Genomic DNA, 495843 nt, shown 5'->3' on the forward strand with positions numbered 1-495843 from the left:
TTTAAATACATTTCCGTGGATTGGCTTCCTACCCTGTTTGGCAACAAACCCAAGGACTCCTAAAAGGAGCCGGGATGTACGTGGGTTTCCAAGGTCCCTCTATTTTCATCCTCCCTCGACACTCCGAAGGTAAGACCCACGGAGAACCGCAGGGCTGGGCATTCTTGGGTCCAGCACAGGTCACCTCACTGGTAGAAGTGCGTAGTCCTCGGACATTTGTAAGAGGTGGCCGGGGACTGTGGGGACCGTGAAGCTCGCGGTCCGGGGCAGCGGGTTGCAGGAGGTGCGCCCCGTCCCCTCCGTCGGCAGTCGGGAAGCCGGGCCAGCGGAGAGCGGAGTCCGGGAGGGGAGGGTCGGACCACGCCCGCGGAGGCGGCCCCGGGCCCTGCCGCTCGGTCCTGCTCCGGACTCGGGAGGCTTAGGCCCCAGGAACCTCGGGCGGAGGGGGCGGCGACCGGGAACCCTGCGGCCACTGCGGCCGCACGGCCGCGGCTCTTGCGGCTCCGGTGCCTGCCGGGTGGTGGCTCCGCAGTGCCCGCCCCCAGCTCCCCTTCCCCGCCCCTCGCGCCCCCTTCCCTGCCCCCGCCCGGCGCCCTGGCCTCGCTGACCCGCCGCCCCGTCCCTCCGCGCGCGCCGCGGCTGCTGCTCCTCCGCGCGGCGGCGCCTCCCCCGCGCGCCGCCCGCGCTCCCGGCGGCGCAATCCTCCCGCCTCGGCCATTTTCCCTCCACCCCCTCCCCTCCTGATCCTCATCCCCTCGCCCTCCCCCCGCGCGGGGACTTTTCCGGAAAGTTTTTATTTTCCGCCTCGACTCTTGAAGAAAGAAGCTCCCGGCTCGGCGGCAGCAAAACTTTTCAGCTCTCCGGACCCGCGGCCCTCGGCGCGCCCGGCCGAGCGATGAGCGCCCCTCCGGTCCTGCGGCCGCCCAGCCCGCTGCTGCCCGTGGCGGCGGCGGCGGCGGCGGCGGCCGCGCTGGTCCCGGGGTCGGGGCCGGGGCCCGCGCCGTTCCTGGCTCCCGTCGCGGCCCCGGCCGGGGGCATCTCGTTCCATCTGCAGATCGGTCTGAGCCGCGAGCCGGTGCTGCTGCTGCAGGACTCGTCCGGGGACTACAGCCTGGCGCACGTCCGCGAGATGGCTTGCTCCATCGTCGACCAGAAGGTAAGGCGCCGCGCGGCTCCGAGCCCGGCGCCTCCCAGCCGCTCAGGGGGCGCTGCCAGCCCGGCCGCCCCCTCGCCGCGCCAACTTTCCGGCTCCGGGGCCTCGGCCGGGAGCCAGCCTCGCCGGCGCGCTGGAAGGGTCTGGCACCCGCCGAGGTTGGACGCCCGCATCCGAGGCACTGCGCTCCCTGTTGTCCAGTTCTCCCCTTGCCCCATCCTCTTATATTCCCGATATCTCTAGGGTCTGCATCCTCCTCACCCATTCCCATCCCTTTCAGGACATTCCCAGGTATCTTGCTCTTTTCGGGTCGCGCCTCTCCCTTCCCCTTAAGACTTCCCGGCTCTCCCCTCTCTTCCTTCTGCACCCTGGACCAGCACATTCCTGGCGCCGGAATCCTCCTTCCTGCACTAGAGTTCCCCCGGGGACACGCTCAGCACGATTTCAGCACCCCTCCCCTCCCCTTCAGGCCCCTCTCCCAGCTCAGATTGATGCTGAGGAGTTCCTGGAATGATCTGGAGAGGAGGAATTTCTCACCTGTCAAATAAGCTTTGAAGAGAGAATGATTGACTCGGCCAGCTGTGAAAACAACTGACCAGACCACGACTACCCACTTCCTTGTGGTCTTTTATTCCCAACCTTATGTGAACATAGGAGCAAATTTTTCAACGATAAATCTGAAAGTTGCAGTCTTCTTGATTTTGATTCCCAAGGTACTGATAGTAGAGCGTTGAAGCTGGGACACAGATATGTAGATGGTAGGGGTACTGTCCAGGAGCACCCGAGGCTGGCTGTGCCCTTAAGTTTGAGGCTGTGGGACTCTGGACAGCGGCCACCAAAGGCAGGGTTGAAAAAGGGCCATTATCCTGGACCAGGCCACCCGAAGAGGAGACCTAGCCCGCCCACCAATGTTTATAGTGCAATTCTGAATTTCAGGTTGTGTCTGTAGCCATCCAGAGGGATGTTGCATGGAAGGGGGTGATAAGAGTATAAAGGAAAGGGGGCCATGGCGCCAGTCTTCTTAGTATAAACAGCAAGTGTTTAGGGGTGGAGACAGAGGTCTCTAAAGGTGCTGAATTTCAACCCCTGGAGGACTGACTAGTACTTACCTTATGAAGATCACTTGAATAATCATGAAAGCTTTCTCTAAACTATTTGGAACAGAATTTGCTAAACCTGCCTGTTGCAAATTGTGGCACTGAGCCCAGGAATATTAGGAAAAGCCCCAGGGAAAAAATCACTAATCTAAAAGTTGTGAAAGTTCTGGAGGCCAGACTAAGGTAACAGCGAGTGCCAGGAATTTTTGTTTATTGAACGTAGTGACATTTTGTAATGCATGTTACTCTTAAATTTTTGCAACTTCCACAAAAATTAGACAAATTTTGTCTAATTCTGCTACAAGTCATATCATATGACTTATCATCAGTATCGTGGAGTGTCTGTTGCAGGTGAAAAGGAGTATTCTCCTAGGCACTGAAAGCCTTCCCTTAATGGCAGTTGTAGTCTACAACAGTTTTCACTGAAAGCCTTCCCTTAATGGCAGTTGTAGTCTACAACAGTTTTACAACAATTAACTGGGGTGCAATCCAGTTAATTAAAGGACAATACTGAATAAGCATATAAGCAAGGTAAATTAAAATTTCTTTAAAAAGCTAATGTAATTGTATAGAATTTTAATTGAAAGCGAGTGATAGAGTTACAGGTAATATTAAGTTAATATAGACAGACTGTTTTTGACCAGCTTTAAAACACACACACACGCACATACATATACACACACCTTGATGGAGTTTAGGATGGGGAGAAACATGTATGGTTCAAGAGGTTTACGACTGGAAATTGATTAGAGAGCGAATTCTTATCTCAGTAGCTACCAAGAGGGATGTTATATGGAGGGGGTGATATGCGTGCAGAGGAGAGAGGCAGCAAGCACCTGTGGAACACAGTGGACCTGAGGGTAGTGGCTAGGATATTTAGAGAAAGTAAAACTGTGAAAAGGCCTTGCAACTAAGATGAACTCAGTTTACTAGGAGTCTCTGTAATCGTCCACATAGAGATATCAAACCAAGGACATCTGAAAGATGGATTTGCTGCATGGAATATGTTTTAGAATGCCAAGAATTTTATGGCAGAAGGAAAATTGGAGTTCATGAGCTAATGGAGTCCTGAGCCAAAGCTCTTGGGGAGAGACCTGGAGAAATACTGGAAAAGGAAAATCATCAGCCCTGGTGACTGAGATATAGGGGGAACCCCTTCCTTCTATATTTACTCTAGCAGTTCTGTCCTGAAGAGTTGGAAACATTTGACTACTTGGGATAGCCAGAATAAAGATCTCACTTACACTTCTTTTTTAAGGTTATGGCAAAGGGAGAGTTAGATTTAGAGATGTGGATTTGACAGTTATTTATGTACAGGATACTGTAAGTAAGTATTTACTGGATTGTGGGTCTAAATAGGAAAATTTTCATCTATTTATCTGTCTTCTGTCATCTATCTTGAGATACAATTATGGCCCCAACAAGATTAAGAGGGCTGAGTATCCATCACAGGATAGCAGAGATCACTTTATTTTGTGACAGTAGAAATGGAGGAGGGGTCAGTGTGTAGTTAAGGAAGTAGGAGGAGGTCCTTTGTTCCTCATTTCAGGTTCTCTTGAAGTACTTTTTCAAGATACTAACTCTGAGGAAGGATAACAGGAGAGAAAAAGAGAGAGAGGAAGGGAGAGAGGGAAGGAAATGGATGTTTTAGGAGAGTGCTGGGAGTTTGAAGTCATTTATAATTTACTATGTAGAACGGAGTCGTGTTGAACTCACAGCAGAATTCTCCAGATTTTCTGAGCCCTCCACATTCACTGTGTTACAGCGTGTTAAGAGGGTTTTCATATGATATGTCTGAGAGTTTCCTAAATACTAATAGAGATCAGACTAGCTTAAATCTTTGGAAGTATTAGCTGACAGTTCAGTTTATATCAGCAACATCCATGGGACATTTTCTGTGGGATGAGTGCTTGAGGTGTATAGAGCTAAATAAGAGAAGTCCTGTCCCTCAGAAGCAATCTTTAAGTGATTATTGTTATCATTTAGAATTCAGAGTATAATTTTCTTTTTAGTTACATAGGTTTGAAAAGTGGCAGACATATGATTGTACTCGAAAACTTTTGATGGCAATTGATCAAAAATATTCTTAGTTTAAGATAAATGTACCCCAAATATGTACTGAATTATATAGCTAAAGAATATAAAAAATTTTTTAAATTATTTTTTAAGTTTAATTTTATATTGTAGTATAGTTGATTTCCAATATTGTTAGTTTCATGTATATAGAAAAGTGATTCAGTTATTTTTAAAAATAGTTTAGATGAAAAATCTAGTGTTCCATTTCTGTATATAACAATTTATGAATGTAGAGATAGAACTAATTCCTTCTTTTTTTAAATACTGGCTTAAGGTTTTATTTATATTATGCTTATTTCTTTATTTTGCAAGCGTGTAACCTTGAAGGCTGGTTGTATGTAAAGACATGTATCATGTTAGTTAGTATACATGATTATTATTTTCTGGAGGGTAAAAAAATAATAACAGTAGTTGACTTCACTTTGAAACATTGTTACTTTCTACTATCAAAAGAACCTTGAATATATAGGCTAAGAAGGAATTGTTTTCAAATAAGGAACAGTATTCCAAAGGAAGAATTACTTTAGTTTCATAGTACATCATCTGTGTGTCTACACACACACACACACACACACACACGTTTTTAAAACAAGCAGTATTAATTTGGGGATGTGGGATGCAATTACTATGACTATCCATTCATTTTGCCTGTTATCTTATTAGAAAAACGACTCATATTTCCCTTTTTTTTTTTTTCCCGGTACGCGGGCCTCTCACTGTTGTGGCCTTTCCCGTTGCAGAGCACAGGCTCTGGACGCACAGGCTCAGTGGCCATGGCTCACGGGCCTAGCCGCTCCACGGCATGTGGGATCTTCCCGGACCGGGGCACGAACCCATGTCCTCTGCATTGGCAGGCAGACTCTCAACCACTGCGCCACCAGGGAAGCCCCATATTTCCCTTTTGAATTTACTTAAATGGAGTAATAGCATCTATAAGACTCCTGGCATAGTTTCACTTTGCATAGTCGTTTATCTGACCAAAGAAACTAAGGAGTGAGATTTTATAGACGATAGCTCACTAAAGGAATAACAAAGTTTAGCGCCTTGGTTTGAGAGCAACTGTGCTCTGCTTATAGTTGTTTTGCTTTCCTTTTTTTTTTAAAGAAGATGTTGGGGGTAGGAGTTTATTAATTTATTTATTTTTGCTGTGTTGGGTCTTCGTTTCTGTGCGAGGGCTTTCTCTAGTTGTGGCAAGCGGGGGCCACTCTTCATCGCGGTGCGCGGGCCTCTCACTATCGCGGCCTCTCTTGTTGCGGAGCACAGGCTCCAGATGCACAGGCTCAGTAGTTGTGGCTCACGGGCCTAGTTGCTCCGCGGCATGTGGGATCTTCCCAGACAAGGGCTCGAACCCATGTCCCCTGCATTAGCAGGCAGATTCTCAACCACTGAGCCACCAGGGAAGCCCGTTTTACTTTCTTAATTGTAAATTGTTTTTCTAACACTTGTAGTGTCACTTTAATTTTTATTGTTAATTTTAGCTATTCTGCTTCTACACAGATTGAGGAAACTGGAAGTAAATAGCTGCTTGATGAGGCCAGCATATGTGGACTAACAAAATCCTTTTAAGCTAATAGGTGTTTGGGTCTTAGGTATATTATTTTATTTATATTTTATATTTGTCACCATTATATGTTTATTGATTTCTGATTTAATGATGAAGTATAGAATGTGTCAGTTCATTAAGCGATTCTTAAAGTAATATAATGCTTTAATACTGTATATCTAAAATTTTGTTTTCAAGATTAGTTAATAATAGGATTATATTTTGATATACAAGTAATGCCTATGTAATATATATCTAATATATACATACATCTGTAGTATATTATCTAAATATCTGTGTTTTGAAGCATAATTTCGAAAGCCTAATTATTCATAGCCTCCAGATGCTGAAGTATTGTTTTATATTTTGCATTGTAGGCTGCAAAACGTGGGGCCTTGTTATATATCTCATAATCCAAAAGAAACTCTGCTTTATGATTTTTCTATCAATACACAGAACTAAAAACCTTTTCTTATCGGTGTATACTGTTTAACAGTTTTCCCAAGGAAATACCATTTGAGTAAGCCTTCCAGACTTAGGGCTGGGAAGAATTGGACAAATATGTGAATTACTTTAGACCTTTAGATTCAGGATTAAGATAAATTTGAAGGAATTTTCTGCAGCAACTATAGTGTGTGTGTATGTGAGAGTGGAGATTGAAAGTAGGGAGTGGAGCTGGAAAACTATTAACGAAGTCTGAAAATTTGTCCCATACTTCATGACTGCATTGCTCTGTATCACCGGACCCCTGTCATAATTATTAAGGGAGATTTAAAACTTTATTTTGCCAATTATTATTACGCTTTTTTTTTTGACAAGATGATTGTATGTAGGTCTTCAATATTTTTGCATAAATGACTTTTTTTTAACATCTTTATTGGAGTATAATTGCTTTACAATGTTGTGTTGGTTTCTGCTGTATAACAAAGTCAGTCGGCTATATGTAGACATATATCCCTTTATCCTCTCCCTCTTGCACCTCCTTACCACCTTCCCCATAAATGACTTTTAATGACCTTACTAGTCAATACAAACAAATTTATAATCCTATGAATGTATGGTTGTCACTTATCTAAGATTACTTTGAAGAATAAAGATAATATGTGTAAAGGATTAAATATACTGCCTGGTAGATAGGTGAATAATAAATAGGAATATTGATGTGCGAGGCTTTATGAATTAGCATACTGTTTTGTTAACAAAGAAATGTATATTCTATTATCTCATTCTTATCTCAATATAAAATTAAAATTGTATTAAAAAGCAATATAGCTGTATGGTCAAGGTAACTCTTTTTTTCTGCCCTGTATAATAGAGCAAATCTTAGGAGTAGCTGCATTTTGATACTGCCTCTGAAATTCAACCTCAGAATTCCTCAAGGAGTAATTTGATTATTGCTAAATGAAAAACACATATGTTGATGAACTAAAGCATCTTTTTATTGCATTTTATTATTTTTGACAAGAAGTTGATTTAATTGCTTTTCAGTTTCAAGTGGCATTCCAATGATATTTCAGTTGATAAAAAAAAAAGGGACATAAAATAGGTAATTGTGCAACATTTGGCAACATAATGGTTCTCAAACATGGTCCTCAGGACTGAAATCAAAAGTTCCTTTGTAGATTGACCCTTGATGTGAGGAGGAAGGCACTTGGAAATGACTTACGGAGATCACATTTTGCTGCGATGCTAGCATATAGAGCTTATTTGTTAAACTGTTGCATCTGATGAACATCTAATATAACGTGGTTGGTTGTGCACACGCAGAAGTGTTATATTGGGATGAGAGGCGATTTTACTGGGAAACGATTGAGACAACAGTTTGGCTAAGCCAATCACAAGTCTTTTTCCAGGTCTTTTCACTAACTACCACTTACCACTCATGGGAGTCCATGCTCCTTTAAGACAACAACAATCAGTAATTATTCATCCATCTTTTAAAGAAGAAAAATGGAATGGATAATTACATGAAACCTGTGTGTGTGTGTCTGTGTGTTGTGTGGTGTGTGTGTGTTTATATTAGATTGGAATCATTGAATAAGCTCTCAAACTGTAGTGAGAAACTAGTAGTATAATCAAGATAGCAAAGCCTGGACTCAGATTGGATTAGAAGTGAATAAAATGCAGTTCCATTGGAGTTGATCATAACATGAGAATTCTTTGTTTTATTTTTATATTTGTTTGTGGTGTTTCTGTGTGTTGAGGATAGCTAATGCTTTTGACCTCTGACCGCTGATAGTCACCTTGGTTCATCTGAAAGCTCTAAACCCAAATGTGAAAATAGAGGTTGAAAATATAGGGTGTTTTTAACGATAGTGCTCATCTTTTAATTTCCCCAGTATTATTCTAGAGAGGTTTTGAAAATGAGATTTCAGTTTCTTAAATCTTTCCTTGGTGTTGGAATATGTTAGAACAACAAGAAAAATAATGCATCAATTTTTCTCTTTCTTCTGATAGCGTTTAGATACAGAGAAAATGGTTATTTTGCTCACAGATATTAAAAATTCTTTTCATATTTTCTACAAGAATATGTGAAATTTCTCCCAGGAGTTCCTCTGATACTGTCAAACAAATATTTTTGTACCATTAAAAATCGATAATGACAGCACTGCTTGACGTTGCTTGGCAGCAGAGAAACCCACATTATGCTGTTTCTTATTCTGTCTTTCTAGTCTCACAGAAAATAGATAATTAAATAAATAAAGCCTTTAATTACATGGCCACTGTGGCCATTATGGAATATCATACAATTTATATAGTTATAAAGGTGAGAGTTGGGATAAAAATCTCACATATTGAGACATAATTATGCTAGTCCAAATTTATAATTTCCTATATAGAAGTTTCTTCCAAAGTTGCAAAAAGGTTTATTTGGCTAAAGCTAGACAGTTGATACAGCAGCTAAGCAGTGTTGGCAAATATGAAGATTAGATTTTTAAATATGCAATCATGCACAAATTTTGTCCAACTTATTTTACTGAAAAGAAAAAAAGTTATGTACCCTTTACTGCTTCACTGGATTTTATTCTGACTAGGCCACTAATTGATGAGGAATTTGTTGAACTTAGTCACAATTTCAAAAATTTCTGAATGCCTCTCTCCCTGTCCACAGCCATTTTTTTTCACATATATGTTATGAAATGAATGAAAAGTATGAATGTGATAATGAAAATATGAGCCACAAGCAGCTGTGGCTTTCACCATTGTTAAAAGCAGAAAAGAGTTGAGGGGAATAGTGGGGACAAGAGGGGTGGCAGTTAAGCTTTGGTGATGGCTTTGAATCCATGGTGGCTGAGTAGACTTGAGTAGGCTACCGTGGGCGAGGCTGGTGGGATTTTGAGACTAGTGGCACCTTCGGGCAGTGAAGGAGAATAACAGCAAAGCTCTGACCTCTTATGGATTGAATTAGCAGGAATGGTCCCACCAAGTAAAGCCTGCATAGCAATCGGGAGAGGTATGGAAGTGGCTTTTTACAAACAGAGTTGGTCCTCTTGGGAGGTTTTCAGAGTGCCACAGGCGAGAGGTTCAAAGAGCAACCCCACAAGGATTTGACTGTGAGAGTTTCAGGAGGAGCTTGTCCTGGGAGCCTTGGACCCTGCTCTACAAGGTTCTCGGGCCTCATGGTAACAGTGACCTGCAAAGGGGAGCCTACAGAGCAACACCTTCCTGTCAGTGACTCTGTGTGCCTGTCTGTGTCTTGGCTTCTTTGCGTTTGTCGCGTCTGATTTTCCCAGTAGCCCTTTGTAATAGTCATTTTCTCTCCATTTTAAGGATGAGGGAGCTAAATAAGGGTCAGAGAGGTTAAGTCGTTCACCCCAGATCACATAGCTGCTAAGTAAAAAGCAAAACCGTCCAATTCTTTCTTCCCTTCATTGTAGGTAACCCTAAGAGCAAGGAGGGCTGGGAGGGCCATAGGTCTATATACAGAGTTTGGAATTATCAAATTGAGGGGGAGGGGAAATGTTAAACTCCCGTATGTTGGGTGAAATTTATTTAAAAACACTTCAGCTTTGACAGTGTGATATTATTTCTGTTAGTTTAAAGTATTCCTTAATCTGGAAGACTTCCCTTATGCCGGATTCACATCCCAGTTAGCGGTCAGCTGGAATTCTAACCACTTTGGAGGCTACCACTGCACGGCTTCTTTCATCTGTGGCAAGATACCTACCCCAGCTATTGATAATTAGCATAAGGGACATTAAATATGGACTCTCATTGGGGATATTAGGGCCATTAGAGATATGTGATTGCCTAAAGTATTTTAGAGACATGCATTACCCTTGAGGAGTCATATGAACTGTAATGTATCTACTTGTTAATATGTTGGGTTTTATTAAAATAAATATCTGTGTGGCAGGATCTGGTTTGGTATTTGCTTTCAGCCAGTCATCACCCATCTTTAAATTTCCAGACACCACGGTTATTTATCCAGAGAAGTTAATTACCTTATGTGATTAAATTTCCTGGGTTGGTTCACAACCCTTCCTTCCAAGGAAATATGGACACAGAGGTGTTTTGGAAGAAGTGATTATGTTAAGAACGTCTGTTGATTAGTGTGGCTCAAGACTAGTGTATATAAAGAATTTTAGGTACCCGTGAACATCAGTGAATCATTTCTTCTTGAATAGTATATTGATTCTGAGCAGATTTTGAGAAAGTAATTTAGGGTCTTAAGAAAAGTGCCTGTCAGTGGTTGCTTTTCATTTGAGAAGTATTTGGATTGCCTGTATGCATATGCTTAGGATTATGCTTTTCAAATATGTTTCCTATTTTTATAAATTTTATGTATTTGTTTGCTTATTTTTGGTCAATTATAAATTAGTCCCCACCCTAAGGTAAACTTAGTCTCACTTGTGCATAATCAATTACAAGCCATGTGGAATTTTTCTTTCCACTTCAGTAGTGCTCACCAATCTGGATTGTGAATTGTCTTGTGTTCCTTTGCATTGTCTGTGTACAGGGCTAAGGCCAACACTTACCATATAGACTAATTGTACTGTTTTTACAAAAACATAATTGTATATATAGGTAGACATGATTTGATTTAAAGTATTATCATAACTCAGTTATATCCCAAGGGTTCCTGCCCTGAATGACCATTGGGAAGCCTATAGTAAAGTAGGTACTCAGCCCTAATAGATTAGAAAGGTACCTGAAATATTGCCTCTTTCTGATATATTTGGAACTTTGGAGCTTTAGTACAATGGACAGGTTACATAGAGAATTATCTTTTTTTTTTTTTTTTTTCGCGGTATGTAGGCCTCTCATAGTTGTGGCCTCTCCCGTTGCGGAGCATAGGCTCCGGACGCGCAGGCTCAGCGGCCATGGCTCACGGGCCCAGCAGCTCCGCGGCATGTGGGATCTTCCCGGACCTGGGCACAAACCCGCGTCCCCTGCATCGGCAGGCGGACTCTCGACCACTGGGCCACCAGGGAAGCCCCTGGGAATTATCTTTTGATATGACTCACTGATAGTCTCTTGGCTGACAGAAAGGGAGCAGAGCTGTCCAGCTGTACTAGAAATCTGAATTTACTAGATGTCTCCTAGTGGAGTACTTACTGTTCTCATAAGCCTTATCTTCAGATAACCTGTCTTGAACTAGGAGGGCATGGCATCAGTTGTTGCTCGAGGAGTAGTGAGGTGGATCACTCATGCCTGGCTCTCCTCTACCAACGATCAGTGCTGAGAAAAAATTGCGTAGCTTTACAGTGCTCTCCAGACAGCAGGGTTCTGTGCCCTTCCCTTTGACACATGCTAATTCCATCTATTCATGTGGCATGAGCTCTTGTCACCTGGGATGTAGATTTTTAGAGTATTTAAATAAATCCTGTAGCTTGCATAGATTTGCAAAGAATGAAAGACTAGATATTGCATGATCTTCGCTTTTATTCAATTCTTTGGGAAGAATAGGGAGCAAAAGTGAACATAGAGTGACGATGGACTAATTAGTAGAGTTAAATACAGTGACCAGATGCCCACTTGTCTGGGATAGTTCCAGTCGTGTCTGTTTTCCAAGAATTCTTTTTTTTTTGCAGTACGCGGGCCTCTCACCGTTGTGGCCTCTCCCGTTGCGGAGCACAGGCTCTGGACGCGCAGGCTCAGCGGCCATGGCTCACGGGCCCAGCCGCTCTGCGGCATGTGGGACCTTCCCAGACCAGGGCACAAACCCATGTCCCCTGCATTGGCAGGTGGACTCTCAACCACTGCGCCACCAGGGAAGCCCTCCAAGAATTCTTTTACATTGTATGTTTACTGATAAAGAACTGTGGAATTTTAAGTTAAAAACAAACAACAAAAAAAACAAAGAAAAATCTTATTTAGGACAGATATTTTATTGCCTTTTGGCCAAATGTCCTTGTATATTTAAATATAAAAGCAAAACTTACACTTAGAATTTATTTCGTGGAGTCACCAGATTATTTATATTAACCATGTCACATTGAGTAATTTTTCTAAACGGAATCTTAAGCTAAAAACAAAATGAAAACCTTACTGTGATTAGAATATTATCCCCTTTGACCAAAAATTAATGTATAACTTAAAGATGAAGACAGTCAACATTTAGAATTGATTTCATAAGCCAGTTAATTAGATCTGACTTTGAATATAGTATCTAAAGTAATTTGAGCTCTATTTTTTCCAACCAATCAATGTAAATCAAGATATTGTCATACTTATGTATGTTTTTTGTTTCAAGCAGCAAATAATTGTACTTATTCTGGTAGTTCATACTACCCTTATTAATTCAAGTAAGTAAATAGAAAGGCCTGCCTTGAAGCTCCAGCACCCTTGGCAACCATCACAAAGGTAGAGTACACTGACTTACATGCAGAGGGATAACACTGTCATAGTTTCAAGGTGTACTTTACTGTATTCTCTGGTCTGCAGAAAATATAGTGTGGTTAGCCAAAAAGGAGAGAAATTACACACAAATATCCTTGATTACTTAGAAAACTTGTCTTATATTTAAAGAAAAATAAGGCGAATAAGAGAGATAATTTCTTTGGAAATTATATTGTCCCACAATAACAATGTGTAGGCTGTAGCTCATATTTTCTTAAGATGTTCACAGGCATAGCCTGGAAGAAGCAAATATATGAGTTATACCTGTTCTTCTATGCTTGATTTCTATTGATGAATATACTGTTGAAGTAATATTAAGAATTTTAAATTCAGAAATTATAGTGTTGAAAATAATGCAAGTCAGTGGGGCCTAAAACCACTTGAAAAGGAACTTGATTTTGTATAATCATTTCTGTTTAGAATTTTCCTCACATGGAATATTATAATTTTATACTTGAATTAAATAATTGTTTTTCTTTTACTTTGAAAATTATAAAATTACCACATACAATAGGCTGAATAGTGACCCTCAAAGGTGTCCACATCTTAATCCCTGGAACCTGCAAAGGGTACGGCAAAAGGGACTTCGCAGATGTGATTAAGTTAAGAATTGTGAGTTGAGGAGAGTATCCTGGATTCACTGGGTGGGCCCAGTCCCATCATATGAGCCCTTAAAAGTGGTGAATGTTCCAGGTTAGGTCAGACAGGTGAGACCAAAAAGCAGGAGAGATTACAAGTATGAGAGGGACTGGATCCCCTTTTGCTGACTTTGAAGATGGAAGATATGGGCCAAGAGCCAAGGAATGCTGGGATCACTATGAGGGGGAAACAGGAGGAGTCAGATGATAGTAGTAGGAGGAGATGTGACAGCAGTAACTGGAGGTGATTCAAGAAAGGGGTCATGAACCAATACAGCTGAAGCTAGAAGCTGAAAAAGGCAGGAAAGATGATTCTCTCCTAGAGCTTCCAGAAGGAACCATACCTTGACTTTAACTCAGTGAAACTGATTTTGTACTTCAATGTACAGAAGTGTGAGAGAATAAATTTGTGTTTTTTAAAGCTGCTGAGTTTGTGGTAGTTTATTACAGAAGTAATAGGAAACTAATATACCACATTCGCTTGAGAAAAGGCGAGAAATTCAGATATATCCCAAAAAGGGAGCTCGATTCATTCTATAAATGAATATGCTCATCATAACTCGCATATAGTTCTTTTTCTCTTTTCATTCGATACTGTCTTTCTGTGTCAGATTTTAAATATGAAATGTTCAGTGCCCTTGGGGTTAATTTTTGTGTGAAGAAAGGCTATTCAGATATTTACTTTGGTTTTAGAATTTAATATTCAGGGTATTAAAGTTACAGATTCAGATGTTAGTCTTAATCTTTCTAGTGCAACTTATAAATAGTTTAATTTTTTAAGTCTAGTAGATTTTAGCAGTCACATTTAAGGACGTTTGGAGAATTAGTATCCTTTGCAAATGTAATTATTTAAATACTTTCAAACATTTCAAAATGCATTTCTAAATTTAATATATTCTGTTTTCTTTAAATACTGCAATCACCTGCTTGATAAACCTTTATATCTTCTTTAGTAATTCTTATACATTTTATAAATGAAACTTATAAATATGCAAATATGGTAAAATTTAAGTTCTTAAATGTTCCATTGCCATATACATAAGCCAAAATTAATTGCTTAATTATATTTATATAATATGCACAAAAGTATTAATATGATGGTTTTGACTCTCAAACTTTTCTATATTTAGTTTCAACTATTCCCATTTTTGAAAGATGTTTTTCTACCTGTGAAATAATTATGTGATTCCACACAGTTTGTGGAGTTCCCTCCCCATATGAATTCTGCAGTTGTCTTCTTGGCTTGGTTAAGGTTGCATAAACACCAGTGCTTTTAGCTGGGATGGAGATTGGATTCTTGCTGGAAGTATAGGTCAGTTCCATGGAATCCTGTTTCTGTCTGTGATTCCATTACTTCAAGAATGGGGGTAATCATGTATCCCATCGCTGGATTCAATTTATGTATTACTTCTGAGTGCTGAAAAGTCTCAAATTCCTATCCAGATTGATCATTTGATTGGATTTTGAATCACTTTAAGTCCTAAGATAAATGAATCCCTTTTCTGTCTACACTAAAGAGCTTTGAACCTAACGGAATAACTGCATTTTCATATTTTTTTCTTAAGGCTCTTAAGGCTACATTATTCTTAGAGATATTAGTATGTGATTGAATGTTGGCCCTCTCTCAGGGCCTTGCCTGACCATCTAGTCACAACTCATAAGATGATTCTCCTAACTTGGTATTTTCCCCTGTAAATAAAAGAACACTCAGGGCACCACTTTCTAATATCTGAATAGAATTGGTATATGGATTTATCACAATATGTTTAACTTGTCTCCTACTCTTGGATATTTAGGATTCTTTCAATTTTGGGTTTTAGTTTTTCTTTTTTTAAGCATCTTTATGCATATGCCATGGCAGAAATTTTATATTTGAACTTTTATATTTGAACTTATCTGTTAAAATTCCTAAGATTAATATTGTCTTTTAATATTGTCTGTTAATATTCCTAAGATTAATATTTAGATTATAGTTCTTATTTTAGACTTACAGTGATTCTTTGCTTTCTTCAATTTGAAAAGTACAAATGCATAGGGTTTTGGGGGTTTTGCTCTGCTTTTAGAGAGAAAAATCAAGTGGAGCAAGCAGCAAGATGCAGAATAAACTTATTTTTAATAGCCAACACTTAATCCATCATTGGGTAGACTACATATGGACTATATCTAGCAAATTCACAGTGAACAAATAATAAAATTTAAAAAAAGAACACTTTCCTTTTTCCTGTTTTCTTTTGTAACAACTGGCCTGATATTTTCTCTGTATATCCAAATTCACTTTGATCTTTTAAAAAGCAGTTTGAAAAATACACATTCCTATAAAATTTCCATAGGATAATTTCTTAAAGATTAAAATTTCATCCTAGCTTGCTCTTACAGTTCTCTGTAATGTTCTTTAGATACCTGAAATGCAAAGAAGAGGTCCTTAAAGACCTCAGTGTGAGTGTCATCTTTACATGTCCGTTTTTTTCAAAAGTCTTTTCTTTTGCAAAAGAAGCAATTGCATTATTTATTCAATACTGTAGAGCTGTCTTTGATAATTTAAAATATGTTTTGATTGATAAAACTTTGATTTACACACAAAGGTTCAGGAACGTCTTTATTGAGTAAATTGAATAAGATTGAGTAAATCACATGAGAGTGTAAATACCATACAGGCAGCCATCTTTGCCTGTTTCTCCTTTGTTACATCCCAGGGATCTAGAATAGTGCCTGGCACCGAATGATTTGAAATAAAGATTTGTCCCATTATTTACTGGTTAAGTTTCTAGAAGTAGAACTGTGTGATCAGTCTGTATGCAAATTTGTCTTTAGTTATATCTGGTCTATCTGCTTTCTAGGAAGTCCTCATTTCTACTTTTGATCCGTAATTATTATTCAAATCATTGGTTTTTAAAAAGTGAATTAGAAATATTTTGGGAGATAAGATGTACTTCCAGAGAAAGTTGGGCTGTTATTTGAGGAAACAAGCAAACACAAAATTCTGGAATTTGAGTGTCATCTGAGGAACTGGTATTCCTCTCATCTAACTGGGCCAAGAATTTGAAGCCAGCGAAAGCTTTCCTGAAAACGTTTTATGATTGGGCCTGAATAAATATTTGTTGAATTGAATTGAGTCTTTGGAACAGAAGGAGTCTTTTGTGGTTGTTAGTGGATACCTAGTTGAAATATTATGAAAGGCACTTCAGTGTTTTACTTGTCAAATCTCAGCCTAATTTACCTGTAGATTTTAAGAACATAATTATGGAAATAATAAAAAGTCTGACATATAAAATATAGTGGTAGGAGAGACAGTGATGGAGAGGAAAGAATAATGTCTTTGCGGGAGTGGGGGGGTGAATCAGAAAATAACACAAATTCAACCAATGTTAGCTGGAAGTCCCTTTGCTTTTTTTTTTTGTTTTTTTTTTTGTTTTTTTGCTTCCCACTGGCTTGTGGAGTGAACTTGAGAAGCTCGGATGGGCTGACAGGGAACAGGGAGCATTCAACAGAGTGGCCTCAAGCAAGGAACTTTTTTAATAGTTAATAGTCACTAGTTTGGCTGCTTTGATGTGTCAGTAGGATTACAATTTAAAAACATTTACCTTTTCTTTGTTTCCTGCCAATTCTTAACCTTAGTTACTTTAATTTCTTTACTTTTTATGTCACAATTACTGTGTTTTACATTTCTTAAGTCAGATTTTAGCTTTTTAAATGATATAAAGTTATGCTTTTTCTTTTTTTCTTGCGGTACGCGGGCCTCTCACTGCCATGGCCGCTCCCGTTGTGGAGCACAGGCTCCGGAAGCGCAGGCTCAGTGGCCATGGCTCACAGGCCCAGCCGCTCCGCGGCATGTGGGATCTTCCGGGACCGGGGCACGAACCCGTGTCCCCGGCATGGGCAGACGGACTCTGAGCCACTGCGCCACCAGGCAAGCCCAAAGTTATGCTTATTTTTGAAAATCATTTTTATTCATACTTTTAATACTTATTGTATACTAGATGGCAGATGTTAAATTATATATCTATATCTGTCCATCTGTATGTGTATATGTTTGTGTTTCTTATTTGGGGGGATATTTTTTAAAGTCTTATCTTATTTGGGAGGTATTTTTTAAAGTCTTTTCTTAATTCTTTTTATTTTCTGTTCATAATTTTAGCTCTTGACAATCCAGATTTACACCTCATATGTTTTAAATTTTCTGTCCTGCTGTTAGTATCTTTTTTTTTTTCCTTCATAATTTACGTTCTCCTGCAGTTTTAAGACTTCTCGGACATTCTTAAATGTCTGAGTTGATTTTCTCCTGAGTCACAAACACTACTGGGTGGATATCATATTTGATTTTCTGCAGCCCTGTTGCTTTTTAACATAACATCCAGTCCTTGGATGAGGAATCTGTGATCACCCAAGTACATAACCACTCTATTTGGGCAAAGAGTTGCGTGCTGTCAGCCAGAAGTTTGTGTAACTTCAGCAGTCACTCCTGGGGAGGGCTTCTCCCAGCCCTTGGTGCCAAGCCAGGGAAGATGACACCCTCATCAGTCATTCATAACAGGTGGAACAGTAGTGATTTTGTACCCGTGATTCTGTTTAAAACTATCCTGCTTCTAGGCTACTTATACAAGGATGGTCCCCACCTTTCCTGGCAAGATTTTACAAAGAACGAAAAAGCTGGTGAGAAGAGGAGTTATCTCAACTTGGCTTTTTCACAGTGAAAATTTTCTCCACTGGAAAACAGTTGTTTAAAGTCATCAAGTGTATCTTTTATCCAGCATTTTAAGAGTCGAGCTCTTGATATTGAAAAGAACTTTCTTCCTGTTTATTTTTGGATTAGTGACCCTACCCCCCTCTTCCCCCCAATTCCTTGTGGTGCAGGGATATGGAAGACTAAGATTTCCTGGAGAGAAACTTGTTAAATTTCATGAATTAGGCCAAGTTACAACACTCTTGATGGTGTAGTGTGACCTTCCTGCCTTTCTCCTCCAAGAATTTTCTCTCTGACTCCCTTGAAGGTGTGCTCTTTCATCTTGATGGGGTTCATCTCACACAGTCAGTGTGCTGTGCATATGAAAATCAGCTTTAGAGGTGACATCAGTCATCTGGCAGTCCCAGAGTACAAGTAAACTGTCTTCAGAAAAAGTACCATGTGTTCTCCACAAATTACTGATTTATTGGCCTTTTGTCCAAACTGATTTCCAATTAAAAATCTTAAGTCTTGTTGAGGCCACTGATTTTTTATACTAGGAACAGTCAGGAATTGGATGCTATTTTTGTACCACCTCTTCTAACTGGAAATAATATCAAATTACTTTTAGGTTTTATTAATTTCACCTTGGCCTTTGAATCCATGAAATAAGAATCAGTTGTGATTTAACTTGTTTGAACTCAGCACACAGCCCTGATCATTTAAGCTCTATCAGAACCTGCTCAGTAAGGGACCATTGGCATAAACATCAGTAGGAATCAACTTCTGATAGGTCACTTAAGATAATAATAGCAATTATTATTATTATTGTGAGTATTATCCCTAGTACAGCTAACATTTGTCAGCCATTACTCTACCACTCTTAAAGGGCCTACCTCGTCTAACTCATTTACCCCAGAGGTAGATAAGAATTACTTGTCGTGATGCCATTAAGCGATTTCTAGGTTGGTTAGTCCGCATGATCTATGAATCTCAGGTCTAGGGTGAGGCCCAATACATTGTTCATTATGATGTACAGCCGCCTTTGTAAGGAACCTACAGAAGAATTTCCTGTTAAACTTTAGTTCTGAGAATAGTTATTCGTCTCTGGAGCTGTTCCTAGGCTTCTAATCTCACTGATAGTGTGAAGTGTGAAATTAACATTTTTCAAACTTGTGATGACTGCCCTAAAAGTTAGAGCCAAATTTGAGGCCCAAAGAGCAGGTGTACAGGACTTTATGGTATGGATTTTAAAATTTGTTCCTACCTCTCCTTTGTCCTCACACTTGTTCTTCTTTTTCCTTTTTCAGCTAAGACAAAATATAAACAAATGAATAAAAATTCTAATAACGGTTATCTCTGTTTTGGGGTAAGACAGATGTTTATTATTTTCTTTTTACTTTTCTTAATTCTTTTATGAAAACTGTGGTTGGAGAGCCAGGGTCATGTGAGAATTGGAGGACTCTTTGAGTGCAGATTTTATTTTGTCATTTTGAATTAGCCCTATTTGAAATGACCAGATCTTTATAGAACAAGGCTGTTACGTTGAGTACTTTCAGAACAGTACGTCATTGCATCCTTGGAGCATCCATGTAGGAGAGAAATACTCAATCCCTCAAAAATACCTTCTAAAGGAAGTGACAGCGGCTATTAATTTGATGCTTCAGCTTTACTCTATTTGCCTCACTTTTAGAAGACTTTGGTACTGTTTTGATGATCCATATTATTGATAAAAATAATTTATTCCGGTAAATGTAATGTGTTTTGAATGAGTTTCTTGCCGTGAACATGAATTAATCACAATTCCAATGCACCTCGCTCCACGTTGTGCGTTGTGTCCCGTGAGAGGAGTGACAGCATGACAGAGTGGAAAGAGAAATCTGGCTTCCGAGTAGAAGACCCAGGTTATGGTCTTTCCAGACGTACACCCGGTACTTAACTATACGCCAACCACTGTTCTAAGCACTGGAGATGTAAACTTGAACAGCATTGGGATCCCTGATAGTCTCCTAACTTCTGAATCCTGAGTCCCCACATTTTTACAATGTCTTATCTAACAGGGATAACAGTTTCTCTTGTTCCTACTACAGGGGTGGTTGTTGAAACAATCAAAAGAAAAATGTCTTGAGTGAGTGTTTTGAAAAGGGCCCAGCAGTGTTACGATGGGAAGATAATTTTCTTGATGAAATAGTTTGACATTTTCATGTTACTGTGGATCAGATGCCAGTGTTAGTTGATTAAATGATACATGTGGAGTTGAAAACTCATAGAATTAATGAACTTAATGCTTTACCTTTTAAAGTGCTTTATAGTAGGGTTATTATAAGAGTTTTCTTTTTCCCTTTCCAAAGCCAAAGTTTTTTAATTAACACTGGCTCTCACTTGGCCTGGCTTGACTACTGTTTTTGCTACATACTTTCTGAGTAACCTTGGGCAATTTACTTATTATCTCAATTGCCTTTTCTGTAAAATGGGGATAATAAGTGTCTATGCATCATAGTGACTTCTTTTTTAACATCTTTATTGGAGTATAATTGCTTTACAATGGTGTGTTAGTTTCTGCTGGTGATCTTTTAATAATATTATCATGCAGGTTAATAATGTCTATAGGACAAACAGTGCTTTGCACATTTTAAGCAGTCTATGCTAGCTATGATGACATCTCATTCATAGCATTAAGGTCATAAATTCAGGCTTGTATGGGCAAAATCATACATGGTAAATTATTATTTTACATGAACAACCTCTTCATGTTTAAGGGTGTATTGTATAAAATAAATTGATTCTACATTTTTTTTCAGTTTCCTCATTTTATTATTATTTTAATTTTTTATTGAGTTATAACTAACATACAATAGTATATTAGTGTTAGGTGTACAACATACTGATTTCATACCTTTATACGTTATGAAATGATCACCACAATAAGACCAGTTACCATCCATCAGCATACAAAGTTGTTACATCATTGACTATATTCTCTATGTGTACTTTTCATTCCTGTGACTTATTTATTTTATAGTGGCAAGTTTTTACCTCTTAATCCCCTTCACCTGTTTCATCTGTCCCTCCCACCCTTTGGCAACCACCAGTTTGTTCTCTGTATCTATGACTCTGTTTCTGTTTTGTTTTGCTTGTTCAGCTTTTTAGATTCCACATATAAGTGAAATGATATGATATTTGTTTATCTGTCTGACTTATTTCACTTAGCATAATACCTTCTGTGTCCATTTGTGTCATCACAAAGGATGATTTGTGGGCAAAATTTCATTCTTTTTTATGGTTGACTAGTATTCCAGTGTGTGTGTGTGTGTGTGTGTGTGTGTGTGTGTGTGTGTATGTATATATGTGTGTGTGTGTATACACATACACACACACACACCTTCTTTATCCATTCATTTACCAATGAACATTTAGGTTACTTCCATAGTTGGCTATTATAAATAGTGCTGCAGTGAACATAGGAGTCCATACATCTTTTGGAATTAGTGTTTTCATTTTCTTTGTATAAATACCCAGAATTGGTATTGCTGGATTGTATGGTAGTTCTATTTTTAATTTTTTGAGGAACCTCCATACTGTTTTCCATAGTGGCAGCACCAATTTACATTCCTACTAACAGTACACCAAGGTTCCCTTTTTTCCACGTCCTTGCCAACACTTGTTGTTCTTATCTTTTTGATAGTAGCCATTCTCACAGGTGTGAGATGTGGTACCTGAAAATGGTTTTGATTTGAATTTCCCTGATGATTAGTGATGTTGAGTGCCTTTTCATGTGCTTGCTGGCCATCTGTATGTCTTTGGAAAAATGACTATTCAGGTCCTCTGCTCGTTTTTTGTTGTTGATTTACAATGTTGTGTTAGTTTCTGGTGTACAGGAAAGCGATTCAGTTTTATATATATGTAGTTTTTAAGATTCTTTTCCATTATAGTTTATAACAAGGTATTAAATATAGTTCCCTGTTTTATGCAGTAAGACCTTGTTGTTTATCTATTTTGTATATAATAGTGTATATCTGTTGATCACAAACTCCTCATTTATCCATCCCCCCTTTCCTCTTTGGTAAGCGTAAGTTTGTTTTTCTATGTCTGTGAATCTTTTTCTGTTTTCCAAATAAGTTCATTTGTGTTGTTTTTAAGATTCTGTATATAAGTGATATCATATGATCTTTGTCTGATTTACTTCAGTTAGTATGATAATCTGTAGGTCCATCCATGTTGCTTCAAATGGCATTATTTCATTCTTTCTTATGGCTGATAAAGAATAAGAAAGTGTGTGTTTATACCACAACTTCTTTATCCATTCATCTGTCAGGGTACACTTATGTTGCTTCCGTGTCTTGGTTATTGTAAATAGTGCTGCTGTGAATATTGAGGTGCATGTATCTTTTTGAATTAGAGTTTTTATCTTTTCCAGATATATGCCCAAGAGTGAGATTGCTGGATCATATGGTAGCTCTATTTTTAGTTTCTCAGGAACTTCCATACTGTTCCCCGTAATGGCTGCACCAATTTGCATTCCCACCAACATTGTAGGAGGGTTCCATTTTCTCCACACCCTCTCTAGCATTTATTATTTGTAGACTTTAATAATTTACTTACTTATTTTTGGCTGCGTTGGGTCTTTGTTGCTGCGTGCCGGCTTTCTCTAGTTGCAGTGAGCAGGGGCTACTCTTTGTTGTGGTTTGCGGGCTTCTCATTGTGGTGGCTTCTCTTGTTGTGGAGCACGGGTTCTAGGAATGTGGGCTTCAGTAGTTGTGGCATGCAGGCTCAGTAGTTGTGGTCCATGGGCTTAGTTGCTCCGCGGCATGTGGGATCTTCCCGGACCAGGGCTCGAACCCATGTCGCCTGCTTTGGCAGGTGGATTCTTAACCACTGTGCCACCAGGGCAGTCCCTATTATTTGCAGACTTTTAGATGATGGCCATTCTGACAGGTATGAAGTGATACCTCATAGTTTTCATTTGCATTTTTCTAATTGTTAGAGATATTCAGCATCTTTTTATGAACCTGTTGGCCATCTATATGTCTTCTTTGGAGAAATGTCTGTTTAGGTCATCTGCCCATTTTTTGATAGGGGTGGTTGCTTTTTTGATATTGAGCTGTATGAGCTGTTCGTTTATTTTGGACATTAAGTCCTTGTAGGTCACATCATTTGCAAATATTTTCTTCCATTCTATAGGTTGTCTTTTCATTTTGTTTATGGTTTCCTTTGCTGTGCAAAAGCTGATAAGTTTGATTAGGTCCCATTTGTTTATTTTTATTTTATTTATTTTGCCTTGGGAGATTGACCTAAGAAAATATTGCCATGATTTATGTCAGAGAATGTTTTGCCTATGTTCTCTTCTAGGAGTTTTATGGTGTCATGTCTTATAGTTAAGTCTTTAAGCTACTTTGAGTTAATTTTTGTGTATGGTGTGAGGGAGTGTTCTAACATCATTGATTTAGTCCCATTTGCTTATTTTTGCTTTTGTTGCCCATGCCTGAGGAGACATACCCTCCCAAAATATTTCTAAGTCCAATGTCAAAGAGGTTACTGCCTATTTTTTTTTCTAGGAGTTTTGTGGTTTTAGGTCTTTAATCCATTTTGAATTTATTTTTGTACATGGTGTAAGAAAGTGGTCTAGTCTCATTCTTTTGCATGTAGCTGTCGAGTTTTTCCAAAACCATTTATTGAAAAGCATGCTTTTTCCCCATTGTATATTCTTGCCTCCTTTGTTGTAGATTGATTTACCATATGGGCATGGGTTTATTTCTGGGCTCTCTATTCTGTTTCATCTATCTAGGTGTCTGTTTTTGTGCCAGTACCATACAGTTTTTATTAGTATAGCTTTGTAGTATAATTTCAGATCTGGGAGCATGATACCTTCAGCTTTGCTCTTCTTTCTCAAGATTGCTTTGGCTATTTGGGGTCTTTTGTGGTTCTATACAAATTTTAAGATTATTTGTTCTAGTTCTCTGAGAATGCCATGGGTACATTGATAAGGATTGCATTGAATCTGTAGTTTGCTTTGTGTAGTATGGACATTTTAATGATATTGATTCATCCAGCCCATGAGCATGGTATATCTTTCCGTTTATTTGTGTTTTCTTCTGTTTCTGTCCTCAGTGTCATACAGGATTCAGAGTACAATTTTTTAACTCCTTGCTACTCCTAGGTATTTTATTTTATTTTATTTTTTGGTGCAATTGTAAATGGAATTGTTTTCTTAATTTCTCTATCTGATGCTTTGTTATTAGTGTCTATATTAATTTAGTATCGTGTAACTACTGAATTCATTTATTAGTTCTAATAGTATTTTGGTGGTGTCCTTGGGGTTTTCTGTATACACTATCATATCATCCTCAAATACTGATAGTTTTATTTTTTTCCTTTCCAATTTGGTTGCATTTTATTTCTTTTTCTTGCCTGATTGCTGTGGCTAGGATTTCCAATAATATTTTGATTGAAAATGGAAAGAGTGGAATCCTTTTCTTGTTCCTCTTCTTAGATGAAACACTTTTAGCTTTTTCACCATTGAGTATAACATTAGCTGTGGGTTTGTCATATATGATTTTATCATGTTAAGGTATTTCCTTTGTAACCACTTTGTTGAGAGTTTTTATCATAAATGGAAGTTGAATTTTGCTTTTTCTGCATCTGTTGAGATGATCGTATGATTTATATACTTTGTTTTACTAATGGGGTGTATATCATTGATTGATTTACAAGTGTCAAACCATCCTTGTATTCTTGGAATGAATCCCATTTAATTATGGTGTACGTACGGTCCTTTTAATGTATTGTTTTAGTTGGTTTGCTAATATTTTGTTGAGGGTTTTTGCATCTAGGTTCATCAGGGATATTGACCTATAATTTTCTTTTTTTGTGTATTGTCTTTGTCTTGTTTTGAGATCATGGTAATGCAGGCTTTGTAAATTGAGTTTGGCAGTGATGCTTACTCTTCAGTTCTTTTGGAATAATTTGAGAATGATAGGTATTAACTCGTCTTAAAATGTTTGATAGAATTCACCTGTGAAGCCATCTGGACGTGGAATTTTGTTTGAGGGGAGTTTTTTGATTATTGATTGAGTTTTGTTTCTAGTAATTGGTCTATTCAGATTTTCTGTTTCTTCATGATTTAATCTTGGAAGATCATATGTTTTCAGGAACCTATCCATTTCTTCTAGGTTGTGTAATTTGTTGGCATGTACCTGTTCATAGTATTCTCTTATCTTTTGTATTTCTGTGGTGTTGGTTGTAATTTCTCCTCTTTCATTTTTAATTTTATTTATTTGGGTTCTCTCTTTTTTTCTTGATGAGTCTGGCTAAAGATTTGTTGATTTCATTTATCTTTTCAAAGAACCAACTTAGTTTCATTGAGCTCTCCTGTGGCTTTTTAAGACTATTTCATTTAATTCCTCTCTAATATTTATTTTCTTCTACTAACTTTGGATTTTGCTTTTTCTTTTTCTAATTCCTTTAAATGTGCATTTAGATTGTTCATTTGAGATTTTTTCTTGTTTCTTGAGGTAGGCCTATCTCACTATTAATTTTCCTCTTAGAACTGCTTTTGCTGCACCGTGTAAATTTTGGGCAGTTGTGTTTCCATTTTCATTTGTCTCAAGTGTTTTTTTTTTTTAAACTTTCTTTTTGTTTCCTTTGTTGACCCATTGGTTGTTGAGTAGCATGTTTACTCTCCATGTGATTATGTTTTTTCTATTTTTCTTCTTGTGGTTGATTTCTGGTTTCATACCATTGTGGTCTAAAAGATGCGTGATATGATTTTGGTCTTAAATTTATTGAGATATGTTTTGTGGCCTAAAATGTGATCTGTCCCTGGAGAATGTTCCAGGTGCACTTGAAATGTTTTTCTTTTGTTTATGTTTTTGTTTTTGCTTCTTTTGGATGTATGGTTCTCTGTATATCTGTTAAGTCCATCTGGTCTAGTGTGTTGTTTAAGGTCAGTGTTTCCTTATTGATTTTCTGTCTCAATGATGGATCCATTGATGTAGGTGGGATATAAAGTCCCCTATTATTATTGTATTACTGTCTATTTCTCCCTTTATTTCTTTAATATTTGTTTTATATATTTAGGTGCTCCTATGTTGGGTGAATAAATATTTACAGATATTATATCCTCTTGTTGAATTGACCCCTTTATCATTATGTAATACCTTTCTTTAGCTTTTGTTATAGTCTTTGTTTTAAGGGATGATATGATTATTGCTACCCTGGCTTTCTTTTGATTTCCACTTGCTTAGAATATCTTTTTCTGTCCTTTTACTTTCATTCTGTGTGTGTCTCTAGATCTGAGGTGAGTCTCTTGTAGGCAGTATATAGATGGGTCTTGTTTTTTAAATTAATTCAGCTACCCTATGTCTTTCAATTGAAACACTTGGTCCATTTATAATTGAGGTAATTATTGATAGGTTTTTACTTATAGTCATTTCGTTCATTGTTTTCTGGATATTTTTGTAATTCTTCTTTGTTCCTGTCTTCTTCCCCTGCTTTCTTCTCTTGTGGTTTGATATATTTCTTTAGTGTTATGTTTTGATTCCTTTCTCTTTTTTTGTGCATGTATTCACTGTAAGTTTTTAGTTTGTGGTTACCATGAGGTTCATATATATATCAGCCTGTATATATTGCTGCCTGTTTTAACCTGATAGTTGTTTAAGTTTGCACGTATTCTAAAAGCAGCACCTTTTTATTACCTCCTTCCTTCACATTTTCTGTTTTAGAAGTCGTATTTTACATCTTTTTATTTTGTGTATCCCTTAACTACTTATTGTAGTTATAGTTAATTATAGTATTTTTTCTTTTAACCTTCATACTAGCTTTTTAAGTGGCTGATGCACTGACCTTACTATATATAAGTGAGATTCTTCCTATATTATCCTGTGTTTTCTTGTTTGTAGTTGTGGCCTTTTCTTTTCCACTTATAGAAGACCTTTTACCATTTCTCATAAAGCTGTTTTAGTTGTGTTAACTCCTTTAGTTTTTGTGTCTGAGAAGCTTTGTTTCTCCTTCAATTCTGTTTTTGTTTTTTTTTGCAGTACGCAGGCCTCTCACTGTTGTGGCCTCTCCCGTTGCGGAGCACAGGCTCCAGACGCGCAGGCTCAGCGGCCATGGCTCACGGGCCCAGCCGCTCTGCGGCATGTGGGATCTTCCCAGACCGGGGTATGAACCCATGTCCCCTGCATCGGCAGGCAGACTCTCAACCACTGCGCCACCAGGGAAGCCCCTCTCCTTCAATTCTGAATGATAACCTTACCAGATGGAGTATTGTAGGTTGCAAGTTTTTTCGTTTCAGTACTTCAACTATATCTTGCTACTGCCTTCTGGCCTATGAATTTTTACTGAAAAATCAGCTGATAGTCTTATGAGATTTCCCTTGTATGTGATTAGTTGTTTTTCTCTTGCTGCTTTTAAAATTCTGTTTTTAATCTTTAACTTTTGCCATTTTAATTAGACTGTGTCTTTGTGTGCATCTCTTTAGATTCATCTTGCTTGGGACTTTTGGTGATTCCTGGACCTAGATGTCTGTTTCCTTCCTCAGATTAGCAAAGTTTTCAGCCATTATTTTTTCAAACAAGGTTTCTGCCCCTTTCTCTCTCTCTTCTTCTGGGACCTCCATGATGGGAACATTAATATGTTTGATGTTGTTCCTTAAAATCTCCTTATTTTTAAAAAATCTTTTTTTCTTTTGCTATTCTGATTGGGTTATTTGCACCATTCTGTCTTCCACATTGCTTATCCATTCTTCTGTATCATCTAATCTACTGTTGATTTCCTCTAGTGCATTTTGTATTCTTCAGTTCTAATTTCTAATTTCAGTTCCATTTTCTGAGTTTAAAAAAAATTTTCATTGAGTTTCTCCATTCTTCTTCCAAAGAATAAGCATTCTTATGACCATTTCTTTGAACTCTTTATCAGATAACTTACTTATCTCCATTTCATTAGGCTGTTTTCTGGGAGTTTTATTTTGTTCTTTTGTATGGGACATATCACTCAGTCTCCTCATTTTGTTCAACTTTGGATTTTTATTTCTATGAATTAGGCAAAACTGCTACCTCTCCTGGTCTTGAAGAATTGGCTTTATGTGGGAGTGTTCCCTGTGTAGACTCCTTGTGCTGGTGGCTTTGACAGGCTGGCTGGAGCTGGAATGAGCCCTGGCTGGGTGTAGTCTTTGGGTAGTGTGGTTCCTCAGGGTGGCTGGAGATAGAACAGGCTGGGCTGGGGGCAGTCCCTGGGGAGCATTGTGCCTGTGTCCACCCTGACAGGAAGGCTGTGGCTGGAGGGGGCATGGGCTACTGGTAGTCCTGAGGGTCCTCGAACAGTGGTTCTTGCTGGTGCCTCCAACCTGGGAGAGGACTCCAATAGTTTCCTGCCTGTTTGACAGAAGCTCTAGTGTTAGTAAATGGATTTCCTTCCTGTATAGCCCAGCCTTTTAAACTGCTATTTTATCACTGTGTCCCAGGGCAAGTGAGTCTGCATTCTGGCCCCTCAGCAATATCCCTCCCTATTGTAGGTCAAAGCATGAGGAGTTGGGTTCCTCTGGATACTGTGTCTCTGTCCTCCTACCCATTTCTGTGCGGTCCTTTTATTTGCAGAAACTGCACGCAAAAATCAATCAGCCCTCAGGTCTTCTTCAGGCAGAATTGCTCTATATGTAGGTGGAGATTCGATGGGTCTGTGGAAGGACGTGAGTTCAGGGTCTTCCTGTGCTGCCATCTTGGGACCCTCTCCGCTGATTCTGTAATTTTTTGACAAGGTTTGAAAACTAGAAAATTGATTTATATCATAGAAACTCTCATCAAGAGATGTTTGAATTTTATTTACAAATGTGTCTAAATTCAGTGTTATGAAAATACTGTATTTATTTGATGTAAACTGCATTCTGCTGGTGTGTGCTTGTATTGATTCTTAGTGAACTGTGGATTGAATTCAAAATAGCAAGTGCTAACCTTGGTATAAATATTTTCATATTTGCATCATAAGTATGAGAATTTGCACTTTGAGCATTTCATAAATATTAATCAATTAAACTTCAAAATACTCCAATGATCAAGATATTGTAAATCAACCTTCTGGATGAGTATTAAAATTTTCCAGCCCACAGAGGTATTCTCCGCCTTATGTCCTCTAAAATACCATCCAGATAAGAGCCTTAATATTGATTTGTTCTTCAAAATATATCTTACTTTTTATTTTAAAAGGAATATTTTAAAATATACTAAGTGTAGCAAAGGAAGGCTCAGGCAGTTTGTATCTGTGGGCACACCTGATTATTTGGAGTGAATTGGAGCCTGTTTAGTCCAGTTTTCAGCCAGCTCAATTAAAAACAAAACCAACATGAGTAGTGATAACAGTGTCCTCTGTTTTGCTCAGAATTATTAATCTAGTTATGTTGGAAGATATAATGTTGATGTGCTTTGTCTTAAGAAGTCTAATAACCCAGTGAAGTGATGAAATGTGAAGTAGATTACATCTTATCCATGAAAAGCACCAGTATTTGAATAATGTGGGATTCATTTATTCAATAAACATTTTATAATGTGTCTTTATTGCACTAGGCAAACATAGACCTGTTGATGTAAAAAGAGAAAAAGACCATGCCTCACCCTGAGGAGATCACAGACCACTCCACGGCTTCCTTAGGCACATTAACTAAAATGTAGTGAATTTTTTTTAATCCTTTAAGAAATGAAGTAGCCTCTTTTTTTTTAAACTTAGATGATTATTATATCTAATGACCTGCATAAACATTATAGAATGAGTCCCTGACTTTCTTAATGTGCAAAAATACACATAAATGTAGAACTGCAAAATCCAGGATTGAAAAGTTGGATATATTACTTTTGCAAACACAATGAATAATAAAAAACTTAATTTTTTTAAATTTGTGAAATTAAGAAACAATTAGTAGTTTTAGGATAAATTTACTTCAATTTTAACTTGTTTTAAATTTAAAGGGGTGCATAATGTATGAGGTATGTCCTATATTCCTTTACATTTCAAGAAACATAGGTAGCTTTATATTACTATACAAGATTGTTTTTGAGAAATCACTTTAATATATAAGAAAATGCTAACTACTATTTCTTGAACATTAGTACTCAGAATTTATCTTTTATCAAAAATAATTGAAAAGAATGATTTCTACTGGAGAACTTACCAAATTATTTTTTTTTAAAAATCTTAATTTTCCCCAGATTTTAAAGTATTATATGTCTGTCTTTAGTGATATAACATACATGACCAATATCTGTTCCATTACTTTGGCATTTAAGCTTATCTCCTCAAGAAAGGAAAGCATTATTTTTTAAGGTTTTTTTCATGTGGACCACTTTTAAAGTCTTTATTGAATTTGTTACAGTATTGCTTCTGTTTTATGTTTTGGTTTTTTGGCCGCAAGGCATGTGGGATCTTAGCTCCCCGACCAGGGATCGAACCCGCACCCCCTGCATTGGAAGGTGAACTCTTTACACTGGACTGCGAGGGAAGTCACAGGAAAGCATTATTAGTTTTCTACTTTTGCATGAAATGCCCTCCAAATTAAACTTCATATGCAGATAATATTTTGAGTATTGCAGAAGTCTTTTTTTTTCACTAACTATACATCACACTCTCTTCAGCAATAACTAAACTTTTCTTTGATGGTTTAATAGACTTGTTGGTGGGTCCTGTTTTGCTTGATTTTCTACCACAGCTATTGTGCACTGAACAGTTAGTTAAGCTGTCAAAATACTATGAGATCATAGTTTCTGCCAAGTTAGAAAGTCAGTCTTTCAGAAATGCAACTCTAATTCTTTATCATATCTTTAGAAAAAATTAGAGTAACTAGGCACCTACCAGATACAGATCACTTTACTTATTTTCTTTCCATCTTCATAAAAATGCTGTGAGATTGTAATTGTTCTTATTTTACAGATTAGGAAATTGTGACAGAAAGAATAACTAGTAAATGGCAAAGGTCTTTTTGCTCCAAAACACTTGTTCTCCCACTGGATCATGGTTCCACATCGGAGATCATTGCACTGCAGTGCACAAGGTTGCTTTAATATGGCATTTGTCGCCTGGTCATAGAAAATACTCCCCTTTTCAACATGCATTGGATCTGTTATAGCTGTTTGTAGGGTTCCATCAGTGTAGAGAGTTACTGAGGGTTTTGGACCACACCTTCCTCCCCAACACATGCTTCATCCTTGTTTTCTCTATTAAGGTGTTTCTTTTTAATTCCTTTCTAAAAATACCAGTTTGAAACACAAAAACATTACATAATGCTTCCCTATGTGTTGAATTTTAACCTTAAGGTTAAATGGGAGTTGGCTAAGTCGCACAATTTACTACCAAATATTCTCCAACTTAAGATGCACAATTTTAAGGTTTCTGAAATTGGAGAATTGGAGAATTTCTTGTCTTTGTTTTGTAATATTATGAAGAGTTTTCCCTTTTGTTAGCTGTGGGGCATTGGACAAGTTATTAAGCCTCTCTGCGTCTTTTTCTTTTAAAATTTCTGGAAGTATCTCCAGATCTTCCTGTTCTACCTGCTTATTGGGTAGCTCTATTGAGACAAAGTAAGCCAAACCTTTTGTAAGCTGTTCAGCACTATAAACATTTAACATATGGGCTAGTGATTATCAGGTTTGAGTGTTCATGAGAATCATCTCCTGAGCGTGTTAAAAATGCAGTCCTGGGGGCTTCCCTGGTGGCACAGTGGTTGAAGGTCCACCTGCCGATGCATGGGTCACGGGTTTGTGCCCCGGTCCGGGAGGATCCCACATGCCGCGGAGCGGCTGGGCCCATGAGCCATGGTCGCTGAGCCTGCGTGTCCGGAGCCTGTGCTCTGCAACGGGAGAGGCCACAGCAGTGAGAGGCCCGCATACCGCAAAAAAAAAAAAAAAAAATGCAGTCCTGGGACCCACTTCCAGTGATTCTACTTCTGTGGATTTGGAGAATAGAAACAGGTCATTAGAAAAAAAAGATCTTGCCAATAGCTTATGAAATTTTGTAATAAAAATGCACACAAAACATCTTTCAGAGACTGGTTTTCACCTTTTAAATTGGTAAAGACGAAAACAATAATAATTGATGTCAGGGAATGACTGTTCTTGTATGTCATTGATGTGAGTATAAACTTGGAATCACCTTTCGGGAGAATAGTTGTGGAATATGTATTAAAATATGTAGAAATAGGGCTTCCCTGGTGGTGCAGTGGTTGAGAGTCTGCCTGTCGATGCAGGGGACACGGGTTCGTACCCCGGTCCGGGAAGATCCCACGTGCTGCGGAGCGGCTGGGCCCGTGAGCCATGGCCGCTGAGCCTGTGCGTCCGGAGCCTGTGCTTCGCAACGGGAGAGGCTACAACAGTGAGAGGCCCGTGTACCGCAAAAAAAAAAAAAAAAAAAAAAAGGTAGAAATATTCTTGCCCTTTGATCTAGCAATTTCATTTCTTGGATTTTTTTAAGCAGAAAATCTCACATGTACACAGTCATATGTGCAGGAATATCCAAGCATATGTGCAGGAATATCCATTGCATAGTTGTTTATGAAAGGAAACATACACTCGACAACTGAAATATGTCACAATAGGAATTAGGTAAATGAATTATGTTATATCCACATTATCAAGAATTATGCAGACATTAAACTGTGGATGTAGAACTATATTTACGTAAAGGTGTCTGTGATATGTGGTTAAGTGAAAAAAGTTTATAAAACACGTATAAAATGAACCAATTAAAATTTGTATATATACATATAAGTCTAGAAAGATAATCTGATCATCTGAAGTGGCAAATGGTTTTCTCTGGCTGATAAGATTGTGTTTTCGTTTTTATTGTATTTCGTTTTTAATAAAATATGAAAATTTACAAATTTTTATAACCAGATAAAGGAAAGCAATTTCTATGCTTTTAAAAGGAAAAACATTTAGGGGACTTATATTACTGATTAATATCATTATTTTCTCTCATATTGTGTATCTATAGTCCCTTCTACTGCCCATTCTTCTTCTAAACATGATAGTATTGGGTTGTTTTCTTCTTAGGCTCTGACAAGAAGCCTCATTTATGTGTTAGTTGTGGTTATAGAAGCCAATGAGTTTCCTGCCCCCTCCTCGACTTTTAAATTTAATTCTCATGATAAATTGAAACATCAGCATTTTTGGACCATTTGATGTAACTAAGGCCTAGCAACCGTGATATAATGTACTTTTACTTGGTTGCCACATGTCTTATTTGTTTCGTATTATGTTTTCCCAGCTTTATAACCATATCTAAAAGTTTTGCTGATGGAGGGAGAAATAAGTTCTCTCTTTTTATTTTCCTGATGGATTACTGATTATCAGGGAGAGAAAAAACATTGAGTCTGCTTCCACTCCTGTCACCTAAGCAAATATTACTTGTAGAAGGGAAAAACAAACCTCTGTTTAGGCTAACAGTTCTGATGGGGAATGTTTGTGAGTGTGTGTGCAGGTGCATGTGTAGAAGCATTAAAAACCTGATTACTCTTATAAACATGGTACTGAGCCAGAGGGTAGCCACTTCTCAAAGTTTTTCTTCAGGGCTTTGAATTTAAATATGTACTGTTATTTGAATGTACACGTTTTAATATCATATGTATAGAAATTAAATAGGACATCTTAGTTTTAGTGATTTAACTAAAGCCCTGGGGAAGAAATAAAGTTTCAAGCACAATAAAGATTGCCTTTGTTCTTCCTTTGACAGTACACGGTCTGGGGTGATTCAGTGTTGCCCTTGCTTATTTCAGAAATTGAGAAGGCATTCTCAACACCACCCTCTCTCTGTCCCCTCTCTACTTTATAATCACCATGTCTTGTCCATTGTGTTTTCATATGTTAATCTCTCACCTGTTTACTTCTGTACATCTCCACTGTTATCCCCACAGTCCTAGACATCATCAGTTTTGCTTGTACTGCAAGTATCCTCATCTATCCTTAGCAAACAGAGACTTTTGTATAAACACAAGTCTCATCAAATCACAGCCCTGTGTAAAACCATTCAGTGACATCTTCTATAGCTTATTCTCTACAGGCCCCTGTCCCTTCTCTGCCCTGCTCTGTACCTCAGAAGGCACAGACAACATCACTGGAACTCGTTTGGCTTCTGACTTCCCATTGAAGGTGGTATACTTCTCCTTACACCTAGGATGAAGTCCACAATCCATGACACTGACAGTAATCTGCAAGGCCCTGTACCATCTGACAATCCACCCAGGACACTCATCTTGCCTCTTTTCCCATCTCTGGCTCTAATGGTTCCCTTTCAGTTCCTTAAAGACCCCAAGCCCCTCCTACCTCCTTGGGTTCATACATCTCATCCCTCCTGACTGGACCTCCCTCCCCCTTCACTTCGCTCACCCTTGCTCATCCAGAATGTCTCAGCTTTAATGTCTCTTCCTCAGAGAAACCTTCCATGGTTATACACTTCCATTTCTCACTAAATTTTTCCTTTGAAGCAGGTGGCATGACTATATATAAATATTCATGTCATAATTTGCATAATGCTTCTTTTCTCTGCTGGATTCCAGGCTTCATGAGGTCAAAGATATGAAAGTTTTTGTTTATCTTTTGAATCTCGGCCTCAGATGCAGTACTTGGTAAATAGAGAGCACTCACTAACTGCCTGGTGAATGCATTCAGAAAGTGAAGATAGCTTCACAGGTAGTTTTCAGTAATTATGAAATAAATTTTAATGTGTTAGTGTAGGGTGAGACCTAGGAGCAGAACTAGAATTCAGAATTACAAGGCGACCTCCAACTAGAACCTTGGTGTGGCATTCTTTCCTGTGCTGAAATTGATACCCATGAACCCAGTGGTAACATGTAAGACACTAAGAATCGTGTGATAAAGAAAATAATGTCAACAGGTATTTCCCATCTTTCAGTTTTGAAATGGAAAGAGTATATAATTTTTTTCATTACATGTGCTTATTATAAATTTTGTGACTGGAATTATTGACATTTTTTCTAACTTTAATTAAGAGCAGTTATATGTAACAAATGGAAATGAGGGAGGGAAAACTTTGGCACCATATATGTGGGTGAAGACAAAAAAAATTACATTAATAAGATTTGAAAAACAAACCTATAAAGCTATGTTATAGATAATTCTTGTTCTTAAAAAATTCCCGTTATTTTTAAAAACATTAACTTTGGTCATTAACACCCTCAATAAAATATAACCTTTAAACATAAAATTTGTTTTTGCCAATAATGAACTGCTCTGTTACATGCGTTAAATATTTTGAAATCTTATATTTTACATTTTTGTCATTATGAAACTTATTTTCTACTAGAAAATGAAAATCTACTAATCTCAGTATTATAATTTAATTTTATGTCATTGATTAATTTTTAGAAGTTTGAACTGTACCCTGGGATAGTGCATCAGTAGCCATTTCAGAAGTAAACAGATATGTCATTGAAGTACATACGGTATTCTAAGCATTTCAAGTTCATAGAGCTGAATGGAACTTATTTTTAACTTTATGAAGAAATAGTCTTTGATGGACATTTTTAATGGTGCTTCTATTCCAAAATAAGTTTTGTGGCTGTAACATTCTAGAAATAGATGTGTTTGATGGAAATGTTGACAGATAACTTATTTGTAAGCAATGAATAAAGCCACCTAGAATTTTAGTGACCTCTCCTTCAATGAATGGCTATTCATATTTATTATTATCAATTCTAATAATAATCAGTTTTAAAGTGCCAGCTGAGCACTGTATAACATTTGATGTGCTCTCAGTCTAACAGGTCCACTTTTAAAGTACCGTGGTTCAGCACACTAAAGCCAGTGCACAGCAGATGGTTCAGCTTTGAGCCTCTACCTTTTCCACGAGTTAATATATGACAGAAGGTCAGGATGTATATGTAATAGACCTTGTAGCGTTAAGTCGTTCTTGGCACTGCAAAAAAAGGTAATTTGTGTACGATTTTTATTGTGAGGTGGAAACTGCAAAACAAACTCCTGAAAGAGATGATGTCTAATACTCTTTTGTCTTTTATTTATTATTATTGTTTTCTTGGGATGGGTGGCCAGACATGATTCCAAATTTAGTAGAAAAAGGCACAGAAATTTGTTCTAGATACACAGATAAACTTCCTCAATAATTTGGCTAAGGTATTTGGGAAATTTGAATCCTTAAATGAAAAGAGAAAGCCCAGTTAATTATTTATCTAGTATCTACCATATACTTATTCAAGGTGTTACACTCAATACACTGGTGTGTTTTAAATGAAAGAAAGAATGGTTGTATGTATAGACATGGACGATGAGATGAAAGAAAGGTGCTGAAGAGCCGTGTGTAAAAAATCATCTGGAGAATGTGACCTGTAAGAAGTGTGTGGTGTAACATCCCCCATATACTAAAAGGACATGTGGTTTCATGAAATTAAATAATTCTTAATTTATAACAAAGTGAAGTCATTATTGTTAACACCAACACCATGATTTAAGTGACTTATTTGTCAGCATCAATGGGCCTTAAAACTTTTGATGAAAATATTTTAGAAATTTTAAGAGGTAAATAGGGAAATCCTTTAGAAGTTTTTATAAAAAATGAATTTAGATTAGATTATTTTGGTATTTTATATATATGTGTGTGTTTATAAACAGCTAGCTACATAGTAAACTCTGTTTCTGAATTTAATTCCCCAGATATCTCTGAAGTACCTTCTATTTTTCAGACAATGTATTTTTTTCTGTAAAGGCTAAATAGGGGTAAGGTACACACATTCTTTGAAATTTACCACATATATGGCAAACAGAACAATCTAGAAGGAGATTTAAAAAAAAAAAACAACACTAAAAGTGTACCATCTAGTAGTAAAGGCAGTTTGGAAGAAACCTTGCCTTGGGAGAGACAAAGAAGGACAAGGTCCCATTCACTTGGAGGGATCAGGAAGGCTTACCTCATGGAAGGGGTAAGCATTGGAGAAGACCTTGAAGAAAGAGGCTTCTTTGTATATATGAAGATGGAGGGGGAAGAGACATCATGACTTTAGCTAATAGACTGTAATAATATAATAGTGCATGGGAGGGAGGGAGAGGGCAAACTGGTATCCAACCAGACAGTTCACTTGTGGGTTTTGGTTTTTGCTGCTGAATTGGCCTGAGGCTGTTGCCATCCATGGTGGCTCTGCTTTATATGCGAAAAGGTCGCTCCATTTTTGAGCATCCAGTACCTTTGCCACACCAATGATATTTATCCCCTTTAAAGGAGTTTTCCTGTCCACTCATTTTGCCTTTCTGCTTATTACATAGCTGTCTATTGGGCATCCTGCCAGCATCCCTTGACCATATGTGATAGGAGGTGTTGTGCATTGGTGTTTCTTCCTTGATAAGTCCCCAGTGTCTAGAACAGTGCCTGGGATATAGCAGGCACTTGTTAAATATTTGGTTAATGTGCTTGGTATTCTTCTTTTTTAAAAAAATATTTATTTATTTATTTGATTGTGCTGGGTCTTAGTTGCGGTTCGTGGGCTCCTTAGTTATGGCACGCGGGCTCCTTAGTTGTGGCATGTGAACTCTTGGTTGCGGCATGCATGTGGGATCTAGTTCCCTGACCAGGGATCAAACCTGGGCCCCCTGCATTAGGAGCACAGAGTCTTATCCACTGTGCCACCAGGGAAGTCCCTGTTCTTGGTATTTTCTTATATTTAATATCAGGTATACTGAAATGCAGATTAAGCTCATCACAAGAAACTGTGACTAGTAACTGTGGTGATAGATACAATTTTCAGTCATATGAAGCATCTAACATGAAGCATCACAACAGTGGATCAGTTTCATAAAAAATTACACATCTTTGTCAGAGTATGTGATGTCAAACAGCTGTCAGGTTTCTTTGATAATTGGTTTCAGTGTTTGCACTCTTATCCATCCATATGCTCTCTAGGCAGTGTCTTCTCTTGGAGGAATTATTGTATTGGAAGATTCCCTTTCCTTGGAAGATACTTAGAATATATTATCTTTAACCACTTTATTAAAAGAAAAAAGACAAGTCAAGGAGCTTGTTTCAATCCTGTGATAGTCCTTAAAGTATATCTGAATTTTCTAAGGTTATTGACAAACTCACCTTCATTCTTTAGATTGTCAGGAGTTTCCTCATCTATCTTCTATCTATATCTACATACATACACACACACACATATGCATGTATTTATTTTGGGGTAACATTTATTATGTCAGGTACTAGGCCACATTTGTTATTCCTCCCAGCATATTTGCTTTATAAATGAAGAATTGAGAATTAAGAGGCTTAGCTGTCTTGCTTAAAAGTAAACTATTAGTAAGTTATGGGAAGGGATTGACTCTGAGAGATTATTTGATGGGGTTCTCGCTTTCGGACGATGCCTTTAAGAGATTTATTCTTCTACTTACACAGATTGGGAGAATTAATAAAAGTTCTCAACAGTGAGAAAAAAGAAAACACTGAAATATCTGAGCATATCAGAAACTAGCAGCTCCTTGCTTTTTATCTTAGGAGAAACAGAATGGTGTCTGGAGAGAACTACATTTGATAAAATATGGGCAAAAATATTAACTTACTATGGTAATATAAATAATCGTTTAGGGATTTAAGAAGCTCAAACGTGTAATAAAAATGGCACAAATTATTTGAGAACCTTGTTAGAGAATTACCAAGAAAGGATTTTTAGTTTAAGTGATTCCCTGTATTTTTCAGGGCTAAGATTTTTCCAAAAGTTTCCCTTTTGAAGAGTCAAGGAGAAAGGACAGGATTGAAGTATATTTCTGAGCACCTTAGTGGTTGACTTCTTCAGATTAGAATTCCCTAAATACCTGAACTATTGCCAGCTGTTATTGGCAGTATTCTCAGTTTGCAGTCTAAGGTATACTTTGTGCTTCTGATAATTTGGGGGAGTGGGTATGACTGTGTCGTATTATTTCATCTGCAAAGTGAGCAGTTTTAATAGTAAAATGATCTTGGTCATTTTATGTTAGAGTAGCATAAACTTTTTACTTTTTCTATGTATCTCTTTTTTTTTTTTAAAGTAGCTTCATCACATTGTTGTCTTACTACAGTGTAATTTTACATTTATCTGTGTGATTCTCTAAGTGATGTCTGTCTTCTCTGTTGGACTCTACATACAAGAATACTTTTCTGCTTCCTTCTATATCTGCAGAGCCTAGACGAGTGTCTGGCATACAATATATGCTCTGTAAATTCTTGTTGGATGCATGAAAGGACATGTGTAGGCTTTTTAGAGTAGGCTAGATAATCCGTTTTTCAGGAGCATCACTGACTGCATTATTTTCTAAATGCTCAGGAAGTATTTGTAAAGGATGGAATTGTCATTTAGCAGTCTATAGGTTTTATTTTATTTATTTTTTATCTTTTAAAATTATATTTGTACAAAGTAATTTCTTATATTCAAAAATGGTTACTTTTTCTCATCAAACATACCTTATGTTATTTTTTAGAAAAGTTTTAGGTTTGCAAAAAAATTAAATTGAAGGTGTAGAGATTCATATTATTTTATTTAATTTTTATTAGAGTATAGTTGATTTACAATGTTGTGTTAGTTTCAGGTGTACAACAAAGTGAATCAGTTATACATATATCCACTCTTTTCTAGATTGTTTTCCCATATAGGCCATTACAGAGTATTGAGTAGAGTTCCCTGTGCTATACAGTAGTAGGCCCTTTTTAGTTATCTATTTTATATATAGTAGTGTGTATGTGTCAATCCCAATCTTCCAGTTTATCCCTTCCCCTGCCCTTCCCCATGGTAACCATAAGTTTTCTACATCTGTAACTCTATTTCAGATTCATATTATTTTAAAATGATACTTGGACTACTGATTAACCGGTGAACCATTTGATCATACGCATTATATATTATACATATAAACTGATGTGCTGTTATAAAACTCCATAAAAGCAAACTTTTGTCCAGTAATATTCTAGATGTCTCTTAATTTATTAATGAACTATTGGACCACCATAGGAATAGTTTTTAAATTTTGAAACTTTTCTGTTTTGAAAATATATGATATATTTGAATTTATTCATAATTAAAACCACTTAGACATGTTGACTTCTTGTCTGATTTCCCAATAGCTTTTTATTCCTTGAAGGAAATAGTAATGCATATTAGATACTTTTGTCTATATTTGCAGATGAGGAAATCGAGATGGAATGATTTTTTTTATGATCACTTAGCTAATAATTAATAGGAAGTTAGAAAGAATTATTTTATCTATCTTTGTTGTTGTTGTTGTTGCAAAGAAGAAAATAACCATTCATGGGGTAGTTTTTCGGTTGCTTCTCTATTTAGATGTGCTGTTATACTCAAATGATGATACTGTCATTTCATTTTTAATACATAAACTCTTTTATTTCTTTTTTTAAATGTCCATGGCATTGGGCAAAACTTCAGAAAAAAAGTTTAAAATGTGAACAACAGTATTTCTAGAAGAATACTCCTAATGTGTCATTATTAAGTAATGATGTCAGCTGTTGTTTTGTATATATTTTCATGTAAATGGAAACTTCTTTTTATCCCTGATAAAATAGTTGTTAGTATATTACTTGAAGAAGCATCGGTAGAGATCATTGCAACTACAAATCCTTTTAAATTTAATTTTTTTATTGAAGTATAGTTGATTTACAATGTTGTGTTAGTTTCTGGTATATATATGTGTGTGTGTGTGTATATATATATATATATATATATATATACACACACACACACACACACACTATATATATATATATATATATATATACACACACATATACACATATATATTTGTATTCAGTTTTCATATATATGTATTCTTTTTCAGATTCTTTTCCATTATAGTTTATTGCAAGATATTGAATATAGTTCCCTGTGTAACTACAAATCTTAAAACAATTTTGGTTTGGGAATAGTCTTTCTAATTTAGATCTGAAACATAATTGCCTTTAAAATCACAATTTTGATCATATTAGGATAACAGTATTTATAATTTATTTTGTTTTTTTGGCCACTGTGAGGCATGCAGGATCCTAGTTGCCCGAACAGGGATCGAACCGTTGCCCCCTGCAGTGGAAGCACAGAGTCCTAACCACTGGACTGCCAGGAAATTCCCAGTATTTATCATTTTAAATTGCATTAAAATTAAAATGAGTTTAAGAAATAGTATCGAGAGCTCAAAGGCTAGAGGATTACTGCTTATAATTTTATAGTAATCTTACTCTGAGGAGAACCCGAACTCAGAATGCTTGGGAGGTGTTTGCACACATTAGGAACACAGCGACTCAGGGGATAGGGGAAGACAGATGTTTCAAAGGTTTAGGTCACTATCACTACTTGTATAATAAAAGGTTGACTTTGCCCAGCTTTACTCACCAAGTTATTTTCACCTTATACATTGTATGCTTTCTTTGTGAACTCTTTTAAAATCATTTTAGAAACAGGGTTGAGTAGGTATCAGTAAATACTGGGAATTTTGGAACTAGGTGAGCTATAAATAACTTAGCGCAGTATAAATAAATTATACATTACCTAGGAACTGAATTTCTGATTTGTATGGTGTACCTGCTCTTTTCATCACTCCTCTAATTTTTTTTCTATTTCTTTGCTATGTGGAGTTTTATTTCCATTACTCACCTGTGTTAACCCTGTTGGTCAATATGGATGTCACAGATTTCCTTATATGCCACTTGTGATTTGCTGTCTTGTTACCCTTGAATGAAACCATTTAGGTCTGGATTTTTTCTTCTTCTCTTGAACATGTGGCTTACTAAAATACAACCTATATTCCAGGTCTTGAGCATATGGTATCTCCCTTCATGAGATCCCTTTCTAGCCTATTCCATGTAAAAATTGATACATCTTTTTATAGGCCTTCTTGTGTTATTTTGTTTTATGAGGCATTTATACATTGCCTCAAGTCATATTGAATAGGACTCATGTCACTTATGACATATGACACCATAAATTAATAACTTGAGCTTTTCTTTCTTCCTGATTTTAAAGTCATTGAGGAAAGGCTCTTATATTCTTTTATATCTCTCAAGGAGCCTAGTGTTGTTGCTTTTATAAATTGGGTGCTCGGTTTTTCCCTATTCTTATCCTCACAGAACGTATAGCTTATTTAATGCTTATTTGAAAGAAATATTGCTCCTACTGCAGTATGGATATATCAAGTACACACACATACAGGTACAACCCAGATCAAATCTTCGTGCATTATAGGGGGCATGCATTGTGTTAACTCCCTGTTGTGTACCTGTCACACCCCTAGTGGGCGACTTGACCATCTTTGTGCAAGATGAAGAGAGAGCAATAGTGGCAGTGGGCTGTCATAAACGTTAATTCATATCCACCCTCCCAGGGCAGTCAGGATTGCTTCCTGAGTTTTCCCCTGTAGTTTGAGCTGATAGTAAGCATTAGAACCGTCTCTAGAAGATTTTATATTAACACTGGCAAGAAACAAACAATTGACATCAGGCATAAGTCTTATTTTGCGTTATGCTTTTGGCGCATCGTTGCTGGGAAAATTATGCTAATCCACACCATCTGCAGATACCAGATGTGCCATTGAGAGGTGCACAAGTTCCTTTCCAGAAAACTGCTTGATGTCGAATGTCAATCATTCATGTTAAAATGACAGCATCTACCATCAAAGGAGGGAGAACAACTACAATTCGTGTTTTATCTTTACCATCACATACCAATCTGGATGATTTATACTGTAAATTAAATGTGGCTGACAGGGGTAAAGTAACAAATGCAATTGCTCAGTCCCTCTTTTGTTCTTTTGCAAATAGCTATAGAATCTGTTAAAAACTGTCTCATTGGGTACACGTGTACAGTGGGTGTGGTTACAGCCTGCTGACAACCTTACATTTCTTGACTTGGATGGTTTATTATATTAAAAGAATTGCCTGGAAGGGTGTCAGCAGATGGTGCTAGGCACAGAGTAAGTTTTGTCATTGCGTGGTTGCATATGCTTCCAGGAACTCTCTCCCAAATACGATTTTTGAAAATAAGTTCGTTCATTTAAACACACTAATAAGTTCTTCATTCATAACATTATGTCATAAAAGACATTGCCATCAATTCAGTGGAACTATGAATTCGTGTCTTCTGGTTGGGGGAGGGAGAGGGAGAGAGAGTAAGAAGCAGTTACAATTGACTTTCATCTGAAATCTTTTCATGTTCTACCTGGGTCTGGGTGTATCTACATTTAGAGGTAATAGAAATCCTTTACGTTCTCTTTTCATATCTTTTCAGTTTTGCTAGCTACTGTTAAAAGAATGTCAGGGCACAGTTCAGTCTGAACTGTTGAACATGTCAGGTACACCCTAAAATTCCATTAATTTCTAGGATATTAATGAATAGCAGTGTTTGTCAGCAGCTAGAACTTACTGTAAGCGTTCCTTGTGTAGTAATGTGTCCAAGTGGGGAGCAAGTCTTTTCCTCTTCTTTTTCTTGTCCTTCTTCTAAAGTTCCTGCAGCCACACTGCACTGTCGCCTGAAGGGGCTTTGTACGGACATCAGAGAGAGTTTCTCATAGGTCAGGTATTCTATAAACATGTTGCAACCATTGTATCAGAAGAAAGTGTGGCTTGATTGAAATTCCCCCTTAACCCTGCTCAATGCTGTTCTGATTCAGATTTTGCCAGGAAATGAAGCATTTTTTTTAAGTTATAATTATTTCCACAAACTGTCTTGGATAAATATCTAAAGTTACTCTTTGGTCCTATAATTGGTATATGGTGTCATTCCTAAGTCTTGAGTAAATGGGAATTTATAAAAGAAAATGAATGAAGAGCCAGCTTCATCCAAAAAATAAGGGGTCCCTGTGGATAAGTAGGAGATCATAATGTTAAAAGAATTACACTGTTTTGCTTTTTTGAATAACAGTGCCCATTGAAAGCTCATCTCATAAATAAATAAAATTGTACGTTTTCTTTTCTCAGGACTGATAACAAAGCCTATAGAGAAAAATATTTTAAACATTTTTTACTGGCCTTTGTGCCTTTGTCCTCCTCGTTCCTTCTACTTAGAGACTTGTCACTTTACCCATGAAACCCTGGGCTCAGCCCCAGGTGAATTTACCAGTGAATTATTTACTAGTCTTTGCAGGATGCTTTTTTTTTTTGACTTCTCAGGGGAGAATTCTGTACTTGTTCCATCCTGTACCCCCAGTCTCCTTCCCTTCCACTCTCAGTGAACTGCTTATATGCTCTAATAATATGCTAACTTTTGTCTTTGTCACCTAACTAAAGTCCTTGATGTGTTGAGAATTTCTTCTCTTCTCCTTTTTTGTTAGATATATCTTTGAATCTGTCTTTGGGATATAATGAATGTCTATTAAATGTTTGTTGAATAAATGGATAGATGAATAATTTAATATTCTATTATTTTTAATTGATGTTTAGTTGATTTATAATGTTGTGTTAGTTTCAGCAAAGTGATTCAGTTATATATACATATATCTATTCTTTTTCAGATTCTTTTCCCTTATAGGTTATTACAAAATATTGAGTAGAGTTCCCTGCGCTATACAGTAGGTCCTTGTTGGTTATCTGTTTTATATATAGTAGTGTTATATGTTAATCCCAAACTCCAAATTTATCCCCCACCCCTTCTCCTTTGGTAACCCTAAGTTTGTTTTCTATGTCTGTGAGTCTGTTTCTGTTTTATGCATAAGTTCATTTGTATAGTTTTTTTAGATTCCATATATAGGTGATATCATATGATACTTGTCTTTCTCTGTCTGGCTTATTTCACTTAGTGTGATAATCTCTAGGTCCATCCATGTGTCTGCAAATGGAATTATTTCATTCTTTTTTATGGCTGAGTAATATTCCACCATATAAGTATACCACATCTTCTTTATCCATTCATCTGTCGATGTACACTTAGGTTGCTTCCATGTCTTGGCTATTGTAAATAGTGGTGCAGTGAACACTACTGGGGTGCATGTATCTTTTCGAATTATGGTTTTTTCCAGATATATGCCCAGGAATGGAATTGCAGGATCATATGGTAGCTCTATTTTTAGTTTTTTAAAAATAGTTTTTTTAGCCTCCCTACTGTTCTTCATAGTGACTCTACCAATTTACATTCCCACCAACAGTGTAGGAGGGTTCCCTTTTCTCCACACCCTCTCTAGCATTTATTATTTGTAGATTTTTTGTTGATGGGCATTCTGACCGGTGTGAGGTGATACCTCATTGTAGTTTTGATTTACATTTCTCTAATAATTAGCGATGTTGAGCATCTTTTCATTTGCCTTTTGGCCATAAGAATGTTATATTATTCTTATATACAAACCTTTCATATATGGAAAGTCATATTTGCCATCTTTATCTTCAAGGTTCAAGAGGGTATAAAATTGTGGACCATGAATTGCAGATAACATAATTAATATCTCTTTTTATTTTGAAAAATGTAATAACATAATGTGTTAAATTGATCATCGGTATTGCTAATATTAGACTTGACATATTAATACATCAGTGTACATTTGAAAGTTTTTTATAAAGTCTTATTAGTTTTCTGTGTTTTAGTTATTTTAAATTTGAAATATTATTTGTTTCATATTAAAAAATAACTTAGCTGATAAAAAATCTTACCAGCCAAAGTTACTGTTACACTTTTATTCATTATACAAGCAGAACATTGCATATAGTTTGAAAAAATTGTTTTAATCCTAATGTCAGTAAATTATTTTTGAAATGTTTGTCTATAGCCCTGCAGACCTTTTAAAATGTATTTGCGGCAGACCTTTTAAAATGTATTTGTGTACAGACTTTAAAGTACAAAGAAGATCACATGTTGTTCTTTAACTGAGCATCACTTTTGAGTTGACCAAATTACCCAAAACATTTTAGGGTAGGAGTTGCCATTTGATGATCATCTCTGCAGATGATGCTCACATTGAAACTAGAAGGTCAACCATATGGAGAGGTTAAAAATAAAATCTGCTGGCCTTCAAAATCCTCTTATCAGCCACCTAACGGGGTCAGATGCTGACAATGATGCATCTGAGAACAGTGAGTAAAGACAGATTGCAGAAGTTTCGTAATTGTGAATTGTGTTCTCAATTTATTTAATTCTGCTTATCTTTGTTCCCAGCCTTGGAGTCTCTGGACTGTGCAAATTTGGTGGCAAATCTCAGATGCAGCCCCAAAGGGCCCGTAGTTGTTTACATATTTATGCATGAAGTAAAGTATTTTATGCTGTGTCCATCAAATATATGCCAAAATCAGAAAACAGGTGTTTTCCCAAAGTAAGTACCTTCTAAATGTAGCTAAAAAGAGCTACTTTATCATTAAAGTGAATGAGTATTCATTTTTAGAACAGACATGATATTTGGATTGTGTTAAACGTATATCTGTTAGTGAAAGTGTGAGTCACAAAGATAAAATTTCTTCTAAAAATAATATCAATAGAAAAAAAGCAATAAGTATACACATGGTAAAATATTTCTCTTTTCTGTAAGCTTTTACTTCTTTATTTTTTTATTATTTATTTATTTATTTATATTTTTGCGGTATGCGGGCCTCTCACTGTTGTGGCCTCTCCCATTGCGGAGCACAGGCTCCGGACGTGCAGGCTCAGCGGCCATGGCTCACGGGCCCAGCCGCTCCGCGGTATGTGGGATTCTCCCGGAGCGGGGCACGAACCCAGGTCCCGTGCATCGGCAGGCGGACTCTCAACCACTCCGCCACCGGGGAAGCCCTACTTCTTTATTTTTAATGATTGTGATATTGTTTATTTTCTGTTATTAAAAGAAACTTGTGGGACTTCCCCAGTGATGCAGTGGTTAAGAATCTGCCTGCCAATGCAGGGGACACGAGTTTGATCCCTGGTCCGGGAAGATCCCACATGCTGCAGAGCCATTAAGCCCGTGCGCCACAACTACCGAGCCTGAGCTCTAGAACCCATGAGGCACAGTTACTGAGCCCACGAGCCACAACTGCTGAGCCCATGTACCACAACCATGGAAGCCTGTGTGCCTAGAGCCTGCGCTCTGTAACGAGAAGCCTGCAATGAGAAGCCCGTGCACCACAACCAAGAGTAACCCCCGCTCCCCACAACTAGAGAAAGCCTGCACACATCAACAAAGACTCAACACAGCCACAAATAAAGAAAGAAAGAAAGAAAAAAAGAAAGAAACTGTGACCATGTTCATAGTAGTGTTTTTCACAATAGCCAAGAGGTGGAAGCAATGCAAGTGTCCATTGATGGATTAATGGATAAATAAAACATGGTATATACATACAGTAAAATATTATTCAACCTTAAAAGGGAAATTATGACATGTACTACAAAATGGATGAACTATTATGCGAAGTTTAAATATGCGAGTCACAAAAAGACAAATACTACATGATCCCCTTTATGTGAGGTATCTAGATTTGTTAAATTCATAGAAACCATTCGGTGGTTGCCAGAGACTAGGGAAACAGGAAATGAGGAATTGTTGTGTAATGGGTACAGAATTTCAGTTTTGCATGATGAAAAATTTCTGGCAATTGAATATACCTAACCCTACTGATACGTACAGTTAAAAATGGTTAAGATGGTAAATTTTATATTAAGTATATTTTACCACAATGAAAACAAAGAAACAGAAGAGAAGATATAACTTTTAGACCAAAGCTTATTTATTTTTAGTCATAATTGTTTCTACAGAATAAATACATAGGATTGGTCTTTGAGCCTTTACAGGGTTATGATATGTTACATGATTACAAATCAAATAGAAATATACAATGGATATAGTAAATTATTATTTGTAGAATAATTAAAAGCTAACTGAAATACTGAAATCACTATGTCCAAATATGTATTTAATAGATTCTTTGCTTTTATGGTTATCAGTTCATAATTTGAAAACATTTGTTTATTCAAATATTTATCAACTGCTTACTGTCATGTCAGAGACTGAGCTGGGTTCAGATATACAATGCTAATAAGTCTTGTCCTCAAAGAGTGTAAAGGCAATTGCAGTGGAGCAGGGGGAGAGTTTACAAATAAACAGAAAATTAAAATGAAGTACCATAAAGATGATGAAAGGGGTAAATAAAGAGTGAAGTGGGAAAATGGAAGTTTAGGGATTTCAGGGTTTCTTTTCTGGGGCTTCAAGAAAAATTTTATGAAAGAAGCAACAGCTTAGTTCAATGAGAACTGGAAGTTAATTAGATGAAATGGTTGGAGGCGACCTTGGAGAGAACAATAAGGGCAGAGGGCTTGTGGGCTGAGAGAGCATCTTCCAGTTTTCCTGGGATAGTCTGTTATGCCTGTTGTTCTATTTGGATGGTTTTTTTTCACTCTCACAAGTCCAGGTTTGGTGATCTGCCTGTAGAGCTCAGAGAACCTGCCTTCATAACTGAGAGGAGTTTACTCTGCTTGGAACATTGAGTTTGGTGGTGGGGAGAGAAGAGATGCCATAGATAAAAGGAGGTTATATAATGAAGATATATGTCACCTTTTACCATGATTCTGATGGCGTGGAGGAACCATGCAAGAGTTTTGTAGAGGAGAAGAGTATGCACTTTAGAAATTTAAGTCTGGCTGCATTGGCAAGAAGAGATTGGAATGGAACAAGAGGCACTGCTGTCACTTACTAAGTACATTACAGTGAGGGCAATAACTGGCACTGATTGTGGGCATAAAAAGGAGTAAATGAATTCCAGAGCTATTCAAAAGCTGGACTTAACAAGACTTAAGAACATTGCATGTGAGTTTATGTGCATGTGGGGTGGGGAGGGAAAAGCAAAGGATGACATTAGCTCAGACTACTGAGTGAATGATGGAACGTTTCACCAAGGTAAGGACATAAAAGGAAGAGGAGATTTTGGGAAAACACATCCGTTTTCACTGAAGCCTTGGGAGGGGGTGGATAAGCCTAGTGAGAGTCCATGGAATGGACTCAAGAAGTCTAAAATATGGAACCAGAGGACAAAAATTAAAGAATTAGCAGAGGGTGAACAGCCCACAACCAAACCTAACCAAACCAACAAAAACAAAAAACAAATAGCAAAACTGGGCAGGAGTGGGTCAGAGAGGAAGGAGGAGAACCTAGTGTGTCATTTAAAGAAACTGAGGGAACACGGTGTTTTTAGTATGAGGCAGTGGTCAGTGGGCATGTCAGGGAAGGATTTGGCAGTGAGGTTCTGGGCGGTGTGCTTGGTGAAGGCATTTCAGGAGCCCTATGGGGCCCAGGCCAGGCTGAAAGGGGTTACGGAGTTAGATCAGAAGTGGGCACCATGAGTGAAGACAACCCTTTCAGTAATTTTTACTGTAAAGAGGAGGAGACTAGAATAGAAAGAATTATTCTGGAGAGGATGTGATAGTATCATTTTATATTTATTTATTAAAATGTTTTATTGTGGTAAAATGAACGTAGCATAAATTTACCACTTAAATCATTTTCAAGTGTACAACTTAGTGGTATTAAGTACACTCATGATGTTGACCAACCAATACCACTATCTAAATCCAGGACTTTTTCATCACCCCAAACAGAAATTCTGTCCCCATTAAGCAGTAACTCTCTGTTCCCTCCTCCCTCTAATTCCTGGTAATTTATAATCTTTCTGTCCTTGAATTTGCCTATTCTAGATATTTCACATAAGTGGAATCATATAATGTTTGTCCTTCTGTGTCTGGTTTATTTCACCTAGCATAATGTTTTAAGGCTCATCTAGGTTGTAGCATGTATCAAAACTTCATTCCTTTTTATGGTTGAATGATATCCCATTATATGTATATGCCACAATTTGTTTATACATTCACCTATGGACACTTGGGTTGTTTCTACCTTTTGGCTGTTGTGAATAATACTGCTGTGAACACGGATGTACAAGTATCTGTTTGAGTTCCTGTTTTCCATTCTTTTGGTATATTACCTAGGAGTGGAATTGCTGGGTCATATGGTAATTCTGTGCTTAACTTTTTGAAGAACTGCCAAACAGTTTTCTACAGTGGCTGCAACATTTTACGTTCCCACCAGCAATGTGTCAAGGTTCCAGTTTTTGCATATTATTGCAAACACTTGTTACTTTCTGTTTTACATATGCCTCCTGGACCTTAATAATGTTCATACGAACTAACATCCTGGCTTTTGTGGACCTCCCCTCCCACCCCTAAAAAAAGATCTGTGAGGTATTATCTCCATGTTATACATGTAAAAACTTAAGTTTTGGAAAGTTCAGAAGTTTGCCTAAGATTCATGCATTGCATCTCTCAGGGTAAAAATCTTTACAGCTATAAAGACTTAATATACTTACTATAGTCATCATTTAAAAAAATTTTTCCTCTCCATGAATATTAGCTAAAACTTGAAGTTGAAATGTGTGTGATTACAAAGCAGTCTGATTATTCAAGATACATGGAGCTTTTACTATGTATACTACCAAGCAGTGAAATATATATTAATACACATGCCAGCCTAGTTTGATAAAACTGTTAGACCTGTAGCAAATAAATCTTAATAACATATAAAATAACTGCATGAATTAAATCTGCGAATGAAGAGTTTTTGTGTAGTCTTCAAACTCTTTTGAGCACACACACCACTGGTGAAAACAAATTGGATCATATATTCCAGATCACATATTCCACATAACTTTATTAATGAAATGCATATATTATAAAATTTAAAATAATACACATTTTATAAAGATAAGAATAGCATTAATATGAAATTATTTAATATGAGCATATTCGTTACTGTTCTCTCTCTTTACAGTGGTTTTTCTTGCCCATTTCTGGGGTGGGTGCCCCCCTATTTGTGTAAATTACTTATTAAAAAATGGCGAACAGCCATCTTGTATGATGTGTTCAGGCACTTTTTTTTTTTTTTTTTTTTCCGCGGTACGCGGGCCTCTCACTGTTGTGGCCTCTGCAGTTGCGGAGCACAGGCTCTGGATGCGCAGGCTCAGCGGCCATGGCTCACGGGCCCAGCCGCTCCGCGGCACGTGGGATCTTCCCGGACCGGGGCACGAACCCGTGTCCCCTGCATCGGCAGGCGGATTCTCTACCACTGCGCCACCAGGGAAGCCCCATTCAGGCACTTTTAAAAACAATATTTAAAAGTCTTTTGCATGGGAAGGGTATTTACTCACATCAGTTCACAAATGCATGTTGAATATTTATTAGGTATAAAGTATTTTTGAAAATGTCATGATCTTGCTTTGCTGTCTTCAAAATATACAATATAACAATGAATGCTGTTTTTCCCAATCGGTAACCTCTCGTAAAATCTAATTTTAACTTAATAATACATGGCTAAAGTTCCAAAACCTTGTCCTTGAGAAAGTGCCTCTAATTATGAGATGATAATATAAATAACACCAGATTCACTTGTAAAGCAATTTTTGCAGCCTTCATCTATAACTTGTATGTAAAATTGTCTTTGGAAAAGTGAACAAGGTAATAATTTATCTCATGAAGTCATTTATGCTGGTACCTTGACATTTTGAAGAAAAACACAAATATAAAATCTAATAGATGCTAAGGGGAAACTGACAAATGACTCTTTGTGATCTCAGGGAAGCAACATCTAAATACATATATAGTTTTTCATAGCCTGAATTCACGTGACTGTGTTTCCATTTTGACTGCTTTTGTACATTGATTTGCTCCATAGCAACTAACAAATAGAAATATTCCAAAGGGAAGGAAAAAAAGGGAAGGTATTTGGTGTGGAGATTGTTAAATGTTTTTTGAGTCAGGCCAGTCAGATGTTTTCCTTTTGATTGTAGTAGTTATTTAAGAAGATTTGAAATGTATTTTTGTGGTTACATTGTAAGTACATTAGAAAGTTTTTCCTGAATAGTGTGTTTTTGTTTCTTTGTTGGATAAATAAAATGAATTTCCTCTCCTGAAACAGTATCAGAATCAAATTTTCAAGGTCAGAATGTGTAAACTTTTTCCCCAGTGGCTCCTGAAAATCTAATGGCTAACTAGAGGTGACTAACTAGCTAAATTCCAGAGACTAGATTAATGAATGAGAATAAAAACATCACGGGAACAGTTTATCAGTGAATACAGCTACTGTTATATTAGGTCTGGAATAAGCAAAAGATGACAGTTTTGTATTTGTTCAGAGTCAAGATCAGCCTTTCTAAGTGTGTGTCCTATCTTTCACATACTTTTTTCATCCTTATTTTACCAGGATTAGTAGATGGTAATTTGGGCCAAGAGCTTTACCATCTCATGCAGCACTGGCTTAATTTCCAAACATGTTATCATCTCCTTTAGAAAATAGGTTAATTTATGTAATACATGAGGACCCAGACCTAGAAACAAACACTTGGCAGACAAGTCAGGTAAGAGTACTCACTGCCCTTTGAAATGATGATGCTTATGCTGGTGATGCTGATAAAAGTAGCTAACATTTATTAAAAATTGATGAGAACCTGTTTTGGTAAGAACTTTGCATGTATTATCTCATTTAATCCTCAGAATTTTGCAGGTGTTAATTATCTCACTTCACCCTGAGTTAGGTACTCTCATAACCCCCTTTTTATAGATGAGGAAACGGAGACATGGTGAGGACAAGTCATGTTCAGGGTCACATATTTAATGGCAGAGTCAACATAAGAACTCAGGCTTTCTGACTGCAGAGCCTGTGTCTACTACACTCTACTGCCTCTGATTTTGGCAAAACTTTTTAGCAGGTGGTGATCACAGAAGTTGCTTAAAGTCACAGCTTTTAAGTACTGTTTTTTTCTAAAGCCAAATTGTGTAACTTTTATTCCCCCCCCCAGATCATATTATCACTTTCGTAGTTTTGAAGAGGAAGGTGTGAAAATTTGAAATGTTATCTATTCTCATTCAATTTCTTACTTTCCATGGAGAACATACCATACCCAGATCTAAATGTCATTACCGATTGTGTCTCACACTTAACGAAAGGGAAAGGGAAAGTGTATGCTCAGTTTTGAGCAGAGGCTCCCTTGTAGGTGTGTGACAGTCTTCAGCAAAGTTTTGGCATTTGTGTTTGGCAAAACATCCTGGGCGGATGAGTGATTCATATGGCAAGAGTATTGCTCCTCGAAAAGGTGCATTAATATGAATATTAGCACCTCTTAGTGCTTGTGAAATAACCTTAATGGAAGGACTAGAATATTGACAAAACATTTTCAAAAAATTGCACTACATCTACTGGTTAAAGATATAGACAAAGAGTAATTTATTGCAGAAGTCTGTGATGATCCAATTCCAAGTTGTATGTGATGTCTGTAATTATATTTTAGAGGAATATTAAGCAATATGGATGTGATATCTGATTCTTAAATATCATCATTAAACTGAGTTCTAAATATAATCCACCTATAACCATACTTAACGGATGTTACTATGTGACAATCAAGACTTAGATGTAACAAGAAAAAACAAATTTCAAATTTACATGATTTCAAAATAATTCTAAATAATTCTTAGAATTTCTTCAAGGATTATTAAGGCAAATGAAAGGGATTTTTATAAGGTGTAGTTCAGTTGCAGTTTTCCTCTTCAGAATTCACATTATTGCCACAGTCTACTAGTGACAAACATTTGTGGACTATGGCAGCAATCTGTTGGGTGTTTCAATCTATTTTGAGCTGAAATTGATTAGCACTTTATGAAAAGTATACAGAAAATTGCCATGCTTATCAAGGCAAATCAAGCCATAATTCTGCCTTTTTTTTTGTACACCTGCAGCTATGAATGTTTTTTGGTGGATACATTGAGATGTGCTCAAGAATATACATATTGGACTGCATATCATGCAATTTATTCTGATCTTACTGACAGTTTGCAAACAAAAACTCAAAACAAGATGCAACTGTGTACAGCTTCCGAACTGTAGGTTCTGATTTTGGCATCCATGAATGCATGAGGAAAGGGGCTACAGCTGAAGAGGGAGGTGTGCTTTTGCTCATCTTACTGTGAAATATAATCTGGGCAATTGTTTGATGGATTTCATGAAATATGGAGGAAATCTGAACTAAAGGTTTTACCTGATTGCCTTTATTTTGTCCCACCTCGGAAATAATGAAAAGTTAAAATAATTTGGGATTGATGATTGTAGTGACACGAGTTGACCATATTCAGAGAAAGTTGTTAAGAGTGAGGAAATGAGGAAGTGAGCAATGATGGTGAACTTCATATTTTGAGAGGATGAGCCCTCTTGGTTAGTAATAACTTCAAAGAAAAACAAGTATCAAGCCAAAAGAAAAGGAGGGAGACCATGGGCTACATTTGAAATCTGTTATTTGATAGAATTTTACAAACAAAAATAATGTGGAAAGAGACTAGTCTTTATGCTGTCACTCTGGGGCAGAATTGAGAATAAATACTGTGAGATTAAAAAAGAAAGAAAATCATTGAAAATTTGCATGTGCTATGGAGTAAGCTATTCACCTACAGCTCATTTTAATTCCACCAAATGTTGTAAATTGGTACTTAAAGTAGCATATTGTATGCAAATCTTTTACTTTATGCCTGGCTCTATCTAGAAAAACATCGTGAATCATCTTGCTAAGTTCTGTATCTGCAATCAGTCCATTCTGATAAAATACTGTATTTTACATGAAAACATTTCTAATAAACGTTATCTTAAAAATAGATGTTTGCTATGAAAAATAAGGAAAAAGGAAGAAAATTTAAATCACTCATGATCCAACACCCAGAGACGACACTGCTAACATTTTGGAGTACATCATTCCAGTCTCTTTTATTATAAATTTGATATGGTAAACTGTTGGGGAATTTGCTTTTTTACACAGTACACCGTGAACCTATTTCTATGTCATTAAATATTCTCCTCTAATATTGTATTTAGAGAACATACAGTTTTTTAATCATATGGACTTTCCAACGTTATCATATAGATTTTCAACATCCGGTCTCTACATGGCTGGATGTTTAGATATTTCCAGTGTTTTTCTAATTAACGATAATAATAATTTTCATCATCAACATTAACAAAATGTGAAATTCACGTAACATAACATTTGGTTTTGTGCATCCATTACCTCTTTCTAGTTCCGAAGTATTGTCATCACTCCAAAGACCCCTTACCCATTAAAGGGTATTTCTCTGTCTGGCCCAGCGTACTCTCCATCATCGTTTCCAGTCTCCTCAAAATTAAACTCTCAGGTCTTATCAGGGCCCAAACAAGCCTTGTAAATTCCTGCCCTATCACCTTTGTCAACTGTATTCACTTTTCTGCTTCTCTCCCTCCATTGTTTTTCAAGCCCAAGTCAATTGCCATCTCTCTTGTGAAAAACTCTGACAGACTAAGCCTAAATCATCTCTCTGTTATGAAAACCCTTAGCACACATATCTGTACTGTTCATTTGGCCCATTTTTCATCTTATGCCAGTTCAGTAACATGTGTTGCCCGTAAATTACATTGCAAACAATTTCTGTTTCTCTAGAGTGATGTCTCATCTATTTTATATCCTCTGATGATTATCTTAGTACATGGCACAACAGAAATGCACAATAAATTCTTGTCAAAATGAATTAAAACTTAGTGTTTTTCCTTACGGACCTTACCATAGTGCTTAGCACATAGTTGAGTGCCAAAAAATATTTGCCAATTGATTTTTTATGTATTTATAGTTTTATCTAATTCTCTGCCTGGAGGTTACAAGTCCTGAATAACTAACAGATTTGTAAAAAAAAAAAAAAAAAAAAAAGTATGTACTGTTATTTATATGACCTTATTTAGGAGATTGGTATTCATTTTTAGATACTGAGATTTATTGAACAAGGCCTTGTTTGTCACGTGTATTGATAAATCTTCCTCCCTCCCTCCTTTCCTTTCTTTGAGTTTGGTGTAGTCTTTTCTCAGCCTTAATCTTCCTATGTGTGATGTTTATTTGCACATGGCAAATTCCAACTGTGGGATTCTAAAATATAGGATTATGTTTTTGCTTTTGTTTTCATAATGGTACTGGTGGCTAGTAACTTAAGAGAACATTCCACAGTGACTTTGGGGTCCTTTGTGGCTATTATTTCTGACATCTCAGAGCTCATTTTACTAGAGTTATTTATTATATGACTTCTCCCTAATGTATTTGCTTTGTACTTGTGTGCATATCAATTGCCTTCACTTAATTGGATGCATATTTCCACAGGAACTAGAAATAATAAATTGGTATTACTGTGCTTAGAGTTTCATTGTACCGTGAAGACATTTGCAAAGCAAGAGAATGTGAATCTGTGTGCTCAGTAATCTATCTGTTTTGCTTTTAAAAATAATATATGTTTTTGAAAAGCTCCACTTCACTCCAAGAAAATATCTTTTTCTTTATTACTTCTGAGGAAAAATTTCTACTAGGAACTGATGAAATTTTCACCTCCTTTTCCCCCTTTTATATGATTCCATGAAAAGCAAATGAAAAAAAATTCAATGAAGATAAGATTCACAGCTAGATCTCTCAAAGTGTACCTCCATATGTTTCTGATAGACTTTTTATATAGCATAAGGGCCACCGTTTATTTTTATTGTTCTTATAATCAGTGAATAGGTTGAACTTAATTTTATTGACAATTCCTTTTTAAAACAATTCAGCCGGATTTCAGAAGTTACACCTTTTGCATCAGAGAACTAAACTATGCAGAGTGGTGTCCTTTGAGGAATGCTCATGACCAGAATGACATCAAGGAACTCAGCTCAAGCAGTTCCTATGGTGATTGCAAACTGGCTCGTGTCCCAGCTCTTAACAATTTCAGCTTGGGTTTTTCTTGATCAATCATCAGTCTTCAGCATCTCTAAACACATTATATTACACACACACACACACACACACACACACACACACACACAGTTGGCCAGACACAAGATAAATAAAGAGTCTTATTAAACTTGAGGAACAGCTTACACAGACTGATTTAATCCTTTTTGCATAAATAAGATCCCTGTTCTGTTACACTGTTCTTGGAAATCCTATAAAGCTTGACTGAATTTTCAGAAGGCATAGTCAACTGTAGAATGTTTTTTAGAAGTCCAGATAGTCAGGGTATATGACTAACGCTCTCCCAACATGGATTCTTCTGTAGTCTAAAATGCATTGCCAGACTAATCATTCTAAAACTAATTGGTAACTACCACTCCCAGCTTTAAAGTTGTTGACTCATTTATTCGTTAATTCTGTCATCTATATTTGGGACATTTACCATGTGCCAGTTCTGTACTAGCTGGAGTGTCCGAAACTTCCCTGCAGCGACCCCATGCCCATCCTGCCTCTAGCACCACTTCTGCATACCACAGTCATGGTCATCTTTTCCCAACAGATTTGACCATGTTACCCTCCTGCTTCAAACTTTTCGATGAAATCCCATTACAATTTGCGTAAGTTACAAACTCATCACAGCTCACAAAGCCTTGTGTCATGTGGCCCCCGTCACCTTCCCTGACCTCCTTTACTTCTGTTCCGTCCTAGATGAAGCCAGGATCTTTCTCTTCTACAGGCCTTTGTATGTGCCGTTCCCTCTGGCTGGAGCATCCTATCCTCTGTTATTCCCAGGGTTGGCTCCTTCTCCTTCATGTCTTATCTTTTTTTTTTTTTTTTGCGGTACGCGGGCCTCTCACTGCTGTGGCCTCTCCCGTTGCGGAGCACAGGCTCCGGATGTGCAGGCTCAGCGGCCATGGCTCACGGGCCCAGCTGCTCCGCAGCATGTGGGATCTTCCCGGACCGGGGCATGAACCTGTGTCCTCTGCGTCGGCAGGTGGACTCTCAACCACTGCACCACCAGGGAAGCCTTACACTCTGTTTTCCGTATAGAACATTCAAAGCTCTGAGTTTATCTTTATTTGCTTGCTTTATTATTTTCTTCTTCGCCCAGTAGGGAATGATGTCAGAAGAGAGTAAAGTTTCTGTCTTACTGAAGGTGTAGTGGGAATGGAGGTTTGAGACAGCCAGAAAGATGGAAGATTGTGGCCAGATTGGCTTTTAAGATTTTAAATGTGTAGCAGTTCTCAGGACAACTTTTGGGGTTAGGTTAGGTGTGTAGGAGGCCAATGTCAAGTGGAGAGGAAGTGAGGGTTGCTAGAGTTGAGTGTCTGCCATGAACCAGGCTTCACTAGGCATTGGGTACATAAGCCTTAAACCAAAATCGAAAGCTCAAGCCCACTACAGTATTTTCTTACTGTTTTTAACTTCATTCCCCAATGGTACTGTTTTTTAACCTCCTACGTCTGCCACATTCTTTTCCTTAAATCCAGTCTAAGCCTATTCTCTGCCTTTCCTTTTTGCCTGTCTAAATTTTGTCCATCCTGTAAGCCTCAACTCTTAAAAGTCCTTTCCAATTACCTCTTGCTGCCAGCTGCCCCATCTCCCACTAGCATGCGCCATCTGTTTTTCCCCTAGGCATATAGAGAGTTGTACCTCTCTTTGTGTTGCCAGTTTGTTTATGTCCCACCTAGACATAAACATCTAGAGTGCATAATAGTTTCCCCTATATCTTTGTAATATCATGTCTCAGTGAAGCATGTTAGGGAAAACATTTGATGATAGTAAATTGAGAATTTCTTCTCATGTATATAGCTACCAAAGTGTTACATGGTGCTAATACATAGCTGACTAAGAAATTAACCATTTGACCACATTGTATATGAAATACTTGTATTGTCTTTTATTTCAGTAAGAAACTGATGGAGAGAGACATGCTAGACCTCTAAATGACATAGTTGCCACAGTCAAGGCTAATCCTTTCCTTTTTCTTTTTTGGTCTGAAATAATATCAATGTACTTTTAAAAGTTCCATGTCTTGTTTTCTGTCCATCACTTTATCTTATCATGTGAATTTTCACAGTGATTAACGTATAATAAACATCATCATTCAACATGGTTGAATAATAGTACTTTTTGTTCATTTTAACTTGGGGGTAATGCAAAGTTATGGATATTTTAAAAAACTAAATACATTCAAAGAGTATTGAGCACAAGGTAACCTTTGCTGTTTAAAAAGTAATTTAAGGTCTAACAAGCCATAATTATCAACAATTACTATTGTAGACCAGGTGTATGGAAGTTCATGGATAATTCTGTTACATAAATACGGAATTAGTAGAAGGTTTGTTGTAATCTGGAGAGTAAGCCAGGAAAGTGGAATTTAGGGTTTCCTGCCTTACCAGAAAGCAGCAGAGAGATATGGCAAATGGTAAGACAGATAACTGAAACAACTGTGGCCATTTTAATTTCCTCATTTGCAGCATTTTTGAAAACTTATTTATTCAGCAAATGTTTATTCAGTGCCTGTTCTGTTGCGTTGGAGGCTAGAGATAATTACAAAGGGAATAAGATAAGCACAGTCATCCACCCTCATGATGTTTACGTGATCTTCAGTATGCAGTTGAGTGTGCAATTTTTTTGGCACCTACCTCCCTTGCATTTTGTATATTAATTTTGTATTATCACTGAGTACATCCTGACTGATATTATCATAAATATATGTTGGCAGCAGTTTTGTGTATATTTTTCTAATAAGATGGTGCTTGTACATGTGACTTGTGTCCCAGGAAAATACAGAAAATAGTTGAAGACCTGAAAAGACTACCTTAATATTCAGTTCAATAAAGATACAGCTATTTGAGGAAAACCTGAGGAAATAATCTGAGCATGTGACCTAAAAGATCAGACCTAGAAAGGATTCAAGAGCGTCTACCAGCAAACAGGTTTCAGAGACAGAAATCCAGTAGATCTGTGCTGTTTATTCACATGGACTAACTCCACTACTCTAGTTCCTTTATTTCCCTGTCCTTAATTCCAGGCTCTTGGTATTTAAACTAAATTGCTTCTTCTTAAAGTCATCTTCAAAATGATTCGTTTTTGGTGCCAAACTGTCCCTCCATTTGTCTACACACCCACACTCATACTCCCCCTTTGGCTTGTCTGTATGATAGTGGACATTTTAAATGTGTGTTCTGAGCCTTTGAAATGAAAAAATGACAATAGCTGTTGATAAAAAGGAGTGACATTCTTAGAGAAAAAGTAGCTGTGCTTAATTTTTTCTTTTCTTCATGCTGTCAGTACTGAGGATCTATGGGAAAGAATAGGTATTGAACTCAGAGCTTTGGGCTGTTCAAGGTGTACTTTGGATATACTTCAAAATCAGACAGAATGTGTCTTCTTTTTAAGGGCAGAGAGTCTACAATTTAAAAAAAAGAGAATTGGATTAATTGACTGAGATTCCATATTCAGGAACCCTTGAAGACTTTTAAGTGCAGGCTCTACTCGTTGAATGTCGGAGTGAAACTTTGCACATGTATTTTCTTTGATTCCTTCTGTAGAGTTATATAACAGTGTCTTCTGACCAAGTTACGTTGGCAGGAACATTAGTATGTCACCAGTTTAATTCACATATAGTCATTGCCCAGTAGTGATAAAAATGTCCCAATTAATGTCATTTGGTTCTGCTTTTTAATTCATAAAATAAATATTCTCTTTAGTATCTTGCTTTAGAGATAGATTCATTGCTTTAGCTGATACCATACGTCTGTATTTTAAAACCAAGCATTTTTTTAAACTGCAAAACGGTATTATGCCATTTGATTTTAGGTTTACCTTAAAATTATTTTGGCTGTTCTTGCATCCCTTCTGTTTCCTAGAAGTAGCTAAGTACTGTTATTCTTTTGTAGTTTTTTGAGATCATATCGTCTTACCTTAGATTCTCTGAAAAACTCTGTATGCTTTACTGATTTTTGTTAGGGAAAAGTGTGCATTTCAGGACATAGTTCTCCAGGGTAATGGACATGTTATCCAAATATGAAAAATAGTAAGAATGCCCCCCAAGAGCCTTGAAAACAAAGGGCAAAAGAATGGTGGTCACATTTTCTTTGCCATGTATTTTGCTTGATTTTTCACTATATATTAACTTATTTATGTTTCTCCTTTTTCTCTGAATTATAAGAAGTCACTTTGTGACCAGAGCAGATAGGAATATCCTTAGGCCTCATTTAGCTTTCAACAGTTAGTTCTAAAAGCCACATTGGGGAAGGAGTCAAGATGGCAGAACAGGAGGACACGGAATTTGTCACTGCTCACAAGTGCATCAAGAATACATCTACAAATAGAATAGTTCTCATAAAGCACCTACTGAACATTAGCGGAAGATTTCGGACCCCTAAAAGAACAAGAAAAATCCCCTCACAACCAGGTAGGATGAAAGAAAGAAGAAAAGAGGAATCAAAAAAGGGACCAGCAACCCTGGTGGGAAGCTGAAAGTGGAGGGAGGTCCCTGTACTCAGAAAAACTCCCTCAGGGTGGGGAAATCAACTGGGACAGAAAAGAACCTTCAGGGGATCAAAGGAGAATGCAGCAGACAGTCTGTGGAAGGCAGGACAAAGTAAGAATTGCGCTCATGGTCTACACTGCAGCTCTGCGCATTCCAGCCTGAGTTGTGAGTCACCTGTTGCAGAGGGGGGCTGGGTGCTGGAAAGTGGGGTTTGGAGCGTAGACCCAGGGAGAAGACAGCTATTGGCAGTGAAAAGACAGCCTGAAGAGACAGGAGTAAGGAGCTCCACAACCAGGAAAGTCTGCAGAGAAATCCCGGGACACCATAGAAACAAGGCATCAGTGTTGAGTGGCGCACAAGGGGCAAAGCCGCCATTACAGCCCCTTCCAGCATCTACCAGTTTCTTTGGGCCATGGGAGGGGTTCCCTTCTGAGCCGTGCCCACCTGCCCCTCAGGCCGGGGTCCACTCCACCCGTGAGGGCTCTGGGGCCTGAGCACCGCTCATCCCAAAGCCTCCTTGGGAATCAGCCCCTGCCTGGGACGAGAATCCACCAGTGCTGGCGGGGCTGAGTGCTAAAGCGTGGGGGTGGGAGAACTGATCCGAGTAGAGGAACGCTATTCGCTGCACAGGTACAGCAGAGGGGCCGGGAGGGATGGGATGCACGGCCGGGAATGCCCCTAGAGGAAGTGTGGTCTGCCTGGAAAGCGAGGCACCACGGTTGAGAGGCACGTGGAGCGTGGAGCCACTACCACTGCCACACACCAGCTCCTGCCTCCATGGGCACTGGGAGGGACTCCCACCAGAGTGAGCCACTACAGTTGGTTACAACCGCCTGCTGGCTCCTGACGCTGCAGGCAATTTGCGCACACCCTGGTCTGAGTGATTAAGTGTTCCCCCAGCAGCCACTGCTTTTGCTCCCTCTCATCTGGGCAGGGAACAAACACCTGAGGGTGGCACACAGAAGTGGGGTCAAAACCAAAGCTAAACCCCAAGGGCAGAGCGATGAAGGAAGGGGAACGGAAGTCTTTCTGTGCAGCTGCACAAGCCACAGGTTAAATCCCCTAGATTGGCTTGGTAAGTCCTGCGCCTGTGGAATATCTGAATAGACAATGAGTGCTCCCACAATGGAGAACAGTCTAGTCTTCGCAGCAGTGGCCTTAGGGGACAAATACATGCAGGAATTGGGCCAGGTCAGAGTCTGGGCCCACGGCCCACGGCAGGCCCAGAGACCTACCTGGAGGTATTGGAAGGCCTCCTGGGGAGGTGGGGGTTAGCTCTGCCTCACTGTGGGAACAAGGACACTGACAGCGGAGGCCCCAAGAAAATATTCTTATTACTATTATTCTTTTTTCTGTTTCTTTCAACAGTTGTTGCTGTTGTTGCTTTTATTACTTTTTATCTTTTATTTTCTTATTTTTTCATATGTATTTTTATTTATTTTTTTACTTTTCTAGTTTTACTTTAGTTTTTTGTTGTTTTGTAGGTTTTTATCTTGTTTTTGATTTTACTTTATTTTTTCTCTTTTTTTGATTGGTTTTTATGTGTATATTTTATGTTTTCTTGCTACTCTTGTTTGTTTGCTTTCTGATTTTGCTTTAGTTTTCATTTTTTTGTTAGTTTAGTCCTTATTGACTGTTCTCATTTTTTAATTCTTTGTTTATTCTCTTTTTTTTTCTCTTTGTGTGTGTGGTGTTGTTGCTGCTGTTTCTTTGCTGTTGCTTTTGCTGTTAGTCCAAGGTGTTGTTTATCTGTCTCTGTTCTTTCCTCTTTTCTTTTCTTTTTCTCTGGCTGCATGGTGTGGCTTGTGGGCTCTTGGTTCCCCAGCCAGGGGATGGGCCTGGGCCTCTGGGGTGGGAGTGCTGAGTCCAGGATGCTAGACCGCTGGAGAATTCCCAGGCCCCGGGAATATTAATTGGTGTGCGTGCTTCCAGAGGTATTCATATCAAAACCAAGACCCGGCCCCACACGACTGCCTGCAAACTCCTGTGCTGCACACCTCACACTAAACAGCCAGCAAGAAAGGAACACAGCCCCACCCATTGCAGACAGTCTGCTTAAAGTCATACTAAGCTCACAGACACCCCAAAACACACCACCTGACTCAGACCTGCCCTTGAGAGGGAAAAGATTCAGCTCCACTGACCAGAGCGCAGGCACCAGTCCCTCCCACCAGGAAGTCTACACAGGCCCTTGGACCAACCTCACTCACCAGGGGGCAGACAACAGAAGCAAGAGAAACTACGACCCTGCAGCCAGTGGAAAGGAGACCATAAACACAGCAGGTTAGACAAAATGAGATGACAGAGAAATATGTTGCAGATGAAGGGGCAAGGTAAAATCCCACAAGAGCAAATAAATGAAGAGGCAATAGGCAATCTACCTGAAAAAGAATTCAGAGGAATGATAGTAAAGATGATCCAAGATTTCGGAAATAGAATAGAGGCGTGGATCAAGAAGATACAAGAAATGTTTAACAAGGACCTAGAGGAACTAAAGAACAAACAGTCAGTGATGAACAACACAATAACTGAAAAGAAGAATACACTAGACGGAATCAATAGCAGAATAACAGAGGCAGAAGAACCGATAAGTTAGCTGGAATATAGAATGGTGGATATAACTGCCGAGGAGCAGAATAAAGCAAAAAGAATGAAAAGAAATGAGGACAGTCTCAGAGACCTCTGGGACAACATTAAATGCACCAACATTCGAATGATAGGGGCCCCAGAAGAAGAAGAGAAAGAGAAAGGGCCTGAGAAAATATTTGAAGACGTTATATTTGAAAACTTCCCTAACATGAGAAGGGAAATAGTCAATCAAGTCCAGGAAGCACAGAGTCCCATACAGGATAAACCCAAGGAGAAACATGCTGAGACACATATTAATCAAACTATTAAAAATTAAATACAAAGAAAAAATATTAAAAGCATCAACGGAAAAGCAACAAATAACATACGGGGGAATCCCCATAAGGTTATCAGTTGATTTTTCAGCAGAAACTCTGCAGGCCAGAAAGGAGTGGCAGGATATATTTTAAATGATGAAAAGGAAAAGCCAACAACCAAGATTACTCTACCCAGTAAGGATCTCATTCAGATTCAGTGGAGAAATCAAAAGCTTTACAGACAAGCAAAAGCTAAGAGAATTCAGAACCACCAATCCAGCTCTACAACAAAGGCTAAAGGAACTTCTCTAAGTGGGAAACACAAGAGAAGAAAAGGACCTACAAAAACAAACCCAAAACAATTAAGAAAATGGTAACAGGAACATACATATCAATAAATACCTAAAATGTGAATGGATTAAATGCTCTAACCAAAAGACACAGTCTAGCTGATTGGATGCCAAAACAGGACCTGTGTATATGCTGTCTACAAGAAACCCACTTCAGACCTAGGGACACAAATAGACTGACAGTGAAGGGATGGAAAAAGATATACCATGCAAATGCAAATCAAAAGAAAGCTGGAGTAGCAATACTCATATCAGACAAGATAGACCTTAAATTAAAGACTATTACAAGAGTCAAGGAAGGACACAATATAATAATCAAGGAATCAATCCAAGAAGAAGATACAACAATTGTAAATACTTATGCACCCAACATAGGAACACCTCAATACATAAGGCAACTGCCATCAGCAATAAAAGGGGAAATTGACAGTAACACAGTAATAGTGGGGGAATTTAACACGCCACTTACACCAATGGACAGATCATCCAGACAGAAAATAAATAAACGCAAGCTTTAAATGACACAAAACACCAAATAGACTTAATTGATATTTATAGGACATTCCACCCAAAAGTGGCAGAATAACTTTTTTCTCAAGTGCTCATGGAACATTCTCCAGGATTGATGACATCTTGGGCCACAAATCAAGCCTCGATAAATTTAAGTATATTGAAATCATATCAAGCATCTTTTCCGACCACAATGCTACGAGATTAGAAATCAGTTACAGGAAAAAAAAAACTGTAAAAAAATACAAACACATGGAGGCTAAACAGTTTGCTACTAAATAACCAAAAGATCACTTAGTAAATCAAGAGGAAATCAAAAAATACCTAGAAACAAATGACAATGAAAACTTGATGATCCAAAACCTAGGGGATGCAGCAAAAGCAGTTCTAAGAGGGAAGTTTATCGCAATACAATCCTACCTCAGGAAACAAGAAACATCTCAAATAAACAACCTAACCTTACACATAGAGCAATTAGAGAAAGAAGAACAGAAAAACAAAAAAGTTAGCAGAAGGAAAGAAATCATAAAGATCAGATCAGAAATAAATGAAATATAAACGAAGACAGCAATAGCAAAGATCAGTAAAACTAAAAGCTGGTTTTTTGAGAAGATAAACAAAATTGATAAACCTTTAGCTAGATTCATCAAGAAAAAAAGGGAGAAGACTCAAATCAATAAAAGTAGAAATGAAAAAGAAGTTACAACTGACACTGTAGAAATACAAAGGATCATAAGAGACTACTACAGGCGACTGTATGCCAATAAAGTGGACAACCTGGAAGAAATGCACAAATGCTTAGAAAAGTACAACTTTCCAAGACTGAACCAGGAAGAAGTAGAAAATATCAACAGACCAATCACAAGACCTGAAATTGAGACTGTGATTAAAAATCTTCCAACAAACAAAAGTCCAGGACCAGATGGCTTCACAGGCGAATTCTATCAAACATTTAGAGAGGAGCTAACACCTATCCTTCTCAAACGCTTCCAAAAAATTGCAGAGGGTGGAGCACTTTCAAACTCATTCTACGAGGCCATCATCACCCTGATACCAAAACCAGACAAAGATATCACAAAAAAAGAAAATTACAGGCCAATATCACTGATGAACATAGATGCAAAAATCCTCAACTAAATACTAGCAAACCGAATCCAACAACACATTAACAGGATCATACACCATGATCAAGTGGGATTTATCCCAGCGATGCAAGGGTTCTTCAGTATAAACAGATCAGTGTGGTACACCATATTAACAAATTGAAGAATAAATCCATATAATCATCTCAGTAGATACAGAAAAAGCTTTTGACAGAATTTAACACCCATTTATGATAAAAACTCTCCAGAAAGTGGGCATAGAGGGAACCTACCTCAACATAATAAAGGCCATAAATGACAAACCCACAGCAAACATTATTCTCAATGCTGAAAATCTGAAAGCATTTCCTTTAAGATCAGGAACAAGGCAAGGGTGTCCACTTTCGCCACTCTTATTTAACATAGTTTTGGAAGTCCTATCCATGGCAGTCAGAGAAGAAAAAGAAATAAAAGGAATCCAAATTGGCAAAGAAGAAGTAAAACTATTACTGTTTGCAGATGACATGATACTATACATAGAAAATCCTAAAGATGCTACCAGAAGACTACTAGAGCTAATCAGTGAATTTAATAAAGTCACAGGATACAAAATTAATACAGAAATCTTTTGCAATCCTATGCATTAACAATGAAAGATCAGAAAGAGAAGGAATAATCTCATTTATCATTGCAACAAAAAAAGAAAATACCTAGGAATAAATCTACCTAAGGAGACAAAAGACCTGTATTCAGAAAACTGTAAGACACTGATGAAAGAAATTAAAGACAACACTAACAAATGGAGAGATATACTGTGTTCTTGGATTGGAAGAATCAATATTGTGAAAAAGACTAAACTACCCAAAGCAATCTACAGATTCAATGCAATCCATATCAAAATACCAGTGGCATTTCTCAGAGAACTAGAACAAAAAATTGCACAATTTGTATGGAAATACAAAAGACCCCGAATAGCCAAAGCAATCTTGAGAAAGAGAGACAGAGCTGGAGGAATCAGGCTCCCTGACTTCAGACTATACTACAAAGCTACAGTAATCAAGACAATATGGTACTGGCACAAAAACAGAAATATAGATCAACGGAAGAGGATAGAAAGCCCAGAGGTAAACCTATGCACCGATGGTCAACTAATCTATGACAGAGGAGGCAAGAATATACAATGGAGAAAAGACAGTTCTCTTCAATAAGTGGTGCTGGGAAAACTGGACAGCTACATGTAAAAGAATGCAATTAGAACACTGCCTAACACCATACACAAAAAGAAACTCAAAATGGATTAAAGACCTGAATGTTAGGCCAGACACTATAAAATGCTTAGGGGAAAACATAGGCAGAACACTCTTTGACATTAATCACAGCAAGATCTTTTTTGTCCCACCTCATAGAATAATGAAAATAAAAACAAAAATAAACAAATGGGACCTAATGAAACTTAAAAGCTTTTACACAGCAAAGGAAACCATAAACAAGACAAAAAGACATCTTCAGAATGGGAGAAAATATTTGGAAACAAAGCAACTGCAAAGGATTAATCTCCAAAATATACAAGCAGGTCATGCAGTTCAATATCAAAAAAACAACCCAATCCAAAAATGAGCAGAAGACCTAAGTAGACATTTCTCCAAAGAAGACATACAGATGGCCAACAAACACATGAAAAGATGCTCAACATCACTAATTATTAGAGAAATGCAAATCAGATCGATAATGAGGTATCACCTCATGCCGATCAGAATGGCCATCATCAAAAATCTACAAACAATAAATGCTGGAGAGGGTATGGAGAAAAGGGAACCCTCATGCACTGTTGGTGGGAATGTAAATTCATACAGCCAGTATGGAAAACGCTATGGAGTTCCCTTAAAAAACTAAAAATAGAACTACTGTATGACCCAACAGTTCCACTACTGGGCATATATGCAGAGAAAACCATAATTCAAAAAGATACATGCACCCTAATGTTCATAGCAGCACTATTTACAATAGCCAGGACATGGAAACAATCTAAATGTCCATCAACAGAGGAATGGATAAAGCAGATGTGGTACACATATACAATGGAGTATTACTCAGCCACAAAACGGAACAAAATTGGGTCATTGGTAGGGACGTGGATGGACCTAGATAGAGACTGTCATACAGAGTTGAATTAAGTCAGAAAGAGAAAAATATCGTATATTAACGCATGTATGTGGAATCTGGAAAAATGGTATAGATGATCATATTTGCAAAGCAGAAAGTGAGACACAGATGTAGAGAACGAATGTATGGATACCAAGGGGAAAAGGGGAGTGGTGGGAGGAGTTGGGAAATTGGGATTGACACATACACATTATTGATACTATGTATAAAATATATAACTAATGAGAACATACTGTATAGCACAGGGAACTCTACTTACTGCACTGTGGTGAACTGAATGGGAAGGAAATCCAAAAGGGAGGAGATATATGTATATCTGATTCATTTTTCTGTACAGTAGAAACTAACACGACATGGTAAAGCAACTATACTCCAATAAAAATTAATTTAAAAAAATAAAAGCCACATTGGGTCCTGAAGTCTAAAATCTTTTGTTTTAAAGGAAGTAGCGTGAGGGATTTGGAAAAGAGTAAAAATATGAATTGAAGATTTCAAAAAAATGAAAATTATTTCAATAGTATCAATTTAGGATTGGAAGATAGACAAGTATTTCAAGAACACTAATGAATAGAAACCATGGATCTTATACTTGGCAGCAAAAACTGGAGAGAAAGAATCTCTATGTTTAAATATTATTTCCTCATGGAAACCTTTCTCATCCTCTTAGACTAGGTCAGGTGCGCCTCTTCTACTTTCTCATAGCACTAGGTACCTGTCCCTCCATGGCAGCTATTGCAGTAGTAAAGGTATTTATTTAATGACTGTCTTTCCCCATTACTCTTTTATTCACTGGTATTCCCAGTAAACATCATGCAGCATGACACTTGGGCTCAATGAATTAAAAATAAAACAAAATTTAAAAGTTGGACAGAGACAATTAATAGAATGAAAAATAAATTGTGTGCACATTATCATGTAAGAACAAAAGTATAACAGCTTCTGTTATGGTTCCCAAATGAACAACTGACAATGATAGAACTGAAAAATAAGATGGCTTTTTTTCAGCTCCAGGGGATTGGTGCATTTTCTTCATACAGGTGAAGCACTCAGTTGATAACACTTTGTTTTTAATTCAGCTGTTTTCAAAATACTTTCATGTCTGATATCTTGTTTTTACCTTAGTCTACTGTAAGGCAATATGAATAGAAATTTTACTCAATTTAGGGATTTAAACTCAAAAAGAACAATATTGAAAAGATACTAGGGGGACCTACGTAAATGTCCAGAGTAGGAAATAAACTCTTTGAGTTTTGGCTCCTAAATGGACTCTTCTGCTAACTTCACTCAATATGTGTGTTTTTCCCACTTGAGAGGTCAGTGAAAGGAAACCCTTGAACGTGTGCTACTGTTCTTCAACCAAATTCTCAATGGAGAGTGGCCGCTGAATCCAGCTAGTAAGATGTTGATCTCTTCAAAGCCAAAGTTGATTTTGCCCTATGAAGCTGCCAAAGAAGAAAACTCTTGTTGAACAAGTAGGATAGGATTATATATGGTATAAAAACTTCTAGAAATGATGCGTCAGGATACAGTTTGTGAGTCAGGGCACCTCTTAGTAGAAATAAACAAGCTAAAACCAACTTACTTCTTGAGAAGTGGCACCAATGAAACTGGGACCTCCCTTCCCCACTGCCATTTTTTCCCCCGCCGCTATCACTTGGTAAAAGTTATAGTTGGTTTAGGTGGTGCTAGTTATAGTTTATTTGGACTACTTTTGTCATTTATTCTGGCTGAAAAATGAGTTTAATTTGGCTTGTTTAGTGTACTATTACTGTATTGAAAAGTAAATGATGGAAGGGAGGGCCTGTTTCATGTAGGCTTGAAATTAGACTGGTTTGTTTTTTTTCTAGTGAGTCTGGAAAATGGAACCTATCTGATTACAGAATTAACATATAATTGGGTGAGATAAAGATCTGGGAAAAGCTGGGAAGTTGATTTGGTAGAAAGTTTATTGGCCCTGGAGTCAAGCTAAATTTGAGTCCAAGTTTTATCAGGTGACCACAAGAATGACATTTAAATTATTTAAGCCTTAGTTGCCTTATTTACAGAGAATAAAAACACCTCCTTCAGAGGATAGGAGGTAATATTTATAAAAGTACTTTCTAAATTGCAAATAGTTAAACACATGTTAAGTATGGCTACTAAATGAAAAAGGCATTTATAATGCATGCAAATTGTAGAGTGACATCAGTAAGCCATCACTAAAACATGGTCTTATTTCTAGAGTTATAATTGTAAAAGTATCTCTCTGTGCCACCTTTGGGCAACAACATCTCAGATGAGATACGAGCTGAATACACTTAAGTTTGAACTCCCCTGAAACCTCCAACTTGGTTGCAGCAAGTCTGAGACATCTGGTTTGACTTCTGCCATGCAGTTTCTGCTATTCGGAATGCTATTATCATCTATCTTGCCTTCTGTTAAGAAAAGTATCTTCATGTCCCCTTCTGAGCTATACATTGCCTATGCAATTTAGTTTGGATTTCATTCTTCTAGAAAATTGTAGCCACATTTTTTCTATGATAGACCTTTGCTCTTCCAAACCTTCAGTGTAATACAGCTGGTTATGTCGAAAACAAAGTTGCTTGTCTTATGATTTTTTTCAGGAATAAGAAGTGTACTTATTTTGGAGATTGTAGACATGGTATATATCCTATTCATGTATATTTTGAGTGAAGTGTTTATTTTCCAAAACCACTTCTTGCCCCTCCCGTCTTGCACTTAAGTTTCTAGGAATGAAGAGTTGATTTAACTAGGACTGAATTACATAGAATTCAGAAAATGTCCTAAAAACCCGCAAGAACCCTTTATTCATCCAGTTTATGAAATATATTATTTATACATTGTTTTAAAGAAATATCTTAGACTAAGTATGTTAGATTAATTATTTTTTAAAATTATGTTATTTCCTAAGCATAGTCTCAAACTGAAGAAGAATTACAGATCTCTTTCTAGGCCTTTAATGTTTACTACCAAGTGATGTACCTTTATGATTATTAGTAATTAATCAGTTACTAAATTCCCCTTCCCATCTTTGAATTCTTATAATGAGATCAAGGTTATAAAGTGAAGCTTATTTCACCCACTTATCTACATGAGGAAGCTGGGTGACCGAATATAAAGAAGTCATTACTGCCAGACTTATAAATACGATTCACAAAGCAGCTGGGCTTTGTCTACTGATAGCCTGCTTTATTTTGAAAATTATCAAACACTTCATGTGAGAGTCTGTCCAAGTGGGGAAATGATTTACTATTTTATAACAATCAGTATAAGCAATGAATACATTGGTCTGGAAATACAGATTTGACATTGGTTTAATAGTCATGGCTCTTTGAAACCAAAAGAATAATAACTAATTAGAAATAAATGGTATTGTACCATTATTTGGATAGAGGAGACTTCTCTAATATTAGAAGCAGATGGTTCTACCGGAAGTTATTTTGAGACGCTAAATATGAAATAGGTGATTGTGTCCCCTCCTCTCATTTTTCTAAATATCAGTATTTATTTTTTCTACAGAAAAAGAAATGGGAAGATCTTACATTTCTGTATATGTGATTTGGTTTCAGAGGTATTTTCAGAGAGAGGAGGAAGAGTTTATGGCACTGAAAAAAAAACAGAGAGACTCATTATATATGTGGAATTATCTACTTTTGGTGCAGGTGGAATCTCTCTTTGAAGGCTTGCCATTAAAAAAATAATCTGGGGGAGCAGTGGTGCCAAGGACAATCACTCATATCATGACAAGCGATCTCCAGTGCTTCAAAGTCATCCGTGGGGCATTATTTAAAAGGAAATGATCACAAGTCCAGACAGTAGTCAGGTACTTGTGGTGTGAAACAAGAAGTGGAGACTGAGTGAGGGAGGGGCCCAGAGTACTGCTCTTCAAGGCTTAGTGTTCAGTCTCAAAGTGTCTTATGAAGACATTGCCATTTCAGATCAGCCATCCACGTATTCAGCAAGTATCAATATTTACTGAGCATTTACATTTGCCAGAGGTTGTTTTAGGTGAGGACTTTAGCAAACCAGAAAACTGTATGTACCCTCATGGAGTTCATGTTCTAGTAGAGAAGACAGGCAATGAATTGACAAACAAATAAATACGTATTATAAGTCAGATAATGATATGTGTTTAGTAGAAAACCAAACCAAGATCAAGGGAGAGAGGGAGATTGATCAGGCTGCTCCTGGCGCTGGCTTGTCATGAAGGCTTTCCCTTCAATTATTCGGTCATCCATACATCTGCTCATCTGTTAGTTTAATGAAATAAATTATCTGTCTTAAACAAGAAGATAATAGGTTATTCTTTTCAGGGAGTCACGTGAGTGAGTTCTGTGGAACTTAGAACTCATTTTCCTATACGAAAAAAAGTTAAACAAATGAAGTTAAGATTATTAGCTGGCTCACGAAAATCCCCGTTAATCCCTGTGAAAGCTTCACTGTGGTACTAATGATGGAAGACTGCATTCCAGTTCTTGGGAGAAGGAAGGAACCAAGTCAGAGGAGGGAAAAGGAGGAGAGGACTTCCTCCTCTTCCCTGGATACCTGGTGGCCACATTGTGGGCACATTTTTAAATTGGCTAGTTTTGGTTTTCAGTGCTGCTACCAGACTTTCCACACCCTAGACTTTCCTTGTTTCCCACGCTGCCCCTTTTCAGCTGCACTCAGGCTGCTCTGTTCTTAGAAAGCACTCTGTGGCATTCCAGCATTTTCTTTATTTTTGGTTCCCCCTCACGTTCCCTATGAGGAGAGCAATTCGATTGAACTACTTCTCATAAGTGTATAGAAGAGGCATAATGTGAGCATAACCCTAAACTGAGCACAGGAATCTGTGTTTTTCTGAGGATACTTGAATCACTAATTGCTGGGGGTTTAAGCTGTCTAGCAGACCTACGTGAAAACACTCAGGGAACGTAGAGGAACTACTGTGGGCCGGGGGCCACACAGGGGTTTCGAAGGCCAACACTTCCTTTCCATCCACTGTGAGGTAAGGTGTGGAGCCTTGCTTTTCACCTTTTTCTCTTCCTCCTGTGAAAAGACTGGAGTTTTCTTCTCTGATGGCTCCCATGACAGCCAGGGAAGAGAGACAGTGGGGACAGAAGGCATTTTTATTTCCTGCCTTTTATTAAATTGGACAGGGAATTCCCTGGCAGTTCAGTGGTTAGGACTCCACACTTTCACTGCAGGGGGCACAGGTTTGATCCCTGGCCAGGGAACTAAGATCCCACATGCCATGCGGCCAAATAAATAAATAAATAAATAAATTGGACATTTGTAAGTCAGGGGTGGGGGGCAGTGGGGAGAGTTGGTTCTACCAGGTAAGTAGTCTCGCCTATTACTGCACGTGGGAGGGGAGCCAGTAGCAGTGACGTCAATGATTATCTTAGAGACTATGTTTCCTGACTGTCTAATATACTAGATATTAAACATGCATTCATGATTTCATTCAGTCTTTACCACAGTCGTGCAGAATGTGTAATAAAACCATTTACAAATAAAGAAGGCTGAGAGGTTGAGTGATCTGCCCAAGGTAACACAGGCAGTAGTAGAGTTGATCCTCAAGTCTCTTTTCTCCTTGTCCCCGTTATCCCAGAAAGAAGCGACTGATGATTCCAGAGAAACGTCCGTTGTTAGATATGCACTCTTTTTTTTTTTTTTTTTTTTGCGGTACGCGGGCGTCTCACTGTTGTGGCCTCTCCCGTTGTGGAGCGCAGGCTCCGGATGCGCAGGCTCAGCGGCCATGGCTCACGGGCCCAGCGGCCATGGCTCACGGGCCCAGCCGCTCCGCGGCATGTGGGATCTTCCCGGACCGGGGCACGAACACGCGTCCCCTGCATCGGCAGGCGGACTCTCAACTGCTGCGCCACCAGGGAAGCCCAGACATGCACTCTTAACTCAGGATCAATAAGCTACTTTTCGTGTCCTGTATATGTAGGCGGATGGACTAGGCTGTGGAAAGGAAAGCCTGGCACCTTGAGTTCTGTTTGACTGCTTTGTCTTGTGTCAGCTCACTGGGGCCACCTGTGCTTGGACTCTGTCCTGAGCTTGCTCATTTCCTCTTTTGAGTATTAAAATGGGAACATGGAACAGTGATTAGTGTATTGAGCTAACGACCCTGTCGGTCCTTCTCATGCTCACTATTGACAGGACCTCCTGCTGCAGATTTTAGATAAGGTTTTATCTATTATTCACACCCGTTAGTTATTTGTATTTCTTACTCCATGGGGACACTTTGGCTGATTGTTTACTTTTTTTCGCCAAAACACCTAATGAGAAATCTGCGGTTTTAATGTCTTTGTTGTTCTGCTTAGGGCACCTGACAGATTTTTGGTTGTGGTTGTACTACCAGTTATTCAGGTATTTCAGCAACTGGCTGAATTAATTTTTTGTTTGCTTGTTTTTGAGGGGTTTGGGGGATGGGCAGTGGTGCCTGAGTTTCCATATTTGTAATGTAAAGTTATCTGCTTGGATCCAATGAAAAATGTATTCTTGTAGACTTGGCAAAAGGATTTGTCTTTGACTATAGGCTGGCAGCTGCTTTTTGGTTTTCCAGCTGTTTTCCAATTGGTCAGTTTCAGCTGCCCTTTATTCCCTCTGTGATGTGAGGTATTGGATGCAGCATTCTTTATACTGTGTCACTCTTCATCCAGATGTACATGTTTTTAATGAAGCCCAAAGCTGAGGGAATAGAATAATTCCATTATGATGGGTCTGCATACAGTTTATGACGTATTCTCTGATGTCCAAGATGGTCCTTCCACAAGTGTACTTTTGCGTCAGAAACTTCATCACCAGTGAAGGCAGCTGAGCACAGTGGGAAGAGCAGAAATCTAGATGGCCTATATATATGGTCCCATCTGTACCACTGACTAGAAATGTAACTTGATAAGTTCCTTTATTTTCTCGGTCTTAGTTTTCTCACTAATAAATTAAAGCAATTATTAACATGGCCTTTAAGGCTGTCATTTGGGTCACATATTCTGTAATCCAAGGCAGAAGTAAAATACGGTACATTCTAGGAATGAAGAAGATAAGACCGAATGGTTAAAAATGCATCACGAAATATGAAAACAAGAGCAAAACAAATCCCAGCTGTAGAACTCAGATTGTGTTGAGATGTGGTAGAAGGGTCTGGACTTAAAAAACACTTCATTATGACAGTGTTATATTATGTTGGTGTTAGTTTAAGCTGTATCCTAGGGTGGTCTATGCCCTAGGGATACACAAAACCAAGAGCTAAGGATTTAATTAAAAGGCTGAACTGAGGAGGTGCATATTATCCCATGTCTTAATTTCTAGTCAACAGGAGAAGTTTTGCTAGCATTAAAAAACAAAATTCAGTTGAGTACATTTGAAGATCTAATTGGCTTTATTAAGAGATTCATGAATTGGGCGCATCTCATCTGGGAAACAGATACTCTCTGGAGTTACACAACATGGAAGGCTTTTATAGTAAGGAGGGTGGGACAAGGAAAGGAAGTCATCAGTAAGGGAAAGATGAAAGTTCATTGGAGGAAAATAAAATTTCAGATGTGGACAGCTTCTCATTGGCTGAACCGCAGCATTTTTCCATTGGGTGGGCATTTTGCTGGGCAAGGAGGAAGTCTTCCTTCCTCCTGCTGGGGTAGTAAACTAGTTTCACTTACTGTTGGGAGTGTAAGGTACATCTCTTTTTGTTGGAGGTCAGTAAAGTAACTTCTTTTGGGGGGTAATTCATGTCTTCCTGCTTGGGGTCATTGATGAAGCGTGGTAGGGCATGAGAGCTCCCTCTATAGACCTTCCCAACTCCAATTTTAGTTCAAGTGTCCTTTTATTAATTTTTTTTAACATTTTTATTGGAGTATAATTGCTTTACAATGGTGTGTCAGTTTCTGCTTTATAACAAAGTAAATCACTTATACATATACATATATCCCCATATCTCTTCCCTCTTGCGTCTCCCTCCCTCCCACCCTCCCTATCCCACCCCTCTAGGTGGTCACAAAGCACCGAGCTGATCTCCCTGTGCCACGCGGCTGCTTCCCACCAGCTATCTACTTTACATTTGGTAGTGTATATATGTCCATGCGCTCTCTCACTTTGTCCCAGCTTACCCTTCCCCCTTCCCGTATCCTCACGTCTGTTCTCTAGTAGGTCTGCGTCTTTATTCCCGTCTTGCCCCTAGGTTCTTCATGACCATTTTTTGTTTTTGTTTTTTAGATTCCATATATATGTGTTAGCATATGGTATTTGTTTTTCTCTTTCTGACTTACTTCACTCTGTATGACAGACTCTAGGTCCATCCACCTCACTACAAATAACGCAATTTCGTTTCTTTTTATGGCTGAGTAATATTCCATTGTATATATGTGCCATATCTTTATACATTCATCTGTCAATGGACACTTAGGTTGCTTCCATGCCCTGACTATTGTAAATAGTGCTACAGTGAACACTGTGGTACATAACTCTTTTTTTGAGTTATGGTTTTCTCAGGGAGTATGCCCACTAGTGGAATTGCTGGGTCATATGGTAGTTCTATTTTTAGTTTTTTAAAGAACCTCCATATTGTTCTCCATAGCGGCTGTATCAATTTACATTCCCACCAACAGTGCATGAGGGTTCCCTTTTCTCCACACCCTCTCCAGCATTTATTGTTTGTAGATTTTTTGATGATGGCGATTCTGACTGGTGTGAGATGATATCTCATTGTAGTTTTGATTTGCATTTCTCTAATGATTAATGATGTTGAGCATTCTTTCATGTGTTTGTTGGCAATCTGTATATCTTCTTTGGAGAAATGTCTATTTAGGTCTTCTGCTCATTTTTGGATTGGGTTGTTTGTTTTTTTGATATTGAGCTGCATGAGCTGCTTGTAAATTTTGGAGATTAATCCTTTGTCAGTTGCTTCATTTGCAAATATTTTCTCCCATTCTGAGGGTTGTCTTTTCATCTTGTTTATGGTTTCCTTTGCTGTGCAAAAGCTTTGAAGTTTCATTAGGTCCCATTTGTTTATTTTTGTTTTTATTTCCATTTCTCTAGAAGGTGGGTCAAAAAGGATCTTGCTGTGATTGATGTCATAGAGTGTTCTGCCTATGTTTTCCTCTAAGAGTTTTATAGTGTCTGGCCTTACATTTAGGTCTTTAATCCATTTTGAGTTTATTTTTGTGTATGGTGTTAGGAAGTGTTCTAATTTCATTCTTTTACATGTAGCTGTCCAGTTTTCCCAGCACCACTTATTGAAGAGGCTGTCTTTTCTCCATTATATATTCTTTCTTCCTTTATCAAAGATAGGTGACCATATGTGTATGGGTTTATCTCTGAGCTTTCTATCCTCTTCCGTTGATCTATATTTCTGTTTTTGTGCCAGTACCATACTGTCTTGATTACTGTGGCTTTGTAGTATAGTCTGAAGTCTGGGATCCTGATTCCTCCAGCTCCTTTTTTCTTTCTCAAGATTGCTTTGGCTATTCGGGGTCTTTTGTGTTTCCATACAAATTGTGAATTGTTTTGTTCTAGTTCTGTGAAAAATGCCAGTGGTAGTTTGATAGGGATTGCATTGAATCTGTAGATTGCTTTGGGTAGAATAGCCATTTTCACCATGTTTATTCTTCCAATTCAAGAACATGGTATATCTCTCCATCTGTTTGTATTATCTTTAATTTCTTTCATCAGTGTCTTATAATTTTCTGCATACAGGTCTTTTGTCTCCTTAGGTAGGTTTATTCCTAGATATTTTATTCGTTTTGCTGCAGTGGTAAATGGGAGTGTTTTCTTAATTTCACTTTCAGATTTTTCATCATTAGTGTAGAGGAATGCAAGAGATTTCTGTGCATTAATTTTGTATCCTGCTACTTTACCAAATTCATTCATTAGCTCTAGTAGTTTTCTGGTAGCATCTTTAGGATTCTCTATGTATAGTATCATGTCATCTGCAAACAGTGACAGCTTTACTTCCTCTTCTCCAATTTGGATTCCTTTTATTTCCTTTTCTTCTCTGATTGCTGTGTCTAAAACTTCCAAAACTATGTTGAATAAGAGTGGTGAGAGTGGGCAACCTTGTCTTGTTCCTGATCTTAGTGGAAATGGTTTCAGTTTTTTACCATTGTGGATGATATTGACTGTGGGTTTGTCATATATGGCCTTTATTATGTTGAGGCAAGTTCTCTCTATGCCTACTTTCTGGAGGGTTTTTATCATAAATGGGTGTTGAATTTTGTCAAAAGCTTTCTCTGCATCTATTGAGGTGATCATATGGTTTTTCTCTTTCCTTTTATTAATTTTCACACTAGTAAGCCAGTGAGTGTCCAAAGTGGATTTTTACTGGTGAAATTCACAGCTTGTTAGTTAGCATAATGGATGCTAGAATGAGGTTTTGTGTTTTTTTTTTTTACATAAAAAGTGGTATTCAGGATTCATGGATTGGCTGCAATATCTTAGACACACATCCTACCCCTGCAAGAACATGGCATAGGAATCTAGTGTGGCTTTCACGAATGACAATTGAAACATGAATCCCAAACTGGCCAGCTGATAATCAGGGGATTGTAGTTGATTAATACCTGTGCAAGGATAACAGAATCCTCTCTATAGATTGTTGCATGGAATGTATGATCAGAATCCCTAAAAGAATAGAAACCTGAGACTTTGCTGAGCTTATAAACAGGTTTAAAGAACAGTATTTTTGTTTGCTTGCTTTTTTGTCCCTTCTAGCTAATTAGTGTTCTAAGTGGGTCACCATTTATTCTAAGACTTGCTTTTCATACCTGTTTGTGATGTCCAGAAATAAAAATCCAGACCTTTCATTTATTTGTTACTATTGGTAGTAACAGTCAAAAAGAGCTTCATATCGTTCATGGCCAAATTAGCTTGGGTAAATTTGCATGAGATTCTGAAAATCTTAGCTTTGCCACTTAATCAGCTGTGTAATGAGTTATTTAGCATTTATGAGTCTTGGTTTTCTCATCTGTAGATTACCTTAACTGGCCATCATGATTACTGGGATAATATATGCACTGTCCTCAGCACAGCTTTTGGAACAATGGTCAGGAATGCTGGCAGGCTTTGGTTACATTTAGGATTTGCCCAACAGATTCCTATTTGATCAGGTCCTGGATGAAGCCAGTGATGTTAGACACGTCCTCACTGCCCTGTAGGAGTCACAGAAACTGCAGGGATGGATACTTCATCCAAGCTGGGCAAATTAGATTATATTTTCTGGGGATTTGGCTATTGGTCCTACAGTTGGTCTTTATGTGCAGCTGGAACTATAGAGCATGTTGAAACTTGGGAGTTATGGGATGGCCACCTTTCTCCATCATGAAGTTCAACTCCATTTCTGCCTTGGCTGCAAGAGAGATGTTTGTGTCTGTCTAATGAATAACATAAAATAAATAAAAGGTTTTGTTTGGGCTTGCTCAGATTACTTTCTATTAGTTGTAACCAAAAAAAAAAAAATCCAAACTATATTTTCAAGGTCACCAAGTGTAGAGTTGGTCACATCTTTTTCATGCTGGCAGTAGCATTTGATATAGTTGTAGTTGTTTTCATCTTTCTTAAGACACACTCTCACCAGGTATCCATTATACTGCCCTCTCCTGATTTTCTTCCTACAGCAGTGGTGATTCTCTTCCAGCCTCCTTTGCTGGATTCACTTTCTCTTACCAAACTCCAAATGTTGAGATCCTGCAGGGCTCAGCTGTTGGCCTTCTCTTTATCTACAGTTTATTCCTGGTTATTTCATCTAGTCTGATGGTATCAATTCCTATCTACTTGATTAAATATTATCTGTGTAGTGATTATGCCCAATTTTAACTTTTGCCTCCGCCTTTGCTCTGAGCTCCAGACCTGTATATCCAACAGTATAGTTAGCAGCTCTTCCCTAATGCCTGTTAGGCATCTCAACTTCAGGTGTCCAAAACCGAACTCTTGAGTTCTCTTTCCTACCTGTTTCTGCCAGTGTATTCCTGGTCTTAGGAAATGACACCAATGTTCATCCAGTTGCTTGGGTTGACACACTGGTGTCACGCTTGACTCTTCTCTTTCACTTTAATCCTGTATCCAGTCCACCAGCGAGTGCTGTCAGCTCTGCCCCGTATTCCAACCTGACTCCTCATTTCTACCACCTCCTTGTCTTTGCCGCTGCCCCTCTCAACTGCCAGTCTGTCACTCGCTGGTTTCTCTGCTTGTGCCCTTGTCTGTCTGTAGTCTCTTTTCTTCCCAGCCACCAGAACGATCCTTCTAACGTGTCCTATCCTGCCTCTGCTCTACTGTAAACCTTCCTAGTGGCTTCCGCTTGCACACTGAGTAATACCCAAACACCCTTAACATGGTCCACGGGGCCCTGCCTGATCTGGCCTCTGGCTGCCCTTCTGACTCATCTCCTGTGTCTTCCGTCCTCTTTCCTCCCAGTCGCTCTACTTCCTGTCTAAGCATGTATGCCTCAGGGCTTTTGTACTCACTGAGCCTTCTGTCTGGGCTGTGCTTCCCTTGGATATTCATGTGGCACCCTTCTTCCTTTAATTCCGAGCTTTGCCTAAGTGTCATCTCCCTGGAGAGACTCGCCTTGCCCAAATTCTAAATACCCTTCCTTCCCCTAATGCTTGCTTTTTTTCCTTACCAGTTTTATTTTTCCTTGTAGCACTTATTGCCACCTGCAATTATACTTTATATTTAGTTGTTAATTGTCTCCCACAGTAACATGTAAGCTCATAAGCCAGAGATTTGTCTTGTTTATACCTGTATCCCCAGGGCTTAAAAGAATGCCTGACATCAATAAGTTTTGATTTTAGTTTGATAATGAATGAATAAATACTACCCGCAACTGTCACCTGTTAGATGTTGAAAGATACACAACTTTCTTGGTTAGGTACAAAACACTGACAGTGTATTTCCTTAATTTTAAGATTTTTTTTCATGTTTTATGATTTGAAATCAAGTTGCATCTTATAATTGATACATATATTTAATATGGTAATTGTAACATCCTGAGCTGATATTAAATTGATTCATCAACATCTCATAAATTTTAAGCAATATATTGGCCCTATGGTTGGTGGGGTAAACAACATACTTCTGGTCCTTCTCAAATATTTAATAACAGTAGGTGCATAGTTTGTTGTTGGGAAGTCTTTTTTTCCTCAACTGGGTAGAGGTTTTTGCTAATTCTTCTTTATTATTCTATAGACATTAACGAATGTCTCTTAGACATTATTTCCATTGTCCTATACAGTATAAGTCATACTAGAATTGCCATGTAGATAGTGATTTTTATCAATTTAGCAAAATATGCTGCTATACAAAATGTGACTTATTTTCTAAGTCATTTACTGTCAAAATCATATGCTGTCTTAAATTTACTCTTATTTTGGGAATTCTACATTGATCTTGATCATATTGTCTTGTGTTCAGAGTTTACCTAAAGATTTTCCAAATGTTGAACTCATTAGAAAGTATGTAATTTTGCAGCTCTCTTAAAAGTATGTTTTATTACCTAATAAGCCTTTCTTGGAATAATTATTTTGGTAGTATGTTTATAGACAAAAAATACATTAAACATGCCTAGATGTTGTATCTAAGATAGTATAGTTCCCTAATATTTATGATAAGTAGACATTAAGTTAACCTGTCAATAATTTAGTTTTTTTCTCTTTAAATTTAAGCCCTTTCTTTACAGAGCACTTATGTTTTGGTATCACTTAATAACTTTGAGTATCATAAGCAAGAAAGCCTTTTGTTTTCAAAATTGTAAATATTACCCATGCACTGTACAGAATTTAGAGAATATAGAAGAGTCTTACGACAGAGACTACAAGGTGCTTTCTTAATCTCTTCTCCCCTCTTTCTTAGTTAGGAAAAATAGCAACAAAAACAGATTGGCATTCTGCCACCCATGTAAAGTTGGTGTATCCTTGCTGTGCTACAGATGGGTATCTATGTTTGTGTAGGAGTGTTTTGTGGTCTTGATGAGAAATCATCTTAACAGCAGGAGGGTACCCGTCCTCTTCCCCTTTTCCTCCGCCTTGCTGACTAGTATAGATACCTGATGGATAATGCTCCACAGCCTCACTGGTCCTTGAGGATGAGGGTCATACTGTAAGGATGGCAGAATGATAAACTAGAAGGAGCCTGGGTCATTGATAACTTCGTGAAACCTTCATACCAGCTCTGGGCTGCCAACCTCCAGACTTTTCTTTAAATGTGTGAGAAAAAAAACTTTTGTTTAAACTATTGTTCTTTGCACGTGATCATCTGTTATCCTGCTATACTGGGAAAAAAATGCTTTCCTTCTTCCAGTCTTTCCCTGTGTCTGTGTATCTGAAACACACACATGCACATACCACACACACAAACTAATACAGAGCTGAGGCAAAACTGTTGATAGTGTATTTATATCGTTTTTGTCTCAATATCATATCTGCACTTTCTCATATCATTAAAATTATTTTTAGACATTTTAATATCTACTTAACTTGTCTATATACTATAGTTTGTTTAATTGGTCCATTATCTTTGACTAATTATTTTCTTTTACTATATAGCAATCTTTTTATCTCTCTTAGGAATATTTTGATTTGCATTTTAACTTACTGAGTATATGTTGTGTCGAAAACCCTATTTAAACACAGCACATGAAATTCACTTTCACTTCTCCAAGGGATCTTCCCTTTGAAAAAGATGCCCTAGATTTGCTGCACCTTCATTCTCCCTATAATCCCTTGTACTTGCCTCTCGTTTAGCACTTGGCATTCCTACTATAATTACTTATTTTCTTCCATGCTTCCCTCATTTGCACTTTAGGAAGGTCTGGTGCTGGGTTTGGTTACTCACTGAATATTTGGTTTGTTCACTTATCCCGGTCCGTCCACGCAATAGCTCCATGCTTCCCTAAGTTTGAGTTTCTTTATCTGTAAAATAGGTATAATATAGTTTTCCATTCTAAGTATCTTGAGGATAAATTAGATAATCCCTGTATATTGCTTAATACAGTACCGAACCCAAGGTCAATACTTATCTACTACCTTCAAGTCTTTGCTCAAATTTCATCTTCTCAATGAAACCTATCCTGGAGCTGTATTTAAATTATAAACAACACTTACCCATCATTCTTAATCCCCCTTACTCTGTTTTCTCTATAACATTTATCATTTCCAACAACTATATGATTCACTTATTTATTTAATAGCTCTGTTGTTCATTGTCTGTTACTTCCCACCAGAGTGGATGTTTCAGTGAAGGCAGAAATGTTAATCTTTTTGTTTACTGCAGTATCCCAAGTCCAGAGAACAGTGACTGGCACATAGTAGGTGCTCAATAAGTATTTGTTGAACAATAGTGATATTAGTATATTTAAGATGTGTTGAATGAATAAACATGTTTGAGGAGCAGTTTACAATGTTCTCTTTATTTGTGGATTTAGAGACTCTGTAAAAAGCATCTATAACTTTTCCAGGCTCCAGAGGTTATTTTTCAGGCTCCGTATCCTATCCTTGGTCAATATCTGCTGCTGTTTTGGTATGGAGCCTTTAGTTTCCATCCTGCACTTGTCTTCTGTATTAGTTTTTTAAGGATGCCATAACAAAGTACCATAGACTGGGTGGCTTAAACAACAGAAATCTATTTTTCAGGATTCTGGAGGCTAGAAGTGCAAGATCAAGGTGTCGGCAAGGTTGATAATCTTCTGAGGACCCCTCTCCTTGGCTTGTAGATGACCATCTTCTCTTTATGTCTTCACATGGTCTTTCCTCTGTGCTTCAGTGTCCTAATCTCCTTTTCCAATAAGGACACCAGTCATACTGAATTAGGGGTCACCCATATGATCTCTTTTTTCTTTAGTTGCATCTTTAAAGGCCTTGTCTCCAAATATAGTCACATTCTGTACTAGGCATTAGGACTTAAACATATGAATTTTGGCATTTTGGCAGGGGGCAGGGACAATTCAGTTCATAACACCTCTTTCTCTGACTGGCCCTTTCTATAAGTTGCATAGTGGGACAATCTGTCTAAATTTTCTTGTCTCTTTTCACCTTTGGACTTTTTATGATCTTTTTATGTTCTTTTTCTCAAAGCTTTGAGTTGGCCAGTCATCCCCCTACCCCAATATCCAACCCTGTGCCCAGTCCATGTTTCCAAGAGTCTTTCAGAAAATAAGGCTCAAAGGAGAGATTGTATTCATGCCTGGTATGCTCACAATCCTGTGGACATGTCAGTTTGGTTTAGTTTTGGAGGATAATGTGGGTCAAAGATGGACAGTTAGTATCCAGAAAAGGATTATCTTATTATGTGTTAAAGGAACAGTTTGCAAGGACAGTAGAATAATTTGGATATTATATACACCCAAATAACACAGCCTTTAAGTATCTAAAGAAAAGCAAACATATTTACAAGGAAAATATAACAAATCCACAATGGGAATTGTTGCGTATTAAACATACAGTCGACCTTCTGTATCTGTGGGTTCCGCATCTTTGGATTCAACCAATCGTGAATTGAAAATATTTGGGAAAGAAAATTTTGAGAAAGTTCCAAACAGCAAATCTTAGCATTTACATTTGTATTTACAACTATATACATATCATTTACATTGTATTAGGTATTATAAATAATGTGGAGATGATTTAAAGTATATGGGAGGACGTGTATAGGTTATATGCAAATACTACACCATTTTGGCTCAGAAATATGTAGATCAAGCCGCTGTTTCTTCTGCTTTATCATAGACCAGGATCACTTGCAAGACTTGTTAAAACAGAGGAGTTTCTGGTTCAGTAGGTCTGGGGTGACCTGAGCATTTGCATTTCCAACAATCCCAGGTAACTGATGCTGGTGGACTGGGGATCACACATTGAGAGCCAATGGATCAAACAACTAAAAATGAGAAATTAATAAGGACGTAGAAGACCTTGACAACAATTAGCAAACTTGATCTAATGTACATATTAGAATCCTGAACCCAATAATTAGAAAATAAACCATATTTTCAATCATACAGTGAATATTTACAAAGTGGACCATGTACTGTGGCGTCAAGCCAACTCAGTAAGCACCAAATGTTGCTATAATACAGACATTTTGATCACTGTGCAATTAATTAAAAACCAATAATAAATAACTTAAAAACTTCATATATCTGAGGAGTATTTTTAGGAGATTTTATACTTCTAAGTAATTTCTTGATAGTTTTATATAGGAGGCCTCAATTCTGTCTGTAACTTTTATTTCTTAATAAACAAAAGGTCTGAAGCAGATATGGCACAATGTTAAAAATGGACAAATAGGGATGGTGGTTCCATTAATGTTTATTTCATGCTACTCTGCAGTTTTTATTTGTTTTACATATTTCTGATTTAAAAAATGATAAGTGATTTAGAAGCCTATACTCATGTACATGAACTTTATGTGGGAGGGCAAAACAGAGACATTTTCCTAGACTTACGGACCCAGAAAATTCACCACCGATGGAACCTATTAGAATTATAAAATCAGAAGACCCTCAGAGTCCATTTCACTTCATTAAGCATCCTTAGATCTTCGCCTGTGAAAACTAGTATGTGAATGCAAATAGGGAGTTCTGTGCTCTGCTGAGAACTCCATATAGCTTCCAAAAGTCAGCAGCCAGGGAGAACAGTATTTTCTCATGGAGTACAACATTGACTGATGAGAATGTTTGAAAAATAGGTGTGCTGATAAAGTAAATCTGGCATTCCCCAAATTAGTAGAGCCTTTTATTGCAATGCTGGAAGTTCTATCAAAATTTTCTAAAATATAGGTATATAGTTTTTTGTACATATATGTGTGTGTGTGTGTGTGTGTGTGTGTGTGTGTGTGTGTCACAATAAGTACTTTTAGCAAACCTAAATGAATCTTTTTAATGATTGAGAATCAATGTTTTCGTTATTATGCACATCAATTACTATTACACTATTACTGTAATTAATGATAATACTTTACATTTGATTTTACTTATATAACCTTTAGGTACAAAATGTAGGCCTTGTATTAAATTTATACCTGACAAAGCCATAGATTATAAGTGCCCATTGGATATAAATCTTTTATGCTACTACATTTCATCATAATTTGTCTTCCTTGAAAGTAGGTTTTAGTTACTCAAAGGTTCATACAAATGAATTTGATTACCACTCTACTTTTACAGTGTTAAATATTAAGCTTCTCTAAATACACATAAGAAAGCTGAATAAACATCCTTAGCACTAATGGCTAATATTTATTAGAAAACAGTTGATTGAAAGTGCAGTGGTTTATGCATCATGAACCAAATTCCATTTTTGAAAGGCAGACAATCATGTACTTCAGGCTGCAACAAAACAAGGAGACCTAGAAATAGATGGTTTTGTTTGTTTGTTTTTATTTTTATGTTGCTTTTGGAAATAATTGAATTTTGAATCGTTTACAGAAGGAACACTTCAGTCATCATGAGAAAAAAGGGTACTTAGTTGCCTTCCTTTCCCTTTTATAGTCATTGTGTTTATTGGAATTACTCATGGTGTGGAGGTGCATGATCCTTTTTTTCAGTTCTTAGGGCCATTTAAAGTCTAAATCCAGCCAAAGATCTTTTACTGTGCAAGGAACTAGATGGAATCATTTTGACTACACTCACAGCCAGGAGTTCAGCTAACCATCCTGGTGATAGGTCTGTGCCTGTGACTTTATTATGATTTTTACAGATACTTTGTGGAACCATGTGGCCTGCCATTTCTTCCTCTAACTTACGTCCTACTAAACTTAATCCTAACCCTGTCTAGCTCACTCAGATCTGGCCGTCCCACCTACTGGCCTTTTCATTGGTCCTGAGGAGTGCTTGTTCCATCCCTCACCCCACCTGGCCCTCATTATTCCCACTTGCCTCCCTTACTTGAAAGTGAATCCTCTGATGACAGTGGTCTTCCTCTCCAAGCTCTCTCCAGGGAGACTGCCTTCCTTGCTGCCTCTGACTGAGGATGAGGAGGTGTTGGCAAACTTTTGCTCCCAAGGGCTGAGTCCTGGTTATGTGATTTCTCAGCAGTTCCTCTCTGCAGTTCTGACTGCCTGCCGACACCAGCTGCTGCTCTTCACCTTCATTAGTGTGGCCTGGTGACCTTTTAAGACATTGTTCTAACACCCAGGGTTACAAGTACATGAGCTCTATGTCTACAACATCCCTTTATAGTTCTTCAAGGCCCTCAATACCAGTGAGCACGCTTTTTAGCTCCTAGCTATATAGTAAACATCCATGGGTTCCATTCTACTCTTGGTTACCATATTAAATTTTCCTAGTTCACTGCTCTGATTTAAGACTGAGTGGTTCAAAATCCTCGGTGACTCCTCAAGATTTACCAAATGGACTTGAGGACACTGGGAGGGGGAAGGGTAAGCTGGGACGAAGTGAGAGAGTGGCATGGACATATATACACTACCAAATGTAAGATAGATAGCTAGTGGGAAGCAGCCGCATAGCACAGGGAGATCAGCTCGGTGCTTTGTGACCACTTAAAGGGGTGGGATAGGGAGGGTAGGAGGGAGACGCAAGAGGGAGGGGATGTGGGGCTATATGTATATGTATAGCTGATTCACTTCGTTTTAAAGCAGAAACTGACACACCATTGTAAAGCAATTATACTCCAATAAAGATGTTAAAAAAAAAAAAAGATTTACCAAATCGAGTACCAAAACCTCAGTGTGACCGTCCAGGCTCAGCTCCACTCCCACCCCCTCAATTCAGCTCCAGTTTACTTTCCAAACACCTTTATCTTCCAGCTGGCTAAATGTGCTTGATGTTTCCAAGCACACTCCTTTTTGTTTGAAATACGCTTTTCCCTCCAGTCTGAATTTAGCCACGCTCTAGTGAAAACTTGGCATAATTATCACCTTCTCCTGTCTTGACTTTCTCCTCTGGAGTGTCCTCTCTTCTGATCTCCCATGGTACTTAGTTCATACCTTTTAAGTGACAGTTATTATACCTTTTTATTTTTAGAATATTTTATTGGGTTTTATGATGGCATGAAGTATTAAAAGGGGTCCTGGACCTTAGGAAGAATATAATATTGATTATGCCTGGATTTTCAGATAATTTCTCCAAAAAGCAAGCCCAGAGGTGACAAACATTCAGAGTCTGATCAGTCAGTGCAGATTGAGAAAAGGAGTCTTTTTTTTTCTTTTTGGCTGCATTGGGTCTTCTTTGCTGCACGCGGGCTTTCTCTAGTTGTGGCTTCTCTTGTTGTGGAGCACCGGCTCTAGGTGCGCAGACTTCAGTGCTTCAGTTGTTGTGGCACGCGGGCTCAGTAGTCATGGCTCCTGGGCTCGGTGGTCGTGGCTCGCAGCCTCTAGAGCGCAGGCTCAGTAGTTGTGGCGCATGGGCTTAGTTGCTCCACGGCATGTGGGATCTTCCCAGACCAGGGCACGAACCTGTGTCCCCTGTATTGGCAGGCGGACTCCCAACCACTGTGCCACCAGGGAAGTCTCCGAAAAAGAGTCTTTGAACAATAACCAGCAGATTTTTAATCAAAGTTGGTCTAAAATAACAACCAGTTTCCTTAAATCTACTCTGTTATGCCTGTTGAGGTAAACTGTACTATGTAATTATAAGATTTTTCACCCAGTTAAAAAGGCAAAAGCTGAACCCATCATCCAGTTTTCAATTATTCAAGCCAGTAAAGGCAGGAAATAAAATATGAGCTGGAAAGGTTATTAGCGTTCATTAGCACAACGAAGTTGCTAAGTAAAAGCAATGAAGTTTTGATCTTTTCAATGGCTCCAGTACTTATACAAAATAAATTTATTATTTTTGCATTGGAACAACATTCACAGCGTGAATACATTTTTAATTAAATGTACTTTTAGTTGGTTTTCCTACATTTGTTTGTATTTTTTTGTGTTAATATTAATCAGATTGTAAAGTCACAAATGGAAAAGGATAAGTTTCAGAAAAAAAAGTAGGTCTCTATACAGCATTATGGACTAGAAGGTAGTAATTCATAGCATTTAAAAACATTGACGGGCTTCCCTGGTGGCGCAGTGGTTAAGAATCCTCCTGCCAATGCAGGGGACACGGATTCGAGCCCTGGTCCGGGAAGATCCCACATGCTGCAGAGCAACTAAGCCCGTGCGCTACAACTACTGAGCCTACTCTCTAGAGCCCGCGAGCCACAACTACTGAGCCTGCGAGCCACAACTACTGAAGTCTGTGCACCTAGAGCCCGTGCTCTGCAACAAGAGAAGCCACTGCAATGAGAAGCCTGCACACCCCAACGAAGAGCAGCTCCCGCTCGCCGCATCTAGAGAAAGCCCACGCACAGCAATGAAGACCCAACACAGCCAAAAATAAAATAAATTAAATGAATTAAGTAAAAAAAAAAAGCATTGACGCTGGAGTCCACGGCCTGACTGTGACTCTTGGCTCCACCATCTTTAGCTGTATGACCTTTGGCTAATTACTTAACAGATATGAGTCAGTTTCCTCCTTCCTACAGTGGGGATAATATTCACTTCTTAGGATGTAGGAGCATTAATGAGATAATCCTTGTAAAATGCTTAGTAAAGTGCCTAACACATAATGACTGCTATATGATTGTAACTTACTGTTATTGCTTTTCAAATAAATATGCCACTAATATTTAGTTAAATAGAAAACAATAGCATTGGGAGAAAAATTAATTATATGTAAATTATCTATAAACTGGAAGACCAGGCATTACATAATTAAGAATATGCTTTGGTGAATTTGCTTTGTTCTAAGATTTAGGGCAAGCTAAACCTGGAACTTAGTTATGTATGAGGACTAATGTTAAAGAAAAAGAAGTATCTTATTGTAACACCAGTGATGTTTGCACTGGATGAATAAAACAAGAAGAATCATTTTAGAGAGAAAAAGAAGATCACTTAAAAAATCAGGCCTGTGTTTCAAACAAAACAAGAAAAGTGAGACAATAGTTTGTCAACACAAACTAGATAAATGGCACAGCTATATTTTGCCCAAATCACAACTTGGATTTATGAGTTTCCCCAGCCAGAACAGTGAACAGCTGACGGCTTCTGTCTCTGTTAGAGCCATTTTGACGAAACTTATTAACATTTTTTTTTTTTTTTTTTTTTTACTGAGAAACCCTGCTTGAAAATATTCGTGTGGTTTAAAACAAATTAAAATTTTAGGAACCTATACAATTTAATATTAAAACCCATATAATTAATTTTTAAAGGAAGAATAGGTCTATTGCAGTACAAAATCTGTAGGGAGGATCTCCATCGGGAAGCTGGAGAAGGACATGCTCTTTCAGAAAAGAGCTATATTCCTTGCTCTGTATTTTGCCTTGAGAGGTTTGAATAGCTACTCTCTTGAGAGTTTTTCGTTTTCTTTTTTTCAAACTCACTACTATCCAGTAATGGGTCTGATGGATAGAAAATGGAGGTGTAAAAGGGATTGCTTTTTATATACGAAATTGAAATTGGTTGAATTCAACAAATAGCAATTTCAATGTGTAGGAAGATAAATCAACTAAAGTTCTTTCAGAGAGAATGCAGAAAATGGATAAATGTGGTCAACTGTAAAGTAGAATCCTATCTTATACATATTCTTATACTGAAATGTTTCCTACTTTATGGGGAAGGAAAGACTGTTCAATTCTTGCTGCTCTGGAAGCAACAATAAATATCTGACATCATCAGAATCCATTTCCTCTGAGGCACACTGCCTTTGGGTTGTGAGTAATGGTTTTTATTTCAGTAGATATATTGAAGAAAGGAAGTTGCCCATCCCATTTTGGGCAACCAAATGTCAAAAGGAAATTTTAGTTTCCCAGCTGCTATTGAGGACCTTGAGAATCTGTGTGTGTGTGTGTGTGTGTGTGTGTGTGTGTGTGTGCGTGCGTGTAGTTTAACAGACTTATAAAGGAATAGAATTTTGTAGATCATTTTGCCTAATGCATTATTTTACATAAAAGGAAAATGAGGTTTAGTGACTTACCATAGTTATATAACTAATGGCAGGATGTTTGATGTATAGAACTGTTTAAGATACTATTAATTCATCCAGATGATTTCCAAAAGAATAATCTAGGCTAGGGAAAGTGTTCATTAAGTCCCACCTTTCAAAAATGGATTGTTTCCAACTTCCATATTTTTGAGATATATTTTAAAATTCTACAGATAATGAATTATAGGGAAAATATATTTTGTCCTTATAATCTCTTTCCTTACATAATATTTTTCAGTTGTATATGCAATTTGTATTTCCAGCTTCTCTGAAAGCTTAAAAATGTAAGTTACCTCAGTAATAAGAAAAACTGACTCTAAATAAAGAAGGAAGCATATGCAAAATGTACAGGTACAGACGGGATAAAATAAAATACCACAGATGGGTCAGTTGATAAAATATATAATCATATAAGTTACTGTGGTCCTTGTTATGATGGATAATGTTATCTTAACAAAAATTATAAATATTTTAATATTTTTACTTCAAATAAAATACAAAATAAAAAGATAATTCCAGTGAAAATGAAGTGATGAATTCTGAATTTTATTGGTAATAACCAAGGATGTAAATAGTCACTTTGAGGAGCATTTTGCTCAATGCAAAGAAGGAATTAGTCCAGTTCTTATTCTTCTCTTAATTTTCTTTGAGAGAGTTACAAATAAGGGGGCCATTTCCAAAAATCTTGGAAGAAAAATATATACATTCATATGAATTTGAATTTATTGTGCTAGTCAAAGGGAAAAAATAGACAAGCTTTACTATCTCAAAATTAAAGTCCCTGTATAATAAAGAATACTGTGAACAAAGGTAAAAGCCAACTCTGTCTGGAAAAAAACAACATACATAACAGACAAATAGAAAAAATTTTCAAGTCAGTAAGAGCACAAACAAGCCAGGCGAGGAATGGGTGACTGATAAATGAATTAAAGAAGAGGAAATCTAAACAAGTAATAGTAATGAACTAGTACTCAGGGAAATGCATAAAATAAGAATGAGAATACCACCTCATATCTTATAACAAAGTTTGAAAGTTTGGACAATATGCATTAGAGAAAATTTGATGGGGGAGTCCAGCAGGGATAACTGTGTAGTGGGTGAAAGTGTGAATTCATACAACCACTTTGGAAAAGTATTTGGTCATATCTAGTGAAGCTGAAAATATACATGTACATTGAGCCAGAAACTTCTGCAAATAAGCCCAAAGAGACATGTACAAATACGTTTATGTAGCATTGTTTGTTATGATGAAAAACAGAAACAAATAATAATAATACAGTATATTCATAGGATGGATATAACTAGAAATTAAAAATAATGACTTGGACATACATACGTATATTGCATGGACAAATCCCCCCAGGCATAGTTTTGAATGACAAAGCAACATACTTATAGTACACAATATGTACCTGAATAAAAAATAATTCTATGTGTCAGTTATGAACACCTATAACAAGTGATTATTGAATAATCATTGAATGATTAAAGCATGGGCTAGAAGAATACACAGCATATTTAGGAAGAGATGAATACAAATAAGGAGAACAAAAGGGACTAAAAAATTAAAAACCCCTATACAGAATGTGAAATAAAAAACATTTTATTGACTATTAGGCTGGGATTGAGAAGAACAGGGTTAGATCGTGTTCTGCTACTAATATATTTGTGACCTTAAACCATCTGGCTTCAGTTCCCTTACCTACAAAGCAAGTCAATTTTAAATGTTTCTTCTAAACTTGAAAATTTCATGAGCTTTGTAGCTGTGCAACACCAGGTCTGTTTTGTAAACTTACTTTGTCTCGGTTTCCTCATCTGTAAAACGGGAACTAATAGTAGTACCTACTTAATAGGATTGCTTTGAAGAGTATATAAATAATCCATGTAGAGTGCTTATCTCTATGCCTAGCAGGTATGCTTACATATACACACACTTGAGTAAGACTGAACTCAATAAATGTTAGCTCCTACAGCCATGACTTTAAGTTTATGAAACAGACTGACTCTGGGATACTTCAATCATAAAGAATATTTTCCTCTTTAGAGACTTCTTTTAGATAACAAGTTTTTCCAGGATATTACTATAAACTTGGTATATATGACTCCCAGGGACTAATGTCTTACATTCTGTAAGCTGGTCATACTTTTTCTAAATGTTGGTTAGATCGTAGTTTTTAATCTAGACAGGAAAAAATATGTATATGAAATAAGGAAAAATTTTAAACATTGTGTTATATGTGATTTTTTTCTGTGTGTTGATTAGAAGGTTGACTGTCTACTTGAACAGTGTCTTTTATTAAAGTCTGCTGATTGTTATGGTTAAATATATACAAGCTTGAGTAAGAATGAAAATAATCTCTTGAGAAGAAAATTGAGGATTAGCATTTAATCATCTAACAGGAGAATGGACATGGAGTACCTCCAGGGCAGACCTGACTTAATTCTTAGATATGATTCAGTAAAATATAGATTTCTTAAATGAGAAGATTTGACAATGTGCGTAATTTAATTGTACAAAGACAAACTCCGCTCTGAATGTCTTCTTGGCAAATGAAGGCCCATTAAGGCATGTTTCAATACACATGCTGGGATGGAGGGTAGGGAGGGGGGAGGGACAATTTGTAGTACACTGTATCTACTTTATGGCTACTGATTTTAAACAAATTTCAGATTACCCTTATTGTCTAATCATATGTTTGGGAGGATGGGCTATTTATGAGCTGTTAGCTTTCCAGATGCTCGAACAATGTGCTTTAAATGCTGTATTCATAAACCAGCCCCCAAAATGCAGCAGATTAGCTGTTTCTAATCTTTGAATTCAGAACAAATGTTAGAAAAAGGAACACTTGCAGAGCTGTGTAGTCTCTATTACCTCATTAAAATGTATTTATAAATGAAGTAGACAGAGGAGCAAATGTCTGCACAAAACATTGCTACTTCATTAATATTTCTTTATTACAAAAGCACTTTCTATGAAATCTGTCAGCCTCAAGGAAATAAGTGAATCAGTTGTCTTTCATTTTTGTGTTTTGTTTATTTTCCCTGATATGCAAACGCAAGTTTAAAAGAAATATTTTAGCAGTAAATATGAACTTAGTGAAATAAAAAGAGTACACGTGACTAGAACAACATCTGTTTCAAAGTATGCATAATGCTAGGATTCAAGCGGGGAAGGTTTCTGAACTTGAGGTTCTATTTTTCTTAAATGTGAGGTTTCTGTGTTAGGGGAGAAATATGTTATGATGGGTTTCATGCCTAAGGGTAATTCCATAAAAGAAGGTTTCTTGTTATATCAAGAGTAGCTAGAAACAAACAAACAAACCATTTTTCTTCTCCAGATTAGAGATAACTAAATACTTAGGTTTAAAAAGTACATAATAAAAAAGTTTTTAAAAAAGGGAGTGACAATGATACTAGAATGATGGACACCTGTCATTATACATAAGTATATTTGTAACCCGTAGAATGCACAACACCAAGAATGTGTCCGAAGGCAGGCTGTGGACTTTGGGTGATGATGATGTGTCAGTGTAGGTTCATCAGTTGTAACAAGTGTACCGCTCTGGTGGGGATGTTGGTAATGGAGGAGACTGTGCATATGAGGGTCAGGGGGTATGTGGGAGATCTCTCTGAACCTTCCTCAATTCTGCTGTGAACCTAAAACTGATCTAAAAAAATAAAGTGTATAAGTTAAAAAAAAGTGAAAAGTGAAAGCATACTGTGACACTCTTCCCTATTAAGTTTGTATAAGGCAGTGTATTTTGGATTTTACTTTCAAGATCTGATCGTGAACTACCTAAAAAATCATGTAATGGATCTTATTTCTTTTAAGGATGGACCTTATTCAAGTTATCTATTGCTGTGTAATAATCATCCCCAAATTTAGTGACATTAAACAAGTTTTTTATTATTATTATTTTAATAGATTCTATAGGTCAAGATTAAGAAAGGGCACAGGGAGTTTTTTGTCTCTATTCCACAATGTCTGGGGTTTCAGCTAGGAAAAATTGAATGGCTGGGGGCTAGAAGCATTTGGAGGCTTCTTTAGTATTATGTCTGGCTCCCTGGCAAGATGATTGAAGACGGTCTATGCCCATGCCATGTGGTTTAGGCTTCTAAACCTAAGAATTGAGATGCTCAAGAGGGAGAATTCTAAGAGAGTCGAAGGTCCTTTGTCTCTTAAGAGCAAGCTTAGGAAGTTACATGTCATTATTTACACTGCACTCTGTTGGTTGAAGCAATAACAAGCCTGTCTGGATTTCAGGGAAAAGGTTGCAGACCCCACTTCTTGATGGGGGAGTGTTGACAAAATATTGGTGGTCCTTTTCAGAAAGTTACAGCTGATCAACAGTCCAATCTTTAAAACCACATTTGATGTAATACGGCTAAAATGTAAATGAAGCCATGTCATTATTCTTTTTAAACTCTTTACATACTGTCCCTTTGGAAATTAGGTCCATACCGTGGTATAAACTTGCTATGAAAGTCTTGATGATCTAGAAAATATCTACTTCTCATTCTCTATCCCGTTGAAATTTATGCTACTTTTACTAGAGTGAATTTTCCCTGCCTCAGGGCAGTGACTTCTCACAAACACACATATATACAAATCATACATGCACACACACACATATTCAAAAATATGGCTCTTAGCCTGACCAACTGCTGCTGCTTATTGTCTGTCAAGTGTCAGTTCCAGTATCACTTTTTCAGACCTCATATCTGCCTCGCATATCTCTTTGCTTTCTACACATACCTCTGCAATCATGACATTATAAAGAAACAATCTTTTTATACATTATTTTCCCTTTTGGACTCTGTTAAGTCTTTATTCTTACTTCATCAGGAAGCACCTATTACATTTCCTGACACATCTGGGAAACTATCTCTTCTGCAACCCAGACAAGAACACTTATCTTTTGAATTCCTCACTAAGGAAAACTGGAGACCCACTAGATTTCAGAACCAAAAGTATTATCTCTCTTTGGAAAATTCTCATAGTCAATGAAATTTTAAAACATGGATGTTCCAGTCCTCCCATAGGATCCCCTGTTGAGGTGATTAATTCTCTGGCTTTTTCAGTATGTTCTGACAAGTGGATAAATACTGAGTCTAGGTCCAGTTGGACTAAATACTTTGTTGTCATCATTACTGACAAATGCTGGGATATTTGTAACCACAAGTCTCTCTTAATTAAAAACAAACCTGAACAAGACATATCCTCAATTATCTACATAGGGATTTCATATGGCCAATTATATAAACTATCTCCAAGTCACCTAGAATGGCAACCAGTTAAAGAATGTACTTAACAGAGTTCCTGGTACAATTTCATCACTATGGTGAATACATTTCTTGCATATGAATACATTCTGTTGATGTCAGTCAAGTTGTTTTTCAAGTAATATTTTGACAGGTCATTTGATACATCAGTTATAATTGGAGACACACTAACATTGTGCCCGATTATTGGTACAGGTCCCTGAACAGAAAATGATATTGACCCTAAATTGCATTCCTACTGATGGATCTCATGCAGCAGGGAAAGGGAGAGGCCACCAAGTGCTGCTGCCACTTAAGAAAATGGTGGTTTTGAAAGGCAGGGGTGGGAGAATCAAGTTTATTTATAACATCATTTTGGTTGTTCAGAATGCTAAGATATAGTCCCTACTTTAATTTTCATAAGTGGAAAATTGTGAAAGCTTGTTTTGGAAACTTGGACAAAACATTATTTAGCTTAGTCTGCTACCACTAAGTTTGATCCCTGTAGCCTTTGGCAGAAGGTAGCAAGTGTGACAGAGGCTGTTTCTCTAAAATGAATAAAGGAACATTAGGACATTCGGATCCCATTACTTCCATTTAAGAACTTTCCAAATACAGAATTGCTGTGCCCTGACCATAGCTGATAACTCACTTAAAATTCACACAAACTGATTAAAAAATGCATGGACCTCAAGCAGTGCTTTCCAACTATGTGTCTTCTGATTAAACTGAAAGCGTGCAGTGTGTCTGAGAATGTGTCAGCTTATGGAGTACTGGGGGGTTTCTATGGCTTACCCTCAGAGTTCTCAAATGGAACATTTGGAGAGCCAAAATACACAACGGAAGACACGCACAGTCTTGCTGTTTCCAATTAGGAGTGGGCTTCTGTTTCTTTGACTTCAGCAGGTGGCTATTCATCATTAAGATGGAAAAATGTTTATTAATGTGATATATTTTGGAATGGTTACAACTGAGAGCCAAAGACTCAAAACCTTTTTTTCCTCTTCCATCAAAAACTTATAATGGTCTCATCCTGATGTTTCTGTCCTCTGACCTATTACTTAAGAGCTTTACAAACGTGGTCTTGACCTTCTTCCTTTTTATGTCAGCTCTTAGGTTATGCAATGGAGACAGTGCCCCACTAAATAGCGTTTTATATTTGATCCAGTTTACTAGGTAGTACAAAGGAGGTGATGATGTGGTATTCAATGAGTGATTTTTGTCATTTGTATCATTGTATCTGATAGGACTAGGAGCCCAGGTATTTTTAAATTACAAGCCTTTGTTTTTACATTTATTAATCACATATATACTTTAATATGTGTGCATTTGAATAGTTTTCCTTTTGTATTATTCTGTGAGTACATAGGCTATGGAAGTAACTAACATTAAACATCGCTTATGAATCCACTTGTGACAGTTACTTCCCATGTATCACAGAGGAATATTTGTGATACTCTTTTGGGTTTTTTTTGCAGTACGCGGGCCTCTCACTGTTGTGGCCTCTCCCGTTGTGGAGCACAGGCTCTGGACGTGCAGGCTCAGTGGCCATGGCTCACGGGCCCAGCCACTCTGCAGCATGTGGGATCTTCCCAGACCGGGGCACGAACCCGTGTCCCCTGCATCGGCAGGCAGACTCTCAACCACTGCGCCACCAGGGAAGCCCCTGTGATACTCTTTTTTTACAGGCTGACAAGTAATCATTGAAATGCAAACGACACATATGTATAATGAAAAATTATGGAATTCCCTAACAGTGTTGTTATTTACATTATCAAAATGGAGAGTCAAGAAGGAAGGTAATATTTAGTGAGTGCCTAGAGGATACCAAATGCTAGGCTTAGTTTATTCACATATTATATTCAATTATTTCCATCTGTATTGTCAGCAAAATCAAATAACTTGTCTAAGGTCATGCAGCCTGTAAACCTGGGAATTTAGGTCTGTTTGAATTCAAATGTGACTTTCAAACTGTACTGTTGACTATTTTGAATTAGTCTTTTGTATAATTTACTGTTGGCATAACTTTAAAATTTACTTGGAAAAAAACTTTTTTGGTATCTTGATTCTTCACAGAAATATCCAGCTCTTCCTTAGTCAGAATAACCTTTAAGAATGTGGTAGTACTGAACCACGAACTGTGGGAGTATTTTCTTAGTAGCAAGACTCAGTAAAGAATGTCCTTTTTGCATCCTAGTTCCTTGTGGGATATTCCCTAAACAGAATAGTTTCCATATATGCATGAACAAAACCCAGGATTCTGTACTTAGAGCAACATTTTAAAAAATGTTGATGAAAATCTAGATATTATGTACCTAAAGTAAAGGGCAGAACATTAACTGTCTGCAAACATAGTGATTGCTTTCTTCCTTTGGAAGCTAAGGATCTCAGCATGAGATTTTATTTATAAACAATACTGTTTCTCTTACAGGAGGTTCATCATAAGGTCATCTTTTTCACTGCCCAGAGTGAAGCACTAAAATAATTATTGCTCTATTAACATGCTAGACCAATGGCAAAGCCATTTTGGATTTGAGCTTTTATTTGCTGATTTAGAAAGCATAAGTGAATATTCACCCAAGAAAATATTCACAAAATGTAAAAGAAGTTTGTGTAATGCACATGGGATAAAATTCAGATCATATCTGGACAAAAGAAACTCCTGGAAGGCTTCTCTATAAATCCCTACCTACGTCACTTGTTTTGAAGCTTCTAAACTTGATCTGTGACTGATTATTTTCTATAGCTCATGTGTAATGAATACCTGTAGTCAGATGACTGGGTATTATTTATTCAAATGATTATACAAGAAAAACAGATTGCTTTCTGTAGTGACCTGGGAGGCCAAGAACGTTGCAGATCCAAGCAGTACATTAATTATGAAATTTAAAAAGAAAAAAATTTTACAGACACCACACTGGCTCAGGGAGCTAGTTGTAAAACCTAGTTGCTATGCTGGGCTACTAATTACAGGTATCACTGTTTCTGTGAGAGGATAGGTGATTGCACCAGACTGTTGGTCACTGTGTGTGATGAGGGCAGAGCGTGTAAAAGATCACTCTGACTATGAAGTCTTTGTGAGTGAGAAGGTTGTGTGGGGTGTGTGCACACACATGTGCTCTCACATGCGCATCTGCAGGCATTCCCTGTGGAGGATGCTTGTTGTTTAACCCAGAATCACCCGGTATTACTATGATGAAATCAGAAGTTTGCACTATTTTAACCGTGGTTTATTATAATATTTTCCCCATAAATAATGTTAAAAAGAAGGGTGAATGTGTTGAAGAATAAGTTTGCGAACCTTTTTATCATTATAGCCCTGAATGGCTACAAAGGCTCTAGTGCGTCCATGATTATAGTCCCTTTTAATATAAAGCCTTTTGTTTAATTTTGTAGTTCAGTGTGTAAAGAGAGAGTGAATAGAACAAGAATATAACTTGCACTGTATCCAAACTTGAAAGTGACTATCTTATTCAGATATAGTAGGAAATTGGGATAGTGTAATAATCAGGTAGCGAAGCATCAGGTGTCTAATAGCCCTCAGTGATTGTGTGTTGAATGTTGGTAGAACTGTGCTGATTGGGTGTCTAACTCATGTATAAGTACCATGTAGTACCAGTTACCATAGAATTCTGTCCTCTCATTCTTTTTCCTTCTCTTCGCTTGTTTTTTTTCCCCGATCATCTTTAAATATCTATCCTTATCGTCTCAATCTACACGATCTTCCTTAAAGAATACAAGAAAGCTATCTTGTATTTAATCATCGTCAGTATGATCCTAGCATCTTTACATTTACCCTAACTTCTCTCCTGGACTTCAGTGCACTTTCCATAATCCTAAATTCTATATTGAATGTCTCGAAGCATACTACACTGGAATTTCAGACTCAATCACTGTTAATGACTCCCAGAGTTTAAGCTAGAAAGCTGTGTCTTCACTCTCATCCCTGTCATATCTCATCGCCCACAATCATTTGGTTGCTGAGCCCTACTCATTCTGCTTCCTTCAATGTCTCTTTCCTGGATGTTGTCTCAGTACAAGCTCTGGTCACAACTCTTGAAGGCTCATGCAATTTACACATGAACCGTTCTTCCTGACTCCATCCTTTTTTGATAATGTATGCTAACATTTCAACCAAAATTGTCTTTCTAAAATAAAAATTTAATCACTTGAAATTTCCTGCTGAAAATACTCTGCCGTTCCGTCTGCAAGAAGATTAGCTGGCAGCTCCTTAGCATGCTCTACAAGGCCACTTGGGATCTGGCTCGGACTGATTTTACCTCCTCTGCTAACCAGACTCACAGGAGATGCTGTGCTCCCAGCCATGGTGATTCCCTTCCTAATCTCTGAAAGCAGCTTACGCTTTCATGCCTCTGTGCCATTGTCTCATGTTATTACTTGCTTTTACCTGAAATTCCTGTCTCACTTCTTCGTCTGTCAGCTGGAGGTTGTCACCCGTCTTTAAGGTCCCTTTCCCTGACACAAAGTAAACGTTCGAATAAATGAATGAAGCCAAGTCTCACGTATGTGCTTAGTCCTTCTCAGAATACTTGATATGTACCTTTATTACATCAGTATTTCATATATTCTACTGTAATTATGGAATTAGGTCTTTTTCTCCTTACGTTGTGAGTTCCTTAAGATTAGTGCCAAAGCTTATTCATCTTTCTCTTCCCAGCACATAGCCCAGTGCCTGCACAGAGTAGGCACTAAGTAAACATTCACTGAGTCAGGCCACTAGAGTTGTAGCCATAAGATGTAGCCTCTGGATTGGTGGTGTGGGTGAGCCTTATTTCCAGGGCACATGAGGGGTGGCTTTGTGATCCTGCAACCATTGTATTAAGGTAGATGAGCCTCGCTTTCTCATTATGGAGACTGTGAGCTTATAGTTGCTGAGGAACTTGAGTGTATCCAGGAGTACCTTTCTGGTGAGACCTTAGTGTCAGAAATAACTGGCACTCCATATACACCAAGGTCTTTTGAGACCTGAATGTCTGTGATAGTCCATGACATAAAATCAATACCTTGAGGGCAGGCTTCAGGGACTCTCCTTCTGTGTCTTGTAAAGAGTGAGCTCAATCTGTGGGATTTAATTCATACTTCTGGTTCAGGTCAATAGTTCTTCATTGTTGCTTTTTTTTAACTTTTTATTTGGAAATAATTTCAGTTTCACATAAAATTTGTAAACAATAAAAATAATACAAAGAACACTCCTCTACCTTTACCCAGATTCACCTAAACATTTTATCCCATTTACCTCTTCCTCATTCTCATGCTTTTTTTTTTTCTCCTGAACCATCTGAGGATGTTACAGACATCTTCAGGAGATGGGTCTTTCCATCCATTTACTGCAGGGTGTATTTCCTAAGAATAGGGTATTCTTTTATACAATCAGCGTATAATTATCAATTTCAATAAATTGTCACTAAGAAAATACTGTAATCTGTCTTTCAGATGACAGTTTTATCAGCTGAGTCAATAACTTCCTTTAGAGCATTTTCCCCTCTAGTACAGGATCCAGCCTAGGGTCAGGGATTGTGTTTGGTGACTATGTCTACCTCCTTTAATGTGGACATTTCCACAACCTTTCTTTGTCTGTTACGACACTGACTTTTGAAGAATACACTATACCTCACCCTCTTTTTTAGTAGAACATTCCTTCTTTGGAGGTTTGATATGTCTCTGTAGATTTTGCTTAATCATTTTGTTTTCTTAAACTAACAATGATTTGGATTTGAGCTAATAAGTTATTACCACATCTAATACAAGGAATTACTACATTAAAACTGTTTATTACTTAATTTTCTTTGAGTAACTTGATGATATTTGTGAAACTTCACACAGAAATAAAACAGATCCTTCAAAAAAGATTTATACCCAAAAGAAGCAGATTGAAGAAACCAATTTTGAGTGTTTAAATAGGCTCCTTATGGTACTGGAAGAAAAAAATACAATGCCTTCTATTGGGTTTTCATTAGTAAAATGAAACAATATAGTAAAATGGAACAAAAATAATTGTATTGAAGGACAGGTACAATTTTTGTTTTATTTTAAAATAAAATGAAGTGTTTAGTTCAAGTGAACTATTCAATATTTGAAATTTTAAATGTCAAGAAGATTGAATTCACCTCCAGTTCCATATGTTGATTAATTAAGTCTTTAAATAAAAGCTTTTGCTGTTATTTTGAGGAAGGTGTGCTATTTTTACTACAGGTACTTGTAAATTAATTCCTTGTAGAATAAAACCCTCAAGGTATTAAAACAATACATGAATATTTCATAGGTAACAAATATTTAGAATGTTTAAACAAGAAAGTAAATTAGCATCGAGTTAAATAAGCAGCTCTGGATATTCATCCCCACTATTGGAGAGAATTGTGTAGTTTGATATTTCTGTTTGTTGTTGTTTGTCATCTGTTCTGCCATCTCAGCTAAACTCATGAATTGAAAAGCATCCTGGGCTTATTTCCACAACATTCAGCCCTTATTGTGCATTTACATTTGCTTACAATATGCTCCTCTTTTCTTTGCAAGCATGGTCATCTTTCATTTTCACACCCTGGGTGCTCTGCACAGCCACTATATACAGTGCCGTCAAATTGTCATAGGCAGCAAGGTAGAAAGGATACTGTCAAATGCCATTTCTTAAAAAACTTTAATTTGTTTTTCTTTCTTCATTGTTTATGATAACCTCCTAGAAACCTGAAAATAGCTTTTCCTTCCCTGCTGTTTTTTGTCATTTGTGTTTGTAAGTCAAATTTTTTTTTTTTATTTCTTACTTTTAGTGAAAAATAGTTATGTTGCCTTTAACTGAAAGGGAAAAAACTCCAAAGCTCTATACAGTTTCATTTTCTTCTGTAATAAAGATATTGTCTTGGTTTCTTATTGGATTTTTTGGTGGAGTTTATGAGAAGAATAAGGGAAGCAGTGGCCAGGAGAAGGCAGTTATTAAGAGCACGGCCTCTGAAGTCTTACTGCTTGGGTTCAGATATTGGCCCATGCAGTTTACTAGCCAAGTGGTCTTGCACAAGTTACTGCATCTCTCTGTTCCTCTGCATTCTCATCTGTAAAATGGGTATTATATAACAGTACCGACTCATAAAGTTGTTACGAAGATTTATTGAGTTAATATTTGTAAAATACTTTAAAATAGTGCCTAGACTATAGTGAATGGTATGTGTTTGTTAAATAAAAACAGTGTTTCCTCCTCTCCCAATTTTACTACACTCATTCTTTTTCTTCATGGTATAACTTAGTGGAAAACAGAATGCACAGCTCCTCAGAGAGTCCTCCTCAGAGAAGTAGAGGGGACCCTTAACTGAAGAACTGCAGGTCATTTTTGAAATGCAACCTTTTTAAAAGTTGAAATGTGTCAATGTGCCATTCATCCCTGTGCTTCGGTTGAGAGAAGGCATTATTAAAAGGTTACTATTGTTTATTCACCCATGGGCTCTACTTAGTCATGTGTGTCTTCATTTTGATTTAAAAGGAGCCCCACTCTGTGTTCTTGTGAAGAACATTTAGTTTAAAATTTCACAGATGTTAGGTATGTAAACTTGAAAGAAAACACGTTTTTAAAGATGATCCTAGGAGATATAACCTCATTCTTCAAACAAAATAAAACAAAAACCCAGCTAGTATGAAAGTAGAGTATATAAATGTGTATTTAGAAAAAATAGTTAGAAACCTTCAGGCCTTAATATGTCTCTTTTATCTAAATGTAGTTAAAATGAGTCATTTTTGAAACCTAGTAGATCACCAGTAGTTTATATTTATTTTATACTGAAGGTAGCAACAGAGAAAGCATGATCTCTTGGACTTCCAGGAATGCGGAAGCATTTCAATGTGTGGAAACCATTTTTAGTAATCACAGGGTTACATGGAATAGGTTATTTACTTTATCGAGGACATAATATCCTGATGACAACTGTCTTAGTTCCGGTTGCCAAATTACCATAGACTGGGTGGCTTAAACAGCAAACAGTTGTTTCTCACAGTTCTGGAGACTGGGAAGTCCATGATCAAAGTGCCAGCACATCTGGTGTCTGGTGAGAGCCCGTTTCCTGGTTTGCAGATGGCCATCGCTTTGCTGTGTCCTTAGTTGCAAGGAGAGAGTAAGGAAGAACAAGCTCTCTTGTGTCTCTTCATGTAAGGGCACTATCCCATCATGAGGACACCACCCTCATGACCTGATTACCTTCCAAAGGCCCTGTCTCCTAATACCATCACATTGGGGATTTAGAGTTTGAACATATGAATTTTTGTGGGGGACGCAAACATGCAGTCCGTAGCAACAGCTTTTACACTCCATTGAAATTTAACACCGTCAGCAAAGCTAAAGAAGCCTAGACCAACATCTTCACCCAGGACAAAGTCAAAGTAAACGTAAACTTCTGAAGATCATTAATGACCTGGCTGAGGATATATATTTACTGGTAGAAAAAGAAATCGCCTAGAAATTAAGGACAGTAGTTAATTAAAAGAAGTTCATATGTTGGGCAGTGAATAATAACTTAAAAAGCAAATAACTTTCCAGGTTATTTAAATGTTGTGTTTGTGGGTAATAATTTTTCTATTAATTATGTTACTATTTAAGTTTCATAGCAATAAATTTAACTAACAATAAAACATATTTTTTAAAAAGATGAAAATCAACTCCCTACCGCTGTGGTTCTGTTGTCATTCCTGAGTTTGTGGCACATGGTTAGTTCTTTTGTTAGGCAGAGGTGGTAGCTCAGGGAGCGTGGCTTTCTCTCCCTGCTGATTTCTGTAAATGCTGATAAAAAGCTTCTAAGAGGAGTATTGATTAATTACTGACATGGCTATGTTTCACTCGTTCAAGTGTTCCCTTTGCTTACACCTCCACTGAGGGTAGAATTAGTTTTTTAAGTTAATGGAGAAGTGAGTATTATTACTATCTAGAAAACAGGCACCACATTTAAACTGGTAGACATAAAAGCTATTATAATTTCTGTAGTTTATCTGGAAATAAAAATGGAGTCTGAATTTGTGCTATTCCAACTGTGAGAAGCACAGCTGGAAGTATTCAGTGGACTGTGAGTCCACTTAAAGACTTGTAAAGAACATACATTGTTTATGGTCTGGGAAGCACCCCGTGATGAGTAGGCATGTCCCACTCTCCAGAGAGGCGGATACTACAAAATGTATCAGGCTGAGTTCTTATCGAATGTTCCATTGCAGAGTTCTGTAAATTGTTCCAGGCTCTCTAATTAAGTACCGCTTGGATTAATGATTAGATTGTTACCAGTAAATTTCACCACCTTTTGTGTGTTCATTTTCATACCTCAGTTTGTGCCAAAGGCTTGTATTCTGTGCTTGAATTTTCTTCTCATTGCTGTGTTTAACATCTTGCGCTCAACAGTTTCTCTCTAGGGACATTTTGAAACTGAATTTCTGGAATGGAGAGGTGAGAATATGCTGGGAGGGTATAAATCATGAGACTCTCTATGGCATTCATGTCAATTATGATGTACTAGTGGATTAGAAAGTAATAGCTAATTACCGTATGATTGATTTATCTTAAATAATTTAGATATTTATAATGGTAGTTTTGCCATGTCATGATTAATTATTTAATGGTATAGAAGTGTTCAGTCAACTGGTAATTTTTCTTTGATGATTGAAAGGTGATTTGATGCACTTTTAAAAGTAGCTCTTTAACTTTAAAGCCAGTGAGGAACCTCTGAAATAGAGCTAGGAAGAAGAGCAGGGAAGTTGGAGCAGCAAATGATTTCCATGGGACGTTTTAGAAAACTAGTTTCTAAGAATCAACACAAAACACTTTGCATTGTTTATCTATGTTAAACCACACATTCTGTCATCTTCTTTTGGACTGGTATTTATTTAAATATTGAGCCCTCCTTTACACTGTTTATATAGTGACACAATTCAAGTTGGCTCTTACCTATGTTTTGCTTAGTCATTAAAACTTTTGCATGTAGTTAATTAAATTTCATGAAATAAAATTCCTTCATTTCAAGTGCTGAGGAATCAATGGTAGAGTAGAGCAGAGGCAGGGTTTCTGTGGCGCGTAGATACAGAGCTGCATTTGTGTCAGTGCCAGCCCTGCAGGCAGCAGGGAATCACTGAGACGGGCGCGCAGCCAGCCTGGGATCTGCGCCTACGCCAGGTGGGGAGGGTTTGAATATACCTTTGAGAAAGTGTATGGAAGTCAGGTGTGCGGGCACAGGCAGACGTGAGAGGTGAGCGGTGCCAAACCTGAAGGCCGGAGATGGGCCAGGGAGAAGCCCAGTTCCTTAGTTCCCTGGCACAGTCAGAAGCCCAGCAATCCACAGAACCTGGAGACTGCCAAAACAAACTAGGGCACCACGAGAAGGAGACAGTGATAGTCAGCCAGCGCTGCTCTCTGCCTGGGGAGGTTCTTAAATGCTTTTTGTTAGACTCCCATGCTCAAAGCTTGGCTAGACGAAGGCGCAGTAATTTGCCACACCTGGCAAAGCCTGACGGAGTTGTTGATCCACGTCCGACTGGCGCTGACAGTGATTAATTACGTAGCTGAGCCTGCACTATACAGTCAAGTGAGGTCGTGAGCAAAGTGCTGTTTTATTTGTGGTTCCTCCCCCTCTACTTTGATATGTTAACTCCGAAATGCAGCTGAAAGGGAATTTAGCTAGGAAAGAGAAAAAAAGCCAGGTTGGAGAGATGTCTGTGCACATCCATTCATTAATTCAGTCTTTCATTCAACAAATATTTTTTGAATGCCTTGGTATGTAATTAGCCAAAGTGAATGAATATTCATCTATCTTTGAAATTCAAATTCCATTTCACTAATAAACAGCCCAGTGGTTTACCCAGAGGTGCAGAGTTAGCAGCGGCAATATGAATTTGAATCTCAAACTTCTTTCATTGCTTAATCAGTTCTTCAGGTCTCTGCGAAGTTCTGGCTTGAACCAAAGGTGAGCTTATCTTGGCTATGAGCACTGTCTGGTGGAGCAAGAAATCGTAATTGGATGCATAATTTATATGGAGTTGGTGCTGAGCGCTTGAGAGGTCAGAGTGGGAACAGGCTGCTATGGTTGATATAAATTGTTAAAGTCTGGTGAGTATTTCCAGTGTGCTGGGCTCGGTGGTGTTCAGAGCATCTCTTCTTTTACCTTATTTATGGAAGTCAGGGTAGAATTAGGTGCCCTTTGGGCAGTTTCTGTTCCTGAGGCCCTATAGAAGTGGCCTTCCCCTTCCCCTCAGACTGTGATGAGATCCATCCCCTTTGGGTATTTGCTCCCATACACAGTCCTAAAAGGCAACATGGAATTCTCACCTGGCTCAGTTCCTTGGGAACTCAGCCTGCAGAATTCAGAGTTTCCCCATTATATTTGTGATGTCTCAGCATCTGACAGGGAAGATGTTTTATATTTGTATATAAAAATTAAGTCACTGTACCAGCATCAAATATGTCCTTTTAGTTGTAAATGGTACACTGGCCAACTCTTCGGATGCAAGAACATTTTAAAGTTGATTTTGTGCTCTTCCATACACACTTCTCCCTCTTTTGTGAATAAAGGCATGCTTTGTGTAGACCACTTCAGTTTCCAGTGTATTTCTGCAGTTTCTCGATGGTGTGTTTTCATTTTATCTCAGGTAGATAAGAGAAGTTTCAACAAGAAGTAGAGCTGAACACATTCCTCCTGATAGTACGCTGTGTGGTTAACGTGCTGATTGCAGACTTGTGTTTGAGCTAGTTATTTCAAGGATCGCTCTTTTACATCATGTCAAGTCAAATTATATACAATTTAACGTTCTGAATATATCCAGGTAGAGGTAGTTTTGGTAATGATCTCCTGTATGCTGTATTTTGTCCGTTTAATAGGCCTTGGATCTTTTTTCAAATTTGAGATAATTAAAATATTCATTTGTAAGAAATAATACAGAAAATCCCTTGTACAGTTGACATGGTTTCTCCCAGTGGTAACATTTTGCAAAACTGTAGTGTAGTATCACAGCTAGGATACTAACATTGATACAATCCACCTTTACCCAGGTTTACTCAGATTTTCCCAGTTTGTACTTATTTGTGTGTGTGTGTGTACGTGTGTGTGTTTGTATTTCGTTCTATAAAATAAAAATAGGGAGCACATAATGAATTTGAATGTCATCCTATGTGTCTGTGTTGTTCAATTTGAGTGTGTATACTGCAGAAGTAAGCACAGGCCTTGGGTTTTTATATGAATCAGGGCTGGCTTCACGGGCCTGTGACCAGAGCACTCAGTTGGAATTCAGTGCTCTGGCTTTCCTGACTTGAAGTCCTTAGTTTTATGTTTGAATTTGTGTTTTGTAAGTGAAGTCTGATAGGATAACGGAGCGTGGCCCGGAACTGGGAGCTTTAGGTTTGGTGGAAGCTTTGGTGTTTCAAAGCTGGAGCAGGTGCGTGCCTTGCTAATATCATTAGCAAGCATTTTCTTAAGTGCCTTGCTAACATCAACACGATGAGACCGCCTCCTTGGGATGGGTTCTCTTCTGCTCTCTACTGCTCATTTCCCCAACTCCTAGGATCCCAAGGACCTGGCCTCTTCCTCCCTGCTTCTGCCCCACAACTGCTGCTGCCTTCAGCCCCTGGCAGGGGAGGCTCAGAGTCTGGAGCAAGAGCCTAGGATGTCTCAGGACAGGACACTGATGCGGCCATCCACATCCTGGAGTGTCACAGCAGTACCTCAGTAGGGCGAACCTCTCACCCACCACAGTCCAGGTACCCAATCCAGGCACCTCCTTGAGTAGAGCTTGCAGTGCTCCCGGGGAGCGGGGGAGGGTCTGTGGGTTGGGAGATGCCTGAGTTGACTTAAGCTCCCCGGTTGGTGTGCAGAGCGCTGGTCTGCGGCTGGAAGGAGGGGAGCTCAGTACCTAGTGGGTGGGTTGTTAGTGTGCACTGTGGGAGCACACGTGGGGTGGTACCCAGATCTGCACTCACCCTGCAGGTATCCCTGTGCCGGAAGGATTGAAACATTGAGTAGCAAATAAACAACACCATGGCAGGTTGAGAGAGGAACTGCAGGAAAAAGGGAAACCTTGATACTTTAGTACCTTTACTAGAACTTTTACTCTGCATTTTGAACAGGGGACCTCACATTTTCATCTTGCATGGGGCCCTGCAAATTCTGGAGCCCATTCTGATAGGCACAGTGTTAACTTCAGCAATCATGTACTGTACACATTGCCCACTTGTTTCCACCGCATCATCCTATATTTGCTTCAAATTTCGTTGACATAATAAGAAGATATTCAGTGAGACTGTGCGGGGACTGGAGCAGCACAAAACCCATAATGATATAAATATGTGGTGGAAAATTACAATAAAACCCTTGCATCTTCCACTTTAATTTTGCCTCAAGGAAATGGCAAGATGCCCAGCTGGCAATAACCAGTTCCAAATGAGCTGCCAAAACTGCTAGGTGCTGAAATATATAGTTTGTTGCTCTTCCCCATTTCGGTGCTTGACTATAGGTTTTGAGGTTGGTGTTTCAAAGCCGGAGCAGGTGCCTGCCACCTGGGAGCATTTTCTTGAGTGCCTTGCTAATATCAACACAGTGAGACCTATTGAAGTGCATTTTTAAATAACATTGAAACTGCTTTACATGTGTATACATGTCTATTGAAATACAATCATAAATAGGCCTAAAATGTTTTCGTCTGGAATTCAAAGGGATATGATTTGTGTCTTGGAACAATGAAGGATTCTTATTAAAAAAAAAAAAAAGGAACATGCTGATGAAAAACATTCAGATAAAATTAAACTATTTGAAAAGTTTGTAAATGTGGGTTGAAGTACTAGCATAACAAAATTAGATTGCTTCACCTTAGAGCCCTACAAAAAGAGGTGCCTTGTAACTATCAGGCAGCAGTGCTCCTGGGGGCGAGGTGATGATGAAGAATAAGTACAGCTCTGAGGACACATTTCTATCTTGGAGACCAAAGGCCCTCTCTTGTTTTATTTGAAAAAAGTACCTTCATTTTGGTACCTGTAAATACATTTACATATCAGATCCTTTCGGGATGCTAAAAGGCAGTTCCTTGTCTCCAGTTAAGGTCTTCTTTTCCTTAAGCTAGTGCTAGAGTTTTCCGTGAGTATCTCTGCATATATATTGCATCAGGGATCAGTGAATGTCAAAAGTTTCCGAGGTCAGTTTTTGTTTTAATGCTTGTCTGAACAATCTGAACTGTTTTCCAGTTCTCATCTAAGCAAACAACTGCTTTGTTTATAGTTCTGCCTGACCTGAAGTCTACTCTGCATAATGTGCTAGCTGTTTTCTGATTCAGACTGTATATACTTCAGGCTGGGTACACTCAGCACATTTCTTCCCCCAGCAACATGAAGGCCAGGCAAAGAGGGTGCATTGAATTCTAGGCTTAATAAGAACGTATTTTCATCATTAGTTTCACATGCTAATCTCCCTGGTCCAAACCTATTGCTAGACCCCCAAATAAGAACAAAAAAAGCAAAAACAAACCCCCAAACCCTGACTTAATCGTCTTCTCTTCTCCCTACTTTCACAAAGTTGCTGATTAGAAGCAAAATGTCCAAACAATCCTGTAGGAAGAAGAAAGAGACCTAGCAGGGGGCCCAGATAATGTGTAACTTAGGTAATTTGTGTAAGGATAATCATGACTGTTGTCTTTGAGTGCTTTTTTGTATATTTGGTGGAAGTAAACTGTTCCTGTCCTCCTGTAGTTGGTGAGATCTACCACTTGACTTGCTTTCCTCTCTGGGGCGTTTATTTGCCAAGCAGATTTGCATCTGTGTCTGGTTGGATGCTACTTCCATTAACACAGCACTCTCCTAAATCTATTTTTCTCCAAATATTACTTCCATTTTCTAAATTTTCCCTTCTCCAGCTTGTTCTTATTTCCTGTCTTACCCTAACTTCTCAGTTTTCCTCTTTCCTCTCCATCCCCTATTCCCCTTCACTGGCAACTTAAAAGTACTCTGTCACCTTGCAGTGATTCACACTTCCCATCAACACTGAAATGTGCCTATGTTCCAGAGATCAGAGTCTCTGCTCTGGAGGCAGCCTGCCAGGAGTTGCATCCTGGCTCTACCACTCACCAGTGTTGTGACTTTAGGCAAGTTACTTAACCTCTCCTTGCTTCTTTTTTCCCACATCGGTAAAATGGGGATAATAATATAGTTCCTACCTCATAGAGTTGCTGTGAAGATTAAATGAGTTATTCCATATTAAGTATTTAGAGCAATGCCTGACATATAGTAAGTGTTTAACACACGTTAGCAATTTGTTTACCTCAGTTACATGACCATTGAGTCTCCTATTAGCATCTTATTTTTCTGACAACACCTATTAATATCCCAGATAATTAGGGCTCCTTGGGATCCATTTGGAAAATGCTGCTCTTCAAGGTAAGTATAGTATTGCCATTTTTTTCAGTGATTTTCCACGGAGGGCAGTTTGGGGTGGAAAATCTGGAAGCAGAATCTCTTGCAGTCAAGTCCTTCTTTTGTAAGCATCCCTCTGCCGATGTGCTGTCTTTCGCTCTTTCTCCTGACCAGTCAGTAATGTATTCTGTCATCTTGCTACTTCAGGGATGGTCTACTGACATCACCTGGGAGCTTCTAAAAATGCAGATCTCAGGCCCCATCCAGACCAACCGACTCAGAATCTGTGTTTTAACAAGATCCCCAGGTGATTCTTAAGCACATTAATGGTTGAGATGCACCAGGCTAACATTTCTGCCCCTGCAGCACCAAAATTCTGCTCGAGGGAAATAGGAAGAAATCAACCTGAATTCTATTTTACAACACATAATATTGACTACTTCTACAAGTATAGCAGTTTAAGCCCTATGAGATTTCCTGGAAAACCTATGCTGACATTCTCTTGGGTGTAATTGTTATCGATTAATGTCATGATTAAAAGTGTAGCTTAGGTCTACTGGGAGATTTAGCTCATTGAAAGAAAAAAACCCCACTTCATTGATCTGAAGCCCTCAGCCAGTCATTCTTACCTTTTCAGAAAACACTTCAGATAAATAGCAATAATCTTAGCAGTGAGAGATTTGTCTTAAGGGATAATCTTTCCAACAATGACTTGCATTGATTAAGTTCATTGCTTTTTAACTGTTCAGTTTGTTGCTGTGGTAACTCTGTTTTAAAAATCAGAATGTATTTTCTTAGTCGGGGTTATATGTGGGGATGGTAGCACAAAGAAGCGCATTTGGGCTGCTTCTACTACTGGTTTGGTACTTGCTGAGAGCGTCTAGTGCTCTTGATGTTTTCAGGTTAGTGCTTTGTTGAAACAAGGTTCTGGAATGGGGAGACTTTGGACACGTGTAAGGGGTGGACAGCATACAGGAGGGTCAGGCTAGTATTACAGTTCTTGGTATCTCTGTCAACTGTCAGGAAAGGACCAAAAGTGCTAGATTGTTAGCTGGAAAACTGCTTTTGAACAGTTTAGTCTTGTAAACCATGTAGAGTAGTGTTGTTAGATTGTTGCCTCGCCCTTTACATATTCCTGTCTATGGGTGGGTGGAACATTTGGAAAATCTCCAGCTTGCTGTGGTTGTGAAGAGTAAAGACTCAGCTTGCTAGATTGGGTTTTGACTTGTATACCACTGACTGGAGTGTATTAACTCATTCAGCTTCCTCAGCTACCATGCGTTCTTTATAATTGCAACCATGAGTATTAATAGAAAACGATTTACGCGAGTTTTTATAACATTTACTGTAAAGAGAGAGCAGAAATGTAAGACTGGTGTCACCTGTCTCCTACACTTTGCCTCACAAAAGCAATCTTTCTAAAATATAATTCACATCATGCCTCTCTCTCACTTAAAATTCCCCTGTGTCTTCCATCACCCCCGGGCAGAGCACGACTCATCAAGACAGAGCTTCTGGTTCAACCATATTGTGAGCTGATTATACAGAAAGGATTTTGATTTTATTTCTTTTGGTTTGTAATAAGAGCTAACTTACCGTTGAGTCAGGCACTCTCTCTCGGGCACACGCTCTCTTTTTGTTTTTTTTTTTTTTTTTTTGGCCACACCGCGTGGCTTGTGGGATCTTAGTTCCCTGACCAGAGATTGAACCCAGACCCTCAGCAGTGAGAGCACAGAATCCTAACCACAGAACTGCCAGGGAAATTCCCAAGGCAGAGCTTCTGGCCATTCCCTATGTGCACCTGGATTACACTACAGCCCCTAACCTTGCTCCCTTCTCTGCCTGGTGCCATAGCTTCAAAAGACTCAACCAATGATATCACCTCAGTGGAACCTTCCTAACCTCACAGGTTGTTCACCTTGTGTGCTCATACTTCTGCCATGGCATTTATCATGTTGTATTAGTCAGGATACTCTAGAGAAACAGATCAGTAAGGGGTGTGTGTGTGTGTGTGTGTGTGTGTAAAGAAGTTTATTTCAAAGGGTTAGCTTATGTGACTGTAGGAGTTGGCAAGTCTGAAATCCACAGGGCAGCCTGTCAGCAGGAACTGATATTACAGTTACGGGGCAGAACCTCGTCTTCCTCAGGGAAACCTCTGTTTTGCTCTTGGGCTTTTTGACTCTTTGGATGAAGTCCATCCAGATTATTGAGGGTAATCTCCCTACTTAAAGTTAATGGACAATAGATACTAATCACATCTACAAAATACCTTTATAGCAACATTTATATTTAGTGTTTGATTAAATAATTGGGTACTATAGCCTAGCCAGGATGACGCCTAAAAATATCCATTACGTGTGTCTTACTGTAATTGTTTATGTACCTGTGTTTTCAACTTAGGACTGTGAGCTCTCTCAGTCATAAACAAACAGTAACTTTAAATAATTGAAATATTATTTTATAGATTGTTCAAATTGTGAAATAAAAAACATGATAGTTCTACCATTTAAATGTATAGTCCTTAAAAACTTGAGTCAGTTTGCCCATGATTTATAATGAAGTTATCCATTAATAACTTGCTAATATTTTTAATTGAAGGGAAACAGAGGAAGCAGTGTATTTATTAACAATATTTTATATATTATATATTCATAGGCATTCATTATGTGCTTTATTAAATTATTAAACTTGCAAAGTATAGGTATACAAATGAAAGAAAAAGATCTGTGTAAAAATGGTGATTCAGCTTGTTTTAAAATTAAGAGATCTGTATCATTGTGTAAATATATGCTACCTTTATTTTCATTGAGAAAAGTCCCCAACTATACATAATATTAAGTACAATTATTTAATAAATATTTAGTGTCAGCTTTTTACCATGTTGTGTCACCACTGAAAAGGCAATCCTCTTATTTTGATCCTATCTTTGTATTATAGATGTTTGAAAATATAGCTCAAAGCACCTTTCTCTCATGAAAACTTCCAGGATTAATTGATATATTTTAATGTTCCTTTCTTCTCCTTAATATGTGTATATATATTCACATTTGCTCTTTTAAAAAAAAATTTATTGGTATGCTGTTCTGTACATGGCAAACATCATTTTTACGTGTTAATGGTTTGAATCTCTTAATATCACTGGTTAGCATCTGCAAGTGGGTTCACTATTTAAGGCCAAATTTACATTGTCTAAACCCAACCTATTCGTCTTTCCTGCTATCCTATGTCTGCTTTTTTCCCTGGCATGTGTATTTCTCTTAGTGGCACTATTATACTCCTACTCGTAACCTTGGAGTCCATGTCAACCTTTCTAGGCCCCTAATCTTTCACATTCAGTCAGATGCTTAGTGAATCCCAGTGATTATCCTTGCCTTAGGGTCTCACCTTTACATCTTCTATTTTTTATTCCAACAGCCATCTTTCCAGCTTGGATTATTATTATCTCCTATGTAGACTGTTGCCGTAAACTTCATGTTTACCAGTCCCTCTCTCCTCAAAGACATCTACTGTGCTCTTAACAAATTAATTATGCTATTGTACTTACAATTTTGATATTGACCAGCTCAAAAGAAAAATCAAAACTTGGTGGCTTCCTATTGCCAATAAAATAAAAATCATTATCCGGTTTGGTCATTTAAAGTGCTCCAAATACCCAGTCTACCTGTACAATCTTCTTTTTCAATCTTCCTAAGATTGAATTAGAATAAATTGGATTATTGATTCTAATCAGTACATACATTGTGTTTCCCCATCTTGGGGAAACCTTAGCTATGTTTTTCTCTCCATCAAGAATGGTCTACTCAAAATTTCTGCGCATTAAAATACTCATCCTCCATCTTTTTTTCTGAATCCTCTGGGTCCTTTCAGGCTTCAACATACAGGAATGACTCAGAGACCACTACTGGGTAGGAGTACAGAAAGGCCTGTCAGGCATGGCCTGTCAAGCTGGCCTATCACATGACTGGTTCACTGAGGTACAGTTTCTGGTTCTCAGATTTTAAGCTCCAGAAATTTTATTTTTTCCTTCCAGCCAGAGTTGCTATAGCTCCTCAAAGACAAACGCCATCTAATAAAACTCACACAAAATATCTTTATGAACCAGAATGCCTATTTATCAATTCACAGTGATTGATATGCCTTTCTAGGGCATTGCCTCTCCATAGCAAGAGGCCTATGAAGCAGCGTTAGTAACTGGAAAGTTGCTAAATTGGCTCAGAATTGAAACATAAGGAATTGATTAGTCTTGAGGGATATTCCATCTAGGTTATGGGAAAACCTCATTGCCTTATTGGGTCACCTGATAAGGTTCTTTTCCTTGGATAATTTGATATAAACATTGATGGATCTTCAGGTTCTAATCTCTTATCTGTCACTCCAACTGACTGAATTACAGTTCTCCTTTACATTTTCCATTCCAATAGTGTCATTCTAAAGATGTTGCTTTGTTACCTTGTTTTAAATTTTGCAACACTCTATCCTTATCAATTAATTTGTAAGGTAATCCAGGTTTACAAAACCACAATTAGATCCCTCTACTATGGTGTCTTTGGATGGCTGATCTCATACATTGTGCTTGGTTTTTGACCCTTCATAGTCTGAGAATGTGCCTCTTGTTTGTCTTACACCAGAAGTCTTTATGCATTAGATGCATTTACTTCTGTATTGCTTTCTTAATATGTTTGTATTATGTTTATAAATGTTCGTATGTGCAAGCTGGACTTCTTTACCACTTGTCAGGTCTAAATTGTTGGAAAGCGGGGACTGGTTTTTGTTTTGTTTTTCACTTTTTTTTAATGTTTTTATTGGAGTATGATTGCTTTACAATGGTGTGTTTGTTTCTGCTTTATAACAAAGTGAATCAGTTATACATATACATATGTTCCCATATCTCTTCCCTCTTGCGTCTCCCTGCCTCCCACCCTCCCTATCCCACCCCTCTAACTGGTCACAAAGCACCGAGCTGATCTCCCTGTGCTATGCAACTGCTTCCCACTAGCTATCTATTTTACGTTTGGTAGTGTATATATGTCCATGCCACTCTCTCACTTCGTCCCAGCTTACCCTTCCCCCTCCCCGTGTTCTCAAGTCCATTCTCTAGTAGGTCTGCGTCTTTACTGGGGACTGTTTTTTATTCTCATTTTTTTTCCTGTAGTCTCAAGCACTGTAACTTTGGGTTCTTTCCAGAAGTGAACTTTGACATTTATTTCTTCATTTACTTATACATTCATTCATTTTTTTCCTTCCTTCCTTCTTTCCTCCCTCCCTCCCTTTCATTTTTCCTTTGTTCTTTAATAAGCATACTGAGGTTCAGGGAAGAAAAGTGACTTTCTTAAAAATACACAGTTAGTGAGACAGCTGGGGTTTAAGCCCAGGACTCTTGCCTCAGTTTGTTCTTTTTCCCTATTGCTTATTCGTGTTCATTGGAGGCAACTGTATGGGGTAGGGTACTGTGATGGTTAGTTATAGGTGTCAACGTCATTTGGCTGTGGTGTCCAGTTGTTGGTTAAACATTAATATGAGTGTTGCTGTGAAGGTATTTTGTAGTTGTGGTTTACATCCACAGTCAGTTGACTTTAGGTAATGATCTGGGTGGGCCTCATCCAATCTGTTGAAGGCCTTAAGAGCAAATACTGAGAAGAAATTTTGCCTCAAGACAGCCGCACTGACTCCTGCCTGAGTTTCCAGCTTTCCTGTCTGACGGATAATTTTGGACTTGCCAGCCTAGACAATCGCATAATACACACACACAGAATATATACGTACACACACATAACACTGTTGGATTCTGTTTCTCTGGAAATAAAGATTGATTAGCTGCTAAGCTCATACAGGTTCTGACAATTAAGTAGGCAAAAGTATTACACAAAAATGTTTATTGCATTGTCTTAAGTTCCCAAATTAAAACAGTGTTTTAAATTTAAAATTCATATGGCATATAGTAATTTTTTTAATAAGGAGGATTGGTGCCAGTGGCCTTATCGGATAGGGAGCAAGTGTGGAGAGAGAAGGAAAGGGATATGAAGGATTGGATTGTTTCCCAAAATGACTGAAATAGTGGGCTGAAACCATCTACTCATGTGATAGCCATCTAGGGAAAGATTTATAATATTGCTAAAGGCTTTTTCTTTCGAGGAAATCCAGCAACAAAAACAAAAACAAACTCCGTTTTTTTTTTTCCCTTCTATTTGATGTTGGCATCTATCCATATATAGGGTTTGTAGTGTTCAAAATTTTACTTTTGGGATTTTTAAGGTAGAGCATGTCAAATATTTTCCTGAAACATGTTTTTTCCCAATCAGAAGATACTGAAAAGGAAAAAGAGTGGTGATTTTAGGAATTTGGATTGTATAAGAAAAGTAATGTTGTTAGACCCAAAATCTCCATGGTCAATCCATAGAAGTAAAGTTTTTTGTTTGCTTGTTTGCTGTAGATTGGAGATAACACTCTTAATAAATCCCCAAATCTAAAGAACGGATTTTTGTTAAATAGAAATGGACAATATCTAGGAACAAAGTGTTAAAGAAATGTGAATGTTCTGCTTTTCTCCCGACGCAGCTTCTCCTTGGGATGGTATACCATAGCCAAATTGATTAGAAATAACACAGTCCATGGTAGTTATGCTCTACAAAGTTATTTTGAACACTGAATTAGTAAATATCAAGCCATTGTTCATAAGGGAAATATACAAGATTGGTTTCTTTGAGCCTCTGACCACATTTTTGTCAACCAATCAATACATAATCTTGTTTATGTGTTTTTGTTTAAAGACACCTTGTTTAGTATACTCATTGGCCACCAGCAGCCTTAACTCATGCCCTGAATGAAGCTAGTCTGACTCACATATTTCTCCATAAGGCCCATTACAACCTTCTTACACTCAGGCACACCGGACAGCACTTCAGCACCATTCTCAGGGGCCATTTTAAACAGTGAAATCATCAAAAGAAGCACAAAATGCAAAAACAAAAAAAGTGGCACTAAATAGACAGAGAAAAGTATACTTGTTTACAGTATGAGAGGTGAAACAAGAAGGCAGAGCCTCAGCCTGGGATGTGCATGTTGGGTGACTCAGAAATTTTACCACTCTGTAAATGACCCTGAAATGTCTGTGCATGACCCTGAAAGCACCGTTGAGTATTGGTTTGGGGGTTACAAATACATATTAGCCAATAGGTGAATTCACAAATACAGAATCTACAGATAATGAGGATCTACTGCAAATAGTTTGGGGCTTTCTGGAAGATCCATATATCTGTAGTTAAATAGCCTCCTGCAAAGCCACTCTGTGAGAGAGTACAGTGCTGCGAAAGAAAGTTATCGGGCCTCTAAACATTTTATGTTCATTTGCAAGATTCTTTAAGAAACATTTTTAATCCTTGCTATCGCAACCTTTTAGGAGAAGGAAATAAGTGCTATAAATAACAAAACTCCAAATATAGCAATAGGCTTTCCTCAGAAACCCTAGCAATTTCAGGTGTCTGTTTTGAACTGCTGGCATGATTAATAAAATCAGCAAAAGTAAACAATACCTGAGCAAAGTAATTTGTCATCTTTTCCAAAATATTAGAGGAGAAGCAGTTTGTTTTCTTTCCCTAAGATTTACAAAGTTAATTCATTAAAATGTCGCATGTTTAACCATGTTAAGACAATTGCTTGTTTGAGGTTTTCACCTTTTAGTGATTTTTGTCATATTGAAATTTGCCAAGAAATTAGCAAGTCTACAACTTTGATACTTGCAAATTGTTTATGTGCTTTTAGATTGATACCAGTCCTATAATTCTTTATTTTTCAAGCACTTATGTACAAATTTCTGTGCTTAAAAGTCCTGAGGGACTTCCTTGGTGGTCCAGTGGTTAAGACTTCACCTTCCAATGTAGGGGGTGCGGGTTCGATCCCTGGATCCCTGGTCAGGGAGCTAAGATCCCACATGCCTTGTGGCCAAAAAACCAAAACATAAAACAGGAGCAATGTTGTACCAAATTCAATGAAGACTTTAAAAAAATGGTCCACGTCAAAAAAAAAAAAAAAAAAGTCCTGAGTCAGCAAACCAGGGCTTTTCTTGGCTTAAGCAGCTGCCACATCATGAAGGTACCCCCCGTGCCCACCCAAGAAAGAGGAGTAAATGGGAGATCTGCTCCTTTATAGCTACTAAAGCAAAAGTAGAGCTCAGGGCAGAAGAAGTAGATTGGCTCAAATACTGGTGAGATGATTATCAAAAAAAGAAGAAAAGAAAAAAATGAAGAATCAGTGATATGGAAGATGATTTGAGTATTTTATTGTCCGTGTTTCAACCGCTAGACCATTGTACACTGAAGTGAAAGAAAGGTTAGGTTGTTATTTCTTTATTTTGAAAAGACATTGCAAACCACTTTCCTCAGCCATTTCATAAATTAGAATGGGAGAAAATAGATTTATGTTACAGCAAGTAGAATTTAGTTTAGACTAGTGGAAGGGGACACTACCAGAGGACTTTGGTTATGAATATTTATAACCTGAAATACATATAAGAAGTAAATTAGAGAAATTAGCATTGGCAATAATCATATTCATATAGTGACACTCTGACTTGGAGGGAATTATATTAGGTAGTCAGAAAACTTAAGTCTATTGCTGCTTGAAATTATGGATACGTGGATCCCTAATGTTCTGGGCTTGAATTTGAAAGGCTCGCTCATCAAGATTTTTAGACACATTATATTTGCTTTTGCAAATTAGAAGCTCCAACCACAGATGCAAGTATACATTGCCATGTGTGGAATTAATGCTTCAGACATCTTATGAATATGTATGTGTATTTTGGTGGTGCTTCTGCTACATAAGTCTGAAAAGCAGTGGGAAGTGGGTGGATCTGTGTGGAACTGCATATTGCTGTCAGAAAAGTGCAATTCTCAAAGAAAAAAAAATTATAGGGGCAAAATTTCATTTCAGACACGTCTTCAAAGACATAAAATTTTCCAGAAGAGGAAAGCTGATATTTGTCCATTTTAATTGTTAAAATTTTTGTTGACATTTTCATAACAACTTGGAAATAATCTGAGGATAATCCTTTGTATTTAAGTGTGCATACATCTTCGTGATGGTTTCTGGAATGCCTTAAGTATTAATATGCGGTGAAATTTGGATGATATTTAGTTCTGTAGTTACAGTTGTACCTGATTGAATGTCTCTATTACTGGTATGCATCAGTTGGGTTCAGCTTAAATTTTAGTGTGAGGTTTCATTTCTATATGTCACCTGGATTTGGGTATTAACTAGTGATTATCTCAAAAGTCTGTTTCGGCAAAAAAAGAAAAAAAGCAAAGTTAATGGTAGTGCAGTTGCAAAATCCATCTGTTTTATGGTCCCCCATTTAGATCATAGTCCCTGGGCAGATTGGGGAAGAAGAACAGGAAAGCTGAGGTGAGTGGCTGCTCGTCCAGTGATGTGTGTTTCTGCAGTGGTGGATGTGCCTTGAGATTTCCTGGGCTCAGTGGAACACAGGATTTCCACCAATTAATTGAGGCCCCCATGTGTAGTTTGAATTAATTATCCATTACAGTTCAGTGCAAAGAAGCCTCTTTCATAAAGGTTTTAGATGTTCTGAGAAACCTTGTTACTTGGTGACAAGTTGATGTAAGGGTGTGGCTAGAGCAGCATCAGATCATAGTTACATATTTTATATATTCTAACAGTACAATTCTGATACTTCAGACAGACATTTAAACCATTCCTTCCAGAACACATTTTAAACATCAAATTGAACTGGTGTTAATAACATCATCCTTCCAGGTCTATTTTATTGAATTAAGCTTATTATTTGACCAATGAATCAACACCAAAGAGATTTTAATTTGTCACTGACATACAGTTTGTTTACAAGGCATGCTAATATTCTCCCTAAAAGACCACCTAATACAGCTTTGCTTTTTTACCTGTTCTGGGAATAGTGTCCCTCAGCAGATTTCCCATTACCCCAGTATCATTTATGAAAGGGAAAAGAGCACTTGACTGCTGCTTTTGATATGTAGTTAGAATCCTGGTAAATTTTAACTACTTTGAGAATAGGGCTGGCCTAATTGAGGGTTGAAAGTTTTCTAGACAAAAATATTTTCCTACAGTTAGCCCAGGTCATCATTTCTTAATGCCCTTCCTCATTTAGAGCTTTAAATTGGATTAAGAAAATATGTTGTCTGGGGACTTTATAATTGTTGTAAATTTTCAATTGTCTTAAAAACAAACAAAACCCTCTTGCCTTTTCATCTTTCTTGCCCCACTAGCCATTTTTTGTTTCCCTTGGCAATGAAACTCACAAGTCTATACTTTTTGTCTCTACTTCTCCTTTAATTGTCTTTTAAATGTACTTCAATCAGATTTATGTCCCCACCACTCCACCAGAAATCTGATCAGGTTCAATAGTGACCTCACAGTCACTTGAATTGGTCAATGTTTTGGTCATCTTACTTGATCTATCCCAGAGCAGCAGAGACAGTGCATTTTCCCAGATGCCCGTGACTCACTTTTTCTTTCCCCTTCTTTTGCTGTACATCTTCACATTGGAGTGCCTGAAGGCTCAGTACTTAGTCCTCTTCTCTTTATTTGCACTTATTGTTGGGTACATCATTCAGTCTCATGACATTAAATATCATTTATAGGCTGATGGCTGCCAAATTCATGTCATTAACCCAGAAGTCTTTCCCAAACATTCAGTTTTTCTATTTCAGAAATTATAGGAATCTCTGGTTCTACACCCTAAAATTTAAATAGACCAGTTTTGCATCTTCCACCAAAAGAAAAAGCCGTCTATAAGATGATAAATAAAGAACAAAAATTTAAAACATTGATATCATTATAATTAAACATTCATTCTAATTTCCGTATTCAGGAGTTGGGAAATTTAACTTCAGATAGACAAACTAGAATCACTCAATTCAGGAAAACATCATACACGTTTAAATGATTTTTATGCATACTTGTTGATTACTATTTCATGTTTAAATTTATTTACCTAACAAACTAATTCATACCAACATAATATACCATGTAATCCTATTGAGAGATATCATTTAGCCAGAGAATCATTTGCTTGTTTAGGAGAGTGTTACAAATATGCATAGCACCGTTATTTATATATCAATAAATAAAAGAATAATATAGCATTTATAATTAAGGAAGAAACATATATACTAATATGGCCAACTAACACATTTAAAATGATCTTAGTAAATTACTTGTTTTGCTTGCCTCCCTTTGTAAACATTGTACTTTTTGCTTACCTACCAATAAAAAATTAACTCACTGTTTCAACCAAGTTGAGATATGCAGTCCACAGCATACATCTTGTATTTTCAGGCTTAAAAATGTCCAAAGTAATAATGATGAGCATCCTAGAACATTTTGTGTCACATGTTTTAAATGATTATTTTAACACCTAGAGTTTGGGAATATTCCAAGTTATTATATTTATCATTCTTCTTGGTCAATTTTGCAATAATTTCTCACTAGAAAATAACTCTGATTTGAAAGCAATTCCATATTACTTCATTTCAACCTTAGCCACCAAAATGTTTACTCATTATCTAAGTCACACAAGTACTAATTCTGCTGAAGGAAAGACAAAGTTAAACTGAAGATTTCAGAAATGTTTGTTGGAATTTGTTAGATGAAAATTAGGTGAGAAGATAGTGAGAACGTGAGTTATTTAATGCACAATGTTGTAAAACTGAGGTAAGAATATAGAAGTAGATAAATTTTCCCTATACCTCATGTGATTCAAAAACAGGAAGACATATGTAATGTACAAAACAGATTAAAATAATTACATATATGTATGTAAATATGTGTTATATTTAAAAATATAAAAATAGAAGAAATACAAAAATTGACAAAAGCAAAATGGTTTGGGGGTGAAATTTTCTGGTTCTATATTTAATATTTCAATAAATTTAATAGTATGATGAAGTATTGATAGAGTTGATAACTAAGAAATTGATATTGATGTCATTTTGGAGAATTAATGTAAATTGTGAGATTCAAAGGAAAGATAGATGTTCAAAGAATGAAAATAAATTTTCATATAAATGAAAACACAAATATCAAAGTTGAAAAGAAAAGTATCTTAGTAATATTACAGAAATGTAAATTAAAATAAGTGTGGGGTGTGTACTACTGTCTATTAAATTATTAAATAACTAAAAATTATAAATCCACTTTAGGTGAATTTGTAGGGATATATGTGAACTCACATATTGCTGCTAGTATTATAAATTGGAAGAATTTATCAGTATATCGGGAGGGTTACAACTGTGATCATACCTTTGACTCTACCATTTAGCTTCTAATTCTAAGACTTTTGCTCAAGAAAATAACCCCCAAATTAAATACAGTGGCAGAGAGAGAGAGGGGGGAGGAGGGAAGTATCTAAATTTTTTTATATTTAAACTGGTTTTATTTCAGTAAATTAAAAAAAATTTTTTTTTATGTTGGAGTATAGTTGATTAACAATGTTGTGTTAGTTTCAGTTGTACAACAATGTGATTCAGTTATACATACACATGATTCTGTTCTTTTTCAAGTCCATTTCTCGTTTAGGTTATTATAGAATATTGAGCAGAGTTCCCTGTGCTATGCAATAGGTTTTTGTTGGTTATCTATTTTAAATACAGCAGTGTGTATAAATCTTTTATATTTATTATAAAGATGTAGTATAAATTGATGAACAACCATATATGAAATAGATATATCAGTATGCAGCATTTTATCTACACAATGATTATAAACTTCTAAGGGTCTGTATGTGGAAGGGTAGTGAAAGGAAAAGGCTAAGGAAAAAAAAACCCAACCCTAATAATTTGTAGATGTTATCTAATGTAATTTAGCTTTGTTTACTTCATTAATTTAAGCTTCTGGTTATAATAGTTGTTGCATATTCATACGTTAAAAAGAAATATGATAATTTTATATACTAAAGTATACTCTGCCATATATTGTAATATATAATATAAATCATGACCCTTGTTTTGTATGAATAAAATTAAAACTTGAAAATAATCTGAAATAATTTTTTGAAATTCTGAGCCACCTTTTTAAAAATCAGCATGTTAACCTTAAATTACAAGTTAGATTTGAAACTAAAATATCTGTTAATATGTCTGCATTTTGTGGCAACAAAACAAGCTTAATCACCTTTGCACAGCAGAAATTTACAAAATGCTAGTAAGCTTGACTTAAAATGGCCACAGTAAAAATCTGATGTTAGTAAATTCACAGCATGGCCCATGAATTGCTGTGTTGAGAGAAGGTACTCCTCTAGCTTGCTTATTTCCTGTCTCTCTCTTTAGCATTCCCATTAATGCAAAATACACCTGTACATGGAATAAAAATAATATTATGTGTTTAAGAAAAAGACCTAATTAAATTCTACATCTCCTTTTCTGTGGCTAGACAGCAACTGTGGATGACCTAAAACCCACCACTTCAGTAGAGTTACACAGAAGAGTGCTGGAGACCAGGTCCATTTTTCAAAGCTTGAGAAACTGACAACAAATGAAACCCCCTGCCCCCCAACCAAAAACAACCCAAAAGACCAAACTTGTACTTCTTTCTTCCTATTTTTATCAGAAATACCCACTGTTCATGGACATGATTATTTTAAACATGGTACCTATTTAAGTGTAAGAAACTTAATTGTTCAAACAAAATAGTGTCTTTACCCTCCCACCTTCCCAGAGAACACACATTGAACAGGTAGCTGTGCTATTCTTTACAGAATGGGGGATTTAAGTACGCAAGTATCTTAGAACAAATCAATTCTTGGTAGTGGCTTTTGTTTTCTTTAAGGAGAGCCTATCTCACATTTCCCTGAAACAGGGAAATAAAGTGAACAGACGAAGTGTTTTCTTTGGTTATTGTAGTTTGGATGATTTTAAAATAGTCTGCTTCTTTTATTTTTCCTGTGGATATTTTTTTCTTGCCGGCATTTTAAAGATGACTACTGTACATGAGGTATAGAATTTGATTTTTTTTAAAGCGCAATTCCATTTTCTCTTCTGCAGAAACACCTACCATTTAAATAAAATTACAGTGCTCCTGCAAGCAAAAAATAATCTTTTGTTACCCTTGTATATTTATGCATATTTTGCTTTTATTTTAACCACAAGAGCTTTATCCAGTTTTGGCAGCGCTAATAATCTGCAGATTGTCATTTTTTTGTGATGCTACTGTGAAGTTAAAAAAGAATCTGATTCGTAGCTGTCTCTATATTGCCATTATATTCTCTTTTATTTTTGAATATATTTTATTTTGTGATTAGGTCACTTTTGATCCAGTGAATGTTAGAGGAATGTTTGGCTTTTTAAGGCAATGTCTTCAAATTGGCAGCACTTTAACATTGACTATTTTACTAAAACCTTGCTAAGTGAATTCGAATAATTTTTCCTGTCTATTTTCCATCATGTCATTGCTTTGTTTGCAGGTATTGCTGTGTCCTGGTATTTGGGAGTTGGTAGCAATTTCCATACAGATAATAACCTTTTTCTTTTTGCCTGAGTTCTTCAACAATGTCATGTTCTGGCACTTATGACATTTTAGCAATTTTCCTGACTGCTGCTGTTACTGAGATGGCAAATTATTTCCTCCCATTTTTTTGTGTTTTTTGACTTAGTTATCACGGTCATCACATTTCAGCCTCCTGGTTGCAGTTTCACAAGCTCCAATTGTGCCAAGTATTGGCCTTGGAAACTTTAAATATTGAATAAAATTTTTTTCTACAAGGAAATCACTCATAATAACATTTGAGATAAATTGATATGTGAAACATTTGAAATATTACTAATATTTGATAACTGTACTAAGAAGGTATCTCATCCCACCCAACTCTGTAGGATTACAGTACAAAATTTGGACCTTCTGACTCTGTAGAAGATATTTCTTTTTTTTATAATATTTCATATTCTAGTCTGTGTTTGGGATTAAAACTCATTTGCCTGCTAATTTTACTGTGATGTAAATCTGCATTATAAAAGTTCAATTATAATATCAAATGGCATAAGAATTTTGACATTTTTTAAGTTTAAAATTTGTATATTAGAACACAATTTTGTGAACTCTGAAGGGACTTTCTGTAATTTATCTCATTGGGAGGAAAACATGAGCAGAGCTTCATTGTTCTGATCTATGACATGGAGATTATATATCTTTTTCATAGAATGAGAATTAAACAAGGTATAACTATAGAATGGCTAAAAGTAAAATGATTTACCATACTCAGTGTCAGTAAGGATATAAAGGAAGTGGAACTCATATACTGCTGGTGGGGAATATAAAACGGTACAGTCATTTTGGAAAACAGTTGGGCATTTCCTTAAAAAGTCATATATTCCAGCTATTCCATTCCTGGGTACTCACCCAAGAGAAATCTACTATACCTTGGTATGGTATGTCCATACCAAGAATTATATACAAATACCTATAATAACTTCGTTTGCGATAGCCTTAGACTGAAAATAACCCAGATGTCCATTTCAGTAGGTGAATGTATACGCAAACTATGGTATATCCACACAATAGAATCATACTTGACAATGAAAAGGAATGGACTATTGATATATGGTTCAATATGGATGAACCTCAAAATAATTATACTAAGTGAAAGACACCCCACACATAAAAAAGTACGTAACAAATGATTCTATTTATAGAAAATCTCAGAAAGCATGCAGTCTAATCTGTAGTACCAAATTGTAGATCAGTGGTTGCCTGGAATCAGAGGGTAGGGAGGAACCAAGGGAGGGATTGCAAAGAAGCATGAGACGTGATGCATATGTTCCTATCGTAGTCTGTCTGGGCTTCTGTAGCACGATATGATAGATTGAGTGGCTTAAACAATAGAAATTTATTTCTCACAGTTTGGGAGGCTGGGAAGTTTGAGATTATGGTGCCAGCATGGTCAGGTTGTGGCTTGCACACAGTACTTTCTTGCTGTGTCCTCACATGGTGGGGTGAGATCATCTCTTTTGTGTCTCTTCTTATAAGGTCACTAACCCCATTCATGAGGACTTCATCCTTATAGCCTAATTATGTCCCATAGCTCTTATCTCATACCATCACATTGGGGATTAGGGCTTCAACGTATGAACTGGAGGGTGACACAAACATTCAGTCTGTAGCAGTTCCTTTGGGATAAAGCATATATTCGTTATCTTGATTTTGGTGGTGATTTAAGTGATGTATTCACATGTCAAAACTTATCAAATTGTGCACTTTCAATAAGTATAGTTTATTAGGTCAATTACGCCTTAGTTAAGCTGTTAAAAAATTTTAAAAGGTAATATATATGAAAGCACCTACTATGTTGCCTAGGAAATGGCAATCTCAACAATGCATGGCATTAAACTGAAATGATAAAATGATGAGGTGGGGGAAAACCAGTTTCACTTCTACTACAAGGAAGAAAATGGTTGAACACTAGTTTCCCTTCCAGTGAGAAGATTGCTGTGTATATTTAAGGATTGTTGTGTACACTTGCTCTTATTTATTTCTGTGTGTGCGTTCATTGAAGCCACTGTCACCCTGTTTTAGTCATCTGGTTGTCCACACATGTGAATGCTTATACTGGCAGGTCCTGGGGCTGAGGCCGATCTCACTGAAATGGCCCAGTTTGAAGAGGAGCTACATGACTGAGGAATGTGGAGAGATACAGAAGGGCAGAACTGAACAGGTCAAGGATGCTAAGTTTCTCAGTGGCTTCATGCAAACCGGAGGAATGAGGGGCCTAATATGATTGGAGCTGCCTGACCTCAGCCCTAGCTCTTCTCTTTCCTGAGTAGCATGGCAACTCCCATTTGGATCTCAAATAACATATTTAGAAGAGGAGAGCTAGAAATATTCTAGGGAGGCACACACTGTTAAGGCTCTGATGAGCAGAGTCTACGATAAAGTAATGGTAAAGATAATGAAATGGACAGCTACAAGCTCTGAGGCCCTTTGTCGTTATTCCTGAAGCAATAGACAACATACAGTTGTTCTTAGCACATCTGGTTCTATTCATAATATATTCTAAACATGCCTGGTCTGGAGGACTAGGAAGATATTGAGCTGAATGATTTTAATTGTGTCATATCATCATCATTATCACCATCACTTCACTGAGTGGCTGCTATGTTCTGGGCCCCAGGCCATATGCTTTTCACGCATTTAATTTTCACAGTAACCCTCAGAGAAGACTTCCCTGAAAGCCTTTTCTCCCATCCCTCTTCCCCAAAGTAAGTCAGAACTTTATTTTATATGGTCTCATAGCATCCTGTACAGCTGTTTAACACTTGTGACCATTGCAGTCATATAATGGATTACATAATTAGTTGATTAATATCTTTATCCCCTCTAGAATGTGGAACTAGATATGTCTTGTTTACAGCACCTTGTACCTACTTAAAGTTTAATACTATTTGTTGAGTGAGTGAATGAATAAAATATCATCATAACATAACTTCTACAGAACTGCAGTAAAGACCCTGTGATACAGTGATTCCAAGTTCTGTATAAAGATGTTTAGTCTGGGGATAATTTTAGTTTTAAACAAGTGAAACAACTGAACAGAAATATGAGCTGTGACATTGAAAACAAGAATAGAGATTGGGAAATTGGGATGTTATAAATAGGTTAAATCAGAAAAATCCCCTGGGACTGGCTAGTTCCAGGGATTGTTAAACTCAGTCAGTTGATGAATATCTTCTTCGCTGAGAGGCATCAGCTTCTTTGTTCAAAAAGCAGAAGTAAAAACCTAGTGGTATTTATGGCATATGATCAGCATGTTGTTGAATAAATTACAAGTCTTCTGTTACATTACAACTGGCAAAGTAAATAATAATTAGACTGTATCCACAATATACATCTTTCTTTCTTTTTTTTTTTTTTTTTTTGCGGTACGTGGGCCTCTCACTGTTGTGGCCTCTCCCGTTGCGGAGCACAGGCTCCGGACGCGCAGGCTCAGCGACCATGGCTCATGGGCCCAGCCGCTCCGCGGCATGTGGGACCCTCCCGGACCGGGGCACGAGCCCGTGTCCCCTGCATCGGCAGGCGGACTCTCAAGCACTGTGCCATCAGGGCAGCCCCATCTTTCTTTCTGTCATAAGATGCTCTCTCAGCCAAGCATACATCATTAGCAAATACGACTTTTATGATACGTATTTCTAGATGCAACATACTTAGATGATGCTTCTAACCAGTTTTCATCCTTACTATTAAATAAACAGCGAAGAGTTCCCAAACCAAATACAGCAGAAGATAATTTAAATATTAAAATTTTTCAAAGGAAAGATTCATAGTTATAATTCCCCAAAACTGTATAATTTACCTAATATAAAATCAGATTTTATATTTTGCCTCAGGACTTTTCTGTTGTTGTTAGTAACACTCAAAACTCAGGAGAAATCACAAAAGTAAAACAGTCTTTAAGATAAAGTAAATGACCCAGAATTCATTTGTGAATCAGATCAGAACATATTAGTGCAAGTGCTCTTGAGAGCAGAATGCTTCACTAAGACACAGAGAAGCATCGATAGTGATCAGAAATGTTCACTGGTACTTTAGAGTTTCTTTGATAACTTCTCTTCTCCATTGTCCAGAACCTTCTCAAAGCGAGTAGTTTTTCGGTCTTCAGTGGAACTGAGCATCACGATACAATGTCTTACAAAAGCAAATGTTTTTAGGTATTCAGGGAATATAAGGGCATAAAGAATGCATAGTAGATATATTTCATATATATGAGATACCTCAGTGCATTTTCCAAGAATGTTCACAAATGATACAATTGTCTCCGTTTCAATGCTTTTCAGAGAGAATATGCTGACTGCTCTTTTTTCCTCTGTCAAGTTATTTAGTAAGAGTGTGTTCTATGATTATGTTATAGAAGTGTTCCTGTAAACTCAAATCCCTGAGTATACAACATAAACAGTGAACTTAAAAAAAATTCCAACTCTAGCCAAACACTTTAGGCTCATCGTGACCTTATTCCAGCTGCCCTTCCACAATGTCCATCCTCTCTGGTCGTACACAGCCCATTCTCTCCAGCACGTGCCACACTAACTACCCTTCCTTTGTCGTTTTCACGCTCAATCCTACTTCCAATGCGAATAGAGAAGAGTTTTGGTTTTGTGACTGCTTCTCCCATGAGCTTATTCACATAGCATTTTTTAGGACTGTTCATATTTCACCTTTTCTAGGAAGCGTTTTCCATGTACTCCAGCCAACTGATCCTTCCTTTCCCTGATCTAATATTTATGGTACATAAAACTTAACACTTCAGTGCTCTCCTGTTTCTTATGAATGTGTATTAGTTTGTATCTTTCTGGCTTGAAGTATGAGGTCCTGAGGGTTGGGGCCACAGTGGCTAACTGGTCATAATGGTTGGTTTTCATTAAACACATAGTCCTGAATTAGTCATTTTGGAATAGTTTCCTGGTTATGTGGGTCCATCTCATAGTCTCATGTCTAGCTTGTGGTCCCTTATCAATTTAGTTCTCTCAAAATAGGAAAAATCAATTTTAACAAGCAATGGTCAAAACTAATGAAAACTTTGAGTAAGTTGTTATGTTTCTCTCTATAGAAATAACATAAAATGTGATTGAATTATATAACAGTATATATTTTTATATATATATATATATCTTTTTTTTCTTTTTTTGCGGTACGCGGGCCTCTCACTGTTGTGGCCTCTCCCGCTGTGGAGCACAGGCTCTGGACGCGCAGGCTCAGCAGCTATGGCTCACGGGCCCAGCCGCTCTGCAGCATGTGGGATCTTCCCGGACCGGGGCACGAACTCGTGTCCCCTGCATCAGCAGGTGCACTCTCAACCACTGTGCCACCAGGGAAGCCCTATATTTATGTTTTTAAAAGGAAGTAACAAACAGCACAAATGGCTGTGATGAGTGCAACTGCTCATCAGAAAAATAGATCTGATGGTGATTTATGTGTCACCTAGAAATGCATTGTATATACCTATATAATATAACTCTCTTGGGTTGTCTTTACAACTCAAAGAGTTCTCTCTTTTTTAAAGCTAATTATTTCTGAAAGGATTATCTGAAAGGGTTGGCAGAAGGATTTAGCAAAAAGTACCTTCATTTGTTTTCCAACTCTTATTGTAAAACTATTTTAAGCAGTCCTAAAAAAACTTAAGATTTTATAAAGTACATTTTAACATTTAAGAAATCTTAAGGCACTGAGCACCAAAAAAAATTGAATATGTTAAAACAAAAAATGAGCCCAAACAAGGAGACACTATCAAGTGAAGATAAAGAATGCAGTCATTAAGATTTCTCTAGAATAAAATCTTATGAAGAAAATTCTTGTTATCAGTTGTACTTCCTAAGGAAATGTAGAGAGCTGAAAACTGTGGAGGTGAACATGCAAGGGCTAACAAAGAGAAATGGGCACTGTATTTGCAGAAAAGGGGAAAGAAGCTAAGATTTCTGAGAAACCAAATCCTGCAATCTTTGAAGGCATGGAAGTATACTTTAATTTGTTTGTTGATCTAATGTGCATAATCACATAACATTCTGTCTTAGGCAGAGCTTTGCAACCTGTGGGCAATTGTGAAATGTCAGTAGAGACAGGATTGGTATTAAGTAGGTGTCAGGAACATTTCAGATGATAAATAGAAGAAGAATGTATACTCAAACACATAAATTAATATGAAATATATGTAAGCTATAATGTATGAAATATGATTTATAATATGTAACATAATACATAATATATATCATTTATTGAGAGTTATTTTCTATAATACACATAGTATTTAATAATTATTAATATGAATTTTTGTTTATATTCATATAGATAAATTTCCTTGTATAACAGTCTATATCACTATTTTCCTATACATTTATATGTATTTGTATATAGTATATTGTTTCTTCGTTAGTTTCCTTAATATACCAGTGGGTTGGGGGTTGAGGTAGCAAACTGCTGCCTTTTTCCACATAAAGGAAAATATTGGCATGGACTCCTCCTCAAGAAACTTTTACATAAATTCTTGCGGAACTTAGATATTCCATATTAAAAAAATAGGAGAGAAAAGAGTGCCATATAGAGTCTCTCTCTGGGTGTGTCCCTGCATGTTAGACCTGTGGTGCTTTGGTTTTCTCCCTCTGGTGATGTGTGCAGCTCCTATGACCTGCATTTCTGTCTTCCCCACCCCAACCCAAGACTCTTATCTGTTGATGCTTCTGTTATTTCCTGGTATTTGTACAAGTTACTGTAATGCTTTTAGTTTCCTTCTTATCGGCTAACATTGGGCCCAGGTTAAGCATTTTGGGGTGTGGGGAGGCAGAAGGAAATGTACAGGTCAGGGATTACAAGTGACTTGGTCTCCCAGATTCAGGACAGTGCATATCATGTTGGCCCTGAGATGTATGTAACCAAGGATGGTTATAACAGAGGGAGAGTATCTTTTAAAACTGGTTTCAGAAGTTTGAGGCATAGCATAATCTAAAATATACAGCATAACCTAAAATATACAACATCCTGCCAAAAGAGAAGGCATTTGAAACTAGTTTCATAATGAGATCATGGAAGAGGTAGACTGTTTGAAGACTGTTGTATGGTGTTCCTAGATGATAACAAGAAAGCAGAGGTACTTAATAATTGTTTTACTTGTATTTTTTTTTGTAAATCAAGGAGAAAGATCTTCAAATTCTAGAGGTAGAACAAAGCTAGCTAACAGGAATTTGATGCCTTAAAAGATGTGGAAACAGTGCTTGAACCCTTAGATAATGAAGAAGTTTTGTCTTGAGTCCAGATTTACCACTTAGGGATCTTGGAAAATCACTAAGTCATCTTTACAGATTCAAGGAATTGAAGAGTTCTAAGAGATTAAAGATAATTTTCCAGAAGGGGTAATAGAAAAATTTATATTGATAAATTACCAATTAGTTATTTTAATCTCAAATTTTAGGAAAATTTCAAAACAGGTTATGAAACTGTGAGCACTTAGAAAAGTAGCAGTGATTAATGGGAGATGGTACAGCTTCCAGAATCTAAGAGGAAATCATGCCATACCAACTTGTGTTACATTAATTAGACAAGGGGTCCATTAGACTGAGGCAGTTCTAGTGCCTTAGTAGCCTATGTAAGCAAACCCAAACCTAAGCCTGTAATACCTCAAGGTTAAGAAATCAAAACCTAAGGACAACCAATCAAAAACAGCCAACAAGGCTTTCCCAAATAAGGCGACAGCTTATAGTCAATCGAGTAAGTTTGTTCTGGGTCTTCCTTGTAATAATCTTGCCCCTAGCTCCTGTCGGTGGAGATCTCCTAACCACCTCTTGCTTGTCATTGCCCTGTTTCAATGGATTTTTACTTAAATATCTTTATCTTTCAACACTTGATATCTCTCTTCAGACAGTTATTTGATTGGGGGTACAGGGAATTTTGTGTATGTGGTGAGTCTGGATAGTTTTTACAAAATTTCTTTTGATAGTCTTAGGAAGTAGATGGAAAAGTGTGGACTTCTTGGAAATGGTTAACTTAGTTCTTAGTTGTGACGTTAATCCTTCAAGGACTGTTGTTGAATGGGTCAGTGTGTCTTCGTATGGGAGGTTTCTAGTGTGTTGCAAGGTTCCTTCCTTGGTTTTGCCCCGTTCAGAGGTTATCAGTGACTTGGGTAAAGACTAGAAGGCCTACTTGTCAATTCTGTGTTTATCTAAAGTCGTGGGATGAGTAGTGAAGGGCAGGGAGGTAGAGCACAGACTTAGGAGTCAGATGAGGTATGAACACTGATTCCAAGGCAAGTTACTTTTGAGGTTTTGTACCTCTATTTCCTTATCTTTAATATAACAATTTTCTGTGTTACAGACACAGAAAAGTTACAGATGAGTAACTACTCATCGAATGCTAACTAATTTACCTCTTGGTTAAAAGAATAAAAGATAAATATTTCAAGCGACTCAAAAGTTGGTTTATAATTAATAGGGTGATATTTATTATATATAAGTATAAAAGTAAACATAACTTTATTGAAATTGATCACTTATACAAAATATAATTGTGTGTGTGTGTGTGACAGAGAGAGAGAAAGGAGAGAGTGAGATTCTGAAGGTTTGCTGATTTTCACATAACAGTGTAATAGTGCTAACAAAAACAGGGTTTATTCCAGGCTGCATTAATAGTAATGTGGTGTAAGCACAAAGTACTATGCTGAGTTTGAGCACTTTATTTTGGAAAGAACATTGACAAAATTGAGTTCAGTCCAGTAATGGATCTTGAAACCATACTCTTTGAAAAACAGCTGAAGAAATAGAATATGTTTAACCTGGAAATAAGAAAATAGAATCCTCTCTCTCTATATATATACCTACAAGACCTACATGAGGTTGAGAGAGTGGAGATATTTTACATGGCTCAGAAATGTACAAGGGGGCTTCCCTGGTGGCGCAGTGGTTGAGAGTCCGCCTGCCGATGCAGGGGACACGGGTTTGTGCCCTGGTCTGGGAAGATCCCACATGCCGCGGAGCAGCTAGGCCCGTGAGCCATGGCTGCTGAACCTGCGCGTCCGGAGCCTGTGCTCCGCAGCGGGTTAGGCCACAACAGTGAGAGGCCCGCGTACCGCAAAAAAAAAAAAAAAAAAGTACAAGTGCCAGCTGGTACGGCCTACAAGAAATAATTAGAACATCCTTACTACTACTCAGATTATGGATCTTTCCCATTGGAGTTTGGGTTCACTACTGCTGAAGGTTTTCAAGCTGGATAAGCATTCAACAGAGATGAATTAGGTAGCATTATTGCCTGGGTTTGGGGAGACTGTTTTCTCAGAGCTGAAGAAACTGAATAGGTTGCTCAAGAGAAACAGGAAATTTGGGCAAGTTTTTTGTTTCAGGGACAGAAAAGATTCAGGAGAGTCTGATAACATGAAAATCAGGATTTAGGGGTAAGGGTTGGGCACTGTTATTAGGAATAATATAAGATTAAGTACAAGTAACTTTTAAAAACTTAAACATGACATGAAATACAAACCATTCCTTTTCGGAGAGTGCATTTTAAATAAAACATGGTTTCATTTGGGAGAAGGTACAGATTCCTAACCTTAAGTAGAATTTCTTTCTCAAGACAGGGATTGATTATTTTATTTTATTTTATTTTATTTTATTTATTTATTTATTTGCAGTACGCGGGCCTCTCACTGTTGTGGCCTCTCGCGTTGCGGAGCACAGGCTCCGGACACGCAGGCCCAGCGGCCATGGCTCACGGGCCCAGCCGCTCTGCGGCATGTGGGATCTTCCCGGACCGGGACACGAACCCGCGTCCCCTGCATTGGCAGGCAGACTCTCAACCACTGTGCCACCAGGGAAGCCCCTTCTTCCTTCTCTTCTTCCCTCTTCCTATTACTCCTTGTTCCTCTTCTTTTTAAATACTGTTATTATGAAACATAACATGTGACCAGGAGAGTCCATGAAGCTGAAATTATGGTTTAAATAACTACCATAAACACAAATCCATGCAGTCGTCACCAGCTCAAGAAAAAGAACTTTGCCTGCTCTCCTGTGTGTCCCACCCCGCTTATAACCTCTCCAACTCCCCCATTCTTTTCCTTTTTCTTTAGAATTTTACTATAGGGGCTTCCCTGGTGGCGCAGTGGTTGAGAGTCCGCCTGCCGATGCAGGGAACACGGGTTCGTGCCCCGGTCCGGGAGGGTCCCGCATGCCGCGGAGCAGCTGGGCTTGTGAGCCATGGCCGCTGGGCCTGCGCGTCCGGAGCCTGTGCTCCGCAACGGGAGAGGCCACAACAGTGAGAGGCCCGTGTACCACCCCCCCCCCACAAAAAAAAAGAATTTTACCACGATGTGTGCATATCTAAACAGTATTATCTGATCTTACCTGTTTTTGACTTTATGTAAGTGTAATCATACTATAGGAATTTTAGTGGCTTGCTCTTTTTCATTTACTGTAATGATGTATGTTATTGTGTATAATTGCAGTTTACTTATTCTCATTGCTGTATAATACTCTATTGTGTATACCACATTTTATTTATCCATTCTACTGTTGGTGGACTTTTGGGTTGTTTCCAGCTTGGGCTATTAAGAACAATGCTGCTAAGAACATTATTGTGTGTGACTCTTGATGTTCCCTGTGCATGAGTTTCTGTAGGATGTATACCTTGGAGTGGAATTTCTATAGCATGTGTGTTTCTTCAGTTTTACTAGAAAAAGCCAAATGCTTTCCAAAGTGCTTTTTTCTCCCCCCAATTTATATTCCTATCAGAAGGGTATGAGAGTTACCGTCTCTCAGTTCTCCAGAACATGTCCCATTCCCCGGCTTCAGAACCAAGCAATCAGGAGGGTGTGTAGTGGCTTTAATTGTGGCTTTATTTTGCATTTCCCTGATTATTAATGAGGTTGAGCACCTTTTCATGTATTTATTCACCATTTGGATTTCCCCTTTTGTGAAGTATCTATATAAATCTCATATAGGACTATCTATATTCTAGACATTAGTCCTTTGTCTGTTACATGTATTACAGTTTTTTCTCCCATTAGGTGGCTTGTCTTTTCTCTTTCTTTATGATGTCTTTTGATGAACAGAAGTATTTTACTTGAATATAGTCACATTTACTTGTGTACCGGAATGAAGGTACCTTCTCCCAGAGGGAATCTGTATTTGCTTCTACCAGGCACCTGGAGGCACTTTGAGTCTAGCACCAACTAAGTTCAGGGCTTGAGTTTCTTTGGCTGACCTTCATAATGCCAATCAGGGCTGCAAATCCATCCTCTTTCACCTGTGCCCTGAATTTAAGTTGGGATTCCGAAAGGAATCTATATCTGCTTCTGCCAGAGTGATCTCCTATTAGATTCCCCATCCTGTGTCAACTTGGGGTTTGATTTCAAACACCTACTAGTGAGCCCGTTAAGAGAAGATTCAGATCTGTAGGAACTGTGAAGTTTGCACTCAAAGAAAGGTGGTGTCCCATGCTAGCTTATCTCTCTGGGTTCTTGTTTTCCTTTCGGTATTGATCTGATAATTCCTTATTATCTTGTTAGCTCTTTGATGCTTTTGAAGTGATTTATTAAATGAAAAAACTACCCAGCATTTTTTTTGCCAGTGGAGGGAGATTGGTTTGAAAACCTAGTTCATCATTACTGCAAACTGGCACCTCTTCAGTGGTTCTTTATCAAGGGTGTACATCCGAACTAAATAGCGACTTCCTTTTTTACCCCCAAAATACACATGCTTGCGTCCCACCAGAGCAATTCATGCCTGTGGCATAAGACAGGTCTAATCTTGAAAGTCTTCCTGGGTGATTCTATTCTGTAAAATGATTGAAGTATCATTGTGAAACAAAATCAATCAATCTGTTACCTACCTACAAAGAAACAATACCGGCTATCCTAATTTATACAATTAGAGCAGATTAAAATCAACAATTTATAGGAGGGGAGGGGTAATTTAGGTTGCCTGGATTGCTTTGGGGTCCAGTGTGAGCCAAAATCCAACAGACAGTTTATCCTAACTAGAGCAGGAGCTGTTGCAGTCAGTTCTCTACTCTGTACGTATTCTTCAGCAGGAAGAAAAACAGGGTAAAGCGGGGTTTTAGGTACTTGGTTCCCAGTCCATTGTTTTTTCTATGGTTTCTCCCATGAGGTACAAACCAAATCATCAGTACCTTGAACATCTGTGGAAGCTTCTGGAGCACCACCCAAGGCTACAAGAGCTACCTTTCCTGGCTTTGAAGCTTCTGCCTTTTATTCTATGATCCTTCTGCCACCAGGACACTGATTTAACAATAATCAAACGGCTCCATTCTTCCTGTTACTAATCATAATTTACTTCTGAAATACTTCAGTACAGTCAGTAATATATGTGTGTGCTCAAGTTTGCTTTCCATGTAGACGTGGTTGGTTATACAAGAGGAACCTTAGGGGGAGTCTGCCATCTTAAAGTGGTCACTAAAAACACTTCAAATATTGCTCTATAAATATGAACCACAAAGTTAATTAATTAATTAATGGATGTTAGAAGTAATTTTCCGATAGTGAGATGAATGTGGTTCGTTAGGAGTTATATAGGTACCTCCATCCTTTGCATGAAGGGTGTGTAAGAATCTTGCGAGTGGAGCAGCTAACACCCGCAGAATAAAGCCTCTGAACTGAGAATTCCAGTGAGTCCACTCAGGAGCATTCTGCCTCCTTATTTGACTAGAAGGTGAGCTGATCCTCTGGGAATGGTGAATCTTTCACGCAGAGCGGTGGTTGGAGTGCCTAAAAAGTTGAGAGGGGAGTTCAAGAGTCTACAGCAACAGGTAGCATGGTGGTGTTTATGCCTGTTTGCTAATGCTTATTTGAACTGGCAGCCAAGTTCCATCTAAGACTTATTTTCATTGCAGACAGGTTTTGCTGATTATCCCAGGATACACATGTGTTTATCAAAAGAAATAGACAGTTGTGATAGGCCCAGTTGGTGTAAATCAGTTTGTAGCACCTCTTCTTCCTCCATTTCCCTTCAGGAAGCTCTTTACTTAGGGGAACCCATTCCTCTGCTTACAGGAGGAAAGAGGAGAACTCTGTTCTGTTTTATACGGGAAGGTTCCTTTTATTTGTTGTATCCTGTACCCCCTTTTTACTTGATAGACCAGTGGTTAACATAATGATGGCAGTGATAGCATCAGCCTATAGCACAGGCAAATAGACAATAACAATCAAATCAAGCCTGAGAACTCTGAATGTGCCCTGGTCTGGAGCTGTGAGACTAGAGGCAGAAGTTTCACCTGTCTCAGCAGATTCTGAGAGCGCTCCAGCCTTCTAGAGGAATGATGTGGACTTGTGTTTTTTGAGTGCTCTTAATTATCTAACTCAGTCATCCTGACAACCGTAAGAGAAATGTGTTCTTATTGCCATTTTGTGCATAAACAGGCCAGGGGTCAGACAATCCCAAGTAACCTGATGAATTCGAACAATGAGCCCAGGACTTTATTTATTTAAAATTTATTTATTTATTTGTTTGTTTGTTTGTTTATGGCTGTGTTGGGTTTTCGTTGCTGCCCTCGGGCTTTCTCTAGTTGCGGCGAGCGGAGGCTACTCTTTGCAGTGCGTGGACTTCTCGTTGCGGTGGCTTCTCTTGTCGCGGAGCATGGGCCCTAGGCGGGCGGGCTTCAGTAGTTGTGGCACGTGGGCTCAGTAGTTGTGGCTCGCAGGCTCTAGAGCACAGGCTCAGTAGTTGTGTCACATGGGCTTAGTTGCTCCGCGGCACGTGAGATCTTTCTGGAACAGGGGTCAAACCCGTGTCCCCTGCATTGGCAGGCGGATTTTTAACCACTGTGCCACCAGGGAAGTCCCGAGCCCAGGACTTTTGATTTTGATGCTCCATTGTGTTGCTTCCAGTAATTACTGATGTTTATTATGATGACTTCAAGCTAATGTTCAAAATTTAAGTTATGTTTAACAAATATCCTTTGGAGGGAAGGAAGCATGTTTTCCATGTTAGAAATACTTCAATACCTGTTACTTAAAATAAGGCGTTAAACAATGCTAATTAAAAGTGAAACATTAGTAAATCTAGCCAACAAAGGTATGCCTAGGACCACCAATTCTGTACGAGCTTTGTTGGGATAAACTTTTACTATGTAGCTAATATAAATACAAGCTACCTATTATTAGGGTAGATATATGTGTTACAAAGGATCTAGAAAGACTGAAGAACAAAGTGGAATGACTGCATCATAAGGCTGGTAGAATGGAGCTACAAGGTAGTAATCAAGAAATAATTCACTAATATGCATGTTAACTAACATGTTTGGTGTTTGCTAAAGGTGAGAAAATTCCAGATGGTGAGACCTAAGTGGCACTTTATAGTGAATTTGAAATCCAGAAGCTGTTGTAATGCACCACTGTTGCAGGCAGGAGTGAGCTCTGTGTGGTCTCTTATTGGCAACTCAGGGACTCTGCAAACTAGAACACAGAACAATTTCTCCAATATGAGGAAAGAGGGAGTTTTTGGTTGGCTGAATGGAATGCTGCCTATTAAAAGGAAAATTGGAGAGCTATTGAAAACTGCCATCATATGAAAATAGTAAACAATGGTTCTCGCCCATTAACTGGACACAATAGTCTCTTATTGAATGACATTGGGGAGGTCTGTATTTCTACAGCCTTTCCATGTGTTTAGTCAAGGGTCTGATTGGCCAGATTATTTTAACTTTTGACCATAAACCTGAATTTGAAAAAGTTGAAGTTATTTTTTATAAACAAAATATTTTGCCAGTGACTAATATGCAGTGTCTTAGTCGTAAAGAAAATATACATACGAAACTTTTCTGCATGAGTGCCTCTTTAAGAGTTTTCACTTAGTGAATTTGCCACGATGTAGCAGCTTTTCACCTACATGAGGTTGGTGCCTGACTGAAGACGGTACCAACTTCTGCTGCTGTGCCTGTGGCCCTTATGTTTCCTATGTGCTTGGTGGGCTCTCATATTTCTTGCATCAAAGTACAATGTTGTACATTTTCATAGAAGCCCTCCCTTTTGTGCTTATTCTGAGTATCACTAAATTGCGTGACCTTCAAACTGCTGCCAAAATGCAGAGGGCTAGGAATGCAGTTGCTTCCTAGTCTGTAGTGGCTTCTGGAATGTTTATATTTTTAAATTAGTGTTAGGCCAGTGTTTAAAGTTACCTGAAGTGTGAAGATGCTTAACGCATTTTAGCAATGTGCCCTGTTTAATGCTTGAGCTTGCCTTCATAATAATAGAAAGATAGCTATTTTTAAACTAAATAGGGTTCGTTATAAGGGCCCTGTGCTTTTCACACACCAGATGATTCACATGCTCTTTCAGGTGAATTCCATGTGCCCTTGCATAGTCCCAATAACTACTCTTTTTTTTTCATTTTTTTCTCTTCTGTTTGCTTCCTGATAGTATGGAATCATCTCACTAGCATCTTCCACACTCATTGCCTTTGTATCTAATCTCAATATTGTGTGGTAACTACAGTCATGGAGCCCAGAAAACCCAGCACAGTTACAACAGTCTCCTTATACTAGAGAACCCTGTGGTGGTGAAGACCAAAAGACCACATCATGTTAATGAACACCATCTGTAAAATGTTGAGATACTTTTGCTCTGGAGTGCAGCTTTATTCTCATATGTGAAAGTTTATAAGTTGAGAGTTTGTAGGTATAGGAGCTCTTGTATTTAAAAATTTCTTTCTACTAGAAGTGAATGTGCTAATATCAAATGAATATGGTTACAGTATGGGAAATGCTTGTGTGACAGGAGGATTCTTTTCTTGAGAGTGATAGATTGAGGTTCCAAAATTAGCAAGTTCTTTATCTGAAGAGGGAGACTTCTCTCAGTCCCAACTTGGAATGTCATGTGGCCAGATTTCTAATTTTTGAAAAGAAATCAGAAATGATGTGAAACCTCCCAGTTTTTAAATATTGGTCAAAAACGAAAAATAAAGTATAGACTACACCCACGACCTTGATGGAATTGACCTCCTGTGCTCTAAAGCTCAGTTGAGGAATTGTCTCTTTGCAAATATAAGTCCTGATGTGGCAGTTAAACTTCTCCAGTTATTTATTTGCTAACTGTCCGCATCTGTGGAAAAAAGGAGTTCGGTAAGTCCTGCTGACCCTTTCTTGCCTTGGCTCCCTCAGAGAGAGAACAGGCTTTTGTTAACAAAAGGTATCTGAGGTCTAAGACCTCTTGCTGAACTGCCAGCGCTCTCTGGCAGTTTTACTGTAGTGGTTTGCTGGTCTCACTGTAACCACCTTGAAGTCAGGTCTGCACAGCTGCAAAGGTTTGGTTCACTCTCGCCGATGCTAATTATTCTCTTTCCACTTTCTGTGGATATCACTTCCCTCTTCATCTTCCATATGTTCACTCTGCTCATTGAAGTATCTTCTTTTTTCTCTTTCTCCTTTCCATGCTTTTATCCCCCTCTCTTGGTAAGAAGAGATTTTTATTTACCCCATAGGAAACTATAATTTTGGCAGAAAATGACTAGCTTCTGAGCAGTGCAATCAGAAAGAGAGGCACACCCAGGAAGCAAAGCTTGCATCCTGGCATTTTGTACTCCCAAGTGCAGTTCTTCATCTTCTCCCCTAACTTCACTCTTCCTCCGGTATTCCCAGTTTTGGAGACTATCAACATGAACTATCTAGTGGGTCAGCGCTCAGTGTGTCCCTGTACACACTACACCCTCCCGATCAGAGCTGCTTCCCTTCACTGTGTCCTCACTGCTCTGCCCTTGGATGGCTCTCAGTACTTCCCGTTTGGATCTCAGCCACTCCCGCCCTCATTCCCGTTACTCCAGTCCATGGAATGCCTCATCTATGATCACATTTCTATTGAAAAAACTCAATCAAACTTTTTTGCACCCATAATAAAACAAAACGTTCTTGTAACAATTAAGGACTTAAAAAAAAAAATCAAGGACTTTTCCCTGTCTACCTTTCCTGCCATTTTCCTGAAGTATGATTTGTTACAGCCGTATTCAGCTATTAGTCATTCTCAAGGAGTGCTGTGTATTTTCACATGCTCCTCTCTCTTTGCCCAGTGACGCCTCATACTTCGAAACTCAGCTGAGAAGACACTTCTGCCATGTTGCCTTCAGGTGGGCCAGGTACCGTCCATCCCTGCATTTAGCTTTATCACTGTGTACATACTGCTTGTTTCTCCAGCTCTCTCATTAGACTGTGAGCTTCTTGAAAGCAGGAAATATTTTTCATCCCAGAATCCTTAGGGTTTCGTGTGATGCCCAGGTACTGTGTTAGAACCTAAGAATGGTGAAACAGCCAACAGACGTCAGTTATTCAGTCGTTCAGGGTATGGAGCTGTTGCAGTTTACTAGCAATATGACATGTTAGCTCTGATGATCTTTATTAAGACTCGTGTACAATAGATTCATTTAGCCCGTCTTATAATTATTATTATTTTTATATAGTTTTAAACTCTGAGTTATAATTATTTTTAGTCTTTTAACTAGACAAATCTAAAATTAAAAACATGAGGTTTATATGCGATAAAGGTGCTATTGGTCTGAATGTTTGTGTCCCTCCAAAACTCATATGCTGAAATCCTAATGCCCAATGTGATGGTATTGGGAGGTGTGTGGCCTTTGCTTAAGTCATAAGGGTGGAGCCCTCATGAGTGGGATTAGTGCTCTTACAGAAGAGACCTCACAGAGATCCCTAGCCTTTTCCATCATGTGGGGAAAATGTGAGAAGTCTATGACCTAGAAGAGAGCCATCACCCCCCGATCATGCTGGCACCCTGATTTCGAACTTCCGGCCCTTAGAATTGTGTGAAGTAAATTTGTATTGTTTTTAAACCACCCAGCCTGAATAGACGAAGACAAAGGGACTTCAAAGTCAAATAATCTGTTCTGCCAGAGAGCATTCAAGTTAAAAGAGGCATTGAAATTGGTCGCTAGCCACTCTGCCCTTTTCGTAAAATTCATGAACAGCTAACTCAAAGGGTAGTCCCTGATGATGAGTCCTGAGCCTCTCAGGTAGTTTCTGAAATACCCCATCTCCGAAGTCTGGGGCTACTGCTGTGGTTTTGCCACTGCGCAGGCTCGCAGAGCTTTGTTTGCAGGACCTCAGACTTTTTGATTATGTGGTAGAGACTTCAGTCTGCAGTGAAGGAGGAACCAGTGGTGTAGTTCCTGAAATGAGTATTCAGTATCCACACTGATCCTATTTCCATCAACGACAGAATAAAGGACAAACATTGGACAGTTTTGGTGGAAGTTTTATCTTGCTTGATTTAAAGTAATATTCCAAAGAACTGTCTATGCTATTAGTATTTGAGGGTTTTAGTTAGTTAGTTTATTTGTTTGTTGTATGTTGCTTTTATTCTTGAAAGCCTGATGGGTAAGAGATGAGCTACCATGTGCATATTTTCAAATCCTACTTCCCCCCAAAATCATCAAAATCTTGGATATACCTTTATTACTGAGTAAATTTTGATTTAAGAACATAGAAAGTCTTTATACACATCACAGAGAAAGAACACTTCAAGCAGACTTTGGCAGCATGTGTCATTGTTTCTAAATGTAAAGTTTTTAAACATAGCTTGGTACAACAGTTTGTTACAGTTAAAATTCCGTTTGTGTCACTTTTAGAAATCTAAACATTGTTTCTCTGTCATATGTCTTTGAAATGATATCATATGTTCTGGAAACTCAATGGAAGTATTGAGAGTGCCAGAACTTACTAGAGGAAGAAATAAATATGTATAACCACTATAGATATAGATATGACTATATATAAATATATGTTTTCCTTCTTTCTCATTAAGTTTATGAAACTGTAAAGTCACAATTGGGGACTACCTAAGGAAACTGAGTGACAAATGTGTGTGAAAATTGGTAAATCTCTATTTTATCTGCAAATCTCTGACACCGTGACCTGGGCAGTGTGGGGCTGTGGTGATTGGGTGGAGAGCTAAAGAGAAAGCTTGGTTGTTCCGAGTCAAAAGATAGCCAGGTTCTGAAAGTGAGATCAAGGCTACCGCTTCAGAGAGCTCCGTTCCGCACACCCGAGAGCAAGCAGAAACTGTGGGCTCAGGATATCAAGGCAAAGGCCACGGAGTCAACAGTTCCCCTCAGGCAACATTTTCAGGGGCAAGAGGTCAGTAATCCGTCAAGAACCAAGGAGGATCCAAGTTTACAGGCCAAGGTATTAAGACCGAACTTTTAGGAATCGTGTGATTGCAAAAGTCAGAAACTAGTTGAGAAACATCTTCTTGAGGAACTCTTGGCACACCCAACTATGCTGACCAGGATTCAGTCTCACAAGGGCTTGTTTCTTGGCTTTGTTGGCTCAGATTTGGGTCCAACTACACAGGGAGCCTCTAAGATCCAGCGTCTCCCTTTATGATTCCATACCTCATATTCTTATGCTACTAAGCCAGGCAATGGAGAGCTTTGTTTATCATTCTTCACAAAAAAGTTCTGGGTTTTCTCTCTGGGCCAATTAAGGTAATACAGCTAATCCCTAGACCATTCATTATGGCAAAGGTAACTGATTTGCTGATTGGTAGGGTTAAAATATATGGCCTGACTCTAGAGCTGGAGAAGGATCACTTCTCCAAAGAAAAATGTCTGATTTGTAAACTTAGATGAAATGAGTCCATTTCTTAAAAGATATAAAATGCTCAAATTGGCACAAGATGCAGTAAGGGATTGGAATTAATCAGGTAACTATTACAAACACATAACCCAGGATCGGATGGCTTTATAAGTTAATTGCACCCAACTTTTAAAGAACTCTAATTCCTATTCTTGAGAGTTGCTCCAGAAAATTGAAAATGAGAAAAAGCTGTCCAGCTCATTTAATGAGGCTAGTATAATCTTAACTCTAAAGCCCAATGAGCACAATAAAGAAAAGATTACTATAAGCCTGTTTCTCATATGACTATAGATACCATGATCCACACAAAGGAAAACTTCAGCTAAGCAGATCCTATGGTGTGTTATAAATAATGCGTCATGATCAAGTAGAGCTTGATATTTGATATTTAAAAATATGTCAGAGTAAGTCAACATACTATTAGATCAAAGGAGAAATAAAATCAAATGACCATGTTTATCGATCCCAAGAGAGCATTTGATAAGGTTCAATACCTCTTTATGAAAAATGTATCTTGGGAATAAAGGATTAGAAGGGTATATTCTTAATTTGACAAATTTTATGTACAAAAAACTACAGAAATGATTATATTTCATGGAAAAATTTAGTACATATTTTGGAACATGAAAAAGTTAACGGGCAAAGGACAACACTTAAAAAAAAAGAAGTGGAAGGGGACTGGAATGAGAGAGATAAGACCCATTATTTGCGGATGAGATGACCATCTATCTTAAAAGAAAAATCCCAAAGAATTAACAGGCAAACTATTAGAATTATTAAGAGTTAACCAGGGTCCTGTATGCAAGATCAACTTTCGTAAATCAATACTATTGCTCTATACCAGGAATAATAAACTAGAAATTACAATGGAAAAAGAGCAATACAAAGTGTTAAATACCTAGGAATTAACAATTGAGTGTATACAAGACTTCCATGGGGAATGTTAAAATAGAAAGCATAATAGGTGTTGTGTATAAAAAGAGATAGTCCATACTCTTGGGATGATATAATTTGATATTATAAACATGTCAAATCTGCCTAAATTAACCTTGATCTCAATTTCAATTGGATTAAAAAATACTAATTTGATTTAAAATATTTATGGAGAATAGAATTCCGGAAACAACCTTAAGAAGAGGAAAGCAGAGAGATTTGGCCATCAAATATTAAGATATAATACAAAGTCATAGGAAAATTTTTAGAAAGTTTTATTGGTACAAGAATAGACAAGTAGTCTGAAGAGATTGAATGAAGAGCACAGAAATAAACTGGCATATATGGACAAATTTTATATATGACAAAGCATCGCACCACAAATCAATAGAGAACAGATGGATTGATTAGTAGATGATGTTGGGAAAATTGGTTCAGCAATATGAAAAAAAGGAAACCTCATGCCTTCTTAATACCATATACAAAGACGTACCTCTTCCAAATAGGTGAAAGACCTAAGTATGAAAGGTAAAATTGTAAATTGAATTGAAGAAAATTTAGGAGACTATCTTGTAATGGAGAGAGGGAAGAAGGCCATCTTCTTCAAAATTTCAAAAAGCAAAATCATAAAATGAAAAACTGATGAATTTTATATAATCAGTTGTAGGATTTCTGCTCATCAAAGGATACCATGGACAACATTAATAAGCATGTAGCTAAACGGGTGAAGATATTTGGAATATCTAAAACCCAACAAGGGACCAGTATATAGAATACAAGGAGTTTCAAAAAATCAACTGGAGAAAGAAAGCAGCACCAATAGAAAAATAGGCAAAGAATATGAACAGCTAATTTATAGAGGAAGAAACCCCTAATGCTCGCAACCTCAGATTATTTTGTAATTAGATAAATGCAAATTAAACAAATTACGAAATGTCATCTTTCACCTGTTAAAGTGAAAAAACATTAAAGTTGGATAATGCCAGGTGTTGTTGAGGATTTGTATAGTTAGGAAGCCGGAGGCACTGCTGGTGAAAATGTGTGACGGTACAACCATCCTAAAGAGCAGTCTGGCACTATTAGTGAAATTAAACTATACAAATATTGTAACTCAGCATTTTTGGGTACAGATATCCCCCCAAATCTTCTTGCACTGGTATATGAGGAGGCCTGTATCAGGAAATCCATTGCAGCATTGTTTGTGGAGAAAGCAAGTTGGTAGAAATACGGGTGTCATCACTAGAAAAGTGCATAAGTAGATTATAGTGGTCATCAAGGAACATTATGCATCAAGTAGAAACTGTGAATTTGATGTGCATATGGCAACATAGATACATCTCAAAAGCAAAAAAGAAATAAAATGATTACTTTGCATAACACTGTTTTTGCAAATCAAAATATATGCATATACATACAAACTAAAGATACCCATGAAACACATTATGATGGCTTTCCCTGGGGTGGAGAGAACAAGGAAATAAGTTGTGGGTATAAAAGAGAAGCAGAAAAAAGACATATCCCAAGGGAAGCAGGAAGCATAGATATTGTAAAATTGAAGAATGAATCTTGTCTGGCCAAAAAAAGCCAAGTGTCTACTGTCTCAAGAATGTTCAAGAGATCAGGACATCAAAAGTAGACTCTAATAGGCAGAGTATGAGAGAAGACTGTGTGAACACCAACCTAAGGCACAGCACTGACTTCATTTATAGTCATTATCAAATCAGCCACCCAAAGACCTGGGCCCCCCAAAATGTGGAGAAAATGGCTAGCTACTTAAATTTAAGGAGAAGGTTTGGCAAGCATTTGCAGAATGGATTCTGAAATATCATGGCACAGTAAGCCAGAAACTAATCATGTCACACATAGAAGTTTCTCCCTAGCTCTGATAAAATTGGTTTCATTGTAATTCTTTCTTTCTTTCTGGCTTTTCTTGCTCTTCCTGTTTCTTTTATATGCCTCCTAGTTTTTTCTGTACCATCATTCACATTCCTTGGCTGTGTCCTGTCACAATTTTTTTTCCACCACATCAACTTGCTTTTTCCACTTTTTTCCTTTCTCTCTGTATTAAAAAATAACTGTTATTTCTCTTTCTACACTTTTTCCTGTTCCAAACAGTCATACAGCCTCTGTCCCCATTTCTTTCTACTAAGAGATTGTTTTTCCTCAGCCTGTAGATCTATCCTGCACACCTCCCACACTGTTTTCCTAATATGACTTGGGGAGGAAAATGGTAGGAGGGAATAAACTACTAGGTTCCTTGATCTTATTTTCATGCACATATTTTAGCAATAGAAAGTAAATGTTACGAAAAAACTCAGGAAATCAGAAAAGTTCATTTCTAAATATACTCCTTTTTACGTTTTAATTTTTGGTACTGTAGGTTGTTCTTTGATGATTTCACAGAAATGAAAAGATTAAATTTAATCACTGTATCAACTAATCTCATTTTTCAGCCTTTGACCTCATGTTAAGTTGGTGATGCCCTCATGGATCCTCAAAAATGAGGCCCACATGAGAAATTGTTACCTGATTCCTATTTCTAATTGATGAAAACAGTTCAAAGAGCATGGATATAATAATAAATTTTAAAAATTGATTTCTCACTTCTGGGGAGGAATGCAAATAAAAAGTCCTTGTATTTGGAAATCCACCTCCCCACCCTACCTCCCACCATTATTCTAGCTTTCCCTGCAGGTGTATAAGGAAGTAGAAACCTACTTTCACTGATTATGTCATCCTTTTCCTATAGAGCTGAGCAGCTTTCTCTTGGGGAAAATAATTTATTATCTTTCTTTATGATGTAGAAATGGAAGAATCTCTTTTCTGTCTCAGCCTTTGGGAGCTCAGGGGACAAGGTGGCATGTTATCCCATACTCAGTAGTGTGCTGGTAAATGTTTAACACCCAACTCTCTGAAAAAAAAGTATTATAAATTTTAATGATATAAAAGGTGTGGCATATAATTTACAAATAATAATAAAATGTACAATATCCTTTATTATAAATTCCAAATAGCCAGTTATATCTCACAGAATAACTTTGTCTTTTTTCCCCCTAAACTCTTGCATCCTGTGGATGCAACCTATGGTTGCAAATGATGAATAAATATAGTTCTGACATGACTGTTGGTTTATAATTTTTTTATATGAACATGAAGATGAAAATGAAACAACAAAGGTGGAGGTCAGAACTTCACATGCTCATCCGTGACATGAATGAGTTCTTTGCTGAGTCGAATAGCGGTTTTGAATACTGGAAGAAAATTTCCTGTGTGTGTATGTGTGTGTGTGTGTGTGCACGCACGCATGTATGTGCTCTTCACGTGGCAGTGGCAGGTTTCAAGGGTAGCAAGAGAGGACAGACTCTAGTCTCCAGAGCTTGAATCACGTTTGCTTACATCATGTTGGCCAAAGAAAGTCACACGGCCAATCTCAGTCAGAGTGAAGGCACTAAAAATTACAGGGTAACTGAATGGACATGGATACAGGGAAGGAAATAATTGCCAGTCATTTTATGTATTCATTCTATCATAGATGCATTCAACTGCATCACAGAAAACCCACAGAACGATGTTAAACTATAGGGACATGTAAATGTATTTAGCACGGAGTTTGTAGGTAGGCATTTCCAGGGTCTCTTCTACTGCTCCACAGTATCAGGTTGAGGGATGGTATCTCTGTGGTTCTCTTGGCTTTATCCTCTTTGTCATAAGATGGCTGCCCACATTCTAGACATCATGGCCTTATAAAACTTTGAATAAAGGCAGAAGGTATCTGAGAGGTCAGGGCAGTGAGAGAGCTTAATTTGCATGACCCATCCTTTCATTAGGAAGGAAAAAGTGTTCCCAGAAGCAGCCAGTAGACTGCCCCTATGTGTCATTGGCCAGAATTAGGTCACATGACCTCCCCTAGCTTTGGGTGACTGGGATACCAATTTTCAGGCTTTCTCCAAGAAGGATGGGAATAGCTCTGAGGGATAGGCAACTATGACTGAGCAGGACCCATTAATAGCCTAGGATACTATAATTAAGAGTCAAGTCAGTATCCCCTCTCATGCACTTGTATGACTCAGTTCAAGGATTAGAGGAACAGCAGAGTTTAGTTTGCATAGCTTGGGTCATGTCATCACCCCTTTACCAGAGGAGGAAATGAACTGCTCCTTTTTTTGTACATCTAATGGACCAAAGATGTGATAGTAATTTCCTCTACCAAAAAGTGAAATGCTATTTCTCCAAGAGAGGGATGGATATAGAATGACAAAAACCACTACACCGCCATCATAGGACATATTCTCCATTATGGGGGATAGATCTTTTGAATGGGAAGATACACTTTTCTGACTAACTAGAAGTAACTTCTCTGCTACATCACATACTCTCCTGACACAAAAATGTATGATTTGAAGTTATGGTAAGCTAAATAAATGTTAAAATCCATAGATGATTTTTCACAAATTTGCTTTGCTAGAATGAACTGATTCTCTTCCTGGGTGTCCCTTGGTTCACATTTGTTAGAATATTGATCACACCTCTGAGGGAGACTTATAATGAACTGTGATGCAGTGAACCTTGTTCCATACAGTGCAAGGACGAGGTAATAATTCCTTTGGCAGTTCCTCAGACTGTGCCTCGTGATACCTCTTTTATTGTGATCTGGAATACATTTTTCTAATATCTTTTGCTCTGTAATTTTTCATGTGTGCATGGTATACATACCAACGAATTCTGCCAGCAACTAATTAAATTTTCTCTAAATCAATCTTGCACATGCAGGAGGAAAATAAATATTTGTGATTAAATAGGGGTTTAGAGGTATAGGGTTTCATCTTTCAGTTGCTGTTTTTATATTGTATATTTTGTATACAATTTGTATATATTGTATATTTTGCGGTACGCGGGCCTCTCACTGTTGTGGCTTCTCCCGTTGCGGAGCACAGGCTCCGGACGCGCAGGCTCAGCGGCCATGGCTCACGGGCCCAGCCGCTCTGCGGCATGTGGGATCCTCCCGGACCGGGGCACGAACCCGTGTCCCCTGCATCGGCAAGCGGACTCTCAACCACTGCACCACCAAGGAAGCCCTCCTTGTCTTATTTACTAGTAAGTAAGTATAGGGACTTCCCTAGTGGTACAGTGGTTAAGAATCTGCCTGCCAGTGCAGGGGACATGGGTTCGAGCCCTGGTCTGGGACGATCCCACATGCCGCGGAGCAACTAAGCTCGTGCGCCACAGTTACTAAGCCTGCACTCTAGAGCCTGCGAGCCACAACTACTCAAGCCCACGGGCCTAGAGCACATGCTCCACAACAAAGAGAAGCCACTGCAATGAGAAGCCCGCGCACCACAACAGAGTAGCCCCTGCTCGCCACAACTAGAGAAACTCCACACGCAGCAACAAAGACCCAACGCAGCCAAAAATAAATAAATTTATTTAAAAAATAATAATTATAATAATGTCGATTATTTATTACACTTTACTACATGCCAGGCCCTGTTTGACAACTTTACAGACAGCCACATGATTTATTTGCACATAGGTAAGGAAGATGACACCAAGCATGGGTCAGTAATGACCATTAAGTAATTGAGCTAAGTGGGCCTGACCTGTTCTTCCTGACCTCAGATGTGTTCGTAACCCCATGGTTCCATCTTGGTGCTGGGAACTGTACCGTGGTGGAGGAAGCACCCCAAATCTGTTGGTAGGAAATGCGTCCCTGGAGGAGCGACCCCTATATACCATCCCAACACGGACACATGTACACACATACAGACGTATCTGGTGTATGTTCCAACCTGAATAGGCTGTAAAATTGTATCCTGGAAGGCGGATCACAACCCATAGCTGGTTCTTTCCTGTCTCTGTAACTGCCTGCTTGCCACCCCTCCATTTTTCTCTCCTCCTTTCCTGTGTATTTGAAGAATGGGGCTACAGTCTGGCACATAATGTGGTATGAGCTGGCTGGCTAGAGAGTGGGAGAAGAGATAGCAAGCAAAGTAATTTTAGGAAAACAGCAGAACCAAGTCCTTCTGCTGTACAGTAGCTTTTCCCCCCTCCTTAATTATAAAGGGATTACACATATGTAGTGGAAAGTTTGAAAAATGAAAAAGAAAATCTTTCACAATCCCATTCCTAGATATATCTACAGTTAATGTTTTTCGATTCTCTTCAAATACTTTTTCTATGACTGCATTTAGTTTTAACAAAACAAGGGCGCCATTGTCTATATTATTTTATAATCTTCCTTTGCACTTACTGGAGCATCAAGACAAATTTCTCACAACATTAAATATTTCAGGTGGGGGGTGGGATGAATTGGGAGATTGGGACTGAAATATATACACTAATATGTATAAAATAGATAACTAATAAGAACCTGCTGTGTAGCACGGGGAACTCCACTTTGCTGTACAGTAGAAACTAACACAACATTGTAAAACAACTATACCCCAATAAAAAATAAAATAGTATGACTGTTGGGAGTAGACAAGTCTGGATGTAAATCTCCAGGCTATCATGTACTAGCTTTGCGTCCCTGGAAAAGTTGTGTCCTCCCTCTTAAAAAAAAATAAATAAAATATTTCATTTCCCACTCTCCATTCGTTTGTTCGTTCATTCAGAACGTATTTATTGAGAACTTCGTATATGATTGGCCTTGGATTTTAAAGGTGGCATAGTGGTACATTAGAGTGACTCAATTTATTTAATTTTCTATTAATGGCTATTGATTCACTCAATAGACAAATATATTTTGAGCACCTATTATTAACCTGGCCTGTTCTAGGTGCTGAGGATATAGCAGTGAATGATGCAGATAAGATCCTTGCTCCTTGGAAGGTTACCCTGAGGGAAACAGTAGTCAGTCTCCATGTAAATATATGCACAGGACAGGTGAGGGCCTGTATGAGATCTGTTTGCATCAGATTTCCATCTCCTTGATATTTGTCAAAAGTCTGGTTCATTGATGGTTCTTGCCACTCCCATGTTCAGTGGTGACATGGATTAAATTCTCTTTATACAATACTGTCCTTTCAGTAGAATTTTTCAAAATGAAACATTAATGTTTTCTGCTTCATCTGCCATCTTGAACCAGAAGGCTTCTTAGCTTAAATGATTAGAAAGGTATTTCCTAATCAAATAAATATACTCATATTTCTTTCTGATTTATTTATTTAACTACTTATCTTATATTTAATTCCTTTAGTATGTATTTTGGTTGGTTGTAGAGATTTCAGTTTATTTTTCCCCAATATTTTGAAATCCATGATCATAGTACATTATATGTATTCAGTAAATTGTAACTGTTACTCTAATTATTAATAGAATCAGAATATTCTGATTTCTATTGGGAAATATTTCAAATAGTAATTCTATAGCCAGATTACACAGTGCCCATAGACATATTTGTTACATTAAGTATTTGGAGTGGTTTTGGCATATATGTTTAGGAAGAATTGTATTTTTAAAGTGTAATTCTTTGAAGCTACTTACATTGAAATTATATAAAGTATACTGGCTGTAGGAACTTACAGAATGGAGTGAAGAAATTGTTCCAGAGAAGCAGTGAAACAAAATCCTAGACAAAGTCATGTCAATTCACAAATTAATGAAATATATTAATAACTGTTAGCTGTGAGTAGTATTAGTTTACATTTCAGTAATGTTCTCCAGATCAATAAAGTGTGTCATTTCATAACTAAGAAAGAAAATTATATTCTAAAGTAGATGTCAAAATAGCCTATTCTTAATAGTTTTGAAATAAATGAAAATTTTCTCAATGAATAATGAGGGGAACTAGTGTGAAGATGCGCTGTTTATGGAGCATTCATTCAACGATTGTTTATTGACTATCTGCTCTGAGCCTGGCCTTGTCCTGGGTACTGGGATAGAGCAGTAAACCAAACACATAGTTTGTGCTCAGATGAGGTCACGTTTTAGTGATCAGAGAGATACGATACGTGCACGTGATGAGATTATAACATAAACATATTTGGGCATATACCGGTACCAGATGGTATGTGCCAGTGGACTGTTAGGTGGAAGAGTGTTTCAGGCAAAGGGAACAGCAAGAATGAAGACCATGAGGCAGTGCGCCTGGTAGTTGAAACGCCCCGAGAAGAGTGACTGAGGGGAGAGTGGAGAGTAGTAGTTGATAAGAGAGAGAGGTGAACTGAGCCAAGATCGTGTCGTTTTCTATTGATTTTGCGAATCAGCATATTTAGTTTTCCTTGCTTAATCTAAAGTTTTATAGAGGTGATAAGGACAAGATTCTCTGATAAGTCAACTGAGGAAATACCCATAGTGGCACAAAAACTGAGAATTAGGTCCCGGATGCCTGGAGTTTCTATATTGGGGAAACATGCTTCTCCAGTGTGAGCAGTCTGCCAAAGTCATTGTAAACATTTGAGTGTTCGAATATGTCTGGGCTGTAACCTCTGCAGGGAAAGGAAATCCTGATTTCTAAAAATAAAGACTGCTTTTATTTTAAGAGTCAAAGGGGAACAGACTGTCCCAGTAAATACAGGCCATTGGCATGTTTTAATTGTGAAATTAGAACATGAAGAGAGATCATCACTTTAAATCCGTGGATCGCTAGATACCACTTTTTTTTTTTTTTAGACACCACTTTTTAAAATGTCTCCAAACATATTTTATAACCTCCATCGAGAAGTCATGAATTGGTTTTCAGTATTGATAGGTTGGTAATGTTAAAGGAAAATGAAACAGTAGTTAAATTCCTCTAATACTTTTGTGAGGTGAAATAGCTCGCTTTGTTGTGACTTATAAATTTATTCATGCATTCAGTACTTCATACTGAGCACATACTATGTACCAGACACTGTTCTAGGCTCTTAGATTATAATAGCGAATAAGATGGAAAAAGCCCCTGCTCTAATGGAACGTATATCCTAGTTGGGAAACAGATACTAATTTTTAAAAATGAAGATAGATACATTATATAACTTCAGATAGTGATGACTTCTCGGAAGCAAAAGGAGGCAGGATAAAAGAAATCAGTTAGAGGAGCTGTCGTTTTACTTAGGGTGGTCAGGGAAAGCTTCACTGAGGAGGGGACGCTTGAGCAACATGAAGGAATTAGTCATGTGAACCTCAGGAAAAAGAGTATTTCAAGCAGGAGGAGGAGAGCAGGTGCACAAGCCCAGAGGAAGAATTTTTTATGATTTATTTGAAGAACAGTAATGGGGCCAGGGTAGAGGAAGAGTGGTAGAACATGAGAGCAGAGAGGTAATAGCTGGGGTAAGAGCACTGTGGGCTCTGGTTACCACTGTGGGATGGTTTTAAGTATGAAGACAAGCCATCAGAGGGCTTTGATCTGATACTTGTTTTAAAAGGATGACTCCAAGTCCTGTGTGTAGAATAGACCGTGGGATCAAGAGTAGAAGCAGGTAGCTTGAGCAGTTATTGGGTTTTGGATGAGAGATGGTGGCTCGGACTAGGGACATGGCAGTGGAGATGGTGAAAATTTTTAAATTTGGAGTATATTGTACTTTTTTGTAGAGCTAACAGAATTTGTTGATGGATCACACATGAAGCAAGAGAGAAAGAGGAAACTTAAAGATGTTTCTAAGGCTTTTGACCCAACAACTGAATGTTGGTGCCATTCCTTCAGGTGTGAGCAGCAGGGAGGACATCAGGAGTTCCACTGTGAACACGTGAACGTGAAGACCTCATAGATATATCTATGCAGAGATGTTGAGTGTTGTTAGATTGATCGGTCTGTGTTTCGGGGGAAAGCTCATTAACAGAGATGGACATTTGTATCACCAGACTCAGAGTACGATGGTACAAATGTCTATCATCATTAAAGCCAGAAGACTGGATGAGGTCCTCTAGGAGAGTGATTATAAATAGAGAAAATAAACTTCCTGAAGAATGAGCCCCGAATGCCGTAGCATCTAAGAGGTTGGAAAGAAGAGAAAGTTTTGGTAAACATGACTGAAAAGTTATAGCTTATCAGGTAGGAGTAAAAGCAAGAGAATGCACTATTGCAGAATCAAGGGAAGAAGGTGTTTTGAAGGAGGAGGAAATGAATCACTGAGTCAAGTTCTGCTGAGATGTTGCCTATGAGGACTGAAAGTCACCCATGGAATCCGGCAATGTGAAGGTCACTGACAGTCTTAAGAGATTGGCTTGAGAGTAGAGGCTGGGCAGACAGCTTGCCTGCAGTCACTTCAAGTGAGAGTGTATGCATTGAGCACCAGTACTTCTTGTGAGGAGAATTTCTCTAAATGGGATGAGGGAAATGGGATGGACTTTGGAGTGCAATACATCTTGAGTGTTTTGCTGGCAATCTGAATCTGATTGTTGAGTTTGAAGTTTCATAAAGCATGGTGTTCTGCTTCTTACCATGTTCCAGTCTCAACTAATGAATTTCCTTTTCTATGAATTTGAAGTGAGATATCAAATTTCTTTTGATTCTCATTTTCTTGATTCTCTGTGTTCAGGAAATTACAGTTTGTTTTCAGTGCTAATATAATCACTATGGCACACATATATATAGTGAACTTTAAAATACCGTATTCAATTCAAATGTTTGTTTTAATTTTTATATGCACTCATTCCCTCCCAGTGAAAAGGAATATGAATTAGTGCGGTGACTGGATCTAGATGAAATGACGTCATCACGGGCTGCACTCTTATAAACTCCCAGTTGCTTTGAGAATACATTAGAGAATTTTGATAACTTGCAGTTGCTGGGCTATTCAGATCACCCAGATTTCTCAGATTTCACACTGTAAACTAGATTCCTTTCAAGAGGATTTTACTCTCCCCTCTTTTAAAGGCAAATAGAAACTTATCTCAAAATGTCTCACTTAAAACATGTTCCACACTGACTACCATCTTTACTGTGCTGTGATTAGTATAAGCAAATTAGATCATAAAATACCAAGGGAACAGGATGAAAAATGGCAAGAAGTTAGCTTTTGGGGGATTGTCTGTGGTGACTAAGATAAAGTCATGAATTTTAGGCAGAGAAAATAGAGAGGATATCTTAGATTTTCATGAAGGTGGGGACTATTTGTCTATTGTTTACAACTGTGTCTCCAGGCACCCAATAAAATAAAAATATAAACTTGTACTGGAATAACTTATGTCACAATGTATTAGTATAGCCATTGGCAGGCTAGCTATCATTGTTTTTCTTCTTGAAAGTACAAGTTATTTTATATTAGCATACATATGTATTTATAGGTGACCTTTGAAATGTATGAAAAATGAAAGAAACTAACCTACTTAATGTTAAGTCATAGTATAAGGTTTCACCTTTGTATTCATCTGTACTCTCTACTCTAAATCAAAGAACACAAACAACTATAGTTGTTTTTTTCCCCTCAATGTTTCATCCTTTACTTCCACCTCACTTGGGATCCAGTGTACTTGCTCTCTCTCACCAGTTTTCAGATTTAGTATTTGCAAGTTATCTATATCTGCCTTTATGAGCGACAGTATCAGAAGGTTGGTCAGTTTTGCTGGAAATATAATACATTTCTCTATGACCCAATAACTTGAATCAAGGTCCAAGGCATCACAGATATTTGTAAGAGCCTTTGCAGGTATCTTTTTAATATAAGCTTAGACAGGTCTTTGTAGCTGGGGTCAAAACCTTTTCTTGACAGAGAACTCAGCTGAGGACATCTGGCCACTTAGAAATGAATTGAAAGGCTAATTGATTAAATGTTACTTCTGGTGGGGTGGCAGGTGGTTTTATTATCTTTGGCCACTCCTGACTCTTCCAAAAGCTATAGCATTCTTTCCAGAAGCTGTATAGCATTTTACAAGGGGAGAAAAAATTCTTTCCTATCTTGGAGAACATCAAAGTAAATGAGAGAATGTTTTAATTTTGATCCTATAAATCAGATGCACTGCCTGCTTATCAGTACAAAGAAGAAAAAAAAAATACACCAGCTCCTTGGGGATTTGGTTTTAAGGAAATGAGATTTTTATCCATGGAACCAAAGGATCATTAACAGCACAATCAGAACAATGTAATTCCGCAGTATGGACGCCAACATCCAAATCTATGGCCCTTGCTGGGTTCTAGTACAGTACTTGGAATTAACGCAGTAACATTACAGTATAAATAAATACAAGGAAGGGAGCTGTTTAAAAATCAGTTCATTTATTTTCACCAAAAATAGGTTAGTTTTGAAGAAACATATCTTACATATAATGAATATATGTAACAGAAAGTTCACAAAACTGGGAGTGAAGAAGGTCTTAGCCTACCTAGCCTTTTGAGTTCCAGGATGTGGCTAGAGTCAATTAGAAATTACATGAGCTGTATTGGAGCTACAAGGAGCCAAGGAGAAATAGCAGAACACTGAGCATGCCTGACGTATGCAGCTGAGTTGTCCCCCCTCTGGAGTTTTTGATGAAGAACAGAGTGGCTGGAAAATCTTGCTTTTATTATAGCTAACTTACTTATAACTAAATGTTGTAATTATTATCTATAATAACGACAACAGACACTTATCAAGCATTTACCGTGGATCTGGCCCTATTAGAAATACTTCACATATGTTCATTTAATCGCTACAGTGGTCCTGGGAGGCAATCAATCAATAAACAACTAAACAAGTATATGTGTGTATGTATTGAATATATATATGTATTCATATACATGGATGATGTATATCACATATATACACATATAGGTGTCAAATATAGAAATATGATTTGGACACAAGTTTCTTTGTACACATTAATTATGATAATGTGCATGGTGGGTTTTCAAGAAGGGCATAGTGTATGACACATTTTCCAAATTTATTTCAAACCTTATTGTCATAGAGCTTCTCATGGAGTAAATACATACGCTTTGAGAGATATTAATTTAGTCATTGAACTCAGGTCTAGGTCTAAGTCCAGGGGATTCTTAAATGAATGAGTGTTTTGTTGGGTTTCATGTGGTATCAGAGCTACAAAGTAGCTCCTGCCGCAGGCTTTGGACCCAGTGCGTATGACTGTGGGATCTGAAGGGGTGATGGCAGCAATACTTTTTTCTACCCTTAATCAAAGGAGACTTAGAGCCATTATTTTTAAGGATAATAAAGAACATGTAAGATTTCTGCACAGATGCTTGCTCTGCTGGGAACTCCAGCCTCCTGCCACCCTCCATCTGAAGTTACTGAGTTTGAGCATTGGATCTGAGCTAAAATGTTATCTCTTCAGGGGAGTCTTTCCTAATTCCCTGCCTAGTCCTTTGTCATAGTCCTTGATTATATGCTATCTTAGAATGGCGCTCCATTTCTTTATAACATTGATCTCACTGTGCCGTTACACTCTAATTAGTGCTATATTGCCTCATGTCTGTCTCCCCTACTGTGTTCTCCTGCTTATACAGCCTCCCCTGACTTATCTCATGACAATGAGGACCATCTGTGGTTTGACTTATCATCATATCTCTAGCTAGGGACACAGTGCCTAAGTGTCTGCTTCATTCCTGAGTGAATGAAGAACCATGAGCCCTTGTGGTGTGTCCAATATCTGTACCTACCTCTTGTGAGAGGTGTTATGTGTATTCTGTGTGCTGTGGTGATCCAGGCAAGCTCTCGTCATGAGTGTTGGATTCATGACATCAGCTTTTCAATTTCATTTGGAAAGCCAGTGTCTATACTCATTCCTTTTTCCTCTAAGGCATATCATTCAGATAGCTTTGGTAAGAAAAGTGTTTTACCTCCAAACTCTTAGGAAATGTCTATTTCTGTATTTATGACCTGAGGTTCTGTATTTATGATCCAGGAAGTTCTCCTCTCTTCCGCATCTATCTCCAGTGTTGTTATAATCCATGATTTTTACACGTACTTAGATCTATCCCATTATTCTTTTTAATGAAAATTACCTAGAATAAAATTAATTTAGTAAAATTAAACATTTTATAACATGACAGTAAACAGTTAAAAAGGAGATGGTTTACTTATTTATTTAGTTATTTTGCTGAAGCTTGATTTTTTTTAAACTGACTTTCATAAATTGGTAAACTGTTTATGGAGTCTGCTAATTATTTGAAGTTAGTACCATCTTTAAGGATTACATATATACTTTGTTGCAAATGTGTGCTATTAAATCAGCATTTCCTAGTCATTGGCCTATGTATGTTTAATGTTAAAATTTAGTTTTAATATAATGGAAAATTATACTTCCTGCATCTGAAATACAAACCCAAATTGTGTACCCTAATAGAGTTAGCCTTTCTTTATCATCATCAATGAAGGTGGTATTCAGATGTACAAACTTAACAAATAAGAGTACATTTTATTTTTCAATTTTATTTTACATAATTTAATGGAAATCTTTTCAAATGTATTATTCAATACTATGTATATGTTTCTTTTTATCTAAAAGGTCAATAATTCTGTAAATATTAGTTGCAGTTCCATGTAATGCAATACTCCTTTGAGGGTGGGATGCATAAGGCTAACAGCCCCTTGTCTTAATGACCTCAGCCAGTTTTTCTGCTGCTGTAAGCTGCCATTCTGCTGTCAGCCAGCCTTCAATGAGCTACCTCACTGTCACTACCCTTTTAATGACTTGTCTGTCTAGTAAGAACTGGAGATTGCCAGGGAATAGCTGCTACAAAGCTCATTAAGCCATTTTACCTTGGTTTGTTCAGAATCCAAAATCTGGAGGCCTGGGTCTGTACTTTCTGGCCAAGAAAAGTGCTCAGAATTTGCAATTCTGAGTCACTGTTTGCTGGACATTTGGCTACTCTTCCTGCATTTTCTTTCTAAGAGAAGCAGAACTGAGAGGAAAGATCAAGGAGTATGTTTTAAGAGACTAGGCCACTCACCTTGTTCTGGCATTACCTAGCATTGCCACCTTGGTAATATGTTCTGGGCATCAGTCTTCTTATCTCTAAATGACAAGATACATAGTGCAGCAGTTTTTCTTTTCCAAAGTTAATGATTCTTAATTTTTGGTAAAACCTTTTTAGTTGCTGTCACAGTCTTCATTTTATCCAGTACATGCATCAATTATCGTTAGTTCATTAATGAGCAAACATGTAACCTTATTATGCAATGTAAAAAATCTACACTATGCTATAATGACAGTTTTATTCAGAGTGAGACAAAGAGTGTGAAGTACATTTTTTTCCATTTTCAAGCTGCACATCCACACACCTAATTACTGTTGTGTGAATAATTTCACAGTGCCTACTAAGACTTCTAATAGCTATCACTGACTAGTAATCTGTCAAGCTATAATGCAGGATAATATGTTTTTACACAACAATGGTGAGGCTCTCATTAATTATTACCACCTATAATTGCTTGATGTGAACCTTTATTCTAAAACTTAAAAATTATATACAACAAAATAATGATTTAAAATACTTCTAGGAAGTCTATACGCAGACGTTGCAGCATTAGAGTTAATGATGTATTAAGTCATTTCTTATTGCTTTTGTCTTTTTAATAGGTGACATATTATTCAAATTGAAATAGAATAAAAGTCTCTGCCAACAATTAAGCATCACACTTAGTCACATCTGCTGCCTTAAAGATAAGCATATAATTTATTAGACAGACTTCTTTAGCAATATCTGATACAGAACGTCAATATATGCCCAAGGAAAAAGAATTTATAGTCTAGCTTTATTCTCCAACGGTATTGCAAGTTCAGGTTTTATGCATGTTCTATGCCTTGTAGTATATCTGACTTTCAGATCTCATAATCAAAATCTACCATTTCACCTTTAATCTAAACTTTAATTGCAGAAGATTTCAAGCAGACCTCTTTTTGATAAAGTATATTCTTTCTTTTCTCAGATATCTTATTCCTTTTACTTTTTTACTGTAAAACATACAGAGGGCAAGGCTAAGGTCCAAATTTAAAATTATGAATGAAAATGATTGTTTAAACAAGGGAATTTTGAATTTAACGTAAAGGAGAAGGGCTAAAAAAAGGAGGTCTAAGCAGAAGAAAATCTGTGTTTCAGATTCTAGATTTGCCTGTAGGAAGGCAAGAGTGGAATAAACTAAGGAAGTTTTTGGCTGTGGAGTGGAGAAAGGAGGACTAACTAGAGTGACTTGTTTCTAGGTTTGGACCTTGAAGATTTCTGAAGTTGATAGACCCCTGGTGTTAGGCATACCTTTTCAAAGGCAGCATTGGGTTTGTGGAATGGAGAGCCATATGATTGCAGGTGCTCATGTGAGAGAAGGAACGACAGAGGAAGCAAGGCAAGGATTGTGATTGTTTGCCAGGGTGATCTGCATTTGGACAGTACGCCCATGGCCCAGAAAATAGCAAAGTCAAATGGAGAATGATGCTCCGCAGTGGACAACAGTGCCGTTTTTCATGGCTGGGAAATGTATAATGAATCTTCCTAAAGTCAACACTGTAGTTAATCATTTAGTCTTTATTTCAGAAACTGAAATTTTTCATAGGCTTTTAAAAACTATTTCATGAAAGTAGGTATTGCAGATTTATTTATATGAATGACATCTTTCAGACTGAGAGATGAATGATTCAACCAGGGATCTCTAGGAAAATAGATTGCCACTAGGAAAGATAGTAAAGTGCTACCTTTAATAGTAGTTCTTAGTTATTTTGATTCAGCGCTATTCATTTTCTGCCTAGCTTGGGTGGCATTGGGTGGAGGAGGGAGGGAGGGGAAGAAAAAAGAAAGGTCTAAAAATTTTTTTCTGGTTTCTGTTTCCTAAGATTACATTCAGACACTAGTCACATAGCTATGTGGTCATAGTGTGGAATTCTTTTCAAGTGCCTCCTTTTGAGGATATGAAATCACCAAATAAAAGATCCTGTGCCCAAATTTGAACACATTTCAGAACTATGCCTGCAAATAATACAGATTATTCGCTTTTTCTTTTATGCTTTCGTTGACACATTATAACTTGTGTTTCTAAGTGAAAATTTAGTGTTCATGCTTTTAGTGGACTTGAACAATCTTATGATTTTTTTTTGTCATTATAGCTGTAGTGCTATGTACATGACACTCACCCAATGTTTATTCACTGTGTTGTTTTTTCATTTACTTAAATTTTTATACACTTAAATTTTCAATCTGTTATTAGATGCTTTTTTAAAAAAGGGGATAGGTTTAATTTCCTAGGCAAAGTTAGTAATACAAATTTATGACTCGTGTCTTAGTTCTCGCCCATGAGACCCCTTGGAAGGATCCAACTGATCTTAAGGATCTACTGCTTTCAGAACCATCTTTAAGTGCCTGCCCTTTCCTGCTTTTTACAGCTCAATGGCCGCATCACTCAGGTGCAACTCCTCCAAGGGAATCCAGAGATCACTCAGGTGCAACTCCTCCAAGGGGAATCCAGAGACATCTTCACCCAGTGGTTTAGGAATTCTCGTAAAAATAGTTGCTTACAAGGTGTCCATGTTGTCCTGTACTCCAGCAACAAAGGGAGGGTTTTGGTCAAGCTAGGAAGCAGTAGCACCTTTTTAATTTCTTTGCTCATTAAGGGTGACCAGTCATGGCACTACTTGTTGTAAACAGGAGAGTCCTTGGAAAATGACTTGGGAATCATCTTTGATGAGAAGAGTGCTGTATTCACCTGCCTGATGTGTTCTCTTATTGAGCAGAAAAACTTAATTTCAGGACTTTCATCACCTTTTAGCAAAAGTAAACTGCAGTGTATTTTCATTTCCTAATCAGGCCATTTCTCTCTTTCTTTTTCTGCTTGACTGAGTCATGGCTTAATTTATTTCTGATATTGCTCGTTCCTCGCCCTTTGCGATTGGCCTCAACTGTGGAAGAGCACCCTTTGTTCCCTAGAGTTCTCTTTGGCCAGGTCACATTTCAGCTACTCATTGAAACATATATTTATTCTACTCTGGAGCACATTGTCTGGCCAGCCAAGAATTTATAGTGAAATGTAACAGTAAATTGTGCTCTGTGGTCAAAAAATGCCAAATGATACACACAGCAGTACAGAGATTTCCAGCGTAGGGTAGAATTAAAGAGCTAAGGACCAGCGCCAGGATTGTTGGCCGTATTTTCACAGTGGCCAGGTTTGTTAGAGTCGAACTTGGAGAGAGCTTGAAATCACTTATCTCAGATGTTTGGGCTCACGACCACAAAGCCTCTGAGAAACACAGAACTGATCTTGTAATAAGCTCCAGCTGAGTGTACAAGCCTCCGAGCCTTTCTGAAAGCCTGTTTAGTTTAATGAGGGTTTTCAGATTTCAAAGCTCACACACCTTCACATAAAAACAGATGATTATGACCAAATTAGGGAATGTTGTTCCATGAGTGTTTTCCCCAATATGTTCTCTTCTCAGTTGTCAGGCATTGTTCCTTCACACTTTTCACCTTCCAGGCATCATTTTTAAATATAATTTTTGAAAGTCTTACTGTATATAGTTTCCATTCAAGCAGAATGTTACATTACATAAAAGAAAAGGTTTTCTCTTAACAGGGAAAGACAAATAGGCATATATTTTATTCTGGTCAATAAAAAAAAGGTACAATCTTAAAAAAAATCGAACCCTTAACTTCTGCTGCCATGACAGCTGTCCCGAGAGGCTATATGTCCATGTTCACCCCTGTGCCCTGCTTCACAAGGCTCTACAACCTGTTTCTGAATGTCTTGTTAATGAAGAGAGAAAAGCCATGTCTGTGACCCAGTAGGAAGGAATGTGGGAGAGTGGCTATCCACACCTCAGTCATTTATATATTGGACAAACAACCTTCAAGAACATTTATAACACTAACTTCATTTTTTCAATTTAGCCTTTTAAAATAATAGCTTTAATGTGTGGCATATATTGGTATTATTCTACTTATTCTGATTTTTCCAAATGTTTTCTGAGTCACCCTTAGAAAGAAACATAATTGGGATGTGAGGCATTCAAGCCTTACTTGAATACCAAATCTTTGATTACACTATACCCATGGTCTTACAAAGAAGCACGACACAGAGTGTGATGTCCACATGTCAGCAATACAGGACCACAAGGGAATGGTATATACAGATGTCCAAGGGACATGTGCATAAAGGCCAGGTTGCGCTGATGAGCCAGCAGAATCCTTGTCTCCTAAGCCCCTCTTCAGTATTCCCACCTATTCTTCCACCACACAGGCTCATTGACAAGGTATTTGTTAGACGATGCAGTAAAGTTTAGCTCTTCTTTGGGGAAACAATTGCTGTTTCATCTCTTCCTTTCCAGCTGTTATTTTCTATTCACTCCAGCTCAAGTACTGAATCTCTTGAATTTTCTCTTCTCTCTTGAGTCAGAATCAGCTACCCATGGTTTTTGAAAGAATATGGTAAGAGGAAGTGTGCATTAATTAGTGTATTATATTTTGAAGAACATTTGTATTCCAATCAGGGACAATCCTTTAACAGTTAAAGTTTAACTCAGGATAGGTCAAACTATGTTTTGAGAGTTATATGATAATTATTAATTTTTAATTCTTATTTCATTAAATATACTTTGCATTTATTTCAATGTAATATTAAAAATGTACTCTTACTAACTATGGATGTTTTATTTTTCTTTAATTTACTTTTCTTGCAAATGCTATTTGCATAGAATTAAGTAGTCAAAAGTTTGGGTAGAAAAGATCGGTATTCCATATTTAAAAAGCACATGAGACTTTGGCTTTCATTCACAAGGAATATCTGGTATGGGACATACTCACCTGCCCCAAACAAATAGAAAATAATACAAAATACATAAAATACCTGTTATAGACACTGGCCAACAGGCAATGCAGGGTGACCCCTGAGAAAAGGAAACAAGCAAGGTAGGTATTACAGTCATCTGAGGTTTAGTGCAGGGAGAGAGAACCCAAGAAGAGCCTAGTTCTGTGGCTGCATAGAGGAGACAGGTAATAGAGCTCAAGGTGCCCAAGTCAACAGAATTTTTAGGGGAAGAATACTGGAAAGGTAGGACCTATACAAAGGAAGAGCTCCAGAAATCTGGTTAAGGGTCCACTTGAATATTAGACTGAATACAAGCCCATAGGGTAAAAATCTATAAGGCAGAATAAAGAGCAACTGTTGGGAAGCTCTGAAATGAAAACTTTTCAGAGCCCATATAGGGCTGAGAGATGGTCTAGTTCCTACCAGACAAATAGAAGAGATTTCACTGAACATTTGAAGTGTTCTATAGAGATAAAGAGTCATGCATTAGTAGTGGGACTAAATTATCCCTAGAACAACTATTATTCTAGAGCTGCCATAACAAAGCTTAAAAGTAAGCCTTGAAAAGATAAAGCCAGTCTGCAAGTACCTTAATGTTTTGCCAAAACAAATATCAGTGTTCTTTAAAGGAAGACAACAACGTACAACTGCTCACATTAATTCATAAAATCTGGCATCTAATTTAAAAAACACAGGTATAAAAAAGCAGGAAAATGTGACCCATAACCAGGATTAAAAGAACTAATAGAAACAGTTCAGAAATGATAGAGGTGATGGACTTAGCAGAAAAGAACTTTCATGGTTACATGAAAATATGAGATGAAAGACTGTACACTAAAAGATCTCTGAAAGAAATTTAAGCAAAGGCAAATAAATAGAAAACATCACATTATCATGTATTGGGAGAATTAATATTGTTAAAATGTCCATACTACCCCAAGCAACCTACAGATTCAATGCAATCCCTATCAAAATCCCAAGGCATTTTTTACAGAAGTAGAAAAAACAATCCTAAAATTCATATGGAATCACAAAAGACCCCCAAATAGCCCAAGCAATTATGAGCAAGAAAAATAAAGCTGCAGGCATGACACTTCCTGATTTCAAAATATATTATAGTAATCAAACAGTATGACATAAAAACAGATATATAGACCAATGGCCAGACCAATCAAGCAAAAAAGAGAGAGGACATAAATTACAAATATAAGAAAATAATAGACATCACTACAGACATTAAAGAGTGACAAAGGAATAATATGAAAAAACTTTTTGCCTATAAATTCAGCAACTTGGATGAAATGAATTGGTTCCTTGAAAGATTCAAAATGCCAAAGCTCACCTAGAGGAAATTGAAATCTAAGTAGTGATATATCTATTAAGAATATTGAATATATAATTTTAATCCTTCCAAAAAAAAGATAATTCCAGGCTCAGATGGCTTTGCTAGAGAATTCTACCAAACATTTAAGGAAGAATTTATACCAATTTTATACAGATCTTCCAGAATATGCAAGAAATGAACCTCAATCCATATTTCTTACTTTATTAAAAAATTACCTCAGAGTGGATCATAGACCCAAATGTAAAACCCCAAACAATAAAATTTGTGGAATAAAACATAAGAAAAAACCTGTTACCTTCGGTTATACAAATATTTATTAAATATTAAACCAAAACCATGACCCATGAAGAAATTTTGATAAATTGGGTTTCATAGAAATTAAAAACTTTAGAAAATAAGGGGATGAAAAGACAAGCCACAGACTGGAAGAAAATATCTGTGAAACACGTATCTGGTGAACCGCTTTTATCTAGAATATATAAAGAGCTATCAGAACTCCACAATAAGAAAATAACTCAACTTTTAAAATGGGCAAATGAATTGAGCAGGTGGGTCTGTGTGTGTGTATGTGTTAAATAAGTACAAGGAATGATACTCAATATCATTAGTCACTAGGGAAAAGTAAATTAAGACTATGAGATACCATTATACACCTATTAGAATGTCTAAAATTTAACAACCCAACGTTGCCAAGCGCTGTCAGAGATGCAGAGCAACAGGAACTCTCATGCGTTGCTGGTGAGAATGCAAAATTGTATGGGCACTTTGAAAACGGTTTGGCAGTTCCTTATGAGGTTATCCAGATACTTCCATATGCCCCAGAAAAATAAAAACTTAAACCTCTAAGTGAACGTTTATAGCACCTTTATTTGTAATAGTCAAAAACTGGAGCTAACTTAAATGCCCCTCCACTAATTGAGGAATAGATACACTGTGGTCCATCCATACACACAATGGAACAATCCTCAGCAGTGAAAAGGAGTAGATTAATGATGTATGCAACAGCATGGACAGATATCAGCTTCACTGCACTAAGTAAAGTCAGATTCAAAATTATGTATGTACTGTATGATACCATTTATATCGCATTCTTGAAAAGACCAAACTATAGGGACTGGAGCTGTTCTGTATCTTGGCTGTGTTGTGTATACTACATATACGGCATGTGGTTATGGTATACATCTTTCAAAACTTTCAGAACTGCACACTAAAAAGGGCAAATTTTACTGTATGTTTATTGTACTTTAATCAGCCATTTATAATAGCATAAAAATATAAAAACTTAGAGATAAATCTAGCAAATATATCTAAGACATGTACACTGAAAACTACAAAACATTTTTGAGAGCAATTTAAAGGAACCTAATAAATAGGGCGATATGCCATCTTGTTCATAACAAAATAGAAGTCTCCACATTGTTAAAATATAGATCTACCCAAGTTGATCTATGTTTCAATGTAGTATCATGGAAAAATCACAGCAGATTTATTTTGTAGAAATTGACAAAGTGATTCTAAAATGTGTATGGAAATTCAGAAGACCTGTAATATCCAAAGCAATCTTGAAAAGGAAAAAGATGGAGAGCTTACACTAACTGAATTCAGGCTTAGTAGAAAGCTCTAGTAATAAGTATAATGTGTTATTGACGTTAAGATAGTTATATACTCAAACATATATTTATATGCCCTGGAAATTCTTTTCCTAGATATTTACTCATAAGAAATGAAAACCATATACCCATCGAAACACTCATACATAAATGTTCATAGATTTATTATTTGTAACAGCCACAAATTGGGGGAAAAATACGAATGTCCATCTGTGGGTGCACAGATAAGCAGTTATCCTAGATCCACATAATGAAATGGTAATAACATAATAAAAACAGGTGAATCTCAAATACCTTATGTGTAAATGAGTCTCAAAAACATAATGAGCAAAAGAAGCCAGCCAAAAAAAGAGTACATAGTGCATGTTGTATGATTTCATTTGTATGAAATTCTATAGCTGGCTAACTAATCTTTGCTGACAAAATAAAACTGTGTTGAGTCAAGATTGTGGGTAGCATCAACTGCAGGGGGTACAATAAAACTTGGGGGGTTGATGAAAATGTTTCATGGCTCGGTTGTGATTTTGGTTTCATGCGTGCCGGGGCAAGAGTCAAAACTCATAGACTTATATCCATTTTATTTATTGTAAATTACACATCAGATGAGGTTGATTTTTAAAATAGTACATGAACTATTTGTTGCTGTAGTTTAGAAAATGGTATTTTAGTTTCTCCCTTTCCTTGCACTCTAATAATATTATTGGAGAAATTACCAAAAAAAAGGAACTATTATTTTTGTTTTAATTAGTGCAGTGGAACAGTGACATCATTTCAGCTGTTACATTTTATTTTACAGAAGCCAACTTTACTAAGTGATATGCAGAAGTAGTTTTAAGCCTGGTTGTCAGCAGACTCTTACGAGCAAGAGGATGTTCTGTATATACTTATTTTTAATTCACACAAAATGTCTTACATAATTGTAGCCCCTAGTTTTATTAATAAGAAAAATAAGGAAGAATGCATCATATATTGTATTTATCTTCAGAAGATCTCATATTCTGGACATTTCTTCATGACAGTAGCTCCTTAAAAGTCAACCTTTATTGACATACGTGTCAGAAATATCACAAGTTTCAGGAACAAGACAATTTTCTCTCCTTGACTTATGACCTTTTTCCACACATGGCAAATATCAATTTATAAAAGAAATAACAACTGGTAATTATGTGAAAATATCATATACAAGAAAAGAGCCCTTTTCACATACGTATTAGCCTAGGTTGTTTGTTTTAATAAAAATATTCAATGCTAATGCAGACGGATCTTTGCTTACACTGTTCCTGAGATTGTGGTTTGTGATAAGTTTGAAGTTGGCTTTAAGATTCTTAAGGATGTTCCTACCCTTTGATCAAATAATTCTACTTTTAAGATGGAATTCAACAACCAGGACTATGGTTTGAATTTAGAGTACTTTCTTGCATTAGAAGGAAGAGGAAATGAAAGGAATAATATTAATTGTTGATATTCTAATAGTTATTGTTAATATCGGAATTTTTTAGGTTTCTCATTAGAAAATATCATTCATTTAGCTTTCATTATATGCCTGCTATTGGGAGATAGTCTTGAGTAATAAACTCTTGGATTTATCCCTGTGAGGAGAATATAAACTATGTATACTTAAAACGAATTGACTTCTAGCTATTGTACTTGTCTATTTAACCTAGATTGCATGAAAACTAAATGCAATGTATGGGCAGCAACAAAAGGGAGAGTTGGGTTGTCTCCTCTGGTGCTTTCCGGAATCAAAGAATCTAGATAAAACCTCTGCCCACACACAGAACATGTTTAGATTTATTGAGTCATCTCTTATTTTTGAATATGCCAAAATGGACTGACCGTTTTTTTTTTTTTTGCAAATAAATTGCAACAATATTTGTAATGGAATTGTAACAAACTCCCATTTTAATGTAATTGAATTGCTATAAATCATGTGAAAATGCACAGTTCTTACCACCTGTTGTATTTCTTAACTGCCTTACTGCCAGGACTTTCTTTGAATCTTATCGCAGATTCTCTTGTTTTCTTGCTCTCTAATTAGAAGATCATTTTGTCATTATTGCCCTTATGATATGTGATTTCTTTCCTCCTGCTTTGGAGTCATGTCAATATCAATTTGGCCATTCATTTTTATTTTTTGATGTTCTAGATATTTTGAACTTTTCTAATTAGCTTGTGTTGGTGCCCTGACATTTGTTTATTTGGTTTTGATTAAATTTAGGAAAATTTTGACATTTAACCTGTTGTGGTATTTGTATTTACAGTTCCCTGAATGTGGTTTCTATGGAATGTACGATAAGATCCTGCTTTTCCGCCACGACCCTACCTCTGAAAACATCCTTCAGCTGGTGAAAACGGCTAGCGATATCCAGGAAGGCGATCTTATTGAAGTTGTCTTGTCAGGTAGTATACTTTTTCCCTCTATCCATAGATAAATAATTTGTATCTGGAGAATTCTTGGCCATACGTTTTTAAGGCAGCATAGAAAGCGTACATCAAACCCGGCCCCATGAGGACATTTTAGGGCTCTGTCTATATGAACTTTCAAAATTATTTTGAAAAAAGCAAAAGGTTTCCCTTGAATTGGCTGTTTCCCTAGCCAGTCCTGTCCCAGTCACTTCTCCCAACTTCACGCTCTCCCCAGGCTTCCAACAACACACATGAATACCTTCATGCATTACCTTAGGTCATCTGGAAGAGCAGTAAAAGCCAACAAAAACAAACTCACCAATGGTGAAGCTAAGACAGATGTCAGGGCCCCAAATGTACTGAGTGTCTGGAAGCCAAGGGCTAGGGAACGATTGCTTTAGTCGAGTCAGAAATCCATTAACTACTAGCCAAGACCAAGGTGGAAACCAGAGCTCAGGAGTTATAGCAGGTCAGGCTATGCTGTGTGACTTTATCTAACTCACTCCCTGAGAAATGGCTGTGTTTCCCTCTGCCCAGATTTATATTTCTTGTTTAGGATTTAGAAGTTAGTAATCAGACTGTGCCTGTCAATACAGAAAAAAATTTAACTTTTTAAAAATATGCCAGAGAACACCTGTAGCAGGGATCCTAACAACAATGATCAGTGCAATATTCTGAAGAGGTACAGATGTTTATTGTTTATTTTTGTTAAAATTGAGTCATTATTGAGAAACACAGATTACATTGCTCTTTCTCCCTTCTTTGCTTGCTATCCCTTTGACTAAAGGAAATTCATTCACTTTAAAAATGATTCTAGGCTCCATTTCCTCAAGTTCCAGAGCCCAGTACTTGGATGCACTGATTATAATTCACTTGGTCTTTGTTTTGATTCAGTCCAATTCATGTTGTCTGTATTGATCTATCATTATGACAGGTCCTGGGATTGCCCCACTTTCATTGGGTAGATAGATCCTATAAAACAACTTGGTTTAGCTAGATAAGAGTAATAATTTTCCTGTTGTTTATAAGTTTGCCTGTTGCTAAACAAACCAAAAAAGGAAAAGTTTTCATTTTTTAAATTTGGGGGGTGGGGGTAGAAATCACTTGCTTTGAGTTCTCCTTTTTACTTTCCTCTGGCTCTTTTGACATTGGCTCACCGAGCCTGGCCACACAAAACTAGTGCCTAGACATGTTGTTCTTTAAGTTTCCTGTTTCTGAACACTAGGGGCTGCCTGAAATAAATTATTCAAGGACATCATACACCAGATCTATTCTCACCATGATTCATATTAGACTCATAGCAAGGCGGCTTCGTGAAGAATGTGCTTTGAGTCTTTTCCCTGTGGCCGTGTCCAGAAATATATGAATATTTTCAAGATTGCATTTCGAAATTATTTATTTTTCTTTTCATTTTACTTTTGTTATCAAGCCCTTCAGAGTAGTACCAGACAGATCGAATGCAAGCTGTGTGTGAGTGTTCCTGAGGTGGGGAAGAGGTACTGCCCGTTTGCATGTTATTCCCACGCCCTCCGTGAGCCAGACCTGCTCTGCCCCACGTTGACGTGATGCAGCCCTCTGGAGGGCCCCTGGGCACAAGGATCAGCGTTCTGCTTTTCCTCTCCGTCTTTGCAAGCCCAGAACCTCATTGTGCCTACACTCCACTTCTTTTGCCATCCACCCTTTATGTTCTGTGTCCTGCCTCTCCTGTGTCCCTGGCCACAGTGCTGAGGGGGCATTTAAAGGCAGCCCTTTTCCTCACCTGCTGTCGCAGCACCTGGCTCAGGAAAGCCTCTCCTACTCTGTCAGGAGCTATCTGGTTGCTAATTAAAAGGAGCCATTTTATAACAGCCTGATTCCAATTTTGAAGCTTGAACCTTTGAACCCTTTTCACACTCCACATAGTTGCACTTCACCTTAAATTATTCATATATATACACACACACATTCAATTATGTTTAGATCTCCAGCATTCACCTGTAACTTCTTTGGTATTCTCCTACCACTCTAACACTCAGCATTGTGATTTTCTCAATACATGGTAAAAATGTTTTTCCTGGGGCTTCCCTGGCGGCGCAGTGGTTGAGAGTCCGCCTGCCGATGCGGGGGATGCGGGTTCGTGCCCCGGTCCGGGAAGATCCCACATGCCACGGAGCGGCTGGGCCCGTGAGCCATGGCCGCTGAGCTTGTGCGTCCATAGCCTTTGCTCCGCAACAGGAGGGGCCGCGGTGGTGAGAGGCCTGCGTACCGCAAAAAAAAAAAAAAATTTTCCTTAAAAGCTCCCAGTCCTCCATATTACAACCCTGTTTCCCCCTCACAGTGCTTACCTTTGCTGGTTGTTGTCAGTCACCTTCAGTGTAACTACAGACCTGACCTCACCAATAAGGTGTGGCCCCCGCTCTGAGATCTGCACTTGAGCGGCACCCCTCCTCCATCTTGTCAATTGCCACCAAATGCACACACCCATTCCCTGTCTTTTTCACTTTAGCTTTTAATCACTAACTCCCTACCATTTTTGGACTATATTTTTCCCTTTCTTCTTTGCCCACAGCACATGGCCCACTATATTCATGTCTTACATCACTTTGATGCACTCTCGACTACTTGGTTATTCTCTTATACCTTAGCAGGTCCTGCTATACCTGTCTGTAATCTGAATTACTTTAACATCCATTTTTGCCATTCCTGTTCCTGAGCCTCACATGCCTGCTAGACACACGGTCCCTTGCCGACATGGCTCAAGGCAGATATGTCTTTCACTTGGCTTTACTGTTGTTTCTCAATCTTCTTCTCCCCCCATCCTTTTGTTACCATAGACATGAGGTTCTGAGTAAACATATGTGGGTTGCTTAAGTGACTATTGGCTATCACATTAGAAGTTATCATGTATACAAAATTTTGTAAAAATACTGATTTGTTGTAAAAATATTGTTTTTAGATATAGACTCAAAACTAAACTGAAATTCAAGTCTCCTTGGTGTGCATTTACCCAGCCCTGACAAGAAATTAGTGCCTGTGATATGGGCAGGATTGTATCGTATTATAATGTGAGGCAAGACAAATGATAGCTACTAAGACACTTCAGGACATCGTGCAAAGGAGCTCATAAGCATACTCATTCCTGAACCAGTCCCTGAAGAGAATGGATGCTATGATTGGCCAGAGAAATGTGCCATTTCCTGGAGGTGTGGTTAAGGACCAGCTTCATTCAAAATGCAGCAGATAAGCGGGGTAGAGGAGCAAGACACTGAACATCCACTCTGTGGCCTTTTGACCAGCTCCAGAACATAAACATGCTCTGGAAATTTTCCTCCTACAGACTATAAATATTTTACTGTTAAAATTCATTTCTCCATATTTTCTATTTTTCCTCATTAAAAATTAAATTTGGAGAACACAGCAGGTGCCTCATCACCTCTTGCTCTCATTGGAGGAGTGCTCACATTCTCAGGAAGCTGCACATGAGAGAGGTGCTTTTGCGGAAGCCAGCAGTGTCTGGTCCAGCCTCCTCTGGGAGTGGGCAGGTGGCGACCCCACGCTAACCCACACAATTCTGTCCCGATCCCCAAATTCTCACACGGTGCCCGGACAGCTGTGTGGCTAACAGGGTGTTGGTGCTCTGGGCGGGTGTCAGACCTGTGCCTCTGAGGTGGGAGAGCTGAGTTCAGGACATTGGTCCATCAAAGACCTCCTGGTTCCACGTAATATTAAATGGCACAAGCTCTCCCAGAGATCTCCAGCTGGTAAGTAAGACCCAGCTCCACTCAATGACCAGCAAGTTACAGTGCTTGACACCGTATGGCAAAAAAACTAGCAAGACAGGAACACAACCCCACCCATTAGCAGAGAGGCTGCCTAAAATCATAATAAGGCCACAGACACACCAAAACACATCACCAGATGCCATCCTGCCCACCAGAAAGACAAGATCCAGTCTCATCCTCCAGAAGACAGACACCAGTCCCCTCCACTAGGAAGCCTACACAACCCACTGAACCAACCTTACCCACTGGGAGCAGACACCAAAAAAATGGGAACTGCAAACCTGCAGCCTGCGAAAAGGAGACCCCAAACACAGTAAGTTAAGCAAAATGAGAAGACAGAGAAACACACAACAGATGAAAGAGCAAGGTAAAAACCCACGAGAACAAACAAATGAAGAGGAAATAGGCAGTCTACCTGAAAAACAAGTCAGAGTAATGCTACTAAAGATGATCCAAAATCTTGGAAATAGAATGGAGAAAATAAAAGAAACGTTTAACAAGGACCTAGAAGAACTAAAGAGCAAACAAACATCAATAGGAATCAATAGCAGAATAACTGAGGCAGAAGGACGGATAAGTGACCTGAAGAATAAAAAAGTGGAAATTACTACTGCAGAGCAGTATAAAGGAAAAAGAATGAAAAGAATTGAGGACAGTCTCAGAGACCTCTCGGACAATATTAAACACACCAACATTCGAATTATACGGGTCCCAGAAGAAGAAGCGAAAGAAAGGGACCGAGAAAAAATTTGAAGAGATTATAGTTGAAAACTTCCCTAATATGGGAAAGGAAATAGGTAATCAAGTCTAGGAAGTGCAGAGAGTCCCATACGGGATAAATCCAAAGAGAAACATGCCAAGACACATATTAATCAAACTATCAAAAATTAAATACAAAGAAAAAATATTAAAAGCAGCGAGGGAAAAACAAGAAGTAACATACAACAGAATCCCCATAATGTTAACAGCTGATCTTTCAGCAGAAACTCTGGAAGCGAGAAGGGAGTGGCAGAACATATTTAAAGTGATGAAAGGGGAAAACCTACAACCAAGATTACTCAACCCAGCAAGGATCTCACTCAGATTCGATGGAAAAATTAAAACCCTTACAGACAAGCAAAAGCTCAGCACCACCAAAGCAGCTTTACAACAAATGCTAAAGGAACTTCTCTAGGCAGGAAACACAAGAGAAGGAAAAGACCTACAATAACAAACCCAAAACAATTAAGAAAATGGTAATAGGAACATACATATTGATAGCTACCTTAAATGTAAATGGATTAAATGCTCCAACCCGAAGACATAGATTGGCTGAATGGATACTGAAACAAGACCTGTATATATGCTGTCTACAGTAGACCCACTTCAGACCTAGGGACACATACAGACTGAAAGTGAGGGGGGATGGAAAAAGATATTCCATGCAAATGGAAATCAAAAGAAAGCTGGAGTAGCAATTCTCATATCAGACAAAATCGACTTTAAAATAAAGACTATTACAAGAGACAAAGAAAGACACTACAGAATGATCAAGGGATCGATCCAAGAAGAAGATATAACAATTGTAAATATTTATGCACCCAACATAGGAGCACCTTAATATATAAGGCAAATGCTAACAGCCATAAATGGGGAAATCGACAGTAACACAATCACAGCAGGGGACTTTAACACCCCACTTTCAACAGTGGACAGATCATCCAAAATAAAACTAAATAAGGAAACACAAGCTTTAACTGATACATTAAACAAGATGGACTTAATTGATATTTATAGAACATTCCATCCCAGAACAACACAATACACTTTCTTCTCAAGTGCTTCTGGAACATTCTCCAGGGTAGATCATATCTTGGCTCACAAATCAAGCCTTGGTAAATTTGAGAAAATTAAAATCATATCAAGTATCTTTTCCGACCACAATGCAATGAGACTAGATATCAACTACAGGAAAAAATCTGTAAAAAATACAAATACATAGAGGCTAAACAATACACTACTTAATAACCAAGAGATCACTGAAGAAATCAAAGAGGATATCAAAAACTACTCAGAAACAAATGACAATGAAAACAGGATGACCCAAAACTTATGGGATGCAGCAAAAGCAGTTCTAAGAGGGAAGTTTAGAGCAATATTGTCCTAACTCAAGAAACAAGAAACATCTCAAATAAACAACCTAACCTTACACCTAAAGCAATTAGAGAAAGAAGAAGAAACAAGCCCCAAAGTTAGCAAAGTAAAGAAATCATAAAGATCAGATCAGAAATAAATGAAAAAGAAATGAAGGAAATGCTAGCAAAGATCAATAAAACTAAAAGCTGGTTCTTTGAGAAGATAAACAAAATTGATAAACCCTTAGCCAGACTCATCAAGAAAAAAAGGGACAAGACTGAAATCAATAGAATTAGAAAAGAAAAAGGAGAAGTAACAGCTGACACTGCAGAAATACAAAGGATCATGAGAGATTACTACAAGCAACTGTATGCCAATAAAATGGACAACCTGGAAGATATGGACCCATTCTTAGAAAAGCATAACCTTCCGAGACTGAACTAGGAAGAAATAGAAAATATAAACAGACGAATCACAAGCACTGAAATTGAGACTGTGATTAAAAATCTTCCAACAAGCAAAACCCAGGACCAGATAGCTTCACAGGTGAATTCTATCAAACATTTAGAGAAGAGCTAACACCTATCCTTCTCAAACTCTTCCGAAATATAGCAGAGGGAGGAACACTCACAAACTCATTCTATGAGGCCACCATCACCCTGATACCAAAACTGGACAAAGATGTCACAAAGAAAGAAAACTACAGGCCAATATCACTGATGAACATAGATGCAAAAATCCTCCACAAAATACTAGCAGACAGAATCCAACAGCACATTAACAGGATCATATACCATGATCAAGTGGGATTTATCCCAGGAATGCAAGGATTCTTCAATATATGCAAATCAAGAATGTGATACATAATATTAACAAATTGAAGGAGAAAAACCATATGAGCATCTCAATAGATGCAGAAAAAGCTTTTGACAAAATTCAACACCTATTTATGGTAAAAACCCTCCAGAAAGCAGGCATAGAGGGAACTTACCTCAACATAATAAGGCCATATATGACAAACCCACAGGCAACTTTGTTCTCAGTGGTGAAAAAGTGAAAAAATTTCCACTAAGATCAGGAACAAGACAAGGTTGGCCACTCTCACCACCATTATTCAACATAGTTTTGGAAGTTTTAGCCACAGCAATCAGAGAAGAAAAAGAAATGAATCCAAATTGGAAAAGAAGAAGTAAAGCTGTCACTGTTCGCAGACGACATGATACTATACACAGAGAATCCTAAAGACGCTGCCAGAAAACTACTAGAGCTAATCAGTGAATTTGGTAAAGTAGCAGGATACAAAATTAATGCACAGAAATCTCTTGCAGTCCTATACACTAATGATGAAAAATCTGAAAGAGAAATTAAGGAAACACTCTCATTTACTATTGCAACGAAAAGAATAAAATACCTACAAAAAAACCTACCTACCGAGACAAATGACCTGTATACAAAAACTATAAGACACTAATGAAAGAAATTAAAGATGACACAAACAGATGGAGAGATATACCATGTTCTTGGATTGGAAGAATCAACATTGTGAAAATGACTATTCTACCCAAAGCAATCTACAGATTCAATGCAATCCCTATCAAACTGCCAATGGCAGTTTTCACAGAACTAGAACAAAATTTGCACAGTTGTATGGAAACACAAAAGACCCCAAACAGCCAAAGCAATATTGAGAAAGAAAAACGGAGCTGGAGGAATCAGGCTCCTGGACTTCAGACTATACTACAAAGCCACAATAATAAAGACAGTATGGTACTGGCACAAAAACAGAAATATAGATCAATGGAACAGTATAGAAAGCCCAGAGATAAACCCACACACATATGGTCACCTTATCTTTGACAACAAAGGGAAGAATATACAATGGAGAAAAGACAGCCTCTTCAATAAGTGGTGCTGGGAAAACTGGACAGCTACATGTAAAAGAATGAAATTAGAACACTCCCTAATACCATACACAAAAGAAACTCAAAATGGATTAAAGACCTGAATGTAAGGCCAGACACTATCAAACCCTTAGAGGAAAACATAGGCAGAACACTCTATGACATATATCATAGCAAGATCCTTTTTGACCCACCTCCTAGAGGAAGAGAAATAAAAACAAAAATAAACAAATGGGACCTAATGAAACTTAAATGCTTTTGTACAGCAAAGGAAACCATAAACAAGATGAAAAGACAACCCTCAGAATGGGAGAAAATATTTGCAAATGAAGCATCTGACAAAGGATTAATCTCCAAAATTAACAAGCAGCTCATGCAGCTCAATATCAAAAAAACAAACAACCCAATCCAAAACTGGGCAGAAGACCTAAATAGACATTTCTCCAAAGAAGATATACAGATTGCCAACAAACACATGAAAGGATGCTCAACATCACTAATCATTAGAGAAACGCTAATCAAAACTACAATGAGGTATCACCTCCCACCAGTCAGAATGGCCATCATCATAAAATCTACAAACAATAAATGCTGGAGAGGGTGTGGAGAAGAGGAAACCCTCTTGCACTGCTGGTGGGAATGTAAATTGATACAGCCACTATGGAGAACAATATGGAGGTTCCTTTAAAAAATAAAAATAGGGCTTCCGTGGTGGCACAGTGGTTGAGAGTCCGCCTGCTGATGCAGGGGACACAAGTTTGTGCCCCAGTCCAGGAAGATCCCATATGCCATGGAGCGGCTTGGTCCATGAGCCATGGCCACTGAGCCTGTGCATCTGGAGCCTGTACTCCGCAACGGGAGAGGCCACAACAGTGAGAGGCCCATGTACCACAAAAAAATAAATAAATAAAATAAAATAAAAATAAAAATAGAACTACCATAGGACCCAGCAATCCCACTACTGGGCATATACCCTGAGAAAACCATAATTCAACAAGAGTCATTTCCCACAATGTTCATTGCAGCTCTATTTACAATAGCCAAGACATGGAAGCAACCTAAGTGTCCATCAATAGATGAATGGATAAAGAAGATGTGGCTCATATATACAATGGAATATTACTCAGCCATGAAAAGAAACGAAATTGAGTCATTTGTAGTGAAGTGGATGGACCTAGAGTCTGTCATAGTGAGTGAAGTAAGTCAGAAAGAGAAAAACAAATACTGTAGGCTAACACATATATATGGAATGTAAAATATATATATATATATATGTATATATATATATTTATATATATATATATATATTTGAAGAACCTAGGGGCAGGACAGGAATAAAATGCAGATGTAGGGAATGGACTTGAGGACACAGGGAGGGAGAAGGGTAAGCTGGGACGAAGTGAGAGGGTGACATGGACTAATATATACTACCAAATGTAAAATAGCTAGCTAGTGGGAAGCAGCCTTATAGCACAGGGAGATCAGCTCGGTGCTTTGTGCCCACCTAGAGAGGTGGGATAGGGAGGGTGGGAGGGAGACACAAGAGGGAGGAGATTTGGGGATATATGTATATGTATATAGCTGATTCACTTTGTTATAAAACAGAAACTAACGTACCATTGTAAAGCAATTATACTCCAATAAAGATGTTTAAGAAAAATTAAATTTTATTCTGTAGTTTGACGTACACATAGTCTGAGTCTTCTCATGTTTAACCAATGTTCCACCAAAAGGAACATTTTCTGGCATAGTACAGTAATAAAATGTGAGAAAACGTGGAAAATATTAATTTTCAGGAATGTTAAACACTCTTGTCTCTTCAGACAACATCAAGAATTTTCTCTTGCTTATGTCATTTTCTGCTGAGACCTTTCATCATGTTAGTACTAACTAGACTGCTCCTGGCTAATTCGCTGGCTTCCCCCACCAATCCCTGCTTTTTTTTTTTTTTTTTTTTTTTTTTCCCGGAAAACATGGCATGGTTGAGCTAATGCTTTTAGAACCAGTAAGCCAGGAAAAGATTGCTCATGGGTGGATGGGTTGGGTTATGGAGGGAAGAAAAAAACAACTCCATGGAAGTTTCCCACCATATATACTCCCATGGCTGGCAAACTTTCTTTGTCTGTTGACCAAAGGGTTAGCATTGTTACTATTGTTATGAAGTAGGAAAACACTGCAAATGGAAATTTCTTTTCCTACAGCCAATGTCAAGTTCAAGTGTATGGTACTGAACTGTAAATAAAGTTCATGGAATTTATCTGAAGTCTTCTGCATGATGGATCTCTGTTGAAGCATGGTAATTCATCCGTAGCAAAGCATATTAATAACAGGACTGCATTCATATGACTCAACCCTTTTTTGCTTTGTTTTGTTTGGACTTGAGCTCTAATTGTCTATATGTGTGTATGTATCAGTCTTGTAGGTGATTAAATAGACAAGGACTACAAGAATTTCTCAAATAAAATCACGGTTTTAAAGTCTTAGAGCTAAGTGTTAGATCTTTCCTTCTTTTATTAGTAGTAAAAACCCACATTTTTTCCTGGGAAATTTTTGTCATCTTTTACAGTAGATTATGCTGTATTGCTTATAACTTTTGCAGAATGCTGTTTCCCCATGTGGTTATTTGTTCCCCACTATCTAGAGATGGGAGCCTCCTTAGAAAGCTAGTACTATAGCCCAGGCAGAAGGGTATGGACCTATTCTCAGGCAGTGACAGAAGAGCTGGAAATGAGGTACAGAGATCAAGAGATATTTTGGAGCTGAAATTAAAGAGATCTAATAACCATTTGTATATAGTTGATGAAGGAGATGAGAAAATGAAGGCGACTCCAAGGAGGGCTACAGCTACCTAAGCGTGATCTCATTTCCTTTCCTTCGTCCCAAGTCTTGCCCTTATACCTTCTTCAACATGTTTGCCAAGTGGTTTGGGTACTGCCCCGAAGGGCTGATAACTGATTATATATAATCAGGATATATAGTACCATTGGTTTCCTTTGTGCTTTTGTATAAGTTGCATAACCTCTGGGATTCATGGGTTTTGTTTATTTTTTAATCTAAAAAGGAGCTTATACTGGATGAAAGTATCATACAGTGATAATAATACATGGATTCCATGTTTTCTTCAGCCTGCAAGTAAAGTGGTATGCATAAGGCTTGAGTAGTTTCCAGGGCCAGATCATCTGGGTTCATATCCTTTTTCTGTGCTTCACCACTTACATCTTTGCTAAGACATTAAATCATTCAGTGATCCAGTTTCCTCATCTATAAAATGGGGACAACAAAAGCACCTACATTGTATGGTTATTATAAAAATTAAAATAAATTAATGCATGTAAAGCACTTCGGAGAATTTCTGTGCATAGCAGCTGCACAATAGATGTTAGCTGTTTTGATTGCTCTCCTCACACTCTAAGTGGCCTTACCCATGATGTTCTTGGTGGTTAAACATACCACAAAAGGGAATCCTGGTCTTTGATAACTTTGAGATAACTCTGAGAAATGTTGTGTTAAGCAATGTTGAAAGAATTATTTCCTGCAGGACTCTTCAGAACTCTAGTGCATGCTAATAGAAAACATAATTCTCCAATATCACTTCCCAAATTCATTGTATCACGAACTACTTTTTTTTCCCCTCTATCTGGGGAGTCTTGGGTCAGCAGTTCACACTGGAAATACTCCTCTAGGTCAAGCCCATAGACAAGTGATGTGAGATGATATATCCATTCTCTTTATACAGGCCACTTCTTTCTCACAGAGGGCAATGTTTAAACCATGGAAAAGCAGGAGTTAAGAAGCAATAAATCATTGTTTACATAGTGGCACAGGCTTTTGAAGCAGTTTACATAAGTAATGTTTCCTTTGCAATGACGCCATGAGGTAGTGAAATCAGGTATCTTAAAAGCTATGGAGGGCTTCCCTGGTGGCGCAGTGGTTTGAGAGTCCGCCTGCCGATGCAGGGGACAGGGGTTCATGTCCTGGTCCGTGAAGATCCCACATGCTGCGGAGCGGCTGGGCCCATGAGCCATGGCCGCTGAGCCTGCGGGTCCGGAACCTGTGCTCTGCAACGGGAGAGGCCACAACGGTGAGAGGCCCGCATACCGCAAAAAAAAAAAAAAAAAAAGCTATGGAATATAACTTTTAACTGGCCCACATCCTACAGTGAGTAGGGGTATTACTAACCAGAGCTTGAATCTAAGTGACTGAATTCTTCACACCGCTTCAAGTTAGCCCTTTGAACTTGTACTGGTAAACAGGAATTCTTGAGAACCTGTTCAAAGAATTCCTACTATAGTAAGACAGTTTATATTTCAAAGAAACATTGATGGTATTTGTAACAACAAAACCAGCAGTGAGCTAGCTACAAGTTCCATTGACATGATTTTTATCACACAACCATTATTTCCCTCTTCCTCATAAAAAATATTTCATAAACATACAAATTGTGATCATATTAAGAAAACTCTGGAGGCTCTTCTCTGTAGAGTTATGATACAAAATATGAAATAATAAAGTAACCATGTCCTTGTTTAACTAGGATCCCATCATGTAATTTCACAGCTCTGATCAAAATTGAAATAGTGTCTTAGGGTCACTATATTTAAAGTATTATTATGACCATGTTTTTCTATTAGTAAGATTCATTGTCTAAACTATAAGCCAGAAAAAATACATGGTAACGAAATTCCAGGTCGTCCTCCCTTATTTTATAGAAGGTGTAAATTATTAATTTATATGGTGCTATGCCAGTTATATCCATTTCTCTCAGATATAGTACATTGCCTAGCAGTGTTTTTTCCCCCCTCTGAAATATGGATGGAAGGGAAAAACCTCGAGAGTGATGTATTAGATCACTGCATTATTATTTCTCCAAGAGTACGTTATGTATACATAAGTTTGTTTGTTTGCTTTTAAGAAGGCAGATTTAATCATGGAAAGCACCTCCCCAGCCCTAATACTGCTTGGATAATTGTATTTCTTTGTAGTTGTTCTTAGACATCTAAATCTGCCAGGCTGAGTGGTCCCAATTCCTGTCCACCTTTAGTTGCAATTATCTGTGCAGGTGGTTTTTTAACAGTGGAAAACTTAAATGTGAGATTATAGGTCATTACTCTTTTCTTCTAAATATGGTTTATGTTAATTGTGTCTTTAGCATTTCCATTTATTAGTGATATTAATTCTCTTTACATTCTTATCTTTCAGATAAATCTGGTTTTGGTCTCATTGTGCCACTCTAAACCATTTTCATTAAAAAGTGAATGCAAAGAGCAGACTGTTGGAATGTTTCCATAGATTGCCCATTTCCTACTTGTGACCTCCTTGATCACAAGTAGGAAAAGGGGCCTTGAAGCCCTCCTGCCTTACTTTGATAGTTTTCTCGATTATTTGTCCTTTTGTGGAGTGGATTCTCCAAGGAGATACAGTACAATAGTGCATTGCTTCTCTGTCTTTTTTTTTTTTGAAACTTAACTATCCTTAAGTGTCAAGGCAAAGTGAAGACATTCTTCCCAGGTCACATGGGGCATAAGACAAACCCTAAAGGAAAAAAGTTCTTTGAAGAATCTTATTTCATTTGAAAATTTTATGCACATGTTGCATTCTGCTACATTGTATTTCTCTTAATTTTTTTATTGAAGTACAGTTGATTTTCAATGTTATGTTACCTTCAGGTGTACAGCAAAGTGATTCAGTTATACATACATATATATCTATTTTTTTCAGATTCTTTTCCCTTTTAGGTTATTATGAAATATTGAGTATAGTTCCCTGTGCTATATAGTAGGTCCTTGTTGCTTATCTATTTTATATATAGTAAAGTGTATATATTAATCCCAAACTCCAGGATTAACATAATTTTGAATAACTAATTTTTCTTCCCCATGTTGTTCCTTAAGAAAAAAAATAACATTACTGATAGTGATATAAGGACATATAGCATTTATGATGTGTTAGGCACTGTTCTAACTGCTTTACATATATTCATTCAGAAATATGCACATTTCTTTTGTGGCATATATCCTCATAACTTCAATTTGATAAATAGTGGACTTCTAATAAAAGACTTCAGTTTAAACCCTAGAGCTGCCATTTATTTCTTATATAGTGTATTGCAAGTCACCTCATTCCCCAGAGTCTTTATCTGTCACCTGTCAAATAGCAATAACAGTATCTCCAAGATAGGGTTGGGTTATAGATTTCATGAGAATAAATAGAACGCCTTTCACAAGATGCCTGGCAAATGTGAAGTTCTCAACTTTCATGCCCCACCTCCACCCCACTGGACTACACTTTACTTGAAACAGGAACCATTTATTTTGGTATTGAATCCTCAGGACCTAACATATGACATGTAATCAATATCTGTTGGTTCAGTGAATGAATGAATACTTAGGTAAACAAAATGAACAAACCAACAAATGAACAGTTAAATAGGTGCTCTGTATATGATGTTGAAAATTGCTGTTCTTTTGTAGGAATTGAATTTCAGTGCTTACTGTTGACTCTCCTTGGCCTAATCTGTTAGTAAGATTAATATTATTATCATCTGACTAATCCTTTTTTTTCTGTTTTTTTGCTGTCTTCTACATATCCTTAAAAACAATTTTTTGGAAATTATTTATTTTTAGAAATTTAGTTTGCTTTCAAAACATTGCAATGTCTTTGACAACATTTCTCATGTACAATGAGACCTAATTCATAAAATACCAGTTGTTTTCCTATCTTAATTCTTACAACTCCTTGATTGTGCTCATCACCGTGACCAAGTGACCTCATCTGCCACCGAAGTCCATTCATTCTTGCTTGAGTTAGCTTTCCCACCCATTGTTCTTTTCTTTCAAATATCCTTGCTTTCTTTCTAAAACATGTTTAGTAATCACTTCTTTTTGATGCGCTCCCCCTCAATAGTAATCTCACTGTCCTTCATCAACTTGCCATCGTTTCTTCATCTGGAGCCTCAGGGTTTCCTACCTGGCATTACAGCTCAGAGAGGTGACCCTGGAGCTGGCCTCGGGCTCTGACCTTTCTATTTCAGCATTTGGAAGGAGTAAGGAGTGATATCCTGAGATGCTGGCTAACCTTTCCGGCCGCTCCCCCTCTTCTTTTCCCTCCTCACATTGGAGCTCTGTAGCTTTGCCCGTCCAGCAGAACAGCTGTCAGTGCCTAAGGGTCAGCTGGCAAAAGATCTATAGGAGAAGCTGCGTCACCCGCTCCAAACTGGAGTCTAAATCTCTATAGAGATCTCTGTCCGTGTACGTACTGTGGTTTTCAGAGAAGGACATACCAAGCCCCTCTGCTCTCTCAGAATTAGCCTAAGGTCTAGTTCTTAACCATCTGGCAAGTGAATATCTAGCCAGAAATCATACTTTTTCCGTCTCTTCTCTTTTAATCTACTACTTCTGTAATTGAGGACAGTACTGTAAGTCATCCAGATAAACAGGAAAAGAACACATGGGTAATGAAAACCACACAGAGGGGGATCTTTCTCTTTATGTTCCGGTCTCTGTATAACCCCAAATTCCTTATAATTCTTCTTAGGGTGGACACTCAATGTCTCACGTATATAAATCTTACAATGTTAGCATTTTAATGATACAACAAGAGCTCAGAGGACTTGCATATTCAGAATCCTTCTAGGAAACATAGTAAGATGTTCTTGTTCTTTTTACATTAATTTTGTCTTTATAATTGGTTTATAAAGCACACAAAAATGTCATTAATCTATTTTATTTATCAGATTTGACTCAGAATTATTTGGAGCTTATTTCCAAAAATCACACTCCAACTCAAAAATGAAGATTTTGACACATCAGAGATACTGAAATAGATGAGTTACACAATCTGACCATAATATAAAAAATATTTTAAGCAATAATAGTATCTTATAAATAGGTATTGCCTTGTCTCAATTCTATACAGAGGTAATACAGATTTTTTTCGAGTCAGAAACTTTGAACAAATGGTTAGTTTTCTGCCGAGCTAAATAACATGAAATTCTTGTGCTGTAGACTCAAACTAGAAAATAAAAGTGTTTGGGTTTTTATTTTGTCCATCTATTGTGAAAATATGAAATTGTATTCGTGAGAATAGGTTGAGGGCTATGCAGTCCAACCATGCCTCTGGCTGTGCCCTGTCCGGTGTGGTAGCCACTATGTGTGGCAATTTAAATTTCAATTAACTAGAATTAATGTAAAACTAAAATTTAACTCCTTAGTCACATGACTGCATTTCAAGTGTTTAATAGGCACATTGGCTAATAGCTGCCATGTTGATATAGAATATTTTGACCATCAAAAAAATTCTATTGGACAGAACAGCTAGATAAATGAAATTTTACTCCTAAAACTCTGGAATACATTCTTTACACACACACACACACACACACACACACACACACACACACACTTCAAAAATGCTTTTAACTGAAATGTTCTTTGATATGACATACTGAGAGATGTTATAAATAACACAACTGAAAATTTTGGTAGCATATTTATTACTGAAATCTCATGGGAGTCATTGTCTACTATATCATCTACTATATCACCCTTTCTTATTGGATAAATTCCTCAGACTTTAGTACCCAAAACAGCTCTATTTTATGAATAATATTACTCTTAGGACATTTAATTTTCCTTCTTGCTTTGGCCTTGACCTCTCAAATCTGAATTCATGGGCCACCTTTAATAATGGTGCAAGTCAGTATTACATTGCTTTCACTATACTAATCCTTTGTATTTGGCATGATATTCACTTTCCCCAGGGCTTCTTGATTTCTTTATCTCATTTCACTGTGTGCTACACAGAATACCCTAGTAGTTAAAAGCACAGATCCTGGAACGAAACTGCCTGAGTCCAATTCCCAGCAGCCCATTTATTAGCTGTGTGGCATTGGGAAAGCTGTTTTGTGTTTGGGTGCCTTCAGACTAAGGCTTGACTATGATAATAATGTAAAGTATCTAACACATTATGTAAGGCATCCAGATCTTATAAAATCATCCTAGAAAGGAAGGAGACAGGGAAAGTAGATAGTAGAAAAGAAATAGGTCAGGAAGGATAATACAGCATGATGGTGTAGTATATAGACTATTTGTGCAATATATGAATGGGTTCATTTCTTTGTTTTATCTCACATTTTCCCAAGGTATATTTATAATGGTTTACAAAAACATGCAAAATATAATAAAATATCAGGGGTTAACAATGGATCTTGTGCAAGTTAGAAAAGACATTTAGTTAAGTACGTAAATTCTAAAATCTTTATTTAAAAAGTTATATAACCTTAGCCTCATACTTCATAAGGTGCCTTGAATCAGAGAAAAACCTGCTTTTGAAGGCCAAACAGTGCCCAGCTGTTTGTTCTCTGGAAAATCATGTCTCTGGGTTTGCAGGAAATTTACATAGTAGCATTCTGAATGCAGTTTTTAAAATGTATTAAACAAGATTGATCAGTGAAGATTAATATTGATCAGGATTGTCTCATGATCTTACATGGATGGATTATTTTTCACTATGATGACAGGACATACTGAAATGCTTCTTGACTTCTTCCAAGATAATCCCCTTAGTAGTAGGAGAAATCATAATATATACTTTGTTTTCATATTCCTTCCCCTCCCCCTCCCCCCGTCTCTCTTTCTGTCTCTCAACACACGCACGCGCGCACACACACACACACACACACACACACACACACACACACACACACACACGAGAGCCCAGAGGAGGAAAGGAAGGAAGGAAAGGTAGAATTGTATGTACCATCAAAATCCGTGAAATAAAGTCATTGAAGCCTGCCTGTGTTGACAAAGGCCAGTTGGAGAATGGCTACTGAATGGCTATCTGAAGACTTCGTGGACTTGAATTATTTTTGCTTGAGGTAAAGGATTGGGCTTGACTTGAAAAGCTGCCAAATATCCCTTTTTGATGTTCCATGATTGGTAGCACATAGCACTTCAATTCAGTAACTCAGCCGTGCTACCATCTGCCCAGCACTCTCATTTTGCTGGTTGGCATGTCGTTTATTTGCTTTTAACATGCCACCCATATAAAAATCCCTCGTAATCTGCCAAAATTAGAAATGCAGCTGTTTTAAGTCTTCAACGGCAATAGACTATTCATTTTGCCAGTATGGAGGAATAAAATAGAAAGATGTATTTGAAAAGAGCAATACTATACCAGAATGTATTTGTACCTCCACTTCTAAGAATTTTTAAGACATCTATATACTGTTACCAGTGTTGACTTCAAGAAGAAGTCTACACACAAATATACCAAGTACCTCTTTTCCTACATATACTTTAATACAAGAATTGGGATTTGAGTCAAACTCTGAATTCATTTTTTTTCATGTTATGAAGCAATTTCAGCATTTTGATTTCTAGAAAATGAAAAATTTCTAGCTAACTCTGGGTCTCATTCTATTTTTATTTTCCCCAGGAGTTTTTTGAGGTTCTGATCATTATAACTTGTTAATCCTGAGAACGTGATAATGTAGAGCTGTGTGGAGAATTCTCAATGAGAACAAGCAGTTGGTCCTCTGTTTAAAAAAAAAGATGAAGAGAAAAAATTTTTCCCCACATAGTAATCCTGTGATGCTGAAAAAAACAAAATTAAAACAAATACTACCCCTTGTTTCACTATGTTATCCACAATCAGATTATTTAGGAATGATGGACATGAGGAAACAATAAAGATCTGGTATGGATCACTCTATCCAGAAGCATCTTTCCTCACAGTGACTAGGCATAACCATTCTGAAACTCAAGTTGGATAGTTTGAAATTGTTTTGCTCCAACCTTTACACTTTGACGTTCATATCGGTAAAGGTCTAAGTTGAATTCATTTGGTTACATGTTATGTTGCCCCCACATGAGACCTTACACCGTGTGAGTTTTGAACGCTTAAAAAAAAAATCATGTATATTTTTGAAAAATGACCTGTAAAAAATTACCTCCTGTGGAATCAGGGCATGAAAAGCAACAATAGAGCAAGACACAAGTTTGCTAAAATGAATGTATTGATATGCATTTATCTTATGTATCCAACAATATTAATAATACTAAAGAACAGGGACAATATGTTACAGTTCTTCAAAAATATGTATAACAATTAGCTCAGTGCCAGACATATAGTAGTCACTCTGTAACTACTTGTTCATGATATACTTAGCTTGGCAACTTAAGCCTTCATAAATGGATCTCAATTTGAAGGGAAAAATTTAATTTTGGTTTCAAGGAGTTAAAATGTTTGGGTAATTCCAAAGTTAAAAGACACACTAGACCTTATGACATGTTGTTATAACAATTATTTTGAAAATTTTAATGAAAAATATTTAATTCTATAGCCTTAATATACTACCTTTTCCCCAAGAACAAATGTGTAATGTTTATATATCCAGCCAGATAGATTCATCTTGTCCTTCAAGCTTAACAGCAACCTCAGTATTATCTCATGTGTAAATCTCCACTCTTGCTGGTTTTATGCTTTCAAAACATTTAGTGCTGAGCAGAGGTCTTGGTTTGCTATCGCTAATGACTGAAATCTATTTTTGGTCTCCTGGAATACTTAACATGCAGAACAAGTGAGACAAACACAAATGCATCTTTCCCACTTTGAAATCAGACTGGCCTCCTTAGATGATACCACCCTAGCAAGTGAATCAGTAGTGAAGCATGATAGATTTTTAACTAAACTTTTTATTTTTTGAATAGTTACAGAATTACAGAAAAGTTGCAGAGACAGTACAGAAAGTTCACCTCACTCGGATTTACTTTCCTTCAATGTTATCACCTTACATTGTCATGGTACATTTATCAAAACTAAGAAATCAACATTGGTCAAGGATTTGAACTTAGCAGTGTTTTCCCATTAATGTCCTGTTTCTGCTCCAGGACCCAATCCGGAGTATCACATTGCATTTAGTTGTTAACGTTTCTTCCAGTTTCCTCTGGTCTGCCTCAGTTTCTCATACTCCCCCTGTTTTTCATGACCTTGGCGGTTTTGAGATTTATCTCTTCTCCATTTATTCAAAACCCAATTTTAGGTGTTTATTCTTTTACTACATTTGATAACACAAGTTCTAATGTCACTTGTTACAATATCTTTGAGTTCAGCTTTTTTTATTAAACGTATAAAGAGGATACACACACATATATATGTATAGTTCAAAGAGCTAATTCTGAACACCAGTGAATACCAGTATAACCAACCATGATGGTTAATTTTATATGTCAGTTTGAATGGGCCATGGGTGCCCATATATTTGGTTAAACATTATTCTGGGTGTGTCAGTGAGGTGGTTTCTGGATGAGGTTAAAATTTGAATCAATAGACTAAGTAAAGCCAGTTGCTCTCCCCAGGGTCGGTGGACCCCATCTAGTCCCTCATAAGCCTGATTAGAACAAAAAGGCAGAGCAAGGGAGGACAGTCTGCCTGACTGCGTTTGAGCCGGGACATTGGTCTACTTCTGCCTTTAGACTGGGATTAGAACTAAGTCACTGGCTCCCCAGTTTGCTGCTTGCTGATCCTGGGACTTGTTAGCCTCCATAATTGTGTGAGCCAGTGCTCTTTCTCTATTGATAGACATAGAGATAGAGATAATCTTCATCCTGTTGATTCTTTTTCTCTGGAAGGAACTCTGTTTATTATACCAAACATCCCACCGAAGAATTAAAGAAATACCATAAACCTGAAAACCCTTTGTGGGCCTCTCCCCTGACTCGATCCCTTTCTACACTCCTGAAATTTAAGTTAAATCATCTCCTTGCATTTATTGTTTTATGTGATGGTATTTTACAACTTATAAATTGGAATTCTTCTGAAGTGGTTAAGTAGGTATGGTTCTTAGCAAAAGCTATAAAATAATTTTCTTTACATTTTGAGTTTGACTTTTCCCTTTTATTTAGGGGGATAAAAGGCATCTCTTCCTTAATGCTTTAGCAGTAAAGATGATGAATCAAACCCTGTGTACTGAATAAACTAACTCTTATTGGAGTTTCTTCACTCCATAACTGATCTGTTTCTGACGCAGGTACTAATCAATGGGTAAGGATCCTCTTATCTTTAGATCTGAAATTGCCATAAAAAAAGAAACTTTGCTTAAGAACAATTTTTTCAAGTATTGCAGTGCAAATTGAAGAAACTTGACACATTAATACTACAGTATAGGTTAAGTTGCATAAAAATATGTCTTGGTATAAATATATAAATGTTTACTATCTTGGTATAGAAGGAGTGATTGTAGCTTTATCTCAATTTAAAGACCTAGAGTTTTTTTATAAAATAAATATTATAACATAAAGATGCTTGGTGTCTTTACCTTACCGTGACTAATAGGTAAGGAAAGAATACTAAAATCTCTTATTTGACATCATGGCCACCGTATAAATTTTGAAATAAATTTTTTAAAAAATTCAAATATTTATGCACTTATAACAGTAGTCATACAATCACTAAAACAAAGTCTTGCAGGGTTTAAACCCTAATAGTTATCTCAACTCTCTAAATCATTTAAGTTTGCCCACCGAAGACTGCAAAATAATCCTAATTATACGTTTTAATGTCATCCTTTAAATACTTAATCCCCTAAAGTCTACTCATTTCTGGGATGTGTTTTCTTTTATTTTTTCACTTTGCAGGTACAATTTACTTCTTCTTTATGCTTTACTCCCACTGCCTAGAACAGAGCCTGACAACTAGTAAACACAATACATATAAATTAAATGAATGAATGAATGTAATAAATTGGCAAGTTCTATGGATATTACCTTTTACTAAATATCTGCATCTCTTACTGTTTTCTAGTTCAGGTCACCATACTTGCCCACCTGTATCATTGGAATAGTTTCCTAATTGGTTTCCTAATTGCCTCTAGTCTTGTCCCTTCTCATTCGTTCTCTTCCATCATGCAACCCTAGTAAATTCTAAAGCCTAAACTGGATCATGCCATTCCTCTGTATAATACCCTTCAATAGCGCAAGGATAAATCCTCCTACATGCTTTAGGAAACTGTGATTTGCCTTCTGCTTATTTCTCCAGCCACATGGCCCCCTATTCCACTCCGTACCCTACCCAACTCTAGAATATGGACGTATGGAACTTCTTTCATTTCTTCCAATGTTTATAATATCCTGTTTTACTTCCAGTGCCCCTTTATACCTATTAGTCTTACAACCTGTGCTATTCGTATGCACCTCCATCCTCTTTTGACTTGCCTGGCCACCTTCTATTCATCTTTTATGACTGGGTATATGTATCCTCCAGGAAGTCTTACCTGAAACACCAGGTTTGGGTCAGGCAGCTCTTCCTACCAGGTGCTCCCTTCACTAACACTATGTTTGTAACAACATGTTTATTGGTTTCTTTTTTTTTTTTTTTTTTTTTTTTTTGGCGGAACGCGGGCCTCTCGCTGTTGTGGCCTCTCCTGTTGCGGAGCACAGGCTCCGGACGCGCAGGCTCAGCGGCCACGGCTCACGGGCCCAGCCGCTCCGCAGCATGTGGGATCCTCCCGGACCGGGGCACAAACCCTCGTCCCCTGCATCAGCAGGCGGACTCTCAACCACTGCGCCACCAGGGAAGCCCATGTTTATTGGTTTTAAAGTAAATGATACCCTGTGAGTAAAAGGGCCATGGTTATCTAATATGCAAATATAATAGTAATATTATAGGACTATTGGTAAAGATTATATGAGATACTACTGTCAACTTCTTACATGTTTTAACTTTTCTTCTGATTATTATCATCTTCAGTGCCTTGTGCACCATATGGCTGTAAATGTTCACTAAGTAATTATCATTAAATATATTAAAATTCCACACTTATTATCATCATGGGCACTTAAATCAGATTTGGATTTAAATATGATACAGATGATAATCAGTTTAGAACATGATCATTAGTACTTGTCAACCCAAAGAGAAATTTTTCAAATGAATGTTTATGTGGGTTTTTAAAATTCATAACTTGAATAGCATCTAACAACAGTATTCCTAAAAAGCACGCATCAGTGAACAAGAATAAAGAACATATGGAATTAGTCTCCATTGAAGTTAAAAAGCTTAAAAAGAAGTGGGGAAACCAAATTAAAAACGGGCAAAAAATTTGACTAGAAATTTCTCCAGAGGGGTTACGTAAATGACCAATAAGCACATGAAAATATGCTCAACATCATCAGCTTTTAGGGAAATGCAATTCAAAAGCATGTGAGGTACCACTTCATACCTACTAGAATGGCTGTAATCAAATAGGCAAAACAAATTTTGGCAAAAATATAGAAAAATTGGAACCTTTATATATTGCTGATGGAAATGTAAAATGATGTGGCTGCTTTGGAAAAGAGTTTAGCAATTCCTCAGAATTTCTCAGCAATTCTGCTCCTAGGTATATACCCATGAGAAAACACGTTCATGCAAAATCTTGAACACAAATATTCATAGCAGCATTATTCATTAAACCAAACAATAGGAAAAAAACAAATTTCATTAACCAATGAATGGATAAATAAAACGTGGTATATCCATTCAATAAAAATGAATGAAGTTCTGATACATGCTACATCATGAATGAACCTTGAAAACATTATCCTAAATGAAAGAAACCAGAGGCAAGTCTGGCATAGTGTATGATTCCATTTATACGAAATGTCCAGAATAGGCACAACTTTAGAGAAAGTAGATGAAAAATAAAAGAAAAAATAAGAGAATTTGGCTTTTCTGTTCACCTAGAGGATAAAGGTTTGGTGAAGGGAGGATAAGGAAGATATTAGTGTATAAAAAATACCATGGAGGTTTTTCATACACAATTTCAATTGCCCCAGGGCTTTTAATTGCTTACAATCTGTAGAATATAAGGATTAAAGAGTCAAGAAGTTGAAAATAAGCTTTATTTCTGGGAACCTACTTAATGAAGGATCATTATTCAAATTATCTCTTCTGAGAATAGCCTGTCAATATAATTCAAAGGATTTGGCTATAGCACCTTGCAGTTCTGAAGTACAATATGCTTTGATTCTTTTGCAGCAGAGATTTTCCATTCTTGCCAATGCAAAGCTCTCTCATCTTCTTAACTTATACATGTTTATGCAGTGATATGATATTCTTGATAGAACAATACAACATCTTTAGCTTTGACAGGACAAAAATTGCATAGACTGAATTGTGTGTTAGTCTGTGCATGTGTGTGTGTGTGTGTGTGTGTGTGTGTACAATAATTAGTTGGTACTCTAATTATTTCCAGTGGTGTTTAACAGGTATTTATTTTTTTCTTTTTCACTGTGTCTTTGTTTTACATATTACGAGCTCACAGATTTTTATATGTTCATTTCAGTTAAGAGCACTGGAAACACCCCCAAAATCCAGTGGAGTATGATGATTCACATGTAGCACTCTGCATGATCTGCATACCAAAACAGTGGCCACATAATTTACTTGCCATACTTGATGTAGTGGGGGGCTTCACAGAGGTGAAGTAGATTTCTTGAAGGATGAAAGGCAGAAAGTAAAAAGGAGACATTAGCTTTAGTCCACAATCTGGTAGATGTAGTCATAAATGTTATCATCGTTTTTATATGGAAGGTGATGGGAGACTTCTGGATTTAAATGGGATAGCTCCACGAGCTGAGGATCAGTAAATGGAGACGAGGTAGCTAAAGAGAAAGCACAGACAAAGGATGATCAAAAACCCATGGGAAAAAATCAGGGATTGGCTACATGGCAAAAAAAAAATCTTAATAAATTCCTCAAAGTAGAAACCATCCAAGCTATGTTCCTTAACCTCAGCGCAATAAGATAAAATAAAAATCTAAAGGACAAACAAAATCTATCAACTTGGAAAATTTAGAAGATTGTACTAGAAATGCAAGTTAAAGAAAAAAAGCAAGCAATGAAATGATAGACTATTTGGAAATGACTGGTAGAGAGCACTGTACATCATGTACTTTTAGGATATTGCCAGTACGGTCTTAAGAAGAAAATAAATATTCTTAAATTCATTTATTAGAATACAAGAATGTTTAGAAATAATGAATTCATCATTCCACTCAAGAACATGTAAAGGGAACAAGAAAATAAGGGAATTGTAAAATGTTAAAGAGGATACTATGCATTATTCTTACTAACACATTTGAAAATCTAAATGGGGTTTATTCTAGGAGTGAAGGACTGCACACTTTCTAGAGATTTATTGATATAATTTCTTACATTAATAGATTAAAAGAGAATAAATGATATAATCAGCTCAACAGGTACTGGAAAAGCTTTGCATCCATTTATAAAATAAATCTAGCAAGTTAGGAATAAAGGTAAACTTCCTTAACTTTATAATGCATATTTTAAGAAACCTGTATCAAGCATCTCATGTAACAGTAGAGTGAGAAAGAATCATTCTCATAAAAATCTGAAATAAAACACAGTAGACTGGTCTAATGCCATCATTATTAAATATTGTACAAGAGATCTTTGCTAACGACATATGTAAAACAAATTGTATATAAGTATTGAAAAGAAAACCAACTATTATTTTTTAAAACAATTTGATTCTCTAATAGTTAAATCTAAGGAATTTAACTCAAAAGCTCTTAGAGTGATTAGAGGGTTTAGAATAAGGTGAGATAATAGACCATAAATCATGGGAGAAATCCATAAAGCACATAGAAGTACACCTTAGAAATGTTAGTGCCTCTAAAAGAAAACTATTATACATTGCTGAAAGGCATTAAAAGGAAGAGCAAAGGAGATAGTTCCATATTCCTAGATAGGAAGTTTCAATAAAATAAACATTTCAGTTCTTCCCAGAGTAACCATGAATTTATTGCAATCTTAACAATGTTTAAGAGACTTTGATTTAATCTGAAAAGCTGATTTAGAAGGGGAAATGTGCAAGTATAAGACTATTTGGTGGGGCTTCCCTGGTGGCGCAGTGGTTAAGAATCTGCCTGCCAATTCCGGGGACACGGGTTCGAGCCCTGGTCCGGGAAGATCCCACATGCCGTGGAGCAACTAAGCCCGTGCGCCACAACTACTGAGCCTGTGCTCTAGAGCCCACGAGCCACAACTACTGAGCGCATGTGCCACAACTACTGAAGCCCACATGCCTAGAGCCCGTGCTCCGCAACAAGAGAAGCCACCGCAATGAGAAGCCCGTGCACCGCAACGAAGAGTAGCCCCCACCCTCCACAGAGAAAAGCCCATGCGCAGCAACGAAGACCCAATACAGCCAAAAACAATAAATAAATAAAATAAATTTATTAAAAAAAAAGACTATTCGGCATATTTAGATTATGGCCTTTTTAGGTGATTCTTAGAAGGTTAGGGAATTTATGTCTGAGACAGGAAATATACAAGATAAGCTGGTCATATTTCATGGTGCCAGGAAGTGAAGAAGTTATCAAAAACTAATGAGTCTTGTCAGAAAGATACAGGAGCCAACATGAGGAGTTTCCCATTGAGTAAATGTGGCACAATTTAAGCATCAAAAAGCAATAAGTCCAATTTATGGAAACACTGAATATATATTTAAAAATCTATGAGCTCATGATATTTAAGACAAACCTAGAATAAAAAAAGAAAAAAAATAGATAAATAGTTATTGAACACTACTGGAAATAAGTAGAGCACTAACTAATTATGAAAAATAATAGCAAGTAAAAGGAAAGAATTAGGAATTTATTTTGCCTTCCCTATACTGACTGCCAGAAATAGCCAGATAGCACCAGTTTATGAGGAAAAGATATTCTTTACAGAAATATTCCAACTAACAATGTAGAATGAATGATAGAATTAAAATCACTATTTTGCAGCCTCTAATGAGATCATTGATTCAGGCAGTGTTCATCAATGGATGAAACCATTACAGCATCAGTTCTGAAAATTTTAGTGTGCATCAAAGTCTCCCAAGGAACTTGTTAAAATACAGATTGTTGGGCTTCACCTCCAGAATCTCTGATTTAGAATGTTTAAGATATGGCCAAGAATATGCATTTCTAACATGTTTCCAAGTGATGCTGATGCTGCCGGTCTGAGGACCACACTTTGAGAGCCTCTGCATTAGGTGAAATTTTGGTAGGGAACCAAAATGGAAAAATCAGGCTGTCATCAACTGAATCTATGCATCAGTCAGTGTAAACCTAAAGTAGGGCAACCAGATACTGTGAGTATCTGGTGTCATGCAGAAGGAAGTACATAGTACTGAACTATATGGACAGGGTTCTCCAAAGAAACATAACCAATAAAGAGAGAGAGATTGATTTTAAGGAACTGGCTCATGTGATTGAGACTGGCAAGTCCAAAATCTTCAGGGTAGGCCAGCAGGCTGGAGACCCAGGGAAGAGTTGATGTTTTAGTTTAAGTCCAAATGCAGTCTGCTGGCAGAATTCCCTCTTTCCTCGCGGGAGGTCAGTCTTTTCCTGTTAAGGCCTTCAGCTGATTGGATGAGGCCCACCCACATTATGGAGGGTCATCTGCTTTACTCAGAGTCTACTGATGTTAATGTTAATTTCACCTTTAACATACCTTTACAGAAACATCTAGAATAAATGTTAGCTCAAATATCTGGGTACTGTGGCCTAGCCAAGTTGACATATAAAAGTAACCAGCACATGAACATAAAGTGTTCTTGCCAACAAAGTTGAACCTGAATCCAATCAAGCCTCCAGAGTTAACTTTTCTTAATAAGAAATATGGGAGAACGTGGAATAAGTTAAATGAGAAAACAAGATGTCAAAGTGATTAGGCTTCTTCAGTGTATCAGTGGTATGAAAGAAAGAAGGAAGGAAGAAGGAAGGAAAGGAAAAGGAGGGGGATCTGCCCTCAACCAAGAGATTTAAGAGATATAACAACCACATGTGATGTATTGAATTAGTTTGGACTTATTCAAACAAATCAATTGTAAAAAGAAGTTTTGAAACTATTGGAGACATTTGTTTATGGAATAGAAATGTCCAAGAAATGAAGTTGTTGTTAGTTTCATTTAGATGTTATTATGGCATTTGTGGTTACGTATGAAAATGTCATTTTTATTTTAAGGAATTCACTCTGAAATACTCAGGGCTGTAATGACAAAATGTATGGAATTTGCTTTAAAATACTTCAGTAGAAGTAAAAACAAGAATTGAAAGGGATAGGTGAAACAAATGTAGCAACTCTTTTTGATAGTTTTTGAATCTCGTGCTGGGCATGGAAGTTTACTGTACTATTTTTTCTTCAGGCTTAAAAATTTTCATAATAAAAATTTTAAAATACCTTGTAAAAGAAAAATAATAGAGGGGCAGGGCATTTACTCCTCCAGATATCAAAACATACTATACATCTACATAATTAAACAATGTGATTTTAACTTGTAGAAGGCAGATCAGTAGAAAATATAGTCAAGAAGAGACATATTTGGGTAGGAAAATTTAGTTTAATTTTGAATCAATAGAAAAAAGAATGGATTATACAATAGGTGATGTTGGAACAATTGGATATCCACTTAGAAAATAAATTTAAACAGTCAAGAGCTAAGAAGCAAATCTTTAAATTTTAGGTAAAGCCTTCTGAAGTGTGACACAAAACTCTAAATCCATAAGGGTAATTATTACCAGATTCGAACTTATTAAAATATTTAACTTCTGGGGGCTTCCCTGGTGGCCCAGTGGTTGAGAGTCCGCCTGCCGATGCAGGGGACACGGGTTCGTGCCCTGGTCTGGGAGGATCCCACGTGCCGTGGAGCGGCTGGGCCCGTGAGCCATGGCCGCTGAGCCTGCGCGTCTGGAGCCTGTGCTCTGCAACGGGAGAGGCCACAGCAGTGAGAGGCCTGCGTACCACAAAAAAAAAAAAAAAATTTAACTTCTGAACAATTAAAAAGCCATAAATATAAAGCACTGATGCAAGGATTGGAGAATGTTTTGCCATGATAGACAGAGGATTGAGAGTTTGGATATTTGTGGAGCTCCTTCAGAAATCAGAACAAGAGAAATTAATCAAAGGAAAAGTATGCAAAGATCTGGATAGCCCACAAAAGAAGAACTAAAAATATATGCAAACAAATGGGGGACTATTAATAAACATTTGAAATGATGTTCAACCTCCTTTTTAATCTAAGAAATGCACATTAACATAATATAGCCTTCATCTAGAAGATTGTCCAGACTTATAAACTGGGGGAATTCCCTGGTGGTCCAGTGGTTAGGACTCCAAGCTTCTATTGCCGGGGGCCCGGGTTCAATCCCTGGTCGGGGAACTAAGATTCCACAAGCCGCGAGGTGTAGCCAAAAAGAAGCAAGGCAATGTCCAGTACAGATGAGGCTCAGAGAAGTCTGCAACCTCACATATTGTTGGTTGGAAAACAAATTGGTAAAGTTCTTTTGGTGGCAACTTGGTAGTTCCTTTCAAAACTCTTTAAAAAGCAAACTCATTGACCAAGCAATTCTACTTCTAGCAAAACCTTTTTTAGAAATACTCTCACATGTAGAAATACTCTTTCAAGGTTATTAGCAGCCAATTAGAAATCCACTATAATAAGTCCTTAATGACCCAATAAATTTTGATACTTCATTGCCAGGAAATATTATTTAATAATTAGAAGGTAGAATTAAGGAGATCTATATTTACTGACATGGAAATATTCATAATATTGAATTAAGTGAAAAAAAGTCAGCAAATTTTATCCTGAGTTATGCTCTTTGTTAAAAAGCTGCCCTTGACCACATGAATCTATATTTGAACTTTAGCATCTAACAGGAAAAGACCTTCCTCATTTGTCCCAAACAAAATTTCTTTTGCTTCATGAGGGCAGTACAGGCTGAGCTTTGTGTTTTGTGATTTTTTATGGAGTCCTAGCTGCTGTTGATTTTGTCCTTAATTTTAGGGCAAGTGGATCATGATTAAGTCGACTGTCAGGACTCACAAACTAGCAGTCAGTGCTGTAAGATACTGCATGGAGCTGTGTCTGGAAGGCCTTTGCATTGTCAAATGGCTCTACATGCTTTCAGGCAGAGGGTTAGGATGATGTTCTTCCAATAAGCAGGGTAGACCCTCTCCCAATTTTAAGAGTAATAAATGTTTCATGATTAGAGAGCTACAAAGGAATTGGAAAAGCCAAGATTTCCTTGTAGCATTGAAACTTCATTGGCAACCTGGGAAGGCAGAAATTAATTCAAACGGCCAAATTATCTACCATCTTGGATTTTTTGTAATAGATCATTTTCTATTATCTCATTCCTTCCCTGTCAAGCTTGACAGAGCTTGATAAAACTTGCTTTACAAAATTTCAAAACTGTAAAAAGCTTTCCTTATAAATAACACTGTTAAACTTGTTACTTTGCTCTCTTCATTAAAAAATGACATCCTAGAGAAAGAACTATGTCTACTTTACTTAGTTTTAGTAATTTAAAAGGTTTTATATAGTATCTCATGATCCAGATTATAGAAATTAGAAACATTTATTTATGTTTGAATATCATTTTTCAATTTTTCCAAAATTTAGTTTCAAATATCCAAATCTTTGAAGTGAGGAAACACTGGGTTATTGCTCCAAATATCGATGCTTGACAGATCCCATGTCATTAATGATAACAGGTTTTAGAAAAATTTGAAATATAGGGTGTAATCAGAAGGGCATATTTCAGTAAATTTTTTGAGCATCTCTTGTTTCCTTGTGAATTTTGACCTCAGGTTACTTTAGAAATGCATAATACTGCTTCAGATATTGCTCTGCAAGTTTGAATAGGCATTTATTCTCAGGTGCTCTGTCTTCTCTGGCATATAAAATTACAGGGTTCTTATATAATATCAAAAAAGTAGAAAGCTGTGGGAGTTATACAATTTTGTTATGTCAAACAGGAATACATTAAGGCTTACTGTTTGTTAAAGTTAAAAATGCATTTGCTGAAATTACTGGAGAAATTCAATTACAATCATGTCAAAAAAAAAGTAAAAAAGAACTGAAGTGTGACTACCTAAAATTATTTTAGTCCAGTTCATGAAACAGAATTTTATATTACTACCTTATTGCCTCTCCTCCAAAGTTATTTTGCATATAGATTTTAATAAAATAGATGTTTGCAGTGGGAGAAAATACTGTTAATCAGGGGCTGCCCTAAAACATTTTGCTTCATGAAATTTAAAATGTTACTAAAAGCAAATCTGCATACATGATACAGACATCCTTATTTTAGAAAATAGTAATTCAAATGACATTTTAACTTTTTATTAAATGTTTAATCTTACGTACATATATTCAATTATGCTGTTGTAACGCTGGGAGGTGTGTTGGTGCTATCACTTGCCAACCGAGTAGAAGCGGCCGTCTCCCTTGGAGCACAGTGTAAGAATAGTTTTCAAAAGATGCAGCCCCACGTTTTAGCTCTTAATACTGAGATTTTAAATTATCTGGTCAGAATAGGAGTGGACTTAAATTTGGGCACATGATTTTTATTTTCTTTTACTATGTATCAAAATGTGGCAACAAACTGGCAGTGCATGGGCCAGATACAACCTGTAGACATGCTTTATTGAGCCAACAAAATGTTGTTTTTTCCAGAAGCTTAGAGCAGACATTTCAAAATACAGAGATTTCACATAAAATCTAGATTCCAGAATTTTCTTGAAAATCCAGAGGGCCTGGCGCTCAGGCTCAACATTCCATGGCAGCCACTTCTCAGAGCAGGCAGCCTCTCTTCTGATGGATCTTCCACTCTGCTGTCAACTCCACTGTCTGTTGTCTTCCTGGCACTGAGGCTGGGTGTCCGTTACCACTAATCTTTGCAATTGCAAATTGTATCTCTCGTAATTCAGAAATATTTACTGGCAACTATCTCTCTAGCAAATGACAAAACAAAACATTGAAATGACTGAATGTTTCAAGCAGAATGTGTTGAAATAATATTGATGATTCACTTCATCTATTTTTGTCTATTTTCTGCCAGGTCTTATAGACATTTAAAAATATCTTTATTGACATATAAATCATATACCATAAAAGCCAGTCATTTAAAATGCATAATTAATGGTATTCGGTATATTTACAAAATTGTGCATCCATCACCATCTAATTTTAGAGATTTTCGTCGCCTCCGAAAGAAACCTTATAACCATTAGCAGTCTTTATAGACATCTAAAAGTATGAACCTGGCAGAAGATGTGAAACAAAGGAATCATCTTTAGTCCGTAATCTAGATTTTATTTCAAAATTTGGGGCACTCAATTTTCATGTCTCATAAACACCTGGCCTTTCCTAACTTGGTATGTACTTCAGATTTCATTTCTCCATCCAAAATAATGATTTGAAAAAAAAAGCAAAACCACAAAAATCTCGTACACGTGCACAAATATAGATAAGTACTTGGCTCAGTGGAATATGACTAGATGCTTTCCTAGTGATACATATGAATTCATTAATCAGCAGTTTATATGTTTAAAGTTCAGCCCATGTTTTTTTGTTTTGTTTTTTAATTTATTGGGCTAACCCAAGACACTCTAACGCGCGTTTTGCAGAAAACAAGATGCTTTGTGCTCTGGTTATTCCCTTGTCTTCATACACCAAAAAGAACACTTACTCCTAAGGCGAAGTGAATTTATTTGGCTGAAATGAATGAACTGATCACTATTTTTGTTTCCCTCAGGGCTTCCAACTTGTCTAATAATCCAACAAGAAATTTATATTGTAAATCTATTGGTTTATCATTTTCCCACTTTCTTCCCCCTTTTTAAGATCTAGGATAATATGTGCCAGTTTTCATTGCCTGGCAATCTTCCTCTTTTCTGATATTTCCCTACAGATTCACTCTAAACTTTTTCCAGTTTGAAGATGTCCCCCCTGAACTCCAGACTGTCATATCCACCTGCCTCCTCAGCATCTCCATCTGGAATGTCTAATAAACTTTGCAAAGGCAACACGTCTAAAACTGTACTCCTCTTAGTTTCCTCTAGACGTGCTGCTCTCATACTCTTCCCTTCTGGTTGAATGGCAACTCCATGCTTTCTATTGCTCAGGCTATGAATTTGGAGTCATCTTTGTTTTTTCTCTTTCATACCCTACCTCTGCTCATCAATCATAATCTATTCTGCCTTCAACATATATCCAAGTGCTGATCACATCTCCCTTTCCCTACTGCCTTCACCCTGGTTCAAGCCAACATCATCTCTTACCTGCTTCTGCCCTTGATCCCATACAGTCTGCTCACAATATAACAGCTAGATGATCTAATTAAATTCTAGAATTCAGTGCTTGTGGAGTAGCATTCAGGGTATCCTGAATTGGAGGAAGTCGAAGACAGTGGATAAGTGTCATATCAGGCCACTGCCATCCTTATTAAAAAAAAAACAAAAACCCCACAGTGCACATTTCCAGTAATGTACATTCATACTAAACTTTCATTACAAAAAGAAAATATTCTGGTTGCCCCGCTAATCAAACATTTTAAATTTCCTTTTTCTGATGGCCACCAAATTTTGCAGTTCTTTCTCTCCTGCCTCTAAATAAAAATAATCCTTTCCCTCGAAGCAACCCCAAGAACAGTCATTCTGTGAAGTTTTCCCTGATTAAAACCCAGTCCTTAAGGTACAGCGCTCTCTTGCTTCTAAGAACACAAATGAGGTTAAGTGCTAAGACAACCTAAAGTTCTAAGGATATTTAATTTTTATTTAACTGTGTACACTGAGAGATTTAAAGGCAGGGATTAAATCATCCAACAGGTACACTTGGACTAAAGGCTTGCTGGGACACTTCATTTTCTTTTGAGCAGAATTTTTTAAAATGAGTGGGAAGTCTGTTGTGAACTCCATTTGAAGACATTTTTAAATTCCTAAAATGCCCCTCCCAAATTATTGTAATGGGGATAACTTATAAGGTCACTTATCTCAAGCACAGAGTATCATCATAGGAAGATTTAAGTTGTACTCAAAGCTTGGCTGTGTGGCTTAAGTTTACATTTAAAATATTGCATTTCTATGCATCCATGAAAATTTAACATGTTAGTTATTCTGGTGGAACACTTACCTAGAACTGTATATGTACATCTTTAAAAGCCCTAGAGGAAGGCTGCCTCTTCATTAAGGTAGGCAATGAGGAGGGGAAAATATCTTTTTTAAATAAGCTCTCATAGCTATATGCAAGTGCTGTTGGAGAAATGGCACCTACAGACTTGCTGGACACAGGGTTGCCACAAACCTTTAATTTGTAGAAATCAAATTGATGAGTTTGACTTTGAATATCTTAGACAACATCTAAGGCTCCTGTGAACTGAACAAATGAACTGTGGAATAGTAGGTGGTCATACAAATCTAAAACTCATAACTGATGTTGGGTCTAGGGATGACTTGGGGAGTATAAACATTCATAGGATAATTAAACCAGGGGAGTGGATGACATTCAGAACGTGAGAAGAGAGAGGAGCCTGGATTTAAAAATTTCAGGAATAAACGAGTTTATTGGTGGGCATCCCTGTCCAATACCAGTACATTGGACATCAGTATAACTAGGTTATAGTTCTGGCTTTGCCACTTCTTATAACTATGCCATGGGCAAGTGATTAAATGGTTCTCATTTCATTTTCCTAATCCATTCCTGGAAAAGCCTCTGCCTCCACCTTTGGTAATGCTCCATCAAAGTTGTCTATGTCCTAATCCCTGGAACTTGTGAAAATGTCAGGTTACATTGCAAAGGAAAATTAAGCTTGCAGATGGAATTAAAGTTGCTAATCAACTGACTCTAAAATAAGGAGATTATCCTGGATTATCGTGGTGGGCCCAATATAATCACAAGGGTCCTTAAATGCAGAGGAGAGAGGCCAGAAAGAGAGAACCAGAGGTAGCATCATGAAGAGAACCTGGCCTGAGTTACTGGCTTTGAAGGTGGAAGAGTGGGCCGTGAGCCAAGCAATGCCGGCCACCTCTAGAAGCTGGAAAGGCAAGAAAACTGATTCTCTCCTGGGAACTCGAGGAGGAATGCCACTTGCTGCCACCTTTGATTTTAGCCCACTGAGGCTCATTTTGGACTTCTGACTTCCAAAACAAAAAGATAATAAATGTGTGTTGCTTTAAGCCACTAAGTTTGTGGTACAACAGCACAAACTTAGTGGAAACTAAGGAAACTTGTGTTAGGAAACTAATACAAGTGATGGGCAGATGAAATGAGATTATGGATATGAAATAATTTTAAAGACAGTAAATGGACATACAAATGGATATGCTTATGAGGGCACGTTTATGTTTTCCTCTACTGATTTCAGTGACAGATATAGAGCACTAGGTGGGGGTGAATTGTGCCAGACGTGATTGGTTTTAACATTAGACTTTTAAGCAGTTACTAAGTAACAGGGAAAATGATCAGAAGACAAATGTCGCGTGAATATGCAATCGATGATGATAATTCTGGTATTGAGATATCTGTGAAGTGCCTGGTAGTGTGTCAGAGTGGTTGTGATCACTGAAGACAGCTTCTCTACCCACTCAAGGACTGTCCACATTCAGGGCCCCCTTTCCACCTACAACAAATTGTGCTGTAGCCTTAGGTGAACTTGGGCCTCATGCTGTTGACCCTGAAGAAATTAGCAAAACATTTTGAGCCTACAGTGATACTAGCCTGTGGAGCTGTTGTAAAGAGATAAGTATATACATGATTAATCCCTTTTCCCTCTTTCTTTCCTCTCCACTCCTAATTTCAACCCTTCTCTCTTCCCACCAAAAATATGAAGACAGCCGGTTTCAACTGGGCTTTAGCACAGCTGGTAAAATAGCTTCAAGTACTTATCTTCTGTTATCAGTATATCATCATAAGAGACTAAAGTGTGTTTTCTAAGAATATGCAAGAAGTTTTCTATTCTGATAAAATTTTTAAGTCCGTATTATGAAAAGAAATATGTTGTAGATGGTAACATCAGCCTCAAGAAATGCCCAAAGAGGCGGGGTGGCTGAATGCTTAGGAGGGCTCAGGCTAGCAGGTCCTAGAACCTGGGGCAGGGAATGGGTAGTCAAGGTCAGGCTGTAGAGAACGAAGTAAAACAGACTGAGCTTTAGGAAGGGGATGGAAGGCTCTGACAACAATACCGTGGCGCATTCTTAACAGTCAGCTGGTAGTGAGTTCTGTGCCGTGGTCAGCATCAACCCTGTTTAACCTCAGGTAGAAAGAAGGGTAATGATAATGGATTTCCTCCTTGAGTGTTTAACTGAGTACCAAGTGTTTTCTTAATTATATTACAAAGAATCCTCAAAATATTCTGTTAGGTAAGTAACGTGACGCTCATTCACATTTTTACAGATGGAAAAACTGAGGCACAGAGAAGTTTATGAATCCGGCCAAGGTCACATAGCTGGTAGCTGGCTGGTAGAGTTACATGACCTACGGACAAACCCCTTGACTGGGAATCCAGAACATCTGTCAGATAATAGCAAGGCCCCAGCCCTTGCTTAGTGTCTGTGGCTAACCAGTGAGGGGAAAACTGGCAAAATCAAGATGGGGCAGCAGATGTAGAGGGGATTGTCTGTATCCTAGTACAGACAATGGGAAAAAAGATTCAGCCATCAGAACTGGATGCTTAGAGTACTCTGAATGTCGAGAAGAAGACTGAAGAAGTACGTTTGTCACAATTGACCGACTCACAGGGGTAGCTGGATATCACATCAGAATGTAGAGCGCCAGCTTAAAGCCCCCAACCCTCTCCCAACTGACCACACTTCCTGTAGTCACTCCCCTAAATGCCTCCCCCCAGAGACCTTGTGAGAATCCTGGTGTTTGCTAGTTCGCCCAGAGTCAGGCAAGTCAAGCAAGCATTCACCAGCTGAATTGGGGAGCACCTCTCCCCTCAAACAAGAAAGTACCCCAAAGGATACAAATTAAGAGGAGGAGGTTTCAAGCCACCAGTGGGACAGGAGCTCTGTATCCCATTTCACAAAACCAATAAAGAAAGTAGGAAGCCCCTTGAAGAATTGTGCAAACTGAATCTAAAACTGCATTATGCCTTCCCCCCCGATAATACTGTTACTGTGGAAAGTTATTATATGTGTGTCTCTGAAGACTTTAAAATGGAAATAAACATTTTCCCCAAATCAGCTGTCATCATCAAAATGAGAATCTGTCTTACTGTTAGAAATTCTGAGTTTAAAAAGTTTCTATTTCTAAAACTAAATGCTGATGAGAGCTATACAGTCCAAAATAGAAACATTTTTTTCTCCTAAGAATAAACATCTGAAGTTCGAGTTATAGTTAGCTGGTCCAGTATTGCATAGAAAAGACTGTTAATACACACACATTCAGAGTGAGCATAAAGATACATCTTTGTTCATTGTCTGAATTATAACTATGCATCTTTCTAAAGTATTAAACTAAAGATCCACAAAGGATGCTATTTGCTTCCAAAGGTTTATCACCTTTCCTGGAAAATATGTCAGAATGTTGATCACAGGATTGGGGATTTTAACCACCCACATTTTTGTTCACTTGAACAAGATGGAGCTAAAGCTGAATAAGACGGTCCCCTTGTCGTAACAGAGTTTGTGATGCCAGATTCATTTCCATGCAATTAAAGGAACACTTTACTTTTTTTCCTTGGAGAGGATATAAAACTGTGCTTTTGTAAGAACACTGTTCAGTTTAATATTTCAGAGAGATAAACGCTGATTATTTACGGAAAATTTTAAGATAAAAACTTAACGGTGTATGAGGAAAGTTCAGTTGTAAAAAGCTTCATTGCTATAGTCTTTTTTTCACCAAAATGAAACTTTTTAGATGTTTGCGTGTACTATACTATCATTTCTATCAAACCGAAGTCCCACTGCAGATGATGAAAGGAAGAGTGGTTTTAAATGCATTTAGTTTGGCGCTTGCTTTCTCAGGTACACTTGGAATAATATTATGGAGTATATTTAAACAAGCTGAAAACAAGCACTCAAAGCAGGGGGAAGACGTACTTTCTAGCAGTTGTCAAGTCAGATGTTCTGGATACAAATAAGGTGTCCCTAGTCCCAAGGGCAGTCAAGCTTTGGCCGAGTGGGCAGCTCCTTTGCCCTCTGAGTGGAAGTCACGTTGAGTCTGTACCTGAGAAGTGCTGCCGGATGGAGACAAGCCAGGGAACTGGAGGGGCTTACGTTTTGGAGTTGGTCTCAATCTTACTCTAAAGAGGACTTCATCTTTGTTTTTTACCAAAAAAAAAAAAAAAAGTAAAGTTTTGTTTGAGAGGCTTTTTTTTGGTAGAATACTCCCTGGAAAGGGGAAAAATTCTTTCAGATTTCGGAAACCAAAGAACGAAAGGCAAGAAAGCCTTCTAAAATAAGTTTAAACGTCTCAACCATTGGAAGGATTGTATGCCATAATTTGCTAACAGTTTCAGGGGTCTGATAACTGTGTGAGAAGCCAGGTATAATTTCAGAGCTTCTAGCTTGGAACAGCCGTCCTCAGCCCCACCCAATGAGCAGGGTCTTTCCTTCCTAGTCGTCCATTCAAGCTTTTTGGTGGGCTGAGGATATCTTTCTGCTCTCTTAGAACCATCCTGGTAAATCCATATAACTGAGAACATTTCTGCTCACTTAACCCTCAGCACAATTCTGATTTCTTTTAGAGTCTGGAGGAATGGGTTAATTCACGACAAATATTTCCTCACTGGGTATACCACACCTCTCACTGACAAATTGCTTTGTTGGGTACAGAAGAAATATACAAGGTGATAAATCTCTGTCTGAAGGCACCAGCTACTTAGCTGAGGGAGAACAATGCACTTAAATCTTTGGTGCATAACATAGGATGTTACATAAAACTAATGGGTCTTCTACATGTTACATAAAACTAATTGGTCTTCTACGTCTTGAAAAGTAAAATGCTGTGAATGTTATAAAGAGGATATTTGGAGAGTCAGAGTTATGGGAACGATGGCTCTTGAATTAAGCTCTGAGGGCTGGTTTTGAGGAGTGAGGGACATTTTAGCTAAAGAAACCTCACAGCAGCGGGGCATGTGGGCACAAGGAATTTGTTAACTGTGAGAAAATGATCATCGGGGTCCAACCGCTCTGAATGCATCCCTGCTCTGCCAATAAAAACTAGCATTGTGTCTTCAGACAAGATGTTTAAATTCCGAAAGCCTTAGTTTTTTTTATCTGTACAACGACAGTAGAATCTACCTGTTGTGATTTGGTGTCAGGAATAAATGAGATCGTACCCAGAAATCGTTTAACGTAGTGCCTGATGTATGCTATGTGTGTAATAAATGTTCGTTATTATTTCTCAGTCTGTATCCTACTCCACAGCCATCTTTGCAGTATTTGATAGTGGTTTAAAAACTGTTCAATTTGGACATCACTTCTTCCTTAGCGTCCATTGAACTCCTGCCTCCTCTTTGACCATGGCTCTTCCATCCCTTAGAGGACCTCCAAATGGCCTCTTTACTCTTTCTGTTGGTGACCTTTTCACTCCCATGCCTTTAGGAACTACCTGTGTGGTGGGTGACTTCTCCAATCCTGAAGCACATTTCTAACCACTTGCTGATATTTCTGCTTGGATATCCCACTGGCACTCCTGGCTCAATATATCCAGAACAGAATTCACTGTTCCTCTTCCTCAGCTCACACCTGTTGGTCATCTGCCATCCTTAATGGTGCCAGCTGGTCCCCAGTCAGTTGTAAGGGTTCAGTGTCACCACTGACTGCTTTTCTCAGTAACTTCTCATTGCATAAGTTGTCAGGTCTGTAGCACGCATTTGTTTTTCTCTTTGCTTCCACTGCTAGAATCCCTGTAAATCCTTCTGGCTAGTGTCCTTGCCCCTCTGCAGTCCATCTTCTCTGCAGACCATTGACATATTAATCTTCCAAAAACCTGGCCATGATCTGATACCACCTCTGCTCCAAGGCTTCCGTTTCCTCCCTATTCACTGTCTGCTGAATACAGCTTCCCTAAGCAAGTGTCCAATCCACACAAGTCCTGACTCACCTTCCACATTTTCCCTGGCACACTTCTGTACATCCCATTTGGGTATTCCATGATCCAGTCAAACTGAATGGCTATACTCTAAACTGCCCTTTGCTTTTCTGATTCTGGGCATTTCTTTCTGCCTGGAATACCTGCCTCTTTGTAGCTTTTTTTTTTTTTTTTTTTTTTTTTTTTGCGTTACGTGGGCCTCTCACTGCTGTGGCCTCTCCCGTTGTGGAGCACAGGCTCCGGACGCGCAGGCTCAGCGGCCATGACTCACGGGCCTAGCCGCTCCGCGGCACGTGGGATCCTCCTGGACCGGGGCACGAACCCACGTCCCCTGCATCGGCAGGCGGACTCTCAACCACTGCGCCACCAGGGAAGCCCTCTTTCTAGCTTTGCCTCTCACGTTTTATATTTCCCCGTCAAGATCCACTTGAGATCCCAAACTCTGCATGAAGTTCTCTCTTCTGTTACAGTATTTGTCGCATTCTACCTAGTGTAATTTTATGCACATTTTATGTCTTCTACTAGACCATAAGCACCTGAACCATATTTTACTTCTCCTCTGTTAATATCCCCACCTCTCCTTTCCTGCCCACTTCCTAGTACTATGTCTTCTGTATAGTTGCTGTTCAGCAAATGTTTCTCGAATCAGTAATGCAGTGAGAAACATAAAGCCATTTCATTTTAAGCAAGGGAGGGGTAGTGATGAAAATGGTATTGGAGGAAGATTAGTCTGATACTAATTACATGAGGGATCTGAGCTATGTTTTCAGAATACTTGAAACTTAAAAAGGGAAGTAAAATTATTTTATTGAGACCCTGAATCCAATTTATCCTTTCAGGCCTAGGGAAGGCCTAGAAAAAGCCTTTGAGATGGAGGTTAAAGGAAATTTCTCTAATTTGTACTGATATGCATAGTTCAGTATCTCCACTTTAACCAATGCTATATAAATAAGTGCATAATAATTACCAAACCTTGTTGATATTCTCAGACATGACATTCACATTTTAGATGACCTAGTATGATGGAGAACCCGAAGTCAAATCTCATACCTAAATTCTTAATTACATGAATACTCACACACACAGACACACTACTTTATATAGGTATCAAATTATGCACTATGATCCGTGGTCATTTTGCTAGTTTTTACTTTCCATTTGTTCATTATCTTTAGGTTCAGTGTATTTTTTTTGCCATGGAAAATGTCATTGGTAGTGTAATTGAGAATTACATCTATGCTCAGCAATTTTGGAAGCTTAACTGCTCATTTTCTCAGCATCCTCTCAGTGTTATTGGCTTGAACTGATCCTTCTGGAAGAATTTCACCATGATGTGAATTCTTGAATATAATTTGTGCCACCTTGCAGGTTTAGAATCAAAATCACAGAATCAAAACTATGATCCACGAGGGCAAGTTTTGGTTCTACACAAAGGACAATGTAACTATGACAAAAGGGAAACATCTCTCAGATATTATTTTTTCTTATTTTACTTAAAGATATTAAAGTATATAATTACTTGACGTGTCTAAGTGCCCTCCTAATAATTTCAGCATAATAAGTCTCTGCTTCTTCACCATACTCAGAATGCAATGGAGAATAATGCCTGTGAGAATGACTTTTCAAATACACACTGAATGGGGACATGAGGAGGGCAGGGTTGGTCCCCTGTGGACATTGTAGCAGTGACACAGACAGTTTATTCACCTTTCCCTTCCCCCAGTGTGAAAGTATTACCCATCTCTGTTATGGACACATGTAAATATAATTAATTTATGATTACTCAGAAACAGAACGAATTTTCCAGGATACTAGGTTCTTCCCTCTTTTTTCTTTTTATTGTTGAACTTTTTAATTCATCCCGTATTATCATTTTCATGAAAAGACAAAGGATCAGGAAGCAGACTTGAAAGTAACACAGAAAACTTTAAATTGTACTGTGGGAAAAAATTGAGGGCAGTAGCTAAATAAGGTTTGGGGCTTTTTTTAATGCATTAGTCTTCCATTTTTGAAAGCAAGAAAATATGAAAGAGAGCAGGCAAGCAAGAAGTAATACCTTATTTGCAGCAGGAAATTTGTCCCAAAATACCAGTACAGGACTCTACAGAGCTAAACTGAAATACGTGGAACAGTGCATCTCTGTATTAGTTTTCTTTTGCTGCTTTAACAAATTACCACAAACTAATTGGCTTAAAACAGCATAAATTTCTCTTAACAGTTCTGCAGATCAGAAGTCCAAATGGGTCTCACTGGGCTAAAATGAAGGTGTTGGCAAGGCTGCCTTTCTTTCTGGAGGCTTTAGGGGAGAATATGGTTCCTTGCCTTTTCCAGTTTCTAGAGGCTGCCTGCCTGCAGCACTTGGCCCATGGCCACCCCACCATCTTTAAAGCCAGCAATGAAGAATTGAGTCCTTCTCATTTTGCATCATTCTGCCTTTGACTCTTCTTGCTTCTTTCTTCCATATTTAAGGACCACTGTTATTACATTGGGGATTAGATAGTCCAAAATAATCTCAGTATCTAAGATCAGCTGATTAGCAACCTTGATTCCAGCTACTACCTTAACTTCTCTGTGCCACTATACGTTCACAGGTTTGGGAGATTTAGATGTGAACATCTGTGGGGAAGGGGTGATAATTCTGCTTATCACAGTTTTCCCTCTGGCTCAAAAAGATTCGCATTCATCCCACATCCCAAGATCCTCAAAAGTCATTGTAGAATCAACTCAAAGTCCAAAGCCTCATCAGCTCCCTCAAAAGCCCCAAATCTCATTATGTGCATTTGAATCCACTGGTTATCTTGTTAAAATGTAGATGCTGATTCAGTATGTCTGGCAGAGCAGGGATAGGAGTGAAGGGTATGGATGACTGTGATTTCTGTGTTTCTAATAAGCTCCCAGGTGATGTTATATTGATGCTGTAGATGCATGGACCACATTTAAAATAGCAAGAATTTAACTTCTCTTCTAAAATGCTTGGTGGCTATTCTTAGAAAACTATTCCTGAAATTTGGGTGTAGACTTTTAGATTGAATACATAGAGCAGGTCTTTGACAAACTTTAATACTATGGTATCTCACTCACACACACACACACACACACACACACACACAGACACTCAAGTAAAGAAAGGAATGGAGGGAGAAAAGGAGGGAGGAAGTAAAGAAAAAAAGATTATAAACAACAACAAAAAATAGTTTATACTTGCTGCATGTTTACTGTTTGCCAGGCACTGTTCTAAGAGCTCATTCAAACCTCAAAACCAACTGCGTCTTATTTTTATTCTCAACTCCTTTGTCACATGAAGAAACTGAGGCACAGAGAAATATGTAATTCACCTAAGGTTACCTAGCAGATGAGTGATGGAGGGGCTAACGGTTTATGCCCAGGGCTCTGACCCCAAAGCATGTGCTCTTTGGCTATATCTTAGATCTCTCTTATTTGCTCTACTCCCATATTTGCTATAGTGCAATGGATATACTAGCTTCAAATAAGATCAAATTGATGAGGGCAGTAGTTTAAGCCATAGGCGGCCGCAACAGACTAGAGAGAATACCATGGAAGGCTGTCCTCACCTCTCACGTGCAAGGTAGGCTGCAAGGAAGACTGGAGAGAAGAGGCCACACCCCTGCCCATAACAGACTTTAATCTTCTGAATGTCACACTGGCCAAGAGCAAAGTGTGTATGTTAGAATCCAGAGAGGGGACTTAGTTGTCCTAGCAGCTAATTAAGGTAGAGATGTCAGGTAAGGAATAGTACATGTGTATGGCCCATGTTCTGCCATGAGCACTTCCTATTCTTGTGGGAGAAGTTCACAGCATTGCCTGTGGAGAGTAGTTGCTGAATTCACAGGCAAACACTGACCAGTTGGTAAAGGATGCATGGAAGATTAAAGAATTTTACTCCACGCTTCATCGCTTTATAGTCTCAACAGGCTTACGTTAAGCTAGAATATTCTCTCCCATACTTTGAAGACTAGCATCAGGCATATGGTTTTGACTGTGTTAGCTCCCATTATTGTCATCATACAATTCAGCTCTGAGTCATGTATGTCTTTTGATGTTCTTAAAATTGTTACATAGAATGTTGTTTTATTTCTCCATCTAGCAAATTATGGACGGCAGTCACATCTTGCTTTAAATATGCTCCTTAATACCTTGAAAAACAATGAACCAATGCTAGGTTCTAAGACTTTGTTAATTGAATGAGTTTTGGAGACCCGTGAAAATCAGTGAGGTCACTCTTAAGCAGTGATTCTCACCCTGAGCACTCATGAGAGTTAATATATATATATTAATTAGAATGTATAATTAGATTAATTTTATATTAATTATATAAATATATAATATATATTAATTATATATATATATACATATATATATATATATATATATATATATATATATATATATATACATTTTCTCTCTAACCCAGAACAATTCAATCATTTTCTAGAGGTCAGGTCCAAAGCTTTCCATTGGTTTAAAGCTTCCCAGGTGATTTTAATGCACAGCAAAGGTCAAGAATTTCTGCACTAGATAATTTGTGAGAAGGAGGCATAGGGAGGCTTAGGAAAGGCCAACTGCTTTGGCAACTGAATAAGAAATATGTATTGGCTTTTGTTTCTTCTTCTTAAGGCGTGAAGAGGCTGGAAGGAGAGAGAGGTGATGAATGTCTCAGCACTGCTCTGGGCTTATTCTAGGTGCCAGAGGGCTGCTTATGGGTTTCCACAGCAGAAATATCATTACATGGCTACAATCCAAGGAAATTTCCTCTTCCTCCCATTACCCAAAGGGATCACTGTGGACTTCTGCTGCCCTTTAATGCCAAGTACTGTGGATAAGAGAAGCTTAAATATATGATATTCCTTTGGAATTCTAAGTGAGGGAAGAAGTCCCTGCACGATCACTTTCTCTTTTTCATCCTTTTCTTTGTCAGCTTCCATCAGGCTGGACTCTGCCCCTCTACTCCCTCTCACAAACTCTCCAACTGACTTGATGTTAAAAAATATGCAGGTGTGTTCTCAGGCCGCACCCTTCTCCCAAAGCTGTCGTCTTTACTTGCCTGTGACACAGGGCGCCTCTGTTACCCCTCTGCCCTGTGTTTCTACTTCTGACAATCCCTCCATCTGTTTCCTTCTTAGCTCTCAAGCCTCAAATCTTAACTCTTTACTTCTTACTTCTCAAAAGGCTCATGTAGTCTCAAATTATTCAGCAGGTGTTTTGGGAAATTATTTCTTGAACCCCTTCATTGTGCATTTTCTTCTACTGATGTAGTTTTTGCACTTAAATGTCTCATTCCCTCAACTATGGATCTAAAATACAGGCTTTCCCTTCAAACCTTCCTCTCTTTTCCTATTTCTTTTAGGGGAACCAATATTTTGTTTCATTAATGCCAGAACAAGTCAAATTAAAACAACTTCAAAAATAAACAAGCAAAACAAACACAACAGATTGAGTCATATTTGCCTTCCGATTTTTTCGTAACAGTGTACTATAGGTTTTTCCTTTCTTCTGTATTCCTACTTCTCCTTTCTTAGTCTAAGGCCCCCAGGATTCGTATTGCTCGCTAAAGCATGTCTTTTTGTATCTCCCTGAAAATGCTCCTGAACATCCTTGACTAATCTCACCAAAACACAGACACTTCTCTGTTTAATCCACCTACCTGCGAAAGGGATCATAAGGCAGCTTCAGAGGTAATGGTGATTTTTCTTTTTCTTCAGTTCGATGGACATTACAATGGCTGTTTATTATTACTCTTTAAACTACACATATGTTACCTATGCTCTTTTGTGTATGTAATACTTTTAACTAAAATGAATTACAGTCATTTTTTTTAAAAAAAGTTCAAACTATGTCTTATTGTATTCTAGAGCCTAAGCTTGAAATATCAGAGTTGGCCATCAGCTAATCTCAAATAAACTGTCCCCTTTCTCACTGCTTGGCGATAGTAACCTTCCCTTCCAGTCACATTAATTCTTTCAGTATCCCTCACTTCCCACATGTGTTTCCTCTTCTGAACCTTATTCCCACTGTTTTTCTATCTGAGAAATTCTGTTCCTTCTTCCTTCCAAGATTGATATTTTCCTTCATCTTTCATAGCACATCTTTCTGTACACTCTCCCTTCTCCTTGCCTGGAACCCTTCCTGATGGTCAAATCTCCAAATCTATGTTTGGTGACATGCTGTGTTACAGTCTTAACTGACCTAGTTTGTTTTTTAGTATATTTATCATCTTTCCTCAGTTAGAATATAAAATCCTAGAGGGCTGACCATGAATCTTATGCTACTTTGTTTTAAATATGCTGGAGTATGCTGTTTTTGTTTGGTCTAATCATGTCGGGTGTCGAAATAATTTGGAGAATGTTACCGTAAATGTTGAGTGAGCCAAAAAATGTTGAAGGCCAGATACAGTCTTTAAGTGTCAAAAACAATGGCCTTTGAAAATGAATTCAAAGCTTTACCAAGTGTAATAATCCTGCAGGCAAAATCACCTTTTGGAACGTTTTGTTCAGAGTCACTTGTGCTAATGTTATGTTTATAGCACACTTTAGGAAGATGGGCTAACGTTGCCATATGGTACATGTTTATTCTCTGCTTATCATCAAATCAGTTTTCTTCCATTTTAAATTTCCATTTTTAGGTTCATTTCATCAGCTTTTTTGATAAACATGGCACATGACTTGGTTTCTGAATTTTGTACTATTTTTCTTTATCATTTTCATCTAGGAAAATTACTTTAAAAGTGTCCAGGAAAATGACTGCATTCTCTCCTGCCATGTGGCCTTCTGATTAACAGGAAGCTTTTAATAATGGCTGAAGCTTTTAACTCACCTAAAGCTGAAAGCTGATGTACAAATTGTCCTTTGTTTTTAATGTTTGTCTTAATGCTTACTTATTATCATTTCGAATAATGTTTGTTTTAATGCTTATTATCATTTCAAGTATCATTTCAAATAATATCTTATGATTTAAGATGAGGATTATCATGTTAAATGTATGCTAATTGTGTTGTGACCCAAATATTCACAGTTTATTAATTTAAATCTGACCGTTTATGTTAAAATTCATTATTTTTATAAGAGATACAATTAAAATCAATTATTGAAATACATTTTAGAAGTAAGGTTTATCCACTATATGATTTTGGTTCTAAGAAGTTATTGGAATGTCCTCTTTACTCCCAGGTAAACATACACACACACACACACTTTTTGATAGAAAATGAAATTTGCTCAAGATGTACAAAGTACCCAAATTTTCCCTCAAAAAAAAAAACACCCCACATTGTGTAGGCAATTTTTATTTATTATTTTTGGCTGTGTTGAGTCTTCGTTGATGTGCATGGCCTTTCTCTAGTTGAGGCGAGTGCAGGCTTCTCTTGTTGCGGTGGCTTCTCTTGTTGCAGAGCACGGGCTCTAGGTGCGCGGGCTTCAGTAGTTGTGGCACACGGGCTCAGTAGTTGTGGCTCGCGGGCTCTAGAGCACAGACTCAGTAGTTGTGGTGCACGGCTTAGTTGCTCTGCGGCATGTGGGATCTTCCCAGACCAGGGCTCGAACCCATGTCCCCTGCATTGGCAGGTGGTTTCTTAACCACTGCGCCACCAGAGAAGTCCTAACTAATCTTTTTATTGTATTTTTATAAATTTATTTATGTATTTATCTCTGGCTGCGTTGGGTTTTTGTTGCTGTACGTGGGCTTCCTCTAGTTGCAGCGAGTGGGGGCTACTCTTCATTGCGGTGCATGAGCTTCTCATTGCGGTGGCTTCTCTTGTTGCACAGCACGGGCTGTAGGCGTGTGGGCTTCAGTACTTGTGGCTCATGGGCTCTAGAGCGTGGGACCAGTAGTTGTGGTACACGGGCTTAGTTGCTTCATGGCATGTGGGATCTTCCCAGATCAGGGCTCGAACCTGTGTCTCCTGCATTGGTAGGTGGATTCTTACCACCGTGTCACCAGGGAAGCCCGTGTGGGCAATTTTAAGTGAGATTTCTGTCAAACACTTAAGCAGAAACTATTTCAGAACACATAAAAGTTGAATATCTTGTCCAATGCGTTATCTAAATCTAACAAAATTTTAATACTGAAACCTCGAAAAGAAAGTATACAAAAGAAAGGGAAATTGCAATGGATTGAATGTTTTTGTCCCGCAAAATTCATGTTGAAATCCTAACCCCCAATTGATGGTATCAGGAGGCAGAGCCTTTGGGAGGTGATTGGGTCAAGAAGACCCCACCCTCATGGCTTTAGTGCCCTTTTAAAGAGAACCCAGAGGGCAGAGCAAGAGTACCTTCCCCCCTGCTGCGTGAGGTAAGAGAGAAAGAAAGTCATCTTTCAACCAGGAAACAGGTCTTCATCAGACACCAAATCTACTGGAGCCTTTATCTTGGCCTTCTGAGCCTCTAGAACTATTGTTTGTAGGCTCCACAGTCTGTAGTATTTTGTTATAGCATCCCAAATGGACTAAGACAGAAAGAAAACTGTAGACCATATGCGCTAGTGGAATGGTTAATGTTTTTGAGTGTTTACTATTCACTAGGCACTGTGATAAGCCTTTTTCAGAGGTGTAGAGACATTAAGTAATTTGCCAGGAGTCGCCAAATTACTTAGTAGTAAAATTGTACATAAAACCCAGGAATATCTGAAATCAGAACCCATTAATCAGGCAAAACGAAGTATTATTTTTGCTTCCTGGATGCAAAAGTTTTAAATAAATTTTTGGGAAAAATAGAATCCATAAGAAATCAAAAGAATAATACAAAATAGCCAAGGAAGTTTATTCTAAGAATAAAAAGATGATTTGGCATTGTTAGTAAATTAATTCATTGTCATGAATTTTATTACTCTTTTAAAGTAATAAGGAATAGCTAACTCACGTCAACAGCATCATACGAGGTATAGTGCGATCAAGCTTAAGGAGAAAAGAGCTGTCTTTACTGGAATTCAGCATTGTTCAGGAAATTCTTAGCAAATGCGATAATGCCACAAAAAGAAATGAATTAGAAATATTGGAAAGGAACAGCCAAAGTGATACTTACCTGCAGTTGATATGATGACTTGGAAAAATCCATATATACGTCTGGATTCAAATTGATCTAAATTATTCTCCAGAACTTCTCTGTTATTAGTTTGTAGCCTAATTTGTCCACAAAGTCTTAATCTCTTCATCTATAAAATGATGGTAATAATAGCACTCATTCTGTGAATTTGGGAGATTAAATGAAATAAATAATATATTGCTTTTAGCATGGAACCTGACTAAAAGTAAGTGCTCAATAAATGTTAGCCTGTTATTACTAAGTGCAATACTTATAAAGCTTGAGAATAAAAATGAAACGTAAGCTTAGAAAATACATGTAGAAAACACATCTGTGTTTTATGTGCCAGCTACAAGATCCTTTTACTTTGCTAAATGCTCTCTCTAGAACAGTGCTGTTCAATACAGTTTTCTGCAATCATGGAAATGTTCCATGCTTTCCAATATACTGGGTTGGCCCAAAGGTTCGTTTGGGGTTTTCAAAACCTGAATGAACTTTTGGGCCAACCCAATAGCCACTGGTCACCTGTGACTATTGAGAACTTGATATGTAGCTACTGTGTCTGAATTTTTAATTTTATTAAATTTGAACAAATATAAATCAGAATAACAACATGTGGCTGGTGGCTACCATACTGGAAATTAAAGCTTGAGAGGATCTCATAAATTCATATGGTTTTAATTACCGTTGTTATGCTATCGATTCCCAAATTAACCCTTCAGCCCACACCTCACTCTAAACCTCATCGTGTATCCATTTGCCTACTCCTCACCTACCTCTGCTTGTATTTCTCCAGTTTTCTCAGTTGCACCTTGCTCTTAGCAGATCCAAAATTGAACTCAGAAATTGATCCCACTGATGTTCAAGAAAATGAAAAATGTTTAAAAGTCCACTGTGAAAGAGACTAGTTGCCTCCCAGTATCCATCTGCTCCTCCTTCTTTAGCCATATGAACCCCTATTTTTTGGACACATTTTCTGCAGGGTTCCTTGCAGTTGTGGCTTCCAGCAAGTGTGAGTAAAGGGAGGTGGGCTGTCCTCTCTCTCTATCCTGCTGCCTAGAACTAATGTCCGTTTTGAAGCTGGAGGAAAAACCAACTGAGGAGATACCCAGGTGGTCAGCTGGAAGGAGCATAGGTTCATGGAGTAGCCATAGCAACATGGAGCTTCCTACCTCTTTGTGAGAGTGTAACACATTCCCATGTTGTTTATGCCACTGTTATTTTGGGTTCCTTTGAAATAAACATATGAACCTAATCCTATCCTAAAACAAGAACAGGACCACCATTATAAAAACATTAAGGACTTCAAAAAATTGAATAAATGGAAATTCATACAAAATAACAATAATAATCATCATATTAATGTTTGACACCTAACCTGAAGATATAATAAGTGTTAAATAAATTTTTATTTATCTCAGCAACAATAAATACTTGTTGAATGAATGAACATTCCTTTGAGAAAGATAGAGATAATGCATTTGTTCAACATATATCTACTGAGTAGCTGAAATGCTAGTCAATGTGCCATTTTAAGAATAAAAATGAAACAAAAGAGGGGCTTCCCTGGTGGTGCAGTGGTTAAGAGTCCACCTGCCAATGCAGGGAACATGGGTTCGTGCCCTGGTCCGGGAAGATCCCACGTGCCGCGAAGCGGCTGGGCCCTTGGGCCATGGCCACTGGGCCTGCACGTCTGGAGCCTGTGCTCCGCAACGGGAGAGGCCACAACGGTGAGAGGCCTGCGTACCGCAAAAAAAAAAGAAACAAAAGAAAACAAAGACAAGCAAAGAAAACAAAAACAGGGAAGTAAGATCCAGTACCTTGGTATAGTTCTTTTCATTGATGATTTGCAAATGTTGACTTGAGAGTTAGCTGAGATAAACTTTCAATTTAGAAACAGCATTTAAAAAATTACTCTATGAAAGCTAAATGAAAAATTGTTACACTGTTTCATGTCTGCGATATTCACATAACGTGAAAACAAATGAATTATAAAATGAATATGGGAGAGACCTTCAAGATGGCGGAGGAGTAAGGCATGGAGATCACCTTCCTTCCCACAAATACATCAAAAATACATCTACATGTGGGACAACTCCTATAGAACACCTACTGAATGCTGGCAGAAGACCTCACACTACCCAAAAGGAAAGAAACTCCCCACGTACCTGGGTAGGGCAAAAGGAACAAGAAAAAACAGAGACAAAAGAATAGGGACCGGGGCTTCCCTGGTGGCACAGTGATTGGGAGTCCGCCTGCCGATGCAGGGGACATAGGTTCGTGCCCCGGTCCGGGAAGATCCCATGTGCTGCAGAACGGCTGGGCCCATGAGCCATGGCCGCTGAGCCTGCGCTTCCAGAGCCTGTACTCCACAACGGGAGAGGCCACAACAGTGAGAGGCCCTCGCACCGCAAAAAAAAAAGAAAGAAAAAGAAAAAAAAAAAGAATAGGGATGGGGACCTGCATCTCTGGGAGGGAGCTGTGAAGGAGGAAAAGTTTCCACACACTATGAAGCCCCTTCACTGGTGGAGACGGGGTGTGATGGAGGGGAAGCTTCGGAGCCACGGAGGAGAGCACAGCAACAGGGGTGCAGAGGGCAAAGCGGTGAGATTCCTGCACAGAGGATCAGTGCCAACCAGCACTCACCAGCCCGAGAGGCTTGTCTGCTCATCTGCAGGGACGGGTGGGGGCTGGGAGCTGAGGCTGAGGCTTCAGAGGTCAGATCCCAGGGAGAGGACTGCGGTTGGCTGCGTGAACACAGCCTGAAGGGGGCTAGTGTGGCACAGCTATTCAAGGGGTAGTCTGGGAAAAAGTCCGGACCTGCCTAAGAGGCAAGATACCATTGTTTCGGGGTGTGTGAGGAGAGAGGATTCAGAACAGTGCCTAAACAGGCTCCAGAGAGGGGCACGAGCCATGGTTAATCAGCGCAGACACCAGAGACGGGCAAGAAACACTAAGGCTGCTGCTGCAGCCACCAAGGAGCCTGTGTGCGAGCACAGGTCACTATCCACACCTCCCCTCCTGGGAGCCTGTGCAGCCCACCACTACCAGGGTCCCCTGATCCAGGGACAAATTCCCCGGGAGGACGCATGGCATGCCTCAGGCTGTTGCAACATCACGCCAGCCTCTGCCGCAGCAGGCTCGCCCCACATTCTGTACCCCTCCCTCCCCCAGCCTGAGTGAGCCAGAGCCCCCTAATCATCTGTTCCTTTAACCCTGTCCTGTCTGGGTGGGGAACAGCGCCCCCAGGTGACCTACATGCAGAGGCGGGGCCAAATCTAAAGCTGAACCCCAGGAGCTGTGCGAACAAAGAAGAGGGAAATTTCTTCCAGCCGCCTCAGGAGCAGCAGATTAAAATCCCACAATCAACTTGATGTACCCTGCATCTCTGGAATAGCTAAATGGACAATGAATCATCCAAAAATTGAAGTGGTGGGCTTTGGGAGCAACTGTAGACTAGAGTTGGGGTTTGCTTTCTGCATCTAATTTGTTTTTGGTTTTATGTTTATCTTAGTTTAGTATTTAGAGTTTATTATCATTGTTAGATTTGTTTATTGATTTGATTGCTCTCTTCCTTTTTTTTATATATAGATATATATATTTTTTCCTTTTTCTCTTTTTGTGAGTGTGTATGTGTATGCTTCTTTGTGTGATTTTGTCTGTATAGCTTTGCATTTACCATTTGTCCTACGGTTCTACCTGTCGGGTTTTTTTTTCTTTAACTATAGTTTTCAGCGCTGGTTTTCATTGGTGAATTTGTTTTTTGCTTTGGTTGCTCTCTTCTTTCTTTCTTTTTAATAATTTTTAAAATTTCTCATTTTAATAACTTTTATTTTTATTATTTTTTTCTTTCTTTCTTTTTTTCTCCCTTTTCTTCTGAGCTGTGTGGCTGACAGGATCTTGGTGCTCTGGCTGGGTGTCAGGTCTGTGCCTCTGAGGTGGGAGAGCCGAGTTCAGGACATTGGTCCACCAGAGGCCTCCCAACTCCATATAATATCAAACAGCGAAAGCTCTCCCAGAGATCTCCATCTCAACGCTAAGACGCAGCTCCACTCACTGATCAGCAAGCTACAGTGCTGGACACCATATGCCAAACAACTAGCAAGACAGGAACACAACACCACCCATTAGCAGAGAGGCTGCCTAAAATCACAGTAAGATCACAGACACCCCAAAACACACAACCAGATGCGGTCCTGCCCACCAGAAAGACAAGATCCAGCCTCATCCACCAGAACACAGGCAATAGTCCCCTCCACCAGGAAGCCTACACCACCCACTGAACCAACCTTAGCCACTGGGGGCAGACCAAAAACAAAGGGAACTATGAACCTGCAGCCTACAAAAAGGACACCCCAAACACAGTAAGTGAAGCAAAAGGAGAAGACAGAGAAGCACACAGTAGATGAAGTAGAAAGGCAAAAAACCACCAAGCCAAACAAATCAAGAGGAAATTGGCAGTCTACCTGAAAAAGAATTCAGAGTAATGATACTAAACATGATCCAAAATCTCAGAAATAAAATGGAGAAAATACAAAAAACATTTTCCAAGGACCTAGAAGAACTAAAGAGCAAACAATCATGAACAACACAATAAATGAAATGAAAAATTCTTTCCTAGAGGGAATCAATAGCAGAATAACTGAGGCAGAAGAGTGGATAAGTGACCTGGAAGATAAAATAGTGGAAATAACTACTGCAGAGCAGAATAAAGAAAAAAGAATGAAAAGAATTGAGGACAGTCTTAGAGACCTCTGGCACAACATGAAACGCACCAACATTCGAATTATAGGGGTCCCAGAAGAAGAAGAGAAAAGAAAGGGACTGAGAAAATATTTGAAGAGATTATAGTTGAAAACTTCCCTAATATGGGAAAGGAAATAATCGTTCAAGTCCAGGAAGCACAGAGAGTCCCATACAGGATAAATCCAAGGAGAAACATGCCAAGACACATATTAATCAAACTATCAAAAATTAAATACAAAGAAAAAATATTAAAAGCAGCAAGGGAAAAACAACAAATAACACACAAGGGAATCCCCATAAGGTTAACAGCTGATCTTTTAGCAGAAACTCTGCAAGGCAGAAGGGAGTGGCAGGGCATATTGAAAGTGATGAAAGGGAAAAACCTACAACCAAGATTACTCTACCCAGCAAGTATCTCATTCAGATTAGACAGAGGAATTAAAACCTTTACAGAGAAGCAAAACCTAAGAATTCAGCACCACCAAAGCAGCTTTACAACAAATGATAAAGGAACTTCTCTAGGCAGGAAACACAAGAGAAGGGAAAGACCTACAATAAGAAACCCAAGACAATTAAGAAAATGGTAATAGGAACATACATATCAATAATTAGCTTAAATGTAAATGGATTAAATGCTCCAACCAAAAGAAATAGACTGGCTGAATGGATACAAAAACAAGACTTGTATGTATGCTGTCTGCAAGAGACCCACTTCAGACCTAGGGACACATACAGACTGAAAGTGAGGGGAAAGAAAAGGATATTCCATTCAAATGGAAATCAAAAGAAAGCTGGAGTAGCAATTCTCATATCAGACAAAATAGACTTTAAAATAAAGACTATTACAAGAGACAAAGAAGGACACTACATAATGATGAAGGGATCGATCCAAGAAGAAGATATAACAATTATAAATATTTATGCATCCAACATAGGAGCACCTCAATACATAAGGCAAATGCTAACAGCCATAAATGGGGAAATCGACAGTAACACAATCATAGTAGGGGACTTTAACACCCCACTTTCACCAATGAACAGGTCATGCAAAATGAAAATAAATAAGGAAACACAAGCTTAAAATGATACATTAAAAAAATGGACTTCATTGATATTTATAGGACATTCTATCCAAAAACAACAGAATACACTTTCTTCTCAAGTGCTCATGGAACATTCTCCAGGATAGATCATATCTTGGGTCACAAGCCTTGGTAAATTTAAGAAAATTGAAATCGTATCAAGCATCTTTTGTGACCACAATGCTATGAGACTACATATCAATTAAAGGAAAAACACAGTAAAAAACACAAATACATGGAGGCTAAACTGTGTGCTTCTAAATAACCAAGAGATGACTGAAGAAATCAAAGAGGAAATCAAAAAATACCTAGAAACAAATGACAATGAAAACATGATGACCCAAAATGTATGGGATACAGCAGAAGCAGTTCTAGGAGGGAAGTTTATAGCAATACAAGCCTACCTCAAGAAACAAGAAACATCTCAAATAAACAATCTAACCCTACACCTAAAGCAATTAGAGAAAGAAGAACAAAAAAAATCCAAAGTTAGCAGGAGGAAGGAAATCATAAAGATCAGATCAGAAATAGATGAAAAAGAAATGAAGGAAACAATAGCAAAGATCAAAATTAAAAGTTGGTTCTTTGAGAAGTTAGGGAAAGTTGATAAACCGTTAGCCAGTCTCATCAAGAGAAAAAGGGAGAAGACTCAAATCAATAGAATTAGAAATGAAAAAGGAGAAGTAACAACTGACACTGTAGAAATTCAAAGGACCATGACAGATAACTACAAGCAACTATATGCCAATAAAATGGACAACCTGGAAGAAATGGAAAAATTCTTAGAAAAGCACAACCTTCCCAGACTGAACCAGGAAGAAATAGAAACTCTAAACAGACCAATCACAAGCACTGAAATTGAAACTGTGATTTTAAATCTTCCAACAAACAAAATCCCAGGACCAGATGGCTTCACAGCGAATTCTGTCAAACATTTAGAGAAGAGCTAAAACCTATCCTCTCAAACTCTTCCAAAATATAGCAGAGGGAGGGACACTCCCAAACTCATTCTATGAGGCCACCATCACCCTGATACCAGACAAAGATGTCACAAAGAAAGAACACTACAGGCCAATATCATTGATGAACAAGATGAAAAAATCCTCAACAGAATACTGTCAAACAGAATCCTGCAGCACATTAAAAGGATCGTACACCATGATCAAGTGGGTTTCATCTGGGAATGCAAGGATTACTCAGTATACGCAAATCAATCAATATGAAAAACAATATTAACAAATTGAAGGAGAAAAACCATATGATCATCTCAATACATGCAGAAAAAGCTTTTGACAGAATTAAACACCCATTTATGATAAAGGCTGTCCAGAAATTAGGCATAGAGGGAACTTACCTCAACATAATAAAGGCCATATATGATAGACCCACAGCCTACATCTTTCTCAATGGTGAAAAACTGAAACCATTTCCTCTAAGATCAGGAACAAGACTAGGTTGTCCACTCTCACCACTATTATCCAACATAGTTTTGGAAGTTTTAGTCACAACAATCAGAGAAGAAAAAGAAATAAAAGTAATCCAAATCAAAAAAGAAGAAGTAAAGCTGTCACTCTTTGCAGATAACATGATACTATACATAGAGTATGCTAAAGATGGTACCAGAAAACTGCTAGAGCTAATCAATGAATTTGGTAAAGTAGCAGGGTACAAAATTAATGCACAGAAATCTCTTGCATTCCTATACACTAATGATGAAAAATCTGAAAGAGAAATTAAGGAAACACTCCCATTTACTACCACTGTAACAGAAAGAATAAAATACCTAGGAATAAACCTACCTAGGGACACAAAAGACCTGTATGCAGAAAACTATGAGACACTGATGAAAGAAATTAAAGATGATAGAAACAGATGGAGAGAGGTTCTTGGATTGGAAGATTCAACATTGTGCAAATGACTATACTACCCAAAGCAATCTAGAGATTCAGTGCAATCCCTATCAAACTGCCACTGGCATTTTTTTACAGAACTAGAACAAAAAATTTCACAATTTGTATGGAAACACAAAAGACCCCTATTATCCAAAGCAATATTGAGAAAGAAAAATGGAGATGAAGGAATCAGGCTCCTGGACTTCAGACTATACTACAAATCTATAGTGATCAAGACAGTATGGTACTGGCACAAAAACAGAAATATAGATCAGTGGAACAGGATAGAAAGCCCAGAGATCAACCCACACACATATGGTCACTTTATTTTGATAAAGGAAGCAAAAATATACAATGGGGAAAAGACAGCCACTTCAATAAGTGGTGCTGGGAAAACTGGACAGCTACATGTAAAAGAATGAAAATAGAATATTCCCTAACACCATACACAAAAGTAAACTCAAAATGGATTAAAAACCTAAATGTAAGGCCAGAAACTATTAAACTCTTAGAGGAGAACAGACAGAACATTCTATGAGATAAATCACAACAAGATCCTTTTTGACCCACCTCCTAGAGAAATGGAAATAAAAACAAAAATAAACAAATGGAACCTAATGAAACTTAAAAGCTTTTGCACAGCAAAGGATACCATAAAGAAGACAAAATGACAACCCTCAGAATGGGAGAAAATATTTGCAAACGAAGCAAGTGACAAAGGATTAATCTCCAAAATATGCAAGCAGCTCATGCAGCTCAATATCAAAAAAACCTCAACCCAATCCAAAAATGGGCAGAAGACCTAAATAGACATTTCTCCAAAGAAGATATACAGATTGCCAACAAACACATGAAAGGATGCTCAACATCACTAATCATTAGAGAAATGCAAATGAAAACTACAATGAGGTATCACCTCACACCAGTCAGAATGGCCATCATCAAAAAAATCTACAAACAATAAATGCTGGAGAGGGTGTTGGAGAAAAGGGAACCCTCTTGTATTGTTGGTGGGAATGTAAATTGATACAGCCACTATGGAGACCAGTATGGAGGTTCCTTAAAAAACCAAAAATAGAACTACCATAGGACCCAGCAATCCCACTACTGGGCATATACCCTGAGAAAACCATAATATAAAAAAGTGATGTACCACAGTGTTCTTTGCAGATCTATTTACAATAGCCAGGACATGGAAGCAACCTAAGTGTCCATCAACAGATGAATGGATGAAGAAGATGTGGCACATATATACAATGGAATATTACTCAGCCATTAAAAGAAATGAAATTGAGTTATTTTTAGTGAGGTGGATGGACCTAGAGTCTATCATACAGAGTGAAGTAAGTCAGAGAGTGAAAAACAAATACTCTATGTTAACACATATATATGGAATCTAAAAAAAAAAAAAAAAAAAAAAAACTGGTACTGAAAAACCTAGGGGCAGGACAGGAATAAAGACAGACTTAGAGAACAGACTTGAGGACATGGGAAAGGGTAAGCTGGGAAGAAGTAAGAGAGTATCTTTGACATATATACACTACCAAATGTAAAATAGATAGCTAGTGGGAAGCAGCCACATAGCACAGGGAGATCAGCTCGGTGCTTTGTGACCACCTAGAGGGGTGGGATAGGGAGGGTGAGAGGGAGACGCAAGAGGGAGGAGATATGGGGATATAGGTATATGTATAGCTGATTCACTTCGTCATAAAGTAGAAACTAACACACCATTATAAAGCAATTATACTCCAATAAAGATGCTAAAAAAATGAATACGGACAGAGACAGAGTAAGCTAGACAGGACAAGCTCACTTTGCAAATATCATAGTATGATAACAATAACTTTAAAGTGAGACTAGAGAAGCAAAAAATTTCCTAAATGTTAGCAAACATTTTTTATAAGGTTATTACATGCTAGTCACTGGTCTAAATGCTTATATACATATTGAATACTTCAGCAGTCCTGAGGGAATTTCTTTTATATTCATCACTCTCATTTTACAGATGTGGTAACTAAGACCTACGCAGTTAAGGAATATAGTGAGGCTCAGACACTTAGTGAAGGTGGATTTCAAAACCCGACATTCCTGCTCCAGAACTGGCGTTCCTGACCCATTACATGGAATGAAACAACACAGTCCTTTCTGCCTGCATGTTATCTACATGCTCAGCACAAAGTAAACTCTGCTATCGCATGGAATAATAGTCACAGGAGAATATTCCTCTAGACCAGGAAATCAACTGCTATCATAATTTCAAGGGTAGATATATAATTTGAAAACTGCTTTGTTCCCTTCCCTCCCAATTCTGGAACATCACTGGGAAAATATTACTACTGTGTGAGAATCGCTTACCTAAACAAACCATAAAAGGAAACATCAAATTTAGATAAAAATTTACATCTCTCTCCTTTAAAAATTTTTCCTATGCTGTTTATCCTTTATTGTCCTGAAACCACTGAATTTAGAATTCTGGTAGAGAATTTATATGATAATGAAATTAACCCCTTGTTTTTTAATAATAATGACATTGTGATTTCTGATTTTAGAAAGGGAGAAAGGATAGTATTAAATACTAAAATCAGGTATGACTGTATTAGAACAAGGTGAGAATAAAGTACATATTAAATGATTAAATGAACAAAGTTGAAATAATAATTCACTTACCATACACATGCAGAGCATTTTGATAATCAAAAAATGAATATTGTTATACAAAATTAATTAAGGGCTGTCCAAACATAGTTAGTTTTATATTAAAAACCATAATCTGCAATTACTTGTGATGTTTTCTAAAAATTGTTTGGCAATGATGTCTTGATCTTCCAAAATATTCTCTTAAGTAGGACCATAGTTTGTGATTTGAGTTACAGAGATGGAATATGGTATAATGTCCTAGGACAGATATAGGTTGCCCTGTATATGGGTGAGTTATATCCCCAAATGTATTAATTTGTAAGTTAAATATTTAGAACATGAATGATTTTGGATTGAAAGTTTCATAAATGGTGATAATGATCCCAAACTAGTTTACTAAAGACCACTGAACCCCAGTGTACTGCAGTGAACTCGGTTTCATGTGCTTCTTTGCCATCCATGTAGCTTCTTTTGTCAACTTGTCTTTTCAAGCCTTTTGCCTATTTTTAGTTGGTTCTTTTCTTAATAATTGTTGAGAGTTTTTAATGGAATCTGGATACAAGTCCTTTATCAGAAATATATTTTGCAAATACTTTTTCCCAGATTGTAGCTTTTCTCTTCATTTTTAAACAGTTTTTTCGAAGACTAGAAATTTGTAATTTTGATAAAGTCTATTGATTTTTATTTTATTTTATTTTCTGCTTTTTTAATTTTTGTTTTATATTGGAGTATAGTTGATTAACAATTTTGTGTTAGTTTTCAGGTGTACAGCAAAGTGATTCGGTTATACATATATCTATTCTTTTTCAAATTCTTTTCCATTTAGGTTATTATAGAATGTTGAGCAGAGTCCCCTGTGCTATACAGTAGGTCCTTGTTGGTTATCTGTTTTAAATATAGCAGTGTGTACATGTCAGTCTCAAACTCCCAATCTATCCCTCCCCCTCTGGTAACCATAGATTCATTCTCTAAGCCTGTGAGTCTGTTTCTGTTTTGTAAATATCATATGTGTCATTGTTTTTATATTCCACATATAAACAATATCATATGATATTTGTCTATATCTGTAGGACTTACTTCACTTAGTACGATAATCTCCAAATCCATCCATGTTGCTGCAAATAGCATTATTTCATTCTTTCTAATGGCTCAGTAATATTCCATTGTATGTATGTACCACATCTTCTTTATCCATTCATCCGTCGATGGACATTTAGGTTGCTTCCATGTCTTGGCTATTGTAAACGGCGCTGCAATGAACATTGGGGTGCATGTATCCTTTCAAACCATGTTTTTCTACGGATATATTTCCAAAAGTGGGATTGCTGGATCATATGGTAGCTCTATTTTTAGTCTTTTAAGGGACCTCCATACTGTTCTCCATAGTGGCTATACCAATTTATATTCCCACCAGCAGTGTAGGAGGGTTCCCTTTTCTCCACACCCTCTCCAGCATTTATCGTTTGTACATTTTTTGAAGGTGGCCATTCTGACTGGTGTGAGGTAATATCTCATTGTAGTTTTGATTTGCATTTCTCTAATAATTAGTGATGTTGAGCATCTTTTCATGTGCCTCTTGGCCTTCTGTATGTCTTTGGAGAAATGTCTATTTAGGTCTTCTGCCCATTTTTTGATTGGGTTATCTGTTTTTATGATACTGAACCGCATGAGCTGATTGTAAATTTTGGAGACTAATCCTCTGAAAAGGGATTAGCAAGCAAGACCCTATTGATTTTTTTGGATATTTTTTTTGAATTTTATTTTATTTTATTTTTAGAGAGCATGTTCTTATTAGTTATCTATTTTATACATATTAATGCATATATGTCAATCCCAGTCTCCCAATTCATCCGACCACCCCCTCCCCACCCCGCTTTCCCCCCTTGGTGTCCATATGTTTGTTATCTATATCTGTGTCTCTATTTCTGCCTTGCAAACCGGATCACCTGTACCATTTTTCTACATTCCACATATATGCATTAATATACGATATTTGTTTTTTTTTTCTGACTTACTTCACTCTGTATGACAGTCTCTAGGTCCATCTATGTCTCTACAAATGACCCAATTTCATTCCTTTTATGGCTGAGTAATATTCGATTGTATATATGTACCCCATCTGCTTTATCCATTCATCTGTCGATGGGCATTTAGGTTGCTTCCATGACCTAGCTATTGGGAATAGTGCTGCAGTGAACATTGGGGAGCATGTGTCTTTTTGAATTACGGTTTTCTCTGGGTATTTTCCCAGGAGTGGGATTGCTGGGTCATATGGTAATTCTGTTTTTAGTTTTTTAAGGAACTTCCATACTGGTCTCCATAGTGGCTGTATCTGTTTTTAGCAATTCTGTTTTTAGTTTTTTAAGGAACTTCCATACTGGTCTCCATAGTGGCTGTATCAATTTACATTTCCCACCAACAATACAAGAGGGTTCCCTTTTCTCCAACACACTCTCCAGCATTTATTGTTTGTAGATTTTTTGATGATGGCCATTCTGACTGGTGTGAGGTGATACCTCATTGTAGTTTTCATTTGCATTTCTCTAATGATTAGTGATGTTGAGCATCTTTTCATGTGTTTGTTGGCCATCTGTATGTCTTCTTTGGAGAAATGTCTATTTAGGTCTTCTGCCCATTTTTTGATTGGGTTGTTTGTTTTTTTAATATTGAGCTGCATGAGCTGTTTATATATTTTGGAGATTAATCCTTTGTCCGTTGATTCATTTGCAAATACTTTCTCCCATTCTGAGGGTTGTCTTTTCGTCTTGTTTATAGTTTCCTTTGCTGTGCAAAAGCTTTTAAGTTTCATTAGGTCCCATTGTTTATTTTTGTTTTTGTTTCCATTACTCTAGGACATGGGTCAAAAAGGACCTTGCTGTGATTTATGTCAAAGAGTGTTCTTCACATGTTTTCCTCTAGGAGTTTTATAGTGTCCAGTCTTACATTTAGGTCTTTATTCCATTTTGACTTCATTTTTGTGTATCGCGTTAAGGAGTGTTCTAATTTCATTCTTTTACATGTAGCTCTCCAGTTTTCCCAGCACAATTTATTGAACAGACTGTCTTTTCTCCATTGTATATCCTTGCCTCCTTTGTCATAGATAAGGTGACCGTAGGTGAGTAGGTTTACCTCTGGGCTTTCACCCTGTTCCATTGATCTATATTTCTGTTTCTGTGCCAGTACCATGTTCTCTTGATTACTGTAGCTTTGTAGTATAATCTGAAGTCAGAGAGTCTCATTCCTCCAGCTCTGTTTTTTTCCCTCAAGATTGCTCTGGCTATTCAGGGTCTTTTGTGTCTCCATACAAATTTTAAGATTTTTCGTTCTAGCTCCATAAAAAATGCCGTTGGTAATTTGATAGGGGTTGCATTGAATCTGTAGATTGCTTTGGGTAGTATACTCATTTTCACAGTGTTGATTCTTCCAATCCAAGAACATAGTATATCTCTCCATCTGTTGGTATCATCTTTAATTTCTTTCATCAGTGTCTTATAGTTTTCTTCATACAGGTCTTTTGTCTCCCTAGGTAGGTTTATTCCTAGGTATTTTATTCTTTCTGTTACAGTGGTAAATGGGAGTGTTTCCTTAATTCCTCTTTCCGATTTTTCATCATTAGTGTATAGGAATGCAAGAGATTTCTGTGCATTAATTTTGTATCCTGTAACTTTACCAAATTCATTGATTAGCTCTTGTAGTTTTCTGGTGGCATCTTTAGGATTGTCTATGTATAGTATCATGTCATCTGCAAACAGTGACAGTTTTACTTCTTCTTTTTTGATTTGGATTACTTTTATTTCTTTTTCTTCTCTGATTGCTGTGGCTAAGACTTCCAAAACTATGTTGAATGAGAGTGATGAGAGTGGACATCCTTGTCTTGCTTGTGATTTTAGAGGAAATGCTTTCAATTTTTCATCATTGAGATTGATGTTTGTTGTGGGTTTCTCATATGTGGCCTTTATTATGTTCCCTCTGTGCCCACTTTCTGGCGAGTTTTTATCATAAATGGGTGTTGAATTTTTCAAAAGCTTTTTCTGTACCTAATGAGATGATCATATGGTGTTTATACTTCAGTTGGTTAATATGGTATGTCACATTGATTGATTTATGTATATTGAAGAATCCTTGCCTCCCTGGGATAAATCCCACTTGATCATGGTGTGTGATCCTTTTAATGTGTTGTTGGACTCTGTTTGCTAGTATTCTGTTGGGGATTTTTGCATCTATACTCATCAGTGGTAATGGTCTGTAATTTTCTTTTTTTATAGTACCTTTGTCTGGTTTTGGTATCAGGGTGATGGTGGCCTCATAGAATGAGTTTGGGTGTGTTCCTTCCTCTGCAGTTTTTTGGAAGAGTTTGAGAAGGATGGGTGTTAGCTCTTCTCTAAGTGTTTGATAGAATTCACCTGTGAAACCATCTGGTCCTGGACTTCTGTTTTTTGGAAGATTTTTAATCACAGTTTCAATTTCATTTCTTGTGATTGATCTGCTCATATTTTCTATTTGTTCCTGGTTCAGTCTTGGAAGGTTATACCTTTCTAAGAATTTGTCCATTTCTTCCAGATTATCCATTGTTTTGTCATAGAGTTCCTTGTAGTAGTCGCTTGTGATCCTTTGTATTTCTGTGGTGTCTGTTGTAACTTCTCCTTTTTCATTTCTAATTTTTTTGATTTGAGTCCTCTTCCTCTTTTTCTTGGTAAGTCTGGCTAAAGTTTTATCCTTTTGTTTATCTTGTAAAAGAACCAGCTTTTAGTTTTATTGATCTTTGCTATTGTTTCTATTTCATTTATTTCTGCTTTGATGTTTATGATTTCTTTCCTTCTGCTAACTTTGGGTTTTGTTTGTTGTCCTTTCTCTATTTCCTTTAGGTGTAAGGTAGATTGTTTGAGATTTTTATTGTTTCTTGAGGTAGGATTGTGTTGCTATAAACTTCCCTCTTAGAACTGCTTTTGGTGCATCCCATAGCTTTTGGATCATCATGTTTTCATTGTCATTTGTCTCTAGGTATTTTTTGATTTCCTCTTTGATATCTTCAGTGATCTCTTGGTTATTTAGTATTGTATTGTTTAGCTTCCATGTGTTTCTGTTTTTTCCTTTTTTTCCCCCTGTAATTTATTTCTAATCTCATTGTGTTGTGGTTGGAAAAGATGCTTGATATGATTTCAATTTTCTTAAATTTGCCAAGGCTTTATTTTTGACCCAAGATGTGATCTATCCTGGAAAATGTTCTGTGTGCACTTGAGAAGATAGTGTAATCTGCTGTTTTTTGGTGAAATGTCCTATAATCATCAGTTAAATCTATCTGGTCTGTTGTGTCATTTAAAGCTTGTGTTTCCTTATTAATTTTCTATTTGGATGATCTGTCCATTGGTGTAAGTGAGGTGTTAAAGTCCCCCACTATTATTGTGTTACTCTCGATTTCCTCTTTTATAGCTGTTAGCAGTTGCCTTACATATTGTAGTGCTTCTATGTTGGGTGCATATATATTTATAATTGTTTTATCTTCTTCTTGGATTGATCCCTTGATCATTACGTAGTGTCCTTCCTTGTCTCTTGTAACATTCTTTATTTTAAAGTCTATTTTATCTGATATGAGTATTGCCACTCCAGCTTTCTTTTAATTTCCATTTGCACGGAATATCTTTTTCCATCCCCTCACTTTCAGTCTGTATGTGGCCCTAGGTGAAGTGGGTCTCTTGTAGACAACATATATACGGATCTTGTTTTTGTATCCATTCAGCAAACCTGTTTCTTTTGGTTGGAGCATTTAATCCATTCAGATTTAAGGTAATTATCTATATGTATGTTCCTATTACCATTTTCTTAATCGTTTTGGGTTTGTTTTTGTAGGTCCTTTTCTTCTCCCATGTTTCCCACTTCAAGAAGTTCCTTTAGCATGTGTTGTAGAGCTGGTTTGGTGGTGCTGAATTCTCTTAGGTTTTGATTGTCTGTAAAGCTTTTGATTTCTCCATCAAATCTATATGAGATCCTTGCCGGGTAGAGTAATCTTGTTTATAGGTTCTTCCCTTTCATCACTTTAAATAGAGTTTTAGAGTTTCTGCTGAGAAATCAGCTGTTAACCTTTTGGGAGTTCCCTTTTATGTTATTTGTTGTTTTTCCCTTGTTGCTTTTAATAATTTTTCTTTGTCTTTAATTTTTGTTAACTTGATTACTATGTGTCTCAATGTGTTTCTCCTTGGGTTTATCCTGCCTGGGACTCTCTGTGCTTCTGGACTTGGGTGGCTGTTTCCTTTCCCATGTTAGGGAAGTTTTTGACTATAATCACTTCAGATATTTTCTTGGGTACTATCTCTCTCTCTTCTCCTTCCGGGACCCCTATAATGTGAATGTTGATGCATTTAATGTTGTTCCAGAAGTCTCTTAGGCTGTCTTCATTTCTTTTCATTCTTTCTTCTTTATTCTGTTCTGAAGCAGTGAATTCCACCGTTCTGTCCTCCAGGTCACTTATCCGTTCTTCTGCCTCAGTTATTCTGCTATTGATTCCTTCTAGTTTGTTTTTCATTTCAGTTATTGTATTGTTCATCTCTGTTTGTTTGTTCTTTAGTTCTTCCAGGTGTTCATTCTTTAATTCTTCTAGGTCTTGTTAAACATTTCTTATATCTTCTTGATCTTTACCTCCATTCTTTTTCCGAGGTCCTGGATCATCTTCACTATCATTATTCTGAATTCTTTTTCTGGAAGGTCGCTTACCTCTACTTCATTTAATTGTTTTTCTGGGGTTTTATCTTGTTCGTTCACCTGGTACATAGTCCTCTGCCTTTCCATCTTGTCTATCTTTCTGTGAATGTGGTTTTCATTCCACAGGCTGCAGGATTGTAGTTCTTCTTGCTTTTGCTGTCTGCCCTCTGGTGGATGAGGCTATCTAAGAGGCTTCTGCAAGCTTTCTGATGGGAGGAACTGGTGGTGGGTAGAGCTGGGTATTGCTCTGGTGAGCAGAGCTCAGTACAACTTTAATCCACTTGTCTGCTGATGGAAGGGCCTGAGTTCCCTCCCTGTTGGTTGTTTGTCCTGAGGCAACCCAGCACTGGAGGCTACAGGCTCTTTGGTGGGGCTAATGGCGGACTCTGGGAGGACTCATGCGAACGAGTACTTCCCAGAACTCCTCTTGCCAGTGTCCTTGTCCCTGTGGTGAGCCACAGCCACCCCCCCGCTGTGGAGGGTTGGAGACCCTCCAACACTAGCAGGTAGGCCTGGTTCAGTCTCCTTTGAGGTCACTGCTCCTTCCCCTGGGTCCCAATGCACACACTACTTTGTGTGTGCCCTCCAAGAGTGGAGTCTCTGTTTCCCCTAGTCCTGTTGAAGTCCTGCAATCAAATCCCGCTAGCCTTCAAAGTCTGATTCTCTGGGAATTCCTCCTCCCATTGCCAGACCCCCAGTTTGGGAAGCCTTACATGGGGCTCAGAACCTTCACTGCAGTGGGTGGACTTTTGTGGTATAATTGTTCTCCAGTTTGTGAGTCACCCACCCAGTGGTTATGGGATTTGATTTTATAGTGATTGTGCCCCTCCTACCATCTCATTGCATCTTCTCCTTTGTCTTCTCCTTTGTCTTTCTCGATGTGGAGTATCTTTTTTGGTGAGTTCCATTGTCTTCCTGTCAATGATTGTTCAGCAGTTAGTTGTGATTCCAGTGCTCTTGCAAGAGGGAGTGAGTGCATGTCCTTCTACTCTGCCATCTTGAACCAATCCCGGGCCTATTGATTTTTAAAAATGAGGTATATTTTTGGCATTGTATCTAAGACATCTTTGCTTAAACCAAGCTTATAAACATTTTCTCTGAGGTTCTCTTCTAGAGTTTTTATAGTTAGGCTTTATATTTAGGTCATTTTGAGTTAATTTTTGCAAATAATGCAAAAACATAAGATTAAGTCTACGTATGCATATTTGAGAAAATGTCTAGTGTGTTTTACCATATTTTGTGCACTACCACAGTGTAGTGCCAGTTACAATGCTGTGATTTCAAAATATTTTCTCAATGAAATGATTATGCAACTATTCTTTGAGTTAATAATTATACCCATTTCAAAGATGAGAGAAATGAGATACAGAGAGATCTTGCAGCCTAAAAGTGGTAGGTGGAAACAGCAACGAAGCCACTTTATCTCACTCTAAAAGTTATATGCTGTCCACTGTTGTAAAAAGATAATTGTTTTCAGCAATAAAGTTCCCATGCTGTGAATGACATGTTCAGATCATAAATTATTTCTCTCCACCTCTTTCTCCCTACTGGAGCCTGGGCTCTGCACCCTAGATCCCTACTGCCCTCAAACCCAGCATGACCCTTGGCCCTAATGCCCAGATGAATGGATAAACTGATGCCCTTTTCAAAAGATTCAACTGGTGAGTGGATAAGCAAACTGTAGCATACCAGCCAAATGGAATTTGACTCAGCACACAAGGATGAATTTCAAATGCATTATGATGTTAGAGGCTACACTCAAAAGACTACATTTATATGACATTTTGGAAAAGGGACAGAAAATAAATCAGTGGTTGCCGGGGAATGGGGGTGGGAAAGAGTTTGTCTCCAGAGGGGCCCAGGGGAATTTGGGAACGGTTGAAAAAAATTGTTCCATATTTCGATTATGGTATTGGTTACACAATTGTATGTGTTTGTCAAAAGTGTTCACAACAAAGCATAGATTTTACTTTGAGTAAAATATTTACTCAGTAAGTGTGACTGAAAAGCATCAAAGCAGATTTTCAATTAATAAAGCTCTTTTATTCTGATAAATCAGAGCAGACCAACTGAACCAGTCAGCCTGATTCTTCTTACAAGAATACAAGGAGTCCCTTAGCAGTAAATTCCCTCCTCTGGGCACCCTTGAGCAGCAGCCAGAACTATTCCTGTTCACAGCAGGTGCCTGGTCAGCAGGCATTGAGCTGAATTCAGCCATCATTGAACTGTTGCTTCTTTGGGAGTGGGAATATCCAGCAAATTTCACAGCTTTTAAGGTTTTTGTTTGTTTGTTTATGAATCAAGAGTAAGCATCTGTTTTTAAGAAAAGTACAGTGAGACTTAAAGAAACTTGAAGCAAAGCATATAGGACCTCAGCATGTTGTCTCTATATGCAAAGATATTTGACAACAGTGATGCTATTTGTTGCCAGAAACCCCGCTGCCTATAAGAACATTTCATTATAAAACTGTACCTAACCTTTGTCTACCAGCCTTTTGTAAGTAGTCTAAAGGGCAGTTTGTATGCTGGTATTCCTCATGCAAATGAGGTCATTATCCTTTTAAAGGTATAAAGTCTCCTGTATGTGATGGAGCTTTCTAAGAAACAGGCTTGACCTTTCTTTCCCCTATTCCGGGTGCCTGCAGAGCCTGCACTCATTAGCTAGAATTTGACTCCATGACATTTTTACTTAATTTTCTTTTTCCTCTATGTTGGACACATGGGGCAACCATTTATATTCTTTCTTGACCCGAGATGCTCTCAAATCTCTTTCCAGCTGTGGCATTTTTCATTCAGTCACATCAGGATATAGTGATCCTTCTTTCCCCTCTGCAATTCCCAACTGTTAATTGTTTCATTTTAGAGAAGGGACTAGACACAGTCCTATGGACTTAGCACCATTTAATTAGCATTAACCAGAACAGTGGAAAGAAAAGCAATTTCCTCTGGAGTGGAAACATATTCTTTATGAGGTAGTAGAGGAAACGAATAATAATAGTTTTTAAAGGCCTTAATTTTTTTATGTGCTGTGATTGATGATGGATTTAAAAGCAGTACTTCCCTCTATTAGTATTGATGATGATGATGACAATAATAATAATTACAAATAACAAATAATAATTGGGATTCAAACCCAGATCTTTCTGATTACAAAGCCCATACCGTTAATTATTATGCTAAGAAATCCCTGTGATAACTACTACCAGTATGCCAAGGACTGTGCTAATCACCTTGTGTCCTCCTCACAGCCTACCTAACAACGTGAGCTTCACTAAGCCAGTTTGAGAGAGAGGGACACTGAGGTTCAGAGAGGGGAAGTAACACATCCAAGGTCGCCCATTTGCTGTGACTGGGATCAGAGCCCAGATATGCTCTGACACTAAGTCCGTACTTATCACCACTGCCTGCACCACTCTGCCTATAAGAGTAATGACGCACTAGCAAAGACATCTCTGGGAGTGTCAAGGACATTGCTAGTTACTTTTTAAAATGTGCAAATTGTGATCCACGTTATGAGTCTGATGGGCTTTGGGCTTTGCTTTTGAACTTGAAATACTATATTTACAGATTATTAGGACTTAAAATGTAGAACCTTAGAACTGCAGGCTAGCAATATCAGTTTTAAAGACATTGCTTCATTTATTCAACCATGGACATTAATTGATTGCTTAATGTCTGCATAAACTCAGAGAAGGTATACTCTCTATCCTTCAACAATCTGCTAATGTCAGGTGTGATTGCATAAAGGGGTAAAGGGTGTCAGAATAGCGTGATACATTTTATGATACGAGTGTGCCCAGGAGCTTATCAGAACATAGAAGAGGGCAGGTAATGTCAGGTGGGGGTGGGCTTATCACTGAAGGCTTCCCAGAACAGGTGATACTGAGCTGAGTTGTGGGATGGGAAGCAGAAGGGAAGGTTTGTGTGAAGGGCAGGGAGGCATATATCAGTAATGACTGGATCAAAAAGTATGTTGAGGGGAGTGTTAATATGAGGGTCTTTGGCAACTTCTTAATATGGAGGTGGACGGATATAATAACTCGTCTTACAGCTCTCTTCCTTTAGTTACGTAGAGTTCCATTTTGTATCTGTTTCATCCTAGTAGCCTTCCTGGCAGAAGACATTGCTACTACTGTAACAGTTATTCTGCAGCAGCTACAGAGCTCAGTTGCCTGAGAGGGAAACAAAGGATTGATTGCTCAGGTGTTAACCGTAACTCTCCAGGTTCATGAACAGATCCTAAACTTCTTGTGCAGAATTTTTAGCCCTGCCATCATAACTCCTACTGTCCTGCTGCTTGCCTCTGGTTAAAAATAAAAGAAGGCAAATAAGGATCTGTTTCCTTCTGAGAAGGAATGAATGAATACTTGTGAACTTCCTTAATTTTCATACTAGAACATAGGCCTTGTCACCTGCATGCCTGACATTTAACAAGCGTAGGGATCTCTCCTTGAATGTTTGTGATTATATTATAAATGCTTGAAACTATTGAACATAATTCTGTGACCTAGCACATATAATTATTATAAATAAACCTATACTAAATAAAAGAGACTATTACATGACTCTTAAGGCACATCAGTCAGTAGTGCCTGCTACGTGATCATGCTGATAAATCTTTCCTATTTGATTTTCCACCACTTTGAAGATTTATGAATTTCTTTTACTTTCTAAAGTCTTTTTTTCTCCAGAGATTTGATAAGCACTCACTTCTGTTTCCTTCTAGTTTTTCCATGGTTTGTTATTTTAACTTTTTACTCATCAGGTATTTTATATATATATATATATATATATATATATATTTATATATTTGTATAACATAGGAGATAAGCTTCTAAATTGTGTTCCCCCCAAGTAGCTAAATGTTACTAATTGTTAATCATTTGTTAAATTATGTTTCCCTGCTGCATTGATTTATGATATCTATTCTATCATATTTAAAATTCATACATAGAGTAGATTTCTATGTTATCAGCTCTATCCTATTGATCTCTTTTGTCTTACACAACCACCACTTACTTTTCTTTTATAAATTTATTTGTATTTATTTTTGGCTGCGTTGGATCTTTGTTGCTGCGCGCGGGCTTTCTCTAGTTGCGGCCAGCGGGGGCTGCTCTTAGTTGCGGTGTGCGGGCTTCTCATTGCCGTGGCTTCTCTTGTTGCAGAGCACAGGCTCTAGGTGTGCAGGCTTCAGTAGTTGTAGTGTGCGGGCTCAGTAGTTGTGGCTCGCGGGCTCTAGAGCACAGGCTCAGTAGTTGTGGCGCACAGGCTTAGTTGCTCTGCGGCACATGGGATCTTCCCGGACCTGGGCTCGAACCTGTGTCCCCTGCATTGGCAGGTGGATTCTTAACCACTGCACCACCAGAGAAGTCCCACCACTTACTTTTTTTTTTTTAATTTATTTATTTTATTTTTGCTGTGTTGGGTCTTCGTTTCTGTGCAAGGGCTTTCTCTAGTTGTGGCAAGCGGGGCCCACTCTTCATTGTGGTGCATGGGCCTCTCACTATCGCGGCCTCTCTTGTTGCGGAGCACAGGCTCCAGACACTCAGGCTCAGTAGCTGTGGCTCACGGGCCCAGTTGCTCCGCGGAATGTAGGATCCTCCCAGACCAGGGCTCGAACCCGTGTCCCCTGCATTAGCAGGCAGATTCTCAACCGCTGCGCCACCAGGGAAGCCCCCCACCACTTACTTTAAATATCATAGTTTTGGACTTCCCTGGTGGCGCAGCAGTTGAGAGTCCGCCTGCCAGTGCAGGGGACACGGGCTCGTGCTCTGGTCCAGGAAGATGCCACATGCCGCAGAGCGGCTGGGCCCGTGAGCCATGGGTGTGCTCCACAACAGGAGAAGCCACAACAGTGAGACGCCCACGTACCGCAAAAAAAAAAAAAAAATCATAGTTTTATAGAATATTTTGATATGACTAGGGCTAAATTTCTTCATTAACTCTCCTTTTAAACTCTTCCACTCTTATCAGAGTATCTTCTATTTTTCTTACAGAAGGCCTTTGGCATAATTCCACAAGCCCAACAAGAGTCTGTTAGAATATTGTGGTAGATGTTTTCATAAGATTAAAAATAAATTTATATAACTCACCTGGGCCTATTGAGAACAGATCAGATTAGATAATCTTTGTTCATCTACCCTAGACTTTGTTTCCTTCTTGAGTATATCTGATATTTCTTCTTCCCTTTATTTATTTATTTAGTTAGTTAGTTAGTTTGAATATAGATACTCCTCTTCTAGAAAAGGTAGAAGCAAAACTAGTTGAATAGTTTAGCTTTTTCTACTTTGTTAGCATTAAACTCTTTTTTCCATGGTGCAGGCCTATCTCGTCCTCATTCTTGCCACATATGACACACAGCTAAACGGCCTTTTGTTCTTTCCAGCTTTTTAAAAGCTTCAGCTTTCTCCTCCTGTTAGCCTTCTTAAGGTGGTTCTCACTGGCCAGGCCACTATTTGCTGTTTCCCTGACTCTGCTGCTCCTTCTGTAGCTGCATTCTCTTTCTGAGTATAAGCTTAACAGAGTTCCCTGGGCAGTTACATCAGTTTCTCTAGGTACTACCCCCTCTTCTCCCTAATTAAGGTAACTTGTTATTGTGCTGTCACTCTGGCTTGTGAGACCTTTTTATTCCTCTTGGAGCCTTTTTTTTTTTTTAAACATCTTTATTGGAGTATAATTGCTTTACAATGTTCTGTTAGTTTCTGCTGTATAACAAAGTGAATCAGCTATACATATACATATATCCCCATATCTCCTCCCTCTTGCATCTCCCTCCCACCCTCCCTATCCCACCCCTCTAGGTGGTCACAAAGCACCGAGCTGATCTCCCTGTGCTATGCGGCTGCTTCCCACTAGCTATCTATTTTACATTTGGTAGTGTATATGTGTCCATGCCACCCTCTCACTTCGTCCCAGCTTACCCTTCCCACTCCCCGTGTCCTCAAGTCCATTCTCTACATCTGTGTCTTTATTCCTGTCCTGTCCCTAGGTTCTTCAGAACTTTTTTTTTTTTTAGATTCCATATATATGTGTTAGCCTACGGTATTTGTTTTTCTCTTTCTGACTGACTTCACTCTGTATGACAGACCCTAGGTCCATCCACCTCACTACAAATAACTCAATTTCGTTTCTTTTTATGTCTGAGTAATATTCCATTGTATATATGTGCCACATCTTCTTTTTAAGAGTCTGGCCATATACTTATAAAATATTTTCCCAGAACTTTCTGAACTGCCTGATCAGCATATCTAAATACATTTTATGTTTCTTTGGCTGCTGTAATCTTTGGGATGATATATTCACAGCCTCCCAAGTTCCCATCATTGCTCCTCACTAATGCTTTTCTGGTCATATGTGAGTGAAAAATTGAAATTTCTGTCTTTTTTTCTCCAGTTATCTAAAAGATGTTTTTGTAAGTGTCTCAACAAGAATTTGTTTAATGCTCTTGTTTCTGAAGAGCTATGGGACTTTACCGACTCTAGACATCTCCACGTATAACAAAAATGTGAACCGTGTGATTAATTTGAACAGTGCTTGCGTGAAGGGAGTATCTGGTACAACAGTGGCTTGGAGAGACTGGGATCAATGGAGAAGCAAAAAGAAATGACCAACTTCAGGGTGTAGGTATTAGGTAGTGGAATGGGGGCGAGGCAGGCACACATCTGCAGGCGTAATTTTACAGGCACAGATATCTGGGCCACGATAGTGTGTAAATGATCTATTGTAATTTCTCAGTTACCTGTTTCATGGACAATTTGTTGGAGTCACTCTTGCTAACTGTCCTGACAGTGCACCAACAATCAAGAGCCTACAAAATTATAATTATAAAGAAATTTGTAAGTAGTCTTACAAATTTTCTATAATTAAATAAAATCAGGCTATACAAAATGTTTCCTCTTTCCTTTATCCTATTCTTTGCTTTTCAAAACACTCTTCATCCTTCAAGATTCTGTTCAGTGATCCCTCCTTGCTGAAGCTTTCCCTGATAGACCCAGGCAGTCTTAGTTGCCCTTTCTTTTGTGTTTCCATCCCTGCATCTTGTATTATGATTATTTATGGGTATCTCATCCTCATTTTGACTTTGAACCCTCAACAACAGATACTATTCCTTGTTATTTTTCTATTTCTAATATATACTATATTACAATACATATACATTACTATATAGTAGGTTCTAGATATATGAGTAAAACATAATATTAATCAACTATATGCTTGAAGGTATTAGGCCTGCTTGACTTACATGAGCTGATTTAAGAAAGACACAAAAATGTCTTAATTTAAATGCTTGCTTTTAGAACTATCACCTCCAAATAGAAATTACAGAGTAGAGTTTGGGACTCAATATAAAAAAATATTTCTAATAATTTGAGATATTTACGAATACAGTAAACTGATTTGTGAATAGTTATCATTCCACTAATGAAAGCTCTCACGGAACAGAGGATTACTTATGTGTATCTATTATGTGTGTGTATGGATGAATGATAGGATGTTAAAGTGAATATGGTTTCTTATCCACAGAATACCTTAAAACTGATGAGTATTTGTATTTATGTGCGGAGAGTGATATTCAGAAGCTATTTTCAATATTCCAGAGGTTAAGAAAAAAACAAATTTATCTACAACAAATCTTAATTTTTAAAAGCTTCATAATGTTTTGCTTTGGGCCAGACTTATCAATTGAATGACACTGGTTATCATGTAGACACAAAACTCGAATTGGGTGTTAGTTATCATTACCTTTGATTTTTGTAAAAATTTTAAAACCAGTTATTGTTACTAACTCCAATTTGTTTGGAGGGAGAAGGATTTCAAAAAATGGAGTATATGCAGAAAGCATGTTAAAAGAATTTTTGACTATGAACTGAATTAATTTCATTTTATACATTATTTCATGGACTTTTTTTCCTCAGTAATTTTTGCATCTCTGAATTAAGGATGCACCTTACAATAGTGGTGTGTTGTATTTAATTGCAGTGTTTCTTAAGTCTTTGCTAGTAATTCATAAAATAAAGATGCAGCTTTATAATCGACAGAATTTTGATGGTCAGAGAATATGATGATTAGATTCAGAGTCGCTGAGAGAATTTGTATGGTTCAGCTGTCAGGCTGTCTGAATCAAGATCCTGTGTTACCTAGGGCAGCTCCTTAATTTTTCTGAGACAGTTTTCTCATCTATAAAGTGGGGACAATAGTACCTACTTCATAGAGTCCTTGTGAAAAATTGAATGAGATGATACTTGAAATGTGTTAAGCTTTTCTTCTTCTTATACCTGTTCCAACTTGGCAATGCCAGAACACTTCTCCCAAATTGCCAAAATTACCAGTAAAAATAAATTACTAAAACTCTTGGAAGATAGGACATTATTTGATTTTATTATGCAAATATTTTTGACCTCCAGAGATTATTTATTTTGCTTTGGAAGCCTGATTTCTTCTGTACTGCTAACCAAACAGTTTATTCCATTTTGTGCAACAATTTATCATGAACCTTAAAAGAAGTACTGATTATCTTAGAGTTTTTGGTTCAATTACCTGTTTTAAATGCTCAGTGACTAAGGAAAGCATGTTATTTTCTCCTCTCCTGCACCGTGGAGTATAACAATAACTGAACAAAGCAAATCAAAGATACACAGGTACCAGTATAAGGGGCCCATTGTGTTTAGTTTGTAGCCCTGTCATATGGTTTTAATTTAGGTCACCTGATTGATTATGACATACTGACAGATAGCACATTGTTCTCTCTTGGAATCTCTAGACACTTTAGTATTTCTATTCTTATCTGTCCATTTTGCTTCCAAACCTTAAGTGAAATGGAATTACAGCATTCACTTTGTTTTCCTGTGCTAAGTGATTATCTCTGAAGTGCAATTTTGTGATTAGGCAAGATGGCATGCATACACTCAGCTAATGCTGATTTCCCCCAGGGTGCAGAAACAGGTAAATTCATAATGAATGGATGTTGTGCTTTGATTTCAAATGCATGTGAAACCTCACCACACTTGGTAGTTTTATTTTAAAAAATGTATTTAATTATTCTAAAATTAACAGGAGAATATTAAAATTGAACTTTAGAAAATGGCATTTAAACATAAGTCAAGGGTGCTAACTGCTTATGAATGTTAATCCCCTTCAGAAAGTGAAAAAACAAACGTACCTGACATAAACTGGATGGGGGGGGGGTCATTGAAAATCTTCTTTTTAATTATTTATATTCTTTCTGATTAATTCAAAAAATATCTGAACACATCTAGGTATTAGTATTGTCAAATTCTAACATTCCTTATTTTGAAAACTACCTTAATTATTCAACTAATTGCTATCATGGTATTGTCACCATTGTTTGGGTGACATTTGGCAGGGGTGGGAGATGGGGGGAGAGGCAGGGGAGAAGTTAGGACTTAATGGTTGGCACAAAGTATTTTCTTTAACTATTTTCTTTGATGTTTTAAAAACAAATTTGTCCATGACTGTGAGAGACCAATTTTAAAGAAGATTTAGCATTTACAAAATTAGACACACTTTGACCAAATTATAAAAGTAGTTGACTGGAACCCAAACCATACTTTTTTACTGATTTACTTAGAATAAGCGTTGACTGTAATATTGTGAAACTTGAAGTGAGAAACATAATAATACAATTTCCCAATCTTATTTCAATTGGAATCCTTTTTGTAAGGAACCTTGACACTAATCAGAACTCCTTGTAGGCAATGCTAGAGCAACTTACTTGGCTGCACTTCTTTGATTAGCTCCTTCTTCCCACACTTTAATCTCTTAGTGTAGTGTCTGGTATACAGTAATAGCTCAATAAATCTTAACCTTATTATTATTCTCATTATCTTTCCATTGAGTAAAACTAGTACCTTTAATAAGTTGATGGATGATTTCCAATAGTAAAGCATATTAATTTGGAATAAAGTACTTTTATTCAAGGGAAAACTGACCCATTAAAAATTTTAATCTCTTTTTATGGTCCAGATATACGTCTGTGAACTATCAGTAATATCCTTTCTGGTTGAAGTGATTCACTTTCCTGCATGTTCTGTTGTCACTTGCCCTGAGGGATGTGATACCCTCAAAGTTGTCCTCATAATTTTGGACACCTATCTAGCAGAGATGAATTGCCTACAGTTTCAGCGTTCACTCTGTCACACCTTGCATACTTACCAAGGTAAGCACTTCATAAGTATACTCCACAGGTGATTCGTTAGCCCATACCTACTATCCAAGACACCGTCAGGAAAACTGCAGATGTTTATTTCCCTCACTATGGAGCTGTTGGATACAACTCTTTGGGCAGAGTTAGGAAAGGTAAGATGTAACACTGGTATGATGAAAAGGACAGTGGATTGGGGACAAAACACTTGTGGGTTGTAGTCTTAGTTCTGTTTAGTAACTTAGGCCAAATTTTGTAGCTTCTTTGAACCTTAGAAGTTATTTTTTAGTTATTGTGGAGTTTTTTTGTTTGTTTTTATCTGCCTTTCTGCTGGTATGGTAGGCTCTGTAAAGATGTCTTACTTATCTTTACATCTCTGTCCCTGGAACGGTGCCATTGACAATATTGAAAAGGTGTTTAACAAATGTGTGTTGAAAAAGTAAGGCAAGAAGACAAACAGGAGGAAGAGAAGGGAAGGCAGAATAGAAGGATGTATTTAAGGCCTAAATTTTCCCCCAAATTCTCTTTGCATAAAACCTTACGAAATCAAGTGCATATGGTTCTATTCTAAGTTTATGGAAGTTTACACTTTAAGGGTTAGGAGAAGTCACCATTGGTCAGACCTTCCCTTTTTATGTATGGGAAACTGAGGCTCGTGATGATTCAGTGAGTTGTCAGTAAGGTAATGGCAAAGCCTCATCCAGCTCTTCTCACTCGTAGGTCAGCACTCCCTGGACTATTACGGGCAGCCTTAATATCGGGCTATATGTGTAAATAGATCCAGAAAGATATAGCCCTACACACTAGAATTTGGGGAAAAGGGATGGTCTTTCACTTTCATTTATCTGTACCTTTCTATTTCTTGATTTAAGCAATACCAAAAAACCGTGAACTATTTTTATAACATAATAAAAATATCATGTGGAAAAGTATAATTTTTAAAACATAATGAATTTCAATACTCTGTACGAATACCATATGGGATAAATAACAATAAGTATAACAAAAAGTACCCTATAGCATGAATATGATTTGCTAAAATATATTTATCAGAGTGGGCTGAAATTCACCAGTGTGTGTATTAAATCCCTCTGTTTGGCATATTGATGAAGAGACTGCTTGTTATTTTTAGGTCAGGGTTTAAATGCTTGGTTATATTGCCTGAGTTCAAACAACTGTATCTCCCCAAAAGAGGCTGCTTCCAGTTGGGCCCCACCCTTCTAATGTACTTCTTCAAGGTCATATTCAAGTACACTGTCTTCTGATCTGTCTAAATTCCATTCATCAAGTGTTTCCTTTCCATTAATATTTCTGAATACCTCTCTGGCTCATTTAGGTAAGAGAAAAAGCAAAGTGTTTTAAAGCAACATCCCGCATTTATAGATTGAATTGAGTTATTCTTTCATTCATTCTTTGTTCTAGCGTTTTGGCTATTTTTGAAGTGGCCTGAGACCTTGATAAGCAGGAAGACAAGAAAGAGGTTCCTTTGCCACCACTTACAAAGCTGTGGTTGAGAAGAATGGAGTGGAATGGCTAAAAGTCAAGCAGTGTTGCATCTTATCTTTCCTGACTTTGCCCAGTTATACCCATACTTGCATGTTAAGTATCTGGCATACTAATTATCTACAGATGAGCGTATTTATTCAACTTAGTTTTCAATGTTATTATTTTCACAGCTTCCGCCACCTTTGAAGACTTTCAGATTCGCCCGCACACTCTCTTTGTTCATTCGTACAGAGCTCCAGCTTTCTGTGATCACTGTGGAGAAATGCTATGGGGGCTGGTGCGTCAAGGCCTTAAATGTGAAGGTAAGGTATTCCTTCCCCAGCCAAGTGGAACGCATGCTGGAGTTAGCTACTTATGTCGTGCCCTCTTCTGCAATGCCTTCTTTCCTTCAGATACCTTCCAGGGATCTGGGTACTGCATGGATTCTGTTCGGTTCATTTCCTATCTTCAACATGTTAGCCCTGATCTGGGAAACCAGATTCTCCTATCTTTTCCCCTATATCATGTGGATATGTTTCTCTCCCATAAGGTGTTGTTTATTTTGCTAACAGGCTAAACATATAATTTGCATCTTAAGCCAGAACTTGGAATAGTAGGCATTCAATAAATGTTTGCTGAAAGGAGCTGAGATTCAGGAGGTTAATCAAACCATCCAAGGTCACTCAGCTGTTGAGTGGCAGGCTGGAACGTATACCCAGTTTCTACACCAAGATCATAGTTTTATCATCCTCCATGGACAGAAATCCTTGAAGTGCATAATTCAGGTTTATAGGATACCATGATATAATCTTAAAAACGGACCAAATCATACCTTGCTCTTTTTTGATGAAGGATGGGGCGGGGAGGGATAGAGCTGTTTGAACTTTGACCAAAAACCCCAAGCTTTTGTGATGAAATCCATAAATAAAATAACCATAATTTCTGAATTTCTGTTTGTAAGAAGAGAAGTTAAGAGACAGTGATCTGAAAGAAAGTCTGCCTAAAGTGTAGTTTTATGAAAATTTGCCTGGACTGCTATGTGACACATGGGGAAATTCTGAACAGTAAAACTACATGATAGAACTATGAACAGTAGAAATATTGAGAGGAAAATGGTGCTTTTTCCTAATTATCTACCATGTAGAAACTAGCATGCGTAGTATTTTACATATTTTCTCAACAATTCTGCAAGGTAGTTATTATCCTCATTTTACAGACAGGAAAACTGAGGTGAAGTAATTTTTCCAAGGCAATGTAGACAAACAAGTTGTGGAGCCATGATTCAAATCAGTGCAAGTCAAAAGCTGTGAAGCGTTATGATTAATTTTCCCTTGCAATAGAACTTGAGGCAGCTAAAAATAGGTCATCTCACTGGAGTTTTATTGCTAGATCCCTCAAAGCCCAAGTCCCTTATGTTAGAAAACATTTTTTTAAATGATAACCAGGGTAGTTGCTGGGCTCATCCAATAAAATCAGATGTCAAAACCCAGCTTATTGACAAATTGGGAAAATAAATCAGGAGACGCTCAAAAGAAAATTTACATTTTCGAACAGCCGCAAGAAAAATGGAAGCAGCACTGTTTCTAAAAATTCATAATTTACAACTTACACTAAAGTAGCTTTTAATTTATAGTTGAACAAAAGTCATTTTTACTTTCTCCTTCCAGGATGTGGGCTGAATTACCACAAGAGATGTGCATTTAAAATCCCCAACAATTGCAGTGGCGTGAGGCGGAGAAGGCTCTCAAATGTTTCCCTTACTGGGCTCAGCACTGTCCGCACAGCATCTGCCGAGCTTTCCACCAGTGCCCCCGATGAGCCCCTTCTGGTATGGCCTCCTGTTTATCCATTTGCCCGTTTACATGAGAAATCTGTAGGACGATGTGGTAACAGTGGTAATCAATCCAAGACAGCGTCCTGGGAGAGAGGACACAGCCAGGGTGTTAATGACTGTGTTTCTTCAGGGCCTGTGCTGTAGATTGGTCAGTGCTTCAACAAATATCCAACAGCTTCGAGTTTGCTTTTATCTGTGAGCTTAGAGCAATTTTAAAATCTGTGAGGTTTCATCATGGTCATGGAGCCAGAGCAGCACAGACTAATACGTGAATGTGACAAAACATAGTTTGTCAAAATTTGGAAACCAGAGATAAAAGATTTTCTTCTCTGATGATTATTAGAGTATTTCGTGGCATAGTTGACTGTTTATTCTGGGAGAAAATCTGAACTTCGCTCATATGAAAAGATGAAAGTCTTTAATTGTTTGGCATTAAAGGCATACATGCTGATGTCAAAGTGACACTGGTTGACAAATGTCATGGGAAAAATAGCATTTAATACTTTAAATATTTCCATTGGCTCTAAAATATATATCTGTGGATGTGGCTTAAATATTTTTCTTTAAGAAAGTTAAATTTTGATTTTCCAAACATTGAAAGCAAAGTAAAAGTTGTGGTAATTATGTGCACTATTTAAAATAAGAACATTATCCTGAAATAAGCTAATTGTGTGAGCTTAAGTTTCCTATTTTTACTCCCTCTGCTAGTGGATATTACAAAAACTCTTTATAATCTAATAATTACAAAAGTCAATTAAAGAGAAAAATAAAAATTATGAAACATTTAGGTTAGATAAATCCCTGGGGTGGAGAGGGGCAATGCATTTTGAAGCCATCTCTAAAAAGCTGTATTAATTACTCTGTTGTTCAGAAAATATTTCATTGTGATCTTTAAATCACTTAAATTTTGTTGCAACATAAGCCAGACATATAACTCGAATGCTTATTTTGATAAATAGGAAAAGTCTGTACTCTGTGTTTCTGTGACTTTTGGGTGGGAGTTTGTTGTGTTTTCATGAACCTGTTAGGGGAAGTCAGGCACTAAATCCCACCAGTAACTAGAAGAATATATTATATTTTGGTGACTATTCAGAATGCATGTGTGGTTGTATATTATTTTATACAGTTGTATTAGTTAGAATTAATGATACTCTTACTGAAAGGTGCTTAAGTCAAAATCTATTTACTTTTTCAAATAACTCTCGTATTATCTTTCCAACTCTGAGATTTCTTGATTTCGTTTGAATTTTTGTAGGTAGTGATTTTATAAGTTAGCAGTTACTCTTGCTTTTAAGTACCATCTCTGAGAGTCATACTGTTTACAGAATAGACATTTTTAAACAAGTTTAAGAAATAAAATTATAAGTTAATGTGTATTGGTTTCAGTTTCACCAGGAAAAGATTTTTAAAAGTTAGTTAACATCTCATAAGTAATCTAAAGCTGTAAACTAAAGTTATTCATCATTAGAATAGATTAGAATCTAGGTAATTAATGCTAAAGATTCTTCCTTTAAAACTCAGTTTTTCAAAAAGAATTAATAGGAATATATTTAATTGTTTGCCTGGAGAATTCAGACCAGACTTCCAAGATGAGGTGTTACTTAAGCTGATCTTTACTGTGCTTTTTCATTTATCAGTGGTTTGATTTTCTCTATTAGGCTAAGTGTTTGATCTCTTCAAAGTCATACAGGGTAATTTTAAAATGATGGCTTTTGTGCAAAGACTTCATAAGTCAATAGAAAGAGTTGCATGTATATAATTTGTTTTAATGTGTTTCTTAATATATGCTTGATGTATTTTAAATTAATTTTGTGTGAAATTTGAATACTAAAATTAAGAAAAAAACCTATTTCAGTTTTTAATAATATATACATATATGCACATATGTATGTATACATACACATGTGTGTATATATATATATGCTTCCAAACGTCACATATGTATCATTTAGACTTTATAAATGAAATTATTATATGCATGCATATTTATAAATGTGAATGCATAATTTATATATAAATTTAATTTAGGTTACTAAAGTCTTTAAGCAGGTTTTTGTGTTTTTCAACCAAATTATTTAATTGCTTTAATTGCTTTATTTAATCAAATTACATAATTATTTAATTATTCGAATTACTTGATTACAAGCTATATTGTACATCAGATGTTGAAATTCATTAGCACTTTATTGCTGAACGGAATTTTTTTGTAGTAGAATGCTTAAAAATGTTTTAAAAATACATTTTAAAAATCATATTTTAACTATATCTGCCAAGAATGCTTACAAAGGTTTGATCAAATCATATGTTTATGAGGTGAGAAAATATTGGGGCCACAGGATACTTCGAAAAATGTTATTATGAACTTTCATAACCTTATATAAAATGCCCTATGGGTAACCTTTAAATGAAAAATGCCTTTGGTAATAGTGTTGATGACACATTGGCTCTCAAATGCACGTTTTACATTCATCATAGCACTTTTTGCCCCTGTGGGGTGCCTGTATGTCTCTCTTTGCATGCTCGGAGTGCAGCTAATATGTCTCTTTTCATCCCTGTGCAAAACATAAAAGGCCAGTAACTATAGTTTAAAGGTTATAGTGAATGCCTAGTCAAAGGTAACATTATGATAATGATAGTAAAACCTTTTAGTCCGTATACAATAAACAATATTTTCCATTTCTGAAAAGGATGATGGTCTATATTAAGATGGCATTGCTAAGTAATGCCATTAGACCACCCATGTTGCAAGTCTGCAATAAGTATAGATTTTCTGCCAAATGTAAGAAAATGATTTTTCTATTCAACACTTGATTGCCTATTTTGACTGGAAAATCACCATTTCACATATGGATTAAAATACTGGTAATTCTATTAATTTACCCATTTCTGGCAAATAAATTGAGTCTTGGATTTCTCTACTGCTGCTAACATAGAAAAAAAAGTATAACAGCATAGATCTTATGACAAGCTTTGTCTGTCATCAACTTCGGCACTAAACTGTATCCATTATTCCAACCATGATGCAGTCCTTTTTTGAGAAAATCCAAAATGTAGGCAATTTATGGCATAAGAGCTCGGCAAGGGTGTATATCTTTTTGTACATCATCACCTATGTTAGAAGGAAACAAGAAAAACTCAGTAGGTACTTAAGGAGGACACACTAATATGTTGTTTCATTATGTATACTTATTAAGATTATATCAGTTTTATAAACTTTTAGACAATTGCATAGGAGAAGTCAAGATTAAATGATCCTATAATATCTCTGTTTATCATCTAGATCTTTTTAAAAATCATCTCATCTTTTTAAAAATTTGCAGATGTTCTTGTGGTGTTTGGGAAGAGTTAAAGCCATTTGAAATCATGTTATACAAGGCTTAGTCTTAGGCAAAAAAAGTTAATAATCTGTTCCAGAACTTCTGCTCCTAGCTATGAAGAAGCTTGTATCAGACCACTCTCCTGTAAGGGACAATTATAAAAGCTGAATACAGTATAACAGAACATAACAAAACAATATTTAAAGGTACCTGGGAGCAACCAAGGCAACCAGGATTTGAGGGACAAATGTCTCAGAAATAAGGAAATCACAGAGAGGTCAATGTACAGGACAGCCCCCAAACAAAGAAGTAGCTGGCTCAAAATGTCAGTAGTGCTGAGTTTGAGAACCCCTGATGTAGAACAAAGCTGGAGAATTTCCGAACATATCATAAAGCTGTAGTTAAGACAATGTGGTATTACACCAGAACAGAAAATAAACCAATGAAACAGAATAGAAGGAGTCCAGAAACTATGTGCATATACAGGCCAACTAAGTTATGACAACAGTACCACTGCTGTGAGAAAAGGATGGTTTTTTTCAACAAATATTTCTGGAACCAATGGGATATCTATATGGAAAACATGAATCTTGACCTTACCTTATACCATATACAAAATAAATCCTAGGTAGATTAGGAGCTTCTAGGAGATAACATACAAGAGTATCTACAGTAACTTGGGTCACGAAAACCTTTTTCAATAGGACTCAAATCACTGATGACAAAAGAAAAAAATTGGTAAATTGGGCATCATTAAAATTAACAAATTATTTTCAGCAAAATATACCATTAAAAGGGTGGAAAAGCAAGTCACAGAATGGGAAAAGATATTTTCAATGTATATAATATGTATATATATCTTGTAAAAGAGTCATATCCAAATGTATAAAGAACATCTATAAAAGTTGAAAAGACAGACAACCTTATTTAAGATACAGGCAAAGTACTTGAATGGCACTTTACAAAAGAAGACAGCCAATAAACATGAAAATGTATTTTATATCGTTATTTATCAGAGTCTAAATTTAAATCTACAATGAGATATCTGTACACCAGAATGTCTAATGTTGGGGGAAAAAAACTGACAGTAACAAGTATTGGTGAAGATATTGAGCAACTAGAACTCACATACACTACTACTAGGAATATAAATTGGTTCAGCAACTTTGGAAATCCGGTTGGCAGTTGTCTTCTAAAGCTGAACATATGCATATCATGCGACTCAGCAGTTTTACTCCTAGGTATGTATTCACCAGAAATGTGTATAGACATGCATGGAAAGATATGTACCAGAATTTTTTTTTAATTTTTAAAAATACGTACCAGAATTTCTAAAAATTTTTTAGACTTCACTTTTTTAAAGCAGTTTTAGGTTCACAGCAAAACTGAAAGGCAGGCACAGAGATTTCCCATATACCCCTTGCCACCCACACATGCATAACCTCCCCCATTATCACCATCACTCACCAGAGTGGTACTTTTGCTAACACTGGTGAACATACGTTGACATACACATCATAATCACCCAGTCACATCATAACCAACCAAAGTCCATGGTTTGCTTTAGGGTTCACTCATGGTGTTGTACATTCTGTGGATTTGGACAAATGCATAATGACATGTATTCATCATTATGGTATCATGCAGAATATTTTCACTGATCTAAAAGTCCTCTTAGCTTCATCTATTCTTCCCTCCTCCCCTCCAGCCAACCCCTACCAACTACTGATTTTTTTTACTGTCTCTATAGTTTTGCCTTTTCCAGAATGTCATATAGTTGGAATCATACAGTATGTACCCTTTCCAGTTTGGCTTCTTTTACTTAGTAGGACATACTTAAGTTTCCTCCATGTCTTTTCATGGCTTGATGGCTCATTTCATTTTAGAGTGGAATAACATTCCATTGTCAAGATGTCCACAGTTCATTTATCCATTCACCTAACAAAGGACATCTTGATTGCTTCCACGTTTTGCCAGTTATGAGTAAGGCTGCTGTAAGCATCCATGTATAGGTTTTGGTGTAAACATAAGTTTTCAGCTCTTCTGAGTAAGTATCAAGGAGTGCAATTGCTGGATCGTATGATAAGATTATGTTTTGTCAGAACTGCCAAACTGTCTTCCAAAGTGGCTGCACCATTTTGCATTCCCACAGCAATGAATGAGAGTTCCTGTCGTTGCACATCCTTGTCAGCATTTGGTGTTGTCGTTATTTTGGATTTTGTGTTCTGATAGGTGTGTAGTGGTTTCTCATTGTTTTAGTTTGCATTTCCCTGATGACATATGATGTGAAACTTCTTTTCACATGCTTATTTGCCATCTGTATATCTTTTTTGGTAAGACGTTTGTTAAGGTTTTTGGCCCATTTGTAAATTGGATTGTTTGTTTTCTTAATGTGGAATTTTAAGAGTTCTTTGTCTATAGATATATTATTTAATATTTATTTATTTTGGCTGCCCCTGGTCTTAGTTGCAGCATGTGGGATCTTTAGTTGCAGCAGGCGGACTTCTTAGTTGTGGCATGCAAACTCTTAGTTGTGGCGTGTGACCTCTTAGTTGCGGCATACATGCAGGATCTAGTTCCCCGACCAGGGATTGATCCCAGACCCCCTGCATTGTGAGTGTGGAATCTCACCCATGGACCACCAGAGAAGTTCCAAGAGTTCTTTGTATATTTTGGATAACAATCTTTGTTAGATGTGTCTTTTGCTAATATTTTGCAAATGTTTTCTCCCTGTCTGTGGCTTGTATTTTAATTCTCTTAACATTGTCTTCTGCAGAGCAGAAGTTTTTAATTTTAATGAAATCCAGCTTATCATTTATTTCTTTCAAGGATCATATCTTTGGTTATGTATTTTAAAAAGCACCACCATATCCAGGGTCACCTAGGTTTTCTCCTATGTTATCGTCTAGGATTTTTATAGTGTTGTGTTTTACATTTAGGTCTATGATTCATATAGAGTTAAAATTTTAATTTAAATTAACTTAATTAACTTGCATTAATTTACTTTTTAATTTAAGTTAATTAAGTTAATTCATTGTAAGTTCTGTGTCTAGATTCATTTGTTTACATGTGAATCACCAGCACCATTTATTGAAGAGACCATCTTTGCTCCATTGTATTGCCTTTGCTCCTTGGTCAAAGGTGAGTTGACTGTATTTATGGGGGCTTATTTGGGGTCTCACTGTTTTACTTCATTGATCTATTTGTCATTCTTATACCACACTGTTTTGATTATTATAGCTTTATAGTAAGTCTTAAAGTTGGGTAGCATCAGTCCTCTAACTTTATTCTTCTCTTTCAGTATCATGTTGGGTATTCTGGGTCTTTTGCCTTTCCATATAAACTATAAAATCACTTTGTTGATATCCATAAAATAATTTCCTCAGATTTGGATTGGGATTGCATTGAATCTATAGGTCAAGTTGGGAAGAACTGACAAATTGATAACATTGAGTCTTCCTATCTGTGAACATGGTATATCTCTCTCCATTATTTTGCTCTTTTATGTCACTCATCAGAGTTTTGTAGTTTTCCTCATATAGATCTTATTCATATTTTGTTAGATTTATACCTAAGTATTTCACCTTGGTGGGGTGCCAGTGTGAATGGTATTGTTACAAGCGTGTTTTAACATTTTTATTCATTGTAGCTAAAAGCTAGAAACAAATAAATAGTGGTAGAGTCATACAATGGAATCGTATACAGCAATACAGCAATAGAATTGAGGAAATGTTGATTCATTCAGCAACATAAATGAATCTCACAAAATAATATTTAGGGAAAAAAACAGACACAAAAGATTATATGCCTGTGAATCCAGTGTATGAAGTTCTAATCCAGAAAAACTGATTTATGGTGAGAGACATCAGAATAATGGCTCCTCGTAGGTGCCCACTTAGAGAGGGAGCAAGAGAGAGCCTTTCTGGGTCCTGGAAATATTCTATATCTTGATCTGGGTAGAGGTTACATGCTTATATGTGCATGTAAAACCTCATCAATATGTACACCTAGAATTTTCTGCACTTTATTCCATATAAATTATACCTCAATAAAAAGATTTTATTTATTTTTTTAATATGTGGTCTTAATTATTTATTTATTTATTTATTTTTGGCTGTGTTGGGTCTTCGTTTCTGTGCGAAGGCTTACTCTAGTTGCGGCAAGTGGGGGCCACTCTTCTTCGTGGTGCGGTGGGCCTCTCACTATCGCGGCCTCTCTTGTTGCGGAGCACAGGCTCCAGACGCGCAGGCTCAGTAGTTGTACGGGCCTAGTTGCTCTGCGGCATGTGGGATCTTCCCAGACCAGGGCTCGAACCCGTGTCCCCTGCATTGGCAGGCAGATTCTCAACCACTGCGCCACCAGGGAAGCCCAATAAAAAGGTTTTAAAATGACAATAGCAAGTTATAAAGTCATTAGGTTTCTTCATCCCAAGTCATGTGGTAAAAGAATGAAATATTATATCAGAAAAGTTAATAATTTAATTTAATTCTGAGATTCCTATCAGTCAATTTAAAGAAAATGGGGTTATAGAAATTACATTATTCAGTAACAGGAAACATAAATTCTTTGGGTGCTAAATGAAAGTAATATGGCACATCACCCTAATATATATAGTATTCATTTACATAATAAACATTTTCTACAGTAGTCTTCACCACAGATACACAACTGTGACTCATGTGATCTTCTTTCAAGGGAAAAACAAAAGTAAAAACAAAGCTCTAGTAAAATATTACAACCAACTACCAAAGGAATAGGTGGCTCTCTTTTTCTTGGCGACCTATGGACATTTCTGGTGATTCTAATTTGATAGCAAGGGAGAAATACAGAGGTGTGTGTTCCCCAAAATTTTTTCTTTAAAATAATGGTGCTATAAAATATTATGCAAAAAATCCTTCTCCTAGTCAAATAAGATTGGGAAGTACTCCTCAGTCCATCCAAGTACTGGACATCACAATATTCATTAAGCATAGTTATGGCTCTCAGAAGTCTTGCAATAATGAAATCAGTATAATGAATAATCAGTATAATGAATCAGAATAATGAATTCCTAAACTGACTCAACTATGGAATCCCTTTTTCTCAGGAAACCTAGGAATACCTAGTGGGAAAATAACATGCACTTTTAGAAATGGTAACTTAGAGGAATAAGTCAATTAATGCATGTTGCATAGACCATCTTCAAATATCGTGCAGTAAGCCAGCACTAAGCTGGAATTGAATTCTGCTGATAGCCCAGAATAAAGACATTCAGGGCTACAAACTGGAGGAAAACCCTGAGCTTTGGATATTAGGTATGTTGATGACAAGGATAATATCTTATTTTGGAAATTGAGGAAATTTGATTTCTTCTCGCAAAGGGAAAGCTTTGCCTCCTCTGTATGAAAATGTTCTATAAAAGTACATTCAAACAGGGTTATAATTTCTCCTCCAAAGTCATGTTTGGGTCTGGCCAAATGAGCAATTGTTGCTCCTGAATTCTGCTCATGCTTCCTGTTAATCCAGAGGTCTAACTGGTATCACTGGGTAACAGTTAATTTTAGCAGAACCTCAGTCTAAATGTACATCCCTTTCCAAAGTCTCTGACAAAATGGGTTAGCTGTAGATTGTAAATTAGGATGCAGGGACTGAGAGAACAAATAATAGGATTTTTCTCAAAGTGTAATGTTTATTCAACACTGGAAATATCATGGATTTCAAAACACCATCATACATTTTTGTTAAGAAAAAGAGTCAACTGTATTTCAGTTTTGATTTAATTTCTAGTTATCAGAGCTACCCCACAAAGCTTGAGGGAACAGAGATGAAAAAGAACATATTCAGCATAAATTACCAGATGCATGTCTACTTAACCAAAATGTTTCTTAGATTTTTCATTGATACTCCTCCTCTTAAAAAAATTTATCATAACCTTTCTACTTTTGAATTATATTTCAACCTTAAATGAAATCAGACAGAAAGCAATGATATGCAGCAAAGACTCTAAAATGAGCAAAGAATACACTGTAGACATATTTCTCTCATTAAAACTCTAACCCACTATTGGACTTTTCAGGTTTGTAAAGCACTGACTGATACTGATTATTCATCAACTTATTCTTGCCTGCAGGCAGATAACTATGTCACATTTGATTACTTTGATGACCTTTTTCTTTCTTTTTCCATTGAGAGTATGAATTATTGTGAAGAAAATCTGATCTTTCACTTAAAGGTCAAAATGCTTCTTTCTGACTCTCATTTATTTTCAAGAAGGTGAATGAACCGTCTTTCATCACTGACACTGTGACAAGTTGATATTTTCTTTACCTCTACCAACTCAAAACTTTAAACTGTGTTTTTTGCAATCTTAGTGTCTGTAGTTCCATTGAAATGTTAAAAAGTAGTTTCTAACCCAGATGTTTCTGTGCCACAAAGACTGATTAGTATCACGTTTTGCTTTTTTTTGAAAATATATCTATTATTTGCTAATAATATTATTGAGTAACATGCATTGCTTTCCTCCAATAACACGGTTCTCTTGTCTTCTGCCTCCCCTTTTCTGCACCTCTGTCTGCTTTTTGCTCTTACGACTTCATGTTTCAGTCTCCTCTGAGTCCTGGCTTTGAGGTAGGTACTAACTCTGCCTAGGAATGTGCTTCACCATCTTTTGCAAGCCAACATTATAATATTAAATTAACATCAGACAGTCATCTGTATTGACTCTATGAGAATACTCAGGTTAGAATTTAGCTCAGAATCCCGCCTGTTGAACTGCAGAAAGCCCATGGGTGGTGGTGTTGGTGGTTGTCTTTTCCTGGTGTTATTGTTTAAGTTTTCACAGTCTTCAAGAAGACAAAGAGCAGTGCAGGCATTAGACCAATAGTTGGTTTATTAGATAAAATTTTGCCCTCAGATTACTTGATTCCATAACATTGGTGTGTTTTCTATGAAGCTGGGCAGACCAGTTGAGAATAGAACAGAACACAGTCAGCACTCACTTTACCTGGTAGCATATTAACTGAAATGTGTGCATGCTGGAACTGTGTCCTGATGCTAGGTACCATAGAACCGTGCCAAGTGAGGTCACCATCCTGATATCCAGCAGTTTTGGTTGGCACCATAAGGCACAAAACAAGGACTGCCTGAAGAGGACTTATAACTTTTCAAGAAAGGAGCTTTGAATCCGTAATGTATTATCACAGTCTATTTAATTATTTTTTAAAAGGATGGTACTAGTGTATGTATTAAGGTCTCAATCCAAGAAGAAATTATATATGGAAAACCACACATTTCCTTCATAAAGGTTTTAAGTAAGACCCCCTCCAAAATTGGCCTTTTGTCTATCTTAAGCAATTAATAACCTAAACATGGGAAAGTCAAGCATTAAAGCAGGATATACAACAGTGCTCTTCTTGTGATAACTTGTTTTGACCAGTTGACTTGTTAATGTTTCGTTTTTCTTATTTCTGTACCTCTGGTGAGTTGAGAGTTGACATATTGTTATTTTCTTTCATGAGACTGTAAATTTCAAATACCATTATTAGTGTCCATTCTAAGATGGTATTGTTAAGGTAACTCTAACATAGGAAGCAAATCAAAATACAACCAGAACATATTCTGGGTTAAAGAAAATTAACAAGTCAAGATATCTTTTTTTTTTTTTTTGCGGTACACGGGCCTCTCACTTGTTGTGGCCTCTCCCGTTGCGGAGCACAGTTTACGGACACGCAGGCTCAGCGGCCATGGCTCACGGCCTAGCCGCTCCGCAGTATGTGGGATCTTTCCGGACCGGGGCACGAACCCGTGTCCCCTGCATCAGCAGGCGGACTCTCAACCACTGCGCCCCTGGGGAAGCCCCAAGTCGAGATATCTTGATTCATAAGATGTAAAATGAAGAGATCTGCTTCTATAATAGTGAATTCCCACGATTGAAAAATTATCCTAGTTCAAAATGTGCCGTACTTAGAAAAGTCTGGGGTGAATGCTAGGTCAGTATAATTTTTGATATTCTTGTAAATTTAAATTTTGTAATTTACAGTGCCGTTCAGACATAATTTTAGATGTGGACTAGTATCTTTCCCTTCAAATTATCCTTTGGGAATAAAGCCAAAAAAGGGCGGGAAGCGTTTTCCACTTCCCTCTCCTGCACTGAAATCGGAGCAGATGGTGTAAAAGAGGACCGAAGGGTAGTTTGCTTTTCTGTGGAAGTTGTACAACTTAAAGGCAGCCAGGCCTTCACGGGATAGCTCCTGAGGGAAACAAGATGCATTTTCTGCATAAGCTATTGTTCTTGAAGTTGTTTATAGCTGGTTTGTTGAAAAGGTAACAAACTTTTCTTCTTTTCTTTATAATGTCCTGGAAGATAATTAGTCATAAAATTTGACCAGTATTTCAGAGAAATATTCTAGTGACAGTTTGTGAGTTGCAGAACTGTTTTGAGAAACCTGGTCATGGCGCCATGTTCAGCATGTCCTAGTCAGAGTTTATATTTTCAGGTTTGTGACTCAAGGATGCAAAAGTATACAAGTGTAGATCAATCCTCTGCCCTCATGGACTTGCAGGAATGGACACTATGGAAACAAAGAAATGTGTTTTTGTAAAAGCTTTCTGGTATTACATTGCAATGATATATATTAATTTACTTAATGTCCTCTATTGATTAGATTGTTTCCTTTTTTTTTTTAAACAATGTGGAAATAGGCATCCTTGTCTGTATTTTTTGCACACTTGTAAACATATTTGTAGGTTTCTCAGTAAGTATTTATTGAATGAATCCAGTAGGTTTTATCCTTAGAAGCCAAGTAGACTAAAGAATATACACATTTTTTTTTGCCAACTAGTTCTTTAAAAGGATGTAAAAGTTTAAATTTATGACTTCACTGACTGCAGTGTATGAGAGTTTCCATTTCATCATAGCCTTCCCAACAATCGATTTTATCAGTATTTTAAAAGGTTTTTTTTTTCACAAATTTGATAGGTAAAATAATTTCTATTCCTAAATATGATTTCTTTACTGGAGAAGAGAAACAACTTTTCATATATTTATTGGACATCTGTATTTCACCTATGGTGAATTGCCTGTCTCTTTCTCTATTGAGTTGCTTTGAATATATATATATTTTTTTTTTCTTTAAACTTAAAAAAATTTTAACATCTTTATTGGAGTATAATTGCTTTACAATGTTGTGTTAGTTTCTGCTGTATAACAAAGTGAATCAGCTATATGTATACATATGTCCCCATATCTCCTCCCTCTTGGATCTCCCTCCCGCCCTCCCTATCCCACCCCTCTAGGTGGTCACAAAGCACTGAGCTGATCTCCCTGTGCTATGTGGCTGCTTCCCACTAGCTATCTATTTTACATTTAGTAGTATATATAAGTCCATGCCACCCTCTCACTTCTTCCCAGCTTACCCTTCCCCTCCCCGTGTCCTCAAGTCCATTCTCTACGTCTGCATCTTTATTCCTGTCCTGCCCCTAGGTTCTTGAGAACCTTTTTTTTTAGATTCACATATATGTGTTAGCATACGGTATTTGTTTTTCTCTTTCTGACTTATTTCACTCTGTATGACAGACTCTAGGTCCATCCACCTCACTACAAATAACTTAATTTCGCTTCTTTTTATAGCTGAGTAATATTCCATTGTCTATATGTGCCACATCTTCTTTATACATTCATCTGTCGATGGACACTTAGGTTGCTTCCATGCCCTGGCTATTGTAAATAGTGCTGCAGTGAACACTGTGGTACATGACTCTTTTTTTGAGTTATGGTTTTCTTAGGGTGTATGCCCAGTAGTGGGATTGCTGGGTCATACGGTAGTTCTATTTTTAGTTTTTTAAGGAACCTCCATACTGTTCTCCATAGTGGCTGTATCAATTTACATTCCCACCAGCAGTGCAAGAGGGTTCCCTTTTCTCCACACCCTCTCCAGCATTTATTGTTTGTAGACTTTTTGATGATGGCCATTCTGACTGGTGTGAGGTGATACCTCATTGTAGTTTTCATTTGCATTTCTCTAATGGTTAGTGATGTTGAGCATCCTTTCATATGTTTGTTGGCAATCTGTATATCTTCTTTGGAGAAATGTCTATTTAGGTCTTCTGCCCATTTTTGGATTTGGTTGTTTGTTTTTTGATGTTGAGCTGCATGAGCTGCTTGTATATTTTGGAGATTAATCCTTTGTCAGTTGCTTCATTTGCAAATATTTTCTCCCATTCTGAGGGTTGTCTTTTTGTCTTGTTTATGGTTTCCTTTGCTGTGCAAAAGCTTTTAAGTTTCATTAGGTCCCATTTGTTTATTTTTGTTTTTATTTCCATTTCTCTAGGAGGTGGGTCAAAAAGGATCTTGCTGTGATTGGTGTCACAGAGTGTCCTGCCTATGTCTTCCTCTAAGAGTTTTATAGTGTCTGGCCTTACATTTAGGTCTTTAATTGAATATATATTGTGATAGTAATCCTCTATCTGTTAATCTGTGATGGAAGTATATTTTCAGTTTTACATGTGTTTTTCATGGCTTTTTCCCATACTGATATTTTAATACAGAGAAAACATTTTCACTCATTATCTTACTCTACATGGAATACTATTGAAAATAAATCAATGTAGGCAGATTAAACATAATATTCTTTTCAAATGATTCAAGAGAATAGTCTTTTCTTGACGTAAATGAGCTGAAGTCAAGGTAGAAAATGAAGCAGAATTAAAGACACTGGTGTCCTTTGCAACAACAGGATACAATGATGACACAATATTTTTTTAAGTTAAGTAGGCCTTATGGAGTTTTTTTAAAATTTAAGAACTTTACTGAAGTTATTTTAAATATTTTTAAATGTCTTTAAGGAAGCATTTACTATTACAGCTTTGAAGTTAAGAGGCTCTAGAGAGAATTTTTTTTTTTTGGTGAAATTAAATGCTTCTAGACTAGTCTTCTTGGTAATTCTTAACAGTCAGACTGCCTTACAGTAAGATATTATTAGGAAATACATTGCTCATTCCAAAAGCTTTCTCTATGTTTGACTGTTTACCCTTCACATCCTTTAGTTTTTACAAAATTTGGACGATATTCAGTTTACCTTTTTATGTGAGGGTGCGTATTTTCTAAATAATACTTTTCCATAAACCACTATTATTTTTTATAGAGTTTCCTGAGTCACATTTAATTCAGACAAGTATTGTAGTAAAAGGAACTCTTGTCTGCATACTCTCCTAGAAAACCTCCCCCCAAAATGACTCATTCAGTTGCTGTTTCTGTTCATTAATAAATAAGTAAAGACAAGAGAATACCACTATTGCATTACCTATCTGTAATTGGGTATGATCCTGATACACTTTATAATAGTTAAGGCAGATTCTTTTCAAATGAGCAAATACTGGGGAAAAAGTTTATTTCTAATGAAACTATGGTGAAATTTCTGGCCCAATAAATATTTACCAGGATATTTTCCAAAGTAGCAAAAGTCTATCTAGAGGTAGACACTTTAATTGTTATGCTTGTGTTCTGGAGTTCCAGGAATCCTGGTGATTCATCTGAATTAAGAAGTCATTTTTCCATTTAAATATGAACCATGACATCCAGTTCGTTAGCCAGATATTGCAAGATTTCTTTTGATGATTGTACAGACTAGTTCTCTAAATTCAAACCTTGGCAGTGTATACTTCCAGTGAGGAAAAGACATCCAAGAATTATTTAACTGGCACTTTTCCACCTCCTGAGAGGCAGAAGAGAGTATGTGCAGTGGTGCGTTTGTCGGGAAGGAGCCCATCAGTAAAATTAAGAGTGTGAGGCCTTCTTTGATGTGCTATTAATCAGCTGTTGCCTGATTTCATTCAATTTGTCTGGCTTGTCATCTGTACATTATTATTTCATGTTCTGAACATAGACTTCCAGGTGTGTAATTCTAAGTACGAACACAGCTGGAGAGTTCTTCATGAATTCCACTGGGGAAGAGGACATCAAGTACCACTTGTCCACAGTTACAAACATACAGGTCTTTGGAACAAATGGATCTTTAGTGAAGTCCCTGAAGGGCCTGCACTCACATCGGGAAGGTACCTTGGCCTCCGTAACACTCTGCACTGCCATGACTTAAGACACAAAACATTGCTCTCTGCTTTAAGATGCAAAGCAACCCCCCCACGCACCCAGTGACCAGTAACAGGCATTTGCTTAGTGGCTATCTGTGTCCATCTAATGTCACGCCAGGCCTGTCAGATTTAAGTCTCTGCTCCTTAAATTCCTCACCAATCATAACTACTAAGCTCCAAGGCAGTAATCACTGGGAAAATCTCTTTCTAGATTATTTCATTCAGCTTTCCCGTTAGCTCGTAAACCGAGGCCAGGCACCTGTCAATTCAGTCAAGGTTAAATACCATGAGAATATGTGTCCCTAAAATCACTTTTGAATTTTCCACATGATCTGCTTACCTTCCAGTTCACTTTCTATATGACAGTCGAAGCCCTCAACTTGTTGACATGCAGAGTTATCTTCTTCCTCAGCGGAAATGCTTTTTTATTTTATGAGTGTATAGTGTGTGGAGTTAAGGTTGCATTGCCTTCAAGGATAAGGAGAGCCAGTACTTGTATTATGTCTCCCCTTTCCTCCAGGAACCCAGAGATTTGGAAGATGTCAGTAACTGACATTTTGAAAGAACAGTGCATTGTAATTTGTAACAAGTTCTCCAGGGGTCTAGTGCTTTCCCTGGAAAAGGTGGATTGCTTAAGAAAATAGTAAGGTTCCTTTATCCTTCATTTCTGTTTACTCAAGAAGAGTGAGGCAGTATAAAAGTTAATGTAACTTCTAAGACTGCTTCAGCACTCAGCAAATCCAGATCACCGTGTATTTTTAATAAGAGATTATATATGTTGTTACTATGAAATCTTTCACAAATTGCTGCAAACATTAACAATGGATTCTCCACTGTAAAACAGCATCCATCCCCACTAAGCAGGGGGCACACTTTTTTTTATTTCTGCTCTGTGGCAGTCCTTTTCACTGTTATGAAAAGGTGTTGATTAGATTTTATTTATGCTACATATTTAGGGTATCCAACTGAGGAACCAAACTCATTTATCTGGCACACTTGGCAGGTAGTTCAAGGCCTGTAGAATCAGAATTGTAACAGAATAGCACTGAACAATTTAAAACTCGCCAAACACCGTAGCTCTACTCAGCGAACTACAGGGCATGGCAACATGCCATGTTCGCATGTTCGTATGTGCACCTCAATTCCCAGGGCTCTTCAAACTTGTCTGTTGCCCAAGAACTGCTCTGTGCTGGGAAATCCTGGACTCCCCATGTCTGAGGTGAAATATTCATCTCAGTGTTGTTGACAGAAGTCGATTGTTTCTTTTTTGCTTCGTAAAATAGCCTCAGACTAAGCATTCACAGCCGTGTTTTACTAGCAGTGACAATGGGTGGCATTCGATAATCATTTCCAAGTGGGATAAACAGGTTTCAGAGTATATAAAAGAAATCTCTAGGCAGTCTGAAGATTAGGAGGACTGAGTTGTCCTAAACAGAATTTTAACTGCTAGTAATAGTCAACATAGTCATTGCATGGCAAGACTCACTTCAGGATCCACACCCAATGCCTCTTCTTCAGGAAACTCCTTTTCTGAATGACCCCTTTATCTCCATCATGGAAGTGGTTTATCTTTTCTTCGAACCTTCATACATATGGGCACTTATTCTGTGTGAGGCAGTATTCCAGAAGTTGGTGATACAGTGATGAACAAAATTGTCAAGTTCCCCTTCTCATGGAACTTATATTCTACTGAAGGGAGACAGTAAAAACCTAATAAACAAAGAGGTAAATAAGATAGTTGTGCTCTGCAGTAATGGCTCTGGAGGGGACGTGATGATGTGCCAGAGAGTACCACAGAGTGGAGGGGATGTGGGCAGGAAGTGAGGTGATCTGGAGGCGTCCTGGAGAAGGTGATATATGACCTGGAATCTGAAGAATGAGACAGAACCATCTATGCCTATAGAAGGGAAGAGCACATGTTGTTGATAGTAACAGTTATGTTGTGTCCAGAATTCTATTGAATAGTAAACTCATTGGGCACAGAGACTGGTCCTTGTATGTCCTGTAGCATCTGACTTGAGCCTTTAGGTAGGATTTGTCCCAGTAAGCACTTGTTAAATTACATAGATCCATCTGGATGGCAGTAGGAGCAAACTGTTACAAGGTGCTATTCTGCACAGTTCTTTGATAATCAAAAAATGCCAGATCATAAAACTTCTAGAGTAAAAGATTAATGTTTGGTTGGCTGTGTTTCACATAGCTGTGCTGGTATCTTTTAAGCATAACAGCACCTGAACAGGAAAGTTGGCAGGCAACTGAGTGATACTTATACAATAGAGGCTGTGTATTATGCTAATCATTATGTTCTAGAAAACATGCATGACTCAGATGCTATCCTCTGGGCACAGACAAGTCGCTTGAAAGTCTCTTCTGTAGGTCAAGGTTAAGGGGTTCACAATATTTTCACTTTGCATTTTGGCAAGTAGAACATACTATTACTTGATTTTTCTTGTTTCCTGTGAACTCTTCCTTCATGACTTAAATGAAGGGAAGAAAATACTTTCTATTTTTATATTAGCATAAAACCAGGGGATGTGAGAACTGGGAGAGGCTATATAAAGAGAGGAATCATTATTATCATCTGGAACAAGAATACCTGGGGCTTCCCTGGTGGCGCAGTGGTTGAGAGTCCGCCTGCCGGGGACACGGGTTCGTGTCCTGGTCCGGGAAGATCCCACATGCCGCGAAGCGGCTGGGCCCGTGAGCCATGGCCGCTGAGCCTGTGCATCCGGAGCCTGTGCTCCGAAACAGGAGAGGCCACAACAGTGAGAGGCCCATGTACCGCAAAAACAAAGAAAAGAATACCTTAGTTCATAGTTCTGCTTCTACAGGCTGTGCGATCTTGGGCAAATGATGTAGTCTCTCTATGATTCAGTTTCCTTATCTTTAAAAAACCTGGTGGTCATGAGGTTTAAATGAGTTGATGAATGTAAAGTGCTACGAAAAGAATCTGGCACCTACAAAGGTTATAGAAAGTGTTTTATGTCGTGATCTAGTTCAGAGGTCTCAGACTCCCCATGACCAGATTTATTCCCCAAATCAGTTGACTGGCACAACGTTTCAGAATTTTTTCAAGAGTCGCTAATGTCGAGAAATAGAGTTATTTCATAAAGCAGCTAGATCTTCTGCTTCTTTTGCAAAACTAAGAGGTCAGGAAACATAGGGCTTTCATACTCACAGCCATTAGCAGTCTTTGATCCATCCCTTTTCAACCGAGCCTGTCCTCTCCGATTTACTGTAGTCTCCACCATTCTCTATTGCATCCCTGACACCATTAGTATTAGCAGCCTACAGGTATTATTGATATTTGAGCTTGCCACCTGTCCTCTTTCCAGAGCAGAAGGGTTCTGACAGATTTTGTTTTCATGTTGGAGATGCCAGGTAGGGACGAGGAGCAGGTAGACAAGTACAGAGAACAGTTCCAGTGGAAAACATTCCTTAGTCAATTGTACTCACTTAAAATTGAAACCCTGTAGAGCAAGTGTGTCAATGTTACAGTGCATGTAATACTAAATTTTTTTAAAAGCTTATATTAACAGTCTGTATTTTGAACATCTCTATTGAAATGTCTCATCCATTATTTGCATGCATTTATTGCTTGAAGACATTCATTTTTGTTTAGTTCAAGCAGTGCTTATTACTTATCTTTACCAGGCACTTCTTTCCATTAACAGAGGACAAACATGATTAAGACGTTGTCCTTCCCTTAGGAGCTTATTGTGTCCTTCCCTTAGGAGCTTATGATTAAGACCAAAAAGAGTCCCAAAAATGAGGAGTCCAAAAAGTGATGTCAACACGTACGCTAAAGTGTTCTCTACTTTTCTATTTCTCTTTGATTCAAGGGGAGTTTATGTCACCCCAAATCCAGTCCTCAATATGGGTCTGTGAAATGGATTTTAGTTAATAAACATAAATATCTTAATAGTGGAGAAGTTTTTATTTGAATCTTGTTTTTTAGACAGTGACTTTCATCTCTCAGGAAGTCTTATGTTTGATTTTTCCATAAATGACAACAAGAAACCACAAGTAAGGGCCATTTTTCCCCTCTGTTTTCTAGCTTAACTAATAAAGAGAATTCATTTTGAACTGTGAAGTGGAATATACCTTGTTGGGAAATTGTTTCATGGTCCTGTTGAATGTTTAAAGATGTGCTGGCAGTTGGAGTTTCCATAATGTAATCTAACCAGTCATTTCCTGGGATGGTTCCAAACTTGCTGAGTCATCAATTTAATACACCAGGTTAAAAAACAGATTCAGTCTCTAGAAAAGCAAGATGCATTGCCTCTGTAAGTAGGTGTTCAGTGCATATAGTTTTAACTTTGGCAATCATTTCAAATGAAATATTGTTAGCATGAGGATGTTACAGACACTTCAGGACACCAGTCTTTTAAAAAAAGTGTAATCTGTATAATCTTTATTTAATATCTAATCCCGCCTTTAAATTCAGCTTTCATCATTTTTTTGTTCTCGTATTCTCTCTCATCTATGATGTGATACCTCTTACAATGAGAACAAGAGATCTTTATACTTTTCGTCATCTATAATTTGCCAAATCCGATTTACATCATTTACATCAATCCATCCCAATACCATATTGTACAGTGATGTCAGTTCTCACAAAAGTTCCACACCTGTAATGTGATCCAAACTCCTCCACTCAGGAAGAGAACAGTTCATAGGACCAGTGGCTAATGTAAAAATGTAAATTTTTAGAAGCACATCCTCCTGCAAGTGCCTACCATAATTATAGAGAGAGAAGAGAATTTTATAGCTGTTCAGAGTTTTGAGCCAGTTTTTGTCCTGCACAAAATAATGAAGCAGAATGAAACAAAATGTTGCTGTTCCCTTTCCAAAACATTTCAACTTTCCTCCCTGTTCCCTTAAAAAAAAAAAAAAAAAAAAAACACTCATTCTGCAGATTGCCCAGGTTCACCAAACACACAGTGCCAAACTGGAGCAGCAAGTAACAGTGGAAATGAATTTAAACACCATTTAGTTAACCTAGTAAAACTAGTGTTAATGGGTAAGAGAGAGTTTTCTCTTTACCAGAATTAAAGAAAGATGTTATTTAAAACTGTAAAGTTCTATACATATTATAATTAAGTATAAAAATCTACAAATAAATAAAAAATAAAATGAAGTTAATGAAGAAATACAATGATACCATATCTCTTTACTTTGCATAATAATGCATAACATCCATAAAAGCTGTTATTTAAATCAACTTTGACTTGCTAAGTCTACTTTCATATTGAAGTTATCTTAAAGTCCAAGCTAGTTGGATTTAGATCAGTGAGATTTTTTAAACCATCCCGTTTCATTTAAAATTACTAATTTCTGAATTTTCGCCTACTCTGTAGCTTGATGCATCAAACAAACATACTGTAATTGTGGATTTCTGATGTATGTACCTTCAAATAAAACTTCACATAAAAATTGCAATTACAACTAGTAACTTTCTTAAAATAGTAACTGAATATGAATTATTAATCAAACTCTATCACTGATTCTGAAAAGCCTTAGAAGCATTTAGTTTGCTTTCATATTATTGGAAGGAATAATTGGCAGGATTCCAGAAATGATGGTTTTTGAACATTTATATAAACAGTGATATATAGATAGATATTATAAATATAAATTTATATTACAGGTCAATGGCCTTGTTTCGTAAGATCTTATTTTTCTGTTTGTTTACAATTTTCTGTTTGTTTTACAAGTAAGGACTCTGGGCCACAAAGTAACAGCCAATTTCTTTTCCCTAAACTCGTGTAACGTTTTAAAATTCCTTATGTAATCTTGCCTTGAAGGTAATAAACGAAATGACTTCTCAAGAATAATTCTGGTTCTTGTAGTTTATGGCAGTGTTTATGTGAATGTTATCATGTTGGATGAAAAGAAAACATTCAGTTTTATCAGATTGCTTCTTGCTCTTCTAAGTGAATTTGCCCCATGGTATACTGAGTAGTCCTACATTAAACTGGCCTTGTTAACACAGCCAAGAATTAGGTCTCTTTAATTAAGGAAAGTAACTGAAAGGTGATTTGGTCAACTTTTCATATGATTTTCCAAATCTGAGAACATTTTAAGTCTGCTAAGAAAGTGTGACATCACGTCAGCTTTTATTCTGAGTGTTGAAACTTTCCAACTATGGAAAAATATCACTTTTCATTTTAGTGTATGCTTAAAACTGGCCCATTGGATATAGTTAAAGCAGGGACCTAACCCTACAAATTTAATTATTTTCCAGTAAAATTCAATTCCATTGAAGATATTTATTCAATATATTTATGATTCTGGTTTGGCAAACCTTTGGCTCATCTTTAAAAGTGCCCTAGATCTCTCTGCAAGAGTTGAGCCCTTCCAGAATAATTATGCTTTGTAGTTTTATTTTATGGAATTGAAATTATAAATGTAACTGTAGACATAATATCCCTAAGTAGAACCTCATCTCAAATTTCTTTTTATTGCAGCTGGTGAATCTGCAAATCAAAAATTTCCCATTTGGTAATAAATGGTATTACCTTTTGATGCAGATAGGCATTGAAAAGGATGGAAATTGTCTGTAAATATGATTTGTTTCTCATCAGTAATTATTTCAAATCAGAAATTAACTGAGTAATGTGATAATACAAGGGCTCTAGAAGCAGACAAGTGTAGGTTCATGTTTTGGCTCCACTGTTTATTAGCATTTGACCCAAAAGAGTATATTTAAACTTTATGAGCTTAGATCCTCAACTATAGATAACCAGGCCTGTCTTGTAAGGTGCCTAACACAGTGATTATTAAGAGTTAATACTAAGCTAAGAGCTTAATAAATGAGATATATAATTATAATAACTGTTAAAAAGTAATTCAGTTCTTTTATTCCAGTGATTATTTTTCCTGATGATTCCCAAGTACATTTCCATGATATCAAGAGATACCATGAAACTGTTCAAAAACATTGTAAACACAGTTAAATTTATTTTATTTTATTTTTTTAAAAACGTTTACTGGAATATAGTTGCCTTACAATATTGTGTTAGTTTCTACTGTACAGCAAAGTGACTCAGCTATACGTATACATATATCCCCTGTTTTTTTGACTTCCTTCTCGTTTAGGTTATCACAGAGCATTGAGTAGAGTTCCCTGAGCTATACAGTAGGTTCTCATTAGTTATCTATTTTATACATAGTATCATTAGTGTATATATGATACTATATACAATAGTGTATATATGTCAATCCCAATCTCCCCATTCATCCCATCTCCCCTTTCCCCCTTGGTATCCATATGTTTGTTCTCTGTGTCTGTGTCTCTGTTTCTGCTTTGTAAATAAGATCGTCTATACCAACTTTTTCAGATTCCATATATATGCGTTAATATACGATGTTTTTTTTCTCTTTATGACTTACTTCACTTCATTTATTTTTTTTAATCTATGTACTGGGCTGATTAATTACAAAATGAGAAACAAGAGTGCACAGAGATATAATTGTAACCGAAACATTAATATTTGTGTGTCTTATATAATCCAGTAGTCACTATGTTTTTCAATTATATAAATGATAGTATAATTTTAACCCTTTACTTTTATGGTTGAGGAGTAATTTTAAATTATATTCATTTTTTTCTTGGAGGGAATCCAAAGAAGCTGTAGGCCCTGTTCATATGAAGTACTAGATTGGACAGATTGGGGGAATTTGCTTTTCATTTTTTATCTTCCTGAACTGCTTGCATTTCCTATATGTAAAACTTTAGAAAATGTCAATGACGTAATATATGGAGTGGGATTAAGAACGATTTTTTGGTTTGCTTTCAACTTTATATTTCTGCATTAAACTAATGAAATTGAAAAGCTGCAAATTATTTGAAAGTCCTAGAAGTAAGGTTCAAATAGTTTGATCTCCAATTCTCTTCTTTTCATACTTTAAAAATAAAGTAACTCAGAAAAGAAATTAAGGGGAAATAAATGACATTAATGAACAGAAACATAGTTTTAGTTTATTCCTCTCACATTCTTAAGGATCAAACCACTAAATACAATAGTAAAATAAAAGGCAATTTAAAAATACACAAATATATTATGCTGTGTCAGGGTCACTTGCATCTTACCATATCACTCTGAGAACATCACTACTATATGAACAGCTGGATGTGCTTTATTGGGAAAATGATTTTTCTCTTTGTGTCAGTATTTCTGCACTAGTGCTTTGGCTCAATAATGAATACATGAGACCTTTTGTTGGAAAATAAAATTTTAAAAAATGAAAATAAAAATATATAAATCAGATAGTCTCTTATATCTTATTGTCCTTTATTGTTTTTCAAACATATAGCAAAAGTCACCATCAGAGTCATTCATTGGTCGAGAGAAGAGGTCGAATTCCCAGTCATACATTGGACGACCCATCCAGCTCGACAAGATCTTGCTGTCCAAAGTTAAAGTGCCGCACACTTTCGTCATCCACTCCTACACCCGGCCCACTGTGTGCCAGTACTGCAAGAAGCTTCTCAAGGGGCTCTTCAGGCAGGGCCTGCAGTGCAAAGGTAAGGACGATCTTGCCACCAAGTATTTGTCAACCGCCGAAGTTTGAGCCTCACCTATTTGAAATGACTATTTTTCCCACACCTTCTCTTTCTGATGCATGCTTGGTTTTGATTTGTTTTCTTTTAAAATGATTGTGATTAGATTGCAGATTCAACTGTCACAAACGTTGTGCACCAAAAGTACCCAACAACTGCCTTGGCGAAGTGACCATTAACGGAGGTAGGTAAAAGGTCAGCTGTCACATCTATGCTTCTTTTCCCTCTTAAGGCATGTGTCAGTTAGGACTTAGCGGGATTTTTTTACTTTTAATTTCTTCCATTCAGATACTCGTGACCCAAACCAAAGTAAATTACGGCCTCTGTCCTACTTTACTGTAAAAAAGCACCCATCATTGCGTTGTGATAAAGACCAGAGATTTTCTTGATTTTTACATGGTGAACCAGCTAGTACTGAAAACTTGGATATCCAGGATTTCTTCCCCAGCTCACTTATTTTTCTACACCTATTCTAGTTCATTCAGAAGCGTAGAAATTGTTGGAATGCCTCCCAGTTATAGCTATCAGTCTCATCCTCCATCCTTTTCATTCCCAGCATTGAGACAGAAGTTAACTTTTCTTCCCTGTCTGTCAAGGAAGGGAAGAATCACAGAAATTGACCTACCAGGAAATAGTTACAACTCTCTTCCTCCACCTGCTTACTATTCTCATTATGTATGTGCTTGTTAACCCGCATCTTTAATAATAATAAAAGGAACTTTAATTTAGACAATTAAAAACTACATATTCTTTTCTATATTGGGGAATATTCCTTTGGGAAAACTTTAATTGTATAAATTAAGATTGAAGGAATTCTAAGAAAAACGCTATGTCCTAAAGGAACAGCTCTCATTTTCTTCCCTGGTAGAATTCCTGATGGATTCTGACCAAAATATTTGACTTAGTGTCCCAGGCTGACTTTTTCCATAGATAGTAGACTGTGTTATATTTTCAGTCTGTTATCAGTTTGCTGATTCCTCTGGGAAGAAAACTGGTGATAAAAGACTGGAGCAACAGGTTGAGTATTTCTGTTGCTAAAATCCTGAAGAACAAGTGATTATGTATGTTCTCCAACTTTCTTCTCTAGAAGAAGAAGAGAAAGCTCTCTAGGAAAACATTCCCATAGTCGTTTCTGGCTTCAAGATGCATGACTTAGCTGCCAAACTCAAAAGCTTGGCAATCTTCCCGCTTTCTGTGGCATATGGTATTGATTTTGTTCAGGCCCAGGAAATGTCAATGTGTACTTGATAACTAGAACCAAAGGGAAACAGTGTAGTTTATGTTATGTTGATTAATTTGAAATTGCATTTTTCCATACAGTCAGAAAAATCTGGAAAAATGTGCATTTTCCAAGCTTGGCAGGCTAGGGTCTCTGATCAATCTGTTTTCTAACTTTAAAGTAAGTACTTTGCCTTAGTAAGTAATTATAATTTACTACATTACCATCAGCTATATAATGACAGGATTCAGTATTACTTCGAATATCAAATATCTTAGGCTTATGTGACCATATATTAGAATCCATGATTTTAAAAGTTACTGGAATATCAAGAATCAGTGACCTTGAGTGTTCTTGCATGTCAAAGTTTCCCACATCCTCCCATGTATTTCTTTTTCCCACCAGGGCTGTACTACTGAAATAAGATTCGTATCCTCTTCACTGGTGCCTGGTATCACTTTGCTTCCTAGCACTTTGTTTCTGTCTCACCCTTGGCTTCCTTCCAAGGCTTCCCATGACTTTTCATGCTTTTTGGCTTAGGGGCACAAAAAACGAGCATCTGCTCGTAAAATTATATATTCATCCTCTCATTCATTCAGGTGACTATGAACTAAAATTTAAAAGGAAAGTGAAAGAAAAGAAAAATTCTTCACATAACTATATTTTTAGGGCTTCCAGTTGATTTGCTTTAAGATTGCCTAACTTTCTCTTAAGTCCTGGCTCCAGGATTCCAGGCTTATCTTCATGGGCACAAAACAATTTTTTAGATTTGCTTAGCCCTGGGGCAGAGTCTGATGTAGTCATGGAAGAAGGGAGCGATGACAATGACAGTGAAAGAAACAGTGGGCTCATGGATGACATGGAAGAGGCAATGGTCCAAGATGCTGAGATGGTCATGGCAGAGTGCCAGAACGACAGTGGGGAGATGCAGGATCCAGACCCAGACCACGAGGACTCCAACAGAACCATCAGGTGAGGGCTGCAACCCCAGCTTTGGCCAAACAGGGGAACCCCAAGTGGTATGTACTTTTTAAAGCTCTTTGATATTTTTATCTGTTATAAACTTCAAGTGTGCATTCACAGGCATACCTCGTCTTACTGCTTTATTGCACTTCAAAGGTATTCCGTTTTTTTTACAAATTGAAGGTTTGTGGCAACCTAGGGTAGTGCACATCTATCAGTGCCATTTTTTCCACAGCGTGTGCTCACTTTGTGTCTCTGTGTCATATTTTGGTAATTCTTACAAGATTTCAAACTTTTTCCTTATTATTATATTAGTTAGGGTAATCTGTGTTTAGCAGTCTTTGAGGTTACTATTGTAATTGTTTTGGGACACCACAAACCATGGCCAGTATAATACAGTATACTTAATCGATAAATGGTGTGTGTGTTCTGACTGCCCCACCAACCAGCCGTTCTCCAGTCTCTCTCCACTTCCTCTGGCCTCTCTATTCCCTGAGATACAGCAATATTGAAATTAGGCCAGTTAATAAACCCTACAATGGCCTCTCAGTGTTCAAGTGAAAGGAAGAGTCACACGTCTCTCACTTTAAATAAAAAGCTGGCAATAAGTAAGATTAGTGAGGAAAGCATGTTGAAAGCTGAGATGGGCCAAAAGCTAGGCCTCTTGAGCTAAACAGTCAGCCAAGTTGTCATGCAAAGTAAAAGTTCTTCATAGTATTAAAAGTGCTACTTCAGCAAACACGTGAATAATAAGAAAGCAAAACAACATTATTGCTGAAGGAAAAAGTTTCGGTGGTCTTGATAGAAGGTCAAACCAGCCACAACATTCCCTTAAAGCAAAGCCTAATCTAGACCAAGATCCTAATTCTTTTCAAGTCTGTGAAAGCTGAGAAAGGTGAGGAAGCTGCAGGAGAAAAGTTTGAAGCTAGTAGAGATTGATTTACACGGCGTTTAAGGAAATAAGCCATCTCCATAGCATAAAAGTACAAGGGGGGGAAGCATGAAGTGCTGATATAGAAGCTTCAGCAAGTTACCAAAATATCTAGCTAAGACAATAAATGAGGGTGGCTACACTAAACATCACACTTGCAATGTAGATGACACAGCCTTATATTGGAAGACAGTGCCATCTCGGACTTTCACAGCTAGAGAGAAGACGATGCCTGGCTTCAAAGCTTCAAAGGACAGGCTGACTCTGCAGCTGGTAACCTTTAAGTTGAAACCAATGCTCATTTACCATTCTGAAAATCTTAGGGCCCTTAAGAATTATGCCAAATCCACTCTACTTATGCTCTGTAGATGGAACAACAAAGCCTGGATGACAGCATATCTGTTTACAACATAGTTTACTGAATATTTTAAGTCCGCTGTTGAGACTTATTGCTCAGAAAAAAATATTCCTTTCAAAATGCTACTGCTCACTGACAATGCACCTGGTCACCCAAGAGCTCTGACAGAGATGGACAGTGAAATTCACGTTGCTTTCATGCCTGCTAACACAACATCCATTTTTGCAGCCCATGGATCAAGGGGCAATTTCAACTTTCACGTCTTATTATTTAAGAGATACATTTTGTAAGGTTATCATTGCCATAGATAGATGGCTGTTCTTCTGATGGATCTGGGCAAAGTCAACTGAAAACCTTCTGGAAAGGATTCACCATTCAGATGCCATTAAGAACATTCATGATTAATGGGAAGAGGTCAAAATATCAACATTAACAGGAGTTTGGAAGAAGTTGTTTCCAAACCTCATGGATGACTTTGAGTGGTTCAAGACTGCGATGGAGAAAGTAACTGCTGATGTGGTGGAAATAGCATGAGAACTAAAATTAGAAGTGGAGTCTGAAGATGTGACTGCAATGTCATGATAAAACTTTAAGGGTTGAGCAGAGGAAGTGGTTTCCTGAGATGGAATCTACTCCTGGTGAAGATTCTGTGAAGTTTGTTGAAATGACAACAAAGGATTTAGGATATTACATACATTTAGTTGATAAAGCAATAGCAGGGTTTGAGAGTATTGACTCCAATTTTGAAAGAAGTTCTGTGGGTAAAATGCTATAAAACAGCATTGCGTGCTACAGGGAAATCATTCGTGAAAGGAAGAGTCAATCAATGCTGCAGACTTTATTGTTGTCCTATTTTAAGATATTGCCACAGTCATACCAGCCTTCAGCCAACACCATCCACATCAGTCCACAGCCATCAACAACAAGGCAAGACTCTCCACCAGCAAAAAAATTATATCTCCCCTGAAGGCTGAGGTGATGGTTAGCATTTTTTAAAGCAATAAACTAATTTTTAATTAAGCTAGATACATTGTTTTTTTTAAGCATAATGCTATTACACACTTAGTAGACCACAGTATAGTATAAACATAACATATATACACTGGGAAACCAAAAAAATTTCATGTGACTCGCTTTATTGCCATATTTGCTTTATCTCCGTGATCTGGAACCAAACCTGCAATATCTCCGAGGTATGTCTATAATTTGTTTATAAATGAGCTGTGTACTATGGAGGAGACTCCTAACTTTGGAATTAGGAGGTCGGGATTCCCTTGGAGAAATGTAGTTTGCATCCTTTCCTGGTATTGCCTCATTCTTTGACCCATTTTCTTTTGCATGTAAGGGTTACACGTATGTGCAAATGACAAATTTACTACTAAGTTAATATTCATTCAAAGCTCATTGTGTAAGGGTAAGTCGGGACAAAGTGAGAGAGTGGCATGGACATATATACACTACCAAATGTAAAATAGATAGCTAGTGGGAAGCAGCCGCATAGCACAGGGAGATCAGCTCGGTGCTTTGTGACCACCTAGAGGGGTGGGATAGGGAGGGTGGGAGGGAGACGCAAGAGGGAAGAGATACGGGAACATATGTATATGTATAACTGATTCACTTTGTTATAAAGCAGAAACTAACACACCATTGTAAAGCAATTATACTCCAATAAAGACGTTAAAAAAAAAAAGCTCATTGTGTGCACATACAGAGATCAGGGATCAACCTCAGCGGACACCATCTATTTTTTTTTTTTTTTAACATCTTTATTGGGGTATAATTGCTTTACAATGGTGTGTTAGTTTCTGCTTTGTAACAAAGTGAATCAGTTATACATATACATATGTTCCCGTATCTCTTCCCTCTTGCGTCTCCCTCCCTCCCACCCTGACACCATCTATTTTTATAGCTGGTCCCTATTACGGATATCACATACGTCTGGACCTTACTGTTCTTGATTTTATTTCAGAAGTGTGTGGAGTTTCATATTTGTCATCTAATTATCTGTACTTTTTGATTTGTAGATGATCCCCATTTTTTATATTAGTGGTCAGCACACTATGGCCCGAATCAGGCTGCTGTCTGTTTTGTAATAAAGTTTTATTGGAACATAGCCAGGCCCGTTCATAGCTATGGCTATGTCTGCTTTTGCACCACAATGACAAAGTTAAGTATTCTGCAAAGCCTGAAATATGTATTACCTGGCTCTTTACAAAAATAGTTTCCAGACCTCTGATTTATGTTATAAAGTGTATTCAAACTTTTGTGTCCATTTTACAAATACCATATTCATTGACTGACTGAAATTGTTCATGAGAGGAGAGCAATAAAATAATTGGATTTTATTCCATTCAATAGCATGAAAAATATTTTTTAAATACTGGAAAATATTAGTCTTATGACCCCACCGTCTTTCAAAGGTGTACATTTCTTTAGTATCAAAAGATTGGTGTGGGCAGGTGGGCCTGTGGTTGGGGGCAGTGAAGGAGAGAGGAAGACACAGAGACAGAAAAGACAGAGAAAGAAAGACATGAAGGATGGGCATAATTCCATGAGCAATAGTTGTTTAAAAGACAGTTTCAACAGCAGATTCTAATTTTTGTGAAATTATCCAGAGAGAGACTGAAATTCACAGTAACTGATATTATCTCTAAACGATTAATATTATGGCTGTAATATGTAGCAAGCAAGCGTTCACGTGTGATTCTGAATACTGTGGCCTCAATACACTAAAACTGTAATCTACCCAATGTTCACCCCAAAACTGAGCACCATGCACTTCAACCTGAAAACCGAGGAGCTTATTATCCTCCCTCGGGATTGTTAAGGTGTACATATCAAGCGCCTATCACCCTTCAGAGTAATCCAGATTCTGAACTAGGGTACTCTGGCAGTACTGTTCACTAAAAATGGAATATGAAATTTTTTTTTGACTTTCACTTTGAAATAGCTGAAATAAGGTTTTATGCAGGAAAAAAAGATCGGTATCTAAAAACATTTCTTCCCTAAAATATTTTGACTTTTCAAGTCCATCAACAAGCAACAATATCCCACTCATGAGAGTAGTGCAGTCTGTCAAACACACGAAGAGGAAAAGCAGCACGGTGATGAAAGAAGGATGGATGGTCCACTACACCAGCAAGGACACACTGGTAAGATCCACAGCAAGAAGTTTTCTCTTGCCCTGCAAGCTTTAATTAGAGGAGGTGCTGATGCCCTGTCAACACTGTGGGATGTCTGGGTTACCAGGAGCAGACCTCAGTGCAGGCAGGGCACCAGATTGGGGGAGCACGTTCACAGTCACTGAGTGTCCCAAGTAGTTGAGCTAACAACGGAGTTAGAAAAAAGTGTAGACAGCAATCTCAGGGAAACACTCATTTCCCTCCATTACTTGAGATGATTTCCAAACAACTTGAATGTCTTGCCTGTCATTTTACAGGCTTGCTTTCAGAGAAGTCCTCTGTGATTCAGGTTTTTTTTTTGAAAACTGCATTTTAGGGAGAGAAGAAACGATGATAACTATTATATACTTCTTAAATCCTTAGGTGTTCACTTAAAAACTGACCTATTCAGAAATACAGGAATCCTATATTTTATTAGATAAAAGACAACACATTTTAATTTTTTCATATAGTCTGAGTAGTTCATTACTTCTTATTTTCCTAATAGTTGATGAATGAGTTTGTGTGTAAGAGAGAAAAAAATTTGATGTATGTTTCAGTTAAGCTAATTGACATTTAGTGCTAAGCTTCTTTCTCAGCTATTGGTAGTGTTTTCCTCATCACCCCCTAGCTATAGGATTCCTATCATTTTTTTTAGATAAATGGACATCTATAACCTAATCACTCTAGCTATAATCTCGACCTTCCCTTCTGGAGGGAGATTTACATGACTTACTGTAGGACTCAACTGAATACTATCCAGTCCTTCCTAGACATGGTAAAATATTTGAAGCATATTTAGTGTATTTGACTGGTCTAAGATAGGTGTGGAAGAGACCAAGAATAGTATTAGGGCATTTTGGCCTAAAAAGAAGAAACACATACACACATACAGACACACAAGGACCTGATCACCAAATCATAGAAGTTTAGATCTGCAGTGAGCTTAAGAGAGAATCGAGTTATTGATGCACTCTCCTGGTATTGTTAAGTTGATGCCATGGAGTCAACCTTGCCATCCTACAGAACATTCTTTAGTTCTGCTGTAACAGTCAGAGCTCTTCCATCTCTAATGGAAGCCAGAATACCTGGCTGGATCAGCATGGCATGCCTTATGTTCTAAAATAATAAGAATATATAAATATTGTATCTCCTGTTAAGCCTTTTTATTTTATTACAGCTACAAATCCACTTTTAGCTCTTCAAGCCATCAAATAAATTTTAAAATGGAGTTTTCTATTTACTATACATTCAGTAAGTGCCAGGCACCGCTTGGGTGCTAACACATCATCTCCTTTATTATTCATAACTCTCGGATGTAGACACAGAAACTCACCACACATTTGCTGAGTAGTCATCTTCTAGAGTCTTGAAATTGAGTGTCAGTCTTCCTGGTCCAAAGCCCATGCACTTTCCACCATCGAGTCTGATGTCCCCAGTGGGAAAATGTTTTGATTTCTATCTATCTTGGATACTTTTTAAGTTTTTAAAAGATACTAAATCCAACTTCTGTTTCAGCGGAAACGGCACTATTGGAGATTGGATAGCAAATGTATTACCCTCTTTCAAAATGACACAGGAAGCAGGTACTACAAGGTAAGGGTGGCTCTTTCCTTGACTGAAGTTTCACACCCCCTCTTTCTTTCTCATGGGAATGTAGAGTATCAGAAAGACAAAATACATCCAACAGACATGACTCTTTTGGAGCTTGCTCCAAGGGATATTTTTTCTTCTCTGTAGTTTACACATTTGGGGGGAATCAGGTTGTGACCCCATGTTAGTTATCTGTGAATTTCAAAGATCCCTGTGGAATACTTCTGGCCCCATGTGATGGTGGGGCAGGAGCGGGAGGGGGAGAGAAGAAGCTTAACTGACTATTTTAGCAGAGATGTGTGATTTAACTAGAAAATTCAAGGTCACAGAAGATTAGCGAAAAGTAAATTCCTGAAATCTGTTCTATCCAACTTTGTTTGTTTTGTTTTGCATTTGTAGCCTTGCCGTACGTCACTGGGGGTTAAGAAACATTTTATGATTTCTCCATGTATTGTCAATATTCACAAGGAACACTTTCCTCTAGAAAAAGATTTGTCAGCTATTTTCATTCTGTCTCTCTACATGAAATAATACAGGTGTCATATAACGTTATCACCCAGTAAAACACGGTTCCAAAAGAAGTTCATACTGAAGACAGTATATACTTGCTCCTTCAAGATTAATGCAGGCTCAGGCAAAGTTGGTGTCGTTCTCCATGGCCCCTTTACACAGATCTAACAGAAAAAGGAGACCTCATTAACTTTTCAATTAAAAATTTGTTTTAAAAGTTATTATTTCTTAGTCACTCTGTACCTCCTGGAAGACAGTGTGGTGATTAATTTTTTTAGTATCTATATTGTCTTAAAAGCAACTACTTTTTAGAGTCTGAGGGCGGCCGAAATGGCTGGCTTGTTTTAAGATGAGGCTTCTGCTACTTCTCCTGGTGGCGGCGTCAGCAGTGGTCCAGAGCTGTGCCTTGGCCAACCTGGGAGGCGTGCCTGGCAAGAGATTAAAGATGCAGTACACCACGGGGCCGCTGCTCAAGTTCGAGATTTGTGTTTCCTGAGGTTATAGGTGGGTGTTTTAGGAGTACACGCGGATTGTTAGCTAGCGGTACCCAGGCATTCTCATTGAAGGAGAGAATTACCTCCCTCAACCAATATATAGACACATAGCATCTTTCCTGTCGGTCTTCAAGCTAGCCTAGTAATTAGGCTTAATAATTGTTGGCAAGGATCCTTTTGCCTTGTTTGGCATGCAGGCTCCTAGCATCTGGCAGTGAGGCCAAGAAAATAAGGTCTCTGCATGCATGATGGTCTTCTTCTTGAGCAACATGATTGAGAACCAGTGTATGTTAACAGGTGCATTTGAGATAACTTTGAATGATGTACCTGTGTGGTCTAAGCTGGAATCTGGTCACCTTCCATCCATGCAACAGCTTGTTCAAATTCTTGACAATGAAATGAAGTTCAATGTGCATATGGATTCAATCCCACACCATCGATCATAGCCCCACCTATCAGCACTGAATACTCTTTTACATTAAGGGATTTTTGCAAGAGCAGCATGAGTGACATTGTGAAGGCCTGTACTAAAGACAGCAAGCCGTTAGTACAGACCAGATGCTTTCTTGGCAGGCTCGTTGTACCTCTTGGAAAACCTCAACACAAGGCAGTTTTTCAGTGCTGGCACATTTTGGGATTCTGCACATTCGTGGAGTGCAATAATACTGTATAGTTTGTTTTTTTTTTTCTTCCCCAAGTCCACTCGGTTAATAGTTTTTTTAAAAAATGCAGACATTACTACTTGTACTTCTTTTTCTCTCGGTCATATTTGAAAAAGTAGAAAACTGAGTTGCAATTTGATTTTTTTTTTCAAAGATGTCTGTTAAGTCTTGTGATTTTATATGAATTTTCCTTTTTTATAGGTTAAAATTGATCTTTTCAGGACTAGAGCTGAAGTTCCCAAATACTTTATAAGAGTTTATCAGACATCTCTAATTTGCTCATGTCCAATTTATATAGTTTTCAAAATACTGCAGATTGTGAACAGCACATTATATAAGATTATGGGGGGAAATCCTATATCCAGAGTACTGTACAAATTTGTGTATGTGTGTGTGCGCGTGTGGGATTACCAGAGAGCTACTAAAAGACCAACCACTTTTTAAATCCTGTTAATGTAGTTCAAGTGTCCTGCCTTGACTGTCAATTTAATGAGTTGATTAGCTGGGCTTTTATACTTAACTCAATAAAAAACTAAGCAGATGTAAGTTCAAAACAAAACAAAACAAACAAAAAGCAACTACTCTTAAAATCACTGTCTGTGGTTTTTCTCATTAAAACTATTCATGTGGCTATATTATTATATTAACATCGATCAAATCAAATTGTATGATTCATTTTCAGTGCCTTAAAGAATAGTTGAAATTTAAAAACAGCTGCACATACCCAAAGGCATTTCAAAAGGGTCGTGATTTTACCTCACCGTTATAAAAATTATCATTTACATTCCAAGTCTTAGATCTTGATGCAGATTCAAAATTATTATTCTTATTCATACTTATTCTTACCACATGAACATAGTAAAAAAGTCACTTGCATTTTTCTGTAGAAAGGAGATGATAACTTTTCCCCTACTAAAGATATTTTTGTATTTTTCTTAGTAATATTCTGTGTCTTACTAAACCATTTGATGGCTGATTGTAATGCCATTTCTCACATGTCCCTGGCATGAATTTTATTTGAAAGTTTACATAGTTTTGATAAACTGCGTTTAACACACTCTTTCTTCCACAGGAAATTCCTTTATCAGAAATTTTATCTCTGGAACCAGTAAAACCATCCGCTTTAATCCCTAACGGGGCCAATCCTCACTGTTTTGAGATCACTACAGCAAACGTCGTGTATTATGTGGGAGAAAATGTGGTCAATCCCTCCAGCCCACCACCAAGTAGCAGTGTCGTCACCAGTGGCATTGGTGCAGATGTGGCCAGGATGTGGGAGATGGCGATCCGGCATGCCCTCATGCCCGTTATTCCCAAGGGTTCCTCCGTGGGTTCAGGAACCAATGTGCACAGTGAGTCTGCTAGTTTTCTGACTATCTTTAGAACAGGTGAAGAGAGACTCTTTGGGGATGATTTATTTTATTGGCGAACATAGGGTCTCCAAATAAAAGCTGCTGCTGCACATACTAAGGTATGTCATTCATTAAATGATCCTATTTTATTTTTCATTTTACATTAAAATTCTGAACAAATGCATGTCAACCCAATATATTAGGCAATAGCAGAAACTTAGAGCTGTTGGTCATAAAAGAAGAACTAATCTAGTCAGCTTGAGCTTGACCTGGAATGCCGGTCTTGCCATTTGCAAATGTGAGTTAACATATGTCCTCAAAACCACCTAATATGCTATTCCGGGCAGGACGCTTAGTGTGCAGAGTACCTGGAAGCTCTTGATCATTTTATCCCAGGAAGAAACCTCTGTTCATTGTAGAAGGAGATAAATTTTACCAAAATGCAAACAGGATCAAGTATTGAGGATGAATTTCTAAAAGATATTTTAGAGGAGTATCTATTTAAAATGCAACTTAAAATCTTATAATGGCTATTAATAATGAAGCCTATGGCAAAAAGCCCTCTGTTTTCACATCACAGTGTGTTATCTAATGATCTATCACAACTTTTTAATTGATCTCTACAACCAATATACATATTAATAGAATATATATGCCTAGTTGGGTGCTAAGCATTTTATGTGAGGTCTCTATTTTAATGCCTAAAATAACCCCAATAGTTGGATGTTAATGGTTAGCCTGTTTTACAGGTGAGGGAATCAGGCCCTAGAGACATTAAGTTGTCTCAGCTTGTACCAGAGTTACGACATGGCACACCAGTATTTGAACCCAAGTCTTTACGACTCCTAACTCTAAACTGACAAAATATTATTATTTTTCAAAGCCAAGTACAGAGTAAATCTGTAACTGTAAAAGGAAAGAAACATTCTAATAGACATTTTTGTAGAAAAGTCTAATCATTATGGTTTTAAAACAGCCCTGCAGCTTGATTAATAAGCATGTATTTACTTGTTTTGCTATTATCTCTCTTACTTATTTTGTGTATTTTTGAACATGTATTTCCAGGAGATATTTCTCTGAGTATTTCGGTATCAAATTCCCAGATTCAAGAAAATGTGGTGAGTGTGTACCTACTAATATAAAACTTGCTACTGTGATCCTTTATTTGAAAATAAGAGCATCATAAAGTACATTTTTATTGATCTGAAATTTTAATTTTTTAGTGTTTTCTAGAAAATAAAATAGGGTCCTTTTGGATGTTTTTCTTCTATAAAATTTTAGAAACATTACATTGTATCAATTCTCTTAGTGATTTTCTATCATCTGTTCTGCAGGGTGGAAAGTTAAATACCTACTTTTCATCTCAGATAAACAGTTATCATGCAGTGCCTGATTTCTCACGTGTTTGCGCATCTTGATACTGGAATTTTAAATGGTTGATACTATGTAATACCAGATAAAATGAAATAAATTATTTGAGTTGCATGAATAGCTTAAACATGTCCTATTCTCATTCCTTGATTGCTACCCAGAAGTGCTGTCGTATGACAAGGAGCTGCATATACTCTTACAATCACTTGTACTTAACAAGGAGACCTCAGAAAGCTGCATAAATCAGATTTTATGCATCCACATTCTAGCACCCTAGTCAGCTGTGCCACATAACTCCATCCTTTCAGCTCAGTTTTTGAAAATTGTAGATCATACATATTATGAAATAATTTACACTCTGTCATATGTTTGCTTCTTTTGGTTATACTTTGTCACTGGAGCAAGCAGCCCAAAAGTAATAAGGCCTTTCCTACCTCATCCTGTGACTCGATCTTTCCCTCTATTTTGACTGCTATACCTGTCACCAAAAGGAAAAAGTTTGTAGCCTTACACTGATCTGAGTCTATTTTTTAAAGAATAAACTCCATGAAACTCGATTCATCACTAGCATAGCTTGGCAACCTTTGCTACATTGGCATAAAGTAAACTGAAAACCAAATATGATTGAGAGAATTAGGGAAACTTTGTAATGAAAATTAGACATATTCTTGTTCTGTCAATCATGAGCTAGATTTCTAAAGACCTGAAGGTTCCTGTTGTTCTTGCTTAGCCAGAGAAGACTTTGGGAAATACTGATCTACCTATAAGCCTCTTGGGAAATTCTAGATTCCACCCTGTTTGGCTGAAAATTCTGGGTGGCCATTGAGCTATCAGAGAAAGATGGAGTAGTAGTTTGGACTCAGAATACTGGAGTAGTATTAATTCATTTTCTTGTCTTCAGACAACCTTGAACTCTGAACCATGGATACTCTGAAGGGATCACAGGATAGAACTTGTAGTTGTTTTCTGGGGGAAGGACAAAGGGAAAGGATAGCAATGTATGGAATATGCAGAGGGTAGGATGTGATGTAAAAGGACTTTTATTTTTGTTTTTTTAAAAATTTATTTATTTTTGGCTGCGTTTGGTCTTCGTTGCTGCACGTGGGCTTTTCTCTAGTTGTGGCAAGCGGGAGCTCCTCTTTGTTGCAGCGCGCGGGCTTCTCATTGCAGTGGCTTCTCTTGTCGCGGAGCACAGGCTCTAGGCACGCGGGCTTCAGTAGTTGTGACACGCAGGCTCAGTAGTTGTGGCTCGTGGGCTCTAAAGTGCAGGCTCAGTAGTTGTGGCGCACAGGCTTAGTTGCTCCACGGCATGTGGGATCTTCCCGGACCAGGGCTCGAACCCATGTCCCCTGCATTGGCAGGCGGATCCTTAACCAGTGCACCACCAAGGAAGTCCAGGACTTTTATTTTTGAAAGGACAAAGAGTACAAGAGTGGAGGATAGGCAGAAAATTCCATAGGATGTCATAGGAATACTGAAAGTGAAAAAGTATTACATTGTGCTTTCATGAGTGTGGTCATCAAAATCACAGACTAAGCGTAGTCATCTAAAACAGAATGCTTTACTTAGCAATTATTATTTCAAAGAGGAAAGAGTAGACATTTGGAGACTTGTTAACCTCCAGAAGTGGTAAAAGTAGAAGAGTGTGGTTACCTCACAGATGAGAATTTCATTGTGGATGGTCATCTTTTTGTGGTGTCTCTGGCTCACTCACAGGGATTCAGCCCCCTCTTCCTTCAGTTTAAATTCATGTGGATGTGGATGATTGATAAAGAGGCAGCCACAGCATTTTAGCCATAAAGAATGAAATGGTTGGAATCAGGACTCACACAGACATATGCTTGGGAACCATGATTATTTAATGTGAGATTTCTAAATAACGATTGAAATAAGCAAATCACTTTTTGAATACTGACATTATGTATGTAAATGACATAGAGTTTTAAGTCTTTTTTCTTTCTAATGAAACCTATATAATTGAACATTGGAAAATTTCTGCTGCTTAAGATTAGGATAGTTGTCCAACATTACAGTATTACATTAAATTGAAGACTGGGTTTTTAATATAGTTATATTGTAGATTTCATCTAGCATTTAAATTTTAATTGTTTATGTTTAAAATATTTATCAGTGTTAATGATATATTTAATAAAATTATAGAGTTTATTAGGACTAATCTTTTGTTCCACTTCATGTTTGTTTTCCTCTGGACTTGCACCTATAGGACATCAGCACAGTTTATCAGATCTTTCCTGATGAGGTACTGGGTTCTGGGCAGTTTGGAATTGTTTATGGAGGTAGGTTAATTCACTAAGTATTTTTATTAATTTAAAGTTTTAGCATTTTTTGTTTAGAAAAGTAGTATCTCCAAGAAAAATATAAAGGACCTATATGTAGATACGTTTTTATGTATGTCTCTCTGTGTTTGACCTCTTTAGAAATTTCTCTTGAGGTAGTCACTAAATGGAAATTTGGTACCTTTCTGTTTTGAAAGAGAAATTTTTCTACTACTAAATATCAACAAACCTTTGCTTAAATATTGACAAACTCTATACACTATACTGGTTAAATATTGGTTTATTTAGACAAAATATTGAGAAACAAGGCAGCTGTAATCATAAAGATTCCTTTTCCTCTTAGCATATTTGATCAGAATGCTATAGAAGTCCATTCAAAAATTCTTTAATTCTAACATCTTTAATAATATTATGTATTTTGGTAAGGTTTGCATTTTTTACATTTTTGAAGTAAAATACTGAATTTTTACCTTTTTCTTATTGTCAAGCTATTTGGTGAATTTAGTTAAAACTTCTGCTGTTTTTGATTCTAGCCAGTTCAATGACATTTTTCAAGTCTTTAAGAAAGATTTAATATCAATGTTTCACCTGCCCTATAAAATGACATCATAACTTTCATTTCCTTAATATAATCAGTAACAGATTATCTTTTTTTGGTGAAGTTAGGGTGCTCTGAAATAATCACAATGTCTCATTCAATATTATTTATCATAGTATAATATTGTGCTTTTTATTTAAAAGCTAATTAAATTCTACTCTAAAAGTAATTTTGATTCTTACAAAATGCACAGATTTTTTTTTTGATAGAAAATCTATCAAGTCAGCAACCATTGTGCTTTTTGTTAAGGCATAACTATATAATAGAGGAGACCAAGTACTACATAGAAAATTCTTCTGCAGTGTAATAATTGCATGCAAAGAAATCATGGTATATAAAGAATAGTAAATATACATAACTGCATATAGTGTGGAGGTGAAACAGGGATAAGAAATGAGGTTAGAGAAACCAGCAGGTACCAGGTAATTTGTAACATCCAACAGTGAAGGAGCAGGCATAGGAAAAGGCCTCCGTAAGCTGTGACAAAGTGAGAGAGTGGCATGGACATATATACACTACCAAACGTAAAATAGATAGCTAGTGGGAAGCAGCCACATAGCACAGGGAGATCAACTCAGTGGTTTGTGACCACCTAGAGGGGTGGGATAGGGAGGGTGGGAGGGAGGGAGATGCAAGAGGGAAGAGATATGGGAACATATGTATATGTATAACTGATTCACTTTGTTATACAGCAGAAACTAACACACCATTGTAGAGTAATTATACTCCAATAAAGATGTTAAAAAAAAAATGTTACGGCTGGACACATATGGGATGAGGCAGATAAGAAAAGTTACAGAAGAGAGGTCAGTTGCCATAGTGACAGAAGCATAGAGACAAAAGAAGCTGCAACCTTGAAGACAGTAGATGCAATAAAAGTCTGCATTGGAATAGAGATTGCAGCGAGTCAAAGAGTTAAAAAGTGATGTGAAGAAAGTAGAGAACATGAAAGCAAGACAATAGTTTTGTCAGTTGGGAAGGGAAGTATTCTGGAAGGAGTTGGAAGGAATAGTGAAAGTGGGATGTAGGGGAAAGGAACGCTAGATTTACACCAAATGTAGAAATAATGGAATTTCAAGTTAGTTTGTATGTGACCAAAAAAATGAATAATTAGGTTCATTTTCAAATTCAATTAGCATTCCTATATTCTATGCCTTCTATAATCTAGTAGTGTAGGAGTTAAAAGCTTGAGGGTACCCTGTGATTCCCTAGAAAACTTGTGAGAATTAAATGGGATGTGATATACGTAAAGGGACTGTCAGGTGATGACAATGATGATGATGATGATAATTCGTATTTTTGAGTGTGTATAGTTATCTGGGCACTCTGTGTACTGTACGTATCTTATTACACCTAATTCTCACAACAACCCTACCATTGAAGATGAGGAGCTCAGAAAGCTTAAGTGATTTGCTCAAGATCATGAAGCTAATAAGGGACAGAGCCAAGACTTTCATTTGTTCCATTATAACATACATTCGTTTTTTAGGACTTTAAAATTATACTTTTGTGTGTGTGTGTGTGGTACGCGGGCCTCACCATTGTGGCCTCACCCATTGCGGAGCACAGGCTCCGGACGCGCAGGCTCAGCGGCCGTGGCTCACGGGCCCAGCTGCTCCGCGGCATGTGGGACCTTCCCGGACCGGGGCACAAACCCGTGTCCCCTGCATCGGCAGGCAGACTCTCAACCACTGCGCCACCAGGGAAGCCCTAAGATTATACTTTCTTAAGGAGAGGACTTTTGCCCGTGGTATGAATATTTTCTATATCAAGTAGCTCAATATCCTGTTTCTAAAACATATATTTTACAAGAAAATATCAGGCTGTTCATGCAAATAGCTTTTAATGTCCTAATTCTTTTGTGTTCTAAATTGTAGCTAATTTTATAGTGCATATTTGATGTAGAAAATGAAGCTAAGAAGTGAAATCTTTATGGATATAAGTCGGTGCTCATCAGAAATGTTAATTTATTCAGTAAAGCATTTTTATAATTCCAAACGGTTTTTATAAATTCTGGTATTCTTTAATAGAGATGATATATAATAAGATTATGCTAATATTTCTCTTTTTTATTTTAAAGGAAAACATCGTAAAACAGGAAGAGATGTAGCTATTAAGATCATTGACAAGTTAAGATTTCCAACGAAACAAGAAAGCCAACTTCGTAATGAGGTTGCAATTCTTCAGGTACTTTTTTGTTTTTTATGTAGGGGCTATAAAATGTCCCCTCAACTTCTGCAAAACAAAGAAAAGTTATCCAAATATCTGTGGCATAGATATTTAGGAACATTTTTAAATAACTGAAAAGGCAGATCAAGCATCAAACTGCAGCCTGTGTAGTATCTTTCCTGAGTCTAGGCAGCGTTTTTTTATTTTTCTTATGTACTTACTTCTAGGTTTTAATGTATTATTAATTCTCATTAAATGGGTAATGTTTCAGCATTTGCTCATAGTGGGCACGCTGAGACCATTTTGTTTTACATTATCAATGAACTTGCCTTCATAAACATTCCTCCTTTATGCTGTGATAATTATATGAATTGAGTACGTAGCTGTCAGCATATCAGGTAAAAGAGTAATACATGTCCGAGAATACATGATCTTGGTCTTATTAATGTCCTCTTTGTGTCTCACTGTAAGCCTTTTATTTAATATTGAGACTGTTCCTTAACTCTTCTCATTTTTAAAGCCAGTCCCTTTTTAAAGCTAGAATTTGTTAATGAAAGGTATTATGTGATATATATAATTTCTATAACTATTAAAACTTTTTCTGCAGATCAAAAGGAAATGGAGCAGTTGTTTGCTAAATGTGGTCAACTTAGCTATCTAGTCTAGACAATTTAGACCATTGAAAGTGCTCATTTTTATATAACTTCCATAATTCTCTACTTGTCATCCAAGCTGATCATAATTTCTAATTTTTAATTTTATTGAATAATTTTCATTTCAACATTGCTAGCAAAGCAAAACAGATTACATTTCTTCATTTATTGTTTCATGTAACTGCTATTTATTGAGTTTATACAATAAAATGTTGAAAAAGATATGATTTCTGCCCTAAAGGAGCTCATGTGTACAGACAACTGAAAATAATTGCTGCTGTACATAAAAAATGACATAAACTTTTCTGGGACTCATATTTTCTAAAGATGGTGTTCTTGTGCCTTTGGACAACTAATGTAACACAGAGAACTACCACAGTGTTCTCTGCTTTCTTGGAAGAAGATAACTACAGATCTTAAGCTGACAATTCATAGATTCATAGCTTAGTCCTTGCTAATCAGATTCTTTTTTTTTTAATTATTCTTAATTTGGCCGCATTGAGCTGCAAATGACACCTTTCCACACTTGGACCCTGCTGTCCTGGTCTCCACCCTCACATAGTGTCCTGAAGGCAGACTCCTTTGCAGCTTGCCACAGTTGGCATAAGGATAAGACATTTATCCTTCCTTTCAGGACGTAAGAGGAGTTTCCCAGTTAACATGGATGGTTATATCTTTCTACATTTTATTGCAGCTGCAGAGGAAGGTCTAATTTTCTGTGTATAGCCCTTTAATTGGCTTTCCTGAGCCTGTCAACACATTATCAGCTGCTGACTCTGTAGTAAGGTAGAAAAATAAAATACATCATAAACCGACTCCATCTCCTTTGCAGAAGAGTAGCTGCAATCAACAACTGAGATGCAGTAAACATACATTTGGCAAAAATTCCATTGTAATGTGAAAAAAGAGTTTGCTTAGGTTGAAAGTCAAATTCTGCCCCTTGAGCATATGAAGAGTTTGAGCAGCTCTTATATTATGGCCTGAAATCTCAAGAATCCTCATCACTTATCACTCGTCCCCATTGTCCCCAACCATATTTCACTTGCTTCATCAAACTCATATTTATTGAGTACATATCATGAGCTAAGCACTGTTCCAGGCTCAGTGGATACAGTGGGGACAAAAACACACAAGTCCTTCCTGTCACGAGTCTTTAAATTGTATTACTCAGGCTTACTTCTAGTCTGATGTTTGCAACATACTTACGTGTAGAATTTTTAATTACAAAACCTGTATAAGGAGTCTTATTAAGGCTTGGCATAAATATATGAGGTTCAGGAGTTCATACTTTATCAAAAGTTGACATTTGTTTCAAACTTGTTCCTCAAAAATTACTCTGACCTATGTCCTCTTTTTCCCATGACACTTATCATCTTCTAGCCTATTACAGAATTTCATTTATTATATTTGCTGTGGGTTTCTTTCCCCATCCCCTACCCCAGCCCCTCCACTGGAATATATACATTTCAGGAGGGAGAATATTGTTGTTTTGTTGTATCCCAAACACCAGAGACTGTTCCTTACAAACATTAGGTATTTAGCAAATATTTGTTGAGTGAATGTTTGTTGAATTAAAATTGTACAGAGACATCCTCCTGTCACATAAGAAGACATATTGCTACATAGTATCCAACCAGGTAGCAGAAGTCCAGACTCTATTTTCTATTAATGGTTAATTGGTTAGTTAAGAAGGATTGTGTGTGTTTCGTTCTTTGAAATCCCTCATTCCCCTGTTTTATATTGCTTCTCAAAAGAAAGAACTCATTTTTTGAACCTGAAAAGACAAAATGGTAATGAGGCAAGCGATAAGGGAAGGGTTCTGACTCACTAAGTGATATGTTCAGGAAAAGTACCATGATTGAAATCAGCTGAATGGTGGGGAGGGTTTTCTTTTACTAATCTTGAGGAACAGAATTCTGTCCCTCTGGATATAAAAGTGATACCCAGAAGCATTTGGTATTCTCTGCCCTGTGGTCTGTAGCTTATGAAAGCTGTTTTCCTGGCTTATGGTTATACCTGGAGTCTGACAAGTTCTGCCCCATCCCTTTCCTCTTTCTGATTCTCCAGAGGGGATCAAGTGGGCCGAAATGACTGATGGGAGAAAATTCCCCTCATGCAGTTCCGTTAGTCCTCTGGTCGAATTTTGATTTGTTTCTGTTTTTGTAAAAAAAAAACAAAAAACCTTAGCTTATAGAAAACTTCAAAGTTGTATAAATGCAGAATGTGCAAAAAAGTAGACTTCTTTCTTTTTCTATTTCATCTTCTTTACATAACCTATGTGAAGGCTTTCCAAAGTCTGATTCAGTCATTGGAAAACCAAGCTCTTTAGATATCTTTGAATAGTTGGAAAATTAAGGCAAGTGTGAATCTTTTGGCATAGTTATCCCTTATTTATATCTTTTCGAGTAGCTATTTTCATTATCTCTAAATGCTTCATTATTATTATTACGTTTCAGAAGAATGTTAATTAATGTAGACGTTAAACTTGGTTCAAAAATTCCCAGAAGATCCTATTTATATTATTTTAAAAGTTGTATCTTGATTTTTAAAAAGGTAAATTTGAAATTACTGTTTTTTCTATTCGTGTCAACAAAATAAGAATAAAAAGATAGTTTACGATTATTAAGGGTGTCACAGAAAACTGACTTTTACAAGGAGGTGCAATTACATTTTATAAGGCTTAGAAACTTAAAATCTAAAATAAGTGATGTGGGCATGATATATTTAATATAATTTATCAACACAGGCTTGTTTGGTCTAAATTAATTTTTATTTTCTAACATAGTATCACAATGCATAAAAAGCTTTAGGATAATACTTAATTGATTTACTATTATTTTTAATTGATTTACCATTATTGAATATAATATATGAATGAATATTATATTCTATCTGATTTGAATATAATTCTATATATTCAATTGATTTACTATTTTGAATTTAATTCTAATTGATTTACTATTATTTTTCCTCTTTATCTTAAATATCAACTTATCTATCTAAGGAACAATACTAGAGCTTCTGTTTATAATACAGTATATTAAAGCATTTTGGAATTGTAAAGATGCTGAATACAAAATGTAGGAAACAATATGTAAGAATTTTACAGGCCATCAATTCAGTGTATCCCCTTGCACTTATCTCCTGAAATTCCCCCATCATTCTTATTTCTCTGTTGTGTGGCAGTCCTCTTCCCATTTTAACTTTAAAACAAAATAACAGCAATAACAAACTGTGAGCTCGATATGTCTGCCACCTCTCATAACTGCAGCACGTTTTATATTGCCACACTTCAGATTTCTGCTCTATGCTACTTTCCATTCTTATTCATAAATTCCTTTCTTTGATTTCCACACCTTTCTTAAAATACAAGGCCCTTTGGTCTTCTACCTCTGCCCACCTATCACCCTTTGGCTATATTTTAGTCTTTACCCTAGTTGACTAGTCTCAGTCCTTCAACAGCATTGATCATTTGCTCCTTTTTAAATCTCACTCCTCACTTCATCCCTGCACTTATCAGGCCCCGTTTCACCTTCCCTGCTAGCTCCATCCTTCTTCTTGAACTTCTTCTGTTCGTCTAAATGACGTATGCTAATCTGGAACTCATTCCCAGAGTGAGCTCATCCACTTTAAGAGAGTTGTCTGTCATCTCTTCACAGGTCATTCCTTAATTTATCTCTTGAGCTCCGTTCTTTCACAGACACTTCAGTCTCCTGTTTCTGACCTTAGGACATCTCCACTTTGCTGTGCCAGTCTTACCCAAACCAACCAGCTGAAAACCAAACGATTATTCCTAATGTCTTTCCCTGCAAGTTATTCTTTGCCTAATTTTGTCTATTTTGCCATCATTCTTCCAGTTTCTAAGCCTAGTATCCTTTACCTTCAATTAATAAAAATATTAAGTCATTCAGCAGTACCCTGAAGCACTTCCTTCTTTGATACATAGCGATTTACTGGGCCTCTGGGTCATATAACAATGAATGAAACCTTTTAGGATGTTTATCATCTATTTGAGCAGATAGATACAAGTAGCTACAAGTCAGGATAGCTGTGGAAATATCATATACTTATAGCTGATTCACTTTGTTATACAGCAGCAACTAACCCAAAAATGTATAGCAATTATACTCCAATAAAGATGTTAAAAAAAAAGAGTCATGGATTATGACAGAGGTCAGGACATTGGAATGAAGGATTACTTCAAAGAGAAATATAGCATTGGCGAAATCTTGAAAGATTCACTGCCTTTTGGTAACCAAAGAAATGTTGGAAAGGGTCATTAGGCTGAGGGGCCACCTTAATAAAATAAATATACTATGAAATGTAATTGGAAAACTAGATCATTTTAAAAGAGTGGCTTCAAACCATTTCATGTGTCCTCAGAAAGAATTCTAGAAACCTTTATTTCTGCTTGTGTATTTTTAAGTTGACAGAACTGTTTTGTCAGAAGTTTAACGAATTATAATTTTGTACTGTACTGAAAATATTGATATTTGAAAATGAGCTGCTATATAACTTATTTAAATATACTCATTAGAATCTAAATATCAGAAACATTTGATATTTTTTAACAATCATTTAAAACATACATGCATAGGCTTTTTAAGCAATAGTTTATTTTACAGCATTCCTTGTTTTCTTTGACTACGTAACACTTTTCCCACAGAACTGTATTCCAGTGTAATGTATTTTTATACTTAAAAGTCTTTTACTGGTCCCCCTTTCATACTTATTTGCAGTAAACATAAGTATATATTTTTAAATTTCTTGATTACAACACAATGTTTAAAGCATTCTCCTGGATGAATTTATCATTACAGTTATTATTAGTAAACCTTTTATCCAGCAAAGATAAATATTCTAAAAATTTTGATCTATGTTTGTTAAACAAAAAATGAAATGTTGCTGAAAATACATTATTTAATGAGATTTTTTAAAATTTAGTTCATAAATTGGTGGGTGATTATTACTTATTGTTTGAGTTAAACAGAGTTCAGCAACAACTTTGTTTTTCTAAATTGTAGGAGCCCAGCTGTAAGCCCTCCCAAAACAAGACAAAACTATCCCAGTGATTTATCTTCGAAATTCATCCTCTCTCTTTTAATTCTCTCTCTGTTAATAAATCTGTTAAATGCTTCTCTAATTTTGGTGAAAGCATGAATTAGAAACTAAGTTGCAAAAGAACTGATTTCCAAGTTATTAGGGTCATTCACTTCATATCAACACAATGTTTCAAATTTTCCTTTTATTTTTCTCCCAATTTCCTTCCCCATGGCAAGGTACCCTAGTAATATTTGGAATGTGTGAGAAGCATGCCTTCCTTTTGGAAAGTGGAAGAAAAATTATTCTGAAAGGCAACTTGGGGTTGGAGAATTTGAAGACTGTGGGGATTTTCTCAAATAGATCTGTATTAGAAGAATATTTATAGACTGTTAAGATTCATTCATTCATTCAAAGTATAGTTCCAAGCAGTAGAGACACAAATGTAAAAAAAGCACATTTTCTTAAAACTATCCCTCTGCTCACATATCTTTAAAATCTTCTGGTACCCCAAAAGTATGCCTACCATAGTTTAGAGACTGCTGTGAAAGGACAGAGTACGCTTAGGTAAGACTGGGAAATGGCTTTCATGTGAGTTCATAGAGAACCTTAGATATTGTGCCAAGTCAACTGGATTTTATTATGCTTTGGTGTTTGTGAATTATTGAAATATTTTGAAAAAGAAATTGTTATGATCAGATCAGTATTTGGGGATGACATATTATAGAGAAAAAAGTTTAAAGGCAAGAAAACTTTCTTAGAAGCTATTTTCAGCTAGTTGTGACAGTCAAAATGCCCCCGTTCTTGTATAAATAAATAATTACATTTTAGGCTCTAATTAGAAAACTATGATGTTTCATGAGGAGGAAGAGTTTGTAGAGTGACTGCTCATTGTTCCAGATGTTACAGCTGTCTCAGAAGCTTAGACCTGGGGGAAAAAATTGGGCATCAGGTGCAAAAGAAATCAGAGAACATGTCAGAGTGATACCTTTAAAGGCAATGGAACCTCAAGATCAGGAGGGGATTTGGTAACACAGAACAACACGGTGGCGGTACAGGAGCTTAAAAACAGAATAAGCTGTAAGGATGACGTTCTTCCAGCTAGGAAGGCGAGGAATCCAAATTGTCAAGGTGGATGTCATAACAGGTACAGAGGACACTGCAGTGAGAAGACTGACAAGGCAGCATTCAGAAATCCAGACAACATGCTCAAATGCACTCTGAGAGCAAAGTGAGGAGGCTTAAGTAGCGTGGCCCCTGAAGCATACTAGTTAGAACAGGCAGGACAGGTCCTAAATGGATTTGAGTCCAAGGAAAGCATTGAGGCAATGGATAACATAGAGTTTAGAGAGCCTAAGTTCTGGGGTTAGACTGCCTGGGTTCTCACATCAGGCTTAAGAGTCTTAAGAGCTTGGATAAGTTACTTAACTTCTCTGACTCTCACTTTCCTTATCCAGAAACCTTGAACAGATGTTATAAGAATTGAGTGTGATAATTTTGTGAAATTCTTAGTGCCTAGCATATAGTAAAGATTCCAAACTTATACTACTAGTATTGCCACCACTAAGTTGTAAATCTAGCTCCTAGGAACAAGTTCAAATAACTTGATATTGAGAATTTCCTAAATAGAGAACATAGAGACACATAATTTCATTGTAACAGAGAACACAGTTGACTCAAATCCTGGGGTAAAGCTGAACATATATACATTAACATATGCCTTACCCCTGGTAGACACTCAGTAAATATTTGTTGAACAAATTATTTAGCCACAGCGCAAGGAAACAGAGGGATACAGAATCACAGAGCATGCCAATAAGACAATAAAGTATTCCTTACCTTAATTCCTTTTTTTTTGTTGTTTTAGGCAAGGATTTATTTGGGACCCCTGCTGCAGCAGGGGGGAATGAAAACAAGCAACAGTTTCCCTTGCTCGCTCCCCAAGGCGGGTGCGAGTTGGTTCCTTATATGGGGTGAGGGTAGGGAGGTATCCAGTGTTTGGCCAGAGGGGTGTGTAGGTGATTTGCCACCCCTTAGGTAGTGTTGTGTGCAGGGGGCATGCACAGTACCCTGCTTTTGCTCCCTACCCCCTGCTTTTGCTCCTAGCTCTTCAAAAGTGGCAGGTGGGTTTTTTGGTCTCATTGTATCTTTTGTCCAGAATTTGCCCCAACTGCACATGCATGCATTCCTTTTTGACTACAAAACATGGTAATTTGGGCTTCCCTGGTGGCGCAGTGGTTGAGAGTCCGCCTGCCGATGCAGGGGACGCGGGTTCGTGCCCCGGTCCGGGAGCATCCCACATGCTGCGGAGCGGCTGGGCCTGCACGTCCGGAGCCTGTGCTCCGCAACGGGGGAGGCCACAGCAGTGAGAGGCCCGTGCACCGCAAAAAAACAAACAAACAAACAACAACAAAAAACATGGTAATTTATCCACAGAACAAGATTAAATATACATCTTGTAAATACCTGGCTTTGTTCTCTTAGTCAAAAAAGACGATCAAGAGTAGGTGGAAAAGAGGTAATCATGATAGAAAACCAGAGAATAATATTGCTAAATATGAGTGGGAAAATGAAAATTTGCACAAACTGGTGATTTTACTTAAATCATGAAAGAGTCAACTTTTCTTTCTCTAGAAAAAATATGCAAAATTTGAGTTCTTTCTCTTTTGTGTGTACTGAGAGGTTAGTTTATACTTCTTTTGTTTCATCTTACATGTTCATCATATTTCTTCAAATATTTTTCTTTTTTATATTACTGCATGAAGAATTTTAGTGAAATTGTTTCTTCTGAAGACATGTTCTGCAGCTCTAAAGTAATCTTGTTATCTTCTGCACGTTCCAATAAATAAAGCCCACAGATTATGTGTATATATATCTAAGATAGAGGGAAAAATAAAACAAAGATCTATTATAAGGAAAAGAAAACAAACTTAGAAAATTTTCTGAATAGGTATTGTGTTCCCTAAGAAGTTAGTCATAGTGAAAACTTAGTGTCAGAAGGTCAGGTTCCAGTCAAAGCTTTTCCATTTTTTGGCAACCCTCTTTTTGTTTCCTTAATTATGGCTTAGAATTCATCTGACTTGGTGTGCTTGCTTCTTCACAGGAATGTTTTGGGGGGATTAAATTAAATAATATATAAGATGTTTTATATTTATTTATTTTTAAAAAAATATATTTATTTATGTATTTATTTATTTTGCTGCGCTGGGTCTTAGTTGCGACACACAGGATCCTTTGTTGTAGCATGCAGGATCTTTAGTTGCAGCATGCAGAATCTGTAGTTGGGGCAACTCTTAGATGCGACATGTGGGATCTAGTTCCCTGACCAGGGATCAAACCTGGGCCCCCTGCATTGGGAGCGTGGAGTCTTAGCCACTGGACCACCAGGGAAGTTCCTATAAAGTGTTTTTTAAATCAATGTTTCCCAACATATTTTTGGAAGATCATGTCTTTTGAGTTCCTTCACGGAAGAGGGTGGGGGTTAAGATGTTCTCATGAAGACAGTTAAGAAAATATTGTGTACTACAGCCAGGTCATCTACATCTTGGAAGTGAATAGTCTTTCACTTATTAAAGATCCTGAGATGCCACATAATTAAGAACTTATTTAATTTTGATAATATGCCAGTTAAGTGCCACAGAACCCTTACACAAATGTAAGATATCACAAACTGACCTTTTTGCACATAATGTTCTGTCTTCTAACCCTGTACAGTAGACTTTACATGGTCACTCCAGTTCCCAATATCCAGTACTTAAGACATCAGAGAGATTATGTGTCTACACAGGTCATTTAACCTTATAATAGAATGTTATGCTTTCTGGGGTGCTGACATTTAAATATAGTAACTGGGCTACAGTGATATGAATTATTAAAAGTTACACTTTAAATCTAACATCAAGGTAAGATGGGATTCATGTGTTCATGTTTCCAATCAGGCAGGTTAACAGGAAATAAAAAAGTTTTCCAGATGTTGTCTCCATTGCCATGCGTTTGTAGCAAATAGAAAAAAATATCCAGATATTTGATCCATTTTTTAACTTTTATGTACAGTAAACACACCTTGACCTACAAATTCCAATTTCCTTATTTTAACATGCCATTCTTTTAATTCTTGCCTTTCCGCTAAAAACAAACAGTAATGGCATAGAGGAAATGGGGTCACACTTTATGGGTAGAATGTTTACTAACACTGATTTTTTTTTAAATGGTAACAATCAGTTATTAATTTTCTGCCTTTGAAGCCTTTGCTGCTTGTTCTCAAATATTACGTCCTTTTGCCTAAATTCAACTTGGAACTCCGGCCTTTGTCGGGGGCTAGGGGATAGATACTAGGATGCATGCAGGATCCTTGCTGTGTAAGGGTCTTTCTTTTGATAGAAATCACTCCCTCGACCACCAAAAATTATAGTAACAATTTCACCCATATACAAACATCAATGCCAGTGAAACCTCAGTGTGTGTATGACTCTAGATGGTGGGCTTAGGAATCTAGATTTTGCTTTTTAAATTTCTCATTCATACCTCTAACCTGAAAGTTTCCTGGTGATGAGTAGAAAATATCACATATTTTTATACTGTTTCTACCTACTGAAAAGTCAAGAAAGGCTAGAAACATGAGAGATGATGGAAGGGTTTTTTAAGTGTATTTTTTACATACTCCTCCCTCTGCATTCGGTCTCTTCTCCTTTTATAAGGAAAGGAGAGGACTCATTCTATCTATCATGTGTCTGCACAGCCCTGGAATCTAAAGCTAGATTAAAGCATTTCCAGAAGAGATGAAGTGCAGAATGACTGAGAGGGTTGTATATAGATTTATGGATATATGTGAATACAGAAGTTTTATATCAGGTGTCACCTGATTTTTTTTCTTCCATGCAAATACTGAACTGGTCCTTTAAAAAAAATTTTCATGCGCCACTGTTACTTAATAGAATGCAGAGGACTTACAGCTAACTTAAGATGAAATAATGGTAAATTTCACATTATAATCCAGCCACCTAAAAGTTGACTCCCTTTCTTGATATCCAGACACAATATATGTATTGTCATTAGCAGTCAATGGAGATGCTTCAACTTATTTCTTCCACAAAATTTTGAACTATTTAAACCAGGGTCAATCTGAGCTAATTAGTGCCATACAAAAAAAGTAACATTACACTCCAGTTCTGATGGATGGTATAGGCAGACAATTTTTACCAGGAATGATCTGGTCACTTGTGAGTTCTCAGAGTCTAATAGGTTAAATTTGGTTGTGGCCCCATTGATCTAAATGTCAGCCAGTGATACCTATTCACAGGAGGGTGGATTGTTACATCTGGTCTTGAAGTAATATCGGTGCATTTATTCCTCTGACAGTATATGTTAGCTTTATTTGGTTCTAGGTTATTATCAATGTGCATTTCTAAAATTTTACAGGTGAAATTTCCCCCAAAAATGCTACCTCCAAAAAGATAACCACTAGAGTATGAGCCTATTTAAATTGTAGGCTTTTTGCCAACGGAACATGAAATAGGGATACATTCATATGCAACAACCAAACGATCTCCATCCTCATGTTATATCAGGAGGGCTCTCACATGGTGTAACACAGCCCTCACCTGTTGACTTCACAGTAGAGGCACCTCTGCCATCATTGAAGTTTAAAAATACAGCACAAGGGAAGACAGGGGAGGACAAATTAGAAGGTGCAAGTTTGTGGCAGTTCATACTTAGCCTAATGTAGCCTCCTTTAGGTGAAACACAAAAGGAAATTTTCTTTTCTGCCACTTACTTTAAATTTCCAGTTATCAAACTAAAGAGAGAATTTAGGAGAGATAGCTGAGTTTACTGTATCAATTTGGGTATTATCTTTCGCAAGTCTTTTTATAATTATCTGCTCTCTACACGATGACTTTTCAGCATCTATCAAGGTACTATTACACACTGTGTCCCCTTCATAAGGCATTAGGTGATTATGACTTCTAGGACCAGTAAATGAAGCATAAATTGTAAGAGACTGTGTTTAGAAAATTCATAAGATGGTACGTTTATCCCTCAATCCGGGAATGAGAATCAACAAAGCCGTTGCCATGGTGCTGTGCCTCCGAGAAAGGTACCTCTCTTCCCCACCCGCATCGCTGTGCACCACTGTGCTGTGGTATATTCTTCTGTCTGCTCTGCATGCTATTTAGAATTTAGATCCTGGATTCTTCACTTTGAAGTTTCTTTCTTTCTGTCCCAGTATGACCTAAACAACTTAGTTGTTTGATAGAAAAGTAGTCAGAAGTTCCCACATTAAGGCTGAATCCTAAATAACCTGTTGAAAAGATACATTGATTCTAATTTTTCTCTTTCCTACCTCTCATATGTTTGAGTATAATAATCCTGAAGGTAGAAGAAGGGGAACACATGACATTAATGTTTCACAGCTAAATATATAGAATGAATTTGCAATGCTAGATTTACAATAAAGCAAAACTATTAGAATCAAAGATTTTAAGTACAAATTAAATATTACTTAATACAAATCCAAAAAAAAGTAACATAAAATAGAAGGTACGCATAAACTAAAATTTTTAATTAAATGTTTTTATAAAATATTGCTGCTTTTATAAAATCCTTTGCTTTTAGTGACTAGTTTCCATTAATTACATGAGAATTCTCTTTGCAATTTGAGTCAGGAGAATTTTTGTCTTGATCTCCAAATGGCATTTCCTCCGAGTCTTTGAAACAACTTATATTCACCCCATGGATATGTCATCAATCTGTAATGTGTGAATAGACACTATTCTTTCCTATATTTGACCAAATGTTTCATTTCCTGAAAATTAAATTACTTAAATGCAACAAACAGATGGTCAGAAAGTCCTGTAGTAGCTTACTCTGCCATGAAATTTATTATCCAAATCCCTGAGCTAGGCCTGAGAAGTTAGCAAAAATTCTTTCTGAACTCTACTATTCCACAGTTGATGTTACAGTCATCAAACCATTTTTAAGTTAATTAAGTTACTTTAGACTTCAGAAGGAAAATGTTGAAAAGCTATTTCATATTTTATATACAAAATTAAAATTGTGAACAAGTCACATCAACTACTTTGATTAAAGCTCATCTTAGAGTTGATCTTAAGGTATTAAAAAGATAATATGAATCATACATGATAGAAAATAGTGACTTTAATTTTTTTTTCTATCTCTAGTCTTCAAATATTATCTTCTCTAGGCTAAATAAATGCTTCTCATCAGTATAGTAAAGAGAATTTGGATGATGAAGGCATGATTCTTTATATTCCATTTTCTTTTGTTATTGTCAAATGTAAAAACAAGTTTGGTCATTTGGTTCAGTGCAAAAAAAATACGGGTCTTGAGTAGGCATCTATGATGGCCTTGTCTCAACCATACATAATAAACCCAAAAAACTATCAACTTATTGTATATCAGCTATACAGAAAAAATGAAGTCATTTTGCTATTGGAAAGATTTTTCAGCTACCACTCAATGTATTCTTTAGCAAACCTATAAAACATAAAGGTTTTGGTAAAAGACCAAGGGCCGATTGCAATGAACATATGAGTTTAAACTTTTCTAAGACATTTTTTTTTACCAGTGGTGTATACATGACCTTTAGTTCAATGCATTCATTGACTATACTTTTTTCTAAAATATATACCTAACTATATTCAAAGTCCTATACTTTTTTCTAAAATATATCCCTAACTATATTCGAAGTCCTTTATCGAGAAATAGAAAAATTTTCCCTTATCCTTTTCATAAAGATGCTGTTAAAGGAGAGTTGTACAGTCCTTCAGAGTCTACAGGGAACATGGCACAAAATAATTGACAGTAAACAATCTCATTAGTCTATTCCATACTTTTGGCCTAGAACATTTTGGGAATATACCAATTAGATAAGGACATGTTAAAGTCCTACCTTCTGAATAGGGGCCTCTCAAGTCTTCTTGTTGAGTGGTGGAAAGGAAAAAGGAGTATACTGACTGGAGGACTTAAGTACCACTAGGAACTCATATGCTTAGAAAAATACAAGTAGAGGCGCATGAGGGTTGACATTGTGCATATATTCGAATAATTTAGGTAGGAGAGATTCCTGGTCATCTTCTGACTCTACCCCCAACCTTCACGGCCTACGACAAGGGCAGCAGAAGCAGCAGGCTGAGCCACTACCACACCACTTTTGTCCTCCCCTGCCCTCCTTGGGTCCTGGAGGTCTCACTCCCTTAACTTTCCTCTTCTCCTTCACGCTCTAGGTTTTCCTCTGTCTAAACACAAGGGACCTGCTTGCTTTGCTGCCTACTTCTGTTGTTCTGCTCCTTTCCTATTCATTTTTCCCACTCCCCACCTAGACAAGGCCTTGGCCAATTAAAGAAGCCAAACTCCCAAGACCACTGCTTGAGTGCTTAAAGTTAGAGTAAATAGAAGAAAGAATCAGTTAAGAAGATACTCAGAAGAGGAAGGTATACTTATCACATCTCATAGTGGACTTGTCCTGGGAGAATCATGACTCTGGCAGGACTCTTATGTCATCCTTAAAGCTTCTTCTGTGATCACTGATTTAAAAGAGGACAGCTGAGATGCTTGGGTACCCAGAGGCTGGTGGTCTGTCTAGTTGTTGTGACAGCCTGGGCACAGGTTCAGGTATGAACCATGCTGTCACTGGTCTTCCATACTGCGTATCGAACAGATATATGGAGTCATTAATTAGAGTCTCCCACCTAAGGATCTGGCACTCCCACAGTGGTCAAAGCCAACCAGCTATCTGGTCCTATTGGTAGGCAGTCGGGACAAAGAAATTTAAGAGTAGTGACAGTGTGAGCTTTGTTAATCCCACAGTTGTCCCACGTACTTGAGCTCTGACCAGGAGAGAATAACTCTGGGGGGCTTAGTCTATCTAGGCCAGATCTAGTAGCCAGATTTGACAGTTTCAAGAATAATCACTCCAGCCCTCGAGAGGTGAATGGCCATTGGGTAGGTGTGCAGGCATCTCTCAGACCACATTCAGTACCTTGCTATACCATGACCACATTATACTGCATGATTGGGCCCCAAGGCCTCAGAATCAGAAAGACCCATCAGATGTCTGAGGTGGAGATCACAATTGCCAAAGTAGTGGAAGGGCACCCAGAGAGACAGGTTATCATCACGGGAGCTACTGCCAGCCACAGCCGTAGCTCCATGTTGAGTTGATGCCAGGCTCTCTGTGCCGATGAGTAGCATGGAAGACAATGACAGTGCAGATTCACCCACATGCCCTCTACTGCTCACCATCCAGCATCTGTCTGTGAGGTCTGAAGAGTGAACCATTTCAGGTTTCCAATAATTTGTGGAATTTTCATTTTACATTTAATTTTATTGCTCGCTGAGATTTTTTTTCCCCTAGAATAAAGGATGCAATTTCTTCTGCCTGTTCAGCTGTTAGCACATTAAAGTTAGTCCCTATTTTTTTCTTTTGGTAGTTTTTATTCGTGATGATTTTTTTCCCCATTTTTCATTGAAATATACGTGGAATATGTAATAGTTCTTTTAATGTTAGGATTTTTTGTTGTCATGTGCATAAAAAAAATATTAAAAGTCAAATGATCAAAGGCTTTTGTTGATGACCCCAGACCAACATTCAGACTTAAGCATCATTACAAGGGCCCATCTAATGTTAAAAGTAACTTTACTTGACATGTGTGACAACCTGTCAAGCCAAGTTCAGCCTATCATTATTGGCCATTACTTTATTGTGGAAATATTTATTGAGTGCTTGAGAACCATGCAGCACTACCACATGGCATGGTGTCCTGAACAAAACAGGGCTCAATAATCATTTCTTTTCTGTTTTCATGGGGGTCTTTACTCTGTGTAAGAGCTTCTGGAGCAAACGAGAGCAGCCTCCAAGAGCAGAGCAGTGCCAAAAGGTTTTCACTAATATGCTTCATCAGTGCAGTCAGGTGCACTCCATGAACATACTTCATCTTGTCTACCTTAAATTTCTATGAAGTGTGTAGAGATGGCCTAGTAAACTTATTTAGGACAGTATGCTTAATATTGGAGATGATCCTAAGAAATTACAGATTTCTCAGTATGGTATTCTAATTAAAACCTAATTAGCAATTCACTGTGCTGGAACTTGGATTTGTAGCATAGAAAAAAAAAAATTCACTATGCACAGAAAGTAAAGATGTATTTTTTGGAGACATTAGAATTTCAAAAATATAAGGCAGCACATGTGGAATTTAGAGGTGTTAAAAATCTTGAGTTGGGTTTCTCCACAGCTTTAAACGTGAACAGTTTTGTATAATCAGTGAGCTTGCCAAACAGTATCAAAAAACTCATTTTCTTCAAGTGCTTTATTTATCTTTAATAGAACCTTCATCACCCTGGTGTTGTAAATTTGGAGTGTATGTTTGAGACGCCTGAAAGAGTGTTTGTTGTTATGGAAAAACTCCATGGAGACATGCTGGAGATGATCTTGTCAAGTGAAAAGGGCAGGTTGCCAGAGCACATAACGAAGTTTTTAATTACTCAGGTAAGAAATCAATTAGAGTCAGAAAAAAAAAAAAAGGTAATATCTAATATCAAATGTTATCACTGTTTACCTAGAGCTTTCTACCCTTGTTGTTTAGTCCCTACCTCCCCAGTCTAAACTACACTTAAAAAAAAAGTTGCAGTGGCTTATTGTATTCTCTAATTTATATCTGTAGCATCCAGAGTTCAGGATACGTACCAAATGAATAATGTGTGTGCGGCTCATGTATTAAAACTACTCATGAAATTTTAAAATGCACAGTGACTGAGTCCTCATTCTTTGAAAATATTCAGGAATATGTATCCTTGTTAGATATCATTGAATTCTTTTATCTACACCTGTTTTGGTTGCTGTATGGATACCATAATATGATACTTTTTCCATTAAAGTTTCCTTAGAAACCTGCTGTGTTAATTAATCTAGCTCATTTCAGGAACTGGAGTATAAAGAAACTCAACCATTCATTTTGAGGTTTCTCTTGACCCTCTAAATTTATGTCCTAGTAGAAAACATTTTGAAATAAACCTTTAGACTAAAATAAAATGATTTTGATGATTTTTTTTCTTTATAGATACTTGTAGCTTTGCGTCATCTGCACTTTAAAAATATTGTTCACTGTGACCTCAAACCAGAAAACGTGTTGCTAGCATCAGCTGATCCTTTCCCTCAGGCAAGTATGAAAGCCTCTCAGCAAAAAAGCCAGCCGACAGTCACTGGTTCCCCTGCAGCATTCTGTCACCCTTTCTCCTCAAAACCTTTGTTTCAAGTCTCACCTGCCTGTTTTCATCCATTTGTTACCCTTCTTATATTGTGGGGACTGCAGCTTTGTCGCTCTGCATCTCAGCTCAGCCTGCCTTAATAATGCACACTGATCCTCTCATTGTGCTTCTGCTTCTGTCGTGTGGACATCCTGGAGAACTGGCAGCACTAGGTCAATGCTGGGAGCACTGGCCTAAGAGGGAAACACTTAAGAGTCCCAGGGATGCTACCAGCTCTCTAATGTTAGGCAAGATATTGCAGTTCAGTGTTGTTCTCAGGGGCAAGGAGAAAAGTTTCTTCTTTTCCTCAACTCAGGGGATGCAAAACAACTGTATCTCTTCCCAGGAACTGTCATATCTGAAGTGACTGAGGTGGCTGTTCTGCCCTGGCTCCCTGATACCCTCAGGTCCTGGCTAGGTGTCCGTGCAGAGCTAATTTTGAGGAATATTGTGGATGGCATGATGCGTCCTTGTGCTTATCCTTCAACCTTTCCTTATGATAAGCCCTTGAGTTAAATCCATCAGTTTGCATGATGTTTTCCTGCCTGGTAAAACACTATTACCCACTTCTGTGTATACATATTTTCACATTTATCTCTGGTTTTACGGAGGAGGGAAGGAGAATGTTTAGATGATATTTTTATGAATAAAAGCATACTTCTGTATCAGTACCTAAACCACTATCTTCAAGTACATAAAATGGAAAATAGCTATTCTACCGTGAGAAATCCATACAATGTATGTAAAATATTATAGTTGTTTTTTAGCAGTTGTGGACTAAGACACACAGTTTGTGACCTTACTATATCTCCAAACCATTATTATCAACAGGTGAAACTTTGTGATTTTGGTTTTGCCCGGATCATTGGAGAGAAGTCTTTCCGGAGGTCAGTGGTGGGTACCCCAGCTTACCTGGCTCCTGAGGTTCTAAGGAACAAGGGCTATAATCGCTCTCTAGACATGTGGTCTGTTGGGGTCATCATCTATGTAAGCCTAAGTGGCACATTCCCATTTAATGAAGATGAGGACATCCACGACCAAATCCAGAATGCAGCTTTCATGTATCCACCAAATCCCTGGAAGGAAATCTCTCATGAAGGTAATATCTTCCATTCAAAAGTGATAATGATTTAATCATTGTGTTATATTATTAATTCAGTTGTGAATTTTTAAATTGATAAATGCTTATTGCAAATTGCCCACTAAGGCAGGGGCACAAATTTATTGAGGTGGATGGAGCAGTAAAGGAAATGGAGACAAAAATATCTACTGGTAAAAAGTATATGTGTTATAGAGAAATTGAGAAATACACATTAAAAGGTAAATGAAATAAAGAGAAACTGTTAATATTTGGTGTATTTCCTTAGAACTTATAAATGTTTACACATTGATATAATGGTAATACTTGATCTTTACTAACAGTACTCTTTTATTTACTATATGCCTATTTCTGTGTTAAGCACTTTTAACTTATTATGGGCACAAGAACCTTATGAGATTGATATTTTAATTGTCACATTACATATATTAGTATACCGCATTCTTTGTTTACTGTTTTCCTATATGTGACATTAGAGCATGTATAATATTTTATACATATTCCCCGCTATTATATTTTTAGGTTATTTCTATTTGTTCAGTGTTAGATAACCTTCATGTATAATTTCTTATATGTATCTCTGATGCTTTTTTTTAGGATAGATTACCTTGGCAGTGTTGCATTATTTAAAATTAAATTCTTCTTAATAAATGTTTCCTTCTTAAAGGAAGAGTGGTAGATAGTTTTAATTCCTTCTTACAGGAAGAATGATAGATAGTTTTAATTCCTTCTTAAAGGAAGAGTGATAGATAGTTTTAAAAGAAGTGGTGGGGCAGTCAGGGCAGTGAAAATGGCTCACTGCATGCTTCAGAAAGAAGTTCCTGGGCTTCCCTGGTGGCGCAGTGGTTGAGAGTCCGCCTGCCGATGCAGGGGACACGGGTTCATGCCCCAGTCCGGGAAGATCCCACATGCCACGGAGCGGCTGGGCCCGTGAGCCATGGCCGCTGAGCCTGCGCGTCCGGAGCCTGTGCTCCGCAACGGGAGAGGCCACAGCAGTGAGAGGCCCGCGTACCGTAAAAAAAAAAAAAAAAGAGAAAGCAGTTCCTCATGAACGTGCTTTGGAGTTTATTTAAATCACACACACACACACACACAAAATGTGAAGATAGGTTTAACTATTATATCTATATTTCAAGTGAGAACACTGAATCAAAAGAAGTGAACCACTTGGCAAAATCACAAAGCTAGTAAGTGGCAGAGCCAGAATTTATACCCAGATGTTCTGAGCGTACATTCTGTAACCACTGGTCCTGCTTCCTTTTTAGTTTTCAGGCAACATCTAGCTCTAAGTTTGTTGAGATTTTCCACCACTTAAAGAGGCAAATACATTCATAGATAAACATCTATTTGATACCTGTTATTGCACGTCGTGGTGCAGAAATTGGAAAAGAGCATGTATAACTTGCTTGGACAATTAGTTCTTAGACTACATTCATATTAAATGGCACGATCCATCAATTATCAGAGCTTTGAGTTACTATTGGCAGCAACCTTTTTAAAAATATTGTATTGAAGTATAGCTGATTTACAATGTTGTGTTAATTTCCTCTGTACAGCAAAGTGACTCAGCTATACATATATATTTATATATATACACACACATTATATATCTATATACACATTATATATCTATATATATCACATTATATATATATACGTTTTTATATTCTTTTCCATTATGGTTTGTCACAGGATATTGAATATAGCCCCCTGTGCTATACAGTAGGACCTTATTGTTTATCCATCCTATATATAATTCTCTGCCTCTGCTAGTCCAAAACGCCCATCATTCCTTCCCTCCCCTCCCCTCCTTGGCAACTACAAGTCTGTTCTCTGTATCTGTGAGTCTGTTTTTGTTTTGTAGATATGTTGATTTGTATCGTATTTTAGATTCCACATGTAAGTAATATCATATGGTATTTGTCTTTCTCTGTCTGACTTACTTCACTTAGTATGATAATCTCTAGGTCCATCCATGTTGCTGCAAATGGCAATATTGCATTGTTCTTGATGGCTGAGAAACATTCCATTGTACATATGTACCACATCTTCTTTATCCATTCCTCTTTCAATGGCCATTTACGTTGCTTCCATGTCTTGGCTATTGTAAATAGTGCTGCTGTGAACATAGGGGTGCATGTATCTTTTCGAATTAGAGTTTTATCTGGGTATACATCCAGGAGTGGGATTGCTGGATCATATGGAACTCTATTTTTGGTATTTTGAGGAACCTCCACACTGTTTTCCATAGTGACTGCACCAATTTACATTCCTACCAACAGTGTAGGAGGGTTCCCTTTTGTCCACAACCTCGCCAGCATTTATTATTTGGAGACTTTTTGATGATGGCCATTCTGAGTGTGAGTTGATACCTCATTGTAGTTTTGATTTTGTGAATAACCTTTAACATCATTTAATTAGTTGTAAATCATAGCTAGGTGGATATATTTTGAAGGAATCTGTGACCTTAAAAAGAACTACCATGTAGCCAAAGGATTAATGAAATATTTAGGATAATTCAATAGGAGAAAAAAGGGAAGTGTAATTCTTTTTCTCATCCAGGAGGCAGAAAGGAGAGAATTATCAAATATCCTTGTGACCTAACCTTGTCAGGGAACATTACCCTTAAATACAGTTAAAGGTATGTTTGATATCTATAATCTAGAAATCCAGTAGGATAACTTGATGTTGTTACCACAGTGCAAATCTGAAATATCTCTAAAGCCAGTCATACATTTTCCTATTATGCAAGAATAGGACATTAAGAAAATAACCTTCACATTAAAAATTTTTTTTCTTGCAGTAGTGGAACAAATGATGCCCACTCTCGGAAATATGCTGGCCTTCTGTGTAGATAGAAGCTATAGATTATGAATGTTTAATTATCACTAGTAATAGAAACCAGAGGCATAGATATCAATAGCTCAAGAAACTCTTGTTGGGAAACCACAGTATACATGCATAAGTAATATGAATGTAAAGGGCAAAACATAAAATATCCTTCAGGCTTTCATAAAATGCCCTTGAAAGTTTGTTGGGGAGATGAGTTATATGAACTTGGGAAAATGATCATTTATTTCCTTGAATTGTTAGCTTGGTATAAAATCAGGGTCTCCAAGTTCAGAGGAGGGAGAATCACTGTGGACTTGACTAGTCAGAATTGCATTTTCAGGGGAGATGGAACTTAGGCCAGTCACTGAAGAAAGAAAAGGAAGAGATACAGCATTTTATAAAGAGAGAATTACATGGGATTATTCAAGAGGCATTTATATTTGACCAGAAAGAACACATTTTACTTGGCTATAGATGTCTAAGCACTAAAAATGCCCTGCCACTCAGACAAGTGATGTGGAAACCAGCTCAGGTAGAATCTCCTTCTTCTAAATGACTCAAGTATCAGTTTGGGGATTAACTGGCCTCTCTTCTCAGTATCTTTTTCTAGCTCATCCTTGCCTTTGAGGCACAGGAGTTGTACTATTTGCTAAATGAAGCTCAGATGGCAAATGAGTTACCTACCTGCTGGTGTACAAACAGAAGTATTATTGAATATAAAGAAAAGCTAATTAAATTATGTCATAATATTATCTGAGGTGTTACAAAAGTAATTACTGGCCCAGATTCTATTCCACTGTCTTGTTGGGAACAAATAATTTCCTGATTAGATATTATCACAGGGCCAGTACCAAATAATTTTAAGCACGTAGGATCTGATGAATACACAAGCAAACTAGTATCGAGCCAAGGGTGGTCACAACTGAAATTAGTGAATTTTCAGTCTCAGGATACTGTAAACCACACCAGAACTACTAAAATTCCAGATGCAAGGAAGTAAACATCTAGGCACCTCAGTGACTCTAAATCAAAGGTAAGGATCAGCAGTGAAGCAGTTTGTGATGTTGTATTCCTGCCATTCTAATTAGCCATCACTTACCTTTTCTGAGCTTCAGTTTCTCATCTGTAAAAACAGGGTAATGATTCCTGCCCATATAATGAAGTTGTAATAGAGACTGAAAGAGATAAAGGATGTGAAAGGCATTTATAGAACGCAGGTGTGGGGTGAGCCAAGGATTTGGATCTAGGAAAAGGATAGCAGAGCACTAAGCTAAGCAGTTGCTCTGGCGAGTAACCAAGAATTGATTGTATAATTTTAGAAATTATATGCAAACTGATGTGCACATTTCCCAAGTGTTCTTCAGAAAAATTGTTAGTTGTACTTTTTTTCTTGGCATGAAAAAGCAAAAGATAAAAGAAAGTTGTAAGGTCTTTGTAACGTACGTAGATGTGTCAGGAAGAGAAAATTCCTTTATCGTGCTTTTTTTTTTTTCTGTTAGTGTAGACATGGACTCAGTAAAATATAATACTATATATTGAAGTGCTTGAGCTATCATTGTGTCATTTGATCCTCACAGCAACCCTCTAATAAGTAACTTGATTTAGTCTCTATGTTAGAAACCAGAAAGGTTCAATAATTTGCCTAAGGTCACACAGTAGTAGGGCTTGGACTTGAAATCATTGGTTTCTCTCCATTCTTCACAGCATACATTGTTGCACACCAAAGCGTGCTTATTTCTAATGTCTTGCTATTTAGCAACCTATAGGGAATATTTTAAACTCATTAATTATTCTTGCTATTATAATATAATAAGCTGAGTATTGGCATTAGAGATATGCTTACTAATAATTTATCAGTGAGTTAATCAGGACTCTTGCATGCAAATAATAGAAACTTATCTCTAAGTTAGACAGAGATAATTTATTGACTCACACAACTAGGGAAGTCCAGAAGGTGAACTCCATTCATCTGGATCCTATAGTTCAAGTGTCACATTTCTCTCTCTTACCTCTGCTTTACTTTATGATGGCTTCCTTCTCAGGTGGGCCTTTCATGTGGTACAAAGTGATCTCCCAGCAGCTCCAGGCTTACATGGTACCCATTGTACATGACTCAGAATGGAACCATAATTATCTGTCAGTAGCTGTAGAGTCTCTGAAAGGGGCACTGATTGGCTGCCCTTAAATCCTGTAATACCCTGGGAACAATCACATTGTCACTGCAGGAGCCTGGCTCTGATTGGCACTGTGGATGATGGAGAGCCCCTCCAGGTTGGAGAGAGGAAGTTCCTGCAGGGAAAAGATACTAGGCTAAAAACAAACACAAAAGCATTAATAGATGTCCGTTATAAAAGTAGATTTTTTTTGTGAATTAAAGCATGACTTGAAAAATGAGAAAAAAATTGGGGAAAATTTAACTTAGCAAATGTTACAGGTAAAATGGTAATAGTAAAATTAAATAAATTTTGAGAGAAAAAAATAAGAATAACTAATCTTCTATAACCTTTGCACTGTAGCCAAGCACTACTTTACACACTTTACATATATGAACTTATTTAATTGTCCCCAACCTTTGAGTAGATACTATAATTGTTTCCATTTTAAAGATGAGGTACTGCAGACATAGAAGGTTAAGTGGCTTCCCTGGGTGGGGCTAGGGTGCAAGTCCTGTCAGCCTGCTCCAAGGCAGATGCTCTTACTCATTGCATTGACAGCCACTTGATTATCCTTTCTAATGGATTTAGCCATGCTGTCACATTAAATTTTTAATATGTTTTCACTAGCTTAGAGCTAGCGTAGCAACACAATTTTTAATAATGTCTAAAAAGACAGGGAAACAGGATCATGTTGTGATAAAGACCTGAGTTGCCTCCACTCAGCATCTTGGTGACCTCATCCAAGTTACTTATTCCTTCAGGTCTCAGTTTTCTTGTCTGCAATATAGTGACACTAGTTACTAACTCACTGGATTACTTTAAGTATTAAATGAAATTGCACTGGAAAGTGGTTAGCACAGTGATTGACATAACTAGATTACCTTAAATGTGTTAAACACTATTTCCAACCACTTTACATGATCAGTCGATCTCTCTGTATATATATATTTTAGTTCTACACTCATACATACAGTCATATAATTATGTATGTAACTAAACACATATTTAATCACAGTTATATATATAACTAAATACTTGTATAAATTATATATTGCTATACATATATAACTAAATAAAAATGCATGTATACAATAAAACACTCCAGAATGAATCATATGATTACAAATAATTGCACAAAAGGAGACTTTAGGTAATCATGGGAAAGGAGGAGTTTGAGAACATTTCAGTTCATTCTAAGGCAGTGTGTTGTACCTTGTTTCATTTCATCATTGTGACTATCTGATGGCCATTTGACCATCCAGTTTATCCATTACTACCTGTCAGTAATTAGACATGGCCTCACTCTCACCTCCAGCTTTATCTCATACTAGGTTAAGGCTAGTCCTCAGCACATAGGATGGCTATGACATTTCTCAGTTCCTTGAAAGGACTTGTTCACCTATTTTCAAATAGTTACTTGATTAGGCAGATTTACTTCATCTTATGGAACAGGCAGTCCATTGTCATTTAAACGTTTTTTTAGATAATCAGATGAAACTAAAGAGAATTGCACCTTATTTGATCATGTACCAATATGCCCTTTCTTTCATTGCATTTTTAGCAATTCCAAAATAACAAGAGATAGGCCAGGTTGTCCTCCATGTTTGTCACATCTAGTACATAATAAGGGTGAATCCTGGATGGACATGGCCAAAAAACCAGAAAATTGCAACCAAGACTCAATCTATAACTTAAGAAATAGGTAAGCAGGGCAGTGGTTGAGAGTCCGCCTGCCGATGCAGGGGATGCAGGTTCGTGCCCCGGTGCGGGAAGATCCCACATGCCGCGGAACGGCTGGGCCCGTGAGCCATGGCCGCTGAGCCTGCGCGTACGGAGCCTGTGCGCCGCAACGGCAGAGCCACAACAGTGAGAGGCCCGCGTACCGCAAAAAAAAAAAAGAAAAAAAAAAAGAAAAGAAATAGGTAACAGGGATGTAGAGCTTAGAAACAGGAAGTGGAAAAACTACCTAATAGAACACAGGAATATTTGCAAGGTAGGGGATTACTAATAATTTTGCCAAAGAACCTCCTTGATCATGGCTCGTTTTAAACTACCTGTAATTGTCTCGTTCTAAATGTATAGCAGACAGTTTTTAACTTTGGCATGCCAGCGGTTAATCAGAGGAGCGAGTTAATAATGGGGATTCCCAGACTCCACCCCCGTAAACTGCCATCTTGCTCTGAGACTGTAAGTAGTCCATGGAGCACACCTTCTAAAACACTGCTCAGGAGCCCTGATCCCCAGAAAGACCTGGCAGCTGACAGTGCTCTCAAAAAATCTTTAGTAAGTTTCCAATATTCAAATTTAGATGAACTAAAAATTCCTCTCATTCGTAACATTTTTTTGTATCCACATCATTTTCTTTATCAGATATTTAATATCAGGAGGTGTAATTTGTTCCAAATGTTGAATGTATTTCAATATAGACTTCCATGAAGATAGTAAGAAAAAAAATAAGAAAAAGCTTCTTGACAAGCTTCCTATGTCAAGATGAAAGAAGAAAAAAGAAACTCCAGGAAATGCAAAAATTTGTGTAATAAAGTTACGTGTAATAAAGAAGAAACTAACATGTGTGTCATGATTTTGAGCGATTAAGGGAATATAGGAAGAGAGAATCCTTTTAACACTTGAAAATTCTCCTTTGAGTGGGCATAGGTGTAGAAATTTGATGTTACAGGTTGTAGGGTTATAGGTTATAGACTATAAGGGGTATGAGTTATAATCCTATAGTTCATAATAGTTATATATAAATTATTCCACATATTGCTTATTAATTTTAAATTATAGAAAACCTTTAGACCAAGCGTATCTGACTTCATTATAATTATGCAAAAGGATGTGTAAATAGTGAAACTTCTTTCACACTGGAAAGGAGGACAGAGAAGAGGTGAAAGGAGCTGTAAGAGCTGTAACTTGCACAGAGTTGATATCCGATTCTGCCGAGGTGAATGGATTGGCTTATGTATTGTGTTGGCCAAAAGGTTCATTTGGGTTTTCCCGTAAGATTGTACGGAAAATGCCGAATGAACTTTTTGGCCAGCCCAGTACATTCACATGCATGATTTAGTATACGATTTAATCATAGAGTTAATCCCTTTGAATAAATGTTTTATATATACATATGTATATATATATATATATCCTGTGTTGTGCACCAGACACTGTTCTAAATTACAACAGTAGCCAGTACATTAATGTAACTAAATTAATTGCATAAAGGAGGACAATGAGGTAGAAAAAGCTGAAATGAATGATTCATTGTCCTTAATGGAAGAGAATCAGTGTTTTATTTTGTTTTGTTTTTAAGGTGGTTCTTCTCAAACTATGTGATAAAGGACCAGTTTTGTTTTATTTTAATTTCCAAACATATGGATCAGTACTTTGTGAAATATAATAAAAATGTGACAGCAATGTCAAAATGCTGTGGAAGTTTCCAAAGACTTAGTCTCACTTTCTATACTTATCTCATTGTAAACTAATAAACATTTCACAGACTGGCGTTCGTCCATACTCTGAATAGCTTAAAGTTAGTGAATCAAGCATAAATGATACTGCACGTATTTTTTTAAGGTGTAGAGGTAATCAGAAGAAATTTTTTACATAGTTAAAAGAGGTTTAATAATGAGATATTAGGTTTTATCTTTCAATTTGAACTCTTCCTACTGATTGATTTAGATCTTTTACCAGGTGCATATGACATTTTTGTAAAAAATAATAATAAGGAACAAAAGTGCAAGAAAGTTCCAGGAATAAGTGGAGTACAACCTTTTGTGTGACTTAAATTCTTGCACACCTGGTCTAAAAGTTGTCTATCATGTTAAATATACAAACTCTATCTATGTATCTGTATCTATCTATATATATATATATATACACACATATATATATATATATACTATTTTATATGTGAATATTACTGGAGAGTTAGAGAGTTATAGTTCCTTTTCTATAATACCAATTCTTGCATGGTGACTGAGCAGATGAAGAAGATGTAATCTTAAATTTCTAAACCTTCTTTGCCCACACAAAGGAGAATTTGCAAGTGTGAGAGTCAAATTAATTCTCTTTTTCTACATTCCTTCAGTTGGTCAAGATCCTAACACATTTTAAATTATTCTATTTTATAAATGGCTTTTTTATACAGCATTTTTTACCCAAGAGTTTATTCTTAGAAGGAGAAGAGAGATGACACAGGTAACCATGTGAGGTGGGTTATATAGCTAATAAGGTGAAATATAATTTGCTTCAGTGCAAATCATCCTACTAGGAGAATGATGACAAACCTACAGTGATGGGAAAGCCTCTGTTAGAGTAAAAGTACACTTCCATCATCAGATTGAATTGATGTATTCAATTAGAGATACACAGTAAATTTGAGGAAGGTTAGTGATAGACCATGATGATCACTGGATAAATTACTATTTTTTCCTTCTGAGTTTTGATATTCTTTTATATGCCATTAGGGAGGCAAGCAGGCAGTAATCAACACAGAGGCAACGTCAGAAATTGTCTCACAAAGAGCCCACGACCCCCGCAGACAGAGATCATTTTCTGTGCTTGCAGGTGAAGTCTGAAGAAGCACCTATTCTCATCTCACCTGCTGTGTTGTCACTGCTCAGCTTCAGAGTCACATGGTTAGTTGATATAATCAAGAATTAAGATCAGACATGAAGCCTTGACATATGTGAAAAGGAAAAAAAAAAAGAAAAGGAAATGCCCTTGCATCATTCCTATAACTTATCTTTAGTTCAAAATTATCAACTTGGGATGGTGCACCCGTGACACAGGTTTTTTTCCACTGCACGATCCAACAGTCTCAATGGTAATATTTCTGCTGCTTCTTTCCCCTGATAAGTGCAGCTGTAGTTTATTCTTCCATTTGGTCTCAATCCTCTGCTGACATTTATGTTCAGTGCAGAATATATGGCATCCCAAGGCATAGAATGGCTATAATAATATACCACTAAATTTATCCAAGCATCTAAATTTTATTTTAAAAGCTATTTTTTTTTGCCATTCAATGTGGTAAATTCAAATAAAATTGGTCACAAGTGCGTTTTTCCCCCAGAAATTGGAGATGAAAAATACAGCCAGTACAAACACAAAGCAAAGCTAAATAAAAGCCTAGCACCATTACCACATGGTATGTTTTCAAAATCCAACAGTGTTCCAGAACGCTAAACACTTAAGTTGGAAGTAGCACTTTGCCATGAAAAGGAACCAGCTGTAGGTCCCTCTTTCACTACATATTGTTCAAAACAAAAAATAACCCTATTGAAAATAAGCCTCGGGTAGATGAGACCCAGAAATCCAATGGTATGAGAAACAAAAGAAAGACAATTGTCATTTAAAAATTAAACTGTGTTTGTAACAGTTTATGAGCCTTGCAGATCCAGCAAGCCTGCTGAATATTAATGAATAGATTGATTTGTCAACATATTAGCACCACTGTCAGACATAACAGCATGGAGGAGATGCAAGGGGACTAGGCAGTAAAGTACTTAAAAATGCTGGACTGGGTACCATGAGATTCTATCATAATTGATAAACTATAGTGAATGATGTGGGTCACAACTTCCACTGGGTTTTAACATTTTAAACAACCTCTATTTGAAATTCTAGGATTACTTGCGTTTAATTTTTTTGAAAAAGAGTATGCTTTTTGTTCAGTAATAAGGAACTTTAAAATTATGAGCCAAAGACATACAGTGGTTTAAATGATATCTACTTAGTAGAGTGAATTTTTAAATATATGTATGTGTCTATGTGTTTATATACATACACACACATACATATTTCAAAATCCAAATGAGTTAATATCTGAAAAGGTGTCCCACCAGGTAAGGAACGTTTGATAGCAAATAAAATATAATTAGATTTTTTTTCTTAAAAAATGATAATTTGTAGAGAGAAACTGATCTGAAGAAGTTTTGGGCAGAACATTGGCATTATAAGTGCTCAAAAATTGGCTGTTTATTTGTGCTCCAAACTGAAATGTTTCCTATATATCCCAATAATAAAAATAAAATTTCACTTCTGAATGTACATCCTAGTTGAGTTGAAATGTGACATCTAAATATATGTGGAGATGTCAGGATACAGGAACAACAAATGTTAAATATTCTGTAAATTTGCTTTCTTTCACAATAACAACACAGAATAATATTTCAAAGTACAGAATATTAAAAATCTTATCCTACCCCTGTACTGCTCCACAATACCAATCCACTGAGCAATTATCCAGAATACTCTTATGTTGCTACTGTAATAGAAAATGTACAATTTCATGAGGAGCCCTATTTCTTCTCAGTTTGAGCCTAGCACAATGAACAAAATGTCTCTGGGTTTTTACCCACTGGTAGAAACAAACCCAGTCCTTTTTCCAAATAAAAGCTTATCTCAGAGGTTTGAAAACAGCCATCATGTCACCCCAAGCTTTCTCTTCTCCTGGGCAGTGAGTTTTTTCTTTAACCACCTGTTCACTCTGGTCCAGACACTCCCCTCTCTATGTTCTTTTTATTTATTTATTTATTTATTTTGCGGTTTGCGGGCCTCTCACTGCCAGGGCCTCTCCTGTGGCAGAGCACAGGCTCCGGATGTGCAGGCCCAGCGGCCACGGCTCACGGGCCCAGCCGCTACGTGGCATGTGGGATCCTCCCGGACCGGGGCACGAACCCATGCCCCCCGCATCAGCAGACGGACTCTCAACCACTGTGCCACCAGGGAAGCCCTATGTTCTCTTTAAATCAAACCTCAAAACTGTTCTGACTCAAGGTTCAATGAGCCTGAGAGTAACGAGAATCCACCATTCCTTCATTATAAAGAACACATTTCTTTTAGCATGGCATAAAATAACACTTGATTTAGGTATAAAATGTAGACTCATGTTGAGTTTACTGTGCATTTAGGACCCTGAATTTTTTCTTATATATGTCGTTGATAAGCCACATTTGTCAATTCTGTACTTAGACTGGTTTGGTTTCGGGGTGGGGGGTAGCTAAATAGAGGACCCTGTTTCATTCGTCCCTGTTAAATGTTATCTTACCAGTATAGCTCTATATGTATATAGTTATCTTGGAACTTATTTGTGTAATCCAACTTGTTTGCTCTTCCTCTCGGCATCCTCTGAGTAGAAGCTATCCTGAAACCTTTCTATTGTCTTCGTTCCAGAATACTGAACAAGATGGGGCCTTCTCTATGTTTATATCCATCTATTCTGGGGCCCTTTGAACAACATTAAACCAGTTTTTAACTACTTTCAATGTTCTCATACCCCTAGTCCTTTGCTATTCAAAATGTGGTCTAAGGTTCCACCTGGGACTCTCAGGCTCCTCCCCAGACCTACCTAATCAGAATCTACAGTTTAAGATCCCTAGATTATTCATATGGGTGTAAAAATCTGAAACGCACTGCTTAGCACAGCCTTTCTCAACCCTAGGAGCACATATTAGAAACACCTGAGGTGCTTCTAAAACTACCGACACCTGGAGGCCCCTAACAATTTTTTTCACTTGACCTTTGGCTTGCGTATCAGCATAAAAAAAAAAAAAAAAAAACCAGAAACCCCTCCAAAGTGAAAATGAAAAAAAAAAATTCACCCCAAACTTCATTAAACTAATATAAATATATTTTAATTTAGACTTTAAATTTTGAATCAATTTGGCATCAGTTTGGGGGCTGCTGTATGCTGTGTTTAAACAATTCATGATTTCCAAGATTGTCTTTCTAGTCTTCAGGCGGAAATTAAACTGAATGTAAAGCAAAGGACTACCCAATGATAGAATAACTTTCTACAGAGGAAAGAACTGGGAAAGGAAAGACCCTGCTTGAGCCTCTAAAGGTCTTGCACTTCATTGGATTGCGGTAATTGACTCAGGAACGAGTGAGATGATGATTCCCAGCGCCCTTGTTTGCTGCCGGCAGCCTCTGGTTTCAGCCCCTGAGAGGAGCGTCCCACTTAGTGTTGCTGGGCAACAGCTTGCTGGGTTGAGAGCTGGAATGTGAAGGGTTGCAAAACGATTTTTTAAATAAACACATAACTTACCTTCAGCATGAATCAAGCCAAAGGGAGAAGTACTGAGCCTACAGGGTGACAGGCAGTGAGGCAGAATGGAAAGGGAAAAAAGCAAACAAGGAGCTCAGTAGTGACAGATGAAGACTCCATCACTAGAGTGATAGTTCTGACCTGGTTTCTAATTTGAAAATTTGTACCTCAATAATTTGCAGCTGGACGAAAGACAGTACCGGAAAAAACAATTTTTTCTAAACTACCGTGTCTGGACAAAACAGGTCAGCCCCAGGGTTTCACAGATAATTTCTCTTGTGTCAAATAAACATTGTAAAGTAAATGTGATCTGTATTGCAGATCCTCTCAGCATTATTCTGATTTTCTGATGAAAGTCATTGATACTGTGATCCGTTTGTAGACGTGTGATGTCCTACCATCCAGGAGTATTTTTAGCCAAAATATACAAACTATATGCACATAATGTGGATATTAAAACATAGAGCTGAGAAAATGGATATTTAAATTTCTAATTAATGTATTCAATCTATCAAATGCTATTTAGCAAGCATTTTCCTAATACATTAAATGATGCATTTGATTTTACATATTTATGAAATTGTGCAAAAATGAATACACAATCTGTGGGACCTTAAAAGAGCTAAAATCTAGTGGGGAGAATGGGGGGACAGGCAGGTACCTAAAATGAAAGATGGGGAATGAGGGAATTTCCAGGGGTTAAGACTCAGTGCTTTCACTGCAGGGGCCCAAGTTCCATCCCTGATCGGGGAACTAAGATCCTGCAAGCCTGTCGGCCAAAAAGAGATGTAAAATGGAAGATGACTGAGAGATGTGACCTGAGGGTCCTATTATGTCTTCACATATGTCCAGTTCCATTCTTTCTGTAGGATTTTCTCCAAGCTTTGGATGCTGTTTAGTTTAGCCATAGCTATGACACATGCAAATGTCCCTTCTGCATACTAAGAACCTATTGTCCATACACATGGTATTTGCTTTGAAATGGAGAATGACTGCAATATAGTTTCCACAATTTCAAAGATGATTCTGAATTTTGACACCCTAAGAAAATAGAATCCATACAATTAACACCGATGGAACGTTTCTTTTCATATTAAAACATAAAGCCCTCAGCACCTGCGTATACCATTCAATTTTGTTTTTGTTCATATATACTTATGCAGAACTTCAGCTATCCCAACATCTGCTGAAAGTCCCATTCTGTTAAAAAAAAGAAAAAGTTTGATAAAATTTTCTCTTCGCTTTCCTGACATTTCAGTCTCTCAGCTGATGGGGCAACAAGAGAAATTGCTGTACAGGAAGTTAGGGGAAAAGTAACTTTGTTAGCCAAGAATTTGTTGTAGCAAAAAAGAAACATTAAGCGTCATAAAACAGATTTTCTTTGCTCTTATTTTAATTTATAGGAAACATTAATATGAATCCATGGCCAGAGACATTTTAGAAAACACAAAACTCTGTGCTTATGAGAGAGGGGATTCTTTAAAATAAAAATCTGAACCATACAATTGTTTAAAATTTTCTAATAAGAAAGAAAAAGGAAAGACTTCTCACATTGCCCGAATGTAGCTATTTGAGGTGCTCAGAGAGCTCAGCCTTAAGACAATTTATTAAAAATATGGAAGGAAGGGATTGAGTTTTAGGATGAATAAGAGAACAGAACTCTCAGAATAATATTAGAAAGGCTAACTCTCAGAGTAAATGGGCAAGTAGATCAGAAAATAATCCTACCACTCTCTGAAAAAGTTGCCATCATATTTACTGCAAAGAGAAGGAGGAACTAACCACTGCCTATTTTGCTCCTGTTTTCTTTGGGGGTGGAGAAGCGGCTCTTCAAATTGAGAGAATAATGGAAGGAGGGTGTGAAACAAAAAATATAACTCAGAGAATGGAGGATTTTCCTGCACAGCTTTGGCCCTAGGTACAACGACAGCTGTTTTAAATTACATCTGCTTATTGCCCCAAACTGGAGAATCCAGCACTGTGTAGCAATAAACCTTGACCTCATGAAAGGCAGGTATTGGGATATGTACTTTTTGCTATATTTATGGAAGGAAATATGGGGTACCAGGAATTTGCGGCAATCTCTGCTTCCCCAAATATCTCTTTATCCTGGGGCTCCAGATCTTCCTGGTGCTCCGGGGAACCTGGAGTTTCTGTATCCTTCTAGTTTCCGCCTTGGGTGCTAGTATCCTGTTCTGCTGACATGCCAGCATGTCACCTTTCCTTCTGACTTCCCATTCTGCTGCAGTCCCCTTCCTTACTTTCCTATTTCCCACAGCCAGACCACCGTCCCTTTCTCCTTTGCTTTGTTTTTGAAAGAAGTTCACAGAATGGCCCAGTTTCATATCTGTCTTTCCCATTGTCTCTCCTCCTCCGCCCCCAGCCACCCTGCAGTTTCAAAGACAAACCCTGTCAGATTCCCTCTAGGTCAGAATTCTGAGTCTTGATTTGAGTTTTGGAACTGGAGTTGAGATCCCGTTTGGAATTTTTTCCTGATTGTTGACTCTCTTGGGACTGCTGTAGCTACTCCAGTTTTACTAGTCTTTTTGCTCCTTTGCTATTGGCTTCCTTCCTCCCTTAACTTGGATCCTTTACATTTGAGGGTTACCCATAGCAGTCTCAGCTGGGAGCTAGTACCTAGGGGGGAAATAGTGGTATCACAAGAGTACACTCAATGGCAGCTATAAACTATGACTGATGTTCAGAACAGGACTTAACTGCATATTGAAGAGGCTAACAGAGGTGCTCCTAGAGCCATTGTGGGTAATTAGTAAATCATGAATAAAATGAGAGAGATACCAGAATACTTAAGACAGGCCAGGGTTTTCTGAATTTCTAAAAGGGGGAAAGAATGGATTCTGTAATCATTCAAGAAGAAGCTTAATATTTGTCCTTGTCAGAATCCTAGAATGTATGATTAAATGAATAGTTTGCAGATATTTAGAAACAAATCCTGGTACTGAGAAGGAAATGACTAAAAACCAATACTAGTCAATATTAGTTTACTTAGAATCTATTACTCCAGAATAATTGCATTCTTTTTCAATAAGATAGCTACTGCCAGATAGGTAGAATGAGTAATACCAAGGACTTATGTTTCTTAACTATACATTAGAAAACATTAGAAAACATTAGAAAAAAATCTCCCACAGTAGCCTTTGGAGAAGATGATAACATATGGACTGAATGGGATACTCCTAGGATGAAACATTGCTCATTTATGAGTGTGTTCAAAGAATAATTAATAGGCATGGCAGTTGGACGTGTAACCTATTGGAGAGTCATCAAGTCCTATGTTTAAGCCTTATCCTGAAAAAAGGTTCCTAGTAATTTGATTAATACATAGCAGATACGCTTACTCAGTTGGGAAGTGGTGGAAAGCTAGAGGATTAGTCCCTTCGATAGGAGAGATCACATCACATTCAGAATAGTCTTTGCTGAAATGTTGAGCTAAGGTCACAAAGATAGATAGATAGATAGATAGATAGATAGATCAATCAATCCAGGCACTTATGTACATAAAAGTATGGTGGAAACATGACTAAGAAGAATTTAATGTTCATTATTGGAAATTTTCTAAATTTAATTAGTTTTTGAGATTATTATCGGTTAATAATAATGAGTTAATGGTATGATGTGCCTACTGCATGCCACAGTATTTAAGAGCATGGGCTTTGGAGCCAGTTACCCTGGGTTTCAACCTCAACTGTTACCTGGGAACTGTCTGACTTCGACCAAGTTATATGACCTTTTGAAGTTTCAGTTTTTCCTTTTATATAAAATAGAGATTAAAATAGTAACTACTGGAGCTTCCCTGGTGGCGCAGTGGTTGAGAGTCTGCCTGCCGATGCAGGGGACGCGGGTTCGAACCCTGGTCCGGGAAGATCTCACATGCCACGGAGCGGCTGGGCCCGTGAGCCATGGCCGCTGAGCCTGCGCGTCCGGAGCCTGTGCTCCGCGGCGGGAGAGGCCCGCGAACCACAAAAAAAAAAAAAAAAAAAAAAGTAACTACTTTCATATGTTTGTTAGGAGTACCTAAGAATATGAATGTCAAATTTTTTTTAAAAAAGCAAAACCTTCCATCCTAGGCTATATGAATAATATCACAATTAAGGTGTCAGTTAATTGTGAGGAAAATTCTGGTCCATTGTGAACAGGGACATTGAAAAAGAGCTAGTGAACATAAAAAGCTGTCATATAGAATAGTCAAGTTCTCCATTGCATCTACAACATAAATAGGATTAATGGGGGTAAGTTATAAAAAGACAACTTTGGGCACAACATAGGAGAAAAGAATTCTTGTCACTGGTATCCTGCAACACCGTTGAGATGTGAAATAGATTGGACTACTGCAGTTAGTCACTAGGACCCTAGCTAGTTATATTTAGGGAACGCTAAAGAAAACATTTTTTTCTTTGAGTAGGATAGTAATTAAAGGTCAAAGATTTTAAATGGTGCTTTTTTTTTTTTTTTTTGCGGTACGTGGGCCTCTCACTGCTGTGGCCTCTCCCATTGCTGAGTAAATGATGCATTTTGTCATGGTGTGTGTGTGTGTGTGTGTGTGTGTGTGTGTGTGTGTGCGCGCGCACGCACACACACGTGTGCATATTTTGCCTTTGCAATTAGATTGGGAGCTTTTCAGGGCTTTATCATTACCTTTTTTATTCCCAATGTCATTGCCAACAGTAATTCCTTAAGGAATATTTGGTGAATGAACAGATAAATGAATGATACGTATATGCGATATATACATGGTCAATATAAAGAATATTGTAAAAAAAAAAAACAACAGTAGAATCTCTTTTTAAAAGTGAGCTTAGTGAAAGGCATTTTGGATGGTATATTTAATGCTGGGTTGTATGAGCCTTGATTAATGAAAAGGATGTTTTAGGAGTTCCAGAAACAGTGACCAGTAGAATGGAACTCTCAAACACTATGATGAACCTATTTTCTCAGTAACACCGGGTTCCCAATATTTAACTACAGTGTCCAACATTTAATAGTTAATTATTTCTGTTTTCTGCTATCAAGAGCCATGAAATATATTTATAAATACACAGATACACCCACCCTCACACACACACTCCTGCTAATTCTCGCCTTAGGTCCTAAACTATTTTCTCTCGGAGGTACTTGTCATTGGCTTGCTGTGCTTATTCAGGTCAGCTGTGTACTGTGGCTGTAGTGAGACTTGTGATTATATGCTTCATTCAGCAGAGCAATTTTTTCATCTTCACATATCCCATTCCCTTCAGACACATCTAGTTTCTCCCCTGGCCGTACTTCCTTCCCCATTAGGCAGCGTGATTCACTGTTGGGGCCCATTTGGGCACAAACCAGACTTTTTGTCGAGTTGCTGTACTCCTACCTTCCTAATTATAGAATTCAAAGCAGAAGGAGTGAATTAATAACATGTCTTTATTCCCTGCAGTGTATGAGGAAGCATAATGCTGTGGCATGCTTACGGTAGCACATGCATTCTCCCGTCTCCCCTTATTCTCCATTTTTGCTGTGTGACTTCACAGCAGCAAGAATGGAAGGTGCACTTTACACACCAGTGAGTAAATCATGTGAATGGATGTTTTAAAGCCCGTGCCCAATACACAGTTCACTGAGAGAACTATACTTTCAAAAGCCCTCTGAGAACACATGCTTGGAATTTGAAATGGTACTAAATACTGTGTTTCCTAAGGTATCCTAGCGAAGGCAAGGGTGTAGGGGCATAGACAGCATTTAAATATGTGCTATTACATTTACTTTCTCCAATCAAGCAATTCTTAGATGTTTGATTCTACAGTCCTTCCATGCAGGCAAATACTTGGAATATTAGTATCAAAGTGATACAATTCTAGATTAGCAAAAGCCTGTAAAAATCGTTTCTCTTTGCCTGATAACGAGAAGGATTCTGATTCATTCTGAGGGAATAAAGTGATCTTTGTTCCAGGTGGCCTCAGGACTCCTGTGACACTGTATTTTCAGATCCACACAGACTGATGTAGACCAAACAATGGAGTCAAAGCCCCCTCATTCAGGACTTGATGGTTGAGGAAGTTGGGGAGTTAATTTGCATCTTTATCAGATACCTGTTAAAGGTTTTTGATAGAAAGATCCATCTCTCAAGAATCTTAATGACCAGGGTTGATTAAGGGAGGGAATGGACTCTGGTGGAATGTGAATGCTTTCATTAGTTTGGCAGATTTCACTAAGTTCTTTTTGGGAAGAAAATGCTAACAGGAAAGAAAGAAATGGGAAGTCATTACAAGAATGAATGGGAAGCATGAGGTAATGAATTGAATAAATAGTGAACAATTAAGGGTATAGGCTGAAAATAATAGTTTTCAGAAAGGTGAGTGAGAACTCTGTTACATGGTACTCTGGGTAAGATGATTTGTAGACTAGATAACTAGAAGAATCGCTTTTTTCCCTAAATTACATTCTGTTGAAGTCCCAGTCAGAGGCAGAGTATGAGGCTGGATGGTTTGTGATTCTAACCTCTTAGAAGAATTCTTGTTAGACAAGTTGATTACCTGTCTTCCCTATGAAAGCAATGAAGGCCGATATAATTCCAATTCATGGGTTTTTTTGTTTGTTTGTTTTGTTTTTTGTTTGCAGTACGCGGGCCTCTCACCACAGCGGCCTCTCCCGTTGTGGAGCGCAGGCCCCGGATGCACAGGCTCAGCGGCCATGGCTCACGGGCCCAGCCGCCCCGCGGCACGCGGGATCCTCCCGAACCAGGGCACGAACCCGAGTCCCCCGCATCGGCAGGCGGACTCTCAACCACTGCGCCACCAGGGAAGCCCCATGGGTTATTTTTAAAAGTAAAGAGAAAGAGACAAAAGTGTTCCACCACTGGGCCATTGGTTTTTAGGCTCTAAGTTTATCATGAGTCATGGCCCATGGTTATGCTTTATTTTCTTCCTTTTAAATGTGGTGTCCAGATGTCTGTCACTTAATTCAAGACTACGGAGCCCATTATGTGTATTCAAACTTTAAACACATTTTGTAACAAAATTAGTAAATGCTTTCTCTTGAATATTAGTTTTATCCTGCCATTAGTGCAACACATATTTAAATGATGTATATTTGAACAAAACTCCTACTTCAGAGAAATGTATTAGAAACTAGACTAAGAGAAGTTCACATCATACTCACAAAGGACTCATACTCCTTCCTCTACAATTATTTCCAATTCATTTTTTTGCATCTAAAATTAAATTAAGGCCAAGGTTTTAGAATTCTCAAGGGGAATTTTCTTCAGGTTCTAGTGTCTACTATCACTGTGTTGCATTTAACTGTGTGAAATAGCATATGTGGAATAAACTATAAATGAATTATGCATATGTTCCAGATATGTCATCTATTTTTACCAATAAAAATTTTTTTCAGCCATTGATCTTATCAATAACTTGCTGCAAGTAAAAATGAGAAAGCGCTATAGCGTGGATAAGACCTTGAGTCACCCTTGGTTACAGGTAAAAATCAATCACTGGCTCTTTTCTCAGTTGAATAAGCTTCTAAATATTTAAGATTCTGATACTATATATAAAAATCTTTTGTCATTTTTTAAAGTATAATTATAATACCAGTTTGTTTGCCAAAATGCATGCCACTTCATAGGATTTAATAACAATTTAGTATTTCTAAACCTCTTTCTCTACCAGGAAAGTTGGATAAGGGAGAAACACACCATACCACACACATACACACAGACACACACACCAAAAACAAAAGACAAAAAAAGAAGGGTCATAATGAAACTCCAAGGACCAGATTTCAAAGGCATCTGTATGATAATACAGATAATATATCCAAGTAGACGCCCACCTGGTCATGCACTGTACTTGTTTGGAAGCTGTATATTTAAATCCAAGGCAATACTTGTAAAAGAAATGCATGGTAGATATAAAGCATATGCATGTGTTTGTTCTCTCTTAAATATTTTATTTTCACACTGAACTTAGAAGTTTAGAAAAATGATCCTCTGCAATACTGAAGGATTATTTGTAGGCATTAAATTCCAAAGGAATACCAACATTCTGCTTTGTTTGACTGCAAATATTAATTGCCCACCTTCTGATGCCTGATATCCTATAAACAGTATGCATTTGCAAAGTTTAGGTAAATAGGATGGCTTTGGTGCTGATGCTGTCACCTCAGGGTGCCTGATGAAAGACATAGCACGGTGGGAGTGGAAGAAAAAAGGGTAACATATATGTTGTGGGAGCTGACAACAACGAAAGAGTGTTTTAATGAGTTTTAATCATATCTATGGTAATATTTTGCAATTTCTCCCTCAGGATTATCAGACCTGGTTAGATTTACGAGAGCTGGAATGCAAAATCGGGGAACGCTACATCACCCATGAGAGTGATGACTCAAGGTGGGAGCAGTACGCAGGCGAGCAGGGGCTGAAGTACCCCACACACCTGATCGATCCAAGCACTGGCCACAGTGACAGTCCTGAGACCGAAGAAACAGAGATGAAAGCCCTCAGTGAGCGTGTCAGCATCCTCTGAGTTCCATCCCCTATAATCTGTCAAAACACTGTGGAATTAATAAATACATACGGTCAGGTTTAACATTTGCCTTGCAGAACTGCCATTATTTTCTGTCAGATGAGAACAAAGCTGTTAAACTGTTAGCACTGTTGATGTATCTGAGTTGCCAAGACAGATCAACAGAAGCATTTGTATTTTGTGTGACCAACTGTGTTGTATTAACCAAAGTTCGCTGAAACACTAAACTTGTTATTGTGAATGATTCATGTTATATTTAATGCATTAAACCTGTCTCCACTGTGCCTTTGCAAATCGGTGTTTTTCTTACTGGAGCCTCAATTTGGTAAGAGTCTACAGAACCTGTCCATGAAGTGGTTCTGTTCTGTGTGTCCCATTGGTGTTGTCACTATAAGCAAACTCTTGAAGAGTAGATTATTACCGGTGTTCTATGAACAACTCCAAAACTCATGTGGAAAAAACGAATGATGGGGACTGGGGGCTCAGGGGGATGGATATGCAATCCTAAGACACAAATGCATGGAAGAGTTTTACTGTATAGTTTCAAATCCTTTGCCTGCCTGGTGTGCCTCAGTGTATTTAAACTCAAGTAAATGGGCCTAGGTGCACCTACTACTTTTTAAGCCTAAATGCCTTAGAATTGTAACTGCCATGTATAGAACAGGTTTATCTTCCCCTTTCTTACAATACCCTGCTGTACTATGGAAAATCAGCAGCTAAGCAACCTTTTGCCTATGTGTATTTTTCAACAATAACAAATAAATATTCTTGGCAAAATATGTGTCCATCGACTGAATTATTTTCATTTGTGATCCATGCTAATGTTCTCTGGCCAAGTAAGAGCAGGGGTATCTGCTCAAAAAGACCAGAGAAAGTCTCAGGGCCTAGAACTTAGCTTTGTCTAGTCTGCAGCCACAAAAGTATGTTTCCAAGTATACTGAAACCTTTCTATCTCGCATGTCATCTAGTTTCCAGTAGAAAGGAGAAGAATGACCAAAGCCAAACAGAATACTTGGAGACATAAGAATATTACAAACAGCAATCTCAGTGTAGCCTCCTGATTTATTAGAATAATGGCTCTAATAATTTCTTTCTAAAAAAGAAGATTCTGAGGTGAACTATAATAACACATCAATACTGGAAAACTCCTAAAGAGAAAAGCCAACTTAAGTAAAGTTCTGTAGCCTGGGGAAGACAAAACTAATATCGGACTTAACAGACTTCAGGTGTGTGGAGTGGGTAATTGTGGGCTGTTTTTCTTTATAGCAGGATGACAGTGAATTATCATGTATTACTGCTACTATATAACAGGAAAAAAATTGTAATAAAGGTTTGGAAGAATTTTATGTGTTGTAAGCCACTTGAATATGTTACATAATTATGTTAAGACAACAGACAATATTTGCACTTGGAGGGATGGGAGGAAAATAGTTGATCTTTCCAATGGTTAATTACTATTTTGTATTATTTTAAGGGATTTGGAATTTATTCTGTGTTAAATCTGAGGAAATCATTCAAACTTTTTAAGCAGAAGAGTAATCAACATCAACAAGTTCACTGCCAGCAAGACAGAGTCTGGATTGAAGCCAGGGCAGGGGTGAGCCAAAAGACCAGGTAAACTATTGTAATAACATCGGGGATGATGAGGGCATGAGCTAAGGCAGGAGTAAATAGGAAACTAGGTGGGGAGGTGTATATAAGAGATGTTGATGGGTGGAATCAGTGGGACTTGGTTACTAGTTGAATGTGGAATTTAAAGGAGTCCAGAGTGAATCCTAGGTTTTAGCTCAGATGAATGATGGAACTATTAATCAAAAGGAGTTATAGCCTTAAAAAGGGTAAGTTCACATTTGAACATGTTGCATATAACGTTCCTGTTAGACATCAAGTCTGAGATATCCTGAAGATATTTAGATATGTGTGTAGAGTTTAGGGAAGAATTCTGGAGTTGAAGGTACAGATTTGGGAGTCAGTAACTCACCACAAGTTGATTAGAATGACTCAGGTCCTTGGGGGTGGAATGAGAAAGAATGATCATAGGACACAAACCTGAGAAATATCAACAGGAATGGTTCAATCAGAAAAAAAGGAAAATTGAAAAGGAATATTTAAAGATAGAATTACATGAAGTAATATTATAGAACTCAAGGGACGAAGTAAGTTCAGGAATGAAGTAGACAATAGTAGAAAATATTATGGAGGAATAATGGTTTCAGCTTTTTGGGGGGCAGCCTTACCAACTATTCCAGCAGTTTGTAACAAACATTACTCTTTCTGTTACATTCAGAGTAGCATGTCAAAAGGATATCTGTGTGGCCATGCTACCGACACAACTTATTCAAGCACAAGAAAGAGTAAGTAACCGCTAATGTTCAGAAAAAAAATGGGCCGCTGAAAGTCATGCCACTTTCTTCCATCCAAAATATCAGTTGATACTGCAAAGACTCCAATTTCACTGAACCAGCACCCACTTTTTATGCTAAATATCATCAATGCAGTTGTCCACACTTCACATCAGTGGTATATCATTGTGTTTAATGACATGGGCAGTAGTCTGTGTTTAATACAAGAGGCAGAGCAACATTTTTGATACAGAAGAATCTTCTGATTCTGACAAAGATGAGAGAAAAGACTGACGCATGATTTAGGGAGGATGTGTCCTCTGTCATTGTTGCAGTGGCGATATTCCTTAAACAACATTATCAGTCTATTCAAGATGTCATAAATTTGCTGATCTCTATATATCCAGAACCACTAGAGCAAACTCCCACTATTCTTGCTTCTGGCCTGAGCAAGAGGACAGTGCTTAGAAAAATATTTTGATCAGTGATGCTTTCGATTTGTCCATTAGCCCTAAAGAATCTTTGAGTTTAGTGAATACTTACTCTCATGGAGACTTTTTAAAAAAATATATGGTCAGCCATTGTACTGAATGTGTACAATAAGTACAGCAGTGAGAATAAGAAAGCCATCTGTCTCCTCTTTGCATTCATTATCCAGTCAGTGTTAAGTTTGACTACCTCTATGAAGTGATTACATTTTACATACTGTCTGTTTAAACCTGTTTTAAGGAACCAAATACTGGTTCATCTGAAGATACACTGAGGCCCATGGAGAAGGGCCAACTGCTTTTAGTTGCCAAAAGGGAACACGCTCTTTCATCTCAGTCTTTTCACATTGTCTGAAACACTCAGAAAATGTGGGGTGTCCTCTCCATGCTACCCTCTTGCCTTGTTAACTCCTGTTTATCCTTTTACCATGCATTTGACATATGTCTCGTGTCTTTTTTGTTCCCCTGCTCCTTTTTAATTACCTTCTTAGATAGTTATTATTAATGTAACATTTTAATTCTTTTGTTGGATTTTTTACTATTTTTAAGTTATTTTTTAGTGATTGCTCTAGAGATTTTAATATGCATCTGTTCTTATCACAGTCTACTTCACACCAGTAATAACTAAATTCTGGTGAAATATACAAACTGTGCTCCAATATAGCTCCATTCCCTCCACCCTTATTTGTGATGTTATTATCATATATGTTATAGATTTTTATGTTATAACCCAATTTTTTGTAATTATCATTTTATACAATTATCCTTTAAATCAGTTGAGAGAAGAAAGGTAAAAAAATACACCGTCTTTTATATTTACCTACCTTTTCCATTGCTCTTTATTTCTTCATGTGAATTCAGGGTACTATCTAGAGTCATTTCCTTTCTGCCTGAATGACTTTCTTGAGGATTTCTTTAAGACATGTCTGCTACCAACAAGTTCTCTCAGTCTTTGCACATCTTGTGAATGCCTTTATTTCACATTTATTTTTGAAGGAAAGTTTTGCTGGATATAGAATTCTTGGTTCACAGGGTTTTTTGTTTTTTGTTTTTTTCTTTCATCCTACTGCTTTTTAGCCTCTGTTGTTTCTGATGAGACGTCACCTTTAATCGTATTGTGGTTCCCTTATATGTGATGAATTATTTTTCTCTTTCTGCTTTCAGTATTTTCTCTTTGTCTTTCAGCAGTTTAAGATCATGTATCTAAGTGTGGATTTCTTTGTTTTTATCCTATTTCAGCTTATGCTTCTTAGATGTGTAGATAATTTTTTTCATACAATTGGGAAAACTCAGACCATTGTTTCTTCAAATACTTTTCTGCCCTTCTATCTCTCTCCTTTCTGTCTGGGACTCTCATTACATATAAGTTGGTGTGCTTGGTGAGTTTTACAGGTCTCTGAAACTCTGTTTTTGTTTTGTTTTGTTTTTGTTTTCGTTTTCTTTCTGTTCTTCAGATTGGATCATCTGTACTGATTTATCTTCAAGTTCACTTATTCTTTCTTTTGCCAAATCAAATCTGATGTTGAGCCTCTCCAGTGAGTTTTTTATTTTACTTTTTTTCCAAATGTAAATTTTCTCTCTGGTTATTTTTTATTATGCTCATCTTTCTAAAAAGTATTTTCTATTAGTTGAGTCATTATCATACTTTCCTCCAATTCTTTATATGTGGTTTCCCTGAGTTCTTTGAACATGTTTGTAATAGCTACTTTGAAGCCAGTGTTAAGTCCAATTTCTGGGCCTTCTCTCCCATCCTCTACCCCACCAGAGACAGTTTCCATTGAATACTTTTTTATCCTGTGTATGCATCACACTTTCCTCTTTCTTTTCATGTCAAAATTATGGATTTTAACTAACATATTGTAGCAACTCTGTATTGTGACTCATCTCTTATCATCCCCATCATAGTTATTGTTGTTGCTTTTGTTTGTTCGGTAACTTATCAGGATTAATACTCTAGAGACTGTCTTCCCTGAAGTACGCATCTGCTTATGTCTCTGCTCAGTTTTAGTTTGTTTATTTTTATTTTTAAGACTGGCTTCCTAGATGCCACATCTAGGACAGCATAGGTTAGTAGTCAGTGATAGTTCAGAGATTGTGTTTAAGCACCTTGAGCCAGTTAGACTTCTATCCTTTGCTGGTGAATCAAAGTGTGGGTTAGGTTCAAGCAGTTAATAAGTTTCTTTCCCTGAGATGCTTTTATTCTCTCTGTGTGCAAGGTCTTTCACTCAGGTGAAAAGTAGATGCCTAAGGCTCAGAGTCTTCTGTGTGTATACACCTTTGTACATACACGTAGCTTTTGAGCCACGAGGGGTATGTGAAAACCTCCTCTGTATCTTCCTAGTAAATTTCTGGCTGTTCTACCAATCTGTTCATTATCCCAATCTGTATTGCAACCTCAGGATAGCTGTAATGTTGTCCTTAAATGTTCGTTCATGATGAGATTGCTATTGTTTTTGACAATAACTCTAGAAGTGGGTTTTCCATGTTCTGCTCCAAATCAAGTCAGCCATGTGCTATCAGTAAGATCCCTGGTTTTTCCCAGCCTTCCCCACCCTGGTAGAACTCCCTTGCCACAGAGTCAAGGGGAGAGGGGCGGAGGGGAGCAAGCTAAAAGGCCACAGACTCCCATTGTTCTTAGTAAGGGTTGGTTAGTTTTTCCTGAATAAATGCTTATCAGTTCATTGTATGCCCTTGGCCAATTTCCATGGTCCTAAAATGGTTGTTTTGGGAAAATTTGCTAGGTGTATTATTGCTCTTTGGGAAAAGATTTGCTGAGCTTCTCACTCCCCTATTATGAAAGTCTTCAGAGTTAATAATATTAACCTCACTTTAAGAATGTCCATAGGACTTTAAACAAACACCCTGAAAACATATATAATCTGTTATAAATAAAAAGAGAGACACATTAGGAGAAAATATTCAGAGAATCCAAATTTTTCTCATTTATTCAGACTTCTTATGATGAGCAAATAAACTATCAGGTAATTAAATTTCAATTATATGTGAAATTGAAATGTCTCATTTAAAATTTTCACTTAATCTATTTCTCCCTCATTTAAGGCTCTGCGTGTCTGAACAACATGACTCCGGGTACTCAAGTGGATAAAAACATTCCCTATCTCCACAATAAGGGATGAGTGGGTGTGGATGGGGCCTGCATGAACCTTCCAACCCTTAACACTAACCTCAGTTAACAGCAGCATGCTGCTTGAGGAGAATGTTCCAAATTGTTTTTTGAAAGAGAAAGGGTTGGCACTAGTGGTAGCTATTTTGCATGTTTTCCTCAGCACCTCCAGCTTCTTTGTTCCTTTGTCCCTTTGGTTTGACTTGTTTTTCTTTCTCCCAGCTCTGAACTTTTCTTGCAGGTTCAGAGAAAGAATCTTTTTTAAATCTACTCAAAGGCTGAGTAACCCTCCTACCTGAACTCTTCTGATTCTTTCTTGCCTTTTTTCAGACAGAACGCAGCCCCCAATTAACCTTGCTCTGTTTGGTATCCATCAACAAATTATCTTTTGACTTAAAACAAGTTCAGCTTCCCACCTCCAACAAAACCTAAACAAATCAAGTTGGGCCTTCCTTCTTCTAGCAAACATCTAATTACTGTCTTTTATTTCTCTGGAAAATTCCTCACTCCTTTTTCTTCGGCTTCTGTATTTATATTCCATGGAATAAAATGTTCATTTTTGTCATCAATGAATCTCTTCTCACATGAGTCATCAGTGGCTTTAAACTCAAAATTGATGGATTTTCTCAAGATAACATAGAGGTTAGAAACCCAAATGAAGAGACAGACTAACTTTGTCTTGAATTCTGGGTGACCATGAAAGCATTGTAATCTCTTATTGGGGTATTTTGAGAGATTGTACAGGATAATGCATATAAAACTCTTTAGTGCATCCTTGATCTGAGACATCCATCAATCAGTGATAATTATTATTCTTGAATCATTCAACAACTATTTTTGACCACTTTCTATGTGCTGGGAATATAGCAGATGAAAAGACAGATGTGGTTACTGCCCATATTCCCTCTAACTTCCATCTCTGGTGTCCTGCCTCCATTTGTTTTGATGGGCTACGGGAAAGGCCTGAATTCTGAAGCTTAAGAAGCCTGGGTCCAAATCCCAACTCCATTCCTTGTTTAGTGAATTTAGACAAGTTCCTCTAAAGTCTCTCTGTCTACTCGAAAGTAGAATGGCAATGATGTATGTTTCAGAGTGCAGGTGGGATAACTAAGATAAGTATTTAAATTTCTTAGCCAAATTGCTGGCATATGTTACAGCTCAACAGATGTTAACTTCCTCCTCTCTCCTACCTCTATCTGCATTTCCCAAGGTTTTATTATTTTTCTCTTTCAATATTTTCTTCTTTTGATATGACTTATTTGCATGAATTCAACTGTTACTTTAGCTAACATTCCCAAATCCACATTGACCACGTCAAACTCTCAACATTCCAGTTACATCTTTCTATAAATCTATAGATAATCTCCATAATCTATATCTATCTAGAGGTTCCCACCCCATGACTTAAATTCAACACATCTAAAAATCACTATTATCAATTTACTTTCAAATCAGCTTCAATGTAATGTTTTCTAAGTGAAATCTTCTCCTTCAAATTCCTCTCCGTATCATCTACTCTACACACCTCTGCTAGATTTACCGCCCCCCAAATTGCTTTAATCATTGTACTCATAGGTTCTGAAATCTTCAAAGACTCTGCTGCCAGTTACCTACAAGATGAATTCAAATTACTTAGTGTTACAAAAGCTGTGGGATCTAAAAATTAATAAAGTACTATTCAGTAAGAATTCCATGTATTCCACAAATTTCTGAACCACATATATGAATGTCAGAGCTTAGACAGAAACAATTTTCACCTCTTTGAAGTTCATTTCTTGTTTCTATAGCAAGACAAGAAGCTGGGCAAGCTGACTTCTAACTTACCTTCTAATTCATAGATTTCATGAAAGCATGGTTTAAGTTGAATGTCAGCAAGATGTCAGTGATGCATATGTTTTCTAATTCTCTGGGGGCAAATTCGGTTTTGAAAGAGGAAAAGTCACATCCTTCCCTGGACCTCATTTGTGTCATAGATTGTGTCTAGGGACTTTTGACAGTGACAGTTTCTTTAAATGAATCTGGGCTACCAGCTACTTTCTGTTGAAAATCGTGAACATTTGCCTCAAAACTTCTTTCTGTACCTTGAATGAAATGGTAAGATTTTGAATTAAGATTTATTTTTTCTGGGAAATGAAAGGATCTTCATGTTTTATACTATTTTTTAATAAACCTGAAACCCTTGGATCTTTTCCTTTTGAAATATTCAACTTGTTTTGGTCTGAGAACTGAGGTTACACTTTACTTGAGCTTTGGACACTTAGTGATCTCAATTTTCAAGGAGATCCAAATAGATTATTTTTCTTTTCTCTCATAATTTTGTCTCCACTCTTGAAGGTGGGTAACTGTCTCGTATTGGTTGACTACTGCATTCCACTACCTTCCATAGAGACATGGGTTATTAGAAGCAAATACCCGAATGTGACCTATATATAGATCTCCTGCAAAATCTCCAAAAAACTGGGTTCATTGTGGGTGCTTTCAGCCCTCTAGATGGAGGCAGAGGAGCAAGAGGAATCACTTGAGGAAGGATAAAGAAGTAAGAATGAATTGAACAAAGGAAAAGCTCTTGATGAAGTAGAGGGTTAATATGGAGGTAGATCCAGGAAATAACATTGTCCAGGTTAATTAGAACAATACTAACAAAGGCCTCAAAAACTAGGAAGAAGAATTCACACTTTGTCCCAAAGTATATAGGAAGCTCTTGGTTATTTTGTCAAGGGGAATTGTGGAATCCTTATTTTACACTTAAGAAAGTAAAATAAAACTTTTGTTTGGAGTCCAAGAATTTAAATATTAATTCATGCTTATGTTCATAATGAGATTAAAAGGCTTTTTTTAAAAAAAAAAGTAATACGAGCAGAGTCTAAAATTAAACTGACTACACTTTCATTACTCCCTTTTGAAGACAGAGTACTCTTTCCATCAGATGTGAATTTTTTCGTCATTCTTAATTCCCTCTATTCAGGCCCCCAGATAAACAAAGGACATCTCAGAGGAGATAGTGACTTGAAGTATGCTCTGTAGGCAAAACTGCAGAATAAGTCACACTTGGACATCATAAAACTGTGGCTTGTGTACATAGAGAAATAATCATTAGAGCCAATTATCTTTAGACAGACTGATATTTCAAATTCTAATTACAAAGTTTTAGCCTCATTAACACATGTGTTTCATTTTGTATCTTGGCTACCACATTTTATTGTTACAATTCATTAAAAATAATGTGAAAAATGAAGATGATCATAAACTTCATCATATAAGCAAAAGAAAAAAATAGTGCCTGGATAATGATATAGCAACACTTTATATTTGCATAGCAACTTCCTTTTAAGGAGCTCAAAGCATTTCACAAACATTATCTCATTAATCCTATAAGTACAACAATACAAAATAATTTTTTAGAACTCTAAGCTAGGGAAGTTGATGCATTAAAATGGCTACAGTTTGTTTCCAGTGTCACACACTGAATTATGAACAAATGAAGTAAGATATTCAGATTCATTTATTATTATTTTAAAGTTTACATACAGTAAAATTGACTTGTTTTTTTTTGGTCTACGCTTCTGTGAGTTTTCACACATACCGATTAATGTAACTACCAAAACAAAAACACTGATTCGAAGATACATGCACCCCAATGTTTATAGCAGCACTGTTTACAATAGATAAGTTATGGAAGCAATCTGTCCATCAACAGATGAATGGATAAAGAAAATGATCTGTAAAAATAGTAAATCATTATGCTGTACACCTGAAACTAATAATATTGTAAATCAACTATACTTCAACAAAAAAAGTATGTTTTTTAATTTCCAAGTATTTGGAGATTTTTCAGTTATCTTTCTGTTATTGATTTCTAGTTTAATTCCCTAATGATCAGACAGTATACTTTGTATGATTCAATTCCCTTGAATTTGTTAAGATGTTTTTATGACCAAGAGATGGCCAATCTTGAGAGTGTTCCATGTGTACTTCAAAAGAATATGTATTCTGCTGTTGTTGGGTGGAGTGTCCTATAAATGTCAACTAAATCCAGTTGATGGATGATTTTGTTCCGTTCTTCTATATCATTCTGGTTAGTGGTTAGTGTTTGCATGGTACATGTTTTTCCATCCTTTGGAAAGGATGGAAAAGATGTATATAGAGAGAGTTTCTTGTAGATACCATGTAGCTGGGTCCGGGATTTTAAAAATTCATTATGAAAACATTGGTTTTTAATTGGTGTGTTCAGACAATTTAAATTAAATATAATTATTGATATTTTTGGATTTAGGCTACAATGATATCATGTTTTCCTATTCGTTCCTTTTGTTTTTTCATTCTTTCCCTTTCCTGCCTTCTATTGAATTATTAGAATATTTATGTTTTAGTATTCCATTTTAGTTTGTATGTTGAGTATTTTACTATATCTCTTTGTAATTTTTTATTATTGGTTGATCTAAGGATTAAAATATACCTAGTTAACTTTTTACAGTGCACTTAGAATTAATATTTTACACTTCAAGTGGAATATTGGAACTTTACTACCTTATAGGTTCTTTTACCTTCCCCTATTTATATTGTAGTTGTAATATGTATTACATCTACATATATTGAAAACCCTATCAGACTGTTATAATATTTGCTTTTAATCATCATACATAATTTAAAAAGCTAAGAGGGGATATTTGTCTGTTATGTTTACCCTAACGTTTACTGTTTCTGTTCCTCTTCCTTCATTGCTGACCTTCCAAGTTGCCCTGCAGTGACATTTTTCTTTAATCTGAATAACTCCGTTTTGCCTTTTTTTAAGAGTATTGCTGCTGGCAACAAATCCTCTAGTTTTTCTTCATCTGAGAATATCTATTTTTCCTCCATTCCTGAAGGATAATTTCACTGGATAAAGAATTCTCAGTTGACAGTTTTCTTTCAGCACTTTAAAAATGCCCTACTGCTTTCAGACTACCGCCCTCTGGATTTTTATAAGAAATCTGCTGCCATTCGAATTGTCTCTGTATATGCATGCAATGTTTCATTTGGCAGGGGCGCTTTCAAGATGTTTTGCTTGTCATTTGTTTTCAGGAGTTTGATTAGGGTGTTTCTGGGCATGGATTTCTTTGCATTTATCCTATTTAGGTTTCACTGAGCATCATAAATCTCTAAGTTCATGTCTTTGGTCAGATTTGTAAAGTATTCAGTCATTATTTCTTAAAACAGTTTTTCTTAATCATACTCCTTCTATTATCCTTCTGGGACGTCAGTGATATTGAACAACGTTTTGGTATTGTCTCACAGATCCCCGAAACTCTGTTCATTGTTTTTTCAATCTTTTTTTAGATTGGATACTTCCTATTGATCTATGTTCACGTTTACTGACTCTTTCATCTCCATTTAGTTCTTGAATCCATCCAGTGAGTTTTTAGTTTTTGTTGTTGTGTTTTTCAGGTCTAAAGTTTGCCTTTGGTTCTGTTTTTATGTCTTCTATTGAGACTTTCTGTCTTTCCATTCATTTCAAGAGTGTTTGGCATTACTTTTTTTTTTTTTTTTTTTTTGTGGTACGCGGGCGTCTTACTGTTGTGGCCTCTCCCCTTGCAGAGCACAGGCTCCGGACGCGCAGGCTCAGCGGCCATGGCTCACGGGCCCAGCAGCTCCACGGCATGTGGGATCTTCCCGGGCTGGGGCACGAACCCGTGTCCCCTGCATCAGCAGGCGGACTCTCAACCACTGCGCCACCAGGGAAGCCTGGCATTACTTTTTGGAATACAATTAAAATATCTACTTTAAAGTCTTTCTCTGATAATTTTTACCTTTTGCCATCTCAGTTTTGGTGCCTGTTGATTGCCATTTTTCTTGTGTGATATTGAGATTTTATTTTTCTCTGTAAGTTAAGTGATTTTAGGATTTTATCCTAAACATTTTTAATATTATGATTTTGTTTTGTTTAAATATTATGAAGAATATTGTTTGTAATTTTTTTTTTCAGTAGTTATTGATCCTGTTAGATTCTGGCTACAAATTTCTAGTTGCTGTCTGCGGGCTGTAATTTCAAAGTCAGTGCAGTTTTTGAAGCTTTACAAAATGTGCTATCTGAAACTGTCTTTTGTGTGCTCCACCCAGTAGCAGTCTAGCATCTGGAAAATGGTTACCCCACAATTTAGTTCTGAAAGTCTTTGATATGCTGATTAGAGTCAGATTTAAGTGTGCACAACTTGTGACTGACCCCAAGCGTTCATATATAACTTTCTGGAATTATTTTCCTGAGCTGCCTCCTCTCTGTGATGTCCCTGACTCCTCTATCTCACAGGAGCACCTTTCATGGTCCTTTGGCTAAAATGCCAGGGCTTTAGATTCCCCACACTGCTGCATGATTACTATGACTGTGTCCATCTCCTGGGCCAACCAGCAAGAGGATGTATTGGGTTGGCCAAAAAGTTTGTGTGAGTTTTTCCGTAACATCTTACAGACTTTTTGGCCAATCCAATACAAAGGTAAAGAAACAATGGGGCTACACTCTTGGGACCAGAGTTCCTGTAATCAAAAAAAAAATGTCACTTCATTTGAGTTTTAGGTACCTGCCTGACAGACACTGCCATTGCTGTCGCTGCTCATTCGGGATTGTCTGGGGGCCAAGGGTGAAAGACAACAGAAAAAAAAAACACAAAAAGAGGATTTTCTCCAACTTTCTCTGACCCTAGGGAACCCCCTTCCTGCTTAGTGGCCAGAAAATAGCTTCTCTTGGCAGTGTTTCTATTAACATTCAATGCATAGTCCCAGGTTTTAGGCTCTTTGAGTTTTCATTGCCAAGAGATACTAGAGAAGAAAAAAAAAATGTGAAACTCATCACTGATTTGGTGCTACATCAAGTTTTGGTTTCTTTCCCCAATCTGCCTACTACCATTTACTTTTCAGAGTCCTCAAATAGCTGCTGTATATATTATGTCCAGGGTTTTTAGTTGCATTTGGAGGAAGAAGTAGGATGTTATGTGTTTATTCCATCTTGATTGGAACCAGAAACCATGGTTTAGATTTCTTGAGCCCTAGTCATCAAACCAATCTTGAAAGTATGCTTTAGTCTGGAGCCTAAAACAAATGTCCAAACAATAATAGTATGTGAGATTTAAGCAACAAAGGTGCCCAAAATTCAAGCGTTTTATTTAAAACTCTGAGGGTTATGTGATAGGTGTTTTATACATTTTTACTTTACAGATAGGGGACTGAGGTACAAGGATATTGAGTAACTTACCCAAGGTCACACAGTTAATAACTGTTGGGGGTCAGTATTTGAATCCAGGTAATCTGGCTCCGGACACCAAGCTCTTAATCATAAATATATGTGCTTAGTTGTCTATTTATATTTTCTTTTTTTGTTTTGTTTCAGTGCATATGATATTGTGCATTTTGAGGAGAACATTAAGTGTAATTGCTATAGCTACAAGCTTAACTTATTTTACTCTAAGTTTGGAAAGGAGTAAAGATTAGTTGACAAAGAGGTGATATTACCACTTCTCCAAAAGGGTGAGGAAAAATTGGAGGGATCAAAATAATTTTAAAGTCCCACTGATAGATGTGTATCAGCTGGATTTATTCACACAGTCCCTTTCCCCTCAGACTTTTAAACTCTAATGTTAAGTGGAAGGGCATATGGAGGGTAGGCGGTTTCCACAAGAATCAGCTCTTGCTGGAAAAAAAAAAAAGTTTTTAAATTAAAACAATCAATAGGTTTCAGTTATTCATAAAACTAAAACCCCAACCAAAGCACTGACGTAGTGCTACAAGAACTAAAATCTGTGGAATAAGGCTGATCTTGGGCCACCACAAGATGAGGAGAGATATCGAAAGCAAGTGTTTAGGAATTTTTATGGCAATTTGATAGAGTAATTTTATGTTGTTGAATATAATAATTAAAAAGTAGACTAATATTTTATTGTCTTTGTTTTTATTTTATTGTAGTAATTCATTTTTACAATATTTTCCAAAAGTATAACTATGCAATGGATTGGGAATTAAAACCAAAAAGTGAAAAACTGATTCTTTACCATAACCAGTTCGAGAAGTGCTGCCTTCTAATTTTAAAAGAAACAATGGCAAAATGAATTCAAACACAGGGTTGCTGACAGGATTTTCTTTCTTCAGTGATTCATAACATTTCTAAAAAGTATGTCTGGCATTTTAAATAAAGTTGTGTTTGTTATTAAGAGACAGAGGCCTGGAGAAAGGTCCCAAGAGTTGATTTCAAACCTGTCTGAAGGGTCAGCCCCTACACTCCCATTATGAAGAGCCCCAAACTGCTGCAGCAGGGGAAAACCACTGACACCAGGTCCCAGCCTGGTGTTTCTCAGGGAGCTGGAGGCCCCCTTGGAGGCATAGCACTGTAGTCTCAACCCTTGCAAGATAAAAGGGAATGAAGACAAAGGAGAAGTGGAGGCACGTGCATCCCAGTACATGTTCACTATTTTCCTTATTACTCAAACTTGGTGAGTGACAAACAGCTCCTACTCCTTTAATCTAATCTGTTCAATTAACAGGCTACTAATATTTTCTGACAAGTGTGCTACATAAACATCCATGCCTAGTTAAAAATGACAATTAACCAACTTCTCTGGAGGTTCCCTGTGTATCTAGAAGTAGATCTTAATGTAAGATAATGTATTGCAACACACACTAAACATGTTCTTAGAGAAAATAACTGTTACGGGTGTGGAGATTGTGTTCCTTATGATAAAGTTTTACAACAACATTTCATCAGAAAAACGCTGTCCAAATTTGTTCAAGACTTTTTTCTTTTTTTCACTCTAATCGATCCAAATCTTAGTATTCTAAAAAAAAAAAAAGTGTTTACAGAATTGGAAAATTGGGATGTATAAATGTCTCAATTTGTTCTAACAAAAATACTAAGAATTGGTCAAAATACAAAAAAGAAAACTAAATCCATTAGTTCTATGTATCATGTTCTATGAACTAGTCCATCAATGTTGGTTTATAGCCTTCAGGTATCAGTTGCCTCAGTATCTTCAAGTCTTTCAGTCTACTTGAGGCACTCTAGCCTGTAAAAATTTAATGTTCTTTGTAAGATAGGAAACACAGTGTTTCCTGGAAATTCTTGGGTTACTCTGATGTTTCTCTCAGTGTGACATCTCTTTCTGCTTGAATAAATATTTTTGACCTCCCTGTGTTTTCTCTAGTCTGCATTTACCTGAATGTAAATGGAATATAGCCTTTAACTTCTCCAGATTATCGCTTCCATGAGGCACCTGCATGTTGTAAACCTTTCCTGAAGACTGGGGTTCACAATAGTTCCTACTTCATAGAACTATTAAAAGCATAAAGTGAAGTTATGAAAGTAAACTACCTCGTATACGGTAAGCATCTAATAAATGTTGGTTGTTATTATTTGTTTAGGGATAATGGTGTGGAGCAACATCACATCAGATAGAATGAAATTAAATATTAGACATCCCTGTTCTCTTTGAAATTCCTTTAGCCTGTTCAACCATGGGCATTTCTCACTAGGTCAAACTGGCTTCTATAACATACTTATTACTATTTCAATCTAGCTGTCCATATCTCAATTCTAGTTACTTTCCTTAAGCAGAGGAACTGAGCGTGCTCTTGTTCTCTTGCTCTCACTTGTCTCCTGACACCCCTGTCCTATGGTGTGGTGGAGAGGAGAAATGATTGGGGTCAGATATGGGACCAGGAATCATTTGATAGACCCTTTCATCTTCCAAACTCAAGTGACCCATCAAGGAGGAATTGTTCCACTACCCTAACAGCTGAAGGTCAGATAGGGTAATCAATTATGAAATTAAAGGTTAAACTAGCTCTCAAATTATTATTTGACTTTACCCAAAACTGTTTCCAGTAATGAATCCATCACTGAAGCAAGGAGAGTTTGATACTGTGGAAAATTACTCTTAGACAACTAATATCAAATATTGCTCCACATTTAATCTTCTAATAAGTGTCTAATGTGTGTCTTATATGTTTCATTGAATGTAGTGCCTATTCTAATCCAGAATGGTCTCACCTTTAGACCTCTAGCTTAATTACATCTGCAAGGAACGTTTTTCCAAATAAGGCCACATCCACAGACTTGAGGAGTTAGAATATAGACACATCTTTTTGAGACCACAAGTCAACCAACTACAGCTCAGAAAATGAATAATGCACTGATTTGGGGGAAAAAAAAAAAAACTTCTAGCAAAATTTCATTAGTTGGGTAGAATTAATGTCAGTATGAAATAGTAAAAAAATACTTGAAAATCTGATTATATTTTAGCATATATAATAATTTTAGCAATGCTAACAATCTATTAAGTAAATTATAATATCAGTGAAATAAGAATGGTACCCTGCAAATTTGAAAGCAACTCCTTTCTTCCCTTGAGTATTCTTCATATTATTATGTATGATTTTTTATATTGTTAGCAGATACTTTCATCACCGGTTAAAATCAATATGAGTTGAACCCTTTTGAGTAATCAAAAATTAGTTAAGTTTGAATTTATAAAATAAAACTCATAAGGAGGAATTCCATAGTTGAAGAATTAAAACTTACCTAAATTCACTTGGAGACTTGCTTATTTCAATACATATTCCTATAGGTTAATCTTATTACATATTCTTGAATAAGTCCAAATTTGATGAGCTTAATAGGAGATAAGAGGATATTAAAGTCTTAAATCTTGACCTACAATATCACATGTATTCCACATATTCCAATTCCATGTATTGGAATATCAATAATTTTTAACCAATTGGCTAAGCAAACTAAAACTCATGACTTTATATAAGATAATTAACACAAAAAACATGGGTCCTTGTCTAAGGCCTACTTGTCTAAGTTAGGTTTTGATCTAGAGAGTTCTCAAGCGCCTTCAGAGTAAATCAGTAGACTATCATAATGTGTCTTTATAGTCAGTAATATTTATTTGGGAAAAGTATATCAGTTTCTGTTTCAGGAACAAAAGCTAGAATACTAAACCTTGCTTTTGTCTAGAACATTCAGTTTGAGGCTAATCTCTTCAAGACCGTTCTCTGAAGAGATTCTTGTGCTTTAACAGTTCAGTTACTGAAATATAACAAATTTGCTCTATTAAATTATAACCAATTTCTCTAGGGAGTACCCTATTTAGAGCAAAGGTGAATAATTTTAACTTGGTTTAATAATTTGCTTCATCATTTTCCTGAGGCCATATAAGCATGAGGAGTTAAGGGGTATGGATCAAAACAACTATCAACATAGGATGTCAGTGGCTTCATAGCCACCAGCAAAATCGCAGAACCCCAGTCCTGAACAACATCAGCCGACTTTTGTTTAGCACTTACTTTGTGCCATCCACTGTCAGCACTTTACATGCATTAACTCATGTAATCCTCATAACAGCTCTATTATTGTCACTCCCATTTTATACACGAGGAAGCTGAGGAGCAGAGAGAATAAATCATTTATAGTGAGAAAGTGACCGAACAAAGATGTGAACCAGGTAGTCTGGCTCCAGAGTCCTCTCAACTCCCCCCTCGACTTTGTTGTTTCCTTAATATTATACAGCAAGCATTTTTCTAAACTGTAACATTATTTGAAAACATTATTTACATAGCTGTACAACATTCTTAGAGTTTTACTGTAATTCATTTTACCATTTCTATATAATCTTAGTTTTCTGGGGTTTTTTTTTTTTTTTTGCTATTATAAATAATATTTATACAAATGTCAGACCAGCTTTTCAATGACTTACTTTTCAAAAAAGTGAAATTGACAAACATAAGAATGTGAATTTTCTAAAGCACTTAATACATTATGCCAAAAGCATCCAGAAAGCTTCTATGGGTTTATATTGAATATAACCCCAGGAGTACTAGCTAGATAACAAAATAGCATAAGCAAAGGCACAGAAGGGTGAGAAAATGTGGTAAGTTCGGGAGAAGGGTGTAGAATAGTGGCAGAGGCTGAAACCAAAGAAGTGGACAGGGTCCAGACCATGAAGTGTACAGGGAAACCAAAAATTAGATAAAAACAGTCCTAGGTTTCTGACCTGGGTGTCACCAACCATTGGATTACCAGAAGTGAAATCAGATAAAAGGAGTAGGCATTTTGGGAGGAAGAAAATGAGAACAATTTTAAATACATTAAATATAAATTGTGTATGGCTTATCCACATGGCTATTTGAGATTTTCTGGCCTAGGACTCAGGGAAGCCAGAGCTTCAGCTGTAGATTTGAGAGTCAGTATTATATATTAGGTCATTGAAAATTGGTTGATCACTCAAAGTACGTTACAGCAAAAAGATAGGCCAGAACATAGAGTTTTGAAAACAACAATATTAAGTCTTATAATCTAGCTTCTCGAAACCGAAAATTTTTGAACTATAAATAACTGTAATTTTGTGATAACTAGCACTAATCATATAATCACATCGCGGTTCTGAATTTGGGTAGCAATACCGCCCACTTTCCAACTGACTCGTGTATACATATCAAATGGATTTAAAACGTTGTAAGAGAGAGTCCTAATCATTTTGCCTTTAAAATACACATTTAGGATTTAAGAAATTCAACTTTGCTCTAAAAAGGAAAAATTTATAATGAATTAGAGTAGTAACGATACACACACTCATCTCAAGAACCGGGAATTTGGAATAATTACCAAATTTTGAGAAATTAGTATAATTTTGATATTCTCTGGCCAGCAGACAGTCATAAGAGAAGCCCTCCCCTCCCCACCCCCTCCCCCATGCTGAAAGACATTTTTTTCTACAGGAAGGTCCCATCTAAATGATGTAGATTTGTATACTTTGCCACCTTGTGGTCATTGTAGTTATTTGCATGACTCCATCTGTACTATGGCTTGAAGATTTTTCCTGTTAAAATGGCTAGATGTTCTTATATATTTAATAACAATGCGAGCAAAAATATATTAGAATAAACTTGAATGACCTTGACAAAAAGGCAACCATGTCCAAGATGAATACCTATGAGATGAATTTATTATGGGCTGGTATGACTGCTTGATGACCTTTCCTGGACCTTTCTTAAATGTTTTTTTTTCCTGCATGATGCTACAGTAGTTATTTTGAAACAGAATAAATATTAATAAAAAGAAAAGGGCTATTACTCTTGACAGTGTGAATATTGACATAATCTCTTTTTTGCATTTCACTAAAGTTTTAAACAGAAAATAAAACTCGTGACATCATATATATGGAACATATATATGAATAAATGATAACCTTCTGTGAAACTCAAACCAAAGCATCCCTGAACACTTAGGTCAAGCTCTAGTTTCTATATTTTCCAGTTTAATCTGTAAGAAATAAATGTGCTGGAGAAATGAATATTTAAGATGTTTCTAGAGGTTCAGTAGCTATTGCCAGTTAACTAATGTGGTACAGATGCATTTTTAAGAGGTTTGGGTTACTTGCAAGATAATAATTACTGTATATTTCATTATATTGTTTCATTTTTTATTCCTTTTGGCATGAGATTTGATTTTTCTATGTTTGTAAATCAACAAAATATTCAAACATTTGTTTTGGAAGCTACTCAGAATCATCTTGGTTTTAGTGCTCTTTCTTAGGCATAAACAGAGGATTTTGCCATTTCAAGTCACTAGTTCTCTGTATCTTGAGGCAATAACTGGGTTTTAAACAACAGATTTGGGACTTCCCTGATGGTCCAGTGGTTAAGACTTCACCTTCCAATGCAGGGGGTGCGAGTTCAATCCCTGGTTGGGGAGCTAAGATCCCACATGCCTTGCGGCCAAAAAAAAGCAAAAAACAGAAGCAATATTGTAACAAATTCAATAAAGACTTTAAAAATGGTCCACATCAAAACACATTTAAACAACAGTTTCATAGACATAGTCATTCTTAAGACACATTTTATTTCAAAATTCAGGAAACGTTATTTAAATGTAGTGAGTTGAACAGCTCGGCTAAATGTTCTTAATTTCTTTTCCTTAAAAAATCTGTACACTTTTGACTCATTTAAGCTTTGGCATTAGAGTTGATAGGCTGCATATTTACTCATGTTATTCAGCTGAAGGGACTTTCTCAAAAGTATATCAGTAGTACAGAGCCCTGTAGAAAACACACAGCCTTGACTACAAGAGAAATGATGGGGAGAAATGATTATCATTCTATTACTAGAAAACCAACCCAGATTACAGATGCTCTTGATGTTAGGTCCATAATGGCTGTTCTACATGATAAGCTCTCAAGAATTATTTGGCTCATGTGTCCAATAAGGACAAGTCCCTCCAGAGAAGCATGAAGTAGCCAGGGCACACAGGCTTCTGCCACATATTTTTTCTCAGTTACCCACCAGCTTTAACTGAAATGAGGAGGGAGATTTCTGATAGACTGTCCTCTGCTGTGTATTGGAAACAAATTGTAGTACCTTGTTTAATTCTGAATTAGGGAGATTGGGTTTTACCTCATAGAATAAGAGGCTTTACTTATGCAGTGAGGATGGTCATAGCAGGCATACATTGAAAAACATAAGGATAAAAAGGGATAAAAGGAATCACTTTTGTTCACATACTAAGGAGCTTTGATGCAAAAATAGTAGCTCCATTCACATGCAAGTCCCATTATATGTGATATAATAAAGAATAGTTTAAGTGAAAAAAAAAATCAGTTCAGATGAAAGCTTGATTTATACCCCAGCTCAGCCATTTCCTATTTAGGCAAGTATTTAGATGTCTCCAAGTCTCAGCTTTCTCATCTGTAATATAAAAATAATTACACTTGCCTCAAGTGAACTCATGAATATTAAATAGAAAAAAATATTAAAAATTATACAAATGTGTGAGTCAGGATAGCATAGACTATGGTGTGGTAAGAAATAAGCCCCAAGTCTAAGTGGGTTAACAAAAAAAATAAAGTTTATTTCTTGCTCATATTACAGTCTGATGCAAATCTAGTGAGACTCTTTTCCAAGTAGAAGCCCAGTTTCTAGCAGCACAAATGGAAGAGAGCACACAATAGAAATACACCCAATTTTTGCTGTCCAGAATGGAAAGTGATGCACCACTTCTAAATTTGATTGCTGAGAGATAGTCACATGATCTTATGTAGATGCATGGCAGCTGAGAATTGCAGATGAGCACGTGGATATATTGCAAAAACCAGCAACCCCTACCGCAAGCAATGTATTTTTATTGTTGGAAAATTGAGAGTTCAGATGCACATAAAGAAAAAAATACACATTAAGCATAATCTCATTGTCCTTTCAAAATTTCAGTATCCTGTCAAACTTTTCTACATATGCATTTTCATATAATTTTTAATGAGCACAGGTTTTCAATAAATGCTGTTTCCTTCTCCTTTGGAGACTCCACCCATTTTCCTTCCATGCAAGAAAAGCATGCAAATTGGGAACAAGAATGACACGATAGGGATAAACTTAAATCTGCTCTAATTTCCTTCAAATGCACACCAATTACACATGTCTATAATTATTGCCAACTGATTACTTGTGATACAACTTTTTCCCAAGAACATGAAACAATGTGTCTTGCTTCAGAGGGTGAAGAGCCCTGCTTGCAGAACTTGCCAGAAGAGTTAGGTGGTGATTGAAGGAGTCATGAAACCTGGAACATATTTCCCTGGCTTCCTGTGTTCTACCTTAATTTTCCATGACAAAGTAGTGTGTATGATTTTTCATTGTTTCCTAATCATGTTGGTATATGCAGTAAGTCAAACTGCAGCATTCAATAACTCCTATGTTCCTGTTCAAAACAAATTATACTGCACACAAGTTTATTTTCTTCCTCTGGTCTCACTTCAAATCGGGTAGCTCTTATAAATAATACAAAAAAAACACATTATTTTAGAAAAGTACAGAAAATAGCATCACCTCTTACAATGTTACAGAAATATGTGGCTAGTTGGAAACCCTAAATCTAAACTCTTATGAATAAATATCCAAATGGACTCAGGAGAAGTAAGACTGACTTTTAAAGATCATCTTTTCTAATTTTTAATACTAAGGTAGATGTTTCATTGTAGGTTAAGCATGGCTATAGAGATGTATAGACAAACAAGACAAGACAATATATTCCTGCCACCAGTACAATGAAGATGATTGTTAAATAGTCATAGCAGTTTACTTTTTGTAAAATATAAGTCCTGAGTGACATTCTTAGAGCTGGTAAAATACATTGTTGGTAGTCATGAATACACTCAACAGAATTAACTTAAATATTCTTTATTGAATTTAATTTAGGATAGTGGTAGCAATAGATGCTTAGGCTCAGAAGGAAGCATAACAGCCAGGATAGAAAGAGAAAATGATCCTTCTAGAGACAGAGTGTGCATTCAAAGACAAGGAGAGAGTAGCTTCAGATCAATTTCATTCTCCCATGAGACTCATCTGTATAACAATTCCCAACCTGGTTTCTTGAAATTTCTACTCTAATTTTATTTTTTTTCTTTATTAACACCCTACTATGACCAACTTTTTTTTTTTTCCTTTTTAGTTACCGTGATTGGATCTCTCAGTTACTTGAGCCCATAAGGAGCCTTTGAGAGGTGACCATCTAGTCTGAAAATGTTCATGATGATTGGTCTCTGAAGACTTCATGAGGTAGGACCCTTCACTTGGGAATCTGATAGATGTTTGAAATTTTTTTAAAGCTGATAACCATGTACCCATTTGAAGAGACATTTATTTCTATTTATCTGGAATAAGTAATATGTTATCTCACTAGCATTCCGCAGTCCCTAGGTGGTAATTACCTATGTGAGAGGAGCTTGAAGAACAGTGCCTATCTGATCAAAACCCAGTGCCTAGGGTTTTGATTACTTTGTTAATGAAAATATTTCAATTTTTAGTGGTCTATAAGAGCAGGATAAGATACTGCATTTGAAGGTTAAGAATTTCCAGTTCAAGATACTAAGTCCTTGCTCTGCTAAAATGAACCGCTCACTTAGGAATGTAGAAATTTCCCTAGTTCTACTTGTGTAGACAGGATGAGCCCAAAGGCTGGGCTGGAGACATTGCCTTTCACCATAAACGTTTGATGTGAATCAGGGTCAGAAATTAAGACTAAAATTTTTTAGTCAAAGATGGAGATTTCTGGGACCTGGCAAAGCTTGTGTCCTGCCACAATAGTATTATAATTAGGGATGTGTTTTAGGAAGTTTGAAATAAACCAATGATAAAACATTCCTAAATCCAGGGAAACAATAAACTCACAGAATATATCTGTAGGAAACCTACCATATAATTTATGCAGCTAGAATTAACAGGGAAAGATGGGGGAGAGAGAGAATGATACAGAAAGAAGATAGAACGAGAAGAGAGGAGACTTGGAGAGAGACAAATAGATATGAAAAGTCAAGATATGTGGGCAAGTATCTGCTCCTATTCATAAAGAGGTTCCTGTCCCAATACTAGGTCACATGTAACTTAGCTGTACTTCATATAATTTAGCTGTACTTCATTTTGATGGGTCCAATATATCATTAAAATAAGAATATTTTTTCTTGAACTGATGTAACTGGATTTCTCATCTTTGCAACAACATACACACACACACACCTTAATACGTACATTAATTTTCTTAGTGTTTCAAGAAAACTTACTGTGTGTAACAAAGTAGTGTATTCTCTGTAAATAGTGTGAGCTAAAACAAGAGTTGAATTCTGCCTGGTGTGATGTGATACAATCAAGATAATACTAAAGAATGTATTTATTTTTAATGTATTTTTTGAAAAGCAGCATTTATAGAACATTCCCTGATGTTTTCTGGGAATTTGTAGACGAGCAATAAAAAGACATAATTTCCAACCTGGAGAAGTTTGAGTCCAGCCGTGGAGGTTCACAGTCTGGCAAACCCTGAAGTGTAACGCTTTGGACTAGAAATATCTCTGCCAGCAAATCACTCTGTCAAGGTTGTGGTCTGTCAGAGCTGGTAATTTCTGCTGTTGATGTCAGTATCCTGTCCCTCCTTATCATGAAATTGTTAGCTTTCTTACTCCTTAATTGCACTTATAAAAGAATCCATTACCAACCTGAATTCTTTACCATGAGATTGTGTTTTGCTTGTGAACAAACCTGATGTTCCTGCTGTCTAAGTCCGCTTGGGCTGCTATAACAAACATACCAGAGACTGGGTGGCTTAAACAACAGAACTTTATTTCTCACAGTCCCAGAGGCTGGGAAGTCTGAGATCAAGGTGCCAGTAGGTTTGGTTCCTGTGATAATCCTATTCTTGTTTGCAGACTGTCACCTCCATGCTGTAACCTCACGTGGTGGAGAGAGAGAGCTCTGGTCTCTTCATCCCCTTCTTAGGGCACCAATCCCATCATGGGGGTGCCACTGCTGTTACTTCCAAATACCATCACACTGGGGGATTAGGGCTTCAACATATGAATTTGGGGGGAAACACAAACATGCAGTCCATAGCACTTGTACAGGGTCACCTTTAAAAAGGGTATTAGTTAAAGATGAACCATGTGTCTGATTTTTAGATAAAATTTTAGCTAAGATATGAAATGGAAACATGTTCTTTTGCCCAACTGAGATAAATATACTTGAATCCTCTTTCCAGAAATCTAATCAAATGGAGAGTTCTCACCCTGGCCAAGTTTTCTGAAACATTCAAAACACTCTGTTGACCTACATCGTTGTGCATTGTTAGCAGCTGAAAACATAACATCGCAGTGTGCTAGAGTTACAAAATGTTTTGAAATAGTTCTAGAGACCTGGTTATGCTTATATAGTGCAGCAAGATATTAAAGATATTAAGTCCTGCACATATTTATTGATGTCCTACTATGCATTTTGTAGGCACTGTGCTAGATAATGAGGACTCAGTCCTCAAATAGAGTCTAATCCAGAAGATGAAAAAACCAGAGACAACATGTCAAAAGTCTCAGAGATAATGGCCTGTAGCATTCCATAGATTTATGATTCTAGAAGGGAACCAAAGCATCTGGTCTAGCCCTTCACTGTGCAGAAGTTGAAGCTGAAGTTCAGAGAAAGTCTCTCATTCGGGACCCCCTGGGTCTAAAACCCAAGGCTTCTGATGGTCCCACGAGCATTGTTGATTTGTCAGAGAGTGGATGCATGGCACAGATCCTAAACTCACATATGGGTTTGTTTGGGGGACTCATTTAAGTTCCTGGTTTTTGTACTTTTTATAGGAGTCAGGGTCTAACTACAAAGAATATTATGATCATCCAAATTCAAAAAAGCACAAAACAATGCTGTGAACATTTTACAGTACCAGCTTGTAAGTTATTCCTAATGGCCCCAATATTGTTCGATTTCTAACTCCTAGAAGGAAGGAAGTCATACACGCTGATACCCTCACGACATGGAACACACATGGTACTTGGTGTTAAGTACCAAGCTCTTAGATTAATTAATTAATATATAAACTGGGGACAGGGAAGTGAGAAGCTGGGGTTTCAGGAAGAAGTAACTGAGTAAGTTATTCTGGAAAAAAGTTTACCTCATAGCAAGTGTATCCACCTGAGTTATAAGTAACTGAAAATAGCACCTCCTATGAAAGCACAAATCTTATGTATAGTAGCCTTGCAAGGCAAAATTCTGTAAGATTTTCAAGGAAAATGGTATAACAAATGACAGAAAAATGGGTGGTACTATACAAAGGTTAATACAATGTTCTTGCTTTTTTGTGCCTTCAGATTTCAGACATACTTAGATTGAACCTCCACCCTTACAAAGACATCTTGGTCTCCTCAATGATACCATGGGACCTCAGCAACCCTTGTTCTATTTGCATGTAACTTTCCCCTGGCCTCCTCCTCAGGCCATGAGCCACGGCACAAAGTCATGCCTGCTTCCACTGCAGCTCCAGGGGAAGCTCAGGAAGGCTGCAAATGATTGGCATTATCACGAGCTCTTCCACAGTCATAGAATTTCAAACCCTCTTGGTTTTTTGTTTTCCTTTTAAAAGTTCTGACATGACTTTCAGAGAATCAATCTAGAATGAGATTATTCATTCATATTAGATTACTTAAGTCTCTCCTTCTGATACCGAAAAAAGAGTCTCCAAATACACAGAACATTAATATTTGTTTAAAAGGCATGGGTTTATAAAAATAGGCCCTAATTTCTAACAGGTGTCACTGACTGAGTAGCATGAAAACTGCCAATTATTTGAAAGAAGACTGTATTTAGAAAAGATTTAGAGACTAAATAATAATAATAATTTTAAAGTTCTTGGTCAGGGTTAGTGCTGGATATTTTCCATCTGTCCTTCCAGATCCACTGTGCCACTTCTGGACTCTGCTCTGTGCTCCGGTAGATGGAGCTTGTGTCCTGCTTCTCCTGGGCTTCCTGTCCTTTGGCTACAACTGGCTTCAGTCTGCGGAAGGAAAGAGCAGGAGAATGAAGGAGGGAACTAGAATTCTGGTAAACTACTTATTCCTTCCCTTTTCCTCTAGAGGCAGGGATGGTAACAACTCCCCTTGTTGTGAGCCCCAGGGTGCTGCATTATCCTTTGGGTTTCCTTTCTTCTCTTGACAGATACAGAAAAACTTAAGCAAAAACATAGAGCTAATTAAGCTCAATGAGGTTAGGAATTTCTGCTTTGCTCAGAGCCTAGAAGAGCACCAGGCAAATAGTAGGCACTCAGCACATACTTGTTGAATAAATTGTTATACACGTACATTCTTATGAAAATTATAATTGTTAAATAAAGATATGTAAAGATAATATTTATGATTTGTAAACATAGAAATTAAAAATAAATTCCTACATGCATACCAAAAAAACCCCCCAATCACATCCATTTTTATCATATGTGCTTGATTTTTGCTACAAGTATATGAATAAAAAGGTATTAATGAGTGAGAGTGACACTGGCAGTGCCCTAATGAAAATACCTGGAGAAAGATGGTCACTGCTTAAGACAGAGTTTAACCTTTGTAGGTAGGAGATAGTTTATGCTTTCTCTTTCAACTCCCCCAAAATAAACTGCACACTTATACGGTCCCTTATGTAATAAATGTTTATCTAGTCCAGACTGGGTTTCCGCACTGCTCTAGAAGCTGAGAGTATAATGATGAATAAACTCCACCCTATGGAAATGTGATGGGCTATGGGTGGGGTAGATGAGTATTGAGTGTTTTGGGAGCCCAGGAAAGGATTATCTGATCCTTGCCTTAAGACTTCTTAACAGGAGAGCTGAGAGATAAGATGATGGGGGGTGAGGTGGGGCAGGAAGGTTTTCCAGGCACAGGGGATAAGAGTCTGCACAAAGTTGTGGAGAGCGAAAGCATGCCTCAGGCAACTGGAAGAAGTTCCTTATGGCTGGAAAACAGAGTGAGAAACGGGATGGAGAAGTAGGTAGGTCAGACCATGAAAGGCTTTACATAAGATTTAAGGGAGTTGAGATTTCAAACCTGCTAAGCACTCATAGAAAAGGGGAAAAAGAAAAGTAAGGAAAATGATTATTCTGTCCATATTCTCCAAAATATAAATATACATACACATTTTATATCTCCCAACTGGAAGGAAGTTAAGGATCGCAAAAATTGCTGTAAAGCAATGGTTTTCTAGTTGATACTAACCCATATTCTTTGATTTGTTTAAATAACAACTATGGTAAAGCAGTTAGTAGTTACTGTGTGTTTGCTATGATACAGGGAATGTTCTAGGAAACTTACAGGTGTGATTTTTTTTAGCAATCAAGATAACTGGATAGATAACCTTTGGAAGTAGTTACTATTAGTATCCAAAATTTAGAGATAAAGAAGAAGAGGTAAAGGGAGGTTAAATGGCTTATTCAAGGTCACACAGATAGTTAAGTCATAAAGTTTTTTAAAAAGAGAGGGAGTAGAGCAGTTGCTTTGCCTTACCTGTTATGAAGGTAGGGTGGGCATTGATACTGAACATGAATAATAAAGGCTCTGCTGATAAGCTTTCTTTATAATGAGGCAAAAAATTGTTTATGCATCTTATACCACGGCAGAGAGAACAAGCCTAGCGAATGGGTAAATGAAGACTTTATCTGTTGAAATCTATGTAATCACAAACACAGCAATTAAATTGCTTTTCTATGGGGAAAGTTTAACAGAATTTTTTAAAGTCAGGGGAGCCATGGAAACTAAAAAAGGAAGCTTGAATCGAAACAGATCAGGAATCAGGAAGTCAAGGCAATGTCTGGTACCTCCATTTTCCTCACTTTAGAATAAAGTCACATTTTATATTACCATACTAAAGTGTTTAAGAATTATACACCAGACAACCACTTGAAAATAGGCTATAATTCTATAATTTGAATCAAACAACTTCTAAGTCTTTAGTTTTAATACATGTGTACCATTTAATCTTTTTTTAAAAAGTCTTTGGTTGTTTGACACCAGCAGATGGCACCCTAACAAAATAATTTGTGTGCCACAGGTGAACTTTGTGTAGTCCTTTTACATGCAGATGCAAGGGAAGCTCAGTGGATCTGGACGTGCAGGGTAGCAAAGAGAAAAACCAAAGACAAGACTTGATCTTTTTAAGTCAGACAGCTTTTGTTTGCAGAGGAAAAAGCAGAAAGAACATTTTTCTCATTATTCTTTATTTTGTGAATAAAGAATAGTTTGAATCATTATTGTAAGAAAACCCTCTATAAATCTGCATTAAAGGCCTAACTATAATAGGTAACGTGATTACATTGAAAGGAATAAAATGGATTGATACATATATTTTCCAGCCAAAAAAAAAAAAAAAGAATTTGAAGAACCAAATATTCTTTTTGATTGCTTTGGCTTTCAGAGGTGACCCTAGAGTTTTGTTTTGTTTTGTTTCACAGTTTAATTGAGAAGAATTTAAACAGAAGTCTGCACAGAAACTACTCGCCACAATACCCATCTCAACATCAGGCCCATTCAGTTTGAATTGTTCCAATTAGGTAATTGGTGTTTGCATGCCCCTTTTGCTATTCATGTGTTAACTGTTATTTTTAAAGCAAATACAGATTATTGTGTCAAGATCATGATAAAGGCATCTATAAGGGATGAGTACCTTCCTGTTTTGGAAGGAGTCAGGGTTACCACTTTTCCTTTCTTCTTCCTCTCCTCGTCCTTTCACTTAATTCCAGGTATTTGCTTTAAGAAATCAACCATATTTGCAGTTTGCCTATCATTTTCTTGTCTCTGAAAAGAATAACGACTTACGTTTTTAGCCTTTTTACTAAGCCTTCTCACCTGCCTCAGTTTCCTACCAAATAATTATTTCCTCTGTAAAGATATCAGTTTATAATTAATTTGCAAGAAGCCATAATAAAAGAACCAAACTTTGGCATGAAAACTACCCCGGATCTAAGAGCAGCCCTCTCTCTAAGATGGAAACTCCAGATTTGAGGCAGCAGCAGCAACATTCTATAATCAGGATCCATCCGCTTGCCTTGTGCACTGCTGCAAAGGGGGAAGAAAGACATAGAAGGTTGTATAGGGCTAACTTCAGAGCAGGCACCAGAAGACGTGGCCAGTTTGTGAAGCTGATCGTCACTGGTGAGGATCTGAAAGAAGAACTGAAGGCTCCTCATTGCCTCTGCCTCCTAGCTCTTGCTGAAGAGAAGGGCTGAAATTAAATATATAATTCCATCCTCTTTAAGACCTCTTTAAGAATGAGAAGACTCAGGATTTGCTTTCTAAAAAGAAGGAATGGTGACAGGAGGCAGAGCCCTCCTAAATGAAAAAAAGAAGCTCAATTCCACCAAAGCCTTGGCAAGCAAGTGAAGCCAGAGCTTGGAAGATGAAACACACGTTGAAGAAAATGAAGCTCAGTGAATTAACAACCTGACTTGAGAAGATCACTCAGCTGCAGATAATAATGGTTAACGTTTATTGAGCACAAACTATGACTTGAGGACTCTTTAAAATATTTTACATTAGTTAATTGATGAATTAATTAAATGCTTATGATAATCCATGATCTTGGTGCTACTGTGTATATATTTTGAAGTTGAGGAAACTGCAGCACAAGCAACTTTACCCAAAATTGCCCAGGTGGTCTGGGTCCACTTTTAACCACAAATTCTTACCATCTTTCTAATAATTTTCTATGAACCTTTTGTGAGATTGCATTTATTCTGGGAGAAGTCTATACCCTACTCCTGTCACCACTGTCTAAATAAAGATGGAGAAAGACTGGGGTTTTATACAACAAAAAAGAGAAGGTGTTTTTCTTTAATTTTGGAGCAGTGGAGCTTTCTGGATTGATAACAAAGCTCAACATTGCCAGGTTTCTTCATCATTGGGAAATGTGATTCAGCTGTCCTGCCCCAGAGTGCCTGGTCATCATGGCAGATCCGTCAGAGTTTGCAGAAGGGGAAAGTTTCCGCTCCTCAAGAGTGATGTCAAGGTAAGTGTGCTTCAAGAGTTAGTGGGAGGGACTTCCCTGGTGGCGCAGTGGTTGAGAGTCTGCCTGCCGATGTAGGGGACACGGGTTTGTGCCTTGGTCTGGGAAGATCCCACATGCCGCGGAGCGACTGGGCCCGTGAGCCATGGCGGCTGGGCCTGCGCGTCTGGAGCCTGTGCTCCGCAATGGGAGAGGCCAGAACAGTGAGAAGCCCGCGTACCACAAAAAAAAAAAAGAAAAAAAAAAAAGTTAGTGGGAGGCACAGAGAGAAATGTGACAGCAGGTAGGGACTGAGTAAAGGAAACTGGTGTTTTAAACAAATGCAGAAAAGCCATTTTAGAATCACTGGGAAGGAGTGGTCAGTCAAGAAACATACCAGGATGGTTTCAAGTCAATGAAGTCAGGGCTTCACTCTCCATACAGAGAGACTCTTTTCTGGGTATAAGAGAGAAGAGTTATCAGTTGAGTCTTGACGACTATTCTAGCATTCTAAAGTGTGAATCATGTCTGGGGACTCCTTGTCCAATTGTCGAGTTATCGGTGTCACTTGTCAGCCTATTCTTCCACCAAATAACAATGCAGCCAGTCCTGCCAAGTAACTCCTTGATCAATAAAGAGCAATCTTAGGCCTATTTTCTTCACTTTTTCTTTCCTTCTTGAGATGCCAAGAGGTAGATGGTTTCTGGGTCTTCTCCTTAGCAACTGTCTTTCACAACTCACCTCCCATCAGCCCAATTTGTTTTCCCACTTTATCCTAAAGTACTCCAATGAGGGAAGCTAATAAAAACCATGAAAGGCAGAAGTTGGGTAACTACAGTCATTAACGTCTCTGAAGTTTTTTTCCCCTTCTGTGTATTATCACCATCAAGGCTAGGCTGATGTTTAGCAAAGAGCACCTGTCAAAACAAAAGAAGAGTTTCACACCTCACAATTTTAAGCCCCAGGTAAGAAACTCAGCCTGGTGGATCGGCAAAAAGGAAGACAAGAAACCCGAAACTCGTAGACTTGGAGTAGAGTTAAATGAGTTTCCTCTGGGTACCAGCAGCCTTTTGTTTAACACGATTAAATCCTCTTTGTTTCATTACAGACATCAGTGCGAAAACAAACAGTGTGATCAAGATAAGGGCCTGGAGCAGCATTCTGTTTCTCTTTCTCTTTCTTCTTTTTCTCAGAGAGCTATCACCACCTCTCAGTGGACAGGCTTAAAGGAACTTAACTGGCTCACAGAAAATTGATGAGCTGAGCTGAGCAGGTGTACAGGAAAGCTTTGGGCTGCCAGGTTAGGGGATGGAAAAAGTGTGAAGCACTTATGTCCATGACCAGATTGAGTGATAAGAGGACAGGCTTCCTTTGCTATCTAATTAATTGTCTTTCTTTTCAAAACACAGTCTTTGATTTTGAGAAGCATCTGAAAAAGATAAGACCTAGTCCTGGTGAAATACAACAAGCAACTCCAAAACTCATATTGAGGTTGGAGTCAGGTGGTGGGAGGATGGAGTGGGGAGGAGGAAGATGTTACCGAGTCAGTAACCAAAACAACAAACTATTGACTGGTCAGGAGACAGCAGTCAACTGAATTCTATCAAGGATGCAACAAAACTGAAACCTCTGTTTCCAAGGCAGTCCTTTCTATATTATTAAATTGCTTCTTTTATTGTTGTTAGACAACACGAACTCCTCTTCCTAAACAAAACATAGACATTGTCAGTGTAACAGCTACACTGAGCTGACAGAAGCTGGGGTCATCCATATACACATTTTAATTACCTCTTTTCAGTCAGGAACATCATTAGAAGTTTATTATTACCAGCCACTATCTTGTGATCTTAATTGGCTTCCTTCACAGACGACACCATGATGCCAATGCAGAAGCTCTGGCAGCCTCCCAGAGATAGTGACCAGATCGGTGACACTTTACACTGATACTGTCTTCAGCTGAATAACAACCATCAGTTTAAGTTTTAATGCTAGACATGAGGTGGAAGCTTCTTTTAACACCTGTATGCAGAGATGTTCCTGATTCCGTGGTGTTGAAAAACACACTGAGAGGGAAGACTTTTCACACACCCTTTTCTAGAGTTACAGAGAAATTATCTATAGGATAAGAGAGGGGCATGCCAAGCAGCCCGTTATTCCCCGTGGCTCTCTTGGATACTGCTAAAATGAAAAAAAAAAAAAGTTTGCTTACCAAATGGAAAAATCTGGATCCATTGACTCACAAATTAAATCTGCAACATGGACCATGGTTATCTGGCTGCTTGCTACTCAGAAAGTATGGAAACACCGTTAAATTAATAGTTTTCATTAATAACACTGGGCTTGAATGAATAATAATTATTAACTTAGTTTTCAAAGCACTTGCAATCATGTTGGAGATAATGGCAAACTTTGAGGCAGGGAGGAAAAAGAGAATGATTGTCAAATAAACATATCGTCAGGTCCTGGGGTGGATAGGAGAGAGAAAGGTCTTTCTGTGAATAGAATTAGTATCTTTCTCTTTGCAAAGGAAAAGAAATAAGTCCTGAAATTTTAATTGCTGGGGTTAACTCTCTGTAAGATCAGGCTTATGATATCTCTGGGAACAAGGTTACTTGGATACCTTCTTATTACAGATAATTATATTGTTGATTCCCGGCCCTTTGGGCCATTCTTCAGACATTTGTAGAAAATGAGCTAAGTCACAAATATTCTAACTTTAGTTATCAAAATTCAGTAAAATTTTGAACTCCACCAAAGAGAAAAAAATCAGTTTAAAAAGCTACAAATATCAGTGGATTACTTATTCAGAATAATAATGGTTAGAAAGCTTGTTGTTATTTTTATAGTTAAGATTCAAGTAATTTTGGTATTATCAGTATATTCCTGACATTCTTTTAAAAGAGATTCTTGTCATTCATCACGATCTGCAGATTTAAGGGATACATCTACAAACATCATCGCAGAAAGAGCCTAGTAAGTGGGTAGACTCCTAGCAGTAAAATTTCCCATTCAGTGAATTGAATTAGTGTAGACATTAAGGTCTTTGGAAAGAGCCATCAGTCCACTTTGTTCTCTCTCTAGAATTTTGGTTATCAGAGGATTGGTACATCTGCTTTCTTTCTGGAGTTTACTCTCTGGTGACCCAGAACACATAGGATATTTCCCCAGGACATTATATTTTACTTTTTAATAGCACTCCACCTTTTAATTATAGGTAAATGTTACGAAAATTTTTAAAGTATAAACGACAAAAATAACTTCAGTTTATGGAATTCCTGGAATATGAGGTCATGTCATGGTTATCCATATATAAGTATAATTTCCATGCCATATGTATAGGTTTAAATTTTAAAATGTCTCTTAAGACATGACATTGATATATTCCTTCTACAAATATAGCTGAATTCTCTGTGAGAAGAATCTTGAAATAAAGAAAAAAATTGGATGAAAAATTCAAATCCCCATAATTATTATGAGACTGCTACATATGGTTTATACCACACACAGTGAAATGGAGACATAAAATGATTCTTTTCCTCCACTACCAAGCATAACCTCTTGGCGGCTCCACTTCTGTTGCAGGAATGGTCATCTTTTGCCTGCAGAAAATAGTTTCCTTCTCATCCTCATTTTTGTTTACCTGATGGATTTCCTCTTTTTAGGGAGACATGAAAATTCGCTTTACATTTCAACTGCTTTACTGTATTGAAACAGGATGGTGAAAATACAGCTGTTTAAAACATACTGTGTGCAAAAAGGAAATATTATTTTTAAGAGTTATCAAAATCAGAGTGCCAATCACTCTTAAAAGCAGGGTAAAAATTACTTGTACTTCAATATTTATATTTATATTTATTATAAGAAAAAAGGTTTTTTTTTGGTGGAAAGAAGGTGCAGAAAAGGGCACAGTATTAGCTAAATATTGTACCTTAGAACATCAGTCATTTCCTTCTCAATAGTACTGAAAGGGTCTAATTTATAAGTTTTTCCATCTCCCTGTTATGCTGGTTTGTAAGTTCTGACACTGCTACTGGTATGTTAATGAGAAGCTAGCGTTCCATTAAGAGAAAACCATATGCTCTGCTGCCTACTGTGAAAGAGAAAGCATGTAATGTGGCTGTTGCCTTAGTAACACATTAATTCATTTTGTCAGTGTTGGCACAGATCATTTCATTTATAAGAAAACAAGTATAATAGTTTACCACATCTATAATATTTACAGTGTTTCTGTTACAAAACAGTGACAAAATGAGTTTAAAAAATAGAGTTGGTATATCATTAAAATACGGAATTTGTGGTAAAATTTTCCCTGTAAAAATGAAAAAAAAATAAAGATTGCTGTAAAATTTCCCTCCACAATTCTACTTAAAACATTTTAACACCAAACTGTTTGCTTTTTAGCATATTTGTATTATACTAATAACGTGCGTCTGCTGCAAAAAATTTAGTCCATGAAAAACACAACTGCATTAACAGTTTTTAATGAATGCTAAACAAAATATTTCATACAACAGTTTTGTTAAATTACAACCATTATAAACCTAATCGTACGCTAGTGTGTTACTCATAACAAGGCTAAACATTTATCTAGTTTTATCTGTTCTTCCAGATGTTTATTAGTATTCTAGCACTCCTAAAATATTTAAATTAAGCCACTCCATTTTCTCATGTGAATGCATTTGGGGTTTTATTCACAGAAAATCTAGTCACATGTATATCTAAATAAATATAGTACCCTGTATATGCTTTATGCACAAGTGATACTTAATGTGAATTGAGATAATCCAAAAGCATGATAAAGGAGAGAAGTGATTAGAGGAAAGACAAGTTCCTGTTTATTAAAGTCTGCACCTGCAGCAGGGTATCAGTTCTACCCATCCTTAGGGTATTCCACACCTGTAAACACACATTCTTAACAACAAACATTTTGCATCTGTGATGTTCACCTACCTTCTTTAACCAATAAAAAGGGACCTGTGTACAAGATAGCGAGCAACTATCATTTACCAGTTTATGTAATGATTCAAGTTTTATCTCATTTCAAAGGAAGCATTTATACATTTACATAACTTATACAAATGGGTGCAAGGCACTGTAGAGCTGGCCATGTAAGTAATGAATGGCCAATTATACTTTCAACATTAAGAAATACCTTCTTAATATATGTGTGCAGTGGGTTCTTCCAGAGCTTCATGAACCAAATGTGGGTGTTTTTGTTTCAGTTCTCTCGATTATATTCACAGCAACGCTCCAAGTTTGATGGGATTCTTTCTAATTAGAACCCAAGACCCAAGAGGACTTTTGAGAGTCTCCCTTACAGACCTGCAATGTGATTACTCTGGGAAACACTTTAGAAAATAAAATTTATGATTAGCTTTAATGAAAATGACTTTAGTTTTAACTTCATAATATCTCTGCTTTGATATGAGTAAAATACTTTGAATGGCTACATCACCAGAAGAGAAAATATAAGCAAACATCAATGTGATTTTATATGATGGGGAATTAAATGTCTCTGAAATGTAATCATATCACATTGACTCACCCAATAAAAGTAAGTTAATGAAGTATTTTATCTAATTCACATGTTTTTACTTATTAGTTTGCGGTGCTTGAAAAAATAAAGCTGTAAACTTTTCAAGATCCTTCTTTCAACTCAAGCTATTTCTATCAATAAAACTGGTTTGTCAGCAGTTAAATGGCACCACACTTGTGCTTTAAGTACATGAAATTACGGGTATCTTTATAATAAGATTCACTGATTAGACTTACTATAAATAATGTGATACATATTACTATGACTTTGGTTAAATAAAAAAATTATCTTGTGGTTGGTAACACCTCAAATTTTAAATTCCTTTGATTTTAACAATTTATTGTTACTTATGTCCCTCCATTAATATGATAATTAATGTAAGATTAGAGATTAAAGTTATGAACTGGAAAATATACATATATAAGTGTATATATGTATATATACACACATATGTTTATACTATTCAATATATTATTATTTTCTCTTGAGAAATAAAATCACATATTTTCTATCTGTATAGTCCTAGTGAATTCTCTTATGTTTCTCATGATTACTTCCAAAATCCACATACAATATTAAGAGCAAAGAAAACTATTGTCGTATCTACATGACCATAAAAAGGATAAAATAAAAATTCACCAAAAAAATTATTATGCTTAGGTATATTATACCCTGTAATCAGGTTAACTATCCTTTCCTCTCTGGTAGCGTCAGCTGTGTTCACTTTATTTCCACACAGATATGTGAGTAATACAGAATGACAGTTGTGAAGGTCAACTTTGCTCAAGGTCAGTTTTATGTATACATTTGTGAACGTATCAGAGTCTAAGGAGTTCAACTCTGATAATATTAAATTATTATGTTGCTTCATAACTGCTTACCCACAATATTTTAAAATGATATAATCTTTGATCTGTAAATAATATTTATTATAATCACTACTTTGAAATATACATGAAATACAATCAATATATATCAAGTAAAAGTAGATTTTTTAGCTGTTTGGAGTACTTTAAAAACTTTGAAGGAGAATATAGTAAATATGTATTAAAAACCCCAACATTAAAGTATTTTAAAAATCATACATGTCAAAAAATAAATGCTTCATTAGTGTTTGTTGAATAAATGAATGAACATAAAGCATGTAAGTATACTTGCATTTATACAAACCCTCTTAGTCACATATGTGATAAATTTATCATATAAATAAACTTATTGGTGGAGCATTTTGACTATAAGAGTGCTGAAAGTGAGTATTTAAAACTTAACAGTAACTAATCAAGCTTAGCCTTTGAAGTTAATCTCTTATAGAGTAATGTTTCAGTCCAGTTTAATTCAATGTGAATTTGCTATGTGGTGAAGGGAAGACAGAATTAATGACCTCTCAAATTCTTAAGAATTTTAAGATTTCAACAGATAAACATGCCAGTATTTGGAGAAGGATTAAATAATGTTAGCTGCACATGTATGCCTTTTCAATATTTATCTTCACTTTTGTTTAATGGCATATAATTCAACAAAAAGTTGGTCAGTAGTTTTAGATGAACTCAAATTCGCATTGTAGTAAAAACTCAATTTACCCAAGAGACAAATCATTTAAAATAAATGTCTGAATATTCATTATTCCTGATTTAAGTAGAGCAGCACATTTATATATTTTATATAACGTGTGAAAAATTTATACATAATATATTTTATCATAAATTAAAATAGTTATATAATAAGAGTGTAAATATTAATAGATATCCAAAGATTTTAATCTGAGATGTAATTTGTTATTGTCATAATTTAACACAAAATATGTAATATGATACAAATACTAAACTTTAAATAGTTGAACACAGAAAAAAATTGGTCTGATGCATTATGGGAATAGAAACAGAAATATGTCAGTATAAGCATAATGACAAGATTTGGGTTGTGTTGTTTTCTGGGAAAATCAAGATCCCTGTTTTAAGTTTGTCTTGTTTATTATCTACTTATATTAATAATATTTCCTAATTAAGTGAGAAATTAAAATTCATATATATGCTGTAATATTTTAGAAGATATATGTAGTATTATATTATTGTTCCATTAATTTATACACTAACAATTGCTGGCTACTAACTTATAACTATTCCAGTGATTAGGGTATTCTAAAGAATCTAGTCTTGGGATATTGTTTTCTAAGCTATATGGTATAGGAGGATATATGACAGCACATGTGACCCACACTTTTATGATATAATTAGTATATAAAAAGGCTTTATTTAGAAATACTGGCACACTAGATAGTTATATATTTCAGTAAGTTGACTTTAACAGAATATGTTAGAGATAAAAATTTTTCCAAGTTGATGTAAAGATTATTCAAACATACACCACACATTTTTTTGAGTTTTGTCTCCTTTTTAACTTTTGGTCAAATTGATGAGCAGCCTAGCTTCATAGCAATGTAATATGGAGGCAGAATCATGTCAGAAGGCTAGACTTTTGACTCCTGGAATCTTATGTTCTAGCCAGTCCAGCAGGATTTTTCTTTTGCTTGTTTGTTTTGCTTTTTCCTCTTTTATACAGAGAACGAATTTTATGCCTAAAAAAGAAAGATTCTTGTGGGGAAAAATGTAGTAAAGAACACAGTATCAAATTTGAACTCTTCTCTAGAAAATGAAATTTAGACATTTATACATATAAAATACTTTTATCACTAACTATATCCCCATAAACTATACCTTATTTTAATAAAATCAAAGAATATTTTCATAAACAAAGAGTATATACTGAGACACTCATGTCAGAACTGGACCTTTTCATCTTTAATATACAAATGCTACTTGCAGAACTTTTACCATGATAAAATTTTCTCTTATGTTAATCAATAAAGGGTAACATAAATTTTCTATAAATCCCACTCTATTTAAGTCCCCTCAAGGCTACTTTACTGGTCATATTTACAAACTTTTGGTTATAACACTCATGCTGAAATGTTTTTTGAAAATATGATGATACCACCCAAAGCAATATATAATTATTTTAGACTGGGTGTATGAAGAATGCTTGACCTGTGGCCTCACTAGAGAGTTAATCAAGAAGACTTGAAAGGTGGGTTTTCTGATTTGTGCAAGATTAATATTCATAAAACAACCAACTTTTTTTCTTCATTTTCTTTTTGTTTGAAAACAGATCTCCAATTCTTTTGCTCGGTTCACTCATGCTCCAGGAGTGTGGGAATTTTGTCTTCATCGGTGTATTCTTCATAGTATGCTAAGTCACTGCTCACTAAACATTTGACAGCTTGAACTGAAACCCTATAGTAGGTAAGTTTGTCTTTACTTATAAGGGATGATGTTGCACTTTGTGTTAAAATGTTTATTAAATTTACAGAAATAATTAACTTCATAAGCTAAACCTAGACAAAATGTAATTCCCCTTCTTGGTTGTCATGTACTAAACGTATAAGTAATTTTAGCCATAATTGCTTTAGTGAATTGTTAGCCTATGTAAAATTTTAAATAATATCCAGTTGATTGTATATTAAAGGTTTCAAGAAATACACATGTCATAATTTGTTATGCTAGAGTAGGCAGGTAATCAATGCTCACACCAAATAATTTTCATAAAATTAACTTTGACATTCAAGAATTCTTGTATATATATTTTATTATCAATGCTGATCAATGTACTTATAAACTATCCAATTACATAGGGAAGTTTCCACTCAATTGAACATCTGGTTGTTGAGTTTCATATGTAATTCCAGAAAGATTAAATTATTTATTCAAGATTAGAATTTAAATACTACTTAAAATTCAAACTTTTTGCCAGTTTAGATTATTTCTAGATATAGCTAATTTAAAAACTTATAATCATAAAATTGCAATATTAAGTACAATATGGTTGGGGTGAAGAAGTAAATAAATCTACCCTGAAAATTATAAAACAAACTCATTTCTCTTTCACCTGTTTAATGTTAATTTTCCTGTTGTTAAGCCCACAATAAATTATTCACTGAATATAATACCATATAGGTACAAATCAATCATTACTTACTAACACAGTAATTCACTGAGATTATATGTTTGCTAAAGTTATTTATCTAAGTTTACCCCTAAAACACAGTATTACCATAAAAAATGTTAGAATTTTAGGCTTTATCAGGATGCTAATGGGGCAAATACTTACCACCTTGGTTTTATAAGCCAAAGGTATTTTAGAAAGTCCTATCTTACAAATAATTACAAGCTAAAACTTAGAAAGTAGATTTCTGGAATTTGAATATAGTTTTCTACATGTATAATATTATAATGAAGAAAAAGGAAGAGGAAGAAGCTGAGAGAAAGAAAGAGAAGGAGGAAGGAAGAGGAAGGAGGAAGGAAGAGGGTGAATGAGGGAAAAGAGAGGAAGTGGGGAAGGAGAGAGTTCTGGAGGAAATTTTCCTAAATTACTGAACAAAAGTTGAAATAGAAAAAAGAAAATTTAGAAGGATGGGTGTGTTTGTGTGAGAAAGAGATTAACCAAAGCTAAGTCTGGTTATGTGTTTAAAATCGGAGAGAACGAGGGGCAAGGAGAATGCTTCAGGGGACTCATTCCCCTCAAAGGAGGAAAGAGATGGAGAGAAATGCATGAGGCAGATAAGGGCCAACAGGTGGCACCAATGGATTGAGACAGTTGAGTTGTTTGGCAAGTGTAGCTGGTCAGCTTGGAATTGGGAAGAGAAAAAGACTGAAACTACTGCAGGAACACATATTTGTCCTGAAGAAAGATTAAACACAGAATGGTTTCTCTAGTTGAAAGAAAAACGGGAAATTAAATTTATTCAACAAATAATTATTGAGCACCAACTAGTTGCCAATTACTGTTACAGGCTCTGGAGTTTAGTGGTGAGCAGATAGACATAGCCTCATGGAGTTTGCAGTCTAATGAGGCCAGTAGCCAGTACTTATCAACACATCACCAAATAAACATTTAAGTATAATCGGTGATAAGTTGTTTGGAGGAAATGTCCTAGGAGTGTGTTTATATCACAGATGTAATACTTGTCCAGGGGGTAGCATTACTTCTCTGTGGAAGTGATGTTTGAGCTGAGCTTGGATCAGAAGAGGAGTGATCTGAAGAGGCAAAACGTGGTAGAAGAAAAATGTGCAGAAGACCCCTAAAACAGGAAAGAAATTAATGTATTTGGGGGACTAGACAAAGGCCAGTGTGGCCCACAATTTGCTGAGAGGAGTGGTTAGACACAAGATTGGAGAAGTAGACAAGGATGATCAGGCAGAGATTTTATGCAATGTTAGGGTTCTATGTGTCATAGAAAATGTTTGAAAGTTCTTAACTAATGCATTATTTCATCATATTTGTGGTATAAAAAAATCACCCTGACTGTAATTTGGAGAAAGAATTCAGAGCCTGTGTTTGGGGTGAGGGGGAGAAGGGGTGGTAATGGGGAAACAGAGTAGAATTAGGAATACTGTTTTGGAGGCTCTTATAATAACCCAGAAGAAAGATGATGGTATCATCAACTAGGGTGGTAACGGTAAATGTGGGGAGGAGGGGGAAGATTCAAGATGTATTTAGGAAGTAAAATTTACAAGAATGGCAATACATTGAGTATGAGAAGTGAGGGAAAAAAAGGATGTCAAAGGTTACTTTTGGGATGAGGGACCTTTTCACATATCATAACTGAGAATTATTTTCTCGCAATATCTTGCACTCTGGTTTGAAATTCATATATGATTGTAAAATTTAAAAACATGATTATTTGCAAGGGATCCCCAAATAGGAAAATCACATTGCATTGGTAGCTCTGGAAAATATATTGTGTCCATTTCCAAACTGTGAGCGATTGAGTGTTCTGTTGCTCCCAAGGTTTCCCTCCTGAAGGTGAGAATGACAAGCATGCCAGTTCCCTGGTTTCTCCTCTGACTTTCCTTTGTCCAGGATGCCCCTGAATTCCATCATAGATCACTGACTTTTATTCTTTATAACTGGTTCCCAGTTGGTTATGGTAAGACTTTGTAAGTTCAAGATTGTTTCAGCTTCAGGGAAAAAAACCTGTGGCTCTCTGCTCCTTGTTATTCCAATTTTGCTATCAAGAGAATTTAATTTAAATAAATTATTTAAGTTAACAATAAAAGTATAAATAGAATTCACATTATTGAATTTTCTTATTCTCATTTGTTATGAACATTAAGCATGCCATATATAATTATACTGTTTTTAAATTTAAAAGATAAGGAATTAGCAGTTATTGATATATGGCCATCTAAATAAAGCCACTTAATAATGTTAAATTGTGTTTTCTTCTGAGTCCACAACTCACACTTAAGCTGTTTTTCTAATAATAATGGCTATAATTTTTAAGCTTCTACTAAGGGCAAGGAAATTGATATATATATGATCTCATGTAAATCTCACTAAAACCCTATGAGGTAGGTTATTCTTATTCCCATCTTTCAGAATAAGAAACAGATTATTTTTTTTAATCAAGTAATTTTTCCAAACACAGGTCTGTGTCATTTCAAAATTTTATGTTATAGCATATTCTATTTTTTTATATCACATTCTTAAGAAGAAATTTCATGTTTATATCTTTATTGAAAACTTCTGTAGAATGAATCTTGGAAAGAAAACACTTTTCAATATTCTTTTTGTGTTTTGAAATTATGTTCAGTATTCTTGGCCTAAAACAAAGTTTTAGAAATAAATTTTAGGAAGTACACATCACTTGCTCTTTGCAAAGCTTTCACTGACATCTGACTCTCAAATACAGTTATGTGTAAAGCCAATGGAAGCCACATGTTGGCTCACAGGTCATAGAGTGATGCACTCACTTTTGTCTCTAGGCAAGTTATTTAACTGCTTTAATCATTAATTGTCTCATTTCCAAATGTGAATAGTAAAATTTGCTTCTAGGAAATCCAGGATGACCAATGAATATAAAAGACAATTGGTTAGAAATTATGAATAATTTATGAAAGAATGATTCAAGCTAATTTAATGTATTCTTTATCTTTTAGCTATCACATTGGGAAAGGTGCTATGACCCTAAAAGTTCTCAAGAAAGGTTGAAAATAGGATCTTTTCACAGCATCTATTATTTTCTTACCATGTACATCAAAGTAGATTAAAGTGGTGGTAGAATTAGATCTTTCCTAGGTCTTTCCAATAATTACCCAACACAGGAAATGGTATTGTCATAAGTTTTCTGCCTCAATTTCAAAACATGACATAGTCATAGCTTATTAAAAAAAAGAGATAAGTTAATTTGATCAGGTAAAATATAAAACATTTCTATCGAAAAGTTATAACCTGGATATATTAAATTGTTTTAGAAAAAACAAAGTAAAGTAAATAGGAAAAAGGCAGTTGCATTTTTGGAGACTGTCACAAGAGGGCATTTATGGACTAACTCAGTAAATTTTTCTATATGTGGAAACACTGAAACACATTTGCAACTCCCAAAAGCAAACTAAGGATAATTAATTAATAAAAATTTAAAGAGAGAAAAAGAAAGTCTCCAAAATTTTTATTTTATATTAATTCTGCTCTAGGAAATTGGCTGTTCTTTTTCAGGTGTCTATCAAATGAAATGTAGTATATACTTTCAAGTGTTAGATGCTAGTAACTCATTTCTCCAAAGTATTGAGATCCAAAAAATATTGTATTAACTAAAAAAAAAACAAACCACCCATATTTTGTTTCTAGCATTTGTTTGTATACTATTATAAAACAAATATGTAAAATAAATCCTATTACTACAGCTGATAAAAGGTAATTATATTTTTAAAACATGATTTTATCTTCTGTGCTGAAAAACAAGCTAAATAATATTCCTAAGTATTTTGAAAACTGGTGCCATTTAGACAATACAGGCACAAATGCCTTAATAAAATAATGAAAAGCTTGGTTTCATTAGGAAATAGGTAAAGTAAATTGCTAGAAAGAGAGTGTTTGGGGGCCCAGTTAAGGGGAAAAAAACCAAACTGAAACAAATGTTAAAATATCTTTACTCGTGAGATCTTGATTTAAAAGCAAGGTCTTTGACATCTTCATCTTTGCAATACCAGCCCAGCATGGTGCTGAGCATACAGTAGGTACTCAATGAATACAGTTAAATGAATAAAGAAAAGAATGTCTTTAATTGAGGATAAATTTAGAAGTGGCCACACAAGGGAGAATTTTCAGTGATTATTTATTAAATTAATGACTTTCTTGTTGCATTAATTGATGTCAAGCCTTCAACTACAAAGGGAAAACTTCATCCAATCACCTGGGGTTTCCAAATAACTGCAGCGTTGGTGCCATATAAACAAAACATCAGGAGAGCTAATGTGATGATTGGTGTATGTTCAGTTGGCGAGAACAAAGAAGTTGCAAATACAGGAGCAACAATGTATATAATACGATCTGGGAATCCTAGAGTTATCTGGGAATCCTAGAGTTCACGATCATCTGACCTATCCCAATAATACCCAGTTTATATCATGAAGAATCACTATAATTTTTACCCAACTGGTCCAATATTTTGTAATATTTTCTTTTTATTCGTCGAAGACCTGCAATGGGCTATAAGAGTGTTTAATAAGCATTAGGTAATCCTTGTTATCATATTATTTTATATAATTTCAATCAAAAGTAAAGAAATGTGACATTTTAGATAACCTGCAGTCATATTACAGATAAACATACAATGTCCTTTAGGCATTTTGACATAATTAAAACAAATTTCAGATTTGTTTTCCTACTTAGGCCAAAGCACAGGCTTTCGAAAACCATTTTCATTATATCATACTCAGGGAAGACAGTGAGATACAGAGAAACAGGCTTATTGTTTACTTGTGTTAATAGCCCTGAATTTAGAACTCACCTCCAGTACTTATTAGCAAAATTATTTTCCTTAAATCTGTTTTTAATCTATAAGACTGGATAATATTGCCTACTTTACTATAAGTCGTACAGTTGTAGGTAGTAAATTTTAGTACTGTAGGTAGTTTTAATGTGTGTAAATTGCCTGATAAATAGAGGGTAGTCAGTAAATGCCAGCCTTTATGATTAGAGATTTTAGGACCCCTGTTGAGAAATTTGAGATTGTGGCAGATATAGAAATGATCACAAAATATCCCATGTACTCTTTTATATTTCTCAGACACCTTTAGACCATAAGAATAGTTCTGACCAATTGGCTGTGATAGTAATGGTGTATATCACTTTCTGGCTGAGATAATTAAAAGCTATATACCCCCTCCATCAACATCGTCCCTTACCATGGTGCCCTGTGAAGCCTGGTCCTGAGATTCAGGTGGTGTCTCAACATAACAAGACATCCACCAACTGGGGTGCTGAGTGACTAAATGAAGCAGAACCTTTGCAGGCCAGTATTGGACATGAGAAAGATTTTACATTTGTGTGTTAGGCCACTGATATTTAGGAGTTAAATGATCAATGCGGCATAATTAATAATCTGATTTAACCCAAACACTCCATTTTGTTAATAAGGAAACTAAAGTCCAGAGAAGTCAGTTTGTATAACAGCCAAGATTAGACTGCAAAAAATAAATGAATACAGAGGTATCATGGGTCCTTTCTTAAGTTATGTATTATGAATCACAGAGCACTTTCTTAAGTTTCTCTGTATAAATATACCTAATATAAATTCCTCCACAATGAAACTGACATCTCAAGTTTTTTAAATTATTTTTTTCTTCCTTCCATCCATTTTCAATATAAAGTCCTCCTGATCAGGTCAGATAGTCTTCTGGGGAAAAAAAAACCTTCTTTCTGTCTATTCTGGTCTTCATCTCAATCCAAATATCATCATTATTTTTGTGTTTTAAACTATGGTCCAGATTTCAAATCCTATTCATTAAGATGTATTTGGAACCAGAAGTTCTTTTCCCGGATATTTTTGTCTGACTAATCATTGGCTGAATTTGCAAAAAAATTAAATATGACTTTAAAGTATTTTAAATTCTAAATTAAATCGATCAGATACTACATTCAATATTGTTTTATGCCATTTGCTCTTAATGGAACTTTTTAGTGCTGGTATAGGTGTGGGCTAAAATTTCTGGTTATAATGTGAATTTGTTTTTCCAATGTTTGGTTACTCTTGAAAGGAGTGGCTCATTTTTGTAATCATAGTACAGTGATGAAAGTGGGATTATTTACATCTATATTTGTTACGCTCACTTACTTTTTCCTCAATCCTCTTTATTCCTCTGCTCAGTAATTTGAAAGATTTAAAACAGTCTTCTGAGTACTTGATGGAAGTGGGAATTATTGTTAAGAATGAAAATCTAGAAATAACTTTGCAGGACACATACATTTAAAAGCAAAGTAGATGAAGAGGAGCTGGTGAAAAAGAAAGACTAGGTGCAGTCAAATAAGTAGAAGTGTAAGCAATAAAATAAGTTTTTAAGAATCATAGGATAGAGTTTCAAGAAAGAGATAGTAAACATCACATGAGTCTACGAGATAAGGATTACAACTGAGGAAAAGCATCTGACTTTGATGTTAAGGACATCTTTGGTGGTTTTTGAACGTAGTAATTCTTAAACTTCTTCTTCTCTCTGTAAGGTAAGATATGTAGCCACTCCCATCAGCAACAATGCATTATCACAGCAGGAGATGATCAAAAGCAGTATCTGGTATCAGAATCTCATAGTAGGATATGAGTAGTTTAAAACCGTTTCAAGTTATTCCGATCCACTGCCCCAGGTGGCCACGTAACTGTTTTTCCACCCCGATAAGAACCATTATTCTAAAGTAGTTTCCTCATCCTACCCTCTGTGCAGTCCACAGGTTCATAGGGTTAGCCTTTGGGTCTGATGAGTTCACCATGAAAAACATTTTAATTTTATGTTTTCATTTTATTTGAAAATCTAAAAAATAATATAACCATAAATTGCACTATTGAATATCTACCTGCTACATGGTTAGTGCTCATGTTTGCATCTAAAACAAGTGATGGATGGGTGTCATTTCCATCAATCTCTGCTGTCCTGATGATGGTTACATAGTACCTAATGGGGACGTGTTGGGGGGACTTAGTTTGCCATGCACTTCAGAGTATAGGTGTCCAAGCTCAGAAGCAGCGGAGCAGTAGCAAGTCACTCCATATTCAACCTGTAAGCTGTATTGTGTGAATTCTGTCTTTGTTCACGTCAGTCCTTAACAGTTATACTGAATCTAAATACCTTAATGAAGAACTTTTCTGTTTCTTCTTATTGCACTAATTGGGTCACATAGGCATTTAACATAGATTCCAACAATATAGCAGTACTAGATCTGTCTTAAACAAAGAAGACAAATTTAGAGAGTTCTCAAGGGACAGCTAATTAAAACTGACATTTTAAGATTGCTTCCTCAAAGGGTCTAGGTTAAGTATAAGGTCTGATTATCATGAACCAGAATTCAAAGACTAAATATTATTTACATATCTTCTAAAACTGGGTTGTATAGAGAGGTATAAGTATTATTGATGTTAAAATAAAGAAGCAGATTAGATATAAATGCATATATAATTACATTATATTACTAAACATAACTAAATATTTTCCAAAATAAAAATATCATCTAGATACTACATTTATATTTTACATTTATAATTTATTGATTTTTCAGTTTGTATTTGATTTATATGTTTATGGTTACATTATCAGAACTGATAACAATTATACAGAATTTAACTTGAATTTGTATTTATGCGTATTTAGGTAACACAAAAATGCAAATAATTTAATACCACCAATATGTTAGAAGAGGATTCTGTTACAAGAGGTACATGTCTCAAATATAAGAAAAACTGTTCTAAAGTTTACTTCATAAAGTAATGTGGATGAAAGCCAGATTCCTTTCATCTAAGGAGAGTCTGTGGTAAGAAAACAGTGGTTGTGACGATATAAAACGTCAATTAGAGAAATGTGATGGGAAAAGGAATAAGAAAAATAGAGCTGGTGCTAGAGAAATCAGCTGAGCTAGGCAGGCTGGGCCAAGATAGAGGAAGGAAGCCAATGCAGTTAGAAAGCCATGGAGGGAGAGGCCAGGAAGAGCAGATTACCATGGAACAAGATCTGTCCTGAAACCTGCCATATGGAAACAGACTAATAACACATGGTAACTTGCCACATGGCTTCAACCATGAAGCAACACTGGGCAAAAACCTGAGACATCATCCCCACTGTCCTGCTCCACTTTCTGCCAGAGGTCTCTCGTTGGTAGGGATCCCCAGGCTTGCCTGGTGAGAAGTCATTGAGGATAACTCTTAAAATAAAATTCCCCAATCCCGTGCCAAACATTCTGAATCAAAATCTTCATGAGACCAGTCTGGGAAGCTATGTTATTAATAGGTTTCTAAGGCATTATGATCATCTGGTACTTTTTGTGGCATAGTTAATAGTGTTTCTCCAAATGTGGTTCACAGGCCAGCAGTATCAGCAATATTTATAAATATAAATTCTTAGACTCCACTCCAGACCCCTGAATCAGAAACCCCAGAGATGAACCATAGAAATCTGTATTTTAACAAGTCACCCAGATGATTTTGAAGCCTGCTAACCTTTGAGAACCACTGGATTCATGGGAAACCATTTGAAACTGGATCTCTGGAAGTGGAGGCCCAGGCATGGATGTTTTTTAAAAGGTTTTTTGGGTGGTATTAATATGTAGCTGTGGTTTACAGGCAGAGCCCATGCTTAATTTTCTGCATATTCTTGCTCTAATTTCATCTTTCTCAACCCAGGAATAATTGGACTACATGTTGATATGAGTGATGATATAGATAGAAGTAACTTTGAGTCTGCTTTAATCTGTTTAAAAAAGTAATTATTTGAAAAATATAGTGGTTTGTTATTAGCAACAAATTACTTGAGGCCCACCACAGTTCATCAAGGCACACCACAGTATTGAGACTGAGAACAACGAATTAACATGTATGGAAACTGATCAGGTTTTGGACTCCAGCTGAGAGCCCTTTAGCCTAAGAAACACAAAATTATTTTGTCCAGAAAAGAGTGTATACAGAGGGGTTAAGTCCTGGTGTAAATGGCCTTAAAGTGAGCCTGAAGGCTTCACTCATTACCCTAGTTGCCATAGTCAGTTTCCTTTAAAACTAGGCCCCTCCTTTTTTGAGACTTAGTAGGAGGGCTTGGAAAAAGAGTTATACAAAGGAAAGAACTGTCCTTTTTTTTTTTTTGCTATCTAGCATAGACCTGGGATGAACTGGTACAAAGCATTTGTTGGGTCATATATCGGCTGTTGTCAGGATTATCATATCGGAGACCCTCATTTTATATATGAAGAAACTGAGACCAAGAGAGTTTGTCCCTGTCCTTCCTCTCTGTGTGTGCCATTCTCTCTCTTAGATATGAGTCAGTTCAGAGACAGTGTAGGTGAAGATGAGGAAGCTGGTCTCTTTGCTCTTTGTGACACATCTCCTGGGATTCTAACTCAGTATCCAGAGCCTTGGAAAGTGTAACTCTTGACTTCTTAACAGAAGATAGGAGGAGTACTTGTCACTGAGAAAAAGAAAAAAAAAAAAAAGAAAAAGAAAAATCCTGAATTGAGTGAAAAAAGAAGGAAAGGACTGGAATCAGTGAATTAAAGGAAGGGAATAAAGGCACAGAAAAAAAATGAACATGAATTGCAGATCACTAGATAAAAGAACATTATTTTTAGGTAATACATCAAGTATTACTTCCAGTTTATGTAGAATTCTTTGTAAAAGAAGTTATTATATCTACACTGTCACATAAAATAGGTTATTATGTCATACACTGTCATAAACTTCTCAGAGAAGCCTTGATAAATGAGTGTAGAAGTTGGACCAGCTGATGGAGATGGAACTCCCAAAAAAAGGAATAGAATTTATTCATCCTTTTACCAATTCCCGTATTTTTTTTTTCATTCACTTACCTACACATTCATTCACTCAACAAAAATTTTTTGAGAGCCTACACAGACAAAGACACAATCTCTGCTCTCATGGAGCTTTTACTGAGTAATGAAACTCAGAGACTTATAGTTTGGTGTGGCTAAGGGAAGAGATTCACAGGGCAGCATTGGATGATAAAGTTGGAGACTTGGGGAGAAACTCAGAAAAAAAGAGGAGAAACTCAGAGCTCACATTAAAAAGGTTACTCAAGCTATAATGTGGAGGACTGATTAGAGGTAGCAAATTTGGAGGTATGGAGCCCACTTAAGGAGCTATTTTAGTACTCAGAGTCAGAATGGAGGAAGACTATTGTAGGCAATTTCAGTGGGGACAGACTGAATGGGACAGACACTGCAAATGTAAAGGTTGATAAACAATGTAACTTGACATCCATTTTGCCATTTTGTTCCAGGTGTGGCTCTCGTATACAGAAAAATCTCCATTGTTTTTAAGTTAATTCAACAATATTTGTTTTTGAATATAGGAATTTAATCAATTCATATTTTTCTGGGTAATTGAATTTTTTATTCCTACCATCTTTTTTATTGTTTTGTATTTTGTTGCCATTTTATGATATTCTGTGCTACTCTTTTAATATCACTTTCTACTTTCCTCTTGTCCCATTCCTTTTTTTGCTAAGTTGATAAAGATGTCTTAAGAATTCTTTCTTTTTTCTGGATATTTGGAAGTTCAACTATGCAATCTATTTTTCTAGTGATTACCTTCATACATTTTTAACAAATGCATTTGAATCCTTTTTATCTATTTATCTAATTTACCTACATAAGGATAAAATTAAACTAAATGAAGCATATAATAACATTAATCCTCATCTTTCAAACAATTTAGCAGTAGAATATCTATAATTCCTTAGAAATAAAAAGTTTATATTACCGTAATCATAGTCTAAGATTTTAATACATTACCTTAGAAGACTTTAACAGATGGACTAGACAAAATATACTAATTGATATAAAAGATTTGAGTAACAAAAATAAAAATATTAATTACAGCCCTCAATACACATACACACACACACACACGCACACACACACGAAAAGAGAGAGAGACACAGAGGTTTAGTTTTCACAAAATATTTGTGAGAGTAAAAGAAACTTTCATTAGAAAAAGGTTACAAATAAAGCCTAAATTATAATTCTTAAAATGTGCATCTTATAGACTACTTATTGTACATGATTAAATAAAACAAGAAATTAAGAATAAAAAGATACAAAAGAATTAGGAACTTGAGAGAAAAAAGAATTATTATAAATAACACATGGACTTAAAACCCAATCAAAACTGAAGCAAATGATTTGCAGTTTAATAAAATAAATGTGAATATATCAAAATATATGACAGTGCAGGCCGTAGTTAGAATCTATGGCCTTATATGGTTTATTATTAAATAAGCATTGAACAAATAGAAAAAGATGAAAAGGAACAAAAAGCAAGGCACATGAGTATAGATAAAGATGAATAGGTGTGAGAGATCTGCAGTACAACATTGTGCCTATAGTTAGCAATACTGTATTTTTCACTTAAAAATGTATCAGAAGGGTTGATCTCATGTTAAGTGTTCTTACCTCTATAAAGAAAAAGATAAAAGGTTAAATAGTAAAGTAGGAAAAAAAGTAGAACTGAATTTTCGCCTCAAGCTATTGAACAAAATGTATAAATCCCTGACATGAATGAACAGAGAGAAATTTATATTATGAATGAAAAATAGATATAATTATGTAAATATAATATTACCAGTATTATATGAAAATATTTATATGCATATATCAATAAATTAGAACAGAACAAATACTGTGGAAGAAATTTAAAATGTGGTCAAAGATGTAACACTAAATAAAGTTGCAGTCCAAGATAATATTGTGTGTACGTTATATTTAACCTCTAAGGAACCAGTATATCCCGTGTTGTTTTAACTATTTCTCAGCATAGAAAAAGATGGAGACTTCCCAATTCATTGTATTTTTTTAAGATTTTTTAAAAAATATTTATTTATTTTGGCTGCACTGGTCTTAGTTGCAGCATGCAGGGCCTTCACTGCCGTATGCAGAATCTTCTTAGTTGTGGTGTGCGGAATCTTTAGTTGCGGTGTGCAGAATCTTTAGCTGCAGCATGCGAACTCTTAGTTGCGGCATTGCAGGTGAGATCTAGTTCCCTGACCAGGGCTCAAACCCGGGCCCCCTGCATTGGGAGCATGGAGTCTTAGCCACTGGACCACCAGGGGTAGTCCCCCAATTCATTTTAGAAAAAGTAAGGTATCAATAATAATAAAATCTCATACATTTACTTTCCATACAAAACTCTGTAGACCAATCTCATTTGTTCATGTAGAATTAACAATGTAAATTATACAATTGTAGTCTGTACTATATTAAAAGTTATTTTAGTAATAATACATAATGATAAAATATCATTTATTCCAGGAATCCAAGGATTGTAAAATTCTAGGAAATAGATCAACATGAGAAAAGAATAATTTATAGTGGTTATGAGTATGGGCTCTGCATCTAGACTGCTGGGTGTGAATCCTGATTATTCCACTCAAAGCTGTGTGACCACTTTATATATCAGCTTCTTCATTTTAAAATTGGGGTAATGATATGACATAATGAGTTCATGATATGACATAATGAGTTCATCAGTATAAAATATTTAATTATGTATGGCATATAGTGAGAACTACATAAGCATTAGCTATTATCATTATTAATAAAATGATGGCAAAAAAAACACATGATTATGTAAAATGATCCTGAAAAGCACTTGATGAAATTCAGTCATTTCCGATAAATGCCATATAGGCCAAATAGAAATAATAGATACACTCTAAATGTTATAAAATATTTATCAGAAACATCAAGCATGTGGAATCATATTAAATGCTGAAATACTAAATACTTTCCTTCCTAAATCTATATCAAGACAGGATATTCACTATTATTTAGCATTCCTGAAGGTTCCAACTAATGCAATGTGAGTAAAACAAAAAAAGTAGAGTAATTGCCAGCAGAAAATAAAATATACTTTTTTTTTCAGTTGACAGAAAGTTACAAAATTTACTTAGAACATGTGACAGACTCTACAAAAGCAAGTTTTATAAAGTCAAAGGATACAAAATATACAAAACTCAATAGCTTTTTTATTCATGCCAGTGAAAACTAGCTAGAAAATGAAGTGTAAGCAAAGGTTCCAATCACACTTGTGTTAAAAACTATAAAATACATAAGAATGAGTTTTGTAAAAATGATATAATACATAAGTATATGTATGCATACACATAATATGTATGTGTGTGTATGTGTAACTCAAAAACCTCACTGAAAGATGTATGAATCTGTCCACTTAAATTAACAGGTAAGTAGGGCTTCAAATATATAGGGAAAGTAAGGCTTTTTCACTAATGGTTTGGGAAAAATTAACAGCCACTTGGAAGAAAATGAATATAGACCCCTGCTTCACTACAAATTTGAATAAAAATTCTGGATGGATTAAATGCTTAAATATGTTTTGTGTATAGTATTTGAAATAACTATACCATTTTTGTTTAAATTACAGAGGCTCAAGGGGAGATTTCAAATTTTTTTCAAGGTGGAGTTTGTTTAATAAATTTATAGGAAGAAGTTCAAAAAAGAAAAGAGGCTTTGGAGTATGGGCATGTAAGAGAATAATAAAAGGAATGAAGTCCCTGAGGAGGCATGCTGGGAGGTGATACTGATCACACCAGTGATGTGTATGGGAGAAAGGATGGTTCTTTGTTAGCAGCCATCGCTGAGCTACCTCATGTGTGGCTGTGTTTTAGGTTGTCGATAAAACAAAAAAGAACCCAATGTATATTTTTCTCCATGAAAGCTAGAGATGGGGGATGAGAAATTATTTCTTGTGAGAAGTGGGGAGAATTCCTCCAGAAAGGCGTTTGACAGAATGGTCTTTATCCAGAGGAGGAGTGAGAGATGTCAGGAAAGTCAGAACATCTATGTCTGGGCACTCTGGTTTCAATGGCCTAAGGTTCTAAGTGCTTTCTTCAGTGGCAGGGTGTGTGTGGGGATGTGGTTCCAGAAAGCAACTAACCAGATGCAACTATAGGGTCTTCTGTTCCTATCTCTCTCTCATCACCCTTTTGAGATTTCTCTAACCATTTATGAAACACTTTCTTCGTTCTCCACTGTAGCCCCGGCGTATATGGACCAAAGAAAACTTGCTAGGCCAGCAGTTACTTTGGAAGGGAATAATTATTGTCCCCCAAATATTTTCGGAGCCTCTCATGGAAACGGGGCTATAGGGGTAAAACTCTCTTAGCACCAATGAGGTTAGATAAAATTCTTGCTGAATTAACTATTAATTTGAAATTTATTTCCTATAATTTATAGCATAAATTCTTTTTCTTCTTTTCTTTACAAACCAAAGAGATGGCCAGCTGACTTCTTTTGGGACAAAATAGCTGGAAGAAAAATAGGAGCTGTTAAGCTGAAACCTGCTATGCCAAGTTGTAAAACTACAGCAAATTTTCATGGTTGAGTGGAAAAAAAATCCTGAAAGACCGGGCTTATAATGGAAGTGCTGACAAAACCAGCTCTAGCAGCACAAACGCAGGACTATTACCAGGCCCTTAGGGTGGACTAGTTGATATCATTTGCACTTTAAGCAGTTTAGGTGTTAAATTGCATGCAATTGCACAGTGTGATAAAACACCCTTCAAAGATATGAAATAATCCCTCTTTTTTTCCTGCGCTATTTTCTTACAGGAAATCTTAACTCATAAATGGTAGTATTGGGTAATTTGTTTCTAGTAAAATGCAGCATAATCCATTTAGTTACAATGCTTATCCCGTTCCAGTGGCAAAATGTAACAGGTGTAGGGTGTATTCAGTAGACAGTGAGCCTAATTTCACAAGTCTGAGTTTAGATTCAGATTTTCCTTCTTATTTTTTCTTTACTGATTTCTAATGGCTATTTAAAACCATTTGACCAAAACAAAACAGGAAAGTAGCCAGAAGTAGATTTTTTAATGTGAAAATTTTAATGTAACGGCTCTTCTCTCACTTCTTTTTCTAAGATTGAGAACACAATGAAAATAATTTCTGTTCCGTTCTGGGATATATATGGTTTGCTTGCTCAGTTTTGTTCACTAGTGTCATTTTGGTTTAATTCAGTGAGCAACAGCTGTCATAGGATGATTAACCTGCAGCTGGGCTGATAATACAGAAAGTAAAAATGATTTTCGGGTTTTGGCAAAGCCTTCTTGAGAGTGACAGGCTCTAGAGGAGGATTTTCTCTATCACTTTATGGAGGTTGTCAATCCTGAATCGGTCAAATAAAGACACATTATGGCAGGCTCTACCTCTTAATGGAAATATTGGTTAGAGGAGTTTAAAAACATATTTTAGAACACTTTTTGAAATAAAACCTTAGTATTATTTGATGACCCTTGTTAGAAAAGATTGAGAAATAATCTTTTGGAGAATTGAGAAAAGGGAAATTGTAAGAACCAATGAAAATGTTGACCAGAAAATGGAAATATACTGTATTTTTCATAAATGAAGTTACTTGTTAATCACTTAGATTAACCTTTTGGGAGGGGCAAGAGTTAAAAATTGTGTTCTTATTATAACATACCAACACAGTAAAGTCAGGACAATGCCTAAAGTTTAGTAAGGGCTGTTTACTAACTACCACACTAGAAATCCTTTACACAAAGTTCTTTCTGATGAAATAGAGCTGAAAGTTGTAAGTGAATATAGCCATCCATCCATCCATCTATCCATCCATCCATCCATCCATCCACCCATCCATCATTTCATCCACCCATAGAATATTTATTTTCTATTTCTCTATGCCAGACGTAGGTAGGTAAATGTTAGGTACTAAGGACAGAGCAATGAAAAAAATTTGGTCCTTATCGTCAAGGAATTTATAGAACAGTGAGTGAGACATTCAAAAGCAGTAAATGCATTGACAACAAAACTGAAAAACAAAATTGTAAGAGTAGACTTTGTAGCAGGCAAATGCTGTTTTTTTAATGAGTGGGTTCAAAGGGAATAAGATGTGAGTGTGAGTGTTTACATGTATTATTTCTAGGTAGCTATGTGACCTGCAGGAACTCAGAAATAACAACTCTCTCAACTCAGTGGGCTCTCTTAGGGAACCACAGGAAATCACAACAGTTGCTACTGCTGATTGAACCACAAATGTATGGACATGGCAAAAATGTCACAACAAAAGTTTTCAAATTTTAAAGAGGTATTTGTGTATCACTGAAGCTACAACAGTGAACTTCAACTATGAAACTTGGCTGGAGAATGTGGTGATTTTTTAAATAATATTTTCCACTTAATTGGTCTATGCAGTGAAACAGCCTCAGAGAAACTTTCCCTGGCTTGAATACAGGTGCTTGTGTATTTGGACTTTTTTTCACTTATGCATAATTATGTTGGCTGATTGCTGAGGATGGGGGACCTGTACCTATTACCCTAGATGAGGCTGGGAATATTCTTCAGCTCAATAGTTTAGATCTTCACAAAGTTTTGAATATCCTTCAGGTGACTACACTTCACTGTATGTTTGTGTCATTCCAGTGTCATTCTGTTTCTTTACACACACACACACATAAGCATATGTTTCTTTTCAACATAAACAGAATCATTGTTCAGTAATTTGCTTCCAAAGATAAAATTTCAAAAGAATATCCAAGTCATCAATTGCAGTATCAATGCATTTTGAAAGATACCTAATAAAAATACAGAGGGGGATTGTAATAGACCTCAGATGATTCTGCCTATAGCCCTTGACAGCTGTGTTTGAAAGAGGACCTCAAAAAAGCCACGATCTCAATGCATGGATGGGTTTGCCCAGAAGAGAAAGTACCCAGAAGATGGGTAGAAGGGAACTTTTAAGTTTTCTTTTCAGTTGAAATCTTTCCCATATGTTTAAATATTCAACATATTTATAATTATTATTAGGTTTTCATAGCTTCAAACTTGTGATTAATAAGGTTAGCAACCTTTGAAATAGAAAGAAAACTTCACAAGATGTGTTTAGTCATATTTGTCCTTTCATTTTGCATGGTACCAAGTGGGCTCTTTCAATTTGAACAATCGAATCTTTAGTTTAAAGAAATTTCTTTTCTATTTGGTTCTTCCTGTTTCATTTTTCTGGAAATGTATATACATCTCCACACATATGCATATATATACGTAAATATATATGCATATATAATCTGTATATATTATATGTATATTATCTTCTGCTGCTTTTTCCTCCTCATTATCTTTATCACTTCATTCTGCTGTAAGAATATATATAGCTGATACTTGAATGTATTTACTATCTCCACAGTATTTTAAAATTTAGTATGGTTTTCCTTCAGTTTTAGAATTTGTTTTTGAAATGGAGATAATAACATCTCCCTTATAGTAGTATGTGAATTAAATTAGAATGCAAAATTAGTGCTTAGTGAATTTCAGTTATTATTGGATTGTGGTAAGAGAATGTGTTCTATAAATGTATTCTTTTGGAAATTACTGAGGCTTATTTTGTATCTTAGTGGATGATTATTTTTGTGTGTGTGTCTTTAGAAAATGGTGTTCTCAGTTAGGTACAAAACTCTCCGTATATGTTTGTTTACTAAGCACATTTGTCAATCATTCATTCAGTTCTGGTCATGTCAAATTTTAAGATATGTCACTCCACAATCAGAGTTTCATCAGATTATTCTTATATTGTTGATGTTTTTTACCTTATATATTTCAGTGATACGTTTACTGGTGCATAAAAGCTCCTGACTGGGTATCTTTGAAATTTTTAACCTTGTAAAATATCCACCTCCACTTTTCCTTATTTAATGATTTTAAGTTGAATTCTACTTATCTTTTATGACTCTCTGTGCTGGAAATCTTATACTTTCCTCCCAGATCCACTCTCCACCCTTTTCTATTCTGCTCTGCCTCTAGATGCTGACTTGTATGGACCACACACAAGGGCACCACACATCAAGAGGTGCCCTTGCCCCCTGGCTTCTGGTTGGGTTAGGCTAACAGGGACCACTGGCAAGACATCTCAGGGAAGGAGGAGAATGAAGTTGGGATACGTCTTCCACAGGCTCCTTCCTTGTGGAGTTTCCATGTGACTCTAGGTTTTGACCAAAGGTCACAGCTCCTGTCAGATGGCCCTCTCCTTATAGCCCATGAGTTCCTGTCATAGCTCCCTCCCTTTACCCATGCAGACTTAGGTGTGGTAAGAATTTCCTGCTATAAATAGTGCTGGTTTTCCTAAACCCTGCCCATCCTTTCTTTTTATTAAACTCTCTTTAAATTATCCAAGCTGAATGTGCTAAATATTTTCTGCCAGGACACTTACTGATAAATTATTTTCAAACTTGCTTATTTTCATTTCTGATATATTTTTACTTTTCTTTTTTTCAATCCTTCTGTGTCATTTTAACTATGTCTCCAAAAAACAGCATTTATAGATTTTCTTTTTTGTTTATTCAAACTGAATGTTTGGTCTTTTAAAAGGGGCTTTTTTAGTCCAGTCATATTTATTATGACCTCTTCTATATCTTATTCCTAACATCTTATTTTTTGTTTTCTTTTCTTCCTGTTATTTGCATCCACTTAATTTTTGACTTATATGAAATGATCATGTAGACTTTGTTCCTTGAAAAAAATCTGTCTAGTGTTTTGGAAATTTTTACATCCTACTTCTTTTTCCCCCCTGTATCTATAAAATATTTGACCTCATGTTTTAGTATTATCATAAAGAATATTGATAACCTAATCTTCAAACAAGATTTGACTTTGGCATTCTTTTTTTCTCTACCACCCCAGACTTCAAATTTTTCTAAAAATCAGAAATTTCACTTCTAAATTGTCATAAAAGTTTATTTTACAATGAGCAGCAAAGGTGAGAAGAATGTACAGGATAATTATAGTCTTGGAGGTGCTGGGAAAGATGTCCATTCCTCTGGATAAAAAGCTAAATATAATTAATGCTAGACTTACTTGGTGATATTTATTATTGGATTTTTTTCCTGGAAAAAAATAAATTTGTTATTGCTAGTTTGAAATTCTATAGTCCTAGTTCCATTATTTTCTTCATGAAAGTTAGTATTGTCAAGTAATTTTTCACAATAGCTACTTTCTCATTGATTCCACCATAGTATTACAATATAGACTATTTTAAAAATTATGGACCTGGTTTGAGAACTATTTATTCCTTAATTCACCATATATTATTGAATGCCTACTATGTACATACATCAATGAATAAATTAGACAAAATCCTTGCCCTGGGGAGACTTATATTCATGGGGTGGAAAATAGACAATAATAGTATATATAATGAATAAAACCATTCTTTGGCTTCTCTCCTTATTTGAGCTATTTGTTTCAGGTCATAATTGAGTCTTCTTGCTTTTCTTAGACCTTTGATGTCTTCTGAGGTCTTCCATAGGGCTGACCCCCTCTTCTTTTTTTTTATAAATTCTTATTCTCTTCCCTCTGAGACTAGATAGCCTGTTTGATTCTTCTTTTCTATATCTTTTTCTTCTTTTCCTTCATGAGTTTCTCCACCTTTTTCTACCCTTTAGCTGAGATTACTTTTTAAAGGCTGAGATCTTGGCTCGCTTCTTTTTCCACAGTCTCAGAGATTTTATTTATTCTCATATTTAAATGATCATGTCTATGAAAAGTTTTCTAATCTCATGTTGCCAAATCTCTACTAGATATTTCTTTCTTAGCTGATCATTCTTCTTCTTCAAAATTACTGTTTCTTTCCTGTTCCCTCTCCCCCCATTTTGTCAATACCATTGTTATTCTTTTCTTCAGCAAGGCTCAATATAATAATAATGCAATGATAAAAATGATGATATAATAAATAATACTTATTGGACTCTTTCTAAATGTCAAGCACTGTTCTAAGAACTTTACCTTTAATAACTCACTTATTCCTCACAAAAACCCTATGAGGTAGGTAAACTTAGATTCAGCATTTTACAGATGTAGAAACAAAGGTACAGAGAGATGAAAATTTTTCTTAAGGGTCTCCCAGAATCTACAGCCTCTATTGCCTTATCCAAAGCCAACTACCACATAGGCACTAAATCAATTTTTCTAAAACTTTCTTTTTATCAGGTACAACTCTTACTTAAACTCTTAAATGTTTGTACATTGTGCATTTACTCATAATAATAATTATAATTTATTGAAGAGTTACTACATGTAAGAACTGATCTAAACATATAGGCTGAAATTTTAAACTTGCATGTACTAACAAGTGCTTTTTTACTTTTTTTTTTTTTTGGTTTTTAAGGAAACATTTTATTTTAGAATAGTTTTAGATTTACAGAAAAGTTTCAAAGAGAGTACAGAGAGTTCCCATATACTACTCTATTGCTAACACCTTACATCATTATGGTCGGTTTGTCACAGCTAATGAACCAACTTTGATACATTACTATGAGCTAAGCTTCATATTTTATTATTGTTATTATTATTATTAACTAAACTCCATCAGATTTCACTAGTTTTTCTCTAAAGCCCTTTTTCAGTTCCAAATGTCCCATACGGAAAAAATAAATATGGAGAATATACTTTGCTCTAATGTCCAATAACCCACACAAATTTACTGTAGGAAACCCAGTTTTTTATCAGATCCCCCCCCATATTTTTGTAATCCCAATGCACATTTGTCATCTTGTCACATCTGCCTTCACTGAACCACCTCATCATGAGCCCTTCTCTAGCTGCCCCATTGTCATCTGAAAGCACAAGCCAAGACTTCCACAATATCCTCCTCGATTCTGGTTTACCTCCCATTGTAGAAGCCAGCTCATCTGCCCTACTTTGAAATAAAAGAATCCTAAAAACTGCTCCTTGTAAATATCTTGTTTCTCCTCGTGTCTGTGACGAGTAAAACAACTGTTAAATTAATGGAATAAAACTTAAATGATTTTCAGGTCTTCAATATACTTCTGAGATCTTCCTCTTTTTACTTACCCATTTTCCAGATCACCAAATCTTGTTTATTCTTCCTTTGGAATTACTCATACTTTTCTTTTCATTCTGTTGTAACCGTAGACCAAAGTTCGTTCTTTCTTTTTAAAGCTTGGTGTGGTTCTGCTGTATGAACAACTCACTGTGAGTCTGTGTATATCTGAGTGGTGTTTTGTGTTCTAATCAGATACAACCTTCACATTTAAAGGTGTGCACGCTCATTATTGAGCAGCATTGTTGTTTAGGCATAGATTGTGAGTAGTAGACATAAATGACTGGAATTGGTATTACCTTTTTTTTTCTTTTAACAGCTTTCAAGATATAGTCCATTGATTTAGTGAGGACCCTAAATCCCACATTTTCAGGATTTAGCATGGTATTTTCTTCATTTATACAATAACTTGTACATATTTGTACATACATAAAATATTTATTATCATGGGGTAAGCTGGACGGTACCAGGAAAGTGATGGAACTTCAACTATGAGCAGCATTGCCAAGTGTTACACTTGTGGATTTGAGGGAAATAGATACAAAAGACTAGAACAAGTTTAAGTTCACAGTTGAGGAGTAACAGCCGCTAAGAAAGTGGTATGACATAGAGAAATCATCTTTCTATTTAGGTATTATATTTCAGGACTGTTTCAGTGTATATGAAGCGAGCTTGGAGTAAAATTCTTTGAACATGGTAGTACCCTTCATTTTTTCTTTGCAGCAATATGTCTTCTGTGTCACCCTGAGTAGATCTATGTTGACCTAGATGGAAAAGAGTTCCTTAGAAATATATATTTATTATAAGTAGACATGCTAGTAAGAGTGTAAAGTCCTGTCAGTCATCTCTCTGCCCTCCTAGCCTTTAATAAACAAGTTTATTTCCAGTTTAACCAAAATGAAAGGAGTCAGCTTTGGTGTGTTTGTGTGGTTTCAGGGGTCAAGTTGTAGATCTGTCCTAGAGTGTATCTGAGTGCCAGGTTCTGTCCCACAGACATCTGTTGTATTCGTAGTATTTTTCAGAGGGGATGACCTAAGGTCTGGTTAGACATCCCTGGTTATTTTAAAACACAGTGGTTTGGTGGGGAAGAGAGGACAAAAACATCTTCTCTGACCAAATCTGTGTCCGTTTCTTTCTTTATTTCCCCTCTCAGGGGGAAGCATTGCTATGGTTTCTGCCAGCCTGTAGGATTTTGATTGAGACACATTTGCCAGTGAGTGCGGTCACTGAGGGTTAAGAAACATTCCCCCTTTCCTTTCCTTCTTTTCACTTCCCTTCCCTTCTCATTTCTCTTTTTTTCCTTTCTCTTTCCCCTGTTCTGCTCCCCACTCATGCCAATTTTGTGCACTCGCTAAACTGGTTTAGGGCTTTCCTTGGGGCCAGATTGTTCTCCTATCTCTCTCTCTTTTTACCTTAGTTTACTGGTCACTGCTTTGTGTTCTTATAACATTGGGCAGAATGATCCTCCCAAGATTTAGGTGGAGAATGGATAGAGCTGGTTGGAAGTTGGAGGGCTCTTCTTACATGTATTCCTGCCCAAATTTTCCAGAGTTCTGTTCATTGAAGAACTGGGTGCTGGTCCAACTATTACAAACGTGTCCTTTGATTCCCATTTTGAAATTATTTCTTGCTTGTAGCACCACAGGTGGCACACTATGGGGACAAGAAATGGGTACTTCTGGGTTCTAACTTCCTAAACATAATCTCATCAAATTCCTGCAAAATTTCACCTCAGTTCTGAACAGTGGGATGGTTCAACTTGCTTCCAAGACTCCCAGAGGGAGAATGGGGGTGGGCCAGTCTGAAGGTTTTGAGAGAGGCACTTCACTGTATTCTGATTCCATGTTATCCCTCAAACTTATGCTTAGTATCTTTGCCTTGTGGGGAAAGCCCAGGTGGAGACTCTGAGAACAGACTTGTCATGGCACTTCCCTCCCTTATTTTGTTACCCTGAGAATGCCATTCCTCCCACCAAGGAGAAGTGTGATTGCTTGCATATGCCATCTGCTTACAAACCCCTGTGAGCTGAAATTCTCCCCCTAAAGGTTTATGTAAGCCCCCTGTGAACTCAAACGACTATGTTTTGCTCAGCTCAAATAAACATTGAAAAAGTATCTAAGCATTTGAACTTATAATACGATATTTATCCCAACACATGAGGCTACTCATCATTGGTATATGTGTAATATATAATTGCAGCGTGTAGAAAACAAACAGCTTTCGATCAAAGAAGTCTCTAGATCCCACGGGGCACTAATCATCTACCAAAAATAGAGATGGTTGGGGAAGATAACTTATAATTGCAATGGCAATCCACTATTAAAGTATAATTTCATGTTGTTTTCATTTCTAGCAAATAAATAATAAAAAACTGATTTGATAAAATTGCTTATTGCATTTACTAGCAGACTCCAACATGAAATCTAGAAATTGAGTTTGTATACATATTTCCTTAAGTGCGCATTTTAAAAATCTAGGAAAAAATGTGCACACACATATATATGAACTTGTACTCTTTTAATTTATAAATAAAATTTAGTTTGTATTCATAAAATTTAAATTATACCCTTTAAAATATAAATGTATACTCAAGTTATGAATAAAAGTATGAATACATATTTCTCTTTAATGGTTTTAAAATATTTATATTTATAAAGACCTAGTTTTGCTATATCTTCTCAAAATAGGGGAATTGCATTTTAACTATATTTGCATATATGAAGCGTGAAGTTGCCGATCAACCAACAAGCAGAGCCTGAAATTACATGACAGCAATGGAACCTGGAATTGTTTGAACCAGAATTTATGTTAATGAAAATCCTATAGGCTTAATTATGGAAGAATAAAAATGATATTATAAGGCAGATAAAGTAAAAGAAGCTAAAGATAATGGGTGACCAATGCCCATCAGCAAATGTTTTGCCCGTGTTTCCTTTGTTGCTATTTCATTGAAATTTATACATGAAATGGGTCAGGTCTGTAGCACGGTAGGGGATTACCTCTCATCTCTAAAATATTACCCATGTAAATCTTATTTAAAGCTACCTACTTAATGGCTGGTTGTAAATATGAACAAAAAATATAAAGTAACCCATTTGTTACCACAGTAGAATGAAAGGCATCATGCAAAATTAAAATAGTAGCTATAATAATAGATAATTAGGAATAAAACCTTATTTTCCAAGTTATAGGTCAGCGGCAAGAGTGCCCTCCAAGGGCTTTCCCAGAGGTAGGACATTTGGTCTAGACCAAATGGCCAGTAATGTCTCCCCGGTCCAGTAAGTCACCGCAAAGAGTACCTTTTGGCGTTAAAATATACTCAGAGTCTTCAAAAATATATAAGGCAGACTTTCCAGTTGCTGAGAAGAACTAGTAGGATAACAGATTTTGCTGAAGCATCCTCCTGTAGCAGGAGGTTAAATACAGTTGACCCATAGGTCAAGGCAGAGATGCACAGGTGACCCTGAGAGTTTCCTATCAGAAAAAAAGCAACATTTTAGGCATAAGCTGCACAGTATATTGGTTTGATTTACTAGTCTATAAAGTGTCGCCTCTTGAAATTATAGTTTGCTTGTCGACTGGCAGAGGAAGTGACTACTAAGCTGTAGGTTTTTTGATGAACTGAGCAGAACTTCCAATGGTGGTACCTTTGGAAGGTGGGGTATTAAAATGAACATTGCTTTATGGGTGACAATAAATCAGTCAGTCTATAGCTAAAGACGGAAAATATGGAGGAAACCCCTCAGAAGTCCAAGTAGGGGTAGAGAAAAATCTAAGGCAGCTAGTAGTGTGGGTTTTACATAACATATAACCTTTTTAAATAAAGTGATCTGCATTGGCTCATGTAGACTGTGGGAAGGCTTGGCGAGGAACGCTTTGGGGTATATTCAAGTCTGTATAAATGACTCCCAATGTGTCATCTGAAAGCTGTTAGGATTGAAAAAGGCACTGGAACCAATTCTTTCTTTTGTCTCCAGGAGGATTTGAACAGCCCACTCTCCTGGACTCAGAGAGAAGTTTTTTCACACCTCTTCTGAAGACACTGGTGCCGGAAGCATGCTTTGGGCCATATGTAAGAAGCAGCTAGTGCAAAGATAGCCTTGCCCATGTATTCCCAACGGCCTTTAAAGGGCAGAGGTAAGTTGATGCAACACCCTCATACCCGCTCACGCTTTGTAGCCTTTCTGCCGTGTATTGTGTCACCTTTTGGGATTTTGCTCTCAGTGGATAAGGAAATCTTATTATTACATAGGGGATGCAGTCTCTGAATCTGAGTTTCTCAACACCTTAAATGGGTATAACATTACTCTAAAGCTCAAATGAAATAATAAAAACATTTCAAACCTTGTCAAGTACTAAAATAAGATATTATGGGCTGGTGTAAAAACTCAGTTTCGAGAAGAAAATATAATGGCACTGCCTTGTGAAATGAGTCCTATCTCTAGGCAGTGAAAGTCTGAATAGTCTAGTTTTATAGGATCAGCAGTGATCCCCATCATGTCAGAATCATCTCATTCCAAGACACTGGACTGGTTTTGTTGTCCTTTGAGGAATTCCACCTTTCACTTAGCGTGCCAGCTATATTCCAGGGCCACCAAATTTTATACAAAGCAAAGTTATTTGGTATGGCTCTCTGAGCCCCACTCAAGTAGCCCAGATTTGAACCGTACTGTTCTAAGAATACGGTTGCTAAAAGGGAGCCAGGGACTATTGGGGAAACAGATCCCTAACCATTAAATACTCTGATGAATATGACTATTAACCTGGCACTGATTCCAGAAAATAGGGAAAACAAGCAAAATCAACCCAGAGACTGGCTTTCAGGTATTTGCGCTCTTAGAAGCTCACCCCACTAAGAAGGTGACCATTCTGCCTTCCTGCAGAAAACTCTGGGTGGTCTTGAAGGCTGACATTAAGTATAGAACTTTACAATAATTAGCCTTGAGGTTAAAAAAAAAAAACTCTGAATGGATGGGTATTTCAGCAAATTTATGCAAACCGTCCCACATCAGATGCTACTTACAGAAAGTGTATATTTCGAGTTTCTTTTTTTTAAATATCTGACTTCTGTGTTTCTTTAACTTTATAATTTCTCTTCCATTAAATATACTCTAATGAGATTCACGGAAAAAACAAACAAAACTAAAAGCAAGCACATTTTAAAGGCTTTTAATACATATGAATTTTCAGAAAGGTTGTATCCCTGTAAATTCAGTTTAAGATTCACTTCCTTGCACTTTTACCAACATTGAATATTATACTTTAAAAAATTGCCAATTTAATAGAAGAAAAATGCTACCTATCTTTATTGGTAATTTGTACTTAATCATTTGTGAATTCAGTCTCTCTGTAATCTGAACTAATTTTAAGACTTACAGTGGAAAATCCATAACTCTCAGGTTTGGTGACAACCCCCTGTCAGTAAACTATTTTTTAATGCAAACTATTGAATTTAAAAATCATTTATCATCAACAATAATGTATAGTGTTTATTGAATGTTAACTATGTGTCATACACTCTGGTAAGGGCTTGCAGACATCACACATAAATCTAACTATTTGTCCTCCTGCCACTTGCCTACTTCTTAACTTCCCTTGACAGTAAAACTTACCAAAGTCCACACTTATTGCCTCCAGTTTGTTACCCTCCTCTCAATTTTTGCCTCAGTCCGCTTAAATACAGAAGCCATCTTCCATTTCACTGAGTCTTAAGGACACAAACAATCTCCTTATCACCTAATTTAAAAATCATTTTCTCTTTCTAATCTTTCTCCACACCTCAGCAGGCATTTACAAAGTTGTACAGTTGTTAACAAAGAACTCAAATGGGTGAGTCACTTTTTCTCTTGGCTTCTGTGACACCACAGTCTTCTGGTTTATCTTCTCCAGGCAGCTTTTCCACTCTATTCTCTGTGGGCTTCTCCTTGTGCTGTCATCCAATCAAGGTGGGATGCCCCAGAGATCAGTCCTGGATTCTCTTCTTGCCTTCTACATTTTCTTTTTAGGGGATCTCTGCATATAGAATCTTAGCCCCGTAAAGGCAAGGATTTTTATCTGAATTTTTTCAGTGTTGTATTCCTAACACTTAGAACAGTACCTGGTTCATCTGAGGTGCTCAGTAAATATTTGTTGGATAGATGAATAAATGAATGACTCTAGGCTCAAAGTGTAAGTATCATCTATACGTTGATGACTTTCAAATGACAACCTCCTGCTGGGCTTCCTCAGCTTGTGAACTCCAGATCTGCTATTCTGATTGCCTCCTGTGTCTCCACAGGGATGGGTAACAGGTGCCTCTAACTTGTCATGTCTAAAGCGCAACTCTCGGTAAAACCGACCCGTTTGTCCTCAGTCTTCCTTATCTCGTGACATAGTTACTTAAGTGAGAAAACCTAGTATTCATTCTTGATTCCTTAGCTCCACTTTTAATCCATCAAAAGGTCCTTTAAAAGTATTTCTAATATGTTCTAACTGTGTCCATCCTGCACCACCTTTGCTGCCACCACCTTTGGTGAAGCCACCCTCATCTCTCACCTGGGCTGCTAACACAGATTCCTCATGCCCCATCCTCACATCTATCTCTCCACACTAATCCATATAGACCCCCGACACAGTGTTTTTAAAATGTCATTTCACTGTCTTCTGCTTAGTACTTTCTAATGATTTTCACTGCCTTGATTACACAATCTAAACTCCTTACTAAGACCTATGAGATCTGAATCATCCTTAGAGTCAAATCAGGATGTGAACTGTATCATAGAGTATGCCAGTGTCTGCAAGATTTGGAAGTTTGCTATGTTTTTAGGTGGAATGTAGTAACCCCCCTCCCCAATAGCCAAAGACTAGCTAATCAGATTTTTAAGTTCCAGATTTTATTTCCTAAAAGGTGGTGCTTTGTGGGGAGGAGGATATGAATAGAGGGCATTTCACAGCTATTAGGACAGGTAAACGGAATATTTATTGTAAATGAATACTGCAATACTGTAAGTAATACTTAAAGCAAATGCTTAAATATTATATTTATACTTAAAGTAAATAAATAGTAAAAGTGCAACATCAGAAATGACCACAGGCTGTTGCTATTTACCCACAATTTGGGGAATAGCATTTCTCATTGTACAGGAATTTTAAAAAAATTTATCATACATAGTATACATTGTATGTACATATATGATTATGAATATTGAATGTATGTATAAACACACAATCTCAACACTTTGGTTCTATTTGTTTACCCATGGAAATGAAAATTCTTTATTTTAACGTACAAGTACACTAGAAGAAAATAATGTAGAATATATGATTTTTACTTCTTCCATTGTTTTTAGACTATTTAAAAATATCTAATATTGTCTTCTAAGCTTTCATAATTTGGTATAAAGGTTTTTTATATATGCAACTATTTTTGAAAAAACATAGGCATATTGTTTTCACAGGTGTATTTGTTCACAATCATACATATCTCTATGGTAGATTCTTAAAGATATCTGAAATCCTGGCATTTTTAGTTGTATTTCTTCCTGTCATTTGCCTTGTTATTGAGTGATAGACCCTTATTCACATTTAAATTGTCAGTCTCTTCAAACAAGTCTAGCTTATTGTCTCCAGCCTTCTTTTATAACTTTAACATATATGTGGGAAAGAACTAAAGATTTAGAAAAATTAGTCATTTCACTAATCAAACCTGTCCACTTCACATTTTATAAAGATAAATTAGCACACTATTTTAGAACTCAGTATCATCTGTTTTTTGACCTCTAATATTAGTATTTAAAAAAACTTCCTTTTGTGTTTGTTATTTTTCATTCAGTAGCACCCAGCTATTAACATGGTTTTAAAAGAAAACCTTCTATTTGTTTTTGTTGTTGTTTTAATTTTGATTTTATTGAAATATAGTTGATTTACAATGTTGTGTTTCACATGTACAGCAAAGTGATTCAGTTATACATACACATATATTTATTCTTTTTTAGATTCTTTTCTCATATAGGTTATTACAAAATATTGAGTAGAGTTCCCTGTGCTATACAGTAGATCCTTGTTGGATATCTATCTTATATGTAGTAGTGTGTGTATGTTCATCCCAAGCTCCCGATTTATCCCTCCCCACCATATTTCCCCTTTGGTAACCGTAAGCTTGTTGTTGATATCTGTAAGTTTGTTTCTGTTTTGTGAGTAAACTCATTTGTACCATTTTTAAAAATTAGATTCCACATATGAGTGATATTATATGATATTTGTCTTTCTCTGACTTACTTTGTTTAGTATGATAGTATCTAGGTCCATTCATATTGCTACAAATGGTATTATTTCATTCTTTTTTATGGCTGAGTAATATTCCAATGTATATATGTACCACATCTTTATCCACTCCTCTGTTGATGGTTGCTTCCATGTGTTGGCGATTGTAAATAGTGCTGCAGTGAACATTGGGGTACATGTGTCTTTTCAGATTATGGTTTTCTGTGGATATATGCCCAGGAGTGGGATTGCTGGATCATATGGTAGTTCTATTTTTCGTTTTTTAAGGAACCTCCATACTGTTATCTGTAGTGGTTGTACCAATTTACATTCCCACCAACAGTGTAGGAGGGTTCCCTTTTCTCACATGCTCTCCAGCCTTTATTGTTTGTAGACTTTTTGATGATGGCCATTCTGACTGGTGTGAGGTGATACCTCATTGTAGTTTTGATTTGCATTTCTCTAATAACTAGTGATGTTGAGCATCTTTTCATGTGACTGTTAGCCATCAGTATATATTCTTTGGAGAAATGTCTTTTTAGGTCTTCTGCCCATTTTTTGATTGGGTTGTTTGTTTTTTTGATATTGAGCTGCATGAGCTATTTGTATATTTTGGAGACTAATCCTTTGTCTGTTGCTTCATTTGCAAATATTTTCTCCTATTCTGTGGGTTGTCTTTTCATTTGTTTATGATTTCCTTTGCTGTGCAGAAGCTTTTAAGTTTAATTAGGTCCCATTTCTTTATTTTTATTACTCTGGGTGGTGGATCAAAAAAGATATTGCTGTGATTATGCCAAAGAGTGTTCTGCCTATGTTTGTGTGATTTATGTCAGAGTGATTTATGCTGTGATTTATGTCAAAGAGTGTTCTGCCTATGTTTTCCTCTAAGAGTTTTATAGTGTCTGGCCTTACATTTAAGTCTTTGATCCATTTTGAGTTTATTTTTGTGTATGGTGTGAGGGAGTTTCTAACTTCATTGATTTACATGTGGCTGTCAACACCCAACCACTTGCTGAAGAGACTGTCTTTTCTCCATCATATATTCCTGCCTCCTTTGTTGAAGGTTAATTAACCATAGATGTGTGGGTTTATTTCTAGGCTTTCTATCCTGTTCCCTTAATCTATGTTTCTGTTTTTGTGCCAGTACCATACTGTTTTGATTACTGTAGCTTTGTAGTATAGTCTGAAGTCAGGGAGTCTGATTCCTCCAGCTGTTTTAACTTCTCAGGATTACTTTGGCTGTTTGGGGTCTTTCTATTTGTTGTTAATTTAAGTGACTTTCAAAATCAATCTCTTAAATTCCCTTGATATCTGTTAATCTTCTAGTCCTTTAAAATCCTCAGTTAAAAAGTGCACATGAAGATAGCCTGTCATTAATTCCATACCAACTCACAAAGTAACAATCACTAAGAGAAACTAAAAGAAATCACAACTTTATTCCTGTTATTTTAAAATATGGGAACATCTACTGCCAATGTGTAATGTACAGTCCAAATTTCAAATGCAGACTTGACTGTTGGGATAATGACTGGAGCTCCGTATTAAATGTAATAAAATCTGACTGAAGGTTCTATGCAAGGCTCATAAGGTGGTACATTGTGAATGCCAAGGCTTAAACTCCCTAGTATGAAGTAAAACATTATAAGACAAATCTGTCATGGATATGAGTTTTTAAATTGTCATGAGGTTATTTCCCTTTCTGACCATTTCATTTTTAGTGAACAAATATAATGAATAATAATGACATATGCTAAATAAAAAAACCTTACTATATTTAATTGTGTGAGAATTAACTTGCATAGTTTAATATGTTTAAGAATTTCTTAATTATAGTATTAAATTGGCTTTCCCCCAAATTAAAAATTTTAGGTTATGAATAAATATATAGGTTATGAATATATAAGTTATGAATATATATATATACCTTTTGACTGTCTTTATCCAATTCCTCCTCTCCCCACCCCCTGCCTCTGGTAACCACACATCTTATCTCCTTTTTCTATTAGTTTGTTTTTTTATTTTTGAAGTATAATTGACCTATAATACTATGTTAGTTCCTGTTATACAACAATATGATTTGATATTTCTACACATTTCAAAATGATCACCATGATAAGTCTACTTACAGTATGTCAGCACACAAAGGTATTACATAGTTATTGACTATATTCCCCACACTTTACATTTCATACCCATTGCTCATTTACTTTACAACTGGAAGTTTGTACCTCTTAATCTCCATCACCTATTTCTTTCCTCCCCTGCCCCACTTCTGGCAACCACCTGTTTGTTCTCTGTATCTATAACTCTATTTCTGTTTTGTTATGTTTGCTTATTTGTTTTGTTTTATAGATTCCACATATGAGTGAAATCGTACAATATTTGTTTTTTTCTGTCTGACTTATTTCACTTAGCATAATACTCTCTAGGTCCATTCACATTATCTCAAATGGCAAGATTTCATCTTTTTTTATAGCTCAGTGATATTTCTTTGTATGTATATACACCACATCTTCTTTATCCATTCAACTATTGGTGGGCACTTGGGTTGCTTCCATATCTTGGCATATCGAATATTTTTAAGAAGCACAAAAGTATAAAGGATTGTAAAGCGTTAATTCATGTTTCCACTACCAAGATTTATATTGATTTCTTCAGTTCTTAGAATGAGTAAGTATGGGAGAAAGTAAACATAGAAATTCTTTTTTCATGATAATGGACAATTATTTTTCCTTTACAAAGACTATATTACAAAATCAAAGACACAAAAATGACTTTTTTATTAATATTTAATAATAAAAGTTTGGGTGATTAATAAAGTACAGAATTTATAAATAAGAATCAAAGGAATATTTTGGAGAAGGAATTTTGATAATAAATATTTGCTTATTTGTTCCCAATAAAATTTTGATTTAGGTTTACTTTAAGCTTGAAAATATAAGGATCCAAATACAGATATGAAGACAGAGAGTTACAAGCTTGAATTTTAAGTTATGAGTGCTCTTGACATAGAGTAAAACTTTATTGGTTACAACTTCTAAAGCACCTTGTTCTTCCTTTATGGGAATTATCAGAACACGTACTAGACAGGTGAATGAATGAGTGCTTGTTACGTATGCAACGACTCATTCTTAGCAGTTTCATTTCGTAAATGTGTGTTTCATTTTGTTTTACAAAAGAGAGACAAATATGTTATTCAGTCCTGGACTCTGAAGGCTTAGTGATCTGTTTTAAGATAGTTGATTACCCCAGAATCTAAGTTTTTGTCCAAGTTATGAGAATGAAGTTTTTCTAAAAGGTGTTCTAGAATAAATCTCATAGGAGAGCCAAAAATGATGCAAAAGTTATTTTTTCTATATTAGTTACAACACAGTATTTTCCAAAATTGTATAATTAGTAAAATAAGAATAATTCTTCTGACAAAATTATTAGACAAGATTTTTTCAATATTGGTAATGTCTTATATAAGAAAAGTGTTTCTGAAAAGTTATAATATCCGTGTTGATGTATCACAGCAGCTCACTGACCTATAAAGTACTAATGAAATTCCGGATACCAAATTCTAGCTTAAAAATTACTTACCCTTTTAACCATGACTTTCTTGATTCCCCAGTCAGAATTTCTAGGTTTTCCTGTTTATTTGCATTGCTAAAGTTTAATTTGTATAAGCACTAATTACTCTGCAATGTATTAGCTAATTTATAGTCTTGACACCCTGTGAGGTATGTCCAATTATTATCACCTTTTACAAATGAAGATATTGAGAAGAGGTGAATAGCCAGGATTTCAGATCCACACAATCTAGCTCTAGAGCTGACACTCTTAATTGCTATACTATATGACTGCTAGTACCTTATTTCCTAGTATAAGGATGAGACCAGCCTCACCATTTATATTAAGTAAAGGAAAATTATATTGCATAATCCACTCCACAAAATCCTTCTGCCAGTAGTCCTAATCCAGCAAAAGCTATCTGTATTTACTTAAGAATTACTGTGTACAAGGCTTAGAGTCAGATTGTGGAAAAATACAAAGGTACACATTTTGGTCTTAAAGAAATCTAGAAACCTAGGTAGGAAAATAGATATGGTCACAAATAGACATATAAGTAAAATATTCTGATAGCATCGAGAAAATCATGAAAATTCCAATCTGAGCTAAGGGAATGAGAAAGGAAAGAGAGCAATCAATATTAAGAGCATCTGGCATAGAAATTAAGATAACATGCATGTTTGACACCAATCAGAGTATTTTCTTAAAATAAGTACAAGAAGTACAAAGAATTTAAGTTAATTAAATTCTCATTTATTTTCCAAAAGAGAAGAGACCATTAAACAGAAGATAGTTTATATCCCTATCCTTTAATACACCCATATAAATGCACATATTATATATATATATATATATATATATATATATTACAAAGAGAAATATAAGTTACCGTTTTCTAGGATAAGCCATGGCCTACACCTTTTTAACTTAATTTATGAGACAGGGACCATCTCCATACCATCGATAGAGTGGTGAGGTATTTCTGGTACAGTTCTGGCATTGGACCCGTTAGCGTGTAACACTCAAATCTGAAACTGTATGGGAGAACATTACCTGAGGTCCAGTGGAAGATGAATATGAAGACGAGGGCATAGCTACTTCTTGCTTTGTGTGCTTGAGGGAAGTGGTTTGCAGAAGTAATAAGTCTAGAATTCATCAGTCCCATTTCCTTTAGCTTTGTTGATATGATGATATTAAATGAGATTTTAAAATTATTGCTAATGATCCTCTTTGAATTAATGTTTGTGGCTTTTAAAGAACTTCAGAATTAGCTCACAGGGAAACAATGATAACCTTAATTTTGAGAAAGACATTTTCTCAATAAGGTATTAAAAAGAATCACCTGCTTGCTCCTAGGATGGGGTTGGAGAAACTTACAAAAACATGTGTATACAAAAATGCTTTTAGAATAGAGAAAGATTTTTCAAAAGGTAGAAAATATACTATTTCAAGAGCAAATACATTAACTGTGATTAAGTCTTATACTTAGCTCAGAGATTCCTGGCAGCCAATAACAAGGAAAGGAGGATGGATTTCATAAATCTTAATATCTTGTAAAAGATATAGATTGCTTCTTCAAAGGAAGACATTTTTTGTTACTAAATTCTAAAAAAAATTTATAATGGACATTGAACAAAATATGTAGAAAGTATTTCCAATGATAGTTTTATATGGTTTTTCCTCTTAGACTCTTGGTAAAAATCAAGGGCATCACATCAAAATCTTAGTAATATATAAATTATTTTAAATAATTTTATTTGTATTTTTAATAAATAATTTATAAATTACTTAATAAATCTATTATGGTGGGGAGCTTAGATAATGTGGTCTAAGCTTACTGCTTTCTGATTTAATTTGCTATGAGGTGGTTCTCAGTCTATTAGACATATGATCCACACATTCCTTTAAACATTCTCTTTTCTTTGTATATGTACTGCTTCTTTGACCTTTTGAATGAAAACTAGATATGGAAATGTGTCCTCTCTACTGAGAATTATGTCATTAACAAAGCACATTTTAAATACAGATTCTGTATTAGGAGTAAGCATATTTATCTCTCAGATGTTTAATGTAGCAGTATAAAGTACAGATGTAGAAACAAAATGTTAAGGTCCAAATGCAAAATCCACTCTCTTTTTAGTTGCTTCCTTAGCATCTTCTATAAAATGGGATTAACAATAGGGAGTACCTTAGGGTTTAAGGAAGGATTTAATACATATATGATACATAATTAGCACTATGTAATTGAGGACTCCTATTGTCTCAGATGAGTGCCTGTGAGTTTCACATGTTGTTACACCTTCAGGAAGTCAGACTGATTTCTATTTGTAGAGAAGAGCTTGCTCCTGCACAGAGGAGTTGAAAGATGCCAACCCTCAGGGCTAGTCTTTTTCTTTAAGAAGCTGCTTGTGAGCTACTCAAATTCCTGAAAAAGTATTAAATGAAAGCTTACAGTTATACATCAAAGTGCATGGCAGAAATCATTTTACCCTGAAACTTTGAGTAAGCCATCTACCTCAGCCATGATGGGGCTACAGTGTTATACCTTTGAAATGTTTGACTTTGAATTATGCCAAAATCAACTAAACTAGCAAAAGTTAGTAGTTAAACTCATTTCTAAGAAATTAAATACTTGATTGGATTGTTTAATACTGGCAGCACAAATTTCAATTTTAGTAGAGTTGATATCAGGAATGTTATGAGTTAGCAATAACAAGGCAAGAACTTGTAAAATGTAAAGATTTGAAGAGACAGGCAAAGGGTAATTCAGCCTATACCATGACATTTCTGTAGTGCTACTTAAAATATTTCATAATATGACTATGGGTTTCATTGTAAACATAGTTTAGGGAAGAAAAGATACCATACTGTTGAACACAAAGTACTCTGCAAGTTTCCTAGCATGTCCACTGGAGAATCCCAGTGACTCAGGTCTTTCTCTTCCTTCTCTCTGACCGAACTGCCCCTAAAGCTCAGGGTCACAATAATTAATTAAGAAGTGCTATCTCTGATGCATTTTTAATTTACCCGATGTAATCTCCTCCCTGAAGTCACCACTGCAACACCTATAGTGACCAGTGCTAATATTAATAATAAAACAAAAGATCATTATTTCTCTGGATCAAATATGCTTCTTTATTAGTCATAGATTATTAATAATTATATTGTTTTATCTCTCTTTAATTTGAGTCAGTCCACTGGACCTAGAGCATATTGCAAAGCTACTCACAAGCCCTAGGACTCAAAGGGCTTCAACAACAATTACTTGAGTTGGTTTAAAAGGAATTAAAGAGGTAAACATTCCAAATCATCTATTGAAATTTTCTTTAAAGGTCATAAGTAGCTTGTTGTTTAAATATCAAGGACTTTGGCTGGACATCAATAGGAATGGCAGAATAGCAACTTCAAAATTTTACTCCTATGTAACTGAATGGGAATATCTGCAAAATAGTTAAAGTAACTTTTTCAGGACTCTGGAAAATACCTCAAACCTGCAATCATTCAAGAAAAATGGTTGAATCTCACTAAGAACAGCAAGGTTTGTGGTATTTTAACATGCCCTGATTCCACCACCTTCTCCCCAGATCTGGAGTAGCTTTGCAAAACAACAGCCCCAAAATCATGAAAGTAAGCAGCTTAGCAGCCACTGGAAGGATCACAATGAGTTGGAGACTTTTTAAAGCCTCATTTTCAGAGAATTGTCATCAGTTGACTTGTTCAGTAGTTCTCTGGAAATCTCCAGTTGCAGAGCATGCTTTTACTTGACGCAACTCAGAGATGACTCAATGAAAACAGCATTTTTACCTGAGGGAAAACTATCAATTGAAATTGTTTAACATCACCCCTGTCTAAGGCAGCAATAACAGTTGGAGCAAACAAGAAGATGACCCCAGAATGCTAGGGAATGAGATGTCCATAGGGGACTTTGAAAGGCTCCTACATATTCCTGAGAATCTAGAAGGCCGTGCATGTTCAGAGGTGTGCACATCCCCAGGATTCTGTGAATACCCAGGAAAGCTCTGAGAAGGCCCTAAGTGCTCACCTGTGGTTGACCTTGATGCCTGTGAAGGCAGGAGATGAAGGCTAAAGCAGAGATGTAAACTGACCACCCGGACATTGAAGGGATGCCTCAATATGTGCATAGAGAACCTCAGCAAAGGCTAAAAACTTAATGTTTTCAAGAATTTAAGAAAATCTCTTTCTAATCATTAGGTAACTACTAAGTTAAGCTGACTAAGCAATAACTTCAGTGATCACACACAACAAAGAATACAGACTTTCCAAAATTACAATTAGTTCAGAAAAGTCACTAAATGAAGAAATATTACCAGCAGCAGCCACAATGAACCCTGGGGTTGGGAACCTGATTTCTAGAGTTGTCACATTATTTTCTTTTAAATGTCTAGTTTTGAACAACAACAACAACAAAAATTTGAGACATGTGAAGAAACAAGAAAATATGGCCTATCACAGGAATAAAAGCAATCCATAAAACTGCCCCTGAAGTAGTTCAGATGGTGGACTTACTATACAAAGCCTTTAAGTCAGTGATTTAAAATATGTCCAAAAGACTGAAGGAAACTATATCTAAAGAACTAAAAAAAAAGTGTTATAATGTGTCTCACCAAATAGAGAATGTCAATAAAAATATAGAAATTATATAAAAAAGACACAATTAGAAATTCTGGAATTGAAAAGTATAATAACTGAAATGAAAAATTCACTAAAGGGCTCAGTAGCAGATTTGAGCTAGCAGAAATGAAAGCCAGTGAACTTGAAGATAGGTCAATTGAGGTTATTCAGTCTGAAGAACAGAAAAAAATGAATGAAAGAAATGAACAGAGCCTCAGAGACCTGTGGGACCAACATACACATAACGGGAGTCCCAGAAGGAGAGGAGAGAAAGAAAGAAACAAAAAGACTACTTGAAAATAAACTTTGCCCCAAACTTCCCAAATATCTGCATATCGAAGAAGCTCAATAAATTCCAAGTAAGATAAACTCAGAGGTCCACACCCAGACGCATTATAATCAAACTATCAAAAGCCAAAAACAAAGAATGAATCTTTTTTTTTAATATCTTTATTGGAGTATAATTGCTTTACAATAGTGTGTTAGTTTCTGCTTTATAACAAAGTGAATCAGTTATACATATACATATATCCCCATATCTCTTCCCTCTTGTGTCTTGCTCCCTCCCACCCTCCCTACCCCACCCCTCTGGTTGGTTACAAAACACAGAGCTGATCTCCCTGTGCTATGTGGCTACTTCCCACCAGCTATCTATTTTACATTTGGTAGTGTATATATGTCCATGCCACTCTCTCACTTTGTCCCAGCTTACCCTTCCCCCTCCCCACGTCCTCAAGTCCATTCTCTAGTAAGTCTGATCTTTATTCCCGTCTTGCCCCTAGGTTCTTCATGACCATTTTTTTTGTTTGTTTTTATGTGTTAGCATATGGTATTTGTTTTTCTCTTTCTGACTTATTTCACTCTGTATGACAGACTCCAAGTCCATCCACCTCACTACAAATAACTCAATTTCATTTCTTTTTATGGCTGAGTAATATTCCATTGTATATGTGCCACAACACCATACACAAAAATAAACTCAAAATGGACTAAAGACCTAAATGTAAGGCCAGACACTATCAAAGTCTTAGAGGAAAACATAGGCAGATCACTCTTTGACATAAATCACAGCAAGATCCTTTTTGACCCACCTCCTAGAGAAATGGAAATAAAAACAAAAATAAACAAATGGGACCTAATGAAACTTAAAATCTTTTGCACAGCAAAGGAAACCATAAACAAGATGAAAAGACAGCCCTCAGAATGGGAGAAAATATTTGCCAATGAAGAACCTGACAAAGGATTAATCTCCAAAATTTACAAGCAGCTCATACATCTCAATATCAAAAAACAAACAACCCAATCCAAAAATGGGCAGAAGACCTAAATAGACATTTCTCCAAAGAAGATATACAGATTGCCAACAAACACATGAAAGAATGCTCAACATCATTAATCATTAGAGAAATGCAAATCAAAACTACAATGAGGTATCATCTCACGCTGGTTAGAATGGCCATCATCAAAAAATCTACAAACAATAAATTCTGGAGAGGGTGTGGAGAAAAGGGAACCCTCTTGCACTGTTGGTGGGAATGTAAATTGATACAGCCACTATGGAGAACAGTATGGAGGTTCCTTAAAAAACTACAAATAGAACTACCATATGACCCAGCAATACAACTACTGGGCATATACCCTGAGAAAAACATAATTCAAAAAGAGTCATGTACCAAAATGTTCATTGCAGCTCTATTTACAATAGCCAGGACATGGAAGCAACCTAAGTGTCCATCAACAGATGAATGGATAAAGAAGATGTGACACAAAGAATGAATCTTGAAAGAAGTAAAGAGAAGTGATTCTTTATGTACAAGGGATCCTCAGTAAGATTAACAGATAACTTCTCAATGGAGACTACACAGGCCAGAAAGAAGAGGAATGTCCTATTCAAGGTGCTGAAGGGAAAGGACTGTCAACCGAGAAGTTTATATCCACCAAGCTATCCTTAAAAAATTTAGGAGAAATTAACCAAGAGAATTTATTGCTAGCAGACCTGCCCTAAAAGAATACCAAAGAGAGACCTTTAGGCAGAAATGAATGGACACTAGACAGTAACTTAAATCCACAGGAAGAAATAAAGAGCACAAGTAAAGATAGCTACATAGGTAAATACAAAAGACAATACTATATTAAGGCATTTTTTGTTTGTAGATTTTTTTCCCTCCTACTTGGTTGCATAAAGACAACAGTATATTGCTTAAAGCTTTTGTTTTTATCTTTAAATTTGGGAAAAATGATTTTATTGTAACTACCTTCTTCACTGCCAAAATTTTTTTCCAGGTAAGGGCATATTCAGGGCTACTATAAACTGAATAACAAAAAATAAATATATGTCCATATAAAACAATATTCACCTCATTAAAAAACTCTTAGTTAAATTCAAATGTAGTCTTTCTGATGCCTTAAGTTCATATATTGATAATAATGACACATTGTCTTTTATAGCAATGGATGGGAAGCTATGGACTATTTCATGTCAATAGGGAACTGACCTATTGTAGCCATTTATTTGCCCAATGTCAGTGACTCTTTTGGATGTATACATTAGGAAGTATCATGATGTCTTTGGAATTGAAATGCCTTTTGCTAGTCAGATGCTAGTACATTGGAGTAAGCATTTATAGACTGCTTTTGTAGATTAATGTGGAATATAGCAATGTAAGATATCTATACGGTAGCACATTTCTAGGTGAGACAAGCACTTCAGTTGATTTGTGTCAGTGGTAATTTAGAGCTGGTGAATCAAATGAAATGTTCTCTCAATCTAGATAATTTCTAGCAATGCTAAATCAAACCAATTGAAATGAATTTTCTAATTGAGTCAAAGCCTTTGATCAACAAACCTGGAGATTCCTTTTGTATGAATTTATGTTTATCTTTGTTTACTTACACAGTGATCCATTAGTAGGTATAGTAGATATTCACAACCATAGTAAACATTAATGTTAATGAATCAGAAAGCACACATTTATTCTTTTGGTTGAAATATATATGTTTAAATACAATTTAAAATAATAATAAGAATAAAAAACATTTGTTGAAGTCCTACTCAAAGTGCTTTACATGTATTGACCTCTTAAAGGTGAAGTAACTAAGTCACAGAGAGGATAAGTAAGTAGCCTGAGGTCATTCAGACCACCCAGCTAGCAAGCTGAACTGAAATGAAAATCTAGGCAGTTTGTTTCCAGAGGCCATTCTTTTAACTACTTTGTAATTCTGCTTCTCAATAAAAAATAATGAAATTAGGACATATTAATAATTACTAGTTAAGCTGGTAAACAAAAAAAGGGGAGGTATTAGGCCAAAAGGATTAGCAAAAGTGTAGTTCTGAGATTATTTATTCACAGTTATCAGCAATTAGTATGCCAGCCATTACCAACCTCCAGTAAAAAGAATGAAAGTCATATCAGGTGTGTCACACATTTGGTCAACCATAGACTCAAGTATTAGCTGACATTAACTGCTATGAGTATTAAAACAGATTTTCCACTGCTTCACAAACTCTTCTCCCCAGTCACCTCAACTAAGAAGAGTGAATTGGCACTCCGTGGAGACCTAGGGAGGGACCATAATTGGACAGAAATATCATGCTGGCACTTTATCTTACAGATATATATGAGAAATTCTTATGCAGAATATATTCAATTTCCCAAAAATCTATTTGTTTTAATACAAAAATATGTTTTATCCAATACTTTGCAATAATTCGACATTCTGGGAAAATACACTATGTTGAGTCTGGAAATGCAAATTGAGTTTTAAAAAACACAGGATTCCACCTCACATCCATCAGGATGGCTACTATCAGAAAATCCCAGAAAACAAGTGTTGTGAATGATGTGAAGAAATTAGAACACTTGTACACTGTTGGTGGAAACATAGAATGGTGCAGACTCTGTGGAAAGCAGTATGGTGTTTTCTCAAAATATTAAAAATAAAGTTACTATATGATTCAGCAATTCTATTTCTGCATATATACCCAAAAGACTATTGAAGAAATATTTGTACACCCATATTCATAGCAGCATTATTCACAATAGCCAAAAGGTGGATGCAACCCAAGTGTTCATCAATGGATGAACGGATAAACAAAACGTGGTATATACATACAATGGGATATTATTCAGCCTTAAGAAGGAAGGAAATTCTGACACATGCTACAACACAAACGAACCTTGAGGGTATTATGCTAAGTGAAATAAGCCAGTCACAAAAAGACAAATACTGTACGATTCCATTTATATGAGGTACCTAGTGTAGTCAAATTCATAGAACAGAAAGTAGAATGGTGGTTGCCAGGGGCTTGAGGGGAGGGAGAATGGGGAGCTATTGTTTAATGGACACAAAGTTTGAGTTTTACATGATGACAAGAGTTCTGCAGATGGATGGTGGTGATGGTTGCACAACAATATGAATGTACTTAATGCCACTGAACTGCGTCCCTAAAAGTGGTCAAAATGAAGATTTTTATGTTATGTGTATTTTATCACAATTAAAAATAAAAAGGAGGCATAGGATTATGTAATAAAAATAGCAGTTTCCTGTGCATTATGTGCTTTACTTCACTGATACTTCACTTCATCCTTGTCCAAGCTACCTAGATCAACGTCTTACTGGGTCACCTCCATAGCCTCAGACCATCAGGTGACCATACATTTGTGACCCAAACCTTTGAGAGTGAAACAGGGCAGTATTAATAATTATCCCAAGACAATTTGCATAAACCAGGATTGTTCTGTTCTCAACAGAGAAGCCATAGTGATCTTTGAAAAAAGTCAGATCATATTCTACTGAAAACCTGCAACAGCTCCCTATTTCCACAGGTGGCTAATGGCTATCATATTGGACAGTGCTGATCTAGATTATATATATCCACCACTCTCTTTTTGTCTGAAAAAAAAATGGCCTTTTCCTCACTTAAAGAAGTTGAATACTCTTCATAATTTTAGCTAGTATGTAAGCTCCATGAGAGCAGGGACTGTATGTTTATTCAGTACTATATCCCCAGGGTTTTGTCTCTCCTGTGAGGTATCTCCAGGATTCAGTTCAGTGTCTGGCTTGAGCGAAGAACTTAATATATGTTGAAATAAACAATGATTATATTAGCAATGTTCAAACAAAATATGATTTTGTTTTCAGGCCAGAAAATATTTTAAAATGCAGCACAACATAATAACCTGGAATTATATTTTTTTCTATTTCCAATTTCTCTAATAAATATTGTGATAGATAACATAAAAATGTCTGGACCATAAGATAGATAAGCAGACATTAAAGTGTCAAGATGTCAGTGTAACTGGTACATCATGTTGGAAAATTGAACAAAATACTTGAACTTTGCCTTTACTTAGCTACTACTGAGTTTTTTATCTTTTCCTGGTATTTTTTTGACACAAAGAAGATATCCATTATAGTGGCTTCTACTCGAAACATATCAATTGGATCACATTTTACTAATCACCACCCTTTGCAACCTTCACTTCTGGGATGTGAGGGAAGTAGGAATGGGAAATGCAGATGGCGTGTAGAACTCACAAACAGATACAAAGAAAGACCATGTGAAGTTCTGCTTCTTCTCCTTGTCTTTAAGTTGGCTCAGATAAGGAATGTGTAAAGCTTCCTGTGTGTGTGTGTGTGTGTGTGAGAGAGAGAGAGAGAGAGAGAGAGAGAGAGAAGGGGAGAGAGAGGAAGAGAGAGAGTGCCTGTGCTTACTCGTGAAAATCAGAACTCAGAGCATGAAAACATGGTACAGGGACTTATATCATTATGACTGTGTGTTCTGGTCATAGTTCTGAGAAATGAGCCTATCGTAAGTCAATGGAGTTTTCCATTTCATCATATTATATGTAAATTAGTAGTGTCTGTATTTTATTTATTTCTGCATCACAGCACCAAACTCTCAGTAGGCTCTCAGAAAATGTTTTTTAAAAATAATAGATTCCCAATTAGCATTTTTATCAACTGGTGGCAACCAAAATTACATGTTAGTAGCAACATGTGTATATTGCCCAAATTTATAAAGATTTATTGGATTAGTATTACTACAACCAGGGAGCATTTAAAAAGCTCATTTCGCATATGCAGTGCAAGTATCTTCTTGATATATTGAATTATTATGATAAAAGTTTTATTATTGCTGAACAGATGACTCATGATGCGAAGAAGAATGTTGAAGAGTATTTTTGTTAACTGCATGGACAATGTGTCCAAAAGCATTTGAGGGAAGTGTTTACTATACATTCATCTACACCTGGCCTCAAGCAATTTAAGAAGAAACTAGTGTGTTTGTGTGTGTGTGTGTGCCTGTGTGTGTGTAGGAAGTAAAGACCAATGGCAAAGATATTTTTCTTTTTTTTTTTTGATTCATGGCATTAAATTCATAGTTAGCTCATGGGCACACAGGTCTTAATCTCTTTCCTCTCTGCCATTCTTTTCTTTTGTAATTTGTTTACCATGAAGAGGTTGGAGAAGCCTGTTAAAGTACAATGGCAGGAGAATAGAGGATCACAGAAGAAATCCAATAATGAAACCACTCTGCCTAGCAAGCAACCTGTTGGAAGGTAATGTCTGAAGAAGTTGGTAGGGGCACTTAATTATTACAACCTTTAATTCAATGTGAGTTGCCTGAACACCAAGAGTGTGATTTGTATGTGTTACTCTAGTTAAAATAGGCACTTTTTTCTCAAAATAAACTGGGAGTGCAATGTATGCATCTCAAATCCTGATTTATAGCTGTTCCAAACTTCAGAGATAAGGGTTTAGGTAATGTTGCATTTAAAACAAACACTTTGCCATTATCTATAAAAATGCCCTTCTTCTGACTTCAGGATTGTCTTTCCAAAGTCTTTTCCCTTCATATACACATGTACTCACACATATATGTAATGAATGATGATGGCATATAATGAAATAATACTGCCTTCTTAAAGCCACTTACTTTTGTACCCACCCGAAACAATACCCATTTATACTGATTATGTGGCAGTTGGACCAGATGCCTTATGACTTCTTTTCTATTGAAGTTGCGTTCTATAAATGACAGAAGCTTTAACCTTTATTTAGCGGGAGCAGTCATTAATCTGTCTTCAGACTTTCCCCTACCTCCCACAGAAAAAACAATTTGCTCTTCAAAAGTTTGTTTGGAAATGAAACCAAATTCGGTGTTTCCTCTACAGATGGTTGACCTCTTTCAGTTAGTGGCTGCATTACTCATTTAAACAATCATACAGGTCAATATAGTGTAATCTAAATTATTTAGTCTCTTAGTGTTTTTCAGACACTACTGACAGTTGGAGAAACTCCAGCTGCTAGTTGTACCTGGATTTGAACTCCACCCAATGATAACAAGAGTTTTAGTCCAAATTCATGGACAGTGCCTACTGACCCACTTGACAGTCTTGCACATCGGTCCTTAGGGATTCTAACATAAGAATCAATATGTCGACACATGATGATTAATTATTTTCAGATGAAAAGTTTAAAATATGAATGATTTTCAAAGACTCGTTACTACCTAGACGGTCTTTCTTCTAAAGCCTAACTTTAAAACACCTCTCTTTTTTGTTTGTCCCCCACAGGGAGCAATTCAGATCTACCAAATAGACTAGCAAAATATTATGATAACCTTTTCCATCCTAATTTGTACTGGAGGCTGAGTGTGTACTAGGATCAACATTAATTACTGTATAACATTTCAGCAGTGTGGGTCATGGAAATGTCAGGGAGTTAGCTAAAGGGGACTTGGGGTCTTGGAAACATCAGGGGGGAAATAGCTAAAGAACATGTGCTCCACAGAACAATGAGGATTTACAAACATGAAATTTAGGACTAAGGTGGAAATAAAACCCAGGATTGAGGTGTTAATGCCAAGCAAATCCGATAAAAGTTAGGTTTATCAAGGTAGAGAAAAGGCACAATGCAATGCAATCTGGTGGTCTTTCTACCATCTTTAAATAACTTAAAAATGACTGAAATTTAGGTTCCAACAGTGAACACAACAGCTCGTACAAACCGATTCCGTATAATAAGGGATCTAGTTTGTTAAAGTTAATATATCAGTTTGAATTAATGAATTTTTAATTCATTATTCCTTTTGCAGCTTGATTTCAGACTAATTACAGGTTTTAAATTGTCGCTAGTCAGAGCTCAGCCAAGACATATTTCCTCTCTTCTTTACTTGTACCCTGAGAATTCATGAATCAATTTTTTTCTGGGTCATGACTTTGCCCCACCAGGAGCAGAGAAAACCCTTCAGTGAGAAGAAAATTCAATGGCAGAGATCCCAGTCAGTCAGAATTTATACGCAAAATGCAAGGAAGTAAATGACAGAGGAAATTTCCCATCTATGAGGGAAAAAGGCTTAAAAATCACATATATTATCGAAACAGTAATGAATTTAGTAAATACTTTCCAGAACAGCAGTACTCACTTGCATCCTTGTAATTTAGGATTACTGAATATTTTAGGAAAGGGACTGCTTTTTGCAAGCCTTTTTTTTAAACAGCAGAGGTCACCTTAGTACAAACCTCTTCAGGGGGGAAATGCTTTCTGTTCAGTGGTGATAAATTAAGTACTTTTAAACCATCAGCAAGTCTTCTCTTATTTCATTGAAACTCAAAAATCAGACACATATGGTTAGCTGGATTTTTTTTAAACTTAGACAAAATAAAATTGTTTTAAAATTAATTTACTCTCTATATCCTTTAAAAAAACGATTCTTTTCCAAAATGAATGAGTGTAATATGAAATAATATAAGTAATCATAGCATCAATTATATTTCCAATTTGCTTAACAATATTCCATTTTGTATTTACTGTTAGAAAAATATCCAATAAACCATTCTGGCCTAGCCACTGTGGCTAATTTTTAAAACTAATTGTATCTATAAAATATATCCATTAACAAAGAATAGCTAATAAACTGCTGACTAAATGTAAAAATTTCCAAAAAGGGGAAAAAGTTATTCAATAAAACTTCATTTAATAAGACATGCATTAACTTAGATAAATTGATAGTAAACTCAATTTTTGTTTTATGACTGTTTTTACTTTAAACTGTAGTTCATCTAATGTTGCATTATAAGCTACTATGGGCATTTGCATTTCAGATATTTAAAGACCAGAAGGTATACAAGTGTATACAATACACTTTTAATTAATAATTACATCTGGTTACATTATGTACCTTTAAACATTTAATCCATGTTTTCTAATGAACTCATTACCTACAAGATATAATCAATTTTAAACAAATATTTCTAATATCCTTTTTATTACATGTGCCAACATATCATTTTCATATTATAATGAACAACAATAACGATCTGACAAGGAGAATAAGATTTCTTAACATCCTCTCCTTTCCCTGCCCTTTCCTTTTCCTTCAACAGATGACAAAGTTGCTTTAACTTTCACAATAAGACGGCGAAGACACTTGCCATTTTTCAGGGAATGGGGCGGGGGGGAATTCAAAGAAATAAAAATGCCTAGGAAATTCTTAAATGCTATTTTAGATTTTAATCACTTTATTAGATTTCTTGCTTGAGTGATTTGTGCAGAAAACATTTTATCTATTTTGTTTTCCTCTGATTACCAAACTGTGTTAGACACAAAAGTCTACTTGAAACTAGCTTACAGTTTAAAGACAGGTTTAATAACAGGTGAACACTGGAAAATATGCAAACAAAATGGCAGACATGAATGACTTCATTTAAGGCATAATTGCTTCTCATCAACCCAAGAAATCATGCAGAAACAGTCTCTGTTTTACCCAGCCAGGAAGAGACCAGAGAAATCACTCAGGCAGAGATACTAAAAGGAAGGTCCATTCTTGGGTCTCAGCCAGACAACCACTCCACACACAGATCCAAGCATAAAGACAATAGTCCTTAGAATCACAGTTCATCATAACAGATAATTATACAGCAAGTAAGACAATAAGGTTTTTTGGCCTCTGACTATATAGACTAATTGCTGGCTATGGAGCTCTGCCTGGAAGGCATACAGCACTGCCTCTGCAATGGCTTCTTATTATGTGAGGACTGGTGTAATTTGGGTGGACAAGAGCTTTAGTATCTAGTGAATTCCATATGGTGGCTCTTACTCTTTTGTGGATTTTTTTTTCCCTGACAGATATATAGCGGTATTCCAAATGGTTGCTGATATATCTATCTGGAAGGAGTTTTAAAATGAAATAATCCTGCCTAGTATTCCAAAGAAGTTTTAAGTTGATTAAAAAAAAAAAAAAGATAAAAAAGGACAAGAAAATCTGGCCATTCAACCATAGGGTATGCCTTTATACATTGCAAAATATTAAAATTAAGATATGATGTCAGGTTTTATTTAAACGCATATGGTTGTCAGCAGATTTGCTGGGTAATATAGGCAAAATTCAGAGTTAACAAACAAACACTGCTTTCAAATATGCATCTGGAAGGAATAAATTCCCCCCTTCATTTTTGTTTTCTTTTGCTCCTTTTACTCTCTAACAGGATCTCTCATGATTGCATTTATTATTTATTTATTTATTATCAGGAAAAGTGTCTGTTTTTAAGATATTGATTTATGAGAGTGAGTTCCTGCCAAGATAGCAAGGGGATGCAGAGGCTCTGGATTAGCGATCCCTTCTTTCCCCATCAGAAACAAATACGTCTCTCTGCAATTTGCGCAGCCCCCAAAGCCAGCCAATTAACTTGAAGTTGAGTTTTGACTCAAACTCGTGACCCTTCAAGCCATAGAGACTTATTCTACATCTGGCGTCATTGAACCAAGTTAGGGTAAAAATAATCTCTGCTATCGTTTTTGTGTGTGTTGCTTCTTTTTCTTGTACTATAAAAAAAAAAAATTGATGTTTCTAAGACCTACTGAGGTCTTTAGAATTCCTAAAGCTTTCTACATGATATTTGTATGTTTTCCCCTCTTTGGGAGGAGAAAAGAGCTGGGGCACAATCATTTTTATTGAATAAAGTTTGCAGTTCAGGAGAGGCTTTCTTGCTCCCACGTGCAAGTGCTGACCATTACATCATGCGCCCTGAGGGTTGTGCTAGAAAAGAAAAAAGAAGGCGAAATAAGCAAAAATAAAAGACTCTTCCTGACTTGAATTGAAAAAAGTGCTTGTTTTTTGTTAAACACCACAAATTTACAGGAAGGCTGGCAAGTGTAGTAGCATTCTGAGCATATGCTGCCTCGGAGGCACAAAGCCCTCCTTTAAAGAAATACACACGAAATGTACACTTTGATTCCCAAGATTTGTTCAGATAAAACTGTAGTTTCCAAGCTATGTCATCTATTTTGAAGTTAGTTTAAAAATTCTATTAGGATTGAATATGCACTACCCAAACCAATTTCATTTCATTCACTTTTTATTGTGAATTCATTTGAAATTTTTTTCCAGTGAAAAAAGAAAGAAGGTGGATATCTTGAAACAAGGTGAGCTGAGGATCAAAATAAGCAAAAAAGAGGTCCTGAACGTACTGAATTTGCTCTTTTTTTTCCTGTTTTACTCCAATTTTCTAAGAATGCAGCGACATTTGGCTGTTGTAGATGTTTGTTACTTTATGTATAAAATATATACTTAGATGTTGTAAGTAATATTATAGTAGAGGTTCCAGGAGTGTAATGAGGTGCATATGTCCAAAAGGGGCTTTGAGTAGTGTCTGCAATTTAGCCACCATTAAATACTCATCTCATTTCAGCCCCATGTAAGTGTCTATGTTTTACTGGGAATAAAGTGAATTCACTACTTGTGGTTTGATTTGCAGAAAAAAATGAAAACAAAACCAAGCCCAGCAAGGCCAATCATTTTGCTATTGTGGTGGTGTTTTAATGCATTCTCTTATTCTGTGTGAATATTTTTTTTGAAAGTACACAGATCTTAAATATCGTAGCTAGAAAGTTGATATGGTTTGGATTTCAGATGATAAACACTACCAAACGGTGTCATATTAAAATGTAAAAACTCTGCATGCATGCCACAGCCTCTGCCTGCTATGAGTTTGGTTGTAGGAGTGTTTTTTTGACTTCTAAATCACACATTTGCTAAAATGAGCTCTGCTAGATATCAGTTTGCGCTCAGGCACAATGTGTCTCAGTCAGATTCCTAAAACAGATAGCTGAACTAGACTTTGACTTTTGACATCAACAATCTGACTTCAATATTTCTCCACAAAAAAGAGACTCCTGACTCTGTGCTGTTTCCATGTGATGGATAGCTTTTCAGCTGCTGACAGCACTGAACATAATAAATGTATTCATTAGCATTGGGGGCTGCATATCCCCATGTCTTAAGTTTTACAGCTAGTGGCTTTGAAATGCCACCCAGAAACACCTGCAGCACTGCCTTGTCTCTACAGAACCGCAGAGCCACTGTGCAAAAATATTATTATAAAGTTGTCTGTATATCAGCGTTTCTGTGCTAAACAACCTTTTAATTGCCTACCCTCTAATTTTTCTTTGCCTGGAAACACTTGCAGGCACATATTTTAATTTAAGTTGCTCTGTTTGACTCCTCTGATCATCTGGGTTTTCATTGTCATTGCTTCACAATAATTTAATGTCATATATAATGGCATCAAATTGGGGAAAGCCCTAAAAGCTGCCAATCCAAAGTGATCTGAATGTTCCCGCGTACAAGCCTAGATAAGCTTGATTTGTTTGTGCCAACATTATTCATCACATTCTGTGTCTAACTGGGCCAGTGTTCTCTTGCTCTTGCATTTTCAAATCCTCTTTCAACATACACTGAAGCTTCTTAATCAGTGTGTTTTCTATACTATAGTTAACAAAATGGTTGAAAGTGTACGTTTGAGACAAAAAAAAAAAGTATTATGATGATGCTTAGCACACTACTATCTAAACATTTTACCATACTGTTCTTTCACTTGGTTCTTGTTAAACAAATTTCATCTTGTTTGCCGCTAGAAGAGGAGAGTTGGACCACATGTGCAATTCAACATTTGTTTTAGATTTTCATTTAATAATATTAAAGAGAGATAACTACCCTTAATGAAAACTTATTTGTGAGTCTACTCCAAAGCTGATCATATATGTCTTCTTGGGAGGAGAAGAGTTTTATTTTATAGCTAATTAAAAGTTTCTAAAGATGCAGTGGATTTTTTTTTTTGGTGCAAATTAAAATTAATTAGAGTTATTAAGGAGCCATGAAAAGAAGGATTTGAGAAATAGTGAGAAATATTATTTAAACCCTAATGGAATTCAGTGAAACCCACAGGTCTATTACAGGCCCCTGATTTGCCAGGATCACTGCGGGGAATCTAACATTAATAAGCACACTGGTAATTAAATCATTTGTTACTTTGTCTGTAATGTTGTAATGTTTCACTGATACTCTGTCAGAGCTCTTTGTGCAGATCAGAGCTAATCAAAGGTAATCAATTTTCAGCATTTGAGAAATCTGTAAATGATTATACATTCATCAGATCATTTAGTGGAGTGCAAGGAAAGTGCAATGCAATTAATCTTCCTGCATGAGGAGGAATTACCACCACAGAATTCAACAGTTATAATTAATTTCATTGTCTTGCTGTGAATTTTGATTGCTTTTCTTTGGACTGTATAGTACAAATGATGATTCATTGCAAAGTATTTGCAAAGCAAACACACCAGTGTGCTATGCAAATTAAAGTAGCTGTATAACAGATAGGTTTCAAACTTCCTATTTACTCAGGGTTGTTGAGTACTAATTTGCCAAATAATAATTGCTTGTTAACTTTATACACTCTTCCCTTGAATATCAAGATTGGTAACCAACATAAATAGAAAGCACGTGCTATTTTGCATCATATGGTATGTATGCAAAATACTAGTTAGCACTTAAACTTGTTCGCTTTACCCAATAACTTAATTTAAGCATTAAAAGAGGGTTATTTACCTCTGAAATAATTTGCTATTTATTTTACTTACACAAAATAGATAGTAGCAAATAGATTATGCATAGAAATTATAAGTGTGTTGCTTTTTCCATTATTGTAACTATAAACCTTTAAGAGACTTTCACTTGAAACATTTGATTCCTAGAATCTATTTGTATCTAGAATCCTGCTTGTTTTAAAAATGTGTAATTTTTGGTACATAGTAGGGTGTTTCCAAAACAATTTTCCATAATTTACAGATTTCCTATATGATTCCTTTTTAGTTTCCCAATATTCTGTTCATTTAAAAATGTGCCTGTGGGGACAGAAATGATTCAAAACGACCTACAGTTTCATCTCACATTTTGTGATAAATCGAAATGATTTTTAAAAATGAAATCAAGGTTAATGACAAACAATAAAAAAAAGTGTGCATGACTTTAACATTAACTGTTTGCCAAATGACTCCAATTCCTGTGGTAGTTAAAATGCGGAGCACGAAATTTATTTCCTTTAGATCACTTTGCAAGATCCAAGTCTCTGTTTTCCTCCAAATTAAACTCTGTAAGTCTTGAAATCAGCTCTAATTCTTTCAATTCATACAGATCCACGAACATGAAACCCTATTTTAATATTTCTTAATCAAGAAGTTGAACTATGTGAATCCCAATTGAAAACCAAGATGAGACATTACTTTTCCCTCAGATACATTCTGTATGTGATGTTACTGAGGCCTCTGTTGAATGCACATTGAAGAATAAGTCACTTTTCCTGTATATTAATTTTAAAATCTGTGAGTCAATTTAAATTCGTTCAAACCATTACTTGCTAAAACCAGAAGGGTTAATATGAGTCTTTTCTATTCTGAAAAAAACAAAAAACAAAAAAACCATGAATGGGCTAACTGACTAAATGAACACATTCCAAATCACGTACAATTAAAATGTCAAGGTATCTTTACTTAAAATTCATGGTAAGGTAAGTAATACTAGGAAGTAGACCAAAATAATACAAACAGAATAGTAAACTAATGCTATTTTTTTTCTGAGAGAATTAAATTATTAAACTGTCTGGAAATCCAAAGAAATAGTCAAATAACAAGTGAGGGCCCCCAAACCACTACTTTGGTGTCAAAATCAATAAAGCAACTATGGAAAAATTCTTTGAGAGCATCAAATCTTTCACATATTTTAAAATACGTGTCTAATGTGAAGATGCAATACACGCCTCATCAAGATTTTGATAAAAGAAAAATAGTATAGCTACATTGTCTGTTTTTTCATGGGAACTGTTTCTCTTTAATTTATTCAAGTTGCTAGTATCTTTTAACAATTTTCTATTGTTGCCTGGATCATAGCATTCCTACTTGTCAGTTCTCTCAAGTTTTCTTACTTGATACACCATGCAATTTCAGGCATTGCAGTTGGTTCAAGCATTATTATGTACTAAATATAGTTCAACTAATTTAAAATTATTTGAACTGCCAAAGTTAGAAAATTCATTAAAGAAAAATTAATCTTCTCAATTGATACCTTCCATTATAATTTCTTAAGGTTGAATCTCCTAATATTAATCTATGTGATGATTTTGACTAAATTTACTGATTAAATCATTTGGAAAAAGATAGTTTATTTGATTTCATAGAGGAACTAGAGATATAAACACAACATAAAACAAGGATGAAAGAAAATTTAAATATATAACGTAACATGCTTTATATGAGGATCATGGATTTGCAGTAAAAAAAAAAAAAGACCTGATTCAAATCCTGGGTTAACTTCTTTAAGGTGGTGTGATCTTGAGAAACTTTCCTTATGGAAACTTTCTAAGTCTCATCTATAAAATGGGAATAATAATCTATTTTGCAGAAAGTCTTTTATTGAAATGTGCATTGATTGGCACATTATAGGCACTCAAAGAATGAAAGCTGTTGTTATGATCCATGGAATGAAGAAAAGGAAATGTGTGAGGTGGTGGTGGAAATAGTGGAAGAAAGAGTCCTAACCTCTGGGTTTTATATATGAATGTAAAGCAGTTTTCAGTCATATTGGCCTCTTAGTTATAAAAATCAGGCTAGCAAAAATAATGTTACAGATTAAAGAATTTAAAACACATGATTTGGGTTGCAGATAGAGATGTTATGGATTTCTCCATTCACTGTCTCCAAAAAGTTTTTCTTTTCTTTTCTATGAATACCTTTGAACTACTCCAAGCTTCTGTTTTTGAATGTTCATCAACTCAGATGTCTTGCACATCTGTTTTTTAAAAAGTTTCTACAGGTGTCCTGAATTATTACCCTCTCCTTCATTTACATTGGGACAGAAGTTTGAAATGGTAGAAATATTTGAATAATTTCTACTAGCCTGTTCAGCATTATTTTTATCAACAATAATTCAGAAAATTATTTATTAGATTTATCATTAATTTAATTAAGCAATGATTTTCTAGGTAAGATAGTAAAATCCAATACATACAAAATCTTTGGCTCACCAGAAGTCAATTTGCAAAATTCAGCAAGGGTCAATATCAGGTTGTCAAAAGGCAACCTAAATATATTTTAAAGTAAAAATCTCTTGGAAAGATAGATTTTTTTTTTTTATGGTATAGTCTCTGCATAATTCTTGGCTCTTTACTAAATCTCTTCTAAAATTTTCTAGTTTGAATATACATGAAAAATCTTTGTAAGTGAAAAGTAAATTCAGGGATAGTTTTATAAGATTGGAAAAGTCTGTTTTATTTTGATTTTAATAATTACAAATCCAAAAAAGTCCCTTACCTGTCATTTAATTTAAAATTTGATGAGACCAGATGTTTTCTCCCAGTGCAAGATTCAGGGAAACTTTTTATAAGTCAGTAGTTATCCTTATTAACAATATATATTTGATGAATATTTGCTTCCACTGGTAGTTTCCATGCTTCATCTACTAAGTAAAAATTCCTTTTTCCTATTTTTTAAATTCAGAAAGTCTGATTTTATTTTGTTGTACATCCAAATGGCTTGGAGGAATCCCTAATTCTAATAATTAATAAAATGCAATTGGGGAATGAGCATATATATTTTTGATAGATTTTTGCAAGTGTTGTTCTGTTCTTTCAAAGCACCAGTCTGAAATTTTTCCTTGATATAAGATGGAGAGCAGTATAAATAATCTATCTGACTTAAAGGATATGATAAAAAAAAAAAGAAAACTTGAGGTTCTTGCAATATCATAAATTATGTGAAACATGAAAAAAAAACATGCATACATAACACCTTTCCTGTCTGGCTTCATCTGTATTCATTTGTTGTCAAAACAGGTTTCCATATTTAGCTTCTTTTTTTGATTATGCCTTTTCCTTTATTTCATGGAATGATATGTTATTATCTCTGAAGTGTAGATTTCTGCCAAGTTCTGTGCACTTCAGTGTTAAAAGTATGGCCCACAACTCTGGGAATCTTTGTTGAAGCTGTAGAAATAAAATGAATAGTATAAAAGCTTGATGGCATCTGTGGATAGGAAACTCATTAAAGGCCCCAGCCTTCTGTTTTATTTCTAACCACATTTTCCCTGTGGGATTTCAATGTCTTGCAGGATGAAACCAGCAGGACTCATTACTTACAAAACAATGTTTAGAGTCCTTTCGTGGTGCTGGAATGCTTCTGCCAGTCAGGTAAAAAACCTAGGCCTTTATCCTTTTGGGGACAATGCAGGCCAGCTCACAAACTGCTTGGAAAAGTCATGCCTTTGAATGCAACTGCAGGTGTTGCGCCCCAAAGGCTGTTGGTTGGTACCCTCCTATGCAATGTACAATGGGATAATAGAAAATTCACTTTGGAATTCAAACAAAGTCTTAGAGAAATGGAAATAATAGGAACACAATTTTGAGACTTCCTTAGTTTTTCCCACGAACTATGGACCATGACTAATACCCTCAGGGCAAAAAACATCCCTTTGCCCTTAAGGGATGTACACAATTCAGTATTTCAGATAAATAAGTTTCATGACCTCACCAATTTTGTGACTTCATTTACTAGAAAATAAATTTAAGCAAGAAAGGAATGCCATGTTATGGATAGACCTTCAAGACAATCTAATAAAAGATCAATGCATTTGAATATAAAGTATAACAAATAGTATTTTTATTTTCTCTTTTAAAAGAAATCATTGCTCTAACTGGGTTCGCTAAATCAAACTAGTATAGTTCTGACTGAATTGCCTGTCTCTCTTTGGCACTGTGGCTAGTGGCATTTTGGAAATATTCTTAGAACTTGTAAAATTCCTGCAGGAATAATAAGGACCTTGCTATTGTGGAATCAAAGAGATTCAATCACTTAACGTAGTACTATAGGCTTGTCAAGTGGAATTGCTTTTACAGATTTGCTGAATAACTCATCCATAATGGCTGAAAATTTCAGCCATTTTGTTAAAACACCCAAGGCAGAAGAGATTAGTGTGCACCATAGAATAGCATATGTATAATCATGAAGAAGTTTAGACCACGTCTGCACCGTGAAGTACCATTTAAACATCCCAAGCTCCAGTCATTACATTATGGAAAACAATGTGAGCTATCTAAAAAATGAAGTGTGGCTTGCCCTTTGCTAGCTGATGAGACTGCAATAGCATTTAAGCTTGATAAAATGTATTTCTAAACAAAGTTGCTATCTTTACAGCTTACCTTTACAGATGAGAAGGTCATGTAGAATTTGACTGGAGGGAATTTTAAAAACAGTTAAATGTGGCAACTATAGAGAAAAAGTTAAACAGTGAGAAAGTGCTAACCTAGTTGTTGAGGAATTGATATCAATTAGATTCCTATTAATAATAATAGGATAAGCTGACAACAAACATCTGGGTTGCTACAATGAGACACCGTTAAGCTCTTCCTTTTTAAACACATTTTTGACAATGGAGACATGTATGTTATTTGTCAATGGGTAAGTTTCAACTTGCAGACTTCCAGTGTTTATTTTCACAATTTTATCTTAATTCTGAAAAAGAGTCAGGAAATAAATCGCCATTTTAAAAAGTGTCCCTCAAGCCTCTTATGCTTTGCAGAAATTTTTGTGAAAATAGTTGGGGGGTGCAGGGGTTAAGATTACTTTTAATTGTCAAATTCACCTCTCATTTTCTATGCAGAAAATTTCATGAATACTATACTTGAATTCGTACAAAGGCTCAACTAGACTTCACGGAGAATAAATATTCTTCTGTCCACTTATACTTTGAATTTGGGGGTTATATTTATCTTGGGTTGTATATGGCAGTCAGTGGAATAAAAACATGTATATCAAAGTTATCTTCAGCTTGAATTTAAATTCATCTGCTTATTACCTTGTTTAAACAATAAAACGGGAAAATATTCCCCAGGAAACATGTTTAAATACTAGTATGTAAACAATGATGTCACCTTGTAATTTTAATGAAATATTAATAGAAAGAAGAGCAGATGAATATCAGAATATATTATGAATAGAGTAAATGCAACCGAAGGGTATTTTCTATCAAAAGAAAGGTGGTAAGAAATTTAATAGACCTAATTCAGTCTCATTAAAATTAATGCATTTGGAATAGGATATACAGAAGTCATTCAGCTTCTCTGTTCCAAAAATCTCAAAAGTCTATACACATTCAGATTTAAAAAGCGAGTCAGAAGGATGATAACTCAATCAACAATATCTTTTGGTTTTTACTGTTCACGTAGCTCTTGCCAGAGGTCATGCAATAGGTCACTTGCAAAAATCCATCTTTAACTCTAACACTCTTTCTACAACACTCCTTACATCCTCCAAAGCAAAGTTGCCTACATAGAAAGGATTAGAAAATTTATCTTGTACACAAAGCTATCTGAAAAAAAAATCAACTAATTAACCCATCTAATGAGCCATTCAGTAGTAAAAGCAGGATTTATTTGATATGTTCCAAATATGCCAGCAGTTGCTGTCTTTTTTTTTTTTCCAAATCAGATCTAGTCCCTCTCTACCAAGTTTCCCATTCCAGTTAGTTGTGCTTAGGGTTGTAGAGGAGGCCAATAAATAACAACCTCTCCTAAATTTAGACTCAATTAAAAGATAGGTACTAGAAGCAGGTGGATGGAGTTCAGATGGTCACCTTTACTACCGGGAAATGGTGGGGTGGAGGAGTGCTGGGGCTGCGCGCTTCTGTTCTCATAGTTGCCAGGAGTGTTTTACTCCAGTAGCTACGACAGTGTGTGCGTGGGGAGGGCCCTGCATGAGAGGTCCAGGACTAGAAGCAGCACCAGGACATTATTCAAACAATATGGACTATGGACTCAGACCTGGGTTTGAGTCCCAGCTTTGCCACTTACCAGGATTGTGAGCTTGGCACGTTACTCAACCTCTCCCAGCCCCATATGCCTGTATGTGGTTGAAAATTGGAAAATGATACTGAGCTTTAGATTTGTTGTGATGTTTACATTAAGAACCACGTGGTAAGTGCATGACATACCGTAGGGGGATAATATATTTTAGATGCTTTCCCCTTAATTTCTAACACGTGAGAGATATCCTTGCTTATTTTAACAGCCTCGGCTTTAGCATCCTGATTCTGCACCAGCCAGTGTGGGACCTTCAAGGAAAGAGGTTTGCTTCTCTCTACATGAGTCCATCATGGCCGAGCAATGATTGTCATATGCTCTTTTGCTGCTGCTATAGCACAAAATACCTCTTGTATACTGATCACTGAGTATTCTCATAACAACCCCGTGAAGGGAAACTATCCCTAGTCCTATGTTCACAGGTGCTAAGGAGGTGTGAGAAAGTTATGGAACTTACCTAAAGTAAGAGTTTCTCAGAGTTCAAGCTCCTAAGAGTTCAAGTTGAGATTCAAGCCGTGTGCTCTTCTTCTAGAGCTTAAATTAACAACTACATAAGACATGGAATTGGAAAGATTCATCCACTTTTTTCCGTGGTTTCTGTTATGACCAAGGACATATATTTTCAGGTTAAGAGTAGAGTCCAAAATCTGAGGAAACACAGAAGCACGTGGAGGAGACATCAAGCCTTAGATCTGGACCTCATTTTTCTGGGTAAGGATCACAACCTTCCACCAGCAGTAATGATTCCTTTATACTGCAAAGTTAAGTCACTTCGTCATTTCTATTCTCTTGGGAAATAAACAATTCTGGTTTTGCACAGTCTACTTTAAAGAAGTCTGGCTCAATAATCAATGGTTATGGTGGGGAAGATGGGCCAACTTCCTCCCTGGCTTTCCTTCGTGGTCAACAGGAGGCTGTAACCAACGCCTGTTAATCTCTGTGTAGAGAACAAAAATGAATTTGAGCTCAGCTTTCTTCAAATTTTATTACAGACATTATACTTAAGATTTACAATATACTTTCAATGTCTTGAAAGTTTCAAAACTGTGCTCAAGGTGATATCAATTTAAAGGAAACTTAAAAACTCTGAATACTTTTATTAGTCATTCATTCACTCATTTGTTCATTCCACACTTATTTATTCAACAAATATATATCATGCATCTTCACAGTTATGAGCCTTATCATAGGCACTGAGGACCCAGAACTCAACAAGGCAGACAAGATGCCTGCTTTCACAGAGCCTGTGCTTCACTCAAAGGAGACAGAACTCATCTGTATAGGTAAAGCCTTTGATATCCCATTTCATCAATCTTGATCACTTTGAGCTAATGACTAGAAAAAAAGAGATAGAACATTTCGTTTAGTGAAATGCACCCAATATTTTAAAACCCATGAATAAAAAAATTAGTAATGGTTTTTACTGGGTGAAATCTAGCCTGTTTTGATAGGTACATGTTTTAGCATAATCAGGTTAATTCTCAGAAAACACTGAATAATGGTAATTTAAATTAAGAACATCATTTGCAACTGCATGTACGGTAACTCACTTAATATCTAAATATGTTAAGTTGGGTTTCTCGAAACATATCAAACAATGTCCAGAAAATATGGTATACAACATGAGAACATCTATCTAGCTATCTATATATCTATAAACATACATAATATCTAATAAATTTACTATTTTTGATACAATTGCATTTTTCACCAGGTGCTATTACTTAATCAATCAAATGAAAACTTTAATCACCTATACTTCAGTAACAACGCTTTGAAGAGAAATGTACCTTGGAATTTTCCAGGTTTTTATTATTCTGTGGAAAGGTAGTATTGCACTCTGCCTGAAGAAGGTGCTCATAGTTTCACTTCTCTCCCAAGACTCTTACATTTTCTATTTTAAACATTTCTTTTCCTCCATTTCTGACATTTGAATTCATCATTCACGTCTGTGACATGTTTTCATATTATCATTTAATATCGATGTCAGTACCAAACAGTAATAAGGGTGCAAACATCTGTTGTTTACTCTGAAATGATTAGCTTCCATATATAATAAAAATTTACCCTATTGCAATAACATTTTAAAAAAACCTTGCAAACATTTTGGACTCTGGTGATACCTTTAAAAAGGCAATGGAAAATCAGCTATGTGAAGTTCGTCTGCTAGTTGCTTCATCCCAGTAAAATCTAGGATGAGTGGGACTAAAGTTCATTCAGATACTGTTTACATTAAAGAGAGTCTCTTAAGTATATGCATAGGCCTACTTGGTATTTAACTTCACTGAGGCTCAGAAACAATCCAACCAAAGTGATAAAATCACCTAGACTTCTGGGGAGGAAGGCCTATCGTTTTACTGTCCTGTACCAAGTTGGCTGGTTGTTTCTTTGGTGACATTTAGGGACAAGACACAGTTGGTTGATAATACTGCTTTAAGCTGAAATGGAAACATTGGGAGGAATACCACTTCTTTGCCAGGCTAACCTTTATTTCTCCTTTGAAATTCTGCTCAGACATTATATTCTATAGCAAGCCTTCCCTAACCCTCTAGGTTAGGCTAAATGTTCCTCTTTGAAACTCACAGCACCCAGTGGATACCCTTAACTCAGAACTCATCATAGGATTGTATTTGAAAAATCTCATATCTGAAAATCTTCCCTATTAGAGTGTAAGCAGAGACCCAGCCTTACTCATCTTTGTATCACTGGTACTCAATATAGCAATATATTGCCTGATCATGGGTAAGCAGCCAAAAGTTGGGCAAAAACGACAAGAACATTGTTACATCAGGCAGTGTGCTAGGTAGGCCAAGGATGAATAAGATATTTCTTTCCTTTAAGACCTAATCATCTAATAATCTAGACGTAAATAAATACTGCCATGAGAGTACACACGAGTTGCAATGGGGAACAAAAACGGAAAATCAGCTCAAGGGAGGAAATGCCGAGGAAGTCTCTTGGAAGAGGTAATGTGGGGATTAAGTATTTAAAATATATAGGTACTCATTGATTTATTGATTACCTCAAGAGTAAGAGAGCAAGACAACTTTGGGAAACAGCAAAGAGTTTCATATGTCTTGAGTTTAGGATTTTAAGGGTATAAAATGGTCTGAAAAATTAGATGGGAGTTAGAACAGGATGGATATAATTTGAAATGCCAAGTACTTAGTTTTTTAACCTGCAAAATGAGAAGCCATTGAAAGATTTTAAACAGAGGAGTGACATAGTAAGTTTTAAATTTGTGGGTGATAATCCACAGTAGAGTGATGGAGATTGAATTATTGGGGGCACAAGAAACAAGGAACAGTGAAAAGAGAAATAAGGTGGAACTAAGGGATGGGAGTCAAGGACAGATTAGAGATACATTGAAAAAGTCAAATCACAAGGACTTGGTGAATTAAAGGACGAGGTGTCTGGCAAGGTGAATTGAGTTTTCTAGATTGGCCCATTGAGGGTATGAAGGTGGCATTCACTGAGAAAAGCAGTGCATGAGGATAAGGATGTGAGCCCAGTTTTGGACAAGGTGTGTTTGGGAAGCCTGGTTGACAAGGAAGAGGTCCAATAGGTAGTAAGGTGTATAGGTCTGGAGTTCAAGGGCGAGGTCTGCAGTAATGATGCAGATTTGGAATTTTTCACACTGGTTGAAGCTGTGGGTGTTATAGTGGACACTGATATTTTGCACACAGATCCTCTGGGATCCCTTTTGCATTTTCTATTTTCTAGCCAGCATCCCCCCACCCCATCTTCCATATGGTCTTGTATCTGGTGGCTTGTACCTGTGGAGAGCTGCCCTTAGGAACTGTGGCTGCTTTGTCTGCAGGCTCAGAGAGCTGGAAGCCTCTGCTTGTTTCACTGCCAAGGGGCAGACCTTAGCCAATGATCAAGTGGTACTGGAATACCAAAGCCCAGCTCTCTTGCCTCCAGTTGGGGCAAACTGTGAGATGTAATTTGCCCTCCAGGACTTTGCCCTCAATTGCACTTTGCTTGATTTGATCCATTTCCTGTCCTGCTTCCCCACTCCCTTACTGGTCTCCCTGGGAAGCATTTCTCTAATGAATCACTTGCACACAAATTCTCATCTCAAGGTTTCTTTCTGGGTGTGTGTACCTAAGACACGTTGTGAATAAGACCACTGAAATAGAGTATTTAAAATGAAAAGGAAAAATATCCAAGACAGGAACTCAAGGGAGTATCACCAGTTAAGAGGTGGGCTGTGAAATCCATTACCTTGAATCCTATAATTATGGGTAGGGCCACCTTAGGTGTTGAAATCTGTCCTCTTAGAACATGTGGTTTCCTCACCCCTGCTCTCTTTCTGGCAGGGCAAAATTCCTGCTGCTGCTAAATGTGAAGAAAGGAGAGATTGTCTGATGAGGCATCGCAATGACACTGTTAGCAAGGATGCTGATAAGCATACCATGACCATAATAGGGAAATGAGCACTGAACTATGGCCAAATGGATATTGTAGATTTGTTTATTAGGGAAGAATGAAAATGCACTACTTCATATATGGGGAGGAGCTATCAGTTTTCCCCTTTCAATCTACTGATTATGTAGATTTCTATGGGAATAAATATAGATATATATACTTTTAAATTTCTTCATTGCATATTATTGTGTATATGAATTATGGTTAAATACATAACTAACTTCTTATTATGGGTACCTTGGTTTTCTCCATTCCTTTCTTATTGTGACTGATGCCTTTTTAGTTATGAATGCATGATGAACAACCTAGGACACATATCTCTTTTTGTATAGTTGAGTATCTTAGGGAAAATTTCTTCAAGTGGGATTTGTTGTTTCAAGGGTAAATGTGTTATATATTTTGACATGGGTAATTATATGAATTTTTAAGTTAAATTAGTAAACCACATTCATGCATATAATTTATAACTTTTTTCCTCATGATTGACATTATCTCTATTAAAAGTCCCCATTTCCACTTGATTACGGTAAATGCTGTATAGTCAATTTCAGGTTTAATCAGTTCAGTATAAACTTATATTGATACTTAGTTAATACAGTTAAAAGTTCAGTCATGAAGAGGTTTAAATTTTCTGCTCTGGTTCTCTCTCACCATATCCTCTACGGGGTCAGTTCCAAGTTCTAGGGACCTTATGCAACTACCACCAGTGTTGGGGAGGAAAGGACTACTTCCTGCTCTGGCTCTGAATTGGTTCTGCACTGACACCTTCCCCGGATGTCACTTATCAAGCCTGTCTCTTGTCACAAACAGTGTCCAATGTTTCTTCAATGATGACTAGTCTGCAGTTTTAGTGAAACTCTCCTTGGATCTTTGGCTCAAGTGATTTCTCAAAGATGCGGCGTGTTGTCCTCAGGTTTCTGGTTGGAACAGTAACTATCTCTCATCCAGTCCTTATGAGCCCTGTACCCCTGCAGGGTCTCTCAGCCAATCTTCAATCCCTCTTGGCACATGGGAACTTTGGATTTCCTTCCACACCAATTAGGGGACAAAAACAACTGCAGGAAAATTAGGAAGTCTAACAATTTCCCCCTTATAGACATTTTTTCTTAATCTTCATAAGAAAAGAGGTAATTCCCTAGGTAATTCTGAACAGAATGAATTTGAGCTTGGGGAGAGTAGTTAAGTATTAAAAGAACAGCTGAGGACAAAAAGCAGACTATGAGGAAGAAATGTCAGGTAATACTAAAATAGCAATGTAAGTTTCTGACCATAAATTTCTAATGGAAAAAACTGGGCAAATATGTGACATTTTCTCCATCATTGTGACAGCAAGGTGTTGAAGACTGGGAGAAAAATGGAGAGATGTGGACTGGAAGATTGAGGATGTCAACATATTGTGAGAGTAAAACAATAAACGAGCTGGACAGTTTATAGATGTGATCAGAGAGGAAGGTAATGAATTTTCATAGTTTCAAGAAAATTTGGGGGTGATGAAACATTTTTTGTAGGGAGGTTGGAGTAGAGTAGTGAAACCCACTACATTGAGGAAGCCAAATCACTGTGACACTGGCGTGTTGATGGAAATTGAAGGTAGTTAGAATGAAGGGTAAAACTGGGGTGGGGCTTCCCTGGTGGCGCAGTGGTTGAGAATCTGCCTGCTAATGCAGGGGACACGGGTTCGAGCCCTGGTCTGGGAGGATCCCACATGCTGCAGAGCAACTAGGCCCATGAGCCACAACTACTGAGCTTGTACATCTGGAGCCTGTGCTCCACAATAGGAGAGGCCGCAATAGTGAGAGGCCCGCGCACCACAATGAAGAGTGGACCCTGCTCACCGCAACTAGAGAAAGCCCTCGCACAGAAACGAATACCCAACACAGCAAAAATAAATTAATTAATTAATAAAATCCTACCCCCAACATCTTAAAAAAAAAAAAACTGGGGTGAATAGGAAGACAAAAAGCCAGGTTCTAAAGTGTTCAAAACATGTAGAGAAGCGATGGGGAGTTAAATGGAAGGAAATAAAGATACAGTGTGTGACAACAGCAAGGAGGAGTAAAACACGATAGACTAGAAGGCAAAAGCCTGAAAGGAGGAAAGATTTAATATGAGGGAGGAAGATAATGGTCTGGAAGTGAAGACCTGGAAATTTTAATACTAATTAGTCCCTCCATTCTACTTCCCCAACTCCAGACATGTAAGACATACAGAAGGATGAGAAGAGCTATTCTCGGTGGGGAGCCAGATTTCAGTTAAGGCAAAGAGGTGGAGGGAGTTCATTTGACAACTGACTCAGAGAGCAGGAAGGGCATAGTGATAAGGAAGTGAGAGGACAGGAAAGAATGAAAGACTAGTGGGGCTTACATTTTGGATGCTAGGCAAAGCAAACAGGATTGGGAGAGAAATTTAGTTGACTGTTCTTAATGTTCTGAAGAGAAAGAACTTATGTATATAACTGTTTGCTGTCACTGGCTGAGGTCTCAGGAGTTAATAGGCCTCTTTACTTCCTCTCTGTAGCCTTGTCAGCAGGGGGCAACTTGGCTTGAGGTTCCAAACAGAATATTGATTAAAATACAATTAGAGGGTTAAAATCAGAGTGGGGCATTGGGAGCAAGTGTGGTTATGCTTAATATGTCAAATAAAAGTAGAATTCACTTGTGGGATGAAGTGGTTGAAATTCTAATGCGAACCTAGGCAAAACCTAGCCAAAGGTTGTGGAGTTGCTTGGGTTGTATAGTAGAGTTTGCAAAAATATTACTAAAGACTTTGAAAGTCACCTTTCCCAAAGCAGATGCTAATAGCAGCTAAAAGAAGCAGTCTATTTTATCTAGAATCTGAGGCGTATAAGAGAGGGTGAGGTGAATACTTTGCAAAACTCACAGCTGACTTGACTTACTCTATTCAGATTGTCATCCTTAATTCTTGCTTTTTAGTTATAACAAAATTGAACCCCAAATCTCATTTGGGAAAGAATAAGAAAATATAAGTAGAGTAATTACGAGAAAAGAAATGACAACATGCCTGTTATTTTCTTATTCCAAGAGAGTGGCAAGTGGCAAGTATAGGTGCTGTTACATACTATAGTCCTGTCCTAGGAGGGTACAGCTAAAGATGTAAGACTCAACTTGGGTCCTGGTTTTATATTTCTGTTATATCTTTAATCAGTCATTTCCTGTTTGGTGTGAGTTAACGGTTCCTTTGGTGGATTTTTTTCCCCCCTCTGAGTCATCTTACTTGATAATGTCAGCCATGGGCTCACTGGCACATGTTGTATTGTCAATCTGTGATTCTCACTTTGGGCCATTTCTGTTGCTTGTGTCTCTTCTACTTGCAATTTCCCTTTGGTTGCCATCCCCTATTTTAGGAGAACTCAATCCACGTGCAGAGAAATATTATAGGTTCATCTCAGCAGGATGTGTGAGAAAGAGACCTTGGAAACAGGATGAAACTTGGAGTGTCATAATTCTATTTGCAGAGACTTGATCCTTGCTTACATGGACCGATCACAGTTGCTGAAAAAAAAAAACTCTGTGATATTTTCATGGATTCAGCCATATGGCACTGCCCTACCTGAACCATCATTCTGTTTTCCCTTACAGACACTGAGGAATGCAATATGGACATCCCGTCTGACTGCACAGTATACAAACTCTTTACCTAATGTTGCAGATGGGTTTCATATATCCAAGGGGCTGTTTATTAATGTGGATATTTTTTCTCTTGCTTATTTACATATTGCTCAGAAGCCTGCCTACAACATGGAAATGATCTGCATGCATCTCGTTTCTTAGGAGTAAAGCACACTCCTACACAATAGGGCACATCATTTCACGGGAGGCAAGTCATTTTGGGGTCTCCATTTCCATGTTTTGTGGGGGCAGTGCCATAAAAGCACTCTCTACACAAATCACTTTCTTTAATTTATTTGAAGTTTTGAGCAAATATAAAGAGGTTCTTAAATGCTTGGAAATAGTAAGGTGTTGTAATAATAAGAACCCTGAGGAGTTTGGTAGAAGTGTAGGCCCTTGGAATAGGCTGACTAAAAAAATATTCCTGGCTTTAGTATTTACCACCTGTGTAGCCTTAGAAAATATTTACTCTGTATCAACCTGGTTCCTCATCTATAAAGCAGGAAAAAATAACATATCATATAAAGTTGTAAGGATTGGACACTATGAATGTACGATTAAAATGGTGGTGAAAATGGCATTATTAAAAATAGTGTTGTTAAACATTATTTAGAGATTGTTATTATCTCTGTTTTCTTAGGACAAGGATATTAATGCTCCCAGAAAGTGGAGATAATTGTCTGTAATTATTTGTCCTAACTCCATACGAGTTCTTGAAATGTGTATTCCCAGTCCCTGTGGAAGTACCTGGCAAGTGGTAGATGCTCAATCCATGTTTGTTTGTTTGTTTGTTTATTTATATTGGAGTATAACTGCTTTACAGTGTTGTATTCTTTTCTGCTGTACGATGAAGTGAATCAGCTGTATGTATACATATATCCCCTCCCTCTCGGAACCTCCTTCCCATCACCCACCCCCCACACACACATCCCACCCATCTAGGTCATCACAGAGCACCGAGCTGAGCTTCCTGTGCTTTATAGCAGGTTCCCACTAGCTATCTATTTTACACATGGTAGTGTATTTATGTCAAACCTAATCTCCCAATTCATCCCAACCTCCCTTCCCCCCCACCCATGTCCACACGTCCATTCTCTACTTCTGCATCTCTATTGCTGTGCCAGAAATAGGTTAATCTGTACTATTTTTCTAGATTCCACATATATGCGTTAATACACGATATTTTTCTCTTTTTGACTTACTTCAGTCTGTATGACAGACTCTAGGTCCCTCCACATCTCTACAAATGACCCAATTTCATTCCTTTTTATGGCTGAGTAATATTCCATTCTGTATATGTACCACATCTTCTTTATCCATTCATCTGTCAATGGACGTTTAGGTTGTTTCCATGACCTGGCTATTGTAAATAGTGCTGCAATGGACATTGGGGTACATGTGTCTTTTTGAATTATGGTTTTCTCAGGGTATATGCCCAGTAGTGACATATTTTTTGATGATGGCCATTCTGACCAGTGTGAGGTGACACCTCATTCTAGTTTTGATTTGCATTTCTCTAATGATTAGTGATGTTGAGCATCTTTTCATGTGCCTTTTGGCCATCTGTATGTTTTCTTTGGAGAAATGTCTATTTAGGTCTTCTGCCCATTTTTTGATTAGGTTGTTTGTTTTTTTGATATTGAGCTGCATGAGCTTTTTGTATATTTTGGAGATTAATCCTTTGTCCATTGCTTCATTTGCAAATATTTTCTCCCATTCTGAGGGTTGTCTTTTGGTCTTGTTTATGGTTTCCTTTGCTGTGCAAAAGCTTTTAAGTTTAATTAGGTCCCATTTTAAAATTTTTGTTTTTATTTTCATTGCTCTAGGAGGTGGGTCAGAAAAGGTCTTGCTCTGATTTATGTCAAAAAGTGTTCTTCCTATGTTTTCCTCTAAGAGTTTTATAGTGTACGGTCTTACATTTAGGTCTTTAATCAATTTTGAGTTTATTTTTGCGTATGGTGTTATGGAGTATTTTAATTTCACTCCTTTACATGTAGCTGTCCAGTGTTCCCAGCACCACTTATTGAAGAGGCTGTCTTTTCTCCATTGTATATTCTTGCCTCCTTTGTCATAGATTAGGTGACCATAGGTGTGTGTGGGTTAATCTCCAGACTTTCTATCCTGTACCATTGATCTATATTTCTGTTTTTGTGCCAGTACCATAATGTCTTGATTACTGTAGCTTCGTAGTATAGTCTGAAGTTGGGGAGCCTGATTCCTCCAGCTGCATTTTTCTTTCTCAAGATTGCTTTGACTATTTGGGGTCTTTTGTGTTTCCATACAAATTGTAAAATTTTTTGTTCTAGTTCTGTGAAAAATGCCATTGGTAATTTGATAGGGATTTCACTGAATCTGTAGATTGCTTTGAGTAGTATAGTCATTTTCACAATATTGATTCTTCCAATCCAAGAACATGGTACATCTCTCCATCTGTTAGTGTTGTCTTTGATTTCTTTCATCAGTGTCCTACAGTTTTCTGTGTACAGGTCTTTTACCTCCTTAGGTAGGTTTATTTCTAGTATTTTATTCTTTTTGTTGCTATAGTAAATGGGATTGTTTCCTTAATTTCTCTTTCTGATCTTTCATTGTTAATGTATAGGAATGCAAGAGATTTCTGTGTATTAATTTTGTATCCTGAAACATTACCAAATTCATCGATTAGCTCTAGTAGTTTTCTGGTGGCATCTTTAGGATTATTTATGTATATTATCATGTCATCTACAAACAGTGACAGTTTTACTTCTTCTTTTCCAATTTGTATTCCATTTATTTCTTTTTCTTCTCTGATTGCCATGGCTAGGACTTCCAAAACTATGTTGAATAATAGTGGCGAGAGTGGACATCCTTGTCTTGTTCCTGACCTTAGAGGAAATGCTTTCAGTTTTTCACTATTGAGAATGAAGTTTGCTGTGGGTTTGTTGTATATGGCCTTTATTATGTTGAGGTAGGATCCCTCTCTGCCCACTTTCTTGAGAGATTTTATTGTAAATGGGTGTTGAATTTTGTCAAAAGTTTTTCTGCATCTATTGAGATAATCAAATGGTTTTTATTCTTTAATTTGTTAATATGGTGTATCACATTGATTGATTTGCCTATATTGAAGAATCCTTGCATTTATGGGATAAATCCCACTTGATCATTGTGTATGATCCTTTTATTGTGTTGATTCTGTTTGCTAGTATTTTGTTCAGGATTTTTGCATCTATGTTCATCAGTGATATTGGTCTGTAATTTCCTTTTTCTCTGATATCTTTGTCTGATTTTGGTATCAGGGTGATATTGGCCTTGTAGAATGAGTTTGGGAGTGTTCCTCCCTCTGCAGTTTTTTGGAAGATGTTGAGAAGGATAGGTGTTAGCTCTTCTCTAAATGTTTGATAGAATTCACCTGTGAAGCCATCTGGTCCTGAACTTTTGTTTATTGGAAGATTTTAAATTATGGTTTCAATTTCATTATTTGTGATAGGTCTGTTTATATTTTCTAATTCATCCTGGTTCAGTCTTAGAAAATTGTACCTTTCCAAGAATTTGTCCATTTCTTTGTGGTTGTCCATTTTATTGGCATAGAGTCACTTGTAGTAGTCTCTTAGGATGCTTTGTATTTCTGCAGTGTCAATTGTGGTTTCTCCTCTTTCATTTCTATTTTTATTGATTTGAGTCCTCTTCCTTTTTTTCTTGATGAGTTTGGCTGAAGGTTTATCAATTTTGTTCATCTTCTCAAAGAACCAACTTTTAGTTTTATTGACCTTTGCTACTGTTTTCTTCATTTCTGTTTCATTTATTTTTGCTCAGACCTTTATGATTTCTTTCCTTCGACTAACTTTGGATTTTATTTGTTCTTCTTTCTCTAGGTGCTTTAGGTGTAAGGTTAGATTGTTTATTTGACATGTTTCTTGTTTCTTAAGGTGAGATTGAATTGCTATATATTTCCCTCTTAGAGCTGCTTTTGCTGCATCCCATAGGTTTTGGTTTGTTGTATTTTCATTGTCATTTATTTCTATGTATTTTAAAATTTCCTCTTTGATTTCTTCAGTGATCTGTTGGTTATTTAGCAGCACACTGTTTAGCCTCCATGTGTTTGTGTTTTTTACAGTTTTTTTTCCTGTAATTTATTTCTAATCTCATAGAGTTGTGGTCGGAAAAGTTGCTTGATACAATTTCAATATTCTTAAATTTTCCGAGGCTTGACTTGTGACACAAGATGTGATCTATCATGGAGAATGTTCTGTGTGCACTTGAGAAGAAAGTGTATTCTGCCACTTTCAGGTGGAATGTCCTATAAATAGCAATTAAGTCTATTTGGTCTATTGTGTTATTTAAAGCTTGTGTTTCCTTATTTATTTTATTCCTGGGTGATCTGTCCATTCGTGTAAGTGGAGTGTTAAAATCCCCCACTATTATTGTGTTACTGTCGATTTTCCCTTTTATGGCTGTTAGCATTCGCCTTATGTACTGAGGTGCTTCTATGTTGGGTGCATAAATATTTAAAATTGTTATATCTTCTTCTTGGATTCATCCCTTGATCATTATGTATTGTCCTTCCTTATCTCCTGTAACAGTCTTTATTTTAAAGTCTATTTTATCTGATATGAGTATTGCTACTCCAGCTTATTTTGATTTCCATTTGCATTGAATATCTTTTTCCATCTCTTCACTTTCAGTCTGTATGTGTCCCTAGGTCTGAAATGGTTCTCTTGTGGACAGCATATATACACGTCTTGTTTTTGTATCCATTCAGCCAGTCTATGTCTTTTGGTTGGAGCATTTAATCTATTTACATTCAAGGTAATTATCATGTATGCTCCTATTACCATTTTCTTAATTGTTTTGGGTTTGTTTTGTGGGTCTTTTTTTTCTCTGTGTTTCCCGCCTAGAGAAATTCCTTTAGCATTTGTTGTAAAGCTGGTTTGGTGTTGCTGAATTCTCTTAGGTTTTGCTTGTCTGTAAAGCTTTTGATTTCTCTGTCAAATCTGAATGAGGTCCTTGCTGGGCAGAGTAATCTTGGTTGTAGGTTTTTCCCTTTCATCCCATTAAATATATCTTGCTACTCTCTTCCAGCCTGCAGAGTTTCTGCTGAAAAAACAGCTGATAACCTTATGGGGATTCCCTTGCATGTTATTTGTTGCTTTTCCCTTGCTGCTTTAAATATTTTTTCTTTGAATTTAATTTTTGTAGTTTGAATAATCTGTGTCATGGTGTGTTTTTCCTAGGGTTTATTCTGTATGGGACTCTCTGCACTTCCTGGACTTGGGTAGCTATTTCCTTTTCCATGTTAAGGAATTTTTCAACTATAATCTCTTCACATATTTTCTCAGACCCTTTCTTTTTCTCTTCTTCTTCTGGGACCCCTATAATTTGAATGTTGGTGCATTCAATGTTGTCCCAGAGGTCTCTGAGACTGTCCTCAATTCTTTTCATTCTTTTTTCTTTATTCTGCTCCTCGGCAGTTATTTCCACTATTCTATCTTCCAGGTCACTTATTCCTTCTAGAGCATTTTTCATTTCAGTTATTGTGTTGTTCATCTCTGTTTGTTTGTTCTTTTAGTTCTTCTAGATCTTTGTTAAACATTTCTTGTATTTTCTCGATGTGTGCCTCCATTCTATTTCTGAGATTTTGGATCATCTTTACTACCATTACTTGAATTCTTTTTCAGGTAGGTTGCCTATTTCCTCTTCATTTATTTGATCTTACAGGTTTTTACCTTATTCCATCATCTGTAACATATTTTTGTCATCTCATTTTGTTTTTGATGGGTGGCACTGTGTTCCTGTATTACTGGTTGTTGGCCTGAGGCTTCTAGCACTGGAGTTTGTAGGCAGTAGGGTAGAGCCAGGTCTTGGTGCCGAGATGAGGACTTCTGGGAGACCTCACTCCTATTAATATTCTCTGGGGTCTGAGGTTCTCTGTTAGTCCAGGGGTTGAGACTCAGCGCTCCCACCACAGGAGCTCAGGCCCAACCCCTGCCCTGGGAGCCAAGATTCCACAAGCCACGTGGCATGGGAAAAAAAAAAAAAGGCAGAACAATAACAAAGAATAAAAAATAAATAAAATTGGAAAAATAAAAAAATTTGTTAGAAAAATTAAAAATATAAGTGAAAGAAAAGCAAGGTAAAACAGAAAAGCAAGGTAAAAACAAAGGGGGGGGGAGAACAAACAAAAAGGAGCAGAACAATAACGAAGAATAAAAAATAAAATAAAATTAGAAAAAAATTTATTTGAAAATTTATTTTAAAAAGGTAAAAAGATAAATGATACAACAAAAACAAGGTGAAAGGGAACCACAACAGCAAAAAAAAAAAACCAACAAACCGAAAAAGGCCTTGGCTGTGGGGGCAGTGCTCAGGTGGAGTCGGGGCTTAGGCGGGGGTGGGGCCTAGGCTCACGACAGCTGGATGGGGCCTCGGAGTGTGGAGTATCAGGCACGGGACCTCAGCAGGTTCCTGGGGGTCAGAGTGGGTGGGGGAAATGCTGGCTTTTCCTTCTGATCCTTCTATGCTGCAAGGGTCTCTCTGTTCCCATTGATCACCTCACTGTGTGTGGGCCCCTCTGGGCATGGGAACCCCTCTCCTCCCCCAGTTGCCCCTCAGGGGCACTGGTCCCTTTTGGTCTCCGCTTCTCCTTCCCCCTCCCTCCCCCCATGTCCTACCTGGTTGCTTGGGGGTTCCTCCCATCCCCTTAGGTGTCCAAGGTCCCCCACCAGTGCCTGGTAGGTGCCCTAGTTGTGAGGAGATGCAAACTCCACATACTCCTACTCTGCCATCTTGACTCCACCCCTCCATGTTTGTTTAATTAACTATAAAATTGTTTCATTCATATGAAAAACATTTAATGTGCCTTAATCGGTATTCATATTTAGGGAGATGAAATCAAAATATTATAGACAATCACTGGATAATTTTCTGGCAGGAAAAGAAATCAAATATGAAAAGAGATGTAGATTTTTTTCACTCTTTACTTGTCTCATTCTCTTTTGGTTTAGAAATGGAAACCTGACACTTGGAGAACAAAAGAATAGGAATATCATTCCTATTATAAAAAAGTGAATTTCTTCACTTTTATATGCTGCCTTCCTTTAATAGAATGCTAACCTGCCTGAGAACAGGGATCTTGCCTTTTATTTTCTGCCAAAACCCTGCTCATTGCCTAAAACAGTGTCTTGAACCTAGTAGTTGCTCTATAGTTACTGAATAGATTTCTACCTCTTTGTAATCTAATATGTGGAGAAAAATTTATAATAACACATATTTCTTCCTCTTCTGAGTAGAAATCTGAAGTTCACAGTCTCATATTAAGGATGTTTGTTTTATTGCTTATCCATGATATTTTATTTAGCATATTAATCTGAAAGTGAATTACTTGGATAAAAAAATCATTTTAAATGCTCATGAGTAATATTTCCAAATTCAATTCTGCGATGATTGGTCCAATTTTTTTTTTACTTTATTTTATTTTTTTTGGAGTATAGATGATTTACAATGCTTTGTTAGTTTCAGGTGTACAGCAAAGTGATTCAGTTATACATGTACATATATTCACTCTCTTTCATATTCTTTTCTCACATAGGTTATCACAGAATACTGAGTAGAGTTCCCTGTGCTATGCAGGAGGTCCTTGTTGGTTATCTACCTTACCTAATATATATAGTGGTATGTGTGTATGTGTTCATCCCAGGCTTCTGATTTATCCCTCCCTACCACATTTCCCCTTTGGTAACCATAAGTTTGTTTTCAATATCTGTAAGTCCATCTCTGTTTTGCAAATAAGTTCATTTGTTTCTTTTCTTTTTTTTTTTAAATTTAGATTCCACATATGGGTGATATCATTTGATATTTGTCTTTCTCTGTCTGACTTACTTCGCTTAGTATGATGATCTCTAGGTCCATCCATATTGGTGCAAATGGCAGTATTTCATTCTTTTTTATGGCTGAGCAATATTCCATTGTATATATGTGCCACATCTTTATCCATTCCTCTGTCGATGGACATTTAGGTTGCTTCCATATATTGGCTATTGTAAATAGTGCTGCAGTGAACGTTGGGGCAGGATGTTTCTTTTTTAATTCCAGTATTTATTTTTAAGAAAACATTTCTTCTTTTACCATTAATTTCTGCTTCTGTCACTTGGTTAAATGGTTATCCAAATAGTTTACCCTGCATACCTAACTTTCTTTCAGTCAAAATTCTTAAATGTGGCTATCCACAGCCATTAAATTAATGTTTCTTTTCTGTTTAGTCTGTGTAGACTCAGTCATGGTTTTCAGGTGTTTCTGTTTGGAGCAGACCTTAGCTAACACAGCAAGCTTTGTGGGAAAAAATGTATATTAATTATTTTCTCAGGATTTAACTTTATGTTTCTATCAGATACAACTTCCAGATGGATGGCAGATCATAGGATCACATTCTCCTGCTATCTTATGGCACATGGAAACACTTGATTTAAAAGCTGGACCACAATGATCTGACCATGTAACTGTCAACAGCATAACCAGGTATACACCTTATGCCTGGATCCTCTAATTTGCACGTTTTTCTCTGACACATTTAGAAAGTCTACAGTCTGAATCCTTCCATTCGTGTTCACTTAGGAGTTAGTGAAATTTTAAAATATACAAATTCTAATAGGACTTTAATGAGAGCCAATAAAACAAACCATAGATTATATCCAAAGCCAATTAATATTTTCTATTGAAACTAGAGTAAGGATCAGCATTGAGTTTCTTGCTCTTCTTATAGTAAATTTTCTAATAAGTATAGCTGGTCAGAAAATGAGATGTCACACACAGTAGAAGGAACTTAGGAATGGAGCAAAAAGGCAGATTCTAGGTCCCCCAGCCTGTTTTTTGGTTGCATGATCTTGGGCAAACCTTTTAAACTTTGGGCCAAACTGATTCCTCATAGAAAATAGGAAGGGTTTCAATAAGATAATTTTGAGATTCTTTATATCTCTAAAATTTTTATGATCTACAAACTAGGTAGGTCAATCCTAAATTATTGAAAAATTGATGCATAGTTTTGTGAAATGAAGCTGGTATTTCTATCACAATGAGCCCTTTAAATAATAGCAAAGATCCTTAACCTTGCTCACATTTATATGACAAGATACCATGTCAGTGACAGCCCCTGTCCTCGACAGTATAATTCATCAGCATGCATTCTGAAACATTTGAGGGGTTCAAAGGATCACTCAGAATTTGTCTCTTACAAGTTGAAGAAAAATGAATTCTGTCAAAAATAGGATCCAAGGTCTGTGTTATTGTGCACTGAAAAATATTAAACAATAAAAAACCAGCAATAGCAAATATAACAGTAATTTATGGATCATGACAGAGCTTAGGCATGTGTGTGGCTTATCTCTATATTCTAACATGCTGACAACAGAGCAATAATGATGTTTAATTCAAACAATCTTTTTAATTCAAACAATCTTTTTATGGCAGGCCGTATGTGAGAAATATTTTTGATATATTCATCATGTTTTTGTGTTCCAGGATCATCTTGCAAAAGCAGTCTTGAATCCTTCCTAAATGCATGGTCCATTGATTTGAACTGATAGAATATTATGACTTCCTTTGTCTTCTGTTTTGTGATTTTGCCAGTAGTTGAAACAAGGCGAACAATAGAGTGTACGTGAATAGAACTGAGCATTACGGAAGGTGTAAAGATACTGAAAGCTGACAAAAAAAGAACACTAATGAACAAAAAAAAAAAAATTGGTTTACGTTCTTGAATTAGGGATTCCTATATCTACATCTCTGCATCTTTTGTTTTCCTTTAAAAAAGGACAAATAGTTTATTCAAAGGGAATTAAGTCCTTCATGAACAGCTATATACAATTTATTTCGACCTAAATGGAATTTATATAATATACCTAAAAGACAAAGATAAAATGATGCTGGTCTTGGGCTTCCCTGGTGGCGCAGTGGTTGAGAGTCCGCCTACTGATGCAGGGGACATGGGTTCGTGCCCCGGTCCGGGAAGATCCCACATGCCGCGGAGCGGCTGGGCCCGTTAGCCATGGCCACTGAGCCTGCGCGTCTGGAGCCTGTGCTCCACAACGGGAGAGGCCACAACAGTGAGAGGCCCGCGTACCGCAAAAAATAAAAAATGATACTGGTCTTTGTGGGGAAAAGGCCCCATATAAAAATAATGGGACCTCGAATACATGTGTTAAAATTGTTTGTTGTTTTATTTATACATACTATATCTGTCTAATGTGATTCTTGCTCTAATTCTTATCATTAGCGACCCTTAGCAGAAAGTCAATTGCTACATCAAAATGATCTTTCATAGAAGCAGTTTTCTGTAGAAATCCAGGCACTGTAGTTTATGGGGGCTTTTAAGTTTGCTTTAGAAGCCTTCCCCGAAAATCTTTATTTATCTTTCTTCAAGTGCCATGTTGCCTCTGTTCTGTCAACTGGGAATGTATTACCTCTCCATTGACCTCTGTGTGCTGCCAATTTCCTCAAATGATGGACTCCTTTCTCCAGGATTAACACTTCAGACTCTTCTTCCTCCATCACTCTATCAGTTTGGATAATTTAATGTTTACTGAAGTGTGAATAGATCTAGTTTGCGTGTAATTTGCACTTTTGAATGCTACTTTTCAATGGAAAGGGATCTCGGATTGGTGTGTTTACCTGACGCCCACCCTCACTCCCTGTTCATTCTCGACCTTAAACTTCTCATCCTGCCAATAAAAGCCGTCATTTGGTTACTTTGAATTTTCATGTTTGTTGAAAAATAGTTTACTTCTTTCCAAAAAAGTATTTTGTGGGGCAAACATTTTGCTTTTCGCTAGTCTATGGGGCCCCTTGATTTGCACTTAGCTATTACTTCCTGCCATTACCCTAAATCCCCCAGTTAAGGGATCCTCAGTAAGAGCCCTTTAGTTACTGATTCCTGGGCACAGTGGGTCAACAGACTTCACCTCCCAGATAGAACAGTGCTTCCCCGCTCTCCTGCGTGCGAGATCTGCAGGAGCTTCCAAAGGAGGCGAGTGCACTCAAAACTACAGCCCCAGTTTCTGCCTCTGCTTCTGTCTACTGCAGCTGCACCTTTGTTTTTGTTCCTAATGTGCCTCCAGGTCCCTGTCCCTTTGGTAGGGATGACACACGTGTGCTCATCTACTACATTTCACAGTGACTCAGAGGCCTCTTGGGATAGTTTCTAACAGTCTCCACTTGGGGAGTACAATTTCTTTCCATCCAGGGAGGAAATACCTTCCTTTCTAGTTGTCCAGATTGTTAGTGGTGGTGGTCCCATGGAAATGAGACCATGCCCTGAGTGACACTGCGTTTTCAGCTTTCCTGAACCAACACTCTGTTTCTGGAACTCCGTCCCCTGGATGGGGTGCTTGTATTTGCTTGGCAAAGCTAGGTTTAAACCTGACTCCTGATGCTTCTCTTAGGTGTTCTCTTAGGAGAACGTTTGTTTCTCTGTGTAGTCTGGCTTCTATTTTTACTCCCTTTTTGTCTATAAGACATATTAGTATATGTTTGGACTCCTATTGAAGACCGGGTTCAAGTTCTTCCCCATGGTGTTCATGCGTGGCATACGAATCAGAGGATGTGGCTGTTGACCTCTGCTTCAGTTTCTATAAGCAGATAAGGAGGCTTTGTCTTACCAGTGTCAGCTCTGACCCAAATAAATCATGTTACACCACATTTCTTCATTTGGTCAGACTAATTTATTTATTCAGAGTACAAGAGGGAGAAAGATCTCTCTTTTCACTGCTAGTCTAAATATTACATTAACTAAGCTGCCTGCTTTGTTATTGGCTTGGGAAGAGTGACTAGCAGGGCATATGGGAGTTATTATGACTCCATGTTTTTTATTATATACTATTAGTTGCACATTCTAGACCAACAGATAAGAATGGGGTGAGTGCAACTCTCCTGTATGGCTAGAGTCAGATGAGAAAAAAATGGGGAGAAACATGGTCAGTGCTAAATGAGCATGAGTTTAGAAATAGAGGGCTTCCCTGGTGGCACAGTGGTTAAGAATCCGCCTGCCAATGCAGGGGACGCAGGTTCGAGCCCTGTTCCAGGAAGATCCCACATGCCGCGGAATGGCTAAGCCTGTGCACCACAACTACTGAGCCTGTGCCCTAGAGCCCACGCGCTACAACTACTGAGCCCATGCACCACAACTACTGAAGCCTGCGCGCCTAGAGCCCATGCTCCGCAGCAAGAGAAGCCACCACAATGAGAAGCCTGAGCACCGCAAAGAATAGCCCCCGTTTGCCGCAACTAGAGAAAGCCCATGTGCAGCAACGAAGACCCAATGCAGCCAAAAATAAATTAATTAATTTTTTAAAAAAGAAAGAAATAGAGAAAGCAGGACCCACAGATTTTGTAAGCAGAGTAGAATTTTGCAGCACTCTGAAGATGGAAGACAGAGTTTAAAAATTCAGAAAGGAATTGTAAGATAGAGAAATGATTTTGTGTCAAGAGGTGGGTCCTGAGGAAGAAAATTGTAACATCAGGTCTTAAGACACTGGGATGGGATCTCAGATATTTGGGTAATATGAGAGATTCCAGAGCAGAAAGTATGTGATATGTACAAAGTCTTCGTTGTACATTACAAAAATTTTCTTATTAATCTCTTACAAAATGTCTGGGAATTAATACTTTGTCTTTATAAAATTTTTATGTGTTATGAAAATGTTCATTTTAAATTTAGAAAATTTCTTTTATACCCTGTGATTAAATGTTGTAAGTATGGTTAGAAGGTAATAGTGACTGCTCCCAACTAAGAATAGGAAATTTCAAGATTTTAATTTACTGAACCAGAGGTTACCAGGTCACAGAATGTATTTCTTTACAAATGGTTTCTTTTCTTTGGGCTACAAATCTAGAGAGGTTATGATATATATGTGTTGCCAGGGAACAGTGTCATTAATAATTAAAAATTCTTAGGTCAGTATCAATAGAAGTTTCAAAGAATAATGCTGTTTCAAAACAGTCTTTAGGGGGCTTCCCTGGTGGCACAGTGGTTGGGAGTCCGCCTGCTGATGCAGGGGACGCGGGTTCGTGCCCCGGTCTGGGAAGATCCCACATGCCGCGGAGCGGCTGCGCCCGTGGGCCGTGGCCGCTGGGCCTGCACGTCCGGAGCCTGTTGCTCCGCGGCGGCAGAGGCCGCAGCAGTGGGAGGCCCGCGTACCGCAAAAAACAAAACAAAAACAAAAAACAGTCTCTAGGGAATTCCCTGGTGGTCCAGTGGTTAGGACTCTTGTGCTTTCACTGCCGAGCACCCTGGGTTCAGTACCTAGCCCAGGAACTAAGATCCCACAGCTGTGTGGTGTAGCCAAAAACAGAACAAAACAAAATAAAACAAACAAAACAGTCCTTAATTGGTAAGTTACTTTCACGCAACTTGTTCAGAAGACAAAGTCTTGCGTGCTCGTGAATGTTTAGTGGAGTGTGTCTCTGATTTTATCCTGGTACGATTTCACTGGTGTTTCAAACCGAGGATCACAATGGTGGGAGAACTGCTAAAATTGTGTTCAAATTGATGTAGGCATTTTCATTCTCCTGGAAGGTTGCATCTTAGTGTTTCTATGATATGAAAGCCCCCACATCACACTGATGGGGAAACCAGAGCTGTAGCCTGTTTGTCTTCTACCTCAGAGTGGGCATAAGGTATTACTACATAGAATGTGCCAGTTTTGCCTGTAAATTCAATGGATTCAACTAATAGAACTTTAAGGTCATTTCCAGTTCTGACTGTATGATTTTTTTTTTGTTTATTTTAATAAATTTATTTATTTATTTTTGGCTGTGTTGGGTCTTCATTTCTGTGTGAGGGCTTTCTCTAGTTGTGGCGAGTGGGGGCCACTCTTCATCGCGGTGCATGGGTCTCTCACTGTCGTGGCCTCCCTTGTTGCGGAGCACAGGCTCCAGACACGCAGGCTCAGTAGTTGTGGCTCACGGGCCCAGTTGCTCCACGGCATGTGGGATCCTCCCAGACCAGGGCTCGAATCCGTGTCCCCTGCATTGGCAGGCAGATTCTCAACCACTGCGCCACCAGGGAAGCCCCTGACTGTATGATTCTTAACCTACCAGTTAATTCAAGGTGGAGAGATTTCCATTTTAAAATATGGAATCTTCCCATCCTATATACTCATTCATTTCATTTTATGTCATTTAATTGTTTTATAGTTTAGTGTTTATTAATTTTTTTTTGGTATTTTAGAGTTTTATCATTCCTAGGGTGGGAAAGCTAATATTGTCCCACATTACCAAATCTCATAATTTCTGAGACAGTTTTCTATTGACAGTGTTATATTTTCTAGGTAGACATAGTAGCATACCTCATGTATTTGACATCTAGAATAGATCATTTTTTTTGGTACTCTGTCCTCTATATGACAAATTTATTTTCAGTAATAATCATGAAAAGAAGTAATAATAATAGCCAGACTAGAAATGCAGACAGATTAGAGATTTTTAAATTAAAATTTTATATACATGCCAGTTAAAGTTAATATTAAAAAGAATACGGGGGGCTTCCCTGGTGGCGCAGTGGTTGAGAGTCCGCCTGCCGATGCAGGCGACACGGGTTCGTGCCCCGGTCCGGGAGGACCCCACATGCCGCGGAGTGGTGCGTCCGGAGCCTGTGCTCCACAACGGGAGAGGCCACAGCAGTGGGAGGCCCGTGTGCCACAAAGGGGAAAAAAAAATAAAAAAGAATACGGGTATTACAGTACCTAAAAAGGAAAAAGCTATGGGTTAATACTTTTCAATTACATTAATGTATTTTTTGAAAAGAGAGGAATTTATATCTGTATATAATAACCTTACAATTTTTCTTTTCAAGCCTTAACTTCTGCAAATTTTTCAAACTTTGGAAAAATTAATCTTGGTTGTTCATGTTTAATAGTATAGCTAGGTTTGTTAATCCATCTTTGCTCATACTAGACAGAATATTTCTATTAGTTTTAATTTTAGTTTTTTTTCATATGAAGCAGCAGATATACAAATAGGAAAAGTCGTAAACATAAAGATAAAATTTTCAGTGATTCATAAAGATTCCATTTCTTAATACAGTCCAGAAATTATAATACTGTCCATGTCTATGTTTCTTGGGGATCAATTCTATCAGCTTCCAAATATTGTTGTGTATAAAAATTTTCCATTAAAATATCTTCATCAGAAAGTCATCATAAATTTCTATTGCATTTGGTTGAAAGAAATATTTTTTTCTTCTGCAAAAATCAGAGGCAATGGCTGAATAGTAGCAAACATTGCTGCTATTTGACCCATTGCTTTAGAATGAGCGTCTGGTTCTTGGGGAAAATGATGGAGGCAGTCAAGCCCAATGTCTTTTGTCTTTCTCCTGGCATTTCATACAGTGGCAGAACTGAAGTGAATCCAGTTCAGTTTCTTCATCTTTATAATCACTTTGATATCATTTTTTGGTTTTAAACCTAGTGTTTCAAGGCAGGAATATGTAGTGCCATAGGGGTACGAGATACAAACAGTGCCTGAAGCAACTTTGAATAGTTCTGAACTCTTAGGAACTTTCTCTCAATACAAATCCATGTAACTTAGCCCTGTGTCAGTGCTGACTGTATAACTAGGAATTTTCCATATTGACTTCCAGATATATTACAAGTTATTAAAGGACAAATAATAAAATCTAATTCGTGTATACACACACACACACACACACACACACACACACACACACACACACATGCATAGTAATGCATATATATACGTACATACGTATGTTAACAAACAATAGTCACTGAGGCTATAGTTTTAGACCTTAGACTAACAATATTTTTTTTTTCAGAGAGAACTATTTTATTATTGACATTGCTTAGAATTGCTGGCACATGATGGTAATAAAAACAAACTGTAGTAGTTGGTTTTGCTACTGTTTTACAGTTCTCTATAGACAACACATACCTCTTTGTAGCTGAAGTTGACCATTCCTATCACTACATTGTAGCAGTGATAATGAGCATTTTTGACTAGTTCCTGACTGAAATGAAGTTATCTTTAATTTTTCCATTATGTTTAAGTTTTCGATAGCTATTTTGTAAACAACCCATTACCAAGGAAGTTTCCTTCTATTTCCAATTTATTAATTTTCAAATCAGAAGTTAGTGCTGAATTTAATGAAATAACTTTCTATATCTATTATGATGATTATGTGGTTTTTATTTTCCAACTTGTAAAAACTACATTAATAGTTTTCCAGAGATTGAAGCATTCTTGAGTTTGGGTGATAAAACCTACTTCATAACGTATTATTCTTTTATATAATGTTTTTGTAATTTGCCAGTACTTTGTTTATAAATGTTTGTAACAGCAAAGGCCTAGAGATTGTCTTTTTTGTGTTTACCTTTTTTAGTTTTGATATTAAGGTCACAGCATCTCATTGAATGAGTTTGGAAGGTTTATATGTTTTTTGGTATTCTGTGAGAATTCATGCAACATAGTAATAGTCTGTTCCTTAAAGGCTTGGTCCTTTTTTTTTTTTTAGGAGTAGTTTTTGTATTTTGTTATCTTCTGTCTACCACTCCCAGAATTGTTTGTAATATTGTGAAAGCAATTACATCTTGATTTAAAACATAAATGTGTTATCCTCTTCAATCTCTCTTAGAAACATTACTTAGATTATTTTAGAGTTACCCGTTGTTTCCTCTAATAGCCCTGTTTCACTTGGTGTAGGGTTTAGTTCTTTTCTGTGTTGACTGTGTTGACTTTAGTTTCTCTCTTGCTGGTGGTTTTCCTCAAATATCTGCCAATTCTTGGTTATCTCTTTTCATGTGTAAATGAGGTTCTAGGTTGAACAGTATTGGTATCTGAAATAGAGTTTCAAGATATCTGCAGACAGCCAAAAGTTGCTAATGGAAATTGAAAGCCCTTCTCATCACTTCACACTTTTCACTCCCCAGCCATGAGAACAAACAGGCCCTAGGACAGTTATAGGGAAGATTAGAGTGGATAAAAAATGATCCTGAAAATGACTTCTTTCCCAGTAAGTTCCTAGGTCCTTTATGCAAATAAACCATTGATGGGTCTATCAGGGGTGTTCCCAGACACAAAAATTTTTCTCATCCATAGAGTGCCACCAGTTTAGTTTGCCAAGCTTGGAATCAGATGAAAGGATAAATAATGAATACATAGGAGTGAATAAATAATGTTCTGTTTTTAAAATCTGGGACCTGGGTTGTGAACACAGATGTTTATTTGCTGTTATCTTTTAGAATTTACATAAGAGTACACTCATATTATGTATGAAACATTTAAAACATAAAAATGAAGAAAGGCTAAATGAATAAAATTAATATATGATTTCAGGATCTTTTCTGAACCAAGAATTAATTTTTGAAATTATGTGTGTACAGAGTAAGACTCTACAGATAAATTTATAAAAATGATGATTAATTTGCGTGGTATAACCTGATCATTCTGTTAAATTCTACCTATTCTTCAGATTACCAACTCTTGTTTTATATCTGAGTTCAGAGTTATTCTACCTTAAACTCCCCTCTCATAGGCATTGCTATTTGGAGAGGGAATTGGGGCTGAAGTTGCTCCCTTTAGGTTAACTAATGTGTTAACGTGTATTAAAGTAACAGATTCTTTAGCTGCCATCTTGAATGGTACAAAGGGTCTGAGCCCAGAAGGGGGGGGTGTTGAAAGAAGTGACACAGCCAGTATTTTTCAGTAGGGGAGACAGGCATAGCCATCAAAAGTCTGGTTGACTGAGATGGGGGCGAGGGTGCCTGGGGAGGAAGCTGGGACAGCCTGTGAATTCCATCTCTGAAAAGATCCTTGTATCCCTGATGTCATTGCCCTGGTTCACTCTCTCATTTTCTATCTGGATTTTCACTATTGTTTTCTGATCATTCCCCTTGACTAAAGTCACACTATTCTCCCATGCATCCTCCATGTCATCTTTTTAAAACACAAACTCGAGCAGTCATTCTCTTCTTAAAAACCTTCAATGACTCCCTATTACTACAGAATAAAGTACTAATTCCTTGGAGAGATTCAAAGCCATTCCCTCTCCCTCATCCTACCTTTATTGCACATGTATTGTGTTTGGGAACTCACACTCTGGACTGTTTGTCTTCAAATCTTGACTCTACCGCTTACCTGTTGCATGACTTTGGGTGAGATACCAAACCTTTCTCTTTCTCAGTTTCCTCTTCCAAAATAAGGACCTACTGTATAGCACAGGGAACTCTGCTCAATATTCTGTAATAACCTCAACAGGATAAGAATTTGAAAAAGAATAGATACATGTATATGTATAACTGAATCACTTTGCTGTACACCTGAAACTAACATAACATTGTTATTCAACTATACTCCAATATAAGATAAAAAATTAAAACAAAACAAAACAATGATAATAATCCTAGCTTTGCATAGGTTTGTTGTAAAGAGCAATGGAATGCATACATGTTAAGTACTTGGAAGTAGTACATGGTAACCACTCAATAAATGTTAGCAATTAACATCATATTATACCAATCTACTCTATGTAATTGATGCTATACTATATTAAAGTAATTACAGTTCCCAGAAAGTGCTAGGTAGGCACTCTCCATCCTCCCAGTGCCACAATTTTGCTTATTCTATCTTGGAAGTTGCAAATTTAAGTATTTTTAGGCATCTGGCAAAGCAGGGAAGGAAATTGTGTGAATTGGAGAACATATGCCCTTTCCTTGCAAAAGCATGCAAATTAAAATTTATATTTTAATACTGTCCTGACCAAAGGAATCATATCTGTGGTTCCTCCTCTACTTTTATGGAAAATTACAACCCATCACTCAAGGCCAACAGCAAATATTTCTTCCATCAACTTTTTGGACTTCCTTCCTCCTTTGTACTCCCATAGTGTCGACTGTATTCATGTTCCCATTGTAATGTTTATTGTACTATAATTTTAGTTACCTACATAATTGTCTGCCCACTTAAATTTTTTAGTTATCTGAGAGCAAGCAAAATGGCTTCTCTAGTTTTGCTTTTCCAATATCCAGCCAGTGCAAGCAAAATGGCTTGTCTAGTTTTGCTTTTCCAATATCCAGCCGGTGCTTATTACATTTTTTGAATGAATGTGATAGTATCTGGAATACATGCAAATATGGAAAACCAATATGAGTAGGGATGAAAAGGTTAAGAAGCCAAATTGGTGGGGCAGTGAATGCAAACATAAACTGCTTTTCATGTTTGTATTGATTTTCCCTAGAATCTCACTCATGGATTGTTGCCCTATACCGTCTTTGGTCAAAGGTTATTAAGGACAGCACTTTTAAGCCTCTGCCACTTCAACAAAGCAAGCAATTAAAAGGTGATTTGATAAAGTAATAGACATTTCCCAATGGAGGTTGGCTGGTTTTTTACATAAAAATTACTAAGAATCATCAAAGTCATTGATAGAAGATACTCAATAAAAGATTAGTTGTTTTTCAGATGTGTTAAAGATTATGATTTTCTTCTCTATTTCAAGGTAGTTTTGCAAAGCAAAATGGCTGAAATGTCAATAATTTATCCAACTGAAGTGCTTCTGTTTTTATATACAACAAACAAATAAATGAAAACCAAACAAATAGCTCTCTCCTCCTCACAAACACGTAAGAAAACAAAACAAAACAAAAGAAACAAAACCAAACAAACAAAATCCAAAACCGTCAATGGGAATGGACATGGCAAGCGTCAGGGGTTTGTGGCAACCTCTGCTGGACGGTTCAGGCCCCATTGCCAGTTCAGGAGCACGTAGAAGCAGTTCTCACCTACTCATTTCCCAGTCCTTGTACTAACCAGTAGATTTGCAGGGAGCTATCACTTCTTTCTGGGTATATTAATCAGCTTTGGTTGCCATAGCAGATTATCATAGCCTGGGAGGCTTAAGCAATAGAAATTCATTTTCTCACAGTCTGAATGCTGGGAAGTCCATGATCAAGGTCTGGCAGGGTTCAATTCCCTGTGAGATCTCCCTTTCTGACTTGTAGGTGGCAGCCACCTCCTTCTGTACTCATATGACCTCTTCTTTGTGTGCCCACTGAAAGAGGGGGAGTGATCCCTCTATTCCTCCTCTTATCAGGCAACCAGTCTTACTGGATTAGGTCCCCACTCTTATGACCTCATTTAATCTTAAGCACTTCCTAAAGGCTGTACCTCCAAATACAGTCACACTGAGGGTTAGGATTTCAACATATGAATTTGGGGGGGACACAATTCAGTCCAGAGCACTGAGGTAAAGTCCTCTCAATGTGCTTTGAGTGCTAGTTCACAACATCATTCTCTTCCCTTTTGGTTAAAACACTTTTTTGACTAATTATATCATAGGTACTGACTTTTTATCTTTTTTTTTTTTTTGGCGGTACGCGGGCCTCTCACTGCTGTGGCCTCTCCCGTTGCAGAGCACAGGCTCCGGATGCGCAGGCTCAGCAGCCGTGGCTCACGGGCCCAGCTGCTCCGCGGCACGTGGGATCTTCCCGGTCCAGGGCATGAACCCGTGTCCCCTGCATCGGCAGGTGGACTCTCAACCACTGCGCCACCAGGGAATCCTACTTTTTATCTTTTAAACCTCTTTAAACAGGTTATTTCTCACTTTAATGAATTCAACCAGTTTCAGTTATTACTGAGGGAGAGTCTCAACAAATATAATGTCTTTCAAACTCGTAAATATAAACATCAATGAAGGAAAAGAAGTTAATATTGTAAAGACCTTCCTTCTCAAACAGTTTTTAACAATGCATTTGCCCATACTGATATGATCTCAATGAAGAAAACAAAATCCCAAGGTTTATTTGTGATCACATTCAACATTAACAATAGCACCAAGTTCGTGATGCTCCTCCCCAGCCCAAATTCTTAAGAACCCCAAATCTGATGGTATAAATATAGTTACAACTAAATAATTCAATTGATACACATAATGCAATAGATGAAGCCAAGGAGGGGGGAGAGGATATTTTTAAATATGGTTTTTGGTGTTTCCCATAAAGCTTAATTATTTTTTTTCATCTCCCTGAGCCGCCTAGTCCTTCCTAGAAACTTTACTGTCATGATAGTACCTGCAGAGTGATACCACTCCCAGACCTGGCTGTTTGTTTCTGAGTAAGAACAGCTGTGCGACAGACTGTTTGAACAGTCCCCGTTTCAGGATGCAGCATCGATCTCTGACACCGAGGCAGTACTGCACCAGCTGTCTCTGTGTTCGGTACTTTGCTATTCCTGGATGATCTACCTGTTCTCAGCCCTGTCACCTTACTGTTTCTGCCATCTAATTAAAAACCCATGCTACTGGATTCACTCTGCTACAAATTAGCAATGCTTTCTGTGTTCTTTCAGAGCCTAAACTGGCCATTTTTACTTTATGATACATGATTTATTTTTAAATTCATACAAGATGCTTGATTATTTATTTGTGGTATATTTGAGCTCTCTTGTGGAGCCTCGATCAGAGTAATCCTCTTCTAATGTATTCATATAGAGTGAAGATCTAAATTTCCTAATCAAAATCATGTCAGCAAAAGTAGAGCTGCTCTTATGATAACATTTTAGTCTAGAAAATGATTTTCCTTTAAAAGGGATTCAATGGACATGATGACATAAAAAGAAGCGGCAAAATTACACACAATCAGTTCACATAATCAAAACAGCAATGTTTTATATTCAGCAAGGATTCCTTTTTTTACTATAATAAATGGGAACAAAATAGTCCTTTTGGAATTCTGCAACTGTGTTATGGCTACAAATGCAATACTACTAGCATTCTACAGATAGGGACAAGCATTTTCAAAACTTTAGAGGAAAGGATCCCATTGAGACATAGTCCCTAAATATACATACGGATAATATTTCATCACTAACACTGATGTTCTGTCTTCACTTTAACTTCATTAGGAACTCACTATTAAACCAAGATTAATCTATTTTTAAAACAGCCTAATTCATGCAAATAGTCAATGGTTGCCTTTTTTTTTTTTTTTTTTTTGGCTGCATTGGGTCTTTGTTGCTGCACACGGGCTTTAGTTGCCGCAAGTGGGGGCTACTCTTCGATGTGGTGCGCGGGCTTCTCATTGCGGTGGCTTCTCTTACTGCAGAGCACGGGCTTACGCGCTCGGGCTTCAGTAGTTTTGGCTGGTGAGCTCTAGAGCGCAGGCTTAGTAGTTGTGGTGCGTGGGCTTAGTTGCTCTGTGGCATGTGGGATCTTCCCGGACTAGGGCTCGAACCCGTGTCCCCTGCATTGGCAGGCGGATTCTTAACAACTGCACCACCGGGGAAGTCCCCAAATGGTTGCATTTTAATCACAACTGCTAGGGAAAAAATTATTTTCCTAACATATACATTGGAAGTGTACAACATCTATGGAACTTTTCTATATTCATTAGGGGAATCTGGTCCTGTCTTGTGGGATGCTCCAATGGTCTTCGTGCATACTTCTATCAGTATAGTATTCCAGAAGTGTGTGTTGTAAGGCGTATCCAGTTTCTCAGAAAGACTGAAGTTCTGTGAAACAGGTATCATGTATTGCATATCTTCATAATCCTAGAACCTAGCCTGGGCCTGAAATATGGCAGGTGTTCCAAAAATGATTGTTGGTTGACTTCATGAAAACTAAAGAAACGGGGACTAATGTTTATATGAGTAAGGTGAAGTTCATTGCCTTCACAAGATGTAAAATTATTGTATACCTACAAGACAGTATCCAGAGCAATTGCATGAATTATTGTGCATAATCATAGTCAAAGCTCTGCGTCTTTTTTATTAAAGTCCCTTTGATTCATAAACACACACACAGGCACACACATATACACACATCCTTTATGAATTTGACCTGGTTTGATAACCACTTCCTACTCAGTGATCACATGATCGTTTTGTCTTTTCTAGATTTTTGACTTTAAGGGTTTTATTTATAGAGTGCATTTCTTTACTTTTTACTGTGAACTGTAACAAACTTTGTGTGAATTTTGGAGCCATCAGTTTACATACTGCAGTGGCTACATTTGGGAAGTAAAGATGGAGTGACAGAGGAACTGGAAAATTTTAAAGGTATTGAACATATCTCTCAGTAGTTAGGCTGCCTTTAACGTGCAGGCAGTCACAACCTCAATCCAGGACAGACGCATACTACCACAGTGGTTACAGAAGACTGTTATGAGCCTGGAAGTCACCAAGACGTTGTAAAAGGGATAGAGGAAAATATCATTCAGAAAGAGGACTTAATTCCCCAAGGGCAATCTGCCTAGCTCCCTTCCTCCCAGAAGCTATCTATTCCTGCTTCAAACTACAAGGGTATCAAGAAAAGAAAATTTTCCCTTTTCAGGAAAGCAAATCATAAAGATTCACAGATCAGAACAGAGCAGGCTGTGACTTAGAACAAGCATCATAACTGGCTGGAGTGAAACTAATAAGCTTATAGCAAACGAAAATCTACCAGGGTGGCCAACAAGACAAAAACGTAAGTGGGCAATAAAGTCATTGATGAAAGCATGGCCAGGAAGATCATTGCTTTTGTAGCCATTTGGCATAATGCTGAGGAAACAGTCTAAAAGGTATCCAAAGAGAAAGTATAACATTCAGGGTCTGTGTTGACAGCAGCAGAAAATGGGTGCAAGAGGGAAAGCATAGAGACAGGAAATGCACAAGGAGAAGAGGATAAAGAACAATAGTACTAGTAATAAAATTTTCACGTTGTAGTGAAAAACCACTGAACATAGAAGGAACCTGAGGTTCTTTATTGCCTACAGGGAATGTTGTTGTAGAGCCCAAGAACTGGACAAGCTGATTAGGGAATAAAAAGAAAGGAGGCAAAAAACAAGAAAAAAAGGTCAAAGACAATACTTTTGTATATAATTTGTTTTTACGAGTGTATAATTCTTTGTATGGACCACACATTCTTTTTTTGTGTTTTATAGTAGGAACCTGTGGCTTCCATTTATGTACTTTTTTCTTATTTTTTTTCTGAGCTTAAAAAAATCTAATTTGTATTTTTCCTGATCTTCATTTTAATTTTTTTTTTTTTTGCGGTACGCGGGCTTCTCACTGTTGTGGCCTCTCCCGTTGTGGAGCACAGGCTCTGGACGTGCAGGCTCAGCGGCCGTGTCTCACGGGCCCAGCCGCTCCACGGCATGTGGGATCTTCCCAGACCGGGGCACGAACCCGTGTCCCCTGCATCGGCAGGCGGACTCTCAACAACTGCGCCACCAGGGAAGCCCTTCATTTTAATTTAACAGTTGTATTTAATTATGTATCTATTTGCTTAAATATCTTTATTTGTAGATTAAGGCAGATAATTTGAAAATAAAAAAATAAATACCTGTGTTTATGCTAATTATAGACATATGACAATTACCTTAAACACAACTGTAATTATTTATACAATATATTTTATATATAAATTTATAATTAGGTATATAGTTGCCTACATTAATTATGTACACATATCTACTTAAGTGTTAATTTAGGCATTTCTAGAACTAATTATAAAAAGTTAGAAAATATATTTTTTCACGAAGTGTTAACTTGGGTCCTCTGAACTGATTAGCTTTTTTCTCCTCTAGACCCTAAAGAACCCCTTCAAACATTATAAACCATACACAGCTAAGGAGACCCAACCAACATTAGGCATTATCTTGGAACTTTTGTCCAAAATAGAGGATAAATCATTACACCTCACATCACCTATCACAAAAAAGGAAGCACCAGTGCCCTGTGACCCTCACTGGGTTTTGGAAGCCACATATTTGAATGCACTTCTGACCTAGATAAGTGACATAAAAGGCTGCTGTTTTGACTGGGCCCGGTAAAGGGCTTTGCATCAGGTCTAAGTTGCAGTAAAAGTAGCTTTGCTGGACTTCCCTGGTGGCACAGTGGTTAAGAATCCGCCTACCAATACAGGGGACACGGGTTACGAGCCCTGGTCCAGGAAGATCCCACATGCCGCAGCGCAACCAAGCCGGTGAGCCGGAACTACTGAGCCCACGCACCTAGAGCCTGTGCTCCGCAATAAGAGATGCCACTGCAATATGCCCACACACCTCAATGAAGAGTAGGCTTTCTCTCTGCAATTAGAGAAAGCCCGCGTGCAGCAATGAAGACCCAACACAGCCAAAAATAAATAAATAAAATAAATACATTTATTTAAAAAAAAATTAGCTTTGCTACCTGGCCTATGTGATCTGGTAAACCCCACGGTATTAGATGTATTAGTGGTGGGGAGAATGGCATGTAGATTTTATGGCAAGTCCTGATTGGGCAAATCACAACACAGACGGCAAGGATTCTGAAACAAAAGCATTCCTTTGCAGTGAAGAATTAAACACCTTGTGGAAAACAGCTACTTGTAGGCTTCTGGTTCCCAGTAGAGAAGAGGCTCTAGTTGTGCAGACTGAACCTGACAGACCTGGCCATCTAAGAAGACCAGTCCAGATGGGAGTGCCTTGCCACATTATTCATTCACCACTAGTCCGATACAAAGACAAATTTTGAAAAATAACCTTGAACATACTAGGGTTGAACTATACGAAAATTATGTTTTTTTAGATAAAAATGATATCAGTAATTTCATATGATTTAACCTAATAGAAAAATAATATAGAATTTATTCAGTGTGTAGTATATGCCCAAGACAGGACTCTTTCGTCCTTCCCTCTCTTCCTTCTTCCCTCTCTCCTACCTTCCTTTCTTTCTTCTTTCCTTCTTTACAATGTACTTTCCATCCCATTGTATGATTTGACACCATTATTCCTTTCTAAGCTACTAAATGCACTTGTATTTTTGAAGCATTTACTGCCTTGATTTTTTTGATTATGGTTCTTGGTTGCAATAAGCAACTGTGGAAATCATAACCAGCCCCAGTTCCCAATGATCAGCTTACAAATGGATAGAAATCCTTCTTTTAAGATGCCCTTAAGATGTAGAAGCATACTTTTGCTTAGTATACTTATCAAGTGTAAAGCAATAGGTACACCATGTACTAAATGTACATGATAATTATGGCTTGACTGATAATTATTTTCTGACTGGTTTGTGATTAAATTTTTCACACGGTAAGCAGACTGGTTAGATATTATTATCTTTAAAGCAAATACGAAATTAATTTCAAACTAAAGAGTATCTTAAATGCAAAGAATAGCAGGAAAGAGGGAGGAAGGATTTTTAGAACAATGAACTTAGAAGATATGATTAATTTTTGACATGTTTCCATGTTCCTTCACCTACAAGTCACTGGATAAAAATGACCGAAAAATTTTTTCTCTGATTCTATCTCCTGCTATCTCCTCAGCTCTGAACCTTGTCATTTTAACTAGCAGAAAAGCAGCCTATTTGTACTTTCTTCCTTCTGCATCAGTTTCGATTCCTTTTTATGTACTTGCTTTTATCTAGGTGTCAGATTCTCTCTAAATGATAGATTGTAATCTCAGCTATAGAAAAAAAAAAGAAACTTACAAAATGGATGGATTTGATTTTAAGCAATATGGTCTAGTCAGTTGGCAGCCACAGAGAGATGAGCCTCTAGTGAGTTTTATCATTACGTGTGTTTTACATTAACTCTTGGTCTCACGTGTATGAAAATATTTTATAAGAATTTTCTTTGTTGTATTTTGTAAAATTATTTAAAAAGTCTTTCCTCCTCAGGACTTTGAGGGTAATCCAAAACCTCTGGCAGTTTTAAAATCAGAATATAAATTATATTCTGAAAAACAGTCCATTTCTTTCACTTTAAGTACATGTAAATTAGTCATTTATTCAATCTTTTTATATAATGAGAATATACTAATTGGAAACATTTAGCAATGTAATGAAGATTGAATAAAATGTTCATGGAACCTATAGTTTAATGGAGGAAGCAAAGAAATAAAGAGATAATTATAACAGTGTGACAGACCTTATCATAGGGGTAAGAAACATGCTAGAGGGAATAAAGTTGTGGCTTCTGTAAAGCAGGGACTGTGCTGAAAACATACTTAGGTTTTATTAAAAAAGGATGGTGGTGCAGTGGATAAGAATCCGCCTGTCAATGCAGGGGACATGGGTTCGAGCCCTGGCCCAGGAAGATCCCACATACCACAGAGCAACTAAGCCCATGCATCACAACTACTAAGCCTGTGCTCTAGAGCCCACAAGCCACAACTACTGAGCCCACGAGCCACAACTACTGAAGCCTGTGTGCCTAGAGCCCATGCTCCACAACAAAGAGAAGTAACCACAACGAGAAGCCCGCGCACCGCAAAGAGTAGTTCCCACTCGCCACAACTAGAGAAAGCCCGTGTGCAGAAATGAAGACCCAGTGCAGCCAAAAATAAATAACTTTATATATATTAAAAAAAAGGATGTATCGTTTGCCAATATTTTCTCCCAGACCATAGGTAGTCTTTTCATTTTGTTTATGGTTTCCTTTGCTGTGCAAAACTTATAAGTTTGATTAGGTCCCATCTGTTTATTTTTGCTTTTATTTCTATTGCTTTGGGAGACCAACCTAAGAAAACATTGATATGATTTATGTCAGAGAATGTTTTGCCTGTGCTTTCTTCTATGAGTTTTGTGGTGTCATGTCTTATATTTAAGTCTTTAAGCCATTTTTAGTTTATTTTTTGTATGGTGTGAGGGAGTGTTCTAACTTCATTGATTTACATGTGGCTGCTCAGCTTTCCCAACACCACTTGCTGAAGAGACTGTCTTTTCTCCATTGTATATTCTTGCCTCTTTTGTCGAAGATTAATTGACAATAGGTGGTGGGTTTATTTCTGGGCTCTCTATTCTGGTCCATTGATCCATATGTCCGTTTTTGTGTCAATACCATGCTGTTTTGATTACTGTAGCTTTGTTGTATTGTCTGAAGTCTGGGAGGGTTATGACTCTACTTTGTTCTTTTTCCTCATGATTGCTTTGGCAGTGCTCAGTCTTTTATGGTTCCAGATAAATTTTGGGATTATTTGTTCTAGTTCTGTGAAAAATGTCAGGGGTAGTTTGATAGGGTCACATTAAATCTGTAGATTGCTTTGAGTAGTATGGCCATTTTAACAATATTAATTCTTCCAGTCCAGGAGCATGGGATATCTTTCCATTTCTTTGAATCATCTTCACTTTCTTTTATCAAAGTTTTATAGTTTTCAGATATAAGTCTTTTACCTCCTTGGTCATATTTATTCCTAAATATATTTTTTTTTCTGATGGGATTTTAAAAGGGATGATATCACTTATATGTGGAATCTAAAATATGATACAAATGAACTTATTTACGAAACAGAAAGAGACTCACAGACATAAAAAACAACCTTATGGTTGCACAAGGGGAAAGGGAGTGGGGGAGGGATAAATTAGGAGTTTGGGATTAGCAGATACAAAACTACTATATATAAAATAGATAAACAGCACAGTCCTACTGTATAGCACAGGGAACTATGTTCAATATCCTGTAATAAACCATAATGGAAAACAATATGAAAAAATATATATGTGTGTATAACTGAATCACTTTGCTGTACACCAGAAACTAACAGAACATTGTAAATCAAATATACTTCAGTCAAGGAAAAACAAAAAAGTTGTACCTGTGGCATTGAGTTGAAGGTCTGTGCAGATCTTATGATCCCATTCAATAGATAAAACTGGCTTTAAGCCTTCAAGTTCTTATTGACGATATGTAAAATGGGTCATAAAAACAGCTGAATCTAGAAGGGAAATGCAGGATAAACCAAATTATTTAAATGATTTCTCCACCCCAATGAAGTTTAAAGAACCATATTTAAAGATATCTAGTTTCACATGTGACTGATTATGTTTTACATGAGTTTGAAAGGGAAGTGTTTTGGGGCACTAGAGAGGTTGGGGGAGGTGTCCAATTGTTGAACCAGATTTCCCAGTGTGGTTTCATTTTAAGTTTTGTAATGGAGTCTCTGAATATCATACTCAAAATTTAAGTATAAATATTATATAAGAACCTATTTCATATTCAGAAACACATTTAGTAAATGGTGGAAATCTAGATAATCTTCCTAAGGAATCACTTTTCAATTTCAAATTCAAGAAATTAACACCAGTCAGAATGGCCATCGTCAAAAAGTCTACAAACAATAAAGGCTGGAGAGCATGTGGAGAAAAGGGAACCCTCCTACACTGTTGGTGGAAATATAAACTGGTAAAACCACTATGGAGAACAGTATGGAGGTTCCTTAAAAAACTAAAAATAGAGCTACCATATGATCCAGCAATCCCACTCCTGGGCATATATCTGGAGAAAACCATAATTCAAAAATATACATGCATCTCCCAATGTTCATTGTAGCACTATTTACAATAGCCAAGACATGAAATCAACCGAAGTGTCCATCAACAGAGGAATGGATAAAGAAGATGTGGTACATATATGCAACAGAATATTACTCAGCCATAAAAAAGTGAAATAATGCCATTTGCAGCAACATGGATGGACCTATAGAGATTATCATACCAGTGAAGTAAGTCAGACAGAGAAAGATAAATATCATATGACTTCACTCATATGTGGAATCTAATTTTTAAAAAATGATATAAATGAACTTACTTACAAAACAGAAACAGACTCACAGATTTAGAAAATAAACTTATGGTTAGCAAAGGGGAAATATAGGGGGGAGGGATAAATTAGGAGCTTGGAATTAACATACACATACTACTATATATAAAATAGATAACCAACAAGGACCTACTGTATAGCACAGGGAACTCTACTCAATATTCTGTAATAACCTATATGGAAAAAGAATCAGAAAAAGAATGAATATATATATATATATATATATATATATACATATATGTAATTTAAATATTGTATTCAGGCTTTCACAGATCTATTTTTAACAACAGGCATATACATTCAGGGAATATTTTTAAATATCCTGTTTTCTGTAGTCTATGTAAAAATTTTTGGATTTAATTATCTGAACTCCTATGACCCTATTTTTACATTTGATTTTATTGAAACAACAGCAATGAGACATACACAATGAAGTATATCATGAAAATAATCATTAGATGAAAAGCTGACATATACTTTTCTTCTAAAATTTACCTCACATTTATTTAGTATTTTACAGTTTAGAAATAGTTGTTTGTTTGTTGTAATCTTATAGTCTTTCCTATTACAAAATTTTTATTTGCTCCAATATCTTGTTTTATGTTTCATTTTACCCTCTTTCCATCTCTTTCCTCCAAACACTCCTTTCTCTTTTCTATTCCTTGGACTCTTTTTTTTTGTGTGTGGTGAAAATTTAGTATAAGTATTTCACATGCGTAGTTTCTTCAGTATACTCTTCATTCTGGACCCCATATTGCTTGTGGCTGAAGGTTTGCCTACGAGCCTGGAGTAGAGATAGGTAAGGAGAAGGCAGAATGACATTTCATACATGGAAGCATATTACCCAGGTTGCTGTGGACCGGCGCTCTAGCCACGCTCTTTTCTCCACATTCCTGGCTTCTAGGAGCAATGTAGTGTTTAACTTGTGCCCTCAAAGCAATTTTGTTTTAAATTCTGCCTCCCACACAATGACACCCAACCTTCTGATGTTATTTCTTTTTTAATTAATTAATTTATTTATCTATTTATTTTTGTCTGCGTTGGGTCTTCGTTTCTGCACGTGGGCTTTCTCTAGTTGTGGCGAGCAGGGGCTACTCTTCATTGTGGTGTGTGGACTTCTCATTGCGGTGGCTTCTCTTGGGGAGCACGGGCTCTAGGCATGCAGGCTTCAGTAGTTGTGGCACATGGACTCAGTAGTTGTGGCTCGTGGGCTGTAGAGTACAGGCTCAGTAGTTGTGGTGCACGGGGTTAGTTGCTCCGTGGCATGTGGGATCTTCCCGGCCCAGGGCTCGAACCCGTGTCCCCTGCATTGGCAGGCAGATTCTTAACCACTTCAATGCCAGGGAAGCCACTCTGATGTCATTTCTGTTTTCTCGTCATCTGGCCGGCAGAAGGGTGACAAGTGTATCTTTGATAATCAGGTGAGACACGTTAGAGGACTTGTCATTAAGATTTTATCCCAACAATTAGATCCAGAAGCTTATTTGAGGGAAAAACAGTAACAACAAACCTATCACATAGGAACATTAGACCAAAATCGTCCAAAATGCCTTCAAAGAAGACGTGCATCCCAACATCCCAATCTTTTTTCCCTTCGTCTTCCTTTTCTTCTCTCCCTCCCTCCTTTCCTCCCTCCCTTTCTTTTTGTAGATGTTTTTGGTAAAACGTAACCAGTTGTGATTTGGCTAGGAGGAGTAATCTGTGGGAGACTGGCAAATGTCTTCTGAATCAGGTTGCCACAGTTCCTGCAGTGGTTGTGTTCCTTTATAGCTTTCACTTTCTCTTTGCTCCAGTAAAACTGTTTCTTCCCCTTAGCCCTATGGGCCCAAGGATGCTAATGGCTTCCTAGTATCATCAACATGTAGGTGCCTCAGATTCCAAGTTGGTTCCATTAATTCTGTTTACACCTGTATAAAATGTCTCTTCATTAAGTTCCCCAAATTGCAGCTGAGTGTGCTTCCTGCTTCTTACTGAGTCTCTCACTTATATACCACATAATTTAAAATACTGAAGTTTCCCTAGTAAGTATCCTAGAGCTAAAGCCTCAGTGAACTCATGGTTTGAGCCCCTAGATAGAGATGGGCAACATTTGAAGCAGCTGTTGCCCTAGCACATTATGAGGATAGCCAACTTCACAGCCTGGGGTGTAGGTGTCATCACTGTACTAACTTCATTCTATGTTTTAGGGTCTATTGCTTCTAAGACTCCACTTTTAGGACCAGATTCTATATCAAGGATGATGTTTTTATTTGTAAGTGGCAGGAAAATCTAACTTAAGCCTAAATATTAAAGAAGATATATTATCTCATGTAGCATACAAAGCAGAAGTAGGGAAGGCTTTAGTTGGAGCAAAACTTCTCTGTTATTTTTTGTGTTTTCCCTCTCTTCAGGCCTCCTGCGGACTTCATTCCCTTGTTTATTCGCTTGCTGATTTCATTCTTACAGTGATTTCCCTCATGTTTCCAAGATGGTTGCCCAGTGCAACCAGAACTACAGGTGTCCTGGTTTACGTTGAGCAAGAACCACCACAATGGTCATTCCCATGTCCTAGGTTTTAGTGTATAGGATAAACAACAACAACTATTTTAAAAATTAGGCAGGTGACAATTATCTGATGTGACTCAGCAGAAAAATATCTGAACTCTGAATAACTGAATATAGGAAGGATGCTTTTATTTTTCCTGAAATACAAGACAACAGATAAATACATTCAGGGACTTGTCTATATTTTATTGCAGCAAAATGGCTTTAAACATTTCCAACCTGTGCCAGCCTACACTTAATTTTTTTTTTAACTTATAATTTGCCCTCAAGTTAGAGTTAGTTTTCTTGTTCGCTACATCATTATTAAATGTATGGAGTATATGCTTTCATGAGAATAGCAGTGTGCCGAACTTTTAGTATTTAACAAGTAGCTGTGAAATTCACTCTGTTGGTCAAGGAACCATAGAAAGATGCCGAGAAGATGACGATGTGGTCCTGTGCGAGAAATGCCTCCACAGCTTCACCCGAGCAGCATCCCACCTACCACTCCCTTCTGGTGAAGATGGGTGGGTTAGATGCTGTTCAAAAGGTGCATTTCCATTTGTTTCTCAAAGTGTGTTCCACAAAACAGCAATTTTAAACTATGTAAGGTTACATGGTCCAACAAGTTTAGGGAATGAAGGGTTAAAGGTTGAGTTCAAAATGTATCTTTACTCCTGGATTTCTCAGAACTTTTAATAGAAAGTGTGGGTTGCAGATGGTCAAGAGGGTGGTATAGTACGTTGTGTTCCTCAGATATGTTTATACAACAAAAAGTCTTCTGAGACTGCTGTTTGAAGGAGTGTACCTAGATAAATGACAGCCTGAGCCTGGTTATCTTGTACTTATGTTTAGAAGTTATGTATATCTACATGGTTTGAAAAATTATTCATTCAGCAGAAACTTAGCATTGCTTGCTTTCTCCCTGTCTTAGTCCGACTGGACTGCCATAACAAAATACCATAGACAAGTGCGTGGCTTATAAACCATGGAAATTTATTTCTCACAGTTATGGAGGTTGGTTTCTCTCCTTTCCAGTAGCAATCAAAGTGCTGGCAGATTTGGTGTCTGCTGAGGGCCCTTTTCCTGGTTCACAGTTAACTGTCTTTCCCCGTGTCCTCACATAGTGGAAGGGGCACCATTATAAGAGCACTAATCCCATTATGGGGGCTCCAACCTCATGATCTAATCACCTACCAAAGGCCCCACCTCCTAACACCAGCACATGGAGGGTTAGGTTTCAACATATGGTGGGGGTGGGGTGGGGGGGTGGGGAAAAACATTCATTCTATGGCACTCTCCTTGCTTGATACAATGAAAGGGACCAAACAGGAGCTCCATAAATTTGAGGCAAAATCATCTCTATTAAAACCACATACATCTATTGACAGTGCCCCACTATGCTTGGGACTCTGTAATAAGAGACCCTGACATTAAGGGCCTTGTTATAATTTGAAAGACAAGAGCAACATAAAACGTAATTAAATCTACCAGGTACTGTGTGCCAAGTGACAAATATATAACAGGTGTTCAAGTTAGGGGGTTATCACCAAGGACTGAAAGGGGAGAAAAGGCTTTTTGAAGAATGTGAGCGCTAAATTGAACTTTGAAGGAAGTACAGGGCTTGTAGGAGGTTCAGGTGAAGAGGGCATTTTGAGACCCTAACAGAGTTTTACAGAGATTTGCTTTCCCTACCAGATTAATAATCAGTGTTGTTCTTTGTTAATGCAGAGTGAATATTTTTGTCCTTAAAAAAAGATGTGAAGAAAAGGATTCACCTGAGGAATTACAGATATCACAGCCACCCCCCCCCCATTTAAAGAGCTCATAATATCAGGAATGGTTTTAAAACATCTTTAAAACTTTGAAAATAAGAGAAGCTATAGCATTTTAAGGCATTTTTTGGGCCATGGCAAATCTAAATGATATTGGAAATCTCATAAGAACTGAAGTACTTGCCATAAGCACCTCTTATTGTCATCCAATTTCAAGGTTATCTCTCAGGAATAGTGGAAAATCATGAACACCAAAAATTGTAGACTCTGTAATTTCCCTACCTTTGGCAATTTTTCTTTTTTCCACAGGTAAGTTTTCATTTTAAAGAAATACATTTCTCTCCTTTCCAGTAGCAAAGATAAAAACCTTTAACAAGTTTCCCAAATTGACACTGTATCTCAGCTATGCTAGTTTCAACTAAATCAGAAAAAGCCTATAAAGTAAGCTATAATTATTTCTTTTCCATTGTAAGAATTATATAGAAGCTTGTGTTGGGTTCTTTAAATCCTAGTTGTTGTTTCTGAGAATTGGTTTCACAAGCACTCAGCTGGAGTTAAGGCACTTGAAATTACCAAGCCACTTGCAGTCTTTTTTTCCTAATTGGCCATTTTGATTATTTATTAATAAAAGCTGTTGACCCAATCATTGAAGTCATGTTCCAGTGGTTCATTTACTCCATTTTGGCGAATGACAAGCCTGACAACATAGGAATGTGAAAAGAGTTCTTACCCAAAGTCTGTCATTAATTGGAAACCACAAAACTCTGGGCTGAATGATACTACTAGACAAATCTTTATGAAACACAGAGTCTGAGGAACTAATAAAATTATAGCAGGGGCCCAAAGATGGATGAGTAAATCATAGACCATATTTTCAAAGGTTTTATTGTCTCCTGGGAGGACCACAAGCAACTAAATATTGATGAGTCAATGCAAATATGTTAAATAACATTAAGGAATAAGGTGAAAAATCAAAGTAGGGAGTAAGAACAACTGAGTCTACCAATCAGGAAATAATCTATATGGTACAGAGGAATTTAAGTTATGCTTTTAAAAGAAAGTGAGAATTTTTACAAGAAAAAGTGGGCTCTGGGGAGGAAGATGAAAGTGTGGACCGTGTCAAGAACAAAACAGAGAGAGAGGAAGGTAAAGGGCTTCGGCAATGAGTCATTTCGATTGGATTGTCTCATGGGTTGCCATTGGGGAAACAGCCAGAGAAAAGGTTAGAAGAGAGGTTGGGATCACACTGAAGTGCCCCATGAAAGACAGGGTGGGGATTTGGTCTTGATTTGGTTTTGACAATGAGAAGAGGATTACCTAAGGAAACTATCACTGGCATGCAGTTTGTAGCTAAGTATAGATAATACTGAAGTTTGATTACCAGGTAGGATTGCACTGACTTAATCCAGTGATATATCAGTGTTTGAAAGACAAGAGCAACATAAAACGTAAGATCAGTGTTATAAGAGAACTCAGTGTTATAAGAAGACTCCCTTGGAGTCTTGGATCAGCGTTATAAGAAGACTTGGATCAGTGTTATAAGAAGACTCCCTTGGATCAGTGTTATAAGAAGACTCCCTAAGCAAAATAAAATAACTCAGGTCAAACATTAGAAGGCATTTGAATCCAACAAAAATCTTTACTAACCTTTGATTCATTTTTCCTTATTCCAGACATAAAATATTGAATGAAAGGATGAAAGCTTTCCCAGTCTAGTTTTATACTAGCTTACTATTCCAAAGATAATGATTAATGACAATAATAATTTCTTGTAGGTTAGAATACTTAATGCTTAAAAGTGTTTCCATATGAGTAGGCTAAAGATAAAAAAATAAAATAGTATTTGGCCCCTAAATTGTAATCATCCCTCAACCCAGCCCTGCCCTGCATTTAGCATTGTTCCCCATCTACACCTCCTTCTCATTTAGCAAATCTCTGTTTGGGGATTCAAAGGCATTTATTTTTCTCAGCAAAAGCACTAATATAGTCTGTTTTCCAATGTAAAAACAGATTTTTTTGGATTTTTCACCACTTTTTACCACCTCTTCAATCAAGTCAATCTGTCATCTTTCCTTTCCTTCCTTCCTTCCTTCCTCCTCTCTCTTTCACACACACACACACACACACACACACACACACACACACACAGAAAGAAAGGGTAAAATATATTTATTTTATACTTCCTAACCAATTAACCAATCATTTTCATTCTGCTTTAGTATTTTATTGGGTCATAATTCTTTGCTTTTGTGTTAACTTTTATGATAGATCTACTAAGAGCAATTTCTAAAATAGAAGCATTTTACTTGATCCTTTAAAACATTTCGTATATGTCTATATCTGTCTATCTATATCTAGCTCTTGTATAGTGAGCTATATTTTTCCTTTGACATTTTAAAATATAGGGTTTTCAGATAAAATACAGGACACTCAGTTGAATCTGAATTTCAGATAAACAACAAATAATTATTTCATCTAAGTATACAATAAATATTGCATGGGGCATAGTTATACAGTACTAACAATTATTTGCTATTTATCTGAAATTCAAATTTAACTGGTGTCCTGTATGTTTTTCTGTTTTATTTTGTTTTTGCTAAATCTGACAACCCTTTATGTTATTTATTTTTTATTATTATTATTTTTTATTTATTTTATTTTTGCGGTACACAGGCCTCTCACTGTTGTGGCCTCTCCCATTGCGGGGCACAGCCTCTGGACGCGCAGGCTCAGCGGCCATGGCTCACGGGCCTAGCTGCTCCGCATCATGTGGAATCTTCCCGGACCGGGGCACGAACCCGTGTCCCCTGCAACGGCAGGCGGACGCTCAACCACTGCGCCACCAGGGAAGCCCTGTATTATTTAAATACAAAATAATTACTCTTCTTTCATTGAGATATTTTTTAGGTCTAAGCATCAGAGCTCACTGAGACATAACTCAGGTATTTGCAGAACTCTGCCAATTGGAAAGAGCACATGGAAACACTTTTTCAAACAGCTTAGCCAATGTAAACAGTTCTTGATGTTACTGAACAATAAAAGAATTGTAGTATTTTTAATAAAATAAACCAAATCTCACTAAATAATAGTAAATATTTCTTGAGTTAGAATACAAAAATTTTGGCAATTCTATTCTACTTCCTAAAATTCTTTAGAGAATTTTTCTCTTTTCCCCTAAACTCTGGGAATCAGTAATTCAAAATATTTCATTGCTTTTAGGTAGTTCAGATATGGAACTGTGTACTGGTACATTTTCTAGCTTTCAGAAAGTCCATAAAAATGATATTAAGGTAGTTTTTATCAACATGGCTTTATCTTTGCTTACCCAATGACTCCCAAGGTGAGTTGGTCTAAATTTTCTATTGAGAAAGAAGTTCTACTATATACTAAATGGACCATCACCAAAATAATATATGCTATATTATAAAAATAATTTTAAATTATAAATATAAAGTGGATTGACTTCCACTTAGGGAAAGATAAACTAGACAAACTTTTCCCTGAGTAAAATGAAAACCCCTGGACATACATATAAAACAAACATAAGGAGGTTTCGAAAAGTGAAGAGAAAAAGACTCACTGGCTAGGAGTGAGTTCCCTAGGTTTCCTTTTGCTTCACGTATTCCAAACTTGGAGGTGAAGAAGTTGGTAGCCCGGCAATGCCAACTGGTAGAGACACAGTAAGCCCCAACAAAGGCCTGCTTTCCAGCCAAAGGACAGGAAAGGGGCAGTCTAGCAAAACAGATAATTTTTAGACAGTAACCGCTTTACTTTAGCCAAAACATTGCAGAAAAAATTATGGCCCAGCCCCTACTCACACCAGTAAAGGCTAAGTGGGGAGCCTGGAATTCCACCCTCTCTAAGCTTTAATGAGGCTCCTCAGATCTCTCGATGGGGTGCTTTCAGAGGTGGCTGAGTAGAGAGCTGAAACTTTTATCCCCCCCACCAAGAAGTAATGAGCCCTCCCACCACCTCCCCACCTGCCCACTACCCCTGCCCCATGATGGCAGTAGGGAACACCTGGAGAGCCTGAACTTAAACCCTCACCTAGCTATAATGAGGTGCCTGTCCCCTTCCCAGCTAGGTTGGTGTCTTCCCACCCTCTTCCCCACTCCCCCGTGGTGTCAATAATGAAGCACTCCCACCCTCCCAGTCAGGGACTCATCAGTGGAGGCAAAATCAATCCAAAGCAAGCAGAAGGAAGGAAATAATAAAAAGCAGAAATCAGTGAAATTGAGAGAAAAACAGTAGAGGAAATATCCGTGAAATAAAGAGATGGCTCTTTGCAAAGATTAATAAAATGGAAACCTCTAGCCTTTTAAGTTAAGCAAGACTTACAAGAAAAAAAGACAACACACATTAGCGACATCGGAAATGAAATGGGGATATCACTACAGACCCTGCAGTCATCAACTGGATAATAAGGGAATACTATACAGCAGACATAAAAACTGGGGTGGGTATAAAGCTCCACTCCAAGAGATGCTGGCACAGGAGCAAGACAGAGGGAGAGCGTGAAATAGTGCCCACCCTTTGAGGTCTCAGGAAAGGGTTACAGTCAGCCCTTAGGTGTTTAATTAGAGAAGCCTGCCTCTCAGGCTGCAGCTATAGTGATAAGCTAACAGTCCTCTTTCACAGAAAGACGAGCTCTGGGATGTGTTGCGTCTTGCTGTGCCCTAGAGCTGGTAGCTGTTTAAGAACTCTTTCTTCATTGGCTACAGTTTTGTGGGACCTAGGATCCTAAGCCCCACTGGTCACCAGAGCCAGGTGATATAGACTGTCTCCTGGCAGCAGCCACAAAAATCAGGGCCCCAGACAAGCTCCTTTCTGGGAGACACCATTGAGATGAAGCAAGGCAGAGAGAAAGCAAATAGACTCCATCCCCCAGCCTCAGTTCCCTGAGAGCACCTCTATAGGTCCCTGTAAGTGTGCCAAGCCAAAAGCCTATCGCTCAGGCCAAAGCTCCTGGAAAAGCAAATAGGCCTCTTTCTCAGAAAGACTGGGGGGGTGTTTCAGTCTGCTAACCCTGCAGTGCCCTGGGAGTGGTCATCTGATGAGAACTTTCTCTCTGATTGTTACAGTCCAGGAATGCAAGCCCACCTGGCCTCCAGAGCCAGGTGGTCCAGGGGCATCCCTGAGTGGCAGCCACAAAAACTGGGTTACCAGATCTATGTAGAGGTGTAACCAAGCAAGGGTTCATGTGCCTGTGGTACAAACAGCCAAACTCTGGCAGCAAGCGCTTGCAGCAAAGTAAGGGTCTATTTGCAGGGTGTCAAGCAAGGAAAACGGGCAGCTCATGCTCAAAAGATCCAGTAAAGGAACTCGATTTTAGGGGGACTCATTTTCTGAGGCTCCCCTCTGGGAGATACTAACACTCTGGAATGTGTCAGAGGAAGAGCACAAAGATAGTGCCCACTGGCTGGAGTGAGGCAGCTAGGTAGTGCAAAGATGACGCCCACCAAAAAAAAGAAGAAAAAGAGCACAAAAAAAGAAAGAAAGAAAAAAAAAAGATGGCAACTTTTGGCCTCAGCAAGGCAGAGGGAGAGAAGGAAGATGGCGCCCACCAGCCTCCATCCCTGGAGAGTATCTGGAAGACTACTATCTCTCAGACCAAAGCTTAAAAGTTAACACATGAGCCTTTTCCATGGTAAGTCTGGGCGCTTTTCAATGGGCTGCTTCTGTGCTGAGCCCTGGAGTAGGTGAGTCTGTGTGCTGGCCCTTTAAGAGCCGTTCCTCAGTTTGCCACACCCCCTGGGTCTCCAGTGAGTGAGCCCCTGGAGTGAGCCCTGCTGGTCTTCAAAGCCAGGTGTATTGAGGGCTTGTCTCTCTAGTACCAGTCTTAAAAGTTGGCGTGTCCCGTGTGAGGTACAAACCCTTCACTCCTCAGGGAGAAGCTCCAGGTTTTGAGTTCCCTCCCAGTTATGGGTGGCCTTGCTGAGGGTGAAGTTTATGGCGAGATGGCGTCTCAGCCTTTACTGCCTGCTTCGAGGTGGTTTCCCTCTTGTTGCCTGATGTGGAGCGGTCGCTCCACCAGTTTTCAGGTTTTTTTTTTTCCTGAGGACATTGTTCCATACATAGCTGTAGACTTGGTGTGTCCGTGGGATGAGGTCAGTTCAGGATCTTCCCCCGCACCGACATCTTGACCAGGAACCTCTGAAAATCTTAAAAGTAAAAGGAACCAGAGCTTCTGAATCAACAAACCTACAGGAGCCAAGAGGAGGTGAGAGATGACACCAAACTCCTTTTTCAGATACTTATTTTCCTCTACTTGAATACTTTTTAATTCTTTTAAAACCATCATGTTTCTACTTTGGTGACTTTCATGCTCAGCTGAATAGATTTTGAGGCTGATGGCCATGTATTTAACTGAGGCCTTTTGGGTGGATTTTCATAGTTTGCATTGAGGGAAGAGGGCTTATTACATGTTTAATGTAGAGAAGTAGAACATTCTTTATGGATCATTGCAAGGAAAAAACTTGACTTTCACAAAAATCATTCAGGTCCTTATGTTTTGAAAAGATTTCAAGTTTCCTTTCCCTGAAGGTGTATTACTCATGCATAGAAACAGACACTTCTTTTTGTTGTTATTAGCTTTTCTAACTTTTTGGAAACAGCTGAACTGAGGTTTCATTACAGGTGACCATAGAGAGATGCTAAAAAAAATTGAGAAATCAAGGAAGTGTCGTATTATTTTGTCTTGTCTATCTTTGCTCACTCTCAACTAATATTATTTTCAAGCTGAAACAAGGTTAAAGATGTAATTCTCTTAAAGATTTAGAAAATATTAAAATGTATAGGGCCATTCTGACTTTTGCCCTGAAACTTTGTGAGTGATACGCCTATTAAGAGCAATTCCATGGTTTGCTGACTCAGCTGGTGGCTGGTCAGAAGTGATTCCCAAGACTCACCTGTAAGTTTCCCTCTATTTTTACTTAGATATGATATGAAGAATATAAAGCAATAGAACTAAAATTAAATGGAAGGCAGCCAGCCTCTTCTAGTATAAGAATCAGCTCATTTACTCTGAAGGGTATCTGAGGACATTTGCTTACATATTACTCTAAAAGATAAAACTGAGTTACGTATTTAATACATGGGACTAGTAACGGTGGTGTAAGTTCTTAAAGAGCCTACAATAAGTCTCCATATTTCAGTTGGAAAAATATATTGAAAATGTTATTGTAAGCTAAAAGTTCTGTCTTACAAAAACCACGTTTTTCTCTATTTTTGTTTTCATATCAGTCTTTGATATATCAGCATATAGAATGTTTGAAGGCATCAGTGAAAAACATGTCCAGGCTGGGCAAAGAGGTGGTTGAAGTTGGGAGTGGTTTCTTAGGAAAATCATTGTTTTCTTTCTGGAATCAGCAATGGTCATGTTTCTAATACATTGCTATACTCAGACACAGAGACCAAGTATACCAACTTTTGAACCATGTGCTTCATATTTTAAGATGTCATTTGTTATGATAATTATTATTGTAACAACAAAACTATTATCTCATCCTCACTCTTTCAAGTGGGTCCTGTCTACAGAGCTAGTGTTTTCCAAGACAAGGCCTACTGGAATGTACTGTTTATTTCTGCTTGTTAGTAGAGGGTTATTTTTTCCAAAACCTGTAATAATACAGAGTTTTATGTATAGCCATGACAAATAAGACAGAGAGCTGGTTACCTAAAATGATAATCAGTAAAATGTGAGATCTTTAGGTACAATTTAGGAGACTCATCAAGGACAGGGCTATATTTATTAGAATCCTATAACCATATAATTGTAAGGAACTCCAGCGTTGCCTTTGGACCGGGGTGATTTAAATATTGGATGACAGTAAATGTAGAAGTCCAAATCTGTGCTTCAACTGTTCACTAAAATAATCTCCAAACTTTAAAACAGACAATAAAGAAAGGCAAAAGAACTGGAGTTATTTTGTGAAGAAAAGGGAAATGCGAGCGAGTATTAATATATCTCAAGTAAACTAGTGATATAAGTAGTTTCCATATAGTGATATAAGAAGTATCCATTAAGGAGATAATAAATACCATATAATTGTCATCCAAACTTGGATAATTTTGAAAGTGAATGGGGCCTATTAATAATTAAACATGAAAAAATAGGCAAAAAATAAGATGTATAGTCACCTTAAGAATGATTCCTTCATTCATTAATTCTTCAGGCACTCTGCTAAATACTTGTGGGATAAAATGAAAAAAAACACCATCCCTGCCTCAGAAAGATCAAGGCTGTGAGGGTGGAATATATATGTTTTTATTAGGAATTAAGATAAAACTCTTTTTAGGGAGCACAGAGGACAGGTTTCTGTCTGTAGTGAGGATGCAGAAAGATGCTGTTAAACCTTTAAAAATCCATAGGGTTGGGAATAATGAGCTCTCACTCCCATTTGACAGCTAGGGAAACTGAGATTCAAGCTATTTAACTAGCCAGTAGCAGATTTGAGGAAAGTATATGATCCCTGATTTCCATTCTAAAACTTTCCATCCCACTATGTTATTCTTATAGGAGTTATCAGGAAGAAAGGGACATGAAAATGCTTGAGATTGACTTTACATTTCTCTGGAGACAGAGGATAGCATGAAGCTTCTTTGTGACTGAGTATCCTTGCATTGAAAGAGAAGGTCTAAGCAACCCAACTTAGTCATTTTTAACCTTATGACTCAAACTAATTCTGCTCTTTTAATGCTTTGAGATACCTAGTAGTTTTTTGTTTTGTTTTGTTTTTGAGGAAGTTTCTTTGAGGTAAAGTTTTCTTTACAAGTTGAATCTCATGACAGGAGGAGTTGCAGTTTGCATATTGTACTACTAGGATGGCTGAGCCTATACCACATTCTAAATGGAATTTTATTATATCCAAGTATAGCATAAGCAGATCATACCATGTATATATATCAACTCAACCAAAGTCCATTATGAAAATATTTCTCAGATGATGCTGTATTATATTCCAGAAACATACTTGTTAGCTGGGTGTGGTACCAGTCCATAATATCTGGGGTGAGCCTGTCCACACGTAGACACACATTTAGGCACACATTACGTTGTCAAGCTGTTCTGCCATTTGTTATTTCTCCAAATGCTACTCATTTAATTACCCATTTGGTTGAGACTTTTGACTTAATTCACAATATATGACCATAAAATCAAACAAATGTGAATGCCTGAAACTTGTTTTTAATATCGCTCCTTATTTTTATTTTAGTCTGAAAATAATATTTATTAGTTCAGTGTGTTTATTTTGAAGATGACATTTTAAAGCTAGAAGATGGTAATTATAAGAAAAGTAATAAAATGTGCTCTCTTTGAGGCAGAAAGTGCAGCACTTAGAACAAGACAATGGCCTACATTCTCTGACTGACAGGTGGATATCACATTAGATGAAAATGATAAGAGATTTAGTGGACTGAAGAATAACTTCCTCTTGACAGTGCCCTGACCCTTGACCTATGGCCTAACTCTTGTTAGCTTCACTAACACAGGGTAATTGTCACAGGTGCAGGATAAAAGACATCTCTACAGAAGCTACCAACAGTCTGAGATTTATTTCTTTCAATGACCACACATGTGCTGTTGAGATAAAACTGTAAGTTCTGACCTTCTCTGACCTATAAAGACAAGAAAATTCACCCATGAGAAAGCAAAATTCCAAATACAAAGAGCTTTTTTGACTGTCGGGCTGGAAGATCACTGTTGTAACAGGGAGGGTACATGCATCAGGGCAAAGTGATGGTAAATATGTTATTGTCATTACCCTGAAAGCATGTTTCATATATAATTGTGACACAGATCTAATAAAGAATGCTCTATCCACAATAGACTCCCTGAATTTTTAGAATTATTAGTAAACTCTTACTATGTCATATACTGGAAGTGTGTCCTATTCTGAAATGACTCTTTTGTATTTATATGCTAATCAGCTTCTTCAAAAGAGATCAGTTCTTTGAGTTTTATTTAAATGTTCTGAAGGTAATAGCTTTAAGAGTACTTATGGATGATATGGTAACAATTGTGATTTTTCATGAAAGTTAATGCCTCCTCCTGTAAGAAAATACGCTGTGTCCTCCCTTTTTAGCCATACAAGTAAGAAATTCAGAAAATACAGTGAAGCACAATGAGTTATGCAAATCCATGTTATAATAGGAGAGTATTACCAGGGAAAACCAAATGACTGTTACATCCATTAAAGTGAAGTCAATATACTCATGTACCCATGATTTCAAAAACTGCTGAAGAATGAATATTGCTGGTAAAATGAAAATGACTTCACATTTCATTAAGTTGAAGTCAAAGCAGTAACCTGACAGTGTTTTCAAAATGTTTTATCATGAAGGAAACAGTCAACTTTTCAAACACTTAGCACAATAAAGTGGTGTATTTCATTATTCTGCTTTTTTAGGGGTGTAATACTAGAATCATCCCAATATTTTGTTACCCAGTATAAAGAAACCATAACAGTTTCCTTACCATAATAGATTTCCGGGACTCAATTTCTATTCAAAACTATGTAAAAGGTATAAATTACTTTTAAATTTGTTGAGGGTTCCTATTCAGGTCATAGGTCTTGCCCTTCAGCAATTTTCTTTTTATCCACAGCATGCTTTGATGACACAAAATTAGTATATATAAGCTTTAGAATAATCAGTTGAGGAGAATATAAAGATTATGTTTATCTTAAAGTGATACTATAGGTGAACTTACTTCAGTTGGTGCAGTAAAGATATAGCCAGAACCATCTGTTTCCAAAATATCACACTTTCTTTTTATTACATCATGATAATAAGGGATTATAATCATGTAACTTATTGTCATGCATACTTGCTATAATAATGCCTTCTTCCCAGACTACCATCTTTTCAAATGTGATGAGATCATCAGGTAACAGTGTAGGATATGAAGGCTTAGCACGCTGTGTTGTTCATTAAAAAAAGAAATTGCTGGGATAATTAACAACTACCTATTTGTCTGTGGGATGCATTCATTATGGCTCTACAAATTGGAGGTCTCCAAAATCTGTGCAATAAAATTTACTCTTTGTTCAGGAAGTTCCCCTTGGATTTGGGGAAAATTCTGGTTTGCTGTGTCTATTGTAATTGTGACAGGCAGTTGACATGTCTCATAGTCTAAATGTAGTGGCAAGCAGGGGGTGGTACAATGATGAAAAAACTGCCATTCATTCTTGTGCAAAGGAAAGGTGTTTCTTAGCATATTCCAACCTATGTTCAGACTAGAGTTGGGTCTCTGGGGTTGAAGGTCAAATCTGTGAGGTCAAAGCTATTTCTTGTCAATCTTCGTTCACTAATGACACATGAATTGGAAATTAGAACAAAGTAAGTAAAACGAATAGCCAGAAGGTGAGTGTCTGTTTTATTACTCAGAAGAGCTGGGAAATCTGGCCAATTGTTGCCCTATGTGGCTTGAATGACAGTTGTTAAGTTGAAAAAGGGACAGTGTGATGGGAATGCCACTTTAAATCTCAATTACCTCCTCCACTCCAATCAGCTTGGTGGAGCTTTAATGAAGTGCAATTCTCTGTCCTTTTCCTCATACTTCTATCTCTAGAATAAGCCTCACATTCAAGTTTGACAGCAGTACAATCAGTTTTCCATTCATCACTGGCCCTGTTTTAACCCTGCTGAAAAAGGGCCTAATGTACGTGGCAGTGATGGCAATTAGGCAGAAAAGTAATATTAGAAACAGACAAAAGCCTGAGTCTTTTAGCATTACAGGTGTTTTTTTTTTCTTTTTTTTTTTTAGCCTGTTCTAGACATAAAGGAATAGGCAGTGTTGTTAAGTTCCCTTCTTCAGTCTTCTCTTAAGCTGAAAGTCCAACGATTTCAAGATTCAATTAATTAGAGACATGGAGAGCCAAAGAACAAGGTAAAAGCTAAGTTCTTTCTAACTGAAGACACACTTAGTAATTGGCCCCTTATTAAAATGGATATCTTCTGGGTGTATGTTTAATAAGGTTGATAAAAACTCGTCATTTCCTCATTAGGATAGCACATGAATACACTCTGTATGTAGAAAAGAAATCTTAAAGAGAACAAACAGGAAAATATCAATCTGTTCAATATAGGAATGTAAAACATAAAAATTGAAAAGCTTGAGAACTAGAACTTTTCAGAGATGGGGGATATTAAATGCATTGTGTGTGTGTGTGTGTGTGTATGTGTGAAAGAATGAGTGTGTAAGCTGAGATTTTTTTTTTTAAGGCAAGTCTTGGCTCTTCAGTCAGTTTACCTTGGGATGCAAAATATTTAAGCATTTGAGTTTATAACCTGGATCAATGATAGTTTTTTAAACCATAAAGATGGGTGACACATTTAAATGGCTTTCTCATATGAAAACAAATGCAAGCTTTGAAAATCTATACATTTGTGTCTGTATACATGAGAATCCATGTAATAATCATGCCTGTATCTTTGCACAGAAAAGTCACATATACGTGTTTAGGTACACACGTGTGTTGTTTTATCTAATTATATTTGTAAATATGTCCATACTAGAGTATGAATTCTTAGAAAAGATAAAACTTCGTAGATTTTTGTGCATGCATTTAATTGTTATATTAGTTTTCATAACGGTTCTTTCTATGCCAATTTTTAAAAACGTCAGCCAGGTTGGGGTGTTTTTTTGTTTTGTTTTGTTTGATAGATTCCACAGGAACATGTGGCATCGGTGTAAGGATCTTGTTTAAGAGAATGGAGGGTTGGAGGGAAAAAAAAAAAACAGATGCAGCAATTAGGCGGCTCTTGCTGCTCATTGGGGAGGTGACACAAGTGGGTGATAGTGGCTTTCACCTCTCACACTCCCTTCTCTCCTGCCTGATTCCTAGAACAATCCCTGTCAGAAACACTCTTTGAAAAAGGCTGCATTAGACAATGGCTCTTCACCCTTATTTTACGCTTTAAGTAGTGGAGCAGAATGCTGTAAGGGGCTGAAAACAAGGCGTAATCTGAGAAAGACGCGCAGGCATTGTTATAACTGTGAAAACCAGAAGAGCCCCTTTCAGAGCCGTGACTGAAAGTGCTCGGAAGACCTTTAGTCCTTTGCACTCTCCCAATCACCAATTAGACAAACATTAACATCAATTAAGCTGTTATACGGCACAGGTTCCATATAATTACCTTAATGGGTTGACGCTTTCTTTAGCAGCAATTTCTTAAACAAACTTCATCTTTTGTGCAACAGGCTAAGAAAATTTTCAGCAGGGAGCATTTCCTTTTGTCAAGTTTTCTAAAGAGACAGCTGAATTGTTCTATTTAACAACAAACACCTTCACTAAGGACCCTCGTCTTGTCCCCGTTCCCACCACATTTGACTACTAGGCTCAAAGCTTATTAACCATCAGAGACAAAAAACGGACTGGCCAGGGGAGCCCAGACACATGCAGGGCGGGCAGTACACAAAGGACCAGTGAGTCTGGCACCGGTTTGCAAGCAGACCCTTGGAGAAAGCACCAATTGAATTAGTTGCCTATTTAGTATCCAAAGCGCCAGATCCGTCCTTACCAAAAGCACAAAGAAAATGAAATAGAAAAACAGGATCTTGCTCATAAAACAAGACAAATCTGTCTAATTTATTTTGTACCAGTAAGTGCTAATTAAATGCAAGCTACTCAGATTCTTCCTGTTCCTGCCTCACCTAATTCGCTTAGAATCACGACAATGCCAGTCTGATTTTTCCCCCTGTTTAACAAACATTCATTTGAAATGTACTCAAATACAGCTATAAAAATACAACCCTTATATCACTTCTATTTTTATTTTATATAAAGTCCATGTGTTTTTACTCTGTTGTGAAATTATTTGGGGGGAGGGAAAAAGCTCTTGGCAGAAACAAGTCCTTAAACTATCCTTGTGCATCATAAGGAATAAACAACTTGAGATGCATATAATGAACTATAATTGTTTCTCCCCCCACCCCCCAGGGTTGGAATAATGTATGTAACCAAATTTCACAGCAATTCATGAAAAGTCAGAAGCGTATCTCTTCTATCTACAGTTTTAAAAGCAGACCATGGTAAAAAAAACAAAAACATAAACTATCTATCTATCTATATATACATACATACATACACACTAAATACTTAAACCAAAATCTTTAAAATGCTTTTCCTTACCCCCATCCTCCCCCCACCCCCATCTCTCTCTTTTTTTCGTGTCTTTCTTTCACATTCCTACTGCTCATTTTCACATACCTGACTATAACAATATCCTCCAGAGTAGGCAGTTCATTTTACATCTTTAAGGTCAGGGCTTGGGCTCCAAAGACAAGTGTTTGTTCCTTTTAGTCCTGCCCTTGTAAACTCCCAACACCTCTTTGGGTCAAAAGCTCAAGGCCACAAAATTAGAAGATGAAGATGAATTTATGTTTAGATTTTTAACCTCAGGCCACTATTGCCCATGACCAGAGGATTTTACAGGGAAAGAGTTCTAGAACAGAAACATGTACAGTTACAAAATAATTGTTCTCTATAGTATTGCCAAGAATTAACATTTGAAAAAAACATGCATATGCCAGAGATCAATTTATCTACAATATCTAATCTGTAATATATCTACTGAAGAGCTTTATAATCATAAAATTAAGTTTACCCTTTCTTAAACTTCTGCCTTTGTAAACTTAATATATATGGTGATGTTCTCCATTCCAATGTTTGTCTATAAGTTGTTAGAAATGATTCTTTTCGACTCAGTTTCTAACTTTCGTTCACATTGATCTGGTTAAAAAATGTATTTTGAGGCTTCCTGGATTGCTACGTTGGTGCCTTACGACATCACTTTAAATACGAAATTGTTTTACTCTTATTTTCTTCATTGGTTATTGCTGTCTGCTGTAGCACAAATACAGCTACAAACTGGGGATGTCGCAAATAAATGTGGAAGCCCAAGTAAAAAGTTTCCATGACTGAATTTTCTCAGACTGGAGTTCAGCCACTGATGATGCAGTAGGAACATGTAAGATTATATTAGGAGAGGCCTGAAAAGAGATCATGGTAGATATCCTTATAACATTTACTTTATAATTAAAGAAGCATTAATCTTTAAAAAAAATCTATTTCTTTGTAAAGCACCACCTGAGAATTATACAAATTTGTATCTTTCTTAGAACTTTTACATATGACAGATATAATTGGGTGTAATAAGGAGGGACAGGATGCCAGGTGGCAAAGTCACCTCTGTAACCACAAAGAAAATGTGTGCAGAATCTGAGGTACCTTCTCCTAATTTCTAGTATTAGAGATGAATCTGTGATGTATAAATGGATTTTTTTCCATTCAACATATGAGGCAAAGATCTGAATAAAGTAAATTTTCACTTTTTTGACACCCGTATCAAGCTGAAAACACCTCAATCAACTGTTGGATGGATTTGGCATAATTATTGATACACTTTGCAGGATTTTAAGAGTGAGGGTTCAGTGCTCACATACTGCATTTGAAACTAACACAACTTATCAAGTAGAGTTCTGACATGTGTGACTCTTAGTATCATTTTGGAAGTAAAATAACCTGTCAGATTTTAAATGTGTTAACAACTGGATGGTTAAGTGGCAGGGACACGAAGAGAGGACGTGGGCTTGGTTTGAGATTTTGTTCTGGAGTCATTGACTGCCAGCCTGGAAGTCATCACAAAAGTTTTCCCCCAAGGGTTCTGAACAAAAATTCTATAGCAGAATAAATAAACTACTACACAGATTATCTTAACTAGCATCTGCAATCTTCCTTACAATAGCCATTTATTGATGTCTTTCCAAATACATTAGAAGTGGCAGAGGATTTATTTCGCCTTTGAAAAGTACGTATAACCATTCACTCATTCAACAAATATTTAAGTTTCTCTTATGTGCCAGGCATTCTTTTCTAAGTACATTATCAAAGTCAAATAGACAAAATGCCTAACATCGTATTATTGGAGATGTCTTAACTTTAAATGGATTAAAGCAACTTATATAGAACATGTAGACCAAAAAAGTCTACTTCTCTCAGACTTTGTACAACTTTCTATCCTGATTAATTTATGTCTGGGGCCTGACACACAGTAGATGCTTCAAATATGGTGCTCTGCTAATCTCTCCACGCTCCCAACTCCAGTTGATGTTTTGTGTGTGCGAAACTATCTAGCAGAAAGAAATCCTCTGACCACGGCCATCATTCATTTGCATTAGTCTCATTGCCATCTATGACAGTGATTTATTTTAAGGGGCCGTAATACATTTTTTTGTTTGATTTCAAAATATGTTTTCCTTATTCTTTCCATCACTCACAGTCCTTCTGGAAAAAAGTAGGAGGGCAGTGTATATGGGGTAGGGTAGGTGGGCGGTATTGAGAGATGGCTCAGCATTTATTTTTGAAGTTAGAGCTTAAATGATTTGCGTATGTGTGTGTATGTTATACTTCAGAATGAATTGGAGTCTCCCAAAATGACAGTTAGAGATTGTGGCTCTTCAAGGAAAAAATAATAACCTAGGCTAAAAATGATTTCCCCTTTAAGAACAGGGAGTCAGTCAGCACCCATATTGCTGAGCGTCTATGGTGCTGAGCAATGCTCTGGTACCACTGGAACTAGGGCAGAAATAGGGAAGTACTCAAAAGAGATACAAGTGAGATTGAAAATTTCTTCTGAAGGAATTCAGAACCCAGGGTCTGGACTGCCATTGCATGTTTATTTCCTATCTCTTGACAATTTCCTGCTTCTTGAGGAAATTTTGGCCATCCATTTATGCTGAAAGTTGGTGTTTTAAGTCCCTTTTCAACCATGAAGAACCATGATATCTATGGTTCATAATTACTTAAAAAAATAGATGACAATCATTACATGAAGTTTATCTAAAGGGAAATAAGGCCTGGAAACATTCACGTAAGGGCAGAAAATAATTTCATGCCAAAATTGATGCCCTTGACTTCTACTAAATTTCAATCACTGTATCTGTATCTATATTTAGATTTATATCCATTTAGATGATCTCTCTTTTGTCTACCTGTCTATCCTGGATTATTATAATAAAAAGGTACCTTCTATTAAAGTTAATATATGAAAAATGTACTCTTGATTAAACATAATGGTAGATTGTAATCATTAAGTAAGTGGTATATCCACACACATACACTGACAAATACAAAGAAGTAGTCTTACTGCTGAGATATTTGGAAATGCTAATATATTTCTAGTACTTCAAATATTCTAAATATACATAGATATAAAGGGGCAAGCCCTTAGAACCCCAGGGAGGGAGGTAAGCATTTTTATTCAAAATGTTGAGGATAAAATGAGAAGGCAAAGCCTGCAGTAAACACACAAATAAATATCTCATTTGAAATTCCTTCCCCACGGTATTTCATAGTTTCCATTAGTGAAAGGAAGGTTCTTATTGCAAAGGGTATTTTTTAAAGCTACTTACACGTGCACCTTATTTTTATGATCCCTGAATCAGATACATTTTATAAACCTTTCACCTTTACCCAAGCTCTTCTGTAAGAGCTATACTGTGTAAAGGGGAACCCTCAGTATATTAGATTTGGAACATACTTTGTGTTTAACCTAATTCTTCCATGTTTCCAATTGTGTTCCTCTTTCTATCTGGAGTAAGAATGCAATGAAAACTTGGGGAATCATTTTTTTTAATACATCAAAATTGTGCTTCATCTTTCTAATGTAATATTTAAAACCCAAACACTATTGAAATCAATTTATCAACAATCAATCCTGGATGTTTTTGTGCTTTCTTTCCAAAATGCAAACATGTTTCTGCTCTCAGATGGAGTATTGCGAATGTGCCAAGTACTCTTTCATCCTCATGAAACTAAAAAAAAAAAAAAAAGTCTTCATGGCCCAGTTCTTAAAGATCCTATATAATGTTGGGCTTTTGGATGTTGGCGGGGGCAGGTGGTCAGGAAAGTTCACCTGATTTATTGGCTTCCCATTTAGTTAACTTGGTATGGCCTAAATTCCTCAGAGTTTCTAAAGCTACCCTGTCGTGTGTGATCTTTTTAATGGTTCAGCCTGGTTAACAAACACTGTTTCCGTATTGTGCATCCCTGTCTATAGCAGAGGCCAAAGGCTTTCATTCAAACTCTGGAAAGTTTCCTCCTCATTTGCAGGTGGTGGTGTAAACAGGGGGAAGAAGATTAGGGGTGTGTCATGGGCCATGTCATGCCCCAGTGCCCCTCGTTCTCTCTTTATGGCAAAGGAGTGACAAGAGAAGACTAGGAGACTTGAGGGTTCATGCAAGAGAATGTGGACCAGGGTGGTATGAGTAGGGAAGATGAAACAGTAATGGTCAAAGTGAAATGAGGGAATATTGGAAAATTAGGTAAGAAAAATAGGCACAACCAAAAGGACCCCTGGAGCCTCTGTATACACAGCTTGTTTGTTTTGCTTTTTACAAGGCGTTATGAAAAATGTGCATTAGGTCAATTAGAGGCATACCAAATTTTAAAAAGGAAAGAAAGAGGGTGAATACTCTTCTCCTTTATAACCCCCTGCCCTTATTATTTTGGTACAATGCCTCAGGAAAGGATTATGACACAGTGGCCTTGCTTTTTATAAAGGTATCATCTTTTCTTACATAAATATTAACTACATTTGGCTTTTTGGGTGTCACACAATTAGCAAATTAGTCGGTCACTAAGAGTATTCATCTAGGTTTTGTAACACTTTCCCCACCTTAATTTTAGAATATTACATGCCAAGGGGAAAAATTGCCTTCTTTCTTATTGCACTCATTGAAATCCCTTCTCTTAATGCTAGGCTCTGGAGTTATAGTGGCAGTCAGTTCTGTCATCAGAATATCAGCACTTTGAATGGAATTTTGAAAATTACAAAGACTGCATGCGAGGGCATTATAGCAGAATCGATCATTCTCTCCATACGATAAATGCACTCTCACTTTGAAGCCTATGCATTTCCTTTAATATAGTCCCCCTTTCAGTTCAATTGATTGCATTTATTACAAGTGGGAGACAAATTAGAAACTTCCTTGAAGGTTTCAGATCTTTTGTGCACGATATCTGTGAGAAAGAGAAGGATTTTTTTTTCTGTTAAAGGACCTCATAAATATATGAGATTTAGTGAATTGAGCTTATATTCTAAGAAGTAAAACAAACAGTTCATCTGCACTTGCGTGGACAAGTATGAAATACAATATCCATGTCCAAGAGAATCCAGAAGTATAATTGAGGGCTTTTAATTCCATGTTCAAAGTATCCTAATTCTAATATGGTATACTTCCAAAATGCAGTATTCCAAGTATGACATTCAGATAGGCCCAGATGCGGTATTATAATTCTCTGGAACAGTCGTGTTGAAGATTTGCCGAAGGACTATCTGTAGACTTTGACCAATGAATCTTGGGTTTTTTGAACTTGAGGTAGAGGCCATTTTATTTTAGTCCATTTCTTCTAGACTTTCATGATTTGCCTATTGGGAAAAAGTATCAATTCTTCAGCAAATCCAAGAGCTCCGCCAGAGGGAATCAATTTTCTATTACTAGTGGCTAGGGGGTGCTCAAGAGAAGCCCTGTGTGCCATGCTTGGAGAGCTGTAGGATGACTTGAACACAGTCTGTAGTGTTTTGTTCGTTGCATCTGTTAATAGAGTTGTACAATGTAATGTCATTTTTTTGAGTTGAGTATTCAGCACCTGGAATCACCCTGCATTGGTAATGAGACCTTGCATAAGGACCTTCTCTTAGAGAGGAGCTGGCACTGTAGAAAATAGTCTTAGAAGTTCATGCATTTCTATCTGTTTCTCCAAACATGGGTGGTTCTTTACTTGTCAGGTTATTAATCCTCTACTTAATATCACACTCAAACCGAAACCTAATTATATGAGTCCAGAACCACAGCATAATATTATGAAGACAAGTGCATGTAATATTTAAAGTCCCAGTGGTAGTTTTAAAGGTTTATGTAGCTTGGAATCACCATTTTGAATATTATTGGTAAAATTATGAAAAGCAGTTCTAGGATCAAAACACAATGGCATGTTAATTTCATAGTGAAATGTGATCCTGCAACTGTAATTAATATTATCCATCTCAATAACTGTGGGTCATTATATAGTTTAATTCAATTATTCTTGATTAAATAGAGTTAAGCTATTGTAGGTATCGGTTAACATAATTTATGGCAATTTACAGTGGATAGGTTTATTAAAGATATATAGTGAGAAATATTTCACGTATATTTACACTAGCTCAGTTTTAGAATTTAAAGATCATATTCTGCTCTGCTCTGGCAGCACATACACATACACACGCACGCACCCTGTGGTTAGTTTATTTCTTGCTACTTTTACAATCAGTTACTGCTTTGGTGAAAGCTTAAAGCTTAATCCATTAAGAGCCATTCAGAACAAAACAAACAAACAAAGCTTTAACCACTTCAGTGACAACAGTGCAGAACCAACAAGCAGCCTTCTTAGAAAAACCCTTGCCATTTTAGGATCAATAGCCTCACACAGGATGCTCCTAAGTGATGAAAGCTAGAACATTTGTGCTGCCAGGTTTTGGAGAATAAAACAAAACACAAAAGTGTCTGGGAAAGATAATTTGATAAGTTTAGTTTGGAAATACCCATGTAGTCCAGAGGGCTGACTTAAGTCCTAGCAGCACTCAGGAAACAAACTAAACCTCACTTTGGGCTGAAATCTTTACCTTTGTGTCTTGAGAGTAGAAACAGTTAAAATATCTTTTAGTCTTTCTCCAAGTTCTGCTACTTACAGCTTTATTATTACTACTTCTAATTAGTGTAAGTGAATATCCATCTATCCATCCATCCATCTATTTCTTTGAAAACAAATCTGATCTAATATCTTTACATTAACATATTTAGAAGAATGTTACAGTCCACTAAATTCAAGGCTATAGTTTAACAATAAAACTAACATACATTCATATATGAGAGGAGCAAAAACAAACATTTTTTCCCCCACAAGATTAAAAGCCTGATCATTTCCTTTTAGAATTATTCCATTGTATATTATCCTTTGTGAAAAACCCATTAGCTTCTTTTATACATCCTTGAGTCTTAAATAATACACCAGTGCTGCAGAATATGTTTCATGGAAAAAAAAAATCTACTGTCATTCCATAGAATAAAAAAAGGCCTCCTACATCTTTTGTATTCATCACATTATCCTTTTCAGTTTCACAAAACAATCTTAAGTACTGTATCTCCAGTAGTTATAGTTTTTAAGATACCTTTACGTTTATAGTTAATTATAAACTCAGTAATGAAATAGGAGTATTATTTATTATTTATCTCAAAATGTCAGCTGGTTAGACTTTACCCACACATTATCTGGAGGCATTAAATTATATACCTTCATAGGTAGTCAACAGACACTGTTGGGATTTCCTGCAGTATGTTTACAAGCTAATTTGTTTACCGAATATTGTCTACTCGTTTACATTGCTGCCTTTTTTTTTAAAGCAGATCCTCACTGAAGAAATAGACTTAATATTAGAAACTTATAAAAGAAATCTAAAAAGATTTTTAAAAATAAGCATCAGATCAAAAGCAGAATGATCTCTTTGCTGAAATGTTATCAAATAACATTGACCGTCAACATTTCATAGACTAAAGAAATAAATTACCCTGCAATACCATTAAAATGCATGATTTTCCTGTGTGTCAGGAATGCTGTGCAGTTTTGTCTGGATTCATTAAGGCTCTCGCTGCCTAAGTGCGTTGCCAACCGGGATGTGGGTGGCTGTAATGGCAGCCTGTAGGTTTGTATGGAAAACAAGTATGGCACTGTGAAAAAAAAAAATCCTTCTCTCACCCTCAGATACCTGTACGGAGAGCTCCGGAGGCATTTCCATAGGCTCATTGTCAAGTAAATGTTAAAGCCCCCATTCACTGGGAAGCAAAGGTAAGTCTGAAAAATGCATTGAGGGAAGTGGAAAGGGGGTGTCGGTGGGGGTGAAATCACCTAGCATTGAAGCAGCCTAACCAAGTGACAGACACGTAGACAACTCTGATGCTGCCAGAACAACACTCTGCACAGCCCACCAGCAAGCAATTTGTCACTGCGACAAGAATATCCTCCGCAATTTGGCATCAGGGTCCTTGGACAGCCAACTGTGCCTGTACAGCACGAGACGTGCTATTCGGCAACAGGGAAGATGGGAACCAAGGTTCTCGTTATTATGTCCTAATGTGTTATTTTATGAAAAACATATCTTTTGTCATGATCAACATAGAGATAGAACAGTGGTAATTGATAATAACTGGGGGCAATTAAGACAACAAATTGGGAAAAGTATGTTCTGGTATGTTTTTGAGGTACCCTGTGTAGTGAGAAGATTTCAGGATGTTTGCTTGATTGGTCTGGTATTTTATGGCATACTCCCACAGTGTTTCATAGAAATAATGAGTCCATAGGTGCAAGAATGAACTGGCAAGATTTTTGGTAGTAAACCATTTGCTTTTAGCAGAACATACTCTTTGCTTTTAGCCTTTATGTGTTTGTATATGGCGTGTTGATTAATATGTCGCTGAGTGCAAATCCTTTCTTGCTGGTATGATTTGAAATAGGACAAAGAATTCAAGGTAAGTTGGGTTATAAATGTGCAAAGGAAAGACCCTTTACTCTTTACATTGCTACCCTGGTAATCTATTATAAAAGTGCAGTAAAGGAGAGAAGCCAGGGGCATAGGATAAAGGTATCTGATAAATAAGCAAGTAGTGTTCCCCTTGCCAATTACTTGGCATCTTGCTTTGTAATTAATGCCACAGTAATGAAAAAAAGTGGTAGGCACGAAGATTGGGCCTTTTGTGCATTCTATACAGAACCAAACACTCATAAAAATCTAGCTCAAAGCTAGCCTAGTTTGGCTCTCTCCACAATCAAAACTTACCAGAGAATTAGAACAGTCTCATAGGGTGTGTGTGTGTGTATGTGTTGTGATGTATTATATAAGAGTGACATCAGGCAATTGTGGTATTGCTGTCTCCATTACACAGACAAGGGTGTCCTTCATTCCCTAGACATGATGGAAGCTTGTACCCATTCTGCCAGGATCTAACATCATGGTATCTATTATGTTGTTCACTAGTTGTCCTGTGAAACACTTAACTGCTGCTTAAGTGGCTATGATAACTGCCTTGCAATGCCTGGTGAATTTCCCAGTGGCTTGTACATTTGTGCTCTATGGGAACCAGGAAATTCTAAAACTACTAAAAGTTATATAATAGTGAAAGTGATAACACTAACAGTCATTTTTAAGAAGTAGGAGAGAATATTATTTAGGCAATTTTGATATCATTTGAAATACAGTACAAGTTTCAAAACTATCCAGCTAATATTATAGCAATATTCCTTAAACATGTATTTCCTCTAGCTATCCACATAAACTGGATAGTAAAG

At 37.0% G+C, this 495843-nt stretch overlaps 1 protein-coding gene, 1 long non-coding RNA gene and 1 pseudogene across 5 annotated transcripts; all 3 read left to right on the plus strand.

The window, feature by feature from the left end:
• Positions 1–750: 750 nt before the first annotated feature.
• On the plus strand, positions 751–334364 carry PRKD1 (protein kinase D1). 2 transcript variants are annotated; one of them, XM_079905696.1, is made up of 18 exons: positions 751–1156; positions 171672–171810; positions 250389–250520; positions 251865–252025; positions 275734–275944; positions 276087–276164; positions 277967–278171; positions 282480–282603; positions 284131–284208; positions 286944–287223; positions 288289–288341; positions 290819–290891; positions 293570–293676; positions 309697–309858; positions 310430–310528; positions 311448–311715; positions 332134–332219; positions 333045–334364. In XM_079905696.1, the coding sequence occupies exons 1-18, from the start codon at positions 896–898 to the stop codon at positions 333261–333263; spliced, it is 2736 nt and encodes a 911-aa protein (XP_079761822.1). In that variant the 5' UTR covers positions 751–895; the 3' UTR covers positions 333264–334364. The 2 variants fall into 2 exon arrangements, with proteins under 2 accessions (XP_079761822.1, XP_079761823.1); XM_079905697.1 differs by lacking the exons at positions 751–1156; positions 171672–171810 and adding an exon at positions 248552–248727 and having other exon boundaries at positions 333045–334327.
• Positions 284223–286935, plus strand: LOC307178060 (thioredoxin reductase-like selenoprotein T; annotated as a pseudogene). The gene has a single exon. The product of its transcript is annotated as a thioredoxin reductase-like selenoprotein T (transcript).
• A 353-nt stretch (positions 334365–334717) lies between the features above and the next one.
• Positions 334718–432213, plus strand: LOC307181676. 2 transcript variants are annotated; one of them, XR_013827003.1, is made up of 12 exons: positions 334718–334877; positions 335551–335617; positions 348379–348555; positions 355677–355783; positions 359436–359584; positions 361977–362075; positions 363410–363529; positions 372207–372340; positions 397926–398085; positions 416836–416936; positions 431189–431273; positions 431735–432213. It is a non-coding gene; the product is annotated as an uncharacterized lncRNA (long non-coding RNA). The 2 variants fall into 2 exon arrangements; XR_013827004.1 differs by lacking the exon at positions 416836–416936.
• The last annotated feature ends 63630 nt before the right edge of the window (positions 432214–495843 follow it).

The sequence above is a fragment of the Stenella coeruleoalba genome (genome assembly GCF_951394435.1).
Source record: "Stenella coeruleoalba genome assembly, chromosome: 2".
Classification (NCBI taxonomy): Eukaryota; Metazoa; Chordata; class Mammalia; order Artiodactyla; family Delphinidae; genus Stenella; species Stenella coeruleoalba.

Bases quoted from the DNA above. Each gene is read 5' to 3' on its own strand.
- PRKD1 (XM_079905696.1), top strand. From the start codon at position 896: ATGAGCGCCCCTCCGGTCCTGCGGCCGCCCAGCCCGCTGCTGCCCGTG. The intron at 310,529-311,447 runs GCAAGTATGAAA...TATTATCAACAG, and splicing joins CAGCTGATCCTTTCCCTCAG to GTGAAACTTTGTGATTTTGG. The intron at 332,220-333,044 runs GTAAAAATCAAT...TTTCTCCCTCAG, and splicing joins TGAGTCACCCTTGGTTACAG to GATTATCAGACCTGGTTAGA.